Source organism: Alligator mississippiensis, chromosome 11, assembly GCF_030867095.1.
Source record: "Alligator mississippiensis isolate rAllMis1 chromosome 11, rAllMis1, whole genome shotgun sequence".
In the NCBI taxonomy this organism is placed as follows: Eukaryota; Metazoa; Chordata; order Crocodylia; family Alligatoridae; genus Alligator; species Alligator mississippiensis.
The window spans coordinates 1,575,222-2,109,364 of record NC_081834.1 but is presented as its reverse complement, the minus strand read 5'-3'; the positions used below and the strand labels follow the sequence as shown (position 1 = coordinate 2,109,364).

The following is a 534,143-nucleotide window of genomic DNA, read 5'->3' as shown; positions in this document are numbered from 1 at the left end:
TTGGGAGGGAGCGAGCGCGGGGGCGGCGGTGCTCGGCGCTGCACGCGGGGTGGGAGGGAGCGAGCGCGGGGCTGCGGTGCTCGGCGCTGCACGGGGTGGGAGGGAGGCGAGCGCGGGGCTGCGGTGCTCGGCGCTGCACGCGGGGTGGGAGGGAGCGAGCGCGGGGCTGCGGTGCTCGGCGCTGCACGGGGTGGGAGGGAGCGAGCGCGGGGCTGCGGTGCTCGGCGCTGCACGCGGTGCGTTGGGAGGGAGCGAGCGCGGGGCGGCGGTGCTCGGCGCTGCACAGGGGTGGGAGGGGGCGAGCGCGGGGCTGCGGTGCTCGGCGCTGCACGCGGGGTGGGAGGGAGCGAGCGCGGGGCTGCGGTGCTTGGCGCTGCACGGGGTGGGAGGGAGCGAGCGCGGGGCTGCGGTGCTCGGCGCTGCACGGGGTGGGAGGGGGCGAGCGCGGGGCTGCGGTGCTCGGCACTGCACGGGCTGGGAGGGAGCGAGCGCGGGGCGGCGGTGCTCGGCGCTGCACGGGGTGGGAGGGGAGCGAGCGCAGGGGCTGCGGTGCTCGGCGCTGCACGGGGTGGGAGGGGGCGAGCGCGGGGCTGCGGTGCTCGGCGCTGCACGGGGTGGGAGGGGGCGAGCGCGGGGCGGCGGTGCTCGGCGCTGCACGCGGGGTGGGAGGGAGCGAGCGCGGGGCTGCGGTGCTCGGCGCTGCACGGGGTGGGAGGGAGCGAGCGCGGGGCTGCGGTGCTCGGCGCTGCACTGGGGTGGGAGGGGGCGAGCGCGGGGCTGCGGGTGCTCGGCGCTGCACGGGGTGGGAGGGGTGCGAGCGCGGGGCGCCGGTGCTCGGCGCTGCACGGGGTGGGAGGGGGCGAGCGCGGGGCGGCGGTGCTCGGCGCTGCACGCGGGGTGGGAGGGAGCGAGCGCGGGGCTGTGGTGCTCGGCGCTGCACGCGGGGTGGGAGGGGAGCGAGCGCGGGGCGGCGGTGCTCGGCGCTGCACAGGGTGGGAGGGGGCGAGCGCGGGGCTGCGGTGCTCGGCGCTGCACGCGGGGTGGTAGGGAGCGAGCGCGGGGCTGCGGTGCTCGGCGCTGCACGGGGTGGGAGGGAGCGAGCGCGGGGCTGCGGTGCTCGGCGCTGCACGGGGGTGGGAGGGGGCGAGCGCGGGGCTGCGGTGCTCGGCACTGCACGGGCTGGGAGAGGGGGCGAGCGCGGGGCGGCGGTGCTCGGCGCTGCACGCGGGGTGGGAGGGAGCGAGCGCGGGGCTGCGGTGCTCGGCGCTGCACGGGGTGGGAGGGAGCGAGCGCGGGGCTGCGGTGCTCGGCGCTGCACGGGGGTGGGAGGGGGCGAGCGCGGGGCTGCGGTGCTCGGCGGTGCACGGGGTGGGAGGGGGGGCGAGCGCGGGGCGGCGGTGCTCGGCGCTGCACGCGGGGTGGGAGGGAGCGAGCGCGGGGCTGGGGAGCGAGCGCGGGGGCTGCGGTGCTCGGCGCTGCACGGGGTGGGAGGGGGCGAGCGCGGGGCGGCGGTGCTCGGCGCTGCACGCGGGGTGGGAGGGAGCGAGCGCGGGGCTGCGGTGCTCGGCGCTGCACGGTGGTGGGAGGGGAGCGTAGCGCGGGGCTGCGGTGCTCGGCGCTGCACGGGGTGGGAGGGGGGCGAGCGCGGGGCGGCGGTGCTCGGCGCTGCACGCGGGGCGGGAGGGAGCGAGCGCGGGGGCTGCGGTGCTCGGCGCTGCACGGGGTGGGAGGGGTGCGAGCGCGGGGCGGCGGTGCTCGGCGCTGCACGCGGGGTGGGAGGGAGCGAGCGCGGGGCGGCGGTGCTCGGCGCTGCACGGGGTGGGGAGGGGGCGAGCGCGGGGCGGCGGGTGCTCGGCGCTGCACGCGGGGTGGGAGGGAGCGAGCGCGGGGCTGCGGTGCTCGGCGCTGCACGGGGTGGGAGGGGGCGAGCGCGGGGTGGCGGTGCTCGGCGCTGCACGCGGGGTGGGAGGGAGCGAACGCGGGGCTGCGGTGCTCGGCGCTGCACGGGGTGGGAGGGAGCGAGCGCGGGGCTGCGGTGCTCGGCGCTGCACGGGGGTGGGAGGGGGCGAGCGCGGGGCGGCGGTGCTCGGCGCTGCACGGGGTGGGAGGGGGCGAGCGCGGGATCGGCGGTGCTCGGCGCTGCACGCGGGGTGTGAGGGAGCGAGCGCGGGGCTGCGGTGCTCGGCGCTGCACGGGGGTGGGAGGGAGCGAGCGCGGGGCTGCGGTGCTCGGCGCTGCACGGGGTGGGAGGGGGGCGAGCGCGGGGCGGCGGTGCTCGGCGCTGCGCACGGGGGTGGGAGGGAGCGAGCGCGGGGGCTGCGGTGCTCGGCGCTGCACGGCGGGTGGGGAGGGAGGCGAGCGCGGGGGCTGCGGTGCTCGGCGCTGCACGGGGTGGGAGGGGTGCGAGCGCGGGGCGGCGGTGCTCGGCGCTGCATGCGGGGTGGGAGGGAGCGAGCGCGGGGCTGCGGTGCTCGGCGCTGCACGGGGTGGGAGGGAGCGAGCGCGGGGCTGCGGTGCTCGGCGCTGCACGGGGTGGGGAGGGAGCGAGCGCGGGGCTGCGGTGCTCGGCGCTGCACGGGGGTGGGAGGGGGGCTGAGCGCGGGGCGGCGGTGCTCGGTGCTGCACGCGGGGTGGGAGGGAGCGAGCGCGGGGCTGCGGTGCTCGGCGCTGCACGGGGTGGGAGGGAGCGAGCGCGGGGCTGCGGTGCTCGGCGCTGCACGGGGTGGGAGGGGGCTGAGGCGCTGGGGCGGCCGCGCGCTCGCTCCCTCCCACCCCGCGTGCAGCGCCGAGCACCGCCGCCCCGCGCTCGCTCCCACCCACCCCGCATGCAGCACCGCCGCCCCGCGCTCCGCCCCCCACCCACCCCGCGTGCAGCGCCGAGCACCGCCACCCCCGCGCTCGCCCCCTCCCACCCCGTGCAGCGCCGAGCACCGCAGCCCCGCGCTCTCGCTCCCACCCACCACGCGACTTCGGGCTTCCCCAAAGCCCGCGTGTCCGCTGGAGAGCTTGGGATTCGGGCGTCCCCACTTGAGCTTGGCCTACGGGCCCGCGCTTGATTCGAGCCAGAAGGCGAGAAGCGATCCCGCGTGTACCCAAAGAGCCTCGTCTGCCTGGGTCCGAGCAGGGGTTTTCATTGAAGCACAGAAATGAGGGTTGGAGGGAGCTGAGGAGTCACGTCTAGTGCAACCCCTGCTCCCAGCAGGACCAGCCCCAACTACATCATCCCGGACACGGCTTTGACTACTCACGTCTTCAAAACGTCCAAGGATGGAGACTGCTCCACCGCTCTGGGTAACCCCGTCCCAGTGCTTCACCACCCTTGTAGAGAGAGTTTTTACCTAATGTCCAACCTCAACTTCCCTTGCTGCAGCTTGAGCCCATTGCTCCTTCTGTTGTCTGCCCCCACTGAGACCAGCCCAGCTCCATCCTCTTTGCAACCCCCTGCAGGGAGGTGAAGGCTGCTATTCAATCCCCTCGGTCTTCTCTTTGGCAGACTCAATCAGCCCATTTCCCTCCTCCTCTTTGCACGAGGCCCCGTTCCTCCCCCCTTGCAGCCTGCGGCAGCGAAGGTCCAGGCACTTGTGCTGCAGAGCCCCATAAAGCAGAATGTCAAATGAGTCCAGCGGAGGGCAATGGAAATGGTTGCGGGGCTGGGGGACAGGACTTGTGAGGAGCGGCTGAGGGAAATGGGCTGATTTAGACTGCAGGAGAGAAGACTGAGGGGGGATTGAATAGCAGCCTTCAACGCCCAGGGCTGTCATAACAGTGGGGACCAACGCTGGCTCCAGCCTCCATCACACCAGCGCCGGCTGCTGCTGGCGGCTCCCCCTCCAGCTGGATTTGGCAGCGCTGCTCCAACCAGCCCAGCTCGTCCGTGCACGCAGCAGCCCCTTCCTTCAGTGCTTAGGGGAGGCCGGGCAGGCGGCGTGGCAGAGAAGGCAACTGCTTCTGGGTTTTCCAGCCATCGTCCACTGAGGTAGGTGAACGAACGGTGGGTGCCTCCGAGCAGCGACAGGCCGCGTGCTCCCCACCACGCCGTGCCCCTTTCCTCCGGGAACGTCATCTCCTGCTGGAGAAGTGGCTTCTTTTGCAGAGCCGCCAGATACAAGACATAGCCCCTGTCCAAACCGGGTAAGGTTTATAAATCTTTCCCAGGACCGCTGCCACCACCGAGGCTCTTCCCATGCTGGGAGCCGGGGTATTGCAAGCAGCCCCCGCTCCAAGCATGCTCTGAACAGGGTTGACGGACACGCGGGAGCTGGCAGCCCCACCGGGCAAGGGGTCGGCGGTGTTTACACCACCGAACAGCCCAAAGTTGCTCACAGACCTGCCCCAGCGCATCAAGAGCCCGGAGATGGTGCTTGGGGACCAAGGTGGGGAAGGAACTGCAGGAACAGACTGAAAAGGAGACCCGGGAACGCCGTGGGCATCCCCGGAGCCAAGCTGCTGCAGGCTAATCCCAGGATAAAGCGGGAATGCTGGAGCTTCGCTACCCGGTGCTCCTGCAGGGCTGCCGGCCCCGGGGTCCCGAGCGCCAGCAGCGGCAAAGCACCTGCCTTCTGAGAAGGGCTTTATGCCAGCACGATAAAATAGTGATTGTTGTGTGTGCCACCAAACAACTTTGAGGTAAAAAGCCTGTTTTGACTTTTCTCTGTGCCTAACCTGCACAAAATGAACGATTCCACCCAGGAGATCCTGCCACACCTTCAGCTCCCCTGTGAAATATGAATTTGCATGTCTACCTCGGAGAACTTTTACAATCTCGCCTCTCTCCTATGCCTGATGAAGGGTGAGCGTGCCCGAAAGTGTGCAGATAGATACAATACCTCGTTGCTCTAATAAGAGATAGCACTTCTTCCACAAGTTTTGATTTCTTTTGCCTCTAGATCAATACAGCTACAACCTGGATACCTGACCAAGCTCTCTGTGGGTATAAAGGCTGATGAAGGGTGTTTGTGCCTGAAAGCTTGCAATGAAAGAACATTTTTTTGCAAAGATCTTGTCGTTCTAATAAAAGATACCATCTCTACTATGAGTCCTGATTGCCTCTTCGATCTTTATATTGGCATTCAGGGCCAAGCTAACACCTCCAAATGCAATGCCCTTACTTCCCAGGGATGCTGCCCCTGTGCAGCTGATGCATTGCCCCTTTGAAGGCTGTTTCCAAGTGTGCGGTCACCCAGAAGCTGCTGAGGAAGGAGGTGTTTCCAGTGCAGAGAGATGTGCGGTCTCCCGGTAGAAACCTGGCCTCTCCCCTCAGGGTGTTGTTCTCCAGGTTAAGCACCTGGGTACTTACTGGTGCGCTTCTGTGGTTTTGCAGCTGAACGCCAAGGCTGCAAACAGCTGCTTTGCAAACAATCGGAGCCTTCCTGCTGCTTCTCAAAACCTCTGTGGTCACCCACGGGGTGCAACCGTCCCCCCCGTCTGCCAGGTCTCCCTAGAGTCCTTGGGTAAAACCAACAGTGCTCGGGATTAAGTCCAGAGGAAAGTAAAATAAACTCCCAGGCCGCCTTTCCAGGCAGGCATCAGGAGCTGTTGTGACATTGGATCCACCCACACATGCACACCCCCCAAACCCCCGCCTGGCAAAGTCAGCCTTGGCCTGCCACTGCCCAGGGTCGGCCAACCCAGGCCCGTGCAACTATCTGCACTGACCTGAGGCTGCGGCGAGGAAGGAGTAAACGGGGCCCTTGGCCGGCCCTGGGGGAGAGGTGCGAGTTGCAAGAGCTGCAGGGCAGCTTCTCCACTCCCTGCTGCCGAAGCCCCCTCCCAGCCCACAATCCCCACGGGGTAAATCAGCATGACCCCCTCCCCACGCCACGCTCTCCCAAGTGCACGGGGATGAACAGCTTGTGCACCATGGATCTGTGAGAAGACACAATCCCGCCGATGCAGCAAAACCGAGCAAGGGGAACCCGCAAGGAAACGCCGCCGTAATCCATGTAAATGGGCCTCGACGGGGAACAGAGAGCCTGGGCCTTACACAGCCACAATTAAGGTGGCTTGTGTTAACGGACACAGCGATCATCACCTCTATGTGAATGGATTCAAGGCTGCAGCCCTTGGGGGCACGGGGCAGCTCTCCTTTCTGTCCCCCACACTCACTATGTCCTGCCCGGCATCTCCAGCACCAGACCTCTCCTCCCTGCTCGGACGCTTCCCTCTCCCCAGAGCAAGGAGCAATGGGCTCACACTGCAGCAAGGGAAGTTGAGGTTGGATATTAGGAAAAACTCTCATGAGGAGGGTGGTGAAGCACTGGAACGGGTTACCCAGAGAGGTGGAGGAGTCTCCATCCTTGGAGGTGTTTAAGACAACCTTGGCTGGGATGATGTAGTTGGGACTGGTCCTGCTCGGAGCAGGGGGTTGGACTCGACGTGACCTCCTGAGCTCCCTTCCAACCTCCTTTTCTGTGTAATACATCCAAAATGGGAGTAGCATTGGGAAGCACATCTGAAAAGCAGAAGGAAGCGCCTGGAGCCCAGCTGTGCAGCAAGACAGGAGCAAAGCAAGCCTCTGCACCGAACCGAAGCATGGAGTCCCCTTCCGCTGTTATGGCACCAACATCTGGGCTCTGCCCGAGGGAGACAGTTGCTGGCCTTGCTGCTTTCCACACCCACACTGGAGATTTAGGAAAATATTTGCGTTGTGGGACCGCAGGCGAGCAATGCGTTTCTGCAGCCGAGCCAGCACAGGCTTCTGGGACGCCGACACGAAGGCGAGCAGCAGCTGAAAAGCAGCTCGCTCCCAAACCTATGACTTTGCCTGTGCCCAAACGCGGGCTGCCTGCCCCCCCGCCCCCCAGGCCAGGAACAGAAAGGGGTTAACATCACAGCCCAGGAAAGCTCTGTGGTTAGTGGTTGCGGTTTCAGCTCCCACGCGTGGCCCATGAGCAGGGTGGCCTGGACGTGTTGCCTTATCCCCAGGCATCGCTCACCCCTGAGCACGGTGGAAAGGGAAGCAAAGTTTAAAGCCCAGCCAGAGCGAAAGGGGAACACCCTGCGCTCTCGCTATTTATAGCCAGTCATTCAAATCCCAGCAGTTTCCTGCATTGCTTTCTGCCTTAATCATCCGGAGACAACTGCCCCCGTGCCTGCCTTGTGGGAGGATACACGCATGTCTTCCCTCCCTGCAGGGAAGGACACATTCCTCGCCCCCGACGCAGGGAAGGGGCCATGGCCCAGTGCATGGCAGGGTCTTTTAATTATGGCCGTGACCTCCCAGCATCCAGGTTTGCCCCAGCCCTGCTTTTCCCCTAGCTCCGGTGCTAGGGTGCACGGGGCTTTTTAACCCTCTCCCCACCCGGGTGACAGTGGGAGGCAGGCCGGCCTCAGGCAGCCGCTGCATGTTCTGCCGGGCACCTGCACCCCCAAAGAAGCTGCACAGGGAGACTGCCAGCAAGATGGAGGGGGTGAGGGGTCTGGCGGTGCTGGTGTAGTCCAGGCTGCTGAATCCTGTTGCAAAGAGGATGGAGCTGGGCTGGTCTCAGTGGGGGCAGATGGCAGGACAAGGAGCAGTGGGCTCAGGCTGCAGCAAGGGAAATTGAGGTTGGAGATTAGAAAAACCTCTTGCACTAGGTGGGTGGTGAAGCACAGGAAGGAGTGAAGTCTCCATCCTTGGTCCAGCTAGATGGGATGATGTAGCTGGGGTTGATCCTGCTTGGAGCAGGGGGTTGCACTAGCTGTGACTTCCTGAGCTCCCTTCCAGCCCTCCTTGTCTGTTATTTCTAATCGAGAAGTTTGGGAAGCAGAAGGGAGCTATTACATCCGTCTGCCCTGGCACTGAAGGGCCCAAATACATGACTTTTACCTCATCCCATTGCAAGCAAGGAGCGGGCAGTCCTACCCTGGGGTACCTCGCCAGAACCCGGCGCAGAGTGAGGTCAAGACCAATCAGGGGTAAATCTACCCCAGTTCAAGTTACATTAATGTAGGTGTCATATCTATTCTGGAGCTGCTGTTTGTTCAGTGCAAATAAGCTCTTACAGCTCCCCATTGCCTAGTCGCGAGGAGTTGTAGCATCTACCCAGGGGCAGAGGGCAGCCGTTTCCTCTGGGCATAAGCGTGACATCCAGTGTCAGCTCCCTGGGTGTTAGTGTCATGTGTCCGAGTGCAAGCAGGGAAGAGAAGATTAGTCCTGTGCGCCTACCTCATCCTGCATTGCACCAGTGGTAAAAGTGCATGCACACACATGCCTGCTAGCCCTGTGCATGCAGAAAGGAGGCGCAGACACATACCCACAGGTCGCAGGCGTGCTCCTATACCACGTACCCGATTGCTGCCATCAGTGCCTTCCTCGTACTTTTTTGCCCACGTTATTCTCTGCGCTCCCAGGCGAGCAGAAGCCGGTTTAGAGGAGGAGCTGCAGGGGGGCTGTGTTGACATGCCGTGCTCCTGAACCAGCTTTGCTCCATGTTGGCCCGAGAGGGGGAAAAAAAAACAAACAAACCAGGTGCCAGCTTCTGCAGAGCTAAATTGGGCAAAAGCAGGGCTGTCCAGCTGGCTGCTGTTTGGTATTATTAGCATTTGTTTTCTAGCAGGGCTTGGAGGCGATGGCCAACCCTGGGGCTCAGAGCAGGAGCACGTTGTAGCTAGTCCTAAGGAGACAGGAGGTGCAGGGTGCCGGTGCTGCAGTCCTGGCCTTGTCCCCCCACACAGGGAAGCCAGGAGCAAGCACGAGACTGATGGAAAATGATAAGGGGTGACAAAAACATCAGATCAGGGGAGCAAACAGGAAGGAGGGCGGCACGAGCAGCAGGTGACATAAGGAGGTGCCCAGATGGCATCTAAATCTCACCCTTTGCTAAGAGCCAGGGGTAAAGCAGCTCTCCCTCCAGGGCAGGGGCCCAGTATCCTGGACCTGAGGCTGTTTTGCTGGGTCAGGAAGAGTGGAAGTCAGCCCCCATGAGCTCTCATTTATTGCCTGCCCAGGCAAGCGGGCACTTGCTCCGTGCCGGAGACCCTGGTGCCGATGGTGCCTGGAAAGACGAGTCCCTTGCAGCTCCGTGCCGTGCTGCCCATCCATGCACCGTGATGGGAAACTACATGGACCAAGCAGCAGAGATGCTGCAAGCCTGGAGCTGAACAACACACCCACGTGTGCCAGCTCGTGGTGATCAGTGCGTGTTTGCTTGTCAAGGGATGAGTGGGCAATTCATGCATTCAATGAACCCGTGTCCCTCTCCCCTGCACTCACTGCGAGTTGCTCCTCGAACGCAGTCCAGGGAGGATCAAGGATTCTGCTGGGCCAACTCTCAGTCGCTGCCGACCAAATAAACCAGCCGCTGGCAACATGGGAGCGTCACCCAGATCTCAGTGCAATCGCTCTTCTTCGCCTTCACACTCAGCCCGAGACCCCTGCACGCTCCATGAGTGAAACCCTGGCCACGCTGCCTCAAAGGGAGCTTTGCCACGAATTGCGCAGCCCAGCATCACTAGGCTTCAAAGTCAACGCGCCTTTGAGCCACATCCCAGGCTCTTTGCAAGCATCGCCGCATGCATTTCCAGCAGGGCCACATCCTGCCTCTTCTCTTCACGTCCATCCTGGGCAGGAACATTACTTTGCTTTAAACCAAAGCTTTCATTATTTTTATTTATTTTTTGTTTCCCAGCATCCACTGCCTCAGGGCCCAGAACCTCTTTGCCACGGTCACATAATCTGAGCCTTGTCTTAATACCTATTTAGCGGTCCTAAATAATGGAAACTGGATTACATCTAACGCCAGCTACCATTTAGCTCAGCGTTATTAAATGGGATTTTTTCCTCGGTCGTGTCAGAGGCCATAAGCAACAATCGAACCATTTGTGCTTGCACTGGTGTACGATTAAGTGCCCCGCTCTATCCCTCCCAGCCAAGAATGAAAGATTGCCCTGTCTAATTGACCCCAATATAGAAGTACGCGCAGCAACAGCTTCCTCTCACCCTGACCCTCTGCCCGGATAACAAGATTTTGATTGTGTCCAGCTGACCCCGAGGAAGTCTGTTTTATTAGCTGCCGGTGCGACAGACATGAACGAGCACGGCGCTGCTTGGCGATGGAGGACTGGCAACCGCCAATCCATAAATACCGCCTCTAATTTTATACCTGGACTCATCTCCTCCACGCTAGGCATGCAGGTCAGATATATCATGACCTAAAAATTACAGGAGGTCACAGACGTACGTGATATTTAGCTTGTTAAAAGCAGAGATATGCTGCAATGTTCCCATCCCGTTTCCCTGGCCTATTTCTACTCGGGGTCGGTGGTGGCATACCAGACGCAGCTAAAGCACAGCTCCTTCCCCTGGCCCCCCGTTTCATCGCAGGGCCTGTTGCTCCGTGACCCAGGCCGTATCACACAAATAAGGCATCGGTAACCGGACACAGCGCCCCGTGCGCGACGCCGCAGCAGAAACGGCTTTGAACAAAATAGCCCCGGTCCCCCGAGTATGCGGGGCGGCTGATGGAGACCCAGCGCGGGCTCAAGTTAGAAAGGAGGCGGCAGCGATGGGAGGAAGGATTCCTGAGTCTGGAGGAAAGCATCCGGCAGGCCGAGTGACTATGATCTGAATTGCTGCCCTCGGGTTTGTTCGTGCTTGCAAAAGCAAAGGACGAAGGGCACGGGTTGGCAGACAAGCAGACGCACCAGCCCCCTTTGCCCCGCGGAGAGCGGAGGAGTCGGGCCATTTCTCTGCTGCTCCGTTCGCTATTCCCACTTCCTCAGAGGGCGAGCTGTGAAAACAGCCCCCATTCGGCCACACTAAACGTCCTCGTGCCCGTGTCCAGTTCCACCAGTGATCCCGATCACTCGGCTTGAGGGACGTATCCTGACCCTCAGCACGGACCGCTCCTACGAGGCACTTGTAGGTGCACGCACCCAGACGCCGCCGTGTCACCTCCCAAGCCCCGAACAAAAAAGGGTAGATAGCGTCGGGACGAGACTTGGAAACAAAGCCGCTCAGCGAGGAGCGCCCGTTTACGACAACATTTTGGGAGCGACCTTTTAATCTGTTCGAATCCACCGAATGTGCACGGGGCCGACTGCGTTCGTCCTGGTTTGCTACTCAAAGTCGCAAGTCAAACGTTTTACAGAAGTCTCTTCCCTCAACATTACAACCTCTCCCAGGCTCCCCAGGCGCTCTGCCCCACAAGGCAGGGGGGAATTTCCAAGGGTACCCGCTCACCTTGCTGCTCCTTGGAAATCCTCCCTCTCAACTCCTGTTTGTCTTTAAAATGCCCCGTAAGCTCTGCAGAGCAGGGTCCCGGCTCTCCGAGACACTTGCACAGCACCCGACTCCTCTCCCACAGGCCAGATGCCAGCAATCTGTGATGAATACCACGGACAATCATAGTCCTCATTAAACAGGATTGGTAGCATTGCCTATTGGCATATGGACAGAGACTCATTTTTTCCCTGTTTTTTCCCCCCCTATGATCACAAAAATAGGCCTTGGATACCAAAGCCATCTATTCAGCAATGCAATGATTAATGGAGAAAGGTAAGTAATCATGAATTAAGAATGATTGTTATTACATCGTTTGGTTAACCTACTCTTCAGATTACATTTTGAATGTTTCATTTTAAAGCTTCATGGAAAAAAGCCTGGGGATTCTTTGCAAAGCCACAAACCCCAAAGCACGCGTGCACGCACATGCACACGCTCCTTTTTCCTCAAGCGAGTTTGGTTTTTTTCCCATGCAACTTCCCCGTGACAAGTCCCTGATGCAGGTGGGGTTTTCCTGGCTGCTTCTTGGCGGGGGAAAGTCCCTGCACTGTGATATCAGATCCAAACCGAGTCCTTCCAGGCCTGCGCATGCAAGAACCGGACGTCTGAGGAGCACGGCCACGCGTAACAGCCGAGGCAGGCGAGCAGGTGGGGCAGCAGGGCTCGCTGAGAGGATAGTGGGGACCCCGGGCTGCTCTCCCCCTCCATCCCATCTATTCAGCAGCACAGCAGTCCCTGCCTCCCCGCAGCTGGTGCCGACACTCACCCCTGCAGCTACCGCTAGTGAAAAAGGCTGCTTGGCTCTGGGCGCTCTGCACAAGGCCGGGGCAGGCGGGACGCCCCATCCCCCACCCGGTACCCGTACAGCATGCAAATCCCTACAGGCACTGAAATTCCCAAGGGAAGAGCTGTTGCTCAGTGCCGATTACAACGGAAACATTTCCCTTCGGGAACCGGCCTCCAGAGCATTCATTGCACTGTGTAGCGCAGCCCACGCCCTCCTGCACCTGCCCAGCTGTGTGCAGCCAAGGGAACCCCCCGGTGCTACTGAAGGCAGCTGCCGAGCTGGGATTGTCCCTCCAAGATGCTCCTAGGAGGCCCCGTGCTCCCAGACATGAAGCTCTGGGGGTCCAGGGCAGAGCTGCCCACCCAGTCCCTGCAACACAACTGGGGCCCCGTAGAAGACCCTGGGGCCAGCTGGACCGGGGGCCTGAGCGGCACTCAAAGGCGAGTGCAAAACCTGGCCCAGTTTCCTTCCTGGCACAGAGAACAGGGAGAGCGGTAGGAAAGGATTTCGTTTTGGGGCACCCCTTCGGTTTGGCCTTGTCTAGGCGGGTCCCACCTGGCTCCTTCCCACGCGGCTCATCGCTACTATTGCCCGGGCACTGGGGAGAAGCACAGAGCAAGGCCCTCAGGAAGCTGCAGCTAAACCCAGGCCTTCCCTGAGCATCCTTGACACGGCCTCGTCCACTCCACTCCTAACCCTGCGGTTGCACAGCTCCCAGGAGCAGTGCCCCAAAACGCTAGGTCGAGTGGGGGTGCTGCGGGCCTTGCCCATGTCCTGCCAACTGCCAGGACAAGAGTTCAATTAGAGGTGCCAGGGTGAGGCCGTGCCCCTGCTGCGGAGGAAGTCCGTTTCCTTCCTGACCCCAATGCAGCGTCGATCTGACCCTGAGCGCAGGGGCAAGACCCTCTCGCCAGCACCCTCCGGGGTTGGTGCCAGCAGGAGCCTTGGTACAGCCCAGTCACCTAATGAGGAAGGCAAAAAAAAAACCCCAAACCACTGTCCTTGATACACTTGCAACAAGAGGGGGAAAGAGTCCTTCCCGGCCAAAAGTGGCAACCAGCAAAGTTAAGAGGCCTGGGATAAGCAGCTTTTCCCACTACCCACACTGTGCTTGGTCACATCGCAGCCACTCCGGGCACGCGAGTCACAGACCTGCGGGACGGTTCCTGCAACAACATCGCTTGTCCGTGCGACTGACCCGTCAAGTCCTGGCTCCGAAGCTCCGGGCTCAGTAGCTCCGTGGACGACTCTCAGCTTTCTCCGTCTGACAGACCCTGCCAGGCTGGAGGATCGGAGCCGGCGGAGGTGAGCACGTGCAAACGGGCAGCTCACAAAGGGCTGGGCTCAGCTCCCATCCGGCACTGGTGTCAGCCCAAACTCAGGCCCAACGTGATGGGTGACTCGGAAAGCCCAGAGCCCTGATGTTTGGGGTGCAAATCAGACAAATGCTTCAACACCCGACCCTGGCTACTAGGCTTGCAGCCACCTGGCCTGAACTGGGATCCAGCAATGACGAGGGCAAGCACTACCTTCCTCAGCCAGAAAAGGAAGAGGCCTTTCCACGTTTTTTTTCTTTTTTCAATTCACAAAGGGCTCGTTTTTAGCCTTTTCCAAATATATGGGAACTCATGAGGGTCTATGGGATAAGCAGGAAGCTGCTACCGATTGCACAGTACACCCCCCATGCGTACACACACGCTGCTCCCACCCCACGCACGCACGCACCGTGCACAACCCTCCCTCTCCTCCCAAGCCTGACGACAGCCCCGGGCTCTGCAGGTGGATATTGTCAAGGCGGCCCAGGTGGTAACATGGGTTACAAAGCTCAGCTCTGTTTCCATGGAGCATGCGGTGATTGTGATAAGGGATGAGGGGGGAGTTCATTAGCCCTGATTACGTGGCAGGGCCTGGAGACGAGCCGGCGCTCCTGGTTAAAAGGAAATGGGGAATCTCACTATGCATCCAACCCCTCCCCAAAACCAAGCCACGGAGGATGGAGCAGCAGCAGCATCAGATAACACACCGACAGAGCTCCAACCTGCAATCTTGCTGGGATTAAACGACTACAAAAGCTCCTATAATGATCTCAGGGTAACCACCCCCTGGCAGAACCACCTGGAAGGCAAGGTGCATGCAAGCCTATGCCCCCCACCCCAAGGCAGCACCCTGATACGCTCACCTGCAATACAACTAAAGCAGCTCGTCTTCACTGCACCTTTGCCTTGGGAGCCTGCGTGTGTTGGCAACCCCCAAGCAAAACCCACAGGTTGCTGCTTGTTAATGCATCCCCTGCAAGGCGTTCTCCACTGCTCGCTACCTCTCTATGGAGGTCAGGTCACGATGAGGATGCTACCTCGCCACACCGGGCTCAGACCACACGCACCCACCCGAAGGGAAAGCAGCTGAGGACAGTGGGACCCCGACGGTCACGCAGCTGGCAGAGCCCCAGAGAGCCTCTGCAGGGAGAGGGCTGAGCAAAAGAGCGGTGGTGAAACCTGTGCACCAAAAGGGGCCGTGCGACTGGTCTGGAAGTGGAGCAGCAGCTGCAGGACATGGAGGCATTGAACCCAATGTGAACTGAGACAGAGAGCAGGGAGGATCAGGCAAAACCAAAGCTTGGAGTTGAAGCCACTGGTAGGGCAGAGCTGGGGTGGGGGTCAGAGGACAGCTTGCACAGCCCATTTAATGCAGCCCCTTTCAAGGACTTTGCTTTGGGAGGCTGCAGAGAGGCTTTGCAGCACCTGGTTGCAGCCTCCGCTCTGCACACAGCAGGCTGCACAACTGATACGCATCGCTGTTTCATTGCCCTCTCTTTCCTCCTTGCTCACCACAGTCCTGGCAGTGATGGGGAGGAAGGAGGACTCTGACTTGGGGATCCCAGCTCTGCCCCAGGCCTCCTCCCTGGCCCTCCTGCAATCCCCTGGATCTCGGTCCCCACCTGTAAAAGAGGAGATCTCCTTTCCTCCAGCACAGCGCCAGCCAGGACAACATACCCTCCTTTCACTGAACCTGGCACGTTTTCAGGACACTCGTTTATCCTGAATCAGGACAGGACATCCCAGACTGGAACATTTCTGTAGGTCCCAACTCCTGCAATATGCTCTCCCAAAAACCTGGAGCAGGGGGTCCCCACCAGCTCTGGCCATGAGGATGACGCACTGCAAACGGCAGGTACGCACTCCACAGCAGCGGGGGTAGACGTGCATTAGAGGGTCAGACGTGGATGCAGATTGAATTATTTGCACAAGCAAATTCAGAGTAATGCCCCCAAGTCTGTGCAGCATTCAACAGCAATGCTTTAAAAATCTTACCCTTGGGGATTGGCTTTCCATCAGCGTCTAGCGATGGAAATCTCTGGGTTAAATGCCTCGTCGGCGGCAATCCTTCGCAGTTGAGGATGATTGGCTTCTGCTTTATCCATGGGTCCAAAGATGGCTGATGAGGCCAATCCGGGATCAACAGGCTCTGTTGCAACTCAGGCACGTGTTTCCGTGCGGGGTGGGTGGCTCCAGACTCTTGCTTTGGTCAGCGACACGCTGCTTCTGCTGCTCTTGCTTTTCCATCTCCGGTTGACGTCGTGAGGTTTCAAAGTACCGAGATCCCTGCAGCAGACTCTTCCTCCGTCTGGTCCCAGGAGCTGATGTCGGTGCGTGAAGCGCGTGCTACAGCATCATCGGCATACTGGAGCTTGCCGACGGACATCATGGCAGTCCTGGTTTTGGCTCTAGCCGTGGTCTAGCCAGATCACGGGGGGTTGCAGCATCAATGGATATGGGGTGTACAGTCCCTCTATGCAAAGCTAGCACCAAATATTTCAACCCCTGCCATTGCCTTTCCTTGGACGACTCAAAACGACCAGCCCCCTGCACCCCTGGTCACCGGGAATGTTTGTCAGCTTCACAAAACACCCCTTAAACCCACATCCGAGTGCTCTGCTGCCTCCTCACAAGAACCCACGTGTATTTAGCTGCTGGAACAAAGCATTCGAGGAAAAAAAAAAAAAAAAGAGAAAGGATTTCTTTGGGTGATGTCTTTTATTGGACCCGTTATAGTTAGGAAAGAGTTAGACAAACTTTCGAAGGCAAGGCACTCCATCAGGTCACCCTAAGAAACCCTTGCATTTTGCATCATTCCTGAACCACCACAGTTACAGCACGCTTTAACACTAGCAGGGGGAAAAAAATAAAAAAGGATTTTGAAAACCAGCACCCTTTTTTGGTGCCGTTTCCCCTTGTGCTTCAGGACAAGCTAAGCTACGTTGGCTTCCCTTGCCAGTTATACTAACACAGCCAAATTACATTCTCCCACTGCTTTCCCCAGTCCAACCCAGCACGTTTAGACTGGTCGGGACGCTCCCCATTGCAGCCGGCACAGCGAGGCCACCCGCTCTAGCAGCATCACTCCAAATGCCTCCTAACCGAGACGGGGTTGCCATCCCCTCCAGCCTTCTTCATCTGCATCTGGGCCCTTCAGCTTGTGGAGGAGACAGCCCAGAGCAGCCCTGGATAAAGAAGATGGCGCTGGGCCACACGCTCGCAGGGGCTTTGAGCCATCTGCTCCTCACCGCCAGCACAGAGCGGCTCCGAGGTGCCGGGCTTGGCTCTCAGGAGGGTGCCCAGCCTGGCTTCGGACCATCGCGGACACCCTCCCCAGCACCCGTCCAAGGAGGTGTTGGATGACTATTAGAAAGGACTGCATCTCCTTCCCCTGAAGCATCCCTTGCTCTGCTGGTGACACCAAGGCACCCCGTAAATCAGAGCACCCCTCCACCCTCAACACAGCCAGCGCCGGCTGGAAGAACGAGTCCCACACCTTATCCAGACACCCCACAGCCTCCATCCTCCAGGGCCACTTTGCCCTGCAGGACAGACGTCTGTCTTGAATGCGAGTCCAGGATCCGAGCTGGGGTCAGCTGCAGGAAGTCAGGGCGGCATCTCCCAAAGCTGCCCTTCCAGAAGACGGCCAACCCCCTCCGGTTGCAGCCCCCGGACAGCGGGTGCAACCCATTTCCCTCCTACGATGTTCAACCAACCCCACTCAGCAGAGGGAAAACAACGCCGTACGATCCTGCAGCCATCAGGAAGGAAACCAAAAGCCACCGGGTGCGATTTCTGTGGGACCACGGGGTCTCCGGCCTGCCCTGCGAGGAACAGCCTCCGCGTGTGGTTCTGGAGGCTGCCAAGGAAGGGAGGCAATGTTCACGCTGACTGCCCCAGGTGGATAATCCACCCTGGATGGGCAGCATGGAGGCAAGGCATGGGCTTGTCTCTGCGGTCCCCGCACAGAGGCAGACCCCTCGTGCCCATCCAGCCCCAGCGACACCGGAGCGTGTCTGAGCAAGGGTGCACCCCTGCATCCGAGAGCCTCTTGCAAGGCTCAGACCTTCGCAACGAGCACAAAGCATCTCTTCCTGACCGGGGTCTGGGCACGGCCACGCGAGATCGTTGACAGCTCATTTGAACTCCACAGTCATAAATCGAGGAGGCAACGGCAGCTTTTTGGGTATATTTCAAAGTTTGCCTAAACATGTCATATCACAAAGGATTTCTCAGAAGGCCTAGCACTACAGCACCGTGAGCCGTCGCCACTCCGGGCTAGAATTAGGGGTGAAACGGGACGTCAAGGACTGCAATGGCCTTGTAGAGACCCTCCCCAGATGGGTGACTTGACTTTCAAGCCCAGGTTAGAAACTCCCCTCCTGGCACGCAGGCTGTCCTTGCATACCCCGCACACGGCACAGGAGGAACGTAGCTTCACAAGGCTGACGATCTGAGGCCATTTCACAGCACGGGAAAGTCACCGTGCCCATGCAGGGCATCCTCAAGCAATGGTGCTGCTCTTGGCAGGCCGACTCCTGAACCAGAAGCAGTGCAGGCCCTTCAGCCTGGCTAACTAGCACGGCTAAGTATCAGTGCCAATTAGCCTACCCTGAGCTAATTAGCCGGCCCGCGGAGCTGCATGGACAGAGCAGTGCAGCGTACTTGAAGACGGGGCCTGAATGAATGCAGAGCGATCCCGTTAGCAAAGGACCGTCCTCGTTCGACGCTGCTGGGGCGACACGGGTCGTGACCGAGCGGGAGGGAGTTTGGAGCTGGGGGAAACTGGAAGAACGACTGGTAAAAATCAGGCTCGGGGAAGTAACTGCTGGCATCAATTTGTTCAAGTGCTTTCTATAGAAAATGGCCATTTATGAAACTGAGGCTCTCCCCGTGTTCTTCCTTTTGTGGCTGAAAAAAAATGGAAGGAAAAAAAAACCATGGGAGAAGAGCCATTAAGAGGAGGTGAAAAGAAAACCAATAAAACTTTTAACTATATTTTTCATTTTCAATTTTTTTTTTTTTTAAATGGAAATCTGGGAGGGAGGGGAACAGACCTGCTTTCCCAGAGTGCACCAGGTTTTTCTTTTCCCCCCAAATAGGCAATTTCATCAAAAGCACTTTTGCTAATTAAAAAAAAAAAAGTCTTCAGCTAGCTTTAGAATTAATGACAGTAGATAAATTATCACCCGACTGACGAGTCTGTTATGAAATCCTTCCAGCTGTATTTCTCACGGGGCATGGGAAACCATAAGAGGGCTTATTGCTGACTTTATCAAATAGAAGAGCGAAGCAGGGAAAAAGGATGGGTTCGTATCCTGTTTCCATTTTGCTACGTGAAACTTTTTGCCCTGTGGCTTTAATCCCTGCCCCCTGGAAGAGTGACTGGAAATATTGGTCGGATGGATCGCTTGTTCTTGGAAAGCCTCTTGTGCGAATGCATCAGTTGGCCAAGCCCTTTCTTTCCATGATGTCTTGGCCGTTAATTGGGAATTAAAAGTGACAGGCAATTTCCAAATTGGCCAAGCAGACCTGGTGGCACATGGAGTTAGTTGCTCCTTCTTCATCCCAGGACAAGGCGGCACCCACAAGGAGCCGAGTGCTTTGGTCCTCCTTAGCTTAGCAGACCTCGTCTCCATTGAACAACTACTGCCCCGGGTAGCTATGCTGGCAGAGCATGCAAAAAGTCACCCCCGTACTGGGCATGGCCAGCAGAGCTGCATCACCACTGATGTAACGGATGCAGCTGGGCAGACCAAGCCCAGATGTGCTTGGGAACCGGCGACTGGAAACAGGGCTCTTCTTCCAGCCAAAGCTGCCTCTCCACAGGGCCTTTCCAGCACCACCGGGCCAATGCAAAGTTTCTAGAGCAGAAATAAGCCTTTGCTTCCAGACAGACCCACTCCAGGCATGAGAAGTTTTGCACAGACCAGCTGCTAAACTCAGCTCCCCACAGAAGAGCCAGCCGGGACGCGCCCCCAGGGACACGGGAACCCGCCCCATGGGGTGCCATGTGCGCCTGGCCCCCCGGCTCTCACAACATCAGGCTGTTCCTGCCAGTGCCTGCGGCTTCTTCTCTCCAACTCTTTCTACTTCTCTTGGAGAAGCCAGAAACCCAACCGAGCGGCATGGCGCGTGCCCCGAGTCCAGCCCTGCAACCACACTGCCAGCGAGTCAGACACCCCCAAGGACATGCACTAAGTGGCAACGTCTCGAGTCAAGAAGGGAGAATTCGACCCCGGACCAGTAAATGTTCATGTGGGCTTCTTACTGCACATGCTAGCTTCAGATAAGTGAACATCAGGTTTTTACCTGGGCAGGGAGAAGTTGGAGAGGGTGACACCAGAGAGTAACTTGTTCACCTGGCCAGGTGGAAAGGCCCCTCTCTCCTGCCCCAGCTCTGGGACAAAGCCCTGAACCAAGACTCGAGCAGTCGTTCACAGCAAACGTGCAAGGCTGCTGCTACTCCAGGAACCAATCCCACCGTCTCTCCGGTCCCAAAACGACCCTGCATTTCAGGGTTTCTGACATACAGCTGGAGCAAATCTCCAAAATGCATTTCTCCCCAACCCAGGAGGGGACACCGACTTTGGGCAAGAACAAACGCCATCCGCAGTAAGAGGATGCCCTTCACGGTGGTGCTAGCCAGCGCTAAAACTGGGAATGGAGGATTGTGCTCTGCCTACTGGCAGAGGCCTCGTTCGGAGTAGCCAGTCTATGTGGAAGAAAAACTAAAACCATGAAGCCAAAGGCAGAGATTGCGTGTCCACGGCACTGTCCACACACTGGTTGGCAGAGCAGAACGTAGGCAAGATCCTTGCACATGCCCTGCCTGCTCCGCAGCAGGGCACGAGAGCACGTGCTAACCCCAGACACGCAATTCACTCTCAAGGCACGTGGTGTGCCATCTACACGAGCAATGGGAACAGAAAACGAGACCGGCATCCCTTTGCTCAACAAAAACCACTGCAGAGACAGCAAGAGAACAGAAGTGATCCCACGTGCCTGGGGTCTTCGTACTGGGACCGCAGCAAGCAGAGATCACTCTGCATCAGATCCGGGCCTGCCCTTCCTCTCGGCGCCCCCTCCCAGGTTGGGAAATGCATTTCAGAGATCGTTCGAGCCTTATTTCAGAAACCCTGAAATGCAGGGTCATTTTGGGACCAGAGAGATGGTGGGATTGGTTCTTGGAGCAGAAGCAGCCTTATACGTTTGCTGCATCAATGATGGCTTGAGTCTCTCAGTGCAGGGCTTTAATGCAGGAAGGTAATGGACATGCAGGAAGAGGACCTCAGTTTAATTCCCAGTGGAGCAAGAGATCTTGTGGCTCATGGAGATGCTCAGAGAAACAGCATGCACTGTTTTACACCCAGATCCTTCAAGATGGGGAAGCACAAAGGAAGCCTCCATACTCGGGGCTAGAGGTCCCTTGCAACCCTGCAATGCTACAGCGATGATCTAGATGTTGCACAAACTGGATTAAAGAAGAACTTTAGTTCCCACCATTGTGCAAAACCGCACCAGAGATGAGACAAGGAGAGAAGAGGGAAAGGATTTGCCACCTGGAATACGTGCCCGAGGCTGCTGCTCTGCCTGGATGGACGTTTCCTGCCGTCTCTTCGGACAGCTGGGAACAGACCGAGCCATAAGCCAAGCGCTGCAGTCAAAAAGCCTTGAGCATGATCGTTAGGGAGGCTGGCACAGGGTTTGCTGGAGTAATGGCTCCCAGCTGAATTTCTGGGAGAAGCCAGTTTGGGTAATGCATGCACACCTCGAGGGGAGTGGGAAGCAGGTCCTGCCTGGCTTCGGAGACCCCCCTGCAGAGCAAGCCTGCTGCTTGGGGGTGCTCAGAGGACAGGCCCAGCCCCGCCGTGCCCCACCGGGCAGCCATGCTACCTCCACCTTTCTCGCATCGGGTCCACAAACTCATTCAATTCCTGCTCATCAGTAACCCGGACACGCAGGGCACGCAGTCCTGGCCTGACCCACAGCTGACTAAAGCTAGCGGAAAGGTGCTTGTCGACTCCAACAGGCTTGGACCGAGCCACCTGTGCAATTCCCAGGATAGACGTACCATTCCTCGGACCTCAGGTTTAAGCTCCTCACCTCCGATGCACCCGCCACCAGCCCCAGAATCACGCCTCAGCAATGCATCCCTCTCTAGTCACTTAACTCCCATTGCACCAGTAATCATAGACAAGAGACCTGCAGACAGCAGGAGCATCCCCAGGTGACTATCAAACCGGTCCAAAGGTCTCAGCCAGCACCTCAATTATGTTAGTTTGCCAGAACACAGCTAAAGGATTGCAAAACCACCCTTCATTTTTGGCCCTCTGTGTCCTTTCCAACAACACCGAGCTCCAGAAGCAACGTGCCCCCGGCCACAGGGCAAGCAAAGCAGATGCACACACCCAGCTGCACCCTGGCACAGCCCACCCAAAGCCAAACAACGCGCCCTGGCCACGATCACAGAGGAAGCAACAGACCGCCAGCCTCACCCGGAAGGATGCCATAGTGAAGCAAGGTGGAAACGGGTGATAATCGAGGCACCGGCCCCTGTCCTCTGTAGTGTCTCTCCTGGGAACACAAGCATCTCCGATCAGCCACTGCAGGAGGCCCGAGGGGCAATTGAAGAGCCCATCCAGACATAATAGCATTATAGCACAGGGGAAGAGAGGGACGGGCACTCAGCCCTCCGAGCCCCCATCTCCAGGGAGAAGGGAAGCTATGGAGAGCCGAAGCCGAAAGGGCTGAGGAACTATGCGATTTTTTTTATTCCGCTGGGCTGGAGCAAAAGCAGCGCGACACGGCGGGGAAGGAAGCCAAGCTAGGATACCCCCAGCCCTGCCCTGCCCTGCAGGAGGGAGGAAGCCACCATCAGATTACGGCAGCGGAAGGAAAAAGGTGAAACAATGTGCAGGGCAGGACGCGGCCAAACAGCCAACAGGTTAACCCTGTGCTTCAAGCAACCTCGCCCATGGGGCCAAGCGGTTACTGCACCAGCAGCTGGGGAGGAAAAGAGCTGCTTGGGGACTGAAGGTATTAGACCAGAGATGGAAGCTTATCAGCCACCTTTGGCACCCGATGTGCTCTCAGGGGGCTCAGTTTCTGCACGAACCCACACTCAAAGGTGTTACACGCAAGCAGTGCTGACCCATCGCAGATGCATCTGTGCAGACAAGCGTGGGCATTGATGCCACGTGCAGGAGCAGACCACCGTTCAGAAGCAAGCACATCGTCTGCTCTCGCTGCAACGAACCAAGCCGCAGGCATGAACGACACCCTTGACCCCCCTAGGGTCCAAGTCCCTCCGCAGAGGGATTTGGACTCTCGACCCCACAAGGGTCCAAGTCCCTCCGCGGAGGGATTTCCCTCCCACCGCAAGTCAGTTCAGCACATAGGAAGCGTGCCGTAGATTCAGAGATGTTCGGGTTGGAAGGGACCTCAGTAGGTCAGCGAGTCCAACCCCGTGCCCTGGGCACGAAAGAGTGCTGGGGTCAGACGGCCCAGCCAGGTGCATGTCCAGTCTCCTCTTGAAGACCCCCGGGGTAGGGGAGAGCACCACCTCCCTTGGAGCCCATTCCAGATTCTGGCAACCCTCACCGTAAAGAAGGTCTTTCTAACATCCAACCTAAATCAGCTCTCCATCAATTTGTGGCCATTGTCCTTAGTTACTCTAGGGGTGCCCTAGTAAACAGAGCATCTCCTATTCCCTGCTGCCCCCCACGATGTTGTAGGCAGCCACAAGATCACCTCTCAGCCTCCTCTTGGGAAGGCTGAAGAGATCCAGGGCCCTCAGTCTTTCCTTGTAGGGCCTTGCCTGCAGGCCCCTGACCATACGAGTGGCCTCCTCTGGACTCTCTCGAGATTTTCCACATCCCTCTTGAAGCACGGGGCCCAAAACTGGACACAGTTCTCCAACTGACCAGTGCCGCATAGCGGGGAAGCATCGCCTCCCTGGACCTGTTCGTCATGCATCTGCTAACGCACGATAAAGTGCGGTTAGACTTGCTGATCACTTCGTTACATTGACGACTCGTGTTCATCTTGGAGTCAGCTATGACTCCAAGATCCCTGTCCGCTGCTGAGAAGGGCATCCCCCAGCCTGGGAGTGTGTTGGTACGTCTTTTTGCCCAGGTGCAGCACTTTGCACTTGTCCTTGGTGAACTGCATCCTATTTCATGCTGCCCATTTTTCCAGATTCACCTGGATCTGTTCCCTACCCTTTGGTGTGTTAACTTTACCCCATAATTTGGTATCATCTGCGAACTTGAACAGGGTGCTCTCCACGCCCTCGTCCAAGTCACTGATGAAGACACTGAATGGCACCGGTGCAAGGACCGAGCCTGGCGGGACTCCACTGCCCACATCTTTCCAGGTCGATACCGACCCGTCCACCACCGCTCTCTGGCTGCGACCCCTAAGCCAGTTTGCAAACCCGCCTGACTGCGTAATCATCTACATCACAGCCACTCAGCTTATTTATGAGAACAGCACGCGATACCGTATCGAAGGCCTTCTTGAAGTCCAGGTAGATGACATCTACCTCGACTCCTGCATCTAAGCAGTTTGTGACCCGGTCATAAAAAGAAACAAGGTTAGTCAGGCAGGATCTACCTGCAATGAACCCATGCTGATTTCCTTTCAGCATTATTTCCTCCGCTGGGCTCCCACAAGTGCGATCCTTAATATTTTTTCCAGAGTTTTCCCGAGGATAGAGGGGAGACTAACTGGCCTGTAGTTTCCCAGTTCCTCCCTCCTCCCCTTGTTGAAAATAGGGACCACACTGGTCCTTTTCCAGTCCTCCGGGACCTGACCCGAGCACCGTGAGCGCTCGAACAGCCGTGCCAGCGGCTCTGCTATGACTGGCCGATTCTTTCGGCACCCGTGGGTGCAGTTCATTTTGGCCTGTTAATTTGAACACATCCAGTCCCTCCAAGTGCCCTTCACCAAGTCTGCGCTAACAGGTGGCGGGCTGGTGTCCCTCCCGTGCCCGTCTATGATCCAACTGGGAGATTTCTCTCGGTCTGTGTCCAGGAATACAGATGCAAAGAACTCGCTGAAGAGCTCAGCTTTGCCCCCCTCTCTGTCACCAGTTGCCCTAGCCTATCCTGCAGGGTCCTGTGCTATCCCGCACCTTCCTTTTGCTCCCTATATACCTGAAGGACTTCTTGTTGTCCTTAATTTTTGTCACCAGCCCAAGTGCTAATCCTGCTTTGGCCTTTCTGAGTCCCTGCGAGTGCGAGCCAGGGAGGTGTACTCCTCCTTGGTAGCCAGCTACCCCCCGTTTCCACAGCCTGTATCCCTCTCTCTTAGTCCTTAGGCTTTCCTGGACTTCCCTGTTCAGCCAAGAGAGCTTCTTAGCCCCTTTGCCCCTTTTTCTGTGCACTGGGATTGTCTCCCTCCATGCCGGTAGGATCGCTCCCTTGAGGAACGACTGCATTTCGCCAATGCTCTTGAGCTTTAACACTGCACTAACTAGCCCATACCAGCTTGGCAAGGAAAGGATCAAAGCATGTGTGTAGGGCTTTGTTCTAGCTTCATGGGGCGACGGCACGGCCAGCCAGGGCCTTGCGGGCCCGGTGGGGTGTAAGTAACCTCTGCAAAGCTCGTGGCTCTGCACTGGCGTCTGCCCACAAAGGGCCTCTGTGAAAGGGATGAGCTCAGCCCGCACGCAGCGGCTCTGCCCAGCATGAGCGGGGACCGTCGGCGATGCTCCAGCCAGCCCATGCTGCGAAGAGGGGAGCCTGGAGGGCAGAGCCCGTCAGGAATGACCCAGAAACGAGAACGTGGGATGGGAACAGAGGAAGGGAGGCATGCAGTTGGGGCGACAGGTCCCCGCGGATGTGGGACTCACTTGCTTAAACCACAGCAGAGGTTTAAGCAAGGAGAACTGGCGGCAAGCTGGACATGACCAATGTGGGCTGCAAGAGCAGTCTTGCTGGGCCTGAGGGCCAGAGCATGGGGGCAGCTGACCCCACTGGAGTCCAGCTCTTGCTCCAAGACTTCTCCACAGAAAAGGAGCTCAGGACCAGAGCTGGCCCCCCGCTCCACCTCCTTCTGGCTTACACACATCCCATCCCAGGTCTCTGAGCCTAGGTGTGTTCAGGGCTCACTGCACACCCCCACACCAGGACACATGGCAGTGGAAGAGATGGGCCCACTGGTTTCGTGCAGGCTCCAAAACCCAATTCCTCCTTCCAGAGCCAGCACAGGATGTGCACGGTCTAGACAAGACCAGAAAAGCCTGCACACACCGCCTGCCTCAGCTCTCGCCCTTCCAGGGTTTGCACTGGCGAGTCGAGGAGCCAGGACTGCCCGCCTGGGCACAACCCCTCTCCTCTGATGTCCTAGAAGCGTGCCCTTCTCTTCCTCTCTCCCGTCCATGTTTCCTGTGTCTGTGCAAGCTCCCAGAGCCTCTAAAGCTCTGCCAGTTCTCAAGCATCAATACCTGATCTCTTCTCCCTGCTTGGGGGAACTTCAGACAGTCCAGTTCAGCAGGCTGCTTTCTCTGAGCCTCAGGCTGCACCAGGTCTGGGTGATACCAGGTTTTAACGACCCTCCGGTGCTCCAGGTCTGGATAATACAAGACACAGGCCACCTGCCAGCATCTGGCTGTGCAGAACCGGGTGCCCCAGGAGATAGCGCATTGCTACCTCCCTGCTTCATAGGAGTGTTTGAGAGGAAAGGCTTCTCCTTTGCAAAGAAAGAGATGCTTTGGAAACAAGACGTCTAAAGACAAACCGAGTACCTCGTTCCACTAAACCGGAGTAAAGGGATGGTCTCCGCAGATTTAAATCAGTATTGTCCATGTAAGAGTTCTCTCCGAGTCTGGATAAGGAAGTTTCCTCCCACTCGCTCTCCCCAGCAAACCAAAACACTCCTGAGCAACAGAAAGCTCTGAAACACACCGCCTGAAAGGTATAGCACAACCTTTGCTGGTATAGCAAGACTGGCAGAGAATAAAAAGGCTGGCATGGTATTCCCTGGTAGCTCACGGTCTCGTCCAGGAATGACAGAGATGGGAGGTTACCCAACAAAAGGCTGCCGTCTCTCGGTACCTCCAGCCAGCACCTGGGGCTGGCAGCAGTGGCGGGCAATGGTATTTCCATTTCCCATTTCCCCGTGCACCACCTCCCCTAAACACGCTGCAGGCACTCGGAGATCAGGCTCGGGAGGACGTCACCCCAAGTGACGTGGGCTCTTTATGATGCAAGCCCAGGACAGAACGGCTGCTGCTTCATTTGGGCACTTTTCCAAGGTCGAGAGATGGAGCGTCCTGGAGACAGGTGCCCGTCTGTGACAGCGACTCCATCGCATGGTCCGTCATCCCCAGTGTAATGTATGGCACCGTTCATCTGGCATCGGTCTGACCCTGAGCAAAAAAAGGGCAAGACCCTCGAGTCAGGAACCAGCTGTAGCATTGGCACAGCCCAGTCCAAGTCCCCAACCTGGGCTGTGGCCAACACCCAATGCCTCCAAGAGACTTAAACACCCCAGCACATGTTCCTGGTAGTTGCATGAACTCACACTGCCGTGTCTTAGATCCCTTTCCATCCTGTTAATTTAGCCAGGTTTTTATATATAAATAAAATATAAAATATATATATATATATATATAGCAAGTCCATCTGCTCCCATGCTGGCCCACAGTATGTTATTAAATACACGGCTCAGTCAGCAGCTTCCTCCACGTCTTGGCTGCTTTCCTGCTGGGATGGCAGGGGCACCAGAGGTCTCGCCGGCTCAGGCCGCATGTTGCGCAGACGTGACAGGAGGCAGGTGGGGACCCGCAGGGCAAACAAACCAAGCACTCCTGGACCTCCCAGACTGAAAGCCGGAGACCTGAGATGCCTTTCCAAACCACCAGCCAAAGACCTCTGCCTGCTGAGGGTGGGTGCATGAAAGCCAGAAGACCACGACAAAGGCAGCAAAGCACCCCCCTCCCCTCACCATAGGGGCCTGGCAGGAGGCATCCATTGCTCACAAGGCACCCTGAAGCCCTACGAGGCTGCAGCTCCAGTACTATCGAGCAATCTCCTCGGTCAGCCCACGGTGCAGGTTCCTGGGAGACCCAGGCTTCATTCGGTGCTCAGGGAATAAGCCAGCAAGTTCTGATTTCTTCTGATCCTCCACGTTCAGTGCAGGTCCCCCTTATTTCCCAGGAGCCCTCCAGGCTTTGCAATGCAAAGGGAATAAGTGGTTTTCTCCTGGGCTTCCTATAGTGTTCATCAGCTCAACATCAGAGGTGCTCGCAGTGCATTTCCACAGCTCCCTTGCAGCCAGGGAAGGAATCTGCATCCTTAGTGAAGGGCAAGACCTATAGATTCATAGATGTTAGGGTCGGAAGGGACCTCAATAGATCATCGAGTCCGACCCCCTGCATAAGCAGGAAAGAGTGCTGGGTCTAGATGACCCCAGCTAGATGCTCATCTAACCTCCTCTTGAAGACCCCCAGGGTAGGGGAGAGCACCACCTCCCTTGGGAGCCCGTTCCACACCTTGGCCACTCGAACTGGGAAGAAGTTCTTCCTAATGTCCAGTCTAAATCTGCTCTCTGCTAGCTTGTGGCCGTTGTTTCTTGTAACCCCTGGGGGCGCCTTGGTGAATAAATACTCACCAATTCCCTTCTGTGCCCCTGTGATGAACTTATAGGCAGCCACAAGGTCGCCTCTCAACCTTCTCTTGCGGAGGCTGAAAAGGTCCAGTTTCTCTAGTCTCTCCTCGTAGGGCTTGGTCTGCAGGCCCTTGACCATACGAGTCGCCCTTCGCTGTACCCTCTCCAGGTTATCCGCATCGCTCTTGAAGTGCGGCACCCAGAATTGCACGCAGTACTCCAACTGCGATCTGACCAGCGCCCGATAGAGGGGAAGTATCACCTCCCTGGACCTATTCGTCATGCATCTGCTGATGCATGATAAAGTGCCATTGGCTTTTCTGATGGCTTCGTCACACGCCGGCTCATGTTCATCTTGGAGTCCACTAGGACTCCAAGATCCCTTTCCACCTCTGTGCCACCCAGCAGGTCATTCCCTAGGCTGTAGGTGTGCTGGACATTTTTCCTCCCTAGGTGCAGCACTTTGCATTTCTCCTTGTTGAACTGCATCCTGTTGTTTTCTGCCCACTTGTCCAACCTGTCCAGGTCTGCCTGCAGCTGTTCCCTGCCCTCCGGCGTGTCCACTTCTCCCCATAGCTTTGTGTCATCTGCAAACTTGGACAGAGTACATTTCACTCCCTCGTCCAAGTCACTGATGAAGACATTAAAGAGTATCGGTCCAAGGACCGAGCCCTGCGGGACCCCACTGCCCACACCCTTCCAGGTCGAGACCGACCCATCCACCACGACTCTCTGGGTGCGACCCTCCAGCCAATTCGCCACCCACCGGACTGTGTAGTCATCCACATCACAGCCTCTTAACTTGTTCACCAGTATGGGGTGGGATACCGTATCGAAGGCCTTCCTGAAGTCTAAGTATACGACATCCACCTCTCCTCCTGTGTCCAGGCGTTTTGTAACCTGCACAAGCATCCAGCATGGCTGGGTACCTCCAAGGCAGGGCTCCCATGTTCACAGACCACGGGCCTGGCTTTCCAGAGGCGATGGACCTGCTCGCCTCTCAGGGACTCCAGCTGCACAGACACAAGAAGATGCAGCCGTGCGAGAGGGCCCGGGGTCACTTGGCCAGAGGCACGGGGCATGCCAGAGCAGACCAAACTCAGTGGGCCAGGTCTTTGGCTGCGCCAGGGCAGAAGGTAGCCTTAAAGCTGGAAATTATTATGGCACAGGAGGAAGTGTAAAGAAAAATGGGGACAGGGAGCAGCTAGAGGCTCATCCGTTCCCCATGGGCTCAACACACCGGAGGGGACAAAGGCAATGCTTCCTGTTCAAACCTGCAAAAGGCACCTGTCCTAAACCGCTGCAGTTCTCACATGCTCCATGGCTGAGCTCCATTTCCATCACCAGCAGGGCCTCTGACCCTAACACACCCCTGTACGAGAAGAGGGAAGCTCCTGGCCATGCAAAGGAAAGAAGATGGCTCGTCTTAACCCAAGAAGGCCCAAACATCTCCCCCCAGCAGCACCTGCCCCCGGGCAGATGTAGCCTCATGATTTCATCCTGCTATTTAGCTCCCATGCCTGCTGCTTTGAAACCTGCCCTTCCCTCTTGTTCTGCTCGCCAGGAGCCATCTTACCTAAAATGAGCTGCATTTGGGATCAGTCTTGCTCAGGAAAAGACGCGGCAGGTGATAGACAGTTCGGTGACCAAGGTGGCCTGAAAGAGTGAAAGCAGATATGAATTAGGGAGTAACAAGCCAACGGGCTAGGACAGCAGGGGGGCAGTTATGAGAGAAAGATGTCAGGACATGCAAGCACCCTTGAGAAGTATGGCAGCTCCTTCCTACCATGGCATTCAAGCCTCTGTATCACTAGCATGGCCATCCCTGCCCGCCTACAAGACAGACAGGCCGGAGCATGCAGGGGACATGGTTTTAACGTACAAGGCATTCTCACTACCAGGTTTTGCAAAGCCAAAAAGGCAGGCAGGCGATTACACCGATTAATGGCCTCTCATTTTCCGTCTGAGAGGCCGTCAGAGTAGTGTCGCTCTCCAGTAAGCAGTTAATAAAGGAGATAATTCACAGTCAGGAGCCTGGATGCAGACATGCAAAATCTCAGTAGATTACAAGATGCTAAGCAAGTCCTGGCTGCGGGGCTTTTAAACTGATGAGGCTTCCAGGCAGCGAGACCGCTCTGAAACATTGCAAGTGCTGGCCTCAGTCTAGGGAGGACGTACAAACTTCCCTACGCATGCAGCACGGACCAGGCAGAACCTGCGTGGAGGCAGATTTGCTCTCATGCAGCTTTCCTGGGAGTTCACGTGATGACCAGGAACAGGGGGTCAGTTCCCCCTTGGGGCTCCAAACCTCAGGGACCTTTGATGCGCCAGCTGGGGCATCACTTACCTGGGACCCCCTTCGTCTCCGAAACGGTGCCACGACCCCCGTTGAAGTTAAGGGACGGACACCTTTGTGCTGGCCAAATGACAGCCGAGACCTGGGACAGGTTCTGGTCAAGCTATACTCAATGCAGGAAGAAGGAATAACCACTGGTGATTAACCACTGTTATCACGATACCCAGGACCATTCCCCCTTGCACTTTACACGGTAGGAATAACACCTCTCTCTCCAGACCTTTTCTCCCTGGAAATGGGAAAGGCCACACTCCAGGCTTGACGAGACTTCTGGCAAGAACTTTTACAAACTTCACGCTCCTGCTTGACATCTCACCCTCACTTCAGCCAAAATTCATTTTCCTTTTCCTCTTGCCCCAAGTTTTACACGCATCAGCTCTGTTTGCCATGACGGACTCAAGGCACCACTAGGACTGGGATTTGCAAAAGCAATTGCCAGACCCGGGAGCACAAGCATGGACTTTCACAGGCGTCCTCAGACACCCCACCGGTCTGGAAAGGCCCGAGCTGTGTTGCCCATCTGCAGTAGAGCTATTACCAGGCAGGAGCACGTGGCGCTGCGCTGGGTTTGTAGGCGAGAGCGGTGGGATGAGTGCGTTCAGGAAGAGGTGGAGGAGGAAGGAAACAGGAAGCCAAACCTCAGCACAGAAACACACCCCACATTTGAGTTCACTCTCCCAGTTAGACTGAGGGAGGGAGGCACTTCCCGGTGCTCTCTGCAGGGTTTGTCCTCTCCTGAGCTTGGGCACACCGGGAGCCAAGGGCAACAAAAATGGTGAGGGGCTGGGGGACATGACTTGTGAGGAAAGACTAAGGGAACTGGACTTATTTAGTCTAGAGATGAGAAGCCTGTGGGGGTTGAATAGCAGCCTTCACCTCCCTGCAGGGGGGCTGCAAAGAGGACGGAGCTGGGCTGGTCTCAGTGGGGGCAGATACAGGACAAGGAGCAATGGGCTCAAGCTGCAGCAAGGCAAGTTGAGGTTGGATACTAGGAAAAACTCTCACTAGGAGGGTGGTGAAGCACTGGAACAGGTTACCCAGGGGGTGGTGGCATCTCCATCCTTGGAGGTTTTCAAAACTCAGGTAGACAAGGGATGATGTAGTTGACGCTGGTCCTGCTTGGAGCAGGGGGTTGGACTAGATAGATGTGACCTCCTGCGGTCCCTTCCAACCCTCGTTTTCTAGGATTATAGGAAAGGAGGGCTGGAAGGGACCTCACAAAGTCCTCTAGTCCAGTCCCCTGCTCAGGGCAGGATTGGCATCTCCAGCCAGGCAGGGGCCGGGCTGCAGCGTGGGGTCACTCAGCACAGGGGACCCGTGGGGCTGGCAGGCAGCCCGTGAGGGGCAGCAGCAGGACTGGATGCTCTTCTCAGCATGGGTCCTGCTACAGGGAGAAAGGCACCACCTCCCTGCCGGCCGGCCGCGGTCTTCTCTGCCCCTCCTGCCGCTGCATTCAGCTTCACCCCCAAGCCCTTCGCCTCCCACCAGCAGCTGAGAGGTAAGTCACCGCAGTACTCTCCTACCAGCGTCAGAGTCCACTGGGTCTAAGGGATTTGCAATAGGATCAATACACCTGCATCTCCCACCCCCGATCCAAACCGAGGTACCAGCCAAGTCCTACAGCACGCACCACGCCAGGGACGTGCGATGTGCTTTTGCAATGTGTGGTGCCCTCCTGTGGCCAAAGCCTTCACCATTTGCTGCAGTCACTGCAAACAAGATGCCAAGCTTCAGGCCCATTTACCCAAATAACCTCGTTTGCCTATGTCCTTAGACCAACCCGGCTACAACCCACACGCCTTCCACCACCGCAGCTCTTCTTGGTGCTACGTACCAAGGGGTGAAAACAAACACTGCATTTGAAGCTGCTCTGATTGATCTAAGTCAAAACCAGAGAGCTGCATTGGTGGCTTATGGCCATTAATTTGAATTAGCCACGACTGTCCCAGGAATGAGAGGTATCCAGGCTGTAGCTGTATTGGTCTAGAGAAAAAAAAAAGTGATCAGGACTCATGGTAAAGGGGCTATCTTTTACTAGACCAACTAGATTTTTGCTAAACTCTCTCTCTCCAGGAAAGAGTCATTGATGATACTTCACAGGTACTTTGAGTGGGACAGTGGGGATCCCAGGATAAAAAGCTTTGTCCTGGGAAAAATTCAACATCTGTTTCTACCCAAGCCAGCTGCAGGGAAGGAGCATCCTAGCTGGGCTGCCAAGCCACACCTTCAGCTGTTAGAGAGGGTACCAGGTGCCCATGCACATGTAACTGCCCCTTGAGCATCCAGCCTGTGCCCTGGGCGAGACCACAGGGGTCCTGGGGCTAAAACAGGAGGTGATGGATATTGTAGCCCATGGATCTCCATCAGGTCACATGCAGCTGCCTGGGATGGCAGGGACAGAGCTCAGCACCCCCAAACCTCTCTCCCAGTCACGTGCATCACTGCCAGGACACGAGCAGTCATGTACAATGGTGAGAACTGAGGCTTGAAGCCAACCTCATGGCCAAGGGAACCAGTCCGAAAACACAGCCGGGGCCAGGACAGCCTCGCGCCTAGTCCTATCCAACTCACCTGGTGATTTGCAGAGACCCCTGCTTTGCTGTGCCCAGCGCCCTCTGAAGCGAGGGCATCTGCTCAACTCTGCCAAAGGGCTGTCGGGTCCCCAGATGACGAGCCCCTCGTGCTGAGCTCTAGCCTGCTGTTTGCTTTCCCGAACGCAGCGTGCTGGGCAAGAGCATGGGAGGAAACTGCGATGGAGGAAGTTCTCCAGGGTCTGGCGGCTGGCTTGGACTCGGGGCCTGGGAACGACAGACGAAGGGGCAGTTCCACCCGAGGACTTACCTGGCCTACTCGAGTTAGGACTGCAGATCCCAGGTCTGGCATCTGCCTCTGCCGCCACCCCCTCCCAACTGCATTGCTCTTGGCTCTCGAACAGCAAACATGGCAATCCTGGCACCAGAGACACCAGCGCCATACATGCAGCACACCACAGCCTACATCATCGTGTCACCTCTGCGGGCCCTGGGCTGCAGATGCTCAGCCCCCACTGCACTGAGCTCCTTTCCTAATCAGGCCTCTCTGTAGCAAGAAACCTTTTATTTTTTTTTTGCCTCTCCATATGGCAAAAGCCCCTTTTGCAGTATTTGCCCCCTCTGGGGATGCTCTCTTTTCTACCTTTTCTTCCTTCCTCCCTCTTCTTCTTTTATTATATTATTATTTTTATAGAATATAAGGTGTACTTGTAATAAAAATATAGTTTGTAGATGCTTTTATGGGTATAAAATAGTATTCTGCATCAGTATGCCCCCCCCCCCCCCACTGTATTTGGTCTATTTGTTGTATGTGCCATGGCATTTCACCCTTTTATGTTTTATGGTCTATGCTTTTTTAACTTTGTAACAAGTGTACTTTAAAGTTTAAAAGTAAGTTGTACCATGTAACAATGTTAGCAAGGGGGGAAATCAAACCACCTCTTCTCTGTATTGAGCGGGTCCCTGACTGAATCTTGACTGCATAACACAGTAGCTAGCCATGATAACAAGCGGCAATTAACACCTAGGACACCACAGACTCAGGAGAGGAAGGATCAATACAGAGCCAGGAACTCCCTGAAACGTCAGGGTTAAAAGGTACAGAAGCCCCAGTTTGAACTAATCAACACTGAAGACCGACTCTTGGGACTGAATACCCCCCCCCAAAAATCAACCACCCCCAGAGCCCTATTCCTCACGGCAGTGAATTAATCACAATTCATCAACAGACTCCTGAGACTGCACATACCTCGCAGACGTGGCCCCCGGGGCTGACAACTGCCATCCAGCAGCCACCAAGGGGGACGTCCCACAAGGTCAATGACCTCGGGCTTAGGTAAGCCCGAAAATTGGGAAGTCAGAGTGCCAGAGAGGGATAAAAGGCAGCGAATGACCCCCAATGGTGCTCCCTTTGACCCGACCAGCACCCTGCCAGTCCAGCCATCCCCTTCTGAAGCAACATCGCACTGAAAGAAGCCTCAACTGGCCATCGACGGTGGACTCCAGCACTTGGGGATAGCTGTATCTTGACACCGATGCTTAGTATTCATAGCTAGCTACTGCAAGTGTGTGCACACACGTGAATGTGTGTGTTTGAGGGGAATCAGCCCCAAGATTTATGATCTGACTTTTGCATCCGTCTAATAAACTAGAATTTTCTGATGATCCTGCGAGTTGGTCCTTTGTAGCCAACATCTCCATCAGGCAGGCTGTTCAGCAGGTCCCCCTTACCATTTCCATAGCAGCTCACAAACATCATTGCTAAATGTCATTATTTCCATTCTGCGAGAAATTTCTGCTGTTCCCTTGTGGTCTCTCCTCCTCAATACACATAACCGTATGCCATCGCACTGTAAAACAGGGGCCTTGGTTTACCCATTTCGAGTGCATGACAGTGCTCTAAAAGATCCCATCTCATGCTGTAGGCACCTGTAACATTAAAGATGCCCCAAAGAACAACTGTGAACACAGGAACCACCAGCCTCCAGCTCATGCCCTCCTCAATAGCCTGAGAAGAGATGGGCTCTGCCACATGCCCAGGAGATGGTGGATGAAGGGTAGAGAGAGCAGTTTGCAAACTCGAGGACCCCTCAGAGCAGCTGTGCCAACTACTCCCCCTTGGTCGTGTGCCCAGCAACAGCACTGGGCATTCAAGTGCAAGCAGAGGGAGCAGGGTTAGATACTGAGAAAATCATTCCTACCACAAAACTTGTTTAGCACTGGAACAAATACCCACAGAGGCTCTGCAAGTGTCCATCCTGGGAAGCTTTCCAATGCTGACTGGACAAGTATTTGCTCAGAGTTAGTCTGGTTTAGGCAGAGATGGTCCTGTTTTCTGGGCAGGGGCTGAACCTCTGAGTCCCTTCTAACCCTATTTTTCATTCAGATTCTGCTGTAACGACATACTTAGTCCTCAGCTTAGAGGTCCAGATGCAGCCAGCAGGGAAAACCCTGCTTCCCAGGCATTGCTATGTCCCGTTGTCCCTGTGATCACACATCATCAGTCCTTGTGATGATGAGCCTGGCATTCTCCGCAAAAACACCAATTTCTTAACTCACGTCTGAGCCAAGTGATATCAGATGTCCTCAGGAGGGCTGGAAAGCCATGTTCATTTGTCCTGTGGAAGGCATGCTGGATCTGTGCTGCAGCTGAGCCACCCTCCCGGCAAACCTGCCTAAGGACTATCATAACTGACTGACATTTCATACACCCAAAAAGCAGCCTGCTGCTAGAGAGTGATTTATGCAATGAGAGGAAAACCCCAGAGTCTTCCAGCAGCAGAGCTCATATGCACTGAAGGAAAGGTAGGAAAATGTTTGGTTCATCAAACCAACCTGACAAGCTTAATGCTGTTCCTGCAGGTTTCCGTTCCTAGCAGCGAGGCAGAGGGCTCCAGGTGTGTCGCAGGGTTTACCCCAGTTCTCAACCAGGGTCCTGTGAAATCCTTTAAAACTGGGTACTGTGCAACATTCGTGCTGTTAGGTGCACCAACACCTACACTTGATTCACACGATAAATCCAGAAAGTCAAACCCATTCTGTCCTGTTGTGGTCTGCGCTCTTTGCCACAGAAGAACTGATTCAGTATTTTTTCCAGTCAAAGGGTGAGTGAAAACCAAGAACTGGCCTTTTTGAAGGGAGCCCTGGAGTCTAATGAGGAGGACCTTGAATCTAGCACTGCCTTACTCCATCCTAACAGTGGGACAGACCCAACACAGCTTGGTTACAGGGCAAGTCTCTTTTCCCAGGCAGTTAGACTGAAAAAAAAAATGGCAGCTATTAAAACCTGGGTAATTTACTGTGGAATAAGCGTTGTGTCCATCCCCCTATCAACCTTAAGCCAAGGTAGCCGTTTGCATCATGCAATCGGCTCCTCTGCTTACCTAAAGGGCAGGAGTTATAACACAGCACGCTGCAGGCAGCTAGCCTAGGAGAACTGGTCAAATGTCCACTCCTTACTAAGGAGTGCATTTACTACAGCATAAAACTTGGGGTAAGTTATTCTGCAGTACCTGCACCGCATTCACTGCCCAGCTTTGGATGCAAAGGCTGCCATGTAACGTCGTGCCTGTTCCTTGCAACGGGGAGCTGCACAGATAAAAGCAAACGTGTGTAATGGAAGTGGGTGAGGGGAGCAACGAATATAACCAAGCATCAGCAGAAAGCAACACACGACCGAGTCCTGGGACTGCCCTTTCCAAGGCAAGTCCCGCTGAGCCTGCGGGGGACTCCCATCAAAGCCATGCATGCAGTACTCGAAAGGCCCAGGCCAAGCCTGCTCACAGGAATCCCAGTGTGCATAAGGCAGCTTGTACTGCCAGGCAGCCCCGCTGTGACCCTGCAAGAGCATTTCCCTTTTCAGCAACAACTCCAGCTCCCCACCCCGCAGGTCTGCACCAACTGAGCTCATTTGGCTCAAACACCACAGTGGGATATTTAGCCCTTTTGCATTCACACCAGGAACTGCCGATTGCCCAAAGCCGTGCTCTAAGCAGCCCAGGTCACCAACAATCCTCACCATAATAGCTTCCAGAAAGCCATTACAAAGAGCAACCTTAATGCACTACACAATCCGAGTTGCTCTCCTGACTTGGATGTTATCACTTTCCACAAATGTGTTATTTAAAAAGCCTATTTAAAAAAAAAAAAAATCACTTTCACATGCATGGAAGTGATTCAGCCTCACAAAAGCCAGCAACAATGCAGCCTTGAGAGAGTCCAGTCCTCAAACTCCAACAAGAGTCTCTTCTCACTGCTATACAAAAAAAATGACACTTTCAACCAGGGTTTTTTCCACTTACTTAGTGATGCTGTTCGAGAACATGGGCATGGAAACGCACCCTCCATTTCTGCAAAGAAGCTCACAGGGCTGCAGAACAAGAAAAGATCCATTAAAAACTTCGTATTATGAGGATCCATCTAATAGGTTAATAGACTAAGGACAAAATGAAAAGCTAGTTTCAGGCAGAGGGATGTGTGGGGAGAGGGGTGAAGGGAAGGGTGTTGCCTAGCATGCCAGCCATTTCACCAACAGCTAGAGCATGCTATTCTTATGCATAGCGAACACTTTCAGAGACTAGATCAGACTATTCATCTCTTCCACTCCATATAGTGGACCTGGAAGTTACAGTGGATAAGAAGCCGGATATGAGCCAGCAGTGTACCCTTGTTGCCCAACGGCATCCTAGGCTGCATTGGTAGGAGCACTGTTAGCAGGTCAAGGGCAGCGATTCCTTCCCTCTATTCAGCACTGGGGAGGCCACATCTGGAGTCCCGTGTCCAGTTGTGGCTCCCACTGCAGAAAGGATGTGGACACATTGGAGAGTCCAGAGGAGGACAATGAAAATGGTTGGGGGGCTGGGGGACATGACTGGTGAGGAGAGGCTGAGGGAAATGGGCTGATTACCAGGGCACCCCCTGGAACAAGGAACAATGGCCATAAGCTACTGGACTGTAGGTTTAGGCTGGACATTAGAAAAAAAAGTTCTTCACAGTCAGGGTTGCCAGGATCTGGAATGGGGTTGCAAGGGAGGTGGTGCTCGCCCCATCCTTAGGGGTCTTCAAGAGGAGACTGGACAGGCACCTGGCTGGGACCATATGATCCCAGGTTTGGTGACCCTTTTCTTGCCTGCCCAGGGCAGGAGGTCAGACTAGATGGCCCACTGAGGTCCCTTCCAACCCCTGAATCTACAATTTATTCTGCAGAAGAGAAGATGGAGGGGGATTGAATAGCAGCCTTCACCTCCCTGCAGGGTGGCTGCAAAGAAGATGGAGCTGGGCTGTTCTCAGTGGGGGCAGGTGACAGGACAAGGAGCAATGGGCTCCAGCTGCAGCAAGGGAAGTTGAGGTTGGATATTAGGAAGAACTTTCTCACTAGGAGGGTAGTAAAGCACTGGAACAGGTGACCCAGAGGGGTGGTGGCATCTCCATCCTTGGAGGTGTTTAAGACCCAGCTAGACAAAGCCTTGACTGGGATGATGTAGTCGGGGCTGGTCCTGCTTGGAGCAGGGGGCTGGACTAGATGTGATCTCCTGAGCTCCCTTCCACCCCTAACTGTCTGTGATTCTGTGCAGCTTCAAACAGGATTGATCCAAATCCATCACAAGCACCAAGAAGTTATGTCTTTGACCCGAGTTTCTTAAGTACATGTCAGTGTTAATTTTAGTCAGTATTTGGACCCAGAAGAAACATGTGCAAGATGCTGCTCTTTTGCTTCTTTTACAAAACAAACTGACTTTATGCACGCCACCTGAAACTACTCTGTTATTCAAGAATTGAGGGCTGTTGTGATGAGTAGAGTCCTAAATATACAGCATTTTGTCCACCCGTGGATTTGTCTACGACCTATTCCCACTCTGGGTAGGTAGATATAAAAGCCAAGTGCATCAGAGTTGCCTTATCAGTAGCTAGGCACTGAATTATTCACTACCAAAAGGAAATCAGCTGCATTACAAGATAGCAAGCTCAAGTGCATGATGCTCATTTACTAGTGGAGAATGCTGTTCATAGCACTAAGGGGCCTCCTATGACTTCTGAAAAAAGACCCCCATTTGGGACCAATGGTTCTCTGTTCACCACCTCAGTCTGCTGACCAAAGTCTTCCAAAAACTCTCTCAGGGTCTTTCGGAAAAACATTGAGGAACAGCAGATAACTGGCTTTCATAAATAAATGCATGAAATGATGCATAATTCCACCTGCTTTCAGTTAGGAGTACAGAGGGCTAAAACAAGTTAAACACAGCAACTGCAAACCTGTTTCAACTTAAACCAGAAACTATGCTTTCTATGCTGAAAACCCTGACTGTGACAGTGATTTCATTTACCACTTCTGAGCACTTGACTTTAAAAACAAAAACAAAACAGGCTCCAATTAGGCAAATCATTAAATAAAAGTTAAACACCCATTTGAAATTAAAAAAAAAAAACAACTTTATTTGAAGATTTGTAAAACAGTTCTTTGAAAGACAAAACATTTCCAGAACACTCAAGATACAACATTTCATTAGTTTATTTGCCATTATGTTAGAATACAAAAAAAAAAGTCACAATCCTTCAGCCACCTAGGCTAGGAATAAAATTTATGGACCAACAATTGTTTTACTTCAGACACTGGGGAAGGAAATGGGCTCGGAAGTCAGACTTAGTAGCATCTCACCCCCAGCGAGTCGGGGCTTACCATCACTGAGTAAGGATGCAGATTAGTTAGGTAAGTCTTGGGTGTCAAAACACGAGCATTAAGCAGCTCAGACAACAAATACCCCACTTGCATTTTTTTTGCATTCGACTGGTGCGCAGACAGTCACCGACGGGTTCTCAGAGCCGTCTCCAAGCTGGTTTCAGAACAGACAGAAGAACACAGTAAAACTCACAAGTGTCAGTTCGTTTCACACAGACACACACACAAACACACACGCACGCACGTTATTCACTCAGATTTATATAATCTGTGCAGCAGGGACATGTGCAATAGAAAAACGAAGAACAAAGTGTGGCAGGAGACAGTACAGTTAGAGACCCAATGGTTACTGCGTTATAAGCCAGCATGGTGTTATACTGCTTTCCGATGGTATTCAGGTGGGGCTACTTCATAGTCACTGGCGCTAAACAGCGTTGACGAATTCTTCGCTAAATACCTAGGAACAAAAAAGACCCATTTCAGAGATCAGAACACTGCGTTGTCTAGATCCTAGCGCATCCCAGTTGCGCTCCTATGCCGTCTTACTCCGTCTCATACAGAAGCCAGAGATTCAGAAGCCTGTATACCCAAAAATCTCAATCTCGAATTTCAGACGTACAAGTCTGACAGTAATCGGCTAGCACAAACTCAACTCAGCAGCGCTCCGGGCTGTCCAAAGCCAATGATTAAGGAGAAATTCTCAACAGCTTACACCAACATCCAATTCTCAATAGTGACATATTCCTGTCAAGCAACCCTGACTGCAGATGAGCGCCGAGAGGATTACAAGGCCTCCAACGATGAGAGAGAATCTGAATTCAAGGTTCGGCTACAATATCAAGTGTCATGCTTCTGCTGGAGTCTGCCAGTCATTCAAGCAGAAAGGAAAAAGAAGATGCACACGCCACCTCCAATTTTATTTAACTAAATATTGATCTCAGTGCGCCAAGGAAGCTACAAGACAGACAAAACAACATTGGATAATAGGTCATCCTCCGAGTGGATGCTCCAGCCATCTTTGGAAGGCAGGCTCAGGTATTCCTGCCCAGCGACTACTTTAGGGGACAGACAGATATAATAAACTGGTAACGCTGCGCGATTCTGCAGTGATGTTAAGTGTAGCAAGACTGCTCTTTACCCCTTTACCTCTGCTTCATTAAGGGTCAAATTTAAAGCACTTTAACTCACAATTTAGCTGTTTGATCCTGTAGTGACACAAGTAACAGCTGATGTGTGCTCACAAGCAGCAGTTCCCCCTGCCCCTTTAAAGCAGATAATGTGCATGAGTCTTGATGCTACAATTTTAAAAGGGGGGGCTACTCAGGGCCCTATGAAGGATGCCAAGGGTATCAAACACCCCACTTGTTTAGTTCTCAGGATTTACTGGTAAGCGTGGTAAAAACAGTTGTGCTTAGACCAAGTAAAGGGCTGACCTCAGGAAGCTTCATCTTGACACTGCAGAGATTTGGTGCATTATAGGCAAAGCACTCCCCAATCCTAATCGTTTTCTCTCTCTCGCTCTCTCTCTCACACACACACACGCACACACAGAAGTAGAAAGCACAGATTTAAGCAGTGAAGGCTCTTTTACCACTGTGTCCCCTTCATTTACCATCACTATTTGAAGCCTCATGGACTGGTGACCAACAGCTTTTGTACTACCCTCCTTCCCATACAGAATTAAGTCAGTTTGCTGTTCTTCATGACAGTGTTACAAAGAAAGACCAATTACTTTAAGTCAAGGAACAAAAAGGAAAGCAGGAAAGAAAGAGCTTCCAGCAGATGAAGGGATATTTGAAAACTAAAAGGAAGTCCTGCCCATGCATTTACTGGGGATAAGCACGTGTGTAACACCAGGAACCAGGAGACCCCTCAATGGGCCTCCAATGCATAAGCCATAATTAAGTGAAGCCCTTCACCATCATGAATGAATCCCCTGTGGTTTTCACAGCTCAAAAGAATCAGAGCTAAGTTGTAGGTGAGCTCGACACTTAAGAGCAGTTGAAACGATTTTCATGAGAACAGAGAAAAATCCCCACTTTTAGACTGTGCATTCACATCCCATGTTAAAAAGATTTTGGATAGGGTAACAATTTTTTAGAGCTTCCAAATGCCTCAAAGCCCAAGTCTCACCATCCTTCAATGATGTTGAGTTTAAGGCTCTTTTTAAAAAGTGCACACTGGCTTTTCATTTAGGGCTCATCATCATCATCTTGAACAGGCTTAAGGTCAACAAGTTGTGCAATGGACCAAGAAAGAAAACAGCTTAAGCTCTCCTTAGCAAAGAGCTGTTCATGAAGAGAGCCAGCAGCTCAGGCACGCTTTGGGTTGAGAGGTCTAGTTTCAGGTCCAACTCTGCCACTAGCTTCCTGTGTGGACTCAGGTCAGCTGTCATCTAAGCTCTCGGTGTTTATTCCCCCCCCGCCATCTTGAAAATGGGGGAGGCAAAAAAAGAAGAAAAAATAGGTCTGTTTTGCCTGCTTAAATAAGTTGTACAAGGAGTGTCTGTATCTTATTCCTATACAATGCAGTGCAACTTTTGCTGGTGCCCCTACGAAGTGCCACATAAAATACAAAGGGTAAAGATTTTTCATTTAGACAATAATAGTACGTTACCAATTTCAAAACAGACTCTCCTGATGGAGGTGGCCTGAATTAGCAGCCGCTGCAGTTTCTGCAGGAACAAACATTTGCTTTTGACCCCTTCCCAAACTTGTTCTGATGATTTCTCCTTTCAAAAGCATGGTACCTTTCAGATATCATGAAACATTTGCTCTTTTCAGCAATGGCACCCCCCCCCAAAAAAAAGTGATGCATCTTCAGTAGAAAAATACTGCAAACGATTTGTGATGATAGAAAAGTGAATGCATAGACAAGAGTCCCAAAGCAGTTTCCAGCACAAATCTATTGCGTAAAGTCATATTACTGCAGAGGAGTAACCTTACAACATAAACCAGACAACCTTTGTCAGACAGTCTGGTAGAAGATAAAAATTAAACGTTTTTCCAACACTTGAAATCTTTAACAGTTTAGCTCAAGTCTGCTACTTATTTCAAATTTCAATATGAATTATTCATAACTGAACAGCTCCAAAGAAGTTAAGAAAACAATTTTCATCCCTTAAAGCCTATCTGTAAGAGGCTGCTGCACATTAAAGTTACCTCCAAGGTGAGTCATTCAAAACTTATGAATAATTAGCAATTTAGAGGTAAGTTAATGCACATCACAAATCAAACGTTAGTCTGACAACAGCAGCATGCAATCCCCCCCACCCAGCACACATGCGTGCGCACACACACACACGTGTTTACAGGGTCACAGTCATAAAGAGAGGCTTTCGGTGTATACTGTAATCAGACATGAAATGTTGTACTTACTTTAAGAAATCATGCAGGTAATTTAATAGCAAAGCCAAGCTCTTCTCATCAAGGGGTGTATAAGCAAGCATAGCTCCGATCCTCACTGTTTCAATGAAAAAAAGAGAACAGCGTCACCCGTCTGGAGGCCGACAGACTGCTTTAAACAAGCACATTTCAATACACAGGGATGTGGAAATTGTGGCTGTAGGGGACTGCATCAGAAGCAAGCTGCAGCAGGAGAAATTCAGGCTGGAGATCAGAAGGAACTTCGACTCCGAGGGTGGTCAAGGACTGGAACGGGCTGCCCAGAGAAGTTGTGCAAATTTCCACCCTTGGAAATTTTCAAGAGCAGGCTGGACAGACTTGGCTGGGATGATTTAGTCGGCCCCCCGAGCAGGGGGCTGGACTAGAGGGCCTTGTGACATCCCTCCAGCCCTGATCTCCCATGATCCTAAAATCCCAAGCCTCCAATAGATTCTTCCTTCTCCTGCCTAAACAATTATGTTGTGGAAAATCCACTTGATTTTGAAGAACAGAGCTGTTGTTTTAAACCTTTCATACGAGCAAAGTGAGGATGGACTTGAGCCACTGGTTTAGATATTTCACTCATTTTCTCATTCAAATTCAGATATTGGTGAATTTCAGGCAGTAAGACAGAAAGAAAAAATGATTAAATTACTTGGAAGCAGGGAGGCACTGTGTTTACCAAAGAGTCGTAGCAGATGAGGTGCACCGTAGACCTGGGACATGGGAGCATCCGGATGATCTGCTAAGATTTCAGCATACTGGGGCCTCTCAAATTTGTACAGCAGTTGAGTTCCCAGCATTACATTGAAGTACTCCTTAATCCCAGCAACAACTTCATTAACAGCGTATTCTCTGATAAACAAAAAGAAACATGGAATATTAACATTTTCGGTTGGCTTGCTGCGTTTTTGTCCTTTTATATGTAGCCACAAGAACTGGGAGAGTTGGCCACGTGACTCAACCCCGGTGAAAAGCCCAGGCAAGATTTCATTAAACTATATAATATATATTTATGGTATATTACACACGCACACACAAAAAACTCCTTGTTATTTCTAGTGTCTTCTCAAAAATGCACTGTTCTGGCTTTGTATAAAGAGACACCTGAAGCAAAATTTCAACACAAGGAAGAAGAGACCAGTAGCGAGCTTCACACTCCAAGGCAATGTTTCACCAAATGCTTTAAAAACACAAAAGTAGTATTGAAGCCAAGATGGAAAAGCAACTTCTTTGAAGTCTTGAAGTGTACAGATGTCATTTCTATTTCACTCATTTTTACCACGATCAGTAATAATCTACAATAGAATTAAGCCAGAGTTGGGTCTGGCAGTTCAAGAAGCACTAGTATTTTATAATGCAAGACCAAACTGACTGGAAAAAGATCATAAAATAGTTCAGCTGAAGAATTCTTGCCTTAAGTTTTCTGAACACAAAACTCTCGTAGCCCTAGACTTCACTCCATTTCTGATTACAATGTAGTTATACAGGGACTTAGCCTTCTGTACAGAACGTATTTGCTGCCCGTCCTTAGAAGCGATTCAGTCTTCACCCTATAAACCAGGGACGGGCAAAATGCGGCCTGGGGGCCGGATGCAGCCCACCAGGCCATTCTATTCAGCCCGCAGGGACACTAAAAAAATTCAGAAAATTAATATTAATCTGCCCTGGGCTGCCTGTCACGTGGCCCTCGATGGCTTGCCAAAACTCAGTAAGCGGCCCTCCGCCTGAAATATTTGCCCACCCCTGCTATAAACTAAATTCAGACAGACATTGGGATTGCACCTTTTTATTTTAGCATTTTGCAATTTATTCTCTTTTTTTAAGACAGAGTATCCACTTCCAACAGGTAACGTTTTAAAATTTGGCAGGGGAAGTCCTGTGCTCTGCGAGGGCAAGAGCAAGAAAAAAAATGCTAGCCTGAATGGAAGAAAGTTAGCTAAGCTTTTGATACAGTCTCCCCCAGTATTCTTGCAAGCAAGCCAAGGAAGTACGGGTTAGATGAATGAACTGTAAGATGGATAGACAGCTGGCTGGATCATCAGGCTCAACAGGTAGTAATCAATGGCTCAATGTCTAGCTGGCAGGCAATATTAAGTGCAGTGCCCCAGGGGTTGGTATTGGGACCTTCTTTGTTCAATCTCTTCATTAACAATCTGGAAGATGGGATGGAGTGCAACCACAGCAAGTTCACGGATGATACCAAGCTGGGGAGGAAAGGTGTAGTAGATACGCTGGAGGGTAAGCCTAAGATTCAGAGTGACCCAGAAAAATAGGAGGACTGGGCCAAAAGAAATCTCATGAGGTCTAACAAGGACATGTGTAAAGTCCCGCAATTAAGAGGGAACAATCCCTTGCACCGGTGCAGGCTGGGGCCAACTGGCTGGGCAGCAGCTCTGCAGAAAAGGACCTGGAGGTGACAGTGGACAATAAGCTGAACAGGAGCCAGCAGCGTGCCCTTGGTGCCAAGAAGGCGAACGGCATCCTGGGCTGCATCGGTAGGAGCGCTGCCAGCAGATGGAGGGCAGTGATTTTTCCCCTGCATTCAGCACTGGGGAGGCCACACCTCAAGTCCTGTGTCCAGTTGTGGGCCCCCCACTGCAGAAAGTATGTGGACACATTGGAGAGAGTCCAGCAGAAATGGCTGGGGGGCTGGAGGACCTGACTTGTGAGGTGAGGGAACTGGGCTGATTTAGACTTCAGGAGAGAAGACCGAGGGGGATTTGATAACAGCCTTGACCTCCCTGCAGGGGGTTGCAAAGAGGATGGAGCTGGGCTGTTCTCCGTGAGGGCAGATGACAGGACAAGGAACAATGGGCTCAAGCTGCAGCAAGGGAAGTTGAGGTTGGTTATTAGAAAGTTTTGTCATGAGGAGGGTAGTACAACACTGTACCAGGTTACCCAGAGAGGTGGTGCAGTCTCCATCCTTGGAGGTGTTTAAGACCCAGCTAGACAAAGCCTTGGCTGGGATGATATAGTTGGGGCTGGTCCTACTCCAAGCAGGGGGGTTGGACTAGATGCGACTTACTAGAGGTCCCTCCCAACCATTATTTTCCTACAACTCTACGAAAACGTAAGGGTTCTCTCTTTCCTTCAGGTTCATCGCTACAGTGACGCCTTGACTCAAGACAGCTTGCAAGAAGTGCAATACAAAACCCAAAGGATGTCAGAAGTCAAAGACAGGATGAAGAACATTATGGCCACCATATACCTCAGTTCTCTCCTTAAGGACAAGGAGTGGCCAGAACAAGCCACTCATCTCAGGAAAGATACTGCAGCCAAACTAAAGTACTTTTCAGAAAAACATAATGAGAACAGCAAAGGGTATAGAAGAGTGACTAATAGATGAATCATTTGCTGTTGAAAGACTACCCAGGAGGGGACATGGATAACACAGGGAATGATATACAAAAAGGCAGAGAGGGAGCTTCTGTTCTCACATCCCAGCAAGAAGAGGGGCACAGTCAGAGAGTTGGAAAGGTGACCAAATTCGAAACCGGCATTTTTTTTTTGCCATAAAATGTACATCAGGCTGAAGGACTTGCTGCCACATTGCTCCTGATGCCGAAACAGAACAAGAGAAAGGAGATGCATTATTTGTGTCAACACAAGCACATCCAGATTTCTGGCAGCTAATGCTGAAAAGAACTGGAAGCAAGATGTGCTTCGAGTTTAAAACTAGCCTTTAACTATTAAAGATTAATTAAACATCCCAGAGGGTAAATCATCTCCACATCTGCCTATTCAGGGTTTTAGGTGAACATAGCAAGTGTATTTGGTCCTGGCCACAGTGGGAGGATGAGAAGTGCAATAATCCCTGGATTGGCCATCTGTTTCCGTTCCCACTGAACTACAGCGTGTCCTGCGGCCTGGTTTGCAATGCACCTGCACATGGATGGGATCACGTCACAGGAGCCCGCAGAAGATGGATGCCGATAGGGTTGAGACAGTGTGCAGCTTTGATGACACTTGAAAGAAGGGCTCCACTCACAGGCTTTGGAGTCCACAAAAAAGCATTCCACAACTCTGCTGTCTTTAAAGTTTAATTTAGCTACTTGGTCTTTAAAAGAGCCTCATCAAAAGGACTACCAAGATGCCAATGAAACGCTCAGAAATCATGAAGCAAAGCCAGTGTTGCACAGGGTGCGTTGTTTTTTTGTTTTGTTTTAAACAGATACAGAGAGAAAAGCCAAGACTGGATACGGTGCTATGACTGCAGCTGAAGTCAGGACAGCTCCGTCTACGACACTCACCGATTCAATCAAGAATCCACATCCTGGAAGTGATCAATGAGCCCACTTTTCAGAAGCGTCAGCCTAGAATTAGCATGTGCAGAGGCACAGATCCCTCTTCACTGACAACTCAGATAACCACAGAACTGGACCTTGACCCTCTTCAATTCAAGTCAACAAGAGGAGAAAGGAAGCAGCACATATAGGTTGGAATTGGACCAAATTATGTTGGGAGAAATTCAAGACAAGTTTTCAGACACTAATTCCTGAGCCCTCATGGCTATACGGTCAATTGAACCCTGCTGCAACTTCAGGTATTTCCACATATGTTCAGGTTTAGTTCTACACAGCAGCTCAGGTGTTCTTGTTCCAGCTTGCATTACACACAGGGAGTTGGAAGGGAAGGAAGGTTTGGTTCAAGCTCTGAACTCTGTTTTGGTTTCTTAAAGCTAAGCAGACTTGCCCTTCAGCCTCCATGTTGACTGTAACACTTACTTCGCATCGTGGCCTCTAGCTTGAAGTTTGAAAATCCCTTTCATTTCAGAGGCTGAGCACATAGTGAATGACTATAGTTGTGAGCACAGCACAATGCCTTCCACTCTCCCCTGCAGCAAAACACGGTTTGCACTGGTCGGATCGTTAGGTTTGAACAGCCTACGCAAAACCCAACCAGAAGAGGATGGAGTTCCCCAGTCTAAACGGAGCGGTGCCAGGGAGGCTGCAGCTTGGCTACAAGACTAGAGAAGAAAAACTTCACTCAAAGGGGTCGCTGCAAGCTACTGACTGCCAGGTTTGAAGACTGAGCTACGTCTTGCTGACTGAAGCCAAGGCTGGCAAGAGTGACGAGATCTGAACAATGGTATAATAATATTCAAGAACTTGTTTTTTGCCAAGGATTTTCAACACTCTAGTAATACTCGGGAGTAAGAGTCTAGTTAAGAAATCTGTGCACTAAAATGGAAGCATAAATTTAGGCTTGTTTACAACAGACTGGTGCTCATGAGAAAAGACTGAGGGAACTGGGCTTACTGAGTCTGCAGAAGAGAAGAGTGAGCAGGGACTGAATAGCAGCTGTCACCTCCCTGCAGGGGGGCTGCAAAGAGGATGGAGCTGGGCTGTTCTTGTTCTGCCATCTACCACCACTGAGGAGCAATGGGCTTAAGTGGCAGCAAGGGCAGTTTAGGATAGATATTAGGAAAAAAAGACAAACAAACAAACAAAAACCAGGTTGCCCAGAGAGGTGGTGGAGTCACCATCTTTGGAGTTTTTAAAACCCAAGAAAACAAAGCCCTGGCTGGGATGATGTAGTTGGAGCAGGGGTTGGACTAGATTCATAGGTGGTTGGGTTGGAAGGGACCTGAGCAGATTATCAAGTCCGACACCCTGCCTTGGCAGGAAAGGGTACTGGGGTCAAACGACCCCAGCCAGGTGTCTATCTAGCCTCCTTTTGAAGACCCCCAGGGTAGAAGCAAGCACCGCTTCCCTCGGAAGTTGGTTCCAGCTTCTAGCCGCCCTGACAGGGAAGTAGCGTCTCCCAATATCTAGCCTGAATCGACGCTCAGCCAACTTATGGCCGTTATTCCTTGTTACTCCCAGTAGTGCTCCGGGGAACAGGGACTCCCCCCAGTGCCTGCTCCCCCCCCCCCCCAACTAGTTTGTAACAGGCCACTAGATCTCCCCTCAGCTTTCTCTTGTGGAGCTGAACAGGTTCAGGTCTCGTTGCCTCTCCTCGTAGGGCCTGCCCTGCTGCCCCCGGATCATGCAGGTGGCCTCCTCTGGACCCTCTCCATGCTGTCCACATCCCTCCTGACGTGCGGCGCCCAGAACTGGACGCAGTATTCCAGCTGCGGCCTGACCAGTGTCACAGAGGGGGAGGATCGCCTCCTTGGCCCTGCTCGAGATGCATCTGTGGATGCACGACAAGGTACGGTTGGCCTTCCTGACCGCATCCCCACATTGGAAGCCCATGTTCATCTTGGAGTCTATAATGACTCCAAGATCCTTTTCTGCCTCTGTGCTGACGAGAAGGGAGTTCCCCAGCCTGTAGGTCTGCTGCTGGGTCTTCCTCCCCAGGTGCAGCACCTTGCACTTGTCAGTGTTGAATCCCATCTTATTCTCATCCGCCCACCCCTGTAACCTGTCCAGATCTAACTGCAGCCTGTCCCTCCCTTCTAGCGTGCCCACTTCCCACATTTTAGTGTCATCTGCTAATTTGAACAGGGTGCTTTTCACCCATTTGTCCAAGTTGCTGATGATGTTGAACAGTGCGGGCCCAAAGACCGAGCCCTGGGGGACCCCACTGCCCACATCCCTCCAGGTCGAAAATGACCCGTCCACCACCACTCTCTGGATGCTGACCTCCAGCCAACTGGTGACCCATCTCACTGCATAGGCATTGACACCACAATCTCCTAATTTTTTAAACGAGAATGGGGTGAGAGACAGTATCGAAGGCCTTCCTAAAGTCCAGAAAGACTACATCCACCGCAACAACTGCGTCCAGGGCTTTTGTGACCTCGTCGTAGAAGGCCACCAGGTTGGTCTGACCAGACCTGCCTCTAATGAACCCATGTTGGTTGCCCCTAAGCATACACTCCCTTGCTTGCTCCTTGCAGATGTGCACCTGGATAAATTCTCTCAAAGAGCTCCCCCAGGACCAAGGTAAGACTAACAGGCCTATAATTTCCTGGGTCCTCCTTCCTCCCTTTTTTGAAAATGGGGACCACACTGGCCCTTTTCCAGTCCTGTGGCACCACACCAGAGCACCACGAGGAGATGCGACCTCCTGAGGTCCCTTCCCACTCTTAACTTTCTAGGATCCATCCAGAGAGAGAATACAGCAATCATAACAGCAACAAAAACTCATTTTAAATGGCCCAGACATGCCCAGGAGAGTCCCCCCCCCTTTTTTTTTCCCCCCTCTTTTAAAGGGGGGCTCACACTTACTTGTTATCAGTGTTTCCTCGTGATTTCTTGTAGTTCGCGTAATCCTCTAAAATTGAATCAACATTCTTCTTGGCAGGAAGATAAAAGAGCTAGGAAAGAAAGTATAGCTGGACTAATGCAAGCAATCACACTTCTGCAGATAATATTTATAAATCAGCATGCCACTTATGACAGAGACAAGGAAACACAAAGAAAAAGATTTCTTCAGAAACGTTTAGTGGCTCATGGAATTTGTTATTGGGAGATACTCCAGTAAAATGTGCACGTGCCTCGTGACTGACAGTATCAAATTATAGCCAACCTTTCCTACATTGCCCCCTTTGTCCTCTCAGGTTTTTAGGCTTTAAAAAACAAGAGACAAAAAAAAACAACAACAAAAAAAAACAACTCATTTTATTGTTTAAGCAGAGCTCTTAAAAACCACTCAACATACAGCAGTAGCCTAAAAAACACAAGAACAGAGCAAAAAAGTACATGATGGCTAGGTATGGCAGACTTCCACTCCAAGGAGATGGTGGAGTATTGTATAGGGAGTATTATGACACTTTTACATATTGAACCTTAATCTTTCAAGTATGATTTTCCAAATCCGTTAGCAGCCAAGGCTTGCACTGTGTGGCCAGCAAGTCAATATATATTCCCCTTTCTGTTCCTTAACAGATCAAGGAATCATCACCTCTTTACCCAGGCTGTGCTTACAGACTGTGGACCCTACTTTTATCTTGTATATGCATCAAGCCACCTTCCTGCACCTGGACAACTAGCCTTAATTTACTGCAAGGTGAAGCAGTACAGCAAGTACTTCTCATTCTCAGTTCCCCATCAGGACTGAAATCTCAGCTTGATCAAGATGGAATTTAGTAATTTAACATTAAAAGCAAGCTATACTTTTTGGATCTTCTTGGACTGTTAAGTCCCCAGAGCTAGAACATGGGCTGTGCAGGATACCAGTACTGAAGCAAGCTTGCTGGGGAAGACCCAAGCTCCATGTCACTAAAGTTACGGTTACTGCTCCTTTGCCTTAGTGTCACGCAGGTTTTCAAAAGCAAGTAGACAAGGGGAGACACCCCCCACCTCCACTGCTTTCAAAGGGAGCCTTGGCTGCGCGGTGGCTGCAGGAGCAAAACTATGGTCTACGACAGGAATGAGAAGCGACATCCTGTGCTCACATCAGAACAAGCCAATCAATTTACCAGAAAATGAGTCATTCACAAGGTTTCTATTACTCCATAAGATTCTTGTCAGTTTTATTAACTAAGGTTTCAGCACATGAAACTAGTCAATTCATTAAAAGGCCCTGGACTGAAAGAGAGCTAGATTGTAGTCTATCACAGGAAAAAAAACAAGCAAAGTTTAATTTACCTAGACGATTAGTATGAAAGCTTATTTTGGATTTAAACAATGAAGAACAAGGATTAACAGTAACCTGCACAGGTACACCAGAGGTGTCCCTGCTTAGAGAGCTGTTTTTTTGTGCTACACCCTAGGCTTTTGGCAAGATCTCAACTCCTTCTCTGTCCTGAAATTTAAACATGCGAAATGTCATCAACATCAATAAGGAAGTATTGCTATGGACCAACCTTTTCTGTCCATTAGAGCAAACTGTGCATTACAGTATATCAAACCCAAGAAACACACACAGAGTGATACCACACCTATGGCTAATAAGAGTTTAAAAAGGGCAAGTTAACATTTAGTTTGTGCCAGCTGGAGTCCAGACACTAGAATCTATTTGGGAAAATGACAAGCAGCTGTGCTGGGCTGCAGTACCCACAGATGAACTACGGGCAGAATCTAGTGGGCATCTAGATCCAAAAAGGCCACGGGGAGGCAAATTTTAGCCTGCAACATGCTAACAACTATGAATAAACACTCGTACATATATGCATTAGGACATTCTCCTCCATATGCTTGCTTTTTCCTGCCTGGAGTAAAACAACTATGTGAAGAACGAGATCTGGAAATTCAGTGGTAACTATTCAAGAGTCACAAACTGATGTCTCCTCCAGCAAGGCATAATGGAGCAATGTCACTGAATGCACTTACAGCAAGAAGGTAACATTTAGGAAACATACCTGTTTTTGCCTTGTGATCAAATCCCAGTCATCAACAAGCCACGGTTTCAGCTCTTCTGGAATTTTAACCTTCACTTCGACTCTGTTCATAAATGTTTCTTCCTAGAAGGAGAAAAAAAAAAAGAGTGTCATCCTCTCTTCTTAGCTTATTATACCCAGGCAGAGTAATTGTTTTCCCCGAACAAAAGAAAAAAAAAAAAAAAAACAACTTACAACTATGCAGCTGCTACTGTCACTTCAAGTTCTCAGATTAAGTGAAAGACTGTTCAGTTCCACTTACCTTGACAGTAACCAGAACCCACTGCCCCAGAAACTACTATAGCACTCTGCTCGTTTCATTTGTTAACATACATCCTTAAAGCTTTTGTAGCTGGGAGCATTATTTCCAATTAACTGCCCATGAATTCATGCTTACAACCCTCAATTCAACAGCAAGAGAAGTCAATCTTAAATAGGTATTTCCAGTTACGTGTGTTACAGAACGTTCTACAAGCTCAGTTTAGACTCAGTCTCCAGGCACATATCTAATATCTTTCACAAGATAAAGAGGACAAAATTGCCAAGCTAACTGGTCGTGGCCAATCAACCCCCCCCCCCCCCCCCCCCAATACAAAAACCCAAAAAAACCCTTATTTCATTAAAGACCACTTGCATAGATTTTTAATTAAACTGTTTCCATCTGTGTGCATTTAAGAATTTTTCCATTATCTATGACATACATAAGTAGTAGTACTTTGAGAGGAAAAAAAGCCTCAAAGCTCCCAAGTTTTAGCCTGCAACATATTCACAGCTATGAATAAATACTCATACATATATGCATTAGGGCATTCTCCTCCATATGCTTGCTTTTTCCTGCCAGAAGTAAAACAACTGTGTGGAGAACAAGATCTGGAAATTCAGTGGTAACTACTGAAGAAAAGCCATTTCTGGCAGGTACGCTACACAGAATGCTACAACGGCTTCAACATTCAAGTATAATAAAAGTCTTAGTCTGTCACGCTCCGGGCCAACTGTGCATGCCCGGAGGGAGGGGAGCGGGAAGAGGGGTAGTGGGGCTGGGGGTGTAAGTGGGCTGCGCTCAGGCTGGGCCGGGTCGTGGGGCGATGGGAGCCTGGCAGCTCCTCCAGGGCTGTGGGCGGGCAGCTCCCACCGCTGCACGCACTGCAAGGGAGCCACGGCAGTGGGGGCACATCCCCCCGCCCCTGGGTCCCAACTGCCCCCGACTGGGCCCAGCCAGGGCCCCGTTCACAGTGACTGGGGCCCTGGGTGGGCCAGGTCAGACTCCCAGCAGCTCCTCCAGGTGTGCAGTGCCAAGGAGCCAAGGGGTAGGAAGCCTGTGGCCCCCCCGGGTCTGTGCATGGGGCAAGGGCAGACTGCAGCTGTGGGCTGCTCTCAGCCTCTGCTCCCCGTCTCGCTACTGATAGAGACAGCAGTGCAGTGCAGCACTATGTGCCTTGCTACCCAGCACGCCCAGTGGCAGGACTCGCATGACACTGCGCCATGTCGCTGTCAAAGCAGTGGCAGTGAGGCACAGAGCAGAGGCTGAGTGCAGCCTGCAGCTGCAGTCTGCCCTTGCCCCATGCACAGATCGGGGGCCAAGGCCCCGGCCCCCCCCAGCTCCCCTGTGCCACACCCCTGGATGAGGCGCTGGGCTCCGACTGCCCCACAGCCCAGCCCAGCCAGGGCCTCAGCAAGACAATCTGAGCCCGGGCAGCTCCTCCAGAGGTGCAGCGTTGGGGGGTGGGCATGCAGGCCCAGGCCAGAAGGGAGAGGAACGGTTCCCAACCCGAGGGGAGGGGACCGGACATGAGCCACTGTCCTCATCTGTCTGTCATTCTTGAGAGGCAATTGGCTAGTCTTATGGAAGAAGTTTACTGTCTGTATCTGCTTGGTAGGTAAATTTGATTCCACCAGAAGAAGGAAATAAATTTGTTTGCTTGTGCTGTTTTCACATACTTGCAAAACTGAGGCCCCCAAAAACTGGACTGAGAACCACAGCTAGCACTCATGTGGAGCTTACAGGACCCCAGAGGGTTCAGTCCCAAGCCAGGGTTTAAGCATGCAAGCCTCACCAACATCAATTTTCACTGTCCTGGTGAACAAGTGCAAATTTTCCAAGTTATAAAGTCTGAGTAAAGATATCAGTGACCAAACAGAAGTTTTAATTTAAGTTTCTGGCTCCTTCATCAATAAGTCTGATGCAGGGAGTATTAAAACAGATGCAATTATCTTCATGAGACCAGCATCATTCAGTGGCAGGGGGAGAAGGGGAGGGGAGGGGAGCAGGCAATAGAGTTGATCAGCTTACAACAAATCAGCTTGATCAAAGTTACAACAGGTTTTGCATTTCTGCAATTAGTTCTTATAACTGCTACTTCCCAACTCACTGGTTTAGCTGGTCAGCGGGCACCAGGCATATACTAAAATACGAAAGATCAGATATTCTCAACTGTCAGCCTTCATTAACAGACTGCTAAGGTACCAGTGTGTCAAAGAGTTATGATGCTGATCAGAGCCTACCAGACCTGAAGGGAAAACAAGGAGCCAAGTAAAAGGAGTTTGAAATACCTCTAATTTGCACCCTTACGTTTTTCTAAAATCGGTTTAGTTGAAACAAACACCCAACATTTGTGCAATGAATTGCCCTGTCTGTCACATCTGAGATCACAGGAATAAGGTGGACAAAAGCTGCAGACTTCAACAGGGAAAAAAACAAAATTTAAAAACACACACACACACAAAGGAGAACAAACTTCTTGCCCAAAAGCCGAAATCCAGTTTTAAAATGACAATACATTGAATGTTTGAAGGAACTTACACTTTCAACTGTGGGGTCTACTCGAGCCCTTTTCTTCCTAGGAGGCTGGGGAGTCTCACTGCTACTGCTTCCTTCCCCAATTCCAGGAGCTACGCAAAATATAGTCATATTGTCAGCGCATGTATAAAACATGTCAGCTTACAAACAAGTCTCCCTTTGAGAGGAGATCTCATTACACCAAGGGGGACGTCCCACGAGGTCAACAACCCCTGGATTGGTGGGTAAACCCAAGAATTGGGGAGTTACCCACCAAAGTCTGCCAACGAGGGATGAAAAGCAGTGACGAATGACCATCTTAGACCTCACCAGCACCCTGCCGGTCCAGCCAGAAGGACCAGCTGGCGATCCCCTTCCGAAGCAACATCACACTGAAAGGAGCCTCGACTGGCCATCGACGGTGGACTCCAGCACTTGGGGATAGCTATATCTTGACACCAGTGCTTAGTATTCATAGCTAGCTACTGCGAGTGGTGTCAGCCCCTAGATTTATGATCTGACTTTTGCATCCATCTAATAACTAGAATTTTGTGATGATCCTGCAAGTTGGTCCTTTGCAGCCAGCACCGTGGCTGCAGCAGGGGCTAGCAGGCCTGTTGTTTTCACCCCCCTCTGCACCAAGACAGACAGTCAGTTGCACAAGCACCCCTGTCACAAGTTTTGCCTGTCAGGAGCTAGGGGTGCAGGGCCCCAGAACCCCCCTGCACCCATCTCCTCCACAGCTGGCAGGCTTCGTAGCCTCAGAGGCTGGCAGGCCTGCAGCTTTCACCCCCCTGTGCCTTAACACAACACACACACGCCAGTGGCATGAGTTTTGCTTGTCCGCAGCTTGAGGTGCAGTTTCCCCCAAGCCGCCGCACCTCTCTCCGTGAAACTTGGCAGGCTTTGTGGCCTCAGCAGGGGCTAGCATGCCTGCAGTTTTGACCCCACTGTGGCTTAACAGATACACGTGACATGAGTTTTTCTTTCATGATTTTGGGGTGCTGTTTCCCCAAATGCCCTGCACCTATTTCCTTGAAACATGGCAGGCTTCATGCCCTCAGAAGGGGCTACCATTCCTGCAGGTTTCAAAGTCAGGCCAGAAATGATAAAGTTACAGGCTATAATGGGGGAGGCTGAAACAGCCTATGGGCAAAATGTCAAAACAGGGTCGAAACGTTTCAACTTGCCTTGTTTTGTTTCGAGGCTGTTTTGACCATATCTGTTTCGTTTCAATTTTGCTGTTTCGACTGCAAAACGAGTCAGAGCAAAACTGGCGGCAAAATTTCGCAGTCCTAGCATGCAAGTCTGTTCTCTCATCTCCATATACTGCTGTTAATGAGGATGTGATCTCTGGAGACACACACCAACAGTTTGAGAGCTGAAACTAAGCATCACAGAGATGCTTACTGGGATCTTCTAGACTGAGCACCGAGTCCCACTGAGCAGAGTAGTTTTGTTTAATCTTTATCAATCTATAGAAACCTCCGGGAACCCTGTAAGATTGGGCCCCTAATGTAGTCCATGGCCTGTTGCGACCCATTTATAAAACTTTTCTAAAAAGGCTACATAAATATATCATCTCAAATAGCATATAATTAGAAGTTATAATCCCTAATCCAGGATGATATCTTTGAGCTTTAACATAGTTTAAACTAAAGCCATCTTTATAAGGTTAAGCAAAAAGCAATTTAACAAAAAAATATTTAAAAAATTATTAAATTAAAAAAAAAAATCTGATTTAATTTTTATTTCTAAAAAATAGTTGATTTTTCTCCACCCTGATTATGAACAACATAGGGAAGTTTTAGCTTCCAGTTTTAGATAGATATACACGTTGAAACCAACTGCCTGCTACATATACTACCCTAAAATGCAGGCAAAGAAACACTGCAGGTTGCTGTATAACATGTTCCCCTGGAGATACGCTCGAGCAGCCTTACTATACTCCACCTCCCAGGTGCTCCACTGGGGATAAAATATTCAACATCCAGTTTTACTTAATCATAGAAAGAGTAAAAACTAACTTCAGACCTGTTTGTGCAGGCACTGCCTTCATTTAAAAATTTACAGAGGGCCTGACCCTGGCATACCGAGACACCCCCATGCTAAGAAGAGTCCGAGATAGAGCTGGTCTTCCATAAGCTTAGTTGGGATCCTCAACAACCATCAATTATCATAAGTGAGAGCTATGGCAGATGAGGAGCTTGCTTCATACACTAAATATTATGTCTATGAATAAAAAAAAAAAAAAATACTTACTTTTCTGTTTGTTCTTTTTTGTTTTCCTGCAAAAAGAAGATGCGTCATTGCAAGTATAAAAATAAAAAGGTGTTTTTAATAATAAACCTGAGTTGGTATGGGGTGGGGAGAGGAGGAGGGAAAGCTAGGCACAAAGATCTTAAGTATAAAATCATTAAGTTGCCATGCAAAACAATGCACAAGAGCCCAGCAGCCTACCAGAAAACATACAGGAGAGAGGTAAAAATAAAGAAACCGAGAAGGGCACTGCAGCACTATTCTCCACCCTCTACAGTAAGAGACAGGGGATACCCTAATGAAGTTAAAGGCAGAACATTTTAAACAGATACACGAAAAAATATTGTTGGCTCATATGCAACAATTAATACTACCGGCTTTTCCCCCTATTTAAATGAAACATTTACAAGACTTTCAGTTTGAACAGTGTTTGACAGGGAGGAAATTCTATAACTTTATTCAATGCATACTTAAAGCGATGGCATTCGGTAACTTGGAGACCAAGAATTTATTCAGGTTCCAAAGGAGATACTGCCATAAATGTCAAGATATCCGAAGAACTTTGCAGGGATAATGCTTCAAAAGATATTTAAGGATCTGACATGGGCTCAATTTGCAGTTTGTCAATTTTAGCATTTCAAGCACTGCTTAGAGAAAGTGCAATGGAATACAAATAAAGTCAACTGATACTGAGATTTAGTAGATTAGCTAAATTTTGATCTGGACTTTCAAGTGAGGCTGGCTTATTGTGCAGTGCTGCCACTGTAGGTGCAGGAAATGGCAGCGGTGGGATGAGAAAGAGCCACGAAGCTTCCATGGCCCGTCATTCAGGTATGTATCATGACGGCAGAGGGCAAGTCAATCACCTGTCATGACCGCTGACATACTATTCAGCTGGGTTGTGCTAAGCTTCGGGTGGCGATTTGATTCAGAGGAGATTTGGCCCGATTCGGTGGCCAAATCTCCAAATCCAAATCGAATCGGGGACCAATTAAAAGGTCCGAATTAATTCAAAGCTCTCCAAATCTCCAGAAAATATTCAGTTTTGATGATTTGGACAGTCCCCGGTGGCTGCCGCAGGGAGCTGCAGCCAACTCTGAGCATGTAAGTACTGGGGGCAGGGGAGGAGGGCTAGGGGAGGGGACCATGGGGGGGACTCCTGCCAACCCCCTACCCCAGGTGCCCTGCTGCCCCAGCTCCCAGCCCTTTAAAGAGCCCCGGTGCTCACCGGGTGCTACCGGGCAGGGGGGCAACCTCCACTACATGGGGGGGAGGGCTCTGCACGAGCCCCCCAACCCCCCCACATGTGCCCTGCCTGGACCAGTTCCAGCCCTTTAAGGGGGGGGGAAAAATGGAGAAGAGGCCCAGAACCCACTGCTCCTGCAGTGGCCTCAGGGCTTTTTGGGGTGGGGGGGAGGGGGCCTCATGGGGCAGTTGGGGGGGGGGCAGCAGGGATTGCCCCCCCAGCAGGAATGGCAAGCGCAGGGCTTTTCTCGGTTTTGTTTTTTTCCTTAAAGGGCCAGAGCTGGCCCAAGCAGGGCATCTGCCAGGGGGCTGGGGGAGTGAGGGGGAGGGTCAGGGGACTCATGCAGAGCCCCTCATGCAATGTGGGACAGTTGGGGGCAATGGGAATCCCCCCCCCACACACACACAGCAGCACCCGGTGTTCCAGGGCTTTTTTCCCACCCAAGCAAAGAGCCGGGAGCTGGGGTGGGTGGGGCAGCCATTGCCAGACTGGGGGAAGATGGACCTAGGCAATTCAGCCAGTTCAGAAGCAGCCGAATCAGGATTTGGGACAGTGATTCAAATCACCAGATCGAATCACTGTCCCCGAATCGGCCAAATCCAAAGCAAATACCAGCTGCTTCACACAGGCCTACTATTCAGCACTTCTACTCCAAATGCCTTCCCTTATTTCTAGAGATTTCATCTCTGAACACAGTATTCCTAACAAGTCAGGTTGCTATTCTAAATGCAGAACTGAATCTTTAAAAAGGGTTTCCATGAATATCTAAGGGAATATATTAAGATGCTCACTCTATGTGGCAGCAGTCTTTCCTGCACAAGTGCAGGGGGGCTGGGCCCAATATCTGTAAGGTCCCTTCCAGCCCCTAACATCTATGAAACTATGAAATGCAAGCATTCCTTGCAATATTTACAAGTGTGGAAGATGCCTAAATGTTATGCCTAAAAGCAGTTAGATGTATATAAACTGTTAATTTTCTTAGTTATCATGTCCTGGGCTATATTCATTTGCTAGCCCTAGTTATTAGCTCTAGCCATCCGGACTTACTCTTAAGTAAGACTTGCCCACAGGTCTGTCAAATTCTTATTTCTAAGCCCAGATATATATAGAAGTAATACAATGATTTTGTCCAGATATCGTTTGTCTGTCAAGGCTGTAAATACCACAGCAGTCATAAAAAGGTTCAAGTCATGACTAACAAGTGCATTTTTACAAGTTGGCCTGTGCTGAGGTTGGTTTTCCAAGTGACACACGAATACTGCTTTGGAAATCCAATACAGTATCAGAGCAGGTTTTGCTCTTGGCTGTCAATAAGCCAGTTAAAACCAAGGAGCCTTTTCCTGCTAAGAAGCCTCCACACATGCTGCTTAGGGCCCAGTCCAATAGGCACTGAAGTCACTAGAAAGACGCATGTTTACTTCAATGCTATTGAATCAAACCATTTATGAACCTGTGACTGCACTGGGTTTGCAGTCAGCTTCTAGAGTCCTTTTGTGAGAAGGGGACAGCTAGGTTACAACAGGTACACTGCGTCACCACAGCATCTTGGGAAGAATGACAAAGACTGCTTTTCCCTGGGCATTGAGCTTAAGATGCACTCCTTATGTTTTACAGGCATGTGTAGGGAGGGGAGAGGCAGCAGACCGCTACCCTATCCATTCAAGTGCCAGCACATTCCTGGTCCAGATAGTTATCAGGGCTTGTGGGTTGGGGAAAAAAGAAAAAGTTTTGAAAACCATAGGGTAAACTTGAGTTGAAAGATTCTGAATGCTATTCAGCACTGTAACCAGGATTCCTAGACTTAAGCAGAAAACCCATATATGCATATACCATTAAGTAAAAGAAGAGCCCTAGGACCTGTATAATACAAGAATTAAGTAATGATAATTATGGAATAAGTATTCAAGAGCTACTGCCAAAGTTACCGTTCCAAGACTATTCATGCATTTTGTATGTCAGTTGACCAATTACTTTTGCTCTCCCATCTCAGATCCTTGGATTTTAAAAAGCCATACCTGCACAGTAGGTGCAAGGGTCATACTTGGACTAGGTTGTCAAAAAAACCCAAAACAATGCGAAAAAAACAACCCCCCTTCCCCAAAAACAGTGTAGCAGAAGGCATGCAATATCAATAATATAAAGACACTATAATACTTGTAAGATGGATTTTTTAAAAAATCTATTGTTTGCAATAGCTAATCTGAAACAGTAATATTTCATAGCATAAGGCAGCTAGCTGTGCAGACCAGAATTTTATTGTTTTTCACAGCTATTGAAGCAAAATCCCAGTAATGGATTTATGATGAACACAAGCATCTCAACATTTGTGTGACCACAGAGGCATAAGAATAGGCTTATTCCCATTGATGCAGCTATGCCACGAACAGCAATCTCAGGTCTAATTTCTAGTTTGATATTTACTCAGCTCTTCCCAAAAACAAAAACATCAGGCTGCCTATACAGAACATGCTCCTTTATCCAGAGGTGCAAGTGCCTTCAACCCAAAGTGTGGCAGCTGTTTAACAGCCCTCCTTTAGTGCTAATGAAACCAAAAGAAGCTTTAAAAGGTTCTTGCAACTGTTCTGGAAGTCATCAGGTTCTAGTTTGTCTTCTCAGAGCTTTTTCAAAAACAGTGCTGGTTTTCAGCTAAAAATTGAAGCCAATTTTTTTTTAAGACTTATCTTTAACTACAGAAAAACGCTATTTCTATTTAGCAATGGGCAAACAGTTTGAAGAGTCCCCATGTTCCAGAGCTCTCACATCCCAGTAACAAAGTGTTTACCACGTTTTCTTTTCAAAACAGTCTGTCCACATGAGACCCGGCTCAATTCAATCTCACACTAGGTTTTGGTCCTATTATGCTGGTTAGCAACTTGGTGACCGCTGCTAGCCGACTGGCTCACGAGCATTAAATTTTCATTTGGCCAACTGCAAATTTAAATTTAGAGCTCAGTCGCCGAAACTACCTTCCTCCATTCCAGCAGCTCACGTGAGGAACGGACCCAAGTGGCAGCTCCTTTTGAAGCAAAGTTACAGGTTAACCAAACACAGTGCTTTGAAATCCAGACATCAGACTGCTTGCTGTAGGACTAAGCAGTAACCGGATACTGACTGCACCTTGCAGAGCACTGCACTCCATTCTTAACACAGCTTAACTCACTCTGCCAGAGGCAGACACCCAAAACACGCATGCTTTTAGTAATGGGTAGGCTCTCCATACCAGGAGAAGTGCAGCCAGTCCAGGAAAGTGAAGCAAAGACTGGAAAGCAGACTTATCTTGGGGATGGGTACCTCATTAGATAAACCTCCATGCTCTGCTCCTCTCCCTCATACATGTGCTGCCTGGAACAGCAGCCCCTGGGGAGACCTTGCAGCCAATTCAGAACAGCCCTGTCTGCAGAAGTTGTTCTTAATTAAACGAGGCTCCAGACTGGTCCCAGACTGCCTCTACCCAAGATCAACCGAACACACTGGGTGTCAAAGTCAGCTTTAGTCTCCAACCCCACTGTACGGACAAAGGGTAGCCCACTTGCAGTTCAGGATTTAGCCTCGGGCTTCCCTTCTCATGAACAGCGACTCAACAGCAAAGCAATGACAAGGGAAAATGCAGCAAAATTAAGCAAGAACGGAAAAGCAATAAAAAACCATGAGATATCCAAGCAGAGGCTTCCACACCAGTATCTGGGTAATGCCAGCTACTTGTACATGGGCAGCATTTGTACTGCATGCAACTAAAGCCATCTAACTTTGGGGAAAATTTCTTGTTTTAAGCAGCTTGACACTTGGAAGTTTCCACACAAGGAAGGAGCAAGGAAAAAAAAGAAAAGGAGAGAAATTACTTTTTCTCCTTTCTTCTTCTCTCTTTCATTTTTTCCCCCCAGTAGTATGCCAGGAGGAAGGGAAGTTGAAACAAATTCCAATCTCCCTCTGACTAAAGCAGAGGCAACTATCCCAGTAACATGTCTGCTCAGATACCTTGCAAAAACCTAAAAAAAAAAATCCATGCAATTTGCATTTCCCATCTTTTTTCAGAGACTGGCTGCTGGGCCTGTGTTTTGACCCCACAAAGGTTCAAATGCCTTCCTTAACAGATTCTAGCACCCCAGCTGTTTTTGACGCCCAACCTGCCAAGTCATTAACTGGAAGCTTTCTATAGGATAGTTGTGCCAGGTTTGTCCGAAAGACAGGACTGTGCCCGATAACCCTGGGTGGAGCAGCCAGAAGTCTGCAACTGTGTACAAATAGGGAAGCTAATGCCCAAGAAGGAACAAAAAAATAAAAATAAAAAAAAAATCCAGAACTTTTTTTGGATCGCTTACTGTCATTTAACAGAGTTTTTACCACCAATGGAACAACCAGCATCATGAAAACAAACATGTAGTATCATTACAACCTGCAAGTTGTAGGTCGTTCTATTGTAGTTATTTCTGATGAACCTCCTCACCACATTATTTAAATACACAAGCTACATGCAGTTGACCTAGCCAGTGTTTTGGAAGTTTCCCCAATCCGTACATAACACTCAACACCATCTATGACAAAAAGCCTAGATCTTAGCCCCACTTGGGTCTGGAAGAGTTGTGTCATTAAGAGTCCTGAGAGCAGGTCTTCACCTGTGACCAGCAAGACAAACTTCCAAAACCACCTGCAGTTCCACAATAGTCCGAAAGAGTCAATTGTTTGAATTTAAGAGAATGCCTTGAATTCTCACTAAAGGAGGCACATCATGGAAGTGTATGCGTTTAAATCTGCAGCGTACACATTTTGAAGCCCATGATGATTTTGCTAGCCCATACTCACTTCTAAAAATAATTAAACACGTTACAGTACTTTAGAGAGATGTCCAAGTAAGAGTTACTTTGAGAACTGTTACCTTTATTACTATCACCATTTACATTATTATAACTTAAGACTTTAAGAGTCTAAGAGACATGTACAAAAGCAAGGAAATTTGGATTTCAGGATGAAATTCCTGGTTTGACAATCCATCCTTAACTCACCGCGTCGATATTGTAGGGGTCTCCAAACAGCAAACAGTGTGCGCTCCATCTCGTCTGAAAAATCTAGGCACAATGGGGGTTGAGTTAAGGAAAGAATGTCAGACCTGATATTTAGCCTTAAAGAGAATCTATTTAAGCTTCAAAAATTTACCTTTTAGCAAAAGTTAGGTCTCATTCAACATCCCTAGAGGACAAGATAACTTGACACTCATTTCCCTTCTGTTGTTTAGGTGACAGAAGAGCCACTTTTTATTATTACTATTTTTACTACTTGTGCCATCCTCAGATCATGCTACAGAAGGTAAATTCTGAGGCCTAAACAGGTTGACAGTGTCACCCCTTTAAAAAAAAATAAAATGGTTAGAGAATTACTCCCCCTCCACACCAACCACACTTTACTTATCCGTAATAACCCTTTGTTGAAGTGTGTTGCAACTTCTTAAACCCGAGGCCTTATTTTAATGATGCAATTTCACGCTGTATTTGCAGGCATCAGAACCCAGCTTCACTGTGTGGCTGAAGGCAGGATCTGAAGACCTTGGCTCTACCAGTACTGCATCAGGCCTCCAGTCTCAGGTGTCACCCTGAAGTATGTCACAGATAAGTGACTCTTCTCCCTCACCCTCCAGCGGATAAGGCAGGGGAAGAGCAAGTTTCCACTGGGGGAGGAAGCGTTGGCGTGTATAAAATGCTAACTGAGAAGACTGCATCACACACATTGGCATTAGTGGGAGACTGGGATCAAGATCAAAGAAACGGGTACAGGGCATTATTTTATGTAGAAATACCTTCAGTACCATGAAGGGTGATAACACAAAAAGCCAATTCGCAATAGTGCCTTCCCCAACACTTCCACTGGCTCTTGAAGATGTGAAGATCCATCCAAGGAACCATTCACAACCCCAAAACGAGAGCAGCTTTTGAGAAGCAGAATTCATTCGTGATAACAACCCATCTACCATGATGCGACTCATGCATCCCTGGGTCCAATTCCAGTGGGGACAGCAGAAGCAAAGGCACCCCACCCCACCCCTCAGATGTTGCTTTCAGCCAGAAAGCAAAGCCAGCAACTGAAAATATGGTTTCAAATAATAAAATTCCTCAAGGCCTTTTTACCTGCTTATGTACAAACCTCATCCTGGCATGGGAGCCTGCAACCAAGGGATTTAGGCTAGCCCAATTTGGATCTCATTGTTTCTGTGAGCACAAATGAAACTTTCAGCACTGACTCCTGTTCACCTTATTTACACGTCACCCCAGCAGACCCAAACAGGATGGCTTATGCAAGTATGACTAGATGCATTTGGCTGCTGCTCTGAAACTCACTCTTTGGGGGTGTTCACAATGCAAAAATTTATTTCAAGAAAAATTAAGCTAAAACAATATAAATAAATAAATGGCAATTTACTAATTAAAATCATCAGCCATTACCCTGTTACAGTCAGAGCTACCAGGAACCCAGTCCTCTCTGTTTTTAGGGCAGGCAGAGTCAGGGATACCAGGCACTCGAGCACTAGCTCTAGTGACAGTTGTGATTGCTTTTAAACTTGAACTAAAAACTTAATAGCCTTCTTCTCAAATCAGAAAAAAGGAAGATCAGGTGGCTGATCAAGGGTCTGTCCAAGCCAGGAGGCACTTTGAGCTAGCATGCTTAAGGCATGCCACTTCCTGGAACTAATGGCATGCAAAGAAGCCACATAGCTAATATGTCTAGCCACCTTTGAGTCCCTAACCTGAAGATCCAGATACCCTTCTATAGTTTAGTTAGCTGGAAATGGCTTTGGACCCAAGTTTGGAGCTGCACAGTAAGACCCATCACTGTATCACTCAGATCATGGACATACTTATGAATAATATGCAAGAATGATACAAAGCCTAAAATCGAGATTTGAGACTTCCACCAACACTCTTCATAGAAAATGGTGTCAATAACACCTTCTTCCTAGTGAAGAACAAAAACAAGTCAAGCTAACAGCTGGAAGTTTCCAAAAGATCACATTAGCAATGAACACAAAAATCAAGCAAAGCCAGGACTCTCTCTCCTCCACACTCCCAAATAAAGTGATCCATTGAATTGTGTGGAGTCATGAAATTTTGCCATTTCATTTTAACACTAAATAAAATGGAGGAAGGAATCCTCAAATATAAGGCTACATAAGCCTCAATGAATCACAAAAGAATGGAGCGGAGAAATTCCACTGAGTATTTTGAGATTACATGTCACCTACAATAACCATCCAAGCTCGCCTCTAATCTATTCAGCTCCTGATCTTAAAATACCAAGCCATTTTATTTAAAGCCTACACATGGGCTTAGCATTGCTTTGCTTGGAAGAAATGGAGTAATTAGAACAAAATGCAGCCTTTGGTAAGCAAGCTAGCATTTTATGAACAGCAAATGAAAAAGTTCTATTTGCATTCTAAACCCTATTTGAACAGATGGATATTCAAGGCAAAGTATTCTTTTGAGCTGAATTCCTGTTCCCAGAAATACTGTTCATAACCTGAGCTATTCCTACCATTCTGTAGAAGATTCAGTTTTACCAAGATCTAACATGCAAAAAACGATGCGTTATCATACAACTTCAGTTCAATAATTTAAGAGGAATGATATGTAAACGTTGAAGCAACATTTACAGAAAGTAAAGTGAATTCAGCCATTTACAACAGGCAACATGAATTCTGCCTCAGCTAACGGAGCGCTATGTGGAAGCGCTTTCTTGAACAGAAAAGTATCTTGCCAAAATAGATACCCCATAATATAACTAGTATTTTGAGAGTTTTTTAGCCCAGCTATTGCACTCAAAATATAGGCCTTGTGGGAAAAAAGTGCTACCTATGATTTTTGAGTGCAACTGGCCAACAGATTTTTCTGTTTTTAAAGAAAAGAAAAGCTTCTTACACTTCAACATTTTTTTGTTGCAGACCAGATGTCTTCTTGCCTGGAGCAGCACCTCTCATCTTCCCCTCTGCATACTGTTCCCTTTAAAAACAAATTTGGCAATAAGATGTTACTGCAGGAGAAGCCAATGCCTTTCCAGAAAGGACACAGCCTATAAAACATCTAGAGCGGGGTAAGCAACCCCTGGCACAGGTGCCAGGACATGGCACATGAAGGCACACGCACCTCGAGGCAGACGGCAGGACAGGGGATGGGACTGTGCCGCCACAAGGATCAGGCCTCTTATGGCTCCCCCACCATCTGCTGCTGGCATGCCAACATCTAGGAAGTCAAGGTTGCAGTTGCTTTTGGCACTCTGCCCCAAAACATAGCCAGCCCCTGATTTAGAGGGCTTTTCATGAATGGCTTTAGAATGGAAATAGAGGGCACATCCAGACGAGCGGGAATATTTGATTCCCTGGGGACAAGTGGCAGTGACGCACCTTGTGCCACTGCTACTTCTCCCTAGGGAACACCCATGCATGCACGCATGCTCTAGCACGGGGTAGGTTACCCCAGGTGGGATATGGGAGGCTGAGGCCAGCAACTGTGCTGGCCCCAGAAGCCTTACCTGGGGTCTTTGGGGAGCTGCAGCCATGGCAGGAAGCCTGGCCAGCAGCTGGAGTGTGGCTCCAGCTGGCCAAGCTCCTGATTTGGGCAGCATGCGTTGATGCCATGTGTGCCCCCCCCCCCAACCTTTTTTTTTTGTTGTTTGTTTTTGAAGGGAGGAGGGAAACACGACACACAAACAACCCTTCACTGCACAGTGGCAGTGCGGGGAACGCCTGCCTGTGTGGCAGATCTGTGGCGTCATGTACCACACATCCATGATCATCTGAATGCACCCAAGGGAACTTGTCTTAGTGAAGGCAAGCAGAAACCAAATCACATTGACAGGATGTGACTGTTTTTGTACTATCGACCATTTTTACTAGAAATAAATGTGCACCAGAACTATTTCAGAAACGGCCACTCTAAAACAAAATGGAATAATACAACTCTAGGTTTTCTAAGTTTTTGCAACGACAAGTAAAAAAAAAAAAGAGCATTCAACAAGTTCAATGCAATTATAGCTGCCTGATAAGTGTGCTCATCTCATAAGGATCTCATAGTTTTCCAAAATATTTTTTAGGTGACCATCATGCAAAACTGACTCGATGGCATGGATGCATAACATGCATCCAACTGGTGTTTTCAGAGCTTACTGGCTATTCCTCAATCTATTTTATTCTTGTCTTTGAAGCTTGAAATGAACACCACCGTTTTTAATTTTAAAAGTTATATCTAGCAACCATGGACAAGCTCTGCTGACTGCTAAGTTATAAACATTTAAATATGGTCATATTACCAGTGTCTAAAGAAGACTAGCAGAGAGGACACAATGACTAGCCCATCTCTGAAAGTCTTCCAAACACTAAATATTCCTGGATAGACAATTGATGAGCTGAGGTTTGGTCCTTATGTAATTTGCATGGGTTTTCTCCATCAAAAGATACCTACTGATTGGCCTTTTGAAGTTCTTTCTGTTTCTGCAGATTGGTGTCCACGTATTTGAGAACTCTGCTTTCCGGAACCCATTCATCCCAGCTGGAAAAAAAAACAAAAACGATCAAACCATCATTACAAAACAATACACACAGAGATTATGTTCCCAATAATCAATTAACAGCTTCACAGAATTTGAGACTGAACTCTGCTTTTATAACAAGTCACGAGCTGGCCCAACTTAAAATGTGTTACCAGGTAAAATATACTCCCACCGACTGAAGCTCTACATTTCTCCAGGGGGAAAATGAAATTCAGTTTTTTCCTAAGCAAATGGTTTCCCCAGTTTTGCTAATTTATGCAGCAAGATCCTGGTGTTTCACGGCAAGCTGTCAAGATTAGGATGCCAGTGTGGTAAAAACAAGTTCTCTATGAAAGCACTAGAGTACAAGTGTTTCAAGAGTCTCAAGAAAAGGGTTTTCTTTAAAAAAAAAGAAAAAAAACCCCAAAAAACAAAAACAAAAACCTTGCTTTCAACTGTATATACACTAAAGGCTGTATCAGTTAGGGCAGGGCCTTAGTGAAGGGTCTCAGCCACTATCTTTGCTCTCAACATTTTCATTGTTGACAGAAGCTTTCTAAACAAGCACACTATAACTGCATGCAATTGTACTATACAACATAATGAGAAAGTTACTTTTGTTTCCTCACTAGCAAGGCTTACAAAAACATTAAAAGCCAAGCAATTTAAAACTCATTTAATGTATTATTGAGGGCCATAACTTAATTATAAAGTCATAAAATTAAAAAGCCATACAGTCCCAGGTGTAGATGCTGCAGCAATGCCACCTTTAATGTAGTTAATTGGAAGCTTGAAGGCAAGAAAATAATCAGAGGCAGACAGTTAGTGCAAACGTGGGGGGAAAAAGAAAAGCAAAAAAAGAGTCATTTGACATAGCCAATGGCACACTCCTTTACATATTAAAAAGAAAGGAGTGCATTCTCATCAATACCCAGAAGTTAAGATGAATTTAGGAGATGGAACCACAGTTCCAAATGCATTACGACACCCCGTTAGCTGCTCACTGCTTTAAGGGAGCATTGCTTTCAGAATATCAGACACCAATACAAACTTTAATTCAGACCTCACTGAATCTTCACACCATACACACAAAAGGCTTTCACGGGCCCAAGAGCATTCTTCAGGAGATGGCACGGTAACGTTTAGGTGAACCAAAACGGCTCTTGGAAATTACGCTCCGTCTCTCTCTCCCTGAAGTAGACTCCAAGTATGAAAAGGTGAAAATTCTATCAGCACTTTTCATAGATGTTAGATGTTAGGGTCGGAAGGGACCTCAATAGATCATCGAGTCCGACCCCACTTTGGCAGACAAGGTTCTTTGGGTAAATCTGACATCCCTGATTAGACCAACTCAAATAGTTGGAAAAATTCTTCTTTGCAAGCTTTTGGGTACAGTTACCCTTCGTCAGGCAGAGGAAGCGTCAAAACTTTGCAATTCAGAACCAAGTAATTATTGCCCTTATGCTCATTTTTAGTAGAACGTATCACATCAGAAAACCTGAGAGGAGCGGGGCATGGAGGAATGCAGCACAGCAACGCCATCCAAAGAACAGGTAGTGGCTTGCATATAAATGACATGGACATTAAACTGGGATTTGATTTGAAAGAGATCAGCGATCAGTCTTTGTAATCAAATGGATGCTCCTCTGTTCAGATTTAGGAAACTGGGAAAGAAGAATGTAAAATTATGCCCACACTGCAATTCCAGAAGCAAATGCTTCTGGATTCTTTAAAGCCCCCCATGATAAGTTCTCACTCTAGAATTTCCTCCTCTCCTCAATTCCCATTATTTTGCAAGGAAAAAAAACCAACATAGCCAGCCTCCCATTAGCCTCAACCACAGCCCCAGTGGCACTGCTGCTGAAACTCATGGGAGGTAGGAAGTGAGGTGGAGACTGAAAATCCTGCTATTAAAAACTTGAGATCCCTTCTCTTCTAGGAGCAGTCTTTTCTGATTAAGGCTACTCCTACTACTCAATACCCCTTAGCAGCAAAGCTTGGGTACAATAGACGGAGTCTTTTTTTTTTTTTTTTTTTAAGTCAAAGTAGCGCTCCACCTGACAACAAGCAAGCATTGCCCCACCTCATGATAAAAATAATGGTTTTATAGTTTCTGCTAGCTTCATACTCTCAGAATTTTGAAAACTGTACCTAGACATGCATTGGACAGCTGCAAACAAGCAGCCTTGTTAGTCTAGTGACACTAAGCCAGTTTGTCTACACAATCAAAGTTCAAGAGGAAATTTCTCTTTTGAACACGGTGATTATTTAAGCAATGTTTGCTTTGTGTCATATCATACTTAAATTTAAAGATTAACTTGTTTAAGCTAATGTAGATCAGCAAAGACTGATCTCCAAGCTAAGAGCCTTCAGGTAACATGCTTGATAGTACCAGTCCCACTCCAGCTGGAGTATTAACTTAAACTACAAAGGAAAATAAAAGTCTTGTTTTCAGAAACATAATACTTACTTTTTATTCCAACCACTGTAATGTATGAAGTATTTCACTTGTTTGTCCTTTATGGCAACCTTTACACACTAGAAAGACAAGAAAGCTCTGTCAAGAAGTCCTAAAATGACTAGCTAAAACACAAGAATCCCCACGTAAGTCACTGAAATATTGGCCTATGATGGAGAAAGTTTTCCAAAAAAAAAGTATTATTTGCTTTGTATTTCAGTTAAAATATTTTAAGGCATTGGGAGGACTAATATATATATATATATATATATATATACATATATATATACACACACACACACACACACACACACACACACACACACACACACACACACGCAGAAGAACTGCTACTGAGAAGGCTTAACATCTTCATTCAGAAGAAAGGGCAAAGACCCCAGCCAAAACAGAAGATAAAGAGCTGATCTTAAACTGCTGGGTAGCTAACAAGAGGTCAGGTCTTTATGGAGGCTATTCACTCTAGGACAGACTGCTTCCAGGACATCGGAGATTGTGTCCTGCTCTAAAGATCATCTTTTAAACCTCCACACCCATCCGCCTCCATCCTCCTCCCCTACATGCATCATTTTGTCCTAGGACTTAAGCATCTGAAGCAAATAGGAGGTTTTGAATTCCAAAAAGTAACTCATTTTGCTCTCTACCCACCCAGATTATCAAACTATGTTAGAGATAGAAAACTTCTCTCAGAAGACCTTACTAGAAAGAAAATATTATCTGTGTGGAAGGGGCTTCAGTAAGTTAAAAGCAAAGAAAAATATCACATTTAACAACTAATGGATGGAAGTAATATCGCAATAATGTTCATGATTAAACAGGAAGCCAAAACACGTAGGAAAACCAATTTATGACTTTAATATATTGTAACACCCACCTCTACTCAAGATGTGGGGGACATATTTGGAATCAGCGAGTAGGCACTCTCACAATATTCAGGAGTTCACCAACATGAAAGTCTGATTCACGTTTTCACAAACGCACACAAGCCTATTAGCAGCTGATCGGCCACCCTGCTCTAAGCACCCACCTACTGTCAGCATTACGCCCCCACATCAGAAAAAGTTATTTTGATAGCAATACCCAAAAGTACCAGTGTCACACACCTGGCCACACTACAGTTCTTTTAAAAGGAAAAATATAAAAGCAAGCTTATTGTTCTCTTGTCTGTCTTCCTCTCAGCCTATTTTAAATTCTCAGCTCAATCCAATCTACTGGGTAACTTGCCAATAGCTGTTCTATTTTCGGATCGTTTTTCATTGTCCTCAGCAAACGCGAGAAGTCTGACATACCTTCGCTTCGTAAAGGAGAGGTCCATGAAAGCACAGCACTCGTTCACCTGGAACACAGTTTGCAAAAAGAGCCGTCTGATTAGTCATATTAGCAAACAACACTGCACTAAAAGTACTGCTGCAAGACCCTGCCCAGCAGCAGCACAGTCCACCCAATGCTGAGCAATTCAATGGCAACCAGGACTTCAGTTCAGAAACAAGCTTGTACTGAAAGGTGAAATTCACCTCTGTGTGGAAGGCAGGTGTGCAAGAGGGGCTACCTCTGAGCAGCCACACAGGAGCACCTCCACACCAGCCATGTGCTTCTAGGCTGGCCAACACAAGGCCACACTGGAAGAGGCTGCGGACACCCCAGGATCTCTGGTTAGGCAGATGCAACATTCAAGTGGCACAGAGTGCTATGTTCTGCCCAGCCTAGGATAGCAGCCATGATAGACTTGCTCAGAAGCCTTATTCCCCACCTCAGGCCCGACCCAGATTCCACCTCCATCACCTCATGGCCTTCCGGTTCAACAGGGCCACGAGACTCTGGCTTTGCATACATTTCAACCCAAGGGCACGAGAAGCAAAGAGCTCAGCAGGAACACATCACTCCGGATGCAACCGAGCTGGATTGCTCAAGGCTCGGTTTAGTTATGCTTGGCTTAAGAAAAGGAACGTGCTCTCTTAACAATCCAAGTTACTGTCAAACGTTCAATTTCAGGCCCACCAGAAACCTAATAAGAAGTCCCTTTATCCTGGCTGACGCTCAGGACTTAACATTTCTATGGTCAGAGATACATACCAAGTGGCCTGCTCATAGATATCATGTCTTCTCCCCCTCCCAAAAAAGCAGGAAAAAGGGCATGTTGTATGTGATGGCACAGAAGGAAAAAAAAAGGGAGATGCTGGTTCACCTTGTAGCTCACCTTTGAACAGGAAAGGATTGTTTTTACAGTGTTTGCTGTAACACAATCTTTACTGTGCAATTGTTTAATACGTGGAAGTCTAGTTTATCTAACACAAGATCCAAGGGGACAGATGTTTCCTCCCAAGTATTTCCTTATAAAGTTTCTACCTTTGCTTGCCCATCCTTTCTCTGCACCCACAGACGAAGATGTTTTTAAAATCGGCCTTTAACTTCACTGTCTGTTTCCTTACTAATTTACTGCTGCCCTTTTCCACTCCATACTTATTTCCTAGCTTCAACATAGTGGTATGATAAAAGGATTTTGGAGATGTCATTGTAAATCCTAATCTGTAGAATTCACATACTCCCCGGGCTGGAAAAAAGAAAAAGATACTTTTTTTTAGGATAGGGAAAATCCAAGATAACAAAGAGCCTGTCCAGAGTAGTCAGAGACATCTGTTTGTTGTTTACCAAGGCTAGTTTGACATTTCTAAGCTTTGAAACGTATTTTCAGCAGGAAAACTACCAGTGAAGTCTTGTGCATTTATTACAACTGCTTTCATAAGTGATACTTAAAACTGAAAAGTAGTTACTCAGCATGCAACTCAGCTATTTAAAAGTTATGGTTACATTAGTTCATCATACTCACATTAGGCTTTTGCACTGTTTGTTGATTCTACTGGAAAACATGCCCTGTTTACACACACAAATTGCTCACTTTTGAAAGCTGTAAGTTAAGAACTCTATGCAAATACAGACCAAGAATACTTTGTAACCCAAAATGAATCCTTCCCTTCCCTTCCCCCCCGCCCCCAATCAACCACTATAATGAAATCAAAGCACACTTGGAAAATTACACATACAGTTAAAATATGGGGAATGACTGGCTACGCTGTACTACTGCAGAAAAAGATCCGAGCGTCACCATGCATCACAAGCCAAGTATCAGTCAACAGCATAATAAAGATGCAAAATAAACAAATACAAGCCGTATCCGACCAAGTATGCATTACCCAAAGCATTGCTGCAAGTCACAGGATGCAATTCGCCCCTGTATGCTACACTTCAGAAGCGTCTCCTCAAGTACTGCGTCCAGTTTGGGGTACTGCACATTATAAGATGTGCAGACAAACTGGAGAATCAAGAGGAGAACAATGAATATTACTAGAGGTCTATAAAACTTGACATACAAGGAAGGGCTGGAAGAATTGTGCATTCTTCTTCTTTCTAAACAGGGGCGGGATTTGCTATAGTCTTCAAATAGAAAGTTTTTACAAAAAAAGTGAAGTGATCAATGGTTCCCTTGTCTTGTCCCCAGTGGACAGAGAAGTAATGGGCTTATGTTGCAACAAGGGATTTTTGGGTTGGATGTTAGGAAGACGTTTCTAACTGTGACCATAATTAGGCACTGGAACAAATGACCTAGAGGCTGCAGAAGCTCAGTCACTGGAGGGTTTTTAAGTGCAGGAGAAAACAAGCATTCACGGCAGTGGCTGAGAGAGAAACAGTATTAAATTTGATAGGGGGGGGGAGGGGCACCAGTTCTCACACCTACCCAACCCCTCTCCCCCACCCAACAACTTGGACTTCTCACTTGAACCTTTATTTTCCCCCCAGATACATAACCCGATTCACCCCCACCAGGGAAGTATTCCTTTAACCTCAGCCAGGTCGAATCAGATGCCAATTGCTAGTTCCCGTAAAAATGCCCCACACAGAAATCTACTAAAAATACCCTAAGTCCAAGTGTAAATGTAAAGGTTACTCAGTCTCTTGTTTAAGGTAAAGTGAGAGAGCAGCATATCATATTTAAGACCTCTCAATACATGCATTTAAGTGCCACAAGTCCTTCCACCTATATGTTTAAATTGCAACAAAATGCACCCCTTTAAAAAAAAAAAAAAAAAATCTTAAGCCGTCTATAAAAAGCCATACATACTCCCTCTCACTTTCCAAAATGTCTCAGTTAGAAGATCATCTCGGAGAAAGTAGACGATGGCTGCATTACGCGAGTCACTGTTAAAGGGAGACTCAACATGAAAATCATCTTTTAAAAGCAAGTTACTGTTCCTCCATGTCTTGGATTAAAAATCCAATTCCCTTCTCGCTGCTCATGTTCCATTTATTCTTTGTAGCCGGGGATAATCGCTTACACGGTTTATTTTCAGAGTCTGAATATTTGAGTTCGGGCCATTACAGGGGATACGAGTTTAAACATAAGCACTTTTTACTGCTCCCTCTCATTTTACATTTTTTCCTCCTCCACGATTGTGAAAACTCTTATTTTTGGTCTTAGGGCTTTCTAAAAATATGGTTTTATGGAAGTTTTCTTTTCTGACCAAAGTTTTAAAATGCCCTAAATTACAAACCCGCTTCATTTCCCTCTGGAATTTTACTGATGTGTTTTTATACAAAATGTTGCACTCCACCCAATCCAATATTAGTGGAAGGATTATAACGCAACATTTACCATAATCCTCTCGAAATTCCTGAGGTTTTTACACAATAGCCACGCTCTACATATCAAACCGTGGGACGCAGTGTTGATATGTGATTGAACATGGTTTTGAAAGGTTGCTACAAAGTATGTAAAATTACTGCCTTTTTTAACCAGCTCCCTACTTTAACCATCTATAGCAAATGGCTCTTTTTAGAAGCCAGCAACGGTATTACACAAAACACTGCTCAGAAGCAGTCAAGACTTAGCTAAATCTCCTGACTTTTCATCCATCAGCTACATTAAAATCAGATCTTGTATAATAAAACCCTGCATCTTTCAAGACACTGTGTCTGTTGTGTCACATCCTAATTGGAATTAAGACTTCATACGCTTAAAAAAAAACAAACAAAAAAACAGGGGTTGTGATGCCAACACAGAGTCCACTATAGTTACAGCAGCGCTCCAAGTCACCGTTATAATGACCACACTGTATTTTCCAATATCCTGAAGTCAGATGTAATAAAAGGCCTATTGTAAAGCAGGAGTCAAGACCCTAACAGGATTATCTTTTAAAACTTAAGTAAATGCATACTTCCCAACCCAGGAAGTGAAAAATCCTTGCAGTTCTACTAAATAATATTATTATTATTATTATTAAGGAAAGTTTGGTCTCCAGCAGATTATTTCGCTGCGTCCCAGTGAGAAAACAAAATACAGGCTCATTTTCAGGGGAGCAGAAACCCCCGCCAATGCTCACAGATGAGCTGAAAGCTATGGGGAAGGAAAAAAACCGCAGACAGAGAGGATATTAACTGAGCTTTGGCATCGGATCAAGACAAAAAAAGAGGGAGCTGTAGCCACCAGACTGCCCTGTGTTCCCAGAGAGGGAGTCCAAACCTCGCTGAACTAAAGGCCTCATTGAAAGCCTCCCAAGGGCTGCAAGCTCCTGTAAAATGGAGCGTCTAGGCCTCTTGCCCAGGCGGACGCCCCCGAGCCGGGCGCTGGCCAGGACAGCGGGGCCAGGGCCCTGCCGCAGCACCTGGCCGTAGGTACGGGACACGCACCCGCAGCCGCCTCCCCTCGCCTCCGGGGTTGCCGCAGCCGCTGCTTCGTCTTCCCGGAGAAATGCCATTTCCTTTGTTTCTGGTGTGGTGCGTGCCCTCCCCACCCAGCGCAGAGGTGGCGGCTGGGGGGGTGGGGGGGGATGTGGGGCTGTGCCCGAGGCGCTGGCAGCGCGCACGGGGGGGGCTCGGCGCAGGGCGAGGGCAGGGTCTCCGCCCAGCCGAGCCGCCGCGGCCCCGCAGCTCCCAGCATCCCGCTGCCCAGCCCATACGCCCCCCACACCCAACCGGCCCCTCAAATACAGCCTCCCCCAAACACCCCTCACACCCACCCTGCCCCCCCCAATATCACCCCACACCCACCCTGCCCCAATATACCCCACCCACCCACAAACACCCCCCACACCCACCCAGCCCCTCGCCAGACAACACCCTGCCCAACACAGCCCCCCGACCAGCCTGCCCCCCCCACACGCACCCTGCCTCCACTGCCCCCCCAGGCACCCCCGCCGGGGCCCGCACTCACCCTCCTGGAATTTGGGCTTGGGGTCCTGCTTGGGCGCCATTTATAAGTGACGCTCCCGCCGCCGCCCCCCGCGGGGCCTCGCGCCTTGCAGCCGGGCCCCCCCCCCCCCTCCCGGCGCCGCTCTGCGCAGGCGCGACTCAGCAGGAGGCGGGCCGGGATTTGTAGTCCGCCCCAGCGCCGCTCTGCGCAGGCGTGGTCCACCAAGAGGTGTGCCGGGATTTGTAGTCCGGCTGGCGGGCCCCGGAGCTGCTCTGTGCAGGCGGAGTCCGCGCCCCCGGCGCTGCTCTGCGCAGGCGCGGCTTGCCCCGAGGCATGCTGGGGCGTGTAGTCCTGGGGGCTCTCCTAGCTAGGCTGCAGGAAGAAGGGTCTGCGAAGTGTGCTGCCTAGTGCCGGCAGCCAGCTAGTGTGTGCGTGCCCTCTGCGCTTGCACTGTGGGTGGACACTGCTCCCCCTGAGCTCCCGGGCACGCTCCAGGGTTGCACGTGGAAAGCCTCGGGCTCCATCTGACCTTGGTTTGTGCCTCCAGCAGGAGTCTGGGCAGGCTCAGCAAAGGTTTGCACGGTGCTTTAATGCCCTTAGGGGCGTGATTCACTGCCCGGGGCTGGGTTGCAAAACGGACTAAGGAAAGGGAAGGGGGAAAAGAGAAGAAAAGCATGCGCCCAACGTGGGGCTCGAACCCACGACCCTGGGATTAAGAGTCCCATGCTCTACCGACTGAGCTAGCCGGGCACTGGCTTGTCCTCTGAAGACACCTCTCCTTGCTCCCTCTCTGGTCCACATGTGCAAGGACATGGGCCAAATTATGGCCCCCTTCAGCACCTGGCAGTCCCCCCACCATTCACCCGGGACAGGGGAAATGATGATGCGATGCCAGGGCGCTTGGCTGTGATCCTGGAGAGCTGTGCTGACCCCTGCAGGACAAAGGCCAGGGTTTTAATTCTCACTGTGTGCGTCTACACATTCATTAATGCACAGTAGTTATATATATATATGTAATATATATATATAATATTTAATATTTAATGTTGGTAAAATTTAATATCATTATATATGTTTATTTAGCTATAGAAATAAATATTTTTTGCAAAAAAAAAATAATGTGCAGCCGTTGCTACACATTTACTTTAGTACTTGCAGTATTAAATGTGCAGTAAATCCAGCTGCTGCACAGTAGCCCTGGCAAATGCCTTTTTTGTAAGGCTCCCATAAGTAACGGAGCCATCAGGGAGGTGTTGGGGCTCAAAATGAAAGGGCTGGGAGGCCAGGCTAGGGATGGCAGGTGGTGGGGCATAGAGACTGGGGTCACGCTGAGCTGCTGGGTGTTCCCACAGCCGGGACAAGGACAAGCCCAGCCCCGGCTGCTGGGCAGGTGGGATCTGGCCGAGCCACGGTGCTGCAAAGGGACGTGGCAGGAGTGTGGTGAGCGCCATGGAGGGAGCGGGAGGCCTGTGGCATTGTTGGGAGGTGAGGTGCATGCCCGGCAGGGCCGTGGCCTCAGGGCTGCAAGGGAAGTGGAGGGGATAGAAGGGGCCCAGGTGAGGGGCTGGGGGGACATGAGGGGCTGTGGAGGGCCAGCCCAGGGGTGCTTCAGGGTAGCACAAAGGGACCGAGGGGTCAGGCGGAGGTGTTGGGGGAAACAAAGGGGTGAGGCTCCGGCTGGAGGGCTCGGGGGTCCGGGCAGGACTGGGAGCAGGTGTGGTGGTGGCAGCAGTATAAAATGGAGGGCTGGGCGGGTGCAGGTACAGCACAGAGGAGACAGAAAGAGCATCCTGGGGGGAATCAAACGGAGGCCGTGTGGGACTCATGGAGGGGCCAGACCCAGGGCTGTGCACTGGTATCAGGCTCGTGATATTTGTGATGTGCTATTTCCTCACCCCTGCCAGTGTCTGACCGGTGCCGACCCACGGGACTATGCCAGGCAGTGAATGGCCTGCTTAACCCAAAGTCTCTACACCCAAAAACAGTGGTTACAGCAGCACGCCACGATAAGTTTGCCACCGGCTTTGCAAATAGTCACCCATATCCAGCCTGGCTTGGGGAGGCCAGGTTTGGGAAGCTCAGTCTGGCCTTGCTTTTGTGGGTCAGGTTAAATTGCTGTCATCTCTGCTTGGGGACGCAGATGGCCAGTTGTGAACTGGAACCATTTCATCCTGGCTTGGAGTCTGGGATGGTAGTGAGCAAGGTAGTGACGGTAGTGAGCAGTAGTGACACCCCATAACCAGCTGGAGGAAGGCCCAGGGCTCTTTCCTCCCGTGCAGCACCAGACGGTTGCACTTCGGGGCCAGCCAGGGCACTGCACAGGGGGCCGGTTCTTAAAAACAACATATGTATCCCAAGGGAGTGCTTAAGGGATAGGCAAACGAGAGGTAGAGGTTGCTATGGGGTGAGCTAGTAATGGGAGGGAAGAAGAGCAAAGCAGGAGGTTCGTGCTGGGAGGAGGAGTGTGTGCGCTGCTGCTATTTGCCTTTTGATTTAGGAGGGGAACAAGTGCCCCTCATGGCTGTGCCAAGTGTTTTTAGCTAGGGACCAGACAGGTTTTCACCATGTTCTCTGCTAGAAGGACCAAGCACTGACCTGTTGTGCCCATGGTGACATGACCAACCCAAAGCAGGCTCAGGAAGCTTGTCCTAATGAACCCCAGTACTCTACAGGAATCGTTATAAGGAAACTTTAATGTAAATCTTAATTTGAGAAAACAGACAGTTAAAAACAGAGAAAGGCAAGCGATGTCTAACCACGACGTGATTATTGCAGCCGCAAAAGGTAAAATGCTCATAATACCTGGAATAGCAAGAAAGCAATCCTGGACTCTTCACAATCAGTAGCAGGTGGTTTACTGATTAACTGCGCTCATGCTAACACGGCCTAAATTATTCCTCCAAAGCATCCGAAGACCTACGGAAGCTCCCACCCCAGGCGTGGGGTTTTGCTCCCCGCCGTCTCCAAGCAGAGGCAGATGTGGGGGAGCGGGGGGGCCCAGGGGGTCTTTCCCCGAGGTTAACGGACACTCCGCCGTGTGTCCCTGGGGCAGCCTCACTGCACTCCCTGCCTCATTTTCTCCTCCAAAGCTGTCCAGCAGGAGTGTCGGACTGACTCTGTGCCTAGGCTGCATCTGGACCCCGGGGCTCCTCAAGGGCCAGGTTGGCGAGGGCCGGATCGGCTCCCCGAAGGCCAGATCGGCGAGGCAGCACTGGTGAGGTGAGCGGTGGAGGCAGCCATGGGTGTCACGCAGCCAGGTAACACCTGAGGCTCAGTCCCCTGGATTGCAGTGGCAGGCCTGCCCCCATGCACCCTGCCCCTCTCCCAGCCCTATGGGTGGATCTGGCCCACAGGCCTTCAGCTCGGGAGCCCAGTTCTGCAGATACAGGCACATGCTGTCTTGGGAGGAACCGGAGAGAGACGCTTGTGGAGAAGAGCTCCCCTTAGGACAAGTCCAAAGTGTCTCTGGGCCCAAACCACATTGCCTCACGAGCAGCGACTACTGGACATGGGCCGCTGATGCAAAGTAAATGTGGGTCACTGCAATTAAAGTATGATGTAGTTTTGGGAAGGAAAGGGGCCCAGGCTGGGACCCGCAAGGAGGCAATATCGGAGCCTAGGAATCCTGAAAGCTGGACACAAAACTGAATGATTGTTCAGAGAAGCAAAGGCTCATGCCGAGGAGACGGCCCCGTGGCAGAGATGGCCAAGCTCATGGGGATGTGCGGGAGTCTCCAATCACCCCGTTACTCCCTCAGGCACCTGAACGGGTAGGCTGCACCATTGGCCTTGCTCGGCGTCAAGTCCAGAAGCAAAGCAAGCCCAGCACGGGGGAGGAAAGCTGCTCAAGGAAGCGAGATGCCTGCTGGGATTGCTGTCACAGCCCAGGGCAGAAGAAGCACGTGGCTGGCTGCTGGCAGCTCTCCCGCGAATGGGGCAGCAGGGGAGAAAGCGCAGAGGGGTTTTCACTTGGTTGCATCCCTGTCACAGAGCCAGCGCTGGCCCATTGCCGACATACAGGCTTCTCACTTCGAAGCCTTTTCCAGCACACGTATGGCGTCGTCAGCAGCATCATTCAGGAAACCCTCCAGCAAGCTGTACATGGTCTTGTAAGAAAGGATGCCTGATACCACAGAACCTAGCACGGGACACACTATGGGGAGGATATTGTTGAAAACCAAAGTGTTTTTCACTGCCCCACCTACTGCCTTGGACAGGAGCTTAAGGACGAGATCTTTTGTGATTTCTTGGCCCAGGGGGGACTTTATCACAGCTCTCAGCTCTTCGATGGGCTTGTTTGTGCGCCTAGCAATCCCGTCGAGGGAATGTTCATCCAGGCCAAAGTCCTGGCAGCACTGTGTCAGGGATGTCACCAGGAGAACTGCATTGCGCTCAGTGGCAAAGCCTGGCACAGGAACTACACCGGCTCCTAAGGAAGCTAAACTCTTCAGCCATACCTGGTCCATCAAATATTTCTTCTTCTCCTTCAAGGTTTCTTTAGAGAGGTTGGACAGGGAGCGGAGAAAAACTAATCGCTTGTGACTGGGCAGGTCGTGCAGAAGAGTCTCCTGCAGCTTGGGGAAATCATACTCATTAGTGGACCAGTTTGAGACAAGAAAAACCTGTTGGAAATCCATCCCTCCTTTCTGCAGGTTTCCAATGCAGTTATCTCGGATGGTTTTCAGGATCGCAGCCTCGTCGTACTGTGGTGGGCGTGAAGCAGACGGTCTCTTCAGGCATCCAGACTGATCGTACAGTCTCCGCTCGTTGACCAAATCCTGATCCACCTTGGCGCGCACAAAGTAGAAGCGCTTCCCCAGTCCCTGGATCTCACTGGCCAGTTTGATGTCGTGCTCTGTGAAGCGCGGGCTGGAAACGATGATGAAAAAATCATAGCGATCGAACTGCACCTGTTGGAGGTATGTGTCTGCTCGAAATGTTGGTGTCCCAATTCCCGCCAGGTCCCACAAGATGACATTGGGATATTGAGGGTGTGGGAAACAGGCAGGCTTAGATGTTGTTTCTGTCACTCCTGTGGTGGCTGTGTCCCTATCTCCATCCTCCACACCACGCATGGCATTGACAAAGGATGACTTGCCAGAGCCTGCGATCCCTGTGACGGCAATGTTGAGACCCACCTTGTCTAGACTGGCCAGAACCTCTCGGGCTTTCGAGGCTGCTGCCACAAGGTCTCCTTTCTTTAGTGCAGCCTTCAGTTCCTCCTGCTGCTCTGGGGGTATGGTGGAAAAGGGTTCAGGACCCAAATTCTCACCAGCACCAGCCATGGCAGCTCCTGTAAGGTGCTCTGGAGCCTGCGGGGAGGAAAGGAAAGGTTTTCATTAGGGTTGACTGGCTCGTAGCAGGAGGGAGGGGAGCTGAGCTGCAGGGAGGGTGCCTCGGTGTCCCCAGCGTGGGCTGATCAGGGAAGCGATTGCCCCGGCCACCCCCGTGGTGGGGGCTCAGATTCACAGCCCAGTGTGAGAGCAGTGATCCCATCCAGCCCCCAAATGGCTTTCCTGGGAGGGCACGTGCTCCAGGCACGGCTTGGAAGTGGGGCCACCTCCCGCTGCGGAGCCAGCCCAGCCCAGCCCTGGGCAGCAAGGGGTCTGGAGACTGCGGAGAAGGGTCCTGCCCCGTCTCACCCTGGCCTTCGACTCAGGCTCCCCGCCCTGGGCAGCACGCCCTCCCCTGAAAGGACTCTCAGAGGTGGGTGGGTCTCTGGCATCGCAGCCCCATCACTTCACGAGGCAGTGGGCTCCTGTGACTCCCCGGTGCCAAGCAGGGTCGATAAAAATCAATGATTTTTTTTTAATCAAAAAATCATTTTTTTTTATTTAAATTGTATTTTTTTCATTTAATCATAGTTTATTTATCTTTTTTGTTAAGATGCTTTTAAATAAATTAAATCAAAATGAGAGCGAGGCCAGGGCAATGGCCGTAATGCAGGGTACAGCCACACCTGGACGAGAGCGAGGCCAGGGCAATGGCCGTAATGCAGCGTACAGCCGCACCTGGACGAGAGCGGGGCCAGGGCAATGGCCGTAATGCAGGGTACGGCCACACCCTGACGAGAGCGGGGCCAGGGCAATGGCCGTAGTGCAGGGTACGGCCACACCCTGACGAGAGCGGGGCCAGGGCAATGGCCGTAATGCAGGGTACGGCCACACGCTGACGAGAGCGGGGCCAGGGCAACGGCCGTAATGCAGGGTACAGCCGCACCCTGACGAGAGCAGGGCCAGGGCAATGGCCGTAATGCAGGGTACAGCCGCACCCGGACGAGAGCGAGGCCAGGGCAATGGCCGTAGTGCAGGGTACAGCCGCACCCGGACGAGAGCGAGGCCAGGGCAATGGCCGTAGTGCAGGGTACAGCCACACCCGGACGAGAGCGAGGCCAGGGCAATGGCCGTAGTGCAGGGTACAGCCGCACCCTGACGAGAGCAGGGCCAGGGCAATGGCCGTAATGCAGGGTACAGCCGCACCCGGACGAGAGCGAGGCCAGGGCAATGGCCGTAGTGCAGGGTACGGCCGCACCCGGACGAGAGCTGGGCCAGGGCAATGGCCGTAGTGCAGGGTACAGCCGCACCCGGACGAGAGCGAGGCCAGGGCAATGGCCGTAGTGCAGGGTACAGCCGCACCCTGACGAGAACAGGGCCAGGGCAATGGCCGTAATGCAGGGTACAGCCGCACCCGGACGAGAGCGAGGCCAGGGCAATGGCCGTAGTGCAGGGTACGGCCACACCCGGACGAGAGCTGGGCCAGGGCAATGGCCGTAGTGCAGGGTACAGCCGCACCCAGACGAGAGCGGGGCCAGGGCAATGGCCGTAATGCAGCGTACAGCCGCACTCTGACGAGAGCGAGGCCAGGGCAATGGCTGTAGTGCAGGGTACAGCCGCACCCGGATGAGAGCGAGGCCAGGGCAATGGCCGTAGTGCAGGGTACAGCCGCACCCGGATGAGAGCGAGGCCAGGGCAATGGCCGTAGTGCAGGGTACAGCCGCACCCGGACGAGAGCGAGGCCAGGGCAATGGCCGTAATGCAGCGTACAGCCGCACCCTGACGAGAGTGGGGCCAGGGCAATGGCCGTAGTGCAGGGTACAGCCGCACCCTGACGAGAGCGGGGCCAGGGCAATGGCCGTAATGCAGGGTACGGCCGCACCCGGATGAGAGCGAGGCCAGGGCAATGGCCGTAGTGCAGGGTACAGCCGCACCCGGATGAGAGCGAGGCCAGGGCAACGGCCGTAATGCAGGGTACGGCCGCACCCTGACGAGAGCGGGGCCAGGGCAATGGCCGTAGTGCATGGTACAGCCGCACCCTGACGAGAGCGGGGCCAGGGCAATGGCCGTAGTGCAGGGTACAGCCGCACCCTGACGAGAGCGGGGCCAGGGCAATGGCCGTAATGCAGGGTACGGCCGCACCCGGATGAGAGCGAGGCCAGGGCAATGGCCGTAGTGCAGGGTACAGCCGCACCCGGATGAGAGCGAGGCCAGGGCAATGGCCGTAATGCAGGGTACGGCCGCACCCGGATGAGAGCGAGGCCAGGGCAATGGCCGTAGTGCAGGGTACAGCCGCACCCGGATGAGAGCGGGGCCAGGGCAATGGCCGTAATGCAGGGTACAGCCGCACCCGGACGAGAGCGGGGCCAGGGCAATGGCCGTAGTGCAGGGTACAGCCGCACCCTGACGAGAGCGAGGCCAGGGCAATGGCCGTAGTGCAGGGTACAGCCGCACCCTGATGAGAGCGAGGCCAGGGCAATGGCCGTAGTGCAGGGTACAGCCGCACCCTGACGAGAGCGAGGCCAGGGCAATGGCCGTAATGCAGGGTACAGCCGCACCCTGACGAGAACGAGGCCAGGGCAATGGCCGTAGTGCAGGGTACAGCCGCACCCTGGTGAGAGCGAGGCCAGGGCAATGGCTGTAGTGCAGGGTACAGCCGCACCCTGACGAGAACGAGGCCAGGGCAATGGCCGTAATGCAGCGTACAGCCGCACCCTGACGAGAGCGAGGCCAGGGCAATGGCCGTAGTGCAGGGTACGGCCGCACCCTGACGAGAGCAGGGCAAGGGCAATGCCCGTAATGCAGGGTACAGCCACACCCGGACGAGAGCGAGGCCAGGGCAATGGCCGTAGTGCAGGGTACAGCCGCACCCTGACGAGAGCGGGGCCAGGGCAATGGCCGTAGTGCAGGGTACAGCCGCACCCTGACGAGAGCGAGGCCAGGGCAATGGCCGTAATGCAGGGTACGGCCGCACCCTGACGAGAGCAGGGCCAGGGCAATGGCTGTAGTGCAGCGTACAGCCGCACCCGGACGAGAGCGAGGCCAGGGCAACGGCCGTAATGCAGGGTACGGCCGCACCCTGACGAGAGCGGGGCCAGGGCAATGGCCGTAGTGCAGGGTACAGCCGCACCCTGACGAGAGCGAGGCCAGGGCAATGGCCGTAATGCAGGGTACGGCCGCACCCTGACGAGAGCGAGGCCAGGGCAATGGCCGTAGTGCAGGGTACAGCCGCACCCGGATGAGAGCGAGGCCAGGGCAACGGCCGTAATGCAGGGTACAGCCGCACCCGGATGAGAGCGAGGCCAGGGCAATAGCTGTAGTGCAGGGTACGGCCGCACCCTGACGAGAGCAGGGCCAGGGCAATGGCTGTAGTGCAGGGTACAGCCGCACCCGGACGAGAGCGAGGCCAGGGCAACGGCCGTAATGCAGGGTACAGCCGCACCCTGACGAGAGCGGGGCCAGGGCCACGGCCATGCTGTGGGGTAGAGCTGTGCCCTGAGACAAGCTGGGCCGAGGCCACAGCCATGTTGCGGGGTAGAGCGGTGCCCTGAGCGGAGCGGGGCCGGGGCTGGAGCCATGGCACAGGGTATAGCTGCGCCCTAAGGACAGCGGAGCTGGGCGACGGCCGGCCATGGTGTGGGGCACAGCCCTGCCGTGAGGAGAGCAGCGACGGGCATACGCTGCACGGCGAGGGCAGCATTGACACGGCCATGGCGTGGGGTAGAGCTGAGGGGGCCAGGGCCAGGGCCATGGCGGCGGGGGGTCCGTGGCATGGGGAGACCACAGCAGAGCTCTAGAGCTGCGGTCTCAAAGTAGCAGCAGGCGGGAGCCGTGGCCTGGGGGAAGCGGGGCCACGGCCACGGTGCGGGGTAGAGCCGTGCCCGAAGGAGAGCGGTGGCGGGGGGACGGCGGTGGGCGAGAGCCACTGCCGGCAGTGGGAGGAGATGTGGGCAGCGTACCCCACACCGTCCATTGCTCCTCCCGCTGCTGGCGGCGTGGCTGTGCCTCCCGTAGACCTACCTGTGGGGAGCTGCCGGTGCTGCTTTCCACCCTGCCTGGCTGCTACACGCGTGTGTGCCCGTGCACACGTATATAGCCTCCCTGTGTGCAACCGCCCTGCTACGACAGCCTGTGTTTTCTGGTGCTCTTTGATCCTTTAAAGGAGAAAGTCTCGCTGCGCGTGGCGTCACTGAGAGGCGTGGACATTGGCCCTGCCTTTACAGTTCAATGAGGAAGCCAGCGCTGCAGTCCAATGTTTGTCTGCTTTCATTTCTGCTCGTTTTACCAATGGGACGAGGAAGAGGGTTGGAGCCGGAGAGCTGCCGCAGGGGAGAAAATAGCGAGTGCCGAAAGCAGGGGAGACCTTTGACTAGAAAGGGCCCCGAGGAAGGACGAAGGCCGATGAGCAGAACGGGGAGCCATGCTAGCAGAGACTTGTGTCACCCCACGAAGGAAGTGAACAGATGTTTAATTGCAGCGTTACAACACTTGACTCTGTTCAAGCCTCCCACTGGTGTCAGGGGAGATCTGCACATGGGGAATATACGGATGGAGCCGTGAGTTTCGTAGCGCGGTCACTTCATCCAGACCGTTCATAAAACTGGGATGTGAGCCTCCGGTGACAAGCTCACATGAACAGGACGGGGCTTTCCAGGCTACCGCCGAAGGAAGAGTTGTGCGACTTGTTGGGGGCTCAGTACAGATCGTGTCCACAGAGCCGGTTCTCCACTCGCACAGCTGTTTGTGCCCCCCTGCGCTCTGCCAGGGTTCCCGACTATCTGTCAGAGTGGAAGGAGGTCTGTACATTGCCCACCTCCAGTTCAAAGAGGAGCTTCTAAAGGGTCAGAGACCTTTCCCCGTATCTGCCCGCGTCCTCAATATGTGGCTCATAAACTGCCAGGGAAGTCTGCATGAAATCAGTTGTATTATGCAAAATTAGAGCAAATGTGTTGTCTTTCCCACCGTACTCATTAGACTTTCTTTAAAATGTAACTGAGTTCCTGCAGTAGCTTGCAGCTGTCCTACATTTCCCATGCCAGGCGAAATCCCCATCTGAGGAGACTCATGCCCTGAGGACAGCAGCGGTGAGCCAAAGCCATGGCCCAAGGGGAGCATCGGCGGGGCCATGGTGCAGGGTACAACGGCACCCAGAGGATAGCGGGGCCAGGGCCAGAGACATGGTGTGGGGTAGACCCATGCTGTGAGGAGTGTGCCGGTGCTGGTTCCACATTGCCTGGCTGCTGCGTGCACACATGACTTCCCTATGTGCGACCGTCCTCCTACAACAGCCTGTGGTTTCCTGCACTCTTTTATACTTTGCACGGCAAAATCACACTGTTGGCGGCGTCCCCCTCTCCATCTTCTTCCCCCGCTTTGACAGAGGAAATCCCCTTTTGTTGCAGCGGTTGAAAAATACGGGCCCCTGAGATTACATGGGGACCTGCAGCCTGGCCCAGGAGACCCGGATACTCTGTGCACCATCCTGCCCTGTCCAAGACACCCTGCACAAGGCAACCCAGCCCCCCAGCCGTTTTCATTGTCCGCCACTGGACTCTCTCCAATGTGTCCACAGCCTTTCTGTCGTGGGGCCCACAGCTGGACACAGGACTCCACATGTGGCCTCCCCAGTGCTGAATAGAGGGGGAGAATCACTGCCCTCGATCTGCTGGCAGCGTTCCTACCGATGCACCCAGGATGCCGTCAGCCTTCTTGGCACCAAGGGCACACTGCTGGCTCCTGTCCGGCTTCTTGTCCACTGTCACCTCCAGGTCCTTTTTTTGCAGAGCTGCTGCTTAGCCAACTATATGGTGGGTGACGTGAGGAAGGAGATTCTGTGGTGAGATTAAACAATAGTTCATAAAAGATGTTGTTACATTGGGTTTATTCAAATGTAACCCGGGTACACCCGAGGGTGTGCCCCATTCTCAATTGAATAGCATGTGTAGGCAGGAAGGGGTGCTGCGAGAGGAATGCCAGATTTCCAAGCAGATCCCTCTTTCCTCTATAGAGCTAGCCCAAGCCCAAAGTTTGTAGTTCATAGTTTCATAGTAGGTAGGGTCAGAAGGGACCTGGGCAGATCATCAAGTCCGACCCCCTGCCATGGGCAGGGATGAATGCTGTGGTCAAACGACCCCGGCCAGGTGTTCAGCCAGCCTCCTTTTGAAGACCCCCAGGGTAGGGGCTGGCACCACTTCCCTTGGAAGTCAGTTCCAGATCCTAGCCGCCCTGACTGTGACGTATCGCCTCCTGATGTCTAGCTTGAATCTACCCTTAGTCAACTTATGGCCATTGTTCCTTGTCACTCCTCGGAGTGCTCGGGGCACAGGGACACTCCCATTCCCCGCTGGTCCCCCCTGGTAAGTTTATAGGCGACCACCAGATCCCCCTCAGCCTTCTCTTGTGGAGCTGAACAGGTTCAGGTCCCGTCGCCTCTCCTCGTAGGGCCTGCCTTGCTGTCCCCGGATCATGCGGGTGGCCTCCTCTGGACCCTCTCCATGCTGGCCACATCCCTCCTGACGTGCGGCGCCCAGAACTGGACGCAGTACTCCAGCTGCGGCCTGACCAGTGCCGCATAGAGGGGGAGGATCACCTCCTTGGACCTGCTCGAGATGCATCTGTGGATGCACGACAAGGTGCGGTTGGCCTTCCTGACCATGTCCTCACATTGGCAGCCCTTGTTCAGCTTGGAGTCTAGAATGACACCAAGATCCTTTTCTGCCACTGCACTGACAAGAAGGGAGTTTCCCAGCATGTAGGTGTGCTGCTGGTTCTTCCCCCCCAGGTGCAGCACCTTGCACTTGTCAGTGTTGAAACCCATCCCGTTCTCATCTGCCCACCCCTGTAACCTGTGCAGATCTAGTTGTATCATGTCCCTCTCCTCCAGCGTGCCCACTTCTCCCCACATCTTAGTGTCATCCATGAATTTCAACAAGGTGCTTTTCACCCCCTCATCCAAGTCGCTGATGAAGATGTTGAACAGTGCGGGCCCGAGGACCGAGCCCTGGGGGACCCCTCTGCCCACATCCTTCCAGGTCGAAAATGGCCCATCCACCACCACTCGGGGTGTGGCCCTCCAGCCAATTTGCGATCCCTCTGACTATGTAGTCATCGACACCACAGTCGCCTAATTTTTTAACAAGAATGGGGTGAGAGACAGTGTTGAAGGGCTTCCTAAAGTCCAGAAAGACTACGTCCCCTGCGACACCTGCGTCCAGTGATTTTGTGACCTGGTCGTAGAAGGCCACCAGGTTGGTCTGACAGGACCTGCCCCAAATGAACCCATGTTGGTTGCCCCTGTGCGTAATCTCCCCTGTTGGTCCCTCACAGATGTGCTCCTGGATAATTTTCTCAAAGAACTTCCCCAGGACTGAGGTAAGACTAACGGGCCTATAAATTTCCTGGGTCCTCCTTCCTCCCTTTTTTGAAAATGGGAACCACATTGGCCCTTTTCCAGTCCTCCAGCACAACGCCGGAGCACCACGAGTGCTTGTAAAGCCGTGCCAGGGTCCCACAATGACCTCTGATAATTCCCTCAGCACCCTGGGGTGGAGATCGTCAGGACCTGCTGATCTGAATACATCTAGCCCCTCCAGACGTTCCCTGACTAGGTCCGCACTGACCCTGCGCCTGGCTGCGCCTCCCCTGCAGCCCCAATGCCTTTGCCCTGTGCGCTGCCCCACGTACCATGTAGCCCACTGGCCCTGCCGGGGTTGCAGGCTCAAGCCTGGGCTCCGTGCACTGAACCGCGCACCGTAATGGGCCTGAGCGGTCTCACACCACTCCCGGAGCCGGGTCTCCACACACCGTCCTTGTGTGCCATCAACAGCCCGAGTGGTCTCACACTGCTCCTCCAATGGCGGCTTCAGGAGCCTTGGGCCTATTGCCTGCTGGGGGAGAGCTCCCCCACTTTTCCTGGCTCTGCTCTTCTTGAGTCCCTCCGGCTGGCCCTGCAGCTCCTTTTATACGCTCCAGGGCTCCGCCCCCAATGTCTTCTGGACCTGACAGTTTGCAGTCTTCAATCAGGTCCAGCAGAGCTCTTCTCCCCCTCTCCTCAGGAAAGGGGCGTGACTCTTTTGCTTCTGCTGCCTCCTGATTGGTGGATGGGCTCCACCAATCAAAACAGCAGGATCTCAAGCCTGGGACTCAACCCAAGCTCTGAAAGTTGAGCCTGCTACATATATTGAAGGTGAAATGTCCTTATTTTTACCAGGCCTAGAAATTATGCTTATTTTGAGTAGTGTTATGCTTAAATTATTCTTTTAAAAAATTTCATTTTTTTCCTTTCTTTTTTAATTGTTTTGTTTCTTAGTGTCTGAACTCATGTTGGTGCCTGACTTGACTAGGCAGGGAAGTTCAGGCAGCTGGCTAGTAAATAAAGAAAGAAAGAAGCTGGAGCAGCACAAAGCAACAGCACGTGCTGAGCAGCCCTGCAAAAATAGGCTGAAGCTGAACATACTAGCAACTCGGGACAGGGATGCTCTAGGCTAGGGCAGGGGGAGTGACCTCTAGCCCGTGGTAGCAGGGCATGCAGCCCATGACACTTCCCCCAACCCAGAGATTTGCAGCAGGGAGCAGCATTTGAACCCTGGAGCAGAGGGGCAGGATGGGTGCATGGCCCCCCAGGACCCAACCCTAGCATGCGGAGGGCAGGCAGGGCTGGGGCCAGGCCCCAGAGCCCAGGACGGCTGCAGATGGGCCCCAACCGCTCAGCTGACGGAAAGATTGAGCAGCGCTGCCCTCAGGCCTGACCCAAGCACTGCCCCACACAGCGCGTCAGTCCGGGGAGAATCATCGCTCAGGGCATCTCGCCTCTGGCTGTTCTTTTGATTTAAAAGCAAGCTCAGGTCCAAACCTGCAACAAGCAGCATCCAAATCCTACCCCGGTCCCCTGCCCGGCTGCAGCCAAGCTGTTCGAATTTCCCCCCCCAGCTACATGCTGCCCCGGGGCGACACGTAGGGGTGCATACGGGTGCACGTGCACCCCCTACAAAAAGGCGCCACCTTTAAAATAAGAGCAGTGCTCAGGCTAAACTGGAGTGGGCAATTACATCTGGTGGAGGGCCGCGGGACGAGTTTTGGTGAGTTGTCAAGGGCTGCAAGGGTAGCCCCGCCCCTTGACAGTTGCCCCACGCCCTGGTTGCCATATTGGGACCAGAAGTCCCGCCCCCTTTAACTCCTGACCTTTGCCACTGGGAGTCCCTCTTCTCGCCCCCCAAAATACTCCTTTTAGGAGAGGGGGCCATTGCCATCTTCAGAAAAATGCAAATCACACACTAGAAGTCAAACACCTACTAGAACATATTTTTATTTTATTACAAAACATATTTGTCATGATGTGTGTTTGTGTAGTGTGTATAGAAGGGATTGTGTAATAACTCAAAAATAAAGTCTCACTGTTATATTGGGTGTCGGGGGGGCGTGTATGGTGGTGTGGGGGTGTGGCTGCGTGTGGGGGGCCATAGGGTACGTTGAGGTGTGTGCATGTGAGGGAGGATGGGGGTGTGGGGACCCCATACCGCAGCCGGATGTAGCAGCCAGAGGGTCTGCAGCGGCAGGGACTGACTTGGCGCTCATCTCCACCTGGGGTCACACCCTGCACAGAGGGAAGGAACTGCCCCTTCCCAACACACCTCCCACTGCCAGGTCCCCTGCACTGCGCCAGCTCTGCTCCCGGCAGTGCCCAGGCTGCAGCCCCTTCCCCGCACACGCAGACCCAGAGCCCAGGCTGCCTGGGGGAGCGATGAACACCCCCTCTCTGCTCCTCTCCTCCAGGGGCACAGGGGATAGCATGGACCCAGCCACACAGCTCTCCTGGCACTCAGCCCCTTGGCCACCCAGCCTGGGGTGACCCGGGTCTCCCAGGGTTGACGTGGCACAAGGCCAGGGTCCCCATTGGAGAGTCCATCAGGCCAGAGCCCCTGCACTTACCTATGTTGCAGGTGTTGGAGCCCCAGCTGCTCCCTGTGTGGGAAGGAAGAAAGGGGTTGTGTGAGCATCTCCAGCCCCTACCCTGCACCCCATAGCAGGGCACAGGAGAACCAGGGAGATGGGAGCTGTTGGCCATGAGCTTGGGAGACCTTTGCACTGACCCTGCCCTGCAGCCACAGTGACCAGGCGCCAGCTGCCAGGGGCTGGACAGGGATCTGCGCCCCTGGACTGACCCCCTGCCCTGCCCCAGGGCTTGCACTGAGGGGGTGGCATTGCCAGGAGCCCCGTGGCCCACATGCAGCCAGAGCTGCCAGGTCCACAGAAGGGAGGGCAAGACCTGACCCCAGCCCAGGAAACAGCCCTGCCCCAGCCCAGAGGAGCCGGGGTAGGGGTGACGTAGCCCCCTAGGCCAGGGGTCCACATTCAACCTCCAAGGACGAGGTGCAGGAAACCCACCCACCCCCAGGAGCCACCGAGCTCCCGGCTGGGCCAGCACTGGCACCTGGGCACCAAGGGTACAGACAGCACCAGCACCACAACGGTCCCTCCCTAGCCTGGTTCTTCAGTCTTCAAACCCTGGGTAGCTGTGACCCCGAGCAGGACTGCCCTGCCCCGGGGCAGCTTCCTGGGGCCAGCCCACAGCCCACCCCTTTCCCCACTGCCCCAGGCCCCAGTGCCCTCCGCTGGATTGGGTCCATCACGCTGACACTTACCACAGCTCCAAGCTTTCGCGGGCTGAGAGAGAAGGAAGAGGGGGTTATTGCTCCCCCACCACACAGCATGGGAAGGGGGTTGGGCAGGGCAGAGGTGCAAACGGGAGCCCCGGGAACAGTAGCTGCCACCCTTGCCCTCACTGACGGCACTTTGCGCCTGAGCCCAGCAGATCCAGCTGCGCAGGCTGGCGACACAGACCCCTGCAGCCAGCTATCCTGGGCACCGCAGGCCTGCACGGCCCCTGCCCTCTCACCTGTCTGTCCCCCCCCGCACAGCCCCAGCCCCAGTCCCAGCCCCCATCCTTCCCAGCTCCATCAGCCCCCGCACGCAGGACTTGGAGCCCCTCAGCCTGGGTCAGAGGCTGGAGTCCCCCAGGGGCCTGGAGCCCCTCCCGCAGCACAGGGGTTGCAGCGCTCTTCTTACCAAGGTGCCCACTTACACTGCAACAGGGACAGGTTGGTGGGGGACCAGCTGGCACAGGGGCTGGGGCAGGCTCACCACAGGGGTGGTGCACACATCTTCCCCCTCTCTGCTGCTTGTCTGGGCATCTAGGCAATGTATGACGTGTACAAGGGCCATACATGTGCAGTAAGAGCTTTGTAGCCATGCAGCTTGTTATTTGCCAACCACCAGCAGCTGGGGGACAGGTCCTTGCACCTCTGCACAGCTTTACTTGGAGATCATAACACAGTCTTTGCAGCCCAGAGCAGAGCTGAGCAGCAGGAGACTGCACAGAGCTCCACAGCTGGTTTGAAACAAGATTAAGGGGAGCTGGGACAAGTTCACAGGGGATAGGATGTCTGGGATCCCGGTCAGGGTGTCACGAGTGGATCTTTAATGGAAAGATGCCAGAGGCCACCTCCTCCAGCTCTGTCACCCCCAGGCAGAAGAGTTCTCTCCCATGGCCCACACCAGAGATAAGGACATATGGCAGGTGGGGAACAGGAGGCGCACGGTGCTGTGGGGACACAGAGCAGCTAGAAGGGCCAAGCCTGAGATGGGGCTTGAACCAAAGAGGGTGAGGGGTCAGTGGGGCCATCACAGAGGTGCTGGGACTCAAAATGGAGAGGCCAGGAGGCCAGGCCAGGGACGGCGGGTGTGGGGCACGGAGCCTGGGTTTGAACTGAGCTGCTGGGTGGTCTCACCATGTTCTCTGCTAGAAGGACCAAGCACTGACCTGTTGTGCCCATGGTGACATGACCAACCCAAAGCAGGCTCAGGAAGCTTGTCCCAATGAACCCCAGTACTCTACAGGAATCGTTATAAGGAAACTTTAATGTAAATCTTAATTTGAGAAAACAGACAGTTAAAAACAGAGAAAGGCAAGCGATGTCTAACCACGACGTGATTATTGCAGCCGCAAAAGGTAAAATGCTCATAATACCTGGAATAGCAAGAAAGCAATCCTGGACTCTTCACAATCAGTAGCAGGTGGTTTACTGATTAACTGCGCTCATGCTAACACGGCCTAAATTATTCCTCCAAAGCATCCGAAGACCTACGGAAGCTCCCACCCCAGGCGTGGGGTTTTGCTCCCCGCCGTCTCCAAGCAGAGGCAGATGTGGGGGAGCGGGGGGGCCCAGGGGGTCTTTCCCCGAGGTTAACGGACACTCCGCCGTGTGTCCCTGGGGCAGCCTCACTGCACTCCCTGCCTCATTTTCTCCTCCAAAGCTGTCCAGCAGGAGTGTCGGACTGACTCTGTGCCTAGGCTGCATCTGGACCCCGGGGCTCCTCAAGGGCCAGGTTGGCGAGGGCCGGATCGGCTCCCCGAAGGCCAGATCGGCGAGGCAGCACTGGTGAGGTGAGCGGTGGAGGCAGCCATGGGTGTCACGCAGCCAGGTAACACCTGAGGCTCAGTCCCCTGGATTGCAGTGGCAGGCCTGCCCCCATGCACCCTGCCCCTCTCCCAGCCCTATGGGTGGATCTGGCCCACAGGCCTTCAGCTCGGGAGCCCAGTTCTGCAGATACAGGCACATGCTGTCTTGGGAGGAACCGGAGAGAGACGCTTGTGGAGAAGAGCTCCCCTTAGGACAAGTCCAAAGTGTCTCTGGGCCCAAACCACATTGCCTCACGAGCAGCGACTACTGGACATGGGCCGCTGATGCAAAGTAAATGTGGGTCACTGCAATTAAAGTATGATGTAGTTTTGGGAAGGAAAGGGGCCCAGGCTGGGACCCGCAAGGAGGCAATATCGGAGCCTAGGAATCCTGAAAGCTGGACACAAAACTGAATGATTGTTCAGAGAAGCAAAGGCTCATGCCGAGGAGACGGCCCCGTGGCAGAGGTGGCCAAGCTCATGGGGATGTGCGGGAGTCTCCAATCACCCCGTGACTCCCTCAGGCACCTGAACGGGTAGGCTGCACCATTGGCCTTGCTCGGCGTCAAGTCCAGAAGCAAAGCAAGCCCAGCACGGGGGAGGAAAGCTGCTCAAGGAAGCGAGATGCCTGCTGGGATTGCTGTCACAGCCCAGGGCAGAAGAAGCACGTGGCTGGCTGCTGGCAGCTCTCCCGCGAATGGGGCAGCAGGGGAGAAAGCGCAGAGGGGTTTTCACTTGGTTGCATCCCTGTCACAGAGCCAGCGCTGGCCCATTGCCGACATACAGGCTTCTCACTTCGAAGCCTTTTCCAGCACACGTATGGCGTCGTCAGCAGCATCATTCAGGAAACCCTCCAGCAAGCTGTACATGGTCTTGTAAGAAAGGATGCCTGATACCACAGAACCTAGCACGGGACACACTATGGGGAGGATATTGTTGAAAACCAAAGTGTTTTTCACTGCCCCACCTACTGCCTTGGACAGGAGCTTAAGGACGAGATCTTTTGTGATTTCTTGGCCCAGGGGGGACTTTATCACAGCTCTCAGCTCTTCGATGGGCTTGTTTGTGCGCCTAGCAATCCCGTCGAGGGAATGTTCATCCAGGCCAAAGTCCTGGCAGCACTGTGTCAGGAATGTCACCAGGAGAACTGCATTGCGCTCAGTGGCAAAGCCTGGCACAGGAACTACACCGGCTCCTAAGGAAGCTAAATTCTTCAGCCATACCTGGTCCATCAAATATTTCTTCTTCTCCTTCAAGGTTTCTTTAGAGAGGTTGGACAGGGAGCGGAGAAAAGCTAATCGCTTGTGACTGGGCAGGTCGTGCAGAAGAGTCTCCTGCAGCTTGGGGAAATCATACTCATTAGTGGACCAGTTTGAGACAAGAAAAACCTGTTGGAAATCCATCCCTCCTTTCTGCAGGTTTCCAATGCAGTTATCTCGGATGGTTTTCAGGATCGCAGCCTCGTCGTACTGTGGTGGGCGTGAAGCAGACGGTCTCTTCAGGCATCCAGACTGATCGTACGGTCTCCGCTCGTAGTCCAAATCCTGATCCACCTTGGCGCGCACATAGTAGAAGCGCTTCCCCAGTCCCTGGATCTCACTGGCCAGTTTGATGTCGTACTCTGTGAAGCGCGGGCTGGAAACGATGATGAAAAAATCATAGCGATCGAACTGCACCTGTTGGAGGTATGTGTCTGCTCGAAATGTTGGTGTCCCAATTCCCGGCAGGTCCCACAAGATGACATTGGGATATTGAGGGTGTGGGAAACAGGCAGGCTTAGATGTTGTTTCTGTCACTCCTGTGGTGGCTCTGTCCCTATCTCCATCCTCCACACCACGCATGGCATTGACAAAGGATGACTTGCCAGAGCCTGCGATCCCTGTGACGGCAATGTTGAGACCCACCTTGTCTAGACTGGCCAGAACCTCTCGGGCTTTCGAGGCTGCTGCCACAAGGTCTCCTTTCTTTAGTGCAGCCTTCAGTTCCTCCTGCTGCTCTGGGGGTATGGTGGAAAGGGGTTCAGGACCCAAATTCTCACCAGCACCAGCCATGGCAGCTCCTGTAAGGTGCTCTGGAGCCTGCGGGGAGGAAAGGAAAGGTTTTCATTAGGGTTGACTGGCTCGTAGCAGGAGGGAGGGGAGCTGAGCTGCAGGGAGGGTGCCTCGGTGTCCCCAGCGTGGGCTGATCAGGGAAGCGATTGCCCCGGCCACCCCCGTGGTGGGGGCTCAGATTCACAGCCCAGTGTGAGAGCAGTGATCCCATCCAGCCCCCAAATGGCTTTCCTGGGAAGGCACGTGCTCCAGGCACGGCTTGGAAGTGGGGCCACCTCCCGCTGTGGAGCCAGCCCAGCCCAGCCCTGGGCAGCAAGGGGTCTGGAGACTGCGGAGAAGGGTCCTGCCCCGTCTCACCCTGGCCTTCGACTCAGGCTCCCCTCCCTGGGCAGCACGCCCTCCCCTGAAAGGACTCTCAGAGGTGGGTGGGTCTCTGGCATCGCAGCCCCATCACTTCACGAGGCAGTGGGCTCCTGTGACTCCCCGGTGCCAAGCAGGGTCGATAAAAATCAATGATTTTTTTTTAATCAAAAAATCTTTTTTTTTATTTAAATTGTATTTTTTTCATTTAATCATAGTTTATTTATCTTTTTTGTTAAGATGCTTTTAAATAAATTAAATCAAAACGAGAGCGAGGCCAGGGCAATGGCCGTAATGCAGGGTACAGCCGCACCCGGACGAGAGCGAGGCCAGGCCAATGGCCGTAGTGCAGGGTACAGCCGCACCCGGACGAGAGCGGGGCCAGGGCAATGGCCGTAATGCAGGGTACAGCCGCACCCTGACGAGAGCAGGGCCAGGGCAATGGCTGTAGTGCATGGTACAGCCACACCTGGACGAGAGCGAGGCCAGGGCAATGGCCGTAATGCAGGGTACAGCCGCACCCGGACGAGAGCGAGGCCAGGCCAATGGCCGTAGTGCAGGGTACAGCCGCACCCGGACGAGAGCGGGGCCAGGGCAATGGCCGTAATGCAGGGTACAGCCGCACCCTGACGAGAGCAGGGCCAGGGCAATGGCTGTAGTGCATGGTACAGCCACACCTGGACGAGAGCGAGGCCAGGGCAATGGCCGTAATGCAGGGTACAGCCGCACCCGGACGAGAGCGAGGCCAGGCCAATGGCCGTAGTGCAGGGTACAGCCGCACCCGGACGAGAGCGAGGCCAGGGCAATGGCTGTAGTGCAGGGTACAGCCGCACCCTGACGAGAGCTGGGCCAGGGCAATGGCTGTAATGCAGGGTACGGCCGCACCCGGACGAGAGCGAGGCCAGGGCAATGGCCGTAGTGTAGGGTACGGCCACACCCTGATGAGAGCGAGGCCAGGGCAATGGCGGTAGTGCAGGGTACAGCCGCACCCGGATGAGAGTGGGGCCAGGGCAATGGCCGTAGTGCAGGGTACAGCCGCACCCTGACGAGAGTGGGGCCAGGGCAATGGCCGTAATGCAGGGTACAGCCGCACCCTGACGAGAACGAGGCCAGGGCAATGGCCGTAATGCAGGGTACGGCCACACCCTGACGAGAGCGGGGCCAGGGCAATGGCCGTAGTGCAGGGTACAGCCGCACCCTGACGAGAGCAGGGCAAGGGCAATGCCCGTAATGCAGGGTACAGCCGCACCCTGACGAGAGCGGGGCCAGGGCAATGGCTGTAGTGCAGGGTACAGCCGCACCCGGACGAGAGCGAGGCCAGGGCAATGGCTGTAGTGCAGGGTACAGCCGCACCCTGACGAGAGCGGGGCCAGGGCAACGGCCGTAATGCAGGGTACGGCCGCACCCTGACGAGAGCGGGGCCAGGGCAATGGCCGTAGTGCAGGGTACAGCCGCACCCTGACGAGAGCGAGGCCAGGGCAATGGCCGTAATGCAGGGTACGGCCGCACCCTGACGAGAGCGAGGCCAGGGCAATGGCCGTAGTGCAGGGTACAGCCGCACCCGGACGAGAGCGAGGCCAGGGCAATGGCTGTAGTGCAGGGTACAGCCGCACCCGGATGAGAGCGAGGCCAGGGCAATAGCTGTAGTGCAGGGTACGGCCGCACCCTGACGAGAGCAGGGCCAGGGCAATGGCTGTAGTGCAGGGTACAGCCGCACCCGGACGAGAGCGAGGCCAGGGCAACGGCCGTAATGCAGGGTACAGCCGCACCCTGACGAGAGCGGGGCCAGGGCCACGGCCATGCTGTGGGGTAGAGCTGTGCCCTGAGACAAGCTGGGCCGAGGCCACAGCCATGTTGCGGGGTAGAGCGGTGCCCTGAGCGGAGCGGGGCCGGGGCTGGAGCCATGGCACAGGGTATAGCTGCGCCCTAAGGACAGCGGAGCTGGGCGACGGCCGGCCATGGTGTGGGGCACAGCCCTGCCGTGAGGAGAGCAGCGACGGGCATACGCTGCACGGCGAGGGCAGCATTGACACGGCCATGGCGTGGGGTAGAGCTGAGGGGGCCAGGGCCAGGGCCATGGCGGCGGGGGGTCCGTGGCATGGGGAGACCACAGCAGAGCTCTAGAGCTGCGGTCTCAAAGTAGCAGCAGGCGGGAGCCGTGGCCTGGGGGAAGCGGGGCCACGGCCACGGTGCGGGGTAGAGCCGTGCCCGAAGGAGAGCGGTGGCGGGGGGACGGCGGTGGGCGAGAGCCACTGCCGGCAGTGGGAGGAGATGTGGGCAGCGTACCCCACACCGTCCATTGCTCCTCCCGCTGCTGGCGGCGTGGCTGTGCCTCCCGTAGACCTACCTGTGGGGAGCTGCCGGTGCTGCTTTCCACCCTGCCTGGCTGCTACACGCGTGTGTGCCCGTGCACACGTATATAGCCTCCCTGTGTGCAACCGCCCTGCTACGACAGCCTGTGTTTTCTGGTGCTCTTTGATCCTTTAAAGGAGAAAGTCTCGCTGCGCGTGGCGTCACTGAGAGGCGTGGACATTGGCCCTGCCTTTACAGTTCAATGAGGAAGCCAGCGCTGCAGTCCAATGTTTGTCTGCTTTCATTTCTGCTCGTTTTACCAATGGGACGAGGAAGAGGGTTGGAGCCGGAGAGCTGCCGCAGGGGAGAAAATAGCGAGTGCCGAAAGCAGGGGAGACCTTTGACTAGAAAGGGCCCCGAGGAAGGACGAAGGCCGATGAGCAGAACGGGGAGCCATGCTAGCAGAGACTTGTGTCACCCCACGAAGGAAGTGAACAGATGTTTAATTGCAGCGTTACAACACTTGACTCTGTTCAAGCCTCCCACTGGTGTCAGGGGAGATCTGCACATGGGGAATATACGGATGGAGCCGTGAGTTTCGTAGCGCGGTCACTTCATCCAGACCGTTCATAAAACTGGGATGTGAGCCTCCGGTGACAAGCTCACATGAACAGGACGGGGCTTTCCAGGCTACCGCCGAAGGAAGAGTTGTGCGACTTGTTGGGGGCTCAGTACAGATCGTGTCCACAGAGCCGGTTCTCCACTCGCACAGCTGTTTGTGCCCCCCTGCGCTCTGCCAGGGTTCCCGACTATCTGTCAGAGTGGAAGGAGGTCTGTACATTGCCCACCTCCAGTTCAAAGAGGAGCTTCTAAAGGGTCAGAGACCTTTCCCCGTATCTGCCCGCGTCCTCAATATGTAGCTGATAAACTGCCAGGGAAGTCTGCATGAAATCAGTTGTATTATGCAAAATTAGGGCAAATGTGTTATGTCTTTCCCACCGTACTCATTAGACTTTGCTTCAAAAAAAAATAATGGAGTTGCAGCAGTAGCTTGCAGTTTCCCTTCATTTCCCATTCCCATGCCAGATGAAATCATATTATAGGCCCAGGTAGCAGGAAATCCAAAGGGAGAGTCTTTAAATACTAATGTACTTACTGAAATATTACAGTTACTACTAAAGGTCTTTAATGAGGATTAAATGAATCGATGACTGGCCACAAATACTCCTAGTAGCTAGACAGCTAGAAAGATAATTCTCTCGCATGTAGTTATTATAGAATCATAGAAAACAAGGGTTGAAGGGACCTCAGGAGGTCACATCTAGTCCAAAACCCTGCTCACAGCAGGACCAGCCCCAAATACATCATCCCAGACAAGGCTTTGTCTACCTAGGTCTTCAAAACCTCCAAGCATGGCGACTCCATCACCTCTCTGGGGAGCCTGTTGCAGTGCTTCACCACCCTTCTAGAGAGAAAATTCTTCCTAATATCCAACTTCAACTTCCCTTGCTGCAGCTTGAGCCCATTGCTCCTTGTCCTGTATCTGCCCCCACTGAGACCAGCCCAGCTCCATCCTCTTTGCAGCCCCCCTGCAGGGAGGTGACGGCTGCTATTCAATCCCCCTCCGTCTTCTCTTCTGCAGACTCAATCAGCCCATTTCCCTCCTCCTCTCCTCACCAGTCCTGTCCCCCAGCCCCACAACCACTTTCGTTGCCCTCCGCTGGACTCTCTCCAACGTGTCCACATCCTTTCTATAGAGGCGGGGACCCACAGCTGGATACAGGACTCCAGATGTGGCCTCCCCAGTGCTGAATAGACAGGAAGAGTCACGTCCCTCCATCTGCTGGCAGCGCTCATACCGATACAGCCCAGGATGCCATTAGTCTTCTTGGCAACAAGGGCGCACTGCTGGCTCCTGTCCGGCTTCTTGTCCACTGCCACCTCCAGGTCTTTTTTCTGCAGAGCTGCTGCTTAGCCAACTATATGTTGAGTGAAGAAGTGAGGAAGGAGATTCTCTGGTGAAATTAAACAGTAATTCATAAAAGATGTACTAACATTGGGTTTATTTAAAGAATATTGAAGACCCTTCACCCACTCCGCTTCCAGCAGTTTACCCAGCCTAAGATAAGTAGCGTCACATCAGCGTCAGGCTAGGATGTATCCGAACAGAAGCTGGATGCTGCGGGTAGTTCCCTGGCTGGCATGCATCCTATTGAGTCAGCCCTGCCTCAAGATCCCAACATGATGTTAGGAGGTTGGGTGCTGCTGGAGAGGTGGCATTGCAGATGCAGTAAACCAACAAAGCCAGTGCCCAGGCATTGGGTTGTCCCATGCCACTTTGTGCAATATACTGGTGCGTGGATCTGTGCAAACTGCAACAGAGGCAATTGCTTTCTGCCTAATTTAAGCTCCCTGTGCAGTTTCATGGAGAAAGCTCTTCTCCAGCCCCCAGCAATACAGCTGCATAGTCTTGCTGTGCAAAGACGTCTGCTTTTCTCTAATTTAGAAAGACCTGCTTTTCTCCACCAGTTACATCCACAGGGGGATCAAGCCATCGGCCTTGACATTATTAACACCAGATCATAATCAACTCGAGCCAAGAGCCAAGCCAGGGCAGGCAACAGACCCTCTGGAAATGATTAGTGCTGTGCCCAAACCAGCTGAACTAGGCAGCCCGGAGTGGGATTAACAGGGGTGACGCCAGGTATAAAGAGCTGCAAAAGACTGACTTCCTGGCAGTGCATTTTAGGGGGCATACAAGCTGGACCAGACACAGGCTGATTCTGTGTGCCATGCCGCAGGCTGACATCCCATTGCACTCACTGTGTGGAGCACAGCACCCTTTGCTAGCACACGACCACGAGTGGTCACAAGAGCACATGCAACGTAGCTTGAACCTACCAGCATCTTTCTGCCTTGCTGTTCCTAGGGTAGCCACCACCTCCTGCTCTATTTGAACAGGAGTAATTCAAAACTGGAAGCTTAACAAGACTGTCAGTTGGCATGTTAGTAAAATCCGGCAGTTTTGTTTGCACAAGTATGTAATCATCCAAGTGTCTGTGGCCAGGACTGAAAGTTTGCTAGTTTTGCTCTAAACAACATATCTCTTGTGTTGATTTTTCTTGGGCTCTTTTCTCATGTGGCATTATCAAGATGAATACTCAAACATGCACAGAAAATCAAGCAGTACAAAAAGAAAATTGAATGGGAAAGCTACTATAAATTTAATATAGTTTGGAAATATGAGAGCAGGGCTTCAGAAATGTCATGGCAGAAGATATGCAAATAGATATTTTCATTTTCTAAGGATATAATCATTCCTGTTGATGACAACTGGATTCTGCACCATCACTGGCACTAAAGTAGATCTCTTGTCCTTGGTGAGGTCATATATACATATGTATATGCATATTTCATTGTATTTTGCTCTTATAGCAAAACATCTATTGATCAGCCCTGAGCAGCCTGCAGGTTTTCTGGTCCTCCACGAGGTGTCACACTCCTTGTAAAAATACAGATGGGACAAGTATTATTTCCAAAGCAAGACTCCCGCAAGTCAGAAAGCGCTCCGCTACACAGGTATATTAGGTCCTTTGCTGTCCATAGAGTCACTCAGCAGCTACTCTGGGGTAGCTCAAGATAGCACTTGGCCTCGAGTCAAGCAGACATTGTGAATGTGTTTTAAAATGAATTGCAAAACGTGTTTAAGGGGTGTAGGTTGTAGCCGCGTTGGTCTAAAGACATAGGCAGGCAAGGTCCTTTGGGTAAATGCGGTATCTTTTATTGGACCAACTAAATAGTTGGAAAAAAGTTCTTTGCAAGCTTTCGGGTACAAACGTGTGTGTTTGTGCCTGAAAGCTTGCACGGTATCCAGGTCATAGCCGTATTGGCCTAGAGGAAAAAGCAATCGGGATTCATGGTAAAGATGATATCTTTTATTAGACCAACTAGATTTTTGAAAAGAAAAAAAAAGCTTGCAATTAAAGAATTTTTTTTTGCAAAAATCTAGTTGGTCTAATAAAAGATATCACCTCTACCAGGAGTCCTGATTGCTGAAAGCTTGCAATGAACTTTTTTCCAACTCTTTAGTTGCTCTAATAAAAGATATCTCATCTACCCAAAGAACCTTGCCAAACCTTGTTTAAGTAACCGGGACATGATGGATGGGAGCCTCAGAGGTGCCCACAATGATTTGATTCTGCTGCCACTGAAGTCAAATTTAGGCTGTGGTTGAGCACATGTAAAAATCTCATTCATGGCTTTGCTACGAGGATCCATGTTCAGTTAAAAACTTGAAAATTTCCAATTATGAGATCAGTCAGCCGCTCAGGTGTGAAGCATCAAGCTCACAGAAAGCACTAGCACTTGGCACCTTTCAGGACCAGTCCTCCCATCACAGCAACATCAGTTCAAATGACATGAAACTTTTCAAATGAACTTTCTTGTTCTTTCCTGTTTGCAGAGGAGACGAAGGGTCTGATTCTGACAACGGCTAGACAGGGAGTGAGCTCAGAGCGCTGGAGACTGACAAGGGCTCCTTCCCTGCACCTCGTCCTTTTTGTTCTCTCGCCATTTGTTTCTTTTATCCACCTGTTGCTTCTTGTCCTGACCTGGCCTGTACACTCTTGGGAGCAAGGACTAGGTTTGACTCTACAGCGAGTCATTCATTGAGGTCCCCCGGACACAGCGTCTTAGCCATCATCGTTGTCAGTGTTACCATCATCCTACAGGCCTTGTTCAACCCAGTCGCAACAGATTCATTAGGCGATTACAGCAGGGAGGGGGAGATTAGCTCTAAGTATGGAACGGGGCTCACGTGCTTTTTACTCTACAAAACACCTGTCACAGTGTGTCATGTAGAGTGGCTTAATTGTGTTCAGAAATCCCAAGAGCTCTGGGAATGACCTGTTTTACTAAAAAAGAAAATCACATAACAAGAATCAAATACCCTGTTTTTGCCAGGCTTGTATTACACACAATTATTCAGAATGTTTTTTTTAAAATTAAATGCTAATTTTTGCCATTCATTACTTCCCCCCCTATCCCCACCTCTTCCTGCCTAAATGGGTATATGCCAGTCTTGAATGCATGCATGGCCAGATTCGGCAAAATGATAGAAAATCACCAATCTCCATGAAACAAAAAATCAAATGTGTTTAATAAATTAAACTGTGTAAGTTCCTGCAGTCCCCATGCTCTGCTGAAGCCATTATTTTAAGAAATTCCACATGAGTTTATATTGCCATTCATTTTGTTCTGTGAAGAAAAAGGAAATAAAGTATTTAGCAGGGCAAAATCTGGAATCATATTATTTTCTTATTTCTATTTAGGAAAATAGCCTTTTATAATTGCACATGTTTCGGCAGTCACATTCTTGATGTGGTCTTTATGGATAACCCCCAGCTCTTTCAGTGGGATAAAGGGAAATATAGCTTCCCATACTTCGTGTATGCTGTGGGGAATGGGAAAAAAAGAAATATATAGACCTTGTCCCAAGTGCTAATGTTCAGGGGAGATACGGTATTATTATATTATTCTGCACAAGTCATGGGAAGCTGGAGGGTGGCGGGGGGAGCTGGCAGGTCTCTATTGCTCTCCTGAAGCTCACACTATCCTCCAACGTGAGGATCTGGGCTGAACAGGAGCTAGCGAGTCTCCATGTAAGCTACAGCTGCTGAGCAGCTTTTGGTAGACCACAGCGAGGAAGAAGGGCTCTGCATGAAATTGCCGTGTCTGACAGTTAGGCCAGTAGCCTAGTCCCACCTCCGCTACCGTCGTCCTGTGTGACCTTGGGCAAGTCACTTATAACATGTCTCTGACTCAGCTGACATTTCATTGACTTTTGCCAAGTACTTTGACATCCTCCAGTGCAAGGTTCTGCCACTTTATCAGTATTTTCACACCAGGCCAAGGACTTTGCAGAGATGAAAGTGTGCTTAACCAGCTCTTCTGGCTGGGCTGATGTAGTTGGGGCTGGTCCTGCTTGGAGCAGGGGGTTGGACTAGATGTGATCCCCTGAGGTCCCTTCCCGCCCTCATTGTCTGTGATTCTTCAGGAGCTCCTCGCACTTGAGGAGAAACCCCGGGTGACACAGAGCTCAGGTGTTTGGCTTCAGCTATTTCCAGCCTTGACCATGAGGAGGTATAGGTGGGGCAGGGGTTTCGGGATAGATGCCTCTGCTTTCACCGTTACTGGTTGTCATGGCTTCTAGGGTTTTATTATTGTTGAATTATGAGTGATGATGATAGGATGATGATATGATAATTATGACCGATGATGATGATAGGTTTGCAAACCCTTCCGTTTAAAGCTGCCTGGCCGTGACCACAGCATTTCTAGGCAGGCGGCAGTCCTTCATGGCTTGTTATATCCCACCTGATTCCTTCGAAGCTCTTCACGCCACGGGTGTTAACGCCCCTCTCTCTTCCCCTCTCTTTCTAATGGTCTTAATCATGCACAAATTAAGCTAGTCTTTCTTCTGCATTTCTGCCAGCCGGTCCTGGTCATGTAGCTTCTATTTCACGACTGGTTTTAACTCCAGCTAACTTACCCTCAGGCCCGTGGGCAGTGAGCGGTGGCTCACACCTCTCACGTCTTGCCCCCAGGCTGGGTGTCCGGACTCTTCCGTCTTCCTCCGGGTCCTGGCGGGTCCTGAGCCTGCTGCTCCCTGAGCTGGCTTCACGCTTCGTGCCTTCGGCGAGTGCTGCGCTGCAAGAACCTCGCCAGACATTCAAACAAAAGCAGGATAGAAACCAGCCCTAGAGCCATCGCACATTTTCAAGCACTATCTTTATAGCCGGTCACCTCTTTTTATAGCCGGACGGTCATTTTTAGGCCGTCTGAAGCATGGGGGCTCTGCTTTGTGAGCCTGAAAAATTCTCATGACTGCACAGACGTGTCTTCATCACCTTTCGCCTCCTTTGCTGTGACTGTTTTTTAAATGCTTGCTTTAGGATCCGGGTTGCTGTTGCTGCCAGCCCCGAGCCTTTTGCAAAGCTGGCAGCTTCCTTCCCTCTGGGTCAGAAGCTGCACCCCGAGATGGGCGGCGGGGCTGGGGGCAGAGGGGCTGTGGTTTAGCCGGGGGGCTGGAAAGGCGGCCCCCCATGCCAAGCCCCCTCGCAGCCGGCAGGAGGAGCCGTGGGGCCGGGGCAGGGCAGGGCAGGGCAGGGCAGGGCAGGGGCGGACACACGCTCCGTGCCCCGGGGCCGGGCTGCCCGCGCTGGGGCGGCGCCTCTCCCGGCTCCTCCGCCGGCAGAGACCGCCTGACAGCCGGGCACGCCGCACCGCACTCGCCGGCACCCGGGCGGCCGCGGCACACGCACCGGGACTTGCACACACCCCCGTGCACACGCACCGGGACTTGCACACACCCCCGTGCACACGCACCGGGACTTGCACACACACACACACACCCCCGTGCACACGCACCGGGACTTGCACACACCCCCGTGCACACGCACCGGGACTTGCACACACACACACACCCGTGCACACGCACCGGGACTTGCACACACCCCCGTGCACACGCACCGGGACTTGCACACACACACACCCGTGCACACGCAGCGCCCAAGCGAGCAACACACGCACGCACTCCGGCAGGCACAGAGGAGCCAAGCGCCTGGGACACACACACACATATACGGACACATCCACACACAAATTGGCACGCACGCACGCACACAGACTGTCACGCGCACACACGCACAGAGGACGCGGGCACCCAGGGCGGGGTGGGGGGAGACCCCCATGCGCCCCCCGCGCAGCCCCGCCGCCCTGGGGCTCCTGGCCGCTGCGCTGGCGCTGAGCGGCTGCGGGGGCCGGAGCCAGGCGAGCCCGGAGCCAGGTGGGTAGCGCCGGGGTCCGCGCGGGGTGGTGGGGAAGCATCTTCACTGGCTTCATCGCATGGAGGAGATCTCTGGGCTGCGGCTGCACGAAGCCTCCCCCCAGTGCTGGGACCGGAGGAGCCCGGACCATGCCAGCCGTGCCCCTGCTCCCCCGGACTGGCAGCGGGCAGCTCGAACACCTTGATCCCCAGGCTGGGGTTTGACTCTTCCCTCTTCCTCCTCCTCCTGGTGCTGAAGAGTGCGGAGCCCGCTGGCAGCCGGCTGCATGGCTAGCGTGGAGAGAAACCAGCCGTAGAGCCCTTACACGGTCTAAGCGGTGGCTTCGTGGCAGGTTGCCTCTCTTTGTGTCTGGACGGTCGTTTTTGTGGCTTGCAGGAGTGGTCAGTGGAAGTGCACAGCACAGTTCATCAGGGAATGGCATGATCCTTCCTTTGCACTCAAACTATTTTGCATGATTACATAATGGATGTAACGGGTAGCAGGGAGCCAGGCAAGGCAAGTCCGCTAGGTCCTGCTGTGACCAAAACCCAGGGGTGAGGGGGAAGCATCTGCTTTTGTGACAAAGTCTTTTGCTGGGCACCAAACTTCCAGTGGAAGGAAATAGATCCTAAAATGTTTTTAGTATCGTGTTTGGGTCAAGTCTCAGGAGTTTTCCAGCAGCCGGGAAGGTCTCCTGAAGCAAAGCATGACATGTTTCCTTGCTTGTCAGATCCAGTACAAGTCTTTAACCACCACTTAGGTTGAACATGTGCTCGCCAGGAGAGCGCGCTGCCTTGTAGCAGCCCGAGCATGTGTCCATGCGTTCATTTGTCTCGTGGCACTTGCAGACGCCCACAGGATATTTCCTTGGCGCTTTGTTCAGGGTGGAGGTGTTAACTCAGGTGTCCCAACTACCTTCCAGCAGGAGGAATGATCTTTATTCCTGTCCTTCCGCTCCCACGACACCTCCCTCTGTTACCCTTTGCTCCTGTTCTTCATTGTCTTGGAGTATCTCTGTGCTCTCTTGAACGCTTGGCATTTATCATCCCACCGGCGGCTGCAGGGCAGGGCTGGGGTGGGACAGTATGGGACATACAGGCTCCCATCCACCAAAGTATTTGGGCTCCTTGTTGCTACATAAGTGCCTAAGTCTCTCGGATTTGATTTGGAGCAAGGTGCCTATGTGCTTTTTGGGGATGATTATGTGTGTGTGACAGTTCACACGTTGTCTCCCCAGACCCTATTCTCCAGCCGGCCCCTGACTACGACGTCGTCCATCCCATCAAGGTGGACGAGAGCGGGTCCTTTCTGTCCTATGATCTGTCTCAGCGCGCAGTTCACAAGAGGGCCCTCTCCCCAAGGACCGGTTCGCCCGCCTTTTACGAACTGCGTTACAAAGGACAGCACCTGAGGTTCAACTTAAGCCTCAACAGCCAGCTCCTGGCTCCTGGGTTTGTGAGCGAGCGGCGCTATGGAGGAATCGCTGAGGCCAAGATCCGCTCCTACGGTCACAATTCCTGCCACATGCTCGGAGAGGTTCAGAGCCAGGCGCTGAAAGGGGGTTTGGCAGCTGTGAGCACCTGCGATGGGCTGGTAAGTATTCCCGGGGAACTCATTAAAACTAATCACCTTGTATCAAAGTACTAAATAACTCAGTCGCTATTGAGCATGGGAGTGAGGAGCACGGCCTCTGAATCAGACCTTCCCAGACCTTCAGTGCAATGGGTACAATGGGTAGAAAACCCCCACATTGTACCCAGCTCACTCTGCCTTTCAGCATGCACAGTCGGCCACGGTGTGCCATGGGAGATGGGGCAAGATGGATCTGTGGTCTGATCCAGTGAACGGCAGGTCTTACATTGATCTGTCCTGAACGATGGGTGAAATCCAGGCTTTTACTGACAAAACTCCCATTGACCTTCTTCAGGACAAAGCTTCCTGCCACAGGCTGGATTCTGCATCCAGTAAAGTTAATGGCAGATTTCTCTGGTGCAGGATTAGCTCTTGTCCTCCCACCTATTTGCTTGGTTACTTTTGAATACTGGATCCCACAGCCCAATGCCTGCTGTTAGATTTAGACATCCCTGTTCTTGTGCAGATGTCTTGGGGCAGCAAGGACGCTGATTGCCAGGAGGCAGCGAAAGGTGCCACGTTGCCTTTATGTGCCTGACCATAGTCAGACGGAGGGACCTACTACTGTTATCCCCACTGAGAGAGGTCTGTGATTCAGAGATGAGGAGGGTTCAGTAGGTTTTGGTTTGATGCCTGCATGTGAGACTGTCTGTTGTCCCAAAGCAGGTGTCTCTGGTTGAGAACCAGGACATCAGCTGTTTTAAGCAAGAACAAGGTTTGCTCAGTGCAAGGGTTGGGTCTGCAGGAATATGATGCTCTTTTAGCGTCCTTAGCCTGACGAAGGGTTTTTGAACCCGAAAGCTTGCTTAATAACTATTCTCCAAACATTTGGGTTGGTCTAATAAAAGATATCAAATTCACCCAAGGAACCTTGTCTGCCTATATCCTTAGACCAACACGGCTACAACCTAAACCCCTGCATACTCAAATGTAGGCATTTACCCCCCAAATTGGGTGAGGAAACCACCGATGGCATGGGGAAGGTGTGCAACTGGTGGAAATCGTGATAGCTCCAGTGTGTCTAGTTGTAAAAGCCATAAGAGAGACATCTAAGCAGGGGCAAAGGATACCTGTGTATCATGCAGAAAGGTGAAGTAGGATGACTGTGACCATTCCATTGCGGCGGGTGTTATTTATGATTTAGGGTGTAAAAAGCAAGGTGCAGGAGGTCCTTGTCAGTGCATCATGTCAGGGTCAGGAAAGGCTTGCTCCCCTGGCACTGGCAGGAGATATATTGTGGAAAGAGCAATGAGAGGTACAGAGGACCTTGGGTTTGTACTGAGACCAGCATGATATGAATGGTCTCAGGGAGCTCTCACCACATTACAGTTCATTACAGTACAGAATGAGGCTCTTTAATTTGCACTCCCCCACCCCTCAATTTTACAGCTTGGACTCACGATATGATGGGTTTCTAGCTTTTGTTTTCAGCCTGCCAAGGAAAAAGAGTTAGGGTGGAGAAAACGGCTGGTGGCCCAGGCATAATGTTGGGAGCTGAGTTCAAATACTGCCTTTTGCACTAACGTCTTTTGTGGCCCGGGGCAATTTCACCCTCTGGGGATTGGGATTGTAACAACAACTTGCTTCTAGAGCTGGAGAAATGCTGTGGAGAAGATCTACGAACATCCATTCAAATGAGGCAAATTCATTTGGGAGACAGACACAAACTCTGATTCACATTTTTGTGAACATTTGTACGTCTGCATTGTTCATTGCCAAGGTGCTCGTAGAAATGGCGAGTGTTGGGCACACACATGTGACGGTGCCTTTGCACACAGATACTTTGTGCACAACTCGTCACCTTGGAAGTATTCACATGAGCACACTAAATGCTGTTTGTGGGCAAGGTATTCATCCAGTCAGGTACCAAAAACAACACTGTGGTCATGTCTACATGAGCAATTAATGCTATTTGTCTTTAGTGCATAGTAAATTTACTTCACAGTAGGTTAATTTACTGTGCAATAAATGCCTGCATGTGTAGACAGTGACGCTTTACTGCGCAGTAGATTAGTCTACTGTGCAGTAAAGTATCTCATGTAGACACAGCCTGTATGACTTATATGGCTAGTCCCCCAACATGAGCTCAGCATAAAACATTACTCAAAGGAAGAACCATTGCAAATTGCTCATAGGCTGGAAGTATGGTCACACAAACCATTCCTAGAACAATATACAAATAATACATGGATTTTTGCAAAAATCTATCCACAAATTACCCACAAACAAGAGCGAGAACGAAATTCAGATAAATAACAAATGGCTTGTTATGAGTGACCCATCCAGGGTCCCCTTCAAGGGGACGGATGAGCTCACGTTCCTAAAGAAGTGCAGGGAAAGTGAAATGTGAGCACGTCTGCTAAAATACTGATTGGTAGGAAAATTGCAAGACCAGAAGAGTTGTTAACAAACTTCCCAACGCAGAGTGCGGCAGGACTGGTGATGGACCACTTGTTATATTTCCATTTATTGAGAATCACTAGGGAATGCAGGTGGTAAATTGCTTCCAAAACACTGGGCCATTCAAACTGGCTTATGCATTTATGTATTTTTAAATTAAACCTGCTTTTTTTTTCAGTACCCAAAAGCTAAGAAACCCCAGAAGCTGTAATAACACCATACAACCTGTGTTACGTGATTGCTGTTGAGACTATAATGCAGCAAGCACTGTGGGTTTGTTATAAAGGATGAATCACATATCACTTGGAATTACGCTAGGCATTGTCGAACGTGAACGAGCTAGACAGCACCGTGGTGCAGAAGCTTAGTGCTACAGGCCCGGGGGACAGTGGCTTGCATTTATATACGATGAACATACTTTACACTAAAAGCCTTGTGCTGCTTCCATTGAAAACACTTTGCAATTCCAAGTTGTTTTATCCAGATGACTTGACCTGAAATTCCTACTTATGGCAAGATCAAGTGTAATTAGCATTCCTAGAGGCCAAGGAGCTCATCTCTTCTTTTTGTGCAACATCTGCTCTAGCATGTTATTCATGTAAGTTAGAATAACCGTATGCTGCTTAGGATCCTTTCCATTCCAGATTTGTGTTAGGTGATCTCGACCAGTGACACGAGATCAGGACAGTTAGGACTCTAGTCTGACAGACTATCAGGATTGAAAAATGGTGGTAAAATTAACTTTAAATTAGTGGTAGCATTAGCTTTAAATATAGACACTCCGAGCAAATCCCAGTCATTGCTGATTATCATTTATTTGAAAGATTTGTCTGGGATGAAGTCTTGTGTTGGACCCTGGTCCTTTGGAAGGCTAAACTGTGTGTGTAGGTCTTTGGGCGGCCAACATACAGGCTGGAAGCGTTTGCAGCACATTCTAGGGGATGCTGTTTTCCGCCCCTGAATGTGTGCAAGCACGCACGCACACACACATGCACCCACGTGCGCACGCGCACACACACACACACACACTAGCTGCTTTCCTGCATGGCTGCACCTGCATTTGGGGTGGATAAAGGGAGCAGGGGGCAATTTCAGGTCCACAAATCACATGCATGGCATGAAAGCATCATTAGTTGGATTCGAGTATAGAATGCATCACCAAAAACATGCAAGTCGAGGAAAGGCTGGCTGGGTTGTGAATGAGAAGGCGGCAGACGGACAGCATGATTCTGTGATGAAAGCTAAGCTTTTGGGGCTTCGGTCCCTTAAACGCAGCTGCCTCTCATGGGCAGCAGACATAAAAAAACCAACCAAAGCTCGGTCACCTCAGATGAGGGAGAGTGGCTGGCATGGGGCTCAGAAAGACCAGAGGAGTCCCAGCTATGGGGTCTGCTGTGAGATCCCCATCTGTTAACATCCCCAGGAGAGGTAGGCCTTGCTGGGAGGTCTGCTCCAAACACAAACTCTCCCGAGTCTTTGGTTCGTGTTCCTGAGCCGTGGGAGAGGATGGGGTGAGTACCCAGCACGCTGGACTCAGGAGGTCATTTTCTTTTCAAGAGGCAACCAGAACAGTAGCAGGCAGGGGAAGGCGCAAGGGCCGGTGTTGTGGCTGATGCTGGCAGCAGAGATAAGGGAGAGGCAGGCAGGATGAGACACGAATCTGGGTAGCAAGGGTTGGATCCCCAGAGGCTCCATCTGACATCCACAGATGCTCAGCATCTGAAAATGAAGCCCCCCCCCACCCAGCCTTGTGCAAGGGAAGCCACTGAGGTAGCATGGCTAACAAAGGCCACAGTCCTGAGGCTGGATCCATACAGCTGGGCTCCTCTGATTGAGCCCCAAAACGTAACTCAGGAGGACCTGCCTTTGTGGATACGAGAGCAGGGGCAGGGCCTAACTTGGGGGAAAGGTCTGCCATTGCATGTTGGACTCCACCTGTTAATGGGAGACTGGAGCACAGGGGCCGCGTCTACACGAGACGCTGACTGTGCAGTTGTTATTGCACAGTCATTTAGTACTTGCATGCCCAAGTACTAAATGACTGCATAGTAACCGGCGCCGCCCTGCAACGCTAGTGCGCAGTAGTAACGAGCTACTGCGCAGCAAGCGTCTCTTGTAGCCGTGGCCAGTGAGTAGCATTTTGGCTCCTCTCTGGCTTGCAGAATCTGAGCACGTAGCACCAGAAACTTCCCTCTCTCCATACGCTATTACATCCGCACACAAGACAGGGGTTGTGAGTGCCGCCTGGAAGGTGTGTTGCACTGTGCGTGCATGCTCTGCGGCTGGAAGATTTCCACCGTGTGAAAGGAGCCCTGGAGAGCAAGGAGCCCGAAGTGCTCTTAGGCCTCAGTGCACACACAGCACAGTGAGCTAGTGATCACACTCCCTGGAACAAACATGAGAGGCTAAGAAAACCAGCTTTATTGTGCCATGTTGTAGTCTTCCCCTTTTTTTTTTCTTCCTCGTGGCCTGCAGACAGTGGAAATGTCAGCTCACAAAGCATAATAAACAAAGCCCAGCGGCAATGGGTTTCTGAGTCAGCACACCGCTCCTCCGACTGTTGCAGACAAACTCGAGACAGGGCAAGGCTACTCTGCAGCAACTCACACAGTTAAGACCTCACCGAGTTATGTCAAAGCATGAGAACGCATTTAAACAACATATTTCTGGCAGCGATACCTCCCCATAGCTGTGCGGGCACCCACGTGTGAGAAACCTGCCGGCTCCTGCTGGGGAACTCCCTGTCGGATGAAAGGGATGCCCAGAGCAAAGTCAGGAGAACAGAAGCGTTTCCGATAGCTTGCTATCGTGGGCTCTTTGGTCCGAGGCCAGGCCGGGGTGCTCCATATGAGTCAGGCACCAGAGTTTATTATTAACCAAACAGAAGCTTTTTGGATTTCAGTTCCCACCGAAGGAAAGATGTCAACAGCACATCCTCTCCTTGTTGTGCTGACAGTGAATGCAGTTTGTCTCACTTAGTAACTCTGGGCGCCGGGACACGAGACAGGGGTTTAGTCTGTAGGGTTGCACTCTATGCCCCGAACTTGAAATGGTGGGTTTTTAATAGAAACCTTCCATTTCAATTTAGGGGTTTCCAGGACTGTTACGACAAGGGGGTCCGATCCTTTTTTTTTTCAGCAGAGCCTGCCCACAGCCAAGGGGCAAGCTGCCAGTGGGCTGAGCAGCCCCTGAGCTGCAGGGGACCCTGGTCCTTCCCTCCACCCCTCGGGGCTGCCCAGGATCAGAAAAAAAGGATCAGGCCCCTCACTGCTTCTGTCGTCAGCAGGCACCTAGGCGCGGTGAGGGGCCTGATCCATTTTTTTGCAGAGCCTGCCCACCTTTCCCGCAGTCCGGGGGACGAGCTGACACCTGCATCATCGTAATTTGCAATGTTGCAAACTAAACGACATCAGGATGTCATTTAGTTTGCAATGATGCAAACTCATTTAAAATGCCCAAAAGTCTTGCACGTGTACTGTGTGACGCCATTAAGCCACACAAAGTGACATTTCCATCACGTGTACATGGTCACGGCGTCACGTGTACAAGCGCCCTCTGAGCTGCCTCAGATGCTCGAGATCCCGCCCTGATCTCATACGCCTGCAGATTCCTGCTTCTCTGCTTCCCTGAGGATGTCCTGATGTGTGAGGACAGGATACATGGCCTCTGGCTAAGGAAGTCTGAGAACCATGAGTGGCTTGGACGGTGCAGAAAGGCAGCCGCAGCTGGCTTCCAATATCTTGGCACCTTACCAATGCTCCTTGGTAAGCAGTAATATTTTGGGCTGTCACAGTAGCACACGGAAGAACCTTTCCAATGAGGGCAGAAGACAGAGTGTGACTGATAAAGGGAAGAAAAAAAAGCTTCTCCCAGTATACTGGAACACGTGCCTGCTTCCTTCTCAGCATTTTCTGTGCCAGCACATTTGGAGAAGGCCCCATCTGGCTCCATCTCCATCTGTGCTGCTACTGAGTGCCTCAGGGTCAAATAACCCCACTATTCTGCCACATTTCTACCTGCACCTTGGCAATAAGATCAGCTTAACTTTACATGCGCAAAAATGCTGCTTTCTGAATCTCAAGGCTAGAATGGGACTTTTAGTTCATTTTGGCTTGTTCCTCTGTGTCTGGGAGTTTATAGTTCACCACTCCGATAAAGAGGTAGAAGCAGTTGGTTCAGAAAACATCTGTTTCTGGACAAAATATTCGGCAAACCCTGTTATTGTCTCCATGGTAAGTTGACATATCCTGCAAATGACACTGACTTTCTCTCCCCTCCCAGAAAGGTGCATTTCGGCTTGCTAACGAAGACTATTTAATTGAGCCTCTGCCTGTAAATACGCATGAGGACCGCACAGCCCGACCCCACCGGATATATAAACGCCATGCACCAAAACATGGGCAAGAAGACTTGCTGGTGGAATCCAGCAGAAAGCAAGAGAGGAACCAGCCCAGTCCAATGAGCACGTGTGGTGTGCAAGGTATTTTATCTGCTTTATTACCATTTGGTGGAGAGCCAAAGATAGGGGATTTAATAATGCATACACCTAAACCAGACCATGTGGAGGTAAGCACAGAGGGCCCAGCCCTGCAAGGTTTGCTCAAGCTCCACTGCAGAGACATTGATAGCAAAGCCCAGCATCTTCCTCTTGCAGTAAGCACACCGCATCCAACACGCATGCCCCTCCCTGCACAGGACTGCTAATCCTAGACCATATCATACTTATGCTTGAGGTGGGACTAGTGGAATTTATTCTACTGAAGGCCAGGTTTGCAAGGGCGACTAGGCTGCTGAAAAGAAAGCCCTGTGGCTGCACAAAGGCATGGGCCAGCCATGAATGCTTTTGCACCTGGAAGGGAGAGGAGCCAGAAAGCTCACAAAATCTATTGGTGTTAATCTGTTTTCGGTGTCTGGCAGCACTGTGAAACCCTATGACTGATAAGGTGCAAAGGGCTTGACAGTGAATCAGTGCCAGGGGTCCAGGATTAGAAGCAAACACATCATTTCCACGGGCATCTCTGTTGCAGGAAGGCGGACCGCTTTTCACACTGCTCCTCCTGGGCGAGTGGCACTTCGCTCACCTAGCACCGCCAGGCAGTGATGAGGCAGCTTTTGTGACTGAATCTCTCAAGTAGCGGGTTACTCGAGAGCAAAACATTTTCCCTGTCATCTGGCAGCATTTCTGTGTTTGCTTAGGCTTCTTGTCTGCATGTGCTCGGAGTCACTGCAGCCCTAAACCACAGGCTGCTGATTGCTATGTCTTTCCTCGTTCTCAGAGGCCGGCTTGCCGCTCTGTGGTAGCAAATATTTAACAAATTGGTATTGTTGCAATTCAGCATCTGGTTGGATTATCAAAATGAAAGCCTGACTCTGTTGTAGTCAACAGCAGCAACCGCCCGATGCCAGTGGGTGCAGGACGTCGCCCTCAGTCTTCTCTCAAGGCACCCAGCTGCAGTCGCATGCATGTGTGTAAGGGGAATCTGGCATTTACTCAACCCTCACGCAGCCGTAGGTACTATCAAACAACAAGGATAGTATGTAGGAACTAATAGACAGTGCTTTCCAAGGCAGCTGCAATCTCCTGCTTTTCGGGAGCAGGTACAATAGAAAGAACAACCGTTGCTCAAAGCAAGCAAGCTGTCCCAGATAAATGCAACGTCAAATTCCTCCAGACCACTGGTTTTCCTGCAGTCCATCTGGATGTCTCTGGGGAATAGTTGATTTAGAAGAAGTGGCCCAGACGAGGACAGCTGGAGTCTCAGATCAAAAGAGAGCCCCTAGAAGGAGTCCTGATCCCCCTCCCCTGGGACCAGGGTTTTACTAGAGTATCATCAGCGGTTTTCCAAATTACATCTTATGTCTCAAACATTTGCTGACAATTCGGACAGTAGAACAGACTGGCTTTCAGAGGCTTGGAATGGAGATCTGAGTCCAACCACTAGGATGCCACGACTGGTTTTTCCAAGAGGGAGGGGAGAGCAGTGGTTAGGACCATCAGTCATCTAGCCACCATCCAGGGGCTCGGGTCAGCTTGCACAGCCTCTGGGAAGGCCTGTCTTGCTGCAGCGATGCGTCTGTTGGTGCCAGAGCTACCTAGACTCAAGAGCTGTATAAGCCTGTTGCTGTCACACCTACCAAGTCCAGAGCTGATGTAGCTGTTGATGTGTACCCCGTGCTCACTCTCCAAGGCAGACAGTTTTAAATGCACAGCTCCTCGGTTACCAGCTCACTGGGGAGGTCGGTGCAGTGGATCAGCTTCTGAACAAGGGAGTTCACTACAGAAATAGTCCAGAATGCAAATATCTGCTCAACACTTAAAGCCTCAGAAAGCACTGAGAGATGCTCATGGTTTGGTTGAGCCTAGGGTTGCCTTTATGCCCTGATCATGGCTTGTCTGCTGCAGTCAAGATAGTCATCAAGCCCCTGTCCTCTGGTTAGGCTAGAGCAAATCTTTCAGAAAAGACCTTCAGACTTTGATTGAAAGACTGCAGCTAATGGAGAACCACCGCTGCCCTAAGCAAGGTGTTCCAATGACCAACACCCATCCCTGGCACACCTGACCCTTGGTCTGAATTTGTCTAGCTACAGGATGCCATCACTGCATCCTGATTTGTCTTTGACTAATGGACTAAAGAGCCCTCTGCTTCCAGAAATCTTTTCCCAAGTAGGGACTTAGAGATGACTTGATCTCAGTCAACTATCATCCTTCTCTTCGTTAATCCAAATGAACAGAGCTCCTCTCATCCATCATAACAGCTATAATAGGCCCTTTGGACCTTGGAAATCTGGTAATATATAAAAACAAATGCACAAATGGATCCCACTGGACCACCTTCATCCAGATCATAAGGCCTTTGAATTACCACTGGACGAGGGGCTAGAAGTTTAGACTGCGTGTAATATGGAAAAGAAATTATGGGAAAGCCGTACAACAGGCATCACTCCACTTTTTCCCTGTGGCCTTGACATGCGGGTGAGTTCACTTGTAAAAAAATGCGCAGCAAAGTAACGGTTTATGAACCACAGGTTTTGTTCCTGCCAGTGCCATCTGCTGCATGGGCAGCCGTGCTCAAACATCTGGGAAGGTGCTTAGGAGGGTGTTTGCCACTGCCGTGCACAAGTGCAAAAATTATCTTGGTGTCTTCTGCCAACTGCTCTGCACTGGAAAAGTCACAGAAGTCAGAGCTTTGGCAGCCAAGGTCACAACAGAAATGGGTCCCAGGGCAGTTATTTTGATTAAAGTGTCGTGATTGCATTGTAGCAGTGGGGCTTGATCAACTTAGCTGGATGCTTAGGATTCTTTAGGGCTAGAGAGGGAAAGGTCTCTGCTACTCAAGTACAATGCAGGCCATAAACATGTAGAAGGTTATTGCCAATGAAAGCTTGTTGAACCTTTAGACCCTGACCATAAAAGCCTTTCCAAGTGTTTATGATGTGGCCTATAAAGCTCTTATTTAGCCTGTGATTGACCCTCACACTGCCTGGAGCAGCAGCAGAGGGAAAGCTTTGCCTGAGAAGGCAGAGCTGCTGTAACGTGCTGGGCGTGTCCCGTCTTTGCTTCAGCATCCTGTTGTGTTTTGCACAAATGCAGTTGCTCTCTCTCCCCAGGGTGGCTGGAAACAAGGGAATTCTCAATGAAGTCTCTGGTGCAGCCCGGGAAACCTCAATTTAGGCTGTGGGGTCCTTTTGAACGTGATCAGGACATATCTGGCAACGTCTAGGAGTGGGTGCAAGCCAGCTGCCCAGGCATTTGAAGCAGGGGCTGTATTTCGTTACAGAACGGTCTTCCCATATGAAAGCCTCCTGAGCTGGATGGGTGCATATTAGCTAGACATTGGTATCGTCGATCTGGTTTGTATATACCCACAGGCGCCTGCGTGCTTGCATAATAAACAGACAGTGTTTCAATAACAATATTAAGCATTGTGAAATATAGGTTCCCATGACTGCCTGCATCTCCATGTCCCTCACGGGCACTCCCGGGCAGAGGTCTAGTGAAAGAAATTGAGTCAAACGCACATTTTCTTTCCAAGATGCATTTTCTTTCCATGCACTGGTTTTCTTTCCAATATCCAAAGGCAGTGAGCAATAAAAAGAAGTTCAGAGGCCTTTCTTCTATAAGCCTTGATAGGCGAGGGAAGAGTATAAGCCTTGATAGGGGAGGGCAATTTCTTTGCCTCCTTTTTTCTGAGCAGGGACCAGGTCACACCCCACACCGGGATCCCCGATGGTCCCAGGGGAGGTGCAGACAGGCGCAGGGTCAGTAAGGATCTAGTCCGGGAACTTCTGGAGGGGCTGGACGTGTTCAGATCAGCAGGTCCTGACGATCTCCACCCCCGAGTGCTGAGGGAGTTGACAGAGGTCATTGCGGGACGCCGGCACGGCTTTACGAGCACTCACGGTGCTCTGGCGAGGTGCCGGAGGACTGGAAAAGGGCCAATGTGGTTCCCATTTTCAAAAAAGGGAGGAAGGAGGACCCAGGAAATTATAGGCCTGTTAGTCTTACCTCGGTCCTGGGGAAGCTTGTTGAGAGAGTTATCCTGGCGCATGTCCGCGAGGGGCCGGCAGGGGAGTGCATGCTCGGGGGCAACCAACACGGGTTCATTAGAGGCAGATCATGTCAGACCAACCTGGTGCCTTCTGTGACCAGGTCACAACATCCTTAGACGCAGGTGTCGCAGTGGATGTAGTCTTTCTGGACTTCAGGAAGGCCTTCGACACTGTCTCTCACCCCATTCTTGTTAAAAAGCTAGGCGACTGTGGCATTGATGCCTACACAGCCAGACGGGTCACTAACTGGCTGGAGGGCCGCACCCAGAGAGTGGTGGTGGACGGGTCATTTTCGACCTGGAGGGCTGTGGGCAGTGGGGTCCCCCAGGCCTCGGTCCTCGGACCTGCGCTGTTCAACATCTTCATCAGTGACTTGGACGAGGGGGTGAAAAGCACCCTGTTCAATTCATGGATGACACTAAGATGTGGGAAGAAGCGGGCACGCTAGAAGGGAGGAATAGGCTGCAATTGGATCTGGACATGTTACAGGGGTGGGCAGATGAGAACCAGCAGCAGAGCTACAGGCTGGGGAACTCTCTTCTCGGCAGTGCAGAGGCAGAAAAGGATCTTGGAGTCATTACTGATGCCAAAATGAACATGGGTCGACAGTGTGGGGACGCGGTCAGGAAGGCCAACCGCACCTTGTCGTGCATCCACAGATGCATCTCGAGCAGGGCCAAGGAGGTGATCCTCCCCCTCTATGCGGCACTGGTCAGGCCGCAGCTGGAGTACTGTGTCCAGGTCTGGGCGCCGCACTTCAGGAGGGATGTGGACAGCATGGAGAGGGTCCAGAGGAGGCCACCCGCATGGTCAGGGGCAGCAGGGCAGGCCCTACGAGGAGAGGCGACGGGACCTGAACCTGTTCAGCTCCACATGAGAAGGCTGAGGGGGGATCTAGTGGCCTGTTACAAACTAGTCAGGGGGAACCAGCAGGCATTGGGGGAGTCCCTGTTCCCCCGAGCACTACTGGGAGTTACAAGGAATAACAATCGTAAGTTGATGGAGATTCAGACTAGACATCAGGAGGCACGACTTCACGGTCAGGACGGCTAGTATCTGGAACCAACTCGCAAGAGAAGTGGTGCTGGCTCCTGCCCTGGGGGTCTTTAAGAGGAGGCTGGATGAACACCTTGCCGGGGTCGTTTGACCCCAGTGCTCTTTCCTGCCAGGGCAGGGGTCGGATTTGATGATCTGCTCAGGTCCCTTCCGACCCTGCCAACTATGACACTAAGAGTACACCTGTAGTCCATGCTTCCAGACTCTGTGTAGGCTCTGTTTACTTGCATCAGGGTAATTCCTTCTTTTAGAAAAAAGCTCATTTACTTTCAGGTGTCCCAGAAACCCCTTTTTCTCCTCAATCCTTCAGAATCGCAGAAGAGCCTGGAGAAGTCTGAGAAACGGCGGGAGCGCTGGGAGCAGAAACAGCAGAAGAAGCGGAGAATAAAGCAGCGCTCCATCAGCAAGGAGAAGTGGGTGGAAACGCTGGTGGTAGCAGATACCAAGATGGTGGAATATCACGGGAGTGAAAACATCGAGAAATACGTCCTGACCGTCATGAACATGGTGAGTTTGGGCTTGGCAGTGAAAGCTGCTGATGACTCAAGTGGCCGAACTGTAAGAGCTAATCGTCACTGGACTTCCCAGGTTTCATCCCGTCCCTGACGGCCTGTGCTGATTGCTCTTTACCTCCCCTTTCCTGCACACCTCTTCTGCACCACAGGACTCCAGCTCCTGGCTCCAATAACTCCTTTTGCTACCTTAGGCTCAGTTATCCTAGCTGGACTAGACATTACTTTCTTGCCAGCCCTGAACTATGGGTGGTGCGTGGCTTGAGCACTCGCTCCCAGATCTGTCAGGGGAGAATGGCTGTTCCTTCTGCATCAGCACTGGTGGGCTGGATGGAGACCCTTCACCTGTGCTCTGGCCAGCCCTGGAGGGAGCTCCCACAGACCTAAAACCCCATGTTGCCCAATACAGGCATGTAAGGCAGCTGGCAGCCCTGTGCTTGACATGTAGAGGCTGCACGTGCCATCTTGCTGGGTCTGATTTTAATCCACTGCGGTCTATAGGAAGACTGCCCAGTGCTCGAGAGGGCTCTGGGAACTCCCAGTGATGCCACGGGAATGGCTTGTGAAACAAGACCTGCAGAGAAGATGCAGGTGTGTTTAGCCACCTGGTCAACAAGCAGCTCCTTGCAGCCTGCCAGCTAACGCTTCCCAGCTGAGCTGGTGCCAACTCTCCCGTGACCTAGCCTGGCTGGCAAGACAAAAATGCCCGGCTCTCCCAGGAACATGCCATTGCAAGATGTTACAGGGAGAGAGTCAAGTGAAGCAGCACCCAAGAGCTGGGAAGAGTCCCCAGCACTGAGACATGGGGCTGCCTGCTCTGGGCCATCACGCTTCTCATAAAAATGACTTCAGGCTCCAAAAGCTTGTTGCAATCATTGCATTCAAATTCCTCAGCAGCTCTCATGGCTGCCACTACTTTCAGAGCTGGGAGGAAAGGGTAAATCAGAAGCAAGGTCACTTGGGGGGTTAACAAGGAAGCACTTCACCGCCAGGGCAGCTTGGCTGGGGTATCAAGTAAAAGTCATGGCATGAGTCCTCTCAGGATATTTGCTTCAGAGAGCTTAGCATCCTTGGGCACGATTCACCTGCTGTTTCCTTGGGACTGCATCAGCACAGTTATGCTCTCCAGCAAAGGCAGCAGAGAGAGCAGAGGGCAGGGGACACCAGTGCAAGGCCACTTGCTGTATTTGTGTGATGGAGAACAGCTCCCACAAGAAGCCACACACACTCGTACAGTGAAGGCAAAGACTTGATCCCAGGCACATGCTTGGTTGAGTTCAACATGTCACCCAGGTTGAGGCTGCAGCGGAGCGAAAACACTTGTGTAATCATTTGGCCCTGACCTGGACCGGGAATCAATCTCATCCTTAATTTTGAGGAACTTCTGGTTTGGAGCCGGCAGTGCTCGGCACTGTCTTTCTGGACCCCAGTTCTCTCCCAGATGCACTTCCCCAGAGTACTGCCAGCAGAGCGACCTCTGTCTCTGAGCCCTTATGCGCTTGGTGTTTTGCAGGTGGCAGGTATATTCCACGATGCCAGCATCGGAAACCCGATCAACATTGCCATTGTGCGCCTAATCCTGCTGGAAGATGACGAGGTAAAAAGAAAACAGAGCGATTGACATTTCTGGTCCTTTTGTGCCTGGGTGTTTTGACTTCTTTTCCTACGGGAGACTGCAAGCTGGTCACTCACGACCAGGCATTATCCCTTTCCCCTCATTTGGGCACATTGGAGAGAGTCCAGCGGAGGGCAGTGAAAATGGTTGGGGGGCTGGGGGACAGGACTGGTGAGGAGAGGCCGAGGGAACTGGGCTGATTTAGTCTGCAGAAGAGAAGACCGAGGGGGATTGAATAGCAGCCTTCACCTCCCTGCCGGGGTGGATAGAGCTGGACTGGTCTCAGTGGGGGCAGATACAGGACAAGGAGCAATGGGCTCCAGCTGCTGCAAGGGAAGTTGAGGTTAGATTTTAGGAAAAACTCTCTCACTAGGAGGGTAGTAAAGCACTGGAACAGGTTACCTATAACCTGTTCCAGTATTTCAGAGAGGTTGCAAATTCTCCATCCTTGGAGGTGTTTAAGACCTGGGTAGACAAAGCCTTGGCTGGGATGATGTAGCTGGAGCTGGTCCTGCTTGGAGCAGGGGGTTGGACTAGATGTAACCTCCTGAGATCCAGAGATTCATAGATTCATAGATGTTAGGGTCGGAAGGGACCTCAATAGATCATCGAGTCCGACCCCCTGCACAGGCAGGAAAGAGTGCTGGGTCTAGATGACCCCAGCTAGATACTCGTCTAACCTCCTCTTGAAGACCCCCAGGGTAGGGGAGAGCACCACCTCCCTTGGGAGCCCGTTCCAGACCTTGGCCACTCGAACTGTGAAGAAGTTCTTCCTAATGTCCAATCTAAATCTGCTCTCTGCTAGTTTGTGGCCATTGTTTCTTGTAACCCCGGGGGCGCCTTGGTGAATAAATACTCACCAATTCCCTTCTGTGCCCCCGTGATGAACTTATAGGCAGCCACAAGGTCGCCTCTCAACCTTCTCTTGCGGAGGCTGAAAAGGTCCAGTTTCTCTAGTCGAAAGGTCCAGTTTCTCTAGTCAAAAGGTCCAGTTTCTCTAGTCCCTTCCCACCCTCATTTTCTACAAGTCTATGATTTCAGTAGCCTGAAAAAACTTGCACTGATTCAGCACAGACGCCAGAGCACTGATTGCTCCACTGTGTAGCTGCTGCGTGGGTGGACTTCTTAAAGGCAGAGGGACATCCACAAGCAGAGAAACGGCAGAATCTAGTCCCCATTGTGATTAGGAGCTGTTGGTTCAGTCATTCATAGAGGTTTCCCACCAGAATGCAACCCATGCCTGCCCCATCCAGCAGCCGATGGGAACTATCCCATTGCTACTGGCATCTGGACATGCGGTTTGGCTCTTGGCAGCATTTCCTCTAAAACGAGCAGCGATGGCCCCGCTGTGGCTGGGCGTCAGGATGGAGCCAGCAGATGTTCTTCTCTTCTGACTCCGGTTTCCAGCACTGAATAGGTCTCCCGGGACCAACCTAGCAAGTAGCAGTGGCAGGCGAATGTGACTGCCCGGTTGTTTGTGTTCCCCAGCTGCAGTTCTCATTCTCCCTAAGCTGAAGCTGCTCAGCTGTTTGATCTGGTTCCCCCAGCTGTGTCCTGGTCATGGGCTCATCAGCCTGAGCAAAACAGTTTTCCCACCATCACTTTAACTTGCATTATTAAACTATTCAATGCTGCAGCCTGATCCCAGATCCAATGGAAGCAGAAAAGGTGCCAGATCCAGCCCTAACTGTGCAGCGTGAATCTGGAGTAATCTAGGCAAGGGGAAGAAAGGTTGTCCTTGATCTTACCCTGGTGTGACGGAGAGCAGAATCTGCCCCTGGCACTCCTACAAGTGACAAAAGGGGTGACAGTCTGACAGCAGTCTTGTGTTTGTTGCTGTTGGCAGGAGGAGCTGAAAATCACCCACCACGCCGACAACACCCTGAGAAGCTTTTGCAAGTGGCAGAAAAGCATCAATGTGAAAGGAGACTCCCACCCGCAGCATCACGACGTGGCCGTCCTGCTCACGAGGTGTGTGGCACTTGGGCCCCTTCTCTGCTGGGTCAGAGACACACCAGGGTGCTGGGAACGGCAGGGAACAGGGCACTTGCTAGGTCCCCTGCGGGGCTATTTGCCATGCATTTTCCTTAGCTGGGTCTTGTGTGAACATCGCTGGGGGCAGCTGGAAATGCACCAGGATGGTTTGGGGCAAGCTCATTAATGGCTGGAGCTGGCCTCAGAGCTTGGGTCTGTGTCTACTCAAGCGTTAGGGTGTCCAGGTGCCAGGTTTCAGCACAGCCCCAATGCCAACCCCTCAGGATAGCCCCATCTTGAAAGGATGCTCACTTTCATAGATTCAAAGATGTTCAGGCTGGAAGGGACCTCAGTAGGTCATCGAGTCTGACCCCCTGCTGTGGGCAGGAAAGAGTGCTGGGGTCAGACGGCCCAGCCAGGTGCATGTCCAGTCTCTTCTTGAAGACCCCCGGGGTAGGGGAGAGCACCACCTCCCTTGGAGCCCATTCCAGATTCTGGCAACCCTCACCGTAAAGAAGGTCTTTCTAACATCCAACCTAAATCAGCTCTCCATCAATTTGTGGCCGTTGTCCCTAGTTACTCTAGGGGTGCCCTCGTAAACAGAGCATCTCCTATTCCCTGCTGCCCCCCACGATGTTGTAGGCAGCCACAAAATCACCTCTCAGCCTCCTCTTGGGAAGGCCGAAGAGATCCAGGGCCCTCAGTCTCTCCTGGTAGGGCCTTGCCTGCAGGCCCCTGACCATACGAATGGCCTCCTCTGAACCCTTAGAGATTCTCCACATCCATCTTGAAGTGCGGGCCCCAAATCTGGACGCAGTACTCCAGCTGTGGTCTGACCAGTGCTGCACAGAGGGGAAGCATCACCTCCCTGGACCTGTTTGTCATGCATCTGCTAATGCAGGATAAAGTGCGGTTAGCCTTGCTGATCACTCCGCCACACTGACGACTCACATTCATCTCAGAGTCCACTATGACTCCAAGATCCCTTTCCGCTGCTGTGCTGCGGCGAAGGTCAGCCCCCAGCCTAGAGGTGTGTTGGAGGGTCATTTTGCCCAGGTGCAGCACTTTGCACTTGTCTTTGTGCTGCACTTGTTATTTTTCCTTATGAACAAAAGGTGGGGATTTGCAAAGAGGCCTCACTCCCAGCAAAGCCGCAAGGGTTTGGGCCACTAGATCCTTTTGGCGACTTTGAAAATCCCAGCCGAGGCAGTCAGTTCAGTGGCTCTGAGCCACTGCACTCTGGTCACTGGCAGTAGTCGAGCCACTGCAGTGATGCCCAGTAAACTCCCAGGCAGGGTATCTCCTCCAACACCCTCCTCTTCTCCAGGGCATTGGCTCGGTAACAGAAACCAGATGCTCTCAGCTGTGCAATCCCGGGGTGTTACTGTTCTTCCTGGGTGGCTGAAGTGGCTTTGCTTCGAAGGCAGCACACCTGGGGCTGTAGTAATCCCCTGAGACATGCACTGGCCACTCATTGATTAATTGTTTCCAGCCTCAGCTGTATTTAGAAGATGGAACTAATGTAGCCAAGGGACTGCGGATTTTAAATTCATCAGGCTCTTTCATTAGCTGGGCCACTAGGAGAGTAAATAGAAAAAATCTGTCCTCTGGACATAGCTGTTCTTTCCCACTGTTTAGCCAGTGACAGTGCGTTTGCACTGTTTACGTACGTGTGACAGCGGGGCGATGTTATGTCGTGTCGCACCAGGGAACGCGAGCACCCTGGGAGCTGCAGGATACAGCGTCCCTGTTGCACGCAGCCTCTGTGCAGCAAGGGGTTTCCGCTCTGCTGAGCTGAAACGGAGCCCCTCCTGTGTGTGGAGAGCTTCACTCCTTCCTCCGTAATGCAAATCCCAGGTGGTTTCCACTGGCTAGGCTCTCCCTTGTGATCCGGTGGCTGGCCCAGCTTCATAATGTGCAGAGCCTTGTTTTTCTCAGTTTTATTTTCATGGACTCCTAGAGCCGTGGGGCTGGATGGGACCTCCTAGTCCAACCCCTGCCTGTTCAAACCACCCCAGACAAATCCATCATCTCAACTCTTAGTTAACTTTCCCACCTTGGAGGACAGTGTATTTAAACCACCTATCTGCTGTGTGTATGTGTGCATGTGTGTGTGTGTTTGTCCGTCATTCCTGGATGTAAAAGGAAAGACATCTGTGCAGCCATGAACCGGCCGTGTGAGACTCTGGGTCTGTCTCATGTGTCAGGAATGTGCCAGCCCCACCGAAGCTGCAATATCAATGAGGATACAGGCCTGCCCCTGGCTTTCACCGTGGCGCATGAACTCGGACACAGGTACGGTGGGCTCGTTTAGTCTCTTTTGGGACCTCTGGCAGGGAAAGATGCGCTGCACAGCTTTAAGAAGGGTAGGTGGGACTGGGCATGGGGAAACAGCCAAAGTCATTGGGAGCTACAGCTAATTTTGCCCTGCAAATTTTGCTCACGGCATTCAGTTGTTATGAATTTATTAGCATCAAAGTTTAAAAAACAACCATGTGCTCCCCACAGTCCGTTTCTACTCAACGGCACTGATTTCTGCAGAAGCTGAATGGTCCCTGGAAATGAACAGGCCCAGTTCAAGCTAGGTTTTGAATAAGAAGGGTGAATTATTTAAATGAATACAAATGCCTAGAAATTATTTCAGTTTAAATAGAGTCCATTAAATTAAATAAGGTTTGTCCTCCCGAACTTCACTGTGTGTTTATACAATTGACTTTGGAAAGGTCTTTTAAATAGCATAGGTCTGGGAAACCATCACATATTTTCAAGTGTTCCTTGCAACATTTGTATGCTGTACTTGCCCGGCTTTGGTTAAGGATACATTTTCTGACATTTAATGAAACCAGTATTCTCACAATCTCTTCCTGACTTGGGTTTGTAGTAAGGAGGCCTATTATAAAACTCATCACCATGTTTTTGAATGGAAATGTTCCTTAAGAAAAGTGCCATCTCACAATACGCTGACAAGTTGCATTAAATTTTTGTTTCACTGATCTCCTGAATTAAATGTTGGCTTCAGAAACTCGGCTCAAGCCCCTGGTCTTGCTTTTTGAGGTTCATCTTCTATGTTCCCCCTTGGAACAAGACCCTGCAGAGTCCCTTCTTGGTACGCAGCAGGCACGTCTACACATGTGTTTTAATGTGCATTAGCCTATTTTAATGCATATTAAAGCATCACAAAAAAGTGCACTTTTGCTAATGCACCTTTTCCTAGTACCTCACAATGGAGGTATTACATTTAATGTGCATTAGCAAAAGTGCATTAATGAACATGTAGATGCACCCAAAAGGAGCTAATACACATGCCTCTGAGCACAGGCATGTCTGTGAGAGGGAAAGCAGCAATCAGGCCTAGGCTAAGCCAGGAGTCTGTGCATTTGGGAAAGCAAGCAATGAACCGGAGAAGGAGTCAGATAAGGACTCTGCCTGCTCCAGCTGGCTGGCCCCAAATGCGCATGCACTCTCAATTGCTTGAAGCAAAGATTTATTTGTAGAGAGCAAGGTGGAAACTGCCTCTGACTTCCACTGTGCTGCCCAGGCAGTCAGGCTTAGCCAGACACTTCAGGCCCCAGTCTGACCCACTTGTCCAGGATGGGGGCCAGAGTAATTCAACTGAATCCAGTGGAAATCCTCCTGATTTATACCAGCATAACTGAGGGGAGAAGCAAGCCCCTGTGCCTATGGGACATAGAGTGACAACGGAGCTGTCCCCTTCCCTGTTCTTGATATCGTCACAAGCAGATCTTGGTGCTAATACCTTCTTTGTTTGCGGGCACAATTTGCAAGAGTAGCTAAAAAAATCAGGCTCCTAAATTACTTGGTGGATGCCTGATATGTTACTGGGGCCTCTCTTGTGTCCAGGGAGGCTGGACAGTCACTCAGACAGCCACCTTTAAGTGCATGCCAGCCCATGGGACCCTGCTGTATTTGGGTGCTTGCAGCCTTGCCACTATTGACCTGGCTTCTTGCTATGGGACCCAGGCAACACTGGGTAAAAAGTACTGGTGAGGCAGCATCGTCTCGAATTTATACGTGACTTCTCATCGGCTGGGCTCAGGCCCTGCTTGCGTTCACTTTGTGGGATCAAGTGCGTTTTACTGGCACTACTGTTCACAGAAAGGGAGGTGCAAGGCTGGATGCACTCCCCAGGATGTAGCAGGCCTGCCCAGGCCAGGGCCAGAAGCGACACTGTCTGACCGACCAAATCGTAACCAGACAACTCCGCTCTAGAGAGTATCAGGACTCTTTGCAAAAAAACCTTGGGGTTAAAGACACCAAGTGTCAATCTGCCAAACTTTAAATTACAACCAAAACTGAGCTGTTCGCAGAGATTTTTCTAGCAGGAGAGGCTACGTTTATTAGTAACCTAGTCCCTCAGCACTGCTCACAGCCCGTGCTCTGCGGGGCTCCTTCCTGCAAACCCACGCCATGGCTCAGCCCCTGCCCCAGTGCTCTGCTCCACCCTGAAACGTGGGTAAAGTTGGTGCAAAGTGCACTAGGAGGAGACTGTCACGTCCCCCAGGTGCCCGCTGCCCTCCGTGCACTGACCGTGGACTACTCACCCGTATCACGGTACTGCATAGAGGTCCCAATCCTGCCCCCAGCGAGAGGGACTGTCCCCAAGCTTCCTGCCTCTCCAGTGAGTCTGCATGGGGAAGCAGAGAAGTCAGCATCCCCATGGGGAGTGGGTCAGGGGCTGAACTCAGGTCTTCAGCCCTCCTGCATAAGCTACACTGCCCAAGGCATCAGCTCCAGCTGCATTCAAGCTCACGAAGCAGCAGCTTAGCCTGAGGGGTCTCCTGAACCGCTGTGCAGCATCGCGGGGCTGGGGGTGGTGGTACATGTGCTAGGGGTGGCTGCAGCAGGCGTACGGCTCACCTCTCCTTTGTGGGACTGTGCTCTTACACAGTTTTGGGATTCAGCATGATGGAAGCGGCAATGACTGTGAGCCAGTTGGGAAAAGACCTTTCGTCATGTCTCCACAGCTCCTGTATGACACCTCTCCACTCACCTGGTCGCGCTGCAGCAGGGAATACATCACACGGTTCCTTGAGTAAGTCCATACCCTCTCTCTCTCTTTCAAGCTTCCTTCCACGTCTGTGCTAATGCCACGACCTTATGTTATGGCTGACCTGGGCGGGAGGTCTGGGTGCCCTGGAGGGTGCCCCTGCAAACATTGTGCACCTGATTGCTTCTTGCCGGCTGCCTCAGGGGTGAGGGTGGGCTGGCTTGGCTGTCTCAGCAAGGATTTGAGAGCAAAGGAAGGCCAAGCACTTGTGTAGAAGCAAAGTGGGGAAATAGGATCCTTGTGGCTTGGGTAGGATCTGTTGGGAGGAAACTGTGCTAGAGAAGGGCTTCGCTCTGACCCATGCGTAGTGACCCCTACTGCATTGAGGACGTGGGCCCTTCTGTGACATGTGCTCGTCGTTTGGTTTCATGCGGTTGTCGTTCTTGGGGTGCAGCTGAGGTTTTCGTTTTGCTGCATTTTAGGGGCTTGGGAAAGGGAACGGCAAGTGCTTGGCTATAGGGAGCAAAGGCTGGCTCCTCCTGCCTGTGCTGGAAGGAAGGCCCTGACACCTGGCAGCAGCAGGTTTAATTGGGAGATCATGGGCGTGTGAGCACGAAGCAGTACAGGTCTCGTAGGGACTGGAAGGTCATGGTCATGGTCATGGTCATGGCTGGTGCAATGGGGAGCAGATGCGTCTGGTATTCTAGGGCAGCCTCCCAAATCAAACAGGAGCTTTTAAACCAACAAAAGCAAAATAAAATCCTGCTGTCCTATCCTGGACTCAGGGAGGGGAACCCCTTCCCAGCACAATAGCCTGGCTCCTCAGCCCACAGCTTGCCTGCCTCTTCCACTCTCTCCACCCAGGTTTTAAGCTTTCTCAGTATCCAAATGCCCTGAAGCCGGGCTCTCTCAACAGGACTGACTGTTCCCTCTTAATGGGACAGGCTGTCCTGTTACAAGCACCTTCCACAACCCACGCGTTCCCATGGGCTTGCCCAGCTCTCAGTGCAGAGGATGGTGCAGGGGGCAGCGTAGAGACAAGCAGAATAAATGTTGCACGCCCCAAAATCTTCCGAGGTGCTGGTCTTGGAGCGAGAGATGCAGAAAGCAGCACCCACTGGAGTCCAGTATCATGCTGGCTGAGGTGCCCTGGGAATGTTAATGTGTTCACATGTCTGGCTGCACTCTGGATCGAGACAGGGAGGCTGGACCAAATGCAGGGAGTGAAATCCTGGCTTGGGTGAAGCTGCTGGGTGTTTTGCCATGGATGGCACCGGGACCAGGTTATTCCTTCCCTGGCTGGAAGGGGAGCACGGTATCAAAGCCGGGATTTCCTTTATTAAGTGCAGCCATCTGTCCTCGTTCCCACCCCAACCAGCAAGCACTGGCTGCCTCTGGCTGCTGGCTGCTCTGAACTCGCTGTCCGGGTGATGAGCCGTGCAAGGCTTGATTGCCTTCTCGGGTGCATTTCATTAACTCGTGGAGTATTAACCTAACTTGCCAGTGCACCTTGGATTTGAAGGAAACTTTCTGCATCACACGTCCTTATGTCACAGGGACACACCCTGTATCCTACCCCACAAAACATACTGGACGTGTTGTGGAACGGATTCAGGAGGCTGTCGTTCTCAGCCTGGACACCTCGTATCCATCCCAGTGGTTTTCTTTGCCTTGAAGTCTGGGTAGTCGAAAAGGGCAGCGCATCTGCGGCTGTGGCAAAGACAGAGCCTCCCTTTGCTGCAGCAGGCAGGGGTCCGTAGAGACCCTGCTTTGCTTGGCACCAGTATGAGAGCAGTTTTCAGGTCACAGGGCATCACTGAGATTTCATAGCAAGGGGGATTGAATAGCAGCCTTCACCTCCCTGCAGGGGGGCTGCAAAGAGGATGGAGCTGGGCTGGTCTCAGTGGGGGCAGACGGCAGGACAAGGAGCAATGGGCTCAAGCTGCAGCAAGGCAAGTTGAGGTTGGAGATTAGGAAAAACTCTCTCACTAGGAGGGTGGTGAAGCACTGGGACAGATTATCTGGAGGGATGGCGGGATCTCCAACTTTGGAGGCTTTGAAGACCCAGCTTGACAAAACCTTGGCTGGGATGCTGTACTTGGGGCTGGGGCTGGTCCCTTGGAGCAGGGGTTGGACTAGATGTGACCTCCTGAGGCCCCTTCCCACCCTCATTTTCTATGAGTCTATGATTGCTCTTTGAACACATGGCACCTCATTGCACCCAAAAAGCCAGGGCAGCTTTCCAAAGACACAAAGACACAGCAGTGTGGCTGGGAACTGGGCAGCCCTGCAGAAGACCCAAGTGTGAGCCCTGCCCAAGGCCTGGCTACACCACAGCCCCCCCCAGCTCAAATGGGCTTGACCCCTGTGTGGTGTCAGCTGGTCTAGAGCTACCGACCTCGTGGTGCGGAGCTACTGCCTGTCACCAGCTGAGGACCTGGCCTGGCCCTGTCATTTCCCCTTTCACTTTCCGGATAGGAATTTGCTGATCACCATAACCCTGACCTGCATTTAAGTGTGGCAAGGAAGAGAAGGACCATCTGGATGCCTTTCCAGCTGTTTTGCTGCCTTTCTACTCCCCCCACTCCAGCACCCGCAGTGGCAGCTCTGCTTTCAAAGGGAGAAAACACTTCATCAGGAGTATTTCATTGTGCGTGACATCCCTCCGGCAAGGGAAAAGCCTGGTGTGAGTCCAGACATGAGTATATTATAATAACTGCTTGGCAGGAGAGCAAGAAGGAGTGAGTGAAGAAATGAGACCCTGCTGGCCTGGGGCTGCTAGATGGGCTTGGAACAACCTTTGCCTTGAAACCTGCAGCGTCAGTCTGTTCAGGAAAGAGGGGGAGCTCCACAGCGCGCGCCAGCATCTGAGAATAATCTGCTGCTGCAGCTGAGGAGTTGGGTAGCTACAGATCTGGCTCTGGAGCCCCTGGGCCCGACTGTGCAGGGCTGAGCGCCTGGGCCTGCATGGGGGTCCGTGGCGCTCAGCTGGGCCGGGTCTCAGACACCAAGTCCGGTAAACCCAGCAGAAGCACCGCCTCGTCCTTGGTAGGGACTGGTTTTGTTTTAATGGCAAGGGAATAGTTGTGTTAAGACGCATCCCTTGAAGTCAACGGATCCCATCCTGCGGCTGGGAGAGGAGGTGAATGAGATCGTCGGTGGAGACTGTCCTGGGTTCAGGTCCTGGGGCTGGAGGTTCAAGTCACAGTGAGGTTACTGACCCTCCTGGTACCGCGGGGCCCCCTGTGCGGTGGGCTCTTTGGGGTGCCAGCCTTATTTCTTGCTGCGAGTATCTGGCGCTGTGACCACCAAAGGGTCCGGGCTGGGTGTCGCGGAAGGTGCTCACAGCACCGAAAACAGAGCTTGAAGAGCAAGGGCTCGCTCTGCCTCTGCTGACTGCAGGCATCTGGATGCAGATGTACTCTTTCTGCTCAGCGTCAAGGCTTCCCATGCAGGCCTGCCAGTAAGGCAACCAAACACGATTTCCTTGTCTCTATGCATCCTTGGCCCCGGTGATATCCTGTGCATTGACAGCCCCACCTCTGACCGTGTGAATCCCAGCTCCAGGCTGTCCGCTGGTAGCTTGAACCCTGGTTGCGAGAGGTCAGCCCAGTCCCGGCCCTGCGTCGAGCCAGGCTGCTGCAGGCAGGATGTGGATGCAAAACCAGGAAAGACATTAGGGGCCAGATTTCCTAGCCAGCCCCAGGAGTTCCCAACCCCATCCTTTGCCCAAACAAAGGTGGTTTGCAAATTTTGCAAACATCAGCCATCGTGTTTTGCAAACGAGACGTGAGCAACCAGCCATCTAGCCCTGGCCAGGAGAATACCCAAGTGAAAGCCAAGCCATCTTCTAACGGCCCAGCCTGGTGTACACACAAGCTCGGAGGCCAGCTTGGAGCAGGGAGCATGGAGAGCATTGCACAACGTGGCACTGAAACAGAAGAGAAGTCATTGTTGGACGTGCTGTTGCTAAAGCTTCTTCTCTCCCACATGCCCGGCACATCTCGCCCACTAACCAATGCCTGGGAGAGATCAAAGAGCAGGAGGTTTGTTTTTCCCTTCTTGTTCTTGCGGCTGAAGTTTCCCATCAGACAGTGAAAGCAGTGGTGCGGTGATGCCGTGAGTGTCCAGCTCTTACAGCTCGACCGCGCGCTGCAAAGAGTGCATTGTTTCCCCGGGTCTGCAGGGCCCTTTTGAAGTTACCCCAAATGTGAGCCAACAAACCCGCGCGGGAGCTGCCAGGCAGCGACTTTGCTGGAGCCTGAAATGGAGATAAATTCTCAGTGGGAATCTAATATTTCCACCAGTCACGTGATCGGCTCTTTATTTTGTGCCAGTTCAACCCAGCACGATTGCCAGCCGTCCCGACTCAGAAGTACAGTGTAGACCCCAGGAGGTCCTGGCTATAATTAGACTCAGAAGCAGGTTGCTGGAAGGAAACAGCAGATTTCAACCCAACGGCCTGTTAAAAGCAACATGCTTGGCAGCTGTCCCGCTGGGAAAGCTGCTTATGGAAAAAGATACTTGCAGTTTTAAGTGGTCGCGTTCCCCCTGGCCTGGATGCATCTGTGAGGCCAAGCCGGCGTGGTACAATGGAGAGGAGACGCGTTGCCCTTTCGGGAACTTCTGCAGACATTTGCCCCTGCGGCCCCCTCTGAAAGCATGCAGCCGGCAAGGGTCGGGGACGCATCCTGCCATCCTTCTGTGCTGGGAGGCCTTGTGTCTGACCGGAGCCCCGCGGAGCACAAGAGAGTTGAGCCGATTTAACTTAAACCAGGTTCCAGGCTGATCTCGGTAAAGCCCTGAGGGGACACTGCGTTCGGTGTCAAAGTGGCTCACTTCAGGTTAACCGAAACCCCATTTCTGTCACGTTGAACTGACTTGATCCACTTACAAACTGAAACCAGAGTGTCTGCTGGACCAGACTGAAGTGGCATGGGGCCTGATCCACATCATGCCAACCCACAAGGGATCCAGCCCATGGATTTGGCCCTGCAGGGCCAAAAGATTGAGTGTCACTGTCTTAAAGTGAAAGCAGAGACACTTTCCCCTGTCAACAAGCTGTTTGGCGATACAGCACCAGCATCTGGTAATGATAAAGGCAGGTCAAGACGGTCGAGGCATGACGTGTCCACATACAGCCTGCTACCATGCTCTTGCACCTCCATGCCTTTTCCTAGCCTCCAGCGGTGTTGTTGTATGTCAGACTGCTCTCACTAACTGTGCTTGTCCCTGGAGAAGACCGGGATGGTTCAAAGAGGAAGAAAATAAGATATGAGGAAGGGGAAGGAATATGCGCAGACCAAGAAATAGCAACTGGGTGTGCACAGACCTAGCCGCAGAAATGCACCTCTCCTGTAGGAGCAACCCCGGAGCAGCTGGAAGCTACACCTCTCATGGTTCAGAGTCTGTAGCTGCAAATAAGGCAGGTCAACAAGTCTGGTGGCTGATAGTCTGTTTTATCTGCATTAGTAGGTCATTGAGGACTACTCGCAGAGACCTTTACGGGGTCAGAAAGACGCACGAAACCCAAGAATGTCCTTTTCTAGCCGTGCTTGTTCACGAGACCCTTTACCTTAAGTGGGGAAACTGAGGTCATGACTTCATTTTATGGCTACAAGTCAGCCCAGTCATTTCCTGGTGACTGCAATGCATTTTGCATTGCTTTGGGGCGTCGCTTGGACCTTTGGGGCCCGGCAGTGGCATTCACTTGTAATTCATTTTCAGACAAAAGCACAAGGCTACATTAAGCAAGTGGTGGGAGGAAGGCTCTTGCTGCCTGTGAATGAGCACAGTGGTGGGAGTCAAGGGCATTGTGAACAGACCTGAATTATGAAGCAATAAGTGGTTGCAGTTTTACAACTGCTCCCGCAGGAGCTCGCTGTGGCTCCTATTCTGACTTGGATAATGAGGTTATGAGGAGGTTTGAGGTTGATTCTCACCAGTCTCTTGCTACACACATGTCTACTGTACTATTGCAATCCAAGTATCTGGTTTCAAGCCTCAAGGCTATAGAGGATTGTGTGACCAGACAAGATGCCAGCAGCAGTATTGCAGACAGAACCATCTTGCCGTGAAACAAGAAACTATCCCTAGAGCCGAAGTGGGGTTAAGCAGACTGATGGCCCCTCTCACCCCAGAAAGGATCCTTTGCTCCATATTTTCCTTTTGGGGAGGGAAGGGGGGTGTTCCCAACTTCCTAAGTGAAACAGGGTTAGAAGCAATGTCAGGATGTGAAAGAGTCTCCTGGCTATTGCTCTATTCTGTTATGCTTTGGAGAATCCGGGAGCCCCTGGTGCCACGTTGTCATCTTTTCTTGCAAATGTAGCCCCGTCTTGTAAAACCCCGTAACGTTGCTATGTGGGCACATTATCCTCATATTCAGTCAAGTAGCATGGCTTTCAGGACCCACGTCTAAGCAGTCCCTGGGTGCTTTTATACGTGCATGGAGCTTTTTTCCAATCAATCTATTCTTCATGTCTTTTTGTGTCCCGCAATGTGACACGATGTTTCGCGTAAGTATTTTGCATGTGACACATCTAAAAACTCACCCAGAGACTTTGTGCGGGGCCTCCTTCTTCACGGGCTAAGCTTAGAAGAGTTGCGTTTGAACGAAAAAGGCTGGTAGATGGCTGCTCTGCCCTTGGCCTTTCCATGAGCATCCACACTTCCAGCATGGGGAGTTAGCTCCAGGCCAAAGGGAGCAGTTTCTGGGGGGAGGTCTTGCGAAAAGGACCAGCAGGAGGAACCTGGGTTTTAGCTGGTTCCTCTGTTCCCATGTGCTTTATCCTCCAAGAGTCAGGATGCTTCAGATTTGCTCCATCTGAATAAGCGGTGATATCTTTAACAAGCAAGGCAAGTGATTAGGTGTTAGCATGGCTTCCTGGAACAGCCGATTCAGATCCCAGCAGGGACCACATGTGTGTGAGACACGCACTTGAGAGCGCTCTGGTGCACGTGGGGCTCTTGGAGCGGGAATCAAACAGCCTCACATCTGTTCTGCAGAGTCTTGGCTTTTATACTGCTGGTTTACCCCATGCCTTCTCTCACTGGATCCATTTGCAGCTCAGTAGTGAGCTTAAGGTGGGTAAAACCAACACACAGGACACCCCTAGGAAGGGATGGAGTGGAGTTCTGGGTGTCTCTGTGCCATCTAGGAGCTGGAAACCAATAGGAGCCTTGCACTAGATGAGGCTAATTCTGGAGTCCTGTGTCCAGTTTTGGGCCTCCTGCTACAGAAAGGATGTGGACACATTGGAGAGAGTCCAGTGAAGGGCAATGAAAATGGTTGTGGGCTGGGGGACAGGACTGGTGAGGAGAGGCCGAGGGAACTGGGCTGATTTAGTCTAGAGATGAGAAGACCGAGGGGGATTGAATAGCAGCCTTCACCTCCCTGCCGGGGGGCTGCAAAGAGGATGGAGCTGGGCTGGTCTCAGTGGGGGCAGATGGCAGGACAAGGAGCAATGGGCTCAAGTTGCAGCAAGAGAAGTTGAGGTTGGATACTAGGAAAAACTCTCTCACGAGGAGGTGGTGAAGCACTGGAATGGGTTACCAAGAGAGGTTTAAGACCTGGCTTAACAAAACCTTGGCTGGGATGATGCTTGGAGCAGGGGCTTGGACTAGATGTGACCTCCTGAGCTCCCCTCCAGCCCTCATTTTCTATGCTTCTAAGACTATGTGAGCAGCCAGGTGTCTATGGGCTTCGAAAAGCCACAGGCCCAGCGGTCGGGGAGTCTCTGCCCTAGAAGACGGCACCGTGATGCTTAAACTGCCTCCCCACTTGCATTTGTTGCCAAGTGAGGACTCCGAAGTTTCTGACTGCATCACTCCCCCGGTACCTTGAAAGCGCAAGGCAGGAGGAAAAACCAGCTGCGATCTGTTTATTTACCTCTGACTTTTCGTCTTCTCGCTGGAATTAAACTCCACCTAACATAAACATCCTTCGGGATTTCTGTGGAAGGCCTGTAAACATTGGTTTCGAAATATTTTGCTCACGCCCCCTCCTGCCGGGCTGCTTTGAAACCTAGCTGGGTTTTTTTCCCTGCGTCTCATCAAACCGCCGCTGCTTTTGTCTATATCTGGCTGTTGGGGGGACATAAACATTGTCACAACTTGATGTGCAGCTGTTATGACTGGTCTCCTACATGCACTGGTGTCCTCACCAGCTCCGCAGCTGGACTTCCTTAATGTGCTTTAAGCAAGGAGAACATAAACACTGATGCCTCGGACTGACGGGAATACCGCAGCATACAGCCTTTTCCACATACTCACATCTGTGATATACTTGATGTGCAATGAGCTGGAGTTTATCTCCATCACTGAGCCCCTTCTGCTGCAGCCGTGCTGGGACAGCCATGGCAAAACCCCTAGTGAAGATCATTGAGAAGCAGGGCAGGAAGGGAGCTCCAGAGGTCACATCTATCCAACCCCCTGCCTGACACAGGCTCAGCTTTGTCCAACCCATCCCAGACACATCCATCATCTTCTAAACTCTGTGTAAGACTACTGTCCACCCTGACACCACCTAGACATCACACTCAAACCTGCCACAGGGAAAGCAGGGGGCCCACAGCAACCAACACCCTGCTTCTGTAAAAGGTTGTGCTCAAGAGATCCCAGGTGGAAGGCCACAAACCTGCTACAGAGGGAGCTTGTGAGATCCTACAATGCTCCTTTCATCCTTAGGGAAAATTGCTTTCCAACCACACAGGTTCTTGCAGGTGAGCAGGAAGAGCAAAGTCCGATGCTGCCAGCAGTGTGGCACTTGCTCAGTATTGTTGCTCTGTGTCCAGGGAAGATGAAGGACCGTGATTGTAGCTGAAACGATTCTGCAGCTCTTGACACGAGCCCTTGCTCTGGTCAGAGTGGTGATGAGAAGGAGCCTGCGAGCTTTTACCTCTTCACTGACTTAGAGCAGCCAGAAGAGATACCGCTCGGTGCCTGGGATGGGGCTGGGTTTCCTGAGTTAAGGAGTCTTCTTTGTCGTGTCTCCAGTCCAGCCTTTCTATATGGTCAGTTCCCAATATCCTGCACAGGCCACTGCTTCTGGGGTTGGTGTTGCCAGAGCTTGTGGGGTGCGTTGCGGTGCTACGGGGCATCTCAGGAGATGATCCATGTTTTACTTCTCCTGACAAACATGTTGCTCGGCTGCATAGAGGCCCCATGATTTCATGAGTTAAGGAATAAATTTGCACCTTATAGACTGACCAAAGTGTGTGTGTGTGTGTGTGCGTGTGCACGCGTGCATACATGCATGCGTGTGTGAGTGCATGATGCATGCATGTGTGTGCATGCATGTGTGTGTGTGTAAGCTTGAGTTTTTCTGAGCTGAAGTCCACTTCATCAGATGCTGTGAAAGGACGTGTGAGAGCTTTAGAATCAGGAGTGACCAACTGCTTCAGCAGCATCGAGTGCAAAGACATAATGCAACCGGGTTAAAAGGTGTCTCCTCTGAACAGGAATCAAGTCAAGAGCCCTGTCCTTCAATACATTCTTGCAGGGAAAACATTTACAGGGCAGACTGAGGGCATCAATTCTGTCTCCTGATAAAGTCTAAAGGAGCAGGTCTGGTGAACAGAGTAGAGGGGACAAGTGTGGGGCCCTTCTAGGCATAAGGATGGGGCCTGAGGTTCAGATGCTCTCCTTGAATTATCTTGCTGTGATAGAAAACCTGACCGACTCTCACCGGGACATCTAGTTTGAGAACAGACTTTTTCCCCCGGGCAAGTGAAGAGAGCACGAGACACTGTCACTCTCCCCTGGGCTCTCGCTCAGCTCAGCGTGGGGATGATGTGCCTGGGTGCCGGCTGGAGATCTCATCCAGTTAGACTGGCTGAGACCCACACATGGGCCAGTTTTACTTCTCAAGTCAATGTTTCATGGCAGAGATGATTCAGCTGGAAATGGGAAAAACTCCTTGGCTGATCATTTGACACCTTCAAATGATGGTGGTCCCCATTTTCAAAAAGGGGAGGAAGGAGGACCCGGGCAACTATAGGCCAGTCAGTCTCACCTCCATCCTTGGTAAAGTCTTTGAAAAAATTATCAAGGCTCACATTTGCGAGAGCCCGGCAGGACAAATTATGCTGAGGGGAAACCAGCATGGGTTTGTGGCGGGCAGACCGTGCCTGACCAATCTAGTCTCTTTTTATGACCAGGTTACGAAACGCCTGGACACAGGAGGAGGGGTGGATGTTGTATACTTAGACTTCAGGAAGGCCTTCGATACGGTATCCCACCCCATACTGGTGAACAAATTAAGAGGCTGTGATGTGGATGACTGCACAGTCCGGTGGGTGGCGAATTGGCTGGAGGGTCGCACCCAAAGAGTCGTGGTGGATGGGTCGGTCTCGACCTGGAAGGGTGTGGGCAGTGGGGTCCCGCAGGGCTCGGTCCTTGGACCGATACTCTTTAATGTCTTCATCAGCGACTTGGACGAGGGAGTGAAGTGTACTCTGTCCAAGTTTGCAGATGACACAAAGCTATGGGGAGAAGTGGACACGCCGGAGGGCAGGGAACAGCTGCAGGCAGACCTGGACAGGTTGGACAAGTGGGCAGAAAACAACAGGATGCAGTTCAACAAGGAGAAATGCAAAGTGCTGCACCTAGGGAGGAAAAATGTCCAGCACACCTACAGCCTAGGGAATGACCTGCTGGGTGGCACGGAGGTGGAGAGGGATCTTGGAGTCCTAGTGGACTCCAAGATGAACATGAGCCGGCAGTGTGACGAAGCCATCAGAAAAGCCAATGGCACTTTATCGTGCATCAGCAGATGCATGACGAATAGGTCCAGGGAGGTGATACTTCCCCTCTATCGGGCGCTGGTCAGACCGCAGTTGGAGTACTGCGTGCAGTTCTGGGCGCCACACTTCAAGAGGGATGCGGATAACCTGGAGAGGGTCCAGAGAAGGGCAACTCGTATGGTTAAGGGCTTGCAGACCAAGCCCTGTGAGGAGAGACTGGGGCACCTGGACCTCTTCAGCCTCCGCAAGAGAAGGCTGAGAGGCGACCTTGTGGCTGCCTATAAGTTCATCACAGGCGCACAGAAGGGAATTGGTGAGGTTTTATTCACCAAGGCGCCCCCGGGGTTACAAGAAACAACGGCCACAAGCTAGCAGAGAGCAGATTTAGACTGGACATTAGGAAGAACTTCTTCACAGTTCGAGTGGCCAAGGTCTGGAACGGGCTCCCAAGGGAGGTGGTGCTCTCCCCTACCCTGGGGGTCTTCAAGAGGAGGTTAGATGAGTATCTAGCTGGGGTCATCTAGACCCAGCACTCTTTCCTGCTTATGCAGGGGGTCGGACTCGATGATCTATTGAGGTCCCTTCCGACCCTAACATCTATCTATCTATAAAGATGGTGTCTTGTGCCCTGGAATGGGCTATAGAGGTGCAATATTCTGATATGTGGCCCAGGGAGAAAGGGAGCCAGGTGAAGATGCTAGCAGGGGGTAGTTCTCATCTAACTGGGCAGGATATTACAGGACGTGCACTGGGGGTAAACAGTAAGTGCTGGTAAACCTTGCAAACCCCCTAGCTCAGTTTTATGCTCCATGAAGCCTGGAGGTTTATTTGGAGATTGTCCAAATGCCTTGGGCCTTATTCCAGTTCGGCATAAGTAGCTCTAACTTCATGGATTAAATTGGGTCACATGCACACCCCAGGTCTGGGGAGTCTACAGATGTGACCTGGGAAAGCCTGTGAGGGTGGTGCCCTCCGGAGAGGGAACTGGTGGCAGGACCCAGCAGCAAGGCCTGCGCAGCCCTACCCCCACGACCAGAAACCCCTGCCTAGCAGAGGCTTCTGGCCTGGGACTATGGGGCTGTTCCTGCTTCCCTGTGCCGGAGAGGGAAATGCAGCCCTCAACAGCTTGCCAAAACTCAGTAAGCGGCCCTCCGCCTGAAATAATAGCCCGCCCCTGCTCTGGAGCGTGCTCGGGCAGCACCTGACGATTTGTGAACTGAGAACATCAGATGTTGAAGGCAGGAGGTAGGTGTGTAAAATGTGAAGAGCCCTGAAGAACGGTCACTACTAGAAATGTTTGCAAACAATGATTGCACAAGGCTCTGATGGGCTTGCAAAAGGATACGAGGCACTTCCTCCTCTAAAACCTCTTCCAGCGTTATAGAAGAGGCTCTTTTACCTGCTTGCTTCCTGCCCTCTGTTGATGCCCACCTGTTTGATTCTGACGTGCCTGTTTCCTTCTGCAGCCGGGGCTGGGGTCTGTGCCTGGACGATCCACCGGCCAAGGACGTGGTTGACTTCCCCTTAGCCCCCCCCGGAGTCCTCTACGACGTTAGCCATCAGTGCCGGCTACAGTACGGACAATATTCCACCTTCTGTGATGACATGGATGTAAGCAGGGGCTGGGTCTTCCTGGGCTGCTTTTGTAAATCTGTGCACAGAGACCCCCACCCAGGTGATGGAGGGACAGGTCCTTCCAGATAAATTCTTGTTGTTCAAAATGTTGTGGTTGTCTTGGCTGAATCAGAAGGGAGGTCTGTGTGTGGAGCCTTCAGCTCCCCGGAGCAGCCCACAGAGCCAAACTGATGGCAGATTCTCCTTGAAGTTCAAGGCTGGGGTCACTGCAGCCATGGCAAAGGGGAGAGGGGAAGGCAAGGGCCAAACTGGAAGAGGAAAGGGCAACAGGGAAGGGGCAGGGGTTACAGACCAAACAGCCACCGAGGTCAGGTCTTTGCTGATCCGTGAAGTCCGAGGGAGCGGGCTGTTTCAAACGGGTCTGATGGGTGCTGGGAGCGTGAAGCTGTCGGTAACCCCCTCTCCCCCCATGTCCACTTGCTTTCTGCAGAGCGTCTGCAACACACTCTGGTGCACAGTGGGCAACACGTGCCACTCCAAGCTGGACGCGGCTGTGGACGGCACCAAGTGTGGCGAGAACAAGGTAACTCGAGGCAATCATCTGGCTCACGCTCCAGCTGGGAGGATCTTGGGGGCGATGGGCTGTCGGGCTCAGAGCCAACAGTGGGGCGCGAGTCACAGAATAGGTGTTAGCAGCTGCAGGGTGGACATGTCCAGTTGGCTTAATTTGAGAATGGCTTATACGTCCTGTACTGGGGATAATTCAACCAGCCTGTGCTTATTGCCCCGCAGGGGTCTGTCGTGTTGCTACGGCCAGCCCCGCTCTGCTAGGCTGGAAGGACTTGTACATACATGTGTGCCATCTTTCTGTGCACACAGGCCAGCACAGCCAGGGAAGGGGAGAAGAGATGCAGGGGGTTGTGCTCCTGGCTTTGAAGGGGAATAGGAAAAGCCTGAGTGTCCCAGCCACGCGTGAGTGGGAATGCTGACTGCAGGCAGCCCAAACCCTGGCAAAGCCCCCATTGCCTCAGACTGATGAGATAGATGAGACCTAAATGCATAAAGCAGCAGCTTATTAAGATTCACAAGAGCCAGAGCCTGTTCTGCTCTCGGATGGGTTTTTCTGGCAGCTGTTGCCCCCCTGGGCCAAGTCCCAAGGAGAGGAAAAGGCCTGATGGAGGCTCTTGTTCCACCTGTTGAGATGCCAGGGCAGCAGCAAAGCAACCAAGGAACTTCAGCAGCAGCCCAGCCTCGTCTCCTGGTGTTTGCAGCCCTGCAAAGGCAAAGGAGCAGGGAGCCGCCTCTGTTAACGATCCTTCATGGGCTACTGCCAGCAACTCCAGGGCTGCTCTGAGCTGCACGTTGAGTCTGGAACAACGGCCCCAGGTAGCATTAAACAGCGTAAAGATCTTGTGAGCACGTCTTCCCCTGCCCCTCCTGGTCCCGGCTGTGTGAGCAGCTGGTGCCAGTAGCTAAGCTTTGCTGATTTTGAAGGGCTCTGGAGGATTTGCCTGTAACATCTGCCAGCTCACCCGTTCTCCTTAGTTAAGCTGCATTGGAGCTTTCCTGAAGAAACCAAAGGCAAAGCCGATGTCTTGGGCGTGAAATGCAAACTGCCCAGATGCTGCCCAGAGGTCCAGGGCATCAGGAAGCTTTGTTCCTGCCAGCAAATCCTAAACTAAGCACGTATCCCCACTCTTATTTTCCCTGTGAGCTATGGGAGCACAGCTGGGGTCAGAAGACCTCTCCCCCGGGATGCACCAAGCTGCCCAGCTCACATCTGGGTGCAAAGACAGCTCTGAATCCTCAGCGAGCATCTGTATTTCAAAGACAGGTTGCCCTCTGAGAGGTTTCTCGCTCCAGGCTCCCAGTGTGTCCAGGGAGCACCTTGCGCAGCTGCTAACCCTTCGTTGTGCTCACTCTGTGTGTTGCTTCGCAGTGGTGCTTCAATGGGGAGTGCGTGCCAGTGGGCTTCCGCCCCGACGCCATCGACGGCAGCTGGGGAGCCTGGAGTTCCTGGGCGAGCTGCTCGCGGACGTGCGGCACCGGCGTGCAAAACGCGGAGCGCCAGTGCAGCAACCCCACGTAAGTGAGCGCTCTCGCTCTGGCTGGATGGAGTCAGAGCCCCCCAGGGGCTGTTCCCAGCTCACCGTGCAGGGCCAAACGCCTCCTGCTCCTTCAAGTGCCTCCCTGCCCTTAGCGCAAGCTGCTTGGATCTTGGCTTTGCAATGCATTATACAGATAAACAGCCAAGAGGTGATCCATGGGCCAAGAGGGCATTTCCATGGGCTCTTATTTTATCACCATTTTAAGCAGCTTCCCTGTGTGGCAATACAGGCAGTTCATGGGATGGGTTTATCTCCCACGGCTGCAGTAAAAGACTGGTGGATTGAGGTTTTGATGCGTCTTTTGTATACAAGTCTTCCTGATAAGCCCAGGCAGAAAGCATGAGAGAGAGATGACATGAAGACCCTTGTGGAGTTACCCACGTGCTGTGTCCTTTGTTAATGCCCACAAGAAAAAAAGCAGAATATTCCTTTAAGCAAAAATCACCTGGAAAATGTCCGGTGCTGTTTGCTGCCCATTGTCCGCTCCCAGCAGTTTATGCACAGTTTTCAATGTGCGTGCTCTAGCCAGAGGATTTCCTGCTCTCAGGCTTTACCGTGGCAGCAGCCAAAGGTGACACAAGGAAGGTGACTCTGCCATGAAAACCACTGGAGAACAGGCTGTGGCATAGCGCTGCGCTGTCCCCCACCCAGGCTGATGCTTCTGCTCCCCACGCACCTCTTCCCCTGCAAGACTATTGTAGTGTAGGAGAAGCAAGAACTTCCCAGGTCCCCGGGCATGTAGGGAAAGCCCTGGGACCCCAAGTGAGGAGCAGGGGTTTCATGTGACCCAGGCTCTGAAGGATATGAGGCCGCGTCATGCCACCAGTTTGCAAGTGGAACTTGCCGTGATAGTCCTCAAAGGAGCAATTCTTGCCAGGCGGTGGCACACGAGACAGAGAGGTTTTCACGATGCACCCACCAGAAAAAGGGCCGAGGTCAGCAGATAGACCTGATGGCCAGGAAACCAGGGACCTCCCTCACACTCCCTTGCAGTGAGACGTTTGCACAAGGGTCTGTCCTGCCAGGAGTGCTTTCATGGACTTTTCCAGATGGCAGAGCCGATGGCAGATCTGTGCTGTCAGCGCCCTGGCAGGGAGGGTCCCTGGGGACCCTGGCCTACCCACATCATCTCCAAAGAACAAGGTGATGCAGCCTGAGCCCCCACGGCGCTGTGCCTGGATGTGCCATCTCCGTTGCATCCAGAAAAGTGCACTGCCTTCCTTCTAGGAGCTTCCATGGAAAGCAGGACCTGCAGACGTGGCAAACCTGCCCTAGACATGTAGACCTCGCATGACTCCATAGCACTCCCTCGCTCAGTGTTGTGACTGACTGCATGTGCAAGAGGTCATGAGAAAGCCAGTGGTGGGTCTAAAACACAATCAGCAATTTTATGGCCCTCAATTAATTGGGGGGATGGGAGGGGGGTTGGAATCCAGTCTTTCCTGACTTCAGAATGCAACCAGAGTTTGTTTCCTGACTAAACTCTCCAATTAAGTCCAGTATTTTATCCTGTACTAGTGAGCAAGGTGCAAAACAAATGCACGAGACCTAGTTCCTAGGCCAAGAGCAAGGTGTGAGTTTGGCATGTGTTCTGCAACAGAAGTGCAGGGTGGTTTGCAGAGGGCTTTACACACGGGCACCGGCTCATGGAGAGCAGTCATGGTAGAGCTCTCCCAAGGGGACTCTTGCTTTCGACTCCTGGGAGTTGAATAGCCCTTGACTTTGCTCCTTGATGAAGTGAGGAAAGATTGCATAGGTGTCATGTTTCCTTCTTTTGGTGCTTCCATAATGCTAAAAAATGTATACATTTCCCTGCATAGCGCATTTTCCGCATAAAGGGATGGATTGGAGGAGATGTCACTTTCTAATGGTCATGTGGAAAGGTGTCAAACAATATCCCATGGCCATCCTTACTTGGCAAACTGTTATGGGCCAGGGAACAGCTACGAATGGTTTGGCAGAGCCCATGCATTGGAAAAAAGACATAATAGCTCTTGACAGGGGGGAGGGGAGTTCTACTCAATAAAAAGCCTTGGACAAATTCTTTTTTATTTTCCCTTTGGACGCATTTTCCCATGGTCCCCTAGAAAACAAGGCAGAACTTAGACCTTCGGGACAGGATGGAAATTGTTTCCATCCTTTACAAACCACTGGCACAGAGCACAGAGGCCCTGATCGAAAATCCCCCAAAGACAACAAGAGGTTCCTGTCGAGTCCCCAGGGCCTTGGCTCATCTCCCTAATGAAACATCCTTCGTCTGCGCAAATAGTTTATCAGTTCTGGACGTCGTCCTAGCTGGTCCGTGATCCAGTCCTGAAATTCGTGCTCACACAAGTAGCTCCCCCCGAAACCATTTCCTGTGTCTTTACTACGTCTTTGTTCATGTGAATAGGGGTGAGACCAGCTGTTGTGGGAACCAGAGCTGGAGGGCGCGAGAATGGTCACTTGTGAACATTTTGGGAAGGTGGTCCTGGACCCCCAGCTCAGCCAGGCCTTGACCTCTCACGTCAGACCACTGTCAGAACAGCTCGTTAGGGCTCGTTCCTCCAGAGCGAGAGCAGGGCTTGCATGGCCCGAGTGGTGGCGAGAGCTGGGTGAAAGATTTCTGTTCTTCATAAAAATCTGTTCTTCGTGGAAAACACAGGCAGTGTTTGGGTGTCCCTCCTTGCCTAGCCAGCAGGTCGAAATGCATCTGACAGCCCTTCTGGGAACTGTCTGCATAACATGAATCCTGTTGTCACCCATCCAGACAGAGTCTAATGAGATCGCTCAGGCCACGAGTATCAGACCCCCCAGAACAGCATGCACAGCAGATGAGGGGATAGCAGCCTGTTTTTTGCTGGGCACTGAATGATTATAAAATAGTGCTTCTCCAGGCAGTATAGATTCAATTCAGGTAGCTGAGAGGTGAAAATGAATGTCCTGATTTTATCCCCTGGAGGGGTCTAGGAAGCACTTCTTGCTGGTGTCTTGTGGGTGTTGTGACTAACCATGGTGTGCGATTTGCACTGTGCATGTTACACACCAGACCACGTGCCCAGATGTGAGATCACTTTACAATCACAGACGGTCAGGGTTGGAGGGAGCTCAGGAGGTCACGTCTAGTCCAGCCCCCTGCTCCGAGCAGGACCAGCCCCAACTCCATCATCCCAGACAAGGCTTTGTCTGCCCGGGTCTTAAACACCTCCAAGGATGGAGAGTCCAGCACCTCTCTGGGTAACCTGTCCCAGTGCTTCACCGCCCTCCCAGTGAGAAAAATGTCCCTAATATCCAACTGCAACTTCCCGTGTCCTGCGGTCACAGACAGCCATGCCACATCAGACGATCCCTTTCACAACCTGATTAGCCTCCATTTGCTAATTGTTCTTGTAGCTTCTCCTCTGATCAGGACCCAGGGCCTTCCTGCTGTGACAACTGGAACATTTGCTTTTAATTTCCAGCCTAAATTTACTCACAGCCTGTTTATACTCATTTGCTTTTGTGCTGCCATTGGTCCTTATTTTCCGCAGCTGTTTCCCGTGCCCGATGCTTAGCTACCGGGATGTGTTTGTAGACAGAAGTCAGATACCTTCTCACCTTCTATTTTTCTAAGCTAGACACACCAAGCTTTTTTAGCATCTTCTGCTATAGGCTCCCCCTTCCCATGATCATCCTAATTGTCCTTTTCTGTACGTGGTCCAGTTTGAATCACCTCTCTTGAAACTGGGCGACTAATATCATGCAGTATTCCAGAGAAGGTCATGGAAATGCCTGTATAATGTCATTAATCCTTCCTTAGCTCTCCTGGAAATACTTTTCCTGGAACATTTTTGGACCACATTAGCTTTTTTCATGGCCGCACCACAGTGAAGGATCATAGTTGTCCTGCTATCAATTAAGACACCTAGATCTTTCCCCTCCTCTATCATTTTAAGGAGCAGTGGTCTCAAGTGAAGAAGCAATGGGCTCCAGTTGTAGCAAGGGAAGTTTAAGTTGGATATTAGGAAAAACGTTCACTAAGAGGGTGGTGAAGCACTGGAACGGGTTACTCAGAGCGGTGGTGAAATCTCCATCCTTGGAGGTGTTTAAGTCCCAGCTATACAAAGCCCTGTCTGGGATGATGTAGCTGGGGCTGGTCCTGCTTGGAGTAGGGGGTTGGACTAGATGTGACCTCCTGAGCTCCCTTCCAGCCCTCATTTTCCATGTTTCTATGATTTCCAGCTAATGAACACCCACTTTAGAGCAGAAATTCTTATTAGTCCCTAAATACATGATCTTGCACTTGGTATAGTTGGATTTCTTCCTATGGGTATTACCCCAGCCTTCAAGGTCATTCAGCTGTTCCTCTCCAGTGCTCTGACCCTTCTCTGCATTGATGGTGCCTGCAAATGTGCATCATCCTCAACTTTCATCCTGTTGTGCAAAGGCCTGGAAGGAAAACACTAAACACTATTGGCCTCGAGATAGTAACTCCATTAGTAACCTCACTCCAGCCTTTCAACACCAGGCATTTCCATTTCTTTTTTTTTTAAAGAGTGGAAATCAGAGCTAACTTCACACCAGGGTGAAAACGAGCCCACAAAGGCTGTATCGCAGAGGTAACTTCCAACCACTGTAACAGGGAACAGCAGCCCAGGAGTTTGCGCTCTGTGTTATAATGCAACTCGTACCTATGTGTGCTCCTGTAGCGACTCAAGTGAGCTAAATCACCAAAGCTTTAACAAGGTTAAATCCACAATGGTTTCCTATACTTTTAGCTCAGTAGAAGCCCACAGGCATCAAATGTACATCATAGCAGCTTATATTGCTATCTTTCCACACAGGCATAATTGTGACATCTATCTGCATCCTAGGGTAATGTGAATTAAGGTGAGCTAGGGGTTATACACAGCTCTTTGTAGGTCTCAGCTAGTAAAATGTGTTGTTGTGCCTTATCACTTCATAATGTTGGAGGGCAAGTCTCATCTAGCAATTGTCCTACTCTTGTTCTAGCAATTGTTGGCCAACCATCAGTAGGCAATTGTAGTAAGGTAAACCACAGGGGTATGGAAGAGACGGAGACTTCCATATTTGTGGAAAAATGGAGACAAATGGAGGTCTAATTATAACCAACTGTTGTAGAGGAAAAAGTACTCTGGCTGGTAGAAATCTCTCCTGCTACAAACACTGTGTACATAATAGTCACACGCACCATGAAGTGTAGTTGTGAAGAAATGTGTTTATAGGAAAAATGGGACGTTGATTCTTCTGCTGTGAGAAATGGCTCCGCAGGAGAACAAAAGGAGTGTGCTTAATTAAACAGCTCCTGTAACGAAGTGTGATTGTGGAGGGAGTAAGCGTTGCCCCGTGTGCCTCGGTCGCCTGGCACAGGACGTTAGGCTCAGGGAGGTGAAGCTGTGGACGCTATTTGCACAAAACGTGGAGCAGGAGGGGCTCAGCCACAGCAGTTTTGCCATGGATGTGAATCGGAGGAGGGAAAGACCCAGGGCTAGAGACCTGGCCTGGGGAAAGCTGAACCTTTCAACCCGGACCTGGTCTGGGCCACGGTTTGATCTCCCCTGGGGCCACGCCAGCGAGAGCTTTGCTACGGGCAGGGAGCTGCTCCATAGTTATTCCTGCACGATGAGAGAACAGGATCCAGGCCCGTGTCTTTTATGCATAAGTGGGTTTAAAAGGAGAAGAAACCTCTGTTAAAATGCTCTCATTTGGGCCAGTTCCAGGTACGCTTATGGTCAGTTATCTCCGCTGTTAGCCAAAGCACTCTCACCAGTCCCTAACTGCAAGGACGGTATAGCAGATGGCTCAGGGCAATATAACTGCCTGTGTTATCTTGTAAAAAATATTGTCAGCTATTGACAGCAATGAGGAAGAGCCTCTCTGTGCATGTAGGTGTGGAGAGGGTCTCAGATAGATAACGATTCTGGAGTGCAATCACAGGGAGGAGAAAAGAAGGCTTCAGATTTCAAGGCTTATCATCGATGCTTCACTTTAATAACTGTTTTTAAAGTATCATAAACCAAGCCACAGAAGTGGTCGTGTTGGCAACACCGACACGGCGCTGTCAAGATGCAGGGAGTTCAGTAGTAACCCTGATTTTCCTTAAGTTTTCGAAAGCCTTATCAAGAATGCGTAGAAGTGGTTTGTTACCCCGTGCCTCTAGCATTTCACCCGCGCCATGGGTGGGAGGTTTGCATTTGATTGTATTTTATTTTTAACCTCCTCTGCAGTGATGCGCAGTCCAGACCTTGCAATGGGGTTGCTACGGTCTGAGAACAGGAAAGGAGAGCTGGTTAGGGACAGCCACCGAGCGGATGAGGGAGGTTTCATCCTCTAAAGGAAAGGGAAGTGTAAAAGATATAACCAGGCAGAATCCTTGATGACAGTCCGTTAGACGTTGCAGCTTCTATCACTTCTAGTTGTAAATTTATTTTTTTTAAATAAAGACTTTTTAGTGCCCCCTTAATTCCAATATCCATTGCCACGTGTTCCCCCCAAACCTAATTAGATTCAAATCGTCTGCTTCTGACCCTTTTTCGAGGCTGACATGCCCCTTTGTCATTTTATCATTCCGAAAAAATAGTATCTGGAAAATAAAATACCGTGGGGCTTTGTTTAAAAGACAATGCTGTTGTCACGTGGTTTGAGCGGTGTGCCGGGAACAGGACAGACCCTGCATCTTAGCCCAGGGCCACGTGCACCTGCGGGAGTCTGCATGGACCACGCTGGCATTTGGGTGGGGACTGTCGTCCTTCCTCACTGCCCTCAGTGGCAATGTGGCACCTACAGACTCCTCTCTGATATATGTGGAGCGCAGGTTGGGGTTCAGGTAGCTCACGTGGGCTCGGTCCCCAGCGCTGCAAGTTTGCTTTGTAGGCCGACACAGATCAGAAGTCATGGCTGCCTCCAGGTGTGAGCCTGCAGACCCCGCTGGGTCCAGGGGAAGGTCGCACGGACTTCAGACCGGGCATTATGGCCCAGATGGAGAGTGCTTGCCTGGGGCAGGCAGGGGACAAGTCTGCTCTTCCCTGCACAGCTAGTTGGGCTAGCAGGCACTTGCTGCCCCAGCACCTGCTCACCAGAGCAAGAAGCCCATGAGGAGACAAGGAGGAGCCTGGGCTACTGCCCTACCACTGCATCACAGGCCCCCTGCCACGGGGCAGCAAGCAGCAGGGGTGCAGAGCACACAGCCCCCATGCATACAGTGGCTGGGGAGCAGACCCTGGGGCAGTGCAGCTCCCCAGGCTTCGCAGGAGAACCAAGGGTAGGGCTAGGATTCAGAGTGGCCTGGACAAATTAGAGGATTGGGCCAAAAAGAAACCTCCCGAGGTTCAACAAGGACAAGTGCAAAGTCCTGCACCTAGGAGGGAACAATCCCGTGCTCCGGTGCAGGCTGGGGCTCACTGGCTGGGCAGCAACTCTGCAAACAAGGACCTGGGGGGGACAGGGGACACTAAGATGCATATGAGCCGGCAGTGTACCCTTGGTGCCAAGAAGGCTAACAGCATCCTGGGCTGCATCGGTAGGAGCGGTGCCAGCAGGTCAAGGGAAGTGGTTCTTCCCCTTTATTCAGCACTGGTGATGACACATCTGGAGTCCTGAGTCCTGTGTCCAGCTGTGGGACCCCCACTGCAGAAGGGATGTGGACAAATTGGAGAGAGTCCAGTGGAAATGGTTGTGGGGCTGGAGGACATGACTTGTGAGGAGAGGCTGAGGGAACTGGGGGTGACAGGGGACAAGAAGCTGAACAGGAGCCAGCGTTGTGCCCTGGTTGCCAAGAAGGCGAGCGGCATCCTGGGCTGCATTGGGAGGAGCGTTGCCAGCAGATTGAGGGAGGTAATTATTCTGATTTATTCTGCACTGGTGATGCCACATCTGTAGTCCTGTGTCCAGTTGTGGGCTCCCTACTACAGAAAGGATGTGGACACATTGGAGAGAGTCCAGTTGTGGGGCTGGGGGACAGGACTGGTGAGGAGAGGCCGAGGGAACTGGGCTGATTGAGTCTGCAGAAGAGAAGACCGAGGGGGTTGAATAGCAGCCTTCACCTCCCTGCAGGGGGGCTGCAAAGAGGATGGAGCTGGGCTGTTCTCAGTGGGGGCAGATACAGGACAAGGAGCAATGGGCTCAGGCTGCAGCAAGGGAAGTTGAGGTTGAATATTAGGCAAAACTCTCTCACAAGGAGGGTGGTGAAGCACTGGAGCAGGCTCCCCAATGGTTGTGGACTCTCCATCCTTGGAGGTTTTGAAGACCCAGGTAGACAAAGCCTTGGCTGGGATGATGCAGTTGGGGCTGGTCCTGTTTGGAGCAGGGGGTTGGACTAGATGTAACCTCCTGAGGTCTCTTCCAGCCCTCCTTGTGTGTGATTGTACGATCCAGGCACCACTGCCTCTGGGGTCGTGTTTGCAGCAGGGCCTGGCTGTGAACACCGCAGCTCTAAGCCTCAAGTTGGGTTGTGAGCAGCCCTTGGGGCAACGGAAAACAGAGCCAACACCTTTCACGTGTCCAGCCCAGACTGCCCATCAGAGCTGCATGTTTGCTCCTCGCGCTTGTTCTTCTACAGCGAAGCCCAGGGAAGCAGTCACCTCCCGCGGGCGCTCCGCCAGTGCCAGCACCCAAAGCCCTGCCGTGCTGTGGCAGCGTAGGAAAGCGGGTGTCCCACAACTGCTGGCACTGGGATGACGAGTCTTCTCTGGAGCATTACAGACAGCGCCCGGGCTCAGCCACAAAGGGCCGTGGCACTCGCGCCTGCAGCTGGGACGCAGCCGTGCACCTCGGCCTGTCGGCTCGCAGTCCGTGCAGATCAGCTCATGGGGGAATTTGCTTCTGAAGGCTCCTATTGTTGCAGACCGGGGTGGGGAAGAAGAAAGAGCTCTGCACTAACTTGTGGCTTCGTTATTTTTGAATTGGTGCTCCGCTCACTTCTGCCTAGAAGCCAGCATTCAGCGGGCTGATTTGTGAACAGAATCTGCTGAAAGATGAGCAAAGGATTTATTCCCCGTGATCAAAGGTCCCTCCCCGAGAGGCCAGACAATGCTTCCTCTTTTTGGGGGGATGATATCATCTCTCAACCCGAGAGCTGGGGCTTTCAGCACAGAAATGCAGCCGGACAGCCTTCCCTTGGCCAGAGCCATCCTTGATCTGCAGTGTTAATAGCCAGCCAAAGGTCAAGTTTTAATCCCAGTAGGCCCCTGAGCCAGAGTAGTGATTACCTCATCAGTAAGGTAATTAATCTAGAAATGAATGATGTATCCAGGCGCGGTCGTCTTGCAGAGACCTTGTTTCCTGGCTTTGCATTTAACCTGAAATATTGGCTGGATTTTCATGGGCTTATTATTACCAGAGGACCCGCTCTATCGTTACTGACCCCGGTGCAAAAGTCTGTGCACCCCAGCAAGGCTCAGACCCGGAATAAGCAAGTGTCTTTAGAGAAGGACGCGGTTACAAGTACAGCGCTGTTAGCACCTGCCCGCCACAGCACAAAGAGCCTTCCTCCCCACTGCTTCCCCTTGGGGTCTGTTAGGGGCAGGAAGATGTGCCCTCTGCTCCCCTGCTTCTTGGTCTGTTGGAAGAAGGCAAATCCCATTTATCGACACAAGCAAGAGGCTGGAACCAAAGCCCGGACCCAGTCTGCCAGGGTGTAGAAACTCAAATCCAGCCGTGTCTCCTCGCCAAAATAGCTAGTTCCAGACAGCCTCGCTTCCCCCCTGCCCTTGTCCCAAGGACGTGTTCAGGTCTGCATCTGTCCCTCCAAAACACCCCTCATTGATCCAAGAGCTGGGTGGGCTCCATGCCAGCGGCATGCCAACTTCTGCTCTCCACTGCACTGGGGAAACCCTATTCCTTCCAGGGGCATTATTCTGGATTTACAGTGATGCAATAGGAATAAATAGCAGGGGGGGGCAAACTATGTGGATCTTAGTGCCCCGCAAAGGGCTCTGTTAAAAGATGAGGCCTCATCTTGGCCCCTTACAGTCTGTGAAATGGTAGCAAATTCCATCCTCCCCTCATTTCCCATTGTCTCTCCCCCACGGGATCACAGGCCAAAGTACGGCGGGAAATACTGTCTCGGCGAGCGGAAGCGGTTTCGCATCTGTAACATCAAGCCGTGTCCCACCGACAAACCGTCTTTCCGTCAGCTCCAGTGCAGCCAGTTCGACCCCATGCTGTACAAGGGGAAGCTGTACAAGTGGACACCCGTGCTCCACAATGGTAAGTCAACCTTACATTTGCTGAGCCTTATTTTTTTTATTATTATTAGTATTACTTCCAGAGCCAGAGGGCTCTTTTAAATGGATTTTTTTATTAATGAACTGTTTTCATTGTTCCTGGTTAGAGTCTATGCTCAGTGCCAGTTAGGGTTAGCTTTCAGTGCCATCGCAATTCAGGTATTTTAAACAGAGATCAATAGCCATGTCTGTAGGTTTAACTGAGATGTTCAAGGAAGCCCCGAGAGATCGAGTCCTGCCTCTGTGTGGGGGGGAAGAGGAGGTGGACACAAGGGTGCAGATACTCTTGGCCTGTTGGGTTTGCTCAGCATCTGCTTGGACCCCCAGTGAATCTGTGCGAGTTGCACTGCCGCCCGGAAGACGACTACTTTGCGGAAAAGCTTCGTGATGCCGTCATTGATGGGACTCCGTGCTACGATGGGAACGGCAGCCGGGACATCTGCATCAATGGTATTTGCAAGGTACGTTTGGGACTTGGGGAATGCGACTTTGGGACCCTGCAGAGATGTGCAGAGCTATTAGCTGTAGAGAAGCCTGTAGCTTCTCCTCCAGGTGAGGACAAGAGTTGTTGAGGGATAGATGGGAACCTAGCTAAGCAAAGTCCCTGCATCAGAGATCTCCTAAATAAAGGTGAAGCCAGGGCTGGGGGTGCTTGGCAGTGCTGTCTGGTACATGTGCTTGAGCGTGAAGGGAGAGTGGAGACTCTGCCTGCTCTGCTCAAAACACCATTGTAATGATGAACATCATCATTGCTTCCGTGTGCAGAAATGACACTTCCCGTCCTTGACTCCCATCCAGCACATGGGGTTGCAGGGAATATTTCAGCACATTTCAGCATGGGAAGTTGAGGTTAGATATTAGGAAAAACTCTCTCCTGAGGAGGGTGGTGAAGCACTGGAACAGGTTACTCAGAGAGGTGGTGGAGTCTCCATCCTTGGAGGATTTGAAGACCTGGCTAGACAAAGCCTTTGCTGGGATGATGTAGCTGGGGCTGGTCCTGCTTGGAGCAGGAGGTTGGATTAGATGTGACCTCCCCAGGTCCAAAGTCTACCGTGAGACGACGATGAAGGCAGGGCACAGCCTCAGGAGGCAATTCACTGAGCAGCCCGTCCAGCAAGAGCACGGGCAGACGCAGTGGGAGGCCAGGCTGACGGAGAGCTGACTATAACTGCTACACAAACCATCTTCCTAGCAAAATGCACCTGGGCAGGGACAGATCAAGCCTCTCTGAACACCCCACAGGGCTTTTTTTTAGTTTTCAGTGAAGAGGTGATGGGGCTTCATCGGGCTACGTCCTGCTCTCACAGCGCCCCTGTGCCCTGATCTGTAATCCCGAGGTTCAGGACAGAGTAAATACCCGTTGCATTTTAGCAGAAGTGCAAAGTGTCTTCACAGAGCAAAGCCTCGTAAGTCCTGCTTTGGCCCACGGACTTAAGTCCAGCACCCCTGGATTTAATGGAAAGCATCCCAATGGTATCAGATGGGCACTCGGTCGCAGGCCTAGGAAGCCATTCAGGGTGTCTTGGTCTTGCAGTGGATGGACCAACCTGAGCCGTAGCTTTAGCCACTGGTAGTTCATGGGCTGCCATTGACAGGGTCGCTCTTGCTCTCGAGATCAGGGCACTTATAGATGATTCACCTTAAGGTCCTTCCCACCTCCTGCCCTTGACAAATGCCTGGAGCCTGCGACCCAGCCACCCCCCAGAGCAGCTGCAGGTGCAGACACTTTGAGATATACCATGCACACGTTCCCCTGGGCTGGGACGTGGCAACCCCCCCGTGCTCCTGCCCAGACACTGCTTGCTGCTCCCCACCTGCATGGGGTCGAGTGTCTGCCTCCAGGAGCCCCAGGCGGTGGGGCGGATCCCTGGTGAGTCCATTCCCCGGCCCCCGCCCCGTTGCCGCACCTCGTTCCAGGCTGGATGGCGACCAGCTGCATGAACCTGCAGACCACCCAGGCACAGGCTGTCCTGCCCTCCCAGCACAGGGAAACCTCTGGTGAGCTCGCTCTTGCTCCTCAGCCTACAGTCTCATGACCTGGGCGTGCTGGGGTGGAAGAGCAGTGCCACAGCTCTGCTGTGCTGGGACCCTGTTCCAGCTCTGGCCGGCCCGGCTCTATCTCCCACCCCGGATGCAAGGGGGTAGGAGCCTTGGGGTCAGCTTGAGCTGAGCGGTCGAGCTCAGGAAAGGGAGCGTGTGTTGTTTATGCTGCATTAGTGCAAGCCACACAGTGGAGGGTGGATGCTTTAGCCTGTGCACTGCCAGCAGTGGGGTCGAGCCACCTGCTCATCCGCCTGCTCCGACCCCGGTGTGGGAGGAAATGCATAGAAAGGGAACTCCCCTGGACAGGGAGGAGGAGAGAAATGCTCAGCTTGCTGCCGGTGGCCGAGTTACTTGCTAGCACTGCCCGGAGCAGCGCGGCGACAGGAACGTCGAGTGGCCTCGGGGGTCTGAAGGCACTGAAGTCTTCACGGCTGCTGACCGGAGGGAGAAGTGGGACTCAGCAGAGCAGGGGGGCAACCCGTGGCATGTGTGCCACAAGTGGCAGGGGCAGAGCCTGTGTGTGCGTGACTCACAGCAGCTCAGGGAGGGGCAGACAGCACAGCAGTAGACAGGGCAGGGAGCAGAAAGCAGAGAAGCAAATCAGATGTGGGGTGCAGAGCAGGGAGTAAAAACAGAGCCATGGGTGTGGCAGGGAGCAGAAAGCAGAGCAGCAAGTAGGTCAGGGACAGAAAGCAGAGCAGCAAATCAGATGGGGGGGAAGGACAGAGAGTAAAAAGCAGAGCCATGGATATGGCAGGGAACAGAAGGCAGAGCAGAAGATAGGGCAGGGAGCAGAAAGCGGAGCATCAGATTGGATGAGGAGTACAGGGCAGGGAGTGAAAAGCAGAGCATCCGACAGGTCAGGGAGCAGAAAGCAGAGCAGCAGATCAGGTAAGGAGCACAGGGCAGGGAATAGAAAGCAGAGGAGAGGCAGGGCAGGGGAAGGGGACCAGATAACACTCGGGGGTGAGACACCCCCCAGAAAGGCCGGCTCCCAATGCAGCAGAGGAAACGTGGCGCTGCCTGCTCCGCACTTCGTTGCGCGTGGGGGAAGCCGACAAGTGCAGGATAGCGGCACCGCTACACGGCATCCCCGGGCCCGTGCGGGCAGCTGGGCTCATGCCCTCCATCCGGAGCGGGGGAGTAAGCCAGTTTCCTTGCAGCCATGTACGTCAAAGACATTCATGGAAACGTTCCCTGTTCCTTGTTCTGGAGTCAGTCGCCCAGTGGCAGCGTGGCAGTCGCACCCTTTCTGCTCGTCTGCTTTATGGGTAGCATTCGAAGGCTGACGCGAGCGCACAAGGGGCACAACCATTTGGTGACACGCTCAAGTGGAAGTGAGAACTGGCAACCGCCTGCCAAGAGCCGTCAGCCCATTATAGCGCATGCAACAGTCCTATCTGCTTCATGTCCCAGCTGCTGGCACCACGTTGGTCTTTGACACCAGCTTTAAACTAACTTCCTGAACAGCTCCCACGGAAGCAAAAAAATAATACCATTCCTTCCCTCACGCGCAAAGGGCGAGGAGTCTCTATTGCGCTCAAGTGCATCTACCCCTCTAGTAGCACAGAAGGGCCCCTTTGGGCGTCCAGTCCAGGGCTTTCGCTGAACTGGAATCAAATGGATTCCTGCGATACGGAAAGGCGACACATTTGGCTCAAGCACCCAGAATAGGAGGGTGTCATTAGCCCAGGATCTCTGGCATTGCACAGAAACTGCATCGGCAGAGCAGTGGGAGCCGGGTCTCTGGCATGAATGTGCAGCAAAGCTCGACATTTCTCTGCCACAAAGCCGATTCTCCGTGCAAGAGCGGGATAGAGAAAGACTGGATATTTATAAACAAGGCCCTATCCCCCCCTTTTTGTACAAAACGTGTAGCAAATGGAAAGAATTGCAAATATAGATAAAAGGCTCACAGGCAGGCGCAGAAAGGGAGTGAAGCAAGCACATGGAGAGCATCCTAGTCCATGCATTTCCATTGCCATTATTAGGGCCATCTGGGCTGCTGGGCATTTTCTGACTCTGTAAGAACTAGTACCATTTGCATTTATCATATAGTTTTTGTGCTAAAACAACTATGAGCCTCTTGTTGCCAAAAACCAGGGGCCTTGGAAGAGGAGGTTGGGTCTTGAGTCTGAGCCGTAGGCGCTCTTGTGTTTCAGAACGTGGGCTGCGACTACGAGATCGACTCCAACGCCGTCGAGGACCGGTGCGGCGTGTGCCACGGGGATGGGTCCACCTGCCAGACAGTGAAGAAGACATTCGAGGAGAGCGAGGGGCTGGGTAAGGCTGCCTGCGTGAGAAGGCAAAGCAGTCATCCTGCCACGGGGCTCGTTTAGAGGGAGATGAGACCCAAAAGATCAAGCAAACATGGATGAAAGAGGAATGATGGTTTTTCTTAGGGAAGGGGGTCCTGTGGGCTCTGCAAGCAGCATTCACACAGGCAGCGCAGGCTGTGACACCACCAGACCTTCAGCAGAGGGTTTTTGCAACGAGACAGGCAACGACAGTGCTTCCTTTCTAAGCAGGGAAGCAACGAGACCGTCTCGTTGAAGTGCCAGGACCCTTCGCTGCAAGGCAGTGACTGAGGTTAAGGCAAAGATCTTGCCCATTTGAGGATGAAAGGGAGAAGATTTAGGCTGGTTAGTTTTAAATAATGTTCTTAAAATAAATACCCACCATCTGCAAATGTAGTTTTTCCCTTTAGCAGCAGCACAGTCAGGGACTGGGCTACAAACAGGCACTGGTTAATAAGGCCGTTAGTCAGGGCTGCAGGGGAAAGACCGAATAAATCAGTGCCCGTGCTCTTGCTCTCAGGGGCTGTGGCTGGGGCAGTCAGGAAGCTATAGAAAAAGTGCCTTTGATGGCACCCATTTCATTAGCTAGAGACAGAAAGCTTGAACTTGCCTTTTAATCTTGCTCCTTGATTAGTCAGTTATTAATTAGTGGCTTTGTAATTGGCTTCAATGGGACCAAGATCCAGCCCCTGGCACAGAGGGATGTGGAGTTACTTTCCTGATTCAGGGTGGTCCGAGGAAACCGCTCTCTGGAGGCCCCCTGCTCCTACGGCCCTGACTTGTTTTTAAAGTGCTGGGACTGTTTTTATGGGTTCAAGGGGCTCAGCTAAAACAAAGGTGTAAGAGGGCTGGCAGCTCCATTGGGCACAAGGCAAAAGTACATTAAATGCATTTGACAAGGGTCATTAGGGATATTTTTCCTTCTGTAGTGGAATATCCACCCTTATATAGTGGAATAGCAGCAGGGGGGTTGCAAGAAGCTGGAGCTGGGCTGTTCTCAGTGCGGGCAGGTGACAGGACAAGGAGCAATGGGCTCAAGTTGCAGAAAGGAAAGTCTAGTTTAGATATTAAGAAAAACTTTCTCACTAGGAGGGTCACAAAGCACTGGGACAGTTTCCCCAGAGAGGTGGTGGGGTCTCCATCCTTGGAGGTGTTGAAGACCCAGGTAGACCAAGCCTTGTCTGGGATGATGGAGTTGGGGCTGGTCCTGCTCTGAGCAGGGGCTGGACTAGATGTGACCTCCTGAGCTCCCTTCAACCCTCCTTGTCTATGATTTTATAATCCCTGCAGAGAAAAAGGCCAGCCTGGTTCAACATAAAATAAACCTTGCAGCATGTTGGAAAGAACAAGCAATCTCACCAGGGCTCTAGTACATTTTAGTACTGATGCCACTAGCTCAAATCCACCCTGGTTGTTATTACTTTAGCAGCTGGACCAGAAGCAATTGCTTTCTCTGCCAGTGTTTCCTTGACTGCCTGAGACTCACATGTGATGAAATCCCTAGGTTACGTTGACATCGGGATGATCCCCGCTGGAGCCCGTGAGATTAGGATCGAAGAGGTGGCAGAAGCCGGGAATTTTCTGGCTTTGAGGAGTGAAGATCCTGAGAAATACTTCCTGAACGGCGGCTGGACCATCCAGTGGAACGGGGACTACAAAGTGGCCGGGACAACTTTCACCTACGAGAGGACAGGCAACTGGGAGAACCTCACATCCCCCGGGCCCACGGGGGAGCCGGTCTGGATCCAGGTACTTGTGCGGTGCTTTGTCTCGCTGTGGTAGCTGCACACAGTGAGTGCAAAGCTCTGTTTGGTGGAGATGGATGTGTGTGCAAACTCACGCTTAGCAAAATGCCAGCAGCTAATTCTCTTTCATTGGTGACATTTTTTTTAATTAGTAGTAGTAGCAACATTGTGATGCTGCCTCCAGCTGTGACCGGGACACTGGTGCCGTATGCATGCACGGTGAGCAAATCCCTGCCCCAGCCCTGTGTTTCAGACTCCCAGGGAGCGTGCAGCAGAGTGGGGATTTGCACAGCCCCAGTGTTTTACCAGTTCTTTCCATCCTCCTTCCCCTCAATTAGGGAAGTTTTAAGCTTGAAAGCAGAGCAAATTCCTCAGCAGGCCAAGCCGAGGTGGATGCGGTTGCTTCCTGTACAGTTTCCAATCGGTGGGGCCGAGCAAAACATCTTCAGCTCACAGTAACTGCAGCCAGTGCAATGATTTGGATTTTCCCTTCTGAATCCAACTGCAGCAGCTGCTCCAGTCAATCAGCTCTTGTGCAGTTAGACATTGCACGGCAGGAACAAGCCTGCCCCCAGGGACACGGCTACCCAGCCTCTGTGCCGTGCTGGGGGCACTACGGTGAGACCCAGGAACGGACGCTGTCTTGCCCCCTGCTCCATCTCAAGTGTGTTTGCTGGCACCTGCTCTCAGATGGTAATGCCATTGGGGGTTAGCAGCACTTGGACCTGCCTTCTGCAGAGCCTGATCTCCAGCACCGCTGGAGATCTCTTCCAAGGACCGGTGCTGTCCTGTGCTGGCTTCTCCCCTTCCCCGGAGAGGTCCCAGCTACCAAGGGGACTTCTCTGCAGAGGAGCGTGCTGTGCCCAGGGGACAGGTCAGGGCTTCAGAGTGAACTGGTGCTTCGATTGCTACTCAAAAACAAGCCTGTTTCTTTGGGAACAAATGCAACTAGCAGCCAAAAGGAGACTCTTGACCTGAGACACGTATTTCCAAATCCGTGGGTGGATCTGGCCTCTATTCTTTCCAGCTGAAACTAATCTGATTCTTCAAAATATTTACATAGGAAGGAGAGTATTAAAAGACCTATGTATTTCCTGAAGCCTTTTTCATGGCGAGAGAGAGAGAGGGACTCACAGCATTACTAATGGACCGCACAGAGCCCTCGGGTTGAAGCGTGGCTTTGACCTCAGGCCCTTTGGCCAAGGCTGCCCTTCCCAAACGTGGCAGGGCTGTCTGTCATTACGGTGATGTCTCATTGCATTGCAATGCAGGGCCGCAGCTAGCACCACGCCAAACCCGAGAGCAGCGAGTGAGGTTCAGCCCTCAGTGCCCTGGGGTGTCTGACTAGACAAGTATAATGTGCACTGTGATGTCAAAGACACTGGTGACCAGCTCCCACTTCCAGGGGTAATGGTAGGTAGTGGCTGTGAGGGCAAAGCCAGCGCCATGGAGCCTCTGTGAATCAGGACAGAGCATCAGCCCAACCCATCCGTCATGTCCCGCGTTTCTGCAGAGGCTTTTTTTGTCTGCTCTGCATAAGCAGCAAAAGGCAACGTTTGCAGACACAGATTTGCCTCTCTTTTGTGTTAAGTCGCTGCCCCAGGGGGCTGAGCTAAGTGTGGAGCCTTGCAGGGTTGCTTCCAGGAGAAAGACAAGTAGCTGAAGTGACTCAGGTCTAACTTTGGTGCGATTCTGCCCGTTAACAAAAGGATGCACAATCGTGCAGCCCTGCTTGCCAGGGGCAGAAGACACAAGCAGCAGCCCAGAAACTCCCTGTCTGCCCCTCCAGAGAGCCCAGGACCCAAGAAACACTGTCCCTCTTTGTGCACACACTTACAATTCCTTCCCTTGGCCTCTTGTCTCCAACACACACAGCCAGCCTCTGATTTCCTAGCCCCTGTATCTGCACCCTAGGAATCTGTTCAGTGCATGAGGGTTAGCTCTGAGCTGCCTTGTGGTCTCAGGCCATGGCCTCATGGACCCCATCTGCATTTACTGTATGCACGGGATTGCTTTCTTCTCCTGCTGAGCCTGCAAGAGAGAGCTAGGAGGCCCTGACTTTTGTGGGGGCTGGTTCTTATTTGTGGTTCTGAGTCCACCCAGCTGGAGCTTGAGTTATGATGGGAAATTGCCCTTTGCCATCCCCTTCCCCGCCCAAGCCAGTCCGATGCTGCTTTCTGGGGTTGAGCAGGTCATTGCATCCCAGGAAGCAGCAAGGGCTCTGCGCAAGCCCAGAGGCTCCGCTTTGTTTGACGCGGACACCAGGCTCAGGCTTGCCCGGCCGTTTGTCTTGGTGGGAAGTGTCGGGGTGCGGTGACAATGCGCAGCCTGAGACACTGGACTGAGGAGGCTTCAAATATACATCTCGGATCCTTGTGCTGAAAGCCACGCAGAGACCTGCTGCTGCGACCCGGGTGGGCCGTGGGTCGAGCTGGGGGCAGATTTGGGGTTTTGTTTTCATGTGATAGTGGGGAAAGGGACTGTGGGAACCATTCAAAATGATTGTGTATGTGTGTGGGGGGGCATCTTTGTGTGTGTGTGCATGTGTGTGTGTAGGATCTTACTCTGTGTGTGTGTGCGTGTGTATGTAAGATCTTTGTGTGTGTGCATGTGCGTGTGCAGGATCTTTGTGTGTGTGTGTGTGTGTGCATGTGTATGTAAGATCTTTGTGTGTGTGCATGTGCGTGTGCAGGATCATTGTGTGTGTGTGTGTGTGTGTGCGTGCATGTGTATGTAAGATCTTTGTGTGTGTGCATGTGCGTGTGCAGGATCTTTGTGTGTGTGTGTGTGCGTATGTAAGATCTTTGTGTATGTGCGTGTGCAGGATCTTTGTGTGTGTGTGTGTGTGTGCGTGCGTGTGTGAGGGAGATTTCTAGAGGGTATTTGGGTCTAACTCGGGCTTTCGCTGCTAGTGCCAAGTGTGTTGGTGCACCCTTTCCCACTGCCCAGCATGGGGGCGCACACGTCCCAGACCTCACCCGAGGGCAGACACAACACCAGCTGCGCTGAAACACTCTCCGTTAACAGCTGGGGTCGCACACTGGGAGCGGTGACAGGAAAGCAGGCAGGGACATCCATGAGTGCTCTTGCTTTGTGTCCCTCGGCAGATATTTAACATAAATATTTAACGTCCCATGAAATGAGCTCAAGTTCACTTATGCTCTCTATATAGCCTGCTGAGTCAGTCTAGAAGGTGCATATCTACCCTGACTTCATGTTAAAAGGGCGAACTACCTCTCACATACTTAACATCTGGCTTCCCTCCTCCTGATGAGCAGCTCCGAAAAACCTGCCGTGTCTTACCCCTTCCTCTGTGCAGGGACTGCTGCAGTGTCAGACCGCTGCGGAGCTGAGGATGAAATGATTTGTGCGTGGCTGATTCGGCCCCCTCTTGAACTCTCTTCCATTCAAATTTGGATCGTTAGGAATTGCTGTCGGGCAAGAAGGGGAAGTACAGCCTTATCTTTGCCAGTCCCCTAGATTTATCAACCCAATTAATTTAGCGTGGGGAGCAGAGCCACTCTGCTGCTCTGGCTGTCCCCTGTTCTGAACCTGGCTGCCGCTCCCTAATGCTGTAGTGTTCACGCCTGCAGGAGTCCTTAGGTAAATGCAAATGAAAAAGGGAACATACCAGTAAATTTTATGTTGTTTCTCCTTGAAAATATGAACTTTCACTGTAGCAGAAAGCCTACCGCACTTCAGCACACCTCAGCACTTCTACAAAAGGCACGGACCAACAGGGAACTCGTCCAAAAGTGCGTGTCAAAATTTCAGGGATGTTGGTTGTAGCCGTGTTGGTCTAAGGACACAGGCAGGCAAGGTTCTTTGCGTGAACCTGATATCTTTTATTAGACCAACTAAAAGCTTGCAAAGAACAATTTTTCCAACTATTTACACCCAAAACTTTTCCAACTATTTACACCCAAAAGCTTGCAAAGAACAATTTTCCCAACTATTTAGTTGGTCTAATAAAAGATATCACATCTACCCAAAGAACCTTGTTTGCCTATGTCAAAATTTCAGTGTCTTTTTGGCTGTGGATATATCATGAAATGATAGAAGTTGAGGGTTGAAGAGACCTCAGGAGGTCACATCTAATCCAAACCCCTGCTCCACGCGAGACCAAAATGTGCCTTTTGAAAGGGGAGGGAACGTGCAGCAGCTGTTACACGGTGACTGCTACAGCTGCCTGATCCCATAGCAACACAAGTAAGTTAAATCATAATTTGTTTGAACCTGAAAGAAGGAGAGTCTAGTAAAGAAGATAAGTCAGTACTAGGTAGCATCTGTCCTTAATGATCTTTACAACAAAATAAACAGAGTAGAATATTTTAATTATTACATTATATCATTTTCTCACCCGATGAAAGAAAGTAAGAACTACAACATCCACCTGAAAAATGCATAAACTTTTAAACAAAGGCCAAATTCCTAATTTTTTAGAAATGAAAGTATTTTCATTTCCAAGTATTTTTCTGCCAGGATGAGGGCGAAGTCACTCTCTTGACATTTGTCTATTTAAAAAAAACCCCAAAAAACCCAGTATTTTTTCGTTTAGAAAAAGACATACATTTCAATGCAAAATGCGTAGCCAGCTTTGCCAGAGACACCACTGCTGGGATATGGTTGGCTTTTATCAGAGAGACACCGTCAGCCTTATTAGTCTGAAGTCAAGTAGAAGGCAGGTAGATTTACACCTTAGAGACTAACCCAAGTACATATATACATAGGAAAAGCTTTCATAAACTGAAGCTTATTTCATCAGATGTCGCACATCCTTTCCCAGCATCCGATGAAGTGAACTCTGGAAAGCTTGTGCTATTTATCTCTCTATAGCGGGTGTGTGTGTATGTGTGTGTATGTATATATGCTATCTGATATCTCTAGCTATAGACCTATATCTCTCTTTCTATGTCTATATATCTAGATATCTCTCTATTGATATGTGATATATATATTTATATGCACACACACACACACACACATCTATCTATCTTTCTATCTATCTGTCTAGATATAGATATATATATACACACATATCGATAGAGAGATAGATAGGTATAGATACATAGATATACTAGCTGAGGTACCCATCCTTCACCCAGATTGTCATTTTTGTAATGGCAGTTTGTTTATCTTCGAAGAACATAGTACAACATATTAAACATTTAATATTTAATGTGGAGCAAAAAAAGGCAAGCGTCAATATAATCATGAGAATTGAGTTGAAAAGGGTCAAGTGAAAAATAACCCACCTATAATTTTCTTTGGGTGGTAATTCAGTGATTTTGTTAGGTTTAGAGTAGATAGGACCAGCCATTCTCGAGTTGTAAGCAAACAGCCAGACAGACAGACGCTTCATTTTATATATAGATATATCTATATATGCTATATGCTTGTGCTATATATAGAGAGAGAAAGAGAGATGTATGCTAAGGTGCAAATCTACCCTGCCTTCTACTTGGCTTTGATGAGTTCATGGGTGGGCAGTGCGAAGAAGAGGCAGGAGAAATTCAGAAACAGGGGAAATAGCAGAGGAGGGCGAGAGTCCTGCTAATGTGCAGTCAATGCCCGTGTTAAGACCCCAGCCCCACAGGCATACAGGGGTCTGTGGGGATGTGGAGATGGGGAGGGAAGGGCAGCCGGGGGTCTCGTCGCAGGCATTGCAGATGCTGATTCCAGCAGAGTCTCCCCTTTGCTTAGACAAACAGTCCCGGGCAGGGTGAGCAGTTAATGAATTTTACTTTAACAGCCCCTGCTCCCTCCCTGCCCAGTGGGATGAGAAAGGGCCTGAGGGGGTTCCCTCCAGCTGGTGCATTACACCCAGTGACTTCCCACGGGTGCAGGGCTATCTCGGGACTGGCCGAGGCCATCTGAAATCACGGGTTTTCACAGCCCCTTCATAGCTACGTCAGTGTGATGCCTCCTCGAAACACGCCTAACAAGAGCAGGGCTGGGATCCAGTAAATCCCATCTCAGCTGCAGCAGCCAGAGCCTCCGTGCTTACTTGGAAATCACTGGTTTGCAAACAACCCCTGCTATCCTGCCTTTCACCTCCTTTCCGTGTAAAAGTGCTGCCGGGAGTAGGATTTCAGTCCAGCTTTCTGCTTCCATTTAGTTTAGGGAGGATAAGAAGAACTTTCTAGGCAGAGTCAGGCTGAAACAAGGGAATGACTTGAAAGCAGTTATTTCTGTGCAGATTTCTAGGAAGTCGTGTCCACCGTGCTAGAGTGCACACAGGTGTGTCGCACGGCAGAGGACTGCCCTGGCTGGAGCAGCAGACAGGAGCCCAGCCGGCTCCGAGTGGGTGTTAGCTGAGCGCTGGCTCTCAGGACTGCAGATCCAGTCCTGCTCCCACGGGGTTGTGAGCGTTTGGCCCCTGGCTTTAGCAGCAGGAAGGACAAGACTCTTCCCACGTCTGCTGGGGCGGATCCAGGGGGGGCATGGTACAGTCGCATCCTCCTTTGATTCCTGCTCCACCCGAAAACCAACTGCCTGGGAGGGGCTGCAGCATTTCTAATCAGGCAGAACTGAGGCTATGGATTGACTTCGTGGGTCACTATAATCTCCCCGATTCCTGCTAACCTCTCTCCTCTCCGTGGTTGTTAACAACCCTCTCTCCTTTCTTGATGTTCCACTCTTCAGACTTTCCTGTCTCCTGCAGTGCTGGTGTCTGCCAGCCAGTCTTGGGCACATCTCTTCTAGTTCACAGCCCCGCAAACTCTTTCTAGCTCTAGCTAAAACCATTCAGGTGCAGTTATATTAAATCAGGTGTGGAAATGGCTGACAGTGAAATGGAGGCACTGTCAAGATGCACAAGAAGCCTAGATTTTGTGTTACAAATCTAAATGAGAGGTGTGCATGCAGCTATAATGACTACAGGCTAAGAACACAATTGCTTCTGACTATTTTTTGCCTAGTTTGTTTTGTTTATTATTAAACTTAATACATAATCTAGTAAATGAATGCACAGTCCAATAGTTACAATGGCTCTTGCTTTGATCTTAAACTGAATAGCAGAGCGCCAGCCCCTAGCATATGCGTAAAGCTTCTAGTTGCTCTTTAACTGGAGAAAAATGTGTTGTATGTAGTGATGCACCACCCCACCTACAACCCTGCTTTTCAAAACCCCGGATCTTCCCGTGCCCTTGTGATACATGGTCTGCTCACTGTGAACACTGCAGCTACAAAGGTGAACAGTAAGCACTGAGGAGGTTCCTGCCAAGTGAAACATAGATGTTTCTGGGGAATAAACCCAAGCTAAGCCTCAGAGTAAGCTGCATTTGGGCTCATGGCCAGATCATTTTGATCCTCTTGCCACCCCTGAATGCATGAGATGCAGCGTGCATCTGCTCTGTGAGTGGGGTCCTTTAAACAGAGAGAGGCAGAGGAAGAAGAGAGCGAAGAAGCCCCTTGGGGAGGTGCAGCTCACTCCCCAACCCCCAAGGGTGGGGGAAGAAGTCCTGGGGGGGCTGCATTTTGCAGTTCTGCCTTCCCCATCATCTTCCCCTTCTGTTTGCATTTCCTTCCCTTGCACTTTGCCTTGGTGACCAGGGAATGACCGCAGCAGCTGATGCAAGGAATTGCCTTCACCCTTTCACTGGGACACACACACGTGTGTCACACTAAGGGAGAGGTGGACCCTGGGGCCACTGAAGACCCCCAGCCTTCAAGCGCTCCCTTCCATGAGCAGGATAGGGTGCAGAGGAGGGACAGTCCTCTGCTAGGTTGCACTGTCTGCAGTCGCTCACCCTGGCCAAGGCAGCATTTGGTTCTTCTCCCTGTGAAATCAGTGACATAGCTCTCATCCGTGGTGTGGGTAGGAGGTCACATGTGGGTGTAAAACACCGTGGGGGGCACCTTGGACCACTGGCACACCCAGCTGTGGAAGGAGGGGAGGTTATGGCCAATCCAACCCCACAGCCTTACAGCCAACCTGGTACAAAGATCTTTGTTCCTCCTGAGCTCCGAGTGCGAGTTGCACGGTGCCCAGTGATTAGGAGGCCCCATATTATACTGGTGTGATGAAGGGAAATCCTGGCAGCCACCCACAGAAGAGTCAGGCTCTCCCAAGTCGTGCTGCTCAGGAAGTCTGCTTGACATGTTGTGGCACAAAAATACAGCCATAAATTAGGCAAAACTCATAGGCGGTGCAAAATCCTGCAAGAGCCACCAGCTGCTTTCATTTGACTTAACTTTGCCTTTAAAACTGGCCTATAGTGAGTCCCGTAATGCTGCTGTGACCCTCCCAGTCACTTATAGGGCTTGATGGAAGAGTTTAAAGACTTTTTACATGCCTGCAATGGCCTTTCGTGCTATCTTCAGGTGCCTTTTCTGGCACAGAGGACCCAGCAGGACAGATAGATATCTCCAAAGCGAGGCATTGTTTTTTTGAACTTTCGTGTCTCACGCCAAGTCAGTTCTGAACCCTGTCAACTGAGCAGAGCTCAATGGTTTAAGTCTGCAAGGTGCTACCACCAGCGAGTCTCCTCCCTCCCAGACTCTTCAGCCTGGGGTTTCAGGTACTCCCAAATCCATGGCAGACATCCCACATGCAAGCCCCAGGCCCAAATCCATGGCAGGCACCCTATATGCACACCCCAGGCCCAGAGGCCTTGGAGTTCAGATGCCCCCTAGTCTTGCTTGTCCCAGCCAAAAGGCCAAAGGAGCAAGCTAGAGGCAAAGCCCAAGAGTGTCTCCAAAGTGGCATTAACAAGTAGCAACCCAGGGCGCTTGGGTCTCATGCTCCGCTGTGTTGGAAAGGGTAGTGCTATAAATATCAAGGGAGCAGAAGTGTTAAGGTATATTCAGAGAGAAAGCCTGAAGACCCCTTGTCCTGACCTTTGCAAAATTGTTTTCCTTGTTCACGTTAAAGGTCTGGAATGCTTTCCACCAGCAAATCTCTGGAAAGCTTTCTGGGTTTTGTAACGTAATTCAAACCTCTTGGCCAAAGACGTTTTGATATTCGGCAGGAAGGGTTTGGAAGGATGCCCTCGCCGCCGCCAAAGTTCCAAGAACAACAAGGCTTTGGCGATAATGGACGCGCTTAGGCTAAGAAAACAACGTTAAGCCCAGGAGCTTTCGGCAGGAGTGATTGGCAGTCGAGGCAGCTCGCAGCCAATTTCTATCCGCTGGTGAAGCTGCTCCAATCATCTGGAGAAGGACAGGCCCCACCTTTGACAGGGGGAGGGTCTCAGAGACTCACTTCCAGCCCGTGTTTGCCAGCTGGTTCTTGTTTCACCTCAGACGCAAAGTTTTTCCTCCATCTGTGGCGGCCATTCTTACACCCCTGCGACTCACAGATCACTCTAACTCTGCCCCATTTCATGCTGCCCTGTGTGTGTCTACACGTGCATTAACATGCTTTAGTTAATGCACATTAAATCTAGTACCTCCATTATGAGGAACTAAAAAAATGCACATTAGTCTGTTGTCACGTGCATTAACTGAAGAGCACGGTTTTTAAGTGATGCTTAGTGTGCATTAGCCTATTTTAGTGCACATTAATTAAAACATGTTTTTTTAGTCACGCTTTAACGCACATTGAAATTAGGTAATGCACATTAAAGTGCATGTGTAGATGCACCCGCTGTGTGCATGATGCCAAGTCACCTTGCGCTCTGCCCTCCAGGATGCGCATTTGCTAAGAAGAGTTGCAACCAGGCACCCCTTGGTGGAAGGCTTTGAGTAGGGAGCAATTCGGGGGGGAAGTGCCACTGGCGTGCCCAACTCGGTAGCAAGGTTCATTTCACTTTAATGGCAGGAGAGGAGAGGGGAAACTTATTTTGACCTTTCCAACCAAACTTGAAAGAAACAGCCGCATTTTCTGGCTGTTCGGCATGAACGCTTCACAGCAAGGACATCTCCAACACGTGTCTTCTCTGAGAACAGGGCTGGCCAACCTCAAAGCGGCTGCTGCACTGTTGCACGTGGGAGCCCCAGCACCGTGGGCTGCAAACCTGGAGGGGGGCACGGAGCAGAAGCCAGAGGAGGGAGGGGAGCCCAGACACCCCGACTGCTGCTGTAGCTGGAGTGATAGGGGCAGCGGGTGGGAGCCCGGGGGCTTCGCATTAACCCCTTGCAGGCTGCCAGCTGGACAGCCCTGCCTGGAGCATGGGGTTGTGGAAGGACAGGGTGGGGAGGGAGGTGCAGCACTGAGGCATCCAGCTCCCTGCTCAATGCTGGTGGCTGCCAGAACATTTTCTTCCTGCTCCTTCCCTGCCTCTCTCCTCTCCTGTTAGCATTGCCTCTTTAATTGCATTCCCCAGGCTGCCTTCTTGCAGGGTGGGGATAGGTCACTGTGTAAGTGTTCACAGCCGGCACCTCCCCAGGTATTTTAACTTTCCACCATCCCTCCTCTGTCTCTGGGGGGCTGGCAGCTGCCTGCCCAGCACAAGTGCAGGAAGAGCGGGAGCTGCAGGGAATCCCAGTGTTGGCAAAGCTCTGCGCTGCGGGGCTCAGGACAAGTTTTTTGCACATGCTGGACTTCAGAGCAAGAAAACCAGACATGTGTGCTCAGTGCCTCCCCCCCTGACACCGCTCTGGACAGCAAAGCAGAGATCAGGCCCTGAGCCTGCCGCTAGCCCCCCGAGTCTGCCCTTTCGCAGCAGGGCCTGATCCCAGATCCTCCCCTCAAACACTGGGAGCTTGGTTCTCATCTTAGGCATTTATACAGATCTAAGCCAGACAGCCGGGAGCTCAGTGGGGAACCCCTCCTCTGGGCCCTCACTTGGCAGCTCAGACTCTGCTTGGACTAAAAGGGAAATCTTTTAACTAGTCCCTCTCCAGAATCCCCTTGCAAAGGCAGATTTCCTCACCAGTCAGCATAGTGCTGAGAGGCCCGGTGCTGCCAAAAGGGCTCTATTTAAATCCCAGGAGTCTGACAATTTTCAGAGGACAAATAGCAGTTTTTAAATGTGTTTTCCCCCCAACCCAGAAAGCTGTGCTCCCTTGACTTGGGGTGACAGGGGACAAGAAGCTGGACAGGAGCCAGCAGTGCACCCTCGGTGCCAAGAAGGCGGCCGGCATCCTGGGCTGCATCGGTACGAGCGCTGCCGGCAGATCGAGGGCAGTGGTTCTTCCCCTCTATTCAGCACCGGGGAGGCCACATCTGGAGTCCTGTGTCCAGCTGTGGGTACCTGCTACAGAAAGGATGCAGAAAAAAATGGAGAGAGTCCAGTGGAGGGCAATGAAAATGGTTCAGGGGCTAGGGGAAAGGACTGGTGAGGAGAGGATGAGGAAAATGGGCTGATTTAGTCTTCAGGAGAGAAGACCGAGGGGGATTGAACAGCAGCCTTCACCTCCCTGCAGGGGGTTGCAAAGAGGATGGAGCTGGACTGGTCTCAGTGGGGGCAGACGGCAGGACAAGGAGCAATGGGCTCAAGCTGCAGCAAGGGAAGTTGAGGTTGGATATTAGAAATAATTTTGTCATTAGGAGGGTAGTACAACACTGGACCAGGTTACCCGGAGAGGTGGTGCAGTCTCCATCCTTGGAGGAAGACCCAGCTGGACAAAGCCTTGGCTGGGATGATGTAGTTGGGGCTGGTCCTGCTCCAGGCAGGGGGCTGGACCAGCTGTGACCTCCTGAGGTCCCTTCCAGCCCTTGTTTCTGTGAGTCTGTGACTGGACAAGGGTTCAGCCTGGGCAATGGCAGTGCCTCCCCCAATTCCACTGTTGCTTCAGATGGCTTTGGTGGTCCACTCCTCCCCTGCCCCGGTCTGTAAGTCCCATGCAACTCAGCTGGTGTGGTGCTCAGTGGCCTTTGGCTTTGGGCAACCCAACCCAGTCTGTGCACACATAATAGCCTTGGACTTTTGAAAGCATTTTGTTGCCTGCAAAAGTAGCTGCACAAAGTCATTTGCAGTCATGCTGCATTTGCCAACAGGGACCACGGGCAGGACATCCCAATCCAGCTCTCCCGTTCCTTCCTCTGCACTGCTGGGCTGGAACCAGTCCAGGAGCCTCAGCTAATGCTAGATTTGTTGCCCCTGGTCCCCGGGACAGCATGCAGTAGGACAGATCGTCATCTCCTTTACACCAGAGGATATCTGGAGTTGTTGCATTCAAATAAATAGCCTTGTATCTGGTGCAGGGTCTCTGTGTTTCGGGCTGTCAGCATTTGAAGACAACAATACATCCAAGTTAGAAACCCACATTTAAGAGCCGCGTTTACTGAGCAGCTCTCTCTGTCCCAGGGCTGTACACGAGCAGAGGTGTCTCTGATGTTGTTTCCCAGCTGTGCATCTAATGAGTGCTGACAAGCCTGGGAAATGCCGGCAGAAAATCATTTCTTCCCTCAATTAGCTTGACTTAGATTTTTTCTTTGTCTGCTCGCAGCTGCTGTTTCAGGAGAGTAACCCAGGGGTTCGCTACCAATACACTATCCGCAGGGAGTCCGAGACCGAGAACGAGAACGAGATTCAGCCGGCAGAGTTTTTCTGGCACTACGGCTCCTGGACAAAGTGCACCGCGACCTGTGGGACAGGTATGTCCGTCAGTCTTTCCGTGCGGGGGGCCCATGTAGGCTGGCAGTTCTGTTCCCATACCCTGCTTTCCCGGGCTGTGTTGGACCTGCCGGAGATGCAAGTAGCACTGGGACGGCACATCCGTTGCAGCCTTCTTGGCTGGTCCACCCGTCTTATCTGCGTCTCCCTCAGAAAAGTTGGCATGACCACGGGAATTTACCAGGAAGGGATTCCAGTTTCCCTGGAGCTGGTGTCACCTCCCTGACCTGTGGTCATCTCACACGCTCAGGCCATCTAGAAGCCCAGTCTAATGCGTCGCATGAAAGCAACCAAAGTGCTTAGCTCGTGCCACATTTCGCATGGCGATCCAGGAGCGGCACAGCCGGGGGCTGGCCAACGTTTCTTTTAAAAACTCTTTGGACTTTCATGTCACTGGGGCTAAGAAAGAGACACATCTGCCCAGCCATACCCCTGCTGAGCACCGCCGTGGGGAGTCTGCGGCTCAGTGCCAGGTCCTGAGTCCACTTTGGATGTTCGGAGGTTCCCGGGACTTCAGACAGATCAGTCCTGGGGGAGTCAGATAGAAATCCCTGGGTCCGTACATGGATTTGCACAGCACTGTTTTAAAAAGGCTGGTGCAGCTGCTTTGCAGGGGCTCAAACCCCAGAGGTTTAGTGGAGACTTCCCATCCGCTTTCACCTCCAAATCTGCAGAACGTGCAGGGCAGAGCTTTTGCCATTCCCCCACTGCTCCCTGGGGATTATATCCCAAGCCCTCTCCAGGTTTCTGGCCCCTTTTTTCTGGCTTTGCCCCTAGGTTTCCTTCCACCTCTTTTCTACCATGCTGTTTGGATGGGATGGATGGATTTGTGGTCAGGTGCATAGTCTTGAGGCCACCCCCAGCATTGCCCCCCTACCCTAGGGGTTCCCAGTGGCTACATGCGCCTAAACAGGGCCCTCCAGATGTGTTTGCTGGCCCATTATCTGGGGTTGGCTGGGCAGCATGTTGGCAGCTGTCAATTCATACTGATGGCTGTTAATCTGTTCACTTTCTACTCCCAAGCTGTTTCTTTGAAGTGGCAGTTCCTCCCCACTCTGCTCTTCTGCGCTGATAAAGAGGGATGCCATGTCCCTTTTACATGGCACGGCAGCTGCAGATAGGGCATATATTTCTTGGGGGTGGAGAAGGGGGTCCTTTGCAGGGAAATCCTCATTATAAAGCTGTTTTGCTGGGCTGCGTCAGGCTGTGCATACATGGCCAGTCCCAGTGAATTCCCAAATGGCTTTCCATGGCAGCGGTATGCAGACGATTTATTCAGCAGCTGGGGTGGGTGATTGTGTGCACATGTGTGTGCGTGCATGTGTGTTCAGCTGTGTAAGGATTTTACAGAACTGCCTGTCCAAAATGATGAAGGCTGAATGTTGAAGTATCTGTTACTGAGCTGGAGCACATACCCCAGCCAGGCTCATGCAACATTTTTCCATGTCTTTGAACCTTAAATTTGTTGGATATGATCCCCTGGCTTACTCAGGGTGCTAAGTCTTTGAAGAGAGCGCATGCTTGTGTGTGTTTGCATGTGTGGTCCTCTTTATCTCATTGCCAACTTCTCTCAATCAACAGAAAACTTTGGTTTTTATTCTACTTCATAAACAGAAATCAGAAGAATCTGCCTCTTGCTTTGTTGTGGGCTTTGCGTTTCACTAACCTCTGATGTATCTCGGTCAGGGGTTGTAGCAGAGAGCGCAGCACTAGGCTTTTGTACAAACCGCGACCTGAACGTATTACTTGGGCTTGGGGGAGCTGCCTGGCAAGGAGGCTCATGTCTCAGTGCTGAGTTTGCAAATGTGTGAGACTGGTTCAAGGGACACTGCAACCAGTGTGAGCCCATGCCTAGTCCTGCCCTGCTTGCAGCTCCATCCATCCCGAAGGCATTGTGGAAGATGCTGCGGTAGCTTTAGCGTTTCGTAGTGCACAGAGCGAGTTACCTGTGTGCATAGGAGGTTTGGGGAAAATCCTGTGCCTGGCTTTGCCAATTGTTCCTCACACTCACGGGCCACTAACCCCTGTGTAGAGTCTTTGGACCTCTAGCGCTGCCTTGCATAGGTGCAGCATTTTGAAGGGACATATTCAAACCTGCTGCAATGACGAGCTATGGCAGGGAGCTGCCGCGTCTGTCCTTTTCATTGCATTATGTTGGGCTCTCCCCGGCGCCCTCGTTCTCCGGAGGAACATTTCTTCCTGCCCTGCAGGGCTGGGTTGAAATCTATCTGTAACCAGATCGGTCTCAAGTTCCATTGTGAGAACTTCAGCAGCCGACACAGCCGGCTTGTACTGTCCCCCGGCATCCCCGAGACGTCCAGGCAGCACCCTTGCAGGAAGCACCAGGCACATGCCTTGCACATATTTTTGCAATGTCCAAGAGGTACTGATTTCATTTTTAAATAAATGTTAAAAAAAAAAAGCATCTGATTCCAGTGAGTAAAGACAGAAGTGCCCGATCTGTCCTCCCACTGGAGCCGAGGGGAGATTTTTGCTGTTATCACATTAGTCTTGAGATTTTTTTAAAGCTAGATGTATATGTATGTTTATATGTGCACACAAGTGTACATGCATATGTTTGTACATTTATATGTTGTGTGTGTGTGTGTACACAAGCAATCATTCTCTCCCTCTGTGCTATGCGCATGCATGCGTGTGCGCGCGCGCACACACACACACACAGAGTAAAGTTGCATTTCCAACAGTCAGAAGGGGCTTTTGCCATACAAGAGAACTTCACCTTCGACTCCCATTGTTAATGATGAGGGGCCTAATTGCTCCCGTGGCCAGTGCCTGCTGCTTCCCCGGTACATACCCTGCACTGAGGAATCCCAGAGTAACCTGCTTTCAGGGAGAAGTTTCCTTGCAGCTTGCAATACTTAGTGGTTGGCTCCTGCCCTGACATACAAGTGTTTGATGCTCTTCACAAAGTTTTGCAGGTATTTACTGCTGTAACTCTGGGCATTGGATCTCAACTCTGCACAGTTGGATGGGTAAAAAATTGGCTGATGGGGCGCACCCGGAGAGTGGTGGTGGACAGGTTGTACTCAGCCTGGTGAGATGTGGGCAATGGGGTCCCCCTGGGCTTGGTCCTCAGGCCAGCACTGTTTAACATCTTCATCAGCGACTTGGGCAAGGGGGTGGAAAACATGCTGTCCAAGTTTGCTGATGACACTAAGATGTGGGGCGAGATGGACACACTTGAAGGGAGAGAGAGGCTGCAACTAGATTTAGACAGACTACAAAAGTGGGCAGAGAAGAATAGGATGGGGTTCAACGCAGACAAATGCAGGGCGCTGCACCTGGGGAGAAGGACTCCACAGCACACATACAGGCTGGGGAGTTCCCTTCTTGAAAGCACAGAGGCGGAAAGGGATCTCAGAGTCATTATTGACTCCAAGATGAACATGAGCCGCCAATGCCAGACCGCAGCCAGCAAGGCCAGCCAGACCTTGTCATGCATCCAAAGGTGCATCTCAAGCCGGTCCAGAGAGGTGATCCTCCCCCTCTGTGCGACTTTGGTCAGGTCACAGTTGGGGTACTGCGTCCAGTTCTGGGCACCGCACTTCAGGAGGGATGTGGCCAGCATGGAGAGGGCTCAGAGGAGGCCGCCCGCTTGGTGAGAGGGCAGCAGGACAGGCCCTACGAGGAGAGACTGAGGGACCTGAACCTGTTCAGCCTCAGCAAGAGGAGGCTGAGGGGGGACCTGGGGGCTGCCTACAAGCTCATCAGGGGAGATCAACAGCAAACAGGCAGAGCCCTTTTCTCCCCAGCACCACCTGGGGTGACGAGGAACAACGGTAATAAGCTGATGGAGAGCAGGTTTAGGTTAGAGATCAGAAAGCAATATTTTACAGTTCGGGTGGCCAAAATCTGGAACCAACTTCCCAGGGAAGTGGTCCTCACCCCGACCTTGGGCATATTCAAGAGGAGGTTGAACGATCACCTGTCTGGGGTCTTGTGAGCCCGGCATTCATTCCTGCCTGTGGCAGGGGGTCAGGCTAGATGATCTGATCAGGTCCCTCCTGACCCTCGTTACTATGACACTATGAAACTGTTTATACTGGGGCTTGAAACCTCACTTCCCTGTGTTAAGGGTCCAGTAGGAGGAGGAGAGCTTCATATCCCAAACCAGCATTGAACTGGGGAGCGTTTCCATTCATCATTTGACACCAGAGGTGGGGAAATAAAGTGGCCAGACAGAGACACCTGTCCACACCCCTGAGCCTACACCGTTTACACGAGAGAGAATCAAGAGTTACACCACTGAGGTCCATGGAGATGCATGGGTGGGAAGTGGTGAGAGATCAGAATCCGGCCGGTCAGCTGCAGCGGGGAACGTGCCCGCGTCTCAGGAGGCTGTTAGTGCCACGCTGCACGCACACAGCCACCTATTTCTATACCAGAGGGCTCCGTTTCTGCCTTGCCCTCTGCCCTGTGCAAGGGAGCAGCGCGTGCCAGCATTTCTTCAGAGGCAGAGATGAGACCAAACGGCGACTCAAAGCGCTGGTTCTCTCACCAAATGCCAACCTCAGCACCACACCCACCCAAGAGTCCTGATGAAGAAATTCAGCCAGGTGCTCTGGGAGGGTTTGTCACTTCAGCAGGAGTCTGCAGTGACGTCTTCACTCCATCACAGCATAATGCACAAGTCAAAAGTCGGAGTTGAAACCTGTGCTGTGAGAAGGAGCAGGAGATAGCAAAGCAGGTCATGGGACGCAAGGTCATCCCGAGAAATGTCCCCCTCCGACCACCGTGGAACGAAAGCAAAGAGGTGGCTCTGTCTGGTGATCTGTCCCGTAGCTGGCATGGAGAGAGGAGGCTGCCAGCAGAGTTGGTGCCATGTCAATCAGGGATTTTTGACACCGTTTCCAAAGAAAGGCTTTAAAAAAACAAAACAAAACAGTCTTAGAAGCAAACTACCAGTCTGGCAACAGGTCCTAGCACCACGCACCCCTGGGGACACCCAGCTGGCTTCCACGCCGTTACCTTACGGGCCCGGGGAGCTCTACCACTGTTTGTTTTGGAAGTTGGACAGCCCACTGCTTGCTCCTTGGCTGGTCGTACGTGCCTGAGATGGAAAGGACTGGGTCTGCGATCCACATGGCCAGGTCATCACAGGAATAGCCCCTTGGAGCACCACTGCCATGTCAGGGCTGTTTTCTAGTAGCAGAGCTGACCTCTGCCCAGGAGCTTCTTGCCCACAACCAGCCCCTCTCCCAGGCCAGGAGGCACCGTGGCAGAAGTGACAGAGCTCAGCAGCAAGTCTCTGTTAGCTCGAAACTCCCCAGGGAGGGACCGGGGCAGGGCAAAGCGAAGCCATGATCTCTTTCCTACCTGGGCTTACAGAACTGGCCAGGCAAACTGTCCCAGAGGCGTTGTGCATGGTACATCTCTTCACAACCCCTGTCACTGGGGGGACCTCAGGGGCACTGTGTAGCCCATAATATTTCATCAGCCAACCCCAGTTGACCTCTTACCAGTCCTCTCGGGCATTCCCACCCCCCAACATCTGGAGACAAGCTGCTGCCCTGGCCCTAAGCCTCAAAGGCCAAGACCCGAACATTTTTTGCACTCCAGCCTAGTAGCCACACGCCAGAAAACCAGCGGCCACCTGAAGTCTTGGACACCATTCTCCACTCAGGCCAATAAGTTTGTTGAATCTGCAGATAGCCTCTCACCCACAGCATGGACCTCCCATCAATGGAGCAGGAAATACATTGCATGTGAACTGCGGCCAGAGGACTTCATCCCCAACACCAGCATCTGCCCCTCGGGTTGGCAGCTGCCCCGTTGAGCCTGGACTGCTTTTAACCATCTCAGAATGGGTGTTGGATGGTTTTAGGCGAGCATGCACCCTTGAGGCCTCTCCAGTGATGCTGGCTGCAGCTGTGGTGCTCAAGCTCAGACAGCTGACCACATCATCTGCAAGCGCCCTAATGGCCCTCCCTCGGGCACCCAAGGTCTTATGGACATTGGTCATTCTACCTGTTGCTGGCTTTCTGGCCATCATGCTTCCACCATATGAGCATGGTGACACATGCTTTAGCAGCATCAGTAGCACCCCATTAGCCTGTCACCCCACCCAGAAAAAGAGTGGAAGATGATGGTCTTCCCATAGGGTTTGCAAACCCATGCAACAGGGATGGAATGAATCAATCTCTCTCTCTCATCAAGAACAGCAGTAAAACCTATAGGAAGGAGCCAGGCAAACAAGGTTCTTTGGGTAGATGTGATATTTTTTATTAGACTAACTGAATAGTTGGAAAAATTGTTCTTTGAAAGCTTTCAGACACAAAAATCCCTCTTCAGACATGTGGAGAGTCTGTTGGTGTTTGTGCGCCAATATGCAAAATACAGGTCTGGGGTTATCAAATGGCAGGCCGTTGTAACGTGCCATAAATCCAATGTCTATATTTAGTCCATGATTTTTTGTATCCAGGAGATTTATGATGTGCAGTTCGTGGGCTTGTCTGCAAAAGGTGTTTTGTAGATTCCCTTTGAGGATTAGAACTGAGAGACTGGAGATAGGGGGTTGTCTTGTGAGAAGTGTGCACCCGCAGAAAATTGGGTATTTTTGTCTTCGATGGATTTTCGGTGTGCTTTCATTCTGGTACGCAGTTGCTGTTTGGTTTCTCCTACTTTTTTTCCATCAGGGTATTTTGTGCACTGGATGAGTTATAATACATTTCTGGAGATGTAGGCGCAAGATCCAGGAATGGTGATGGTTTTGTGTTGGAAGGTTTTACATTTCTTGTCCCAGCGTAATCTGGATCCGTTTGGTGTATTTTGGGCCAGAGGAAGCTTGCTTCTGGTGATGAGGTTGGTGAGGTTTAGTGCTTGTTTAAAGGCTGGGATGGGTGGGTGTGGGAAGATCTCTTTAAAAATTGGGTCTTCTTGTAGTATGGGTTGCAGTTGTTTGAGGATTTAGGAAGGAGTCAGCATGAGTCTGGATTCAAGTTCAAGGGCTGAGGTCTCTGCTGGTGGTGGCTGGCTGTATTATCTGCCTGTTGACCGAGGCCTATTTCCAGCCAGGCAGGGCATGCCTCTGGATGTTTTCTATAGCGCCCCTTTGGTCGTGCCCCTCTTACATTCCAGCAGGGTCTTGCTGGAGGAATACCGTTTTTCTGTCTTTTTACGCCGTCGTGGAATATAAAGGCACTTGTTCACTCAAAGGAGCTGTTCCCCTTCCTACTCAGCCCCATTCATGCCACCACACCACAATCCATCGTTTGTGATCAAAGGGACCAGCCAGATGCCACAAATATCATTGGGTCCATGTGACAGCAGGAGCCAGCTTGCTGGCCGAGGAGAACAGTCCTCTTTTATGCCAGTCATGGCACGGTGAATTGTTTCTGCACAAAGAGCCAAAGCACTGGCACAATGGCAAGGAGAGAGCCTATGACATTTGATGAAGAGTTTGGGTAACCTGTCCTGTCCAAGGCTTCCTGCAATCCAGTAGTGGTTCTTCATGCGATTCATTCTCTACCCTGCCTTAGGCTGATTTAGCAAGCTGGTGTTTTTTTGATGATATTATTGTCCCCTGTTGCTCAGAACGGAAGAAAGGAAGGATGGGCTTGGGGTCCCAGGGCAGAAGCAAGAGTCGCAAGACTTGGACATTTCACGTAGCCTCTCTGCATTCCCGTTTCTCCCTCTGCCGAATGGAGAAAATTGTACGTTACCAAAAGGCATTGAAAGATTTCATGTCCTTGCCCCACGAGCTGCTTGCAGATCCTCCGATGGGAAGATGGTGCAGAAACAGAGAGGCGTTTGCAGCGAGTCCTGCCTGGCTTTCACTCTGCTCTGCAGACACCATCCTTTTCTCCTGACTCTTCCTCGCCGCCCACCAGCATCCAGCCCCATTGCTGGAATGAGGCTTACTGGTCCCTGCAGCACTGACACGTCCAGGGGTGGATCAGGGGGAGGGAGTGTTGCATGGATGCACTTCCATCCCCCTTTCATTCCTGCTCCCCACAAAGATTAAAATCATCTGCCCAGAAGTGACAGCAGCATTTCTGCTCAGGCAGCACTGAGGGAATCATTGTCATCTACCCGATTCCTTCTGAGCTTTCATTCCACAGGTGTTAACGACCCTTTTTAATAATTCAATGTTCCACTAATCAGGTTAACCTTTCGTCTGCCATTCTGCTCTCTGTTGGCTGCTCCTGGTCATATAGCTCCTATTTCACAGCCCTGCAGATTGTTTTCAACTCATTCCAATGGTGTTATCTTCATTTTTACTTCAATCTTAAACTGAATCATCCAGCCATAGGCCCCCAGCACATGAGTAAAACTTCTATCTTATTTTTAATGGGTGAAAATATGCATTGTTTTATATGTGATAATGCACTTCACCATACTTAAGGAAGTATGGGCTGAATGAATAGATTGTAAGGTGGATAGAAAACTGGCTGAAGCATTGGGCTCAGAGAGTAGTAATCAATGGCTCAATGTCTAGTTGGCAGCCGGTATCAAGTGGAGTGCCCCAGGGGTCGGTCCTGGGGCCAGCTTAGTTCAGTATCTTCATCAACGACTTAGAAAATGGCATGGAGTGCACCCTTAGCAAGCCTGCAGATGACATCAAGCTGTGGGGAGTAGATACACTGGAGAATAGGGCTAGGATTCACAGTGACCCAGAAAAATTGAAGGATTGGGCCAAAAGTCCTCTCATGAGGTTCAGCAAGGACAAGTGCGAAGTCCTGCACCTAGAAGAGAACAATCCCCTGCACCGGGGCAGGCAGGGGCTGACTTGCAGGGCAGCAGCTCTGCAGAAAAGGACCTGGGGGGACAGTGGACAATAAGCTGAACAGGAGCCAGCAGTGTGCCCTGGGTGCAAAAAAGGCTGACGGCATCCTGGGCTGCATCGGTAGGAGCGCTGCCAGCAGACTGAGGGCAGTGATGCTTCCCCGCTATTCAGCACTGGGGAGGCCACATCTGGAGTCCTGTGTCCAGTTGTGGGCCACCCCACTACAGAAAGGATGTGGACACACTGGAGAGAGGCCAGCGGAGGGCAATGAAAATGGTTGTGGGGCTGGGGGACAGGACTGGTGAGGAGAGGTTGAGGGAACTGGGCTGATTTATTCCACAGAAGAGAAGACTGAGGGGGATTTGAGAGCAGCCTTCAGCTCCCTGCAGGGGGTTAAAAGGGGATGGAGTTGGGCTGTTCTCAGTGGGGGCAGATGACAGGACAAGGAGCAATGGGCTCAAGCTGCAGCAAGGCAAGTTGAGGTTGGATATTAGGAAAAACTCTCATGAGGAGTGTGGTGAAGCACTGGAACAAGTTACGCAGAGAGGTGGTGGAGTCTCCATCCTTGGAGGCTAGACAAAGCCTTGGCTGGGATGTTGTAGTTGGGGCTGGTCCTGTTTGGAGCAGGGGGTTGGATGAGATGTGACCTCCTGAGGTCCCTTCCAGCCCTCATTTTCTGCAATTCTGTGTTTCTGTGAAACAAGGCACTTGTCTCCCTTCTGCTAGGAACAGATCAGTTAAAACTTGACTTGAGGAGAGGCTGAGGGAAGTGGGCTTATTCAGTTTGCAGAAGAGAAGACCAAGGGGGATTGAATAGCAGCCTTCACCTCCCTGCAGGGGGGCTGCAAAGAGGCTGGAGCTGGGCTGGTCTCAGTGGGGGCAGATACAGGACAAGGAGCAATGGGCTCAAGTTGCAGCAAGGGAAGTTGAAGTTAGATATTAGGAAGATTTTTCCCACGAGGAGGGTAGTAAAACACTGGGACAGGTTACCCAGAGAGGTTGTAGACTCTCTATTCTTGGAGGTTTTTAAAACCCAGGTAGACAAAGCGTTGTCCGGGATGATGGAGTTGGGGCTGGTCCTGTTTGGAGCAGGGGATTCGACTAGATGTGACCTCCTGAAGTCCCCTCCCACCCTCATTTTATGTGATTTGCACCTTCCTTTTCAAAACCTAGATCCACCCACGGACATCTCACCCTGGTTCCTGCCTGTGCTGCCTTTCTCCCTCTCCTTTCCAGATCTCTCATGCTCAGGTTATGCTGATTCAAATGCCAGAGTCCTGGGTCCAAAACTGGACCCTGATCTTACTGCCCAGCCTGCTTCAAGGTATGGAAATGTTCCCTGCTGCGTGCATTGATCCTTTCACCTTTTTACCAGTGCCACCCGCCCCGGCTCCCTTCCTGGTCTTGGTGGCTATGCCACAGGGCATGGCTTTCTCACAAAAGATTCAGTGGCCGTGGCCAGCCTTAGGGAGCCTATTGATGTGCTAGCCCATTTATTCTTTTAACACGAGCTTGGAGGGCGTCTTTATGTCAGACCCTCAGATCTTTGCCAGGTCTCGCCAGGGTGGCGATGAGAATGGCTTTCAACAGGCGCTGACCTTTCAGAAACAGAGAATAATATTGTTGCCTGCGTGTCGGGTCAGAAGCTTGTGCCTTTCAAGGCTTCTCCCATAGAAGTGAATGACTCTCTTTCCCATATCAGGGAAAGGTTTTGGGTGAGCGAGTCATCCTGCCCTGCTGTTAATGGGACTCTCATGCAAAAGGCATCACACTGTTTTGTGACCCTATTAAATTCCCTGGGCCTGCTCTGCGGGGCAGAGGTCGCCCAGTCAGGAAACGAAAGCTGGTTACGGGGCAGGCTCTGTTACCTTCAGCTGTCTGCCAGGGGATAAAGCAAGGAGCTGTACAAGGCAAACTTCCTTTCATCGTCCTCTTTATGCAGCTGTAAATTCACGGGAGGAGCAGACTTTTTCATGACAGTCATGGCCCACGTGGACCAGAGGTACCTGTAAAACCTGCTGTAGGTGGCACGAGTTGGCACAGGTCTGTGCACGTGGTGACAAACCAGAGAGGGGTGCTCTGTGCTCGCCTGCCAAGAACCGGGGTTCTTCACAATGATTTTCCACAAGGGAAAAAAGGCCGGTTTTCCCGAGAAGCAAAGGGGAATGCAGAGTCTGGGCCAAGTGAGAGGACTGAGAAGGACTGGCAGGAAAGGCGAATACTGAAACAAGCCCTGGAGCTATTCTGTTCAGGGGAAGCAATCCAGCACGAGCGCACTAGACGCCAGAGAGAGCCTGGGAAGCCGGGAGGCTGCGTGTTCAAGGAAAGGGGCAACAAAGGTTGAGTTTAAAGTGTGAGAGGGCTGGAAGAAAAGCAGCTGCTACTGCTTTCTGCTGTGCTGCAAAGGCATCAGTGCCCAGCCCGGCATGTTGTTAACCCTCTCGACCGACCCCTGCCAGTGCCCTGTTCTGCCCCCCGTGTGCGCCCCACTGGCTGAACAATAGTGGGCCAACAAAAGTGACCAGGTGTTGGAGGGGGCTGACCCAAGGGCAGACACTGAAGGGTAAAAATGAGGCATCGGAGTGTGGGAACAGTATGCAAACATTGGTGGGGGGTCCACAGCCAGGCTGGAGGGTGCAGTGCCAGTATTGTGACCCAAGTAGCCCCTTCCAGTCCTACGTTCTTCAACTGGGGAAAACAGGTGGGTGGCAGGTGCCTCCAGCCCTGTCCACTCCCCTCCGGCAGACGGCTGCTGCCTGGAGACTGACAGGACCTCTCTGTCAGGTGGATGGGACGGTCACCTGGATTGGGAGGCCAAGACTAAAGGCCTTCATGGGGTCAGAGTCCTCTCTGACCAGCTGTGACTTGCATAGCATGACCCAAGGCCTTTTGGATGGTGGCCTAGCTTGCTTCTGCAAAACCCCTCTGGCCACCTTGACCTCATTGACTTCTGAACACAACAGCAGAGTCAGTTCCCTGGGAGATGTATTTTGCAATCTCAAGTCCTCTGCACCCCTAGGGAGGACATTAGTCTCAAACTAATGGACTGCTTGGTTCAGAGATAGCTGGAGATCTGTCAAGTCTCAGGAAACCACCCTCATCTACATGGCAGATACAAGCTCCTCTGTGCCAGTGCTGGAGAGGTTGTTGGGACCATGCACCAGCACCCCACCTCTCTGGAGACATCTTGGCTACAAGAGGGCAACGCGATGCACAGCAATGTATTATTATTGCATGCAAGAAGCCGACTGCTGCACTAACCTGTCAGGTGCTCGTCTCTGCTTGGGACCTCACTGCAAAGTCTGAAAGTCAGAGCTGCATCTGCAAAGACCAGGGACTTTTAGCTGGTGTGAAAAGAATGGGCTCCCCTGTGCTCCAGCTGGGGAAGGGTCGAAGACACTAATGTGGGAGCTTGCTACCGGCATTAAGGGAGAAAGCTACTCTGAACATCTGGATAGCTGTTTCTGAGCAAAAAGCTACAGAAGTCAGACACTGATGTGTAGTGTTGTCAAGACATGAGTCACCGTGTACATGTGTCCTGTACTAACTGAGCAGCTGTAGTGACAGTTTGGGGTCAGGAAGGAATGTCTCCTGTAGGGCAGACGGCGAGACTGGGGGGGCTCCCTCCAGAGAGTGGGGCATAGTCCTCTTCTTGGGATCCTCTGGGCATTAATTAACCACTTCCGTCCTTGCTGCTGCAGTGGGAGGCAGCTGGCAGTCCCGTAGCTCTCCTGGTTTTACCGAGGGCATTCAGGACCCAGGCTTGGGTTTGTGCCTTGTAGGCGCACGGGGGGTTGAATTGGTGACTTCGGGAGTTTCCTTGGCAAGTGTCTGCTGCGAATGCAAGGGACTGAGCTCAGTGGCCCAGGAGGCCCCTTCAGTCCTGGTTCCTAATGGGGTTGAAGAGCAGTTTCTCAGGAGATGAAGTCCATAAATTGCTCTTTCTCTAAGACCTGCTGTATCTCAGTCAGGAGTGATGGGGCAGATGCAGGAGCTGCAGGTGCGAAGCAGGACATCAGATGGCCTGCCGGTGTTCAGATCTCAGGGGGACTAGAAGTCACTTCAAACCCTTTAAATTAAAGTAAGTAAAATGCCAGAAGATGCACTAGATCCTGGGTTGTTGAGGAGAAGGTTTAGACAGGGATAGTCCTGCCCGGAGCAGGGGCTAGGCTAGATGTGACCTCCCGAAGCCTCTGCCAGCCCGACTGTGCTGTGCCGCTGCAGAATACGAGTGGCATCGGCCTTGCAGGGTGCAGAGAGGCAGGCACGAGCCGTAAAGCCAAGGAGCGGCTCCGGTAGTGAGGGCAGAAGAGCTGCGTGGGGCCACGTCCCTGGACATCCCAGGGACTCGTCTTGCACTTCGTTCTCGCAGGGAGGGTGCAGTCGGTGAGCTGTAGTAAGCACACGCGTGTCCAGCCTCATCGCGCAAATACAACAGTTTAAAGGTCCACAGCTGCAAAGTGCAGGCATGAGCAGGACGGGTATGTCCCCTGGCAAGGACAGGCTCTGAGCTAGGGGTGGGTCCCCCCATCACCACCACTCAGAAATTGGGAGCCTTGCTGCTTTTATCAGACAAACTGCTGCTTCACTTTTGTCTGGCCACAGCAATAGGACAAGGAGCTTGGGCAGCCCTGTGCCCTGGGCTGGAGCACAGGGGAGACAGCTGCTTAGCACCTCCGTCGTTCAGCATTAATCACCGGCCCCTTCCTGCGCGTTAAAGACCGTTCAGTTTTCTGTGCCAGACACTCACAGTCTCCCCAGGTGGATTAACTGCACTGAGCTGTAAGGAAGCTGGGACCTGTGAAAGCCAAGAGACCTGGCTGCTACCACTTGCATTTTTGCAGAGACAGAGCTGGCAATTAAATAAGAAGTACAGCGATTCAAAAGCTGCCCCTCGTTCCAGATTGAAAAGCCCTGCAGATCCCCGTGTGGGACAGGACTCTCCACCTGCAGAGACTGGCTCACAGCTGGTTTTTATGGTTCAGCTGTTTATAATTGAAAGGAAATCAAGTTTGCCCTACGCTATGTTGTCATAGGTAATAATGAGCAACACGCCCGTTATAGAAGGAGTCAGCAGGGGATCCTTCTTATCCCTTCACCAGATGCTTCCTATTTTAAACAGGCCTGGTTATGAGTAAGCTAATCGGTACACGTATATTCTGACAAACAATTACATTGAAATAACCTGGAGGACCAGAAAAAAAGAGAAACAGAGCAAGCCACACTCCCCAAGACTTGGTTGGGGGTGGGATTTTGCTGCAAGGGGGGCTGCAGTCCCCAGCAGAGCGGTTATCATCATTGCAGTCTGCTACGCCCGGCGCCCCTTCCAATTGCAGCCGAAGTCCAGTCTGGCCAGCGTGGCCCCCGGGGCCCGACGGAGACAGCCGCAGGTGAAGATTGTCCTTCTGTTGTTTCTCAGTCCCTGTTGTTCGGGGACACGAGAGAGTCATCTGATGGACCCCCAGGCAGACGAGACCCAGGGTACTTTGCCTGATTGCTGAACCAGCTGCTTTTTCCACCCACCAAACCTGCCCGTTGCAGGATGCTGGGGGGAAGCGGTGCCAGGGGGGCCTCCCTGCCTGTTCCTGAGGCGGCTACGACTCGGGTCCAAGGCCGATGCAAAGCGCAGCCCCGGTGTTGCTGCCACAGGCTGTGAGACCTCTTCCCGGCTCTGTCTTCCTTCGCGGTTTTCCTCGCGCTGCAGTGCAAGTCGCGTCGCGTGAAGGCAAGCCATGCTCTTTAGGAGTGGCGCAGAGCCTGGAGCATGGGCAGTGTCTCTCTGGACGAAGGTTAAAGTAGGGGGAGATGAATATTAGGCTCTAAGGTTCATTTTGTTTTGCTCGAAGCACATAGCGCAAGCAGCTCGTGCTCTTCCCAGGGCCCCAGACTTCAGAAAACGTCCTTGCGTATTCTGCCTTGTTTCCTGACCACCCCCAGCTCTGAAAGGGAACCGGCAAAGTACAACCTGACATATGGTTTTTAAAGGCAGCTACAAGATTTATCCAAATCTTTCCGTAATCAGGCTCTAGCTCAGTGTTTGGGTTGGCCGGGATTAGCATCTAACTAATCTTTATCTCACGCTGGGCAAACGGATAATATGTCCTGCCTCCCCGGGGATGCCGTTCCCGTACGTGACGTGTTTTGCTTTGAGACTCGGTGTCTGCGCCCTGGACAGATCGGTATTATTTCTAACCCTTCACCTCTGGGCTGCAGCGCCCGGCGGGAGACATGTAGCCAGGATCCTTTTTCCAGCGCTGCGAAGCTCCGTAAATCTGATCGTGATAACATGCACGGATTGGGTTTCCCGTTCCCCTTTGCATTTCTGCCCAACAATGGGAGCATTGTTCCCCCGACAATCTGTGCCATTGTGGAGCCAGCAACCTGAAGTGGCTGCTGAGCAGAAACGTTTAGACTTTGTGAGTCTGGGGAATGGTCTTGAGCTCTTCTGGGTGGGCACCGCGGGCACGGGGCAGGCGGGGGCTTCCAAATCGCAGCCTTCAAGGGTTTCCTTTCCCTTCTCTCCTACCAGGTGGCTAGGAGGCCTCCTGTTATTTGTTAGCAGTGGCTGTTTTTTTTTTTTCTTCAATGGCTAAAGCAGCTTGGGGTAAATGAAAGAGAAGGAGAAACATCGTGGGGACTTGACTGGCATTTATGGAGCTTGTTGTTTTAAAGGGTCCATTGAAAGGAGTTAATTTTATTCCTCCTACATAGTCAGGATTCTCTCTCTCTAAGGCAATCATTTTTCTTCTGGGTGATTGAAAACAGGGAGTTGAGCAAGGGAACTGCTGCCAACAGGCTGCCCGACAAAGGGGGAAGGCAGACAAAGGCGCTGGTTGTTAATTCTTGATGATCTGTACTGTACGTGTGCGTCTCGGCAAGCTGCAATCCAGACCTGACATCTGCTGACCCCCGGCCCAAATCATTGCATTCAGCGGCCACTTAATTACAGCATTCCAGGCCTCCGACCCCCGCGTCCAGGGAGCTGATTGTCGCGGCCGCCTGCAGGTGTTCGGCTCTCGACATGCCAGGGCAGTTTCACCGAGGGCCCCGCTTGCCCCAATGAACCTGTGTTTGCGGTCTCTCTCCCCAGGTGTTCAGAGACAGATTGTGCACTGTGTTGAAAAGATGGCGGGCATCGTGGAGGAGCGGTACTGCGACTCGTTAAGCCGCCCTGACGACAGGCAGCGGACGTGCAGCGAGGAGCCCTGCCCTGCCAGGTCCGCTTCCCCTTGCTCCCGTCCTGTAGTGACCAGGGCCAGGCTCTGTGCAGCAAACTCGTGAGCTTGGGTTTGGGGCATAAGCAGGACCATTAGACACCACGGTTTTCACCCCCCACCCTGCAGTGGCCCTGATCCTGTGAGGCAATCTTGGCTCACAGTGATGTCCCGGGGTCACTCCCAGTCGGACCCTGTGACAGTAAGCACCGCTGGGAGGGACCAGCTGGAAAAAGCCAGGAACCCCCACCATGTTGCATGCAAAGCCAGAGACAAATCGTAGCCCTGCAGCTTGGATCTGAGTTTTTGGAGGGTTGAGATGCACTCCCCAGTCAAGGTCCCCTTTTCCCCAGGGACCCCGGCCTCTCTCACAGCCCTTCTGAGCTGTGTGCTGGAGGGGCAGCGAGCATCCAGGTGCAGCCCTGAGCTTTGCAAGTGGCTTCGCCCTCCACAAACAACCGGCTCTCGGGTGCAAGCGCTTGCTGCGCGCTCTTCAAAGCGTTTGAAATCCAGGCCCTTCTCTGCGGACCGTTCAGCATGACGTTGCAGGGCAGGGCTGGGGGGTCTAGAAATGAACCAGGACGCGTGAAGGGGCAGCGCCACCTGACTTTTCTTTGCTTACGTTTCTCCTAGATGGTGGGCTGGCGAGTGGCAGAAGTGCTCTGCCACGTGCGGCGAAACGGGGCTCACGAGGAGGACGGTCCTCTGCATCCAGAGCGTGGGGGTGGACGAACAGAGAGCCCTGCCGCCCGAGGAGTGTCAGCCCCTCTCCAGGCCAGAAGCTGCCGGTCCCTGCAATAGGGATATCGCCTGTCCTGCTCAGTGGGCTGTGGGCAACTGGTCTGAGGTGAGAAAGTCAAAGGGTGGAGAGAACATTAGTCTTCGTCCCTGGAGAGGCTTGAGGGCCCATGTAGATAAACGTTCCCAGGGCGTGCGGGGGCATGAGGTTGCCCTTTTCCATGGCACTTGCAAACAAGAGGTCTCTTGGAACCGGGCAGCGAGACGCAGAGGCTTTCCCAGACGGGCTCCCTCCAGTGACGGAGGCAAAATGCTTGGGGCAGGGGGTCGGTGCGGGGTCTAGCTCCCATGCTGCCAGCTCTCAGACGTCCCAGCAAGCAGCAGGGCTCCGGATAAACCGAACGGCGCAGTTCTCGTTCTCTCTCTTTCTTTTGGAAGAGCTGCAAGCCTACAGCCAGCTCACATGCAAGGCAGGCTTGTGGTTCAGACAGATCTTAACAGAAAGAATGAGCCCCAGGCACTTTTCATCTTTGCTTTCCCTCCGCCTGCGAATTGTGCTGTTTTCTCCATCAGGGCAAAGTAAATAGGCCATTTTTGGCACCAAGAATCACAGAAATAAAGAGCTGTTAAAGCTTTTTGCATGTTTTCCAGCTCAGAAAGTTTCCACCCTCAACTTCGGCAGGCTCCAGCTCGTGCTTTAAGTTTCCTGAAACAAGGTGTTTTTGGCAAGCCATAACAGCGGGTGGGCACGTTGGCCAGCAGCTCGTTACTCTTTGTAATATATGGCTGGGAGGAAATGAACTCTTCTCTTCTCAAAAAGCCCTCCGGCTAGCCTAGCCCACTTGGCTATATGGGGAGTGAGCAGCACAGATTGTTCCCCAATTAGTTTACGGGACGCCCTGCTATTAATGGATTTCAACAGATAAGTCAGCCCGCTGAATGGAGGCAGCAAAGGGATTCTCCTAAGACTGGGGGTTTTGTTAAGTGTCAGCACTGACCTTGACCCACGCAACCTTCACGCTGATCATCTCCACAGCCATTGTTTTAAAGCCAGAAACAAAAAGTGCAGTATAGCGAGTTACAGAAGTAGCCCCCGCTTTCCCCCCTCCACTAGTTATCTAAGCAGGCGCTGTCTGTTTGCAGATGGAATTTATTACCATTTCTCTGCAGCCGCCTGTGGAAGAGCACATCCCGAGGGGCTTGGTGTGGTTATGTCTTTTTTTAAAGCTCTTTTTGGCTGAACACCAGGCCCTGTCTATATGGGGATATATACCCAGGGGTGGCGACACTGGTGCCTCTGCAGCGATGCCAAAACCCGGGCCAGATGTGTCGCACCAGTGTGGCTTGTCCTGGGTCTCCAGCATACAAGGGCCCCAGTGTAGGCTAGCATCTGGAATAGGGAGAGCATAGCACGTGATGGGGCCTAGGAGGAAGCCCCGTTCCCGGCCTGCGTCAGGACTAGGGGCTTCTGCAAGGAAATGGCTCTTTGTGCTTGGTGCTCAGCGCCCTCGGAGGGCAATTATTCCCTAACCCTACTGGCCATGTCCCCCACCCTGCATTGGGGGTTGAAGCCTGCACGGCCAGAGCACCCAAGGGGCTTTGCAAGAAGTGGGGCAACAAAGTGAGCGTGGAGTCAGGGAAAACTTTTCTGTAAAATGATTTTTTCTGTGAAATGGGGCTGTTTCTTACAAGCAACATCTTGAATTCTTTATGCAAGCCTATGTCCAAATCGTCTCGTATTAGAAGAAATATTCCATGGGAACTTTTATTGAAAATCTACTCAGCTTTTGGGAGGGGGGGGAGGAGGCTGATTGATGGTTCAGCTTAAATCATAAGCTGTGTATTTTTCTTAACCAAAAAAAATTGTAAATTCAAAATAAGATTTATATTTCCAAATCTTTCCATTCCCCCCAACAAGAAAAGAAGAAATTAGAAAGTTTTAATTTAAAAAAAATCAATAGAACAATAAAAAAGGAAGTATTTGTGACTGAAAAACAACAGGAGGAAGAAGATGCGACTGAAAAAATGTGAATGATAAATGGGAATTTTCTGAGACAAAGCCACAATCCCTTGGTTGAAATAATCAGCCAATTCAGAGAAGTGATATGGTCTGCGTTAGGCTGGAGATTAGATGAGATGCTCACAATGGTCCCTTTTGGCCTTATGATCAATAGTGAGTCCAGAAAAGAAATCTTTGGGAATTTTCCAAAGATCCCCCATTATTTTCTACACATTCTTTCTTCTCTCTAATCAAGAGTCTTCTTTCCTTTTCTCTCTCTCAGCCACAATGAAAGATAGAAAATAAAGGGGAGAAAACTTGACAGGGACATAATAGCTAAGCCTTTACGATTATAATAGGAAAGCCTTATAATCACACTGGCCCTTATCAAGCAAAGCATTTAAGCATGGCTTTTAAGTAGGGGATTTAAGCACGTGCCTAGGTGCTTTGCTGGGTGAGAGCTGTTGCTCCTTCGTTCAGGAAGCTTCCAAAGCGCATCCGTGTTAAACGTGCTAGATTCTCTGAATGACTCCTCTTTGCACTTAAATGAGGTTCAGGTTAATTAAGTGTGTTTGCTTATTGCATGGACATAGTGTGTGTGTGTGCAGACCTCCAAGCCCCTATCATGTAGTGTTACACAATCTTTCTTTAACCCTTTGTGCATGTCAAGCCTTCCTAAGATCATCGGTTGTTGCCGTCTCTTCCTCTCCCAACACGGGAGGCGGTCTGCTCGGTGGAAATGGTGAGGGGTTGAGGATCCGGCGAGGCGTTCTGCTCTACAGCTCCGTTCCCTTGGGGCTTTTCAGCCAAATTTGCTACACATTAGTGTATGTTGTCCTCAGGGACAAGCTGTGGATATTACTCTGTATTCCCTTGGTTTCAACCACAGCGTCCTGGCGGGGAGAAGCGGTGGATGAGGGTCCCATCAGCTACCAGCTGTATGTAGAAATCCTTCACTTCAGTCCTATTTTGTGCGTGACAAAATGCCTGAGCGCGGGCACGTATGTCTATCAACAAGCTGCCCTTGTGCCTGCACATTCCTCCGACATATTTCACATGTCCAAGGAGGCATTAAACTAAGATAGACGAGGGCCCCAGCCTGCCCGTTGAGACCACGGCACGTGGGGTGAGCTGCGCAGTCAGCGCTGGGTAAATGCAGAAGCACTCAGGCCTCCGGGGCCACGTGGGGGGAATGGGGAAGATGCTGTCATGGGTCCCTCCAGTGCAAAACCTGTCTGAAGAGGCTAAGTGACTTAAGGTCACCCAGGAAATCATGGGATCATAGGAAAGTCAGGCAGGAGGTTGTCTAGTCCAGCCCTTGCTTCTGGCAGGATCATCCCTGACAAAGCCCCACCAGACACATCTGTCCAGCCTACTTCTGAAAGTTTCCAAGGATGGAGACTCCACAACGTCTCTAGGCAGCCTGTTCCCATGCTTGACCACCCTCCGAGTCGGGGATTGCCTCCTCGTCTCCAACCTGAATATCCCCTGCTGCAGCTTGAGGCCCGTGCTCCTAGTCCTGTCCTCTACACGCACAGAGAAATGCCCATCTCCATCCTCTCTGTCATCACCCTTCAAGACTGTTGTCAAATCCCCCGCAGGCTAATTAACGCTCGTTCTGGGATAAGTTTGTGGAAAGCAGAGAAGCAGGGAATTGAACCGTCCTCTCCCGTGGCCTGGCTAGTGGATAATCCTTCCTCTTTCCTCAGCGACTGCAGTAGCAAATCACCATCTGAAACTCTGTCTTGGCATGCAAGGGAAACAGGGCCTCATTTCCACGTACGTTGGTTGCAGTACGGTTCACAGAGCTGCCTGCACTGGGCAAGCCGCCTGGGAGAAAACCCAGACAATACGCAGCCTGTGAGGTCTCCTCGTCACCAACCCTCCCGTTATGGACCTAAGAGATGGGGGGTAGCCAGAGGGCTCTTCCAGGCAACACAATACTCATCTGGAGTCCTGTGTCCAGGTTTGGGCCCCCACTACAGAAAGGATATGGACAAATTGGAGAGTCCAGTGGAGGACAATGAACATGGTTGTGGGGCTGGGGGACAGGACTGGTGAGGAGAGGCCGAGGGAACTGGGCTGATTGAGTCTGCAGAAGAGAAGACCGAGGGGGATTGAATAGCAGCCTTCACCTCCCTGCAGGGGGTTGCAAAGAGGATGGAGCTGGACTGGTCTCAGTGGGGGCAGATGGCAGGACAAGGAGCAGTGGGCTCAAGCTGCAGCAAGGGAAGTTGAGGTTGGAGATTAGGAAAAACTCTCTCACGAGGAAGGCGGTGAAGCACTGGAACAGGTTACCTAGAGAGGTAGGGAAATCTCCGTCTTTGGAGGTTTTGAAGACACAACTCAGTAAAGCCTTGTCTGGGATGATGTAGCTGGGGCTGGTCCTGCTTGGAGCAGGGGGTTGGACTAGATGTGACCTCCTGAGGTCCCTTCCAGCCTGAATTTTATGATTCAGCGATAACGACCCACAGGGCCCATTAGCACGTGCTGAAGGCCACATCAGCCCCGAGCAGTGCTGTGGGATGCAGAGGAACAACGCTGGTCTGCAGGGACCTTTGCCCACGTGTGTTTGTCTGTATAAGTGCGGTAAGCATACTTACAAGTCCTTGCCCGGGCCAAGATTGGCCACAGTCTATGTAGGGACTCAGAGAATACACTGAGAACTTGATCTTTGCAGTTTATCTTATACTCCGATGTCGGTGCTGTGGTCACTGAAAAGTACATTTGTGGCCACGGTAATGGCTTTTCAATCTAAAAATGCCCATTGATCATTTTTGCTAGGTTTGATTGAGCAAGGCACTTGTGTCCCCTGTAAGTAAAGCTCTGTCGATCTATGGCTCACTCAGACCAAATTCAACGTATGTGGAAGTATACTGTCCATACTGAGCAGGGACATCTCATTGACCTCCTTTCCAATTTGTGGGAGCTCTTCTGTGCTGAGTAAATATCAATGGGTCCGTTATGTGCTTTTTCCCCTCAACAAAACTTTTGATCCTCAGCTTTTTCATTTTCTGGGACAACACCCATCTTTATTGCCCCTTTATTTAATAACCTCTTTCAAAAGAAGAGCTGTCCTTCATGGAAACTGCTAATGGAAAAGACCTATTAGATCATCTTAGCCATTGCCCCTTGCTACCCCCAACTCCAAAAACATGCTGGCCATGCTTCAGCCTGTGATATAAATATATCAGTAAGGTGGTTTGTGACAGAAGTGGATGCAGCTCTTAATTAAAGCTTCATCACCACTCTTAACTCAATACAGAGGTTGCTCTGTGCTGTATATCTAACCAGAAGACCCAAGCACTCACTCAGGAGTCAGGTCATTGGGCTTTGCTTAAGGGCACGGGAACTCTGCTCAACTCAAATCTGTTTTGACTTCTGAAGAAATTGTGATTCCTACTTTGCCAATATTATGTCATTATGTCAGCTCATCTGCATAGGGATGCCCATGCTCCCAAGACGATGCACATCCTTAGCATAATTTACCAACTTAAATCGCAGACTCTCTTTGCTGATATCTTGGTTTCTTTTCTTCCTTTTCTAGTGTTCGGTAACATGTGGAAATGGGACACAGAGGCGCCCTGTTTATTGCAGTAACAATACTCGGATGGCCTGCGACCCTACAGAAAAGCCAGGGTCAGAAATGACGTGCTCCCTACAGCTGTGCCAAAAGAAAATAGAAAACGCCAACGCTGACTGGTCTGGCAGCGGGTCTTCCAGCAGAGAGCTGTTTAATGAGATACATCACATGCCCCATAATCACCTTGCTAAATTTAGCCCTTCGATTCCAAATGTCCCAGAGTCCAACGACGTGAACGTCATACCCGAGGAGGACTTCTCATCCAACAGCAACAAAAAGGGAAATGTGTTTGTTGATGACTTTTACTACGATTATAATTTCATCAATTTCCATGAAGACCTGTCCTATGACCCTTTTGGTGAGAAGGACATCAAGAGCGATGGGCTTAAACCAGAGCCTGGGGACAAGACAGCTAATAGTGTGGAAGAGTCCAATGAAGTGTCTCCCGATACTTCATACGAGGAGAAACCAGGAGGAGACTCCAGCAAAGTCATCTCAACAGACAGTGAAACAAACCCGTCTGCAAAGATGCCTGGTGAAGAGCAGGAAGACGCGGGGGCTCAAGTCAACAAAACCCTCTTCAGCGTAACTCAACATGAGGTTATCAAGACAACCCCTGCTGATTATACCACTTCCTACGTGACAGACGAGGAAGAGGAGGAAATGCATACGCCGCTCTCCAAAGACCCTCCACCCACTCTGAGTGCAACGAGCCATTATTCTATAAACAGCTATGATAATCTGCCCACTGATAACCCCCAAGGAGCCTTGCTGACAAGCACCATTTCTACAATCACCGACCTCGCTACCACGTCTCCTTATTTGGCCATTCTCTCTCCACCGCTGCCCGTTGACAGGAGCGGCGCCGGTGGGGAAGACGCACACGCCATTCTTGAAAGCACGGGAAAGCCTGAAAGCAGGGAAGAGGATCATGAAAGCACAGAGGCTCCTGATAACGACAGCAAGAAAGACCATGGAGACGCGAGTGACATGGATTCGGTCATCGATGATAATGACATCGGTGACGGTGATGATGCTGCCTCCGAAACGAAAGGTGAAGATGCACAGGCAGGTAGGGCTGCAACAGAGGAGACAATAGGCACCAACTGGAGACCAGCTACCCTGGCACCCCAGCTACAGACAAGTGAGTCACCGTACCCTGTAGCCTATGCCACCCCTTTCCTCTCCCACGTGCCTACGGGTGAGCAGGAAATGGGAGACAGCCAAAAAGATGCTGATTCTGTTCTGAGTATAGACAGTTCACTGGACAAAGAGCTGGTCCGTGCAGGCGGTGCGCAGAACCAGCCAGTCTATTCCACCATTGTTTTGCCCACCCAGGATGTCCTAGCAGCCACCACAGCCCTAACATCCAAGCCATCTACCCAAATAATTGAAATGCTTACCCCAAGCAATCCAGCCCACCCAGGCACCCAGACCCCGGCAGTGCCGACATCCTCCAGTCAGAGCCCTGCAGCTGCTCCACCAGCAACTCTGCCCGCCGCACTAACCTCTGCAGGGTGGGCTGATGGAGAATCAGAGGAAACGAAGAGGACTTATCCCACAATGCACATTGCTGCCAGGGCCCACGGGACCACCCCAGCGGACACACGCCAAAGTGCAGCCCCAGGGGATGGGTCCCCACAAGGAACCCAAAGCACGTTTGTCTACAGCAGCGGAGAACCTGAGCCCTCTCTCCCCACCCCAGTGCACCCAGAGCTGCCGCAGGAGGAGGAGGACGAGAACGTAGTGAAGGAGGAGTCTGTCCTCAGGGTCTCGGCGACGGAAGCAGCCCCAGTAACAGCCAGCTGGGAAGTTGGGAACTGGAGCCAGGTAAGTAGAGCTAAGACCTGTTCATCAAGCAACATGGGCATTAGCTACCTGAACCAGCCAGGCTGGTCTCTCGCTTGGTCCGCGGGTGCTGAGCTGGTTTCACAAGTCAGCTCAGTTCCTTGGCCAGACTCCAACTGCGGGCATTAGCAAGGCCTCGCCAGGGCTGGCTAGTGCTAATGAAATGCAGGCAGCAGAAAGGCTCTGTGAAAGGATGCTGGGAGGAGTTGGGTCAGGGCTCTGGATCCGGAGCACACACCTGCACGCGCACACACTACTCCTGCTGGGCAAGAGCAGCCTCCTTCCTGGGTGCACACACAGGCACTGTGGTGCACGCAGCGTGCAGCGACCACTGGACCTATTGCTTTCCCCCTGGGGCCGTGCCCTCCCCTGCTCCCAGCAGTTTGAAGTGGCCCTGCCCTCTTCTTCACGGGCCATCCGAATACCACTGAGCCGCCCTCTTCGTGGCTAACAGTGCGCCAGCAGTCAAGGGAACATGCCGCCAGTCCCAGACAAGTTCCCAGCTCCCCTACTACTATCTCCAGCATCCATTGCCGAGGCAGAGAGGTAGTTACCTGCACCAGCCCAAAGTCGGGCAGAGAGCAGATTTGCCCCCTGTAAACTGCCTGAATCAGAGATGTGTAGCATAAGCTTTTGTAAGCAGCGGCTGGCTTCGTCGGATGCTGCAAAGGGGCTGCAGGAAGTGGAGCTGCTGAACAGAAAGCAGTGATTAAAATACCAAGGGTAGGGAAGGGGGCAGGAGAAGGAGGGGGCACTGCTGAGAGAAGCAAGGTGAGTAGGAGAAAGGAAACAAAGCAGGTAAGTCACTGAGAGGCATGGGGAGGGGGGATGAAACTAATCCAGGTACTGGGATAAGAAGCCCTCGTCTCCGTTTAGACTACACTTAACACAGTCCAGTCGTGGGTGATTTCCGGTTCCTCAGTTTCCCAGTCAAATTGGTTTTCAACCAGCGAGGAAGTGTTCAAAGCATTCGGCCGCGGGCTTGTGCGTCTTTTTGGAGCCGATTTCAGCTTGCTCCTCGTTCATTCCTACACGTAGGGATCACCCCTACGTCTGCCCCATGTCGACAGCAGAGGGGCACAGTAAGCAGTTGATGGCATATCTGACAGCATATGAATGAGCCTCGGATGTTATAATCTGCATTATTTGGTCCAGTGATGATGCCCCCTCATCACCATAGTCCACATCACAGACCACAGGTGATGTGCCAGCACACCCAGTAAGATGCAGACCCTGCCCTACAGTGCTCAGCTGCGGAGGCAGCCTTAAAACTAGCTAAAATGACGGAAATGTAATGTCTGTGCTAAGGGGCAGCAAAGCTGTGGCTTACCCAGAAGGCTGAGCCTGCTCCCTGCAATGCCATCACTAATCATTAGCTACAGCTTGGTTATAGGATGACATAATTGCTGGGACTATTTCTTTGTCTAGACTGTGCAACGAGGGTCAATTGGCTTATGCAGGTCATTGCAAGGTAATGAGGCCCGTATCTAATACAATGTAGATGAAGAATGAATCCCCAAGGGCATGCAGCACTAAAGGCTAATCCCTAGGAGAAATTTGGGAGACATTCCCGTGACGAGCGTAAGAGCTTTGGGGACATCGCCTCATCCCGGCAAAGCACAATCCAGCACGTGCGGCTTGTCAGGGGGCCGCCGAGCAGGGGCGTTAATTTGAGTGCTGCTCAGGGAGTGAGGAGGATAGTGGAGGGTACGGAGCTAAACTGTGTTCCCAGTTACTCCTTCAGCGTGCAGTGGGACAGGTGCCATTTCAGGGCCGTGATGCAGATTTGCACTGGGGTAACTGAGCCACTGCACAAGGCTTTCCATGGAGAGAAAGGAGGCAACGGGGAAGCAAGTGCCGTTCAGAGCACAGGAAACAGGAGCTGAGCCCCAAAAGGGAGAGCAAAACTGGGCTGCATTTCAGAGGTCGCCGACAGATGAAGTGTGTCTGAGCTTGGGGCACTTGATGAGACAGGACAGGAACTGCAAATAAAGGGAGTCCTGGCCTCAGAGGAAATGAGATAGAGATGGAGATGGAGAGGAAATGTTTACCCAGAGAGCTGTTAAACAACCAAAGCCAGCAATGCTAATTAAACAGAGCTCTAACAATTAAACAGGCTGGTGCCCCCCTTCTCCCACGGCTGGCTGAAGTCACTCATATTTCACCCATTTACTACAGGACTGCACGGAGCTGCCTAGTCAATGGGAAACCGGCCGAAGGTGACCCCAGTTCAGAGTTCATAGGTCTCACATAGGTGAGTCTGAGACCTGTGTAAAATATTGCAGAAGAAGGGGGAATGAGGAGCACAAGCTCACAGTCAGAGCAGAGACCGGAGAGAATATATAGGACAGCCTCTTCCCAAAAGCCTGGTGTCTTCTGGACTAGACCAGAAGGTAAGAGGGACCTTGCTGTGGGATGTCAGATGATTCTCCAGCAGGTATGGAAGCACAGGAAATGAGGGCTGGGAGGGATCTCAGGAGGTGACATCCAGTCCAAGCTCCTGCTCCAAGCAGGACCAGCCCCAACTACATCATCCCAGCCACGGCTCTGTCTACCTGGGTCTTAAACACCTCCCGGGATGGAGGCTGCACCACCTCTCTAGGTAACCCATTCCAGTGCTTCACCACCCTCCTCGTGAGAGAGTTTTTCCTAACATCCAACCTCAACTTCCCTTGCTGCATCTGGAGCCCACTGCTCCTTGTCCTGCCATCTGCCCCCACTGAGAACAGCCCAGCATCAAGTTCTCAGTTAAATTGTACGGGGTGGTTCAAGCGCTCCACGGAAAGCTTTTGTTCTCTGTTAACTTCTGTGCCCCTGATCTGCCATCGCCATCTCCTCGCTCTGCCCTGGTGTAGCCTCTCCGATTCACAGCCGTGCCGAGAGAAACAGAACTCCAAGGTTTGGAGAGGCCTTTCTGCTGAATCCCGTTTCGTTTCCATCGTGTCCTGGTGGGCCCATCCTTGTTGCATTTCATAGGACGCCTCCAGAACGGCCAGAGGGGCTTGCAGCTGCCTGGTTGCATGTCTTCGCACAGACGCTGCACTGCTCAGCTGCTGAGGTCTTGCTTGCAGTGAAGCGAGAGCACAGGATTTATTTCTCCTCTGTCTCAATTACCCCGTTCCAGTGTTCCACCACCTGTGGCTTGGGAGCAATCTGGAGGACAGTGCACTGCAGCACAGGCAATGATGACGATTGTGTTGCTGCAAATAAACCCGTCCCTGCTCGAAGGTGTTCCCTGAGACCGTGCTCATCGTGGCGTGTTGGCAACTGGAGTAAGGTAAACACATAGGGGAGGGTGTGAGGGCTTCTTGCCCTTTCTAGGTGCCTTGTTAGTTAAGCCAGACAGAGTTAGAGTATGCAGGAAGACTAAAGCAGCTGATATATATCCCCTGGGTAACAGGTAGCTAAGGGGGAATAGCCATCTCCTCTGACTGGAAGGGAGTCAGTAGAAGTAGGTATGGTGGGAATGCTCTTGGGGAGATCAAAAAGGGGGAAATAGGCTCTTGCTATAAAGGAAAGAGATATTTTGGAGAACTGCTGGGGCAATCTCCTGCAAGGCGGTGGCATCAGCAGCACTGACGGACTCATAGGAGCATGTCAACTGAGGCTGGACAAATCCAGGGCAGGGGAGAGTCTGATTATTGCTGCTGATCTTAATTGGCCTTCGTTCCCGAGATCCTCGGCCCTGGGAGCATCAGCTCTGTCTGCACGTCAGTATTAAAAATGAAGCAGAACCCGTTCAAGGCAGAGAGCAGGCGTGGTTTTGGACCACCCTAGGTGCAGAAATGGAGAGGGCCACAAAGAGCCAGGGAAACAAAACAAAGAGGTAGTGAAAGATGAAGCTTGACCATTCACTTTAATAACCGGCTGAACTCCACTTTGCCAGAGGGATTCCAGCCTGGAGACACTTACTGCCTTCCTTCCAGCGGCATGATTCATTATATTGTTTACCCAGTGCTCCAAGAACTGCGGAGGGGGACTGCGGGTCCGGGACGTGCATTGCATCGACACCCGAGATCAGAGGCTGTTGAGGCCTTTCCACTGTCAGGCTGTTCTCTACAAGCCACCCGTGCAGGCTGCCTGTCAAACCAAGCCTTGTCTGGACTGGTACACGTCCTCCTGGAGAGAGGTGAGGGGGTGTCCGGGCAGGAGGGTGCACACATGCGCATTTACTGCGCAAAATTCCTGCACAGTATGGGCGCATATCTACACGTGTGTGCCTGTACTGGACAGGAAATATGGCAACTTACGCCAACTTGGATGTAAATTTGATACCTGCATCATGCAGGTATCAAATTTACGCTTGATTAGTTACTGCGCAGTAATGCACTTACAGACACCTTATTGCGCAGTAATACTATGTGTGGACTGACTTGGGACTAACTTGAGTCCCAAATCAGTCCACACACAGTGTTAATGCACCTTAATGCCTGCACGTGTAGACACCAGCCTATTCCAGCTTTCTGCACAGTAATTTACTGCACAGTAAATTTAAGCTGGACTGCACATGTAGACATGCCCAATGTGTCCTCATAGCAGGGTTGATTCAAACTCTGCTGGAATCCAGAAGGTCCTGATCCGGGACTTCGTTCCAGACCCATCTGTAAGACGCTAACATGGAGACGCACTGACCAAGTTCTCTTCTATGTGCTTGAACAATGGCTTGCAGTAATGATGATGATGATGAATTAAGTTCATAAACGGTAGAATGCAAAGCTACCAGCAACAGTGCAAACAGGGTGAATCTGGGACGTACTCCGGCTGCCAGAGTGGAAATCCTCATCAGCAGCTGAGGCATGTCCCTTATCCCCAGTTTTTAGCTGAAAGGTCGGTTGTCTCAGAAGACTCAGAAATCCACTGCTTTATTTTTAAACCTTGTTCCCAAATGGCCCTGATGACATTTAAATGACAGTCACCTCCCCTTCCCCGAGCCTCCCTTATATTTTTCTTCATGCAATGCATCCTTTGGTGACATCGCTGATGGATGGATTACAAGGGGACTTCTGGAATTCGTGAAGCCATATAACGATGCCACCAGGGGTGTCTTTATAGTCAGAGGATTGCATAGGGGGAAAAAAGGGTTCAAGCGGTCAAACAAGCCTGTTTCTGCCTTGAATTCTCCCCTCCTCCCTTCCAGAGCAGGGCACATTCATCACAGCAGCCCTGCTTTCATAACCCACGGTGCCATTCGATTAGCCCATTACATTTCTTTCATTTTCGCCGTCAGCTTTAAAAATGACCTGTTGGCTGAAGAAGAGAAGCCAGGGGCCCCAGAGTCCATCATTTACGCCGCAGTCGTGCCATCAAATACCTTCCAAATTTAGATCAGCTTGTCAGGAGATGCCCCATTCGTTTTCTTCACTGCCCAGTCAGTAAATACATTTTTGTCTGCTTTGCGATGTGCTGTTTTACACCAGTTGTTATTCTTCATCTCCTTCTCCGGAGACGCAGCTAGCTGGCATTCTGGCTATGCTTAGCCACGCAGCACAGAGCATAATGGCTGCTATTTAAAAAGTGCCTAACGGGCTGGGGCCAGAAGCCCTGCCCTCGCTTCTGGAGCTCTCCTTGCAGTGCGAGGAGGATTGCCTGAGCTCAGCAGTGGGCAGAATTTGACCCTCTAAGTATCTGGAGCGTAGAAAGCAGGCCTGCCTCCAAACTGAGACCTCCTGTCTTCTGATGAGCTGATGGGGCCAACTGTGATCTAGTTTAGGCGGAGTGAAACCACCCACTACCCACAGCTGGGTACTTAAACAAGGGCATTCAGCACTAGAGGCAGAGTTTTTTTGGAGCCACTTGACACTATTTCCGTAAGGACCCAGAAAGAGCCGTGTACCTCCTGATCCGCTATCCCAAATTGATCTCCTGGTTTTGACAGCCACTGTGTTTCTCCCCAGTGCTCCGAGTCATGCGGAGGAGGGCAGCAGGAGCGTCTGGTGACGTGCCCAGAGTTTGGACGGTGCGAGGAAATGCTGAGGCCAAACAATACGAGGCCCTGCAATGCTCATCCGTGTACCAGCTGGGTGGTGGGATCCTGGGGACAGGTGAGCAAACACATCCCAGAGAAACAAGCGTTTCCTTCTGCTGCCTTGCTAACAGAATTAATCATGCTTATCATCTCTGGAAGGCAGTTTTCTGAGGACTTGACGGCAGTCTCAGATAAGCCATGCCACCTGGTCTGCACAACTGACCTTGAGCAGTGGCCAATAACTAGCTAGGCCAGTGAAACTTTCAGTGTGGTGCAGCCACACAAGAACTGCACAGAGCCTTTAAAAACGGCTTGGTATCGCAGAATAGTCAAACAATAGTTTTCCTGGCCTTCCATGGTAAGCAGAGGAACTCCAAAGGCATCCCGATTTGACTAGACAACTTGTGAAATCCGAACTTGCAGAGTCCAGCTTGGAAGACAATACAGTCACAGTTCATAATACAGATGCAAGCAGCTAAATACTCCTGATTTCCAGCCAAACAAGAAGCCTGCTCTGTTGCCAGGATGGGCTGAGGTCTGATTGACTTAGCTGACGGCCGTCTTGTGCAGCCCTGCACCAGATAAACCTTGGGCTACGTGCAATAAAAATGCCTTTGTGCTCCATAGGAACAGGTCTGGCTGGAGCAGCCAGGGGATAAAGAGCTGCACACGTTTGTTGGGGGCAGTGTAGGAATTTGGGCTGGGTGTTCTTGTACATGGGTACATTGAATACAGGTACTTAAGTACAGTCTCACATCCGGCACCACCATCCACGTGACAGCGGTGGGTCTGGATGCAGCTGTTTACACCCTGCCCTGTTAACTCCCCGCAGTGCACAGCTACCTGTGGAGGAGGCATCCAGCGGCGGCAGGTGAAATGCATGAACACTAAAACGGGCGCAGTTGAAGAAGACAGCAGCCTGTGTGACCACGAGCAGTGGCCAGAAAACACCCAGAAGTGCAATCCTCAGGACTGCGACCACAGCGAGTCAAGTAAGTGTTTGATAACTGTCATGGGGCCAAAGGGCTTCAGAGGAAGCCGGTGCACCTTTCGGCTATGAATTACAATTTAAACACGTTTTCTTTCTTTGAGCTGCCAAAGGGCTTGTGCAAAGCTTTCTGTGGTACAAATTCTTCATTCCATGAACTCTGCGAGAGGTTATAATTTAAGGAAACAGTTAAGTCAAGGAGATTTTGCTTTCAAATTGAGATGCTCTACCTGTACCGGAGAGGTTGCCTTCAGAAGGAGTATGTGCATTAAATTGTTCCTGCGTGGTAGGACAATTGTGTTCACAGACCTATAACTGTGCCATGATTGAAATGCATTTAAACCACATCCAGTTTGGAGACCAAGGTTAAAGGAAGAAAAGAATCACTTCTTGCCACCAGGATTTAGGTTGCCAGTCACCTAAACCTAACAGTAATCTCCAAGGAGATAGATAAAAGCATGAACTCCAGTTTCTGCAACGCCAGGCTGGCTTTTTGCCGGTGGAGATGCCCTGGCAGCCGCAGTGCGTAAGAGATGGGCTAGATCCTGTCCTTGTGCAAACCACTAGCTTCTTGGCCTTCAGTGGAGCTCTGCTGACTTCTGCCAGCTGCCGTGTAACCTTTGCACGTAAGCACAGACGAGGGTAATGCAGCTGTTCAGCCTCGGAGCCAACAGTGTTTATAAAGCTGAGTAGGGATGGGTTTAAAGTCCTTGGGAACATGGTCCCATTTGATCTAGAAGAGTCTAAGCTCTTTGAAGCTTAGTGCTTCAAGCTGATAAACATGCTGGCCCACGTCAGCAAAACACTTGCCACAACGGCACCACTTACATGCTTAAAGCGAAGCACATGCCTACATTTGTGGCGGAAGTACCCGGTGCATGGCAGAGCTGAGCCCTGGTGAGGCTGATTTAAGAGCCCAGCATTTTGCTATATGTTGTAATTCAGCCAGTGTTAAAAGCCAGGCTCGACAGAGAACGTGGTTTTAAGGGGCATGGCATTTGTGACGTGGCATAAGCTTATCTGGGGTTTTCCAGCACAGTGAATAGAAGGCTAGCGATTGTACTGCATTCGGCAGACGGGGTCTGCAGAAGCTCTTAGCATTGGTTTAATGGATCCCATGGAAATCGGAGTGAGTTTTGCTGGGGACCTCAGCAGGAACAGTGAAGTCAGTGCCAGCTAAAAGCCTCGCGTTGATTTAGTAGGCTTTCGATCATGAACCAGATCCTCTGACCCCATCTGGGATTCAAAGCACATGTGCAAAGGAAACATCAACTGAACTGGCAAAATCGGTCTGATCCATTAGGTCTGCACATCCGCTCCCTCACGCATGCTCCTCAGCTGCTTCCCACATCCTCTCTAACTGGTGCTAACCAGCTAGAAACTCAGCATCTGCCCGCTGCTGTGGGAGGATCTGGGACATCACGGTTTTCCCATTGTAAGTACAGGGCAGTGTAGGTTTTGCATGGGGTTGGTCTATGCCATGGACGTCATTGCACCTGTAGTCTCTTTAACGCCTTTGGAGCTGTGCACTGAGGAGAACTAGCCACCCTGCTGGAACGCTGTGCCTTTCGTGGGCCGTCGAGCTCAGCATTTTGCCAGCCATGCTTCAATGCCCCCCCTCCCGGGTGTGTTTCCTCTTCCTTCCATGTCCTCCTGAACTCCTCGGGGTAACGAGGGAATGAGCAACTTGTAAGGCTGAAAGAGTGGGAAAACCCAGTGAAACTTTTGGGGACAACCCTGCCCCCAGTTTCATGCTTTGCCTGGCACTGTTGCAGGATGTGCCCTACGTGGCCAAAGACAACAAGGCACCTTGGACCAGTGGGGCAGAGGCGGTGCTGCAACATCCCACCCTGGACGCTCTGCAGAAGATGCACGTGAGCGCTGAGTGCTGGCTGCATCCGCAGAAGGGCAGGGGAAGCAGGGAAGGTTCCTCTTCCCCGGCCCCTCCGAGCTACTTGGAGCATAGCCCCTTTGCTCAGGTGTGCAGGCTGTGGATTTGGGCCTTTCCACCCTCTACTCCTTCATTAAGGTCCTAAGCAATAGGCACAATTCCTCGTCTGCAGAGGAAGTGTGTGTAAACAGTGTGAATGGCCCTAGACGAGGCCACAGCGACATCGTATACCCATGAATTCCTGGGGCCTTCGCAGAGCCTTTGTGTTGCAGTCTCTGCCCCATCACCCTCCCACGGCGGGCCATGTCTGCACCGTTTGGCATCGTAGGGTAGGCGTTCGGGTCCCTTGCAGAGCCCAGCCCTGGCTGGGGAAGTGCGGTGAATGGAGGCGATCAGGGCATTTGCATGGAGGGAACAACAGCAACAAAGCCTTCGGAAGACGCTGGCCTGATCGGAGGTGACAGGTCTGCCTTGAGAAGGGTACAACACACAGCACTGACAATGGCCGAGAGCTTGCAGAGGCCCGCTCCCCAAAAGCGCGAATGCCCCTTTATACCCGGTTCATTGCCCTTGGCCAAAGGCACTTTCTCTCTATTAATAAGGAGCGCCTCCGTTCCAGGCCTTTCAGCGTGCCGTTGAATAGACAGACTTGGCGTGTGCTGTTAAAACTATTTGTGGGCAGCTCGTGCTTTTGTGCTCTCACAGCTCGGGTAGCCTAGAGGAGGGGTCGACAGTGGGGCAGCTCTTCCTCGGTGATTATCTAATGGTGGCACCAAAGGTCTGGCCATTTTATTTCAGGAAAGGCAAGCAGCCAGTACAGCTGTAGACCTGAAGCCCTCTACTCGGCGGCATTGCTGCATCAAATAAAGCAGCAGAGAGCCGGCAAGGAAATAAATGCTCTTTTCCTTTTCACCCCTTTGTTCTCAGCTCTGAATGTCGCCGCACCAGCGGGTGTTTGGCAAAGTTTCTTTCCCTGTTATCATCACTGGATTTTATGAGCATCAGAGCATCAGCCCAGGGGCACCAGAATGAGAAACATGTGCCAAGGGGGCCATGGAGTGTAAGCAAACCCTTTACTAACTCACCCCTACAACGGCCTCCTTGGTTATCACAAGGGTCATTGCTCCTTGATCCTGTGGAGAGGGCATGGCCCCTTTCATGGTTCAGATTCGGTCCCAGGGATCCTGGACCTGCAACATGTTGAAGGCAAACCTGGCCGTGGCTGAGACCTCCCAGCACTCACACGAGTGTGAACAAGCTGTTTGAACCATTGGAAAAGGGCATGGCTGTGGGAGACTCCAGGACGCCCCTTGTCCAGGAGAGGTAGAATGGCACGGGGTGGCCCTTCGCTCCAGCCAGCGGTGAATCTGGAGCCATGGTCGTGCCGTGATACATGCCTTTAAATGTCATTTAAATAGCTGCTGTTTCCCCTGCTTTTCCTGTGACCTAGACAAACTGGAGGGTTCAGAGTGACCTAGACAAATTGGAGGACTGGGCCAAAAGTCATCTCATGAGGTTCAACAAGGACAAGTGCAAAATCCTGCACTTAGGAGGGAGCGATCCCCTGCACCGGTGCAGGCTGGGGGTGATGGACTGGGCAGCAGCTCTGCAGAAAAGGACCTGGGGGGACAGGGGACGAGAAGCTGAATATGACCCAGCAGTGTGCCCTGGGTGCTAAGAAGGCTAATGGCATCCTGGGCTGCATGGGTAGGAGCAGTTCCAGCAGAACAAGGGCAGTGATTCTTCCCCTCTATTCAGCACCGGGGAGGCCACATCTGGAGTCCTGTGTCCAGCTGTGCGCCCCCACCACAGAAATAATGTGGACATGTTGGAGAGAGTCCAGTGGAGGGCAACAGAAATGGTTGTGGGGCTGGGGGACAGGACTGGTGAGGAGAGGAGGAGGGAACTGGGTTGATTGAGTCTGCAGAAGAGAAGACCGAGGGGGATTGAATAGCAGCCTTCACCTCCCTGCAGGGGGGCTGCAAAGAGGATGGAGGTGGACTGTCCTCAGTGGGGACAGATGACAGAAGGAGCAATGGGCTCAAGCGGCAGCAAGGGAGGATGAGGTTGGATATTAGAAAAAACTCTCTCACCAGGAGGGTAGTAAAACACTGGAATGGGTTAACACAGAGAGGTGGTTGAGTCTGTACCCTTGGAGGTGTTTAAGACCCGGGTAGACAAAGCCTTGGCTGGGATGATGTAGCTGGGGCTGGTCCTGCGTGGAGCAGGGGTTGGACTAGATGTGACCTCCTGCAGCCCCTTCCCACCTTCATTTTCTGTGATTCTAGGTTGGGGTGTTACGTCTTGTGTTGTCTCAGAGTTTATGGTAGTCTTACGAAGAGGTTAGATGAGATGGATTGCATGGGGTGGTCTGGACAGGAATGATCCTGCCTCAGGCAGGGGATTGGACTAGATGTGACCTCTGCAGGTGCCTTCCAGCCCCATGGCTCTACTTCTGTATGATTTCTGTGACCTTTAACTGCAGCCTGTCTCTCTCCATCACTGTAGTCAGGCATGAGAGGCAGATCCATCACTTTCTAGCTTCATCCAGACTGCATGTGAATCCTGAAAGGGTCAATGAACAACCCAGGATTCATGCCTCAAATCGGGCTTGTGTCAATAGGGCTGACACAAGGAGACTTAATGGTGACTGGGATTTCACTGGGTCGCAGCTACAATACAAGCAGTCAGTTGGGGTTTAACACATCAGAACCAGGCAACTCCGGATGCACTGCATGGATTGAAGATTAAACCCGCTCTCCAGAGCAAAAAGCCAGAAGTGGTAAGCTAACACTCAGCAATCACGTCTACACATGCATTAATGCAGCATAATTACAGTGCATCAAGTTTAGTACCCGTGGTAACGGGTGCTAAATGCACCCTAATCAGCGCTACCGCGCACTAGCACAGGTGCACGTCTTTACGTGACGGTAATGCACAATAGACTAGTTCTGCTGCGCATTAGCATGGCTTTCGCTGTGTTGCACTGACGTGCAGTACAATTAGTCTACTGCGCTTTTAGCATCTCATGTAGACGTGCCCACGTATCCCTAGATCCTCCACCAGCTGACTGAATATGGAGCAGCTCGTTTCAAATGGAAAAACCATACGGGGCTTCATCCTTCTTGTGAGAGCAGGAGTGCTGGGACAGTCTCCTTCGGTCCACCGAGGAAGGAGGAAATCCTGCCTTCAGCTTCACCCCCGGCCAGCCACACACACAGACAAGTCCACCTCTGGCAGTAGCACGGTTTTAAACTAGCTCAAAAACTGATGCTGTGCAGCTGCCTGACTACAAAAGTCTACATTAAATGAGCACAGGAAGCAATGCAGCAAGACTCCCCCAAAGAAATCAATGCCTCCCTTGACAGGTTAGAAGTCTGGCACAAGTTTTCTGTATGTCGTGGTCCAGCCAAGAAAACGTCCATCTTAAACATCAATTCCTCCCCCATGCAGCAGTTGTAAAGGGCCAGGGACTTCCTTGTCACAAAAGGAGTGGTTGGCTTCCTTATAGACTACAAGCGAGGCTGTAGGGTGGTATCACAAAAAGCTGGAAGGAGTCTGTCGGGCCCACCCTGCAGGTAGCATACACATACCAGGGACTCGCACAGCTTGAACCTGCAGAGCCCTGCAGCACCTGCAAATAATGCTGTGACTGTGTGAAGCCCTGGTCTGGCTTCAACATCAGACTCAGGTAGTATCTAACTGCTGGCTCTGCAGCAACATCACAGGGTCTGGAGGACCAGCCGGGTCTAAACCATGCCCATAGTTTGATGTCAAGCAACTGCAGTTACGGAGAGGGAAGGGAGGTTCACTGGGCAAGGAAGAGGTAGCTGCAAACTGTCTGCCCCCTGGGCCAAGTTAAATATTGTCACATTACTGCCCCAGGGAGGCAAGACTCATCTCTGCTTGCACCCTTGACAGCCAGCAGAATGAGAAACATCACAACACCAAGCTGGTGGGAGTAGTAGATACAGTGGAGGGAAAGGCTGGGATTCAGAGTGACCTGGACAAATTGGAGGATTGGGTCAAAAGAAAAATCTCATTGAGGTCTAACAAGGATGAGTGCAAAGTCCTGCACTTAGGAGGGAGCGATCCCCTGCACCGGTGCAGGCTGGGGGTGACGGGTTGGGCAGCAGCTCTGCAGAAAAGGACCTGGGGATGACAGGGAACAAGAAGCTGAACAGGAGCCAGCAGTGTGCCCTGGGTGCCAAGAAGTCTGATGGCATCCTGGGCTGCATCGGTAGGATGGTTGCCAGCAGATCAAGAGCAGTGATTCTTCCCCTCTATTCTGCAATGGGGAGGTCACACCTGGAGTCCTGTATCCAGCTGTGGGCCCCCACTGCAGAAAGGATGTGGACACGTTGGAGAGAGTCCAGCGGAGGGCATAAGAAATGGTTGTGTGGCTGGGGGGCAGGACTGGTGAGGAGAGGCTGAGAGAAATGGGCTCCTTAGTCTGGAGAAGAGAAGACTGAGGGGATTTGATAGCAGCCTTCACCTCCCTGCAGGGGGGCTGCAAAGAGGATGGAGCTGGGCTGGTCTCAGTGGGGGCAGATACAGGACAAGGAGCAATGGGCTCCAGCTGCAGCAAATGAAGTTGAGGTTGGATATTAGGAAAAACTCTCACTAGGAGGGTGATGAAGCCCTGGAACAGGTTCCCCAGAGAGGTGGTGAAATCTCCATCCGTGGAGGTTTTTAAGACCCAGGTAGACAAAGCCTTGTCTGGGATGATGTAGTCAGGGCTGGTCCCGCTTGGAGCAGGGGTTGGACTAGATGTGACCCCCTGAGGTCCCTTCACACCCTCATTATTTTGGATTCTGTGATTCTACAGGCTGCACTTGATGGCTTGCTGCTATTATTGTTATTTTTGCTCTCCAACGAATAAGCTGGTGCGCTTCCTTTGACTCCATCACCTCTGAACCAAGGCTGCTCAGAGCAGCCCCCAGTTTATCCGAGGTGGAATGAGGTTTGGCTAGGCCTGGCCATGAATAAACGTGGGCTGGAAATTAGAAGGAAGAGCTGAGTGTGAGTCTGGAACAGCCTCCACGTGGGGTGAAAGATGAAATGGGTTTAAGGCAGAGCTCGAAGGCTTGAAGCAATGGTTGTAAGGGGGTGGGGCGCTGGGTGCAAAGAGCTAGAGGGTCCTTACTCACATCTGGAACTGAGAAGAAGGAATTAGGTTGGAAGCAGGGGGGGCAGCTGGATTTTTGGATGGGTCCCCTGAAGTGCAGCCCCCCTGCCGGTAGTTCCCACTGTGTTGGGTGTTTTGACCTGACCCCGGTCTGCTTTGTTTCTAGACCTTGCTGTGGTTTTCATTTTAGATCCTCGCTTACTTTCCCAGGCCCTCTGGTTTCCTGCTTGATGGCAGGGGAAGGATGCACCGTGCTGCTGCCTGCGGGGGGTCGGCAGGAAGCTGGGGAGGCCGTGTCTGCAGGGAGGTTGCGGAGGCAGGGGCGAGCAGCTGGCGTGTCCGGGGGCAGTGGCCAGGTTGGAGGGACTGACCAGGCTGGTGGCAAGAAAGGGAGCTGCACTGACCCGGCAGCTGGGAAAGGCAGGTAGGGAGGGAAAGAAATCTCTGGTGCGGAGGGTCTGGGCTGCATTTTCCAGGCCCTGTGGTGCATATACCCCTGGAGCATCTCTAGCTATTAACCCTCCTTGCAGCTACCTCCTACTTCTGCACCCGTTCATTCCAGACCTCCCATGTTAATAGGGAATTTGCTCAGTGGTGTTTGTGGGCCTGGTGCAGTCAGTTGGTGCTGCCGTAGGCTACAGGCAATCCTGATCCATGCAACAAGTAAGGATGGTGCCAAGCCGAAGCCCAAAAACTTCAGGCTGGTGAGAGGTTCATTTACAGCCAGTCAATTAGCATGTGCCAGCGCTGTGCTCTGGCATGCTAACCACCGTGGAGACGACAGCTGGTGAAGATTATCTGCAATGATTAGTGCCTCACAGATTATCAGCCTTTGGAAACGCACAAAAAAACCCAACGCAGAAGCTGCAGGGTTTTCCCCACATATTGTTCCATCAGAGCGATTTGCTAAAAACCCTCTTTGGTTTTCTATTTTGTTATATGGCCAGTTCATGCCCCTCTCCTATGCCCCCAAAGCAGTTGTTGCCCAGTTGCCCTGTGCAGCTGGGCTGCTGGAATTGCAGTGACGTAGCTATCGAAATCCTGGAGGAAGCAGATTTGTGCTGCCAAGGCAGCGGGGGAGGCTGAATTCCCAGGGGCGTTTTGAAGACGCCTTGGAGCAGCAGCATGATGGCAAGTCCAGGAGGAGCGATAATGGCGTGGAACCAAGGGCAGGCGGAGATAAGGACTCGGCTTCAGGAAGGTTTTGTACTTTCAGGGCTCTTTGCGGTGCCTGCAAATAGGCTTTGACACTTTCAAGGGCTTTTGTAGCAGGAGCTAAGTGATTAGGCAGCGTGGTCCGTGCATCTGGGGAAGAGTTCTGTGCAGCACTTTAATGCAAGAAATGGCTTCTTCACTTCTTTCCTTCCTATACATTTCCCGTCATTATTTACACCCATTCATACCAAAATAGTTATACCTGATGCTACCTGCTTGACATGCAGTAGATAGACTCTGTACGCTCAGCTCTGCCAGGTTGTCAGCCCACATCTGGAAGGGTAGAAAACAGTGTTTTTAAATGTTTAGTGAGATTTTGAGAAAGGAGCAGATAATATCATTGTGCGTGCTGCAGGTTTGAAAGCAAAATGCTCTTGTCCCGAGGACAGACTGAAGGTTTGAAGCTGCAGGATTCAGAACCCATCTGGGTGCTGCTCCGGCCACCTCGTTGCTTCCCACGCTACGGCTGGCATAAGGCCCAGTCCCTCAGTCTTTTCCCCTATTCAGCCTTGCTCTGTCTCATAACGGCTCCACCATGCCCTGGCTCTGCAGGTCACACACGAGCGTTGGTGCTACATATTTAGGCCGTAACGTGATGGCTAGATGAAAAACTTGCTATCAGGTCCTGGCTATTTGCTGCAGAGTACGTTGCCATTCACAGGAGAACGTTGCTCCCTCCAAAGTCCACAGCTGGAGAGCATGAAGTGCAAGCTGGCTATTTGCAGTCATAAGTACCCTGCGTTACCAACATACCCACATCGAACCCTAGGACCGACATGGGTGGTGGCACCCCTCAGAAATCAACCAACAGCCCGAGCAAAAATATGTGGCTGAAAGACCCGGTGAAACTCAGCATAGCACCATTGGCTTTGATGAAGCTGCATTCATGTATGTCAGCCAATTATCCATCTCTGTGCTGGCACATCAGATATGGTGCATAATTACAGCAACTATCTCAGTGGCTTCCCCCCACTCTTCATGGGTTGCTGGTCTGCCGTCACTGCCATGCGACTGCTAGTGGAGTAAGGTCCCTTTCACCATAAGCAAAGCTATCAGCTTTGGCCCCTTTAATTGTTGAGATGTGTGTGTACAGTACCTGGCACAGCAGGGTCCCTGTCTTGCTGCAGTCTTCTAAGCACGGTGGAAAGGAATAATTATTTTCTTAGATCACTTGGAGGACTGGGATGTATCAGAAGACTAGAAAAGGCCAGTGCAGTCTTGAGGTTAAAAAAAAAAAAAAAAGGAAAGAAATCATCTTGGTAACTATATCTCATTTCAGCCCCTCTCGGGACAGAAGCTCGAGGGCAAATGTATGCATTCATTAGAAACCAAGACGCCGGCAGCATGAGTTTATAAAGGCCTCATCAACTTGATATCCCTTCCTGATCAAAATTCAGAGTTTGTATACGAAGGGCACGCAGCTGCTCTAGGCTGCACCCAATTCAGAAAGTCATTTGATACAACATCTCATGAAATCTTACTTGCAATATGAACCAGTTTGGCTCAGACGGGGGCACCAGCACATGGATTTTGAATAGTGCCACAAACAAAGGGTAAGCATCAAGGAGCAAGGCACGCCGCGCTAGGGGTTAGCAGCGTGTTAATGAAATGCATGGATGTTGCTGAGTCGGGAGGTGATCCCAACAGCAGCGAGAGCAGGGCCACAGAGCGGTTAGAAAGAAAGACAGGAAATAACAGCAGGAAAGAGCCCTACGGATGAAGCCATCTGGGAGAATATACGATGAACCGCAGGTAATCCGCGGGAGACAGAAACCTGGAAAGCGAGGATGCTGAAAGAGATCCAAGTGCAAGAGGGGGCAGGAAATCAGCTCCGAGTTTGCAGCACAGCTCCGAACCAGCGCCACGAGGGAGGGCAGCGGTAACCGCGTTCTGGGATAAGCTGGCAGACAGCACCTGAAACGCGGCATTTGGTTGTGGAGAGAAAGAGGGAGAGAAATTGGAGGAAATTCCAAGAAGAGCATGAGGGGGCTGGAAGGGGTGCTTTCTACCAGGGGCATCTATCGTTACATAAGCAGGACCCCGATAACCATCTGCAAAATGTCCCATTCATGCAGGCACCGCCGGGACGGATTGTGCATCAGGGCTAACCCCGTTGCAGTCGGTAGGAGCCCACCAACGGAGAGCTAGCGTGGAGGTAGTGCAAGGGCTAGAGAGGAATTATTTACGAGGGTGCGAGGGATCGGCTCTTGAAGTGACGGGATGTCGTTAAAACAGCAGATGAAATATCAAGCAATAGCTTTCTGATGGCAGCGTCCGTCAGTGCACGAAGCAGCATCTCCACTTAGTGGGGAAGTCCTTTCACCTGAAATATTTAACAACAGCCTGGACTCAGCACCAGCACGTTCTGCATAGCGCAGTCCTACTGAGGTGCCTTGAAACGTCGGGTTAAGTAATCCAACGGGCTACTCCTGTCTCGGGCTGGAACGAGGAGGACTATTTACCACCTGTATTTACCTACCTGGCTGCAGGCATAATGCTCCTCTGTGCTACAGGCCCTTTGTTCCTGCTGCTTTCACCTTCTGTTAGAGAAACATAGACGTGCGCCCTGGTCCCAGACAGTCTCCTATCTGCTAGCAATCTCTGTGGGGCTCGTAGGGTTAACAGCGCCGAAAACCAGAAGCAATTTAATGAGTGGATTAGATGTCACAGATAATAGCATGTTAATCATTAATCATCCTTATCTCTTTAATGTGTCTGGAAAAGAGCTTTTTGTCTGCCCAGAAAGAAACATTAAACCCTTTGGAGGTTTGTTTAACAAAGAATGACTAATAACGGGATCCCGGGCAAGTTGGGCAGAGATCTGCTACTATTCTGAGAGTTGAGAAGTTCAGCTGAAGAAGAGCCTTCTGCCTTTGCTCTGTAATGGGAGGCATACCTGCAGCCAAAATAACGGCTCCCACCCCGCGGTCTCAGTCGACACAGAAGCCTCAGCAAAAGATGTGGCGATGAGCCACAGAGGCTTACCGTCCATTAGGTTTTGTGTTGGTTATTCATTTTCATCTTTTAAAGAGCGCCCTATAGTTAGCATATCTGCCACAAAGGAAAAATCTGGAAAAACCAGGAACATAATTTAGGCTTCCTTCACCCACTAACGAAGTTGCTTTCATGCTTCACGGAGAAAGTAATTTAAGTCATGGGAGCCGTTTTCTGAGGTCAGAGTTGCTTGCAAAATGAAAATAAACCTCATTATCGCATGAAGTTCATGTCGACAGCCATAAATGTAGTATAAAAATGCCTCTGAAGTCATCGTAGTATCTGCAGGACATGCCACAGATACAAGCCGAGTAGAGTTTAAAATTAGGTAAAAAGGTCCAGCATTTTAACTTGAATTACATGCATGTGTACGTGGATGCCCTTGCCTACATGGCTTCCTAGTCCAAGTGTCTCTGTTCTACTTTGCTGCCTTTTCTTGACTTCCATATGACCCAGCCTGGTAATATGGGTTCCCGCTCCAAATCTCCTCTTGTCATTACAGAATGGTCTTACTTTTAAGGACAGCTTTTCCCATAAGTCATGGACTGCCTGTCCATGTGCCACAAACGTGGTGTTTCTGATCTAGTCGGTGGCTGCAGTTCCCCTCAGGGCCTTGCTCATGTCAGTGCACCTCTCTCCATTGATTTATTAGAGTCTGATCCAACCCTGTTAGGCTTGAACCCAGTGCCTAAGCTAGAACTAAGCCACACTGTGGCACTGAAGGTGTTGCCTTGCTTATGAAACATAGGCTAATGGCCCTGATAATTTGGGGTCATTAAAGATCTTCTTTGTAGCTGCTGGACTGTCCCATCCAGCTTCTAATAAGGACTGTGATAGAATCATAGAAAATGAGGGTTGAAGGGACCTCGGGTCACATCTAGTCCAACCCCTGCTCCAAGCAGGACCAGCCCCAGCTACATCATCCCAGCCAAGGCTTTGTCTACTCAAGTCTTAAACACCTCCAAGGATGGAGACTCCAGCACTGCTCTGGATAACCTGTCCCAGTGCTTCACCACCCTCATTAGAAAGTTTTTCCTAATATCCAACTTCGACTTCCCTTGCTGCAGCCTGAGCCCATTGCTCCTTGTCCTGTATCTGCCCCCACTGAGACCAGCCCAGCTCCATCCTCTTTGCAGCTCCCCTGCAGGGAGGTGACAGCTGCTATTCAATCCCCCTCGGTCTTCTCTTCTGCAGACTAAGTAAACCCATTTCCCTCAGCCTCTCCTCACCAGTTGTGCCCCAGCCCCTGAAAGCATTTGTGTTGCCCTCCGCCAGACTCTCTCCAATGGGTCCACATCATTTCTGTAGTCATTTCCTTCTACTTTCCAGAAGCTCCATGTCACTGCCATTGAACACATCTAGGCAACGAATTCGTGTTTGCTTCCTTATGTGAGCAGTGTTTGCTATTCTGAAAGGCACTTGAACACTTAAGAAACACCCAATTAAATGCAATTGTTAATGGAAATAAGGAAATGTTTTTATGCTTTGAACCATGGGATAGTGCATATCCTAGATGTAGCCAGGCACAATGCTGAGGAGGCATGCAGACGCTTAGATCTAGGGCCATGATTTTGACCCGAATATCCATTTGGTCCATATGTGACACACCAATATCTGTTGAAAACAAAAAAAAAGCAAACACGAATTCTGGGTTAAAAATGGCATGAATGTTGGACGGAGCCCAGGGCAGGAAACACCAATGGGAAATACAAACATTTCCTGCCAATCTCTGAAGAGTAAGAAAACTTTCACATGGCAGGAAGTCACAGATGTGTAAATCCACAGGCAAAGGCTCTCAGGAATGGCATGAACATAAACTATATTCCCTTCCTGGGCTCTAAAGAGCCTTTACTGCCCAGGATTAATGAAGGCTGCAGTGATTTGTGTGTTTGTGTTAGAGGGATAGAGAGAATACTACTGTCAAATAATCTCCTCCGATATCAGCCAGCTCATTTATTTCTCTTTTTAAGTGATTTTGTGTAGGTTGACCATAAAAATGCAAATAAACTCAGCAGAGTTGAAAGGTTAAAAACATAATAGCTCTGATTTTTAAGAGAGAGAACGGATCAACAGTAAACACGCATCTCGTTCCTAATCAGGTCTCAGCAAGATACAGGGGGTCAGAATTCATTAAAGCCTGAACCCTGTTCCTTTTGCCATGGTATAAATTAATTAATGCTTGCAGATAAGTTAGTTTTCAGTGACCCTCTGATTTTACATCTGCATCCAGCTGTGCGGGGGAAAATAATATGATCTCCCCATGTGTCCTGAAATGGCTCCCCACATTGAAGGCTCTGGGCACAGGCCTCAGTAAGGCGGGTGGGGGGGGATTTATTATCTTCATTTTGCAGATAGGGAACTGAGGCCATCAGCCGCCGCGTGGCCCAGCACCATACAAGAAGTCCATGGCAGGGCTGCAATCGGACCCGGATCTGTTGACCGAGTTTGGTGCCTGAAGAGCAAAACCGGCTTTTAATGCTCATCCACCCAAGCCGACGAGGGGGTCGTTCCCAATGGGTCACGAGATCGGCATAGTCCTTTCTGGACTATATTTTAACAGCAATATATCAGGTCATATTCAGAAGGGCTCAAAGCTTTATGCTTCAAATGGAGCCAGCAACAGAAGTGCTGGAAGAGCGGGGGGAACAGCAAACCTCAAAAACGTCCCGAGCTTCCGGGCAAAATCTGAGTGTTGGCTCCTTCTCCAGTTCACACCCACCCCCGGCTTCCAGCAGCCCCCCTTCGCTGGCACGGGTTTCCTCTCGCACAGAGATGACCTCTATTATCTCAGCGGATCCGGAAATTGCAGCAAAAGACATCATCATTAGGGGGGGAAAAGAGGGTTAAGCCCTGTTCGATTTTCTGTGAGGTTCAGTATATACTCTTCGTTCAGAGAGCGACCTATATGGTCACACACAATGCTCCTCATGGAAAATAGCAAGGGATGAAGCTAATTGAGACATGTGGGATGTTGCCCAGCCTTGTCTGTTTTGAACATTTTCAACTCAGCGTTTGGCTCAGGCACTGCGTAGCTTAGCAAATAAACCCCTGTCCGTGGAGATTCGCAGTGCTGTCGTACTCATTTTTGGGCGAGTTGTCTGCTTTCAGCATGGTCGGAACTAAAGCGGTATGAAAAATGAATCATTTTTCACCCTGCCATTGACAAAAAGATTGGAGGGGGCAGAATGGAAAGCACCCACACGGCAGCTGTCAGGGAATAAATGGAAAAAAAATGCTGGTTTCCCACTGCTGGATTCATCCAGCCACAAATTTCATCCGCTCCCTTTCCACAAAAAAAACCCAAATCAATATTTGTGGGTGTGCAGAGCTGCTCATCTGCTGCTGCTGAGCTGGGAGACTCGCATTCAACTCCATAACATCTCTTTTAAACCAGCAAGCCACACAGTAGACAACCCTCCCATTTCTTGTTCACTTGCAGAACTAGGATCTGGATGTCGCTATCTCCGACAGCAGTTTCTGGAAGATAAAGGCAGGAGCAGACTTGCTGGGATACCGGCAAGGCCATCGGGGATAAGAGGCGGCTCCAGAGGAGCTTGCTTCTGTGCCCTGCACCCCTGCCTCGGCCGCTGGAGCCTGCAGGCAGTGCAGAGGGGTATCTTATCCCCCCCAAGAAATGCATTAACTCCTAGCTTTTATGCAGAAAATTGGAAAAGGGTTGTGAAATGTACCTAGTTTTCTAGAAGGTAATTAGGAGAGAGACCTACTGCAGGAGACTGAAGTAACAGGAGCCCTTTTATCTTGCAGGTGAAGCTGGTCTAAACACAAAGGCAGCAGTTACTTTTCATTAGCGCAGAATGTTAACGGGTAGATAGAGAAGCAGGCCCTCGTGCCTCTCAATGCCAGGAGAGGCACAATCGCTCTCCTTGGGATTCCTCCTGTTCAGGCTTCGTCTGGCAAGGATGAAATGATCCTTTAATACAGGAATCGTGTAGAGATAGCAGCGAAAGGATGGATTAACTGTTAACTAGACATTTCTCAGCAGGGGCGGACGACAGAACAAGGAGCAATGGGCTCCAGTTGCAGCCAGGGAAGTTGAGGTTGGATGTTGGGAAAAACTCTCTCAGGAGGAGGGTAGTAAAACACTGGGACAGGCCGCCCAGAGAGGTGGTGGAGTCTCCATCCTTGGAGGTTTTGAAGACCCGAGTAGACCAAGCCTTGTCTGGGATGATGTAGTTGGGGCTGGTCCTGCTGGAGCAGGGGGTTGGACTAGATGCGACCTCCTGAGGTCCCTGCCAGCCTGAATTTTCTATTCTAACTCCTTCACTGTCCCTAGTCAGCTTCTGTTGGAGCCGCACATTTAATCTGGGGGCATTGCTTTGCCCCCAAACCTGCACCCATGTCCTCTTAGCACTGCTGTCTGCTGGCTCCGAGTGCCACTCGGTCCCCGGGTCCCAGGAAGGGGCCGCACTCGGCTGACATGGATGGTTGAGGGAAGCTGTACAGCTGCCCTAAACCACCTTGGTACAGGTTGCCGTGGAGTGAAGGCACCGTCCCCTCTGCCCGCGGTCACCCTCTCTCAGAGTCACTCAGACCTGAGCATGCAAGAGAGGGATGGGGTTTGAGGCCCCACCTGCATGGCAGATCCCATCACTTGGAGGGTCAGGGAGAGGGAAGAGAGTCTGCTACAAGAAAATCAGGCTGCTTCGGCATCTCGTGCCAATCTGAAATCACAGATAACCGTGATTTTACCATCTCACCTTCCATTAGGCTTTTTTATTTTTGTTAAAATATCTTCCCCTGAATCCAAAGCATGTCCAGAGCATCAATTCAGTGCATGGCAGGCAGCGGTCTGTATTGCTGGAAACATCAGAGCTGGCCCCAACCGGCACGGCGGCTGACGGCGTGTACAGAGCGCATAGGGAAGAAACCCCTGAACGCGGTTTCAAAGAGGTGAGGCAGCAGAGGGAAGCTCGTGAACCCCATCCCCACAGTCTCACCCCAGAACCAGGCCAGTCCCTGCTGGCACCACAATAGGATTTATTCCTTCTGGATTCTGAAAGGGAAGCCCCCAGATTATTTTTGCTGCACTGGAGGCTTCACGTGGCTCCTACCAAAGCCCGTGGTAAAATTCCTGTTGACTTCTGTGGGCACCAGATCTGTATGGAGCTGACTGAGTGCAGTTGCCTGCTCATACACAATTTATTGATGCACTGAAGTGCCTGGCGCGTGCGATCATCCTGCACAAAGTAAAGCAGCAAAGCAGTGCTCGGTACCTTCAGGACTGGTGTCTAACCAGATAACATGCCGTCAGAGACAACAGTCTTGGGGAGCTTGTTTTCTTGCAAAGAAAATATCCCTGGTCCTGGTTAAAACTTCAGGGGAGAAATAGAGAGAGGACACTAGGATGGCAGTAGGATGGGCACATATCCGTTTCAGGTGCAACGTTCTTGATTTGGTTTTCACATCACTGCGACACTTCAGTGCAAGCCTGTTTGGAGCTGTGACCCGGCATTCTGGTGTTGTTAAAAGCCACAAAGTATTAATCCACTTACAAAAAGCAGGGCAGGACTCGATTCCTATGGGATCCAAGGGGTGAGGGTACAAAGGTGGCTTCTGTTTGTGCACCGGAGTTGGGCAAGGCCATTTGGGTTCACGATATAATTTAGGGCAGCCTCGGGGCAGCTCTAACGCGTGCTTGGGGGCCCATAGCTCCACCATTACACATCCACGCTGGAAAAGCACACGCGATTGAACTGACCAGCGCAGATGTCTGACACACGCAGGCTCACGTTTCTGAGGCCAAAGTTAAGGAGTTGCAGTATATTGCTAGCCTGAGAAATGGGTGCATTGTGTCACTGTTGAAGGCGTGCAAGGCATTTAGAGAGGGGCAGCCTCTGTTCCTGCAAGCGATGACTGAATGCACGAAATGGGGGTTTTAGGGCATGTTAAAGTATGATCCCTTCCCTGTTTTAGAGGTTAGAGCTCTGTTTTCCCCTCCTGAAAGTGCTTTTCACTGAATTTTTCCTTTGTAGGAATTAAATGATTTCTGTGCCCGTCCCAGGAGCTGCCGCCTTCTAAAACAGAAGTGAGGGGATTGCAAGGAGTACAGAGCAAAAATGTGTCAGGCAGCAGGAAGAGAAACCAGATTATTAGACAGGATTTCTTTCCATGCTTTACTTACGGTGTGACCTTGGACAGGCCTAGCACACGGGGCTCCAAAAGCACTTCTCCGATGTATGGCTGGAAGTGTAGTTATGTAACACGTATGAATCTGCAGTGGATTGTCTGCACAGGGGACTTGTTCATAAATTGTTTCTACTGGGTAGCCAGAAGGCTAATTAGGACCACATGTGAAGTGTGTTAACGAATAGTGTCGGGAGGGAAAGATCAGCTGTCATCCAAGGGGGAAGCTGAGCAGCTGGGATGTGTCACCATCATTACCCTGTTCAGGGATACAAACGTCTTGGCTAACGAGGAGCGCGTACATGCCGAGTGCCATTAAAGTATCTTGTCAATTGTTATATCATTAAACCTAAACACTTCATTTACTCTCAGCCTTTGCCCAGTGCTGGGTCCCTTTCCCTTCTGCCTTGAAGCCCTCGCCACTGGCTTTCTCCTAGTAAGCATCCCTCTTGGGATGTTTGATTCAAGCTTGTCAAAGATTGTTAATTTGATTCAGGTTTGTCAAAGATGCAGCCCCCTCCTGTCCCCCGTGAGTGATAGGGGGAGCCAGCTACGCTGGTCCCACAAATCCTGGGATCGTCTGAGCTAGCACGAGAGGGTTTTCTTCAGAGAGTACCGAGAGTAGCTTTCAGAATTAGAAACAGGCCACGCAGGGCTGCTCAGATCAGGTTTGGCGCGTGAGACTGAAGAAACGTTAGGATTCAAAAATGGGAGAAATCATCCAGACAGAAGAGGATTGGGTTATCATATGAGAACGACTGGACGATCTTGAAGGCTGCAGCAATAGAAACTTGATAAACTTTCCTAGTGCTAAGTGAAAGGGCATTAATTTAGGAAGCAAGCAGATTTCTTCTAGAAGTTGGGAGCTCGCAAGCTGGAAACACCAGAGAAGGAAAATAAGCCGTGTGTGTTAGTCCATCACAGGATGCTACAGGTCACCGATGTGATGCAGCCAGGAACAAAGCAAATGAAAATCTTTCATTGGTCAAATGGAAACAACGGACTCTCAAGTAATTCTCCTTCTCACATAGCTCCTGGATTGCTAGGGCCACAGTGGCATTGCAATGCATTTTAAGACGTGCCTGGAAAGATCGTTCCAAGAGACGGAGAACTATTAATGCCATTATATAACAGTGCATAGAGTTTTCCTTAGCCATGTTCATGAACTATGAATTGCACCTGGAACAGTTGCAGGAAAATGCCACTAAGAAAGAAAAAAAGATCAAAGTTTGGTGAATTTACCATCTGGGATGAGGCAAGGAGAGCTCAGGCTCTTAAACCTAACACCAAGGCACGGAAGGGATACGACTGTTCTCTATAAATGCATTAGGAAGACAAGCACCATGGATGGAGGAGAATTTCCTGAGATAAAAAGGCATTGCTGGCTCAAGAACAAATGGCTGTCAACTGGTCATAAATGCATTTAAAGTTCAGTTCAGTTCAGTTCATAAATGCATTTAGGCTGGAAAGTAGTGGATTTCTAATCATCAGAGGAGTTAGAGTCTGGAACAGCCTTCCAGTAGGAGTCATGGAGATAAAAAAAATCTAACTAGCTTTAAAATAGTCTGACCAGTTTATGAAAGGGATTGCAGGAAGTAGCTGCCTGTGATAACAGATGACTGGATTTGCTGACCTTTCTTCCAGTCCTCTGCTCCTACGCTAAAGACAGGGCAGTTTATTTTCTTGTTTTAATTCTTTCCTGTACTTCAAGCTAGTTAAAATATACAGTGTCTGGTTGGTCTTGGTACTAATGACCAAGCAAAGCAAGTACAATGTAGTGTACGAGTGGGGCAGCAGAATAATTGATGACTTTTCTTTAAAGCTAAATTGTCCTCAAGAAAGGCACATTGGGCATGTCTACACATGCATTTACACTGGCTTAAATTTACTGCGCATTAAGTGGGAATAGGCCAACATCTACATGTACATGTATTAAAGCATGTTAATGCTGTGTGTGGACTGACTTGGGACTAAACTTAGTCCCAAGTCAGTCCACACACACAGCATTACTGCAGAGTAAGGCACCTACACATGCATTACTGCGCAGTAACTAATCGGGCGTAAATTTGATACCTGCATGATTCAGATATCAAATTTATGCTCAAGTCAGTGGAATTCACCATATTTATTGCATGTGTAGACATGCGCCTGTACTGCGCAGTAGTGCGCAGTAAATGCACACATGTAAACGTGACCATTAGCGATCATTGCCACACATTCTTATTTTCAGTATGGTTTGTGCATCCTATTTCCACAGCCTGGGAAGTAGAGATAAACAAGCTGTTCTTTTATTTCTTGCGAATTCCCAGGAATACGCAGTCTAGAAGCCTATACCCAACGGACATCTTCCTTGATCCAGTGTAGGAGTCACAGCTGCTGGACACTTCAGATGTGTTTGCAAACAAGCCTTCAGTAACAGAGGCAGCACGATGGCTGGGCTCTCCGGCTCAGACGCCAGTTGTGTTTATCCTTCTTGCTCTGCGCGGCGTATTGACGGAGGGATACAGGATAACATCTGCAGATGCAAGTGCTGGGCTCCCCTGGGCTATCAACTCACCAGTCTCCCTCTCTCTTTGGTATCTGGTATCTCGCCCAGACACCAAATGAGTTTATATTTTGGGGAATAGACACAGGCACCCTTTTGACTACAGCGTGTCCTCAGGGTAGTAACTGGTCTTCCACAGCAAGCAGCACAACAGCATCCTTATCAAGAACTCGGCCTTGGGGCAGCGGCATGATGCATCACGCAGAGGAAGTAGCAAAGCCTCATTTCACTTCCCAAATGGGAAGAGTAGATTTTGCATATCACAAGGGCAAATGCTCTGAGTAGCTTTTATTTAAACAAGGATGCTTTTGGATCAACTGCTGCAGAAGATGCTTTCCCCCATCTCCCAGCAATCTGGGAGCAGATAACTTTCTAAAAACTAAATCCCCAGGGGCCATAACTGCCCAGTGCAGCCAATTAGGAGGTTGAAAGCCTGGCTGTGTTTATCTTATGCTTTGCCTTCCCCCAGTCATGAATGCATAAGGAGATTTAGTGTTCTGGAGTCTCATCCTGAAAGGAATCCTAGTTTGTTAAAATGATAGAGCTCTATGGCTGGCTATTTAAATAGCTTTGTAAAGGAGCCTCTCTTGAAAGCCTTTGATAAGGGGCCTTTCAATGAGGAAGTGAGGCCTAATCTGAACAACAAAAGCTTAACTCTTACTTAACTGTTTGGAAAACATTCCCAGACACATCAAAGACATTTTTCTTACTCCCTTTTTGTGGCATTTTCAGAGATGTGCAAGACATGAGATAAGAGCTGTTGCTGAAAGGGCTGGGGTTGCTGTCCTTCCTGGCGGACCCCTAACAACGTTTCCAGGCCCTAGCCAGGATCAAGAGACCCCCTGTGCTGTGGGAAGGGGAGTCGACGTGTGCCAGGCACACCTAGAAGGGTTTTGACCAGATCCCCCTCCAGGGGGGCAAGACAGAACGGCGCATCGACAGTCAGCTCCAATTCCTACTTGATTCTCAATGATTTGGGAAAAAATAAAGGGTCTTTGGCAATGGTGAAAGCCAAGGCTAGAAAACACAAGTCTGTGATTGCACCTTCAAAGCAGCACTCGGCAACGGTGTGTGCTGATCTGGGTTATTTCCTAATAACAGCCATCCAGTGTTGGAGAAAACAACAGGGGAGACTAGCTAAGACTATGGTCACCGAAGAAATCCCACCCTCACTGGACCTTTCCTTTAACTGGTAGGACACTGGCGTGCTCCTTGAAAATACTTGAATTTCTCCATCCCATCTCCCCACCCCCATACACACACGCACACACACACACATGCACACACACATACACTTGCATTTTCAGAAATCAGACTTCAGTAAGGCTTGAGCATGGGTTGAACTCAGCCAACTTCCATAACACTTCCCCCTCCCATCAAACAGTTGCGCTCCCTGCAGCCGTGCTGCATGCCCACATCTCCGGAGGGCAAAGCAGAGCAATCCAGAGGTGCCCAGTGGCCTTGTTACCACCCCCACCCTTTCACCTTTGTGTGGTTTAAAACATTTCACGTGCAAAACGCCTGCTCACGGAGGACGAGCTTATTCGCGTAGGGTGGAGTTAATGCAACGTGCCAGAGTCTGTGAGGAGCCTTTTGTACAAGATTTAAATTGGTTTCATATTTTGGGTTGCAGGGTCGTAGCCTTAGGGTCGTATTCAGTGACTCATGTGAACATCGTTGGCTTTTCTCCCCCTATTATTCATAGGGAATGGAGTGAAAGAGAGGGCATTCATTTTTCATGAGTTTAAGAAAAGTCCTTTAGTTCTGGCCCGGCCACGCTCTTGGGAAAGGAGAATTTCTCTCTGTCTTTAGATCCGTGGAGTCTGAAAATGGATAATCCTTCTTAGCCTCTTAAAAGGCACTGGCTTGTTTTCCCCTTTGTCCCTAATTCTCCAAGTCAGACACTTAGGGAGTGTTAGATGCCGGCTCTATAATTGCACTGTGCCTTAGTTCGGCACTAGCTGGAGAATGGGCCTGCTGTCACCTCTGACCTGTGGATGTCATCGCTTGCTAGAGACCGGCACAGGGCACTTCATTGAGAACCAGAGCTATTCTCTCCAGGGTACAAAAGTGTGACATCTTCCCCTTCCCCCCACCCCCTTCTTTCTCCTTCCTCTGACAGGCGAAAAAGCTGGGATTGAAGAAGCCAACGCTGAACTCTTTCAATGTGTTACCCAATTTAAAATCCGGCCAAAGACTCGTTATGCACAATGGCAGATTTAGAACATGTTTCTTCCGCCAGCCCCCCACATCCATGGGACCTTTATAGCGATCATGTCTGCTTTAAAATAATCATCTCCAGAAGCAGAACTGCCTAAAATGATGCCTGACAAAATAGATGTGTGGCATGTCGACGCTACGGTTCCATGAATGTAACGTGGATCAATAGCAGCACCCGGATAGTCATATGGATTTGTAGAACGTTATGGCAAAGATGGTTGTAAATTAACCTCATTTCCATTCTCCTAATTTGATATTTGAGCATTCAGATAACTGCCTGATTTTCAGGTGTGCTGAGCGCTCGTTGAGTAACAGTGCTCACCATAGATCTTTTGATTAGGATCAGAAACCCATTTCATCTGCAATGTATCCACGAGACTCCATGAACCGTCTCTTAAAGCTCTCTGACAGGGAATGCTACCAGGTCTTTCGAAACCTCTTTGATTGGCTTCTCTCCCAAAACAGCTCCTATTTTCCTGTAACATGCGATTCCTTGCCAGAGCAGCTCGGACCCCACAGTTACACACCATTCCTTTGCACACTCACAAAGAAAGTACTGTGTGCACACCCCACGTGAAACATAATGCGCAGCTCAGAGATGCAAAACACTGGAGTGGCAGTAAATTCACTGGACTGTCATGCCTATTAAATGTGGCAGGTCTTAGGCTCCTGTGTGAAGCGTGCAGTCCAAGACGCTTGTAAAAAGCTGGCGGGAAGACTGAGCTGTTTCTACAGGTCCTAAATCAATGGGGGTTTCACATTTATATGACTGGCCAGTAAACCCTTGCATGAGAACAGGCACCAGAAGACGAGGGATCAGTTTAATAGCATTGTGGCTAGGTGTGTTCCCAACAAAATGGTTCATGGGCTACAAGACCCAGTGCAATACTCATCCATGTTTAACAGGCAGGTAGTGCTGGTGAATGACTGAGCCGATTCCCACTGGCTCTGCTCTGCTTGCCAGGGGACTTGCCCACACTCAGCAACGAGAGGGTAGTTCTGCTTCTGCATCTGCAGGTCACGGCTTCTTCATCCAGACAGGCAGTGCGCCAATCCGTGTCACTTGTGATGGAGTTTTTGTGGAGCATTTGGGTCATATGGACAGTAGGGACTGGGCTGAGAATATCGATAGGTCATCCATTAGCCACTGCGTGTGTGTCGGGGGGAGGGGTGTATACATGTACAGACACATGTCTGTATATACATATGTATACACATGTGTATGTGTATATACACCATGTCATATTACTGTCTAGATAGACGATATATAATATATTTGATACTGCTGTCTATATTACAGTAGCAGATAGAGGCTCCAACCAAAACCGGGACTTGATTGTACTATGGTTAGCCATTATCCCTACTCCCAGAAGCAGCCCCAGCCTCTTCCCAGTAGGGGAGCTGGGCTCTGCCAGACTGGGAGACTGCATGCCTCCCAGCACCGCTGCCGCCACCCGCCTGCCCTTGCAGCTGATCCCGCCCCGCTCCGAGCCCAGCTCCCCCACCAAGAAGAGGCTGGCACCACTTACCTTAGCCCCCCTGAAATAGTTTGGGGTGCGAAGCCCCGTTAGCCCTGGCCTTCCACCACCTATGCCTACACCTCAGAGACCAGCGTCACTGGCCTTTGGTCCCTAGCTCCAAATTAAGGAGCGCTTGTACACATGACAAAAATTGCCCTTTTTTGCAATTTAACTGTGTTACAGTTTACATGTGTGGGGGTTTTGGGGCGGGGTTTTTTGCAATTTAGTCTAAACTTACTGGCACCTTATGGAGAGTACCAGCAGGCTGAGAAGCAAAGATCTGCCTCGGAAGAAATGGAAGCCTCATCTTTTTATTTCTCTCTCTACTTTCCAAGGATCCAGGTGACTCTCACAAACAAAGTGCATTTGCCCTGCAGCATCTCAGCCTGCCTTAGCCCATGCTTCTGTGACGGTTCTTGACTCCTGTGGTGACAAACCCTTTAGGAACAGACAAAGCAAGAGGGGACTGTAATAACAGTTGTGCTGGAAAGTCACCCATGGCAAAGGTGTTAAAGTGTTTTCTTAATAAGACCCCACAAGAGAAGCTGTTTTCCTGGTTGCCCTTTGGCCTCGGTGCTGTTTACCCAAGGACGTAACCAGAGTCAGGAATGCAGCAGTTCGCTGGGCTGGAGTCAATACACCAGTATTACGGGGACAGAGATCTGGGAGAGTAGGAAATAGTGCAGCAGGCTCATGTCACTTGGTTTTCACAGTTCATTATTCAGCAGTGCAAGCTGTACCTCCTTCTGGTTTCCAGCCTCCCACTACCGAACCCAAAGACCAGACTGATTTAAAGAAGAATCAGAAAACAATAGAGAGAAGTGGGTATTTTCTCCCTCATGCACACAGGCTCATGCACAAAGATGCACCTTTGCCAAAGCAAACAACATGGATAGATCCATCTACATACATTCTCAGAGGCTCGGTTGATGAAAGGTATTATGGGGTGACTATTTCGTGTCAAATGTTAAATGGAGTTGTGCCCGTCTGTGCGATCTACTGCCCGTCGGAGAGAAAGAGTGCATCTGGGACTGCGATACATTTCTGCCTTCTTAGTTGCTCTCTAATGTGCTTTTAAAACAGGAGTTACCTCTGGAGCTCATCGGTGACGCTTGCAGGCAATGGGGCTAGGAGTCGGAGCAGCCTGCTCCCATGACATGAATAGGGTTCCAGGTGACTTAGGGGACCTGTCCACCCCGCATCAGCTCCAAGAGAAGGACTTTATTCTGCTGAAGTCTGAGCCCAAAAGAAAAAACATCTGCACGTCCTCTCGGTGAACAACCAGGTTGTTATTCAGATAGGATTAATCCTATCTGCTCGTCACCAGATAGTTTCTTTGAGCATAATCAGACTTTAAGATGTTAAATTCTTCTTTAAAAGAAAACTGCTCGTTATATCCACCCCTGAGTATCTTTTGACAACTGTTTTCAGGAGATGATCACCAGGTAGGAATCTCGGGCTGGGCAGGGCAGCAAGGCAGGCAGGCATCCGCTGTACTTTAACTGGGGGTATTTAGACAGGGGGCAGCACTTGGCAACTGCCTATGTGGAGCTATCATGTATTTCCATGGCTGTTTTGGACCCAGAGAGATGCGTCCCCCTAATAATTAGGGGGTGGTGGTATAATTTAATTGGGTTGTATGATTCAGTGGTGAGAGGCCTGCACTGAGGATGTGTCCCCTTTTCCTGAAGGAGGAGGGAGAACCTGGAGGGAATAAGAGAGGAGCTGGCCACCAGTTTTCCTGGGCCAGCTTCCAGATGCCCATGCTGGGGAAACGCTGGTGACCACCAGAGCCAGAAGGTAATTAGCCGGGACAAGCAGCCAGGGGCGAAGGAGCTGCCTCCGTCCTGCTGACGACAACTGCAGAGAAAGCCATGCCTCTTGACCTCTCGTTGTCACACTGACTGTGCTAAATGCACCCGATGGGTAACAAACCCCAATACCTGCACATGTGACTGGGTTCAGAACCGGACCCGGTCATCGAACTCCATCCTCCTCCCTAGCAAGGGGAGGCCGGGCTGCTCTCTCAGCGTGGCGTGGAGGCTCCCCAAATCCTTTGCACACTGTAAAGCAGATTGGAGACCAGTCTGACTGGCTCAGCAAGGCAGGGGAAGTTGGAGGCGTGCAGTGGCTCTCCGTGGGGCTCACTCCTGGCAGGATTGGACCAGGGAATGCTGAAGTTGATTGCTTGTTACAACAGTTTTACAACTCTGCAGTTATGCAACGCACTGAATTAACTGTGGCTTAGCTGGCACAAGGGGCCAAGCGCTAACACAGGAGTGCCCTTGCACCCAGAGGACCCATCAGGAGTTTTGGTGTTTGCTTCATTTGGGCCATAAGTGCCTTATTTATTTCACAGATTTCATAGACGTTAGGGCTGGAAGGGACCTCGGGAGATCATCGAGTCCAGCCTCCCCACCCCAGGGGCAGGAGGTCAGCTGGGGTCAAAGGATCCCAGCAAGATAAACGTTCAAACGCTTCTAAAAGGAGTCCAGAGTAGTGCTTGCACCACCGCTGGAGGCAGGCTGTTCCAGGCCGTGGGGGCTCGGACAGTAAAGAACTTTTTCCTTATGTCCAGCCTGAAACGGTCTTGGAGGAGTTTGTGACTGTTTGACCTTGTCATCCCTTGGGGCGCTCTGGTGAACAGATGTTCCCCCAGATCCTGCTGAGCACCCTGATAAACTTGTAGGTGGCCATCAGATCAGCCCTGAGCCTGCGCTTTTCCAGGCTAAAGAGCCCCAGGGCTCTCAGCCTGTCGTCGTAGGGTCTGCTTCCCTGACCTCTGATCATGCGTGTGGCTCTTCTCTGGACTCTCTCAAGCTTCTCCACATCCTTTTTGAATTGTGGAGCCCAAAACTGGACGCAGTACTCCAGCTGTGGCCCCACTAAGGCCGAGTACAGGGGGAGAATGACGTCCCGGGATTTGCTTGAGAAGCATCTATGGATGCAAACAGCGTTCTGCTTGCTTTACTAGCCGCAGCATCACATTGAAGGCTCATGTTCATCTTGTGGTCAAATCAAGGGAGATTCCTTGCCCTCCATTGAAGCTGACCTCATGAGGGAACACCTTGAGAGGCTGCACACCTTCAAGTCAGCTGGCCCTGATGGTTTACACCCCAGGGTACTCAAGGAGCTGGCGAGCATCATAGCCCAGCCCCTGGCACCGATCTTCGAGAGCTCCTGGCACTCTGGTGAAGTGCCCGAAGACTGGAAGAAGGCCAATGTGGTGCCTATCTTCAAGAAAGGGAGGAAAGTGGATCCAGCAAACTACAGGCCCATCAGCCTGACCTCTATCCTGGGGAAGGTCTTGGAAAAGATTAGCAAAGAGGCCATCCTTAACAGACTGGCTGAAGGCAACATCCTGAGGGATACCCAGCACGAGTTTGTTGTGGGTAGGTCTTGCTTGACCAATCTCATTTCCTTTTACAACCAGGTGACCTATCACCTGGACAAGGAGGAAGAGATTGATGTCGTATATCTTGACTTTAAAAAAGCCTTCGGTCTGGTATCCCATGATCACCTCTTGGCTAAACTGGTTAAGTGCAGCCTCGACCTCACCACGATCCGCTGGCTGGGAATTGGCTCCACGGCAGGACCCAGAGGGTGGTGGTTGACGGAAGTCAATCGTCGTGGTGCGCCGTGACCAGTGGGGTCCCCCAAGGCTCTGTCCTTGGGCCTTTACTATTCAAGTGTCCCATTGGGGGCCCTTGCCTTCCCTACACATCATTTCGGGGCTGGGGCAGGGGTGGGTTCCCTTGAGTGCCTTGGCCTGCTGGAATTGCAAAGGTTGCCCAGTGGGCTTGCAATGGCGGTAGTGCCCCCGTGCCCCGGTGGGCTCAGTTTAAAGCCCGGTGGAGCAGGTCAGCCCGTCTGGCTGAGAAGAGCCTCCTCCTCAGCAGACAGAGGTGGAGGCCGTCTCTCCCCAGCAGACCTCTCTCACCAAAGAGCGGGCTGTGATCGTGGAAGCCGAAACTAGAAAACATAATCTCAACTTTACCAAAAGGTCACTTGAGCCCAAACATAAATTGCAGTGTTTAAGACACCCGTGCCACAGTCTTTGGTTGACTACCTCCACCCGGCTCTCCCTCCTCAGCCCATGACCCACAACCAGGAGGAGCAAGGAAAACACCACCTGTGCCCCCAACCCCTTAAGTCCCGCTCCCAAAGCCCTGTAGTCTCTCATGACCCGGCTGGGATTGCTCCGAGCCGTGTCGTTCATGCCCACATGGATAAAGCACATGAGGTAGTGGTCGGTGGGCCGGGCGAGTTTTGGGATCCTCTTGGCTACGTCCCAGACGCGGGCTCCCAGGAAGCAGCAGACCTCCTGAGATAAGGGGTCGGGGCGGCAGATTGCATCCTCAGTCCCGCTCAGGATGGAGTCTCCCACAATGACCACGCTGCGAGTGGCCTTAGGGACAGCAAGGACGGTAGCTGAGGATAAGCCCGCGTTGCCTAAAGGAGCTGGCAGCTCTGCAGGCTCGACTGGGGCTGCAAGAGGGTCATACCTGTTGCAAAGCTCCAGAGGAGAGGGAGCTAAACACGAGAGCAGAGATGTGCTTCTCAGTGCCCCCCAGAGAGAAAGCAAAGGCTGGAGACAGTGCGTGAGCCCTGGCAAATCTCACACCGTGCAAGTGCCAGAAAGGAAGCCAAGAAATCACCTTTTTTAGAAAAGCCCCTGCTTGCTGGCTGGAACTCCTGCTGCGGCAGCTCTCACATCCCGAGTTGGGATTGTGTCACCGTTTGGACACAATCCCAACCTGTGCACAGTGTCATCACGGCGTGTGCGAGACATGAGAGGGTCACACAGATTTACGTGCAGGCATATATAGGTACAGGCTTGCACCCATTCAAATGTCTTCTGTGATGGAGTTTGCCATTTGGATCACTTTCTCAATCACAACTCTCACCAGGGGCTGTGGCCGGCCTTAAAAGAGGCAGTCGACTGGGATAATACTTTGGAAGTTCAGGACGGGCACTCAGACCATCACAAAGGCCAGAGGTCAGAAGCTTAATGCTCTCATCTTGCCAACTCAGCTCCAAGCTCAACTTTTCCTTGTTTTTACAAAACCTGTACCAGGAAGTTTATTTTTCCCAGCATAAAAGTCAGCATTGATGCCTGAATGGCAGCAGCTTAAATGAAATTTAAAGCGACCTACATGCCAACTTAAAAAAACAAACCAGAAAAAGGTTGTGTTTTCAGTTTCTCGTGCGTCAGCAGAGCCCCGGCTTTAGCAGCCGTTTCGTAGGCAGGGGCTGTGGACTGACGGTTGGAGTAAACCTGCAAATTGGTATGTGCGTCTGGGCCGTTCTTGTGGGTTCTGAAGAAGTAATAAGAGATTAACAGACAGGAGGGGTACGCTGCGTGAGCACTGCTCTAGGGAGCTGGAACTGAAATTTCACAGAATCACAGACAAGGAGGACTGCAGGGACCTCGGGAGTCACATCTAGTCCAACCCCTGCTCCAAGCAGCACCAGCCCCAACTACATCGTCCCAGACACGCCTTTGTCCACCTGGGTCTGAAAGATGGAGATGCCACCACCTCTCCAAGTAACCTGTCCCAGTGCTTCACCACCCTCCTGGTGAGAGTTTTTCCTAATTTCCAACCTCAACTTCCCTTGCTGCAGCTTGAGCCCATTGCTCCTTGTCCTGCCATCTGCCCCCACTGAGACCAGCCCAGCTCCATCCTCTTTGCAGCCCCCCTGCAGGGAGGTGAAGGCTGCTATTCAATCCCCCCCGGTCTTCCCTTCTGCAGACTCAATCAGCCCAGTTCCCTCAGCCTCTCCTCAAGTCAAGGTTTAACTGATCTGTTCCTAGCAGAAGGGAGACAAGTGCCTTGTTTCATAGAATCACAGAATTGCAGAAAATGAGGGTTGGAAGGGAGCTCAGAAGGTCACATCTAGGTCAACCCCTGCTCCAAGCAGGACCAGCTCCAACTACATCATCCCAGACAAGGCTTTGTCTACCCGGGTCTTCAAAACCTCCAAGGATGGAGACTGCACCACCTCTCTGGGGAGCCTGTCCCAGTGCTTCACCACCCTCCTGGTGAGAGTTTTTCCTAATATCCAACCTCAACTTCCCTTGCTGCAGCTTGAGACCATTGCTCCTTGTCCTGCCATCTGCCCCCACTGAGACCAGCCCAGCTCCGTCCTCTTTGCAGCCCCCCTGCAGGGAGGTGAAGGCTGCTATTCAATCCCCCTGGTCTTCTCTTCTGCAGACTCAATCAGCCCATTTCCCTCAGCCTCTCCTCACCTGTCCTGTCCACCAGCCCATGAACCATTTTCATTGCCCTCCACTGGACTCTCTCCAACGTGTCCACATCCTTTCTGTAGTGGGGGGCCCACAGCTGGCCCCAGGACTCCAGATGTGGCCTCAACTCTTAGGAACTGCACTTGCCAGGGGCGGGTGTCCAAAGGCCCAGTGCTGGCCTGACAATGGAAAACAAGTCTCCACCTTGGAAAGGCCGGCCTGTGTTTCATGGGGGGACTCAGCAGCTCTTCTCGGACTGGTGTCACCTTGGACAAGCTGCCTCCTCCCTCGTGCCAAGGGGCCCCACGTGCACGGCTGGGAGTGTGACTTGCCCCATCTTCGCTCCTGTAGGTGTGAAGTGAAGTTCAATCAGGGGCATCACAGAAAAAAACAGTAGATGAATCATCCTCAACTCTGCGGAGGTCCAAGAGCAGGGGCAAGAGGGCATGCAGGTTTCAAATGAACCATTTTCAATTTTTTTTTTTTTTTGTGGCCATTTTTTGGTGGGAACACATCCCTTGAAACACTGAGTAATTCCTGCCAGGCTGTGTCTCCTCTCTCATGCTAAAACCAATCATTTTAATGCTACCCGATGGCACTCAAGCAGGGGGTAAGGCATTCTGTTGTGCATTGTGCAGATGATGGAAAACAGAACAAAGCGGGCGGCTCATTTCCTGCAGGTTCCTGCAGACATCCAAACACCACTGCTCAATTCTGCGTCGGAGACAGCGTTCCCAAGGCTGGGCCTTACTCAACGTGCCAATTTTGATGCATCATCTGCTCAAAGGGAGTGACAGCCACAGCGTAGGATGTTGTATATCACAGCCCAGGCACAAGTGAGTCACGTGGAGACGGATACAGTTACCTGCAAGAGGTGTTTCCTTCTGCAAACAGCCGGGGAGCCATTCTGGGTGCAGTTCTGATAGTCCCGTGTGATGATGAGGATTATGGAGCAGTTCCCGTACCAGGAGAGGCCAAAATGGCTAGGACTCTTCGATTTGGAAAGGAGAATGCTGAGGGGGATCTGGTAGAGGTCTATACGATCATGAAGGATGTGGATAAAGAATAGGGATCAGTTATTCACCGTGTCCTGGAGTGCTAGAACTAGGGGCCACCCACTGAAACGAACAGAAAACAGGTGTAAAGCTAACGCGAGGAAATAACTGTGCATGGTATAAAAAAGTAACTTGCAGAGCACATCAGCGCAGGAGGTGGTTAAGACAAATTGCATAGCCAGATTCAAAGAGACTGGATAAGGTCATGGACGATAGATCCCTTAACAGCTATAGATGTGTCCTCTGCCATCTCTAAATGGGTGATGGTGGATGCTAGAGATCGTACCAAATAGAGCAGAGGTTTCCAAACTGTGTTACGCGAACCCCTGGCAGTACGTGGGAGAAATTGTGTAATGGTGAATTTAATTTTCATTATAATAACAACTAGCATTGAAGGAGTTAGAATATAAACTGTATGCTGGTATGGGTAGCTGGTAAAGCTGAAAGGGGGTATGCAAGAAGAAAAGTTTGGGAATCCTCTGGAAGAGGGGATACACCACTACAGACAGACCTGGTGCAACAGCCGCTAGAGCACCTGCCAGTGTCGGAGACGGGCTGCAGGCTGGTTGGACCACTGCTCTGAGCCGTACGGCACTTCTCATGATCTTATGCAACGTGCGGAGGGGGAGACTGTGAAAAGCTGGAGCGCCTCTTCGGTGTTTGTCCAGCAAGACCTTGGCAACCGTCAGTCCTCTGGATCATGGTGTACATGCAAGAGGTCCATGCGACCACCATACCAAGACCTCCAGCGTGGACACCTAGCAAAGGAGGCTACTCAAGACCGACTACCCCCCGTTCCCACTTTAGACCACTGAGACAGAGTCCGAAGGCCAGACTGAGCCCAGACGTTCAGCGCCTCGACGGTGGTAGCTTCTGCCAGAGAGCAACAGATAGGAATTGCTGCTGACTGCTTAATCCTCAGCGAGGGCACGTTTCTATCGGGGTGATGACCCCAAGTCTTTCTGCAACCAAGGGAGTGGGGGCGAGGATTTGAGGTGCCCGATACTCGCCTTACTCTGGAGGTTGCAATGTTATAGTGTTTTATAGGAGCTCCCTTGCCATGACTAGTCCCACCACGTAGCCACCAGGTCCTCCAGTCGGATGCAGTTTATGGTCATGGCCAGGACCCCATCCCATGAGGAGAAGCAAAGGGGTGTGATGCGAGGGCACCCCAGCAGCGCACTGCACACAGCCATGGCTCTGAAGGATCTGGGTGAGGTGAGGGAGCACGGAGCTGAGCTGTGCACCGTCGTTCCAGCTCCCACGCGCTTCTTAGCCCTGCGCAGCGGTTAAGACCTAAAGACCTGAGTATGGATGCAAAGCACTACTAGCTCTGGGGACCGGTTTGCTAGAACCAGGTCATTGCCGGATGGGGATGGGAGGCCCGGAGGCTTGCAAGGGATGAGCCGCGACTGCCACATCTGGGAAGGGCTGGCAGGGCAGCCCTGCTGAGTCTGCAAGACAGGAACTCTTTCCCTGGTCAAATAAACAGCGGCAACATGAAAACCAGGGCGTCTGCTTCACCCTGCCGCGAAATCCCGATCCCCGTTGCTACGTCCATCTTTGCAGGCAGCGATGGCAGGAAGTGAGGGTGCCGACAGATGTGCTCGCTCACATTCCCGTTAGAGCGCATCAGAGCAGACTCGATTAATGGAGTCTAATTAACACACCCATCCCCAAGCACGCGTATAGGCAGCCTGAGGTTACGGGATTGCTAGTAACAAGTGTCCTGGGCTGGCTGGTTGCATCCTTCTTGCTGTCAAGACGAATGCAACCAACTTTGGGTAAAAGCAAAAGTGTACTCCTGTGTCTTTTTGTGATTGTTTTAAATACCATTAAGCTGTATCATCTCTGTCTAGTGATGCTTTTCCCGGCGCTCTCCCACCCCAAAGCTGACTGAGGGAAATGGCATCTCTGTTAGAAAACGATGTGAGCTCCTTGCCCCTGGCTGAGCCTGCCGGGTGGTGGCAACAGCCCGGGACACCTGGACGGCCTCCGGCCTGGATCAGTCTGAACAGCGAGATGGCGACACTTTGTTGGTCATCCCTCTTTGAGAGGCCCTTGGGGACCGAGTCGGAGGGACGCTGGGCACTGACCGTCACTTCATAGGGTATCAGCTCCATGGACCAAAGTTTTGGTGCAGGGACGGGCCAAAGCCCCATTTCCCGTGAGAGAAAATGTAGCCGTCAGTGGTTAATGCAACGACTGCTGCGAGACACCAAACCAGAGCCGGCTTCTCCCATTTCGGACACCCGCTCCCGCCCTTCGCCTCCCAGCCTTTCCCTAGCAAAAGCTACTAGCCTTTTTTAATGCCTTTTCTATTCCAATGGAGATATTTCCTCTCCCTTCCTTGCTCCCCCCGCAACAGCTCTTCCTGAACGGCAAAAATTCTTTGTGCCTTGAAAAAACTGTTTAAAATAGACTAAGCCCCTAAATGCCACCCATTATCTCACAGCTCATTTTGCTGCCTTGCTGGCGTGGGGCTGTTCAAACACCCCACCTCTGCTGTCCCTGCCCTCGGGGGATCTACTTGAAGGGAGTGCCCCCAGCCAGAACCCGGCTTCCCCCGTTACGGTTTCCAGCCTCATCAGCAGAGTCGTGGGATCCCTTCGAACGCCTCCAAAACGGAGCTGCTCCGCTGGGCTGAGCCTGGCTGTGTGAAGCGGAGGTGGGATTTTGTTTCAGGGACTTCGTCTCATTTAGTGCACGAACTGTCTCAGGATCGTACCGAGAGGTCTGCTCCCTGCCGTGAGCCCAGGCGCAAAGGGCTGGACTGCGAGGGCTTGTCCATGCTGTGTCAGGAGCACGGCCTGGGGAGGCCAGGACGGAGCCCATTCAATCCGGATGAGGTGCATCAGAGCCAGAGGGTCGCCCATGCAGCTGCTTTCAAGCCAGGGGTCTCTGGGTGCTGGGAATGCATCTGGGAGCACCTCGGGGGGAAACCTCTGGCTCTGGTACATGTCCAGGGATCCGGGTGGCTGGGGTGTGTTCAGCTGCATCTTCTCTGGCACTCACTGCTGACACAGCATAGACAAGCCTCTGCACAAAATACCCGGAGTCCCTTTCTGCCCTTGTCCCGAGCCCCTGAATGCTGCAGAACAGCAGGCCTGTTCCCGCCGTGTGTCCCGGGCCAGCCGGTATCTCCCTTGCAAGGATGCTTCTCACAGAGCTGACCTCGGAGGGGGACGGCACCCACGCCTGCACAGAGCTGCTCATCTGGCCTGGGAACACTTCAGTCCTCTCCCTTGGTCCCCGCTCCGAATTTCCTCGGCCTTGAGCAGCATTTTAGCATCGCTTTAATAGATCGGGTTAGTATTCAGTGTCTAATCCCACCAGACTGTGAGCGCTTCACAGTGATTCCTGCAGACAGAATAACTGCACCTTTGATGGACTCTCCGCGGGGAACAGTTATCTCAGCAGACGCTGGGCTCTCGCAGAAAGGGGAACAAGACACTTGTGATTTGCTCCTTCATTGTGCGCCGTGTGATAGGTTTTAAGGTGAAAAGGGACGATTAGGATCCTATGGCCTGAGCTGTAGCGTAACAGTAACTCCTGCTTTTTTATAGACTGTAAGGCTGGAAGGGACCTTAGAAGATCATCGGGTCCAGCCCCTGCACCAAGCAGGAAAGATAACTGGGGGTCAGGGGACCCCAGCAAGATGACTATCTAGTGTGCTTTTGAAGATTTCCAGAGTAGGCAATTGCACCACGTCTGGAAGGCGCTCATTCCACAGTCTGGCCACCTTGACTGTAAAGAAGTTTTTCCTAATCTTGAGCCTGAATCAGTCTTCCAGGAATTTGTGGCCATTATTCCTGGTTTGCCCCTCAGGTGCCCTGGTGAACAGTTGCTCACCAAGCCCTTGATGTACTCCCCTAGTGTTAGCAGTAAGCTGCTACCAGGTCCCCTTCTCATCCTTCTTTTCCTCAGACTGAAGAGTCCCAGATCCTTCAGCCTTTCCTCATATGGCTCGCTGTATAAGACTCTGATCATACAGGTGGCTCTTCTTTGGACTCTCTCAAGCTTGTCCACATCCTTGTTAAAGTGCGGTGCTTGGGCAGGATCAAATCTTTTAGAGAGAGGGCAGCGGTCTGGGTTGAAAGAGGCCGGTGGGGCAGAATGGCTCTTGTTCACAGTGCCATCTTTGAATGGTTCATGCCCCTCCCTGTTACCCTTTCACACCAGATTTCCATTGTGAATTTGTCTAGCTTCAAATCCAAGCCACCGGGTCTTGGCCTTTTGTCGCCACCTAAGACTGTGATACTGCATGTTTAGCCTTTCACAGTAGCCCCCTGCCAAATGAACTCCTTGTGAAGCAGAATATCTGCCTGCTCTCCTCATGGTACTTCACCCTTTAAAGCCAGAAGTCCCATGGGGAAGTGACTTCCTCACCAGGCTTTCAAATGCAAAGGGGTTGTGCCGCTTGCCACCAGTACTAGAGCACGGCCGTGTGCTTGCACCAGGTTGCGCCCCTGTCCAAGTGCTGCGAGGCAGGGGTGCGTTTCAAGGTAACCCTAATTTCTTCAAAGCCTCAAAGTTTTGCCACACTTCAGCCGGCAGCACTCCACCCCTTCTCCTGAAAGAAAAGGCTGATTATGGAGATGGGAGCAGAGCATTTGAATGGCAGGGTTAAAAACACTTCAAAACTCTCCATCCAAATGCACAAGCCAGTGCCATTACCTGAGTCACATATGCAGGTAAGACCATTTCACCTCGACAGGGTTGCCAATCATTTACTGCTCCACAAAAGGCATGACCTCAGGTTTCCCCACAGCCTGCTTCCTCTCAGGCATGTCCCTCTAACCCGGCTTAGCAAGTGATGAGTAACAGAAGAGAAAAGAAAAGAGATGGGTCCAGCTGGCCTGAGTTGGCGCTCAAGCACTCCATAATGTTCGTTAGTCACTGATGTTAAATAGGTGGGAATGAAAAACAAAAAGAGGTGTCTCCAAGAGGATTAAAGATCTGGGTAGAAGAGCAGGGCAGCAGTCAGCCAGGATTCCCACGCTGTTTGCAATAGGACCCTGGACACTGGATCGGTATCGGCCGATATGACTCGTTAAAAACCGGCCATCAGTATTGGCCCAAAAAACCTCTCTCGGTGCGCCACTATGAATTATCTGCACTGTTAGGATGTCATTGACCTGCTGTCTCTGTCACGAACCCTGAACAGCAGGGACAGCTTTGAAAAATGAAAGCAAACTCTGGCAAAATGAAGATGGCTCGCATATCGCCGTTCCCAGGGATACAAGAAGGGAACGACTTGGCATCCCTGGAAGGGGCTGAAATGCTGCGGTTGGTTCTGCACCTGTTCTGTTTGGCAGCAAGGGGCTCCGGTCTCCATTGCTATCGGTACAGCAGCTTCCCCTGGATCTAAAGGGCTGATCTTGCTCCTAGAGAAGCCAGTGGCAAAAGTTCACGGGATCAGACCATAAGTTCAAACCCGTGCAAGAAACAAAGCAGGCCCCAGTACCTCTGAGCAGCAGAACTGCCCTGAATAACAGAAACCCTTGCACTATGTCACTTAATGAACTCGCAGGTAAAGATTTTTCAGCTCAGGGGCCTTATCTTATACTTCCAGATAAGTGGCCTGAAAGTTTTTTAAAGCATCTAGAACTCATCAGGGATGCTTGTCACTTTTGAAATATTTTGGACTAATTTGGGTTCTGAAATGAGAATGCTGAGGTCCAAATCAGTTTGGTAAACCTAGCGTTACCCTCCCAACACGGCCGTGGAAAGGAGTATGCTTGTTCTTGTGCTGGGGAATGGAAATAAACTGAATATGAGGCAACAGTGTGGCCTTGTTACAAAGACGGTAGTGGAGGGCGACAAAAATGGTTGTGGGGCTGATTGAGTCTGCAGAAGAGAAGACCGAGGGGGATTGCATAGCAGCCTTCACCTCCCTGCAGGGGGGCTGCAAAGAGGATGGAGCTGGGCTGCTCTCAGTGGGGGCAGATACAGGACAAGGAGCAATGGGCTCCAGCTGCAGCAAGGCAAGTTAAGGCTGGATAGTAGGAAAAACTCTGTCGCTAGGAGGGTGGTGAGGCACTGGAACAGGTCACCTAGAGAAGCTGTGGGATCGCCATCCTTGGAGGTGTTTAAGGTCCAGGTAGATAAAGCCTTGTCTGGGATGCTGTAGTTGGGGCTGGTCCTGCTTGGAGCAGGGGGGTGGCCTAGATGTGACCTCCTGACATCCCTTCCCACCCTCGTTGTCTGTGACTCCATGAGTATATTCCAAGTCCCCAGGAGGGACATCAGTCTGCCTGGTCTGGGGTGATTTCCCAGGCTGCCCTGCTCACTGAGCTGACAGCTTGATTCCTGAGCGGCAAAAACCGACTTTTCTGACGGAGGCAGGCAGAGCATTAGCACACAAGCACAGCGGGGGATGCTCCTCGCATTTGTGAGCCGCTGGTCCGGGACCGAAACAAGAGTCTGAGGAGCCACCCGGGTTTAACAGAGGGCTAGAAGACCGGAGGATTATAGGAGGGTTGTAGTTAAAAATCGGGGGTTGCAATTCCAGGGTCAGGGATGGTTCCTGTGATGGAAGAGCAGGCCTCAAACCCAGCCCAGCGACTGATGGTCCTTACAAGCCAAGCAGTTATTTCATGGAGCGGCTGTAAGAGTCTCAAGGATGCACTAAGCTCTCTTGTGAGTGCTACCTACTGCTGGGACAGGTGCTCTGCAGACAGCATCCATACTAAGGGGTTTAGCTGAGAGTATGTGGGTGAATTTGCCTACTAAGAGACATTACTTGCATTCATAATGCTGCACAGTGCCGTGTGCCTAGGATTGACTTGATCTTTTGCTGGGAAGTTTAGAAGAGAAGAGTTAGGCGAGGCCCCTGCACAGAGAGTCATTGGTACGGCTTTTACATGGGACGTAGATCCCCGGCCTGGAGAGGACGGTCTGGATGAAGCCCACCCCGTGCTGCCACTGGCAATCACCTCGTTATCTCCTGGCTCACCAGCCTTTCATTAGGGACGCTGGCAAAACTGGTTAGCATTTATTTATCACCTAAAGTTTGCAAAGTTGTTCCCCCATGTCCAGCACCGGGAGAAAAGGCGACTCCGGTTTCTGGGCTGAACCCATCTTTGTTCTCTCTGCTGTTGCCCAAACACAGGTATTGGCACTGATGTTAATGGGGTTTTCCTTCCCATCTCTCTGCTTTCTCCCCTTCAGGCTTTGTCTGCGAGCGCGACCGCCTGACGTTCGGTTTCTGCCAGACCCTGCGGGTTCTGGGAAGGTGCCACCTCCCGACGGTCAACGTGCAGTGTTGCCGAACCTGCCGCCAGCACGGGCACGGCACCCGCGACCGGGGCAACGAGCGTGCCTCTAGGAGGTGAAACCGTTTTGGTGGAAAGGTACTTTTTTTAGAGGGGGAGCGGAAAACAAAGAAGAAGGAGAGGCTTCAGGAGAACAAAAGCTATGCAGCGAAGGAAAGGAAGTCTTGGACCACGACATCGCTGTTCCTCTAGCAATGCGGTGTTGCAACCGTGTTCCTCTGTGCAGATCCATATGGTGCTCTTTAAAAACACAGGGACGTTTCGATTTGTTTTAATTTTTCTTTTTGTTTTGTGGGGGGGGGGGGGTTACTACAGTACATGGTGCTCAGCTCATCTGTCTGAAAACAGGATCTGGCTCTCACTGCGTAGCACTTGGGTTCCTGCTGGTCACCATGGAGAAACGCGCCGTTTCCGAGCAAGTAGCAGACAACAGCTCCAATTTCCCGTCCTTCGGGTCACACCTAGAAGTAGCTGATCTAGCAGGGAACACATCAGAAACCTAACATATAACAGCAGGAATGGGGGGAGAGCTCTCGGAGGGGTTTATGGTGCTATCATTTGACACTTTCAGCCTCCTGTTAAGTGTTGGCAGGCCAGCACAAAACCAACAGGGTCTTTTTATTATTTTATATATATGTGTGTAAGTGAGCATCTGTCATTCCAAACAGCGCAGCCGATGGTTTTGTTCCGCAATGGACTTGACGCTGGCAAAATATGCATACGTATGTTTACACACCGAACTTCATTCTCCATAATTCAAGAAGCTGAGGCCCATCAGAAGGTGCAAGGAAGAGACAAATACCTGAACTAGTCTTTACCACCCAAAGTATTAGGTTTGCAGATCCCTCAGTACTCAGCACATCTGATTACTCTTTACTTTTTAATACTGCTGCTGGTTTTCTGTGCAAAGCAGCTGCATGTCTGCATGCATGTGTCTTGGCAGAAGGTAAGAGGTAGAGAGATCAAACCAAGAATGGAGGGAGGGAAATGGCTGTTGAATTAAAAGTACTACTGGACCATTAGTAGGGATCGATGAAAAGTCTAGCCCGCGAGACAAACAGCGCGTTTGGGTTGCATAGCCTGCTGTTTTACCTTCTCTCTGTTATTTCTCAGGAAGGCATAAATGGCAAACTGGATTGTTAATGACAACTGGATTTCTGCACACCATTCCCATATGTTATACGAGTTTAAGGGTTGATTAAGGTTTTGCTTGCGTTCCTACGAATTTTTAAATCTTTCTGCTTATTATAGATTCACTTTTGTTCAAGTTAGTCTATTCTTTTAACTAGAATATCCAATATTGTACAAAGAAAGGGTACATGCATACTACGGCAGATATTGTTCTTCTTTATCAGGGTTCCAGGAATGACTGTATGTTAATCCCTCAGTGTACCAGGAAGGATTTACTATTATATTGGTTCCTGGAAGAAGGTCAGAAACCTTTGGGTAGAGCTTCCTTTGTTGATTACTCCTCAGGAAACAAAAGACGATGACATAATTGGAGACAGCGAACACCGGTTTATTTGCATTCAAGTGAATGGGATTTTCCCGTTGGTTTGAATGGAACTTGAGCGCAGTATCAATGAAACGATATTGTGCAATGCAGGCATATTGTTCCCAATATAGCAACACTTTTTGTATGTGCCAGATCACACGCCTGGTGTGACACAATCAATCAAGAAGACAAGGGAAATTCCTTTGCATAAATTGTATGTAAAATGCAGCTCATGACTTGACCACGTGTATTTTTGTTTCTTTCCAATGTAATGTAATTTTTTTCTATTTAAAGGGATTGCATTTGCTCCTGTTTTCTTTCCCAACAGTAGTGTCCGTCCCATACAACTTCACTGCATTCATCAGGGCTCTAAGATTGTACTAAAAATAGTCCCCAAGTTCATTGGGTTTGGTTTGGGGTTGTTGTTTTTTTTGTTTTTTTACTGGATGTAGCTCACAAGTTTGTTAAATTAAATTGCTATAAAAGGAAGTTCAGTGTTTGAAAACTTCTCTTTGTGAAAATTCAATTATTTTTTCATTACGAACCCAACCGTTGGAGAAGGCGTATGTGCCAGGGTACAAATGGATGCATGCTAGTGTAGACAAATCAAGATGCTCCTGCATGTCCTTGGAGTTTAGTGAGTGGAGAGATTATTTTTGTGATTTGAACATGGATTGTATAGCTACAGAGTTCAGATACATTTTAAAACGCATAAGGGCTTTTGCTAATGTTGCATATTGATTTTTTCCAGTGTTAGTCCTAATTTCAAAGCATCCCAGGGTGACCAAAATGCAGAGGAGTAACGTCTGATCACTTGATTTTTTATGCTTTGACAAACCCAAGCTCAGGGGTGGGCAATTATTTCGGGCAGAGGGCTGCTTACTGAGTTTTGGCAAGCTGTCAAGGGCTGCATGGGTAGCCCCACCCCTTGACAGGTTCCCTGCCCCCTAGGTTGCCATCTTGTGACTGGAAGTGCCACCCCTTAACTCCCCAAAGTCCCTCCCCTTGCCCCCAAAAGTACTTCTTTCGGCAAGGGGTTTTGCCATCTCGGAACCAAAAAATACCAAATTATATTCTAAAAAGCAAACCTCTACAACATTCATTAATTTGATTTCAAAAAATATTTTGTCCTGATTTACATGCGTTTGTGTAGTGTGCGCAGAGGTGACTTAAATGAAGTTTAATGAACTTAAATTAAGCACAATAGCTTAAATTAAGTCTTACTCTTGTATGTTGCAGGGGGCGGGTACAGGTTTGTGGGGTGCTGTGGGTGGGTGGGTGGGTGGGTATGTGGAGTGAGGGAGCATGTGGATGTGTGTGTGGATGGGTATGGGGTTTGTGGGGGGTTGTGTGTGGGGGGAGGGTGGCTGGGGTTTGTGTATGGCAGTGCGAGGGGGAGTGTGGGTGCATGTGTATGGTGGAGTGTGTGTGTGGGACTTACCCTATGAATGCACACAACACCCCCGCCCCATACCAGTGTGATCCTGTGCTCCACAGTCCAGGGATGCAGCTGGGAGCCACGTGGTGCTGGAGAAGGGCAGGGGCAGAAAAGCAGGGAAGGGCTGCAGGTGGGTAGGACTGGGCTGCTCAAGCCTCCTGAGAGCTCCCTCTGGGTCCTGCTGCCCCTGGCTCCTGTCAGCTTTGACAGGTTGTCAGGAACGAATAAATATGAATTTAATACATTTTTAAGATGCCCCATGGAACAGATAGAATGGCCTGGTGGGCCGCATTTAGCCCGTGGACCGTATTTTGCCCACCCCTGCCCAAGCACCTTACTTTGATGTGTAGATGGCCAGTCATCAAATTTGAAAGTTCTCCTTTAAATGCTTATGGGTTTTGACACATTTTAAGGTGGGAAGAAGGTTTGAGACCAGTTGGGATGGTTCAGATAGCGAGCAAGATGCTAGGGGTATATGGCTAATGAAGAAGGGAAATCTAGGGTAAAAAAAGAATTGTTTTCAGTAGCGCACGTCTGCTAAAATGATCCATTCCCAGCTATTCGATTTCTACGAATCATGGAAATCCACACTTGCTTACAATCATCATCATAGATTCCTAGAGTCAGAAGGGACCTCAATGGGCCATGTAGTCCAACCCCCTACCCCTGGCAGGCAAGAAAAGGGTCACCAACCCTGGGGTCATGTGAGCCCAGCCAGGTGCCTGTCCAGTCTCTTCTCGAAGACCCCCAGGGATGGGGCGAGCACCACCTCCCTTGGGAGCCCACTCCAGATCCTGGCAGCCCTGACCGTGAAGAGCTTTCTCCTAATGCCAGCCTAAACCTACTCTCCAGTAGTGTATGGCCATTGTTCCTTGTCGTTCCAGGGGGTGCCTGGTGAACAGATCGTCGCCTACTTCATGTTGCTCTCCCCTTATGAATGTGTACGCCGCCACAAGGTCCCCTCTCAGCCTCCTCTTGGAGAGGCTGAAGAGGTTAAGGTCCCTTAGCCTTTCCTCATAGGGCCTTCCCTGCAGGCCTCTAATCAGACGAGTGGCTCTTCTTTGGCCCCTCTCCAGGTTGTCTGCATCCTGCTTGAACTGCGGCATCCAGAACTGGACACAGTACTCCAGCTGTGGCCTGACCAGTGCTGCGTAGAGGGGGAGAATCACTTCCCTGGACCTGTTTGTGAAGCACCTGTGGATGCACAACAAGGTGCGACTGGCTCTGCTGATTGCTTCATCACATTAGCGACTCATGTTCATCCTGGAGTCAACAGTGACTCCAAGATCTCTTTCTGCCTCAGTGGAGCTGAGAAGGTCGCCCCCCAGCCTGTAGGTATGATGGCAGTTGTTCCCCCCTAGATGCTGCACCTTGCACTTGTCCTTATTGAATTGCATCCTGTTGCTCTCTGCCCACTTACCCAGCCTGTCTAGGTCAGCCTGGAGCTGGTTCCTCCTCTCCAGGGTGTTAGCTGCACCCCATAATTTTGTGTTGTCTGCAAATTTGGACAGGGTGCTTCCCACCCCCTCATCCAGATCACTGATGCGGATGTTGAACAGCACCGGCCCCAGGACTGAGCCCTGAGGGACTCCACTGCCTGCATCTTTCCAGGTTGACACCAACCCATCCACCACCACCCTCTGAGTGCGACCCTTGAGCCAGTTTGCTACCCAGTCTACCGTGTAATCATCCAAGGCAAATCTCCTTAGTTTATTTATAAGGCTGGTGTGGGATACCGTGTCAAAGGCCTCTTGAAGTCCAGACAGATAACATCCACCTTGACTCCTGCATCTAAACAATTGGTGGCCTTGTCGTAAAAGGAAACTAGGTTAGTCAGGCAGGACCTGCCTGCTATAAACCCATGTTGGTTGCCCCTCTGCATCACATTAGACAGCAGGCTCTCACAGATGTGCTCCTTGATAATTTTTTTCTAGGATTTTCCCAGGGATAGAGGTAAGGCTGACTGGTCTATAGTTCCCCGGGTCCTCCTTCCTCCCCTTCTTAAAGGCTGGGATGACGTTAGCCCTTTTCCAATCCTCCAGGACCTGACCCGAGCACCATGAGCACTCATATATCCTTGCCAGTGGATCAGCTATGACCCCTGCTAATTCCTTCATTACCCATGGGTGGAGTCCCTCCGACCCCAGTGATCTGAATACATCCAGTCCCTCCACGTGTCTTTTTACCATGTCAGCACTGACCGTTGGTCAGCTGATGTTCCCCTTGTTGATGTCTGTGACGCATGTTGAGGGTTAGTCTAGATTCCCATTTAAGAAGACAGAGGCAAAAAACTCATTGAAGAGATCTGCCTTGTCCCTGCTATCCATCAGTAAGCTCCCCTGCCTGTCCTGTATGGGTCCTATGTTACCCCGCACCCTCTTTTTGCTCCCAACTTACCTAAAGAAGGACTTTTTATTGTCCTTAATCCCTGATGCTAGCCTGAGCTCTAGAGCTGCCTTGGCCTTCCTGACCGACTCCCTGCACGTGCAAGCCAAAGACGTGTACTCCTCTTTGCTAGCTACCCCCTGCTTCCATTTCCTGTACGCCTCTTTTTTTGCCCTTAAGGTATCTTGGATGCCCCTGGTGTTCAGGACAGTGGCTCTGCTATAACTCCAGCTAATTCCCTAAGTACCCTAGGATGAAGACCATCAGGGTCTGTTGACTTCAATACATTCAACCCCTCCAGGTGCCCCTTTGCTACGTCGCTGCTAACAGTTGGTGGGTTGGTATCTGTCTCGCACTTACCTAAAGTCCCATTGGGGTGTATGTTTGTATCCGTGTCCAGGAACAAAGATGCAAAGAAATCATTTAGGAGCTCCACTCTGGCCATCCTATCTGTTACCAGTTGCCCTAGTCCATCTTGAAGGGGCCCTGTGTTGCCCTGCACTTTCTTTTTGCTTCCTATGTATTTAAAGAATGACTTTTTGTTATCTTTAACTTTTGCTGCCAGCCTAAGCTCCATTTCCGCTTTGGCTCTCCTTGCTGCTTCCCTGCAAGCTCCAGCCAAGTAGGTATAGTCCTCCTTGGTGGCAGCCCCCTGTCTCCACAGCCTGTAAGCCTCTCTTTTCCCCTCCTGGCTCTCCTGGATTTCCCTGCTCAACCAAGAGCATTTCTTTGCTTTTTTCCCCCCTTTATGTGCACTGTAGCCCTCAATGCCCACTGCCCCATCATGGGTAAGGTCCCACCAGGTTTGTGTTAGACCAACCGGGTTGAATTCTTTGTTTGCAAGCAGGAGCATAAATTCTTCCTGCATGTTCCCCATGCTCCTAGCATAACAGAAAAATACCACAAGATTTTGCTACAATGCTTAATTTGGGCGAAGCGGAGTCTGCACAGGAATGGTTTCAACTCAAGAGCGAAGCATTCCCTGGTGTGAGGCAGTTTAGACTTCCATGATGGATCATTTGCACACCGGCATGGTTCACATCTTAGTTATTTGGGCTTCTCTGTGGATTGTCGGGCTCAATCAGTAGTAATCAATGACTAGTTGGCAGCTGGTATCAAGGAAAGTGCCCCAAGGGTCGGTCCTAGGGCAGGTTTTGTTCATTATCTTCATTAACAATCTGGAAGATGGCATACAGTGGGGTAGGTAACCCCCAGCATGGGTGCCAGAGTGTGGCACTCAAAAGCATTTTTCTTGGCACTCGCGCCTAGGGGTAGATGGCAGGGAAGGGGCTGGGGCTGCACTGCTGCAGCAAGGATCAGGCCCCTTGTGGCTCCCCCATCATCCGCCCCAGCACACCAACATCTTACAAGTCGAGGTCTCAAGCTTTTTTGGCACTCTGCCCAAAAACGTTGCTGACCCCTGGCATAGAGTGCACCCTCAGCAAGTTCATGGATGACATCAGGCTGGAGAGCATAGTAGATATGCTGGAGGGTCAGACTGGGACTCAGAGAGACCTGGACAAATTGGAGGATTGGGCCAAAAGAAATCTCATGAGGTTCAACAAGGACAAGTGCAACGTCCTGCACTGAGGAGGGAGCAATCCCCTGCACCGGTGCAGGCTGGGGGTGGCGGGCTGGGCAGCAGCTGTGCAGGAAAGGACCTGGGGGGACAGTGGGCAATAAACTAAATATGACGCAGCAGCGTGCCCTTGGTGCCAAGAAGGCGACCGGCATCCTGGGCTGCATCGGTAGGAGCGTTGCCAGCAGATTGAGGGCAGTGATTCTTCCCCTCTACTTGGCACTGGGGAGGCCACATCTGGAGTCCTGTGTCCAGCTGCAGGCCCCCCATGACAGAAAGGATGTGGACACATTGAAGAGTCCAGCGGAGGCCAATGAAAATGGTTGTGGGGCTGTGGGACAGGACTGGTGAGGAAAGGCTGAGGAAACTGGGCTGATTTAGTCTGCAGAAGAGAAAACCAAGGGGGATTGAATAGCAGCCTTCACCTCTCTGCAGGGGGGCTGCAAAGAGGATGGACCTGGGCTGTTCTCAGTGGGGGCAGATACAGGACAAGGAGCAATGGGCTCCAGCTGCAGCAAGGGAAGTTGAGGTTGGATATTAGAAAAAACTCTCACGAGGAGGGTAATTAAGCACTGGGACAGGTTACCCAGAGAGGTGGTGCAGTCTCCATGCTTGGAGGTTGTGAAGACCTGGCTAGACAAAGCCTTGTCTGGGATGATGTAGTTAGGGCTGGTCCTGCTGTAAGCAGGGGGCTGGACCAGATGTGACCTCCTGACATCCCTTCCAGCCCTCATTTCCTATGATTCTTTTGGTCACATTCATGATAGTCAATCACATTTCTAGAACAAATTTAGTGTCTCTTGATAACTCCAAGGTGGAACCACTGTTGTTACACATCCCTTTTACAATTTCAGCCAATCAAAGTTTCTGTCAAAAGAAATGGCACGACCTGTTAGTTTAACTTGGCCTGAGAACTCAGGTGCTAGCCCACAGGTATCCAGAAGGACACAGATGCCTGAGAAGCACCTGCCCAGTGCCTACCAGTGCAGAGGAAGAGCCTTCCCCATCAGAAAAGGATGCCTGACACCTTGGTTTCTTATCTGTGGTAGCAGGTACTGGGAACCACTCGGAGGCAGAGAGCTTCAGCTGGTTTGTTCTGCAGACACAGACCATAATGGATGTTCCCATGGACTGAAGATCTCCAACATCGCACAGAAGCACCTCGGCACTTTCATACAGGAAGTATTTGTGCTGTGCAAAGGCAGCCACAGATCAGATTGTATGAAATCAATGCCTCTATTCAGCAGGTCCAAAGGGAGGAGAAGAGCCCAGTGGGGAAAATAAAGAAGTCTCTCTAACACCTTCACTCCAATTAACACTAAGTGGGCACATCTACACAAGACAGTAAGGGTGCAGTAGCCTAATTCTACTGTGCAGTAGTGTGCAGGGTGTAAACCGTGCTAATACACTACTGCACAGTAGGATTAGGTTACTGTGCAGTTAGTGTCACTAAAAAGCCGTGCGCTGATGCTACTGTGCGGTAGGTGCCAATTACTGCACATTGATTTAATACTTGGTTATCCAAGTACTAAACTTAGTGTGCAGGTATTATGGTGAATTAATGAACACGTAGACATGCCCACTGTAGCCTGTCAAGTCTACACCAGAGACGTGGCCGAATGCTCTTGCATGAGAACAAGCGGACCTGCTGGTCTGAATAGTGATACTGTGAACACTGCAAAGACACTTGTGTGCACGTGACAGTCTTAAGGGCAGCTGCAGTCCTGCACGTGCTGAAGCCTGGCCAGATCCAAACCCTGGGGAACACACAAATAAAGTGGGTTTACCCTAAATCAGAGCCGCTGAAGAGGTGGATATTCCCCAAGAGCTGTATGCACAATGTGTAGCATTGGGACACTGTCGTGCTTAACATCCTGGCAGAATTTCACAACTCCATTAGTGTGGTGAACTCTTTAACCATCTTATTCGTGCTCTGCAACAGGTCATGGATGGGAGTAACATAGGGAATGACCAAGTATCCATTGATAACGTCCCACAAGACTCAGGTCTGCTTTTTGTGTCCATTAGTGTTACAGCAATGAAGATGGTTAGAAAAGAAACCATGGGGCAGTTCCCAGCTGGTGAGAGTTAACGCACTCTTTGCACCAGCTTTCCACAAGTGCAGCTGCTGGGGGTGGGGGGGTGAGTGGTGATAAATTTGGGCAACTGAAAGCATTACTGCTTTAAATTTCCACTTGTACACTGAAAGGCTGCCAAGTGGGGTGAAAAGCAACACCCCTTGGTCCCAGCAGCAAAAAGGAGGAAATGGCAGGACAATATATGCACCTCATTCCCTTCCAGAAGCCCTTGGGAAGGAGAGGGGAAGAGTCAGAGCCCCACTGAACAGTCCCGACACTGAACACTTCCCCCTGGCCTCTCATGCTTTTCCTCTCACTGTGCACTTTACTGCACATTAGACTAATTTACTGCACAATAAAGCATCGCTATCTACACATGTGCTGCAATTACAGTGCAGTAGATTAATTTACTCCAGCATAGGATAGCCCTGTTAGACACGGGTACTATCCAATGGCAGAGTAAATTACTGCACTTAAACCCATGTGTAGATGGTGACGTTGGGATTAGTTTACTCCAGCTCAAATTGTGCCGGAGTTTATTCAGTCACATTAATTGCACATGTAGGCTTGCCCACTGACCAGACGCTGCCTTGCAGCCGGGCCATCAGGATGCTGTTTCAATGCCCACTGAACTTGGGCTCACTAAATGAATGATCCAAGGGATGGGGAGATCTAAGTTTTAGTCTAGAGCTGCTAGGAGGACCCCCCACCCCTTCCTCCCACCCAGGTAGCATTTTATAGAAGAGAGGAAAACAGAGGATCTGGTCTGGTCTGGGAGGAGTGACGCTTTTGGTCTTGCTGTAGCAATCGCATCCCCACAAAACCCAGCTGTAAACACAGCCTCCCCACCTTGCTCCAAGGGTGAAAGCCAGCGTCCGTCTTAGGGGGAACCTGCTCCAAGTGAAGTGCATTTAACGCTTCAAGAACGGCAAACCTTACAGTCCCAGCGTATGCAAATCTGAGCCGGGCTCCCTAGAAACACAACCGTCTCCAGCTGTCACAACACTGAGCTGGGAGAGCCCCACGCAGTTCTGGAGAAAAAGATGGGGAAAGCGAATTCCCAAGCACTCTAGCCAGGAGCAGGAGGAATTCATTTAAAACCAAAAGCCTGGCTCAAAATCTGCTTTAAGCAGATCAGAATCGTGCCAGAGATGCAGCGAGCGGTCACAGGGGTTACTGAAAATGGTGCACAAGTCTATCTGCATGAGCTGTGCCTGTCTGTGGATCCATATGTAAGAGGCACTTCATTTATTTTCCAACTACATGACACCTCCCCAGAGTACATAATGAGGTAGTGCACTATAAATGATAAATAATAAATAACCACGTAAGATTTTTTTCCCTCCTAGGGATCTGGAGCATTTATTGCTAAGCTAAGAGAATGGCAATTGGCAAGGAGAAAACTCAGTACAGATATATGAAATCCTGTCTCTTAAAAGCCTGCGTTCACTAAGTCTGGAGATGTCCAGTATCAGCATCCATTTTACACACACGTGTGATCTCCCACTGCCAGGTTATTCCCCAGTTTACTCACTCACCGCTTCAAGTAAGGATGCGTTTACGTGCTTTGCTGAGCACTAATTATTGCATGCATCTGTCTCAAGTCCCGTTGAAACCTCAGGAATCAGATAGTTGGCTTCAGTATGAAGTGGGTTGGGCCTAACTCATACATTTTACAGATATGATGTTAAAATCTCTTTAGGAAACTCCCCAGGTGATTTGTCTATATAATCAGAGTCCCTTTGGTGGGCTACATTGCAGTAGAAATAACCAGCTTTTCACAAAAGTCTCATTTTTAATGATGTGTATAATGTCTTTATAATGCAAGTGACAAAAATCAAAGGGTTCGAAGATGTGTCCTGTGAGGAAAGGTGGAACGAGCAGGACTGCTGAGTCTGGGAAAGGACAAGAAGATATCACCTTTATATGCAGCAAGGAAGATCCGGGCTGGAAATAACCCCCTTGCGGAGCAGGCTGCCCCGGGCATTTGGGGATCTCTTTCACCGGAGGTTGTGAAGAAGACGTTGGAGAGGACGCCTACCAGGAATAGTCTAGGGGTATTTACCCTGCCCCAGGGCAGCAGGTTTGACTGCAGTTTCTGGAGGCCCCTTCCCATCTGATCTATGGGATACTATTCTCGTAGGGCATGTCTACACATGCACAATTACTGCACAATAAATCAAAATTCCTCTGCAGTACAGGCACGCATCTACACGTGCACACCTCTGCTGCATAGTAAATATGGCACTTTATGCTGACTTGAGTGTAAATTTGGTACCTGCATCATGCAGTTATCAAATTTATGCCCAATCAGTTACTGCACAGTAACGCACATGTAGACACATTATTGCGCACTTAAGCGCATTAATGCTGTGTGGGGGGACTGATTTGGGATTCATTTTAGTCCCAAATCGGTCCACACGCAACATTAATGTGCTTTAACACCTGCATGTTTAGACACCTGCCTACTCCCGATTACTGTGCAGTAATTTACTATGCAGTAAATTTAAGCCGATGTAAATGCATGTGTAGACATGCTCGTAGTGACAAAAACAGGGTTTTCCTGCAGATCACAATACAACTAAGAAGAACAAGCTGGTTTTTCCCCCCAACTTTGTGCAGCAGTAACAGAATTACCGAGTCCCAAATTCCAGAGCAAACCGATGACTCCTGTGCAAATCCTTTTAGTGCCTCTGAGGGCCGGATTGGAAGATAATGTGGCTGCACAAGGGAGACTCCAGGAATGTGTTTGCCTCTGGATCCTTTATTTATAGACAATGCAGACACGGTTGTCAGCGAAGATGAGGTGGCAGAGGTGTGAGATAGAAAAAACAACTTTGTCATTCAAATCCAACCACATTTGATCTAGCAGGCATGGACTTCATAACACCCATTACAGTGAGTCCATCTCCAAAGCAGATGGGCACGTGAATGTCTTGTGCTGAATACCATCACCAAAAATGTGATCCCAGCTGGAATCCTCTGCAATGGATATAACAAAGCAGGAAATTGTTTCAGACCAAGCTTGAAACCTGACTGCCGCGCGGTGCCTAGATTCGTGCCGTACCTGCTGGAGCAATAGCGTGAATTATTAGTTTCACTGTTTCTTTAGGGAAATTCTAGCCTCCGAGGAGTACGTTCACCCTAGGATTTGGCCTGAAACTCAATTACTGTTTGCGGCTGAAAAGCCATTAGATCATTCCTTACCTTAGCTCGTCATGAAAATTGAGACTAATTCAGATGTATGGTTTCTGTTGCTCTCTGAAGTCAACTCTGAAGTTGGTTTTCTCCTGAGAGCTTTGACAGACAGCTGAAAAGGATCTTTAACCATGCCACACTCAGGAAAACCCTGGCTTGTGGCATTTCTTACAATGACCTCGTGGTCCAAGTCTATCGTTCTAGCAAACGACTCTCTCAGGTGTGCTGATACACGTGGGAAATGGGATGGAGCCGGTGGAAAGTGCCCGGCCCAGCAACCTCTATTCTTGTAGGACGTCCCCATGAATTCAGCAAGCTATTGTCATTAGGGCTGTGCAAAGCTTCAAGTGGTGACTCGATTCGGAGGTGATCCGGCCCAATTCGGTGGTCAAATCTCCGAATCCAAATCAAATCAGGGGACCAATAAAAAGATCCGAATCACTTCAAAGCTGTCCAAATCTTTAGAAAAGTTGCGGACAGCTTTCATGATTCGGGCAGTCCCCGGTGGCTGAAGCTGGACTCGGAGCTGGTAAGTACTGGGGCGATGGAGGGGACCATGGGGGACCCCTGCCAGGCCCCCTAACCCGGACAGGAAGGGGATGCTAGTCATTACGGTTCGTATCCCGGCTTCCAAGTTGTCCCTGTTCATCTGTGAACCAAGAGTCTGCTCCGCTCCTCTCATGGGACTGTTGTTTTGGTAGCAGGATCAAAAGTGCGGCAAATCCAGTGCTTTGCCATGGAAGGAACAAGCCTGGGCTGCTGGGATTGCCCCATAACGCCTCATTGTATGACCTACACTCTCTGCTGGAGACACCAGGCAGAAGTCCATTGAACTACACGTATCTACAAGAGCAGAGACTTGACTTCATTGGAAGTTGCTGCTAAAGAATAAATAATTTTCTATCGAAGGCATGAGATTCTCCTCCCCCGCCATTCTCAGTCCCTAATTGCGAAGTGTCCCCAAGACCAAGACTCACATGTTTCAGCACCTAATGAGCAATGCAAAAGGGAAGCAAACAATGACATGTAAAGCGCGTGGCTGTAATAGGGCCCGTCTTCCATGCTTAAAGCTACAGGTGAGTCCGAGCATTGTGTTGATCGGGACTACAGTTTCTGTGACAACAAGGGGACTTTTCTATCAAAATAGGAATAAAACGTAAGTAGAAACAGAAACATTTTCATGCATTATGAGTTCAAAGTTCATCACTTCTTGAAGAGGAGCCAAACATTCATTTTGAACACATTTTGCTCAGCTCACTAGCAATTTGCTGAATAGTCCTTTGCAGCAAAAAAAAGGTATTAAAATTCCTATTATTTTTACCTGTTTTTACCAACACACAGCTACTATGGGGACATTATTATAAAAAAATCTCTGCTACAGGCAATCTGCAAATGGATATTGGAAACTATTAACTGAAAAGAACTAGGAGCAATGGTCTCAAGTTAAAGTACAGGAAGTTGAGGTTGGATATTAGGAAAAACTCTCATGAGGGTGGTGAAGCACTGGAACAGGTACCCAGAGGGGTGGTGGAGTCATAGTTTCATAGTAGCTCGGGTCAGGAGGGACCTGAACAGATCATCTCGCCTGACCCCCTGCCATGGCAGGAATGGATGCTGGGTTCACAAGACCCCAGACAGGTGACCATCCAACCTCCTCCTGAATTTTCCCAAGGGAGGGGCGAGGACCACTTCCCTGGGAAGCTGGTTCCAGATTTTGGCCACCCGAACTGTAAAATATTGCCTCCAGATCTCTAACCTAAACCTGATCTCCATCAGCTTATGACCATTGTTCCTCGTCACCCCAGGTGGTGCTGGGGAGAAAAGGGCTCTGCCTATTTGCTGTTGATCCCCCCTGATGAGCTTGTAGGCAGCCACCAGGTCCCCCCTCAGCCTCCTCTTGCTGAGGCTGAACAGGTTCAGGTCCTTCAGTCTCTCCTTGTAGGGCCTGTCCTGCTGCCCTCTCCCCAAGCGGGCGGCCTCCTCTGGACCCTCTCCAGGCTGGCCACATCCCTCCTGAAGTGCGGCGCCCAGTACTGGACACAGTACTCCACCTGTGACCTGACCAAAGTCGCACAGAGGGGGAGGATCACCTCTCTGGACCAGCTTGAGATGCACCTTTGGATGCATGACAAGGTCTGGCTGGCCTTGCTGGCTGCGGTCTGGCATTGGCGGCTCATGTTCATCTTGGAGTCAATCATGACTCCGAGATCCCTTTCCGCCTCCATGCTTTCAAGAGGGGAACTCCCCAGCCTGTATGTGTGCTGTGGATTCCTTCTCCCCAGGTGCAGCACCCTGCACTTGTCTGCGTTGAACCCCATCCTATTCTCGTCTGCCCACTTTTGTAGTCTGCTTAAATCTAGTCGCAGCCTCTCTCTCCCTTCAAGTGTGTCCACCTCGCCCCCCATCTTAGTGTCGTCAGCAAATTTGGACAGCGTCCTTTCCACCCCCTCGCCCAAGTCACTGATGAAGGAGTCTCCATCCTTGGAGGTGTTTAAGACCTGGGTAGACAAAGCCTTGTCTGGGATGATGTAGTTGGGGCTGGTCCTGCTTGGAGCAGGGGCTGGACTAGATGTGACCTCCTGAGCTCCCTTCAACCCTCGGTTTCTATGGTTGCATGACTCTAAGTCAGCAATAACCAAAGATGTTCTCTCAAAGTGTCTACTTTTAAAGAAAGCAAGTTCACCTTTATTGCTAAGAAAAATTGATTATTACAGGAAAAGAGAGCTAGAAAAGCAGGAGTTTTGGAGAGCTTTAGAAAGCTCATTTTGTTCTCCTACATGAATGTTAAGTGTTAAAATACAATAGCCTGCATTACCGTTGCTGTCCTGATGTGAACTTGACGTGAAATAAAGGTGAACTTGAAATAAAGGTGAGCTTGCTTTCTTTAAACATCACCATTAGACACTTTTTGAGAGCACATCCGTTGTTATCGCTGACTCAGAAGCATACAATCATCGAAAACGAGGGCTGGGAGGGGTCTCGGGAGGTCACATCTAGTCCGGTCCCCTGCTCAGGATCGGTAGGATCTCTCTAGTTTACAATCGCTGTCACCCGTCCTGGTCAAAGAGGCTGGGTCAGCGGACAGGGCAGGTATTTGCCAGCGGCTTCTCTCCTGACTGAGCCCCATTGGGAAGAGGCTGCATCCGTGGAGGGTTTCCATCACGGCTAGGACTAGATCGCGCTCTCGACAAGGCCAGGGTGGCTCAGAGGCTGGTCTTACACCGGGTGGACCACATTGATCGCAGAGGGCTTTGCACGGGGATCTGAGTGCCTCGGGGGTCCCTTGCAGCGGCTGTGCTCAGACAAGGCTCTCCTCGGTCTCTCGGTAGCACCTGTTTTCTCTCAGCACCTCCAGAAGGACTGGTGCTATTAATAGGACATAGAAAACAAAGCCCCCGCATGGCATTTCTTTTCATTAATGATACAGGATATGTGGTTACAAGGATGCATTCAATTTGTCATTCCGAGACCCTTTTGGTTCATTACTTCAGAAAGGCTCATTTGAAGGCCAGCTCTACAAACCGTGCATGCTTCACTGGCCACAATGAATATCCCCACTAATTGTGAGTCTTTGCAATGCAAGAGTCCAAGTGCATCCCTCTGACCTTTGTTCACTTGGTTTTATTTAGCGCTTTGGAAGTGTTTGGGTTTTCTGACCAACTGTTGGGTGCTGTGGGAGGATTTGGGCAGTCAGAGTTTGTTCGGGGGTCCTGATGAGTTATTTATTGCTGCAAATAATGCCTGGACCGAACAAGCTTCTGGTCTTTCCAGGCAAGAGCGTCTTCAGCCAGTCTAGTTAATTGGAAGTGGACTCGAGCCACCGGTGTTGAAGCAATACAGGACCGGACGCGGGTTGTTTCTATTTGCAATAAGTGGTCCTCAGCTCTTGAAAGGTCTCAGGAGCAGAGGAACGTGGACCAGCAGTACAGGGCGCCACAGACGAGCCGTGCGGACGGAGACCTTTGGGTGCAATTGCTGCACTATAAATACTGAATAAGAATAAAGTAGGGGGTAAAGGCAGAAAGTGCATGGTGGATGTAATGCAGAGGTGGAGGGGGGGAATGGTTCAGTGTGTCTGAGTGTGAGCGTGAGTGCGAGGGAGAGAAGAAGGGTAACAGTATGGCGTACTGAGATGCAGTCTGGGAGCAGCTAACCTTCGTGCATGCCAAGGCTTTGTCTTGTTGGGTCTTAAACACCTCCACATTGGGATTTGCGAGGATGAATCACAGGACAGCTCAGCAGCAGAGCAGGGAAAAGGTGATTTATTTGCTTCTCTCCTCGTCCTGCCTTGTCCTTTACAAATAAAGAGCTGGGAAGCTCCCTGAAGCTCAGTGGCATCCTCCCACCCCATTTACACATAAGCAGGTCCTGATGTACCCAGCTGAATTGGGACCTAAAAACTATTGAAATGCCACTTCCATCCCCAGCCAAATCCTTGCCAGTTATGCAGCCGCAGCGAAGTTTCAACAACTGACATTTAATCCCTCCAGCTTAAACAGCTCCGTTAGCAGATAGGACGAGAGTGAGCTGTTCTTGGAAACTGCTTAAAATACAGCTCCGCAGCCTGCCCACGGCCGTCCCAGCAATCCCGGAGCCAGACTACTTCGAACCGAAGCATTCCTGAATCGCAACAAGCCCAAAATTGGAGATGTTCACGCATCCATAATGCTGCCTGAATTTCCCTCTCAGCGCCGGGGCATGCATTTCATCTCTCAGCCACTTGCGAGGAAAAAAACAGCCTGTTTTGAAACCTAGTTTTTTCCCCCCTCCTCTTGCATGAAGCAGTAAAACTGCTGAGCAAACAGCCCATAAAGTCGTGCTCTGTTCAGCCCTTTGCTGCTGCAGCTGGACTTTCCTGACAGTGTCAGATGGACTGATTCTCTCCTGGGCTTTTTTCCCTGTCATTTCTTTTCTAAATGAGCTTAACTTGCACCGCCGATGTAGCTTTTCCCCTCCGGCCCATATGGGATGCACGGGCACCGTTTCCTGGTGTGCTTGGCAGCATACCTATCCCTGTTAATAGTCCGAATGCTCTCCTGTGTGGCAGAAGCCCCCAGAGCCATCCTAAGCAAAGTCAAGGTCACGGTCCACTGGAGCTAACACGGTCCAGGCAGACTAACACGGTCCAGACAGCAGCGCCCGAGCGAGTGAGGTGGCCAGCATCACGTCCGCCTACCTTTGACTCTCCAAACACCAAAGTTTCCACCCCGGAGATCAAACCTGTGCCTCTAGAGCTAGCACGATGCTTTAGCTGCTTTGACGCTTTAACTCCTATGTGTTCATATAGAGTTAATAAGCCCAGGTATTTGAAACCCAGCTCTACCCACATGCTTCCCTCCAACTGCTCACAACGTGCGAAGAACAACGTGCTCGGTACAGCAAATCCAAGGCTGGCGAACGTCTCGGGAGCAACGGCTGTAGCTGTGCAGAGGAGGCTTCACCCACCAGCTTCGATTCAGGGCGACGGTCCCTCTGCAAAGCTCCCAGCTACAAGTGCCGCAAGGAGGATTTCACCGGGGAGCTGCCAGTTCAGGCGGCCTGTCTTGGCAGCATGGAAATAGCAGTGGTCCATCTAAAGATGAAGACTGCAGGAGAAGAAAGCCACAGAAATGGGCTCCGCTGCCACTGGTGCTGCCACATGGCTGTGCTTATTGCTCGCAATGTGGGCGCAATTCAATGCTTGGGGATGCTGCAGTCATTTCACACTAAGCAGGAGAGGAAATTATCCAGTCCAAGCCAAAGCCAGCGCAGTCTTGGCTTCTGCAGCACTTCGAAAGTATTTTAAACTTTGACCGTTTTAATATTACTCCCTGGAAGGAGAAAAAAAACCTCCGAGCTTCAGCGCTCACACAAAACCAAAGATCGATGTGCAAAAAAAAAAGTCTGTCAAATCCCACGTGCGAATCCTTGCCAAAGCATTTACAGCAGGGGAAAGAAAAGTCACTACGCAGCATCCTTTCATGTCAGATGGGGTAGAAACTCGCAGGGAAAGTCATTGGAGATGAGCCATTGGGGCTCAGTCCTGCGACTCTAAGCCTAGGGGTGAGGGTTTCATTTACCCTAATGAAGCACAGCTCCTGGGAAAAGAAGAACCTGCTGGATCAAAGCTTTAACACTTATCTGATCAATCATCCACAAATCAAAGGGGAGAGATACCGGGTGAGTCAGACAAGCTCTGTGTTAAGGTGGGTTGGGTCTGGTCCACGTCTCTGAGAACAACGCTGGTCCAAACCGGCTGCCCTTTCATTAGCAAAGTCTCCGCAAAGTGCCCAGGAAAAGGAAGATGCAATACCGGCCGTGTTTCGGGGGTGTTGGTTGTAGCCAGGCTGGTCTGAGGACACGGGCAGACAAGGATCTTTGGGTAAGAGCACGAAACAACTGCAGACGCTTCCTCTGCCTGGAGAAGGGAGGTTGTACCCAAAGCTTGCAAAGAAGCATTTTTCCAACTTTAGTCGGTTTAGTAAAAGAGATCCGATTTACCCAAAGAACTTGCCTGCCAGGAAAAGGAAGGGCCTACAGCAAGCACTGCCCACAGAGTCCCTAGTGCATGGACAAGCACAGACCCTGCTTCCCTTTCAATCAATAGCCTAGCACCAACAGAGAAACTCCCTTTTCCTTCCAGCCTTCCTGGGCTGAAAAGTGGTGGGGACAGGTGGGGACGAAGGACCTTTTATCCACATGCATGCAACTGCTGTTGCAAAGCATTAAAACACTGCAAATCCATTGGGGTTACCCGTGCTTGCGTTTGAATTCGCACTCGCTTCTGTGCACAGACTCCTCCTGTAGCAGGATTTTGGTGCTGATTTGGGACTAGTGGCCCTTTGTAAAGCGCTTCGCCAGTGGCCTGAAAGGGAAAGGGTGGAAGCCATTTTTCCTTCCGGATTGGAAACGGACTGCGTGCCCCTTACATAACAAAGCAGGAACAGAGACCCATCCTGTCTGCAAAGGTGTGATGCCAGCTTTGCTGTCTCCAGCCTCCATAAAAAGTTGTTGAAAGACAGTTCCTAAGTTGAGGAAACTTTATCGCCAAGGAGGTGACTGTAAAAACCCCTCCCAGGGCCCTGAAAAGGGTAGTCGAGCTGCTCAGCTCTTCTCAGGCTCCAAGATGAATAACTTTTCCATTCTGTGATGCAGCCATCCGCTTTTGTGCTGAAAAGCCTTAATACTGTGGGATCGCCGCCTCTCCGGGAGGGGCAGAGCGGTTACAGGGTCTCACTGGGGATCTAGCAACGCGAGCGTGCCCCTTGCACCAAAGACCACCCCGAGTCAACTCAGCTGCAAACAAGGCGATTGCAATGCTAATCACATCACTGGCCGAGAAAAACTGGCCTGCCTTAACCCGTGCCAGTCCGACAGACCACTAGGAAAAGGACCATTGACTTTGGCTACCTCTCTGGAAGCATGTTCAACCCATTTGCTTCTCGGTAAAACGCTTCATGAAGTTTCTTGCATACGGCAACTCATAGAGGACCCTTCTTCTGCTTGGTTGTGGCTGACTCAGAATAAAGCTTGTTTTGGGTCCAAATGCCCAACGTAGCAAAACATGGGTCGGTTGTGTCAAGAGCTTTCCCCTTGCAAAGCAACAAATGTAAATTAGAACCGTTATCAAAGAGCTTTGCTGTATTTGCTCCCACTTGCTCTCCACCTGCTTTATGGGAGAGGCAATTCTTCCCAATCTAGGGAGCCCTGTGATGTCATTTCTCATACCAAGAAGCTCCTTAAATAATGTTTTCATGGTAGAGCCGGTTGCTTGTAAAGTCCTGGGGAAACATGAGTCTTGTGTCTATGAGAATGGTTTGCAAATGCATCCAAACAATATGATGGACTCTCAGATCCTCAGGTCTTTCAAATAGGCCCGAACCTTTTTTATGCTAGTTCGTGGTTCCACAGACTTTCTGCCACAAGGGCCTGTTTGATCATCATAGAAATCATAGACAAGGAGGGCTGGAAGGGACCTTCGGGAGGTCACGTCTAGTGCAACCCCCTGCTCCAAGCAGGACCAGCCCCGACTACATCATCCCAGCCAAGGTTTTGTCTACCCAGGTCTTAAACAACTCCAAGGATGGAGACTGCACCACCTCTCTGGGTAACCTGTACCAGTGCTTTACCTCCCTAGTGAGAGAGTTTTTCCTAATATCCAACCTCAACTTCCCTTGCTGCAGCTTGAGCCCATTGCTCCTTGTCCTGTATCTGCCCCCACTGAGACCAGCCCAGCTCCATCCTCTTTGCAGCCCCCAGCAGGGAGGTGAAGGCTGCTATTCAATCCCCCTCGGTCTTCTCTTCTGCAGATTGCTCCAGTATGTGGCTAGAAACAAGAGTGCAAGGCCAGGTGGTGCTGGGCTGGCACATGGTTGAATCCGGGTACACCAGGCTGGGCTGAGTTAGGCCGATTGGCACACCTCTCACGTGGTATCCAGCCCGCAGACTGACCTGAGCCATTCATCTAGACCATGGGGCCAGAAAAGCTGGGCACTACTGTCTTATACCAAACCCCTCAATCAAGACTTTCCTGAGGTCATTCATTTAAGTCCCCAGAAAACCAAACTGGTGTGCCCCTGGCAGATAAAGGAGAAGCCAAAGTACTGTCGGCGCCTCGGCCTTTGCAGGGGCAGAAAATTGGCTGGGTTAGAGATGCACGGATGCTCCCAGCAAGTGAACTGCCCCGCTGCTACCAAGAAACATTAAATTTCTGCAGAGTCTAACTGGGGGAACACATGCTTTCTCTACCCAAAATCTAAGGACGGATAGTATGCTGAGCCTATGAACAAGATGCACCACAACCCGTCACTTAGCAAGAGGGCTCTCCGTACCGTCTCTTGGCACGCGTCCCAAGCTATAACCCATCTCTGATGTTGCACCAGAGGATGGAGGCAAACAAACCCAGAAGCCACATTCAAACTAGGCTTTCATCCTTTTGAGCTTCTGATCTAGACAGTTTATGAAAATAAACTGGCTGGTCTGGGATAGCCGTGGCACCAGGAACCCCCGTGTAGACGCCTTGAGCTGAGTAAACCAGTAACTAAGGAGAACTGACTCTTCGGGATCCCTGCAACCACCCTGAACGCTCAATACTTTCTAGGGAAGCCAAAAAGGGTGAAATCCAGGCCTCGGGGAAAGTCAAAATCAAAATGCTTGTGACTTCAATGCCACCAGGACCTCGTCTAAAAGGGTTAGCACCTGCCCCACTTCTGTCTGAAAGTAAAGGGAGAATCTCCCTGACTTCAACAGCGGGTCAATGGGGCCATTAGAGACCAATGCAATCTACCCAATGGATGCAGAGACGCAGTAAGACAGCTTTGGAGGGAGGCAGATGGAGGTGGGAAGTCGGTATTATTTAGCCAGTATGCTTGCTCAGTGCACTGGTAAATGCGCCATCCTCCAGTTTCCTGTAGAGCAGAGGAAATCCAACAGCAAGTGTCCAGGGCCACTGAGACATTCCCAGCTCTTTTCAGTGATAAATTTAGGCTTCCTATTATGTCTTAAGGGACCTGCCTCTTCCCTCCGCTGCTCTATGAAGACTCTGACCATTGTTCCCAGTACGGCGGCGATGCTGCATTGTTATATTAATAGCAACGTGCCAAAATGTCACTAAGCAGCAAAAAACAACTCATTACTCATGTAGAGCCTGAGCCCAAACTCATCAAACTCAACCCAAAGAGACCCATTAACTTCAAAGACCTTTGGATCAGGTCCCTACGCTACCTCTCCCGCCCCTCCTGCTTGCCGTACCTATGAACCTTGGGATGACTGAAATACTTATGGCACGTTGCCCGCAAGGAAACATGAGATGAGATGGAAAATAACAGATGGAAAAGGCTCTTAAGGAGTTCAAACTGCACATGGCTGCTGCAGGAAACAGAAAAATACAGCAACTAGAGGAAACAAAAGGACACGTGGACCTTAAAGGCTTCCTCAGATTAATCCTAATGACCAAAAATGCAGATGTTAAAGGTACATTATAGTGCTCATGAGACAGAGTTGAGCTCAGTATTTCCCTAAGCATCATCTCAAGAGCTGAACCTTTCCTGGACTCGTGTTTTTGGCTGTCTACAACACTCAGTTTTCATTGACTTCACTCAGGGGCTGTTTTGAGGGAACATCATCGAACTAGCCCACTTCTGATGATCATATGCTTGTGGTTTTTCCCTTCAAGGGAATAGTTATCACAGCAGGTATCAAATCTGGAATACAGATTTCATGGGAAGCCCAGTAAACACCTGTTGAAAGTGGGCCCCAAGGTGAGATTCATTGGCTTTTCTCAGGGGCAACCATGTCTTCATGAATACAGTGCTGGCATCTCCCATGTAGAAAATCCAAAACAGCCGCCTTGTCCTGAATGGGGGGTGGTCTTGAACCTCAGATCGAGATTGGCAAGTCCTCGGGGAGAGAAAGGCTGCAACTATTTTGCAGGTCACTACACCAAACTCATCAGCAAATGCAGGTGGACGAGTGTTATCGTTTAATTTTTCAACTGGCTTAGCTCATACCCCGGCCCCAGCACAAAGAGCGAGCGGCCAGGTAGCCAGGTCCTGCAGAGCAGTGAAGAGCTACAGGGAAGGGAGGGGAAAGGGGACGTAGCCCCATTTTTCTTCCAGCTAGCTTGCTTTGAGCATTGGATGGGACTTTGTGCAGAGGCAGAGGCATTGTCTCTAGTTATTTGTCCAGGCCTTTCGCACATCCACAGGGAAAGAAAACAGCTTGAAAAGGAGGAAAATGTGAGCTACACCAGGAGTTAGGGGTGGGTGCAAAGCCTGGAGCTGCTTTTACTCTGTTTTCATATTAAGTAGGGCGTTGAGTTGATGTTCCTCTAAGAGTTCGCCGCAACTCTGTCAGCTAGTTCCTGGTTCGTCTCATTCTCTTCTTGTTTAAAATGTCATGAGTCCTGTCTGGCCCTGGTGTGACTTCAACCCTTTGACCTTTGAACGTATGATGTGGGCAAATGTACAGCTAGGCATGCCACTGTTGTTTTTAATCCTTACACTACCCAACTGAAATATTAACTTAATTAATCATTTGATGTTAGAAAACTCCCAGACAAGAGACTCCAAAAATGCAGTTTAATTCTGCACACTGACCACAAGGATTTAAAATCAGATTCAGGTGCAAGTAATGAAGTTCTTTGAACCTGGTAGATGCTCAGTTCTGTGGTTACAGATGCAGAAGTGGGCTTGGGTTTGATGATCTCTATTTAAAATATTAGCGTTGTGGGTGTTACTTGGCTCAGGAGGTGATATAGGGTTTGCAGCCTTTAATGTCTAGGTCAGCAGTTCAGCTGCCCCCGGCCGGAAGTAACTGAGAGCTATCATCCAACAACATGGTGATCTATAGGCAATGATTTTGCAGTCCTAGACTAGTTACGACAGTCTATAGTGCAGCAGCCTTCAATCACAGTGCAGCTACAGGTTCCCAAAACAAAGAGTTTCATCATCACTTAATTAATCAAGATAATTTTACAAGTACAAACCTCAAGCCTAATGCTGTGCAAACATTGTTTTGCTTTTGATGGTACAACCAAGCCAGTGTCCACGCTATAAAACCAAAGTGTGTCGCATGAACAGAACGAAAACAGAGGCTCACGTGAGCAGCATCCGACCACAGGCTTAGGAGAGAAGATGCACCAAGCAGTGCGAACTGGGTCCCTCGTTTTGGGGATTTGTCTTGCACTTGTGGCCATGGTTGGTTGGATGAATGGCAATGCTGGGGAGCAGTCTGTTGATGATGGCACACTACCTTTGTATTATCATCCTCAGCCTCCTGAGTAAGGCCCTGATGTAGGCAAGTGTCTCCATTCAGGAAAGTACATAAGCACAGTTTGCTCCTATTTCCATTACACTTGCCCCCTCCTACACGTACGTCTTTTTTCCTTCTGTAGCCCAGGTGCTAAATTCCCGCTCCCGTCTTGCACACACAAATCTTGAGATGTGAGCCACCGCTGAGAGCCTGTGCAGTTACAGCGGTCTGGCAACATCGATGCACAACGGAAAGGCGGTTAATTGTAAAAGCAGACTTGTAAAGGATATCTTCACATTAAATCGACACTACAGGCTTTAGCTGGAGCTGGAGTGAATGTGTGCAGCTAGATTGACACTGATGGTCCCCCAAGGACAAGCCTATTCTTCTCCATCCCTCTGATTTTAACAGAGTGTTTTAACCAGTACAATGTTGAGGTTTCATTGTGAAGAAACTGAGATGCAACTTATAGGGGGCTGGGGGATTGTTTCTCGCTTTACATTACATGTTCTAGTGAAGCGCCGGGCTCCAATTATGTAGCTTCTTTAAAAAAAATACGAGCTAAAAACTGACTGTGTCACAAGTAGCACATGAAGCAACCTCCATGGCTGAAAGGATGGGGCAGTATCCCGGGAAGCTGGGCTCTTGGGAAGACAACTCCGTGGAACAAATGCTAATAGAAACAGCAAGGGGTCTGTGTGCGTCTACCCGGGCCTTACTGCCAAGTCCATTCAAGGCTTACAAATCTATTCAGATGAATGAAAACTAGCAGAGGCTAACGAGGATTTCATGGGGCCATTTCTTTGTTTCTGTGTAAATTTGAAACCTGCTCATGACTGTGCAAATGCATCCCATATTAAACGATAATAAAGAAAGCCACTTGTTTTTGATACGTATAGGGTGCATCTACACATGACGCTTTAATGTGCATTAGCCTAAGTTAATGCACATTAAGGGTGCGCATCTACATGTGCATGCCATTGATGTGCATTTAGAATGGTGAATTTAGGTTATTCACGCCTAAATTTGATACCTGCAATCCTTTAGTCCCAAGTCAGTCCACACAGTGTTAATGCACTGTACTGCCTGCATGTGTAGTTGCCTGCTCAAACCTGCTTAATGCACATTAAGCTAATGCGCATTAAATGTAGACGTGTTTAAATGCATGTGTAAGCACACCCGTAAGGGGCAGGTGGAACCTCTCAGTAGTCTACTCCCACCCTTTCCTTAATCTGAAGCAATAAAAAACGGTTTAAAGGGCTGACTTGGGGGAAGTTTTCCTGACGAAGGAGAGGGATTGCACACACCTGGGCAAGAGACTAAAAAAACCCAAACTCCGCTGATACTACCGTGGGATGATCCTGCTTTGAGCAGACAACCTTGTGAAGTCCCTTCCAGCCTGGCATTCCTATGATCCTATCCACAAATGCAGATAGAAATTAGTAAGAAGAGAAGCAGGCGAGGTGCAGTCCCCAAAGGCTGACACAGAATCATAGAAAATGAGGGCTAGAAGGGAAATCAGGAGGTTGCATCTAGTGCAACCCCCTGCTCACAGCAGGACCTCCCAATCACCAAATGCCCTCTCTGAAGTCAGGCAGAAGTCCAGTTATTTCCTGAGTTTAGGACCTGGGCCTTACTCGTATCACCTGCCGTTGTACCTCAACCCCAAATAATCCTGTAGAACCGGGAGCAACATAAACCGGTGGGCTTTCTTCACCCTCCAAACTCAGAGTGTGAATCCAGATCCCAGCTTTTAGAGACGCCACCTGTGCCCTCTCTCACCCCTCAGATACAGACACCTGAGTGGGCTTGTGGTATCCTTCCATTGACCTTCTTCTTCTTGCTGTCCCGCATGGCATCTCTCTGACCTTAAGGCCATTAGCAAATGCTGAGCATTGCCTTTTGAAAGAGGCATTCATCAGTGGTCTCTTCCTGTATTTCCCACAGAGGAAGCAGAACAAAACAAAATGGCTTTGCATTTGCAACTGTGTTTCAGCGACGGTTCCTGAAATCAGGGGCGCTCGATGGCAGCTAATTACCAAAAGTGGAAAGAATGACACGAGGGCTTCGCTCACCATTTGCTTTGGGGTATCACATCATAAACTAAAGACAGATGCCGCACAAAGAAAAATCGCCGTGTTAACAATAGCTTCACAAAAAGAAACCCTCCCATTTCTGGCCAGATCTATGGAGAAATCCCTGCAGGAGGGTCCGTTGGATTTAGAGCGGGACGGATCAGATTGGGCAGTCTGGGCTCTCTTTGTTGCCTTCGCAATAGGACAATTCCCCTGGATGCACACATCCAGCCGACCGGGCATTAAGGTTAGCGGTAAAAGTGCTTTCATATTCTGCACTCCGTGGAACAGTTAATATTGAAGAACCACTCCGAGAGCTTATTCCAGAGGGCTCGGAGGTAAATCCATCATAAAAGGAGTGGAATAATTGGAATAACTTGCTGAGAGCCGGGTTTATTGATCATGCACCCGTTGGTTTCTTGAGCAGCTTGTATGGGCAGATGAGACACGGCAATTCCAGTAATGCGCTGCTCCACCTGAGCAGGTAACATTTGGGCTTGTACTAGGTTTTGCACCAAGGGGCAGCAAGCTCACCGTGTCCCTACCAATGCAGAGGTGTTGGTTGTAGCCGCAGGCGCTTTAGGCAGACCCCCTCCACCTGTCTCACACCTACTGTCTTTCACCCCCTCTGATCCTCACGTCCACGCATGTGCAGTTTCACACACCTGCATTTTTGCAAAACAGCTTCTCTGCCATCCAAGCGAGCACAAAACACCTGCAGACTCTCCCTCTGCCTGAGGAAGGCTGTTTGTGCCCAAAAGCTTACAAAGAACAATTTTTCCAACTATGTAGTTGGTCTAATAAAAGATATCACATTTACCCAAAGAACCTTTTGCTTTCTATAACAAGGGTCTGTGCATCTGGGAAGGGGGTAACCAGACTCTTCCAACAGAAGAACCGCTCCGGCTCTGCCTGGTTTCAAGACTGTGGGAATTTCTCCTTGGCTTTTCGCATTGATTTCTCTTGGGTGAGAGTAGCAAATGTCCTTAGCCAAGGGGCATTTTTCCCACAGCCAGCTCTGGGCAAGAGATGGGAGACCTGAGCCAGGAGGAAAGCAGGCCTGCTCTGCAGATTGCCACAATGAGAGACAGAAATAAGAGAGAGAGAGCAAAGGGACAGCACGCTTTGTCCCTTGAAAGCTCGGCCCTGGCATTGTTCGGATCTGGCAAGAGACGCAGCTAGGCCTGCGCTCTCCCAGCTGGTGACAGCATTTCTGTACAAGCAGCTTCCATAAAGCAGGCTCTGGAGGGCAGGGGGAGACTGCTCATTTTTATAATTGGTGTATCCACTCATTATAAATAAATAAATCCTGGCCCCAAGATGCTGGCCCGCTGAGCAAGGCTCTGGCCTCCGAGAGAAGAGAGGAGGCTGCACAAGACTTGTCAATGGCTCAGAGCAGCACCACGGTTCGCAATAAGAGCAGCTCTCCAGCAACGCGGAAACCCCAGCAGGGCAGAGCGGCACGGAAACATCTGGGGAACGGGGCGAGCTCCCTAGGCCTCCGTTTTGCCTGCTCAATATTGAGCCCCTCTGGACGGGGCACGGGGATCCCTCGGGTGCTGGGACCTGAGCTCCCTGAAAATCGCTTTGCAAGACGTGAGAAAACTGGGGGGCTCTGCTAATGCAGCGATGGCTGTCGTGGCGGTGTCGGGGCCAGATTCTGCCCTTGTGACTTTCTTGGTGCCTGTGCAAGAGCGTAAAGCTGAGCCTGCATCTCTCCCTGAGCACAAAAAGCAGCTGGGATGCCCCAGTCAGGAATGCGGATGGATGCTCCTGGCCCGCGTGCACGGAGCCAAAGTGCTGTCGGGCCCATCAGGGATGCCAGCCCCGTCCGAGCGAGCTCCTGAGACGGCGACAGGGTGCGTCGCCAAGTCAAGGCCCCGATCGTGAGACCGTGCAATCGGGATCATTCACAGCTCTGATCTTCCGGGCTGCTGTGCTCCGGCTTGAGGAGAGGGACACAGGACAGGTTCGTGGAGGCGCGTGTCAGGCAGGATTGCCGGATGAGACTTAAAATAACCGGGCCCTGCTAAAGCAAGTGGAGGCCAAGGTCATGGCTGTCATCGAATGGCTCATTGAAGGAAGCTGCCCATCCTGAATGGAGCATTCATCAGGGGAAGTGACTTCAGGCTCCGGCTGAACACAGCCCTCCCTGCCGGAGCATTTACCTGCAAAGCATGGAAAAGACTGGAAAGCCACGTGAAGTTTGGACATGATGAGATTAGTCTATCAGGGATGGGCAACAGAGGAGCACCGGAGCCCGGGGCTGCAGGGGAAAGCGGGTGACCAAGCACAGCCGCGCAGTGCTCTGGAAGCAGAAGCGGGCTGGCAGCATCACAGCCACCTCCGTAATGGGGGTAGCAGATGGTGCTGGACGTCCCCCAGCCCGTACCGGCAGGATGCTGCTCCTGCGGGGTGGCCAGCCAGGGTCTCATATTGCACAGCGGGGTTTGTTTTTCCAGTGAAACAGCAGGAACGAAAACTTTTAAACAGGAAAAATGGATCAAGTATTGGACTCTTCCTCTCTCCAGTCCAGAGGCTTCCACGCTTTCACACCAAGGTTTCCACAGGGTAGCGGCCTCCGGAAAAACAGACCACTCCGCCTGCTGGGCTTTAAACAAAGCAATCGGATGCAGACTTCCTCCTCCCGAGGAGCAGAGGCGAGGTGCCACCTTTGCAGCTCTTCCAGGCCATGCTCAAGAGGAGTCCAGCAGCTTTCAGCGTGGATGTCCGCCCGGCAGACGCAGAGCAAAGCAGATGGGCAGAGGTCTCGGAGCGAGCGCGGCTCCTGAGAGCTGTGCACATCGTGCTGGTGAGGAGATGGCCTTGCCTGGGCTGCGTTTAGGGAATACCAGAGAGCAGGCTCCCCAAAACAAGCCTGGCTATTGCAGCCCCAAAGCCAAATGAAGAGAAAGGCCAGGCCCAGGGGACACTTTGCAGCCTGTTACGGTGCAAAGTTAAAGACCTTCCTTGCCCTCGTAGTTGCAGTGCGCTGCTGTGTTGGGGCGCTCTTGCCCTAGCTTTCCTCCATCTGTCCCCTGACATCGGTCCAGCACTGAGCACAAAGGGCCTCTGTGGTCCTCGAGCAACAAGTAGGAATAATGCATTTTCTGCCACACTGTCCTTACAAATTTAAATTACCCCCTACTCTGGGCACGAGCCCAGGCTGCTCCTGGCTCACAAAAGGCCGGGCTGGGAACGGCATAGAAAGAGAGAAGAATTTTTTTTAAAGACCATTCAGAGCCCACGATGGAAACGCCTCCACTAACGTGCAGCCCGCAGGACTGAAAACTCAAGCAAAGCTGGAGACAGACCAGCCTCCTGGGGACATGCAAGAACTGCTGCAAAAGCAGTCTTGTTAGATGGGAGAAGATTGGCACGAGGAGGTGGTACCCGGCCGGGGTCCTTGTTTGCTCGTTTGTTGTGAAGCCCCCCTAGAGCCTGAAGAATAAAACTTCGGAGGAGAAATGCTCTCCAAGCCTGGGAATGCCATTGATGAACCAGGTGATTGTTCCCACCTCTCACAAAACTGCTAATTAAGTGAATAGGTACATTTTCCCAAGTTAACTGATGCTCACCTCTATGCAAAGGGACAGTCCTAAGCTATCATGGAAGCGATGGGGCATGCAGGAGACTGAACCATGCCCAGCACACGCCACACACCAGCATGCCCCGTCTGCCCTGCTCGGTGCCGCCTCCCCAAAGTGGACACGTCATTAATGAGTCCCTCATGCAGCTGGCTGGGTCAGAGCTGGTTTCTCACGCTAGGCTAATAAAAAGTCCGGTGAACAAGGAAAGAAACGTGCCAGCTGCCCTAGGGAAATGCCATCAGGCCCTGCTGACTCAAATGCATTCAGAAAGGGTTGGGGTCTGAAATGCTCTTATCAGTCTGCGCTCTTCTGTGCTTGTGCCAGCTGTGCTCACTGTCCGGGAGCGGTTTATTTTGTGCGTGGAAGACACAAGCAAAGCAAGTCTTGGGCAACTCCATCTGCTTCGAGCCTTCAGTGAATCGCTGCCCATCTCTGCCAAGCAGCAGAGCCCCTGGCCCCGATTTTTCTTTTCCATCTGACGGCGAAGTGGAAGCCTGCCGTGTTGTCTCTAACATCTCTCAATGTTTGTAACGACATTTTGTGCCTTTGCTTTCTTGATTTTGCCTTTGCATGTTCATGCTATTCCTTGGCACGTTTCCTTCGAGACACCTGCATGTCTACCCTGATTTCAGACCTCAACGCAGCAGCTCTCCTTTTCTTTCCTCTGCATTGGAATAGTTAAGCCTCCAATGTTATGCCCCTTTAAAGGAAATGCCAGCTCTCCCGGGCTCTTAATTTGCCGGGCCATGGCTCTAACCACCTGTTTCTCCGAGTTGGTTGAAAGCTGCCTTCCCAAAACCCAGTCTCCTTATTTTCCTGTTCTCATGCCTTCCTTTCTTTAGGATCATGAATGCTGCCACAGCACAGTCACTTCCTCCCACGTCCTGACTGCCTCCACAGTCCCAATGCACGATCCTTCCACCTGAAGCCAGCCTGGATGTGGGGTGCGAGAGAAATCGAAGGAACTTTAGTAGCTCTGTGACAACACCTGGCTGTCCTTGATAGAAAGATTTGTCTGCTTAATTCTGATAAAACAGGAGCCTGCCATGCTCACTCATCTTGCGTCTCCCTGAGCAGTTACCATCCACATTCGTAGAGGGACAAGAGGCATTCAGCCACCCAAGGTGGACCTTATTATTGCTCAGTGAAGCCCTCAAATGTCCACACTGATTGTGTGCACTCCACAGGGCTGGACCCAGGGGTGCACTGGTGCAATTGCACCCTCCTTTCATTCTTGCTTCCCCAAAAACGTAAAAGCAACTGCCTGGCAGTAGCAGCAGCATTTCTACTCAGGCAGTGCTGAGGGCGTCCCTTGACTTCATGGCTCATTCGAATCTATCTCATCCCTTCTCAACTATTTACTCCACAGGTGTTAATGACCCTCTCTCCTTTCTAAAGGGTTGATGTTCCACCAATCAAGCTAGCCTTTTCTCTGCAATGCTGCTGTCTGTGGGCTGTTCCTGGTAATGAAACTCCTATTCCACATCCCTGCAGATTGTTTTTAACTCATTCCAATGAGTTGGTTTTGCTTCAGTCTTAAACTGAACAGGCCTGGGCCCCTGGTGTATTAGAAAAGCTTCTAAAGTCAAGTTTACCTGTCTAGATGTAAGAGAAGCAATATTTTTCAGGGACATTTTCCAACCAGCCATTATTTCATTGGGAAATTCCCAAGGCTTCTAGCTATCCTGAGTCATGGCAGATAGTCAGGGCTGCTGAGTCTCTGGGCAGTAAGGAACTTCAAGTTAATTTAAAAAAGAGAGAAAGACAGATAGAGATAGTGAGAGAGAGAGAGAGATTTCCTGTGCCTGAAGGAAGTTTCAAAATTCAAGGCTGTCTTCACAGGTAAATGAAACCTGGAGCAGCCGAGGGAATGGGCACCCCAGGTCCAATCAAACCCACGTAACCTTATGCAAGGCTCCTGCTGAACCAGCTTTTTCTGGCCTGTCAGTAAGCACACCATTGCCCTCCCGCTTGGTACATGTCTTGCTATCAACCTGAGAGAGGAACAACAAGGCAGTACAAAGAAATCTCTGCAATAGAGAATCCCCAAAACAAAGATGCAGCTAGACACTGCCCCAGCGGGAAGCCTGGAAAACGTGCTAGATGAAGAGATAGAAGGATTGCAAAACAAAGGCCTCCTGGCCCAGCAGTGAAGTCCATGTGACATTTAAATCACAGCAAGTCCACTGAGCATAATGGTGTGAGTTGACTACAGATTTATAGGGGACCTGTACAGAAACACATGCTTTGCCTCTCACCTTCTGGGCTGGTTTTGTGGTTTCTTCTATTTGATATGAAAAGAAGGCCTGTCAGGGCTTTTGCGGAAACAAGGGTTTATTTTCAGATTGATTTTGCTTTAGAAATGCAGCTCTCAACTCTCCTAGAAGACTCGATACATGACTGAAGAACTAGTGATAACGAGAAAGTGAAACCTGACTGATGGAGTAGCAAAGTAAATTAATTCTATGGTGTCTGAATAAGCCTGTTATGAGGTGGTCTGCTGGGTTTTTATTAATGCATAAAGCACTTCATGTGTCACAGTTAAAGACCAGAAGGGACTGCTAGACTAGCTAATCTCACCTCCTTTGTATCGCAGGCTAGTCACGTACACCCATGTACTTTATGGAGCAGAATGACTTTAATTAGACCAAAGGATGCTAGTCCCCTGGAGAGACTGGTCCTGCAGTGGCAGGGAGCTGATTAGGTGAGACATATTCAGATTATCCCCATGCAGCAGAGGAAAGCAAACCACCTGCCAGTCTGACCACAGAGGGCTGAGAGGGCAAATTCCTCCACAGCCCTGAGTCTGGGGATGGATCAGTGTGACGGGGGCATGCTTGGGGCCAGGTCTCATGCCGGCCCGCCCACCTGTCTCTATGGGGCAATCTGCCCAGTCTTGCCTGCCACGACTTTGCAGTTCCCATAAACTGGTGGTATAGTGTGGGAGCCTGCCCATTCCCAGCCTCGATGCCAGGGGGCACTATCTATCTGTGGCTCCAAACCTTCCCTACACTGCAGCCCATGCCTCACAGATGGCATCCAGATTAGGATTATCCCCTGGTCTGAGACTGGAGCAAACCCAGTCCAAAGTTGGGCTCCATTCATCCTTACATTCACTCCGCCTCCCCTCTCACAGGAGGCCTCTGGTATACTGCCCATTACTAGGCCACACCCCACTGCCCTTGCTCCTCTTGAGCAGCCCCTCTTGGGCCATCAGGCTTCGCTACCTGCATGCTGACTGCACCACGCAGTCCTTCAGTTCCCCTACTCTATGCGGCCCAGCCTTGTGCCAAACCCTGGGCTGATTCTGCCCCAAGCCCATTAGGCACCTGCTAGCTACCTGACTCTGCCCTTAAAGTGGCAGGCACCCAAAGGTGCACTGCCACAATCAGCTTGACCCTGAACTTGTGCGCACATCAGTTAGCAAGTTTCAGAATCCATGACCAGGCGGGATCACCACAACCATCCAGCCCAACCTTGTGTATGCCCTGCATGCATGCATTTAGAAAGACAGCTACTGTCAAGCAAGGGCTCCAGCAATGATGACCTCCCCACTTCCCCCTTTGGGGGACTGTTCAAGAGTTTAATCAACTTTTAGGAATTTGCATTTGATTTCTTGGTTGAATTTGTCCCACTTCAATTCCCCACCATTGGATTTTGCAGCATCTTTTCCAGTTCCTCACCCAGGAGCTTTCTCATGACAACACCAGAGGCCCCATATCGGATGCTATGGTAACTCCTCAGGTTATGTTTGTTTTGCATGGATACTGAACTATGACTCAGTCCTGCAGCCCCCAGTTCCCATGGAAGCAGCGGGAGAGTTAGGACTGCTGGATTTGGCCCATTGACAGAAAGAGGGCTACAGGAAATGCCTGCTGCCACCCCTCCAGCACCTGCAGGAGACCAGCTGGGCTGAGACCTGGCCCTGGTGCAAAATGTTGCATGGACAGGTGTTCCTCATTTCCTCCCTGCCTGCTCAGCATGTTTTATGCAGACTCTGTTCTCTGGGCCACTCCCACAGCAGGAAGGGGAAGGCCCACGGGTTGGAGCAAAGGAAGAAAATCCCCCAACAGCCAAGCTTATAGCCCCGCTCCCAGAGACCATAAGCAGCTCCAGGGAAACAGAGGAACCTGAGCCATTGCTTTCTAAAACTCCTTTTGCAGGAACGGTCATGCTTACTCGGACGCTCTTGGTTCAAGCAGTTTGTGTTGCATGTTTAACAGGTCCCTGGTTAATCGAACATGAGATGAGGCAGAGAAAAAAAATGGTTGAATGAAATATTAAGTCCACAGAAGGCTCTTGCTTGGCCAGCTTTGCTTAGGGTGAGATCTTCTCATCCTGGAACAGAGCATGTGGTTTTCCTCTTAGCCAGGAAAAGGAGGTTGGTGCGATTCATTAGTCTCCATTGAGAAAACACTAATAAGAACATCACAGGAAAAAAAGCTCCAGTTGTAAGACACAAAGCATGAAGACATGCAGAGTTTCACAGCTGGGTGCACCTCTCCCAGCCCTGCACCCACCCTGCTGCCTTGCTCTACACAAGCACACGCACTGCATTTAAAAAATACATTAGGCCGGCGTTATCAAAAGTGCATCCTTTCCCTCTTCCTGAGATGGGACTCTATTGGTACAAGGCCAGTTAGAGCAGGGATGTTATGTGAAGGAGCAAGAGTATCTGAAACGTATGCAGCTGTCTCTCTCATGCCCAGTGCACGAGTGGATTTTAATGAACGATCTGTAAGCATTTTATCAATGAATTGCACCCAAGTCAGCTGCTGAATGGTCTGCAAAGCATATCACAATTTGCCTGAGTATTTCTGGTTCTCGCAGGTGCTTGGTGCATGCTCCTGAGAGCAGCTCTTGGGCTCCACCTTGGTCTATAGGTCTATGAGTCTTTGGGAAGACCCAAAGTGAGAAAGGCTAGGGTCCTGTCTACTTAAGAGATCCCTTTCCCTGAGGGTAGATTTCTTCCCTCTCAGGGAAGCAGCCAATATTTGTAATTCCAGTCTTTGCTGTAGGTGGGTGGGCATAATCCATAGACTCAGGTCCTTTGCCCAAGCCATCACAGCTACGCATGAGAAATGCAGAATCCACTAGCCCCAAGTTTTGCTGCAGCATTTCCTTCCCAGATGCCGTCTCGGTGAGCAATCCTGCTGGGACATGCACTCACCAGAAAAGGGGCAGGCACACGGGGCCGAGGGGAAGACACCGACATTTAAACCTTGTGCGCAAATAGCTCAATGCATTCAGCCATCTGCCCCTGCAATCAAGGTGGTCGTTTTAAATAGGTGCAGTTCTACCAAACAAAATACTTGGTTATCAACCACAGTCTTCAGCGAGTAGCAGCATCTCCATGCTATGGGACTAGGCCTATAACTTCGTCATGGCTAGAGAGAGGGAGGCCAGGCCTTTTGCAGAGTTGCACCTGATTACAGCAGGTCTCAGCTTGATGCTTGGGATGATGCAGGGGATGTGAGGAACAAATGAGGCCTTTTCATCATTCTGGTGAATTTGCTTGACTAGATAAACAGTAAAGTTACCCGCTGCACGTTGTAGGGCTGATCTCTGGAGTTGGACCTTCCTAGAGCAGGGATTAATCAGATTTCTGATCTAAGCCGAGGTTCGTCAAAGAAAGAGTCTCGGACCCATTAGCAAAAATGGAAATCAGTTGAATTTTTCCATTCCCGCTGAGACACCGAGCTTTCCCTTTTAAAATAACTCGGTGCCACGTACTGTTTCCACAAAGATCGGATGGACCGAAAGGCTGAAGCGGGCCTCGTTTTTGCTCTGCTCATTTCAAACCAGACCCTCTTCAGGAGAGCTGAACGCCAGAAAACACGCGTGGGCTTTCCGCAGTTGCAGTCACGAGACACGGAGATGCAGACTGCGATGCCAATGCCTTATTATTTAGAGAATAAAAAGACAACCAGTTACTGCTTTAGTTTGTCACATGCATCTTGGTGGAGGGCAGGGAGGGGAGGGGGAGAGAAGAACTTGTGCCTAGTTAATAGAAAGTCCCCTCGAGAACAATCATGCTGCAAGAGCCTCAAAGCAGCAGGCCTGCCGAACAAGGGCAGATGGCACATTTCTGACTTGCTCCAGGTCGGACTGATTTCGAAGGGCCGGGACTGTGCTGCAGCCAGCGCACGGGCGCCCCGTCTCTGGAAATAGTCTGTAAGGACAGGAATGGCATCCTCCATGTCCACGTTGGCTGAGCTACCTGCGTGGTGCCGGCGTATAGCGCTCTCCTTTGCACAGAGAGGGTGGAATTGTTTCTGTGTGTTGAAGGGGAAGCTGCCCTTATTAAATACTAAATTAAAAAAACAACCATCCCAGGTGCTACAGCAAGACGCTGTTGCAGCTGCCGCGGGCTGCTGTCGTTATGTCCGAATGCTCCGTTGTGTCCAGCCGGCCGGGTAGAGTCAGAGAGAAATGGGGCTGGAAGGGACCTCCGGACGTCACATCTACTCCAACCCCCTGCCTGAGACAGGATCATCCTAATCCGAACTATCCCATATGTGATAGCTAGTTTCTGCAAGCTATTTCCCAGGAATTCAGGATTTGGTCCCCAGCCCTACCTATACGTGGGGCAGCCACTGCGTCCTCTACAATCACGAGCACTTGCACAGGCGTGCAGACACACACACACGGCGGTACCCCTGTTGTTCGTACAGTTAGAAGCCTTGTTCCATGCAGCTGCGCTCACTGTGACCCTGCTGGTGTGTAAGCATTTCTACTCCCTCCCAATTCCCACATCGCCGTTGTTTTGGCATTTTCACGTCTCCGTGCTGTTCTCTACAGTGACTCCCAGCTTTGTTCCCACCGTATCAGTTCGGCCATCAGTATTTGCTTTCAAGACTGCTCAGCACGACCATATTCATCTATCTGATGCATAAGTTGGAAACTGCATAGAAAAAGTTAACATTTATGGACAAGATAAAAACCATCTGAGTTGTTTGATTTATGAGCTCAAGTGTTTTGACTTAGCTGGGTTTTACAGGACTACAGCCTGGCACAAAATGATTTCTCAGATAAATAAAAAAAGACTTGATTAGACTTTTGTGGTGACTTGCTGGTATTTTTATATCTTAATATTGTAAGGAGGAACATTTGGTTTTCATATCCCAGTAAGACACAAGCAAGGTTACACCAGATAAATTTGTCTAATCTGCGGTATATTAATCTCACTGTGTAATCACTTGAGCCCCACGCTGGTTTTGCATTCCTCAATGGTAGAAATAATAGGGTTGCAGGACCACAGGGGTTGTGTGATATTTCTCCTACTCCCTACAGAAAAAAGGGGAGAAATCAGCCCGAGTTCCTGGAGAGAAGGGAACGAATGACCTGCTGTATTGAAAAATTGTGACTCCAAACAGCTTTTCTCTGTTGTAGGAGCCTCATATTCATTCACACGGTGCATATTCACACTCAAGTGTCACACTTGTCAGAAAAATCAGCTTCTGTGATCCTGGAAGCCGCTGCCCTCCAGTCCCCCGTCCCCTCAGACCAAGCTACGAGAGGCGGTCTGCCGGCCAAAGACCACCTTTCTACCCCAAAAAGCCCGACTGGCGAGGAGCTAAAGGTGGCAGAGATGAGAGAGAGCCAGTAAGAAGGGAATGGGACGCACAGACTCAGGGCAGGGGACGGTGAAGGAATAAGTTACTCATGCGGGTGTAACTATGAAAGCAAGATAAAATACCATCTGCTTGCCAAAAAGGAGGCCTACACCCAGTGGAAAGGACGGACTATCACCAAAGAGGAGTATACCTCCACCGCTCGGGTCTGTAGGGGGGCTGTTAGGAAAGCTAAGGCAGAGACGGAGCTAGGGCAAGGAACAAGGACAACAAAAAGTCCTTTTTTAAACACATAGGGAGTATGAAGAAGGCTTCGAGTAATGTAGGGATCCTGCAGGACGCGCTGGGCAATCTGGTGGTTGCACCAGAGGAGAAAGCAGACCTCTTTAACAATTTCTTTGCCTCCATTTTTTTGTGCAGGGACCGGGACTTCCTCGCCGACATTCAGGACGGACTCAAGAGAGACTCTGACAGGCCTAGGGTCAGGGAGGACTGATTTAGGGAACTTCTGGAGGGGCTGGACGCGTTCAAACCAGCAGGTCCAGACGCTCTCCACACCAGGGTGTTGTGGGAATTGGCAGGGGTCATCGTGGGGCCCCTGGCACGGCTTTATGAGCACTCGTGGTGCTCTGGTGAGGTGCCAGACGACTACAAAAGGGCCAATGTGGTCCTCATCTTCAAAAAAGGGAGGAGGGAGGACCCGGGCAAGTATAGGCCCATTAGTCTTAATTCAATCCTGGGGAAGCTCTTTGAGGAGATTATCCAGGAGCACATCTGTGATGGGTCAGCAGCGGGGATGATGCTCAAGGGCAACCAGCACGGTTTCATTAGGGGCAGGTCCCGTCAGACCAACCTGGTGGCCTTCTACGACCAGGTCACAAAATCCTTGGACGCAGGTGTCACAGGAGATGTAGTTTTTCTGGACTTCAGTAAGGCCTTCGACATGGTCTCCCACCCCATTCTCATTAAAAAGCTAGGCGACTGTGTTTTTGATCCCTACACAGTCAGATGGGTCACTAACTAGCTGAGGGGGCTGCACCGAGAGAGTGGTGGTGGACAGGTCATACTTGACCTGGAGGGATGTGGGCAGTGGGGTCCCCCAGGGCTCGGTCCTTGGACCCGCACTGTTTAATCTCTTTATCAGGAGGAGAAGACCCAGCAGCAGACCTACAGGCTGGGGAACTCCCTTCTCGTCAGTGCAGAGGCAGAACAGGATCTTGGCGTCATTATTGATGCCAAAATGAACATGGGTCGACAGTGTGGGGACGCGGTCAGGAAGGCCAACCACACCTTGTCGTGCATCCACAGATGCATCATCTCGAGCAGGTCCAAGGAGGTGATCCTCCCCCTCTATGCGACACTGGTCAGGCCGCAGCTGGAGTACTGCGTCCAGTTCTGGGCGCCGCACTGCAGGAGGGATGTGGCCAGCATGGAGAGGGTCCAGAGGAGGCCACCCCCATGATCCAGGGCAGCAGGGCAGGCCCTACAAGGAGAGGCGACGGGACCTGAACCTGTTCAGCCTCCAGAAGAGAAGGCTGAGGGGGGACCTGGTGGCCGTCTATAAACTGGGCAAGGGAACCAGCAGGCAATGGGGAGACCTTGTTCCCCCGAGCACCTCCCAGAGTAACAAGGAATAACGGCCATAAGTTGTTGGAGAGTAGGTTCAGACTAGACATCAGGAGGCGCTGCTTCACAGTCAGGGCAGCAAGGACCTGGAACCAACTTCCAAGAGAAGTGGTGCTGGCTCCTCCCCTGGGGGTCTTTAAGAGGAGACTGGATGAACACCTTGCCGGGGTCATTTGAGCCCAGTTCTCTCCTGCCCAGGGCAGGGGGTCAGACTAGAAGATCTGCAAGGTCCCTTCCAACCCTACATCTATGAATCTACTAGCGGTCTGGTTGACGCCATGCTAATATTTGTTGCTGAGCCTCTACACATGGGTACTTGAAGAGTATTTTGAGACCTGGCACTGCAAACCCCTGGCAGGCCCCAACGCAGCACCACATTTCAGCCCATCAATAGTCCCATCTCACATCAGCCCCTGCTGACTTGAGGCCTCTAAAACTAAGCAACGTCCTTACTTCTGCAAGGAAAATAAATACCTACGTGGTATTTATTTGGCATGTTTAAAGCCCCAGCTCCTGGATTCATAGTCTCATAGCAAATGAGGGTTGAAAAGACCTCAGGAGATCACATCTAATCCAACCTCCTGCTCCATGCAGGACCAGCCCCAACTCCATCATCCCAGCCAAGGCTTTGTCTAACCAGGACTTAAAAACCTCCAAGGATGGAGATCCCACCACCTCTTTGGTTAGCCTGTTCCAGTGCTGCACCTCCTTCTTTGTGAGAAAGTTTTTCCTAACATCCAACCTCAACTTCCCTTGCTGCAGCTGCTCATGAGAAGAGTATCTGTGTTGGAGGGGGGGATTTATTTGTTTTTAAAGGTTTTAGCCACAGTGGTTGCAGAAAAGGCCAGGGGCATGACCCGTGCATCCCTGAGAACCTCAAAGATCATGAGGCATGCAGAAAAAATCATGAATTTATTTATTTTTTTAAATCTCAGGGCTGCTGGGGTCCTGCCACTCAATGCCCGAATGCTTCAGGGGAGCAGTCCTGATATGCTGCAGTCTCTGATAAGTGGGATGTCTGCACCTATGCATACTAGCCTGGGGCTCCGTGGCTGGACCCCGTCATTTTGCACATACAATGTTCCAACCATCTGATTTCATAGACACACAGACAGGAACTATTCTTGCCCCTGCCCTCTAGCCCACAAACTAACACTTCCCAAGAAAGGAGATGCAAAAGAAAATAAGTAACGTGAAGAGGAAAATAAAGCACATGTTTTTAGCGATACAGCCTGAAACAGGGCCTCCCCAGGGCTGCCCACCTAAAATGTTCTGGTTGTTTAATGATAAAACAAAGTTGTGCATGCAGAGATGTGCCATGAGGGGGTCACCAAGCTTGCCCCAGCAGCTCCACATTGAAAGCAAGAGAAACCTTGATACCTCCCTACATGCAAGAAAGAGGGTCATTCAAACACAGCATTCAAGTCTCATAGGGCCCACATTTCCAATGGGACTTGGACAGATTCAAAGCATCACACTTCCTAAAGCTGTATTATTCTGCTGAGTCCTAGCAGCTGTTTGATAAAAAGTTTGCCTAAAGCAGCGATTCTCAGCCAAAAATCTTTTGGCGAGAGTGTCACAAGCAGTGGGAGGCGACGAGCAGGCTCAGGCCCTCTTCGCCTAGCTCCTCTTCAAGGAGATAAGCAACACTATAATAAATAAGTAGTTTCTGAAACAGGGCACAGCTCAAGTTGTGGAGAAGGGGTTACAAAGGGATGCCTTGCATCTAAGCATTGAGAACCCCTGATCTAACAGCTCTCTTCACCAAGTAATTTTACTCCTGCTAGAACAGCTAAACCTACCCTACTTTCTTCCTAGCCAGCTACCCATTAGCTTCCCCAAGCATTGCTCCCAGCTCCTACATTTTATCATGCATTTCCCTAAATGAAGCCCCATGACTCATTTTATAGCTTCACCTCATCAGGGCACATGTCCTGTCTTCCAGGTGCGGTCTATAAGAGAGGCAGCAGACAACAAAGTAATTAGGTTTCTACTAGTTGCAAAGGTGGAGGTTGCTTCTCAGCCTCTTGTGGGCTAAGATCAAGTGTTGTATTGTAAAACAATAAAATTATGCCAGGTGAGACATCAGTTCACTAAACACAATCCTTGCTTGAGAATGAGGTAAGCTTCTGGGAAAACTGCTTGTTGCTGGACAAGCATAGGAGCAGTGTCTCCTGCTCATGCTGGAGATGAGCTCACACCTAACTGAGCCAAGTGGCTCTTGTGGGCTTAAAATGTGATGTTCAAGCCTGGCTCAGGGAGAGCCCTAATGCTATCTCCCTGCTGAGAGAGGAGCCTACAGCTGTGTGCACTTAGTGCAGGGATGCTGTGGGAACTGCTAGCTTGCACTGCCGTTGTGGCTGTGGAGAGATGCCTCCTAACTCCAAAGTTGATGAGACAAGGGGAGGCATTGGCTTGTAGGAGGAGAATGCAGACTGGAAGCAACCTGCCTTGTACCCTGCCTGCACCAGGCCATTTCTGGGCACTGTGGAGAAGGCTGGGTAAAGGCAGAGCTATGCAAAGAGCCTGGCTTCTCGTTAGCTGGTGCAAGCCTCACCTCGGTGTTCAAAAAGGCTTTCTTGGTCAAAGACTGCCATCCAAACTCTGCCTTTCTGCTACCCGCAAGGGCACTTTTTTAGTCAAGCTATGAGATTAGTTAGTAACCCTGCAAAGGTTACTGCTTGCAGACTGTTTTCCTCTCTGTGTTGCTGCTGCCTAGGCTGACCACACCAGGAGAAGGGAGAGCATGTCTGAGATGTGGAGGATTGACTTATTTGGTGGGGTCACTTGTTGCAGTCATGCTCCCCATGCAGAGCAGACTTGCACCAGTGTAACCCTTTCCAGGCTGTGTCTTCATGCAAAACACCTGAAAACAGGCATCCTTGGTTCCTCTCTCTAAAGGCAGACTGGGAGCCTACTGTGGGAATTGCTGCCTGAGAAATAGGTCAGCCCTTGCAGCCCACATATAAACCCTGCTATTGAATCTGAACAATTTACAGAGCAAATGGAGTCCCTGAGTATTATAATTATCCTGTGTGCCCAAAACCCAGCAAGCCATTAGTAAAGGAGTCCAAGAACAATTACTGTGGTTGTGGTTGGGTGTGTGGGGCTCCATAGCTCACTAGTGCCCTCCGCAGTTGGCTTTCATTCTGCTTCTTGATCCCAAAGGTGAAACGCCGGGAGCAAAGCAGTCCTACGCAAAAGGCAGGGGGAATTTGTGGGGATGGGATACAATAGGGGTGTCAACACATTGCCATACAGCAACATTGCTATGGCCCCATGCTTTAGCACTTCCTTTTGGAAGTACTAAAGCAAGATGCAGTCTGGGTGACTGCTGCGCCATGCAAGCGGTGCACAGTTAGATTTTGCCGCTATGTCGCTGTAGTGGGATGCTATACCAGGGGTGCATGTCGCTGTGGAAAGGTAGCTGGTGATTGCACGTAAATCCCCATGAGTGCTATGTCACTACAGCATGCTGTACGGTGACATAGTGTGTCACTAGGTCCCCACAGAGTGATTTGTAGATGCGCCCAATGTGATTGATTTTTTTTGTAAGTGTGAAGTATTTCACACTGTCTGGTCTGCCTGGAGTCCCTTCCCTGCCCCAGTCTCTACCAGATCTTCTCTTGAAATGCAGTCTTCCAGAAGGTCTGGAGAGCAAGCCTCCCCTGTGCTGCCATGTTTACAGAGAAAGCAAAAGAAATGTTGTTTGATAGAGGGGGAAACACTAAGCAAGAGCTGGAGATAAGGAGCTAAACTTCACTGCTCAGTTGCTTTGCTTTCAGTCCTCTCTCATCCTTCTTTGCACTTTCCGTTTAGAAGTAAGCAGGGGTCTTGAGCCATATTGTGATCTCATTTGTACAGTGTGAAGCCCACCGCTACCTAGAGGGTGTGTCTACATGTGCATTTACATCAGCTTAAATTTACTGTGCAGTAAATTGCTGCTCAGTAAGTGGGAATAGGCCAGCATCTACACATGCAGACATTAAAGTGCATTAATACAGATGCTGTTGTGCAAGCACCCATGACTGTGTGCATGTGTCTGAATGAGAAGATTTACTCCATCAGAGCTTCTCCCAGTTGCAGTGGCTTGTGTTGCAGACTCTTTTGTGACCGTACAGAGCAGAGCATAGACAACGGCTGTGTAAGATTCCAGCTTTGCTAACAATCGAAGAATTTGAATTTAAAAATAACTCTGCTTCAATGCTGGCTCACTTTTTGAAAAATGAGAAATTGTGACTATTTTGGAGACTGCTCATTTTTAGCTGGTAGTCTGCCTACATATAAAAATTAGCTTCTCTCTTACAGTGTAAAAAAGTTGGTAGTAAATTACTTACCTTGGGTCAGACGTGGGAAGAAAAAAGTAAGTAAGCGTGACTGTCATTGCACTGTTCTGGTTCTTCTCTAGAAAGGAGGAGTTTCCTCCTGTGAACTGACAAGATGTTTCCCCTGGCTCTTAAACAAGGTACTCGAAATGGCAGCAGTTCAAAACCACGAGTGATTTCAGGGTTGGATAATCTGACCACTCCTGGAGCTGGAATTGTATGTTGATCTGAAAAGCATCCTCCTGTCACGGAGGGACCACTCGCATGTGTGTACAGACAGGAGGTCACAGGTATGGTAAAAAGATGTACTGTGATGTGCCATGGGGGTGGAAAATCAGCAGTGGAAAATACTGCCTTTTGAACTTTATTAGACATATAATACCCCCTACTAGTGAAAGGAATAGGACTGATAAGGTGGGTGAGGCTAACAAGGGTTTTCTCCAAAACATCCACTCTTCCAAGCTGGTTTGGAGAAAACCAAGACTGCATTTGAACCATCCTGCACTTGACAAAGCAGGTCTGTGGAAGATCTGTATAATCAGCCCCTCTCGGGGAGAGGTTAAATCAAACTTGACTTTCTTTTTCTGGAGACTCTTTTCCAACTGTGCAAATGGTCTGGAACAAATCAGATGTCCTACCAGACCGACTCCTTGTGTGGTGGTGGGGGTGGGAGCTGAAACCCACCTGCTTCTCTTGCAGGGTTGTAACCCGAGGCGCCGCACCTGGTAAACTCCCCAGCAAGTCATTGCAGCAGCACTGTAGCTCGAATCATTTCACCGTCCCCATCCAACGTCTTCATTCTGGAGAGAGAAAATGCATATTGTCCTCCTGGGGGAAAAATAGGAGAAAGCTTTCCATATATTAGAAGAACAGTCCTTTAATTTGACATGCATTGGGCTTCGATTCATATGCCTCTCTTGGTTATTTGTCAATAAGAATTTTTCCTCCAAAAGTATAAAAATGTTACTGGACACATCTTTGACGTCCTAGGGCACAAGTCCATTTATGTAGGAGGTTTTCCAGGAGGCTTTAAAGAAGTTGGACAGACATCCTGATGCAGGGCAAGTGGAAAATCTGCAGAGACCTCATATTTACTCCTTTCTTCTCTAAGGACATAAACAGAAGTGGATGCCCTAAAGGCAACTCCAGTCGAATAAGTTAAATTTAGTCGCCCTCAACCTTTAAACAGGGGTTTTTTGGCTAGACTGCTTTGAAAGCCTGCCATGTGCTTTTAATGCAGGACAGCTATCCCTGCACACCACCTTCTAATTACTTTTCATTATTTTCTGTAACTGAACTTGATTACTTGAGGAAAAGCATTGCTGCTTTCTTCTAATGTGGTTTGCAATGTGCCACTGGTTTGCAATGTGTTGCTGCTTCATTTTCTAGCAGTACAGAAAAGTCATCTTAACACAGCTAGATCTAAATAACTGCTATGAACACTTGGAACAAGCTGATGTGTTTGTATTCTGTGGGTGCAGCTCGGTCATGTCAGTCCTGCTGGCCATCAGTGAAATCCTAGAGACAGCAAAGCTATTAACATGTCATTATCTCTTTTAAATGATGTCTTATCATAGCTACATATGCAAGCATAGTTCTGCTACGTTTCCATGAAATAATATGCACTGGTAGTAATATTGGATACCAAGCTATAATTTACAAAATTCATTTTACTCTGTTGAGCTAATCTGTCTCTTCGTAAAGCAGAAGAAAAGTGCATGAGTTGGGAAAAGATAACCTGGCTTTGTTTCCAGCACAATCTCGGGCTTTTCACTTCCCTGGGACAATGTGAACCTCAAACATCCCTTCATGAAGAGGTTCAGAAAGAACAAAGGACTTTCATTCAGACAAGAATTCTGTCCATTTTGTAAAAGTAACATTATATTTCCTAATCAGCTCACCAGTTCTTGGGGATAACTATTTCAGCACAATAATTGTTTCAATTAAAATACGAACCAGTCCAGGCTTTCGCTCAAAACTCCAACCAGCTTTTGGAAACTTATCTCTTTTTGAAACCATTCCACCTTTCTTGTTTTTCATCCAGAAGTAAATGTATCAAAATACAATTTAAAAGGCTAGTCTTGGGGGATTTCCGATCCATATGTAACTTTAAAAAATCCTATTAAAAAACAAATCTGACTAAATAGTTAACCATTGTTTCGGATCCCCCCAACCTTTATTTCGGTTGCAAAATGCTCACACTTTGCGGGCAGCTTTATTTCTAATTCAGTATTTGGACCCCAGAAGTACAGCAGGGTTTGGAGGCATCCTCCAGGCCTAGGGACGATTGCAGCGGACCACACGCTGTGCCCAAACTTCAGGAGATCCCAGTTCTTTACTTTGCCACTGACTTTGTGGTGTCACTTTAGAGACATCATATAATCCCCTCCTTGTCTTGCCTTGGTTCTCTGTGCTTAAAATGTGCCTTGCAATAATTGGACAAATTCTTGAAGCTGTCTGCAGGAGAAAAGCTAAGTGTCCAGTGCTACGTGAACAACGAGAACCTGTGGTTGCTCTGAGGTTTGTTCTTTTTCCACCAAAATAACAATTTTCCCCATTTTGGCTGATCTAGAAACATTTGTCAGAGTAAAATCAAAAGCATTAGGAAGCCATATCTGCTAAATTTCTTTAGAAGAAACCCACCACAGCCAGGTACCACACCATGTATGTGAGGCCATTGCTAGGGCCGGGTACCAAGGAAAAGATGCAGTGCATGAAATGCCCACCTACTGCCCTGGCTCATTTATGTGAGTGAGTGGGAAATGCATACCTTATCACAATCCAGAAGCTGTTTAATTAAATTAAAGGTTATTTGATGTAGACTGAGAGCTAGTGGAGGAGGGAAGCCTTGAGTTTGGAACACTTTGATACTGGATATGAAAACTGAACAGAGAAACTGCATTGCATATCTAGAGAAATAAAGCAGATTTGATACAACCTGCAAAAGAAACGAAACAAAAAACAACCCCAGAGTGTTTCCCTTTCCAAAAGATTTGGGGCTTTGTTATGGCGTCTTTAAGGAATTAGATACGCTTGCATTTAAATTAGAATAGAGCCAGTGTAATCTGAGCAGCGATTACTCTGACACTGTCTGTTTTTTCAAGAGGCTTTGTAATAATGATTGACGGGCTTTAAGTATCTGAAAGGTAGGGCCCTTATTCTAGAATAATGGAGGAAGCCGAGCTCCCTGCTCTGCAAACTCACTTTGGCTCCTTACGACTAGTTTACCAGCAGGTTCTTCTGGGACCAAGCGTTTGAATCCAAATGGATAGATCAAGCAGCTGTTTCTGGAGGCTGGCAGAGCTACGTGTGCAACAGAAGGGAAGAGGAAGAGGGTGTGCGGTGGGGTGGAGGGGGCTGGGGCGGGGGGAGAAAACAATCCCCTCCTCGCAAGTTGGCAAAACAAATCGGCCACAAGGCACTTTGTGTTAAGCAGCAAATCTCTCTCTCTGCAGAGTTGTAGTCTCTGCCCTCATTCGTGCAGTGACCCTGGACTAGTGAGGAAGAGGAGCTGGCCAGGTTTTCCTTTGCTATCCCCATGGATCTGTGCATGCCCAGGGCATGTCCATCTAGAGGCCCTTGAGCTCCACCCCACCCGGAGCAATTCTGGTGGTGGCTGCAAGGGTGAGACTGCAGCCCTTCCTTTCCCCAAATGCACGCTGCACATTCAGTTTAGTAGGTGAATCCTTATTTGATCTCCAGCCCATGCTTTCCCCTACACGGGCGTTACCCATAGTGTGGGCAGTGGGTTGTGATGTGTGGTCAGCCCCATTGAGATGGCAGGGTTTCTGGGCCCTGCCTTCAGCAGTAGCCACCTTTTTCCAGCAACAGCTACAGAAAGAGCCCTGTTGATGGGCTCTCCTGACCCTGCCTGGTAGCAGCTGCAGAAGAATTGACCTTGACACCCAGTCATATTTCCAACCAGGTGGCCTGGGGGTGAAGCAGCGGTTTCTGCCATTCCCCAGCCCTGTCCAGCCTTCTCTCTCCCCACAGAAGTAGCACGATAGTTTCCAGGAGGTGCCGCGTGTTTGCGGAGGGGGCAGAAAGCCCGGAAGGAACGTGCTGCGGAGTTAGTGCTAAACAGAGTCGCTTGTTTTGGGCTCTCTGCTCCGTCACAATGCAAAAGGAAATAGCAAGCCCTAGTTGAAGCCCTGCTCACGTCTCAAATGATGGACACCAGGCAGCTCCTGAAATCCATGCAATTACACTGGTGAAAATCCAATGTGAGCGTGCAAGGAGGCCCACATCTTTGAATATCCAGTCCCACATTTTCAAGTCCATATGCACCTTTTTGTAGGCACGTGAGCAACGCCAGGAGCACATGCCCCCAGCTGGGCTTTGCGTATGCAGGGGTGGACTGTAGCAGGTTCCTGAGTATGATCTGGGCAGACTTTTAAAAACCAGACCTCAGTAACTACCTGCAAGGACAAACAGCTTTCCCTGCTCTGGTGCTGCTTTTGCTTTTCTTGGTCTATGCTGTCATTTGGTTCCAGCCATGGCTCTCAACCGGGAGACTCTTTCTGGGGTGTTGTGGCAGAGACTGCCCCGCATGTCTTGCACACGGCCAGGTAAGCCTAATGCAGGCAGGTAAGTCTGTAAATCTAAAGCAGGCACACAGCCAGGTAAGTCTAAAGCAGGCAGGCCTGCTCTTGCTGTAGCCATTCCCAGCTGCCTCCATGCTCCTCCCAGATGGTTGTGCAGAGCAGGTAAATTGTTCCTTGCGCCTCTTCCTGGGAGGAGCATGGAGGGGCTGGCCTTGGAAAGGCTGCAGCAAGAGGGACACTCCTGCCTGCTTTAGGCTTGTCCGGCTGGATGAGGTGCACGGGGCAATTCCCTTTGGTGGTATCACAAGCTGACGCAGCACTACGGCAGTCCTCAACTAGGGTGCTGCCAAATTAAAGGAAAAGTCGTGGAGGGGTGCCCTGATGCTAAAAAGGTGGAGAGCCTCTGTGTTAAGACAATGCACCGTGTTGACCCGAGACCAAGCCTTTCAGGACTTCGGTCATCTTGCCTCTTACGAATTTTCACCAATTGCTTGCAAAACAGATTTTTTTTTTAATTGTTGCATGAAGGAAGACAGATTTAACGCATCAAAATAAAAAAGATGTTTCTAACTCTTTCCCACATGGCTTTTCTGCAGGAGATGATTTAGCAGAAAGATGCATTAGAAACTCAGGAAAACATGAACCAAAAATTCATTTAGCTCACAAGTTTGGTTTTTTTACTGCTTTTCTGAGGATTTCCTTCAATCGGATAGAAACAAAGGTCGCTCACTCACTTTATACATCAATCTAGAGGTCAGAAAATTACTTTGTTTCAATATATTTTATGTTTAAAAGTCAAATTCATTTTTAGGGGCGTAGGGTGTAACCGTGTTGGTCCAAGGACATAGGCAGACAAGGGTCTTTGGGTAAATCTGATATCTCTTATTAGACCAACTCAAATAGTTGGAAAAATTCTTTGTAGCAAGCTTTCGGGCACAAACACCCTTTGTCAGGCTGAGGAAGCGTCTGCAGATGGCCTGCGCTCTTCCTGGATGGAGCGGTGAAGCAGCCAGAGGCCAGTACGTATGCAAGAAAGCCAGTCAGTTAAATTGAGGTGGTCAAAAAAAATCATTTTTAGATGGTCATCATCACTGGTGAAACCTCTTGATCAAGGATGATCACTAGGTAATATTGCCTAAACACCTCTGAAAATCTCTAGTTCCTGAATTGGATAACAAATCCAGACTCTTCTCATAAATGTTAAGGTAGAGGTGTGTGTGCCTCTGGGCATACAACACGCAGGTTCACATTTCTTGCCCCGATAATGTTTTAAGTTACAGCAGGACCTATTTAAAGAGTCACACCTGGGGGCAGTGTGCTTAGTTCAGACAAAGTAAATTGCTTTCTAAATGGCCAACGCTCATCTTTACATGAGAGGTGCTGGAATAAGGCCACAACTCCACACCCATGAGGTTTTGTGGTGCACACAACACATCCTCACGTTTGCATCTTGCAAATAGCCCCTATTTTGGAGTGGGCTGGACCCCCAACCAAGCTGCTCTGAAATTTGGTACATATGAAACCCTGAGCTGCATTCAACATTTCAACTCCTTTTACAATCTTTTCTCCTATGCCTGAGGAAGGGTACTTGTGCCTGAAAACTTGCAATGAAAGACATTTTTTGTGCAAAAATCTAGTTGGTCGAATAAAAGATATCACCTCGACCATGAGTTCTGATTCCTGTTACCTTGAGGAAAATGTTGGGAGTCAACAAGAGGGGAAATAGCAAATACTAGCCTAAAAAAGCCATGGTTGACCAGTCCTGTGCTGGGACCTAGATGCATTCATAGTGATGCTTTAAACACGCAGTTGCAAGGAACCTGAAATGTACTCCTGCATCCCGAGTAAGGTAAGAGGCAGGACTGCTTTTGGCTTCACAGAATGGGTGTCAAGAAAGCCAAAACTACACTTTTGCTCAGAGCGGCCTGAAGAGGATAAACTCTTGCTGGCGTTTCTATCCCAGTGCTGCCCCCTGCTAGAGCCGCACAAAGAACATCATCCCTTTTCTTCACCCTTGATCAGTTTTCTTTCTCTCTCTTCGGCTGTCATTAACACCATTTAGGAATTCTTTTGGGCTGCTTCTTCCTCTCAAGTAGTTACATGGTAAAGAAGTGACAAATGGTTTCTATTTAATGGAAACAAAGGCATGTAAGATTAGACAAAGTGAGTAATGGGAGGAATTAGTTTAGCTCCTGCAACCAGAGATACTCTTCTTTTTAATTGACTTTATCTTCTCTTGTAGAAATTGCTTTGAACACAATCGGAGCATGATGTATTAGGCAGACCTTGCAACCCCATAAGCAAAAAACCGAAAGTCTCAAGAAGTAATTGAAGTGTCACAGTAGATCATGGTAATTACAGAAAATGGAAAAGGCTGGCACAAGAGATGTATATTAAAAGAGCTAATTAATGAAGAAAACGTTAACTACCCAGCTTGAAAAGTTCCTCGTGTTCAGTAAGGTGAAGACTGTTTATTTGATAATGATGATGCTCCTTGGCAATGTGCATCCTATGCATCTGGCATAGTTTTGTGTTGAACCTTTTGGTTCTTTGATGGAAAGTTGTTGGATTTGTTTTTATACAATACAAGAGAGACGGCATCTCCTCTGTGGCTTGTACAAAGCCCAGCAAAATGAGCCCTGCTTCTAGTTCAGTCCTCCCAGCCCAGGTACTACCACAATAAATCATTTTCCTGCTCTGGCATTCTTCAGAAATTTCTCAGAAAAAGCATACTTTATACTCATAAATTGCACAGGCTTTTACAGCAATCCTACTAAACCCCCATTACAGGGATAAGGCATCCTGAAAAGGCATCACGCATTTGGACCTGTTAAAATTCAAACTTCTCCCATTTCCAAATCTTCCGTTTCTGAAAGAACAGATCCTCTTTTGATGAATGTCCCATTTCTTCTTGGAGTTGCTCTAAAATTAATCAAATGTATTAACCACAGGTCAAGTTACTTTTCATATTAATACTAGTACGTTTTATTCTGATGCATTTCCTCATCCAACACAGTAAAATACAAAGCCCCGGCTCATCTCATGGAGAAGCTGGAGAGCTGTACTACTTGCTGCTGCCCATTGCCAAGCAACTATGATAAATATTTTTCTACGATCTTTCAGAGTAAGCCTGTGTAAAGCACACTGATGGTCACAGAAGCAAAGACAACTATGATAAAGTCTCTAAAGAGAGAGGATTACAGTAGCCTGTCCAAGCGCACATGGGGAAAAGATAATTTGTCAAAGTATTCGGGAACAACCAGGGAGCCAAAAGCAACCTTAAATCTTTTGCCTCTTTACAAGTCTCCCCAGCCCCAGCCCCCTCTTTCAAGTCTCACGTGGGGTCTGGAGGAACAAAAGATAGAGTAGGTTACCTCCTGAGGTCCCTTCCAACCTTATTTTTCTATGATGTTTCTAAAAGCAACCTTGGGTCAACTGAAAGAGACTGAACAGCTTGCTACCTATATGTTGTTGGGACCAAAGCCTCAAAGTATGACATCTTCCCTGCTAGTTCAAGTCCAGTGACAACCCTGCCAGAGTCCACAAGGCAGGTGGCTGACCCAGTACCACACCCCAGCACCTCCCTAGGAGAAAGGAACAGAACCAGTCAATAGTCATCCCAGGTCACCCAATCTTGCAGGTTGGCCAACATCTCTTGTACTTAGTAGCACCAAACAATGTTGGGATTTGGAAAAATAAAAAATCAGCAAAGAGAAGTTCTGCTGCTAAAAGGCCTATGAAACCAGATGTGACGCTTCATAGCAGCCCGTGAGCACAAAAAAATTAAATAGGGGACAAATGCAAGAGGGAAGGATTTTTTGGAGTAACATCTTCTATTGGAGTAACTGACTGGAGGAAGGGTGCTCAAAAACTGATCCAAGATCTCTCCCAACTATACTGTTGGTTGAATAAAGATCTCACCCCCGAAAAGCCTTGCCCCTGGACAGTCACTCCATCGCTAGGACAGCTTGGAGGATAAGACAGCAGCATTAGAGAACCGACATATTACATAGCATCCAGCAGAGCGATGAGCCATCTATGGCTTACAATGAAATCTCATGACAATCGGTAAAATGAAAAATATGATGTAACCATTTATTACCAGTTAATAAAACAACTTTTACTAAGCTAATTTGAAGCCCAGGGGGAGAGGGGGGGAAGTTACTCTTGTGCTGTACATCATTGTTGTGCTTTAAAATGGCATGGTATGGCAAAGAACAAAAATCTCTCTCTTCCTAAGAAAACAGCTCCATCTGTTTTTCAGATAGAGGAAATTATTTCCACAGTTGGTATTTAGTGCGTCTGTCCATCTGAGCAAAAAAACCCCACCTCCTTCCACTGGTTAAGGATTCTTAATAGTGCAACCTTGTCTGGAAGGTCTTCCTTTGGATAGATGCCATGAACCAGAAGGAAATATTTCTAGGAGCTTAACACATACACGTATAGATTGGTCTTCCCTATGCACAGAACTTTAAAATATTAGTACTATGTAAAGTTGTTAATTTTTCTCTTTTTTTGGCTTTTACCCTCATAAATCCCTTATTTCCTTTGGAGGTGACATGAAGCTATTAGTTTCCCAGGCAAATACCAGAGAGAGTCCCTTCATGTGTTATTAAAAACTTAAGTAAGTTCACAAGTGCCTAGTTTGTGTTTTTCCCCTAATTATACTTCATAATAAATGTTTGGAAGAAGCGGTGTAATGGCACATGGTCCCCCCCAGTTGAGGCCGGCGGGAATGGGGAGTGCTAGGCCCCTTGGAAAGTCAAGCCAAAATAGAAGCAGCTCTTGAAAATGTCTTAAGTCTCTGTGTGCCTCAACGTAGCCCACCTTGAAATGGAGACAGGGTTTAGCCAATATAAAAAATAGCAGGCATCATTTTCCCCAATTGTTTGTGTCCTTGACGTTGTATTAAGAAAATTACGAGCTCTTGTCTACTAAGGTATAAAATCACAGAACAGCTGGGCTGGAAGAGACCTCAGGAGTTCACCTCTAGTCCATCCTCCTGCTCAGGACAGGGTCATTCCCGTCTAAACCATCGCAGGCAAGTGTCTGTCTAACCTGCTCTTAAAACTGGTGGAGGATGGAGATACCACAGCTTCTCCGGGCAGCCTGTGTCAATGCTTGACCACCCTCATAGCAAGAAAGTTCTTCACAATATCCAACTTTAATTTCCCTTGCTACAATTTAAGACAGTTCCTCCTTGTTCTGTCCCCTGCAGCCACAGGACAAAATCCATGCCGATCCTCTCTATAACTCACCCTTCAGGTACTTGAAGACTGTTGTAAAATCCCCATCTTCCCTTCTCCACAATAAATAATCCTAGCTCTTTCAGCCTGTCCTCAGAAATCTCATTTCCCAGTCCCCTAATAGTTATTTCACTCTTGGCTGAACCCTTTCTAATTAATCCACATCTTTCCTGAAGTGCACTGCCCAAAACTGGACGCAGCACTCCAGTCCAGGTGAGGCCTCACCTATTCTGAATTAAGTGGAAGAATCACTTCCTCTGATTTGTAAGTGGTGCCGCTATTCATAGAGCCCAGGATGTATAGTCATCATTATGAAGATTAAGGCTACAGCGACACTACAACTATACTACAGTTGTGGTTAGGCCATTGTGCTCTTACAGAAGCCCAAGCCTTCCCTTGTAGCTGGTAGACTAACTGGAATCCAGTCAATCATTTTGCGGCTTCAGGTTGGCTTTATGAGTTTTTAATTTAAAGTGGTTACAAAGCCCTGCAATCTCAACAACTGTTTGCACCAAACTGCAAAAACGTGCATCAGTGTATAACCAAATACAGGCCCTCCGAGGTAAATCACTACTTCCCTTAGGAACGGTTCTCTTGTTCTCCCTCGATGCGGGGGGAAAATAAAATATTAAGTATTGACAAGACAAACTAAACTAACTCTGGTTTCTCAGTAGCACCCTTATGATATGCAGGGAACTGATGGGTCACATATACATTAATTGTGGAGGCCCTGCTATGGTTACGCAATGGGAATGGGAGCGTACAGGAAGACAGCTGTGCAAAGCGTCAGCCTTTGGAAGAGATGAATTCCCAACATAATCTTCATTCACTTGGAGACGGCAGCAGCTTGGCATGTTGCTAAGCATTTCAAACAAGGATGAGTAGGAAGTAGTGCAGAAAGTGGAAGCTCGTAGCTACCCAGGCATGAGTGGATTGGGGACTAGCATTTTTATATTGCAGATGTGCAAGCAGTAGGCTCAGGCTGTGAAATGTCTCCTCCCTTGAAGGATTTAACCCCAACTGTAAATGGAAGAAGCCAAGGTGAGAAGCTGAATATTTTATATATATTTTCTCACACATCAAAAGAAATCCCATTTTTCAGCTTGCTCTGGTCTAATCTGGGTCTTTGGATAGCTTAAACTCTCAGCCACAAAGAAGTCAGAATTCTTACCATTTCTAAGTCTACAATCTATAGCAGCCTTGTTTTTAGGTGAACCTAAATAATACCTTAAATCACCAACTTAGAAGACAGTCGAGCACTCCAAGATGATATTTCTTTGCTTGTATTCTGCTTTTCCAAGGGACATTCAAAATACGGGTACTGACAATTACAGCCACGAAAAAAAATCTCCCCTTTGTCCTTATTACCTAGTCTGGTCAGTTTGGAAGCGAAGCAAGTTAAACCAACTTAAAGCCCTTTAATTTGGAAGAGGAGTATCCAACACAGATGCCCCAGACAATTAATCCACTTTAACTAATAGCATGCATTTAATTCAGATTAAATTTTGGTATGCGTTCCCAGATGGACAAACCCTAGGAGACACACGCACCTATTAACAAGGCACTAACTTTGGCTGGAGTGGGAGCTACTAGCCCAGCTAGAAAGAAGTGAAAAAGATTGTTTTATACCATATGAACTGCTATTTGGTAGTATTTTTTCTGCAAGTCTCCTAAGGAAATGCAGGTACATTTCCCCCGTGCCCTCCCCACACACATACTCCTTGAGCCCCTTTCTGGGTTAATTCAGTGGTGACATCTCTCTCTTGCAGAGACACAAGAAGCTTTTGACCATTTTGCTGAAAGTTGGTTTGCCAACTGCACATCTTCTGAAGGGGAGGGGGATAAAATGGAAGGAATAACTCTGGAGATCCTATCTAGGAGTTATGATTTTAGTGAGGCCGCAGCTGCAGTACTGCGTCCAGTTTTGGGCTCCACAATTCAGGAAGGATGTGAAGAAGCTTGAGAGAGTGCAGAGGAGAGCCACACGTATGATCAGAGGTCAGGAGAACAGGGGGAACAAACTCCAGGAAGACTGTTTTAGGCTGGACATAAGAAAAAACTTCTTTACTGTCCAAGTCTCCAGAGTCTGCAACAGACTCCCCCCAGAAGTGGTGCAAGCTCCTACTCTTGGATATCTTTAAGAAATGCTTGGATGTCTATCCTGCTGGGGTGATCTGACCCCCACTGACTTCCTGCCCCTTGGGCAGAGGGCTGGACCCAGTGATCTCCCGGGGTCCCTTCCACCCCTAACGTCTATGAAATCTATGAAACTGCTGTGGCTTGGCAGTCTGTATCCTGCCAGACTTTGTTCTCTTAAGTGTTATAGAAAAGCAATGAATGTGTTGAGGGACCATGAACACGTGTGTGATACAGGCCACTGCTTATCACTGAATCTGCAGAAACAGCCCCCAAAAGCTGAAAGCATTACAATTAAATCCGACTACACAGGACAAATAAGGAAACTAGGTTTTGTACAGTTTAATACCATTTACTTGCTTTGTTGCTAACGCACAATATTTAGTGCTACTTAATAGGCTTCCTGGTTGGTGCAAACTAGAAAGGGTCTGTTGATACACATTGGATAAGCAGGAACATAGGGAAGGGCCTTGCTAGACTGCAGTATCCAGTCCCCATGTTCACAGGCAGCCATTTAGCATGGCAGTGGCAGAGAAGCAATTTGTATATGGTCAGAGGACCCTACGAGAAGGACCTCGCACCCTATGCTACAGAGAAACCTCACAGATGGTGTCTAATTTGACCTAGACAAAAACAAAAAAACCCCCACCGCCTTCTTGACCCCAAATTTGGTGATGGGCATGGCCCCAAGCAAAAGATGAAGACCTTTTCATCAGAAACAGGTCTGAGTTTGGTATGTACCAGCAGAAGCATCAGCCCACCCCAGACAAAAACCTGCATCATTAGCTATGACTAATGACCCATTGTTTCAGAGGAAAGTGAAAAAGAAAACCTAAAATAGAAGCCAGCAGCATTTTTAAGCAAGGGAGAATCCTTCTTGGCTCCTCCAGGCAACCAGCAAACCCCTGAAGCATGGGATTGCCAGACACCCACCATGTTGCATAAGAGTTACTGCTGTACTCCAGTATGGGCACTGCAACGTGAGGATGTTGTAAGTCATGTTCTCGGGTTCTGAAGCCAGTATGACCCCATGCCTGCTGTAGGCCAAAAAAAAATCCATCTGCTAGTTCTTGTATATGGACTAACATAGATAAAGAACAATTACATTAAATCCTCACCCCGTCAGAATTTTGTCAGTCTTGCAGCATTTAGAAGCAGCACATCTTCTGTGCTGTAGGGTTCAGAGAGAGGCAATTGTTAAGTAACAATTTTAATTAACTCAGTACTGCAAAAGGCTTTGGATTATCTCAAGTACAACAAGTGTTGCCCAATCAGTTTGTTTTTACAGAAATAGAAAATGTAGAGCAAGTCTGGGTAATTCACTCCCGGGACATGACAAAAGTGATTTTGCAGAGAAGTAAAGATACATTAGCTTGTTGTAATTAGCAGTTTTATAGCAGTTTCACAGTTTACACACTAAAGTATTTGATTTAGCTGTAGCCAGAGCAGAGCCAAATGGCAGCCATCCTATAAATACACACACGCTGCATAGGATATGGGTAAGGATGGTCTCTAGTGGCGGGAACACTGAACTGGGTCTCAAGGCCTGGATTAATTTCCTCCCTTCCTATTCATTAGGCAGGGATAACATCCTGAGAGGGAAGGAAAAAAAGCCATTAAGGATTTAGATTCTACTCCTCATGAAACCAGTAAAACCTCAGCTGCAATACTACATCCAGTTCTGGACAAACTTTAGGACAAACTGGAGAACCCAGAGACCAGCAAAAAGATTTTAAACCTTTTCCAATACATGACCTACAAACTAAGACTGAAGGTACTGGGTTTACTACAGAGAAGAGGTGAGGAAGGGAGGGGAGGGACATAATCTGATATATAAGAAGTGAACTAAGAGATAATTGATCGATTCTTCTCCATGGCCAGTGGAGAACAAGAACAAAACTAGATTACCTCCAGCGGTCCCTTCCAGCCCCACTTCTCCATCGCTCTTAGTACACAGGGATATTAGCAGCCTGAAACCATCGCCTTGTGTGGCTGGAAAAGCCCAAGCCTCAGGATGTGCTTATTACTTAAAGGAGAGGCGAGAGTTTTATAATCCAATTCCAGATGCCAAAGAACCTCTCAATCTATGCCTTTTTGGTTTTAACATAGCTTTATACCCCTAAGCTATGTCACACACACACACACACACACACACACACACACACACACACACAGAGGCCGTGCTAATTTTGGAGGAAAGATTTGATATTTGAAGTAGTGCCTGTTGCCTACAAAGTCTCACACCCAAAAGCAGACAAGCTGCTTATCTTTTAAGCCTTAACAGTAAAAAAAATTGCAACCGTCTCAGAAGTCTCCCACTCCCTCAAAACCCACCATATAGCCCATCCTGTAGGCGTAAGGCATGCTGGCCTGTACAGGAGTGCCCTCTAATGCCCCGATGAAGAATGACACTCCTGCTCTTGTGGAAAAGCATCTTAGGGTGTGGACACACACACAGGCAGATCCAGAGGGAATCCAGTGCTGCGGCTGCACCCCCCTTTCAGACTGGACCATGCTGCTGAGGCCTCAGAGGTCTTTAAAACAAATAAGTCCCCAAAGCAGAAAGGAACCTCTGCTTTCCCCTCTATGCTAACAGGCACATCCCCTCCCCTTTCCCCCACCTGTCATGGCTAATTTCTCAAAGGCTCAGAGCTGTTCCTTCCTGCTCCTGCTGTGCTCACCTAGGGCCATGACAGCAGCAGCAGCAGCAGCATCTTCCCATGCCAGCTCCTGGGGAAGCTAGGCAGTGCGGGGGAACCCACTCCCTCTCCATTGCTGCTGTTTCCAGTGGAGCCCAGCCCTCATGCAGCCTGGCTCGAGTGAACAGGACAAGCTCTGAAGCTTCCCCCAGCCCAGGACAGTGGGGAGGCAGCAGGGACTGGAGGAGGAGAGGGCAGGACACTTCTGAGCATGGAGGGGAAGGTGGGGATGCTTACCTGCTTTGGGAAGTTACCCTGCAGCGAGGGTGGCTGCTCCCATACCCCCTTTGCCAAATCCTGGATCCACCCCTGGACACAGACATTTGAGTGGTCTCAAGAGGGCAGCAGCTGTTCCATTCAAAGCTGTGAATGGGTAGTACAGAGCAAAACCACTAACTTTTACACTGTTCATCCAGCCTTAAAGTTGGAGCTGTTTGGCTATATCTGTATCATTCCCTGCTTGTCCACAGGTAGCAATAAAATCTAACAGTTGCTGCCCTTTTGAAACGCTCCCTTTTTAGAAAGGCTCTGAATGCACATGCGTCCATACCGGTAAGCCAGGGGCAGGCAATTATTTTGGGCAGAGGGCCGCTTACTGAGTTTTGGCAAGCCATCGAGGGCTGCATGACAGGCAGCCCAGGGCAGATTAATATTAATTTTCTAAATTTTTTAGGGGCCCCGCGGGTCGGATAGAATGGCCTGGTGGGCCACATCCGGCCCAGAGGCCGTATTTTGCCCACCCCTGATGTAAGCTCTCTCCTCCCTAACCAGAGGAAAGGCAAATGCTTAAGGACTCCAGAATCTTACCTTCCCGCATCCCTGAATGTGGACTATATACAGTAATATCTCTCTGTACATTTAGGTTAGTAATTAAAATTGTCTGAAGAATTATCACCTTTTTAAAAAGGAAATCAGAGCTTTCCATTTCTGAAACAAGGGTCAAAAATTGTTCCAAAATTACAAATTCTTTGAATCATCAAATAAATATGCTCAGGGCAATCCCAGAGGAACCTTAGGTGTTCAGAGCCTCCGCAATTCAGATCCATAGCTCTTAGTTCAGTGCAGATGAGAGAAAGTTATATTTCTTGTTTACCTACTTACCTACAAGAGTCATAAGAAACCAACTGAATTCAGTGCTCAAAGGGTTATATTAAATTATAAACCTCTTCAAGTTTTCTTCAAACAAACCTGGATTTACAGGACAAGCCATCAAAAGGTCACCTCTCGCAACTGTTTTAATTTTGCCTTGTAAATACATACAAAAAGCAGCAGTCCTAATTTCTTAGTAGTTTGAGGGCAGCTATGCCTCTAAAAGGATTTGTACACATCAAGCATATTCTTATTCAATTTTAGGATGTTTCATTTTAGAACACAAGGAAGAAAAAAAAAAAAATACTACTGGCCAGCAGGCTAAGGGGAAAACCAAAATCCTACTTTGGCCCCTGTAGCAGGTCTGAGCCCCAGGGGGGCGGCCGTGATGCCCCTGGTGGCCATGCAACCCCTGCCCAGTTCTGACTCTAATGCTGCCCTCCCTCACTTTGCTCGCCTGCCATGCCCTGATTTTGATAACACTTGAATAAGGGAGGCTGCCCATAGGCCTTAGAGTGAGCCCCAGTCCTACTAAATCTCTGGTGGGCCTCCCCTGCACCTCCACTAGTCTCAATGCCCTCAGGCTCAAAAGGCCCTCTTGGTCTGACCATTCCTCTGCAAGGCACTGGTAGCCTTAAGAGCTACTTGCGTGGCTCCGTACCTCCCCTACACCGTGCCCTAAGCCTCACAGGTGGCATCACCGTGGACGTTCTTTTTGTCGCACGCCGTTCTCACGCAACCCTCCTCCAGACCCTCAGACTGCTCAGTCTCCTGCACAGCCCCAAGTCTCCAGGCCCCTCAGTCAGCCACTCTTTAGGCTGCCATTTGACTCCCCTCTGGGCTGCCAGACCCTCTGGTCTCTCACATGGCCCCTCTCTGGGCCTCTGGACCCTGCTCATCCCACCCCACTACTCCTGGCCCCTTGCTGGGTCGCTGGACCCTGCTGGTTCCACTACCCTAGTCTCAGCCCCTCACTGAGCTGCTGGACCCTGCTGGTCCCACTCAGCCTCTTCCTTAAGACCCCAAAAAGGCAGTTACATGCTGCTGGTCAAAAAAAGACAAGTATACCTTAAAGAAAAAAAGAAAGTAACCAAGAATTCCCCAGTAAAAAACAACTGACTTCAACCTTAAAATGGCTGTGCTACATCAGATGGATGGCAGTACAAGAGGTAAGGATTTGTGTGGGAGATGCCTTATTGGACCACCTGTATGGTTGGGATAGACCGAGACAAGCTTTCAAATACAGTGCATTCTTCTTCCGTTCACTTGTTAACCAGGCATCCCTTCACTCAGTTCCTGCCTTTGGGCCATAATCTATCACCTTACAAAGTTGCAGGGACAGCAACGGAAGTTTTGCAAAAGTGAGAACATGCCCCACAGGGAAGAGTTTTCTCACAAAGGGAGAAACAAAGCTAGTTCCAGAAAGAGCCCAAAGGCAGCAATTCTAAACCGTTATGTACTCCACGTAGCAAGGAAGCAAAGGCAGGACTTTCAGTCTCTTACGCCATCTTAAATTCATTCCTTCAGTTCTCAGGTGCCCGATGTTGCTGTTCTCGCACGCACACTGCCCTGCTTCTATCCTGTTTCTCTCCTCAAAAGGCTCCTCTTCCTCCTGTGTCATTGACAGTTGCTTTAGTACCTTATGATTCTCATATTCCATCCCACCCAACTATCCCATAATCTTCCAATTTCAGCATCCCACAATCATAACACCAAGCCACCAAGGAAGTTTCTGACTGCAGCATTCTAGTACATCCACCATTACAGCCATCACCCAAAACGCTCTACTTACAGTGTGAACAAGAGGACGAGAATACCACTTAAGTGCAGAACACCTAACCCAAGGTTCAAAGCTGCTCTGTTGCCAGCTTCCCTGTAGAAGGCCTTTAAGTAACTTGTTTCAACTTTATCCTAGGCATCTGTATAGCCAATTTTATTCATAGATTCACAGATGCTAGGGTTGGAAGGGACCTCAACAGATCATTGAGTCCGACCCCCTGTCTAGGCAGGAAAGAGTGCTGGGGTCAGATGACCCCAGCCAGATGCCTATCTAACCTCCTCTTGAAGACCCCCAAGGCAGAGGAGAGCACCACCTCCCTTGGAAGCCCATTTCAAATTTTGGCCACCCTTACCATGAAGAAGTTTTTCCTGATGTCTAGCCTGAATCTGCTCTCTGTCAGTTTATGACCGCTTGTTACCCCAAGAGGCGTCATGGTAAACAGTGCATCTCCGATCCCTGGCTGCGTCCCCCTAATGAATTTGTAGGCAGCCACAAGATCACCTCTCGGCCTTCTCTTGCGGAGGCTGAAGAGGTCCAGGTCCCTCAGTCTCTCCTCACAGGGCTTGTCCTGTAAGCCCCTGACCATATGAGTGGCCCTCCTCTGGACCCTCTCGAGTCTATCAACATCCTTCTTGAAGTGCGGTGCACAAAACTGGACACAGTACTCCAAATGTGGTCTGACCAATGCCGCATAGAGGGGAAGTATCACCTCTTTGGATCTATTTGTCAAGCATCTGCTGATGCATAATAAAGTGCAGTTAGCTTTGCTGATGACTTTGTCAAGCTGACGACTCATGCTCATCTTGGAGTCCACGATGACTCCGAGACCCTTTCCGCTTCTGTGCTGCTGGGAGGGTCACTTCCTAGCCAGTAGTTGTGCTGGATATTTTTGCACTGTAGGTGCAGCACTCTGCACTTGTCTTTGTCGTACGGCACCCTCTTGCGTACTGCCCACTTTTCCAACCTGTCCAGGTCCACCTGCAATCGTTCCCTACCCTTTGGTGTGTGCACTTCACCTCACAATTCAGTATCGTCTGCAAACTTGGAAAGAGTGCACTTCACACCCACATCCAAGTCACTGATGAAGATATTGAAGAGTACAGGTCCAAGGACCAAGTCCTGCAGGACCACACTACCCACATCCTTCCAGGTCAATACTGACATGTCTACTACTGGTCTCTGGGTGCGACCCTCAAGCCAATTTGCCACCCACCGGACTGTATAAACATCTGTCACAGCCTCTTAATTTACTTATGAGACTGGGATGAGATACTGTATGGAAGGCCTTGCTAAAATCCAAGAAAACAACATCCACCTCTACTCCTGTGTCTAAGTGTTTTGTGACCCTGTCATAAAAAGAAACCGGATTGGTCAGGCATGATCTACCTGCTATGAATCCATGCTGGTTTCCCTGCTGCATTATTTTTCCTGCTGGACTCCCACAAATATGATCCTTCAGAATCTTTTCAAAGACCTTTCCAAGGATGGAGGTGAGACTGACTGGCATATAATTACTCAGATCCTCCTTCCTCCCCTTCTGGAAAATAGGGACCACACAGGCCCTTTTCCAGTCCTCTGGGACCTGACCCGAGCACCACGGGTGCTCAAACAGCCGTACCACTGGTTCTGCTATTACATTGGCCAACTCCTTCAGTACCCTCGGATGCAGCTCACCTGGGCTTGCCGACTTGAACGCGTCCAGTCCTTCCAAGTGACTCTGCACCAAGTCAGCGTCGACAGTTGGGCATCAGAGGGACACCAACCTACCATCTAAGAACCCATTAGGAGATTTATCTTGACCCCTGGTCAGGAATAAGGAAAAAAAACTCATTGACTAGCTCAGCCTCATCTCCCCTGTCTGTCACTAATTGCTCCTTTCATATTGCACTTCAGGCCAAGGTACCCAATAGGCTCCAGACATAACTAGCAGGCATGCAGTGAGGACTCATGTTTGAAGTAGTGATTTGAAAGGTATTTTCTATGCATATCACGTATTTCAACTCAAACACATATTGAGAAACAGGCTTGAAAGCATCAGAATTTGTGAAGTTTTCCAATTCCCTTGTAATAATTTTACAGGGGCTCTAGTTAACAAATCTAATGACTAGATACTGCTCAGAGGAGTTACAAAAGCCATCTTAAACATATATTACACCATTTCTAAGAAGGAAACAGCATAGAGTATATCAAATGTTAAAATATTAATTGACTGTATATTAGCTATTTAGAGAAAGCAAGAAGGAGGATGCTTTTAACCACTAGGGCTGCGTGAAGCTTAGGTCCCTGATTCAATTTGGTGGAGATCTGACCTGATTCGGTGGCCGAATCTTCAAATCCAAATCGAATCAGAGGATGCTTTAATCTCTCTGAATCAACTCAGAACCCTCTGAATTGATCCAGAAAGATTCAGAGATAGAGACAGCTTTAAATGTTTTTTCTACAGGCCTCTAGGTACCAGGCAGCTCGTGAGTGCTGATATGCTGGGGCGGATGGAGCACCCTACAGAAGCGTGGGGGGCTCCCCAGCGTACTCAGCAGCAGACCTGGAAGTGGACCGGAAGCACTTCCAGTCCACTTCCAGGTTTGCCAGGTAGCATGCTGGGAAGCCCCCCTGGCTTGGTTACTGGTGCCTCCTGGGTCTGGAGGGACACCCAGGGTCTCCCTGCAGCTGACCGCTGAGCTCAGGGGTGCAGGGAGGACACCCCAGCGTGCTCCCTGGCAGACCCGGAAGAGAAATGGAAATACTTCCGGTCCACTTCTGGGTTCGCCACTGATCACATGGAGGGTCCCCCCGCGCTCCTGTGGGATGCTCCATGCGCCCCAGCATTGCAGCGCTCACAAGCTGCGCCTGCTAACTCAGGGTATGTAGAAAAAACTTTTAAAGTTGTGCCTGTGTCCGAATTGCCGATTCTCAGAATCAGCATCTAATCTTCAGATTTGGATTCAGCCAAATCGAATCAGGGACAGTGATCCAAATCAACAAACTGAATCACTGTCCCTGCTCCGGGCCGAATCCAAATCGAATAGGGCCCGCTTTGCACACCCCTATTAACCACACAGACCATCTCCAATTGCTTCTGGACTCCAACAGGTAACTAGAAAACAAAAAACTCAGTTCCATCTAAAAATAAATATGAAAAACTAAGTTACTTGAACATCAGATATTTCTGTGGTAATCCCAGGTACACAAATAAATTTGTTTGTTAAAACCTGCAAAATTACTCTCAAACACGATAGCATTTAGCATGGTATAAATACCTCCAAAGTAGTTCTAAAAGAGACCCTAACAATACAAAACTGATGTTTAAAAACAGAAAACACACCAGCTACAGGAACAAAGTTTGCAAGCTGTGAAGGATTTGAACAAACATAAGGCACATAGTATTTCCAAGAGATCAGTCATAATCATTTGGTGGGGTTTTCCATGACCTATCAAAAGACTACATAAATTGGAAAAGATCTAGCTTTTTTGAACTGAGATACTGTCATTTTGTCCAAAAAGACCAGATATATGGTGAGTACGAACAGACAGGTTTGAGGTGCTTTAGAAAGGAGGGGAGCAGCTGCTGCTTTGGAGCGTGCATCAGCTGTAATTTCCATCTGCATGATGCTGCAGCAATGCAAGTTGGCTAAAAACACCCTAACTTTGACCTGGAACGGAGCAGGGTTGAATTTGGACGTTTTGCTACATTTGTATCACTATAATCCTGCAGAGGTAACACTATACATCTTGTATTGCTACATTTGTCACATCTATCTATAATATACCCTGTATTGGCTTCTGCAGAACCAGCTGATTGATGCGCTCAGAACTTTAAACAAGGCTGAAAAATTAAAAGTGCACAAAATCCTTAGCTACCTCTTTTCTGCGCTGGTTTCCTGTGTATTCCTTCCCAATATGCTGTACTTTTAGCCCAAGAGATTTTTTTCTAATCTGCACTCTTATATACTGTGGCTAATCTCAAGCATCAAACGTCTAGAGAGACTCAGAAAATGAAGCTTTGACAGAATATTAGAAAATTGGGTCACTTGTTCATTAAATTAAAAGTTTAACTTATCGGATCCGACCGTAATTGGCTAGGTTTTCCATTCTGTCAGTTACAAAACCTGGTCCTAAGTGAAACTATAGAATTTCTATTGCATTAAATGATTAGCAGTATATTCCTGGCTCCATGACTGTACTTGAATAGATTTTAAGTCAGCGTACTGCAAGCAGCTTTCATCAAGAAAAAAAAAAGAACGTGTCATTCTACTTTCTGCCTGTTCATTCACAATCATTTCATTATTTAGGTATCAAAAACAGCAGCACAGGAAGTGCTTTTTTGCACAAGATTCCTGGTTAGAAAGCATTTGAAATCTAGGAACTCTCCATTTTTAAGGACACAAAAAACATCACCACTGAGGTTGTATAATCAACAATATTTTGAATTTGTTGAATAATCAACAATATTTTGAAATTTCAAATATCAAATAAAGTTTTACATGTCTTTCAACTTCTATGACTCACAGTGTGGAAATACAGGATATGTGAAGACACATGAAGACATTTACTTCTCTGTTTAATATAGCAAGAGAAATTTGTGAGATTAGAGCAAGAAGATTCAAAACAAGAACTGGCTTTTCATTATAAGAATCTATATTTATTTATGGGTTTTTACAGCGTAGTGATTGAAATGTTCCACTTGAACAGAGTGGAAACTTAACCTGCAAAATTGGTTTTATATCACGATGTGCATCAGAAGGCAACACAGCTGGCTCTTAACTCAATAAAATATTTCTCTGTTAACACCAAATATTACAAATTCTTAAAATTACACACTTCATTTAATTTTATATCCTGCAACTTACCTCCTTATAATTTAAATCTGTTATATAAATGATTTCCCTTAAAAAAACATGCAGCAGATATAAAGAACTCAAGTATTAAGCACAAGGCCTTAAGGTTTTACAAAGATATTAAAACAAATGTATCAAAACAATCATAGCTCTGTGGTTTCTGCAGCCGCTAATCAGGTTCTGTGACACACTGCTCCACAATTTCACGCAAGTTTGGATTCTCCATTGCAGCCGCTACTCTCTCCTTATCATTTATTTGCTTGTTGACTGCAAAATACCAGATGAAAAGTCAAGTCAGGCATTTTACCAATCCAAGTTTCCCTGAACTTTTGCAGTTTAAGCCAGTAGGGTCCTAGTCTGACTTTTTGCATAACACTGACCACAGACTGTCACCAACTAATTCCATCAACAAGCCCATGATTTCTGGTTAAGATAGAGCTGATAATTTTTAGAAAGACATCCACTCCCCCCCCACCCGATTAAAAGTGAGAGAACAGCCACCACACCCCTAGATAAGTTGTTGCCATGATCAAGCACTTTCACTTACTTAAAACAGTGCATTTGTATAGTTTGAATGTATCCTACTACAGTTTCTAGCCATATGATTAAGAAAAAAAAAAGAGTCTGGGAGCAGGGGGGAGGAGGACAAAACACAAATTTTCCCTGGCCAAAAAAAATTCTAGACATACTTTAGGGAGAAAATGAAAAAAGAACAAACATTTGAAACATGGCATAGATACAGTCTTTCTTGGCTTTTTATTTAAAAATTCTCTCTCAAAACAGAGATAGAAGTTTTTAAACTGAACGTGCAACAGAGAGTATCAAGGTCCTGTAGATTCTTTAAAAAAATGCTAAGAAATATTTATTAGGGTTGTGTGAAATTTCAGCAGCCGTTTCATTCTGGAGGCGTTTTGGGCCGTTTCGGCACCCAAAAGACCAAGTCCAAATCAAAACAGAAGACTCTGAAACAAATCAGAAGGCTCCAAAACATTTCAGAGAATTTCAGAGTTTCAGAGCCAGGCTTGCAGGGAAACAAAAACTAAGAAGAGGGAGGGGAAAGAGGGTGGGGGGAAGGACTGCTCTAATATAGACATGTAGTCCCGGTTCGATTCCCCAGCTCTCTGATCATTACCCCAGCTCTTCCCGGGGAGTGGGGTGCAAGCCCCCAATCTGTTCATGCGGTTTCAGCAGGCTGCCGCTGCAGGCTGGGGCTAGCAGCAGCCTCTTGTGCCGAAAAAACTGGTGCTGCCACTGGTCCTAGCCTGCAGCAGCAGCCTGCTGAAACCCGGCCTGTGGATCCAGGGTCCCGCGCCCCCCAGAAAGAGTTGGGGGAATGATCAGAGAGCTGGAGAATCGAACCTGGGGCTGGGGAATCCCTGCTGCGTGACCTGGCTCCACAGGGAGAAGAGATCCGCCCTGGGAGGGCAATTCTGCGGTGCCACACTTCGAGAAGGATGCAGATAACCTGGAGAGGGTACAGAGAAGGGCAACTCGTATGGTCAAGGGCTTGCAGACCAAGCCCTACAAGGAGAGACTAGAGAAACTGGACCTTTTCAGCCTCCGCAAGAGAAGGTTGAGAGGCGACCTTGTGGCTGCCTATAAGTTCATCACGGGGGCACAGAAGGGAATTGGTGAGGTTTTATTCACCAAGGCACCCCCGGGGGTTACAAGAAACAATGGCCACAAGCTAGCAGAGAGCAGATTTAGACTGGACATTAGGAAGAACTTCTTCACAGTTCGAGTGGCCAAGGTCTGGAACGGGCTCCCAAGGGAGGTGGTGCTCTCCCCTACCCTGGGGGTCTTCAAGAGGAGGTTAGACGAGTATCTAGCTGGGGTCATCTAGACCCAGCACTCTTTCCTGCTTATGCAGGGGGTCGGACTCGATGATCTGTTGAGGTCCCTTCTGACCCTAACATCTATGAATCTATGAATCTGGGGTATCCTTACCGCCGCCACCTGCCCTGCGCAGCCCCGTGTCGTGAAAAGGATCAGAAAGCTGCGCGGGGGTCTCCTTGCCTGCATGGAGGGCAGTGGCCCTTCCCCTTCCCTAGGTGAGCTACCCTCAGCCCCATCCTGCTCCCTGCTGGGGCCCTGCAACCCCTGGCCCCAAGCCCCACCCGGCTGGGTAGGGCTGTATGCAGCTTCCCTTGCAGCCCGTTCAAAACAGATTTGGTGGAGCCAAATCTCTGAAACAGATTTGACTGAAACAAAACAGGATAGTGATCTGAAGCACCGAAACAAATCACTATCCTCCAAAACAGCCGAATCTGAAACCGAATTGAAACACACCAGTTTCGCACAGCCTTAAGTTTATCTCAGTGGATGTTAAAAAATTGCAAGATCAAACACCCATAGTAAACTCCAGAAGTTTATTCACTGGCATATCTGCAGCATGTTATTTATTTTCCCCTTAAAAGTATGCCTCAAAGATATATCTATGTGCAACATGAACAAGCTGAACCAACTTCCAAGGTTTCTTAAAACAGCATGTTTTATCATACAGTTTTGCCACTGTACTCTCCACCTCTCCTCTGTCCTCAACCCTCCCAACCACAGAATCAGAAGCTACATTCATTTAATTTACAAGATTCACTTACTGTCTTCCTCAGTGGAATGCGTACCTTCTGATATGTAGATTTCCAACTAAGTAAGAGATAAATAATGTTAGTAGCAAAAATGAATAGTTATACTCCTGCACTGCTAAAAGACAGACATCTTGTCCAAAGAACACTTACTTGAGCAGTGTGTGTGTCAATGATGCTATTTCACTATCTACAATAGTTGTGCTAGACTTTTTCATACTCTGGATGACATCTTCACCACCTTACAGACATCTCCCCTCTATCTTGCAATTGCACAGGCCAATGTTCCTTCCATGAGTAACGAAGCATCACAGCGATAACTTTATCAGTTGTTCACATAGACAAGTAATGCAGTGAAACGGCTGAAAATTTGGCAAAGAGCCAGCACTATCTTTCCAGCCAGCCCTCAGGACCTCAATGCAGGAGGCAGTGGCCCAAGAAAACATTGCAACGATTACTTTCATAAACAGATTAAACACATCTGAGAAAAAACCTTCTAGGAGGAGCTCCTACAAGCTAACAATGCTTCATCTTTTAAAAGCCTGAAGAGCTAAAGCATCCGAGTCAAAATGTATAACACTAGGACAGATCCTGTCACAATAGCACCTTACAGTTTCATAACTGCTAGCCTTGGCGTCAAGGTAACAGCTCTCAACTAAAGGCTATTCTCATACAGCATATGAATGATATACATAGATCGAACCCCAACTCCCTGCAAAGGCTAAATTACTGTAGTGACTTTACTGTAACACTGTTTTTGCTGTAAAATTAAAAGACTGAACTACAAATGTATTTAAATTACCACAGCTTTCATTTCAGCAGTGTAATAAAAGTGATTTGTTATGAATCAACAATGCTATATATTTGCCGCATCATACACACTGCTTTAGGATATCCCTTACAACAGTTTAACTGGTAATATAATTCAACATCTTCAGTACCAAATAATTAATAGATCAGTACTAGTGAACTCATCCTAAACCTGAGGAGACCCAAGAAACAGGTGTATTTTTAACTAAGTGATCTCAACACTGCATTGCCCATCTGCAGTTGAGTTCCCTTGGCTATTCAGTGGGTGCATCTACACCTCGCTCTAGGGGGATGCAGTGATGCGCTGTGTCCCTGTACAGTGCACTACAGCTGTAGATGACACGGGTCTACATGTGATCGCTAGCTATGCTGCCAGTGGCACACTCACCGCTCATAGTGCGCTGCTACGGTGACGTATTAGGGAAAATTTAAGTGTGCGCCACCCATACAGTGCAGTACAGGCTGTTACTGCTGCGTGTTTTAGTACTTCCAAAAAGAGGCACTAAAGTACAGCGCAGTAACAACATTGCTGTACAGAGAGGCGTAGACATACCCAGTTTTATCACAGTATCCATCATATCTCTACCATGTTTTTAAGAGGAGATGGCAAACGCTCATTAGTTATTTTGTTATATGCATGTCCTTTGGGAGCGAAAACTCTTAGAAATCCGAACCCTGAAATTACTTTGATTGTAAATACAAGTGAGTTTTGGAAGGTCAAAGCCAACTTTTAACTAATGAGGTTAAAAGAAACTTTTCCTAGGGATGGTTTGTCTCAAAAATTCCCTACTACATGATTTCTTAAACCTTCCAGTAAAGTAGCTAGAGCAGAAATGGTATTCAGGATTAGGGTGACCACTGGATATAGCAATTCTTCAGTTTAGGAAAACAAATCCCATTTCCATACCTGGTTCCATAAGCAATCTCTGCAGTTTTTCTACGCTCTTCTAGCAAAATCACTAACAGTCTATTTCAGTTTGTTTTACAGATTACCTTTGCACTGCAGACTCCACTGGCAGTGTAAGTTCTGTCTAAAGTCAAACATTTAAAAAGATGGCAGATTGCATATTAAGCTATCTTGCCCTCAAGTCAGCTTGCTTCCTCAATCAGGTTGAACTGTGGTTGCCCACAGTGTTTCTCAGGGACTGAAAAATCTAGTAAGTAGTTAAACATCAATGACAGTCGCAATGCCTGGGTGCTCCGAAGCATTCTAATGGCCCACAGTTCTTTCTGGTAAGGCTTCAACAGAACTTAAAATAGTCGTAGTTAAAGTGTCCTGTCTTTCATCGTTCATTGGTTGTCATTTGTTTTCAGAAAACTGATGGTGATCAGGTTCTCCTTATTGCCAGATTTCTGAAACTTAGAGCACTAAGTGTTGTGTCTTTCGAAAGCAGTTTTTCTCAACTCCCTTTTTCTCAAAGCATTTGCCAAAGTCACTGTTACTACAACCTTCCTTCATATGCTGTGACTGCGCAATATTTGATAGGGTTGGCATGTTGTAGCTGTCATGGTCCGGGAAATATACATATGCAATATTCAGAAAGACATATCTTTGACCATAATTTAAAAGCTAAGTAAGCAATCCCAAGGGGTATTTTTACACAAAAAGCTAAAAACCAAAAACTGTTATTTGACACACTTGTGCATGGTCTGATAAGAGAATAATAGAAAAATTCTTTACCTTGTGTTTAAAAGGCAAACATCTCTGAAGTTTTATTCGTAAACAAAGCCCTGCATAAAAAAGTAAAATAAAAAGATGACAACTATTTGCACCCAAGAATGCCGATACAGTTGACGATTGTCACTCTTTAGCATCTTTAACAGAAGCCCAATAAATGCATGACAACAAAAATGAACAACACTCTGACCAAGAGATGCTTTTTCCCTGTCAGCGAGGCAGCATATTAATAGGAAAGCCAGTGCTATACCTCATTTGAGTTGCACTAAACTCTCATTTTTCTCCACTCTCTACATTCTTCCACTAGAGGTTAGTATCTACTACTGTCTTGCCAAATGCAGTTAAACATATTTCTTTTGGAAGACTTTCCCTAGTTAGCAAACTAGCATTAGTTTAAAATGTTATACAAAGCTGGAACAATCCAGTGGAATCCTTCTCAACCTCCAAAGCTTGCTGTATACCTGACCTAATCAACAGTTAACTGATTTCCATTGTACATTATTACATTTGTTAAATGCTGGTCATGTGTACAATACTATACAAGGCACAGAAGAATCTGGTGTGGCGAGTTTACAATTTAAATCTGGCTTAATACATTAAACGAACTACTGATGGAACAGTGAAAAAACACTGCACGTTACCTATAAGCATTTAAATGCAGCATTTTTAAATGTATTACTGCACCAGCTGAATTCTTGTAGTGGTAAGTTACTAGATTGCATGCAATTACCTAGAAAAAATTATATAAAATTGTGAAGTGTTCAACTCCTTAAGCATCAAAACCAGCACAGGAAGATGAAGAGGTTATTTTAATTCATTGCACAGGTCAGATCATCATCCAGGAGTTCCTTAGAAGAGGAGACTCTTACAGATATCGGCCAACTTTACAGTCACCTGGCGATTCCCCATAAGACTGATCTTTTAATAATCCCAGAAGTTATTAGCCATGTTACTCTGAAGTCATGCAAAAGGTAAGTCATTGCCTGTGAAACTCATGTTCCTCTGAACCAGTAAGTCCCTACAGTGCTACCCTGCCCTACTTTCTGCCTTAACAGTTACAGAAAAAAAAGATATTCCATCTTTCTCATCTACCTGTTCCTTTCTGCCTGATGTTTGCTATCTGCCTAGACTTTTAAAAAATGCCTTTCTTAAATTTTGAATAAATTAAAAATCACTCATATGTAGGCTCTGCAATTCCTACTAGTTAGTTAAAATAAAATCTATCAAAACAAACTGAACAAACAACTCCCCTCTTTACCAAACAGCAGCATGTAATGCCAACACCTAAGCATATTGCTCTGCCCCAACGGTCAGTTAACAGATACAGGCCCTGCAAAATGCCCTGTAGGTCAATAAAAATCCTGTCTACTTCAGACAGAGAAGAGGTGGCGATTCAAAGTCCTCTATGGACACCATGCTATTAGTTAATCCCCTTTCCACTATATCAAAGAGGATTTAACATCAGCAACTACACCAATCATCGTTAAGGGTACTGCCAAGTTGAGAGAAGCCTAGTAAGAAACAGAAGAAAAATTAGCAACTTGAAATCAAGTAGCTGTGCAGGTGACAGGAAGTTTACAGCCTATTTCCACATGCTACAGGGGTTTAGATGGTTACTGTAGCCCTTTCCTTTGACAGAATGAGGAACTGTGACTTAAGTTGTGCAACACAACAGAAATCAAACCCCAGAAATCACATCCACTTTTGGTCAGCCAACTATTTCACTTTTCTGTAACAGCAAAAGTCCTAAACATGTTGCAAATGCGAGCAGCCCTGCTGATGTTAGGTACCCGACACTCCTGGGCATCACGTTTTTTGTAAGTAAATTATTTAGTAGCTGGTAAGTCAATGCTTTATGTGTACCTTTGCTTTTCCATTATCCCAGCACTTACAACCCAATTTCTCTCATTAAAATTCAAACACTGATTTTCTTTTAAGGAAAGTATTTAAAATATGTCAATTGGGAATCTTTCTGGCTGTAAAATGAGCCAGACCTAATGCATTCGAATATAAGGTCTTCACAGAACTGAAGCCTAGTTACGTTACAGGTATAGCCGATCCTCCACCCCCTCAATGTGAAATTAAAGAAAATAAGCAAAACAGAGCTTTATTCTAGCTCAAGATCCCTTAAAAATGAAATCAAAGGCCTCTCACATAATTCTGGAGATCTGAGAGACTATTTTTCTCTAAACTTCTTTACCAGTGGCAAAATGAAGGAATCATGTATGATTTCCAAGTATCCCACCTAAACATGGGCTCCTATCAACTACCTTTCTTCAGAAGAATATCAGCCAGGTGACTCCCAGATCGTAAAAACTAAAATATATGTATTTGAAATATATGACATATCTAGATAAGGAAGCCATTAAAGAGCTAACTTTTTTTTTGGTCTTTAATGGGAGTTTTGTGAGTGTAATAACTTCAGAAACTCACCTCACAAGTTTTTTTGGATTTTCTGCTTTATTTTTTTTAAGTCCCTGATGGTTACTGTCTGAAGGAAATACAACGCACCTTATGATAGTCTGTGGTCACTACACACTATCATGTTATTGTATTACTGAGCCTTATCATTTATCATCTATGCGTACTTCAACATTACTGCTTCGGTCTCATTTATTTTCAAAATAATCTGGCCATTGTAGTTGTAAGATGTCTTTACCATGGTTGGTAAATACTTAGACCACCTAAAGCAAGGTTAGGCTGTTACTTGGTTTACTTCTGCACCAAGCCATCTTGCAGTGCATCTGGAAACATTCCTGTGGATTCACAGTTTCACAGTTGTAGGGTCAGAAGGGACCTGAGCAGATCATCAAGTCCAACCCCTGCCCTGGGCAGGAAAGAGTACTGGGGTCAAACGACTGATTGATACTGAATTATCGCTACTTGTTCGTTTGCAATACACTACTTAAAAATGAACGCTTATACTGAATTGTAAAACACTGCAAGATCCATATTAAGAAGAGTTATTTTTAAAAGACTGCTGTCAAGCCAAAAATTATCCAATCTATAGTGCAGCTTGGGCCTAACAGGCAGAAGTCATGAAGTCATGCACATGCAGCCCCAGGCCTCTCTTCTTTGTATCAGTGTTTCTTGCAACAGCCATACCCAAAAATAATGAACTTTAGAGAATAAACCCCCTAAACAGGAACTAGAAGTTTTATTTGGTTTCTCAAGAGACTAAATTAAAAATATTATAGTACTTCTCAGCTTTGTTAACAGTTTCCAATATACAATTCCAAGTCAAATAGGTGACAAACCTTTAGTAAAAACAAAGGCTATAGAGTTAACAAAAAACAATAAAGGGGGCCTGAATAAAATACAAGTCTTACCAATGAGAGTAGCCAAAGAGCAATGAGGTACTGTTGGAGTAAACCTGATTATAACCAGATATTCATCTTCATTTATCTCATGTACTTCAACACAGCTTTCTGTTACCACTTCCAGTTCTTCTAAAGTGTTGGGCTTCTCTGGGTCCCGAATAGTTCGAATTATATCTAAAACGGAAGAAAATACACCAGAAATGAAGGAACTTTTATAAGTAGAAACATTCAAAAAATTCACAGGGTTTTAAGAGGTTGTCTTCTTAGCAGTTCTCGTTGTTCATTCCCAGAAAAGGCCTGGTTACTGAAACCTCTTTCTGCTCGGTTTACCAAAGAGTAACAGAAGCCAAAAAATGCTAAGAATATTTCTATGCCCATGACACTTAACGTTAGAAGCATCAATTCTGCATGGCAGTGAAGGTCCGATGGTCCGATAGTCAAAACACAGACCTTACACAGAATGCGTGCAAATTCTAGTTTATCTTGTGAATATATCAAGCCCTTTTTAAAAAGTCTCTGTGGCTGTCCAGGCCTACCTTATGAAAAAGGTAACAGTTCCAATTGTGTGCACAGTACTTTATGTATTGAAAGCAAAAAATAAGAAGTCTTTATCTTGCACAACTTATAAAAGCACTTCACAAGATTCGGCTCAGGAAGCCTTTTGGCTTCTATTATTTTTCAGTATTTCTCATTATAATCTAATTTAGGACATCCTGAAGATTGCCAAGTGCCTCCAGTTTAAGTTTACTTATTTGGGAGCAATAGAGTCAAAGTCTCAAATAATTACTCATTCTACTGTATTCAATACAGACTGTAAAACAGGAGTGGGAAACTATTTTGGCCAGAGGGCCACTTAGGAAGTTTTAGTGAGCTGTCGCAGGCCAGGTCAGTACCCTTTTCCCCGTCACAGCATGGGGTGGCGTGACCTGGAATTGGGATCGCAGACTGGTGACAGCACAGAGCTGGGGCCTGGGGCAGAGACGCAATCTGCTCCCCACGTGTCCCTGCCCATGGAACCAGCAGCCATCACAGGGACGTGCAGGGAGCGGATTGTGGCTCTCACCCAGGCCACAGCCCTGGCCCCGTGCCATCACCACCCTGTAATCCTGGCCCCAGCTGCTTCCGGATGCAGCTCCCTGACCACCTGTGGCCCCATCCCATCCTCCCGCCTGCACGGCCTACTCACGCAGATCCCACCCCCAGCCGTGGGTGCGGGGCAGACAGGCTGGAGTGCCTGGGCAGTGGGGCTGGTTCGGCAGCAGCAGCCAGAAGGAGCCACTGCTGGGGCTGCCAGGAAACCCAGTCCAGCCACCACGCCACACCAGCCCTACAAGAGCTATAGCCCAGGCTGCCCCCCCATGCCAGGGCTGGGTAGGGTCAGTGGACCTGCTGCAGGCCAGACAAAATGCCTTGCCAGGCCAAATTCAGCCTCCAGGCCATATTTTGCCCACCCCTGCCATAAAAGCTAACTTTGAACTCAAAGTCGCCAGCAACTTCTCAAGTTTTATTTATTTTTTTAAAAGATCATCCCTATCCAAACCATTTTGCCCCATCTCAGGTAGGGCATGGTACTAGATGACCTATGGAGGTCCCTTCCAGCCCTACCTCTCTCTGATTCTATAAAAATTCAGCCCTTGCAGAGACTCCAATTAAAGTTAATCAGGTTTTAACAGTCCGGAAATTAACCCATTGAAGTTTCTTGCCTCGAGAGTTTTACCAACAGTGATTAAGACTACAGTCTATAGTCAACCTTTTTTTGACTCAAGGCATCCCAGAGAAGCATTCATATACAAACAGCTTAGTTTACTCGTATACAAACAGTTTAGTTGCCAGCTTAGTTTTCACTTATTTTTTGACCACAGAAAAATAACAGAGCAATTCTTCTGTTGCAAAGAACTCAGAAAACCCATAAGAGCTCAGAACACGTTTAACATTATGGGTTCCTATTTGAAATCTCTGAGTTAATCATCATGTGAATCATGTTTGTGTTGAGAATGACTAGACTATACAATGCATTGGTTACATACAGGTCTAGAATGTACTGCTGCATTAAAGAGAGGGATCAAACCAAAATCAAAATGTTTTACTTTCTAGTGAAATTCACTGCCAGTGTTAAGATTTCAGTTATCATGTGAGTGTATAAGTTACAATGTTTGTATACGAGTGCTTGTGTTTTAGTGTATGAGATCCAATTACTGAGTACTTGAAGTACAGCTAATAATCCAACTGAATTAATGTTAGTGAAAAAGCATGCAGCTGAAGCCTCACTCTATTGGCATAATAAATTACTGCTGTTTACAGACTAGAGTGCTTCAAGAACCACATAAGCCACAGCTTACATCTGACCTTCAATTTTTTATGAGCAGCATTTCTACAGGGTAATTTATAGACCACACGGTAATAAATAAAAATAATGTGTTTGTCTTATGATTTTAGGTGGTTTGGATTTAAACAAATTCATATTTATAAAATATTTTCCTGTCCTCACAAGTTCTATAAAATGCCAACTATTAATGCCTCTTTAGAAGCGAGAATCTTGGATTCAAAAGTCATTAAACATTTGTCATTATTGTGACAAAAGCTGGGATTTTCAAACAGGGCCCACAAGATAAAAACACCCAACTAACAACTTACAAAGGGATTATGCACCTATCTGACACCAAGAACTAGAATAGTTCTCAGTATTAGAAACATAGTCCCTGGGCCTGCTAGTCTTGATGCTCTACGGGACATTAAGCCCGAATTCAATTTATCGGTTAGTAGAGAAGAAACCCTTTTAACCAACAGCTCTGGTTTTAAATATTTGAAGCATAAAAGCACACGCTGAGGTTTTGAGCAGCTCGTGTGCTTGTAGGAAGCTACTAATAGTTTTATTTTTAAATTATTTTACAGTTATTGTGAAGCTGGTGATTAAGGAGGACATTTTCAAAGGAGCTGAAGTCTGTGAGCAGGAGATCAGAAAGGGCACACAGACCCGGGAGCAGCAGACTGGGCAGGGAAAGGGGATGAGAGTGTCATTTGGGAAGGATGCAGGGCTAATATGTGGCACAGCTACCAGCAAGGTTGCCCCCCACTGAACTGGGACAAGAGAGGCTTATCAAAACTAAGGTTTAGGGCACAAGCCGAAGGTCAACTAGCTCAATAAGGAATCCTTTTACTATGGCCTCCAACGGTACATAACTGAAGAGCTGCACAAGTGAATGATGGGCTCCCATACACGTTTCTCTACGCACTGGGGCATGGTGCTACTATTGGCATGATAACAGGAATCCGTTGATGTGTGCCACAGTAGTTAAAGGCACCACAAGAGTGCAACCACACCACCATTTCGAAGAACATTATAAAAAAAAACTTTTTTTCCAAGCTAGGAGAAGGATAAATTTTGCATTTTTTGCAGAGGGAAGAATCATAATCATATTGTGACAAGGGGGGGATGATGCATTTAAAATGAGACAAAATGCTTCCTTTTTTTGCCAAGTACTTTTCTCTTTTTTGATCAAAAAAGAGAAACGTAGGCTCACTATTTCAGATAGCAAAAGCAAGCCTGAGTGAAAGTATACCTGAAAGAGTAAACCTGAAAGATTTTCCATTCTTGTTTCTCCCCCACTCCCTTTAAACTCCTAGGCATGGGCTCACATGGAAGATTTTGTAACCATCTTAACGAGGCCAATACAAAAATAATGCACTAATCCATATTTATCCGTACCAGCTAAAAATAAGCCTCGTATGGAATCATTTTCTTTGTCATATAAAATGTAGGAACCAATTATATTTCATTTGTTATGTGCTATGTTAAAGAGCATTAACCTTTGCAGGGCACTTTTCTTGTACCCTGTAACAATTTAAACACATTTCATTGTACAAGCAAATAGAAGGAGTTTTACTAGTAATAGTTTTATATAGCATACAAAGTTTTAAAGATGAATCCCAAAGCAAGACTCAGAACATGTTTTAGTGGGTGCTCCCTAAAGACACATAACCTTCTACATGGATTCAGCAAGATTTGAGTGATTGCGGGGGAGTACACTTCAACAAAGTGCTCCAATAGATTTAGGCAAACATTTATTGCATGGATACCTGCAATCACAGGGGACTGAAGTCAGTGACTTTATATATACTGTCCAGTCCTATATTTCTCACATTTATATGACATCTGGCATGACTGGGAACCACAGCATCTTGATTCTACACCCAACTATTCCCATTGGGGCAAGTCACCTCAATCCAGTTCAGCTGAATCTAGGTGCCTTTCAGTCTAGCAAAGTTATCCTCACACCAGCAGGGGCTTAGGAAACAGCTATTATTTACTTTCTTGTTCCTGCTGAGCTGAGATATCCAAGCACCTACTCTCATCGACTTTGCTGGGAGTTAGATTCCTAAATATCATCTGGACCTAACTGAGGCCCTGTCTACATTACCACATGCTCAGCATCAGCACCTTCAAGTACTCTGCAGACTGTCTCCAGAACCAGAAACATAACTGGAGCACCACATGCCAGCTAAATGTAATTGAGCAGTTTTAGGTAGCTCAGGTGAGCTAACTCCACTACTCCCGATTTAAGAGGTGACCCATTCCAAGCAGCATGTTGTGCCTGAGCATGCCACCGCCAGACACAGTATATAAGAAGTTTTTATGAACGAGGAAATTAAACTCAGATTCCCCAAGTCTCACTCCAGTACCAGAAGTATTGATCCACCCTTCTCCCAATGCCTTTTTCAGCTTTGTCAATTCAACGTAAGTGCTCACCTGCCAGTGCAACTTCAGCCAAAAATCCTAATGAAGTGTAAGGAACCATTAACATGCCCCCAAAACAGAACCATCACCATTCCTGCACCCCCAGAAATGTAATACTTCTCATCCAGCACACTGAATGCCTTGAAGGAAACTACGTAGGAGAAACCAAACAACAACTGCATATTAGAATGAACGCACACTGCAAATCTATCAAAGACAAAAATACCCAATTACCTGTGGGTGCACACTTCTCACAAGACAACTTCTCTCTCTCTCCAATCTCTCAATTCTAATCCTCAGAAGGGAATTTACAAAACACCTTTTGCAGATGAGCCTATGAACTTCACTTCATATATCTACTGGATACAAAAAGTTATGGCACATGATAACATGCCTACCATCTGATAACCTCAGGTAACCTCTCATTTTTACCAGCTGGCCAGAGACTCCCTACGCCTGATGAAGGGTGACTGCTCCCAAAAGTTTGCTAAGAACTTTTTTCCAACTACTCAGTTGGTCTAATGAAAGATATCACATCTACCCAAAGAACCTCACCTGCCTGTGTCCTTAACACCAACACAGCTACAACCAAAAACCCAACCTTCCCCTCGTGTCCCACCCCCCCTCACCTATCTGTCTCACACCCATTAACTCCTAGCTCCTCTGATCTTCATTGCCATGCATTTGCATTTTCACTGACCTGCATTTTGCATATTGGCTTAAGCTTCTATTCGACCCTAGACAGCACACAAACACCAGCAGGCTCTCCCTATGCCTGAAGGAGAGCGCTTGCATCTGAAAGCTTGCAAAGAACCATTTGCCAACTGCCCAGTTGGTCTAATAAAAAGATATCACATTTACTCAAAGCACCCTGTCTGCCATTATTCCCAGAATTCCTAAAGTACTTAAGAGAGTACAAGATTGTATTATGTCAAAAAAATAATTACAAACTATTTAAATTGACAACAAGTTCCCAAGTAAGTTCTTCCATCTCCCTTTACCACCCCTTCCCCCACTATTTAATTTTTTTTTGGAGTGGACTGGATTTAAAGAAGAGCAGTTTCTTTAAAATTGCCCAACATAAGATCCTAGCTACAGCAGCCTGCAACTTTATGGCACTTGAAATTCAAGGCTTCCAAAGCACTTTACAAGCAGAAGTATGTTGCAAGCTTCATCTCCCAAGGCGGTTTAATATTTAGCAGAACAGGAAAATCAGACAAAGTTCTTTATTGTAGGTTACTCAATAATTCAGTGACAAAGCAGGTCGGAGGGTGTGACTTCTGACTCTCTGTCCCGTGACGCAGCCACAACCCCTAGTACTGAGAGGAGACTCGCATTTAGTTGCTTTAAAAATATGCTAGACGAGTGAATCTTTTTGTGCTTTCTTGCCCAAATAGATGCTTCTTTTTTCATATGCTGCCAGATATCAGCTTCCAAATCTATAAGCCACTGTATAGTATTATCGCTCCACGTGCAGGTTCCATCTGCCCCGTCTGGGCACTTGTAAAGATTACAGGTACTCCTCGCTTAACATCCTCCCAGCGACCGCTGTTTCGTTATTACGTCTCTGATCTATTAGACAACAGACTCGTTTAAAGTTGCGCAATGTTTGGTGATAACGTTGTTTAGCCGCCGGCTGCTTGTAGGTTAATTACTGTGACATAACTGGATTCGCTTAACGTTGCTTTGCTTCAAGTTGCATTTTCCAACTTGACGTTAAGCAAGGAGCAGCTGTACAGCTTTCGGCGAACTACTGCAATGTTTGTTGGCCGGAGCCGGGGCGGTCCAAGGACATCGGCAGACAAGGTTGTCTAGGTAAAGGTGATTTCTTTTATTAAAACCAGCTAAAGAGTTGGAAGAACGACGTCTGCTGGACACCACGTTCGCGCACGGGGATGCCCAAGACGCGGCCGTATCCAGGTCTCCGTCTGCTCAGCTTGCCCAGGCTCTTCCGTGACGGTCGTGCCCCGTGGCGGACTCGCTTGTCGGTATGCAATGCCGATCTTTCCCAGCAGTCACCCCTCCGCGGAAATCGCTTCACAAAAAGTCACATTTAGGACCGACCGGTGGAGGAAGCTGGGAAATCCTCAAAACCACTACCGAAACGGGGCAGAAACGCCACTCTGCCTCGGGGACCTCGGCCAACTTAGCGCCTGTGAAAAAGTTCCCAGCCCTTCCCTTCCCAATTACCGTATTCCCCCACAAATTACCGTATTTCCCCCAGCGCGCCGGTCCTGAGGATAGGCGGGGGCATTCCCCTGCCCCTCAGAGCCACCCGGGACCCCGCTCCCTCCCCGCCCCAGGCCGAGCGCGCGCGCGCTTGCGGCGGCGAGGATAGTCACCATACACCTCGAGCGCTCGGTCCTGGTCCATGGCCTGGGTCCCCGGGGCATGGCGGCCCCTACGGAGCCCGGAGAGCCACAGCAGCCGGCCCAGCAGCCCGCCCAGCAGCGCCATCCTCCCGCTCCGCCATCGGAGGGCACCGGCCCCGCGCGGCCACCGTCCCGCCGCTCTCGCCTCAGCGCTGGCAACTTCCTGGTCGGAGGGGGCGGGGCTGACTGGCTCCCCGCCGTTGCGAGCAGGGTACTCAGCTGACCGGAAGTGAGTGTCCCGCCCAAGATGGCGGCGCCCGCGGCTGCCTCAGCCCGGGCCGGAAGTGGGGGGCCGTGAGGCGGCCGGGCACTGCCAGGGCATGGCTATGGCGGGGCTGCGGGTGCTGCTGGTGCCCCTGGGCGAGGCGGGCTCGGGCCCGGGCCCGGGCCCCCCGCGGGACGCGGTGCGGGTCAAGCTCAGCTGGGGCCAGGACGCGCTGGGCAGCCTTCTCGCCTCGGGCGGGCTGCACCTCCGGGGGCTGGCACCGGGCAGAGCCGGCCGCGGCCACGGCAGCGCCGGGCCCGGAGCCTGCGCAGAGTAAGCGCTCGGCGTGAGGGGCAGCCTGGGCTGGCGGTGCGCGTGTGTGCACGTGTGTTTCTGTGTGTGTAAGGGTGTGTATGAGTGTGTTTCTGTGTGTGTGAGGGTGTGCATGTGTGTGTGTATGCACATGTGTACGCCCGTGTGTGTTTATGCACGTGTGTGTACATGTACACGTGTTTCTATGTGTAAGGGTGTGTGCGAGTGTGTAAGGGTCTGTGTGTTTGTGCGTGTGCGCCTTTGTGGGTATGTGTAAGGGGTTGTGTGTGTACATGTACGTGTGTTTCTGCGTGTGTAAGGGTCTGTGTACATGTTTGTGTGTGTAAGGGTGTCTGTATGTGTGCGTGTGCATGTACACATGTTTCTGGGCGCGCGTACATGTGTGTTTCTGGGTGTATGTAAGGGTTTGTGGGTGTGCGTACATGTACGCCTATGTTTCTGCATGTAACATGTTCCTGTGTGGACATGCGTGTGTGTGTACGCACATACGTGTGTTTCTGTGTGTGTAGACTTGCAGCCAAAGGGGGGGTGCGCGTGTGCTCTGCAGCCGTGCGTGTGCGCGTGTGTACACTTCGCAGCCGTTGGGACGGGGTCCGGCGCGTGGGGAATAGGCTGCGGCTGGAAAGACGGTCCTGCGCACAAATAACACGCGTCGCCCGTTGCGCCCGTAGCTTTGTGTGGGAGGACACCGACCGTGAGGATGGTCCCCCCGCAAACAAGTCCAAACTACTGGTTCGTAGTGAAAACCGTGCATTACTTGTCTATGAATTCAGTACAGAGGATGGCAACTCGGACACGACTGCCCTGTACAGCTGTAAGGAAGATATGCTTAAAAAGCTCCTTGAAATTAAAAATATTTGTGAGTACATTCAGTCTGTTTTCCATATTTTTAAAGTTCTAGTGATTTTTGGGGCCCAGTTTTTGGGGGGATTTTTTCCCAGCAGCTATTAAAATAATTAGGGGATGCAGGGCTGGCATTTAGGAGTGTGTGAAATATTTTCATGCTGTCTATAATGTTTGCGGTTTCAACTCTGTATTCATGAGGTATGTGCTTAGTTATCAGTCGTCCTAATGGACTGGCCTGAAGTAAGAAACTATTGGTCAGCAAAGTGGTGCAAAGTAATGAGTGGTTCGAAGTAGGGGCGCACTGGTAGAGATTTTTTTGGCAGATAACAATGGCCGGTTTTTAATGAACCGTATTGGCCAATACCAATTTATACCCCCCACTCCCAGCACCGCCCCAGCCCAGCCGGGAAGAACCCAGCACAGCCCATCCTCGTCCCATGCATAGATCCAGGGGCACGCGCCCCCATGCCCTCCTGGGGCATAGATTCATAGATTCGTAGCTGTTAGGATCGGAAGGGACCTCAATAGATCATCGAGTCCGACCCCCTGCATAGGCAGGAAAGAGTGCTGGGTCTAGATGACCCCAGCTAGATGCTCTTCTAACCTCCTCTTGAAGACCCCCAGGGTAGGGGAGAGCACCACCTCCCTTGGGAGCCCGTTCCAGACCTTGGCCACTCGAACTGTGAAGAAGTTCTTCCTAATGTCCAATCTAAATCTGCTCTCTGCAAGCTTGTGGCCATATGCAGGGAGGGAGCCACCGACCCCTCCCTGCACCTCCTGGACGATCTGCTCATGGCTCTGTCCCATGCCCCGGCTGTGCAGCGCCTGCCCCAGCCCCACTCCCTCCCCCACAGTAGGGCCTCAGTCTGCACCTCCCCCACGCCCCTTCCCTCTCCCCACTTGTTCCCCCACAACAGACTTACCAGCCAGACCTAGCTGCTCTCCACATTGAGGGGCTGTGCTCCTGGCCGCCTGCGTGCTGCGCTGTGGCTGCACGTGTGCACGGGGCATTTCTCGGCCCCATCAGCCAGAAAACAGATTGTCAATACTGTCAATTTTCCTTATATCAGTGCCGATCTGATATGGGACCGATGTATCAGCGCGCCTCTAGGTCAAAGTATGAAATAAAAGATTACCAAAGCCCAATCTTGCAATGTTGGTAATTATTTGGAACAGGAGCATCCCATGACAGTCACAGAATGTTTTTCTTTCACTTTGTTCAGAGCTGGTGAACTCTCATATATAAAGAGCACTTTGTCCAGTTCTGGACACTGCAGTTCAAGGACAAATTTGAGTATAGAGAAGAGTAACATAGGCAGATGAGGTTCTTTGGGTAAATGTGGTATCTTTTTTTAAACCAACTAAATAGACCTGTGTTTTTACATACTGGTTTCTGTCCTACCCAGGAGAGCACAGAACACCTGCAGACTCTCCCTACACCTGAAGAAGGGTGTTTGTACCTGAAAGCTTGGAAAGAACAATTTTCCCAACTGTTTAGTTGTTCTAATGAAAGATATCACACTTGCCAAAGAACCTCGTCTGCCTATGTCTTTAGACCAACACAGCTACAACCAACACCCCCAAGAAGAGTAACAAAAATTATTAAAAGTATAGAAAACATCACATGAAAAAGATTAGAAGAGCTGGGATTATGTACTGTCATCAAAACTATCCTTTTGGATATCATCCAGCAGTGTATAGGTTTTATATTCTTATGTTTACTTTTGCAGATCTTTCTTCAATATCATCTCTGAAGATATTATTGTTTAAAAACAACACATCGTTACTGCTTGTCAACAACTTTATTCTTGTGTACCTTGCTTTTCCTGGAGAAAATTCAGAATTAGAGGCACGTGACTGCATTACCCTTAAGTTGCCTTCTCAAGCCTTGGAAAGAGTAGCAGATGCGGACCTATGTAGAGGCATTCTGTTTTTATTAGATAATTCTGGCTGGATATGTATCCTTTGTAATAGCAGCTCTCCCCCAATATAAATCATTTGAAAGCGTGAAATTATACTGCTACAAAAGTAAAACACTATCAGGATTAAGTCCAAGTTTCTTCAAGGAAACTTGACCTTCGTTATTTTGAAGGATAACAACCATTTGCTTCACAAACTGTTCTGCTGCAATCTATTCCTAGCCATTTTTTTCTTGCATTGTGTATGTTGTTTTCTCCTTTTCCTCTGAGTTAGTTGACTGTAAATAGTAACATGCATGCACATATACACAAAAGTCAAAGCAGATTCAGAAGTGTTCGGGTTTTTATATTAATATTCAGTTTTTAATTTATCAGTAAAACTATTTTTCTAATAGTCTTGATTATAAAAAATAATTTCAAAATGTTTTTTGAAGTCAAGCAATAGGTTGTATTTTCCAATACACCCCGATTGTATTGTTTGAAGTTGATCAAATTCTGTAGCAGTTTTTCCTGCTAACTGGATTTCTGTCCAGGGTAAAATTTCCTGCGTGGAATTGGAGTCCATTACTTAAATTTAAGTTTAAAAACAAAGCATAGCTGCATCCAGAAGAAGAGTGTGAGTATTTTTCAAGTAGGCTTATGTCAGTCCTTTGAAACAGTGTTTGATTCAACTTTAAACCAGTCAATCTAAAACTGTATTTGTTTGGAATTTGTATTGCCAAAATTTAAGCTGTTCTGTGTTCTAAAAGACACAGTTTATTAAAACTTGTTTTGCACAGGTTCTACATCATAAGGAAAATACATTTTGTCCTAGTGCAAAATTCAGGGATAGAGGGAAGGGTGGCTCTAGAAAGGAAGTTCAGTACCTGCAGTTGTGACACATTGCCTCCTCTGAAATATAACTCAGCTCTGATGCATTGTGTGGGTCATATTTTGTATCTGTACAGCACCTAGCACAATAGACCCCTGATCCTGCTTAGGTTCTTTTATTGCTTTGAGTACAACAGCAAAACAAACATATAATAATTCTAAATATCTAGTTGTGCAGGAACTTTTAAGAATATTGCCATGGGCTGTCAGGTAAAAGCATGTAATTATCTCATTTTCTATGTATTCTTTGTTGGGCGATTTGGAATCCATCACTTTCTTTGACATTGGAACAAAGATGTATTTGACACAGTTGATGGTGCATTATTAGCAAACATTAATGTTGCACTCTACCAAAGGGATGCTCAGGATGAGAAAGCAGAGGAGACCACTGTATCATCTCTCAAGTCAGTAAAGGTGTCACCTGATCTCAGCACTGCTGTGATAATCAATTCTTCTCATTATGCCATTGCTGTTGATTTAAATTTGTACTTCAGGTATGTTTGTCACAAAATTACAAAATGGATTTTAATAGGTTGGTTAAATTAATTATTGCTTAATCTTGACCCTGTTGTAGACAAAAGCCAAATATCTATCAGGTTTTTTTATGGTAGGAATGAGCCAGGAAGTATATTAGAAGACTACTAACAAATCAGATTTCTTTCAGTTTCATAGGTTAATTTGTTTTGGAATATGTTTTGCCACCTGCATTAAGTAGGAATAACGTACTCTTGCAGCAAGAGACTCAGTAGATTTATTGTGAATTATTAGACAGTGCTGGGTAGTAGCATCTCGTAGAAGTCTCTAAAAGTATGATATTAGTACTGCTAAGCAAAGACTTGATAACCAGGTGCCTAACCCTGCAAGCATTGCTTGTATGAAAGAGGATTACAGGTTCTTTTTTGGGTTTGTATGATATGAATCTTTTACTTAGAATGTTCTCACTTTGAGAGGGTCCGTTTCTCTCTGCTATTATTTAATGTTTTATTTTTATCAAAAGGATTTCTTGGCTTTGTTAATAAAAAAGTACATAGAAAAATAGTATCTTAAAAAGACAAGATTCTTTGGGTGAATCTGATATCTTTTATTAGACCAACTTAAATAGATGGAAAAAAAAATTTTAAGCAAGCTTTCAGGTTCAAAAACCCTTCATCAGGCTGAGGAAGTTTCAGCAGTTGGTGTGTGCTCTTCCTAGATGGCGAAGGGTTTTTGAACCCGAAAGCTTGCTTAAACATTTTTTTTTCCAGCTATTTAAGTTGGTCTAATAAAAGATCAGATTCACCCAAAGAACCTCGTCTGCCTATGTCCTTAGACCAACACAGCTACAGCCTACACCCCTGGATCTTAAAAAAAACACTTTGGAGGAAGTGAACCTTGAATGATGTTATTTCTTCGTTTGCAGACAGTTTCCTGGGCATCTACTTTGCAAGAGATGTTTTGAAAGTCTCCCTGTTAAACAACTGGAGGGAATTGATGAAGATGAGCTTGTTAGCTCTGACTATAGTATGCAATTTGTGAAGTTTCCATTCCGGACAGACAGGTACATAAATAAATAACCCCCAAACAAAAAACTTTCTGTAGCAAACTGTTGCATTACCACTTGCAAAGTAGTCTAGGTAATTTGTTTATTACTGCATGGCTGATGTATTTATTTTTTTAAATTTGCAAATGGTGCAAGTGAAATTATCACGAAAGCTCATACGTTCACCTTAGTTTAAAAATGTACCTGATTCTTGGCCTACTGCTAGGAAATGGTCTGAAATCATAACTTATTTTCTCTAAGCTCCAAACTAATCTTTAGACACCAACAACTTTTTTATATTTCTTTGGTTTACACTTAAATCAGTGCCTGTAGACTTTGCATCATACTACAATTCTTCTTGAACTGTTTGTAAATTTAACATAAATGAATACATATGCTCTTAAATATTTCTTGTTCAAACATATTATTTTATGTTGTCTTTAGCTATTCTTGGAGATGAACACAGTTTACTAAAAACCTTAATTTCCTGAAGCTAAAGCTGTACCAATTCTGTGAACTCATAAAGTTAATCTCTAGCTAAAAATACGATTTAAAAATCAGTCAGTAGTGACGTCCTTGGGCAATTTATGAGAAAAGCCAAAAAACTTCAATATAAAATACTAAGTGAAATATGTGAGCTAATGTAGCTTTAAATATACAACTCATTTGCATCAAATAAGTAATTGGTATTAAAATAGTTTGGATTAAAACACTTGAGTAATAGTTTGAGGGTAAAATGTAGGATTTTGAATGTCATCTGTAAATCTTAATTACTATTAGTTTTTTGGTCAAGATAAGCTTTTAAAATTGAGATGTAAATGACTTGCAATCAGGCTGATTTGTCTAAATCTCTCTTTGTTAAAATAGGTCATGGAAGGCACACTTATTCTCGCTATATAACATGTCAAAGAGACCAGAGTCTCCAAATTTCATATCTAATGTTAATGTACCTTGGTACCAGTACTTTCCGCATCTTGAACATTATGGTTCTAAAACATACCAGACATCAGAGGAGACTTTGGCTTCCATTCCAGAAGACATTGCCTGTGCCCTTTCCAAATCAACGCAGAAGGATTATGCAAATAATGATACAGGAAGACAGTGGAAAAAAATCCATATGGAAGAATTAGAAGATATAATGAAACTTGAATGTAAATCTGTGACAGGATTTAGTGCACTGTTTGCATTGTCAGAGAGTACCAAAGGTTTGACTGTTGCTCTGTGGGATTTAGAGAGTCAAGATGTGAGACATTATCACCTTGGCAAAGACTGTGTTTATGTGGATTGTAGTGGAGAGGAGCAGTTATGCCTCATTCTGACAGGTGAGTTTGTTTGGATTAAACTGATCCAGGGTGAAAACTTCTGGTTTATGTCATGCTATGCTTCCCGTCTACTGATCTGGTTCTTCATAATTTCAGTACTTTTCTGGTATGCTGAATGTTTTACTGGGGCCTACAATAACTTTGTGACCCAGTTTTGATAGAAATTCAGTGCATATAAATTAAACTATGGACTTACTCATTTATATCATCTTTGATGTATTGACTTGATTGTTCTTGGTAAAAAAAATATGAATAATTATAGTGCAACTGAAAATCTGTAATCGTGATCTTATTTTGGGGGGTTACCTGACAAATACAGATGCATTTGCTAAATCTTTGCTTTAGAAAGGCCATGTTCCAAAATAAGTCAGTAATTCGTCCTGTGTCTTATAAATTGAGATTCATCATGTCCTGTCTTTGGGGTTACCTTTATGTCATTTTTGTTGACAATCCTAGAAGCTGATGATATGCATCTAAAATAGGCGGGCAATTATTTTGGGCAGAGGGCTGCTTACTGACTTTTGGCAAACCATCGAGGGCCACATGATAGGCAGCCAGAGGCAGATAAATATTAATTTTCTAAATTTTTTAGGGGCCCCGTGGGCTGGATACAATGGCCTCGTGGGCCACATCCAGCCCCTGGGCCGCATTTTGCCCACCCCTGATCTAAAAGGAGAATGTGGCCTTAAAGTATAGACTGTAACCTTGAATCAGATTGTGGCTCTTCCATTTACTGCATTCTTTTGGATGTTTAACTTTTCTTGGTCACCTCATTTGTCCTGTTTTTTCACTTAAAAACATTTCCTCAATTTTTCTCATTATATTCCTATCAGCTCCAGTGTTTTCCTTTGGCCAGGAAATGAGCAAGGACCTGGAAATGAACTTTATGTTGTTGCTCTTGAGACAGTTTGCCCACACTTTCCTTCTAAATCATGTGTTTAAAGTAGCACTTAGTGAGTTGTCTTGCCTTTGTCAACTTCATTATTAAACTCTTTCCTTTCTTTTTTCATGTTCTTGTGACAAAGTACTTGGCAGAATTTGCAGATTTGTTGGACTCTGACAGGCCACACCATGAGCACTTCTGCTGTGGCCTTGAATTTGTAACCTCTGGGCTGTCAACCTCTGGCCTTAGCTTCGGCATCACCTTAACCCCCATTATGAAACCTGAGTCATGTCACGTTAGCTGATATTTTCACTGTAGTGTAAATACATGTTGCATTGGTAATCACTTTTTAAACATGCTCCTTAACTTTTCTTTGCTGAGAATCTTATACACTGGATACCTGAAGTACAGTAAACTTGATCGTAAAGCAGTTAGTGTTTTGTTGTAGGGCAGTGGGCATGTCTACACATTCACTAATGTGCAGTGCCTATTGCGCATTGAATTTAGTACTTGCAAAAGGTAGCACTAAAATTCGCAGTAAGATGCCCTACTGCACATAAGTGCGATCGTACACTTTTTTCCGTGACAGTTAATGTGCAGTAGACTAATGTTGCTGTGCACTAGCCTAATAGCATGGTTTTTGCCATGGCTTTTGCCATGACACTGTAATGCATAGTCTGTCTACTGCACATTAAGTGTCTCATAGATGCACCCAGTGTTGTTGAAAAGCCTTATATATCTTTGACTAACTAAATCCCAAGTAGTAAAACACAGGTTCCATGGATGGTTATTTCACATTTCTTCTTACTCTTCCAAGCAATCATCTCCTTCCGTGTTATGCGAGTGTCTGACATGCTTTTTTCCATTTTGCTTTTCCTGGACATGAACACATGTAGGGCAATATTTTAGTGGATTCGTCTTTTTCTTTTGATGAAGATTTCCTTTTAGTTAATATGGGGTTTTGTCTACTAGGCATATAAAAAACTCTCAGAATGTCACGTGTGCTTTCATTTTTGTTTACAGTTCTCAGTTACATAGATCCTGTGAGAAGGTATACCATCTTATAATTTTATATTTGTAAATATATGTTATATAAGCATGTACAGATGTTTTCTTCATAAGGAAAGGGGGAGCTGGCTTGACACATTTATGTGAAAAACAAGGGAAAGTCTCTTGCTTTGTTTCAAGTTACTATTTTTTAAAAGTGTGGTGACTCTTTGGTTCTTTTGTTTAGGGCATGGTCTCTCCTTGATTCTGTTTGGTTTAACTCAAGAAGAGTTTTTGAACAGACTGATAATCTATGGCAGTGCTGGAATTGTAGATTCCCTTTGTCATCTCAATGGGTGGGGAAGATGTTCGATTCCCATCCATGCATTAGAGGTAAAAATAAATATTCATTTATTGCAGATCAAGAAAATATTTCTGCAAAGTAGCAAAAGGAACTTGCTGTAATATTTTATTAGAAATAATGTTGTTTCCAGCACCCCAAATGCTCCCTTAGCCTAGAGTTATGGGTCAGAGTATGCGTCAGTAACTTCAGGGTAGGAAAAAATACAAGAAACCCCCCAAATAAGGAAATGATAGCAAAAAAGCAAAACTAAATATGATGCATTTTATAAGGAATGGTCCCCCCTCTCCCTTTAATCAAGAGCCTGGAACAGTACATGGAAAATTACATTATTTTGAAAGCCTCTGTGCTGTTTTTTCAGTAGCTTGTTTTCTAAGGTTTTACAGATGATATGTTATATAATATGATTAGAGCTAAGTTTTATCATCTCTGCCTTGCAAAGCCAGAACAAACTTTACAAGCCTATGCCCATCACTGACTTCGCTTATGCTACCACAATGATAAAAAATCAACATCTTTCTTACAGAAAATTAAAACCACTTGTGTCTATACAGTGGGCCCCAGTTGACATTTTTTGTAGAAAATAAAGAGCATTGTTTAAAAGTCTTGGCAGCCATAAAAGTGCAGGAACTTCAGATTGCCCCTGCTGGTTCCCTAGTCTAGAAGTGTTTCCTGGGTGTGGGATGGAAGTGGGCTAGCTGTCCTCCCCACCTCCCTGCTCTTGGCAGCAGTTCTGGTTTGAATATACAGTGTCTGCCTGAGAAGCTGGGTAAATACATCATGACTGTTATGAAGGTACAAACCTAAATCACTTTGTTTTTCTACCCTGAATATGTGCTATGAGTGTGTTTATGTATTGCTATCTGTAATTAATTTATTAAAGCTAAATTGCAAGGGAAAATGTACGCCTTTTTAGAATATATATGACTGGGGGGTTTTTTATATGTGTCTTTAGGCTGGTTTGGAGAACCGTCAGCTGGACACAGTGGACTTCTTTTTAAAAAGTAAAGAGAATATTTTCAGTCTCTCTACAACCTGCTCTGTGGCTGAGCAGTCTACCAATATCACATCACAGTTTTACTTAAGAAGTAAGCGTTATTATTTTAAATTTCACTAATGCTTAATTGTCTTGATTTTGTTTGTGGATATTTATTTTTTTTCCTGTAAAACAGGTCAGTTTCCAGTTTATTTAACAACCTTGTGGTTCATGTTTGAATGATGATGCTCCTTAAGTTTTTATACAATAAATGAGTGAGAGAGAACTTACTCAAGACATTCAATTATTAATTTTTTGGCTGTATTCTAATACTATGCTTCTTTACATATTATTGATATGAAAACAAAGTGGTATAATTGCATAAGTTTCTCTGACGTGAGTGACATCTTTTATGGTTTATCATTAGTATAATTTTTGTTGTGTAAAAATAATGTATTGTGCGTGTGTTTTTAATCTTCTACATATTGCAGGTGTGGAAGAACTCAGGCCTGCCTTGGACTTACTTTGCTCATCCGTCAGAGAAAATGATATGGAAGCTCAGAGCAAACACTTCTCTGAGCAACTGCTGAATCTTACCTTGGCTTTCCTTAACAAGCAAATCCGAGAAATCTTTATCCACACAGAAGGTAAAATGATTAGCTTGTTTTACAGGCATTAATGCCATGCTTGGCCCTTTTTAGTAAGAACCTAAATAGTGCATCTTAATATTTAAGTATCCCAAACTCTTTACACAGACATTAGGTTTTTCCAAAACTGTGCTTCTGAAGTTTGCAGAAATTAATTTGGGCTGGAGATTTGACTGTTGAAAATATCATATTCACTTGGATAACGCCACGCACAATTTACCTGGATACAATATATGTGCTAAATAAGAGAATAACTGACCAAACTGTCTGGTCAAGGAGGTCACTGGCTTAGTCGTGCAGCCCACCAGAGGTTGTGGGACTTCCACGTGTTTAGGGATGCCAGCATCAGACTGTGAAGTACCAAAGATAGGAATACGAGTTGATCTGACTCTGAACGCTGAAGATGACTGAATTCCAAAAAAAGCCTTTATTATTTCCCTTGCCACTTATCTTCCTCTCTGAAAGACTTCCCCATTTACCCACTTCTCAGGTTACACACCACATATCATGATCTGACTTGCCAAAGATAAGTTGTATAAGTAATTGTTGGCTGACTTAATTTAAGCTTAATATCACTAACTAGGGCCCTGATCTTGCAAGCATGTCAGTGAAGGCAGGTCTTTGTGGACTGTCAGTGATGTCAGAGGCCTAACACATGCAGATGCAGTTGCTGGATTAAGGCCCATATTTGTTCCGGCGTGCTTTGCATTTGTTGAGATCAAAAGATAATATGCTAAACATTGAGCAGTACATGTGAACTTTGTAGCGTTCATTTATTTTCATCAGAGATCCATTGCTTTTCTCTACAGAACTTGACAACTGCTTGCAGAAGTGCGTGGATATTTTAACCAGCTACATTATTGAACTGAGAACATTTATGATCAAGTTTCCTCGAAGGCAGACCAATAACATAAGTTGTGATCTTGGTGAAGATATGCCCCAAATAGAACAGAGTCCAGCATGGGAAAAACTGACTCCCGAGGTAAAAATAAATCAAGTTTAGAACATTCTTATTAAATGTATTCAAGGGGATGATCAACATTTCTCTCTAGAGTACTGAGAAAAGCTCAGGTCTTAAAGGGAACACAAGGCTCGTAAGTTGCATGGATTTGCAGTATCTTATTCTAAAAGAGATCTATATTTTTTTTTCCTTTTTAGCAAGTAATTGCTGAGGCCATTTTAAACAACTTGATACCAGAGGCTCAGACTTTTTTCCGAGTGCATCACCATCCTGCTCAGAGTCTTCAAGAGCTGATTCGAATAGGTTTGGATCTGGTTTATAGCTGTCTTCTGAAAGGCAATATTAAAGAGGCCTCAAAACTTTTAATGAATATGGTGAGTAAAGAAAGTGAATATTTTAGTGTTTTTTTTCTTTAATTTTGTTTGGGTTTGTATTTTGAAGCTACTACAAGAATTTCTAGAGAAGTGTAAGAAATAAGAGCTCTTGAGGGACAGATACTTTGTAAACTAGACAAGTGACCTGTGGAATTTAGAGATGAATTAATACTGTTGCTGGCTAACTCACAGTTGGGATATTTGTCCTAGCATGCTGAGAGCTAGTACACATTATGCTCTTGTTTCAAAATGATCTGTCAGAACGTTTTTGACAATCATTAGGTAGTTCTCACACAATTCCTTAAATTAAATTTTATTTTATATGGTGGGAGGGGACTAACATTTCTCCTTTTTTTTCCTACTAGAAGTTTTGCATGTTCTTCCCTTGGTGCTTTACTGCTCGTTTCTTCCTGATAGTGATGAATAAGGACAAAAGCTATAAAAGAATGAAAAACTGTAGCTGATAATAGTCTTTCTGCTAGCAATTCCTTTCATTTGTCTCAAGATAGTCTCAAGATAGAGCACTATTTTAATCAAATTCATTTTTTTGCTAAAGATGGAGACGCATAAATACATAAAAGTTAGCTAATGTTAGTTTCTGTAACTGGTATTAGAACAACAGCATACAGGAGTGTTTCTCTGTCTTTGAAGAGCTAATGGGTAGAGTTTAGCTATGAAGTATCCAGCAAACAATATTGTCGCACCACTGAATTCTACAGGTGGTGGGAACACTAACCCTTTAGTGAAAATTGTAAGAAATGAGTGCCTATGATACTTCCTTCTGGATTTGTACAGACCAGGGGATAGAATTACTGGATTTGCCTGTTCGTATCATTGGAGGAAAATACAAGTGTATATATAGAAGGTGCTGTACTTGTGCAGGAAAACAAGTGTTCTGTCTTGATTGGAACGATTGTATCCGTGTGCAGGACTTATATTAACCTGTGATGGAAATCTATCTTTTTCTCTGATAGGGTTTTGACGTGAAGGAGCAGTTGCATAAGATATGTCTGCACACTATTGATAAAAATATACGGGATTTGCTGGTAAGTGAAAGAATAGTTTTTTCACCCATCTCCTAAATCATTAGCTCTTCAGAGACTGTGTGTAGAATAAATGCTGTTTCCTGTCCGCAGGTTGGTTTGATACAAACACTTCTGTTTTTGCCCCATTTCCATGGAACAGCCTTGGAAATTTGCCATTGCCATATCTTTTCTGTCTCTCTTTTACATCTGCAGTTGAAGTGAAGTTTCTTTACCCTGGTATAGTTTTCTTCTTGAGTGCATGCTCACAAGTTGAAATCCTGGCCCAAGTCAGTTTTGCAACTCTCATTGATTTGATGGGTGCCATGCTTTTTTCTTACATTTATTTACAACCCTGCAAGTTTTTTTTCCGTAAATTATTTCTATCTCAATAGAGCACAACTCCTTTTTATGTCAGCGCTAACTTGTAAAGTAGAATTGCAGTCAAAGGTAACTTGTTAAATTTGCCTTCAAGGTGGGAGTACTGCAAGAAGAAAACTATTTTTCTGAAAAAGAAAAGAAAATGATAGATTTTGTTCATCAGGTTGAAAGCTTTTATTCAGGATCCTTCCAGGAAAATAGAGAGAGGCACTCTCTTTCCAGGTAACGCAGCTTCACTTCATTATTATTGCAAATCAACAGCATTGTTAAGCTTTTAATCATGCTAAGAACTATGAATCAGGCTTGTATTCGGCATGCTTTGCTATGCTGACAAATGTAGACTCGTGGGATTGTCCAAACGCAATATCATGTGGGCTTGTCAGTACTGTGGAAAGTACTACATGAGATCAAAAGCTGATTGCTGCTCTCAAGAATGCAACAGTTGTGACTATAGTGTAAAATCTTTGCATACTGCCCATGGCTAAATATTTTCAACTTTATGGGGGCTTTTGTCACCACAATAAAATAAATAAATTTAAATGTAAATAAAATAGTAGCAACCATGCGTACTCGCTTAAGTAACTAGGGAATTGTGCTAAAATATAAAAACGTTAAAGCCTTACGGCGCATGCAGTATGGTATTTCAGCTTATTTATGTTGGACACAATCAGTGGCAGTTAATCATCAATTCTTTGGCTTGTAGTTACCTTACTTCTTCCCTGAAATAACGCACATTAAGAGGCTTTTAAATATCTGATTCATTATAAAATATTCCTGTTATGGTTCATGTGCCTGTTGTATCAGTTGTTACTGTACTGACTACTTACTGCTATACCTAGTAGAGTTAACCAGCCTTTTTTCCCCTTTACGCTACTTTATTCAAGGTACTAGCAACATTTTGCCTGAAGATATAAAAACGTATTTCTACGAACACTTTTCAAACACAAAGTTGATTAACTCTCTTGTTAACGTTACTGGTGTTATAAACTGTGGTTTAATATGAAAACATATTAACGAGTGAATATTGCTGTCAGTTTTAGGAACTGGAGAAAGGAAGAAGATCTCTCCAGTCACACAGCTGTTCTGAGCACATTTTTAAATTCTGACAAGCATCGGATTAACAACAAAGATCACAGGGTTATGTTAAACTGGGCTCAGTGGTGGGATCCACTCACTCAAGAGATGATACTTCTTCCTAAAAAATCACCGGAAGGCAAGTATTCCAACATGAGTGAACTGCACATTGAAAACTGAAGTGACTTTGCAGCCATATGTGACATGGGTGTAGATGTGACACATAACGAGTGAGGTTTACTTACTTTTTGCTGTTGCAAGGTAAACACATGTTTATGAGTGTCAGGGCAAAAACTCCAATAAATTTTAGAGTTCATCCAACCATAAAAATATGCTCAGGAGGATCAGAGGGGAAGGAACAGGTTAAAAGGGCTTCCCAAAATAGTTTGCTATTTATAGCAAATGACATGTATTAGTGTTCTCTACAGCCTATTACATTGCAGTACTTTTACTAGTAAAGTTTTACATAGTTATGGCACTGCCTTTAACTCAAAGAAAGGTACCCATTTACAAGGTATGCATATTAGCTACAAGTTTCAGTATTGCTTCAGCAAGTTGTCATTGTGTGTTTAAAATTCAGACTTCAAGTCCTGTGATCCTGAAGTTCTTTGGATGCACGTAACAGCCCAGCATGATTGGCTTAGCATTTGCTCATGGATTGAAGAGTCACTTCCACACAACAGGCAGACTTTATGTCAACAGGCTAACTGGCCTCCTCTGACACCAGATATCATTGACCAGAACACGCTCTGCAGCAGCTACGTAAGGAATGAAATATTAGACAAGCTGGCGAGGTACGTGTCCTCGTGGTGTTCACACTAGTTTTACATACTTGGAGAACCAGAATCTTGGGATATAGAAGCATAACTGTGAAGTTTAAGATATACAATGCCATACAAAAAAAAAGAAATATATTTATTTAGATAGTATGAATCAGCTGAAAAGTATGGGTTCAGTCCCATAGTCTCTGCACACCCAGACTTCTCACTGAATGCAATAGGAGTTTTGGGAGCACAAGAAATGTACAACCAGTGCACAGATCTTATGCATAAAGGATGTTTCTGTTGCCCATTTTATCTATGCTGAGGAAATCCAGAAATATGTAATATTTCATGTCCCTCCCACAATGCATAATAACAACTAAAACCCCTATGTGGTGCTGTGAAAGCATTGTAAACAATTGTATTTTGCATCTTACGGTTGCTTCTGCAATCCACTATACAATATAATTAGAATTCCAGTTGTGTTCAGCCTCCACATTTGTGAAAGCGGCAAGTGCTTAATGAGATATATGTGTACGTAATGTTTCTTTTTCCTTGACAGAAATGGAATTTTTGTCCCATCTGAACAAGATGATTTTGAACTCCTCCTCCTAAGATTGACCCACACTGGAGGAATAATGCAAAATCCACACCCTGTTCCAAAATACAGTACTGCAAGTGGTTTGGACTTCCATACCTGTTTCATCCTTTACTGTTTAGAGCATAGTCTGCAATATCTACTGTACACTTATTTAGACTATTACAGGTACAAGTATTTGATATATTTGTCAGAAAAAAAGCGTTTATATTCAGATAATTCTAAAAAATGAAAGCTAGTAAAATACAATTTAGATAGCAAGTGATGAAATTTTCAAGAATAACTGACTGAGTTCTTGCTATCTGACAAAAAGAACTATGTAAAGACTGTCAGAGCAGTAATGACTTCAAGAAAAATTTGGAAGGAGGTGTATTCTGCTTTGAACTGAAGCTTTGTCCCATGGCAGGTACAGTAATGCCTTGACACTAATTAGCGTGGCCCTTGAAAGCTCAACTCTGACACTTGGGTATCTCTTGCTGTCTGATATTGAAGCTTCCTTTGTGTTATGTTTGATATAGTGACTGTTTGCATGTTCCTTAATATTTAAGGAAGAACATTATTACTGTGACCATTTGAAACACTGCAATGATTTAAGTAATAGAATCTTAATATGGAGCTAAATAGCAGCGCTATTTAGAACCTGCCCAGTTTGGGCCCAGATATGACTAAAATTTTGATACGTTGACTAGTAAATTTGCTGCAGAATTGCATGTCAAAGCTAGTTGTGTTTTGAGAGGAGATAGGGCTATTTGCTTTAGGATTATTCTCCCAGCCATCACTTTTGATGTAGGAAGCAAATAGTATCTTTACAACAGATGCTGTTCTGACAGAACAAATATTTTCTAGCAGTCCTTGGAGAGAATGGTTGATGAAACAAATGAGAAGAAGACACTGAGGGTGGAAAGCAAGTTAATGTGTTTAAAACTCTGGGATGAGGGCAAACTTGATCAAAAATAAGTTATTGAAAATCCTTTCAACAAAGGCTGTTCAATTTGAATGATACATTCAGACATATGAATGAAAGTTAGCCAAGTATTTACAATGGTAATGTAAACTGTAAGATTCAGGGACTGTTGTTTACCCAAAAATTTAAAATGTGTTAAATCTATACGGACTGGGATGGAGCTACAGTAGCATTGTAATTGTTTAACCAAAGGTGTAAGGGTGGGATAGAGAAAACTCTGCAAATCAATTCAATGAAACAAGGTTTTCATAAAAATTCAGGTTATATTAAAAGCTTCATGTACAGAGCTCTACTTCTATGATTGGTGCTGGGTTGGCAGCCCTAGAGACTGTTCGGTTTGTTATATTCACAATGCTGCTATTTTTGTCTTATTTTCAGTTTAACTCCTTCGAATTGCCCTATTTTGGATAACAAGGAACTGCATGAAGCTCACCCCTGGTTTGAATTTCTGGTGCAGTGTCGAGGGGTTGCCAGTAACCCAAGAGGTAGGAGCCTGGCCTTGTTCAGTTAGCTAAACACTTGGGGGAGCTGCAATTAATTTTCTGCTCCTTGTGTGAGCTTGAGCAAGTCAAGTAGCCTCTCTAGGTGAGTTCTTTATCAGTAAAATGAGGAATCAAATGTTTCACAAGGGGTGTCCAGGATAAAGATAATGCTGCAGTGGTGAGGGTCATGTAAGTACCTGAGAGAGATTATGTACCATTGAAAATGCTGATGAATACACTAGTAGAAGTCTAAATAGCAGCAGAACAAAGATGTGTTTACTGTGTGTTAGCTTACCTGCATCTTTTACGTTATACATTCCTTGTCCAGGAATATCAACATTAATCAATCAGTATCACTAAGAAAGTTCTTGATTTATTCAGGTATTTCTAAAAATCCCACCTCAACGAGTTCTTTGCCTCAGTGTTCCTAAGTGAGGGGCACGACAAGTCTCTCACTGGGGTTGTGGAGAGGCAGCAGCAAGGCGCCGGACTTCCATACGTAGATCCTGAGGTGGTGCAGAGTCACTTGGAAGAACTGGATGCCTTTAAGTCGGCAGGCCCGGATGGGCTCCATCCGAGGGTGCTGAAGGCACTGGCCGACATCATTGCAGAGCCACTGGCAGGAATATTCGAACGCTCGTGGCACACGGGCCAAGTCCCGGAGGACTGGAAAAGGGCTAACGTAGTCCCCATTTTCAAAAAGGGGAGGAAGGAGGACCCGGGCAACTATAGGCCAGTCAGTCTCACCTCCATCCTTGGTAAAGTCTTTGAAAAAATTATCAAGGCTCACATTTGTGAGAGCCCGGCAGGGCAAATTATGCTGAGGGGAAACCAGCATGGGTTTGTGGCGGGCAGATCGTGCCTGACCAACCTAGTCTCTTTCTATGACCAGGTTACGAAACGCCTGGACACAGGAGGAGGGGTGGATGTCGTATACTTAGACTTCAGGAAGGCCTTCGATACAGTATCCCACCCCATACTGGTGAACAAGTTAAGAGGCTGTGATGTGGATGACTGCACAGTCCGGTGGGTGGCGAATTGGCTAGAGGGTCGCACCCAAAGAGTCGTGGTGGATGGGTCGGTCTCGACCTGGAAGGGTGTGGGCAGTGGGGTCCCGCAGGGCTCGGTCCTTGGACCGATACTCTTTAATGTCTTCATCAGCGACTTGGACGAGGGAGTGAAGTGTACTCTGTCCAAGTTTGCAGATGACACAAAGCTATGGGGAGAAGTGGACACGCCGGAGGGCAGGGAACAGCTGCAAGCAGACCTGGACAGGTTGGACAAGTGGGCAGAAAACAACAGGATGCAGTTCAACAAGGAGAAATGCAAAGTGCTGCACCTAGGGAGGAAAAATGTCCAGCACAGCTACAGCCTAGGGAATGACCTGCTGGGTGGCACAGAGGTGGAAAGGGATCTTGGAGTCCTAGTGGACTCCAAGATGAACATGAGCCGGCAGTGTGACGAAGCCATCAGAAAAGCCAATGGCACTTTATCGTGCATCAGCAGATGCATGACGAATAGGTCCAAGGAGGTGATACCTCCCCTCTATCGGGCGCTGGTCAGACCGCAGTTGGAGTACTGCGTGCAATTCTGGGCGCCGCACTTCAAGAAGGATGCGGATAACCTGGAGAGGGTCCAGAGAAGGGCAACTCGTATGGCCAAGGGCCTGCAGACCAAGCCCTACGAGGAGAGACTAGAGAACCTGGACCTTTTCAGCCTCCGCAAGAGAAGGTTGAGAGGCGACCTTGTGGCTGCCTATAAGTTCATCACGGGGGCACAGAAGGGAATTGGTGAGGATTTATTCACCAAGGCACCCCCGGGGGTTACAAGAAACAATGGCCACAAGCTAGCAGAGAGCAGATTTAGACTAGACATTAGGAAGAACTTCTTCACAGTTCGAGTGGCCAAGGTCTGGAACGGGCTCCCAAGGGAGGTGGTGCTCTCCCCTACCCTGGGGGTCTTCAAAAGGAGGTTAGACGAGTATCTAGCTGGGGTCATCTAGACCCAGCACTCTTTCCTGCTTATGCAGGGGGTCGGACTTGATGATCTATTGAGGTCCCTTCCGACCCTAACATCTATGAATCTGTCTTGTATAGCACCAAGCATTTTATCAGTGTTTAACAAATTGTCAATAAATGCAAATAAACCCTTTATTCAAGGTTTATATTTTCAAAAACATCTCTGCTCTAAAGTAAAAAAAAAAACCTGATTTATAACACAAAGTAAAATACTAGACCTGATTTTCATAGTTTTCATAGATTTTCAGGGTTGGAAGGGACCCCAGCAGATCAAGTGCAACCCCCTATGTAAACTAAATTCCTGTTTAAGCACAATGAGAATTTTACATAAATTAAGAAGGTTCTATAATCCCGTCTGTTGACCTGTGAATAAAACTAAGAAGAAAATTGCTTGACTTAAATAAACCTTAACCTTTTTTCTTAAGCATGAAATGATTTTAAACTTATAATTTAATAATGTCATTAAATCATTGCTTATGATGGACAAAAACCTAACTTCTTTTTTTCTAGATCCAAAGATGATTTTTCAGGCTAGTCTTGCAAATGCTCAGATCTTGATTCCTAGTAATCAAGCCAGCGTCAGCAGCATGCTGCTGGAAGGTCGTACACTTTTAGCTCTTGCAACTACAATGTATGCACCTGGAGGTATTGATCAGGTAATGTCTATAACAACTAACTAACCTTATGCTAATTGTCTCTGGAAATTTACTGCTATGATTGCAAAAATGAAAGGGATGTTGGCTTAACATGATTCAGATTAACAGGGAAATGCCACTGCATTGTTTCTTGGTACATAGCTTGAAAATATACCTTTAGTATAATATCCTTCATTAACTAGCATAACTGAGGAGGGCACAACCGGGGCAGCAGCCCCAGACACTGCATTTGTGGAGAAGGGAGGCAAAAACAACCAGTGCCGCGACGGCAGCTGATCACACTGGCACCACACAGCTGCCTCAGGAGCAAAGATGCACTAAATTATGGCAAATAGACTAAATATTAGAGTATATTTAAAAATAATGGTTTATAATATCTGTTTTAAAAATGTTATGGTTTAGAAGTAAATAGCAAAGTACAGTAGCCATGGGAATTGGCTCTCAAATCTTATTTTAAATTGTGTCCTTGTGCAAGTAATTTTATTTGTGAAATACTCCGTTTCTTTTCCTTTTTCAATATAGGTTCTTCAGAATGAAGATGCTGAAAAGCCTCTGAAGAAGGTGGATCCACAGCTCTTAAAAATGGCACTGGCTCCTTACCCCAAACTTAGGGCTGCTCTGTTTCCCCAGTACACTTCTCATGGAATTCTTCCATCAGATATCTCACTCTATCATCTTGTTCAGGTACATGTAATTCATTGCAAACAAAGCTGCATGATACAGTAGAAATCAGAATGTGAGTGAAGTTCTATTTTGATCTGTGGACTGTTTGAATATGTTTTTCTGACTTAGTTTAAGACTAATTAAACTTTAATTTTCTATCTATTTTGTATTTTGTAGCTTATTTTTTAAATGTTTCATGGACAAGATGAAACAGGTTCATTTTTTGGGGGTGGAAAAACTCCACTACCCTTCAGCATCTTCTAGGCTGGCCTGATGACACAACAAAACACACAATAGTGTTCTGTCATATATTACTTTGTGGGAGCTTGGGTTTCGGACTGACAAGACTTTAAGGCAATACAAGTTTTCTTCTTAAAAAAAGAAATGGCGTATAAGGTTAGACTCCTGAAGTCTTTGTTTAAACACTTAACTAGGTTACCTTTGTTGCATATCCATGGCTTACACTGGATGGTGAAATGGCCCATTGATAGTTTGAACCACTGTGTTCTAGAAAATCATTAGTCCCAGTAAGGCTGCAGTTTAGCATAGTACTTGTGTACTCGCCTTTCCATTTATTTCAGAGAGACTTAATTTTATGCTTAAAAGTACAATCACGCTGGTCCTGCGTGCATTAAGAATAGGTACTTTCTAAAAACAACTGTCAGGGGTATTGACACTATAGCCTATGCAGCAGCTTTACTATCACCTGTTGTAACTCCTTAAAGAGTTCTTAATTTTTTTTAAAAAACAACAGCAAACACTTTAAACTGTTTCTGAGTGTCATTTGTATCTACTCTTTCAGTCATTAGCACCATTTGATCCCACCAAACTCTTTGGCTGGCAGTCAACAAATACTCTTGCCATTACAGGTATGTAATGTTACAGTTGAAAATGTTTTTTCTAGGCTGTTTTGAATGAGGTAGTTTGTAGTGGGAATGCCCAATAGATCACTGTGTCCAATAAGCATTTATTTTTGGAATGTTTCTTATGTTTAAAGGTTGTGTTTTAAAGGAACATCGTGGTGGTCTAGCTATAACAGCACCTTTTTTGAAAGAGAAAGTTGGGAACACATGAATATAACTGAAGTGCTTTTCTCTTCTAAAAACATCTTTATAAGTAATCCTCTTTGAAATGTACTGATAACTGAGCAATATATTCTGAATTCTAACAGAAGGAAGATAAGAGACAATGAGGTTGGGTGACCTACTAAAATATTGTCTCTAGTTGTACTGGAAGTCCAGAACTGGAATTCCAGTCATACTGGGAACCTCTGTAGTTTAAAGCAGAGCTAACTTGATGCTCAATTTCCTCTTCAGTAGAAGTCACTGAGTAGCAGAAAGACACCTTCCTTTTTTAAACTAAGTTTATATGCAGTTGTAATGCTTTGTTTCTAGACACCTCAAGTGACTTTCCTCATTTCTCATCTCCTGAACTGGTAAACAAGTATGCTATAATGGAACGACTAGACTTTTCCTACTACTTGCACCATGGACGGCCATCGTTTGCTTTTGGCACTTTTTTAGTACAGCAGCTAGCAAAAAGCAAATCCCCAAAGCAGTTGTAAGTATTGCAATATAGGTAATAATGTGGCGTATCCCCATACTGGAACACAATTTAAGACGAGACACTGGACTGTCATTCTGTAAATAGTTCCAGCTTTCAAATTTAAATTCTCATTTATTGTATTGTATTTAAAAACAAATGTGTGTTCATCAAAAAAATAAAAAGGAAGGTAAAGAATAGTGAAAATGAAAAATATAGATAAAATAGTTGGCTGGTCGAGTTAAGACCAATGAAGTTCATTTTTTAAATAGCTTTATGTACACAAGACTAGAATGTAGAATGTGGGTGTCTTTGTTTGGGTATGTGGTTGATAACATTAAGGTTTGCTGTTCAAGTAGTATGTTAGGTCTGGGTTTGTAAACCAAGGGTATGCAGTATCCTTATGCGTCTGCCAAAGCCAATTTGAGGTGGAGTACTCTGAGGATTTACAATTGCAGGACTAGGCTCTAACTTGAAAACCAGCTATAGATAAAAAGGAGAGAGCTGTTTTCCCCTTTTTTCTTTCCCTGTGAACTGTAATTTCCCTGTTTTAACTACAGAAAAGAGAGGATATAATTAATTGAAGTCTGCCATCTGCAAAAAGAGTTAACAGTAATTGCAGTTATTAAACCTGCCTCTGCTTTCTTTAAAAAAAAACCCTCTTCCTGCTTTTAATGTGTTTTCTTTGCCCTGTTACTCTGTGAAGGATTCATGTGAGCAAATGGGAAAACTTTCCATTAAGGGAAATGATGGAAAATGACTATCAGGAGACAGCTTCCAAGTACATGAGCTGGAGAAACAAATTGCTTTTTATTTCCTGATCATTTTGGTTTAGTTGTCTCATTTCTAAGGAAAAAAATAGGTTTCATATCATCTAGAAGCACATGTTGACTGTATCCCTTTAAATCTGAATTATGCTTTGATGATATATAGGTGCTAATTTCTTCAGGCACCTTATATGATCCAAGGTTCTAGCTGCTTTTTTTTCCTAGTATTTTACCTGGAAAAGTTACATTAGCAGGTGAACTTTAAAGGAAAAAGAGCATCTTTTTCCTACGTAGAAAATGTAACAATATACAGGGGTTTAGGACATTTCCGAGAAAAAAATCCTACCTGAGTGTAGTAGGAATGTAAGGCTTTTCATTCTCAGCCTTCACTGTGGACTTCTTATTTATGTAAATCGAGGTGAAGTTCCCACTGTGACAGGTTTTAATTTCCACTGGGCTATGAAACTATGAGATTAGAAGGAGTTCCAGGAAAGTGATGTTTCCAGGTTCTTTGTATTTTGCACAGGATTTTCTGTTGGCAAGTAGTGCAGTCCCTCCATTTGGTAGAGTACAGTGTCAAAGCAAGTATGATATTAGCATTTACCTGGGCCCAGGCCAAAGAGGGTTTTAATGCAGAATGCTAATAGAAGGAGATTTGCTTATAGACTATTTTCTTATAGTCTCCAAATATCCTAAGTACTCATGACCACTGCAATTAAAACATAGATGCATTGTGAGTAGAGAGAGATGAAACAATTGTACCAGTTTAAAGGAGGAGGGGGAAGAAGAATTAACTGTGCTTCAGGCCGATGTGTTGTAACTGCTCCATACGTCTGTTCTGTCCTACAGATGGAAGCTAAACCGTGGTAATTTACCTCTGAATGAAACCAGAGGTACATTTATTGTAGTTTAGTTTCTGCGTAGAGGATAGAGTGGACACATGAAAGAGTTGTAGAGGGTCAGCTTGATGTATGGTGACATGCAATTAAGCCACCCTCCCTTTTGAATTGGTGTAATTGTTGGTACCCTGTATGTAACAACTTTTGTGTCTCAGTGTTTGAAATAAGCTGTAGTTCAAACTTCCAGCACGTTGGAAGACCTTTCTCGATAATTACTTCTGTGTACAAGCGCAGTGAGAATGTCCTCTATCTTCAAGCCTATGGAGGTCTTTCTCGTGTGCCGAAGGAGAGAGCCAGGCTGCTGTTCTGCCTCCTGCCCTCAGAGGTGTTCTCCCTGCCCAGTTCCTTGTCAGCATGGATCCATCTGAACTGCACAGACAGAGCTGCTCTTCCAGCAGTAGCTCCGAGAACCCTCCCTCCAACATGGAGGGGCCCGGTGGGCCTTAGATTATGAAGCAGGGCAGCCTCAGTGTGGACAACATAGCTAACATTTAAAGGAACACAGTCAACTGAAGTCGTGCCAGGAACAAATTTCTTTAACTAAGCAAGTGAGAGTTCTTCCATGTTAATAATCTAAAACTCATATTTGCCAGTTGCTATTTATGCTTTTTTTGTCTCTCTTGCATTTTTATCCATCTTGGACACTGTAAACCTGTGGCCTTGATTGCAGGTTCTTCATAGTGCAGGGTTTTGATTGTAAACTTTGCAAGATAAAAATTTTAATGTGTTTACATTAGACCTTATTTAACAAAAACTATGAAATGCTCATTAGTTATATAAAAGTTTATTTAAATAAATTGCAACTTTCAAGTCAAATTTAATATTTTGATGTAGGACATTTTATTTTCCTACCTGGGTTCAGTTTTGTCCTAAAATGGTGACTCCCAACTGGTAAATGTTTTCTGACACTACCAAAATCAGAAGTTCCACTGGTGATAATTTTACAGAATGATAAGTGCTAACATGCATCGTGAATTTTTGTGCCTGAAATTTCAGTTAAAAACTGCATTGCAATGACTCTGACTTTTCCTTTGTTTCAGGATTCAGCAAGCAGGGAGTGAAGCTTATGCTTTAGCCCTTTCTTTCTTTTACGTACCATCCATAGGGGCAGCCTGTGTCTGCTTTCTAGAATTGCTCGGGCTTGATAGCCTAAAACTCCGAGTTGATATTAAAGTTGCAAACCTAATTTTGAGCTTCAAGAGTAAAAACGAAGAGTCTCAGCACAGCGCAATAAGAGAATCCTTGGGTAAAGTTTCTTTGTCCATCTTTTAAAACTGAGTGGTATAAATAGGTATTAGGGAGTGGCAGAGGGAATTGTTCCCAGTCTGAATAATCTCTAAAATGAGTAGGGCTAGCATATTTCCTTTGAAAAGTTTACAGCTTTGCCATTCTTAGGTGCCCTGTTCTCACTACTCTGCGAGGCAGTTCTGACTCGGGAATATGGGTGGCTGTGTGTCAGAAGAGCAGCCAGAACTAGAATAGCCTCCTTGTACAAAGTGAAGTAACCTTTCAGAGTGATTGCCTTGTTTGCTTAATATTGTGATGTAATAAAAGGACTAGATAGAAGAAAGTTGACAGATTTCTTTTTCTTTTGTACTTTAGTTTTGTCTGAAAACTACAGAAAAAATTGTGCATCTAAACTTCATAGTAACTTTTTTTTCTAGGAATACCTTTAGAAAACAGCCTTTTTAACTCTAGCTTCAGTCTGTTTCCGCTTCTATTCTGGGTTTTTTCTTTTGCTCTCTTTCTGAAAAAACTCTTTAAAACACATTTACTTGAGATTTACAACAGATTTTTTAGAAATGCCAAGGCTTGTATTAAAAAAAAATAACGATGGGACTTAAGAGTCTGAGTGCTTAGCATCACTTTTGAAAGTGGAGCTCTTTTTTCTGTAAATGAATTAGGATCCTTTTTCAAAAATGTTTTAGTCTAATACCAAACTAGAGCTCCAGTGGTAACATTTTATTTTTATGAATAGTTGAAAAGTTGACAAAATTGGCTGATGGTGAAAGAACAGTAGGAGAAGAAATGCTGACTTGTTTGGAAGAAGCTTTTTGGGATACAATTGAACATCAAGGAATAAAGAAGTGAGTGAACTATGCTTTTGATGTCCTTTATATTGGCAAACTGAGGTAAAACACCAAATGTTAGCCTTCCTGGCCACATCCAGAGGTGCGTGGATGCTTGGTTCCCCAGGGAATGCCTGTGCCATGTGCAGTCTGGCATGTGGCAAGTTACCCTGGGTGGGGTAGGGGAGGCTGGGGCCGGCACTGGCCTGGCCCCAGCAGCCTTACATTGGGGGCCTCCTAGGGCTGCAGCAGCAGCAGTCCTGCCACGCAGAGCCTGGCCAGCAGCAGAGTGCAGCTCTGACTAGCCAGACTCCGGCTTTGGGTGGCGCATGCTGCCACTGTGTGCACCGCTCTGCTTTTTTTTTTCCCCGTGGGTTGGGTTTTTTTGACTTCTGGATATCTCCCTGCTTCCTTGAAGGCCAGAGAACAACTGAATGTGCTGTATGTGGTGCTGCAGGTATGTCTGCGGTGCCACGTATCACACGACCACGTTTGTCTGGTTGCAGCCTCTGCGGTCAGGCATGTGCTGTGTGCAAGTGCACTAAACAAAATTTATAAGCAACAGTTGCTGTGTAAGAATATAGTCTCAGATGCCATCAGCAGTGATAGGGAAGTGAAGCTAATACCCAGTGTTTTAGTATGCTGCCTCTACAGTTCTTGACCTGAATTAAAAGCAAAGCTCATTGCCAAAGCCAGAACTATGGTGGACATTTTGAATGTACAAAAAAGATGGGCTAGACTCCCAGGATGCAATCTAATTCAGCACCTTCTGAATTCAAACAAAGGACTCCCATCAGTTGCACCACACAGTGGAGTGCAGGTTTTTGGATCAGTTTTTAAATCAAATGTTAACATCTGGATTTATCAAGTTATTACAACTGGGAGACCTACAGGAGTTGTCTAGTCATATGTCAGATTGAATATGCATTTTATTTCTCCTTCATTTTTCTTACCATTAATTACTTGAAGATGAAAGGACAGTTGCATTTGAATTGAGTAAAACTGATTGCGTTAAAACTACCTTTCAATTTCACACAGGACATCCAGTGACTCCAGAAGGCAGTGGTCTCTGGTGATGCAGTTCTGTAAGCTCCATAATATCAGACTGAGCACATCTTATCTAAAGGAATGTGCTAAATCCAATGACTGGCTGCAGTTCATTATCCAAGCCCAGATGTACAGTTACCGGCCAGATGAGGTGAGTTCCTAGGAGTGATTTAAAATAAGAAGAGGTGCTATAGGCATTATCAGCAGTTGTAGGGGGTATTTTTGAAGATGATTTTCTTTAACATTAGTTTCCCTTTAAAGAGACAGCTTCAAGTTGAAATGTCCTACATCTAATCGGTTTCAGACAACGAGTTAGAAATTTTCAGGCTTTTCAAATGCCTGGGTGTGTTCTTAACCCTTCTTGTTTTACTGCCAAATTTTCATATTTAGTTTTCTTTAAGATTCTTCTCCCCTTCCTATTGTTGTGTGAAGAATTGATACAAACCTTGTTCTGTTAATAAAAGCAGCAAAGGCTGTACCCAAAATGCTGTCAATTGCACATGAACAAACTGGTCAAATGGAAGGTTTTTCTTTTAATGCTTTAATTCCCTTATTGATACTAATTTGGTGTTGATTCCAGCAGTAGGTAAAATATTTTCAGGCAGATGTGATTTTCCCCCCCCCCCCCCCCGCCCCCCCCCCCCCGCCCCCCCCTCCTTCTGAATGGCCTTTAAAGTGAAATCCTGTCTAAAGGCAGGTTTACTTCCATGTTAATTATAGATCTCACTAGCTTATTCATTATGGATTTTTGGCTTTAGTCCTTTTACAAACCAGTTAGAAACCATGGGTTCATTTCAAATTTAGAACTATTTAATATAAAATCGAACTTAAAAATATAGAGAATTGGCTCTATGAATATATCCCTTGTAACTACAGCAAACTGTATTTGCAGCTTGTCTGCTATGTGAGTAGATGTTTACTGTAGACATTTTATATTTTGTTATGTTACATACTTTGTACAATGTTGCAGTGACAATCTTTGGCAGCCCACCTGTACAATTTTAGGTAATTCCCATTGAGATCAATGCCATTTGAGCATATACATTCAGCATTTTGGCCCCAAAAAGTTTCTTTCTACAATTACTATAATATTGCATTTCCATTCAGTTTTAGGCTAGAATTTTCAAAATGTCGTAAGAGAGCGCTGGTCCCAAATCCAACTAAAATTAAGTTCAAAGGGTGTGGGGACTTGAGTACTTTGAAAAGCCCACTTGTAACATTTTCAGATTTAAAAAAAAGGTAATTAAATGTGAAATTTCCTAAAAACAAGGCACAGGGCCAATTTGCTGAAAACTTCCTTTTCACAAGGTACCACTAATGCCAAGGATGTTGCAGAGGCTGAAAATGCCTGCGTGTTTTTTGAGTTTTGTTTTTACATAAGAAAGAGGAATTTTGATGTTTGACTTTGCTTTGATAGAATGCGTTTTCATTTGTAACTCTTCAGAAGTGTACTGTTTAAAATCACTTTGCTGACATGCCTTCATTTTGTTTGCTGGGTTTTACTGCAAGTATGCAATACTCTCCCAGTCTCTTTGAATGCTTTCTATTTATAGATGCCTTTTGATTATTTTTCTAGGTCATTTGTATCCTTCAAGATTTCACTCCCATTTTACAAGATCACTTGATGCTGGCCTTTGAGAGCTTAGAGCTCTCTCACCCTAGCCTAGGAAGTCATCACAGTGACAGTACCAGACCAGTCCCAACCGAACAGAGGCAGAGGGGGCATCCAGGTGATCTCTTCCAGATTCTCTTTTGGTGCCAAGAGAAGCCTAACCCCTCACGCTACCTTTTGATGGAAGGAATGAAGCACCATGCCCCATTCCTGAGTGTGTTAGCGGCGTGTTTTCAGGTAAAGATTATTCCAAAGTATTTTAATTTTGATGTTTGTTGCAAAATAAGGAAAATTCTCCTTGTTCTGGGGATGAGGTAGACGATTATCTCACACGCGTACTTCAAAGACAACTGTATAGGGAGGGGCATTCCATAAGTATTCCTCAGCTGTCAAAATAATTGGATTCGTAAGACACTCCATGATGTTTTATGGGTAGCTTGACAGCTGTCCTTGTAGTTATTAACTGATTAAGCAGGATCTACTACCTCCTTGGTTTTTAAAAATCAACCACTTCTGTCCATTTGATAGGAGGCCGGTATTATTCAGTGTCTCTGTGTTTGGATCATTACCTCTGTGGATAATGCGACTGCTGCTGAAGCAACAAGCCACGTTCAAGGCTCTGTGGAAAATCATGAATGGGATCTTCAGGACCTTTCCAGTCTCTGGAAGATGTTTTTAAGAAAGCGGAAAAGTAAAACTCTTCTGAGTGGTTTCTCTCTCTTTCTAAAGGTAGCTAACAAGCGTTTTAAACCTAAATTTTGTATGTACTTCACCTCTCCAAATAGACCGTCCTCTGGCTACCAGAAGGTTTTCTACGCCATCTTTCAGATTATTTGGAAAATAACTATTACTTGATCCTCTGAGGTACCTGACCCTATCAAAAATGTTAAAATAGATGTTCTTTGAACAGCTACAAACTTGCAAATACTTTTTCAAGTCTATATACAGCTTTATAAGCAAGCGCAAATTGTAATTATTGTTCTGTCACATTGTTTAAAAAAATCCCCTCTTCATTAATTAAAGGACTGCACTTTCAGTGATATTTATAACCTTTTTGTCTGTCTTAAAGGATTCCCCACTATTGCAAATGCTTGAAATCTATGAATTATGTATGGGCTGTAAAAAGTACAGTGAAGCTAAAACCAAACTCTGCAACCTCCAGATGAGTCTTGAAAAAGTAAGCAGCATTCATTTTTCTTTATAAAAATGCCTTTGCCTAAGTCTCATATTGCATCTGGATGTCTTTCTAATGTTAAAGTTAAAACAAAGATAAAGAAACCAATCAAAATAATTTAGGAGAGGATTTTGGAGTAAAGCAGCATTTCTCAACCCATGGATTGTGATCCAAAAGTGGGTCACAAGAATATATGAAAGAGTCATGAACAAACTTTTAAAAATGGATCAACAAACTTTAAAAATAGATTGTCTTTTAAAGGAGAAAAATGTGGCAAACCATGGTGTTTCCCTTGTGGGCTGGCAGAGTTCCAGCCTGCAAGGAGCTACTTACGGCCCCTGCATGTCCCCCATGCCCCCTCCCCACCCCACCCCTGTACCCCCTGTCCAGTTCCACACACTGGGTGGGTTGGGGCCTGGAGATGGGGGGGGGGGGGCATTGGTTCGGGAGTGAGGCGCACTGGGTCGGGCCTGGCCATCGATGTTTACAAATGGGTCCTGGTACAAAAAGAGGTTGAGAACCATTGGAGTAAAGGTTTCAAACAACTTCTTCATCACTGATACTTGGTGGAAAAACTGGGTTTTGGGTTTTTTGATTGGTTTTTTTTTGGGGGGGGGGGGGGGGAGGGTTGGGGTTGGGGGTTGGAGTAAAAGGAACTGTTGCTTTAATAAATTGCATACATTTCTCTAAATCATTATTTGTGACATGGGGCCAGAAACTTATACCCTCACTTACAAAAGAGGAACACCTGACCCCATGACCAGTTCTGTTACGTGAGTGAGACTGCTAGTAGTGTACAAAACTGTTCATGGGAGGAAAAGAATTGCAGTTCCTGGTCACTCGTAAGTAGTGTTAATTATCACAGTACAGTGAATATGGGGGTACTGATAAAATAGCAGCTTGCACAGAAAATCTCCAGGTCAACAGGTGCTCTTGAATACTTCTGGCAGTTTTCTGAAGAGTGCATTTCTGAAAAAGGGCTGCTCTGTGACATTTGTTTTAGCAGTCACAAAGACTATGTAGACTTGGCTTCTGAAAACCTCTGCAAGGGCCAAGTTGCACATGAGCAACCCCCTCAAGGCCCAGATTTAGCAGTTGGCTTCAGTGAGATAGGAGCCATGTGCTTAAGTGCTCTTCTAGGTCAGGGTCTAACAGAGGGCAAGAATTTGGCCCAGCAGTGACTGAGACAAATGCAGCAAGGGCATATTTGGAATAATTTTCTGTCCTGTTTTCTTTACTTATCCCAGGTAGACACGTCACAAATTCTTCTCTCCTTTCATCTCTGTTTTTCTATCTCCCTGGGCATCCCAGTAACCAATGTTCTGTGTCATTATTTCTGATGACTTTTTCCATTTGATTCAAGTCGAGGCTTAGGTCAGGTGTTTCTTTACTCAGAAGACTGTGCTAACTCTATATCATGGGTAAGTATATAAAACAAACAGGATATAGGCCAGGTTACTAACCTCTAAAGAAGGGGTCTTCTCTACCTAAGTGTCATCCCTGAAATGTATCAGCTCCACGAGTACTGTTTTTAGGGGAAATTTACAGAATTCTTATCTATAAATAAGTTCACTATTTCCAATTTAACAGTAAATATAGGGCCTCTTTTTGGAGCCATGTTCTGGAATAGGTATTGCTTTATATTTTTTCCAGTGTGACTTCACCTTACAAGAAATAAAGTTATAAATTTACTTCTGAATTTGAATGTAAAAAAAAATCTTAGAAATCCATTTTATGTACACAGCTTAAAACTTCAGATGAAAAGACGCCTTCAGTTATACCTCTACCATGGGTGGAGTCTCAAGCATCATTTCTTCTTGAATTGATGTTGCAGCAGTGTAGAACACAGTATGAATTAAGAAAACTGTTGCAGCTCTTTGCAGATGCAAATAATCCGCTACCTGATGGTAAGGATAATTTATTTGCTTAGGTAATCTGGTTGTTTTAAGCTAGTCTGAATTTAAAATATGTAGCAAAGTTTGAAAAATGCCTAGTCCAGGTGAGAGAAGTCTCCATGGAATAATTAAATGCTGGAGCTTGGATTGCATCACTGTTTATGGAGAGAAAAAAACATGATAGAATGTCACTTTGCATAGACAAACAATTTGATGCTACAAAGTATGAGAATTTTTTTAACCAGAAGTGTTTCATGCAGATAGTCATGAAGGAAAATCTTAAGCAGGCTTTAACCTGTTAAGGGGAATGGCTGATTGCAGGTGTTTGTAGTGAGGGATGAATGGGAACAGTCCAGCTTTAGAATGAGAGTATATTTTGGAGCATTGTAATGTGTTCATCTGCTGAAGCGAGGCTCCTTTCATAGTAACATGTTGGAATGCATGTACCACTGATGACTTTGTTTATAAAGAAAATTGCTTTAATAATAACTACATCGTCCACTCTCTTCTGAAACAGGCCCAGATGTGAAGAAATTGTGTGTCCTTAGTCAGATCTTGAAGGATTCGTCCATATTTATTAATCGTGCCATCCTAACCAACTACAACACAGAGACTTTTCAGAATGAATGCAGATCAATTTTAGAGCAGCTGCAAGAGGGAGGGATGTTCTCACTGGCTAGGAAGGTAGCAGAATTAGCAGAACTGCCTGTGGACAGCGTGGTTATTCAAGAGGTACATTATAGTTGTCGGAAGTTGTGTGATACTTAAAAGTTAAATATTCACATAGTCAAATGTCTTTTCTGGCTGTTAAGCTCTTAACAGGTGCTCACATACTTTAATGGTATCAAGAATGACTTTTTCAGCCTCTCTGTAGGATTTAGAAAACTGTTTCCTGAATTATTCTAGTTTGAACTACAATTAAGTTGACCCTGCCAGGCATCTTAATTTTCAGAGCCTTCTAGTGAATAAAATAATTTCACTTTCTTTTTTGCCACTGTATTTTTACTTGGTACATCTGTTCATTTTATTTATCCAGCAAAACAGATGTACTTAGTACTTTACTGGTTTGAGCTGGAGTCACTACCCTCAGACACATTGACTATAAGGGCACGTATACACGAGCACCGAGGCTGCTCTGATGCACTGGAATTAATCTAGTCTGCTGGAGTGTGGCAGTTGCTCTAGCAGCCTCCTGCATCTTGTGTATCAGTGTCCCCATGCTCAAAAATGATGGCGGGGGCACTTGAAATTAAGCTCGTCCAGTGAGCCTTAGTTCAAGCACCCCCATCGCCATTTTTAGGCGCTGCGACACTGATTATAGGTGGTGGGGTGGCACTTCAATTAGAGCAGCTCTTGGAGCCACTCTAATTAAAGCAGCACCCTGTCAGCCCTTGGACCATGTGTAAAAATGCCCTAAGTTCTGTTTTTGGTAATCAAATCAATTTATATCGGTGCATATTTTATTTAGGGAGAACTGAAAATTGATGCTGAAGTTAAGTCCTCTCAGCCTTTCATGCGTTTTGCAGGTACTTCGAGATTTGCATCTTCTCAAGCAGACTGGACAGTGGCATCAAAAACAAACTAGAATTGACTTCTGGAAAAAGTGTCACGATAGTTTTACAAAAAATTCAATCTCCAACAAAGCTGCGTCTGACTTTTTTTCAGCTCAGGCAAACGTGGTGTTTGAATCGTCAGCTGATAAGATAAACAGCAACATAGAGAAACATTTGCTGCTTACTTTGGCTGGCCACTGGTTAGCCCAGGATGACTCGGTGCCACTGGAGAAGCTGGAAGAAATGGAGAAGCAGATCTGGCTTTGTCGCATTGCACATCAAACCTTAACTAGAGACAGTGGACTGGAGAAGTCGAGATTGTCTTGCCAGGTTTCGATGGGTAGTGAACTTTCCTTTGAGAACTTAGCCAAAGAGTTTTCCTTCTCTAAGCTAGCTACTCTGAACACACCAAAATATTTGCAGCTTGATGGTCTTGTATTCAAAGATACACCTCCACATGCACTGGATAGGACTGAGGTGGAGTCACTTACTTTTCTGATTGGACATCTTCTGGATGAAGGAAGCGTGCATGAAGCCAGCCGCGTTTGCCACTATTTTCACTTCTATAACCAGGATGTTTCTCTGGTATTGCACTGCAGAGCATTGGCTGCTGGTGAAGCCGACCGAAACAATTTACACCCAGACATTCAAGCTCTTCTTGTAGCAGAAGAGAGCTCAGATGAATTTGAGGCTCCACAGCCCAGAAGATTACAAAGTAGTAAGTAACACCAGCATATCAGTTGCAGGCTTTTGACAAGTTCTGCTGTCAGGTTTCTAAAGTCTTCCTCTGTTATAACAAAGTTAACTTACCTGCAGCTTTAGGAGGAGGTGGAGATTGGACAAAACCACCAGTGCTGTCAAATATCTTCAGGTCTAAAGAATTTGAATTTTCCAACATCATATACTAACAAAAGTCTCCCAATGCAATTATTTGTCCTCTTGTACTCGTCCATTCTGAATAGGTACAGGTTTCCCTCGATTTATGCAGGTTCTTTATATGCGAATTCGCTCTTATGCGATCAGCATATTTAAACCCATAATTCATTATATGCGAGGTAAATTCGCTCTTATGTGATCAGCATAGATTCCCCCTGCCCAAGCAGGTAAGTCTGTGGGGGGGGGGGAGGGGAAAGGGCCATGGCCCCTGTCACCCCAGTCCCAGCTGCAGCAGCCCTGGGAGCAGCTAGTGCCAGCTGCCTGCCCCCACACTTGGGCTCACCCCACCACCTGGGCTGCACTGTGCCGGGGGGAGGCAGCTGGTGTCAGCTGCTCCCGGGGCTGCTCCAGCATGGGCTGGGGTGAGCGCAGACAAGCGGAGCCCTGGGCAGCACAGGGTGCAGCACTCACCCCAGTCCCAGCTGCAGCAGCCCCAGGAGCAGCCGACACCAGCTGCCTGCACCAGGGCATGGTACAGCCCAGGAGCAGAGGTGAGGGGACAGGCGGAGCATGGTGCAGCCCAGCAGCTGCAGGCAGCTGGTGCTGGCTGCTCCCAGGGCTGCTGCAGCCGGGGCTGGGGTGAGTGCCGCTCTGTTCCCTCTGCTTTGCTGCCTTGCGCAGCCCTGGGAGTAGCACCTCTCCCCGTGCCCCTTCCTTAGTCTTCAATTTATGTGACTTCGATTTATGCGCTGTTCTGTGAGAACACACGTACAGCATAAATCAAAGGAAACCTGTGTTTGCAGTTTGGTTCAGGTAAAAATTAGCATTGTACAGTTCAGTAACTTAACTGTCCCTTTGTTCCTGTTTTTGAAATATACATTTTAGTTAGGCTTCAATGAAGCTTCTACAATTGCAGGGTAAGGCCAGATTTTTTTAAATTAGTGTATATTTATGTTCATTAACTGCATCCTATGAAGATGCAGTTAATGTGCTCAAGGAGCACATCTGTGGGGGGCCAGCAGGGGAGATCATGCTCGGGGGGAATCAGCACGGGTTCATCAAAGGCAGGTCCTGCCTGACCAACCTGATTGCATTTTATGACCAAGTAACTAAATCCTTGGATGATGGCATCACCGTGGATGTAATCTTTCTAGACTTTAAGAAGGCCTTTGACGCTGTCTCTCACTCCATTTTCATCAATAAATTAGGTGACTGCGGCATTGATGCCTGCGCAGATGGATGGGTAAAAAATTGGCTGATGGGGCACACCCAGAGAGTAGTGGTGGACGGGTTGTGCTCAACCTGGCGAGATGTGAGCAGTGGGGTACCCCAGGGCTCGATCCTCGGGCCCACACTGTTTAACATATCATAGAATCATATCGTATCATAGAAGTCGGGTCGGAAGGGACCTTGTAGATCTTCAAGTCCGACCCCCTGCCTGGGCAGGAGAGAAACTGGGCTCAGGTGACCCCAGCCATGTAGGCATCGAGCCGCTTCTTAAAGACCCCCAGAGTAGGAGCCAACACCACTTCCCTTGGAAGGTGGTTCCAGATCCTAGCTGCCCTGACTGTGAAGTAGTTCTTACGGATGTCTAATCTAAACCTACCCTCCAACAACTTGTGGCCGCTATTCCTTGTTATCCCGGGGGGCGCTGGGGGAAACAAGGTCTCCCCCAAACACTTCTGGTCCCCCCTACTGAGTGTATAGACAGTCACCAGGTCCCCCCTCAGCCTTCTCTTGTGAAGGCTGAACAGGTTCAGGTCCCGTAGCCTCTCATTGTAGGGTCTGCCCTGCTGTTCCCGGATCATGCGGGTGGCCCTCCTCTGGACCCTCTCAATGTTGTCCACATCCCTCTGGAAGTGCGGCGCCCAGAACTGGACACAGTACTCCAGCTGTGGCCTGACCAGTGTCGCGTAGAGGGGGAGGATCACCTCCTTGCCCTTCTTGAGATGCATCTGTGGAAGCACAATAGGGTTCGGTTAGCCGTGCCGACCATGACCTCGCATTGTCGGCCCATGTTCATCTTGGAATCAGTGATGACTCCAAGATCCCTTTCTGCCTCTGTGCTCTCAAGAAGGGAGTTTCCCATCTTATAAGTGTGTTGCCGGTTACTACTGCCCAAGTGCAGCACCCTGCACTTGTCCATATTGAAACGCATCCTGTTTTTGTCATCCCACCCCTGCAACCTATCCAGGTCTTGCTGCAGTCTTTCCCTCCCTACTAGCATGCCCACCTCACCCCAGATTTTGGTATCATCAGCAAATTTGAACAGGTTGCTTTTCACCCCATCGTCCAAATCGCTGATAAAGAAATTGAACAGTGCGGGCCCAAGGACCGACCCCTGGGGGACTCCACTGCCCACTTCCCCCCAGGTCAAATATGACCCGTCCACCACCACCCTCTGAGTACGACCCTTCAGCCAATTAGCAATCCATCTGACCGTGTAGGCATCGATGCCACAGTCGCCTAGTTTTTTAACGAGGATGGGGTGAGAGACAGTGTCAAAGGCCTTGCTGAAGTCCAGAAAGACTACATCCACGGCGACACCTGCATCCAGTGCTTTTGTGACCTGATCGTAAAAGGCAATCAGGTTGGTCTGACATGACCTGCCCGTAATGAAACCATGCTGGTTGCCCCTCAGCATCACTTCTGATGCTGGCCCGTCACAGATGTGTTCCTTGATGATCTTCTCAAAGAGTTTCCCCAGGATTGAGGTAAGACTGATGGGCCTATAGTTGCCCATCATCATCTTCATCAGCGACTTGGACGAGGGGGTGGAAAGCACGCTGTCCAGGGTTGCTGATGACACTAAGTTGTGGGGCGAGGTGGACACACTTGAAGGGAGAGAGAGGCTGCAACTAGATTTAGGCAGACTACAAAAGTCGGCAGACGAGAATAGGATGGGGTTCAACACAGATGAATGCAGGGTGCTGCACCTGGGGAGAAGGACTCCACAGCACACATACAGGCTGGGGAGTTCCCCTCTTGAAAGCACAGAGGCAGAAAGGGATCTCGGAGTCATTATTGACTCCAAGATGAACATGAGCCGCCAATGCCAGACCGCAGCCAGCAAGGCCAACCAGACCTTGTCATGCATCCAAAGGTGCATCTCAAGCCAGTCCAGAGAGCTGATACTCCCCCTCTATGCGACTTTGGTCAGGTCACAGTTGGAGTACTGCGTCCAGTACTGGGCACCACACTTCAGGAGGGATGTGGCCAGCCTGGAGAGGGTCCAGAGGAGGCCGCCCGCTTGGTGAGAGGGCAGCAGGACAGGCCCTACAAGGAGAGACTGAGGGACCTGAACCTGTTCAGCCTCAGCAAGAGGAGGCTGAGGGGGGACCTGGTGGCTGCCTACAAGCTCATCAGGGGGGATCAACAGCAAACAGGCAGAGCTCTTTTCTCCCCAGCACCACCTGTGGTGACAAGGAACAATGGTCATAAGCTGATGGAGAATAGGTTTAGGTTAGTGATCAAAAGGCAATATTTTACAGTTAGGGTAGCCAAAATCTGGAACCAACTTCCCAGGGAAGTGGTCCTCACCGCCCCCTTGGGCAAATTCAGGAGGAAGTTGGATGCTCACCTGTCTGGGGTCTTGTGAGCCCAGCAATCATTCCTGCCTGTGGCAGGGGGTCAGGCGAGATGATCTGTTCAGGTCCCTCCTGACCCTAGCTACTATGACACTATATGGGTCAGTGTTTACTGTTAACAAGAAGGTGAAAACTGATGGCATATTACATACAGTGTGTGTATGTGCTTTTATATTTAGAATCTCAGTAAGAAAATTCTATCAGATTGACAGAATTTTTTTGCTAGAAATAAAATGTATTGATCTCCTGTGTAAGGTCAGCAAAAAGACAGCTGAACAGTGTCTGGGCTGATTTCCATGCTTGTGTTCACATGTTCATGCCAGGTGTAAGACTCTGTTTTTACTAGTGTCTGCTTGTGTGCTTTGTCCTTTGAGAGATGTCCTTCTTAATGTTCATTGTTTCCAGCCTCAAGCTTAGAAAATTGGTCATTTGTTGTGGTCCCATCTCCAGACGATCAAGTTATTCTCAATCTGAAGACTATAATAGATGAATGCGTTCATGGGAGAAACTACTGCAGACAAGTCCTCTGCTTGTATGAACTTTCCAAGGTAAGTGTTCAGTAATGTTTTACTGGGACTGCGGTGGTTTGCCTCAAGCTGTCCCAGAGGTGTATGGAGAATAAATCTATTGCGAGCCCACAGAATGATTTACTTGCAAACTGCTGCATATTGCAGCAAAATACCAGGCAAAAGTTACTGATTGGTAGCATGGTCCAGTGCTCAGACAAATCCTGGATGCTGTAAAGCATGGAACTAAACCAAGCCATGTAGCTTCCCCGTCTGGCATCTTTAAACTTGGTTTTGATCTGCCTCTGTCTGATTGGTATCTTGAATGTAAAGTACTTCTCAATTAGAGATTCTAGGCCCAAATTCTATGTCCTCCACACCTGCAAAAGGCTCAAAAGCATTCAAAGCTTGAGGAGATAGCAGCAGCACTCAGGGCCTAGCACAGAAACACCCTCCATGCTCTTTCTGCTCCAGCAGATCTGCAGAAGGGCCAATTCCAGGGGGAAAGGCAGTAAGTCCATGTGCTCTGCTGATCAGCTGGACCAAAACCACGTGTGGCAGAAATAGTAGTGTCTGCTTCTTTTCATATGACCTTCATCACCGATCGTAGCCAGCTCAGTCATTGCTTTGGCTGTGGCTATAGGGTTTTGTGGGGGAGAGTAAATCTGATAGGTGAAGTGAACGCTTCTGCACAGATCTTAGTAAAACGAAACCAAGTCCAGTTTTTTGGAAGGCAGTAAGGATTGCTTGATCATTTTGGTGTGTCATTACATTGAATCCCCAGTTTAGGAAGGCCTCCCTACTCAAGGCCGTTGCTCAGTTCGGGTTTAATTCTGTGTTTGCATGGCTTAATTGCTTTCCTGAATCAGACCCTTAATACATCTACAAATCATTGCACTGTTAAATGTAACTCTAATCCATCTATACGAGTTTTCAAAACTGAATTTCATGTGCCTCGCATTGCCTCTTCTACATGACAGTATGTTAGTGTACATCCTCAGTTATCCAGATCCCTTTGGAAAGCACGTTTTCCTGTTTGGTTAATGAAACAGTTACAAGTTACGTATCGAAGTTAAGAACAGAGATGCACTACTGCATGAAATGAAACATAAAAAGGAAGAGTTTGTTACACAACAGCAACAGTTGCAAGTTAGTAAAAAAAATGTTGCTGTTCAGATAATCAAGGTTCTGCAAATGGAGGACAGTACCTACTCGACCCCACCTGGCACTGGTGTTTTTCCCTACGTACCACGTTTAAATATCTTCTGTGCCGCTTAGGAACTGAATTGCTCGTACAATGAACTATCGGGCCAGGATTCTGAAAAGGTGCTTCGAGCGATCCTGTCATCCCAGCAGCCTGACAGATGCAAGAAGGCCCAGGTGTTCATCACAACGCAGGGTCTCCCGGCCGAAACTGTGGCAGAACTTGTGGCTGAAGAAATCACACAAGAATTACTGGCATCTTCTGAAGGAAAAGGTGAATGGTGGCTGTTTTCCTGTTTTTAATCCCGTACTTTGTTGATTCAATCAAGGTTTTTTTTAAGAAAACAAAACAAAAAACCATAACTTACAATGACTTACAAAAAAAGTCCTGTTTTATTTATTTATTTTTTTAATTAGCAAGTCACGCTCGTTGTAACCCCCAGCAGGCTGATTTCAAGGAAGATTCCTCCATTATTATGATTATGATGGTGGTGGTGGTTGTTGTTGTTGTTATATAGACAAATATGGGAGGGTGGCCTGCATTTTTAAAAGGCTTTTTTAATGAATAGCAGGGTTGTTTTGCTAAGTAGTGCGACTTGTCTTGAAATGTTGTCTACAGCTGGGTTAGTTTTTGCTGTGGCAGTCACGGGATTTTCCATCTTTGCCATGAATGACAGCCAGCCTTAATTTTATGATCCGGCAAAGAGAAGAGCTGATTCTTAAGCATTAAAGATTGGACTGAGAGGGTCTCTTTGGATCACATAATTCGGACCCCTGCATCAGGAAGAGACTGCACTAAGTTTTTCATAACATTGTTAACCTTTCCTCCAAGAACAACTTTTGCTTATGACAAGTGTTTGTGTATGCACAGGGCAAAAGCAGCTTCTGAGCCCAGCAGATGAGAGTCAGGCATTCCTACAGTTGGCCAAGTTGTGCCAGGATCGTACATTGGTTGGCATGAAATTGCTGGATAAAGTTTCATCTGTGCCACGTGGGGAGCTATCATGCAGTAAGTAAATAGCAAACAATAATTCTTTTAACTGTATAGGCAGCTCTACTAGTTAGTCTAATGTACTCACACTAACAGGAGTTTGGGGCTGCATGACACATCATGTAGAGTTTGGACCCACTGCTAATTACCCATTACTGATTTGTTTTTCTGAAAATCCCAAAATGTATTAAATAGATATTTAAAAATGTATGACCATGAATCAACCATAATGTAAGGGCTCAGTGCATCCATGCATCAATTCACTGGTATTCATAAAACCTACAGAGAGGAAGATTACTTATACCAACAATAGCTTGGAAATTTTAAGTCACTACATTATAAACAGTACATAAATATTGTGGGCCCTTGTTGCCAAGGCAACCGGCATCCTGGGCTGCATTGGTAGGAGTGTTGCCAGCAGATCGAGGGCAGTGATTGCTCCCCTCTATTCTGCAATGGGGAGGCCACATCTGGAGTCCTGTGTCCAGTTTTGGCCCTCCACTGCAGAAAGGATGTGGACACATTGGAGAGAGTCCAACGGAAGGTAACAAAAATGGTTGGGGAGCTGGGGGACATGTGAGGAGAGGCTGAGGAAAGTGGGCTTATTGAGTCTGGAGAAGAGAAGACCAAGGGGGGATTTGATAGCCTTCACCTCCCTGCAGGGGGGTTGCAAAGAGGATGGAGCTGGACTGTTCTCCGTGGGGGCAGATGGCAGGACAAGAAGAAAAGCTAGCGTTAAGGTTACACACAAACCTGTATTTATCCATTTTTCTCAGAGGGGGATCCATTATTTATGAAGAACCTTCTTAGGTCACTAGTAGCTGATTACTGAAAAATATCTTGGCTGCATTTTGAAGCTTAATTATATCATCTCCATGAACGAAGATCTACACAATATAAGAGAGAGGAAGGTTTAAGCCAGAGATGACCTATTTACTTTTAGAATCACAGAAAATGAGGGCTGGTCCAACCCCCTGCTCCAAGCAGGACCAGCCCCAGCTACATCATCCCAGCCAAGGCTTTGTCTAGCCAGGTCTTCAACACCTCCAAGGATGGAAAATGCACCACCTCTCTGGGGAGCCTGTTGCAGTTCTTTACTTACCCTCCTTATGGCAGTTTTTCCTAATATCCAACTTCAACTTCCCTTTAATATACAGGTTCTATGGGAGTGTCTTCATTGGTATCTTCTCCAGTACACTGAGTAGGGATTACCTGCAGCTGAGACAGTGTTATTTGGGAACACACTTGGGTAAAGTTAAGGTTGCCAGTGTAATACCATAGTCAAGGTGACACACCAAAATGGCCTTTTCCTGAAATTCTTAAAAAAGTCAGGGTAAGCTACCGAAAAATTAAGCCGTTTCCCCACTTCTGTACAACTTTTCATTAGCCTTCTCACCCTGCTGGATTTGTGCTGGGACCCAACCCTAGCTTAGCCCCAATTCTGTTGTGTTACAGAAGTACTGATGTTTTCGTGCTGATCACTGAACTTCTTCATCCCTGATGAAAACTGAGAAGATCCAGGGGACGTTCTGTCGGTTCTGTAACTTTCTAGAGTGTGTTGGAGTAGAGCAACGCTTTGAATGTGAAGAGGCATTTGAAGTTTTAAACTGTGCTAGTTGCATGATGGGACGGGTTCGTTTGAGTTTGTGGTGCCTCTGACAATGCTTTTTCTGTCCATTTTATACTGCATAATAAACAATGTATGCAGCCTTGAGTGAGTTACAGTTCAGCAGGTGGTTCATTGGTTGCACTGTGGAAATGCGCAGGAGTTATTCTTGGACCAATGTGTATTGTATATTAAAACTGATTTTTATTTTTAAAAGGTTTTGTAAATTTGATAGTAATTTCACTACGTAACTGGTTGAGAAGCAGCATTGACATTGGGTTAGCTGTGTAATTGCAGTGTGTAAAGGACAGCTGGCTTCCCACCTCATCCCTGCCATCTCTTTGTATCCCCACACCCTTGAAAATATGGGGAATTCCTTTGCCTCCCACTTTCAGAGACTGCAGTAGTGATGAGCGTTGTCCTACAGTACTGAATGCATAGAGAGGACCTTGGCCCCGGTGTAAAGCATGCTGCATTCTGCTTCGGGATCCTGCCATGCTAATCAGCAAAACACCTGCCTGTTCTGAGATCTACAAACGCATTCACTGCATTTAATCCATTCATTCTGGCTCTGAGAACTCAGTCCATCCTAAACATCACTCAGTAGATCAAAGTTAGGAGAGGGGTCTTCAAACAGATGTAGAGTTTCAGGCTTTATCTTTTAAAACAGATCTGATTTGGCACGATGGTGTTGGAGGACAGGTAGAAGGAGGCAATTGACTGTGCATTTGTCAGGCAGTTTCTTTTCCTTTCACGCATGGTATTAACCTCGCAGAAAATAATCCAGGGGACCAGACTGTAATGCAGAGTGGAAGACCAGACTTGACTCTGTGTGCAGTTACAGAAGCTGTGACCTATAAAGCTGCTCAGGTGTAATGCCTGACATGTTCAGTTCAGTCTCGCTGTCTGTGACTAGAAAAGTTCCAAATCAGTTGCAGAGTTGGCACCGCCTTTAAAAAATGCAGCCACTTGTTTCGTCATTTTATTACTGAAGCACTTGGATTCTCTTGTTCTTTAGCTACAGAGCTGCTGATTTTGGCCCATAATTGCTTTAGTCTGACGTGTCATATGGAAGGAATTACTAGAGTCCTGCAGGCTGCTCGGCTTCTCACGGATGAACACTTGGCGCCTAATGAGGAGTACAGTCTTGTGGTACGTAGCTGTCATACCCTAATCCCCCCCCGCCCCATTTCCTCCCCGACTCAGTAAAAGGCTCTCCATGCAACAGTGGCACAAGATGATACACCATAAAAGATCAGGGAGCCCAGGTGGCTTCTGGAATTAGCATCCAGATGCAAAGATTTTCATTTCTAGGTCACTTGTTTTGCCTAACCTAGATCTATAGACCAAAACTAGCTATCCTTATGATGGCTCTTCAGTTTGATAGTCAGCTGCAGGTGGCCAGCTGTCCACATCCTTTGGCCAGTTGACAGAGCTTGCCGGAAAAATGGCAGAAGCTGCAGCAGACTGAAGAGGAGATCTAGCTTGTGGAGTTTAGTGATCACATATTGCTAAACGAAGTAGTTCGCTTTACAAAGCCAGCAGGCACCTCCTTTCACTGCCTCCAGAGTGAAGATGTACCATGTTAATGACATGAGATGTCCTTCCAGACTGGAATCGCTAGAGAGGGCTAAAAAGGTCCCTGCATGGCTGGTGTTTGCTAGATATCTTTGTTTTAGAAATGGTGATCCTTTTACCTTTATTTAACCTGGCATAGACTAACCCTACAGCAAAGGCAGGTTTTCCCATGTCACTCTGATCTTCATATTTTTCTCTCTAAAGGTCCGGCTCCTCACTGGCATTGGCAGATATAATGAAATGACGTACATATTTGATCTGCTGCATGAGAAACATTATTTTGAAGTGCTGATGAGAAAAAAATTAGACCCGGTAGGTCTGATGGTGGAGGGGAAACAACAAAGGGTGGGGGCGGTGTGCGCATGTGCATGCACGCACACACGTGTTCATGTGTTAGACAGGTAAACTTTAATCTGTCATTGACAGTATCTAGGAAGCTTTTATTTTACCTATACTCAAATTATAATCTATACTGCATGTCTTCAGTTGTGATTTGTTTTCACCCACCATTTATTAATGAAATCTTTTTACCATTTTTTTTTTTCTTTCTTCTAGTAAGATTATAAAGAGATTCCTATAGTTAGTTTAACAGTTTGGACAGTCTCAAAACAGGCCATGCTGTTTAATGATCATTTTTTGACAAAAAAAAATTGCAACCATTTCACTTGGCCTCAGCAGGCAGAAACTTGGAGGCGTCCGTATATTTTGTGTGTGATTGGACATTTAATATCAGAGGTTGCTGACTTTAAAATTGGTGACTCTTACCTGCCAGATAGCAGCAAATTTATGAAAACTACTCAATAGCTTATTTTACATCTGTAATACTTCAGATATATTCCCATTACGTTTTGAAGTGTATAAAGGAGACTCAAGATAGCATGGTGATCTTGCTTGAAAATTGTACAGGATTTTGTTTTATTTGCAAGCCCCAAAATGCAAAGCAGATCTAAACTCCTCAAGTATCTGATCCGATATTGGTCCTTCCTAACAGAGTGGAACTCTGAAGACAGCTCTGCTAGACTACATAAAGCGTTGTCGCCCGGGGGACAGCGAAAAGCACAACATGATAGCCCTGTGCTTCAGCATGTGTCGAGAAATTGGAGAGAATCATGAAGCAGCTGCCTGTATACAGCTGAAACTCATTGAATCTCAGCCTTGGGGTGAGTGGAAGTTCTGGAACCAAGACTACGTGAATGTTTGCACGTAGCTTCTAGGAACACATTGGATTGTTGCGCGATTGGAAATTGGCCACATTCAACATTTTTCTTTGAAGGCATCATGGACCATTGCATACATAGAGGTATGGTTGGGAAATACCCTTCTGATGGCTTGTCCTAGTGGCTGCAGTGTTAAAGTCCCTTCCACTTCAGTAAGGTGCGTTGCGTGGTCCCACTAGCTAAGTGCTGGGCTCTTCTCTGACAGCACATTATGTCTGGCTGCTTTCCTCTTCCAAAAAGCCATGGTGGTTCCTGGTACCTGTGCTGCTGGAACACCCCTTACCACCACTGATGTAGCTACAGCCATGCTGATCTGCATTTATGCAGTGTTCAAAAATTGAACTTTTGTGGTGCAACGGTAAACCTCCCTAAGCAGGCTGCATGGATGCCTAAAGGGTGCTTTACTTCTGCCCCTAATGCCACAGTGAATGGTGCGTGTTGGGAGTTCATAGGATCATAGAGCCGTGGGGCTGGAAGGGGGCTCCAGAGGTCACATCTAGTCCAACCTCTGCCTGAGGCAGGATCAGCCCTGTCCAAACCATCCTGTACAGATCCACTGACTAACCTCTAAGCAAGACAAGTCAACCTTGACACAAGACATAACTCCTGAACCTGCAGGGGGACTGTGGCAGCCAATGTCCTGCTGCTGCAGAGGTTGTTAATATACGCTCAAGAGTTGTTCTGGAACACAAGCTGATGTCTTCGATCCCTTGATGACAAGTTATGCTGAATGTTTTTCTTGACCTGGTTGGCTGACCAAAGCGCGTGGAAGTTACAGACTTGCCTTCAGAACTTTTGGTCGGGTTCCTACCATGGCTTTGTGTTTTGTCTATGCCTTGCAGAGCAGCGTCTTGTGTTGGGCTAGAATTGGTGCGTTGTGGTCTGTTACCGCTAGAAGTGACTAGTTTCAGATTTTAAATGCATTACAAAACTTCTTTGGGGTGTGCTGTGCCCTGTAGCTACACGCGCCTTGGGGTCCTTGTTTCACATCTCTTTCCATTTCAGAAGAGTCTCTCCAAGATGTGCCAAATTTAAAGAAACTGTTGATGAAAGCTCTGACTCTCTTTATTGATGCAGCAGAAAGTTATTCCAAGGTGAGCTGGCATGGAATTCAGGCTTCGTAATGTGTTGTCTTTTGGTGCCGGGCAAGGAGGGATCAGAAGTGGCTTTAGGTTGAATGGGAACGGCCAGTAACATCTCTTTGGGGGTGACCCATGAGGAGCCATCCCAACCTGAAACAACACCTGGGATGTGCCACGTTGCAGTGCAGCAGCAAAAGATCCTGATGCAGAGGGGGCAACTCTCAACCTGGCTGACAAAATGATCACTCAGTCACGGACCACACACTGCTCCCTGATCAGTTCTTAACAGTTCTTAACATCTTGGGGGGAGTGGAGGAGGAAAGGGAGTAACGCTAGTATTGTTAAAGTAGAGGAGTGGTGACAGTGCTACAGGCTGGCTTCTGATTTTTATGGTGAACGTCATTTGATGGGTGGAGCTTCTTATAAGAAAACGGCCTGGCAGACTGAGTGATGAGAGAAGCTGCAGTGGTTTACAAGGCAAAGTACTGACAGGCTCCAAAGCCTGCAGACCCTTGCTCAGGAACTGGCATCCTGGCTTCCTTGTAGGAACGTTGCTTGGTTTTGCTTCTTTTTGACTCTAGGATTCCTGTGTCCGCCAGTCCTTACGCTGCAACAGACTGACAAAATTGATAACTCTCCAGCTTCATTTTCTGAACACTAATCAGAGCACGATGCTGATCAACCTGAACCGACAGCGCCTCATGGATTGCATCATGTCCTTGCCCAGGTTCTACCAGGTAAATGGCTGAGTGAGAGAAGCTGCATGTTCCCACTATCCTGGGGACACTGCCAAGACTCCCAAGGTGAAATGCTGCCTCAGGGACTGAGAATAAAGCCAGCTGTTGGTGGTGACCAAATTACAAGCAAGCAAGATCACCACCTGCAGCACCTGGACAGGCGGGCAGTGGGAACAGGTGTTTTCTCAACTCCTCTGACTCACTTGAAGCAGCTCATTCAGAGAAAGCAGTTCCACAGAAACAAAGGGGGACTTTAGTTACAGAGAAGAAATGGCTTCGTTACTACTGCAGCCACAGCAGCATCCTAAATAGTCAGCCTCTTTGGCTTTCACATTCAAAGATCAGTTCTCCAGACAAAGTGTTCTCCTTTTGTATGGCACCTGGTCCTTGTCATTAGGTCTTCAGTGCCTTGCTCCGCCTTGTCTTTTTTAATCCGTGTTTTTAAAAAGCACTCTGGTGTCCTGGCAGCCTGTTACATGTCGGGGCCGCCTCCTTCCTCTCCACTCCCTACTCTTAGGGCCCCAAACTACTCAAAGTTCCTATTCAGATCAGATTTTCTAGGCCTTAATTTTCTGTCCTCTGTTTCTTTACTGCCCATCACAAGTATTTCCTACCTTGTTTTCTTATACTTCATAGTGCCTTCCTGCATTTCCCTCGAAGGATAAGTTGGGGGGTAAACACAATACAGGGGCAGGACCCAAAGCTGTGACTGCATTTTTTGCCAGAGGACATATAAAAGCAGGAAGAACCCTCATGGCTGAAAGGCTTTTACCAGTGCAAACAGCTTAATTACAACCCAACCTAGTCAGTAATTTCTGGGAATCTTTCTTTCTCCTAGGCTGCTATCGTGGCTGAGGCTTATGACTTTGTTCCAGACTGGGCTGAAGTTCTGTATCAGCAAGTGATTATTAAAGGTGACTTCAATTATCTAGAAGAATTCAAACAACAAAGGTTACTCAAAGCTAATGTGTTTGAGGAGATTGCTAAAAAGTAAGTATTTCTACAGCCCAGATTCCTTTTCATCTTCAGAAAGCGTGGTTTTAAACAAATTCTAAAATACTTGCTTAGAGACGATAACTCCTTGGGCTTAATTGGGGAAGAGCAGCCTCCAGCAGCTCTAGTTGCAGGTACAGACTTCATTTATTTCAACAGTGCTGAAGACATGCACCTACCCAGCTTTTCAGAACTGCACGGTTAAACCTGGCTTAGATCTTCATCTGTATTCTTTGCACTGCACCTCAAGGGCATGTTGGCAGAGTCTAGTCCAGTCTGCACCTACCTTCTGTAAGATTAGAATGACTCAGAAGTGTTGAGAAAGCGATTGGCGCACGTGCTGTGGCAGGGAAGGTATGTCAGGTGGGTCGTGTGCTGCTTGAAGTCGGATTCCTGTGCCACAGACTTCCTGCGGGAGGGTCAGCGAGCTACCTAAAGCCTCTGTTTTCCCCGTCAGTAAAAGTGATAGCATTACTAAACCTAGCATAGGCAGTCAGATGAGTTTGGGATGTGAAGGACTTCGGCTGTTGCTCAAAAGCAGTGAGGGGGTGGCAGCAACATCAGTTCTCCAGACCCCTCTGTGCTCCTGGGGGAAGGATCTATGCGCTGTGTGGCACTGAGGTACTTTCCACACAGGGGCACAGGTAAGGGGTGGTGCTGGTCTTCAGTCCAGGCTGTTAATGTGATAGAAAATCCAGCAGAGCTTGGGACTTTTTAGATCAGTGGTTCTCAACCTTTTTGGACTCAAGGCACCCCAGCGTAACTTTTGTGAATCCTACAGCACCAGGTTCAAAACAAATGTATATATTGCAGTGCTTACCCTCTTGCAGAGGGGCTGGGCAATCATTCAGGTAGGGCTCAAGCCTGAGCCTGCTTTTATCTACTTAGCTTATCTCTTCACACCTTTATGGCACCTTTCAAAAGATCCATGGGCGCCCTGGTTGAGAATCACTGCTTTAGATACTGGTCAGTTTGCGTTCTTTATTAAAGTGCCTTATTTTCAAACAATTGACCCTCTAGGTGATGGTAGAGAAGCAAAACCTGATCCCTTTCTAAGAACATGCCCAGGCTGTTTCCCACCTTCCTATTGAGTTTTTCTGCTCCCTAGTCCCAAGACACTCGACTGGAATGGCGTAGTCAGGGATGGTTTTGCCCTGAGCAGGGGCTAGACTAGATAGCTTCACGAGGCCCCTTCCCGCCCTACTTCCCTAGGATCCCATGGGAGAGCCGAAATTCTCTCTCTACAAGGACTGATGCCCTTTCTCCCCTTCTAATGCAACGTGAAATTCCATTTCAGGCTCAAACAGCACCAGCCTACTGAGGCTGCTCTGAAAAACCTGAAGAAATTACTGACCTACTGCGAAGACATCTATCTGTACTACAGATTGGCATATGATAACAAGTTCTATGATGTGGTAAATATGCTTCTGAAGGATGCCCAGACTGGCTGCTGTCTAAATGACATGCTGGCAAATTAGACTCCATGCTGAGAGATGAAGAATCTACCTGGCAGCAGTCCCATGGCTTGTGCTGGTTACATGATTTCTTTAACAGACTAATCATGTCTGACTAACTTATCTTTAGCTCACCTGTTTAATTAACAGTTATGTGGGATAAGATTGCAATTTTGCTACATGAGGGTTACCAGAAGAATCTCAGCCTTGTTTTGAATGTCCCTGAAGCTGTGTTCTCAAAACACCTGCTGGGCTTTTAATTGCCAGTCAGTCCAAAATGACCCGTTTGGCTAACACAGATGTAGGGGGTTTGACTTGAGTGGGAACAGCATCCAAGCCTCACGTGAAAAAAATTCACAAATGCTAAGAAGGGTTTGTCCTGTCGTAGAATTGTTTGGATGGTATGCTTGAACTGAGCACACGATCAAACATTTATAACTGCTTTTTATTCATGATCAAAATGACCTTTTCGGGCCCTGGAATGCCATCAAAACTCGCAGGGTTCATGCTAGTCTCTTGGCTTGCTCCAAAACCTTCAAAGGACATTCCTCCATTGCTACACACAAGTGAGTTAACTTCAACCTGATGTAAGGTCTGCAGCAGTGCTGTACCATGGCCCACAGCAAGAATGGACTGTTTATAGTCCCAATCAGATCAGTATTTACCAGGGATAAGTGGTTGGTCCTGGGCACTCTAAGTAATGAAACAAAAGAGAGTTTACTACATTAAAGTGAAATTTGTATTTGTGCAGGCACAGTATTGAACTCTAATAAATTTTCTATTCCTAGTATATAGTTGTCTTGCTCTGTTTTGAATTGTAAAATGAATAATTTTCAACCTTCTGGCATAGGCACTATGCACCTAAACAACTGAAGATGGTCAAATGTCTGGTTGTCATATCCCATAGCCCCTGAATTTTGACAGTACTTGCAAAGTGGAAGAGTTTGACAAAGAATAAAGAGTCCTCTGTTAGGAGGCCACGATGGGTAAGAGTTCCTCAGGCAGGCAAAGGATTTCTACTGAGATTTCCAACAGTAAATGTAATCACTGGTCTCTTGGGTATAAAGGGATGCTATCACCTGCTACTACTGCCCATATTTTGCAAAAAAAAAAGACAGTGAATGTACAACAGATGTGAAGCTCCAACAATTGCTAGGGGACAGCTCTATGTTCTTGGGGAACCGGGGCATCTAAATCTGGACCAAAGCTTTGGTTAGAAAACTGCATGCATGAAAAATGATAATTAAGAGGTGGGACAACTTTTGTGCTCAAAGAGAATAGGGTTGTGTAGGGTGTGACTTAGGTTGAATGCTGCTATCTAGTGATATAGTTGTCTCGATGCAAACAGAAAAGCTTCCACCCAACCCAGTGTGCAAGCGACAACTTCAGCAGTTGGCCAGCTGGGAGTTCAGCTCAGCACGCCACCAGACACGAGAGACTGGCAAAGAAGATACTTCCTTGAAAGTCCTATATACAGCGCAGTGGATGGGAGCTAGATATCTGCTACTTCATTTAATGCACTGGGAAGAACTGTGGCTCTAGGATATGTATTACCTACACTGCAACAGCATCTTGGTTTGATAGAGTTGTTAAGTCCTGCAGCCCATGGGTGTAACTTAGTTTGTGAGTACGCCCCGTGGACTTCAGTACAGATGAACGTAAACAGAGGAGTTATCCTGTAGTTTGACATACCGTAGATTAAAGAAAAACTGCACTGTCAAAAGGATTGCAAAACAGCCAGCTGTTTCTGCTACAACAGACAGTGGTGAAAAAGGAGTGTAGTCTTTAGCTGTTTTTCTAACTGAAATAGGTGGTGATGGCAGGCTTGTGAACACAGGATATTATTTCACACTTTCTTTACTTCAAGTTTATCATCCTCAAACTAAAAGCAAGATTTTTTTTTTAAGAGGTCTAATTTCTTCAGCAGAACCCGTACCTGTACCATGAATGGCAGAAGTAGTATAGTAAGAATTCAGGTTCTTGAGCATAATTTTGCAACAAGGCATTGTTAGCTTCATCGGTAAGGCCTGGCCAAACTTTATTTGGCTTTTATTGTGAAAATAAAATTGAAAAAGTGTAAATTAACAGCCTCAACTGTCAGTCACTTCATACAGTTCACTGTGTTGGTCTTAGTTGTAAAACACAAAATTAATTCAGTTTTTAGAACCAACTACTTGCTAAGTACTGCAAACACTAAAACCAGACAGCCATTAAAGCTAATGAACTGATAAATTCAAAGAACAAAAAAATAAAAGTAGTAAGAGAAGCCATCCCTTATTCAAAACTCTCTCAAGCTTAAAAAGGGACCAGTTTAACTACAAAGATGGTAGGTGGAGCTAGAATAGACAGAAAGCATCTAACAAGGCCAGTGTGTGGAATTCGATAGGCAATGTCCATTTGTGGGTCTAAACTTCTATTTTTTAGAGTCGTGAATGTGCCCAGCCCTCCTCACTTGGTACTGGATCATGACAGTCAAAGCAAGGGGTATTCACCGGCTTCTCTTCCAGCAATGTTTTAGTTCACTCGACTCAACATTCAATGCCACAGGAAGAATTCTTTTCATTGCAGAAATTACTCTGTTAACATCTTCAGCGTCTCATCATGGTCAGATTTAATGACCATGAGTCCCCCACGAGCAGGTTACTCATTAAGAGCATGCTTCCTCAAAATCTAGACCGTGGCTGTTCCATATATCTGGCAGCCACTACAGGTACTGAGGCTACAAGCACGTACCAAGCCAAGGCAGAAAATCGTGAGATGCATTCTGGATAACTCCCCTGAATAAAGCATATCAAACACAGGTACATATGTCATATGATTACAAAAAAAATACATTTAATATTGCCACTCACCTCCCCTGTCTACCTGACAGACACCACCTGCATTGGAAATTAGCCGTCATTGACCATTAAGCATTTAGAAATAAAGTGACAGTATTACGAGTCACCTAAATCAAGCAAATTGGCTCATCCTCTGAGAACATTGCACTTGGACCAATGGAGCTGTGCCCTCCTGCATGGACTCAGCACTCAAATAAGTGCTCCTATAACACAGGCTGTGAAGTCCTCACAATAGTGATTTTATTAAATTAGTTGCTTTATAAAACATTGCAGATGTCATAATTGTTAACATAACAATTTGCCCAACTGTAGTAACTGTTGCAGTTTGCTAAGCAGTTTGGTTTTTTTTGTAAATGAAAGAAAACGGCAGTCGTGAAAAGATCTACACAACCCATGAGAACAAAGGAAATCTCTCTCAGACACTTAAACCAGGCAGTTAACTGTTAAAGAACCTGTACAGCTGTATTAGTAGAAATATTCAGATGAATGTAAACGAAATCGCTTATGCTCGAGATACAAGTCATTTTTCAAATGCAATTAAGGAACTGTTTCCTTGTTCTCTTCTGGATGTCAAGCTTTGAAATAACAGTGGGTGATGTATTTTCAGGTGCAGTATCCTTACTCTGAAGTTAGCAGGCCCCTTCACAAACCTATGAAAAACCTCAAGCTCTTAACTTGATAGACAAAGCATTTTTAATACTAAGTGCACACCACGCCCTTGCTGCAAACTGCTTTTGTTCACAAGATAAATCATTCAAGGAGGTACAGTTAAGGCTGCATTACTGAACTGTGCTGGTAATAATACAACTTTTGCTGTGTTGAAATTCGTTTCCAATTTAGTGGCTGTTACTATGAAACCAGATAGTAACAAGTAAACCATTATTAGAATTTAATTGTACTGTGATTTATGTAGACATTGAGTTTCTTCCTTTTAACCCCCTGGCAGACAGGTATCCCAATGCTTTAGCACCAATGTGTCAAAGGGTTAAATAACCAGCACAGAGATACTGCACTTTTGATTGTAGCATTTGGCAGAATTTAAAGGAAAAGAAATTATGCTACATGTTTAAGGGATTACGGGCAACAGAAAGATGTAAGGGAAGATAAATGTCACATGAAGTCTTCAAAGTCTTGTACATATTCTCCATCATATCCTCCATAATCTGCCAGGTCATCTTTCATAGTAGCCTTCAAACCACCTCCAGGCACAACTCCTTTTTTCTTCTTTCTGGCTTTACTTTGCTGAGGAAAGACCAGAAATGTTTTGATTTACTTAAGAGTTCACATTAACAGCATACAATATTCCTAATAAAAGATGAAGTGCATGGGTAACCAGATTTAACTTATTTCAGTTCCCCAACTCTGATCTGATAGAAGGTGAACACTGTTGTCAGCTGCCCTGCATTTCATATAATGCTGCTGCTGACTCCTACCACAGAAGCAATTGCATCTCAGTTCACAGTAACTTACTCATGGCAAAGCCATGCTATTTCTGGGTTTCCTCTGCCTTCCCGAAGAGTGGCCTCATTAATCAAAATAGCAGCATGTTCAGCACAACATGGCTGGAGCTAAGGAGACACACTAAGTAAATCCAAGTGTAAGGTGTCTAATGTTGTACTGTTACTGAATTAAATGAAAGGGAATAATTTTCTGAGTGCTTTTATATGGCTGCCAAGCAGAGTTGTCCAAAACCTTCCAGGGGAAAAGGTGGTGAAATCTTAGTCACAGGCTCTTGTCCTTTACACATTAATAATTCTGCCTGTGCGTGCTCATTTTGGTTATAAGGTAAGCTAACCTGAAATTCAAGTCTGATAATTTGCAGAAATAATGTATTAGAGGCAAGTTTGTAACACTGTAAATATGTTTTCTGACAATACTCTAAAAGTAGTCAGGTGATGGTACCATATATTACTAAACTGAGGAGCAGGCAATTTCTTGCATACTACTTTGAACAGCTTTGGGAAATTCTGCTGTTGTATCCATTCAAAAAGAGAGGCCAGAACTGGAACAGAGAAAGTTTTGGATCCAAAGATATCCAGAGTCCACATTTTTAAGAACAAAACGTAAAGACTGAAGATTGGGTGAAATGCAGCTACGAATGCTAAAAAACATGGTAGTAAAGCACAAGAAAACTACATTCAGAATACCACTGCATCAGCTTTGTACGTAGAAAAAAGCTTGTATTTCTAAAGTCTACTTCTGTTAGAAACGTGCAGTCAGTTCAATATCACAGACCTCAAGCTCCAGACTCAATATATCAACTTCAGGCAAGAGAAGGTTGTCTTCCGTTGAAAGATTTTTATGGCAAAGTATGCACTGTTCATTTTCCCTGGCAAGCTACCAGCTGTCAGTGGAGGATGTGTTTATGAACATGCAAAGTTGCTATTAAAATAGGTTGTGCCCAGAAAGTTTCCCTTTCTCCAATCACCTGCCACATTTGGATCACGTGCAACAACAGCCGCATGTTTACAGAATATGCATTACAGCTGGCACACAGTGGTTTCCTTCTCAGACTCCCCCATACAGGTACTGAAATGGTGTAATTTCAGTTGTATCCTAGACAGCATGGCTTGGATTCGACAATTAACGTGTTTGCTTACCCAGCGTTTAAGTGGATTTTACAAGTCATTATCCCACTCCTTGTAAACTTTTGCACATAAAATATTTCTCTACAATTTATGAATCGCAGAAGGAAACAATTATGTTTTGGTACAATGCTGTCACTTCTTTGCAGTACCTTCTTCGCAAGTCATGTGGTTCTTTGGAGAAACACCACAATTTAAGAGAACTAGGTAGCTGTTACCTGCTGCTTATATCACTGACCATGTTGACCTTCATTTTTGCTAAAGACTGACTTCAAAGGTTTTTAATTATTTCTACAAAAACATTAACTGAAGATCTGGGGCTTCCCCACCATTCCTGAGCACTGACAAACAATCTATACCCCAGAATTAGTGCAGAGAGGAGAGATGGGCAAGATACAGGCAAAATACTGTTCACTTTAAACATGTACTTTTAAGTTTATGAGATTCAAATTTAGGCCTAGGACCCAAATTTGTAACTTCCAGTTCATGTCTCATTAACATTCAATTTATTTTAATTGAAATACAGGACTCCTCTCCCTCCCCACCTCACCCCCAATTTTTACAAAGGCCACACAGTACAGTGTATATGGGGATTAAACAAGTTACAAAAAAATCGTATGGTTAGGAAGAAGCAGATGTCTTACCTTTTCTTGTTTTTGTTTTTCACTGCATAGCACTGTCAAAGAATTTGTGATCTTTTTCAAATCATCAACTTCCACTACATTAGGAAGAGAGAGAGAGAGAGAGAGAGGGGTTTTTTTAAAACCAATATTGTTTTCAGGAAATCATCATATCACCAAAAAGGTAAGGATAATTGCAGATTTTGATCCCAAAATTGAACAGAAAATGGTAGCGTTCCCCCACGGGCAATCTTAATCCTCAGAACCAGAGTCCAGTAGTTCATAATCCCATGACACAACTTATATGTAACTAAAATGTAAAGTTGTTAAAACTTTGTTTAAAAGAATTAGTTAATATGGGAGTCTAACAGTGGAGCACGGGCTGAGGAGCACTTTAAGCCTTTCCCAGAGGTCTGTAATGGGGCAGAGTGTTTGAAGGCTTCTGGGAAATGGAGGCACCCAGGAGAAGTGGACGTTCAGGATCACACCTTCGTTTGCTATGAAGGACAGTACACATAAACATAGGAAGACAAGACATCTCAAAACACTCCTGGACCAAATCTCAGCCAATCAAGAAATGCACATAGAAGCCAAGTTTACCATCCATTTTATGAGTCAACTGTAAAGCAAACTATAGCTGTGTTTCAATGTAGTTAACTCTTGAATTCCAAAACACAAACTGCTCCCAAACTGAGTTCACATAACACTGAAAATTTCATTTTCCTTTCCCGCTGACCTACTTGCATTATACAACTTGGGAAATGTTTCGCCGCTCTTAAAAGACTTTTGTAGGTCTGTACAAGGTTTAGATCAAAACAGAATCCACCTGTGTTTAAAAAGTGGTCCCAAATTGGTACCACCACATGGAAAAGATTAATAGAAACCTCCTTTAAAAAGATATACGAGGCCTGAGTCTTAACTAGTCAAAAGCTAGTAAAGCATGGTCAATCAGATGGGTACATTATTTAATATAATACCACGTAAGTGACATTTCATGTTTTACTCGATTAGCAGGTTTTCAAATTTGGCCCTATTCTGTTTCCTGGAGCAATGGAGCCATGTGCTAGGAAATCCCTTTCAAATTAAACTTACATGAAATACATACGTCTCGAACTAATGTTTCCAAAAAACTGGCATAATGTAATGATTTTTCATACTGTGTAATTTTCTCTTTTAACAGTTTGCCAAATTCCGTAAAGTCGTCTTTTGAAGATGGATTCATGGCATCTATTCCACAAGTGTTATTTACACCTGCAACGAAAGACAAAAGGATGAGGGGAAGGTCTAGTGCATTTAGCTGTGACCCTTCGCAAGAAGTGCGAGGCCACGCTGGGCAAGTCCTTTAGCCACAAGGTAAGCAATCGCCACTTGCACTCCACTTCTTGTCCCTAATGAAGCAGCATCACTGAAACTTGAGCTGCGGCTGCCCACTCATTTACTGTTTGGCTCTGCCATGCACGACTCCCTTAAACAACCACAGTCATTAAGCTACATGGGATCTGTATGTGATTCTGGGGCGAAACTTTATCCTATATGTAATCTGAACTATCCACTGTAGTATTCAGTGTATTGTCTCTCCCCTTAAGTAAGGAATTGCAGGCCTCAAGCTCGGCACTAAATTAGTTGGACACTTCCCCTCTAATTGACAATTAGTATCTGGACTGTGGTTTCCATCCTCAAATCAAACGCCCTCTGGATGGTTTCTGCAGACACTAGCTGAAATGACACAGGGAAGAGTCCCGCCATCTCAAAAAACAAGGGTTCAGCTAAATAAATGTGAATGCGTATTTTTCAAACAAGTGCATTCCTCAACCATAAACCAGCACAGCCAAAACAACCTGTACCGTGTGCTTCACTGAGAGAACTGGCAAACACAACGAGTTCCCCAACCTAATTAAGCCTACTGTTCTTTTGTATCCGCCTGTTCCACAACTGTACTTGCTTTTTCAGCACCTAGCTTATTAACATATTTAATGCTGAGCCACACCCAGACCAACAGCATTTCTGAAGAGCAACACAGACAATTAGAAATGAGTAGTTTCTTTCATGTGTTACTCTATTCAATGCAGCTACTGACTGGAAAGTTCAGTCAGGCGGTGGGGCCTGCTGGAAATTCCTAGCAGCAGATACTGCTTGTGGAATTACACCACACAAACAGCTTCTTGGGTGGGTTCAGCTGTATGTACACTTACCAAATGTTTCTTTTGCTAATTCAAGATCCGCCTCCTCTTGCAATTTCTTTAGCCGTAGTTTATCTGCTACCTGTTCTTCTGGTGTGAGTTCTTTAGGTTCCTCTGGTACCTCTAACTAAATATGCACATATATGTACAAAAATAGACTGTCATTCAAAACTCTTGGCAATCTTGTGCTTACAAATGATTCATTACAGAGAGTTACCAAAACCGATCACACTGGAGGCATGTCATTTACGTTTAATGGGAGCACTACTGTGGTAAAATGTGAGGGACTTCTCCATGCTGGTATTTCTCCTAGCTAACTGGGCAGTGTACTTCTGTTTGAAGCAGATCCACCTGAAATGCAACCTTTATTGCTAAGCACCCAGGTGGTTCAGGCCTCAGGGAGGATGCATCAGGGTGAAGGTCCCCCAGAGGACCACTGACTACACATCCCAGGGACAAAACAAGAGAAGCTGTTTCACTACCCCACGACCGCTGGTCCCCCGTTTCCCACAGGAAGGTAGGATCCAGACGCCGAGAAGAACACCTTACCCTTTTTTTAATCTCCTCTTGCTTTTTCTTCAGTTGCCTTTCTTTTTCTTTTATTTTTTCTGCTATTTTCTTCTTTTCTGAAACTTTGGTTTCTGTAAAACAAGAGGTCTTTAAAAGTTCTCCCCAACACTGAAGGTAACAGGAACAAGAACACTGCACAACAGGGAAGAAAAGCATCACGGGTAATCTTCCAATTCAAAATCCAGAGGTGCCCAATATAAAAAGCATTTTTTTTTTGGCACTAATAAACCAAACATATTTTGGTGGTTTTGTCCCATTAATCCAGGTTCGCGTACTACAAGACAAATCAAGAACTCTTCCCCGTCCTACATATCATGAAATATACTCCTCCCAAAAGCTCTCACCTTGTTTTACCTCAGTCTCTTTTACTTCCTCTTCCTCCTCCTCCTCCTCCTCATCATCCCAGTTATCCTACCAAAGGAGAAGGGATATTATAATCAAGATCAGAATATTAAACCACCAACAGGTATCTGTGCAGAAAAGATAATCATTGATTTCAAGGAAAAAGCCAAATGGGGCTGACTCACATCCATTTATTATTCCCCTCTCCACAATCCACTCGCATCTTCCATAGATTTGGGTCGACAGGTGGAAAATCCCAATCTCCAATGCAAGGCAGGTGTAAAATAAGGAGTTTTTTTGGTGAATTTACTGAACTGCTTCACTAACAAGTATCCATCATAAAAGGCAGCTTTGGAATTACATTTCCCAATAGTTCCTGTATGAAGGGCATAGCCCTAAACTGAAGTAAAGCTCATCTTTTATGCAAGGCATTCCCATCTTGGTGTAGGGACCCGAGTCAGAATGATACCACTGCATTCCTATTTAAGTCGTTCCTGGGGTTAACTTCTTCGCCCATGGTTCAAAACCTCCAGCTGCTCTAGTCTGAATATGTCTAGCTTCAGCTTCAAAGTTTCCAGATTTCACAGCTTTATTATGCCTTTTTCAGTTAGGCTAAAGAGCTGCCTACTCAAAAATCTCTTCCCCATAATCAAGTAATCTCTTGTCAAACTGTTTTATCCAAGACACAGTAAGTCTCGCCATATAAAGCCCATATTCCAGAATGTGACAAAAATTCACGTCACTTTCTCCTAAACCTTTACTGGTTTTTATTGAAGCTCTAGAAGCACTTACAGTAATGTTGTCTGCAGCTCTACCTTTACTTCTACTGGACGTTCACCTACTTACTTCTCATCCAGGGTTCATGTTGGCTCTCAGCCACTGCACCGCATTAGCTCACATTCATCTGGTAACCCGTGAGCTCTCGTTCTGTTCTCTCACTGCCTTCCAAGACACTGTCTGTCCCCTATTCTGCAAGCATGAACAGTCTGTTGCTAGATGGCTCAGAGTAAAATGCTATATTGTTCAAGCAAACCTATCTTACCCAGTGATCCAAACTGCTTGATAGAACAGACCTGTGCATGTCATCTGCAGCCAGAAGTGATATTATTTCATGTTCGTTAATAAAAAACCCACTAGGGATAATCTCTTTACAATTAAATGCTCTGACAGCAGTGCACTTTTCTGATTTAGTACTTCATGACATGCAGACCAAAAAAATAAAAGCACTTTATAAACTGAAATGCTTCACAGAAATCTAAGTACAGCAGTTATTTTATTAACCAAACTTGTACTCTCAAGTCTGACAGGATCTGTTTTCCATAAAACCATGTTAGTTGTCAGAATGCCCCATTTTAGTTCTTCACTAGTTCTTTTGATTTTGCCTGAAGCACAGGTAGACTTTCAAAGAAAGCAACCCTTTTAATTTTACAATTATATGATCTGACAACATTAATTTTCATGCTGAATTGCATTGATTAACATCAATCAGCAGCACACTATTAGTATAAGCAGAAACTAAGACTTCTAGTTTTAACTGTGATTTGCTAGTTTGAGTAGCAGCCAACATACCCAAGTTCACTTACACACATTTCACACTGATCTAGGCAAGAGATTCAAAAGAGGGCACGCCAATAAGATTCTCTTGGCCAATACCGATAGCCAATTATTAACCAGCCATATCAGCCAATACCAATCCCATAACCGATTTACAGGAATGCAGCCCAGCAGCTTGGAGAGCAGCGTCCTCCTGGTAAGTCTGTGGGGGAGTGGGGAAAAGGGGTACAGGGGGGGCCAGATAGAGGCCCTGGTGGTGAGGGAAGGAGTGGGGTAGGGACTGGGGTGGGGGCAGGTGCTGCCCACCCAGGGCGATTAATGCAACCCCAGGGCTGAGGGCAAGACGGAGCCACGGGCAGCTCATCTGGGTTGCACAGGGAGGTGGCAGCTTCCTGCCACTGCATGCACCCCCTGAGGAGGCATGGGGGGGCATGTGCCCCCAGATTTTCACAGAAGTTTAGGGCTGGAAGGGACTTCTTGAGATCATTGGGTCCAGCCCCCCTTGCTCTGGGCAAGAAAGACTGCAAGGGTCAAATAACCCCAGCAAAGTGTGCGTTCAAAAACTACTCACAGAGGGACATGAACCTTCAGTCTCTTGATCCAAAGGCAGATGCCTTATCCATTGGGCAATGTGATCATGTGTGTTTGTGGATGGGGTGAGGGTAGGCTGGCTGCTGCGGGCTCAGGGCCAGGGGCTGTGCCAGCCTCTTCCCAGCAGGGGCACAGCTGTGCGAGATGCATGGCAGCAGCAAGGCTGGAAGGGGTGGCTACTGGAAGGGGTGCTGGAAAGGAACTGGGGGGGTGGCCTGCGGCTGCCCCAGAAGCCCTTCCTAGCATCACCCCTGCTTCGGCCCCTCCCCCCGCTGCCCTTCCCCTTGGGAACCCTGCCTGCCACTCCCAAGGGAAAGGAAGCAGAGCAGAATGTCCCGGGGGGGGGGGAGGGGGGCTTGGGGAGCTACGGCCACCCCAAAATTCCCATAGCCACCCCTCCCAGCACCACCGCCCACCCCACGCAGCTGAGCCCACTCCGCTCACAGCCCCTGGCCCCAAGCCCACAGTGGGCAGCCCGCCTCTGCCCTGTGCACAAATCCGGGGGCCACATGCCCCCGTGTTTCCCTCTGGGGGTTCACACAGCTAAGATCCACCCCCGCCCCCCCAGCAAGCTGCCCATGGCTTCGTCCTGCTCCTAGCCCCAGGGTCGCATTCACCGCCCTGGCTGGGCAGCATCTGTCCCTGTCCCAGCCCCACTCCCTTCCTCACCATGGGGGCCTCAGTCTGTGCCTCCCTACACCCTTCCCCCCTACAGACTTACCACCAGAATGCTGCTCTCCAAGCTGCCTAGCTGCATTCGTGGCTGCATGCATGCTGCAGCGGTGCACATACACACAGCATTTATTGGTGACATTATTGGCTACACCAGCCAAAAAAATAATGTTAATTTTCCTTTTAGCACTGCTGATCCACTATGCAACCAATATATCATAAAAAGTTAGGTTTGGAAGGCACCTCAGGAGGTCACATCTAGTCCAACCCCCTGCTCCAAGCAGGACCAGCCCAGCCAAGGCTTCGCCTAGCCAGGTCTTAAAAACTTCCAAGGATGGAGACTGCACCACCTCTCTGAATAACCTGTTCCAGTCTTTTACTACCCTCCTCGTGAGAAAATTCTTCCTAATATCTAACCCAAACTTCTCTTGCTGCAACTTGAGACCATTGCTCCTTGTTCTCAGTGCACCTCCAATTCAAACTTCTTCTCCACACTCCACAAAGCTAGCTTGAATTTTCAGTAACAATCATCATCTTGGCTCACAGCAATCTCAGCTACACCTTTTCCTTACATCACCCTTTTATTACTGTTGTAGGCACTGCTGTTTATAGGCTGCTTCCTCATCTGATCCCCTGTCCTTCCAAGACATCTCTTGTAAAACAGGGTGCTGTGACCCTTAAGATTGTTAACTCATCAGCAAGCATTAATGGGTACAGCAGATTCGCAATGAGAGATCTCTCTCTCACTCTACCACACAAGTCTACCTTACCAAATTCAACATGCCTAAGAAACATGGGCCTCAGTGTACTGCACAGACCTACGTCTCCATTACATCTGCCTCAGCCAGAAAGACAGAATGCGTTTCCTTCTGCTTACCCAAGAGCTGGATGACCAAGGTTTAATTTAGAGAGGACTGAACTAATGTCACCAGCTGGCAACTTTGTGGACCTCAGAAGGAATGTAATCATTTCCAAGACAAGCAGGCTGGGCAGTCCTGGATGCCCTGGGAAAAGCTGCAGCAAGGAGTGCCTTTTTCCATCTGTAATTGTCCAGAGAGTGCGATCTTCTCTCTCCAGTGCACACAAGCATGTACAGTTGTGGATTCACAAAATTAACCTGTTCCAACACATTCCACATGGGCCTCTCCCTTAAGATCACTTAGGAAATGAAGCTGGAACAGCCTAATACAGCACACCGAAGTGGAACTGGAGCATCAGTCTAGCATGCTCCCAAGTGTCCCGTAATTTGCACAGGCCTCCAGTCAGCTTCTGGGTAGAATTCCACACGTTGCTTTAATCTACGAAGCTGGCAATGACTTGGCGCCTAGTTCGCGAGGCAGCACCTCCCCCCCGTCCCCCAAATGACAGGCTGTCACGGTGGAGATCTGCAGAAGCACAAGCTGGAGCAGCCCAAGACAAATACGACACTCCTGCTGGCAGGACATTCCCTAGCGTTGTCTGCCAGAACTCAGATATCAGTCTTCTAGCAAGGCAACGAACTCCTCATTTCCCCCCAGCTCTTCTCCAAAACTGTTGACAGGGCAGGACTATGGTCTATACGCTTAAGGACAGTCTTTTAACAGCTTTTAGTGTACGGGACAGGAGTCCAGGATACATTTTAAAAATCTGAGTAACTTTCATGAAACCAGTGCAATTTCTTCTAGAGTCTTATTTTTTTCACTGTTACCCCAAAACTAAGCAGTCCAGAAGTGACACCTTTCCAATGCTGATACTACAGCAACCTCGCTGAAATCTTAAACTATTTCAAGGGCTTGTTTATACATAGCTGACTGTTCAGTTATAAAACTGATGCTTCCCTTTCCACATGCATGATCCCAGGCCAAAGCCGCTAGCCGCTGCTGCTTGTTACAGATCCATATTCACTCTTCTATACGTCTCCAATGCATGAAAATTCAGGTTGCAAAAAACCCACCAAGAATCATCCTTTGTTATTCCACCATCAGGCAGAAAGAACAAGTCATCGCACTGCCCGAGTCTCCAGCTAACATTCTGGATGGCTCCATTTTGCACAAAAGTAATCAAAGCAGTCTGGAAGCTGCTCCCCCACACTGTGACAACCATGTTTCCTAGTTTAGGCTTTGTTAAGCACAGGACTGCCCAAAAGTAAACAGAAGCGTCTTAGCACTAGGCCTGTCTTCCATATAATTTCATATTCCAGGTAACATTTCAGAGTAACTTCTTGCTACTTTAGCAAGACCTTAGTTATTAAGGTCTGTAACTCTTAAGTTTCCTCAGCTTACTACTACCATTATGTTTTTATTCAACTTAAATGTTTTTTAAAAACCCACTTAAATCACCAGTAAGAAAACCTAAAAAATACCAAACTAACCAGAAGAGAATCTAGAGTTATATTAAAATAACCATACATGGCATAGCAGTTTTCTCATTCTGAAAGACCACGATTACATCCAGTTATAGCCCTTTAAAAAGAAGCAGACAGCTGGGAAGCAGCTAGGTGGCTACACATCTATCTGACAGACATTTTGGCAGAAGCAGGAAGTTGTTGAGTGTTTCAGGGAAAACGTGGCAGCAAAGCCTTACTTGCCAGAACAGGTTTGGGGGCTGTAAAATGCCAATTCAGGCTGTTTCCCCTCTGTTAAAAAATAGCCTAACCACTGTGCACCAACACAGGGTGTAGGTTACGCACACAGGAGAAAGAAGCACATCTAAAGCTACAAACTGTTCAAAGTCTATTTGTCCTACAGAAGTATTTAACTTCATTAAGATAAGAGGTGCATTGATACATCAGTCCCATACTAAAATGGCACTGATATACAGAAAAATTACTATTGGAAGTTGGCTTTTTTCACCTGATGTGGCTGTTAAATGCCTTGTGCATGTGCGCAGCCACAGCATGCATGCGGCCAGGAGCGCAGCACAGCAGCTTGGAGAGCAGCATTGGCTTTTAAGTCTGTGGAGGGGGGGTGCAGATCGAGGCCCCCACAGTGCAGGACAGAGTGGGGCCAGGGTAGGCACTGCACAGCTGGGGTGGGGCATGGGACAGAGCTGTGAGCGGCTCATCTGGGGGGCACTGGGGTGGCTCCCACTCTGCATACACTCCAGAAGGGCATGGGAGGAGTGTCCCCGGATCTGCGTGGGGCTATTGGGGGGGGGGCGCTGCAGCCACCCCAAGGTTTCTCATAGCCTCCTCCCAATCTCCCTCCAGCACCACCACCGCCTGCCCCAAGAGCAGTCTGGCCCAGCCCCCTCTGCCCCCAGCCCACAGCTGCAGCCTGGCCCACCAGACAGATCTGGGAACACATGCTCCCCATGCCCTCCTGGGGTGCGCGCAGTGGCAAAAGCCATCCCCCCTGCACGAGCTGCTCATGGCTCCGTCCCATGCCCCGCCCTGGCTGAACAGCGCCTGCCCTTGCCCCACTCCCTCTCACCGCAGGGGCACCCCCCCATGCTCCTTCCCTCCCCCCACCTGACTTACCAGCCTGCTGCTGGTCTCCAAGCTGCTGGGATGCTTGTTGGAATCAGATCGGTATCAGCTGATATGGCTCCTTAAAAATTGGCCTTTGCTATCACCCCAAAAAACCTCTATCGGTGCACCCCTAATGAAGATAGTACAGAGACCGTTCACTTTGGTTTTCTTAATGTCTTCATTACAAGCAGCACCTAACCCAAGCTATGGGCAACTCTGACACAGCCGTACACTTCGTACACAAGGTCCGGCAGTTAGCGCAGACAATGGTGGGGCAGAGGGGAGGCAGGAGGGGCGAATGCCCCAGGCTGTGCAATATGCTCCCCAACCTGACACACCCTAGTAGCAAGGTGCTGCACTCACCTGGCACCTCCCTATTGCAAGATGCTTCTCTCCACCCCACCCAGAGGCCCCACCTCTGTAAAAGCCAAAGTATGCCCCTATCGAATGCTTCCCTGGCTGCAACCTGAACAGCAAAAGTAGTGCTGGAGCCCACAACTAGCAAGCACCAATTACCCTAATCAAGGTTAGAGCAGGACCTACTTGCACCCGTGTCCGGGCGAACCAGAAAGGAGGAACACACTTCTTTCATCATCTAGTCACCAATAATAAGACTGTCTACAGCAATCTCTCAGTAACCTAAATTCAGTGTTTAATTCTAGGTATTAAGTTACCAATGTTCGTTCACCGACGTGCACAAAACAAAGCGGCCTCAACTTCAAATACAGAACGTCCCCTCCTACGGCTTGGAAATCTGCGACAATTCACACTCAAACGCAGGAAACAGCGAAATCAGCTCCGAGAACCACCTCAAGTCACTACGTCGCATCTCATCACCTAATCCTACGTAGCACTGAAGGGCTGTCTGGTTTCCCGGGGAAGGGCGGTCTTAGGGCTAAAAGACAACTGCAAGGGCAGGGACCGTTCCTAGCCAGCAGACGGTGGCTCCAGATAGTCCCTTCTCAGCGCCAAGCCCAGTTGCTTATATCTCCCTTTGGCCGTCACCCCCGTCTCATCGCTTCTCTAGGCCAAAGTCCCGTCCAACAGGATGTGACACGCTCTTCAGCGGGGAGCACGAGATTAACACCAGCTGGGAAACCATAAAGCAACTCGCTATGGGGAGACCCACAAAAAACTGAGAACAGACAGTGTTTCTCTGTACTCTAGAAAACGAGACACCTTCAGAGACGTGAGCACCCGGGCGCTGGCTCCGAAGCAGGAAGGTAGAAATAGGAGAGAAAAAAGAAAGTTCACGGACATCTGCCCCCCAGAATATCCTTGCGCAGTTTTGCTCGACATCTCATGTGCAAGCGTCCAAAGCACTAAAGATGGCAAGAGGAGTAGGGCTCCCTTCTAGTCCAAACCCCTGCCTGAGGCAGGGTCGCCCCTGTCCAAACCTGCCCGGACGGTCCAGCATCGACAGACGCGCGGGACAGCAGAGCGAGCCCAGCCCCGCCGCACCGCGCCGCACTGTCGTCCACGAGCCGTGCAGTTCGGAGCGGTAGCGAACAGGACGCACGATCGCCCTGGGGCGGGGGCAGATCTCGCACCCGGTCCCGCTGCTTGGAAACCGGCCTGTGAGCGCCGACTTCTGGTCTCACGCACACCCCTAAACACACACACACACACACACACTACACCCCCCCAATACACCTACACACACACGTATGCAACTACACCCCTAGACACGCCTATACACACACACGTATGCAACTATACTCACACACCTGCACCCCTAAACACGCCTATACACACACGTTTGCAACTACTCACACATATGCACCTACACCCCTAGACGCGCCTATACACACACGTATGCAACTATACTCACACACCTGCACCCCTAAACACGCCTATACACACACGTTTGCAACTACTCACACATATGCACCTACACCCCTAGACATGCCTATACACACACGTTTGCAACTATACTCACACACCTGCACCCCTAGACACACCTATACACACACGTATGCAACTATACTCACACACCTGCACCCCTAGACACGCCTATACACACATGTATGCAACTACTCACACATATGCACCTACACCCCTAGACACGCCTATACACACACGTATGCAACTATACTCACACGTATGCACACCTCCACCCCTAGACACGCACTACACACACACACGTATGCACACCTCCACCCCTAGACACGCACTACACACACACGTATGCACACCTATACGCACACACACGGCCCGAGCGCAGCCCGGCCCCCCCCCGGGGCAGGCGGCCCCACGGGAGAGGACAGGACGGGCCGGGCCGGGCCGGGCCGCGCTCGAGGACACGCGTGCCCGCCCCCCCCGCGCGCACCTTCACGTCGTCCTCCTCATCCTCGCCGGCCCAGCGGTCGACGCCCACGCCCGGCACCAGCGGTTTGGCGGCCGGATCCGCCGCCTCGAAAGTGTCGGCGTCTGTGAGGGGAGAGAGCGGGTGAGCGGGGGCAGAAGGAGGGGGGCGGGGGGCGGCGGCGGGAGCAGCACCTACCCCACGAGTCCGCCTCGGCCGCCATCTTGCCTCGCGGACGGGGGGGGGAAGGGAGGAAGAAGGGAGCGCCGCGCCGGGCCGTGACTCGCCGCGCGCCGCGCGGGGCATGCCGGGATAGCGGCGGAATGGCCGCCGGGGGGGCGGGGCTAGCGGGGGGCGGGGCGGTCTCGTCTCTAGGGCCCTCCCCCTCTGCGGGGCTGAGGCGGCCTCCCGTGAGGGGGTCCCTGAGGCTTGCCCCCCCTCTCCCCCCACTGAGGGGGGTTTGTCGGGCTGGGCCCCCCCCTCAAAAGGGGTCTCTGAGGCTCCCCCCCCCACTGAGGGGGCCTGTGGGTCTGGGGCAGCTCGTAGCCATGAGCGAGCTGAGCCCCTCAAGTTTTTAGATTTAAAAAAAAAGTAACCCCAAATCCACGTTTCCTGTGCTTTAAAATGAAGCGCCACTAATATAGAGATGCCTATATAGCAGCGTTTCATTTTAAGCGTGGATTTTGGGGGGGTTAGTTGGGTTTTTTTAGCCCCCAAAATTGGGATTTTTTTATTGGCGGGGTCCCGGTTTCCTGGCGGTTACGCGGGGTGGGGCGGGCACCCCGGGGCCTTCCCTCGGTTTGGAGTTTGCCACCTTTGTTGAACGTCCCCGTGGGAGGCGCAGGCAGTCCCCACAGGACAGCTGTCCTTGCCCTTGCCAGGCCAGGCCAGGCCGGGCCCGGCTGGGGGTGATGCCGGTGGAGCCATGGAGAGGGTTCAGGACGGGACGGGAGCGGCGCATCGGGAGAAGAGAGGACAGGGCACCCTGCCGGAGAGGTTGCACCCCAATTTGCCGAATCCTGCGCTTGCTTCCCAGGTCTTCCGAAGGTTCACGTCACGTCTTCCAGGTAGGGAATCAGTTGGCCTGAGAGCGCTGAAATGGGGTCGGCTCGCCTGTTTCGGGCAGCCGGGCCAGCAACCCTTGTTCGTGGTGTGGAGTCTCGACCGGCCCTCTCCAAGCATCCTGTTATTTTCAGTCCTTCGTCTCCGGGTGCAGGCTGGGGTCCACGGCTGGGAGCTCCGTCATAATTGGGGTCTCCCTCCCCTTTTCCGGGGGCGATGGGTGGGAGAAGCAGTTCTTTCGTGACGGCGGAGGGGGGCTTGCCGAGACTAAAATAAAAGACGCGGTGTTCAACCATGAATCTCCTGCCTAACGTGACCAAAAGGTTCAGCGTGGACGCGGCGTTCTGCTTTGCCCCGGGAGAAGCTGCTGTGGTCGCAGTCTAACGAGGAGCTTTAGCTACGACGTGGCTTCGTTCACCTGCACCTGCACCTGCCTGCACCTTTCCAGCGGTGCTGTACTGACCGGGGTGCGTGAGCTAACACCGTGAAAACACACTGTTTTTACCCGCGTGTCCTTTGCACGTGCACCTTTACAGCAAGGGGGTAAACCGGGGGGTAAACAGGTGCATTCATGTTAGGCGCCTTGCAGTGTTTTAACTTCGCAGGCCTGGTTTAAGTGACATATTTTGCGTGGACAATACTGTTGGTCATTCTCACGTGTGTTCAGAGAGAGAGGCAAGGCTCTGATCATCTAACATTTGAAAACTATAACTCCCTTGGTCAGTAATATGTGGTGTATATATGAATAATAAACTTCTTAATGAAGACAAGATCTCTGAGTCTGTGCTGGTTCCTCCTGTCCTCTGGAAAAGACAGAGGCAAAGCTCAAGTACCTTAATATAATAAATACATAAATGAACTTCTAGGAAGTAAAACAGTAAAGTGCTAGTCAGCCACTTCACTCTTACCCTTGCTCTCTCATATGCAAGTCTCCTTGACTGTAAATATGTTGGCAGTATAAGCCTGCAATTATAATGGTAAAGAGATGCAAATGTCATTCAGGGCACCAACACACAATGTTTTATTGCGGTTGAATATGCCGGATTATCTCAATCTAGAGGAAATGAACACAGAATCAAAGGAAGAAGTGCTAGATATGGGATGTAGTAGGATAAAAGGTACCAATTATAATTTAAACAAATATAGCCATTAAATGCATGAAAAGAATAGGCAAGTGATCAGATTTAAATTCATACTGGCAAATTCACCCATAGTGCAAGCAGCTGTATCTTGTGTCATCTTTCCCAGGAGTCCCACCAATTTATGGCACATTAGATTGAAACTTGTTCCCTTGTCACTATTGTCCTTTCTCCTCTTTTCCTAGGAAAGAAACATGGAAACACAAACCATACCCATTTTGAATGTGCTTTTTCACTGAGCACATTAACAGTGTTCAAACAGGGCAAGATGTTGAGAAGAGCCAACGGCATTGATGGTGACTTAAACTGTTTGTATTTGTACCAGCTTGTGCTGTCATCTAGTCAGTTCCTTTAACTAAGCAGGGCTGAGCTGGATTATTGCTGATACTTAGGTGGAAGACAGCCAGTGAATACATGGGTACTGTGGGAAGTTGTGTTGGTTATTCAGTAGCCGTTACTTTTCCTAAACCAGGGGTAAGCAACTTTCTGGCTCACTGTGGGGCGGAACAACACACCCCATGTCAGGTGCTTGGGCAGGTGCTAGGACCGGCTACCACCGCTTGTCCTTCTTGTGTGGCAGTACATGGGGAGCACTTGCAGGCAGAGCCTCGCACTGCTGAATGCCACCAAAGCCCCACATCCGTGGGCTGGATCCAGTGGTTTTGTGGGGTTGCCAACCCCTGTCCTAGACCATGAGTTCAATGCTGACTCATAGCACTACTGTGCTTCTGTAGGCGCTGTCATTTGTGTGACATGGTATTTAAAGTGACATAGTGTAGGACTTGAGGCAAGGTCTCCTGTCTTGACTGACTTCAAACAGTGGGGTATCTGCCTTCCTAAATTCCTGAAATGAGTTTCAGTTGTCTCTTGTAGTTCAGAGTTTTATTATTTTCCATTTTAAATTGATGGCAGCATGTTGATGTATGTTGTTAAACAGTTGTTGCAGTGACCTAAAGTTGGTTGGACCTAAAGCTAGCCTGCTGAGCCCTAGCAAAATATCAGGAAACTTATAAATGTAAGATGATATTTAATAATCAAGAGTATCATAAATAATTGCTTAGCTGTGTTAGTCTGAAGTCAGGCAGAAGGCAGGGGAGGCTGGCACCTTACAGACTAGCTGGTTCAGAGAAGCATGTGGTTTCACAAGCATTAGATGCTTGTGCCTAATAATTGGTAAGGGGTGTGTAAAGTGATTTTTTTTCTCAATAACTTTTTAAATTTTCTAAGTATGTAAATTTAGTTTTAAACACATTGACCTTGAATTCTGGTTTAAATTATGCTAGGAGTCATTATGGGGTTTTGTTTTGTTTTTGTTTTGTTTTTTACTCAATTGAGTAAATATTGAATTATGGCTAAATATGAGTTAAGCCAATTAGCAAGCAAAGCATCCTTTAATAGTAGCAAAAAATGAACTATATTCTTTACCAAGTCCTAGAAATAGTATATAGAAGCATCTGGATATCCATTAAAAAAGATATCTGCAATTACAGTTTGGCAGCATATACTGCCAGATTTTTTTTTGATTTGAAAGTTAAAGTTGTTGAAAGGAAAAGTACCTCTCAGGGTCATGGAGGGATTTCATATTTGTAATGTCCTCTGAAATTTTGAACATCATGTCAAGGGAATTGTAGTTATACTATTTTGTTGTATTGTCTTTTTCTGTTTTTATAAGTTATTTTGTTTTCTACCATAAGCTGCCCTGAGCCTTTTAAAATAGAAGTACCAAATATTATCCTTAGTAGTTGGGATGGAGAGGTATGTCCTAAAATAAAATAATAGTCTACTCCACTTACCTATGCAGATAAGCATATCCAATCAATGTATACGCATAAGTGCACCATTCACTTAACTGCATAACATAATGGCAACCCCAATTTGTTGCCTGTTGCTCATGTTCTAACAAATATCTTTCATCTACATCTTGGTTAAGTGCATAAACCAGTTAAGTGCATAGCATCTTTCATCCCTGCTAACTACTTTGTAACTCAGTTAATCACATACCAACTTGTCAGTGTATATTTTGTAACCGATTTTACCACCTGAAGAGTGCCTGAAGCAGTGTAGGGAAAGCAGTGGTCAAAGGGCTGCTAGCAGAAGTCGGTGTTGAGACTGCACTTAAACAGAGTACGCTGAGCGTTCAGAGAAAAAGTTTCTCCAGAGCACTGTGCTGTTGCATAGCTTCAAAATTTGAATTTGGTCCAGAATTTGGACTTTTTTTTCCAGCTGCTCACTTAGTCCCCCAAAGCTTAGAAGACTTTCTACCCAGTCTTTTGGTTTGCCCTATTGTGTAGCAGAATTAAGGACCAGCTGCAAAATAGACTCTCTCAAAGTTTTGTGGTGGCCAAATGCATGGTTCTGGCTGAGGAATATTGCTGTTTTTGTGTTTAAAAGTGTCCAAAGAAAGTCTGTATTTTCTTCCAGTGTCTCAGAACTTTTGTGAGGATGTCTTTTAATGGTTCTTAGTTGTTAACTGGAGAGAGACATTTCTAGACCCATGGGGAGCCCCTTACCCTAGCTGTGCATCAGATCAGGATGGAGCGCAGGGTTGGTGTGCCAGCACATGGCCCTGGGCCCAGCATGTGTCTCTAGACCTGGACTTGGCCCATAGCCCTGAAGGCAGCGCACAAGGCTGGACCCAGCATGCAGCCCCAGTGCCAGTGGGACAGATTGCGCCCTGCTGCCCCGTGCCACCTTGGTGCTGGTGTACTGAATTGGACCCAATCATTCCATATTAGGCCCTACTGCATCCCCAGTACGCAGCCCCCAGGGAGCTCAAACCTCTGGTATTTATCTGTACTCCATGCTAAACATTCTTTTTCCTTCTTGGGGCACGTGTATTATATTCATGAACCTGTTATTTAAGGAAAATATCGTATGCAGTTTCAGGATGTTATGATTGGCGGTCCTACCAGGTATGCCTATATCTATGGCTGCCTGATGTCCCATTCCAAGGTCCTTCTTTCAGTTAGTAACTGCCAAGTATCTGTCAGACCCACTGCCATTCTAGTGCTGGTCAACTTAGGAAATGACAATTTTCTATTAATATTATTTAATTCGTTAGCACAAATGACAGGAGACTAGGCTGTGGAGGGAAGGATTCCTACACTGGTACATTATGACAGCTGTGTTTTTGTTTTGTTTTTTATTCCTTTTTTAAACTTGGAAATATATAAAACTACATGAAATAAAATTATTAAGGTTGTAATTTCAAGCTGTCAAAAGTAAGGAAATGCTAGAATTAGTGTCTGTGCAACCTTGTCTCTTCAGTCTCTAATGAAAGGGGCTATGGACTGGAGGCAGAGAAGGGACTGTCTTATGTCTAAGGCAGTTGCTGCACAATGGGCAAATTGCTTAAGTAAGACTTAGTGGGTGATCACTAATTATGTGCTCCTCATTTTTCTTGGTATCCTGCTTGAAAGACCCTAGGGTCTGATTTGCAGAAGTGTTGAACAGTCATACCTGTAACTGAAGCCAGTTGGAGCTGTGCTTTATACTATATGCTTTGAAAGATTTGGTTCTAGATATCTTAAACTGGGCACCCAAAGTTAGTGGCTACTTTTACCCCTCAGATCTCAATATATCAGTTCTTCATCTGTAAAATGGGGTGAAATAGCACATCGTCATCTTGCAGGCCGTTGTAAAAATAAATTCATTAATATTTATGATATTATGGTGATGAGTCCCATAGACAATTCACTAATAATTCCATCTTCCATACCCAGGTCTGAATAGTTTTGGACACCTACTGAACAGGAAGAAAATAAAATATTGAATGGCTGCATGTCAATTGAGCACCATCCACCATGTGTACTGGCTGAGCAGGGATCCTGTGGGGGGGAAATAGTGTTTGATTGTGTATTCAAAAACTGTTCCATAATGCATGTGCACAAAGGAGGCAAATGTATAGGTAGCCTTGATTCTGGCATTTCCCAACACAGGTGCTTGCCTTTGCAATATTTAATAATGTTGTTTTGATGAGTTTTTTTTTGTGTGTGATTATATATATTTTAAGCAGCCTGACTAGGTTGAAATGACAAGGAGTTATTTTTAGCTTAATTTTAAACGGAATCAAATGTCCTGGGGGCACGGGCTAATGGCAGTGGCTGACTAGTCCCTACAATACAGTAATAAATAATAAAGAAATTAAGTTTGGGTTTTTTTTCTGCTCATCACAGTCTACCTGCTGGGGCTTATAAAATAATGATTCCTAAAGGACACTATTACTGACCACCTGTTTTCACTTTCTTTGGTTTTAAAGTTGGAAATAGCTTTCTCTAACAAGTCTCTGTGTAAGCACCCCATCAGGGCCCTCTACTAGCCTCAGTGTGAGGCTAGAAAACCAGTCTGAAACCAAGACTTATTTATCTGGAAAACCTTGGAAACCTTCCACAAAACTATCTAATCAAATGGTTGCCCCAGACACTGTCAGAGCGTGGAATGACTCCTGGAAATCGCTCTTTATGCTGCATACTTCTTTACACACTTCTTGATGCTTTCTTTCACAGGTGACACAAAGGAAATACGAGGTAATGAGCATGCCAAATCTTTATCATAACTTCAGAATCCTTTCAGGAAGTATAACACACCATGTGGCCATATCCTATCATGGTATTTTCACATACCATAGGACCAGGTTGAATATCCTTTCTGCTTTTAATGAGTTAAAGTAGGTAAGATGGCATATTAAATTTGTGCACCATTAAAAACAGTAGTTCCAATCAAATGAAATCTCAACTAACATAGAAAGAAATGGTTGGCCAGAGCTTATCTGTGTGATTTTGTGAACAGAGCAGATTGACAGTTTGACAGAAGCTGTCCTGCCAGAAAATCCTGATTTGAAAAATCTAAATGTTTCAAAATAAATCAACCAAATGGGGGGGGGGGGGGGGGGGGGGGGGGGGGAATGATGACAAGTTTTTAACTCTTGCTAGAATTGGGGGTGAAAGAAAAATCTGAACTGTCAGAATTTCCTATGAAACAGAAAAAAATGGGTTATTCTTCAAGTTTTGTCTGAATTTGTTTCCCCACTGATGTGCCCATAACCCTTGAGCTGGAGTGCTGATTATTTGTTTATTTCTTTATTTTAGCCAGCATGTCTGGTGGGGTTTCTCATGCCTCCCGCCCAAAATTGTAAAGGGCAGGGCAGTCCCTTTTTTTCCCTTCTTGCCAACTTTTGCTATGAGTAAGCTATGAGTTTGAGTAAGCTGCTAAATCTTCTTCTGATGCCTAAATAGTTGTAAATAGCTTTAGATAGTTCAGCAATTAGTCATAGGTTTTTCATAGTACTTTTTCCTGGAAAAAAATCCATTATGTTTTTTCCCTGGGAGACTATTCCAGTACTGGCCTTGTGTCAGATCAAAAGTTGCACATGAACATTTCTCTAGAGGCTTCTTAGTTTTCTTGTTACTAACGGATTTGTAGTTGGAACTCGGCATTTTCCAGAATATTTCAAACGAATGACTGGTTTCTTTATTAAATCAGAAGTTTATAATCCACTCAATTTGATCGGGCCTCCTGTGCAAGGATTAGGGGGAAAAGAAAGAGGAGATTTTATCCCAGGATGTCCCTTAGTCTCACAGGCTAGGCTGGGGAGAGGGCAGTTTCTTTCACAGAAGAATGGGTAGGAAGTTTGCGCTCCAGTTATATTGAGAGTCTATTGCACAAGTGGAACCCTAACAGAGAACCAGGGTTAGGCTGATGACATATTTCCACCCATTGACCTGTCAAAGGGAGCAATAATGAGTAGTACTGTGCACACTGATCTACTTGGATTCTTGTCTCATTCAATCCTGAAGAGGTTAGAAATCTATTTTAACAAGCAACTACCGGTAGCTTGGATGCAGAGGAATTCACAAAGAGCTTCCATCTTTCTGCCAGCATCACATAGGAGTTGCCTGGTGTCAGTTGACCTTGGGAGAGATTTTTCTTCCATTTCATGTACAGAATATCATGTAGAGTAAGGTAGGGGGCTACATATTATTAACTGTTTGGACTCTCTTGTCCACTGAGCTTTCCCCAGAGATTCCCTATAGATGGTCAATAAGATGGGAAAAGGATAGAGCCAGGCAGGGGCAGAGAGAGAATTTGCTCATCTACCTAGAAATTCTTTCAATTAGTACTTTTCATGGAATCTGTGACTCATGGTCTCTAATGTAGTCACCCTCTGACATCCCAATGAGGCAGAGAGCAACTAAGGGCCAAATATTTGTCTCTACCTCAACATGGGTTTTAATGGAAATGAGGCACCTTTACAAATCTGGCCCTCGGTGGCTTTCCAAAGACACGCAGGAAGTCAAGTACAGGGGTGTGACCCTGGATATCCTAAACCTTAGGCTTGTACCCTGATCATCCTGTATGATAACCCTGCAGTGTTTGGTCTGAGAGAGAGGAACTGAGTCATTTTAAGGAGTTTTCATACACAGACTGAGATGGCTCATGGATATTAGCAAATAAAAGATGTCACCTGGAGACCATTCAGTTGCTTTTCAGTTGACTGACTTGGCAAAGAGTTTCCACAGAGGTGACATTTGCCTAGATTACTCACGCCAGTGACTGGTTTCTTTAATGCTATCTGAACTATTGCATGCTTTGAAGGTCTAATTCCTTTCTTGGAGGAGCCGTTGACTGTTTCTGTCAGAAAGTACGCAAGAAGGTCCCCGTTCTTTTCCCCTACCAGGGGGGTGAGATTACTTTTTTTTTTTTTTTTTTTACACAGTGGCTGAGAACCATATTAAATGTGATTCCTTATATAAGTGAGTGAAAATTTTGGAAACGGGGAATATTAACTTTGGTTCGTTATTCTTGTTGCCTGCAAATCTCCTACCTTTTAGGCAGGTTAATAATTATTCCTTGTTAATAGGTTCCAGATTGAATCGGAGCATTCTGTATTTATCATCCAGAATCGTTTTGTGGGTGTTATTTTTTTTCTGTCTTGGGGAAGAGGGATTTAAGTTTCAGTTGACTTCCTTCTCAGTGCAGTTTATGACAGACAGACCAGCACCATCAAGCACTGCCATGGACAGTCTCCAAATAGAGACCACAAATGAAGAATCAGGAAGGCTCAAGTACTTTCAAGGGGCATTTGGCAAGCCAGCATGGAGAAGTTTTGTCTAGCTGCTGTTTATTAGGTGTACATGATATGGATAAACAGAGATTTCAGTTTCTAAGGCTGTCACAAAAGAACCTGATATGAATATTGTGTTATTAAATAATCTAAACTGTGGTCTAACAACATGATGATGATGATGTTGGTGGAAAGTCTATTCTCCTTAAAGGAGGTAGTGGAGAAGATTAAAATACTTGGCTTAAAGCAATGCTGTATTGTTTCATAGGAAGGTGTATTTACAGTAGCCTGTTCACCTCTAAAGGCCTCTGGCAGAAGTGATTGTGCAAAGTTGATCAGTCAGATCCCTAGGCAGGGAGCAATACTTGCAATATCTCCTTACAGCAATCCAGGAGGCAATATGCAGAGGCTTTCATGCTGGCTGCAGCTGGAAATGCTTATCTACAGTCCTGCTGGAAATTGGGTAGATAAGTAATTACATAGAGTGATTACGTGGCCGCTAGTGAGAGAGAAAGTGATTTAATATGTTGTTTTCAGAATATTTGAGTAGTTTATCTCTGGTAATCCCTTAAATAATAGCATGATACTATTATAATATCTGTGCTAACAGAAAGATCCTTACAGAGAAAGTTGTTTGTTCATATTTAATAACCAGTGATGAAGATGGGAAATATTTACATAAAGGGAGCCACGCAAGATGACAAGTATGCTGGATACATACTGTCATTTTTAATTACAGCTGCCTAAATTGTTCTGAGTTTCCCAGAGATGATGACAGACAGCTTTTGCAAAGATGTGAACTGGTATCATTACAATCTTAGCACCAGCTGTAGTTTGTTTATGCTGGATTACAGTGAAAGGAAATTCTGAGCTTTTATGGAGGAAGAAATAAGGAGTGATTTAATCAGCTTGCTACTCTTAAATGCTTGGCTCTGGCAAGCAGAAATAGTGGCCTGCAGTGGCCAGAGATAGCTTAAAGCCTTATTTTGCACTTTGGTGTTTACTTGTTTACAGTTTTCAGTGAGGAGTGGGGTTTTTTGGTTTTTGTTTTTTTTTTAACTGAGATGGATAGTAGTGCTAGTTAAATCCTTACTGTGCACAGTTATACCTCTGGCACACATTGTATTTGTGGCAGGATTAAGGTGTGAATTGCACCAGGAATAGCAATTGGTCACACATTCACAGAATTGATGGTGCTATACAATTGCAAACTAGCCACAAAGATATTACTTGAAAAAAATGTGTAATATCTTTGTGGCTGGTAACCCCAGAGCAGTCCTGATCAGCTGATCGTCGGCTGGCAAGGATGCCCTGGGACTTGAATCGCAGTCTCTGCCAGTGGATGGGAGATCAGAACAACCCAGGGCTCGAACCACAGCACCATCCCAATCCGGTGATCATTGGCTGCCAGGGACCACTCTGGGGCTCAGACCTCCAGGTCAGTCCCTGCTAGCTGGCTGCAGATTGGGGCTGCCGAGGACTTGAGACCTGGTAGGGCAATCCTGATCTGCTGACAGTCAGCTGGCTTCAGGGACCACAGTGGGGTTCAAATGGCCCCAAGGGCCACTGGATCCAGCTGACAATTGGTTAATTGTCAGGCACCCCACCTGCCAGTACAGAGGGGGCCTGGGATCTTGATCCCGGGCTCTCCCTCCCCTGGCAATATGACATGATTGATAGCACCATCAGCATAGCAGAAGGCGTGACTGTTGGGATTGGAGGTCAGATCCCATCGCGCCTTTCAGTGGACGTCTGTCAGGTCTTATACCAGTATTTGATGCAACTTTTGACACCCCCCCCCCCCCCCCCCCATGAGTTCCAAAACTTCAAGGAATATTAATTGGTGAAAAACAAAGAAGCCAGAAAAGAGAGATGGTGAGGAGGGTGAGGACAGATGGAGATCCTTGCATCTGGGTAGCTGACTCGGGAGCTTCGTTCACTTCTCTGAATTAAGGAAATTGCTAATGGCTGCCATTAATACTTCACATCTGAAATCTGCCCATTGTCTCAATATAGTTTATAGTGCTGACACCCCAAAAGATTTCTCAGGTCTGCTTCTTTCCCAGACCCGAGAGAAGGTATTCTGTGCAGAGAAGCTTGTCTAATCTCTCTTCTGTCTATATAGTTGGTCCAATAAAAGATATAAACAGACAGACTTTGCTTCTCTAAGAGAGAAATATTTCTATTTATTAGAGCAGGAATTAACTGAGCATTAGTTTATACAAGTAACTCTGCTTGGTGAAAATTGTAAGCCTTCAATTCTGTTTGCTTAATTCATGTGTAAATCTTACATTGATTTCCTGTGAACCAGTTAAAAAAAGGAAGATGATTTTCCAAATTACTTACTGCTTTTAAATCCGTAAACAGGTGTAATAATCTAAATCAGTGCATTTAAACTAGTGCATGCCTATGATGTACTTAAACCAGTTTATCCCTCAAATAAATTTAGCTTCTGTGGGTAAACTGCTGAATTAAGCTAATTGATGAGGTCAGGGTTGAAGCAATGTAAGTATGCCTACTGTAGACACCTCCAGTTTTAGCAGATTGACTTGAATCAAAATAATTCCTTGGGGTTCAAATCAGCAGGTTAGAAACCTGGCAGTTGTAAGGCTGGAAGGGACTCCAGGCATCCACTTGTCCAATCTCCTGCAGAGGTGCAGGATACACTCTTCCTAATCCATCCTAGACAGATGCCAATCTGGCCTGGATTTAAACCATTTGAAGTTAATCTTGTAATCTTGTTTTGTTTTTTTTCCCTTTAAATAAAGGATTATACTTATTGTTTGGTATAATCACTCAGGCATGCTATTTTTGCAAGTAAATATGTCCTTTACAAAGAAATCTTTAGCAAAGCAAAAGAATTAATGTAGAAAAGTAGGGATAGAAGGGACCTCAGGAGGTCTAGTCCAGCTCCCTGCTCAAGGCAGGATGCTCTTAATCTAATGCATCCTATAATATTGTGTGTAATCTATTTTGAAAACCGCACAAAAAAACTCCCTTGAACAACAAGGCACAATATTCCAAAACACCAAGAAAACCCTAACCTGCTAGAGGTAAAGGATGGGGACAAGGGCACGGTGAATGTCCTACCACTGCAAGAAAGGAATATATATATTATAAATACAGTTGAGAGATCCAAGATGATGGTGCCCTCACACTGCAGAAGGTGGCAAAAACCCTACAAAGTCTGTACAAATGTGGTCATGGTGTAAAATTCCTTCCCAATCCCAAATGTGGCATTCGGTCTGATCCTGAGCAGAGGGGCAGGAACCTCCAGGTGTGTTAGTCTCAGCAGAAGCATCAGCACACCTCCGTCAAAACCTCCAGCCGTGGCTGCAGCCAACAACACCCAGTGCTTCTGAGGAAGACAACCCCTCCCCGCTCTCCCCCCATGACTCCTGTAGCAACAGAAGAGGGAGAAGTTATTCCGGCACCATGAGGCAACCAGCAAAGTCCAGAAGCATGAGAAAAACAAGCAGACAAACATCCTCTACTCTGCACTACAGCCTGGGTACCACAAAGACAAGGACACAACTCGCACCCTCTAACTGGAGAACCACAACTCCTCTGTGTTACCCAGTTCCCTCTGTAAACTGATCCCAGCTCTTTTAATCCCAGAGCTTTTCATTGTCCTGCTGCTGAACATGGTCCTCTCCAATGTCCACCTGCCCTAGGCTGCAGAGCTCTTGTCATGACCTCCTCATGACGCATGCGTGTGTCTCCTGGCCTTCCAACTGTTGCTCATCGCAGCACACTTCAGCCATTGCTAATGCTAGATCATCCCTGACCAATGCCTTTCCAAACTCTTCTTGAACACCTCCAACGAGTCTACAACTGTCCCAGGAGACTTCACTGCCTGCCTGTTCCAATAGCGGAGACATTTTTTTCCTGATATCCAATCTAAACCTACTGCAATTTCAAACCGTTGCTACATGGCCTATGCCCTGCAGTGATGGAGAACAGTTGTCTCCCTCTTTGTGGCAGCCCTTGATCTACTTGACGATGTTCTCTCTTATATCACCTTTTCCACAAACTGAACATTCCTGTTTCTTTCACGCTGTCCATCATGCGGCTTGCCTTCCAAGCTCTTTATTGTTGCTTTGCTTTGGGTCCCCCGCTAACTTCTGCTTATCTTTTTTTTTGTTTTTTTTAATGTGGAGCCCAAAACTGCACACACTGTTCTAGATGAGGCCTAGCCAGTGCCAAGTAAAGGGGTACTGTCACTTCCTATGTCATACACCTAATGCTCCTGTTCACGCAGCTCAAAACTGTATTATAATTATTTTGTTAACAACTGCCTCAAATTGCAGTCTCCTCTTAAGCCTGTGATCTACCAAAACCTCAAGCTCTTTCTTTGCATCACTGCCATCCAACCAATTGTCACCCATTTTGTATTTGTATTTTTGATTATCTGGCTCCAGGTGCAGCACCTTGCACTTGTCAGTATTGCGCGTCAGCCTGTTGGCTCTAGCCCAGCTTTCCAATCTCTCAAAATGCTTCTGAACTGCACTTCTGTCCCCCACCGTGTTTCCCAATCTCATGTTGTCTGCAGATCTGGTGAGGAAGCTGACTATTCCAGCGTCTGAATCACTCAAACACATTGACCAGCACCGGGCCCTGTGAGACTCAACTCTGAACCTCCTGCCATTCCAACAAAGATTCCTAGAATTACCCTTTGTTCGCAGGTATTGAGCCAGTTGTGTGTCCACCTGATGGCTTTGTCCATCCACTGCATTCCCTTCATCTACTCACCTAGTTGCTTTCTCAAAGAGAGAGATACATTATTCTTCCTTATATGCTCTAGTAACTTCCCAGGGATGGAAGTCACGCTAGCTGGTCTACAGTTCTCCAGCTCCTGCCTCTTGCCTTCTCTAAAGAGAGACACAGTGTCGGCTCTCTTCCAGTCCTCTGGTACCTCCCCTCTCTCTCTCTCTCTCTCACAACTTGGTAAATGGTACCACCAAGGGCTCCACGATCCCTTCTGCCAGTTCCTGTAGTACCTTAGGATAAAGTACATCAAGCCCTACTGACTTTAGTTCAAACTGATCAAAAGCTCTGTCTCTTGTTATCAACCTACTGCCTATCCTCTTCCTTGTCCAAGTAATCCCTATTAGTTGTCTGGCTGCAGTGTGGTGTGTTTTGGTGAAGTGTGGTAAAGTAGTTGCGTAGCTCTGCCTTGAGCACATTTAAATCTAACCCATCTTGCATCAAGGATGTTTACAGGTTCTGCCGTCCCCTTCACTAACAGTCCTTATCACCTTCTTCATTTACTTTCTCCACATCTGCCTTCATGCTGCCCCATGAAAATGGCAGTTTCCTAGTCTCAGTGTGTCCTGCTGTTACTCAGATCCCTCCAATATTCACTTTGCCTGCATAGTTACAGGCACTGTCCCTCTATCACACGTGCAGTGCTGAAAGGTTCGGCGTACCTCCATGCAGACCCTAGACTGGGGGGGGGTCGCATTCATTTGGTCCCACAGGACAGATCAGGACCACAGAGCTCCTTGGGGGCTGGATCAGGACCCACTGCCAGTGGCAGCGGCGTTAATGCCTCAGGCAGCCGCAGGCACTATGTCGGGTTAGGGAGTTGAATGGGTTAATGCTGCCAGTGCTTGCCCTGTAACTGCTGAAGCAAGTCCCCAACAGGGATCCTTACCTGGGATTTCAGCAGCAGGGTGAGCAGATGAGGTATTAACCCACATACTCCCTAAGCAGATGTTGGCTCTGGGAGCCACGGGGTTTAGCTACTGCTGCTACTTGCTCCACTGCTAAAATCTTGGCTCCCCCAGGAGCCCCGTGAGATGCAACAGCCCTGCTCTAGACCAGCTTTAAGGACCAAAGGAACCCTTATGATTGTATGGCCTGTATTCCTGCCCAATACAGGCCAAACACTGACCTAAAGCACCAGCTGTATAGCACTGAACCCACTGCTGCCATTTAAATAAATGCTGTGTTAAGGGGGCTGATTCTCCTTGAATATAGTTGTGCGAGTGTAGGAAAACATCATGTTTGCCCTCACTTTCCTTGCCAGGCTTTTGAAAAGATAATGGCTCTTTGATAGTCCTTCAAAGAAGAAAGATGTGTGGCTTTACTACTGCTTCCTCCATGGCATCACTTGAAGCAAGAGATTGAATGAAAAAGTAACCAAAAATTCTTATACAATGAAGACCTAGAAAATCTCTTCTTCCTTTGAAGTAAAAAAAAAAAAAATAAATAAAAATCAGAGATAACTATCATTCTTCTATTAAACAACCGGCAGATCCTCTGAAGATCTGATTGATTAGCTGGAGGAAAAAAAGATGTCAATATACATGTGCTCTTCTGCTGCCTGTTTATGTACTCTGGAAGAGAAGGAAAAGCATAATGTAAACTAATTATGCCACCACCAAGTTTAAATACACTGCCATAAGCTTTATCTGGTGTTAGCTGTATGAGCCCACATAGAATTGTAGAAATGCAGGGCTGGAAGGACCTCGAAAGATCGAGTCCAACCCCCCTGCTCTGGGCAGGAATACTGCTGAGGTCAAATGATCCCAGCAGGGTGTCTGTCCAGTCTCCTCTTGAAGACGTCCAAGGTTGGGGACTGCATCACCTCCTTGAGCAGTCTAGTCCAGATTCAGGTCACCCTGACCATAAAGAAGTTCTTCCTTGCATCCAACCTAAAACCATCCTCTAATAGTTTATGGCCATTGTTCCTTGTCCTCCCCTGGGGTGCCCTAGGGAACAGGTTTTCTCCCAGCTCCTGATATTCACCCCTTACATACTTAGAAACAGCTACCACGTCTCCCCTCGGTCTTCTCCTCAGGCTGAACGGTCCCAGATTCCTTTGTCTTTCCTCATAAGGTTTGTCCTCCAGGCCCTTCTCTGGACCCTTTTAAGGTTCTCCACATTGTTTCTGTAGTGCAGCACCCAGAGCTGGACACAGGACTCCAGCTGGGCTCTCACCAGCGCTGAGCAGAGAGGAAGCATCACTTCCTTAGCCCTGTTCACGATGCATTGGCTAATGCATCCCCGTGTGCTATTAGCTCTGTGACTGCAGCATCGCACTGGCGGCTCATGCTCATCTTGCGATTAACCATAACCCCGAGGTCCCTTTCAGCTGTTGGGCTGGCCAGGACATCTCCTAACCTATACTCATGTTGTATTTCACCACCATGAAATACAGAGGGAAATTATTATAAAAATATGAATGCTTACACAGTACGTCATCTGAGGGTCTTGAACTGATTTTGAAAAATTAAGTGTTATTCCTGTCTTATAGAAAAGGCAACTAAGGGGCACAGACTGAACTCTGTTTCTGTCTAGTAGACCTAACTAATTCTCAGGTTGAAGAGATGCTTTCCTAATTTGAAACTGGTTTGGAAACCGTGAACAATCAGAACGGCTTCATAACCTTCCCGTGGCAGTTTGACAAAAGATAAATGTGTTCCAGTGCACAATGTATTTACAGGGATCAGCTTTCCCCATTTCAACAGGTAAAGCAAATGTTTGTCTTTTCTTATTTGCTCTCCAAGGTTACCTCGTCTTAAAATAAATCTGCATGGCAAACTTCTTGTCCTCTGATCCTTAGAGCCTGAAAAGTGACTTGAAATGCGTACTTGGAAGAAAACCGCTTCTGCAGGAAGAACCAGGAAATGCTTTGACTGTTCAGTACCAGTTGGAAAAATGACTAGACTAAAAACCCTGATACAAGTTAAACGTATCCGTATTTAATACCGAGCGTGTGATGTTTCAGGTGGGCGGTGTACGTAGAAGCCACACGGCAGTTCTGAGCGTCACTTCTCTTTCAGCAGACTTTGTGTGCCGTGTTCAGCCACAGGGCAGGTGACACAGGACCCATCAAGATGAAGACTGTTTGCGTGGCATCGTTCAGATTACTAAACACCGACGGACTTCAACAGTGGACCAGAGCTAGAGAGCTCCACCATCCACATTACCTCAAGGCCAAAAAAAGATGGCTATTAATGCTAGAAACCCCCTCCTCCCCGGAGATGACTGGTAGTACAGTATGCAGCGGTGCACCCAGCTGTTTGCCATCAGACGTGCGGACTCATGTACAGTTTTGTAAAAAAAAAAAAAAAAAAAAAGAGCTTTTCAATATCGGAAGCAAGTGGAATGATGCATTTTTTGCTCTTGGGCAAACCTAGGGAGGATCCCTGTCACTTCTTCCAGGTAAGCTAGAATGGTCGGCCTTCCGATTATTCCCTGCTAAGGAAGAAATTGTTTGCCATGCATCTTTTCTTTGCTTTATAGGTTCCACGTTTTATATCTAGGTGATAAAACATCATTCAAATGTATGGTACCATACAAGTGATTCTCCTAATATTGTATGGTCAGATGGATTAAGATAAAAGACCTAATGTACAAAAATGATCCTCCTCCCTCTGAAGAAATAAGTAAGCTTTGACATGCTTCTCCTCTAGACAGATATTTGTCTGTTGTCTTCTACTGCAGGAAATGGAGCCAGCCTGGAAGGTAGTTGGCCAAGGGCAATCAGCTCGCTGCTCCTTTGCTTCACTTGCTGTTCGGAGCCTAGTTGAGCATGGGGTCAAGATCCAAAGCTCCTTCAATAATCCACCTCTGAGCTCGTCTTTGTTAATTAGCTAAAGAAGTGTTAAGGGGGTGATTGTTTTCATATACCCAGCATTGATTTTAGAACAGGTGGATGACTCTTCCCTCTGCTACAGACATATACGCAATCTCTGCGCTGGGCAGATAATACAGCTTTCAAACTCTGTTATAATTAGAGGCATGATGGGAATGCAGGAGCACACCTTGTCACCCTGAACAGATACAGGAAAGCAATAAGTAGCTAGTCACTTGTCTTTTAATTGGTAGCAGGATTGTTAGCGTTTGACTTCCGCCTCATTACGTACGAGAGCTCGATCAACTATTCTGTATTACAATAATGTGGAAAATAATGTTATATGAAAAAACCCATTAAGCAAGGACCAACTTCTATAACAGGGATTATGAGACAGTGCCCCATTTGCTCATGAGGAATATGGCACAAAGTGAAGGTGGGCCTCCTCACTGTTAGGCCCAGTCCTCAGACACAGGTCAGAAGAGCTGCAGCAGCACAGATCACCAAGGCATAAGTATGCCACAACCACATCACCTAACCTGGCTGCAGCTATTCCACCCGGAGGCTGGAAGGCAAGATCCGCTATTGACTGGATGTAGGAGTGCTTTGCATGAATGGAGGGATGAAACGGAGCAGCGTGCTGCCCCATGCCAGGATTACTGTAATCCTTAAGATCTCAAAGTTACGTTACATTGGGCACGTCTACATGTGCAGGTTAAACTGCACCCAAGAACATGTGCACCCACATCAAGAGCAAATTTGCTCCCAATGGGAGCATTTGAGTCCAGGGCTGCTCCTGCTCTGCTCTACTCTACCCTGCTAGAGTAACCAGGGGGAGCTCCAGGCTCCCCCGGTGCCAGGCCTGGCCTCGGGGGAGTTGTCCCAGAGTGGGGGACAGCTCCCAGCCACATGGAGCTTGGGATCACAGCCTGACTCAGTAGCACTGGCTTGGGGAGATGCCCCATGGCTGAGCAGCATCTCCCCTTGCTGAAGTGATGGGGGGAATCTCTCTCTCCCCGCAGTGCCGGCCTGGGGGCCAAGAGCTTCCCCATCCCCTCAGCCCTGTTGCTGCCCTCACGGTGCACACCCCATCGGCTCCCGCTCCCTGCCTCTGCCTGTGGGGAACTGAGCAGTGCTGGGGAGATGCAATTACAATAACCAAATGGAGTTCACCAAAATAAAAAGGGCTTAGAGAAAGAACAGTAAAAGAGCCTGATTAGCAATACTAAGCTACAAGGAAGGCTGGGACCAGAATGAAAAATAAAGCGACATGGATGCAGGCTGACCATGGTAGCAGTGCTTTCTTTGGGCACGTTTGTCAGACCCCGAACAAATTTGATGTTTCAGCGATTAGTCGCTTACTTAGAGCTTTGCCGACTTGCAGACTCCGAGAAGTGAGCATCCTTAGCACGTTTGGTTGACGGTAAAGGACTGTGATAGGATCACGTCTTTGGCGGATGTCTGATCACAGTTCACATGAATTCAGACCTTCAGAAGTGCTTGAGTACCTGTTCCTTGTAGTTACTAGGTGAAACCACTGAATGCAAACTGCCAACAAAAGATTAAACGCGAGGCAGATACTTTTCGAGTAGTGCTTATACAGAAGGGTATGTGATGTATTTCCAGCTATAAAAATTCTTCCCAGTCTGCTGTTGGAAGCAAGAACAATCAAACCTAGAATAGAACATGTATAGAGTATGTAAAAGGATTACAAATCCAATTCAAGTAGTTAGTAGCCTGTCCTATACTCCTTAGATGTATTTGCATGACTTGCACAAAGAATAAGGGCCAAAATCAAATAGGATTCCTGTTTTCTTGTCCACTGCTTCAGTTTATTTTTTGTATCACCATCATCATATACCACGCTGTTTTACTTTTGGTGTAGGCTGGTAGAATGGATAATCTTATTTTATGCTTTTACTGAAAACTGTAAACGTTAAATACTGTTTATTTTATCATGTTTTACTGTTTTAGTGAAAGCTGTAAATAAACTACTGCTACTGCTATAAATTAATTCAAAACTACAAATGAAATCACCAAGATTTTACTTTGGGACTAGAACCATAGAAAACAAGGGTTGAAGGGACCTCACAAGGTCACATCTAGTCCAACCCGTTCTGAACAGGACCAGCCCCAACTACATCATCCCAGTCAAGGCTTTGTCTACCTGGGTTTTAAAAATTTCCAAGGATGGAGACTGCACCACCGTTCTGGGTAACCTGTTCCAGTGCTTTACTACCCTCCTCATGAGAAAGTTCTTCCTCATATTTAACCTCAACTTCCCTTGCTGCAGCTTGAGCCCATTGCTCCTTGTCCTGTCACCTGCCCCCACTGAGAACAGTCCAGCTCCATCCTCTTCGCAGCCCCCCTGCAGGGAGGTGAAGGCTGCTATTCAATCCCCTCAATCTTCTCTTCTGCAGACTAAATCAGCCCAGTTTCCTCAGCCTCTCTTCACCAGTCCTGTCCCCCAAACCATTTTTGTTGCTCTCTGCTGGACTCTCTCCAATGTGTCCACATCCTTCCTGTAGTGGGGGGCCCACAGCTGGACACAGGACTCCAGATGTGGCCTCCCCCACACTGAATAGAGGGGAAGAATCGCTGCCCTCCATCTGCTGGCGACACTTCTACCAGTGCAGCCCAGGATGCTGTTGGCCTTCTTGGCACCAAGGGCACACTGCTGGCTCCTGTTCAGCTTCTTGTCCCCTGTCACCCCCAGATCCTTTTCTGCAGAGCTGCTGCCCAGCCCGTCAGCCCCAGCCTGTACTGGGTCTACATGTGTAACGTGCATAAAGATTATCTAAACATTTTTAATTTGAATAAGTGATACAGCTATAAAGTTAATTTGTTTAAACACTGAGGTAATATTAAGAGGGGGACATTCAGTTTGGGCCCTATCCCCCGGTGTTATTGTCAGTTTTGGATGTCATAGAATAAATGACTGGCCTAGCCACGGGTGTCATACACATGGTCCATGGGCTGCGTGTGCATCTGGGCCGTAAGCGGCCCTGCGGTCCGGATCCGGGTGGGGGCCTGGATAAATCTGACATCCCGGGTCAAACCTATTAACTAGGTATGACAGTCTCAATTCAGAGTAGCACTTAAGCCTTGTTATTCCACCCCTTGAATCCAGTAAAATAAAAAACAAGAAACAAAAAAGTCTGACTAGATAAAAGATTATTTAGAAAAGAAATGTTTGACATGATAAACAAATTAAAAAATGTAATTCTCTCTGCAAAAAACAATCAAAATTATAAAGATCAGACGCAGCACAGTAAAATATCAATATTTAATATGTATTACAGAGCAGTCTGTATAGATTATTTTTGTTGTGCATCTAGGTAGTACTAAATCACCCATTTTCCCTACGTTTACTAGAAGCCAGACTGTAAAATATCACATTCTAATTTTCCTCAGTGATATGAAATCACAGATAGGTCTGTAAAATGCAATGCATGCTTTGGCTTAAATAAAAAGAACAATTTTGTAATGGTTTTACTCAAAAATGTCATAAATTAGAATGCAAACACTTAGGGAAACTATTCGAATGGATGGCAATCGTCTGCCGCCATCTTGAATCATAGAGAATGTCCATGAATTATTTATTCAAACCAGTTCCATTATGTTAGATTTAGCAGTGAATTAAAAAAAATCCTTATATTTTACAATATATTATTTATAGCAATTTGGAAGAAATTCCACTCTAAACAGGGATTCATTGTTAAACTACATTAAAAAAATCTCTCTTAATTTGTGTTTGAGATTTAAAAAAATTAATTTAAAAATTGTTGGATAACCTCATAGCAACTCAAGTACAAGCTTGCCATTTTCAAATATATAAATATTTTCAGATCCCATTAACAAAAAACAGGAGGGAACAGGGATGGTTACAGCGCTCACACGTCTGCGCAAAAGCATATATAAAGGTAATGTTATGTACATTTTATTTCAATAAAGACATAAGACAAACAGCGTAAAGATGCCCAGATGCCCTAAAGATAAATACATTTAAAAGATTCTCATTAAAATGAATCTGTAGTATTTCTTTCCTGCAAGCAAAATACCTTTCTTTAAATACAAAAAAAATCAGTATTCTGAATTGCAAATGCTTTCACTTTTTTGCAGAAAATCTGCCATGATGATTTTTTTTTTAATGAATAAGGATTTTCCACGAAACAGGCTTGCTCTACATGCTATTTTTTTAACAGTTCAGTGACACAATGTGCTAGCTACATACACAACAGATAATATAGTAAGAAAACACTCAACCTGATGAAAAGTTAAAATCTTCATTAATACACTGGAAAAAGTTGACATAACTCATGCCTTTTAAAATCAAAAATACAAAAATTAAATGTTTTCCTAAAAAGATTTTTCCTTATTTTAAGGACTCATTTGAAAATGAAGCTGCATGTAATTTGTACAATAAAATTGTACAAGTAAACAGGTAATATACATAAAAAATTAATTGACATACTTCTCAATTATCAGTTGTCCACCTTTAATTTCCAATACTGTACTTTCTTAACAAGCATACAAAATATCAAACTTCTCTTTAGAAAAAGTGCCGTTCTGTGACATCTTTTACACAAAAACAGTCCGAGCCTGTGGCATGTTAATGCAGTCGAGAGGCAAAGCATCCTAACTTTTACAAATTATACCTTCCATAAAAAGCCTCCTGAAAAGGAGATTACACACCATTATAAAAATATCAACCTCTTGCGGTAGCTGCATTAGAGAACCAAGGCTTGAAGACTATTTCTATATAGCATAGAAAACCACTATGATAGCATATGAACTGCATGGGTGGCATGGGAGTGTGCTGTACCACAGGATCGTGCATAGTTACTGTCGGGTACCTAGGCTGCTACACGGAGTTTGAAACTGATTGTAACGAGCAGTGTAGCAGAGGCACCGTCAGCCCATGCAAAACATCTTAAAATACTGAGCAACTGTGCAGAATACTTCATTCTTGGAGGAAAGTGAAGGCAGCGGTATTTGAAACTGCATCAAGCCCAGCAGATGACCAAACCAATTCTCCTTCAAGATTTGCATGCACAGTATGGTCTGAGGTATTCCTTGTCCATCAGCTGTGTGTGCCACTGCAAGGTATCATCTTTCCAGAGTACATGCCATCACAATGGTTTAAATATTCTGAATATTAGTAATTTTTATATTTTTTCTTATCTAGCCAGTCTCTTGATTTTTGAAAAGATTTCAACTACAGTAGAATATTACAGAAACAAAATATAAATGCAGGTTTTTCTAAATGAAACTTACATGGACTAAAACTAGAGAATATTTTTAAACAAATATACAGTGTGCAGGCAGACAAAGCAGGGAAACCGCCATTCAACTGGATAATAAAAAAAAACTAATAAAATTTGGCTATTTCCAGAAAAAACTATGAAGCGCCTCAACTAAAAGGAATGCATAATGAAATGCTAAATCTAATACAGGTCAAAAATGTAAAAAGGTTATAAACCTTAACAGGAAAATAAAACAACTTTTACTGGCCATTCCTGTTGAAATGAGAATCTTAAAGTAACAGAAAAGTGGCTACAAACCCACTTAGAGCACCAAACAGAGAGAAAACTAGAGTCCATTTTCAATCTCTGTTATATCATAAAATCCTGTGTTTCTACAGGTCAAACTGCTGGTGGCAGAAACAGAATTCTTTATAAACTGCAGATGTCCTGTACATAAAAAAAATTTCGTTGGAGTCGCACTAGTTCTAAAGACTTTTCTGTTCTAGCCTACCTACTGTATTGTACTGTTATGTATTCGACCTCAGATATATAAAGTCTCTTTCTGTAACCCTTGATTACTGTTGGGCACCAAAGATAAGAAAAGCAAGACGGGGTACAAAAATGCAAAATTTCAACAGTAATGGCAATGTTTTTTGTTTTAGTCCAAAAGGGTCCTGCATTTTCTCCCCCTTCAGCAACTTGACAAAAGGCTTTAGTCTGGGGGTAGCAAGTCATGCAAGCGAAATCTGTCTCTGATGTGAGGTCGGACATCTTCATTCTGGAGAGGAGAATAAAACGACAGGTTTTAACACAACGAGCTCACGTTACCATGCAGACTGTAAGTGGCCAATATGCAAAAAGGGGGGAGTATAAAATAGTAACACTTACACAGGGATTTATATTTTGAGTCTGACATTAATTAACTTTCGCCACAAATCTGTGAGGTAACTTATCCCCATTGCACAGAAGAGGAGACAGTCACGGACAGGCCCCGCAGACAGTCAGTGACAGAACTGGTATGAGAGCCTAAGTGAGTTAGCATCCCGGTCAGTTGGCATCTTAAATCACTTAGGCACTTGTGAAAATGTTACCTAGAATGCATTTGAAAAAAGGTGAATAAATGAAATACTCACCAGCTCTACAAGTTTCTCCAGAAAAGGAATCAATTTTAGGAGTTCATTGTCATTTTTATCCATGAACCAGCTCTCTATAGGAATTCCATTTGAAAGCTAAAGTAAAATTACAGATATGTTGTTCATTTTAATCGCTTAATGTCTTGAAAAAGATGACTGGAGCTCTGGCACTCTTTATGCAAAGCAGAGCCTATCACTGCGCCCCGTGCTCTCTGACACGCAGGACAGCATGCCCTGCCATACCTCGTTTTCAAAGGGCACAATGAGAAATACAAGCTCTCTCCTTGTGGGACCTAACTGACTAGCAGCAGGCATGAAGCAGAGCCTCCTGGTTCTGGTCCCTGGGGATTCCTGCAGATTTTACTTCCAGTTTCACCAGTAAGTGGGAGAACCTGCTCTTACTGTGTTTCCCACAGCCAATGCGCACACTCATTTCCAGCAGCTGGTTTTTGGGGGAAGATGCGTGTTGTACGTAAGAAAATATGGTATGCTTACTCTAAAATGTATTTTAAAATCTACTTGCAAATCATTTCCTTCAAGTTTATAAAGAAGGCTAGTCTAAATCTCCAATTAATTCTGCTGGACTGAAAGGCACAGAAGTATTCAGAAAAATCTACGTCCAAGCACCACATCTTCCTAAAACCACTGCCAACTGCAGTGACCCCAAGTCTAACCACTGCTTTCCTTTTCCACTTCCATGAATGAGACACAAATGTGATAAAAATCTGTATTTTGGCAATTGCTTACTGAATCTGAATCAAATTGAACAAAAATCATTCAAAACCAAACAGACTAGTCTAAAGAGCAACAGCTACCTTTTTAATTCACAATATTTAGGATCCAATCACACTGCTTCTCATACTGTGGCTAGGTAAGGCTGGGTTAAAAGATAAACTACGAAGGAAATAAGTCTGTAGTTGTGCCCAGATCTAAAAGGGCACTTGGACATGGGACAGTTGAGTGCCTGAGTCCTCTATGCAGGGCATGGGGATTACTTCTGCATTTTGCATTACTAGTCACCGGATAAAAATATACCAACAATACTGGCAGCTCGGGCTCTAACCCAAGGCTCTCAAATAATCACCGAGTTGGGGAGTCATGCTTCCTTGTGTGTTCACTTTCCTGTCCCAGGAACCTTTCCTTCTTTAGGCGCAGGGGTACAGATCCACAGGACAGGTGACGAAAGCCTCCCCTACAGCTTGGTGCTTAGGGCACTTTTCTAGGAGATCTAGGTTCATCCTCAGGCAGAATCGGGCCTAGGAACCAGATCTCCCACCTTCCCGGTTAAGTACTGTACCCAGTAGGAGACAGTTAGGTAACAGGGGGATGCCATATTTCTGAAAGCACAAAGCACAGCTGCTATACTAGTGGCAGAACCCCATGCTGCTGGTGTGCGAGAGGTGCTCCCTAAGTGTGCCAACTGGATCAGGCCACACAGCAGACTTCAGTGCAGGGATACGCACTGTGAATCCTAGCGATATCAGATACACAGCGAAACACTCAGTTCAGCCAAGCAGTAGTCTGGGTACGTGCAGTACCAGGACTTCAGGTGCTTAAGTAACTTCTCTGGCCAAAGCAGAGGTGCTTACAGATTTCCCCAGGAATTCGATCCCCTCTGTGCGCCTAAACGGCAGTTTCTAGCTGCACACCTGAGTGTTGCTACTTGAACCAGGTATTTAAGTCGTCATAGATGACTGCGTTACCGGAGTCACAGAGCTGGAGGGAGCTCCAGAGGTCATCTAGTCCAACCCCCTGCCCGTCCCAGGGAATATATCCGTGTCCAGGAACCGAACCCAAGTCTCCCACATGGCAAACAAGAACGCTGCCACCGGACCAGAGACATGAAATCCAGGGCTTGTCTCGGACAGCAGAGTTATGCATTTATTTGGAGTCCAGATCCAATCCCTTTTGAAATCTGTGAAATTTCTTTCCTTCCACAGATGTCTGTCAGGATAAGTTGGATCAGGACCTTGATTCGTAAATCCCACTTACTCTGTGAAACTGAATCCTACTGACATCAGTTGTCAGCGGTAGGTCCCCTGAATTAAGGGTAAAAACACAGGCAGGACAAAACTGTCATCACTAGCTTTTGAACTAGTGCTGAAAAGAGTTGAGAGAGATTGGCTGCCAACACCAGTTATATCTTGTATTACAGACAGGACGTCCGAGATTAATGCCTGCACACCTCCACATCTATGTAACGGCGATGTTCTGTGCGATTAGTCCAGGCACCAAATAGCATCCCGAAATCCTGGGGAATAACCTGAACATCTCTACTATAAACATTTGAAAATGATGCATCTCATGTCAGCCAAAAGTTTGTTCAAAACCATTCTACTAACGCTGAAAGTTGTATTTTGTGAATTCAGCCCAGGACACGGATTAACAGACTGAAATTTCTACGATTTTCTGGAACTAAATGATTAAGAAAAGCTAGAAAAACATTCACAATGTGGCAAATAGCACCAGGGCATTTTGCGCATGTTTATACCTATCGTTTTCTTAATTTACAAGTTAAATTAGCAGGTTTTGTTAATCTGACCATCTGTTTCTTCAGAGAAGGCTTTTCCCAAATATAAAAGGCTTGGCTACTGCAAAAAGCTTACCTGATAGGCAAAGGCTTGTGGTGAATTGTCTATTATGATAGTTTTTGAAAGATCTCTACCAAGAATATTTAAATCCTTTATGTAGTTTCCTTGTACACAAACACAATGCTCACGGAAAAGTCGATGCCTACGTTAAAGGGAAAAAAAAATTTGTATAGTTTTAAAATAATTACTTTGCACGGAGAAAAGCAGATGTTGTTCAGTGTTGTGCAAATCAGTCTTAATTTTTCCTTCTTGCACACTTAGGTTTCCTTTAAAACAGCCCATTTTGTCAACAGGCGCTCTCTTTTGGGCTATTTTTACGCTATCAAAACACTTAGCAGTTAGGCCAATCTTACAAAACTTTCTCTTGGAGTCGTAGTAATACTTGGATGTGTTCATCTGAGAATGTAATGCTTAAAATGTTAAAAAGGGGTCAAAACAATTCTTTTCCCATAGCTAGGAAAGCTATACTCAGATGCAGCATCTGGTTGTCAGGAGGCTCCTACTTTTTACTGCTTTTCCATCTGGGTTCACAGAGACGCGCACAGAGCTCAGTGACTTCCCAAAGTCCGTGGTTAGCCCTCACCGGCAGCTCCTGGCGCCCGGTTCTGTGCTCTAGCCAGCACAGCACGCCGCTCCCCTCGCCCGTACAAGCCAGAACAGAAGGAACGTTAAATGGATGTTACCTGCGTTGCCAATTAACCTATTTTAAGTATTACAGCTTCAGAAAAAAGCCGCAAGGCCAAATTATCCCATCAGCTGCCTTTTTTCCAATTAACCTGCTTCCCTTTAATATATTATGGAGAGAGAGCGTATAAGAAGAAGAAACATTTGGATAGAATAAAATTATTCAGTTTGATTAAAACAACAGCCAAAGCTTCATTAGCATGTCAGCTAGAGCATGAATTGATTTTTCCCCATAGAAGTCACGCTAAAATGATGTTACAACCTAAACGGATCTGAGTTTTAAATGTTCTCATGGAGATGCAGATACTGTGAGGGTGTTTCAAAGGATGTAAGAAATTGATCCTAAAGTAAACGTTTTTAAAAGCTGCATGCTTAATTGTGAAATTGTTTAAATGTTTCATTTCACAAAGGGGCAGCGTTTTTGCTGTTGCTCTGGAGGAAACTAAACGGATGGCTCGGTGACAAACGATTTTATATTTAGATTCTGAGTCATATGTGTGGCGTGCCCAATATGTTTATCTTTAGGATAATATCAAAACGAATCATGCCTTCGTATCAGCTTTTTGGTGGCACACGAATCACACGTGAATTCATGAATCACATGAATCCACTCTCAGGCTCTTAGAATACAGGCCGGCTGCACCCCCATGTCATTGTATCTACCCTGTTCCACAAACAAACCTTACAGTTATGCTCCTGACTCACAAATATTTGAGCTAGAGAAGATCAATGTTAGGAGTGCGCTATTATTCTTGTTTTGTATACACGCAAGTATCTTTTTGTGCACACATCTCCCGTGTCTGCATTTACAGCAGACACCAACAGATATATTCACACAATTGTGCAGTCCTAACTTGGAAACTCTGGTCTATGCTGTCAGCTTTCCTTTGCCTTGACAGTATGGCACTGTTCCTTGCAGAGTTTAAGGTCTCCTCTATGAGGACGAGCAAATATTTCTATTAGTTTGACAAAAACACATGCCAGAAAAGTTGTTTAAAATGGTGTTTCTGTCCCATTAATTCAATGAAAGATTACATAAGTCATTAAAAGTGAGTAACCACGTCATCTCCTGCAGATTTGTGGAAAAGACTGCACCGACATTTATCATTCCTGCATACGGTACGCACATTAAGATTCTTAGAGACTTTCATCAAAACAAACCTAAACGTTGATTAAAAACGACAGGCACATGCATCTAAAAGCATCTGTTTATGTTTCCTGAACAAATCTAGGGCCGCATCCAGCCGAGCGCGGCCGTGCGGTATGTGGCACCAGAGATCGGTCTGCGGTGCCACACACCGCCCATCCAGGCGTTCCCCGGGCGGCTACCTTGCTGGCCCCAGCCCCCCTGCCCCCCCCAGCACGTCCGAGCGCGTGTGGCACAGGCGTTCCCTGGGGACACGCAGCAGGCGCTCAAGGTGTGCTGCAGAAACAAACGTCCACGCTCCTCTGGATGCGGCCTAAGGGATTATTTTTACAAATGTTAACTGAAGGAGAGGGTGGGCACTGGCAAGGTGAATACCATCGTAGTGGATCTCCATGGAAGGACCTTTTTAAAAAGATAAGAGGAATATCTCCAGATTCAATACGAAATATAAACTGCTTAGCCTAAATATAGATAGTTCCAATAGTTTTTAATCAAGTTTACCTGACCAGTTGCTTTTTAGGGTCAAGTATGTTCAATAACTTGTCTGCATATACCTTCTTAGAAGCAGTAAAAAGAATGATCTGTAAATTAAAGAAGAAAGTAATTATTTTTCAAGATATAAATATGTGTGTATATAATACAAGAAGAAATTTAAGGGAGATATCTAAGTATCGTTACCTCATAAATCTGAGACATACGTTCCAGAAATTCTCTGAAGAATGGCCTTAACCGCACGTAAACCTAAAGCAAAGATGGACTTAAATAAATATTTAAAGGTTCAAAATATGCAGCGGTTCAGAAGGGACAGTTTAACTACGACAGTCTGCACAGATTATTAAATAACAAGTTCATTCTGAATACCATGAATAATAAGGACAGAGTAATATTTGAGTTATGACGAATATTTAAAATACTTTGCAAGTGACATCAGTAACATCTCTATATGTAAAATGGTAAAGTCCTCTTGTAACTGATTTCACTGGAAAACTGGATCCAGACAGAAAGCTCTTAAATTAAAAAATGGGAACCAGATCATTTTTTAACTAAACACTGAATTTTTCAATTTTGATCCAACTAATCTACTGCAGGTTGCACCAGTCCGGCTGCCCCATCCAGTTGCAAGCTAGTGTCTGTCAGTGTCCGGCTACGTGCTGCACTTGTTCTGTAGGGATCAGAAGGAGGGAAGGAAGTGGCCTGGCCATTTGCCGAAATGCCATTAATCCAGGTGTCACTGGCTGACAAAGACCCGTATGCATTCTGAAATAAGAACGGGGTCAAACTGGAAGAGCTGCTCTGCCCTGCCATCTCATTGACACAGACCACCATTTGAAAGAGAGAAACAATATCCACAGGATCCAACTGAAACCTAAGGAGAAATGTATAGTTTGAGGTTTAGGAGTCTGCAGTTTATCTCAGAACACAGGCAAAAAAAGATCTCGCTGATGTTAATACCCGTTATAACCTCAAGTGCAGCATCTTGACCCCTGAAGATCTAGAATTGAATCCAGAGAGCAGACTCCTAGACGCATGGCAGCGTTTCAGAGAGGTCCTATACACACCACTGACCTTGTGATGTTGGAGTTTCAGTGGAAAAAGGAAGGCTGGAGTACAGATGAGGAGGTGTGAAGACCAGACCCCAGGCTCACTGAGGCCAACAACAGGTTAGAAGGATGATCACACTCTCTGCTTACCTTCTTTATCAAGTGACCTAGCTGTGTGCAAAGTCGTTCTTGTTCACGGAAGGGTGTTGCTTTAAATAGATTTCATTAAAACACTACAAAAAAGCAATCTGGGAATTCTTTATTTTGGTTGACTAAATTTAATTTAATTAACAACCAAATCAGGAACAGATTAAGTTAAAACTTAGTACCGTACTTTACTTTTAAACTGAGGCAAAAGTGTCCACCCAGAGGTTTGCACTGATTCAACTAAACTTCTGGAGTTCATGATCAGACAAAGCCTGAACAATCACAAGGAAGGAAGAGGGAAGCTCAATATTCTCGACAGCACACCGCGGTGGCTCCCAGTCCTCTAATGGAAGCATACATTTCTTGGCAACCGAAGACTTAAACTTGAGTAAAAAAACTTAGGCTTGGTTTTGTTATTTAAAGTCTTGTAATTCTTACCATGCTTATATGGAGTTAGTTGTCTCGGACAGCTACGATTCCTTGTTTATCCAGCTGATGTCTACTTTAACTGCAGCCGAGAAAAGGGAGCGCTCGCTAGTTCTGTCTATCCAGGTTTGTACAGTGACACCAATCACTAGGTAGCCATCAGCCCAGGTAGCTATGTGTGTTCAGAGATCAGGAGTGAAATGTGTACAAGCCTGTCGCATCTCGAGTAGGGCCACTGTCTCCAAGAGATGATATGTTTGACTGTACAGATGCTACCCATTGCCTTTTTCATTCTGGCAGACCCATCTCTGAGATGCTAAGAAACGATGCTTCAAGTTGGCTTTGAAGCTCGATTCCAGGAGCTTGCCGCCTGTGCTTGGTAGGTTTCTGCACTGGAGCTAGCCAAGACATCGCTGGAAAGCCAACTGTCGAACACGCAGTTGACAAGTACGTCTTCTTACCACAGACCACCTGCCATCACTAGACTCTTTGTGAAAAGCATAACGTGACAGGTACCGAACCCGTCTTCCACAAGACACGTGCTCCTTCGTCTTTACTTATGTAGCTGCACAGTTCACAGCCTGCATGCAGTGAGGTATTAAGTGGCACTCAAGTCACCTGTTGCTACCGACAGGTTTAAACATTCGTTTTGAATCGTTTATCTTCAATGGGACCGTTCAACCAGTAAAGCTAGCATCTTTCTGAGTGTGAAACCTGTAGTTTGTTGGGAAGGCAGTTCCTGAGCATCATTTATACTGTTAATTATACATGTTTTAATTGTTCTTTTCCACTAAGATCTGCATGACCTCTGTTGTCTAACTGTTCCTCTCAGAAGGAAAGTGGTGTGCACTACAAGAGGATTTTCTTTGTGGTTGCCTAAAGCAGGGGTGTCTGGGCTGAATCCAGCCCGTGGAGCTGCGTGATCTGGCTCACAGCTCAGACCAGCCGTGCACCGTCTATGGCATGCGGAGCCGGTCTTGTGGGCTGGACCAGATGCTGTGGCAAAGGGGGTGATCCAGTGGGATGCCACATGCAGCACGTGTCCTGTGCTGGCCCTGCTCCGGGTCTTGTGCTGCCGGTGGCATGTGGGCTACACCCAGCACCACGGGCACTGCTCATGACCTGGGGGTTGGCACAGGCGTGCGCTGCATGTGGGGGGGGCCAGATGAGTCTGACACCTCTGGCCTACAGGATTAGTCCTTCCTAGGTAAATACTCATTTTGCTGGGACTTTCATCTTGATTTCTTACAGTAAAAAGCTGATAAGGGAAGTTGTTAATGATACCCATAAGTTGTTAACACTGAAGGGGCAGGAATGGCACTGTCTGGATCTAAGGCTTCTTTGTGGGCTTTGGCTTCAAGTCGTAGCCAGCAACAAGCCTTTTCTCTGTAGTAGAGAGAGCTTATGTATTATTTCAGATAATGCAGTCACCATCTCAAGCCCTCAGCTACAAAACTCTCCTGGCCAAGCTGCCACGCATCTGCCAATGCTCCAGGAGTGCCTACCAAGAAGAAAACGATCTCCAGTCGAATATACGATAATGCCCGTGCCTGCACTAGAAACCAGCCATGACAAGCAAGAAACTTCATTAATTACTGATCTAGTAAAACGAAGATTGTATATTTCTACACACACATGTCTAGCTTAGTTGCTGCTCTTTCACTTATCCTAAAAATGGTAACCAACACATTACAGGGTGTTGTTTATATGAGACCCAAGAGTTTTAAAACAAGGGCATTCCGCTAAACATACAGGAAATTCAAATTGCATGAAAATGCTGCCAGAGCACCCCAAACAACCCTAATTCTGCTCTATGGTGATTACAATGACCATATCATTACATTTATGATTAAGGCTTTCTAGTGATTGTGAACCCAGATTAAGCAGATTAAAACATATTATAATTTTCTCCAGTCTACTGTCAGGTAAGTGTTTAGGTTGTCTGGGTGACTCGAGTATTCATTTCCATGCTTTCATGGCTTTGGATTTCTTTTAATGGTCAACTTGCTTGGATTTGAGAGAACTGCAACAGCCTTATGTGTTACCACAAAGTTACTCCTATATGTACTCTTAACTTTATCTTAATATTAACATAGTTTCATAGATTCATAGTTGTAGGGTCGGAAGGGACCTCGACAGATCATCAAGTCCGACCCCCTGCCATGGCAGGAAAAAGTACTGGTGTAAAATGTAGATTTTATACAAGTATTTTCTTGGTTTATTTGATTAACATTTCACATATGAACACTGAACAAGAAATCCAAAGAGAAGGTTAGCAACTGCTGTTTCTAACGAGCTTTGGTCAGAGTCACTGATGTGTTGCTACTGCCTTGCACTACCCTGGTACAGGATAAAGTGGTCACAGCATAAGGGCCAGTTGAGATGATTTTGTCTGAAACTCCTATCAGAACAGAGCAAAAAAGATGGATTGCACAGTCTAGTCTCTCCTTTTCCGTGTCTTACACCTGCCCCTACCTTTTGTACCCCCGCGATATCCTTCTATACACAGCCCATAATTCTCCTCCTCCCTGCCTTTCCCATGTTCCCGCTAACATCTCAGATTCTCCCTCTTTCCTGCTTCAAGATTCCCAAAACACAGAAACGTGCATGTACATTTGCTCTCCCATCGCACCACCTTCAGCCTCTTTCCATACCACTTCCTTTCTTTGTGTATGCATGCGCACACACGCACGCAATATATCTAGTTTCCCCTTTGACTCCTGCCCTCTCTGAGAAGGTCTGATGTAACAGCAGAGTTTGAGAAAGAAACGTTTCTGGCTGAAAGTAATCTCTGCCATTATTTTGCATTAGTGTATTTGTTAACAGAGGCTGGTGCATGACATCCTCTACTTTAGAGAGGCTCAAATGAATCGCACGCTTTCAAAACAACCACTGTGCTCAATTTAAATGCTCTTTCAAAATGGCCATCGCCTCCAAACGCTCCATCAAGTGCACCGAGGGGTTGTGCCTAAGAAGAGAACGGGCAGTCTCAGTGAGAACAATGGCAGAAGGCAGCAATTTTGAAAGAGAACTACTTCGCATGGAAGTCTTTGCTGTAGAATATTATTCTTCAATCTTTGTGTGGTCTGTCAAGAAAGCAGAAAAAAATACCACTAGTCCTAAAAAAAAGGCTGACCTGTAACATACGCACAAGGTTGCAACGAGTTCCAACTACATAGGAAGTATGAAGAGTCTACGTTAACCCATTACTTAGATAATTATGGAAAAAACGTTTCTGTGAAAAAGAGCAGCGTAGCGACTTTGCACTCCTCCAGCTAGAGCCATAACTTACGACTCATGAGCAGACCAAATTTTGGACAATTTATATTAGAAGTTTTCAAACCAAATGTCAGACTTGATACTCTTGGTTAAGGGAAAAAACTATATTCAAATGAAATTGAAAATGTCATCAAATGATTAATTTAATAGAATCATAGAAAGAAGGACCGAGGGGGACCTGTAAGATCATCACGTCTAGTCCCCTGCCGCGGGCAAGGTCATTGGCTCAAACGAGCTCAACAAGGTGCTTGTCCAGCCTCCTCTTGAACACCGGCAGCGATAGCGACTGCCCCACCTGTGCTGGGAGTGTGTTCCAGATTTTGGTTACCCATATGGAAAAGAAGTTTTTCCATATGTCTAAACTTTTTCTCAAATTTGGAAAAAAGCATGTATGAAACATCTATTTTACCTGACAAAACCGTTTGAAACAAATCACTCTAAAGAAAATAAATCAACTGAAAAAACTTACAGAACTCAAGAAAATATTTATGGGCACTTATAGAACAAATACACTACGTTTTTTGAGACACAAATACTCTTTAACAAAACTCCAAACGGAAAAAGGATGGAAAGAGCAGACATTGTGAAATACCAATATCCAGTACATTTTAAGTGTATCCACAAAAAAGAGACTATTACCTAGTTATTGTTACATCCTTGACATTTCTCTCTAAAGAACAGGACGTGCTTTTAATAAGCTAATGGAGCCAGTAATGGCAAAAAAGGGACTAATATCATGCCCTTTTCCTGTATCTAAGTCATGTAACTGTGTAAATCCACTTACCCTACCAAAATACTTTACAATCCTCCCACAAAGCCTTCCTGTCATTTTTGTTAATAGAAAAAGCAAAGATAGCAACAGAACAGCAACAATTACGTGCGCGCAAGTTTTGCAGAAAACTGGTAAGGACATGGATTTCAGTAAAAAAAAAATTGTAGAGAGTTATTACAAATAACAAGGGTAAGAGAAACTATCCTGCAAGTTCGTAAATACTGGAACCTGTCCTGAATAAAATTCTATGATTAGCTAGAACACAGAGCAAACCACTTACTCTCTTCTTCATTTTCTTTCTCTTTTCCATATTTGTATCTATTTAGTTACCTGGAAAACAGACCATGACAGACATATGTAGCAGAAACCTGGCTATATACAGAGCTAGATTTGTCCTATGGACGCGATCAGGTTAAATACCAATAAGAACATCCAGTGTCAGCTGAACTTCAGATGAATATTTCCTACTGAAAGAAATCGCCTTTGCTCTGAAGTTTGGTAAGGAAATGCCGAGAGCGGCAGCCCAGTGGACATCGGCAGCCCTGGACTTGCAGGGTAAATAACCTGGAGTCATCTCAGGTTTGACACCGCCACAGTGACAGAAACAGACGGGTCCTAATTCACAGGGGAGGCCACGGAGACAAGTGAAGATCGACCTCTCTGCTTCCTGACCTCTTAGTGGATGCCCATCATAGACAAAGACCGAGACGACTGACTGAAAGGCTCCTGGTTTTGCTGCTCTTTTAGAGGAGCCGGCAGGCAAGACTTTCACCAGAAAGGGAAGCAAGATATCGCCTCTTCCTCACTATCTAGTTGGTCTAAGAAAAGATAATTGCCTCTTCCTCAAGAGTTTTGGATGCCAAGTACCTCTGCCACACTTCAAAGAGTATGGACGTAGCCCATTTATGTTTGGCTAAAGTGGGATGAAATATGTGAAATACTATCTTTTGATCAGCTATTATCAACTAGTTTTATTAGATCTTCCAAGAGTCACAAAGGCCAGAGTACTGATAGAAACAGAAAGATCAGCAAGAAAACTGTTGAGCCCAGGAACAGAGTGAAAACCCTGCCTTCTGATGGAGGCATCCTCTGGATGGGAGAGGGAGTGAGGTGACTTCATTTCTAAGGATGGGTGGCTCTGTGGCAACCAAAACTTACTGCTGTTAACCAGGTTACAAGATCAATGCCCCCACAGGCTTGTGCTAAAGATTTACCCCGTTTACTCCTGTTCTCCAGATGGAAGCACTGTAGCATTCAACACAGTATTTTTAAGATCACTTCATTTAACATTTCTACTCAAAGCACCTCAATGAACACAGCCAACTCGAACTAAAGAAATCCAACCTAACATGAGTACTCAGGAAACAAACTAAGAAAACATTTTGCAAACCTACCAACCCTCTCAACACCTGTGTGAAGTAGGGTAGTATTAATATCTCCATTCTACAGATGCAGAAGCTAAGGCAGGATACAAAGAGCCTCTGCCAGACCGGGAATTATAAGGTAGACATTTTCTAAGCACTGTTCTGTGCTCAAACCACTGAACAACTCTTTTTGTCTGTCAACACTGAGGTGCAAACATGCATTTAAAACGTACTACTTTTAGAGAGATTTATTTAAAACAGCCCTTTGTTACTTATAATTACTGACGTGACCATGGGCCGAACGGAGCCACCGGGCTGGAAAGCATATTACTTCAGATGTCAGTGGAACTCTAGGCACATTTAAGATCAGACACCTAGGACGCGTCCATACAAGTGGGAACGTACCTTCCCCGGGGAGAACCAGCTGTGGCACGTTTGTGCTGTTGCTACTTGTCCCCGGAAACTCCCCTGCGCGTGCTCTGGCATGTGGCAAGTTGCCCCAGGTGGGGTAGGGGAGGCTGGGGGCCAGCATCCTTACCTGTGTCCTGGGGGCCTCCCAGGGCTTCAGCAGCGGTGATCTGGGCACACAGAGCCTGGCCAGCAGTGAAGCATGGCTCTGGCTGGCCAGGCTAAGATTTCGGGCAGCATACGCTGCAACCACATGCACCGCACCGCCTTTTTCTGGTGTGGGTTTTTTTTGGTACCAGGATCTCCCAGTGTCAAGAAAACCCACCGTGCTGCAAATTAGCAATGCGGTGAACACCTGCATGTGTGGGGCGTGCAGCTGGCGGTGTCACAAACAGGTCTACAGCACCGCAAACTGCACGTGCGCACTCGTCTGGACGCTCCCGTAGAGTCTAAGCAAATTAGTTCCTTGCTGCTGCAGCACACGGCGGTAGCCAGTTCTGGAATATCCTTCAAAGTGTGATGTTTGTGCACCTGCACCTACAACTACTGCAAAAATACTGGTTCCTGGGCTTCTAGTGCCCAGGGATATTGTAATGGTATGGGATCGTCTGTAGACTTATTATTCAGCTCGGATACGAGAGAATGGAGTCATTCTGTAGCAGAAGCGGCACCAAGTCAGGCTTGATTCATAGAAGAAAGTGTGAGAATATTTTGTTTAATCATTTCACGGTATTTCTGGAAGAGTTTAATGGAGGGTGTTGGATGTTCAGAGGCCAATAGAAAAACATTCTGACAACCTGAGGTATTATATTGTGCTGTAGTTGACAAAATACATGCGTAATAAATTTGCATTCTCCTACTTTGCTCACTTTGTGTCTACTTCCTACTTGCCAGCAGGAGGAGATACTAGGGAAAGCCTAGCCAACACAACGAGGGAGTCTATAGACGAAAGTCAGATAAATCCTATCCCAACAAGATGACCAAATTGAGAACTGGAAGAAAGGCTTTCCAAAAGCAGATGAAATAACTACTGTCTATACTGAAGACCCAACACAGTATGCAACAGTCAGCTTCCGTTCAGTGGTTGTCTGAAGAGTATAACATTTTTTTATTCACAGCCTTAGTTAATTAAATATTTTCTGGTTAGAGCTAAACCCTTGACAGCTTACATCTTCTGCTTACTGTCTGTGACCTCAGATACAGGGGGTTGGACTGAGGTCCCGTCCAGCCCTACTTTTCTGTAAGAGGTGGATGTTTCTGACTTGCCAGGTCAAATGTATAAGCAGCTCTATAACAAAGATATCCAGAAAACCTGAAGGACAAATTTGAGGTAGACAATGGCTGTCCTTTTCAAATCTCTCTTCTGAAGCTATAGTTCTAGACTTAGGAAACAACTGATATAAAATAAATCCTGGGTTATGAAACTGCATCACCACTTTATTGGATAAAAAAGAGGTACAATGTTGTTATATTCAGAAAACTTGTAATATAGCCTTACATTGATTTCAGCTGCCTTTGAACCAGATCCTAGTTGCCAAACAGCTACTCTCAGTTAAAAATACCACCAGAAGACCATGGTTATAGCTAGGAAATAACCACATCTGATTAAGATCCCCTGAGAGAGGGGAGGAAGAAAATAGGTTTTAATAATCTATTTGCTTCTAACATCAATGGCAAGAACCTCTAAAAAATTAACTCGAAGGTTCCTTCCCCGCTCATCCAGGAGGAAACTGAGCTTGTCAGTCACCAAATAAGAGATAAGTTAAGAAACCCATTAAAAAAAAAAATCAGCTTCAAAGTTTCAAGGGTTTTTATATGCAACAATGAAGAAAAACAGTTTTAAAATTAGGAAAAATACCTGGACAAGTGTCCGTTTAAGGTGTCTGATGACTGGCTCATTCTCCAAAGATACTACACAGGGGTCCAATATCGTGCGAACTACATGGAGGGGAAGCTGTTGCTACTCCCAGGTACATCACACAAAAGGACCTGAGAACAACAGCCTGGGTCAGTGCAGCATCTTTGGCAGTTGCTGGAACAGATCTCCTTCCCATGCTTGCTCCTCTACGGTATGTCAATGTAAAACATTTAAAGCTAACAATACTTCCTGAAGCAGGACAAATGGCAATCTGGCAGTCTCCACAAGATAATCAAGTCACTCTAGTCACCAAGCAGAATCTAGCTGGGCCTGAAGAGGTAGAACCATTATAGGCAAAGGACGTAGCAAAGCTAACTACTCAACCAGAAGCTGGCTAACGTCAGGCTCTGACAATCAGCCTTTTTCACAGTAAGAAATGATCAACCAGCATCGACTGGCTGCCCCAAGCAGGGAAGAAAGTTAAGAGTTTGTGGCCATCTGTTACCTGGGAAATGACAGTGCCTAAACTTCCAGTGTTCCTGCCTCCACCTGCTGGTAAGGAGAAAGTCTGCAATAGAAGACTGCTGCGAAAAGGGATATTTACTGTATAAATGATTAAGGAGATTGTTATTCCTAATCAACATTACCATGTAGACAGTATTCCACTTCTAATGCGCCGTGACCTGCCTTTTAAAATTTCAAAACTGCAGCATACAGCCCAGAAAGCTGTTTACAGATGCCAAACAATGTTTCTCTCTTTAGACAAGAACATAAGTATGCATAGTAACTGTTCAGTTATTCAAACAAAAAAGCACACACACCGCTTACATATGTCTAATTACCTGGTAAATGACGTCTTGAAAAAGAACTGGAAAAGTGAGTGCAGCATCTTCTAGCTCGTTTAGACTACAGTGCACTAATGTTTCATCCTAGAAAAGATAAAAAAGATGATGATGCTAACATGAAAAGTTTTGGTGATAAGTAATTGTTTGCCTCTTCATGTTTTTTGAAGGGCAAAATACACTAATATTTGGCAAACTGAATTCTGAATGTAGCACGTTATAGACTTCATTTCTGTTGTAATTGGAGCTATTGCACAGACAGAAGGAATCCCAAGAGATGACTACAACCCTCTCACTCAATTCATGCCTGTTCCTCTCAGTCAAGTCACACGATTGACGGGTCATCGATAATGTCAGAATCACAAGTTTCATTGGGTATGCAGTATCATATTACTGTCCCTAAAGTTCTTTCTTGCTTTCTTCCATTTGTTAAAAGACTTGAATTTCAATATATGAATTAAACATGGATATACACGATGACTGAATTATCCAATTAAACCACTTAACTATATCAAAATGAACTAATACCTGGAAGTTCCTGGCTAGAGGGTCTTGGCCCTCTGCTCAGGGTCAGACTGACTGCCACATTTGGGGTCAGGAAGGAAGTTTACCCCATGGTTGGATTAGCAGAGCTTGTGGAAGATTTTGCCTTCTTCAGGTGGTAGGGGGCATGGCCCTTTTCTTTGGATCTACTAAGTATATTTTAACAACCCTTGCAGCAGCTAATCCTGTAGTCGGTTAGGCTGCTATGCCTTGTAGCTGGGTGACAGGGTGGACGGTGTAGTTTTAGGACTAGGTTAGACAAGGATTTGTATGAGATGGTTTGGATAGGGATGATTCTGCCGCACCAGGGGGTTGGACTACAGGACCTCCACAGGGTGCTTCCAGCCCTATTTGTCTATGATTTTACGACTGAGAGAAAAAACAAATAATTCTAAAGAACATGCTTCATAAACATCTTTAAATGGATTTTTTGTACTGCTGATAAGAAGAGTCCTCTATGAATTAAATGACACGCACTGAGACAGTCTCTATCAGTACTTGCTCAGGTACAGGTGATACTGAATTTTCCCCATAAATCCTTACAAAGGCTCCCTAGAGAGTCAGCTAACACTCTGCTCAAACAGATTAAAGTTTCAATGACTGGGGGTTTTTTTGAAAGAAAAACAATGAATCATGCAACAAATGCAGTAAAATCTTATTCCTGTGATTCAGTGATAGTTTCTTAGCGCCTTCAACTTCTTTTCTTCCAACTTGGTCTATTTTTAAATTAGTAAAACCTTTGCAAATACTCTGTAAATCCTATATCCCACCAGATCTCTTTTTACTTAAGCAAATACTGCCTTTTATGTCTAAAAATATATTTACCAAGTCTAGAACTAAAGAGAATTCTGGTGTGCTTCTTGTTTTCAGTGGAAGAGCTGGCTTCCTATTGAGTTGTTCTTCTGTTAGCGGTGGAACGTGTTTGATGAAATAATACCTAAAAAGGAAAAGACCATGTTGTAGAACTACGTTCGCATTACTCCAACCGGGAGTTTAGTACGACAACAAGAGTCATAAGGACAAACATAAGAAATCAGTCATTTAAACTGAACAAATAAACGGTAAGTGTACTATTAGTTTTAAAGTTAGCCCATTTAAAAAAACCCCACACATCACAGATAAGCTCTATCGTTAAAAACGAACCAGCTAATGATTTTTAATCTAGTGCTCAAAATTATAACTTTAATGTTTCACTACAAATATGAACACTCACGGATCAAAGACTTCCCAGTCTTCTTCATAGGTGGCTTCTGCATGAGCTGATGAATAACCACTGTCTGGAGATACTGGTGCTAAAATTCAATTAAAATAACCAACCAAAAAAAATAAAACAAAAAACCACAAGAGCTAGTCTTATTAGTGCATGGTTTTAAAAGGTGAAAAAATTGTACGTAATACATTTATGCTTTGCTTCTCTTCCCCCCTCACTTTCTTTGGGTGAGATTCACCTCCTATGCAAGTAGCCCGCATAAGCTTTTGCGTTACTTAAAATACCATTATTCTGAGGATTTAAGTACGACTCACACAACAGGACATAAACTTGCACTGGCCTTCTGTATTGTAGTAGATCTCATCTTTTAAAGGCTAAAAAAAGAACTGTCCAAAACCAAGGTGGATTTCTCTTGTAGAAAAATGTGTGGATTTTCTCTTTGGAAATGATGGTGATAATTATGTAAACATCCATCATCTATATTGCTACGATGTGACACTTTCTTTGGTGACAGCAATCAAAGGACTGGGAGCTTCTCTTTGATGACAGGCAGTTGAACAGTTTTTCTTTTAATTTCATTTTTCACTAAGAGGTAAAATCTGGACCCCTTCAGTCACAAGATTCATCTGACTTGGGCTTTCTATGGAAGTCAGAGTTACATCAGAAATGGACCTGGCACAGAAAGTTAAGATTTCATCCTGGTGACTAACAAGGGAGTATCCCCAGTGCCTCATGCTCACAGAAATCACGATGCAAGTAAATACTTTTGCATGCTCCGTTAGACAAAGGGCACGGGCAATATTCTGTATGAAACACATTTTTCTAACTGAACATTCAACATGGGCATCTCAGGAAAATTCACATTTCCTACCTGTCAGTGGTGGTAGATCACGATCGCTTGTTTCCTCTACTTCTTCTAAACCATTGTTGATAGTAGATCTGACTTGCACTGCTTGGCTAGTGTAAGCTGCTCCATTGGTCGACGTTGCAGTACTTGTAGTGATTTCATCCACCTGTTCCATATCAAGCTGTTTGACTATCTCTTCAGCTTCAACAGCTTGCCCGGGGGAATCTGATCCTGATGTTCCTGAAATTAAGGTTTGGTACTCATTGCCATTACCCAACAAAGTATTAGTGTTCACTGACAGATGCAAGAAAAAATGGAACGACTGAAGATGGCCCTATTAATTCAAGCTACTGAAATACAAACCAAAAATAGAGAAAGAGACAAACTCATTTTAGATTGTAGCAGGTTAAAGAACTTCATGGCAAATGATTTTTTTAGACTACATAACTCAAAGCAAAATATTAGACATTCATGACTAGGAAACAAATATTCCAATGCATCTAAGCATTTTTCCTCTTACACTGCTAAAGCAACTCTTTAAAGGGTTAGGTACAGTTTTCCTTATAGCAGCTGTAACCTATGCTTGGTTAGTCAACATGAAGGCTCTCCTGACAACCTTTAAAAAAATTAAATAGCAATCATACTAAGATATTATCTTATTAATATAATAAGCAGGTATAATTGGGTCACTTCAGATAATAATTACCATTTTTATTTGCTGGTGAGAAAAAATTGAAAACAGGAGAAAATATGGTCCCCAGTAACGTAGTCCGTGGGGGACTGCCAGTGGCAGGATTATCTTCTAATTTTCCATTCTGCTTTACATGTTGGTTTGTCACTTCATAACTTCCTGCTTCTGCAGATGAAAATAAAAGACAGAAAATGGCATTGAAATGATTCTGTTGCTCATGTCTACATTCTTCTGCTGTTGCCATTTCCAGTGAATAAAAGCCACAGTGAACTTGCCTCCCTCTTAATCAAGGGTCATATAAGATAGTGTGAGAATTTTTTTTAATAAAAGCATTATCTCAGCATAAAAATAAGAAGTTAGCAAGTCCCAGTTACTGTAAAAAAGATTATAAATGAATGATGCGTACAAGTTGAAATACTTTAAACATTTCGGGCTCTATCCTGAAAGGCTGAGTTCCCTAAAATCCATTGATTCTAGGGTCAGCAGGAATCCACTAGTTCCCAACATCTCTTACTTAGATATTCCTTATGTCATTTTTATTCTAAAAAAAATTAATGCTAGAATTAGTCTTCATAATCGCAGATGACAAGAGGCATGGAATTTAATTAAACATCTCTGTTTTAAATGAGGCTTTTTATGAATGTGCCTATCTCCTCATACTCATCCCTCATCTGAAAAATGCCGTCTCATAAGTGGTCTGGATGAATTCCAAAATGTGCAATTCTGCCGAAGAAAAAAGGCTCCTGGCACTGTGCCATCCAGTCCGTGGGGAGCTCCGTGGCCCTGGATGCTAGATTGGGTGCACAGGCTGGAGCTGGGCCCTGGAGCCAGATCCTAGCAGACTGGACCAGGCGGAGGTGGTGCTGGGCCCCAGGAGCCCCATCCTGCCGTGTGGGACTGGACAAGGACAGCACAGGCCCCCTGAAGCCCCATACTGGCAGGCAGAGGTGGCGCAAGGCCCAAGCCTGGTGTGCAGCATCCAATCTGGCCCACAGACCGGCCCTGCACCCCTCATCTGGGCTGTGGGGCCCAAAAGTTGAGCACCATGGCTGTACAGGAACTGGAGTCACATGGTTTCTGCTGTAGGTATATGCATCTTGTACATATGAGCTCGGGGTCTTTTGGTCAACGGTACGTTGGGGGCTGTGCGCATGCCCCGTATGCCCTTGTGCTCCCTCAAGTCAAGGGCTGTACATGGTGGAAAATCCCTACATGACTCCGTTCCTTCACTAGCGCCAAACATCCAAGCAAGGATTCGAACAGTGAGGACGTGCGTGTCTGTGCGCTGGGGGAGATGGAGGTGCTCCACATGCACAAAGACATGTTGAAAAACTTTAGTCAGAAAAAGACAGGAAAACCTTTCTTCTTCTTCAGTGTTTAACCACCATGAGTGAGTGCTTAGCACCTACCTTTCACAGAGATGAGACAGGAATCTTAGCTCTCAACCACAGGACAGCCCCACAAAACTGAGCATGGGACCTGACACTGATCTGGATTAGCGGTTGGTCGACATCTGGACTGACCTCCCAGACGCTACCCTAGTGTCTTAGGAATAAGGACTTGCCTTAGACAAACTACAAGACGCTGGTTGAGCCCTAGCGGAACGTCTCCTATCTTGAGAGGGAAGAGATATTTAGTTAATGAACGGAGCTGTAATGAAATCCAAGACCCATTTACAGAATATCTGGGCTTACCCTAGAGAGAGTTGCTAAGTCATAAATGGAGCTGATTTATAAATTTGCCGTTTCCTAGATAGAAAGAAAGATACAGGCTTAAAAAAATGTCTGGTATGCAGAGCGTACCATCCTCAGGGGAGCTATGAGGTTCAAGGGAAGATACAGGTAAGAAAGTATATGACCTGGTTCACGTGGCAGTCTTGAAGTCACCTTTGACAAAAAATTCAGAGGTGGCTTGAGAGGGATTCTGTTCTTGGAAATGCGGCATGTGGGAGGCCAGACATCAGACATCTTATCTCGCTCTCTTTGCAAACCGAGGTGACGGCATCTGCTACAGACGCAGGACTAACTCCTTCCCAGGAGAATTTAACAGCATGACTTCAGCATGTGCAGCTGCCGACAGACATGAAGAAACGCGCTTACTGGAAGCAGGAGTGTGTTAGTTGGATCCAGCTCTGCAGTGTCTGTACAGCAGGGGGTTTTGGTGCTTTAATCTAAAGCCAATTCAATTACCAAAAAAGCCCCACTAAAGCACCCGATCTATACAGACGCTGGGCGAGCCAGGTCCAACTAAGTGATGCCTCTTCTGGGCAAGTGCTGGGCTCAGCACGGAGGAACATGGAGTTTAAAGTGCCCTTTTTGGGGGGAGGGTTAGGTTTGTAAGCAGCCTAATTTCCCATACAGGGCCAGGTTAGCTCTGTGTCTAATAACTCGTGGATAACAAGCTGCCTTAAGCAAGCATAAGAGCCAGTTGTGGAGAATGCTCAACATCTGAAATGTTACAAATGCTCGCAGCATCCCCCATAATCTGATCACTCCCTTCTGTATGTCTGTGTGTGTCCTGCACGTGATCAGGAACTTGTAAGACCACTATACAATTAAGTGTGAGGCATTTACCAGTGACAGATAAAATGAAAATGTTATGGGTGAAGTAACAAGAACTTCTGGTTTGCTCACAGTATCATTATGGGGCAAAGCTAAGGTGGTTGGGCATCTTCTTTAAGAAGTGCAACCTTTTTTATTAGTTTTTATATCCTTGAGAAGTTGTAAATACTTCAGCTATTTCTACACGTCTGAAGCTTTATCCCCTATTAAATTTTCTCTGCAAGGTTTACAGCAAAAACATAAAAAAACCTTATCTGACAACCAACTTGTAAAAATTGGTGACGTGCACTTCAGATATATCACAAGTGAGCACATGAAAAAGTCTGTGTGCACATCCTAGAAAACAGATGTGAAGAGAGCAGACCAAGCAAGGGCAATGGGCAGAGACGATCTGCCCAGCTCCACAGGGCCCCCCAAAGCACGGGGCCCGGGGCGGCTGCCCTGATTTGCCCCCCCCCCGGGACGGCCCTGGCTGTGAAACACAAATATGAAGGAAACCATTCTCCTAAAACTATGCATCATAGGCTTAATCTAAAGCCCAATAAAGCCACCTCATTATGGAAAGCTGGTGACAGACAGACTTTGCCAGGTTTCATGGTTAAAGTTATTATCCAGAGTTCAAAGATGGAATTATAACTTCCTCATGCAATTAAGAATACACTTTTTTCTTGTTAAATACAAGAATGTATTTTATATTAAACGGTCTATTATGGAATTTTGCACTAACAGTTCCATATAGTTCTTTGAAAATAGAACATGCCTTTGTTACTGCACCAAGCAAGTCATGACAAATTACAAAACAGCTCAAAAGCTGCAGTCAGACTGCCTGAAAAATAAGTGAGTCAAATAATTAACACTTGATAAACACCCATGCTGGAAACAGAAAACCTACATATTAACCAGATCACTGAGCTTTTCTACAAGCCATTATAAAAATTTTAAATTATTTCCCAAAGTTCAAAGAATAAGATATTTTTGGTTTTCCTTTTCCATAAAAAGTAACCATCAAAAGAAAGTCACCAGTACAAGTTATAGTTGCTATAGTTGCTGTTCCTTTTATGTAAGTACTTATTAAAAATTCTACACTTTAAAGTTGTAGTGATGACAAAGTGATGGGGTGAGAGCCAGAACTGTAGATATGATTCAGGAAGTTAAAAATATTAACATACTTATTGTAGCAATAGAACAATACATGCTAGTATGTATATTTATGAAAAAACTTAGTACCCTGAATGTCTGACCAAGTGTTTTAGCACCTGGGAATGTTGGTTGTTCTCAAAGGACACACAATGGACAGTGAAATCTCCTTTGATTGTAAAACACTTGGAAGATGAGTAATGTCAAAGAACTACTGCCATTGCCTTTTGAATGCAAAATAGATCGCTAAAGAGTTCCAAGATGCTTCCCAAAATCAAATGATTTTGAGAGAGATAAAACATTATCCACACTGTTTCTCAGTCACAACTAATGTATCTTTAAAATTACAATCCAAAACAGAACATAAATCATAGACAAGGAAGGCTGGAAGGGAGCTCAGGAGGTCACATCTAGTTCAACCCCTGCTCAAAGCAGGACCAGCCCCAGCTACATCATCCCAGGCAAGGCTTATGTCTACCCAGGTCTTAAACACCTCCAAGGATGGTCACCTCTCTGGGTAATCTGTTCCAGTGCCTCACCACCCGCCTCCTGAGTTTTTCCTAATATCCAACCTCAACATCCCTTGCTTCAGCTTGAGCCCATTGCTCCTTGTCCTGCCATCTGTCCCCAGTGAGAACAGCCCAGCTCTATCCTCTTTGCAACCCCCCTGCAGGGAGGTGAAGGCTGCTATTCAATCCCCCTCAGTCTTCTCTTCTGCAGACTCAATCAGCCCATTTCATAGATTCATAGATTCATAGATGTTAGGGTCGGAAGGGACCTCAATAGATCATCAAGTCCGACCCCCTGCATAAGCAGGAAAGAGTGCTGGGTCTAGATGACCCCAGCTAGATACTCGTCTAACCTCCTCTTGAAGACCCCCAGGGTAGGGGAGAGCACCACCTCTCTTGGGAGCCCGTTCCAGACCTTGGCCACTCGAACTGTGAAGAAGTTCTTCCTTATTTCCCTGAGCCTCTCCTCACCAGTCCTGTCCCCCAGCACCCAACCATTTTCACTGCCCTCCGCTGGACTCTCTCCAATGTGTCCACATCCTTTCTGCAGTAGGGGCCCACAGCTGGACACGACTCCAGATGTGGCCTCTCCAGGGCTGAATAGAGGGGAAGAACCACTGCCCTCGATCTGCTGGCAACGCTGCTACCATTGCAGCCCAGGATGCCGGTAGCCTTCTGGGCACCAAGGGCATATGTGAGCTGCTGTGGGGCCTGCCCTGCCCTCTCTGAAATCAGTGGCAAAACTCTAGATTGCTCCAAGTAGGCAGGATCAACGATATTAATGTAGTGGTGTCAGTGTATTAGGCCTTCTTTGTAGATGACTAGAATAATTACAAACCTCCATTTACTTGACTTTTCCGTCTCACTCGAGAGATCTGTTTGTTAGGCTTTTCTCCTGTTTGAGGTGTGGATGTAATCAAGTTGTTATCTATGTCACGTTCAATTCTACTTCTCTTTGCAGGATGTTCTCTTTCTTCCTTAAAAGAGAAAAAGTAAAAATACATCTTACAAATACTATCTTTTCTTCTAGTAAATACTACTGGATACTCCACTGATCAAAAACTTCTACCTGCTTCTAGGTAAGAAAAAAACAACGTAGAAATTCCAGATGACAAGGTATAACTCATCCAAACTGTCAAAAATCAAGGTATAGGAGGCAGTATTAGGAAAGAAAGCTGTATACACATATTCTTTTGCAGAAAAGAATAAGTTAAACTCCTTTTTGATGCACAAAAGATCTGTAAACATGAAGTGTTGTGGCATTAATGAAACAGCATGGGACACTGCAATGATGCTTGAATTAATGGATAACCTGATGATTACAATGATCTGCAACCTGCTTTCTTTCACTATCAGAATACCTGGGAAGCAAAGTGCATCCCAAAAGCCAATATTAAATCCTTCATATGTGGCCCCGTTATAAAATGTGGTATTGACAAACTGTACAGAAATAATTTCTGCTACAGTACAGAATATAGAAATGCTGTAGAGGTAGTCATAGTACAGGGTTTGTGTCAGACTTTTATGGGACAAAAACAAAAAACCAGAGGGCAAATTATTAAAAGGAGAGGTTAAGTCCAAATGTTTTCTCCTACTTTTGGGTGAGGTGACTTCCTTTTAGATGCTCATATATGCTTTGGTTCTCCCAAAACATATCTTTTTATACATCTGCCCTATGTGCATGTTGTGTTGTGCTCTGTTGTGTTGCATTTCTTATCCTGTTCCCTCTCAACATGTGCAAACTGCCCCATGTCTTAAAAAAATGCTATATTTGAAATCTGAAGATGACCTTCTGCAATATGCTGAAAAGTGAAGTTGTGCAGACAGTGTAAAAGAAATTCATTTAAATCTCAAACAAAAAAGTTGCAGAACTCCTTGTATTATTCATGTTCATGTTTAGTCCAATTAGAAATTTTAAAATTAAAAAAAGGCTGAAACTACTGCAGAATTTCCACAGAGCCGCAGAATGTGAAGGTTAAATCAGACATGTAGCTTGCTGCAAAGTATATGGGGCCTAGCCTACAACACAGCTCTGAACTAAATACGCCTACCTCAAATAGTACAGTGCAGGCAAGTGACAAAATACAGAATTAAAACCTGGAAAAAATAGGCTATTTAAAATTAGTGGGCCTATAAACATCTAAAGCCCTTGTTCAGCCTAAAGTATAAGTATAATAGAAATTAGGAGCAGCACGAGCAGCAGTATCAAAATGAAAAAGTGCAAACCTCCCAACAGTCACTGCTGTAGCAAGATCTTGCATTCTTCAATTAACATTATTGCAACAGGCAAACTAAGTATTTGGGAAAGATAACTACTGCAGCAAACAGAAGGCTCCCTGGATTGGGAAAAGGATGGTAAGGCCTCTCGACCTGCAGGTCACTAAGTCAAATTCAGTTCAGGGAAGAAGTGACAGAAAGTCATTAACACGTTCAGGCTGCTCATTGGTAGATGTGAATTGAGCTGGTGCTGCCGTTCAGATGTAGAATCGTCCCCAAAACCACGGTCATAGCTGGCACCTCTAGGTGCTCTTGTGGAGTTCATCAGGACAGAGACAAAGAACGCACGAGTCCGGAGACTGAGCTGGACCCTCCAGAAGTACAGAACGAGGGGACGTGGGGAAACCTGCACGGCTCCCACCCGCACTGCGCACGTTCTGTGAAAAGGACTTCAGTCTCCAGGACAGTCAGTCAATCCTGCACCTTTCAGGAGCAGTACACTTACTTTAAGAGTTAAAAACCAAACTGCAGATCTCTTTTCTTTTCCTGTTACACAAACCAAACACAACTCTACTACTTCTAAAAGTTATCTGTTTGCTGGAAATGAAGTAAAGCAAATTACCTCTAAGGAAAAAAAAGAAAAAGAAAAAATAGGCAAAAGCAATAGTGAAATATATAGATAGTCAGATAAACTAATGGACACAAGGGGGTCTAGTATTACAAATCATAAAGCAGTGTTCAAGTGGCTTGTCAATAGCATTGAAAGATGAAATTACATCTGATAGTGTTGCTGTAATTGCTTTACAGTAGAAAATTTCTACTGTAAAGATTACTGTTCACAGTCAATGTTCCAAATTTAACCAACAATTGTGGCAGACTAAAGCTAGTATGGAAACATCACTTTGATATCAATATGCTGTTTTCTTTTCAGATACTCTGTAATAAAAATAAAAGTTAATGAATGGACTGCAACGAATCCAGAAGAGATAATCCAATATAAGACACAAAAACACACAAAACAAGACAAGACACAGAAAAAGTGAATATCATTTATACAGTTATTATAATTCCCAAATAGGAAAGATCAGTGTAACTTACCACAGTCAGTATTTTTGAACTTTGAAAAATAGCACTTTACTTCTTTATCATTGAAAGGCTAGGTTAAACGTTTAAAAAAACTGTTAAAAGTTAGTAAAAGCGGTCCCTGTCATCCAAGGCACCTCATCTGAACTGCGTCTCTACATCCGCATCAGTGCTACTGTGAAACTAGATTTATGGACAGTAACTCTGATGTAAGAATTAGCGCGATTGTTTTAAAGTTCTGCATCGACTCCGACAGGAGCTGAAGGCATCCATCCTCACACAGGCCAGCAGGTAAGGCCCACAGACACTCAATTCTAATGGGCATATTTTAGCTACTTGCATATCTACATAAGCTGATTTTTAAGGGACAGCACAAGCCATCACTGTGATATCAAAGTAATAGCCTTTGACTGTAATGTTAGCTTCAATATATTTTAAAGACTCCCTTGTAGGCGCTCATTACTACAGATGTATGTAATCTCGCTCTCAATTTACAGCATCACATCCAGGTAACTGAACGACTATATAAAGTAACGAGCACAATCCACCTCAGACTTCTGATGTTACCACGGTAACCACAACTATTTTGTGAAATCATCAGAGCTCAGCCACATAAATATCGGATGTTAATGCCGTTTCATGGCCCACATGCACACAGGAGAAAGAAAAGGTGGAATTTTATGTTTTATGTTGATGTAAATTTAGGACCAAAATGTAAGTGACTTTAATATGAGCAGGGAGGTGGTTAACAAAATCTGAAATAATCACAAATCTTTCAGTTTTCTTTTAAATTCAATGAAAATTACTATTTTGATTCAACTACTTTCTTAGAGTATGTTGCAGCTAAAATATTAAATCACTGGGCTAGGAACCAGAAGCTTGGATCAATTCATTGTGCAAGCTTAGTCGGATGTAAATTTAAAAATGAATCAGTTTTAACAATCCAACCTTTACCACAGAAGACATTATCTAGCTAGCTATCTAATTTAAATTAGTCTTCCTTTAAGTCAGTGCCTGCCTTTTAACACAATGGGTGCTGAACAAATAACTTCAGACTGGACTGAGTGGTGTTATATGACATTTTAAAACAGTAAGTACACCGCTTCTTAATATATTGACTAAAAGTTAAAATTCTAAACCAGCCTTTTAACTCAATGTTAATAATAGAAAAACATTTTACACACACACACGTTTCTGTTAACTGATTTTTATACATCATTTCTTGCTGCTGAAGAACTGTATTATCAGAACTTCTGGACTGATGACACTGACAGATTAAAAGTTTTATTATAAACGGCTCTCAAATAATTAGAATAAGTTTTGAAAACTATTTTAGGGCTGCGTTCAAGCTGTTAATAGATAATTGCCCCCCCAAATCTGCACTGAGCAAATTTTAAGTCTGGAGATCAGTATGTTTAAGATTTCTGGCTCCATAAAGATAGAAATTCAATGGTTTAGCCCTGAGATACCACGACTGAATATAGCCCATGAACTCCACAGCAGAATTTGTTCTTTAGTATTTAATAGGGTAACATTTCTCATTTTTCCAGAGGAATATCTTGATAGTAAACCTGACAACTTGCATTTTGTCACATATATACATGTAACTGGTTGTACAGACTTGTGCTATCTACATCATTTTTCCTTTTTCCCCAATTTCTGTGTTTACACACAAGTACTAAGGGACAGTTCTTCCCTTCTACTGCTTCTGAAGCTATTTTTCTTATGATAACATTTCTTTTATACAAATTCACATAAGTACTTGAACAAATGTAAGAAAAACTCAACATGAGGCAATTAAATTTTTTAGGAACAAAAGAGCTCATACCTTGGTTGTGCTTCCTTTAATGAACTTTTTGATTGAAGACAACAAGCCAGTTTCATTTTTCTGTGGTTTTCCTCCTCCAACAGGTAAGCTTTCTTCTACCTCTGAATGTTTCCTCTTTGTCCTCAAAGCACGCTGCGTGTGAATTTGATTTGACTGCTGAGAAGCTTTCCGCGTTCTCAGCCTCATTTTTGTGTGTACCACATGTAAAACTGTAAGAAAAAAACCCCTAGGTTATTGAAGAAATACGTGAAGCCTCAAAGTGTGAATCCACAATTGTTCTGTAATATTTACAAACAGTGTTCTGCTGTTCTAGTTAATTTTGAACTCTGTAGATATGTGACTTAAAAATTTAAATAACGCTACATTTTAAGGCTTTGTATCAAAATGTAAGACCTCTGTGTCTACATTGGTGTCAAGCTTTGCATGGAAGTAGAAATGATGGCATAAACTGTCTACTAGTGCAGGTTAATGTTTTGTGTCTCTTCTGCTAAACTGAGAAGGCTTAAAACTAATCTGCTGTACTGCTGTACCCAGGAGCATGACTTAGACCTCACCGAACTCCTGCAACTTCTTGTATCTACTACGAAGGTGTAGCTAAAGCAGTTTCCTGACGCTCAAACACACAAAAATTACGAAGAGGGGCAAGGATATTTTTGCAAGAGAAAACAGAATCATGTTAAAGGACTGCTAGGATAAATAAAATAACAAAATAAAACAAAGTACAGCAGAGATCCACTAAACAATATCTTGGCTTAGTCTGGTTGCTAAACGCCCGCCCAAAGAGAAAGGTCTTGCGGTGCTTGGACAAGATGTCCAGGCTCAGGCCAAGCCACCTTGGTATAATGGACTGACGGTACTAGGAGGTTGCTCCCAGCTGGCTCGAGGGATCACAGTGGGGCTGAGGAGAGACAGCAGTCCCTTAGGAATGTCATTTCCAGGCCACTTCGGGCTTTCTAGATCAGACCTGGGACACACAATTGTGCCAGGAAAGGTACTGGAAGCCAGTGCAGACTCTCCTGGAGTTACTGCTCCGGGCGACCTATCCTTGTTAGAGACGACAGGCCTCTGCGTTCTGCACCAGCTGCAGCCTCCACGTATGAGCGTCAACTGGAACTACCCAGGCACTTAAATATTATTACATTTCTAGATCAAAGCTACGCCTCCACTGGCTGATTGGGCATTTAGCAACGCGCATATATGGATCAACTTGAATGGGACTACTCAAGGCCAGACAAATGAAGCAGCCAACAACTTTATATGGGTGGGTGTTATACAGAGGAATACTGGTCAGACTCATTTACTTCCTAACCCACTTCATGACACAAGTCAATGTTATGAAAGATTATAGATGCCTCAATCGCACGGCAGGATTCAGTATCTGCTTTCAGAAATGTCTTTAGTGCCCATCCAATTCTAATAGTTGAACAGGTAGAAAAAATAACCTATAATACATATACATTTAGGTAATATGAAACAACAGCTGCCTTGAAGATTTTGAAAAACAGCAGAAGTTTGTGAATGGATGGCTACAGGCATAACAGCGCGGTGATACTTCTCTTCAAACCAACCCAAGTTAGCACTGACCAAAATGTATAAAATATGCAAACTGTTAATTAATCTCAGTCCTACTGCCAGTAGACAGGTGACCAGTAACCACCCCTTCCCCCCACTAATATCACCACTGACCATTTTTTAAAAGACTTAACAGACAGCAAAGCTCTAAACCAGAAAGACCTTTCAACAGAACCAGGCTGCTCTATAATGGCATGATCGGTGCCACTGCTGTCAGACTTGCTATACCTGTTGACAAGAACAGGACTTCATTTTCCATATATATAATTCTGCCACTTTTTATAAGCACCAAATTCACCAATGATCCTAACAAAGAGCAACAGGAGTTTTAGTTTTAAAATGTTTAGATTAAATATGAAGAAAACTAACGACTTCCATAATTCATAGATTCATAGATGTTAGGGTCGGAAGGGACCTCAATAGATCATCGAGTCCGACCCCCTGCATAGGCAGGAAAGAGTGCTGGGTCTAGATGACCCCAGCTAGATACTCGTCTAACCTCCTCTTGAAGACCCCCAGGGTAGGGGAGAGCACCACCTCCCTTGGGAGCCCGTTCCAGACCTTGGCCACTCGAACTGTGAAGAAGTTCTTCCTAATGTCCAGTCTAAATCTGCTCTCTGCTAGCTTGCGGCCATTGTTTCTTGCAACCCCCGGGGGCGCCTTGGTGAATAAATACGCACCAGTTCCCTTCTGTGCCCCCGTGATGAACTTATAGGCAGCCACAATTTAAAGAAGGGAAACAGAAACTGCAACCAAAAATTTTACAAAATTAGCCTTTTGTATTTTTGTGCATATCAAGCAAAGGAAGTATTAAAACCCAGGGCCCGGGTTGTCTTCATCATGTGAATATTTACAATTAAAGGCACTTTGTTATGAAGCAATGTATATGGAAAGAATAAGGCAGAGAAGGTATGGAAACGGTAAATCAATTTGAACCCAATTTTTCTTACACCATGCTACCAGAACAATGAAAGTTAGAAATAATTTACTTACGTAAAGATGTAAAGGAAAAATATTTATTAGAAGATGAGAGACACATTCTATTCATTTCACATTAAAAATATACAAACTTAGAAAGACTCTCTTTTCTCCACTCTCTATGATATAATAGCAGATTTAAAGCTAAACCATAAACCAAAGATACATTTTATAGGTGATGGAAACAGTTTCCCAGTACTCTCCTGTTTAGGAGTTTATAGATTTGTGCAACTTAAGATGTTAGGCCAAAAAAATGGCAGTTGTTGCTATCTGCCCCAAGCTTTCGTTTTTGGCAAACTCAAATGGTCTCACTGTATCCAAAAATGAGGTGGGAGAAGTATGTTTTGCCACTTTTAAAATTCACTGAGACGCTCTAGTGCAGTGGTTCCCAACTTCTTTCATACTGCGGACTGGCAAACTCACTCAAAGAATTTTGGCAGACGGGGTATAGAAACAATCTAATTTACATATTTACATTTAATGTTCACGTGGGGGGTGTTGCGAGGAACATCATCAATAAAGGAAGAGACAATAGCTAAAAATCATACATACACATCACTAGCTGGCTAACGTTAGCTAGCTAGCTGCTGAGGATACCAGGAGGAGACAAGCCAGACACCAGTAGCTACAGCGGTCGTGCTGATATGGAAGTAACTAGCCACAGTTACTGTGGCCCAATTTCAAAAGCTAAAGCCAGCATCATTGGCCAAGCAAGGACATTTTTGCCCCGCCAATCAGCATGGCGTGGGCATGGCCTGGCCATAGACCTGTTACTAGCAGTGGTTAAAGCTCGTGCCACGACCCAGCAGCTGACCCGTTGTGGCCCAGTACCGGGCCACGGCCCGGTGGTTGGGAACCTCTGCTCTAGCGCTTCCATACTTTCAAACAGGCACTGGAAATCTGGCAGGAGGACTGCTTTTGTTGTCAGGGATTTACCCTGTGCTGTCCCCATAAAAACTACTGAAATGTGGTCTAGTTATAAGACTCTGCAAGACTGCACCTTCCACATTTCAGTAAACTCTCGGTAGAGCTCAGGCCTACATTTTCTAAAGATTTCCCCTGGCACCGAGTGTGCTTCACTCCCTCAACTTGCACTGGGCACCAGACACAACATCCCAGGAATTAACTTAGTACTGTCCATCCTAGGGCTGTGAGGCCTGTCAAGGATTTTCCCTGCAATTGCTAACTTTCTCCCAACTTTTAATGGTCTCTTTGGTGCCAGGCACCAAAACTGAGAGCAAGCAGACAATCATGGAAGAAGGAAGGAATAGTCTGACATGCATGCAAAGGGAGAAGGTTGGGAGACAAGGACCGGCACTGAAGCCATAGGGAGAAATATGACTGGGAGTAATACGGGCAGGAAAGAACAGAAGAGGACTAGGAAAGGCTGGAAGACTGTTACTGAGAGCGCCCCTCCATAAAGAACCTAGTCTTGAACACATTATTTCCAACTCGTAATATTCTGTTGCTATCTAGCAAATATAGTGAAATCTAAGACAGAATCACATAGGACTGGGAAAACGTTTTGCTTTAGACAGCTTTCCATTTTATAGCGGGAGCTTTCCAGCTGCAAAGGCATGCCAGGACCGTAGACATTTTCTGGCAAGAGCAGGTTTCTGGCTTATGCAGGTTCCATCTTCGGTTTCAATGTACCTGTGAAACAACCAGCACAAGTATGCCTGCATTCCCTCCAGAGGCAAGTCCACATAAAAAATAAGAGCCATCAATTGCTTTAAGTTACTTCATTAGTTCTATTATAGACCCCTGCGCTGCCAACGCCCCACGTTGGGAGTCAGTGGGTGTATCTACATGTGCAATGAATGCAACACAGTAAACTCCGGAGTAGTTCAAGCCGGAGTAAACTGCTCCCGGACACAGCATCTACATGTGCGCCCAGGACAGCAGCAGTCTGAGCCAGGGTGGAGTAGGCCCCTGGTGGCCGGGCTGAGAAGGTGCAATTTAGGCCCCATGTCACCCCATGTCTACACCAGGGGCAAGCAATTATTTTGGGCAGAGGGCCACTTACTGAGCTTTGGCAAGCTATCGAGGGCCACGTGACAGATTAATATTAATTTTCTAAATTGTTTAGGGGCCCCATGGGCCGGATACACTGGCCTGGTGGGCCGCATCCAGCCCCTGGGCTGCATTTTGCCCACCCCGGTCTACACGTATGTTTTAGAGCAGGAAAGTACTTGGCTGTAAGACAGTAATGTCATACTATCCTACAGTGGAGTTAATTAGTGGAGTTTATTGTACTCTAATACCAGTGCGTGTGTAGACAGTGATGCTTTACTGTGGAGCTAATTAGTCTACTCCACAGTAAAGCACATGTGTAGATGCACCCAGTATCATTCTACATAATGAAAACGTTGGCAAAAGTTTGAAAAAAATTAAGTTATCAAAAGTTAGGAAAGGAAAGAATTAAGTTTGCCTGTACAACCTTATTATGGTCCCTTTATATGGGAGCAGTATTATAGCCTTTAATCATACAAACACACACGCCCACGCCCAAACTGAGGTTGCATGGGCAACCTTAATTCTGACATTTCTTAACCTTTAGAGTGTTTGACTTTGCAATTTTAACATTCTTTTAATGTAACTTATTTGAATTAATTAATTACATCATGCTAATGAGCGTTGTAAGCTCTAAACCATCACAGAGATATATAGTGCACAATCAAGCAAACCTGGGCAACTATTCCCATCCTGCCTTTTCATTGTGTAAAAAACTAAAATAAATCAAATACATAGAAGTGGTTATAGTGTTACGCCCAGCACCCTAACCTAGTATTAGAACAGATAATTAGCTTCTAATTAGATTAATAATTTAAAAAATCTAAATTTCTCCCCTAGTTCCAGGTAGCACAGTATTCCTCAGCAGTTACACAGTATTGCAGGTGCTATGAAATGATTACTACCACTCTGCCAGATGTGGTTCTTATGGCTCCTAAAGATTCAAAGTTAGAATGACAGAGAAGCAGGGCTGAAGGGGATCACCAGAGATCATCTAGTCCAACCTCCTACCTGAGGCAGGATCACTCCTAGCCAAACCATCCCAGACAAATCCTCGTCTAACCTATTAGCAAAAATCTCACGGCCAACCCTGACTTAACACCCTAGCCTGCCACAGATAAAGTAGGGGGACAAGTTTGTTTAGGTTCTTCAGTGTACGAACTGGTATATGAATATAAAATAACAGAATTAAAAATACTGGTGCCTGTATGTATATTATTGATTACATTACTGTGAAAAAAGTCATATCCGAGATATTACTGCACATCAAGAAGGTAGTAAGGATGTGCTTGTGATTAAGGCACTAGACTGAAACTGGAGATATATCTACATTCATTTCCTAGTTCTGCCACAGACTTCCTGTCTGAACACCGGAATGTCACTAGCTTTCTGTTGTTAGCTCTCCCTCTGGAAAATGGAATAACATTAGTCTTCCTCACATGGATGTTATGCAGATAAGTTCGCTAATGTTTCCGAGGCTCTCTGGTGATGGCGATCATAAGTACACAAACTGATCAACCCAGAGAAATAAGCCATGAACTACAGCTCTTTAAGAACATCATGCACCATATCACACAAACATTCAGGATCTTCAAGCTATTGAATTCACGCTCAATTAGACAACGCTAGCTTTTTGTTTATCCAGTCCAAAACAGCACAATTAGAACCCAGTAGAATCTCACTAATTCACGTTAATTACTGACTATTGTGAATTAGAAATCGAGTGAACGAACAATAAAATATGGCATAGTTTAATGCATCTTGGAATTTAAACTACAGTTCTTAAAATAAATGAATACCCTTTGCTTAAACTTCAGTGGATATTATTATATACTTGGTAAAAATAAAAATAATTCTACAGCAGTCTTCTAAAACAGCTACTGAACATGTAGAATGACTGCCTCTGAATTCACAAAATTGTACTGCTACAACCAAACCTGTGTGTTTGTACCTGTGCATAAATTTATAGTGGGACTGCAGTGTTGTAGTTGTGATGGTCCAGGAAATGTCAAGAAGAAAGGCTTTTTGCGATATCGTTTATTGGACTGTTGTTATAGTTGGAAGAGCTGCTGGACAAGCATTTGAGCATCAGATGCCCTTCCTCTGGTAATATGGGATGCCCAAAAGCTTGTCCAACAGCTCTTCCAGATATAATGCTGGTCTAATAAAAGATATTGCAGAAAAGCCTTCTCTATAAGTTTATACAAATATTTGTAAAAATTAGGTTCTAGAAAGAAGATTCAGATAAAATAAACATAAATTATATATAATTATAGAAGCTGTGAAAGGAAATTTTTTTTAAATGTGCTAGGAGTACAAGTTACCTACCCTTTTATAGAAAAGAAGCAAAAGTTAAGCAGTAAAATATGAACGGAGTTAGTTTCTGCATGGTTTGTACACAATTACCTAGCAGAGTTGAACAACTCATCTCTATATTAGTGCCAGAGAGATCCTTGGCTTATTTCATATCCTGGGTATCAAGCCTTAGGTTATAAATATCTCTAATGGACTTAGCAACAGTTACCTACAATCCTCCTGATGACAGAAATTTGCTTTCCTAATGCTACATGCAGTTGGCAGTGTGCTGCTTTTACTTGTAGCTCTTAAACAAGCAGAATACAAAACTAGTAGGCTTCACAGAATGCTCATAAATGAGCCCATATATATATGGATTTCCTTGCTCGCAGACATACTGCTCAGATGTTTACCACAGCATCCCATTCACTAGCACTTAACAAATGTACTGTACAACACTGCACTTTAACCACATTCAACGAAGCAAGGACTTGCTTCTCTATTGTATGGTGTTTGCATCACAAAGGATGCCTAGAAAATAAAAACAAAACAAAAATATTTCTACAATTAACTGCATTTTAGGTTTTAGTAAATAAAACAGAAGAAAGAAATTTGCAGAAGAACCGATTTCAAGATCCGTCAGCCTGGCCATCTGGAATTCTTACTCTGTGTGTGTGTGTGTGCATGCACACGTGTGTGCACGTGTGTGTGTGTACACACGTGCTATTATGAAATGTTGGTATCAAGGTGTTAACGGAGCACAATGAACCTCAAGCCAAACAAACGCATTACCTGTAAGTATGCCTGACACTAAACAGCTAAAAACCAACATTGCTTCCTTCTGCCTCCTCTATGTCCTTGTCCAATGTTTAAAATCAGGTAGCAGCAAAACAAACATATGATGGTTTTGAATATAAGAGTTCAGGTTGATGTTTGAAAATAAGAGTTCATAATATCTGAAACTCAGCCTTAAAGGTAAAACACAATAAAAACACAACTATGATTAAGCAATTTTTGAGATGGCGGGGGGGGGGGGAAGGAATCAAGTAGAAAAGCAGTAATTAAGACCAAAAGCTGAACGAGTTACAGCTGACAGTGTAAGTGTTAGTGACATTTAGTTTTTACAAACTTAGTTATGAGATTTACTACCTTGCAAATATTATTTCTGTTCCCCGGTTTAGATAGTGTGTGTACAGAGGAAATAATAGCCCGAGTTCTACATGTAGAACGTATTTCTGCACAATTTTCAGTCAGGGATGCATTTTTCTTAAATTTTCTTGCCACACCTGGAAAGGGCCTTACTTTTCTATAAAATTACTAAAAGGAGAGCTGCGTGCCACACATGATTAACTAAAAAAAATAAAGGTAACTCAGAAAACTGTCTGAAGGTAAAAAACCAAGAACCAGAATGCACATACTGGTGTGGAATAGCAGCACGCTATGACTGCTAAGGACATTAACAAAAGCTAAGACTTTTGTACAATGACTCTAGTGTTCAGTAATAATGCTGGACCTGCCACCACTGAAGACTGGCAGATCTACCTATTCAGAAGATATCTATGGTATGGGCTACAGAAAATCAATGTAGCAGTACTTTAAAGTAAATCATCTTCAGGAATGTGGCTAAAATGAGTTAATAAGTGGCAGGAGCATCTCTATCTTAAGAGTTTTCTGCACAACCAGTCAGTGTAGGAAACCAAGCATTCCCAAGCCTGGTCAGATACCCTCAGCCTCCAATGGATTCCCACTCCTTCTGTCTCCCAGACAGAGTAGTCTACTGGGCTCCTGATGGCTTTCTAGGTGGGCTGAAGCATTATTTGAGCTGCTGCTTCTAAAAGGGAAGAAGCATACAGTACAGGAAAGAGTTTAGAAAGAAACTGCCTTTAACTTCTAAGGGTAACCTTTCTCTGCTTTGCTCAGTCATTATTTCTGCAACCACGTTCTCAAGGATAAAAACGTGGTTTAGTCTTCATGTGCTTTCTAGTAAGATTAACTAGCAAAGATGTCAATTATTTATGTTGTAGACTTCTAGGCATTTGTCTGTGATCAACTTGCTTCATCCAGAGCAGTGAACTGTCATTAAATGCCAGCAATTTCCTGTGATTACTTGACTCAGTGCAAAACCCAGGTCAGCTCCCTTCAGCACCTCCAACTTCGGCTTTGGCCTGCTTAAAATGTAGGTACCTGGCCTCAGGTGGTAGATTCAAAGAAAAAGGAGTAGGCACCTAGACTCTGTACAATCAGCAAGGAAAATAGGCAGTTCTGAAAGGTGCTTCAGAGAGTTGGCATGCTGAGCAGGGAGCCCCCAAAGTTAACCAATGAAAACCAAAAAAACCCAGGGAAGATGTGAATTCCTGCCTGCCTCTGGAGCTTAAGCACCTCCAACCTCTTGCAATCCTGTAGCCCAGAGTCCTCTGCGGAGGTTAGAGATCTCATCCACAAAGGTTCTTTTTTTTTTTGCCACAGCCATAGGAAGAGGCTGGCAGGTGGTCTAGTCATACCTATTTTTTACGTAAAGCTCTAGTGGTTATCATTCAGTCACCCAGAAAATGGGAAACTAGGGCTCTACTGTATACTCAGCCTGAGGAGATTCAAACATGTATCTCCCATCTACCAAGTGAATGCCTGATAGGGAAATTCAGAGAAAGAATAAGAAATTTAGAACAAAAGTTTTTAGATTCCTTCTGGGGAAATCATCCAGGCCAGATTACAAGTTTCACCATTGTGAGGTGACCCAAGATTTAAAAATTAAAATAATTCAACCAGAACTTTACTTCTTCAGGTAATGTAGCTCAAAGGTCTCAAGGACAATGCATTTGAGAAATGCTAAGCAGGATAGCACTGTCCATACAACTCTGGAGAAATCCCCGGAAATTCCAGGAATACCACCAAAAAGGTCATAATAACTAAATAAAGCTGTGCCTGGGTGAGGAGGTGGAAACACGGGACAGGGAGTATCCTCAGAATGAAAGAACGATCTTGTCCGGACTGACAGTGAGCTCTGGGAAAAGGACTTACATGTAGGGTCCTCTCACCCAGCCAGACCCCAAAGCATTTTATAGGCTTTAAGGAAATGTTTTCTCCACTTCTCTCAGCTCAAAGAGCTCAAGATTTTACTCTCTCAGAAACCTTGGGTCTTTCTTTAATCTCCGTAGGAGGCTGTAGCCATATCTCAATCCTGCTGATATAGTTCCATCTGTTTACCACTTCTGCCACATTTCAGAGGAAATACCTTTCTTAAATCGACAGATGTGTTTGTTACAATTGTCCTCGTAGGCTATGGACATACATAACTTTAAGTCATTTCAGAAGAGGGGGGGATTGCCACCTGGGAGCATGCATCAGCTGTTCCCAATTAACTGCAAGTGAAGGAAAGGTTTAAAGTTACAACAGTTTAACTCTACTTATTCTGGAATAGGAAGAGACAGGCCTAAGAGTTCTACTGGAATAGTTTATACCACTATAACTGGTAGGCCTGTCCCATCCTCAGAGGCAGAGCAGATACTAGGAAACAAATAATCAACAGTGCTCAGCAGAGCTGCTACTGGCAGGTGCTCTGCCTTACCATTCTTGGGGTGCAGATTTAAACTAGGGATGTGAAAGGTTAAACGGTTAAACGATAATTCTATTTATTTGGTTAAAATATTACAGTTAAAGTTTAAACTAGCTCGCCTTTGTATGCCGCCTGCCCCTTCCACCAGCAGTTCGTGCCACATAAATCAAATGTGGGCTGGGGCCAGGGTCTGCGGGGGAGGCAGTGGAGTCTAGCCAAGCCAGCCTTCTTCCTGGATGAGGAGAGGCAGAGAAGGGGAGGCAGGGCTGGGCGCAATGGCCAGCACCAGGAGCACCGCTTGCCACCTGCATGTGTCTTGCCCTATGACAAACAGAGAAGGTGCTGGCTCCTAGGGGGGAGTCTCCCTGCCTCCGTCCCTCCTTCCCTGGCTCACTCACCACTCTTGATCCCGTTGCCCTTCCTGGCGATAGTGGTGTTCCCCTTTGAAGACAACAAACTACAACCTATACTCTCAGAATGTGACACGAGGCTATGAACTATGGCCAACTCCAAAGAAATACAGTCTTTTTTCAAATTAACAATTATTTATAACTGTCACAGTTACCTGGTGAACTACACAAGATGCCTTCTACTGTCACTGGGCTCCTATACACATGCAGTAAGGCTGCTCCAACATGCTGTAACTACAGTGCATTGGAGAAGACCCGATTGATTGAGTCTGCTGGAGTGTGGTAATTACCATGCTCCAGCAGACTCCAGCCTCACGTGTATCAGTGTCCCCGTTCTGAAAAATAGCAGTGGGGGGGCACTTTAACTGAAGCTTGTTTGACGAGCTTTAGTTAAAGCGCAGCTGCCATCATTTTTCAGTGCAGGGACGCTTATACACGTGACACTCTGAGCACTTTAATCGGAACAGCTCTTGGATCCACTCTAATTAAAGCACCTCCTCCCACTCCCCACCCCCCACACTCCCAGAGCATATCTATAAATGCCCATTAAGTGCTCCTCAAACCTCTAGCGGCCACAACTCAGAAGTACAATCAGTTGATTCTCCCATTCTTAAACCTGGCTCTGGGCTGCGGTACTTGGGTTGTGAACATCATTACCTTAGCAGATCTGCCTTAGTCTCGGACACTGCAGTTCCATTCTCCCTGAGAGCAGTGACAGTGGCTAAGTGATCTCACAGCCTTCATAGAGCAAAGTCCTATTTATTTAAGAGTATTTCAGAGAAAATTTATCTTAAAAACAACAAAAGTGACCACATGCATGCACAGTTTACCAGGTGTTTAAACACAGTGGACATGGAAAGACTAACTCCTGAAAGAGCCTTCCAAAAAGCCCCTTTCTGTCTCACTTAGTCTCCCTGTCAGAACTTACTCAATTTACAGCCCCGGTCCTTTTAACACTCCTCTTGCAAGAATCAAGTTACATTTCAACTGTTAATAGCCCTTTCATGTAGGAACTTCCAGCACTGGTAAAAACAAGCTTGCACCTTTGGAGACAGGATCCTTGATCCCTGCCCCATTCATTGTCTTTCAGGTATATACTTGGGTGCTTTGGTGCATCAGAGTATCTAAAAAAAAAGAGTACAGATCAGATTCTTTTGGTTTAGAGTGGATTTTTTTTTATGCCCAAACACATTTTTCTTTTTTAAAATGTATCTATTCACATTTAAGCTTGAAATTATGACAGCCTGTATTAAGGTCTCAACTTACTGTAATCTACTAAACCATCTAATTAAATAAAAAATATTGTTAACAGTACACACTCACTGACAAAGTCTTAAAGAAAATCAAACCACTGAATCGAGGAAAGTCACAGGCTAACCAGACAGAACCAGAGTTTTCTGAAGTTATAAACCAGTCTGTATAAACTGTACCCTCTTTTACAGGTGCATAGTGGACATTTTCTTCATTCCAAATTATTCAATTTTGTTTCATGCAGCGAAGTTCATTTAAAATAGAGAAACTTATTGGAAACTGAAAAACTGTATGAGGGACTAAGATCCGCTACTTTGAAAATTTTGAAGGACACATTGACCAAAAACAATCTGTTCAAATCACTAACTACAAAGAACACTTCCATTGTTTAGTACATCAGTTAGTTTTAAATGCAAAACATGTTTTGATAAACTTTTGTTTTACATAGACAAAACATTTAACACATTTTATAACTGATAAAAAATATTTCAGAATGGTGGCTTTCTGTAATTTCCATCCCAAACGCAGTTCACACAAATTATGAACAAAAAAATTAATCGTCTAGTGAATAAGAAATGTCATTCTTCATTTTCTAGCATAACAACACATAAAATAAGGGATACAAATAAATGTAATCTAAGATATAATAGCTTGACTGTGTCTATAACAAATCTTAGTTAGAAAAAATAAATAAATAAAAAATGTTTTAAAAAAATCAAATTTTGTACTACAAGTCAGCCTGAGCCTTTGCTGAGAAGCGTGGCATAACTCAAATAAAGGTTACATTTAGTTGCAAATTGACATTAACTTAATTGTTTGTATCCAATGAAGATTAATATTTCTTTAGGAAAATAATTAAAAAGTAAAATGCAAAACATGACTAAAATTGAGATTTAAATACAGTTTTCTTGCCTGTTCATTTAATCCCTATTAAAATCAGTGATTTTAATCACTAAATCAATACACCCTGCCTGGAAACCACTGCATTTCCTACATGACATGCATGGGCCCTATTAAACTCAGCATTATGGGCATATAATCAACATTCCAGTAGCCAGAATAAAAATTAGATGAATAGTCGCACAGAAAATTCAAAGGACCCAAATCACAGTAATTTTCCCTAAAAGTTCTGGTCACATACAGTGTTTACAGAAGTGTTACATCTCAGTCTTCACAACACTATTACAAAAAACTCCGTTTGTCACAATAATGTGTTCACAGTTTCATAGTTGGTCGGGTCGGAAGGGACCTGAGCAGACCATCAAGCCCGACCCCTGCCACGGGCAGGAATGAATGCTGGGATCAATACTGTTAACATGCCTTTAAGTTTCTCTCATAAATGAAGGGGGTAGTTTATAGCTGGAATCTGTTTAATAATCCTGTTATTATATTTGTTTTTCTTTTTTTAATTTGAACCATTTTTAATGCACGGGCCCTTGCTTTGCCTATATGGATTTGTTTTGCTTCTGCTGCTATTTGTCACTGCTCATTTCTTCATTAATAATGTACAATCCCCTCTATTAGAAGTAAAATCAAGAAAACGTTCTTCTTGCACTTTATTTTTCTGTGTGACAATATTATTCTTTGTGACAAAGTAGATATACTCAATGATAAATTTGGGGCAACGGTACTGAACAACAAAGAAAAGTTGAGGCTGAATTCATTCGAAAAGAATCAGATTATCTCAGAACTGGCCAACAAAAATCTCGAGCACCAGAAAGAAAATTTTATATAGGGGTCCACCGATAAAGATTTTCTTGGCTGCTACCAATAGCCGATGCTTATTTAGTAATAGCACTTATGTAGTAATGGCATTTTAAACTACTGACATCAGTAAACCTTTTTTTGTTTGTTTTGCATTTACACACACACATGCACACCTCCTGCCTGCTCTGGCCTGCGATGAGGAAGGTGGCGACCACTTTATTCCCACCCACGTTGCCTCCTCACCCACGGCTCCTACCCGCAGCCCTGCTCCCTGTGCAGCCCTGCTTCCCGTGCAGCCCTCCTGGGGGGGTGGGCCGGACCCTCACGCAGACAGCAGTGCTGGGCGTGTTTGGAGCCCCAGAGCACGCTGCTGCCTCAGCACCAGCGGGCCCTGCACAACCAAGCTCCCACGGCTGCCAGGGAGAAGCCACTTTTGCAAAGGTGCCTGGCGAGCAGAACGTCTCCTGCAGGTTGCCTTACCATGCCCACTGCCCACCCGCAGCCCAGTGTCTCTGCAGCAGCCCCAGCGCTCAGGCCCCTGCTGCGTGCACAGCATTGCCACGGCAGTGACAGCAGCAGCAGGAGCCGGTAACGGTCCTTTTGTTGCTGAGCGCGGCACCCTGTGACTGCTCCTCGGAGCACCCTCCCCATCCCTGCTGGGACCTGTAGTTTGCTGTGGGCTCGGGCCAGCGGTGGGGTGCAGGGACTGGGTTATGCTTGCCAGGGTGCTCCGGGCGTGCTGTCATAATTATCAGCTACAACGACCAAAAAAAGCTGATCGCCAATAACGTAATTCCTCCTTGTATTGGTCCTGGTCTGATAGCCAACCGATATATCGGTGCACCCCTAATTTTATACTCGCTATACTAAAACAGAGGTGTGAGAGAGTCTTAAAGGGGATGTTAGCTGTCTATGAAAAATGCAGTTTATTTAAAGATACTGAAAAAAGAAACTGCTGAGATGGGAAGGTGCAGTGTGCAAAGCAACAGCTTCTTAGCTGTTCCAAAACTGCAAATATAAAACCAAAAATCATAACAATACCTCATAAGTAGGAAAGATTTTAAGTGTGAGAGTACTGAAGAAATGAACATTGTAATTTCCTTCAAACTGGATATTTCAAAGTTTATTAAAGTGTCAAGGGCACGTGGACACACACATACACACACACTTTTTATTCTATGCCCTCCTACAAAATATATCCAACAACACAGGATTTGAAGGGACTTCATGAGTCACTGACTCTAGTTCTCTGCCAGCACTGGCACCCAACTCATATAATCCCTGTACAAAGTGTAATACTACAGATATTTTTTAACTCATTTTAATTGTATTCTCTCCTCATTTGGGAGCTATTCAGAATGTTCTTTGCACTCAGTTTTCCTGCTAAAGTAACAAACTCTATCAGCTTCACTGTGACAAACCCCAAGATGCCACCACATTCAAATTTTCTGCCTTGATGGATAAAATTTGGCAAGTTTTTTCATCCTCAATTCACAGTATATGCAATATATTTATTTATAAGCATGTGATATTAACTGATTGTTGAGGGTGCCCAGTTAAAAACAATTAAAAAAGAGAATTAAATTTCTAATAGCTTATACTGGCTTGTTTGTCTTGTTTAGTTTATTTATGTTCCTGTGGCTTTAAAGACATTAATAGTAAACTGTTACATCACAAACCTAAATTCTAGCTGAATTATTCAAAATGACTTAAAAGTAGTTTCAGGTAGCAGACCTGCTCAAGTTCCCCTACCACCTGATTTTACTAATTTATTTTCCTGTTCTGTTACATATTGTTCCTCCACTGTTACTCAAACAAGATGGCAAACATATTAACTAATGAAGAGGAAAGAAGAGGCAATATGTAAGAGGTGCCCGTGTGTTACTGTAACATTAATTCCCAAGACTTTTCAAATGTGCTAAAAATGAAAATCAGTGATAAAGACTTTATATACCATTATGTTCCCATGTCCTTAGTTCCACCCTGAATTCCACTTAACTTATGTCTATCTAATATAATAGGCTCCAGTTTGCTAGTCTCCAACAACTGCTGTGTCAACATGTGCAAAATGTAGTGAAATGGTATTTTTGTCACTGTAAGGAAAGCAGATGCGACTCTGTAAACCACGTCTGTTGAGTGAGAAGATGTCATTTTTATGTTGTCACTTTTCAGGCTAGAACTGCATTTTAAACAACATGAAACACTACAACTTACCATATTTTCTGTTCCTGAGATTGAAAAGTTAATGTTTGACAATGTAGAGTTGAAGTGTTTTTGTAGCTGTTATGGTCCAGGAAATGTACAACAGGCAAGAATGTTTGTATTATATTTTTTACTGGACTGTCTAGCTGGGAAGAGAAGTTGGATGAGCTTTAGGACACACAACATCATTCTTCAGGTCTGGGAAAGGTGAAGACCTGAAGAAAGGGGCTTTGCACATGAAAGCTCATCAAACTTTTCTCCCAATTGTCCAATAAAGATACCAGAGAAAACCCTTGCCTCTTGTAATGTTTAAAAAAGCTTCTCAAGTTCCTCAAAACAGAGGAGCTATAGACTATTAAATACTGCTCGTATTGATTATATGCAGCACAGATCCATGTTCTCAAGGGCTGAAAATATAAACATAAGCTAGTGTCTTATTATGACTGACAACTCGTTGGATTTTTGAGTTATGACTGTAGAACAGTCAGACTGGCAGAACTAAAAGCTGCAGCAGTTGTGAATGTATGTGGTTCTTGGATCTTGCAAATCCTTCACCACTGTGGAAGCAAGCCCTACCCAAAGCAAGAGAACTCCTACCTTCTCTCACCTGCAACTCCACAGCTAAATAGGGAGATGGAGATGCCACATTCCTAAAGGATTCAAACCTAACCTAGCTAGCAGGTGTTATTTTATTTGAGGGTTTTTGTTGTTGTTTTTTTTGGGGGGAGGGGGGGAGAGGGAATCAGGGGAAGAGGAAGAGTGGTTCAGGAACAGAGGATGGAGACATACTTTTATATTAAATATTTTCCACCACAGAAGATTACAGCGGCTAGAGAACTAGCAAAACTGTGATAGTACCAGAAACAAGAAATCAAGACCTGAGCAAATGAGATGAGAAGAGACTTAGACTGCTTAAGATTCTGGGTTTTGTTCATTTTTGTTAACTATTAACTTCAATGCCAAACAAATACTTGAAAGAAAGTTGGTCATCACATTCATCCCTTCATTTAAGGTGTGTAATGCGAGCTATCACATTGCTGAAAACTTGGAAAGAAATATTCCAGCCAAGAATTGAAATATTTGGAAAACCATTCTTGAAATTCCTAGTACTTCTAATGTAAATAAGATAAATAATGCCCCCCTCTCTTTTCAGGCCCTTCTTCATTATGCATTAGCACTAAAGCAAAAAAGTTAACAGCCAATCTTATTTAAATGCTGTTTTAACACTTCCCCCCTACTTTTCCCTCTTTTAAGAGATCCAAAGGAGGTTGTGCCCCTCTGCCATTTGGCCCTGGGGGAGAACTGGAGAGAAGCCATCCAAGGACACCAACTGTAGGAAGAGCAGGAGCCAAAGCATCCCTTTGCACCTCTGGACATCCAGAGAACTTTCCACTGCTTTGACTGGATTTCCTGTGTCCTGTGCCAACTAGCCATTTGCTCCCACACTCTCCCAGTCCCTTTCAAAATTTCTTCACATCAGCTTCATTCCACACCTGCCCCTCTTACATTTTTCTCTCCTGACCTTGTCCCCATGCTCCCCTCTCCATGTCTTGTCATATCTTCCTAAGTAAACTCACCACCAAAAAAGTAGAACAAACAAAACAGTTAGTTGTGCTCTGATTACTGTGTTTGTATGAAATATTCCTTCCATACCTCCTGTTTCTGTCCAGACTGTAAGCGCTTTCAGGCAGGGACCTTCTGTTATTCTGCATTTTTACAGTGCCTAGTATGATGGGGGTGCATTCTTGGTTGGCTTTTAGACACTGCCATAATACACATAATGAATAATAATAATTATAGATAATGATAGTAGAATGTTTTTAAAAGGTATTGATATCAAAGAAGGCCCCAGACTTGAAAAAGGGCACTTTGTGCCCAAACATTTGTCTGCATCTCTCCCAACTATACAGTCGGTCCAATAAAAGATCATCAGTAAATCTTGCTTCTCACATATTTCCTGGACCACCACAGCTACAGCACTCTGACTCTGCTACTTACAAAGATATGATTTTTGTAAGTGAGACACAAACAGTCTGAGGATTGCATTAATCAAATTACCAGAGCTGTGATTGAGGCCTTACCCACATCTTTAGTATCAGATTGAGATGTCACCAATGAAGAACTTTAGATTTGAACATCTCAACAAGACACTTGAATTTTTAATCTCTAAAGTGACTGTAAAAGTGAAACACTTTATTTCAGCTGCTCTACACCCAGCATAACTTTTCCTTAACAGGAAAATGGAGCAACTGTGACTGTTCCTCCAACCTGCCAGTTGTTTTGCTACATACATGTGAATCTCACAGAATAGCCACACAGTATCCTAATGGGAAGCACAAAAGCAACATGAGCACAACTGGTCTCCCGCCATCTGTAAATCTAGAGATGCACAAAAAATGTATACTGCTATAACTCTACTGATGTAATTAAACCAGTACACCCTCATCCAAACACAGGTGCAGTTTTAGTAGGATACAAGATAGGGCTTATTCCCATATGGAAATATGAAAAAAACAAACAACTCAACTAGCCTAATTGCATCCAGACTAGCAGTTCTAATAATGTAACTAATTCAGTAATCACCCTTCTCCCCAACTAAATAATTATAAAGGCAGAAACTCTATGCATATACAAGACTACAGTTATTTTCAAATGGTGTATACTACTGGGAAAGAGTACATATGCAGGAACATATGTAGTCATACCTTCTTCCCTGATGTTACTGGCTCCCTGAAATAAAAAGGGGAAGAGAAAAATATACAGAAATAAAAGGGTGTCAGAACATTCTACTTGTAATCTCTTTTTATTTTGAGAAGTAGGAAACCATCCACAGGAGACCTTTCTTTCCTGGTCTGAAACCAGTTTATGATTTGAAAACCTCTTTATACAGTGATCTAAGGCATGTTTATGCTTTTGAGGTTGATTATCAAATAGTTTCTGAAATATATGTATATCCCCCATCAAGGTAGAAATATCTTCAAACAACTCCAACAGCTTAGTTAATCATGACACCCCTTGTGACTCCATGCTGGTTATATTTAACATATATTTCTTCCAGGTGTGCTGTAGATATAGCCCCCCCCCCCCCCCTTAAACAGATTCTAAGATTTTTGCCTCACAACCAATAATAAGGTAGGGAGATCTAAACCCAAATGACATTTTTTTTTATGGTAGAATCATGTGTACCACTTTCAAACCCTTACATATTTTAAGAATAGCTATAAGAAAATATTAAGATTCAACTAATTAATTTGCTCCTTTCCGTTAACAACCACAAGTTCTGTCTTGATAGCCAAAAAAGTGCGTTTTTTTTTCAGTCATGATTAAATCAGTTTAGCTAGTGCTAAAGCACAATTGCTTTGTCCTAACTAGAGTTTTAAAGGTGTTAATTAGATTGAGGTAGGTAATTCAATCTAAGATCACACATTTAAATCCAATGTAGACCAGGCCTCTAAGTACATTTAGCTTTTTAATAGCTATTCCTGGTATCTATAGGTCTATACCCCTAGTGAAACTTCCTGTCATTTCTAGAAAACTGATCTGAGAGCCACAGGCAGCTCTACCCTTTTCATCAGTAAATGCAGAAACAATGCAACTATTTTCCAACTATGTTTCATGATTTGAAAGAATTAATTATTTTAAAATGTGTAAGTGGGCATGCACACACTTCTTGAAACAGCTAGGGTAACAGAGCTGACCACCTTTCTAAGAGGATGCACTCAGCCCCACCTCTCTCCCAGGTGACGAGCCAGGTGACCAGGTATCACATGATAGCCCCAAAGCACGTTTTTCCTATAAGATGGAGCCTGTTTTGTTTAGCATGATAATGCTAGGAGCCAGGAAAAACTGGCTAGCTGTCCTTGAAAGATGAAGCTGAAGAGGAGTGAAATCTAAAATAGCTCTAAAGAAAAAAGCCCTCTCTACCAGGTACAGGGAAAGGCCAGTCTGAGGTGAAAAAGACTTTAAGAGAGAGTCAGTATGCTGGGGAGGGGACAACATGAATTATTAAGTCTACATTACTGTTACTTTGTGTTAATAAACCAAGACAGCCCTCTCTCAAGAAGAGAATATGAAAATACTTCAGTTTAACAAGCTGTGCCTGGTGGACTGCAGAAGGGGGAAAAGAGGTGTCAGCAGGCTCCAACGCTAGATGAGGTAAGGCCCCACTGTGCAATATGCACACAAAAAAAAAAAAGTGGTGCTTAGTACCAGTATCTGCCATTCACCATTTGGAGATTGTCTAAGGAAGGACTTATCTGTACAAGCTTTTAAGAGTGTGATGTTGAGCTAAGCTTGTACTATTAACTTTTGTCAGCTTAGTTGTGTCTCTTTGGAGTGAGTATAGGGACACACGTTCTTCTACCAACTGATCTAGTGATATAAATATAGGCGAACCCCTTCCTGTGCAGAAACTGGCAACAGAATTCCTTTTGTGCCTCTTCCCTGGGGAGTCTGACAGTACTGCTATGCTGATATAGCATACCAGCAAAGCCTCTAGGATAAGCAAACTTTAGACTGGGTTAACTACTTTACTCTGAATAGTAAGTCTTAAAATATGGGTCAAATCATAGTAACTTAAGAACATGCTAAACTTGTTCAGCTACAACTCTTAATGTGATCAGTACAACTTGGGCCAAAGAACAATTACTCTGATTTGACTTGAGGTTTACAAGATAAGATGTCAATTTGAGTTAACTATCTCTAAAGCACAGTCCAAAACAAGGCTAAACTTGCCTCTCTCAAATTGTTCTATGTCCCCAGCTACTGAGGAGATATGCCACACTCCCGAAGCACATGCTGTGGAGACCTAACTATTAAGAAAGGGCAAACAGTTTTGGAATGAATACACCCTTATGCTCCTTATGCCATGGCTTTGGGGACAAAATGGATAATCAGATGATAAAATGTATGTTGGAATACTGAATCAAGTGAGAGGTACTAATTCACAGGGATTTTTTTTCATTTTGGGGGACTTCTGAAGCCTACTTACAAGTGTACTGAACAATTGTTATGCAGGAACTCTCCTCCCTCCCCCCCCACCTCACAAGAAGCTTATTCTTAAAGTACACTTACGAAATGTAAATGTTGTGAATTTAAAACTGTAGCAAAGTCCAAAACAGACCTGTGAATGATCTTGTACCACTACTTAATTGCCTACATTAGACATGATTATGGTAACATCTGGCACTGTTCCACAGTTCATTCTGCACTCTAACAGGCTTCGACTAAGGCATAACTTCCTGTTTGAGAAAGTTGGTATCCAGTTGATGTGAAGCTGAGAGAGAGACTGACAGACTTCCTTTAGGCTATACAGCTTTGCTTGATTTCTTATCATTTCCATAGAAAGTGTAAGTTAGGACTCTGATATTTTTCTCTGGTAGGCCAAACATTCATATATAATACTTATTTTAAATACTGTTCAACTACCTACTCTAGTGATTCTCAACCAGGTATGTAAAGGCATATGGAAGTAAGTGACCATCCTTGCTCTTCCCCTTCATCCTTCTGCCTCTGCCCAAAAGAGAAATAATCTAGCAGGGTTGTACAGATCAGTGCTGAGATGTTGGGTGGCTCTGCACATGCTAACTTCCAAATGGTACTACCCTGCCTGCCTGAGATTCTCTCTGCAGGCAGCCTAACTACCACTACAGAGAGGCAATCAGCCCTGCACAAATGCAAAGAGGCTGTGAAAATCTGAGGGATAAGAAGACAGGGTCATAAGATCAAAAATGGTGAACTACTATTCTATGGCACTTAGTAGGTTGGATTCTTAAGTCTAGTGCAACAGGTAGGCTATATATTGCCTTCAGTATTATTTTTGGCCAAGTGCTTAAGCTTAATATTGTTCACCAACAGATACACGGCTACTTACCACAGGTTTAGTCATAGATCTTGGTATTTTACAAAGGAGGCTGAATCAATTACTGGTGAGGAGACTGTTAGCAAAAAAGTGACTTGCCCTAGTCATCCTGTGGGTTTTAGGCAGACTGAGAATACCGTTTTGGTGTCTTGCATCCTAACTTACTGTTTTAAAAATAGTCCTTGCCCCCTAATTGCATCTGATCACATACAAAAGATAAGAAAGGAGAGGTGTGTGGGGTTGTTTTTGTTCTGTTGTTTTTTGGTTGGAGTTTTGTTTTTCATTTTCTTTTTTTAAGACTTTGGATCAAACTAACTGTTTAGTAACACTAACTTGGAAAACAATATTTCAACAGAAGATCCCCCTATTCCATCTCTTCAAGTGATCACCGTATAGGATTTTGCTCTTAATCTTTCTGCTATTAAAACTTTCCACGTGCAAATATAAAATGTATTAGTTTGTTTTAAAACTGTAAATAATGGTATCTGAAACTTAACACTCTCAATAGATTTACTGATTAGCTTGATCCATTTGAGTTCTAATTTTCATAAGAGTACTACATGCAGACACATTAGTCTCTGCAATAGGAACTGCACTTTAGTGTAATAACATACAATATTTAAAATGCTTTGCAAGGTTAGACCTCCCAAAGATGAGATGAACTAGAATGTGTAGGAGCTTGTCAGTCCTCCACTGCATAAGAGCAACAAGTCTCTTCCATCCTAAGTTGTAATTTGCAATGAGATACTTGTGCCACTCTAACATAGAAGAAGAAAAGTAAACTCCAAATGTTGCCTCTTTAGAAGATGCATCTGCAAGTGCAAGCTGCTACCGAGTGAAGCAAGAACTTGGCTCACACTTACTCCTTTACTTCCTAGGTTGATAACAGGTCATACTGATTAATATACTACCTCCTTAATACTAATGAATCAGAAGGAGTCGAGTAAAATGCTGGGGGGGAGGGGGAGGAGTGGGGGGAAAAGAAGGGGAAAATGGGAATATGGAACTCCGAGGAGACGGCTTTGGGATAACTTTTCATAAAGTACAAATTAAGGTCCTATTTGTATTGACTCTTGTACTTGGCCTGGCGGAGCAAAATGTAAAAACAATAAACATGCAGGCAGTAGGTGGTTAGGGACAGTCCAAAGAATGAGCAGACTGAGGGTTAGGGAACAGCTCAAATCCCATGAAGCAGTAAAGTTGAGTTTAGATTATAATACTAGTTTGTTTGTAATCGCTAATATTTTAATACACTGCTAGAAGACAAACTCTGATTTCCACATGGGCCCCCCCCCCCAAAAAAAAAGAAGGTAAGTAACCATTCCTAACATCCCTTTTAAGTGCCAGGAAACAAGCTCAAATCTGTTTGCCATTACTAGACGTAACTGGTGCTACCAAAAAGCACTGCCCTACTAATGGGATAGCTTTGGGGCAGAGATTTGTGTTTTCCTCACCATATGGAAACTGAGACCAAGATACCTTAGGTTTAGAACACCAGCCAAAACGGGGCAAATGGTGCACTTCTATTAAATCACTAGATGGGTCCTAAAGTGTGCCACAACCAATTTCTAGCTAGATGACAGGTCACTTATGTGGCTGAGGATAAGTGAAAACCAAAGTAACCAGTTATCTGCTGCTCTGCACCACAAACAGACCACTCTACAAACTGGCTATTCCTGAAAACCTCAGACAATCCAAAGGAACTGTTCAGAAAATACTCAAGTCCATATAAGTGTGCATGACATCACTTAACATACTTTTTCTTTTTTTTTTTTTTTTTTTAAGTGACAAAAGTTCTAGGTAGAGACAAATTTCAATCATCCTTATTTGGGATTCTCCTCTTTCTTCCTCTTAACTTGAAGAGCTTTTGAATAAGAGTTTAATGCTCTTTCAAGATAACTAATTACAACAGCTAGTGATCAAACCCTTTTTGTTTCATCTTTTGCTGTTACTCCACCTGTACACGGTTGGTTTGTTGGTTTTTGTTTTTTGTTTTTTTTTTTCCTCCTTATTACGAAGGCATGTTGTGGTGGTCTTCCCCTGCACTGTGCACCCCCTCCCAACAGCTTCATGTAAAAATACTTGTTTTACTCCTACAAGTCAGAGTAGCAGGATAATCTCCAGTTTTAATATTTGCTTGTTTTCACTAAACAATGGATCAAGCAAAGACAAACACCTATGGACATCATTAAAAAAAACTACTATGGAGGGGGGAATATATAATGAAAGATGCTGCAGGGCTGAAGAGTATATTTGAATTAGCATTATTAAAAAGGGAACTGAGAACATTAGTCAGCTTGCCTACCTGCCAATAAGCAATACAGTTTGTCTTATGTCATTTTTGGAGAATATGGGGGTTGGAGGTCCCTCCCAGCCCCACGTCTCTATGAGCAGAACAAGACCTCTTTCATAGCGACGCTTCTTCTCCCCTTAGGCTGAGCGTAGGTTTCAAGATGGAAAGTAGTCATCACTTTGCATGTGCATTTTTAAGATTAAAAAATAAATTACAACACTACTTTCTGAACCCCCTTAACAACTTAAAAAAAAAAAAAGTCTAATAACGCGATGCGAAGCCTCACAACACTGATGTAGGGTAGAGGGGGAAATAACTACGAAGTCAAATGTAGTCGTTTTTCGGCCCCTATCCTGAGGCCGGCGGGAAAAGGATTAAGTTTCAACCACAATACCACACTATATATTTTGAGGCGGGTGAAATAAGTGAAGAATGACTTATGTAATCTGCATGAATTTGGCCCGGACTGGGAAGCTGCCTTGCAAGGAGCGTTTACGGCATCTCGAGTATCTACAGGTAGGCGAGACGCGGCGGTCGGGCGTGCTCTCGGCCTTTCTAACCATCCAACTCGGAAGCACAATCGTAACTTCGGGGGGGGGGGGGGGGGGTGGATGATCTTTGGGGAAAAGTTGCCGGTTTTACAGACGTAAACACAGCAGCATGCAGCAGACCACAAGAATAAAACATGGGGCGCCGTAAGCCCCCCCGCCGGCCGACCGACCGACCGTCACGGACTCGACGTGCACTCGGGGTCAGCCATCATCTCTCCACGCCCATGTCCGTCCGTCCGTCCGTCCGCCCGTGTGTAAAAGGTCCCGAGCTGTCCCGTCAGCGCACCGGGAGAGTTAACGAGCAACCCCTCGCTCCACGCTGGCGCGGGGCCCTCGGGCAACACTAACTCGTGCGGCAGCACCCTGCGAGGGGCGGCGATCCTCCCCTTTCGCTGACGGGGAGCCGGCGGAAGAGGTTAAGTGACTTGCCCGAGGCAGCGGCAGCTAGCGAACGGACGTGAATGCTTCGCCGTAACGGCGGCGGCAACAACAACAGAAAAAGGAGGGACGGACGGACGGACGGACGAGTCCCGCACAGTGATCCTCACTGTTATTTTTTACACACGCATACACAAGCGGGGAGGCGCGGTCGTTACAAATCGAGGCGGCGGTCCCCCACTGCGAGGGGGCACAGGAGTGTTTCCCAAACCTGCCTCCATCGAGGGGCCACATGTTGCGAGGCGGGCGGGGGGGGCAGCTTCCCCCCAAACAAGCCGTTGGTGTGGGGGGCGGGGAGGCGCGCGCAGCACTGGGGGGGGGGGGGGGGGGATGCCCGCAGGCTTCGGCCTGCCGGGGTGACAGGCGGGCGGCGGGCGGGAGTGAGGCGCGTCCCCTCACGCCGGGGAGGCCCCGAGCGCGGCCACCTGGAGCCGGTGCCGGGAGGAGGGAGGGAAGCGGCGACACTCACCTGCGGGCGCGGGGCGGCGGCGCGGGGGGGGGCGGGCGGCGCCGGGGGCCGGGGGGGGGCGGGCGGGCGCCGCTGTGTTGACGCCGCCGCCGCCGCCGCCGGGGCTCGGCGCTCCGCAGCCGCTCAGCAGCCAGGCGCCATTTCCCGCCTACCGACCTGCTGCACCGCACCGGGGACCCGGATGGGGGCGGGGCCCGCGCACGCGCACACCGCCGCCGGGGGGGGCGGGGCGGCGCTCAGTGGGGCCGCGGGCGGCCGGCGGGGTGAGGCGGCTCCTCACGGGCTGTGGCGGGCAGTGACGGGTTACCTCGTGGGGGGGGGGCACCTCGGGGTGTAGGCGGACTCGTGGGGTGTCGGGGGTGCACCTCGTAGGGTGTGGGGGGAGCTGAGGAGACTCTTCATGGGGTGTGGGGGGCCTCATAGGTGTGGGGGGCGGCGAGGGAGCACCTCATGAGGCGTGCGGGGCTGAGGGGGCTCGTCATGGAGTTGGGGTAGTGCCTCACGGGGTACCTCAGTGGTGTGGGGGGGCTGGAGGGTGCCTGGCGGGGTGTGGGGGCTGGGTGTGAAGGGGGAGCTGTGCTGTGGGCGGGAAGGCGAGTACCCCACATGGGGGGGGGGGCCGTGTGCTGCTGTGTGGGGGGTGAGGTGAGAAGTGGGGGTCCGGTGCTGTAGGGATGGGGGGGTTGTAAATACCAGCTAGCTCTTGCCCCCCAACTCCCCCTCCCTTTGCCCACAGTTTCGGGGGGTACAGCCCTGGTCCAGGCGCTCCTATCGCCTGCTGCTGGCGAGTGGGAACCCCACAGCCGTCCCCCCCCCCCAAGAGTGGCCCCAAGTGCAAGCAGAAGGGCCGGATGTTGGAGGAAAACTGGTGAGGAGGCAGAGGCAGAGGCAGGCAGTGAGGTGGAGAAGGCAGCGCTGAGCAGATGGACCGGGCGGTGAAGGTGAGCAGCGCAGGTGCAGGACTGAAGCTGTGCCTCCCCTCGGGGCAGGGTGGCGGGTTGTGTTTGGGAGAGAAAACCCTCCTGAAGACACAGAAGTTCATACTTTTCATGTCGGCAGGCTGGACTATCCCGTAGGCTTCGGCTGTGTGTCTGTGCCCAAAAAGGTGCCGTGGATTTTTACAGCCGTTCGGTATCTCGCTGTAAAATCCCGCCGCGGTGGGGTTCTGTCGTTACCTTGATGCAGCTCGCTGATGTCAGTCCTGGCAGGGGGGGACTGCATTAATCTTGCCTTCCCACCTCAGGGCAAACACTACTGGTGTCTTGTTTCCTCAAGAGTCTTGTAGTGTGACAACTAACAGGAATCGACTGTCTTAATGAACCCTACTCTCCCCTCCCTCAGCTTTGGGTAGTGAAGACGTGGGCTTTAACTCAAGCGGCCAACTACACTGAACACTGGGAACAAAGCAATTTGCAGTAGAACGTTATTTAATAGGAATGAAGAACCCGCCCTTTTTCTTGAATACAAATTGTAAGAAGTGCGGGGGATTTCGTTGGAAGAGACTTACTGGATAAAGTGAGAAATCTTGGCGTATTGAGAAGACTATGGGGAGGACTAATGTTTTGCTGTTGATACACTTCCCCTGCAAAATCTTGGGAAAGATTTTGTAGGGGAAAGACAGTGCCTTACCATTTTTAGGTGCTTCTGGGTGGAGAAATTGTGTGGGTTGGGAATTGTAGCGTAGAAATTCTCGTGGCAGGGAGGTGGTAGGACAGGGGTCTCTGCATGTCTGGGGTTTAGGTTACTGAGTGCATTTGACCAGAAAACCTATTTTCTCCATTGACATTAGGGAGAAAAAAAAATATATGCTATCGGCTCTGGCACACAATGGGAGGAAAAGGAAGGATGACTGTTCAGTACTGGGGTTCCCATCCTTCATTCCTTCCTTCTCTTGTCCTTGTAGCGACAAGGTATTCACAGGACTCAAGCAGCAAACCTGGGACGAGGTCTTCAGGCAGAATTCACAGATTCGTTGGAATCTGACAGGGCCGCACCACGAGCACTTCTCCAGTGGGGTTCCTGTCAGAGCACACCTTGGCTGTTGGGGCCTACCCCTACACATGGGGTTGTCAGGGCTTGAGATCAGCACTGACTGCATTTCTGGGTCTAGGTCAGGTGCAGAAAAAACTCGACGGAGTATTGATGTGCTGTAATGGCCTTTGGAAGCCTTGCAGGTGGGGTGGATAAGAGCTGCATCCTGTCATACAATCTCAAACTGTACCAGTGTACAATATGCCATTCATTTTGACAAATTTCCTTGTTTCCTGGGGTTCCTAAGACTTATTAACAAATTGCTAGCCAGCAAGCAAGACAGTGACATGTCAAAGAGCATAGTAGGATATCTCCTTCTGTTTCTGCCCTCTGATTTGAGCTCTGTATCTTTGGGCAGCTTATATTACATGTAGGTACCGTATCGTTCCAAGTTGTAAAATAGTTGTTGTGATATTTTTCTACTTTGGGTTGTTGTGGTGTTTGAATTGTTGTTTTAAGAATAGATCCTCTCATAAAAGGTTCCATAAAAATGGAAAATGTTGTTAATCGCAACTTTCTGGAGTGCCTCTTCTTACGAAGAGCTGCAGACGCTACAAACAGTATTTGCATTGGTTAAGGAGTGCCTCATCAACATCTTGCAGACAAAAAGAAGTGTACAGTAAACACTAGTTTGTGAGGAATTTACAATTACAAACTGTGTGTCTGTCTGATGTTTCTTTCCATTAGTGGTTATTGTTTTATTGGCAAGCTTCTATTAAGAGAAATCTTCATCTCAAATTCTCAGACTAATGCATTTCATGGAAGCAAAAAATATTTTCAGTCTCTTGCAGAAATTAGAATGTTTCTGCCAAAGGACCTTTGACTGCAAAGGAACAGGAAAAAATGTTGTTTCTTTTTTTTCTACATTTTATTCCACTTGGATTTACTCTTTTTTTTTAATCTAAATTTGGACACTATTATAAAGGCAAAGGGAGAGTCATTTAAAAATATTTATTGGCTTATTAAATTGAACTGCTTTGCTGCTGTAGAGCCAAGCTTTATAGAATCTGCACTGTAGAAGTGTAATATTTCCTTAACAGAAGATATAAAATCAGTTTTGCTCTAATTTTCAAGGATAATAGATGGTTAATTATAAAAATAATGGAAGTAATTTAATCCCCTGCATATTCAAAACTTATAGTCTTATCCTTGTAAAACATGAGACTATCACCAGCCACATGAAACACATTAATTGGCTACTTCTTGTGTGATTAGCAGTGAAAAATATAGCATAGGCACTTTGAAGCTTACTTAAGATAACTGGTAGTCTGTTAATACAAATTAACTGGGCTGGATGACATGGTTTTATCCAGTGTTGTAAGATGAAGGTAATATTCAATTACTTTTAAAAATCAGGACATTAAACATGAAGAAAGGAAATACTTGGTCATACAACACATGAGTAATGGTGCTGCTCATTGCCACAGGTGGCAATAAATATTTTAAAAGGCACAGATATTTATATAGATCTGAAAAATATCCAGGGTTTTCATAATTAATGACCATTTGGAAGGGATATTAAATCTTGTGTTTCAGGGCATAAAGCAATCTTGATTAGATATCAGGATCAAGGGACATATTACTCAATGTGTGCTTACTACAGCTTTTGTGAGCTATCCTATAAAGCTTCTGGTTCTGACCAAGAACAAGAAGTACCCCTGTGTGATCTCTGTTAGAAATGCCAATGCTTTGCCTGCACTTGTAATGCAGTGTTACTTCTGAACAAAAGTCTAATGTGGATGTAGTCAGAGGAACTAGATTATTTTTTAAACAAAGGCTAAGGTTGAATCTATATTTAAGAGTTTAGCTCACGTAGCTGTGTTTGGTTAGGATGTGAAAAAAATCATGTCATAGTTAACAATGCAGGGAAAACTGTGTTGTAAACATGGTTACACCAGTCCTGCAAACATGAGTTATAGCAGCAAAAGAACTTGCACCAATATGGGTTTGCTAACAGCTGTACAAGTGAACTGTTTCTACTGTAGACAAGACATTCTGTGCAAACCAGAAAAGTCCATGCTGAAACAGCAGGGAGACCCATGGGTTCCAAGGATAATAATTTTTTTCCTCTTGTCTGTGGATTTCTATTGACCCTGCCCTGGATCTATTCTATATAGTATTCTACGTGCACATCTATCTCAGTTCGTAGAAAAACAGGAGGCAAAAATGTAGTTAACAGAATTTATTGTTTGAAATACCATACTCATGTGATTTTGAGTGAACCCTTTTAAGTGGCCATTTTCAATACCGTAATTTAATAAAATATTTATAGGGGATAGAATAGACTGGATTCCTCACATTTTAATATCCTTCTATCTACATGCTGCTTAAAATGGCTTGCCCTGTAATTGTGGGTATGGGGGGGCAGACAGTTTATTAATGACAAATGTAACTACTATAGGACTGCGCCAGCTGAGCAGCAGAACTGTCATCAGTCCCGGCTCCACTCACCCATAGCTCCATCATCCGCTTTGTCACTTCCTCTTCCTTTGTACCCAGTCCCCTGGGGTTTCAGGGAGTTGCAGTCCAAACTACAGTCAGCACGGTTCTATGGGACTGCTTCCCCTGTCATCATGCACTCCATCAACCATCATGTTTGTTATGTCCCCTTTCTATAAATTTTGATTATTAACAAAGGAGATTTTTTTTGTCGGTCTGTGAGTATGAGGTGAAATTGACATTTATCACCATTTACCAATAAAAGTCGAATCCTGCCAAACCTAATTATTAGAGGTACACCAATATATCAGTCCGTATCTTATCGGCACTGATAAAAGAAAAATTGATGTTATTGGCAATCGGCTTTTTTTGGCCAGTGTAGCCAGTAATGTCACTGATAAACGCCATGTGCATAGCCGCAGCATGCTGTGCCCAGGAATATAGCTGGGCAGCTGGTAAGTCTTTGGGAAGGAAGGGGCGTGGGGGGGTGCAGATCAGGGCCCCCATGGTGAGGGAGGGAATGGGGCTGAGGCAGGGGCAGATGCTTCCCAAACAGGGGCGAGGCAGGGCATGGGACATAGCCATGGATGGCTTGTGTGGGAGGTGGGGCGGCTTCTGCTGCTGTGCGCACCCCCAGGGAAGTCATGGGGGGCATGTGCCCCCTGGATATGTGCACAGGGACAGGGTGGGCTGTCCTCTGGGCTTTGAGCCAGGGGCTGCGCTGGCCTTTTCTCAGTGGGGGGCTGGGCCAGGGCTGCAGTCAGGATAGGTGGGGGCAGTGCTGGGAGGGGGGGCTATGGGTAATTTTGGGGTGGCTGTAGTCCACCCTGTAGCCTCCCTTAGTAGTGCCTGCCCGTGCCTCAGCCTCACTCCTTCCCTCACTGTAGGGGCCTCAATCTGTCCCCTTCATGCCCCTTTCCTTACATACACCCCTTCCCCACTACAGACTGACCAGCCAGACGCTGCTCTCCAAGCTGCCAGGCTGCATATCAGCTATCGGACTGGTATCATCCGATATGTCTGGTTAATAATCAGCCATTGATATCGGCCAAAAAAACCTTTATCGGTGCACTCCTACTAATTATAACTTACTTGCTTGTTCTGTTGATATGTTCTGATATGTGTTGCATGTTAATATAATAGTTTTTTCAGTAAGATCACATGTTGTACAACTGTAACTAAAGTAATTGCAGCTTAGTCATTTTCAATCCAGGATTTTTAATTATATACAGGTCTCATAATAACAGGATAGCTACCATAAAGAAGACTTAAGTAGCCACAAGTGTTTAAAGCACCTTGCTGAAATTTAATTGTAATATTAAATGGAGCATGCACAGTGTCGTTAATAATGAGAAATATGTTTAGGCTTTTTTGCCTGATGGAGACAAAACCTCATAGTATTTGCATTTTTTTTATTATTTCCTTCAACTTTTTCTTGATTTAAGGAGTATTATCTGTCTGTAGGAACTCTGAGAAGATCAAATTGTCTTTTCTGCTAAGAGAAGGAAATGGGATAAAAGTATTAACAGAAAACTCTACTAAACATCACTTGCCACTGTCTCTGGCTTTGCTGAGGAAATTTGTGTTTATGTAAGTTGCACAAAATAAACATACTGGCTTCCTGGTGGTTGCTCACCAGTTAATCAGAAAACCAAAGCTGCTTACAATACCTGTAGGATTGAGCTTTTCAAAGCAGTCAAAGGGATTTTAAGACACATTCAAATGAAGAGATAACGTGGGTCATAGGCTGATTTGAAAAATCTCAGTCAAAATATTTGATTTGCCAGGGGCACATTCACATCAATCCAGTGTAAAGAAACTTTTAAAATAAATATTTTATATGAACAGCAGTCATCTAGGTGAGAAAATTATAAGAATAATCAGGAAATAAGAAACATGAAAGGCTGATGCTGAAGTGAACATGTTAAAATCACTGATGGAGCTGACGCTTTAAAAAAACAACAGCAACAGAATTTTGGTGCAACTGTGTGTCCTATCAATACATGGAAAGGAAATGAATAAAAAGAGGAGGGAACAAATATTAAAAATATTTTTACAGATTTAAAACACTCAAAGGCAACAGCTTTTTGTTTAAAACATCTGCATTAAGTGTTTTTCATCCAGTTTTGTAACATCAGAGTTGCATCAAAACAAGAAAATAAACTGACCAGTAATCTATTTTTATTGTCCATGCTAAGCAAAGAACGAAAAGCAAACTATATAAAGGTAACACCTTTTTCACTTGTAATAATTTTAAACTATACATAACTATGAGGTTTTTTTCTTATATATTTTAACATCTCTGTCATTCAAGCAGTATCAGTTATTTTCACCTCTCCACAGAATGCATTAAAGAAATAAACCTAGGGAGAAACGAACAACTCCCCAAACTCATGCTTTTGAGAGAAGTTCTTTCTGCGTACCTTTTTCCTGATCCCAGAACCTGCATTAAAACAGCTCTTACAAAGAGAGCTCATTTTAAATAATTAAGTGATAGTGAATCCACCACCTTCCCTAGTATGTTGTTTGACTTTTAATTAGCCTCAGAATTGAGAAATTAGATTTTATTTAAAGGTGGAATTTCTCTGACTGTAGCTTACATTCATTACCTTTGTCATCAAGACAAAATATCTCCACAATTAAGTACTTTCAAAGTCGCTTCTCAAAATTCATGAAGCTGAATGCATTGAGCTCCAGAAGACAACACATGGGACTTAACTTTCCAGCTCTTAGATTGCTTTTGCGTTCTTCCTTTGAACGCTTTCCAGTATTTGGGTGTTCCTGAAGTATAGTTTCACTTGCTAAAATGGGGAAAAAACTGATATGCAGATAAGTCATTCTTCATGGAAACAATAAAAACAATCATTATACTGACTTAACAAGATGAAGACTTACCAATTTTCATTGTTCCTATGGGTATGGAAAGGAATAACTTTTATTTTAGAGGTTCAATACCTTCTGCACTTGACACGGATAAAATGCTGCTACTTTGCTGTGCCTGCTTATTTTTTCCCAGGCTGCTATGATCTAAACTGCTTTCTTGGGAACAGCTAAACCCCACTCTAGCGAATGTTTTTTTCCTGTAACAGCTCACTCTAACTTAACAAGAACTTGAAAATGAGGATAGACTTAAATTTTGTATGTGAAAAAGCAAGTAAGCTCAAATTCAAACAACCTATAGGATGACTGGTTTAGCATAGCGTGGATTAGTGTCATCACAATGTATTTTGAAGAGTTCACAGTCAGTGTAGTCTTCCCTAGCTGATGGCACACATGGGCCCGTTGTTCAGTTCAGTGTGTAGTTTAGGAATACTCTTGGGTTCCTTGCAGACACAGTAGTCTAAGCAGCATTTACAAGGAAAGCTTTCTGTCATGTCCAGTTAGCCAGGACCATCCATGTCATACTAGTAGATGTTGATCTGATTATGGTTGGAGAGGAGATTGACGTCGTATATCTTGACTTCAGAAAAGCCTTCGATTTGGTATCCCATGATCATCTCTTGGCAAAACTGGCCAACTGCAGCCTTAGGTCCACCACGATCCGCTGGCTGGGGAATTGGCTCCATGGTCGGACCCAGAGGGTGGTGGTTGACGGAACTCAATTGCCATGGTGCCCTGTGACCAGTGGGGTCCCTCAAAGCTCTGTCCTTGGACCTGTATTGTTCAACATCTTCATTACTGATGTGGACATTAGAGTCAGAAGTGGGCTGGCCAAGTTTGCTGATGATACCAAACTCTGAGGTAAAGCATCTACACCTAAGGATAGGAGGGCGATCCAGGCTGACTTTGACAGGCTCAAGAATTGGGCAGACAAGAACCTGATGGTGTTTAACACCGAAAAATGCAAGGTTCTCCACCTTGGGAGGAAAAACCTGCAGCATCCTTATAGGCTCGACAATGCTACACTGGTTCGCACTACGGATGAAAGGGAGTTGGGGGTCATGATTGACCACAAGATGAACATGAGCCTGCAGTGCGATGCTGTGGCTAGTAAAGCGAGCAAAACGCTGGCTTGTATCCATATTTGCTTCTCAAGCAAATCCCAGGATGTCATTCTCCTGTTGTACTTGGCCTTGGTGAGGCCGCAGCTGCAGTACTGCGTCCAGTTTTGGGCCCCACAATTCAAAAAGGATGTGGAGAAGCTTGAGAGAGTCCAGAGAAGAGCCATGTGCATGATCAGAGGTCAGGAGAACAGACCTTATGACGACAGGCTGAGATCCATGGGACTGTTTAGCCTGGAAAAGTGCAGGCTCAGGGTGATCTGATGGCCACCTATAAGATTATCAGGGGTGTTCACCAGAATCTGGGGGAACGATTGTTCACCAGAGCCCCCCAAGGGATGACGAGGTCGAACGGTTATAAACTGCAAGACCATTTCAGGCTGGACATAAGAATTTCTTCACTGTCTGAGCTCCCAAGGTCTGGAATAGCTTGCCACTGGAGGTGGTTCATGCACCTACATTGAACGCCTTCAAGAGAAATTTGGATGCAAATCTTGCTGGGATCCTATGACCCCAGCTGACTTCCTGCCCCTTGGGCAGGGGGCTGGACTCAATCTTCCAACGTCCCTTCTAGCCTGAATGTCTATGAAATCTATGGTTATACATGCCTTCATTTCTAATGCAGGATTACAATAATGCAGTATATCTGGACATATGCACTTTTACACTGGTACAGAATGCTGTAGCATGTCATAGAATCATAGAAGTAGGGTTAGAAGGGACCTTGTAGATCTTCAAGTCCAACCCCCTGCCTGGGCAGGAAGAAAACTGGGCTCAGTTGACCCCAGTCAGGTAGGCATCAAGCCGCTTCTTAAAGCCCCCCAGGGTAGGAGCCAACACCACTTCCCTTGGAAGTTAGTTCCAGATCCTAGCCGCCCTGACTGGGAAGTAGTTCTTACAGATGTCTAATCTAAACCTACTCTCCAACAACTTGTGGCCATTATTCCCTGTTATCCCGGGGGGCGCTGGGGGAAACAAGGTCTCCCCCAAACCCTGCTGGTCCCCCCTAGTGAGTTTATAGATGGTCACCAGGTCCCCCCTCAGCCTTCTCTTGTGAAGGCTGAACAGGTTCAGGTCCCATAGCCTCTCACTGTAGAGTCTGCCCTGCTATTCCTGGATCATGTGGGTGGCCCTCCTCTGGACCCTCTCAATGTTGTCCACATCCCTCTGGAAGTGGGGCGCCCAGAACTGGACACAGTACTCCAGCTGTGGCCTGACCAGTGTCGCATAGAGGGGAAGGATCACCTCCTTGGCCCTACTTGAGATGCACCTGTTGATGCACGATAAGGTCCGGTTAGCCGTGCTGACCATGACCTCGCATTGTCAGCCCATGTTCATCTTGGAGTCAGTGATGGCTTCAAGATCCCTTTCTGACTCTGTGCTCTCGAGAAGGGAGTTTCCCATCTTATAAGTGTGCTGCCGGTTCCTACTGCCCAAGTGCAGCACCCTGCACTTGTCAATATTGAAACGCATCCTGTTTTTGTCAGCCCACCCTTGCAACCTATCCAGGTCTTGCTGCAGTCTTTCCCTCCCTACTAGCATGCCCAGATTTTGGTATCATCAGCAAATTTGAACAGGTTGCTTTTCACCCCATTGTCCAAATCGCTGATAAAGAAATTGAACAGTGCGGGCCCAAGGCCCGAGCGCTGGGGGACTCCGCTGCCCACTTCCCCCCAGGTCGAAAATGACCCTTCCACCACCACCCTCTGACTACAACCCTTCAGCCAATTTGCAGTCCATCTGACCGTGTAGGCATCAATGCCACAGTCGCCTAGTTTTTTAATGAGGATGGGGTGAGAGACAGTGTCAAAGGCCTTGCTGAAGTCCAGAAAGACTACATCCACGGCGACACCTGCATCCAATGCTTTTGTGACCTGATCGTAAAAGGCAATCAGGTTGGTCTGACATGACCTGCTCCTAATGAAATCGTGCTGGTTGCCCCGGAGCATTATCCCCGATGCCGGCCCATCACAGATGTGCTCCTTGATGATCTTCTCAAAGAGTTTCCCCAGGATTGAGGTAAGACTGACAGGCCTATAGTTGCCCGGGTCCTCCCTCCTCCCTTTTTTAAAGATGGGGACCACATTGGCTACCTTCCAATCATCTGGCACCTGGCCCGAGCACCATGAGCGCTCGTAAAGCAGTGCCAAGGGCCCTGCAATAACCCCTGCTAGCTCCCTCAGCACCCTGGGGTGGAGAGCATCTGGACCTGCTGACTTTAACACGTCCAGCCCCTCCAGAAGCGCTCTAACCCGGTCCTCCTCAACCTTAGGTCTTGAGGCGTTCCCCTTGAGTCCATCTTGAATCACGGTGGGGGAGTCCCGGTCCCTGCACAAGAAAACGGAGGTGAAGAATTTGTTAAAGAGGTCTGCCTTCTCCTCTGGCGCAACCACCAGATTGCCCAGCATATCTTGCAGGGGCCCCCCATTTCCTGGTGCCTTCTTCATTCTCCCTGTATATTTGAAAAAGGACTCGTTGAAGTTGGCCCTCTTGAAGTCTAGGGCTACTGCCTTGCTGCAGGCCCTTGTCACCCTGCGCTGGATGGTGAATTCCAGCAAGCGATGATCGCTATCACCCAGGTGGTCAAGGACCTGGAGCCCCCTTACCAGATCATTGCCTGTGGACAGGACCAGGTCCAGCAGGGCATTTCCTCTGGTGGGACTGTGCACTCCTGCGTTAAGTGGAGGTCCTGTACCTTGGCCAGGAACCTCCTGGAATGGTCCAACCTGGCTGACTGCTCTTCCCTGTAGATGTCCAGGTAATTTAGATCATCCAGGACAACTACATCCCTTGCCTTAAGTGCCTCTGCAAGCTAGCCCGAAAATTCCCGGTCCAGCTCCTCCCCTTGGTTGGGGGGTCTGTAGTAGACCCCCACCATTAAATCCCTCTTCCCATGATCCCCTTGTATCCTTAGCAGCCATGACTTGCAGGCATATCAAACCTTTCCTTTACCTTGTACCCTGCCTTCAACAGAATTCTGAATCAAGTTTAGTCTTTTTCAAAACTCTCTATGACCCAAAGCCTAGGACAGTGGGGGCCAATGTTTTTTTGCAGGCATGCTACAAATTAGCTCCCACTCTCCCAGAGTAGAGTGCCACTTTGATCCTTTCCCCTGCCTGATCTGCTGCTGTACTTTTCTGTTCTTTTCCCTATGCTCTCTGCTTCATCTTCTGCTTTGCTTTCTGCTTTCTTGCCCTATGTTCCCTTCCAGATCTGCTGCTCTGCTTTCTGCTCTATCTCCTGCTGCACTACCTATTAGGGGTCTGTGGAGCAGGCCCTATTCTATTTGGATTCAGGTTCGGCCCAAATCGGGGATAGTGATTCGATTTGATTTGGATCACTGTCCCTGATTCAATTAGGCTGAATCTGAAGATTTGATGCCAATTCAGAGAATCAGCGATTCGGCCATAGACACAGCTTTAAATGTTTTTTCTACATATCTGGAGGTACCAGCATGGCTTGTGAAAGCTGCAATGCTGGGGTGGATGGAGCGTCCCACTGGAGCACAGGGGGGGCCCTCCATGTGCTCAGCGGCGAACCTGGAAGTGGACTGGACATACTTCCAGGTCCATTGGGGAGTGTGCTGGCCCTCCCCGACACACACACCCTCCCGGCTTGGGTACCCCCCAGACCCAGGAGATACTAGTTGCTGAGCTGGGGAGGCATTGGTGGTGGTGGGGGGGGTCCCCCCTGCACGCTCCCTGGCAGACCTGGAAGTGGACCAGAAGTGCTTCTGGTCCACTTCCAGGTCTGCTGCCAAGCAAGCTGGAGAGCCCCCCACGCTTCTGTCTTTTATCTATCCTAGGCACATGTGCCACAAGTGGTACAGGCAGCCTTTCAGCATGGCATGCGGCAGGCCAGGGAAGGGACGGGCAGTAGGGCTGTGCAAATCTTTGGTCCCTGATTCAATTCGGCCCGATTCGGTGGCTGAATCTCTAAATCCGAATTGAATCAGGAAAACTAATCTTAATCTTAAATCCTTAATCTTAAAGGGCTTTGCACAGCCCTACCGCCCATCCCTTCCGTGGCCTGCCGCGTGTCATGCTGAAAGGCTGCAGTTGACAACGATGCTCTTCTGGCACAATAAGCGACCTGCAGTAGGAGTAAAGCTCATCAGCATGGAGAAAAGTACTGTCCTGAAGGCTGTTCTGAAACTGGGAAATGAGCTCCACCGTGCACTAAGAACCTGAGACATCACTTTTCAATTCAAATGGGAGATACATTTTGTACTAGCCTTTTTTGACATAAATGTGTAGGCAACGTGTATATATATATATATATATATATATATATATATAAATAAAAAAAAGCCCTCGAAAAAATCTAAACACTCCACTGCTGTGCTTCTCACCACGAAGAGAAGATGTGAGAACAAACACATGACAGATGTCAGGTACTTTGCTCAACGCCCAATTTGAAAGAATTTGTTTACTACTATGACAGACATTAAGAACTAGACCTGGATGACTTTTTTGGTAACCAGTAAATTCATAAAATATGCAGCGTTAGATGGGACACCGCTAAGGCATTTTCAAAAATGTCAGATTTCATTGTGTTTCAATGTTTTCAAAATTAAGAAAGTAAATACACTTGGCAGTGGCAAAGTTTTCTGTTAGAAAGTAGAGTAGATGTAATCTTTGCAGCACAGAGGAGAAAAAGCAATCATTTTCTGTATAATGATAAGCGTAAAATTATAAATACACTTACTTGCTTAAGATACTCATTCGTCAGACTTTTAGAGTGGAGGCTGTGGTCTATGCATACAAGTATACACACATCTAGGTTTCTGAACACGTTGATCAGGCTCTGAAACATGCCGTTAACAAGGGCATCTATGTAAATGTTGAGGTAGAAGACTTGGATTCTGTTACTCGCTTTACCTGTCTAACCTCAGGGAAGTCGCACAACTTCTGTATGCAATTCCATTTCCATTTCTTTAAAATCGGTATTTAAAGGCATTGTGAGGATCGTTGTTTATAAAGACCATTGTGATCTTTGGATGAACAGTACTATGCAAGTGCAAATCAGTGTTCTATGGTGTAGAGAACTTGTTGCCAGGATGAAACCTGACCAAATACAACCAAAAAGATAAAAGGTTTCTGAATGTCTCCAAGCTTCATAGGAATGTAGCCCTGGAAGATACTTCATTCTACTTCCATTATAGAATGGGGTTTTTAAATGTCAATTCAAGTAAGAAAACAAAGCAAAGTTATCCTCTTGGACCGACCCCAAAATATTTTTGGATGTTCAGTTGTATGCTGCAGAAGTAACCCATGTTACATGACTGCATAATCTGAAGTTAATTTTGCATAGTACACTGCCTAAACTTTTGGCTGACTTACTGAAATCCCTTTGCAATATGCTTACTTAGAGGAGATCTGTGCTGTAGACCTTGATTTCTCACTAGGATTTTGTGAATGTGAACCAGTGTATGGAAAGAGTAGGTGATACCAGAAGGAGCAAAATGTTTAAATTTTTATTGAACCAGGGTATGGTATTAGGTTTTTTGGTATATATTTTCATTTGTGATTTTTGATAGATATTTTGTTTGAAGGTAAAAGTTTAAACAGTGGTCTTTTTGCAGCTATGAAAATAGCTAACAACCTTATAGAAGGACTTTCCATTCATTTCCTATACAGCTGGAGCTAAACATGATCTTGCATTTCAGCAAGATGCTTCCAGAGGCTCACTTCAAGGTTTTATTTTCCTCTCTGTACTTAGACTGTAATACATTTATCAGGGAATCTTGTTCCTTGTGGGGTCCGGTAGCAAGAGACAGGTGACTCGTTATGTCTTTGAATTTGGTTAAGCCGTGTTACTCAGTAAATTGTATGAACTCTGCTGGGAATAACAGATGGAGATTCATTTAACAATATTTTTATGCTGTTCAGCACACCTAACTTTTGTGTGTTATACAGACACACTGTTGTCATATATATCTGTACGTTCGGTTGTTCAAGGCAATGAAAAAGATCATTCTACAGTCCTGGTGGCAAAATCTATGGCTCACTGTTCGTTTCCCTTCTGCACGTTGTGGAGGAACCTCAGTAGCTCTTCAGTCAGGATTGTGCTGAGATTAGTGCATCAACCAGGATTAAAATCTCTCTATTTCACTTTTAAGTGGTTAAATTTAGTAGCCATTTTTAACACGACTCTTAGGGAGAAGATCGTTTAATTTACTCCCTTCAGTACTTTTTGGTAAAAATAAATATATATCTCTATATAGATATATATAAAATAACTTTGGCAGAGAGAATAATTACAAATCAACTAACACAAAGGTACACTAATTTTTCACAATCAAAGCGAATTGAGCTGTCTGCAGTGGAGGAATATCTAGTGGTAGTTGCATAAGACTTGAAAGTTTTTATCCCATTTTCATACTAGTATTGTATTTGCAAGTCAGGTGTATCTTGACTGGTGGGCATAAAAGCAAAGTATTTCTTTATAGACTTCATACACAGTAGGACTGGAAGGGACCTTGGAAGATCATCAAATCCAGCCCCCTGCTCCAGGGGCAGGAAGTCAGCTGGGGTCAAAGGATCCCAGCAAGATAAGTGTCCAAACATTTCTTAAAAGAGTCCAGAGTAGGTGTCTGCACCACCTCTGCAGGGAGTCTATTCCAGGCCTTGGGGGCTCAGACAGTAAAGACGTTTTTCCATATGTCCAGCTTGAAATGGTCTTGGAAGAGTTTGTGACAGTTGGCCCTTGTCATCCCTTTGGTGCTGAATGCCATTAGGTTTTCATCCGCCCATTTTCTGAGCCTGCCGAGGTCGGCCTGGATCACCAGCCTATCCTCAGGTGTCGACGCTTCGCCTGTTAATCAAAAATGGCTTAAGAATGTATATTTACCAAGATAAACTTTGATGGAATAGGTTTCGCAGTGAAACAAATTCATTTGGTACATTCATTTGAATTGTGAGCACATTTAAAATGTCACCTTTTATACTTAGTTAGCTTTTCAAAACATTATTAGTTATTTACGCAATGGATAAAATCGTAACATTGTGCCTGCTTGCGTTTTGGGTTTGAGATCTTGAAGCAATGGGGTACTTGCAGAACTTGCTTTGGTTTTGAATGGGGTCAGATGCTCTATATGTTTGGGAATCCATATAGTACGATAGATTTTTCTCACAAATTGTTAAATAGTTAATGTTTATACTGTGCTTCGTGGCTGTAAGGTGAATAAGTACTATTATTTTAATTTATTTAGCACCACGTGATGAATTCAGATAATTCACAACACATTTAAAACTGACATTTCAACAGTCTTTACTCTGTCAAAATCTATACTAAATGTTGTAATGGCCTCAGATAATTCTGTCAAGTCAGTTAAATTAAAAAGTCAAACAAAAAAGCACTTTGAATTTAGATGTCTCTTTTATAACAGAAGACATCCAAGCAGTGATACTGTTTTTGACACTGCTGTCTTTATATTTTTACACTAAAGCATCTCCACAAAGATATTTTTATCCCATTATCCTATGGTCTCTCTGTGGCCCCGGTGTCGCAGTCTGGGAAGTTTCCAGACAAGAAATATGTTCTGGGAGTTGCTCTGTTGCAGAGTATCAACCCCCAAATTCCCAGGTTGGCATTTCCAGCATAACGTCTGTATGCTATGGCTGTTTGTCCCCTTCACCTTCAGTGACCCAGCAGGCTGATAAATAATGCAGTTTTTTTCTGAAACAAGAGGAGGAAAGGAACAATGAAAGATTTAGATCTGTAGGAAACATCCAGAGATTTGTACAGATACCGCACACACAGATTTCTAATCCCTCTGCTTTTAAATGATGAGTAAATAGCTTAAATGGAAATATTTCCAGGGTGGATTGTCTTGCTAAGTGATCTTCTGTTTTTAAATAAACCATAGTTAGGGAAGCAATCTTGTAAAAGCCAGATTTATTCTTATTGTATGTATCTCCAGTCCTTATAGTTTTACTCATTCACTTTGTGCCAGAAATCACCTTACTTCTGCCAGCACTACAAAAAGCATGTCATGTCACGTTCTCTTCCAGATCAGTAGATTTGCCAGTGTTATTACAGTTCCCAAATCTGTATTGTTGATATCTGAAGAAAGAATGCAGCTTGATTTGCAGAATACCAGTTTTTTTCTAGTGAATTGAAAAAGGCAGCAGCAGTGAGAAGAGTAAAAACAATGTCTCTGGTGGAAAACATGCAGGGAAACTTTTCTTGGGTCTCTGTTCTAAGTGCACAGTACTTTGGACAGATCAAGTGATCTGTTTAGTGACTGCTAGCTGTGCTGATGATTCAGATGTGAGCTGGAATTTGTTATGCTAATTTAAAGTAAGAGGCGGGTTTATCATGTTAGGATATGCCTTATGTTTTAAAGGCATGAGATTTATGTAAGCCACCCAAGAAGCTCTTCCGTCCTACTTTAACTCATGCCATGTCATGCTGTTACAACTGGCAGAAGGTTAATATTTAAAAAATAATCACATTACAAGGATCTCACTAGACACTGCCCAGGGATACAGTTTATTCTCCATTGTATGATTTAATATTGCTAATGAATACCATTATTTACTCAGCTATAACATGACCCCCCCTAAATAATTAGATTCTGTATATGAAAAATGTATAAATTTGTTATACCTTTACAAGTATGAAATCTAATGATTAGAGGTCTGCCTTGAATTTATCATTCTCACACTGCTACAACAGGGAAAATTAACCTGGGGCGCGAGGGTCAGGTGGCCCCCTTTTACTTTTGCCCCACAACTTCTCCCTGCAGTAACTTTTCCCCCTTTACTGTCAGACCTTGCTCTCCATGAGCATATGGAAGTGAAGAGCAAATCTGAAGACACTGGCCATCTGCATGAGACATTTACTGTGGAGTAGACTAATTAGCTCCGCAGTAAACGTCTAGCATCTACACGTGGCCTTATTAGGCTGGAGTAAACTAATTAACTTTGCAGCAGGGTGGTGCTTGTATGTACTATCCTGCTATGGAGAATTTTACTCCACGTGTAGATGCTGATGTGGCTGGTTGGGGCAAAAGTGTGCTTCAGTGTGGGGACTGCCTGTTGGATGGCCCTGCACTGGAGCACCCTTGCCCCAGCCAGCCCCTCCGCAGCATGTTGAGGTGGGCTGGAACGGCCCTGGGCTGGCCCCCCAGGCCCTTTGCCAACCAGGGCTGCTTCGACCCAGCTCAGTGTACTCTGGTTCCATGGGCATGTTCAAACAACTCACCCAGGAACAATAAACTCTGGTGTAGTATGCTGGAGTTTATTGCTTCAAATTAATTGCCCACGTAGACATGCCTACTGACTTTGAAATAAACATACCTGTAGCAATTTGCATATACTACAGGTACTCGTAGACTTGCATCATTTAGAATTGATTTTACTTTTGTTTGCAAACTGTTGCAAATATTAGCACAGGTATTCTATGAACACACTTTTATTCAGCACTTTTGTACCTACTTATACAGAGTACAAATCACAGGGGCGTGGAAAAACTTGAGAGGGTCCAGAGACGAGCCCCCTGTGTGATCAGGGACTTGCAATATGAGGAGCGGCTGAGGGACTTGGGTCTCTTCAGCCTACGGAAGAGAAGGTTGAGAGGGGACTTGGTAGTGGCTTGCTGCTACATCAGGGGAATACATCAAGAACTTGGTGAATGGCTCTTCACCGGGGCACCCTTGGGGAAGACCAGGAGCAATGGATAGAAACTTCTGGAAGGCTGCTTCAGGCTCAATTCCAGGAAAAACTCCTTTACAGTCAGGGTGTCCAGACTGTGGAATAAACTCCCTCCAGGGCTGGTGCAGTCAGCTACCCTGGAAATCTTCAAAAGGAGACTGGGCAGTCACCTTGCTGGGGTCACTTGATCCCAGATGTCTTTTCCTGCCTAGTGCAGGGGACCCAATGATCTACAAGGTCCTTTCTATCCCCTAATAATTTATGAATCCATGATATTATTCCAAAAACAAAAGGCTCATGATTTATCATGTAGTTCACTGGTTCTCAACCTCTTTTGTACAAGGACCCATTTATAAACATCAATGGCCAGTCCTGGCCCGCTGCCCCTAGTCCCCCACCTCCCAGTGTGTAGGGCATGGGGGGCCCTAAGCAGCCCCTTGCAGGCTGGGGTTCTGATGGACTGCAAGGGAAAAGCCAGTTTCCCGTGTTTTTTTCCTTTAAAGGAGAATCCATTTTTAAAGTTTGTTTGCAACCTGCTTTGGGTCGCAACCCATGGGTGAGAAATGCTGATATAGTTAATTGGGCTGGGCCTCAACAAAGTCAATAACATTTCAAGCCATGGTGACCACATATTGTGGTGAACACTATTCAGCATGTGTTTGTACACCAGGTACCCCCCACAAAGGATCCATGTGCTAATTGGTGCCCCACTTAGGACTGGAACCAGATGTTTTTGTCATGAGTTCTGGGATCCTCCAAAAATTTATATACAGTTAAGGCATGGGGCTGCCTGGACCAGTTCCACCTCATGGGGGGTGGGGCCACAGTAATGACACGATAGGTTGAGAGAGGGCGACAGCTGCGCAGCTAGAGATGTTTGGTGATGTTTGCCAGATAGTTCAGGCTGGTGAGGAAACAGGAATAATTAGAAATGGGAAAGAAAGGTGCTGCTTAGGTGTGGGAGTGAAAAGGAAGTCGAAATGTCTTTATTGTAGTGGTTCACCATGACTTGGAAGAGTCAGTACTGAGCAGAACTAAGCACAATGGGCATTAGCTCTTATTCAGGTGGCCTGCACCAGCCTATCCCATTTTTGGCACCGGGGGGCCTGGTATTACAGTACCTCCAGGCCCAGTGCTTGTTCCCTTCTCGGGGAGCAACTACCTTATTTTTTTGGTTAATCTCCCCCGTCCCCTCCCCAACCCCCCCCCCAACAACAAAAACCCCAAAACAGTTCCCATCAGCATTTTTGGCACCGAGGAGGGTGTTGCAGCTTGCTCTGGCCTCTCCAAGTCCCAGGCTGTTATTGCAAAACTTCCAGGCTTGGTGCTCGTTCAGTCCAGGGGAGCAACTGCCCATTTTTTTTTAAAGACCACACAAAAAAAATCTCCTATCAGTATGTTTGCCTAGTATGGGCCATGTGTTTTATGGTCCTGCTCAGTGTTGGCTGCATTTAATCAATTTCATAGTTGGTTTCCATTACTGAACACATGCTGCTTCTGGCAAGTTTAATGATAGACAATCTGTTTAATGAGGGATGCTTTCTTGTATGTGAATATAAGGCCAGGGGCTCTTTTCCTCATGTAGACTGGGGAAAAAAATCTTTTTTTTATATTTGAGTAAATAGGGTAGGTCTTGCTGTCACTTAAGTAGAGGTGCAGTACTATATCAGCTGCCTACCAGATCAGCACTGCTAAAAGGAAATATACATTATTGGCTAATGGCTTTTTTTGGCTGCTGTAGCCAGTAATGTTTACCGATAATTATGCCTTCTGGCCAGGGCCCTGGACACCTGCATTCCCTCTCCCCCTTGGGGCCAGGGCCTCTGGATGCCTGGATTCCCTTGGGAAACAGTGGGTTTCCCCTTGCAGGCAGGCAGCATTCTAGCCTGCAAGGGGTCCTGCTTGGAGCTCCCGGCAGCAGGACACAGGGAGCGTCATGTACTTGTGCACAGCTGCACATGGCCAGCAACATGGCTGGGCAGTGTGGAGAGCAGCTCCCTGCCGGTAAGTCTATGGGGGGGAGGGAAGGGGCATGGGGGTGCAGATTGAGGTCCCCACGGTGAGGGAAGGAGTGGGGGAGGGGCTGAGGCCAGGGGTGCTGCCCAGACAGGGTGGTGCATGGGACCTGGGGCTGGGAGCAGGACAGAGCCACAGGCAGCTCATCCAGGTGGTGCACGGCTCCCCACTGCTGTGCACCCGCCCCGGGGGAGGTGTGGGGAAGCATACCCTCCCCCCCAGATGTGTGCTGGGTGGATGTGGGTTTGGTGTGGGCTCGGGGCTCTTTGCTCTGCTGCCTTTCCCTCGGGAGCTCCACACCAGCCACGTCCCCTGCCTGCCCAGCAGCAGTAGGAGAAGCAAGTTGTGCCTTTCACTGCCGAGAGCCCCAAGCCCGCAGCTAATGAGCTTTATTTAGCTCAAGCGCTTCTGCCATCATTCTTAAGCACAGGGACACTTTTAAGTGGAGCAGTCAAGCAAGGCAAGAGTGGATGCAGGCTGCTCACTGTAGGCTCAGGGCTCTCCACCCTGCTGCCTTTGCCCTGAGAGCCCTATGCTAGCCTTGTGCCCCCTCCCAACCCAGCAGCAGGAGGCACAACCCACTGCCTCCACTGCAACCGGGCATGGGGCGTGGCTGGTGTGGGGCTCCCAAGGGAAAGGCAGCAGAGTAGAGAGCCCCGAGCAAGCAGCCTGCATCCACCCCATGCACAAATGTGTGGGGGGGTACATGCCCCTCCATGCCTCCCCCAAGGAGTGCATGCAGTGGTAGGGAGCTGCCCCTCCTTCCTCCCCCCAGCACCACCTAGAGCCACCCATGGCTCCGTCCTGTGCCCTGCCCCACCCCACCAATTTAACCACAGTAAATTGGTTATCAAATCAGCATCAGCCAATATGGTTGGTTAATAATCAGCTATCGGTATTGGCCAAGAAAATTTTTATCGGCGCACCCCTAGCAATTGGGATATAGGTACACAGAATTTATTTACTGTGAGGTGAACTGCCCGGTGTTCCTATTCTAGGTGCAGTGTCCTGTGTTCGTATTGAAGTTTACAAACTTCTATCATGTGGTCCTCACTCGGAGAGACTTGTTCCTGATGCATACTGCCACAACTGTTGAAACGCTCTCTTCCCTGTGCAGTGGATGTGAATTTCTGGTTTTGGTGAAGGGGCTTTTTCAGCATGCAGCTCTTTCAGCTGCCACCCTCCCTCCCTAACAGTCTAACAGGGTGCGCCTATGTGGGCATCAATGCGCCAGTTACTGTGGTACTGCATAACCAACTACTGAATCAAGGCGCAGTAACTGGCGCTACTGCGCAGTAGCGCCGCCACACAGCTTTTTAGTGACGCTAACTGCGCAGTAGCATATTAGCACAGGTTTTGCCTGGCACGCTACTGCGCAGTGTTATTAGGCTACTGCACAGTTAGTGTCTCATGTAGACGCACCCACAGAGTCTCACGTTGCTGAGCTTCAGGGAGAAAAGTAAAGCTTGTGCAGTTCATTTACTTTTGCCTTCAGGTAGGTTGTTTTTTTTTTTATTACAAGATTGGGGCCAGGGACATAATATTGTTTGTTCATTTATGTAGAGGCAACCACAGTCAATAAAAAACACATTTATAACAGAGATATTTAGACTAGGAAAAAATTGGTTCTTGCATCTTGTTTTCCTTTATTGTTTGTAATGAGTACGTGCAGAGAGAGGAAAAAAATTAAAAGTAGTTGAAATTATTGAACTAAAAATAAAGTAAAAATACTTCATACTTTTTGTTCCTTTTATCCCACCGGATAGGAGCTGTGCAATTTAAATCTATAGCAAACTATATAAGGGAAGGAGCAACTAAAGGGGCAATGAGTATACTGCTGTCCTTTGAAGGCTTTCTGTCCAGTTTAGGAGAACTAAACTGGACAGAAAGCCTTTGGGGGTCAGACTCGATGATCTATTGAGGTCCCTTCTGACCCTAACATCTATGAAAAACTGTAAATTTCAGTTAAAATGCTTTCAGCTAAAACAATGTTTTAACTAATTAACAACGGAGCCCAAATAAGAGTTGAAAAATGGATATAATCAATTCTGGCTGGCCAAAATGTACGAAAATGGTTTCTAACTGAAACTATCTTCCCTAACAGGGGAAAAATCCAGGGTAAATGGAGCCTCAATACAGATTTCAGTAGGAACATTTGTAAATTATTTTGAGTACCAGTGGTACCAATAGCTTAGTAATCTAGTTCATTAACAAAATGGTGTTAAACAAAAGTAATTGTTCTAACTGGTGTTTAGCTTAGGCTGTATCTCTATCAACTATGCAGTTGATCCAATAATAGATATTATCAAATAAACTGTACTTCTACCACTAGCTTGGGTAGTAATATAGACTAAGTAAATGATCGTTTTTGCCACGCTTAACGTTTTTCACATGTGTAGACACGGCCAAAGTAATGCAAGCTTAAAAGGAAGAATGTGGCTTTTATGAATGTTCTGCGCGTGAGAAACCTACATTTAGAAATGCTTGGTAAAGGATGGGCAGTTGGCCCTACCTGCTGCTTTTTTGTGAGATTACTACTTTCTTGTTAAAACATCATCCAATTGACTACGTTGTTTATATAGAACGGGCTTTAAAACAAGGATTAGATGAATAGTAGTCTAGCTGAGACTATCATCCAAATACACAGATCTGGAGTAGTTCAACAGTTTTATTTTATTTCCGTGAAAGAGAAAACACAACAGGGACATCCTTTGTGTGCTTTGTTTTAATTTTTCCATGTAAACTAATTCCACAGACCAAGGTCTAATTCAGTTTTAAAGTCCTAGGTGGTAGTTATAAGCAAGCAGATGTTCAAGTAACCCCGTCTCTCTGAAATATGGTAACATTTTGTATGCTACCATTTCCATGGAAACAGTTATTGGCTCAGCAAAAATGATTTGGGATTTCTAAACTACATACATTTTTTTTTAATGGATAGTTTAAAATCATTCATGTTATACTAACCACATCTCAGCGTGCTTGGTGGCAGTGAACATTAGTGGCATTATAAAGATAGTGTAGTTGCTACAAGGGAAGTGGTCAGCTCAAATACTTTGCAGTAGCAAGTCAGTGATTTGTTTTTTTTTAAATTCACTTCTGAAAATGTGAACTAATGTTTTATAGAACGTTAATGGAAAAAATTCCAGGTAGAAGCACTTGTTCCAGATATTGTCTCCTATCATTAATTGGAGAGATTTCAGCGTACACTCCCATCTCCTCAAGCCTCTCAGATTCATAGATGCTAGGGTCGGAAGGGACCTCAACAGATCATCGACTCCGACCCCCTGCCTGCGCAGGAGGACAGAGTGCTGGGGTCAGATGACCCCAGCCAAACTCCTCCTCATTCCACCCCATAAGAAGGAAAAAAAGAACAAACACATACTCACAGGTGAAATGTTTTAAACCTATTGAAATTTCATAGATTCATAGACATTTGAGCTGGAAGGGACCCCGGAGGATCATCAAGTCCAGCCCCCCACCCCAGGGGCAGGAAGTCAACAGGGATCGTAGGATCCCAGCAAGATAAGCATCCAAATGTGTCTTGAAGGTGCTCAAACTGGGTGCTTGAACCTCCTCCGGCAGCAGTCTATTCCAAACCTTGGGGGCTCGGACAGTAAAGAAGTTTTTCCTTATGTCCAGCCTGAAATGGTCTTGGAGGAGTTTGTGACCATTTGACCTTGTCATCCGTTGGGGCGCTCTGATGAACAGGCGTTCCCCCAGATCCTGATGTACACCCTTATATACTTATAGGCAGCTACGAGGTCTCCCCTGAGCCTGCGCTTTTCCAGGCTGAAGAGTCCCATGGCTCTCAGCCTGTCGTCGTAAGATCTATTTTCCTGACCTCTGATCATGCGCGTGGCTCTTCTCTGGACTCTCTCAAGCTTCTCCACATCCTTTTTGAATTGTGGAGCCCAAAACCGGATGCAGTCCTCCAGCTGCGGCCTCACCAAGGCTGAGTAAAACGGGAGAATGACATCCTGGGAATCACTTTAGAAGCATCTATGGATGCAAGCCAGCGTTTTGCTCGCTTTACTAGCCGCAGCATCACATTGGTGGCTCATGTTCATCTTGTGGTCAGTCCTGACCCCCAAGTCCTTTTCATCTGTAGTAAAAGAAGAAATAAAAGATTAGCAGGCTTGGTTCAGCTATTTCAGTGTTCCAGCAACTGAACAACTCTATGGCTACGTAGGAGTTTGAGACCTGTTCTTAGCAGCATTTAACACACAGAATGGGGCTTGCTTATCTTCTCAGGCTGGGTCAAACGGCTTGAAATCAGTATGAACTTTTCTGTGGGCAAGACTGTTCTCCAAATTCATCAGTACCATAATAGAAATTGTTTAAGCATTAAGTAGCCAGACTTGTAGCCCCCTTCTAGGCTCTCGTTCCAAGCATAAATACTAGATTTTAAATGAAAAAGGACATGTGGCTCTGGGAATTGGTGGAAAATAAAGATATCTTAAAAGGATCCCTATACCTTCAAGCTTTATTTTCCACAGGTTTGACTTTGTTTTCTAAATGTAATAACAGTTGAGGGTGATAGTTTTTTTGGCATGAACAGACTATCGTAAATCTTTTCAAGAAAAACTTTAGCAGTTTTCCAAAACCGTGCAGATCTTTTGCCTCACTAAAGTGGTATTTATTTGACTGACTGATTCCCATTGGAAGTATTTTTTTTTTCCATTAGATCACTGAGCAATGAGGGGTTAAGTGCTCAGTGACATATATTAGATTCCTTAAGGACTTGCCCCATGAAGGCCAAAAGAAATTGCCATGTGGGTTATACTTTGTGAAACTTTTTCCAAAAATAAGACTACCGTTTGCGCACATAAAGTTTGCTACAAGGCTACTAAGTATTTTCAAACTGGAAGACGGGTTGCGTTTCCTGAATGCAAGTTATTGTTATAACGCCTCCCTCCTGCCAAAGACTTCAAGAAGCTTAACTGTCTTCCATGTAAAAATCCATGAAACAATACTGAAGCACTGTTTTTTCTGGACTCTTCCCCAGCTGTTGGAGGACCATTGATGATCTATTTTTTCATTTTCAATTCTAAGGATTTTACAGGTAAGTATGAAATAATCCCAGAAGTTATCTATTACATTGTCACTGGAATCCAAATCTACCACCTTGTCGTTAGAATCCAAATGTACTTCTTAACAGAGGTTCTTGTTTGAAGGAGGAACTGAATTACTGGTAGTAATGAGGCCCACTGGCTAATTCCACCAGTCCAAACACTTACGCTGCTACATTCCTGTCCAAGCAGAACAAATAAAGGCATGTTGGTTTCTTCTGCTTAATAAACTTGATCTTAGCTATGTATTGGTGAGTGTTAAGACATGCACGGTACTTGGGGACTGCTCCAGTGACTAAAGTCTAACAGGGACCCTGAATTTACATTCTAAATATAAGATGAGAAACAGCAGATGTTGCACACACAAACCACGAGGAAAATTTTATGCAATAAGCAGAGTTTGATAATGCCTGTAACCGTCATACAATGCATAGCAAGAACATTATCACTGAATTATAAGGACACCACCGGTGCAATCTGAATTATCCACTTCAGTGATTTTAACATGGTCTAAAAATGATAGACAGAGGCTACTCGGAATGACAACACGCCTATTAAGAGATTTATTCCGAACAGGACACTGGCACATAGTGAAATGGTATCAGTGCGTAGCAGAACGTTCTGCTTTTGAAGCAAATTAAAAAACAAAAACATTTTTTAAAATTTAAACTTGCATAAGCAGTAGTTTTAAGAAATCCATGAAATAGGCAAAGAAGCCAAGGCACCCATATGCTGGTTAGGAGACAGTCGTGGTGACAACGTTCTTGACTCGCATGGAACCACGTGTACCACAAAACCTGTCTGTTTGGATTTATATGCCACCGTCTCTAAAGAAGGCTCAAGGCAGCCTACAATAAAATCCACAAGGTCTGAAACCCAGGAGTCAAATGCATCTGTAAAAAAAAAAAAAAATATTTTGGAAAGCATTACATTATATAATGACAGTTAAGCAAGATCTACACATAGTAAGTAAAATAAATATAGAACTTTTCCACCACAGGAGCAACAGATTTGTTGGTAAAGTTATTCTGAATTGCTATTTTTGAGACCAGGCTATAACAAATATAGCTGGATTATTCTCATAGCTACTGTAGAATGAGCAATTTGTTTACCATCCGAATTACTCTTTCGACGGCCTGTAAGGAACGTGTGCATACTTCTCTCTGGCACTTAGCACTTAAACGCGGTACTTTCCCTTTACAGCCAACCTAGAAGGGAGCCGAGTCCTGCAGTGGTCCATCTTTCACGAGTGAAAATGTATCTTGTGGCCTGATCCCCAAAATACAACCATAATAGTTGGCTCACGCGAAGCAGTTTTCACAGCACTTCAGCATGGCTCATATTTACTGATACTTGATTAAAAAAAAAAAAAAAAAAAAAACAACAAACCCTAATTTAACCCAGAAAAAAAAAAAAAAAAATCAACAGAAGTCAAGGTAAAAAGAATCACCTCAGATAAACGTATGGTTTGCCTGAAGTAAAAACCAGACACAAGGACCCAAAACAGAGCCAGCCACAACAAACTGATCTCAAAACGATTTTATTAGAACCCATTAAGTGTTGGTTTCAGTAGGAGAAACTTGGAGTTAACATCTACTTCGGGGTGAAACTGCATTTTACAAGTTTCTTAAGATTGAAATAACGTTGTAGTGCACAAGTACGGTATTAGCTACTGAAAAGTTCTACATTTTAGAATTTTGAAGTGTTTGTATATTACTTTGCGGTGTTAAAACAGGGGCGGGCAATTATTTTGGGCAGAGGGCCACTTACTGAGTTTGGGCAAGGCAGCCAGGGCAAATTAATATCAATTTTCTAAATTGTTTAGGGGCCCTGCGGGCCGGATACGATGGCCTGGTGGGCCGCATCCGGCCCCCAGGCTGCATTTTGCCCACCCCTGTGTTAATATGTCATCTCATTTTGAGCAGGATCAGCATTTTATTTTCCAGTTAAACTACATTTGGTCACATCATGCAAAGGCTTATTCTTTTTTTTAACGGTGTCATGAATGGTCCTGGTGTATGTATACAAAGTTCAAGTCTTAAAAAACAAAACAGAACACTTAAAGGTGCAGAAGCAGAATCTTCTCATTTTTCATTTCACAGAGAAACTGTATATTTAAGAGTTGTTACTGGAAGATCTTTCTAGTCAAAACTCGTATCGCCTTTTAAATTTATTAAAAAGGTTTACTGGATGACTGCAATGAACTGTAAATGTAATAATGGAGTTTTAAATTTGAACCTGAGTACAGAGATAGTAAAGTACAATCAGCCCTGTCATAGGCCCTATAAATTCTATTCACAGTAGCCCTTTTGAGAAGCAGGTAGGGTTATTAACCTTAGATTTCCGCTTACTGCAGATGAACAGAACTATTTCTGTAACATTCAGAAAGTGTCTTAAACCTAGAATAAAAAAAGTATCTAACTTACAAACTCTTCTAAGCAATAATGTGGAACATGCCAAATGTTTGCAGAGATCTATATAAAAATGTTCAACTGTAAAGTAACACAAGGAACTGAAACATCAGATGGTCGTGAATTGGAGGGTTCGTACATTATATTCAGTGACTGCAAAGGCTGTACTTTGCTTAAGTTATTTCTAACGTGGTCTCCGTAACAAAGCTGCTGCACACTTCTCTTTACTTCTAACTGAAGAAACACTTGCGCCCTTTAAAGTGTAGGCAAATAAGTTTCCTACCGCTCTGTTACAAGAAGTTTTTAAAATACTGATTCAGTTTTTAATTTACTTAGTGAAATCAGCTACCTAGACCTCTTCCAGAACGCATCAAATTATTACTCTTCTAATAGCACTGACTTCCAGCTCTGAATATGAGCTTTGGCCACCGCGTACTAGAATTGAATTGCTCTGACATTTCAGAATTAATATAATGTTTCACTGTCACTCATATCGTTCCTTAGTTACATTAAGGAAGGTGCAACACCAAGTATTTTTACACATTTTCATTCAATTCTCAACCTCAACTGAAAGCTTACCTGTGAAATACAAAACACAGCACTCATGAACAAACAGAGAAGGTATTTTTGCTCATACAGGTATTACTCTATAAAAGGAGTCCTTCAGCTGTACAATTGTTTCCATAATGGATTCATTACATATGTAAGATACAAACTGTACAAATTCCCCAGTTTACAAAGTTTCCCTAATTTGCAGAAACAATTCAGTCTGAATTTGTGGTTTTAAATGCAAAGATTACAGGTAAGGAACAGTCTAAGTTTAACTGGCTCACTTTTTAACAGAAATGTGGTTTAGATAATACAATTTGCAATAGTACAACTATGTACATGTATATACAGAATTCTATTTCTCCTTCCATTACTTCACTAATATCAAGTATACTTATTTTAAGTAATCTATCACCACTGTTTATTACCAGCTTCTTGTAAGTTAAGAAACACTGAAGCAGAAAAGAGTTCAGTTTTAGAGCACTTCAGTTCTTCTCTTTCCTTAGATGAAGTTAAAATTCAGCATTCAAAGCGCATCACTGAAAGCGTGGCTTTCCATAGTCTGCGAGCTCCATTTGAAGTTCTCTCTCCTCGTCGTCTGCAATTGAAATATGCACACCAACATTAATATACAACGGCGTGATCACGGCTTAAAACAATTTAGTTTACCAGGACGGAGCTTTAGGGATACCTGCGTCGACACTTCATTCTCCTCTCTGTTTACAAGGAAGGAGCACATGGGAAAATGCAGTGGGCATACAGGTACAGTTCTAGCTGCCTGCATCTTCTCTCTCTTTTTGGTGAAGCAACTGAGACCTTCTACACCTGAATACCACTCGATCACTTACAGCTTCATTTCAGAGATCTGTTTAAATCAACAGAGTATAGGACTATTTATTTTACTTCTTGTCACAGGGGAACATCCCTTTGCACCTGTTACACTGCCCTATTAAACCAACTGCTTTCCAGAAAGGCAGTGGGGCACTCCAGGGCTCGGTCCTCGGGCCTGCACTGTTCAACATCTTCATCAGCGACTTGGACGAGGGGGTGGAAAGCACGCTGTCCAAGTTTGCTGATGACACTAAGATGTGGGGTGAGGTGGCCACACTTGAAGGGTTTAGCCAGACTACAGAAGTGGGCAGACGAGAATAGGATGGGGTTCAACGCAGACAAGTGCAGGGTGCTGCACCTGGGGAGAAGGACTCCACAGCACACATACAGGCTGGGGAGTTCCCCTCTTGAAAGCACAGAGGCGGAAAGGGATCTTGGAGTCATTATTGACTCCAAGATGAATGTGAGCCACCAATGCCAGGCAGCAGCCAGCAAGGCCAGCCAGACCTTGTCATGCATCCAAAGGTGCATCTCAAGCGAGGTGATCCTCCCCCTCTACGCGACTTTGGTCAGGTCACAGTTGGGGTACTGCGTCCAGTTCTGGGCGCCGCACTTCAGGAGGGATGTGGACATCATGGAGAGGGTTCAGAGGGCCGCCCGCTTGGGGAGAGGGCAGCAGGACAGGCCCTACGAGGAGAGACTGAGGGACCTGAACCTGTTCAGCCTCAGCAAGAGGAGGCTGAGGGGGGGACCTGGGGGCTGCCTACAAGCTCATCAGGGGGGGATCAACAGCAAATAGGCAGAGCCCTTTTCTCCCCAGCACCACCTGGGGTGACGAGGAACAGTGGTCATAAACTGAAGGAGAGCAGGTTTAGGTTAGTGATCAGGAGGCAATATTTTACAGTTCGGGTGGCCAAAATCTGGAACCAACTTCCCAGGGAAGTGGTCCTTGCCCCGACCTTGGGCTAGTTCAAGAGGAGGTTGGATGCTCACCTGTCTGGGGTCTTGTGAGCCCAGTGTTCATTCCTGCCTGTGGCAGGGGGTCAGGCGAGATGATCTGTTCAGGTCCCTCCTGACCCGAGCTACTATGACACTATTCTTGGAACTTCTTTACTTTTCCCTCTCCTCTAGAAACGTGTTAGAAAAATATTCCGTGCAAGACTGCATATTTTGAGAGGCTCGTGCAGCCAAGTTATTAGGTTTTTCTGGTAAATTCTAGAGGTTGTGAATGACCCAGACTCATTCTTTACATCTAATGCGTTTCTCTAAGAACATTCTGATTTCTCTGTTACAGTGCAGAGGTGGGATCTTCACTTGGTACTTCATTTTCAGATATTACCATTCCTGTGCCTTATCAAAATTATAAAAGAATATGATTTATGAAGTCTTTATTAACAAACCCTCACAAAATATTAGTGTTTAAACTTAACAGATTTTTAAATAATCCATCAGTCTAATCTTCATTTTGTGCTCATATTCAACATCAATATAATGTCTAAAATAAATTATTTAAAGCTACCTCCTTTCTACTCAGAAGTTGAATGAAGTCTAGAAGGGCTCTCACACAATAAATGTCTTAACCAACGAGATGTTGGAGTGATGAAATTAATATTTTAAAACAGATTATGACCAGACGTAGAGAAAAACACTTTTCCTTTGGAGAACGAAATCCAAAGGAGACGATGCCCTGGCAAACAGCTCAGAACCACCGCCCAGCCCCAGTGCTAAAAAGTGGCAGGACGTCGCATCTCTCCCATCAGCCTTCAGTTAGTCCGAGAGACGTGCAACCTCACTGCCCACCATGGGGATAGAGGAGGGGCTCTCTCTTTAAACCACTCTACTCTTCCTTCCCTGACTCGCTTGCTTTGTTTCTTACCTCATTAGCTATTTTTTAATTAAATGAAGAAACCCACTCCATCCCCAATATGGTTTTTCTTCAGGGCTTACACTCAGGTACCCGTACCCATAGTGGATAACCTGCCTGGCTGGTGTGTATATGCTCGCTGCGTGCAGGCTTATGTATCCCCAGTGCAGGGGTAACAATGTGGACGTGTCAAAAATGCAGCTGGGAACTGCCATGTACGGAGGTACAAAGCATTCTCCCCTTGCTGTCCTGTCACTTCTATTCTGTCCGGTCTCCCAGGCCTGCCCTTTCCTTCCTGGGGGTGTTGAGCCTTGTCATCTCAAGGTGAAGTTCCACAATTTGCTGCTGCTGTGTTTTGAAGTTTGTAGCACCATTTTTGCAGCTCAGTAAAGATGTGTCGTCAGGAATGGAAGGAAAGCAGTGTAGAGGAACTATGAACTAGAAGAGGTTCAATTATATCTTCCCCAAGTATGTCTCTGTCAGAAGTGAATGCTTCTAAATCTTCAGACATTTTACATGTATACTCATACCTACCCTGTTAACACACTTATTTGGGGGCTGGAAAGTAATTTTTTGAAGGTTAGTATCACATCCTTGTAATAGGCTTCCTACTGATGATAAGACTCAGCCCAATATTACATACTGCAATAAAAGCAAGGACTTCAGAAGCCGAACCACACTTCATAGAGGCTAAATTTACTTGATAGGTACTTGATATATAGTACATGGGCAAGAAAAAGAGAAACTCAATTGATTCATACAATCTTTCATGGATTTTGGGGCTAACTTCTAAATTGAAGGTGAGATTTCAAACATACTGAGTTCATACTAGGTTTCAATCAAAATCATGGGATATGCTTCTGGACCAGGTTGCCATGGTTTTAAGATACTTCAATTAAGCTACAGACTGGAATACGAGAGGCAAGAATGATGCTTTAAGCGTGTTACTACCATTCACGAGTGCATTCCTGGGGTTACCTTTTATGTGAACATCAAATTTGCAAACATTGTGCTTAAAAACACTGCTAAAAGGGGGGGAAAAACCAGCACCACTTAGTTAGTTTGCACTTTCTGCTCTAATCCAAAGCCATGCATGTTTTTGAAAACATTTTTCTTTTACTTCAGTCAGAGATTTGTACTTTTTCTTGACAAGCATTCAAACAAGGACTTTTTTCACCAAAAACACAGATAAACTGACATGACAGTTCAGGAGAAGCTCTATACAGAGTGTGCTACCTCTTCCCAAGCACTTGGTTTTTACATCAAAATGAGGCAACAAATAATTAGCAAGTGGGGGGAGAGTAGGTTGTACCGATTTGCCTCTGTTTTACACTTCAATTCCAGCCCCCTCGTTTCCGTGTCAGTCCTGTAGTGCTCGCATCTATCTGCTACTCGTAAGCTGCTCACACATCACACTAAACTTTACTACGTCAAAAGTAAAATCTCTCCAATTGCTGACCAGCAGGTATCATGTTTGTAAGTGCAAAAGCCCTTTACAAATCCATTTTAAGTTCAGATCTCTTTGCTACTAGTAGACCCAAATAAATATTCAGTACAAATAAACTATAACAATTTACAATCCAAGGCATTTTGAACAAAGAATTTACTAATCTCTCTGCTCCTCTCAAGTTTCAATTTCCCCCCACCTGCTTATCCTATAAAACAAGCATCCTCAGGAATCAGTGGACAAAATAGTAAAATATGTTGATTTATAATAGTTTACAACACACATCATAATTACTCTTATTACTTAAACCCATAACTGGCTCTGTCATATACAACCTGCTATAATGATGGATTAGTTTTGATAGGCAGGCAGATAGGTAGTGATTTTGCAGTCATGATGCTCCAGGAAATATACAAGGAAGGAAGGATTTTTGTGGGCGATACCTTTTACTGGACCAACTACATGGTTGGAATAGACTTAGACAAGCCAAGGAAGGAACTAGGCATGTCTACACGTGCATTAGCGCACTTCAGTTAATGCCAATTAAGTCTAGTACTTCCACTGAGAAGTACTAAAAAATGTGCAGTAGTCTGTCCTTAATGCGCATTAACTGAAAAGCACGGGGCGTTTATACATGTGCAGGCTGGGGGAGGGAGGGCACTTTAATTACCACAGCTCTGAGAGCCACACTAATTAAAAGCACCCAGAGTGTCACATGTATCAGCATCCCCACGCTGAAAAATGGCGGCAAAGGCGCTTTGACGTAAAGCTTGGCGAACAAGCGTAAATTTAAAGTGCCCCGCTGCCATTTTTCAGCGCAGGAACACTGATACATGTGACTCTGGAGTCTGTCGGAGCGCAGTAATTACCATGCTCCAGCAAACTCCATCTATCAAGTCTGCTCCAACGTGCTGGAATTCTAGCACGTTGGACCAGCCTCCCTGCATGTGTATAGGATCCCAGGGGTTTTAAGTGATGCTTAATGTGCACTAGCCTATTTTAATGCATATTAACTAAATAGCATATGATACGCAGAAAACCAGACAAATGAAAACTGAAGAAACTCCCTCCCTATTCAGAAGAAAGCGGATAGTAAGAGAGATCAGAACTTTACTAGTCACTGCTGCTCTGCTAAAAGAGCAGCAGACTATTTGTCAGGAAGTTTATTCGCTGCCTAAAGTTTGGATCTACACTTATGTACTTCCTCTCATGTGGTCATTCATTTCCCCATACTAACCCAGCCATAGAGAATTTATACTGCATGTTCAAATGCTTGCCTACGGAAGGAAGTCAGTGGGTTCTAATCTTACTTAGTTTTTCTATTTAACTACGCTTAGAAAAAGTGCTTCACAAAAGTCTGTTTCTTGCTGTTCAAACATTGCTATTTAGGATTTTTTTCCAAGGGAAAAGAATATGCAAGCACAGTGAGATGGTCAGGAAGAGCACACATGTGGAACTTGTCAACAGTTTTACCATACAAATGTGCAAGCCTTCCACAACACATTCCCAAACCACCATATGAACGTGGACAGTGCACTGGCTGACAGGCAATGGAGTATCAATAAACACACTGAAGTGCATGCAGAACAGAAGACAGGAGGCATGCGTGTAGAAATATTAGACTATCACCAAGTTCCCCAAGTTCTGCAGTTTAGTAAATAGGAAAACTGAAGGTTTGTTGAATCTGTGTATTATGCAAAAAGTATTTGTACAATTCATAGTGGTAAGTGCTGCTAATTTTATCAGTCACAGAGCACTCCAAGATAGGTGAGAGTACTTGTACAAAGATTAGTTGCAGATCGTATGTTTATATATTTGAAAATTGCATGATGAATGCCAGAAGCAGGTTTACGTCCCAATGAGCTAGGTATTGGGCTCCCTGGCAATCAGAGGCTCAGACAATACTATTTGTGGAATTTCAATCATCTTCAGTTTATGAGCATAACAAAGCAGACAGTTTCAAAGACTTGCACGCTTTAGCCTAAATATTCTGCATGGAAAACGATACTCATGTTGGTTTTGCAATGACAAGCATAAACAGAATTGAGAGATGACCAAAAGAACATTTATTTCAGGTTGAGGCAATTTTGAAAGCTAACATTAGTGAGGCTGTACACAAATTCAACAAGTAAATTCAGCGTGAATTTTACTTTAAATTGGATGGAGATAAGGCCCAAGCTCACCTTGGACGTCTTCTTCTCCACCATCACCATCCTCTTCCTCATTGTAAGCCAGTTCAGCCTGCTTGTCTGCCTCATACTCACCCACGTTACCATCATCCCCATTATAATCCGCCAGTTTAGAGCCATGCTGCGGATCAACAGGGGATTCATTCTCATCAAAGAATCGGCCTGTGAAGTAGGCAAAGGATTAAGTCAGAAGCAAAGAGGAAAGAAAAGAAAGAATGGATTCTAAATGAAAGGAGACCTGCAGGTTCAAATCTTCAGTCCTTGTAGCCATGGCAGTTGTGGAAAAATCAATGTTTTATGAAATACTTTCAGGAGAAAAAATCAACTTGGCTATTTAAAAGGATTTTTGAGATTTGTTAGCCATAAGTAGCGTGTGTCAGTCTGATCTAACGGTGTCTGTTTACTATGAGCTAAATTCTTTGAAGAAAACAGCTGAGAAAAGGCTTCATATACGTTATTCTAAAACCAGTATTCACGATTTCCTTTAAGTGTAGAATTTATTCACAATAAAGATTTCTGAACTAGACTTTTCATGATTTTTGGTATCATATTGGCAAAAATTCAAAACGTTCTTCTTAGCAGCAGGACTGGTAGTCTTCTACTTGTGGTATTGCGGTATAAATATTTTATAGGAATCAGCTCTTCTCTCGAGTGTACTATACTTCTCTGTGGCCCCGTGTAACAACAACAAAAAATCAGTCTGTCGTCTTTGGAATGATTTGTGTTGAACGACACTGTTAATTTGATTCTCTATAACCTTTCCTATTAAGATTAAAAAGCTTATAAAATATGGCGAATACAGTATGTATGCCTTCCAGTAACTAATCAAAAACAGTTCCACACAATGCAATATGGCATTAGAAAAATGTGAATTAGCTAAAGCTTCAAAATGGATACATAGTAATAAAATACATGAGCAAAGATTAATGGTATAGGGTCAATGAGTGAAAAAGCGTTTCATGGAGCATCTGGAGGCCTGAGCCTAACCCAATGCAATATATTTATCAATTTCTCCAAAAACAGGTAGCAGTACGCTAATAAAATCTGCATATATATGAAGTGAACCTAGAGGAACTGCAACTAACTGAAAAACAGAATAAGGTCTTTTAGTTTAAACTGAAGACCAGCTAAAAAGAAATCAAGAGAGATATCAAGTGACTAATATTTAAGAAACAACAGCAGAATAAAAGAATGGGAGAACACAATTTCAGCAGTAAGATGAGAGAGACTGAGGCTACAATCAAAAACTTCTTAGGATGAACTGGTTCATCCTATGTTATTTTCATCGTAGTGTATGAGAATTAGAGACGGCAAACCACGGTTAGAGTTACAACTGCAAATCCACTCAAACATACCATACTTTCTCACATACAACATACACTTGTCCCCCAAAAACAACTGCTGGAAATTGCAGAGTGCATTATATGTGAGAAATACGGTAAGAACAGTTTCTGGTAGTTATAGGCAGAAGTCACGTCAAATCTGCATGCAGCTCCCAACGGGGAGCAGAACAACGAGCAGACTGCTTCCTAGCTGCTGCTACTCAGTTATTCATTACAAGGAGCGAGCTCTTCTTCTTCCTTCTGCCTTTCAAGAGTAAAGTGTGCATTACATTCTGGGGCCCGCTGTATGTGAGAAAATATGGCATAATGTGCTGTCTGAACTGATCAAAACTAGTCCATGTTCAAAAGATTCATTTCCATACCTGAGACTAGCAAGTCAAATTTTAATTTGTGCACAAAAAATGGAGCAGTTATGCTTTTTAATTGGTACTAATGAAACTAAATTATTATTAAGGTTTATAAACTAAGAACCATGAGGAAAACATTGAACGTGGTCAGTTTACAAACAAGGATGAAGTCTCATTTTGCAGAGAAGTGACCCATTTTAGGCAGCCAATGGTAACAGAATGAGTAGGAAGTTTGTTTAAGCTGTGGCACAGGGATTTAGGTTAAAAAAGTTAAAAACAGCAGTAAGAAACAGAACGAGCTGCCAGGCAGCCGTGGAACTGCTACACTTGGTAACGAAGACAAGAGCGGACGAATGTGTGTCACGGATGAAGAATAATTAAATGCACTATGCTACAATGAAGGGCAATAATGCTGAAGACTGACTGTAGTCACTGCCGACACAGCGGGTTGTGGTATCCACCTGTAACAGTATCATGTCAGAGACATCCTCCTCCTGCACTTCTGAATAAGATATGGGAGAGAACCCATGACCACCAAAGGAATACGAAACGTTACAGATGTAATAAAACGGTAGGTTCTGGGATTTTTCATTGCTTCATAGTATTCTCAGCTTTGCACCTATATTGTTTAAGGGCATATCTGAAACACAGCGTAGGACTTTTTCAGACCCCGTCCCCTATGCTGTGGGTAGACTGGTATGTACTTCAACTACAACTTGCAACCCGTCACAATAATAAGATCTCTGAAGAGCTAACAGGGTGAGAATGTGGGCAGGTGCCAGTCAAACTGCTGAAACTTCTGCCAAAAAATGCCAACCCTTTCAGACTTTGTCAAAAAAAGTATACTTTTACGTGATGTTCATCTTAAAACATGAAAGGAGACGATGAAGTGACTGGACCAATTTCTAGTACAGTGGCTCTCAAACTTTTTAGACTCAAGGCACTCCTTGGAAAATGCCAGCTCTTGCTTTCACTTGTTTTTTATATGGAAAAATAACACGTTTTCTACAGGAAAGAACCCAGAAAGCCCCAAATAGGTCAGAATGTTTTTAACATTGTGGATTCCTATTTGAAATCTCTGGGTTTACCTGAATCATGTTTGCATGCCTAACACTGCATGGCACCCCCATGGTACTCTTGAGAGGATCTCAAGGCACCTCCGGGTGCCACAGCACCCTGGTTGAAACACTGTTCTGGTATTTCAAAAGAAGTCAGCAGTCCAAGTGTAGCTTAACAGGTAGTAATGAAGTTAACAAGAACCAAGAAAATGAAATATGGATAAAAAAGCATTTTAGATCTTTGCTATATGAAACATTAGAAGTGAACTGCATTGATATTATGCACCAAGGTCTTCAACAGTTTAAAATATGGACATAATATTTGCCCATATTTTATAATGATTTGTAGTATATTGTTAAAAACCTCAGTGTACGTATATTGTGTCTGACACTACAGTTCCAGATGAGATGTGGGAGTTGCGTCGTGCACCTGTGTACGTACAGTTACTTACTCAGATCTTAAGATATCTAGAGGACAGGAACAAGATCAAAGCCCCACTATGCTGGGTGCTGTCTGCACACAAAGCACAGTCCTAAATAAAGGACAGTTTTGCAGTTTATCATTGAAGAAGAAGCAGTGAAGAGATTAGAGAGAAAACAGCAGGAACCATTTGGAGTGGTTTCCCAGGTGTCAGAGCTACTGCTGACATACACCAGTACGAAAGCTTTCAAATCTGTTACAGAAATATGTTACACAAATCATGCATTTGCTTGATTTAGGCACAGGCTTAAGCTTGTAGTCATAATCATGTTAATTAAAAAATTTAAAGCGTTTCCTTGAGATTTTACCTTATTCAAAATCTCTCTGCTGTGTGCCCTGAAAGGCTGAGATTTAGTTATGTTAATGTGTAATATGATTTGAATGCAGAAGTCCCAAGAGCTAATTACATGTATGTGATCCATCACCACCTCCTTTTCCATGGCTGAATCTCCAAATCAAATCAGAGGACCCAGCGGGCTCCCTGGCAGACCCGGGTTCACCGCTGAGCATGTGGAAGACCCCGCCCCCCCGCAGTCCTGTGGGACACTCCACGCACCACCCCACCATCGCAGTGTTCACGAGCCACGCTGCTATCTCGAGGTATGTAGATAAACTTTTAAAGCTGTGCGTATGTCCGAATTGAATCAGCACTGAATCTTCAGATTCGGCCAAATCGAATCAGGGACAGCGATCCAAATAAACAAATCGAATCGCTGTCCCCAGTTCAGGCCGAATCCGAATCGAACAGGGCCTGCTTCGCACACCCCTGCTAAGCACTCTTACAAACACACTACTGTCGGAAGGACCTTCTGCAGAGGTGTCCCACGAGGAGATTCTTTTAAACAGGAGCATCCCCTTGGGCTGCGCCTGCACCTTGCCTACCTCCCGGTGCCCTTTATGTCCTCAGCTGCAGGGCAGGGCACCCTTTCAGTTCCTTGTTTCCTACACCACCTTTCAAGTTCCTTCTTTCTGTTGGTGACCATGAGATGAAACCCATGGCTTACCTATATTTTTGTGCACTGAAACAGCTCTTCTTTAGCTAGTTTTTACTTGAAGCTCATGTTACAATTCTTCGTTTTGTTCCCGTTCTTAAATGCACTGGCACAATAAAAACGTTTTCTACACAGCGTTACTATGGCTCTCCGGCCCACCTAGACTTGCTAGGGATAAAACACCAACGTTTTAAAATCCTGTTCTTCTTGCAAGGTAGTGGTTCTTATAAATGACAGACACTTGAAGGGCCTCTTCTGCCTCAGGGAAATATATAAAACAGTATATGTGCTCTTTTTTCAAAAAAAGACAAGGAGAAGGAATCTCTCTTGCAACTCGTCCTTGTGAGAGGTTCAGAAAGCACATTGTCTGAACTACTTGAGAAGAAAGCCCCTGAACTGCAGCAGCACCCCGGTACACCTGGAGTGTACCACGAACTCCAGACCTCAGGCCTTGTCAAGAAAATCTCATTCACCCACTAAAGGATCAGCAACAAACACCAAGTCTTCCTTGATGCAGTTTTTTGTGACGTGGGGGGAAAAAAGCACTGTTTTCAGGGTGCTGGGATGGATCCTGCTGACACTAACTTGAGAAGGAAAAAGATTGATCCTGGTGCTGCTTTGCCTACACTGTTAATTTGATTCTAAATTAAGATTTAAAAAAAAAATAAACAAACTTAGAAAATATGGCAAATACAGTACGTAAGCCTTCAAGCAACTAATCAGAAACAGGCTCAGACAGGCTACCAAGGCTGTCTTGGCACCATTTCATGAACTGGTGTACGCCTTACAGGTACTGAAAACATAGCCCCTAGATCTGGCTACCCGCTAGCGTACAAGATGCACTTCCAGAACTGTGACTCTAGCTGAAGAACTGGCTCATAACTTTGTTTCCAAGAAACAGCACAACATGCAATAGAAGTACATACAGTCTCCACCTCCCAAGACATTGAAAAAAGACGGCATCAGATGATAAGCTTATGGCCACCATATCTTTATGAGAGCGAAGTAGCGATTATGATCGACTACCTGTCAACAGGCAAGACCACCAACGGGAGAGCATGCTAGTGACTGCCTTGTGACAATCCATCAGAACAAGAGCTGCCGAGATTTTGAGTGGACGAGCGCTGCTTCCCCAGGACAGCGCATCGCTCCACACATCCCAGGCTGCACAGACCAAACGAGGCTTTGTACTGCTTCTACCCGGTCTAGTCACCGGCTTTGATTCAATTCCTTTAGACCTGCCTCTGCTCCCCGAGTTGAAGGAAGACCTTTGTTGAAGAGTTTCAGTACTGATAACAAGGAGGTGATCACAGAAGACCAGAAGTTTCTGGACATGTAGGACAATGGCTTCTACAACCGTGTTGCAGCTGCACTAGATCAAATGCACTGATGTCAAGGGGAAGTCTGGTGGAAAGCAAAAGAGCACAAACGGTGCTCCCTTGTTAGGTGAGAAGCCTTCTGAACACCCTTGGACGTGTTGTCCCTTTAGCTTACCATCTTTACCCACAGTTCAAACAGCTATATTTTTACTCTCCATTTGAGCTGCGGTGGGGAAGACCCTGCCACGCAGAGTGTGCGCCTTCTGTCTCCACATCCACAACACCCCTACCCATACTCCCAGGAACCAGAGTCCAGGTTCTAAGACAAGCTAGAGCAACTACGACATCTACAAAGCGATGAGGAGTATGCTCATCAGTGATCACTCCTCCAGCACAAAGCAATCCGTCTCTGGCTCTTGTGAATTAGCCAGAGCTTTGTATCGATGGCCATACAAAAACCTTTGGCAGCAGACGACGTTTGGAATTGCAAGTAATGGATCCCGGGGCTCAATTCCACTCCCAGGAACAGATCTGCTTGCCATGTATCAGAACAGAAAAGACCAGATGTTCTGTACCAAGGAGGTTTCAGCCTAGAATCGGACTTGCCTCTCTCATTCCCTGGACGTCAGGACTCTCATCTGAGAGCATTCAGATACAACAGAGCCCCGATGCTAATGACAGCCCCAACACAGTCAAAGCAGATTTTGTGCTTGAATCCAGTGACTCCCTCAACTTGGCCCCAATCACAGCTCTAACTCAAGCCAATGAGATCATGCAAAGTGCAGGTCAAATCCTGACCCCAAACTTAGCTATACCTCACAGCCTGAATGTGGCTATCTAGTGGTCATATTAACACACATGCTGGGTTCTAATCAGAAGGACATCACGAGGTTCATTTATTCAGAAAATAAAAGAGATTCTCTTTCTAGCCAATGCAGAAGCATCCTCTGTCATTAGAGACTTCCAAAGAAGTTACCTTAAGTTGGGTGGTAGCCTCAAAGCACTCAGGATTCTTCATTAATGTCAAAAGCATTCATTTGGCAGCAAATTCTGCTCGCTGGCATTCTCCCAAACGGTCACAAAAGTCTTTGCGCAGTCCACGGTGGCTAGGTTCCTCAAATATCTCACTTCTGGCTTTTCATCAGAAATACCCCATGTTCCTGGGACCTCAGCATAGCACTGACAGTGCTACTAGGGCCTTCCTTTGAACTGTTTATTGTCCACCCTACCTGCAAAGAGCATCTTCTTGGTGGCTAGAGCCTCAGCCAGAGGAACCCCAGAGATCCAATCCCTCATGGCACGACCACCACACATACCATTCCAGAAGGACAAGATGACATTGATAACTGGATGAGGCCTCGCCTAACGTAGCTGCAGAATTTAACCTAAATCAAGCGCACCCTCTGCCAGTTTTCTTCTTCAACCCAGTCAAAGGGACACTAGCCCCTGTATTTTAGTCACAGTAAGGATTCTCTCCTATCATTTCGAGAAGGAGACCGTTGAGGAGTTTGCCATGGCTGTTGTCTTTGCTGACAGAATGAAAGGCCAGCTTGCCGTCTTTCCGAATGAGTTTTAGCCTGTGCTGGAAGGTGCTATGAAGCAGTAGTTTTTGACATGCACAGACCACTGCACAACTCTGATACAAGGCACTGCAGCGCTCCCTGGAATTCAGTTCAAACCTTTACCTAGGATTCCTAGATGAGATATTGTTTCGGTGACGGGACAAAGAGCCAACACCCGCTTGGACAAAGCCGTCCTAAAGTCACTGGACTTACTAGTTCACAGCTTGCACATCACCAGAAATGGAAAGCATTAGGGCAGTGGGAACCAACCTTTTTTGTCAAATGTGCCATCAATTAGCCCCACACCCTCCCCAAGTGTCACCCTGATCCCTTTCCCTTACCTGATCTGCTGCTCAGCTTTCTGCTTCCTGCCTTATCTGTCACTGTGCTGCCTGTCCCCTTCCCAATCCGCTGCATGCCACACACACAGACGGCCCATGCCGCAGGCTGACCACCCCTGTATCAGGGTAACAACTTAAGGAAAAGAGTAATTACTTATCCTACAATACCCGTGATTCTTCCGAGGTGCTGTCCATACGCACTGCGCAGCTGAATTTTTCCCCAGCTCCTACAAAGTCCTTCATCCCCTAGATTCTGCTTGAGCAAAAAACAGTACAGCTACCTTACCTACCCTTAGCTACGAGGCGCTGCTGGACACCCCGCACACTACAGGCATGGCGCTTGGAAACCTGCACTCAAGAGCATCTGATCACACACACAAGGGGGGCCACACACCAAAGCAGAAAACACACGAGCAACCACGTTAGTCTAATGTAATTAACTGCTCTTTTGGGACCTCAGGTTGAACGCATTTTGCCAATCCAGCCTTGCTTTAAAAAAAAAAACAACCCCCGCCCGAACCCGTTGTATTGTTCTAGATTTCTTGCATGAAAGCAGCCAAACAGCTTCAAGCTTACTAGACAAGTTAGGTGTCCTCACCTCAAGTTTAAAATTGACTTCTAAACATAAAAAAAATATATTGAACTGCCCAAACCCACTCTCAATTTGATAATGTGCTTTTGAAAAGGCAATAGTAAACCAGACCTGACTGTCCACACAAGTCAATTTAACAACTGCTTTAATGCAATTATTTTTAATTGCAAACATATCAGGAATAATCAGATCTAGCTAAACAAGATTTTTTTAAGAACAGAATTCTAGGATTTTGAAAACACAAAACCTCCCTCGAGTTCTCTTCACTTTACTTCTCTTCAGATGAACTTTTCATCTGAAAAATATGAACAGCTTCTTTCACATAAAAACAAGACCTAGATGAAACCTGCTTGCCAATAAATATCGATCCGTTAGCTCTAACTCCAGCTCCAGAGGCTGCTATATTTAGTAAACAGATTTAAAACTGGAAAAAAACACTCTTTAGACCACCACAACAATCAGACAGAGCTAAAAATGAGTCTTCCACACATCCTGTTCCCATCCCAAGGAACTAAACAAATCATTCCCAAGCAACTGAATTTAGGGCTTGAGAAATACTTTTCATATCGTTAGACCAGTTGGTGACCATCCTCACTGCCACCAGAAGAAACCCGACTTTTTGAAGACTCAAGGCATAAATAAAAAAAACAACAGTGCAGCACGAAGTATTGTGCCCAGTGCACACTACCTGCATAATAAACAGCCGACCTACAGGCAGCTGCATGTAATGCATCTCTAGTGTCACCTCCACTCTGCTACTTAAGTCACTTGGCAGGACTGTTACATGCTACATATACCAAGTTGAATTTGCTGCTGTCAAAAGAAAAAAAAATTCCCAAGACAACCTAAATGGTCTCCTATTCTGAAGTTTCTGACCAATATCCATAAAGTGGTCAACCCAAGTTGGTATCTCCTCATTAAAGAACCAAACTTTTTATAGGAGCACTCAAGAAATAACCTTTAACTTTTATTTTTTCCTATTTAGTCAAATCATCCATGTGACAAGCAGCAATTTATGTACCCCAGCAGATACATTTTAGTTTTTTTTATTGAAAGTCTATATTTAATGGTATATTTGGAGAGGAGCAGTGTGTGAGACTAGTATATATTTCTTAAAGTGATAGGGATCATTTAACAATGATATTCTAATTTCTTAAGATTTAGGAATGTGCTCTTCTATGCAGTAAGATCTTAGATATATTTAAATTTTCTAATGGCTTAACATTCATAAGGCCACCCATATATCTGATTTTCTATTTTCAAGCAGCTTATTGCACAATATGCAAAAATGCACAGTAGCACACTCAAGTATATGATGATGACCAACTTACTTTGCTTCATCTTCTGGAATTCAGCGGCTCGACCCTTTGGAAGTTTTTCATGTTCCATTTCAATTTTCTGTTCTTTATGATTTTGCATATTTTGTTCAGGAATCAAGTGCCGAAGAGGATTTGGAGGCATCTTTTTCACTGCATCAGTCTCTCCATCATTGTAAGCATCTAAAGCTAACACATGAAGAAATTTCTTTAGTTTTTTATGCAGTACAGAAGAAAGAGGCGATTCCAAAGCTGAATCCAAACAGATCATTCCGGACTTCCATGAAGGGCTAATGTTTTCAGATATATTTTTCCAGTCCATACCAAAACATGCGACCTTCCCAAGTGTAACAGCTCTAAGCAGCTTTTTTCCTATGGATTCTGCCTGCGATTTCAACCAAGACTTAATACAGGACACTTACAGGGGGCCTGTACACGAGTACAGAGGCTGCTCCAGCATGCTGCAATTACAGCGCGTCGGAGCAAACTCGATTAACTGAGTGTGCTGGAGCCGGGTAATTACCGCATGTCAGCCAGCCTTCACATCTCGTGTATCAGCGTCCCCATGCTTCCAGAAGGCGGCAGGGGTGGAACAAGCTCGACAACTGAGCTTTAGTTTAAGTGCCCCTGCCACCATTTCAAAGCGCAGGGACGCTGATACACAAGATGCTGCAGCACTTTAATTAGAGCGACTGTCAGAGCCACTCTAATTAAAGCACCGCCCCACTCTCCACTGCCGGAGCACACGTAAAAGTGCCCACAGGTTCTAGAGCAGTGGTTTAAACAGAAAGCCACTGCAAGTAAACTGTAATAGTGTATAAGGCAGGGAGGTAGAGGTACATGACTAGGGAATACAGAGAATCCTTTCAGCAGGGGAAATCCTGTTCTCTGAAATTGGACACCAAACTCCTATCACTTCAGAGACCCTCTTTCACTGACAGGGTCTACTTGCTTTTCTTATGAAGGCAGGAAAAACACATTTTACTCAGCAAACCCAGAGCCATGGTCTGTTCTAGAAAACCTAATGTGGGAAGAGCTTGTTATTGAAAGATATGCAATTTGGAAATGTTAATATTTACGTTTAGGCCTCTATAAAAGCTGAGTAAAAAAAGTCTACTTGTTTAATTTAATTTTAAGGCTCTGCAGTGGCCCTATAAAGGATGTTTTCCTTTTGCTCACTGCTAGTCCTACTGGCACCCAAGACGTATACCCCAAAAAGGACACCTTATAAACAGCTGTTTGATCATGTTGCACATGCACATTTAAATTGTGTTTCACCACTCGAACAAAACCAGCATTTGACTATCCAGTTGGAAGCACTGTCCAAGAAAACCCAGCTTTCCACCAAAGAACAACTATACCTCCACAACAACATATGCTGCAGCTTGCTTCTTCCCCAATATTGTCAGTAACAGAATTTACCCAACTGCAACCCCAAGCTAACTACTTTACAGCTTGGTGGGATTTTAGCTGGTGCACCTCTTATGAGACTTGACACTAGCTGGTGAACCATACCTGGAGCCACGTTTGGTACATGGGGCGGTGCAGAGGGAAGATTGAGATTGGGTTGATGGCCTTCATTTTGAAGCGATGAAATACGCGGCTTCTTTAAAGCTAAATGCAATAAGTGGATTTGCATTAAAAATTCTGTTCAAAGCAAGCACCAGTATCTACTAGTCTTTAATTTAGCCGTCTCTTACTTATTCCATTTAAAAAAAAAAATGCAGTGTGACAACGGAGACATTAAAATATCTTAATTTCTGCTCTCACAAGCACCTTGCAAAACTTTTCCTTTAATATTTTTGATCAGATTAACACAGTTTTAGTTCTACCACACGGATTTTAAACTGTCTAGATCAAATTAGCTAACACCAACCAGTGGCACAAAGCTACATTTAAATGAGAATGCATAAAATAGAAAAACCTTGAATAATTATTAGAATGTGATTTTTTTTTCTAACCAGTATGTGTGTCTTCAACTTTAGCGGGGTCATTCTCTTCTATTTCGGGCATGCCTGCATCACCTCCTGGTTTGATTTTCTCTGTCAAAATAAAACACACAAAGTGCTTCTTTACTGTCCTTTCACAGTTTAAAAGAGTAAATTTAACATTTGCAGGGTGTGTTAGGCTGGCACCACTTGAGCAAAGTCCTTTAGCTACAGAACAAGCAACGCTGGTAACAATCCCCCAGCCTTTCCCATGGTAGCCTCCTGTCAGTGTGTCTCAACTGTGTTCTGGAGGGATCAAGACCACCTTGTTTGGATTCAGGGACTGATCTGCCCTACGAGGAGAGAGAAGGGCACCCACGTGATGGTTTCTGCAATCAGGATATGTAACTACCCATGAAAGAGCAAAGGCAGACACCTCAATGTCCTACAATAAAACTCATCATTTTGCTTAATCCAGAGGAATAACACTATTAGTTTAGGATTACCCAAAGGGACACCAAAAGGAACTACCTTTGTTGCTTGCAAGGTGATTTGAGGGTTCCTCATTTTTCACTACATTTTTTTCTTCTGTCTCTTGAACATTCTTTGACACGGCCTGATCATCTTCAGTCAAACCCAGTTCCGCGTCTTTACTGGCCTGGGTTTTCTGTGTACCCTGCTGTCAAAACAGATTAAACGGACATTAACAAACACGACCTTCAAAAGGAAAACAATGACTTGCTTACTCTTCAGTTCGAGGCTTCTCAACTGCAGCAGCCTCAGACAGACTGCTCCGACCACATCTTTCCCCACCAAGAGCATCACTATCGTTACGCGCTCCTGAAGGCCTTCTACCAAAGCAATGTCTCCCATTTACTGCGAGAGAGAAATTCCAGCAAGGTATCTGATATTATCAGTGTGGAGAAAGGTGGCAGCCGTGTGTAGAAACTGCATGTCCCCAGAATGGATGTGCCAGAGTAGTTACAGTTTTACCTGCTATGTATTATTAAGTAAGCGTGCAACTGCTCAGCTTTGTACCTACAATTTATTTTACAGATATTAAGGTCAGCACTAAAACAGGCTGCTAAGCTGCAGCCTGGCTATAAGTATAAATTGACTTTTATTAGTAGATGTTTAAGATTGTGAATCCAGAAAAGATGACAAAGCCGGTAGGGAAATACATAGCGCCCAAGCGAGGGGCTAACAATAATTACATTTTTATCTAGAGGAAAAGAACATAAAATGGGTGGGGTTGTACAGAGCATTTACTGGATGGAGGAACAGCTCCAGCTACATCTGGATGCCATCAGATTCCTGGACCTACATCAGTCTGGCTTTCATTCTGGGTATAAGCACAGAGACTGTGCTTGTGGCCTTGGGTCAGCAATCTGTGCTTGGAGATCAACAGGGGAAACGGTGTCTTTTTGACCTTACTAGATCTTTCTGTGGCCTTCGATACAGTGGAGACTTTGAGGTCCTGGTAAAGCATTTCCCTGTCCTGGTGCAGTCACAGGAGCACTCTTAATAAGCTGTCCTCTTCCCTAGCAAGAAGGTTCCAGAGGGTGGTGATGGCTAAGTGCCTGTCGTCTCCTGGGGACCTTCCTGTAACGTTGCTCAGGGCTTTACAGATTTCATAGATTTTAGGGTCAGAAGGGACCTCAGTAGATCATCAAGTCCGCCCCACTGCCCTGGGCAGGAAAGAGTGCTGGGGACAGATGACCCCGGGCAGGTGTTTGTCCAGTCATGCTGCCCCCACAGTGTTTAGCCTTAGCCCCTGTGATGTGTGGTCTGCTTGGTAAGTGGCCTGGGGCCGTGGCTGGCGTGGCCCCCAGACACTCTGAAATCGGACAGCTCTGGTGTAGGAGAACAGGCCGAAAAAACTAAGTTTGCTTGGTCTAGAGAAGCCCGAAGGGGGCATGATAATCATCCTCCAAAATGCAAAAGGGGACTGTAAAAAGGAAGGTCATGAACTCCCTTCCATAACTACTGGAAATAGGAAAAAAAATAATGGGCTTAAATTACAGTAAAGGAGATTCAGGTTAGACCTCAGGAAAAAACCTTTTCACTGTGAAGTTACGATACAGTTCTTACCCCTTTCTGCAAATACTGACAAGAATGTAAGGCAAGAATCCGTATTTAAAATAACTGGTATTTTGGTGTTTGGAGTACTTACTGGAGAATAAATGGCACTATTTAAAAGGCAGAGGAATTATTGTAGTGGCAGCTACTAACATCCATGCAACGTTTACAGAAATATGCACAATGCATAATTGTTTAGGCTGCTGCTTATGTAAGTTTTTAAATAGCAAGGTAATGTTTATCTTGCTGCACCTGCCACAACACAGCCCAACATTATAATACTACGCAATCCATTTCTCTCTAAAAACAGAGGTTTTTTAGTACAGCACAGAACATGTAAAAACATAATTAATTATAAGTTAACCATTTGGCAAGCCACAGCTAATGCCCCAGACTTCTAAATTAGTCCCAATTGACTGCGATTAATAATGAAGGTGCCTGGGCATTGAAACAAAAAATCCCTGTTTCAAAGATGAGATTATTTTTAGCCATTATTTACCTTTTGTTCCCGTACAGCTTGCTCCGCCAACCTCTTTATATTTTCTTCGTGTTGCATTCGCATTTCTTTGATCTGCTGTGCACACTGCAAACTAATAGGAAGCACATTTACAGTCACACATCGTTTGCTTTATACCAGTTTTCCCATAACTACCTCAAGAAAAAAGTGAACTGACACAAACAGAAGAGGGCAGGACACGGGGACAAGAAATCTGGGCCTGGGGTGAGAAGCCTGAGGACTGGAGAAGGGAACTGGACTGAAAGTCACAGAGGAGAAACGGACTGAAGGTCTAAGCACATTTCTCTCCAGAAGTGTGAAAGGAACCCCAAATCCCCGAGCCTTGTCATTATTCTGCTGTCAGCAAATATCTATGAAACCTTCTGGCATACGGTTTCACCCTCCCCTAGTGCTTGTTCACATACAGCTGTGTTTCTCAAACTTGGGTATGCAACACATTTCTAAAGGGTATGTGTGGAAGGAATGAGAAAGCAGAAGGGAAAGCAAAATTATAAACAGAGAAAAAGGAAGAAAAGAAAAAAAATGAAGTTGTCTACAATATCTCTTAGGGTGCTGAAGAGCTTACAGTGTGGTTGTAAGTGACATACTTTAATTTTTTAATATCCATGATGCAAAATAATAGGGGCACACGGCAGCATAACACTCTTAGAAAGGGGTATGTGCACCAAAAAAAAATGTGAGAACCACTCGGAGAGAGAATGACTGCCAACCATCATTATGAGTCGCTCTTAGTTTAAGCAGCCAATCTGCGGGGCAGATCTAACGATACAACGCTGACGATAAACTACGTGGTTGTCGACAAGATGCAGCAAGGTGGACTATATTTTTGTGCAGTGGGTGTTTCTCCCTTAAACATACGAAACCGAATACAAATATATTACTTTAAAATATCAAGGCTTCAGTGCAAACGGTCAGAAAAAAAGAGAGCAAAGGGAATCACGTAAGGCTGCAGAGGCAACGTTGCTTTTGGCGTATCTTAAGTTCTCAGTGCTTGACTTTTGTCACCTTGATGTTCTTTTAAGAGTGCACGTATCAAATATTACTAAGAAAGGCTGAAAGTGACTTGAAATGTTAACTATCCACAACATTTTCACTTTCATTCCAACAAAATCAATTTGTCGTGGAGACTTTGATGAACACAGATAGCCTCAATGCTCCAAAGAGCCGCAGGCTAAATATAACAGCTCTTCCCTCAAGTCAATTGTTGACATTCCGGAAATGGAGCATTTTAAGTCAAACTTTAAAAAAAATTGGCACAATCTTGACACATTATAATCTCCAGGCATTTTTCCATTCTCAGCCAGCCTTGAGCACCAGAAAACAGGGGCTTCAAATACAGTGCTGATACCACCTTTGATCTGACAGCTTCCCACTGGAGACTCTTATGTCTGAGGATTAGAGAACAAGCTCTAAGTTCCCAGTTTGCGTTTTAACACAGGTTTACTTTTATGAAAACGGTGCACAAGTCTATAGTTGCTACAAACATTCCAAGTCATACCTATCGTACTCCAACCTCCTCATAAGGTAAGTATTGTTCTTCTTGTACTCATGAAGCTGGTCCTCTTGACGGATGAATTCCTGACGTAACTCTGCTAGTTGTTCTAAGCCAAATAATACAAATCAAAGCGAGTAGGAAGAAGTCCTCCCAACATGCATACTTTTTACTATTGGCAACTCCTATCTGAGGGGATGCTCCTATATGCCAGTTTACTTTCCTATGAAAATATTCTTGATTAACTGTTCACAAATTCTTTAACATACATTGCATATTTGCCTGATGTATCAAGGTATTCATGTAGACTAGAAGCCAATAGCAAAGTTTATTTTAAAACTTTAAGAACAGTACCTGTGACCTTCCATGCGAAGGAAGGAGGGGGAAATTTTAACTATCACCACATCTTCGTTAAGATGATGTACCTATTTGTGGGAAGTAATATTCAAGCTGATTTTGACACGTGGCAATAACTGGAAGCCTCTCAAGAGAGGCCAGCAATTTACATTAGTTAAAAACTGCTTTTAAAATACAGCAGGCATGTTCTATGCTTTTTTTACTGACAAGAGTGAAATTCAAACAAATATCATACTTTTGCACTTATCTATATTAATATTTGACATATGTTTTTCATTTAATAAGCAGCTGCTCTAGAAACTTCCCTTCTTGTGCAAGCTGCAAATGTGAAATATTTGTGAAGCTGCCTACTATTTTATTATTAAGTTACATCTATTTATATACACTCAGTAATTAAATCTATTTGGCCTGCAGGCAGGTATGAAATTTTGGCAATAGCTCCTCTCAACTGCTTTAAACATAAGCTCAAGATCTTCAGAAAGGCAGAAGTCAACATTACAGCATATGGAGCACAGAGCTGCAATCTTCCTAGTGCACACAAGGAAAATCCAAACCAAGTGAAGTGAAGTTTTCTGGTCCATTTCTAATTCCACAGGTCTCTAAGCTCTGCAAAATTCAGAGGATTTTCTCTCTCTCTGCTGTACTGATAATTTTTACACTAAATGTTTAATATAAATTTCATATCATTAGCCCATGTAATATTATGTATTATCTTTATCATGACAAAGACTTTAGATGTACTCCAAGCTGTTTTCTAAGAAGCATGGTCTCTTTGCCACTTCATAACAAAGACTGCTATGAAAGTCCACCCCAACATTCATCTAAGCCTGAGAACATAATGCAATATTTCATAAAACCTGAGTTTACACGATGGAGATGAGCTACCACTTGTTAATGCTTTAGCACCAGATATGCTTTAAATATTGTATTTCGGGCCCGTTCCTCAACACCCAGAGAATTCCACAATATGCCATATCACACTTGAACTGAATGTTCCTTACCCTTTAAACGATGTATGTCTGCCATTTGATACGATATATTGTTCTGCAGCTTGATCTGGAAAAAAAAAAATCATAATTGTAAATAAATTAAAATGCATTTTTAGAGCTGATTAAGCCAGGTGCATCTGAATGCGCTTTGATCTCACAATAAAATCAGAAACAGTCTTAAAAACTTTGTAACGGGCTTTCAGAAATCACGGCTAAAAGGTGCTGGAAGTACAAAATACCAATTAAACATAACAAAACGACATCCCCAAGCTCAGTGCCACTTCTAGGTTTAGCTAAATCTAATTCTAACAGATGTAGTCTCTGGAGATTCAAACAGAAGTACATCCAGACTGCAAAAAATTGCAGCAGCTTTTTACTGTAGGAGGACCACAAATTGCAGCATAGTTGTTTTTCATTGCTCACACCTAAATGCATAGAAGTAAATAAAAACTATTCATAATGAAAAATTATTTTAAAGTTTTTGAGTTTTACTGAAGTGGGATGCTGTGGCAAAAAAAACAGTTGAGGACCTGTGCTTTAAATAATACTGATAATCAAAATGCATCTTTTTAAGGAGCCTGTGTCAGTTCTGATGTATGCAGACTTTTAAAGGGCCTTTTTGATTAGATAAGCTTATTATGTAATTTAAAAACACCACTGACAATTGCAGTACATAAAAAAAATATATAATAAAAAGCCATCATGTCAGAATGTTTTACGTTTCTTCACTTAATAAGGGAGAACAAAAATAAAGAGGAAAAGATGGAGACACAAAACATACTGTGCCTGATAGAAAACCCCCTTGACTTTGCATGGCACTTCTCACAGAACAGAGAGATCTACCTGTGATAGTCTTGGTCCCAGCTCGTAGAAGCAGTGACTGTGCAGAACAGGAATTTTTAGTTCTCTTAGTTTTGGCTCTATTACAAGATTAATGTCCCCCAAGGTTAGCAGAGGTCATGTCAAAAGTGACCCCCTGCTATGGCTTCAGCATTATTCAATACTGGAATTCCAATAATATTCCAGACCCCCACATATCCAACACTTTGGGAAGAAAGGACATTGGCTGTTTCAATTTGCACCCAGTTCCTGAAGTTTTAAAGTCTGAGAGTCAGATAAGATTTCCTGCTGAAAAATCATGCCCTCAGTCTCTTTAAAAAAGCACCAAAATCATCTCCCCACATTTTTAACCCGTAAAAAGGCTGCACAGTGCATTTTTAGCTTTCTGTTTGAAAGAGGGCACTCAGCATCTGACTGATACTACAATTCTATTTGCCCAGTACAGGACCCTTAAAAACTATTAACATTCAAGAATTATCCAAACCATGAAAAACACTACATACACAAGGGCATGAAGCCAACCGTTCTAGTCCTGCTTTACAAACTCATTAGCACTCTTTTGCTTGTGACAGATTATGATGTCCTAGCTCATACCATCGATACCCAAGGTGGTGGTATCAGCAATAAACTGCATGCCCACAACAGAGGAAAGGAACTGAACGACGTGGTAGGTTGGACTGTTGAGAGGCACTTCCAACTACTCTGGTCTCAGTGGAAGGAGAAATACTATCCTACACCTCTCCCTCAAACAGCCAGTGGATGGGAGAGATGGGAGGAGGAAGTAATTTCCCCAAAAATACTTGTCATCTTATTTGAAATACTTGTTTCCTCTGGGTGCTTCGCAAAGTCCATCTATTTGAGCAGCCAGTGAGAAAGTCTGAGCCAGTTGAGGGTGGGACTTCTGTCCCACAAAAAAGCATAATGAGGAGCATAAGATGCACTTGCCCATAGGAATAGTGATCAAATCACGGGCAATTTCAGAGCAATGAGTTTTGCACCCAGTTGTTCTTTTAAAAACACAAAATTTCAAGAGTTCCATTCCCTTTAGTTAGCACTTTTATATACAGTCAAAGCACAGAACAGTAACTCCAACTTTAGATGGCAAAAAGTGCAAAGCAAAATTCTCTCCATTATAAGCCAGCAATTTTGTATAAATACCAACTTTACTTGTATCCAGAAACTTAAAAAATAGGGCTGTCAATTAATCACTGTTAATGTGCATAATTAACACATTAATTGAGTTCTTGTGTTGATCGAGGGGCATCAGTGGCAGTAAAGCGGAACGTGGCAGCAGTAGCAGTACAGGGCAGCCCGGGCGCAGGCTCCAGGCTGCTGCAGCAGGAAGAGAGGGGGACACACAGACAGACACACACAAGCAACCGCAGCATGTAGGCGGCCAGGAACACAGCCTGGCAGTGTGTGGAGTGGTGCCTGGCAGGTAAGTCTGTTGAGGGGAAGGGGTGGGGGTGCAGATCGAGGCCCCCATGGTGAGGGAGGGAGTGGGGCAGGGGAATATGGGGCTGGGGCAGGTTGTGGGACAGAGCTGCAGGTAGCTCATGCAGGGGCACGGCTCCCCACTTCTGTGCACACCCCTGGAGGAGGCATGGGGGGGGCATGTGCCCCCCCCCCCCCCGGTGTTTGTGCATGCAGCAGAGGCAGACTGCCCACTGTGGCTCTGTGCCCTGCTGTGTTTGCCCCAGGAGCCATGCACTGGCTGCTCTGCACATCCCCTGCCCCCCCCAGTGGCAATAGGCACAAATGTCGTGTGGCTCCTGGGGCAAAGGCAACAGGGTGCAGAGCACCGGCCCAAAGCAGGCAGCCTGTCTCTGCCCCACACACAAATCTGGGGGGCACATGCCCCGCATGCCTCCCCCAGGAGTGTGCACCATGGCAGGGAGCTGCATAATTTTGCATTTCTCTGTGCATAATTTTGAAGTTTTTAGCTGTGTGATTCATATAGCAATTAATTGCGACTAATTTTTTTTAATCACACAACTAATTGCAATAAAATTTTAAAATAGTTTGACAATCCTATTAAAAAACAAAACAACATTTGCTTTCTTTACTCATCCCCTATATGGGAACCTAGACTCAATCCTTTTAAATGTTTATTATTGTATTTAAAACGAATCATCTTATAATTTGCATGCTGAATACACAGGTTATTTCTCTATAATTTGTACTATTCAAAATTCAGGAGATACAGTTTTAACCTTCTTCAGAAGCAATTCGCTGGAGTTCCTGACAGTGGAAGCCTTCTTAGATCTCTGGTCTTTCCTGTTCCTGACCTACCTATTTCTATCTTTTTGTAACACACTTGACTTTGAAAAGGGAATCTTCTCTGATACTGGAAGATCATTTAAGAGATGTGTAAATATTTCTACTAGATTTTCCTTCAGCACTGAAGGCACCAGAACCAAAGCTAATAAACAGAAACATCACCCATAATCAAGAGGGCTTAGCTGAAGGCAAATATCCTTCAAACCAGGACTAACAGTCATACACTGCTAGAAGACCACTTTAGATTAGACATAAGGAAAAACTTCTTTACAGCTCAAGTGTCCGGAGTCCGGAATAGACTCCGCCCAGAAGTGGTACAATCACCTACTCTGAATGTCTTCCAAAAATGCCTGGACATTCACCTTGCTGAGGTCATCTGACCCCAGCAGTCTTTCCTGCCCAAGCGCAGAGGGGCTGGACCTGATGATCTTGAGAGGTCCCTTCCAGCCCCTAACATCTATGAATCCAGTAATTTGTGGGAGGGGAGGGAAGAGAAGCTTGTCTCCAGTTCATGGAGTCTCCCATCTATGCTCATTAAGGAAAACATGGAGAGAATCCAGTTCCCATGTCCCTCGTAGAATCTGGAGCTATTGCACTGTTCTTGGTAACTACTGATATGGATAAGAAAAAAAGGATTTTCTCAAGAGCTATAGTGAAGGGGCACAAACTTCTCCTTAGCTCTCTTGTTCTGGTTACTCAAAGATAAAGAATGAAAGTGAGGAAGTCAGTTCTAGGACTTTCTATAGTAAGGTAGATGTAGGTTTCCATCACTGATGCTGCCTAAACAGCAACTTCAACAGTTCTCCTTCACGTGGAAGACAGTAGGATAAGAAAAGAAAGTTGCAAGCCCCTTACATGGAGAGGGTTGCTTTGCAGTGATACCTAGTAGAGGGCAGCTTTTAACTGCATGCAAAAGGACAGTCAGCTTTAACTTCCCTGTGAGGCACTGCTGTTATCCAACAGAATTTCTTCCGAGTTATACATCAAAATGTTATGGATGAGCATGCCATGCTCCTCCATGCTACTGCAGGGACCTATAGCATATTGGATTATGCCCATATCACATTTTGGGATATCTAGGAGAACCTGGAGTTGGTCTAGGGACCAAACATCAAGTTGGCTGTGATCATTCTGCCACTATCCCCTAATCCAACTCTTTTTCCTTAGGCATCACTGTATTCAAACCATCATCAGACCACTTAAGGACAGAACAGCCCTCCATGCTGCGAAGCTGCTATTCAGAAATACGCGGCAGATTGTACAGACTTATTTTATATGTTGTCAGCAGAGACAGGCAGCTTTGCAAGCCACCAAGCAACTTTAGCAATAGTTTTTCCAGCAGCAGCTAAGCTACCTCCCACCCACCATCATACCAATAGGTGAATGAGAATGAAGACAGTGCTGTTTCTGGAAGGACTTTTGATGGAACAGCTTCACTCTGGGCAGTACCATTTCTGGGCTAGTGAAACAGGCATCAACTGCTTGCAAAGGACCGTGCTGTAGACCTAGGATGAGAAAAGGCACTTATGTGGAGATCTACAGAGATCTTAGAGATGCAGTAGCACACCAAAACGAAGGCTCCCCTATCCATTTAGAAGACTGTGGAAATTGTCACCTGGAAGCTTCTCATACCAAATAACTACTGTTCAGTAGCTAACTGATACGAAGCAAGCAGATCAGCCACTGGGATGGAGGGATGTGCAACTATTTAAGGAAGCCCATGATCCTGTGCTGTAAAGCTTGCCAGTCCTGGGGTTAGTTATAACTTTGCATGACTGGAGTTCCACATAAATACTGGGAAACTAGAGGATATTCTCATTTGCTCTCCATGCAAGGCACAAATTTGTAAATAGAAAGGGAGGCTCTGATGTGCTCCAAGGCCCACTTGACAACTGTGGTAGGTTTACCAAATTAATGCAAGCTGTTTGGAAAGAATTTGTGATGGCAGAGTGCTCTAAAACTCATGCCTCTTCCCTTTAACTAAAAAAAAAAAAAAAAAAGGGGTAAATTTGTTCCCACAGCTACACTGCGAATATTGGTGGTATGACAGTGTCCCCGTTATCTAGGGAGATTCTGCTCATCTTCTACCACCACTGACAATGAAACTTCCGTATAATAGAAAACTGTAACTACCACACTGACAGTAAAGTGTGCCTTTGGGAGAATGAAGGGTAGAAAGTAATTGCTAATAGAAAGGCTAGAAGCTGCCAGACAGTACCTGCTTTGAATTACAACTGAATGCTGTACTCTGCACAACATCGGAAAGCAAGTACAGGCATCTCAGGCCCCAGGCAGATGCGAGTTTAGCCATGTAATTGGTATCTGATTAATTTTATCCTGGACCCCAAAAAATGATGCATCCTGCCATGCCAGACATGCATGGCAGGATGCAAAATTCTTAGGATCTAGGATAAAATGTCAGATCCAAATTCCACAACTGTGTGCACAGAGATCCAGACACTGGACAGGTCCCTCAAAGCACCCTTCCAGTTTGTTGGCATTGAGGGAGCAGGTCTACACTATACAAGCTTTCAGCTTCCTGACACTCAGGGAGCCCATCCACCATTGTGCAGCCTGATGCTAAACATGCCACAAATTCAAATTCAAGCAGGATGCAAATAAGCCACAAGGATGTTCCACACTAAGTATGGAACAGCTTTGTAGCCAGTTTGCCATTTTATCATGGCCAAACACATGGCATATTATGATTTATCGTGTGATTATTGCGTTGATTGTACAATGTCCATCAAGGCCCTCACACAATAGCAAGAAGCATTCAGGGCATTTCGGACAGCTAAGGCACATATTTCTAAATGAGACCTGGCAGAAATATAGCATAAGGAATTTCTTGCGTTCCTGTTTAAGGAAAAGCTATTGCTTGGGGTTTGTTTTTTTAAATGTGGCGTTTACTTTGTACTGTACATACACCGTACGTGAAAAAGGCCATGAAAATGGTACGTGTAGTGTAGGGCATCAGCAGTAGTTTTGTGATTTGCCAGGCCATAAAAAGTGTCTTTTCACTAGTGCTCTTTCTTACTTCAGGGGTGTACCTGGTAGCCGTGTTGGTCTGAGGCAAAAAGACATACAAAACCCTAGAACTCTTGGTTCCACAATGATACCTTTTATTAGACCAACAGAAAAATGGCAAGAAAAAGGAAAAAGGACAATTTTCTTGCCATTTTCCAGTTGGTCTAATAAAAGGTATCATTTCAGAACCAAGAGTTCTAGTTTTTTTGTACGTCTTTCTTGTTTTATGAGTTTTTAAATTTGGAAGCTGTACTTGCATGATACTGGATCCTTTCAGATCATAAGATGTTTTGATTAGAGATGACCATATTTAAATAGAGCCATTCTTTATTTTTCCAAAGATGCAAATACTGTAACATTGTGCAAATCTATAACAAGGAAGTTATCAGTTCATGTAGCCACTCCTTGCTTTGGCATTTCCATTCATGACTCCAAGGCTGGAATGGCATGGCAATAACCCATGTTTGAACAGGAAGGGAACAAAGTAGTCCACTCCCAGAAGCTGCCGCTTTCACTCTCACATGGAAAAAACCCACGGGATAGGGGTTCTTGTGGTTCTCAGAGCAAATTACTTAGGATCTGTAGGACTGAAGAGTCAAGCTGATGTGACCACCACCACTTCCTTTAGTGCACAATAGTAGAGGGGAAGTGGAAATTTTCATGGAGCATGCTTTGCAATCACGTTAGTCTGTTCACAAGCCTCCGCCGGCTGGCTCTGCAACTTTCCATTTCAGTCTCTTGGGTCAGGGAAAAGCCTCTCTTTCAGACACCTGGCTTTGGAGAGGCCTTCCCCTCTCTCATTCTTCAACAACTGCCTTATTTCCTGACACACACAGTCTTATATCTCACACTTCTACAATGTCAAACACTTCTTGTTTTCTTTTCTTCACAACATGACATGAGGCAGCTGATAAAGGCAACGGCAAGCATTTCAGGTGCAGCCTCTGTAAGGTGAGAAAAAGTTACAACCAGTGCTCAGTTGTCTTTGTTCAGTTCCCCCCTCCCTCCCCCAAAAGTTTTCACCCTCACTGAATTCTGAGATGCCATCCTCAGAGTCCATGCCCAGTCTTGAAAAAACTCTTGAGATGGCAAGTCACTTTTTACTTTTCCTCCCCTACGACTTCAATAGTACCCCCCTCACATAGGAGAAACTCTCCTAATTGACAGGAGACTGTATTCAAAACATGCAGGTCTGTGGCTGCGCAGAAAACGAGAGGTTCATAGAATCATAGAGGTTATTACATTTGCACACTGTTAGGAACCTTAAATCTCCACATCTCTGAGATGAATTATTCTGGGGAGTTGGCAGGTGGATTAGATGGTGTTTGCACTGAGGCAGACAGTTCTGACACTAAGGGCATATCCCCAATACAGACAGCCAAAAAGCAAAGCTAAGGAAAACCCAGCCACAGTTGCTGCTGTGATTTACCAGTATGGGCCTTTCTAACGCTCTGTGCCAATGGAGGGCACAGCTACCTCCCTACTCAGGAACAAGGCAGGAGGCAGTCTCGTCTCGTAACACTAGGGCACAGACAGAACACTTTCTATGCCCCTTTTATATCCCCAGCAAGCATGATCTAAGTCCTCTATCAAGCACGTGCAATTTTGCAGTGAATTACCATCAGTACTCTGGGCTCCCCATATTAGTACATTATTACTACTGGGTAGCCCTCCTCTTTCCTAAGTGATATTTACTTACTGATAGTAAGTCATCTTGTTCTGAGAAATACCTTTGTTAAGTTCTGTGCCGAGATAAATCCCAATGAACCAAAATCATTTCTTGCTCAATCAAAACACAATGCACACAGTGCATTATGTCCTCACAATGGAACTGTGGATCACCCTACCATCAACAAATATTTGCGTGATAATGCTTTCTTCTCTGAATTGGCAAGACGCCTCCTCCGAGCGTGTAGCAGACAGAGGAACACAGTGGCAGGTTGACTCCCGCAGAGCAGCCTACTGCTTTCTAGCGACAATGGCGCCATCCCTATTTGGAGTGACTGGAGGAGGGAAAGAGCAACTTAGGCTGCTACAGGCACCCAAGATGTCAGCCCTTAGCACCAGCAATAAGAATATCAGGTGTAGCCCATGGCATGCTATACCCAGTACTTAGAATAAAGGTTAACATAACAGTGCTTACCAGTCTCCTCCACAGCAGTGCTAGGAGACTGGGTTCTTCCACAGCTGAAAGGCTTATGGGTATGGAGGTGGAGTGTAGGTCCGTCTCCGGAGGTTTTTCAAGCATCTCCGGTCCCGACTTCCAGGTACCTCTTTCCCCAGAGCTGCTGTTGGTCCTGGAGTCCTCCACTTCTTTGCTTCATTAGCAAGATCATAAACACTTGTGTTCTGTGCCAAAATCCTTAGCTCCTTGCTATCCGGAGAGGTGCCTCAAACACTGCTGGAGACGTTTTGTCCTCTGCCCCCTCGAAAGCCTTTGCATACTCTCAGTTTCAAAACAATGTGCATGGCATTCAATTATGACCCCACGGAGGCATCTTTTGACAGCCTCAAAAATACCCATGTTGCAAGATTAAGACGCCAGGATTTCCTGAAACTTCACCTCATCCTACAGGGTGAGAAAATCCAAAATCTCTGAACACATGCTAAGGAAACGCACAAGGCTAGAATAAAACGTTAGTGTGCAACTCCAGAAGCAGGCAAGTGCAAATGTACAAAAGCACAAAGTATCAAACCTGGCTGCACACCATTCATTTAAAGGCGGAAAAAACAAGTCACTTCCAATCAGTACAACCAGTGTGCATTAGAGGATACAGAAGTGAGAGAGAAAAAACTAGTTTGGGTGGGGTGCAAAGTAATACGGGCACACAGCCAAAAAACCATCAACACCGCACACACAGGAATGAGCCAGGCACCTGAATATACAGCAGCTTGCTACAAGGTGAAAATGCTGCTGCTTGGAATGGGAGGACAGACTATGCTGTACCTCTCTAGTTACTTCTCCATAACAAATTACATCATGTGGACACAGTCCATAGCAACTCGGGCTAATATCAGGTAGCTACACCCTGTGCAAACAAGTCCTTAATCTTGCAATATTCCAAGCAATTTAGAAACATGCCAAGTAACTCTGTAGAGCTTTGCTATAGCCCTTGCTATCATTTTTATTCTGGGGAGAAGACAGACAATGCAATTAACCCACTGCACTAGTCCCTCTTGCTTTCTCCGGTGATACTTTAGACATGTGGTTATAAATGCCTTTTACTGTCTGATCAGCCAGAATTTGGAACCAAGTATTCTATGAACTAGTGATATTTCCAAATCAGTGCCTATGGTGGAGTCTGAAGTCTTGCATATTGCCAGTCTATCAGCAGGTCTTTTACCATAGTTTACATGGGTGCCATTTCAAGTGCATCCGCAAGAAGTCAAAACTTAATTGTGTTTTATAGCCTGGATGCTAGCAAATGCTATTCCTCTGCAGCTAAGCACTGCAGTTTTGCAGTGCTTGGCTTCCGAGTTATTCTGCATTCCTGTATTTGCTAAACAATTCTAATAATTGTCATTAAGATATTCTTAAATTGAAGGTGAGGAATCAATAAAATGATCACAGCCAGTTTCTACCATGTCTACCTTCTATGAGGGCTTTAAACAGTCATAACAGACACTGATTTTAGCCAGTGAGAAGCAAAACCAAGACATTTCTCATTACAGTAAAACCTTCAAGGAAAATTAACGCTGGACAATTAAACAGTTATTGTCTGTTTTATTTACTATTTTCAGTTAAAATGACACCTCAGGAAATGTTAAAAAGGTGCTACCAAAGTCCCTAGTGGGTTATTTTGGGTTCTCATTTCGCCATGTGGTGCGCTATACTAAAAAAAAAAAAAATAATAATTCTCTAATGTGCTCCTTCAAACAAGAAATATGCACTATCATATACAGTAGCACAAGAATGATGTTGTAACTGCGACGGTCCAGAAGTCCTTGCCTCTCGCATTCTAATAAAGGCAGAATAATGCAACTATGCTAAGCAGTCTAACCACAATTTACTAGATGGCAACATTTCAACATTAGTAGGCCTGACCTGCGACTTGCGCCATTTTCTGTTTAAAGCAATAAACACGATACAAAAAGCTACTATGGTTTGGTAAATTTGATTCTATAGTCAATTTTGTGTAAAAACAAACGCTATGAAGAATAGGATTGTTTTCCTTTAACAAAATACTGTAAGGTTCGAGCGTTTAATCTTAAATTCTAATTTCAGAGTTAAGATCAAGTAGCTCTAAAGGAACTTATTTGCTTATTTAATGCAAGCTGCTATTTCTTCTAAAGACCACACACACTAAGTCAATAATTTTAGAAACTTTCATAGTCACCATCATTTATAGTCAGGAAGGAGCTGTTAAAACAGCAGGATTTTTTTTTAAATCAAAATTTCAAACAAAGTCATCCAAAAACCAAAAACAAATTTGAAAAAATCTAATCCATTCTATTCACAAACCAATAAGAAAGATATCTGGTATGTGACAATGAAATACATCTACTTTAGCATAATTTTCAGCTGCTTTAACCAGGCACAATTGTTTATTATTGTGCAATTACATGTTAACTACAGGTTTTCATTGACATTTATCAAATGTGAACTGTTAAATCAAAGTGTGGCATGATAATTCTTTCATTTTCTGCTGATACTTGACTTTTCAGAAAAGTGCATGGACTTCTAGGGCTATGGATGTGATGGCAATTGTGTGTGTGCGCGCGCGCGCCTCTACTTTCTAGGCTCTCAAAAGTGAATCCCCAGCAAATATCACTTTTCACACTGACTGCAAGATGCAAACGGCTAATGTATTGCTGCAGTGGGAAATGAAACAAAGTTTACCATAAACAGATCAATGTGTGGCCCTTCTACTTAAAAGAAGAATTTGTGGTCCTCCCCAATTTATTTCTGCTACATGATAAGGTATATCTATTTTTATTTGGACTCAGGATAGTTTTCATTTAAAACTTGGGCAGTTTCTAAAAACAACAACCTGAACAGCTCCCATTTAATGAAGTTAACTATCAGTTCCACTTGTAAAACTGTCATCACAATTACTGCTATTAAATAATATTACAGCAAAATATGATTAAATGTGTGACATGAGACAGGCAGAAGGAAGCTCAAGGAAAAGCAATAAGGCAGTTGCAGTGATATTTCATCAATTCTATTATGAGAGCAGTAACTAAAATTAAATGTTCAACTAGAAGTACACAACTGCCAACCACATCCAAGCAGCACTACATCTGTTACCATGCAGTCTGTTAAATGTAACCATATTAATATCATACTCATTTCTTACTGTTAAAAAAACTGCTTGCTTAACCTAACCTTGCTAAATTGTCACAAAAGCATACCAATGCTGGCACAAAAACTATCTGCTCCCCTTTTCCCCACAATAAATAGAAACTGCCATATGCAAAAGGATAAATAAGATTCCCCTCGCAAGATGGCTAGCACTACCCATGACTAACTTTAACCATAACGTTAAAAAAAAAAAAAAAAAGGCATTTTTGAGCTTAAAAAACTCCACGTGTACAAGATAGTTTCATAGTTGGCCGGGTCGGAAGGGACCTGAGCAGATCATCAAGTCCGACCCCTGCCGTGGCAGGAGAAAGTACTGGGGTCAAACGACCCCGGCAAGGTGTTCGTCTAACCTCCTCTTAAAGACCCCCAGGGTAGGAGCGAGCACCACTTCTCTTGGAAGTTGGTTCCAGGTCCTAGACGCCCTGACAGTGAAGTAGCGCCTCCTGATGTCTAGTGTGAATCTACCTCTGCCAGCTTGTGACCATTATTTCTAGGCGTATGGTCAAAAAGGAGAAGTACAGGTAGCATCTGTGCTGCACGAGAATATTTACCAGACACGCTATCCAGGAAGTGAGGCTAATTCCTTGTAACTTTAAAGTTTTGGATGAATTTTTGATTAGCCAAAGTAAGCCAAGGAATCACAGAAGAGCAGGGCTGGCAGGGACCTCAGGAGGTCATCTAGCCCAAGCCCCTGCTCACAGAAGGACCGTCCCTATCCAAGCCATCCCACAGAAGCGCTTGTGCTTTTGGTATAGTTTTAGGAACACTCCCCCAAAACATCAAGAACGTCCTAACTTGTCAAAGGGAAGAAGCAGAGCTGTCAGTGCCCCACTGCTGCGGGAGATGTTCAAACAGACCAGATGAAAAGAGCTTCCCTCTTTTGTTTTTCTTTCCATTACGGGAAAAGCGAGGGGCAGGACATACTGATCCCTGAGATTATGCTGGTGTACTGCCATCATCATTGTGGGAGGTCATGGAAGAAAGCTGAAGTGAAGCAAACTCATCTACAACAACTATCCAGCTGTTTCCCCGCTGGCGCAGCATCCTCATCACCCTGGCTTTTAGCTTGTGCCATTTTATAGGGCATTTTTGGCATCTCGGACTTTTGTTCTCTCTTAGTTGAGGGGGGTGGGAGGGCCTGTGAACACCACGGACAGGACTCCCAGCCCTACCTACCCAGGGCAGCTTCCAAGGTTTTCACTGCCATGTTAACAATAACCTCTATCTGGCGGTTATTGTATCTATAACAACCTCTATCTGGCGTACTGCCAGTTTTTAACAATAACCTCCATCTGGTGGTTATTATATCCATAATAACCTCTATCTGGTGTACTGCCAGCGTACAGCGCGGAGTCAGTTTACCGCAACTTCCGAGACAGCGACACAGGTTCCCTCGGTCCTGACTTTGCCGGTCCTTATCCGTAACGCCACCTCGACCGTTTCCCCCGCGATGCCCTTAAATAAGGTGCAACCCCGAAGCAAGGACATCCCGACAGGCAGGTACGCAGAGCGGGTTACGCGGCGGGACCGAACGCGTCACCGCGACGCCCCGCGGGGCGTCCACCCCTTGAATGCCGTGCCCAGCTCTGCTCTCCGCACCTGGAGAAGGACACAGAAGACCTGGGGACGGTCCAGAGAAGGGCAACGAGCACGATTCGAGGGGGAAAAGCGCTTCTCTATGAGGAGAGGCTGATGAGGCTATGAAAGGAAGATGCCTGCAGGGGGAGGGAGACTTGATAAGGTGGGCGGCGTGCAGGGAGACCCCCCCGCCGCCGCCCTTACCTTGCCGTCCTCGCACTTGCGGAGCTGGCCGTCCTTGCCCTGCAGCTGCCCGCCCAGGCGCCCGCACTCCGCCTCCTTCTGCTCCAGCTGCTGCTTGTGCGACTCCAGCGCGCCCAGCAGCTCGGCGTTGCGCTGCTCCAGCCGCCCGCGGGCCGCCTCGCCGCGCTGCGCCTGGCCCTGCAGCGCCGCCACCTCCTCCAGCAGCGCGGCCTGGCGGGACGACGCGCTCCAGGCGTTGAAAGCCAGCAGCGCCACCAGCCCCAGCAGCGCCACGAACACGAGCGAGGGCAGGCGGCCGCCCCGGCGGTTGGCCCCGAAGCCCACCATGGGGGCGGCCGGGGGACGGCGGAGCTCGCGGAGGCGGGGGGGGAGGGCCGGCCCGGCCCAACAGCCGCCCCGCTCGCTCCCCCTCAGCCGCGTTCACCTCACAGCCGGCCACTTCCGCGTTCCGGCCTCTCGCGAGAGCTGCCGGATGTTCTCGCGAGATCGCGGCCCTCAGTCACCGTTGGGAGAGCGGTTGGTTTCTACCTCACTCCCGGCCACTTCCACGTTCCAGCCTCTCGCGAGATCGCGGCCCTCAGTCACGGTTGGCTTCCATCTCGCGCCCGCTCATTTCCGCGCTACGGCCTCTCGCGAGAGCTGCTGGCGGTTCTCGCGACATCGCAGCCTTCAGTCACTGTTGGGAGAGCGGTTGGTTTCCACTTCACTCTTCCGCATTCCGGCCTCCCGCGAGAGCCGCAGCATCTTCTCGCGAGACCTCGTCCCTCAGTCACCGTTGGCTTTCACCTCACTCCAAGCCACTTCCGTATTCCGGCAGAGTTGCTCGGCGTTCTCGCGAGATTTCGGCCCTTAAGTCACTATTGTGGGGCGCGGTCGGTTTCATCTCACTCCTGGGCCCTTCCGCGTGCCGCCCTTTCGCGAGAGCTGCTGGGCGTTCCCGCGAGATCTCCCGCTTGCCGCCGGCCGCCATTTTGGCTGGGAGGCGAGGGCGTGATTCCTGTTGTAAAGGTTCTCTCAGCCTGGCGGGGAGCGGCAGCCCAGGCCGGGCGGGATGGCTTGGGTGTGCAGGGCAGAGTAGAGGTGTGGGGGAAAGCAGCAAGCTGGACCCCCTCCTTCATCAGCGTGAGCTGTGGCAGGTTTGGGGCCTAGCCACTCCCAAGAAGCTGATACAGCCGGTGGCAATGGGAGAGCAAGCGCCTGCACCTTGCCTCCGGGCCTGGACACTGATCTAGGAGAAGGGGGAGCTCACCCCTCATGCCTGCCCTTCAGAGAGGGGTCACTGTGCCCAGGGGGCAGCAGTGACTCTCAGCTTCGATCCGGGCACAGTACAGCACACAGCGGGGTACGAAATTAGCCCTTCCTGCTGTGGACACAAGGCCCGGGTGGACCTCGGCGCAATATCACCAGGGGTAGAAGAGCCAACGGGCATATTATCGTGCAGGAGAACGCCAGGCCCCAGTCCGCCAACAAAAACATGGGAAAACCTCTTTCATGCCAAACGCAGAGCGCCAAAACACCGACTCGGAAATCGGGTTTGAATAACCCACATAACTCTATTTATTATACGAAACCACTGCACAGCAAAATCTTTCTCACCGTTTCTTCAAGAAAGAGAATTTTTTGTGGTCTGCTTGACCATCTTACATCAGTTGTGGGCAAATGCCTCGATTCGCCCCATGGCTTTCGTGACTCGCTCATCCGCGGCAGCAGCAGTGTCTTTCGGCGTGCGACCGAGACCTGCGAGCGCCGCCTGCGCCTCCTCCTGCGGCACACGTGCTTGCTCGGATCCCAAACTGCTTCCAAGCCTCGGAAGTAAACCAGACAAGTTTTCATGGGTTTATGGTTCAAAGGACTGGAAAATGGCTCTGAGTTTCAAAATAGAATGATCCGTGTCGTAAGGCATACAAAAACCTATCCTTCCCGTTGACGGTAGAATCAAAGTATTCAACATTTCAAGCGATGTGATATCAAACTAACGAGGTTTTCCTGTAAGCCTGCCTCCATGGTGGAGGCCACTGAATATAGCAAGAGATTTCAGGGATAATTGAGAGATTCCCTGAGAGGAGTGTGGGTCACACGAACGCACAGGAAATTAGACTGCGTGAGAAACAGGGTGGACAATAATACTGAAAATCAGGATGACTTCGAGGGTCTAAGGTTATATAAAAATTAGATGAATTTCCGTGGATTTACAATTGAACCCAAGCAGAACCCGGTGGTGCAAT

General features: G+C 47.5%; 10 protein-coding genes, 6 long non-coding RNA genes and 1 other non-coding gene across 31 annotated transcripts in view; 7 read left to right on the top strand and 10 right to left on the bottom strand.

Annotated features, from left to right (window-relative positions):
* Positions 1–21,944, bottom strand: part of UACA (uveal autoantigen with coiled-coil domains and ankyrin repeats) — a 98,507-nt gene extending 76,563 nt beyond the window's left edge. The window contains exon 1 of the mRNA XM_059714508.1: positions 21,805–21,944. Within this exon, the coding sequence (XP_059570491.1) occupies positions 21,805–21,819 (15 nt within the window). The 5' untranslated portion in view covers positions 21,820–21,944. The remainder of the gene's footprint in view (positions 1–21,804) is intronic.
* LOC109283847 (uncharacterized) lies at positions 2,967–5,030 on the top strand. The gene is made up of 2 exons (XR_009455495.1): positions 2,967–3,976; positions 4,156–5,030. It is a non-coding gene; the product is annotated as an uncharacterized LOC109283847 (long non-coding RNA).
* A 17,280-nt stretch (positions 21,945–39,224) lies between the features above and the next one.
* MORF4L1 (mortality factor 4 like 1) lies at positions 39,225–76,710 on the bottom strand. 7 transcript variants are annotated; one of them, XM_059714501.1, is made up of 14 exons: positions 76,609–76,710; positions 71,693–71,739; positions 70,398–70,465; positions 68,663–68,716; positions 67,861–67,947; positions 66,322–66,402; positions 63,421–63,483; positions 57,178–57,203; positions 54,940–55,028; positions 52,122–52,223; positions 50,047–50,135; positions 43,524–43,723; positions 42,863–42,947; positions 39,225–39,942 (listed from the first exon to the last, which is right to left on the bottom strand). In XM_059714501.1, the coding sequence occupies exons 1-14, from the start codon at positions 76,646–76,648 to the stop codon at positions 39,858–39,860; spliced, it is 1,116 nt and encodes a 371-aa protein (XP_059570484.1). In that variant the 5' UTR covers positions 76,649–76,710; the 3' UTR covers positions 39,225–39,857. The 7 variants fall into 7 exon arrangements, with proteins under 7 accessions (XP_059570484.1, XP_059570485.1, XP_059570487.1 ...); XM_059714502.1 differs by having other exon boundaries at positions 43,551–43,723; XM_059714504.1 differs by lacking the exon at positions 63,421–63,483.
* A 554-nt stretch (positions 76,711–77,264) lies between these two features.
* On the bottom strand, positions 77,265–77,337 carry TRNAK-CUU (transfer RNA lysine (anticodon CUU)). Its single transcript has one exon. It is a non-coding gene; the product is annotated as a tRNA-Lys (tRNA).
* Positions 77,338–79,261: 1,924 nt separating this feature from the next.
* LOC132243942 (interferon-inducible GTPase 5-like) lies at positions 79,262–86,046 on the bottom strand. The gene is made up of 2 exons (XM_059714500.1): positions 85,881–86,046; positions 79,262–81,899 (listed from the first exon to the last, which is right to left on the bottom strand). The coding sequence occupies exon 2, from the start codon at positions 81,870–81,872 to the stop codon at positions 80,613–80,615; it is 1,260 nt and encodes a 419-aa protein (XP_059570483.1). The 5' UTR covers positions 81,873–81,899; positions 85,881–86,046; the 3' UTR covers positions 79,262–80,612.
* Positions 86,047–93,757: 7,711 nt separating this feature from the next.
* LOC132243941 (interferon-inducible GTPase 5-like) lies at positions 93,758–99,253 on the bottom strand. Its single transcript, XM_059714499.1, has 2 exons — positions 99,076–99,253; positions 93,758–96,395 (listed from the first exon to the last, which is right to left on the bottom strand). Exon 2 carries the CDS (start codon positions 96,366–96,368, stop codon positions 95,109–95,111), a length of 1,260 nt encoding a protein of 419 aa, XP_059570482.1. The 5' UTR covers positions 96,369–96,395; positions 99,076–99,253; the 3' UTR covers positions 93,758–95,108.
* A 7,003-nt stretch (positions 99,254–106,256) lies between these two features.
* Positions 106,257–244,109, top strand: ADAMTS7 (ADAM metallopeptidase with thrombospondin type 1 motif 7). The gene is made up of 24 exons (XM_014601147.3): positions 106,257–106,866; positions 108,084–108,439; positions 115,160–115,358; positions 120,795–120,991; positions 122,510–122,593; positions 124,458–124,582; positions 126,731–126,880; positions 129,495–129,638; positions 141,802–141,946; positions 142,401–142,493; positions 143,850–143,995; positions 154,034–154,203; positions 154,548–154,681; positions 158,426–158,546; positions 160,065–160,309; positions 172,642–172,789; positions 188,645–188,771; positions 189,402–189,615; positions 195,053–196,918; positions 200,061–200,213; positions 200,892–201,065; positions 202,831–202,977; positions 203,734–203,893; positions 242,022–244,109. Exons 1-24 carry the CDS (start codon positions 106,770–106,772, stop codon positions 242,183–242,185), a joined length of 5,559 nt encoding a protein of 1,852 aa, XP_014456633.2. The 5' UTR covers positions 106,257–106,769; the 3' UTR covers positions 242,186–244,109.
* Positions 244,110–307,325: 63,216 nt separating this feature from the next.
* Positions 307,326–323,225, bottom strand: CIAO2A (cytosolic iron-sulfur assembly component 2A). The gene is made up of 5 exons (XM_014601157.3): positions 323,015–323,225; positions 315,947–316,111; positions 312,621–312,670; positions 310,145–310,190; positions 307,326–307,814 (listed from the first exon to the last, which is right to left on the bottom strand). The coding sequence occupies exons 1-5, from the start codon at positions 323,127–323,129 to the stop codon at positions 307,717–307,719; spliced, it is 474 nt and encodes a 157-aa protein (XP_014456643.1). The 5' UTR covers positions 323,130–323,225; the 3' UTR covers positions 307,326–307,716.
* Positions 323,226–323,299: 74 nt separating this feature from the next.
* On the top strand, positions 323,300–373,044 carry SPG11 (SPG11 vesicle trafficking associated, spatacsin). 4 transcript variants are annotated; one of them, XR_002093336.2, is made up of 41 exons: positions 323,306–323,582; positions 324,254–324,441; positions 326,159–326,386; positions 327,513–327,711; positions 328,617–328,754; positions 329,604–330,058; positions 332,176–332,321; positions 333,245–333,377; positions 333,757–333,912; positions 334,722–334,894; positions 335,071–335,247; positions 336,222–336,293; positions 336,745–336,872; positions 337,685–337,863; positions 338,305–338,518; positions 339,048–339,251; positions 340,426–340,532; positions 343,058–343,203; positions 343,726–343,887; positions 344,669–344,735; positions 345,261–345,426; positions 348,115–348,320; positions 349,053–349,161; positions 350,182–350,341; positions 351,767–352,039; positions 352,331–352,531; positions 352,872–352,979; positions 354,721–354,883; positions 355,389–355,603; positions 356,398–357,142; positions 361,293–361,435; positions 362,672–362,870; positions 363,468–363,605; positions 366,212–366,345; positions 366,976–367,083; positions 367,763–367,931; positions 368,994–369,082; positions 369,652–369,807; positions 370,646–370,797; positions 370,960–371,154; positions 372,098–372,178. XR_002093336.2 is itself a non-coding variant. In XM_019496933.2 (40 exons), exons 1-40 carry the CDS (start codon positions 323,365–323,367, stop codon positions 372,276–372,278), a joined length of 7,302 nt encoding a protein of 2,433 aa, XP_019352478.2. In that variant the 5' UTR covers positions 323,307–323,364; the 3' UTR covers positions 372,279–373,044. The 4 variants fall into 4 exon arrangements, 3 of the variants coding, with proteins under 3 accessions (XP_059570481.1, XP_019352478.2, XP_006267684.4); XM_019496933.2 differs by lacking the exon at positions 370,960–371,154 and having other exon boundaries at positions 323,307–323,582; positions 368,997–369,082; positions 372,098–373,044; XM_006267622.4 differs by lacking the exon at positions 370,960–371,154 and having other exon boundaries at positions 323,308–323,582; positions 372,098–373,044.
* A 2,268-nt stretch (positions 373,045–375,312) lies between these two features.
* Positions 375,313–390,266, bottom strand: EIF3J (eukaryotic translation initiation factor 3 subunit J). Its single transcript, XM_006267621.4, has 8 exons — positions 390,160–390,266; positions 389,986–390,086; positions 381,394–381,460; positions 381,029–381,120; positions 380,492–380,606; positions 379,392–379,550; positions 378,324–378,397; positions 375,313–376,336 (listed from the first exon to the last, which is right to left on the bottom strand). The coding sequence occupies exons 1-8, from the start codon at positions 390,182–390,184 to the stop codon at positions 376,205–376,207; spliced, it is 765 nt and encodes a 254-aa protein (XP_006267683.1). The 5' UTR covers positions 390,185–390,266; the 3' UTR covers positions 375,313–376,204.
* A 76-nt stretch (positions 390,267–390,342) lies between these two features.
* Positions 390,343–391,793, top strand: LOC109285558 (uncharacterized). Its single transcript, XR_002093338.2, has 2 exons — positions 390,343–391,028; positions 391,347–391,793. It is a non-coding gene; the product is annotated as an uncharacterized LOC109285558 (long non-coding RNA).
* A 19,288-nt stretch (positions 391,794–411,081) lies between these two features.
* On the bottom strand, positions 411,082–467,593 carry CTDSPL2 (CTD small phosphatase like 2). Of its 2 annotated transcripts, none has more exons than XM_014601152.3 (13): positions 467,466–467,593; positions 441,874–442,082; positions 437,584–437,722; positions 432,554–432,703; positions 431,872–432,087; positions 431,004–431,082; positions 430,616–430,727; positions 429,248–429,334; positions 419,289–419,351; positions 419,112–419,191; positions 416,795–416,921; positions 414,189–414,284; positions 411,082–413,833 (listed from the first exon to the last, which is right to left on the bottom strand). In XM_014601152.3, exons 2-13 carry the CDS (start codon positions 442,057–442,059, stop codon positions 413,768–413,770), a joined length of 1,401 nt encoding a protein of 466 aa, XP_014456638.1. In that variant the 5' UTR covers positions 442,060–442,082; positions 467,466–467,593; the 3' UTR covers positions 411,082–413,767. The 2 variants fall into 2 exon arrangements, with proteins under 2 accessions (XP_014456638.1, XP_019352479.1); XM_019496934.2 differs by lacking the exon at positions 467,466–467,593 and adding an exon at positions 453,623–453,711.
* Positions 430,721–441,875, top strand: LOC109285559 (uncharacterized). 2 transcript variants are annotated; one of them, XR_002093340.2, is made up of 4 exons: positions 430,721–430,851; positions 437,776–437,824; positions 439,894–440,336; positions 440,543–441,875. It is a non-coding gene; the product is annotated as an uncharacterized LOC109285559 (long non-coding RNA). The 2 variants fall into 2 exon arrangements; XR_002093339.2 differs by lacking the exon at positions 440,543–441,875 and having other exon boundaries at positions 439,894–440,337.
* On the top strand, positions 461,606–464,337 carry LOC109285560 (uncharacterized). Its single transcript, XR_002093341.2, has 3 exons — positions 461,606–461,781; positions 461,900–462,009; positions 462,616–464,337. It is a non-coding gene; the product is annotated as an uncharacterized LOC109285560 (long non-coding RNA).
* Positions 467,594–467,663: 70 nt separating the features above from the next.
* Positions 467,664–474,329, top strand: LOC109285554 (uncharacterized). Of its 2 annotated transcripts, none has more exons than XR_009455493.1 (3): positions 467,664–467,728; positions 468,202–468,406; positions 468,807–474,329. It is a non-coding gene; the product is annotated as an uncharacterized LOC109285554 (long non-coding RNA). The 2 variants fall into 2 exon arrangements; XR_009455492.1 differs by having other exon boundaries at positions 467,665–467,728; positions 469,369–474,329.
* Positions 474,330–494,204: 19,875 nt separating this feature from the next.
* On the bottom strand, positions 494,205–532,343 carry GOLM2 (golgi membrane protein 2). 3 transcript variants are annotated; one of them, XM_006270811.4, is made up of 10 exons: positions 531,919–532,343; positions 518,697–518,751; positions 517,345–517,447; positions 515,829–515,919; positions 513,782–513,929; positions 513,284–513,364; positions 512,838–512,936; positions 511,338–511,511; positions 501,966–502,133; positions 494,205–496,238 (listed from the first exon to the last, which is right to left on the bottom strand). In XM_006270811.4, exons 1-10 carry the CDS (start codon positions 532,243–532,245, stop codon positions 496,177–496,179), a joined length of 1,308 nt encoding a protein of 435 aa, XP_006270873.1. In that variant the 5' UTR covers positions 532,246–532,343; the 3' UTR covers positions 494,205–496,176. The 3 variants fall into 3 exon arrangements, with proteins under 3 accessions (XP_006270873.1, XP_006270874.1, XP_006270877.1); XM_006270812.4 differs by having other exon boundaries at positions 513,782–513,926; XM_006270815.4 differs by lacking the exon at positions 501,966–502,133.
* Positions 525,141–531,912, bottom strand: LOC109285553 (uncharacterized). Its single transcript, XR_002093331.2, has 2 exons — positions 526,975–531,912; positions 525,141–525,775 (listed from the first exon to the last, which is right to left on the bottom strand). It is a non-coding gene; the product is annotated as an uncharacterized LOC109285553 (long non-coding RNA).
* Positions 532,344–534,143: the final 1,800 nt, after the last annotated feature.

What these genes read in the sequence shown, in the direction of transcription:
- GOLM2 (XM_006270811.4), bottom strand. Translation starts at nt 532,245, where the DNA reads ATGGTGGGCTTCGGGGCCAACCGCCGGGGCGGCCGCCTGCCCTCGCTC. An exon ending in AAGCTGTACGGGAACAAAAG is followed by an intron (nt 513,930 to 515,828) that starts GTAAATAATGGC and finishes CTGTTTTGACAG; the next exon opens with CAGGGTACACAGAAAACCCA. An exon ending in TCACCTTGCAAGCAACAAAG is followed by an intron (nt 513,365 to 513,781) that starts GTAGTTCCTTTT and finishes TTATTTTGACAG; the next exon opens with AGAAAATCAAACCAGGAGGT.
- MORF4L1 (XM_059714501.1), bottom strand. Translation starts at nt 76,648, where the DNA reads ATGGCGCCCAAGCAGGACCCCAAGCCCAAATTCCAGGAGG. An exon ending in AAAAAAGAACAAACAGAAAA is followed by an intron (nt 55,029 to 57,177) that starts GTAAGTATTTTT and finishes TATTTTGCGTAG; the next exon opens with CTCCTGGAATTGGGGAAGGA. An exon ending in TACCTGCATGATTTCTTAAA is followed by an intron (nt 39,943 to 42,862) that starts GTAAGTACAACA and finishes TTTTGTTCCTAG; the next exon opens with GTATTTAGCGAAGAATTCGT.
- EIF3J (XM_006267621.4), bottom strand. Translation starts at nt 390,184, where the DNA reads ATGGCGGCCGAGGCGGACTCGTGGG. An exon ending in GGCCGAGGCGGACTCGTGGG is followed by an intron (nt 390,087 to 390,159) that starts GTAGGTGCTGCT and finishes CTCCCCTCACAG; the next exon opens with ACGCCGACACTTTCGAGGCG. An exon ending in AGAGACTGAGGTAAAACAAG is followed by an intron (nt 381,121 to 381,393) that starts GTGAGAGCTTTT and finishes CTTGTTTTACAG; the next exon opens with AAACCAAAGTTTCAGAAAAG.
- ADAMTS7 (XM_014601147.3), top strand. Translation starts at nt 106,770, where the DNA reads ATGCGCCCCCCGCGCAGCCCCGCCGCCCTGGGGCTCCTGGCCGCTGCG. An exon ending in GCGCATGAACTCGGACACAG is followed by an intron (nt 126,881 to 129,494) that starts GTACGGTGGGCT and finishes GCTCTTACACAG; the next exon opens with TTTTGGGATTCAGCATGATG. An exon ending in CCTTCTGTGATGACATGGAT is followed by an intron (nt 141,947 to 142,400) that starts GTAAGCAGGGGC and finishes TGCTTTCTGCAG; the next exon opens with AGCGTCTGCAACACACTCTG.
- LOC132243942 (XM_059714500.1), bottom strand. Translation starts at nt 81,872, where the DNA reads ATGGCTGGTGCTGGTGAGAATTTGGGTCCTGAACCCTTTTCCACCATA.
- CIAO2A (XM_014601157.3), bottom strand. Translation starts at nt 323,129, where the DNA reads ATGGCGCTGCTGGGCGGGCTGCTGGGCCGGCTGCTGTGGCTCTCCGGG. An exon ending in CCGAGCGCTCGAGGTGTATG is followed by an intron (nt 316,112 to 323,014) that starts GTGACTATCCTC and finishes CTTCCGTTTTAG; the next exon opens with ATATAATTCGAACTATTCGG. An exon ending in GTTTGCCTTTTAAACACAAG is followed by an intron (nt 310,191 to 312,620) that starts GTAAAGAATTTT and finishes TCTCTTACTTAG; the next exon opens with TTGGAAATCTACATATCAGA.
- SPG11 (XM_006267622.4), top strand. Translation starts at nt 323,365, where the DNA reads ATGGCTATGGCGGGGCTGCGGGTGCTGCTGGTGCCCCTGGGCGAGGCG. An exon ending in ATCACAGTTTTACTTAAGAA is followed by an intron (nt 333,378 to 333,756) that starts GTAAGCGTTATT and finishes TACATATTGCAG; the next exon opens with GTGTGGAAGAACTCAGGCCT. An exon ending in GTTTCTCTCTCTTTCTAAAG is followed by an intron (nt 352,532 to 352,871) that starts GTAGCTAACAAG and finishes TCTGTCTTAAAG; the next exon opens with GATTCCCCACTATTGCAAAT.
- CTDSPL2 (XM_014601152.3), bottom strand. Translation starts at nt 442,059, where the DNA reads ATGAGGCTGAGAACGCGGAAAGCTTCTCAGCAGTCAAATCAAATTCAC. An exon ending in GACTGGGAAGTCTTTGATCC is followed by an intron (nt 430,728 to 431,003) that starts GTGAGTGTTCAT and finishes TTTCCTTTTTAG; the next exon opens with GTATTATTTCATCAAACACG. An exon ending in TGGAGAAACTTGTAGAGCTG is followed by an intron (nt 413,834 to 414,188) that starts GTGAGTATTTCA and finishes TCTCCTCTCCAG; the next exon opens with AATGAAGATGTCCGACCTCA.
- LOC132243941 (XM_059714499.1), bottom strand. Translation starts at nt 96,368, where the DNA reads ATGGCTGGTGCTGGTGAGAATTTGGGTCCTGAACCCCTTTCCACCATA.